This window comes from Pinus tabuliformis, chromosome 7 (assembly GCF_031772625.1).
Source record: "Pinus tabuliformis cultivar Carrire ecotype Pingquan chromosome 7, CPIR1, whole genome shotgun sequence".
Lineage (NCBI taxonomy): Eukaryota > Viridiplantae > Streptophyta > Pinopsida > Pinales > Pinaceae > Pinus > Pinus tabuliformis.
The window spans coordinates 1,265,323,190-1,265,899,905 of NC_142293.1; the positions used below are offsets into that span (position 1 = coordinate 1,265,323,190).

At 40.1% G+C, this 576,716-nt stretch overlaps 1 protein-coding gene across 1 annotated transcript; it reads left to right on the forward strand.

Annotated features, from left to right (window-relative positions):
* The first annotated feature begins 10,234 nt into the window (after nucleotides 1–10,234).
* On the forward strand, nucleotides 10,235–435,634 carry LOC149252027 (tRNA/rRNA methyltransferase (SpoU) family protein). The gene is given in 38 exon segments (XM_089459645.1): nucleotides 10,235–10,642; nucleotides 39,144–39,243; nucleotides 43,331–43,425; nucleotides 43,522–44,054; nucleotides 44,257–44,473; nucleotides 44,596–44,943; nucleotides 73,554–73,707; nucleotides 73,882–74,019; nucleotides 101,006–101,087; nucleotides 134,690–134,982; nucleotides 135,165–135,278; nucleotides 170,176–170,435; nucleotides 175,942–176,193; nucleotides 176,299–176,454; nucleotides 177,876–178,013; nucleotides 178,300–178,536; nucleotides 219,788–219,918; nucleotides 222,372–222,495; nucleotides 223,381–223,545; nucleotides 275,229–275,376; nucleotides 275,625–275,725; nucleotides 278,017–278,187; nucleotides 312,933–312,980; nucleotides 313,132–313,239; nucleotides 318,672–318,746; nucleotides 364,343–364,393; nucleotides 364,526–364,672; nucleotides 364,787–364,926; nucleotides 416,943–417,048; nucleotides 417,166–417,225; nucleotides 417,334–417,625; nucleotides 432,487–432,638; nucleotides 432,763–432,833; nucleotides 432,968–433,124; nucleotides 433,520–433,793; nucleotides 433,940–434,080; nucleotides 434,198–434,448; nucleotides 435,039–435,634. Coding segments are annotated over 35 exon segments (5,685 nt in total). The 5' UTR covers nucleotides 10,235–10,486; the 3' UTR covers nucleotides 433,685–433,793; nucleotides 433,940–434,080; nucleotides 434,198–434,448; nucleotides 435,039–435,634.
* Nucleotides 435,635–576,716: the final 141,082 nt, after the last annotated feature.

Genomic DNA, 576,716 nt, shown 5'->3' on the forward strand with positions numbered 1-576,716 from the left:
AATAGTGAGGACAGCTTGCCATAATTTCATCACATTAGGATAAGTTTTGTGCCATTGTTTTGTGTTACGAAAGACTTTCCATTCTTCTTTCATAGAAAACCCCTCACAAGCCAAATTTAATGAATCAACAAAAGGGTGCAACTCTCTTTTACAAGCTTTAACATCAAATAAAGCTACAAATCCAACCTCACTTGATATGGTATGTTGCAAATGTTGAAAAAGCTTTAAAAACCAACGCTTTGAATTTTTCTCACGACTACAATGCTCTTCTGAATAATAACAAGGGCTGAACAATTTCGCTGCATTAAAAAGATGAAGGTTTGGAAATATTTCATTCAAAGAGTCTATGAGAGTCTCTATATAACCTTCAATGAGTTGCTAACAACTCTCTTGTGTACCTTCAATACAAGGTTTCATAAATTGTTTCCTTGCTTCATTGGATTCAATATCCATGGCTGAGATAGAGATGTATCGTAACTCATGTCTATCTACAACTTTCCCTTCATCTTTAATATCAATGTATCCATTTTGAGAATCATTTAAAAACTTTGAAACATAAGTTGTACCTTCTGCAAATGTCTCTTTTCTAAAAAACCATCTAGATAATGTGCTTATAGTTACTTCAAGAGCCAACCCAATAGTTGTAATTTCTACATTTTCTTTTTGAAAAGTCACATTCAACTTGTTCAATTCCCCTAGCACATCAGCAAGCATATGTAAACAAAATTGGATAGAATATATTCTCGTCTTATCATACCAAGATAACGTTTTTTTTTCATTTTTCCACAAAGTTAAAATTGCTGGCATAAGCTTCACAAGCCTTATAATAACTTCCCCACTGGATAACCATCTCACTGAATGTATTTGTAGAACATCAAGTACATCAATTTGCATGACTCTAAGCAAATCATTAAGTTCGTTATTTCTCTTTGGAGAGTTTTGAACCCATGAATACACTTTGTTTGCAATTTTTTCAACAAATAATAACTCAGGTAATTTCTTAGAAGCATCTGCTGCTACTAAAGACTCACGATGAGCCACACAATGAACTGTAATAAGGTTTGGATTGTTCTTTTTCAAAAATGAAACAAAGCCATTTTCATGTCCAATCATTGCTGAAGCTCCATATGTAGAAACAACTATCAAATCTTTATATTGAAGGCCTCTAACATCTATTAATTGATTGACACTATCGTATATTGTTTTTCCTTTTCCATCTACTACATCTTTGATCTTCATGAACTGCGAGATAGGTGGCCCAAGACCCTTTGAGTCTAAATATGTTGCATAAATAACAAGGTGTTGCTCTAAGGTTCGATCAGTGCTTTCATCAACCATCAATGAGAAGAAAGGACTTTCCAACATATTTTTTATCTGAATCTGTTCAAGATGTTTTGATATGCAATATATAAAATCATTTGCAGACTTATGATTTGTGTATGAAGAGTACTCTTGAGACTTTCACATATTTGGAGTTTTTGCATCCATTAGAAATTTGCAAAGCTTCTCATACTTTGATAGAGATAAATCTTCTTGACAAATGAAATATGATATTTTCATTGTAGAAATCACTCTTTCCTTATTGGCATCTCTCACCTGTCTAATATGATCTGGAATTGGTTTCATCTTTCCCTCTAATACATTAATCCATCTTTCCTTGGCATCTTTATGCACCCGTGATTTTTCATGAGTAACAAGAGCATCATGTTGTAATGTGGTGCAACCATTCCCTAAACCCCATGGTCCATTCATCCCATACTTCTCACAATAGTTACACTTCATAGTTATTTTATCATCAAACCTCACATAATTCAACCAAACAAACTTATCTAACCATTCCATGCGAAATTGTCTTTTTGTTTGCACTTTCATTTCTGAATTATCGCCAACCTCTTCTTCAACTTCATTTGTTTCTTCATCTACATCATGTTCATAAGAACTTCCAAAAATTTCCTGTAATTGTTGTTCCACATGAGGATTATGGGTTTCTTCAAGTGTTTCTGAATTCTGTTGAGTCTTAGAAGTTTTCCCTTTTGTCCATCCATACATTTCCCCAATTGTAACTTGTATCTTTCTCTTTTGAGACATTTGTAGGTTTGTGACCACCTGTATAAAATATATATATGAAAACTAAAATTCATTAAATCAAAAGTGAATATAACAGTTGACAACATTGTAGAATAAATAAGCAGAACGTAAATATACCTGAAAATGAACTTCAGCCTGCTAAAATTTGCATCCCAAATATGCAACACACCAAACAGAGACTCCAGCACTAAATATAAACAAAAGCAATAACTAAACTGAAGCTAGTAAGAACTTTCAGGACCTTATCTGACTGAGAATGGTCGTTGGAACTTGGGGTCAACCCTATAGGACTAGCTTTCCCATTTTGTTTGAAACAGGTATATTGCTTATTTATATTTATGTATATTGGATCATGGATGTCAATCATCAAACTGCATTTCTCACATCACAAAGCTAATCAAGTATGTCATCCTGGTACGTATTTTGGTACTGATTCGCAATTCTGGATGGTTTTGTCTGCACAAATTTCCACAATAGTGACTCCTAGAGGGTCGGGATTACCATGCTTTAAATATACCCGGGATTACCATGCTTTAAATAACAAGGGTGGAGATAAAAATCAGTAAATTTGATATTAATATTGACATTAAATACAACAAATATTAATTTCCATAACAATGACTCCTAGAGGGCCGGGATTACCATGCTTTAAATAGCAAGAGTGGAGATAAAAATCAGTAAATTGGATATTAATATTGACATTAAATACAACAAATATTATACACTATACAGTAAGTTAATTTGGCTCATTACTTTTTTAACAAATAAAGAGCAAGAACAAATATTAAATACTACCCAATAAATCAATCTGAATCATTGCCTTTCCATTTTATCTTATAAATAAAATAATATTCAATAAACAAAATAAAATAATAATAAAATAATTATTAATTTAAAATTTACCCATCAAACACAACCATACATTAAGCACCAAGAGTGGAATAAAAACCCTTATCCTTAGATGCCAAGCATGGCCATACAATATGATACACCATTACCCTCGTACAAAATTAATAACATAATTTTTTCTCTAGTATATATCAAAACAAAATGAATGTTAAAGGGCCAGTTAGGCTTCACCTGACCTTCATATCGGCCTGGGTTTCAAGGTCATAATACGCGGGTACCCATAACATTTATCTATAGTTGTGGGCGTTGGAAGCCAACTCCATGTCTCCTCGCTTAGACTGTAAACGGCTATATCCATACATCAGCCAGATGTGAAGCACATGCAATCCCCCACACCTACGCACTCAAATGAATCAAAATATGAATTCCTCTGAAAAACTTAGCACAACGATGAAGGCATCCTTGCAAATTGAAACCCTTTTCTTTGAAAAATTTCTATTTTGCACTTGTTTTCATGGCATTATTGCTTTCTTGTGTGCAAACTCTAATTTCTAGTGGCTTTCATTATTAAAATAATAAAGAGCAACACGCTTGAAGCGTGCAACTTTCAGTGAAGCCTCTTTACTATTTAGCACTGTCGTTGAACGCTGTCATTTTTTAAGCGTTTTGATCTGTTCTTTTTTTTTTTACATTATATGATAGTTTTGTGTGCTTGAGATTTCCAGAGATAAACCCTCAACATGGTTTAGTCTTGCTGTAGTTGGTAATCTTTCCCTGGTCTTGTAACTTCGAAACCAGAGGAAGTAACACTAACAGTACCGTTTTTCTTACGCATGTCGGAGGAAGATTCAGAGGAATTTTTTTAGGGTTTTCCTAAAATTCTAGTGTATTTTTTAGGGTTTTTTTGGTATTTTCTTTTCAAATTTCCTAAAAGTTCGATTTGTGAAGTTTACATAATTTAGTTTGTTTTCTAAAGTATTGAAATGATCGGTTCAATTCCTGATATATCAGGACTAGGGTGATACAATGGATATTGGGGGTGATATGGGTGATACAGTGGATATGTTGAACATGTAGTTTCGTCAATTTAAAAAAAATAAAATGTTTTGCTAAATTCTGATAAAAAAATTTAAAATGTAAAATGATTAAACAAGAAATGAAAATTTGAATTATACTTTCAGTGTCTTTTATATTAGTAAATATATTCTAATATTTATATTTGTAACCCTTAATTTATTTGTTATAAAGTTTGGAAGTTTTCCCTGCTTATTTTCCAATCTAATTTGCTCATAATAAAATACAAATTTTAAAGATTTTCTCCCTTTATTTTCCAATCTAATTTGATCATAATAAAATAAGAATTCGTTTATAACTTATAAACTCTCCACATTCTAATCCTCAAAAAGTTTTTCAAGATAATATAACTTAAAAAAAATTACCAGATTTCTACCAAAAACTTCGAAACAGTTAGTTAGTACCTATCTCTAATGGTTGCCTTTTATCCAAAAGTCTTTTACCGGTAATATGTCGCTGACAGATGCCGACTCTGATTCATTCAGATCTATGAAGTGTTTATTTCGTTTGTAAATGCGTCGGGAACAGAGTTTGAAGAATTATAGAATGATTAGAAAAGGTTTAATGAAAAATTGAATCTTATTTTCAGTGTCTTTTACATTAGCAAATATGTTACAATATTTATATTGGTAAGCCTTAGCTTATCTGTTACCTATTTTGGAAGGTTTTATTTTTTATTTTCTTATTTAATTTTACATCAGCAAATATGTTACAATATATTGGTAAGCCTTAGCTTATCTATTACCTATTTTGGAAGGTTTTCCTTTTTATTTTCTTATCTAATTTACCCATACTCGGATAAGAATTTGTCAGTGAATCATAAGGCTCTGATAGGAATTTGTTAGTGAATTCTAAACTCTCCCCATTTTAATATTTAAGGAGTTTTTCAAGGTAATATGACAAAAAAAATCACCATATTTGGTAGTCAACGCCTATCTGTAATGGTTTGGTGCTTTATCCAAAAAGGTTTTTACCGTTAAAATGTCGCTGACACATGATTGCTCTGATTCATTCAGATCCGGCGAGCAAAGTTTGAGGAATTTTAGTCAGTTAAACGTGAAATGGCAGCCTACTTGGAGATTGGAAATGGTTGGCAGAGCCCACGCATGTCATTTACTCTCGACCTCTCGCAGACCGACACTACAATTGACGATAGACAGAGCCCTAGAATTTCATTCTCCCTCAATCTCTCACAGATGGACGGGATTTCACCGGAGAAACGGAAAAGAGAAGACGTTGTAGATGTTAGTTATGAGCCACGATGCCTTGGTGAGTTAAAACCCAGATTTCAGGTAGAAGATGTCAAAGAAGAAATGAAGGTTAAACGAACAACTGACGAAGGCAAACTGGGCAGTCTTGGAATTCCAGCATAGAGAATGAGAGGGAGTAAGAGCAGTCAACGAACTACTGGAAGAGTTGGTGGGAACGGGAGATTCATGGTTCGAAACTTGTAGAGGTGCAGTAGTAATGCCGCAAACGCTGCCAGCTTGGGCTCCCCACTAAGCAAGCGGATGGCCAAGGGATCATTGCTTGCCAAGGCTAACAACTCCATGGGAGTTGAAGGAATGAAGGTGAGTCCGATGGTGAATGTGTCTGTGTGCATTGGCTATGGAGGAGGCGGGTGGATTGGCGGTGGTGGCTTCTTTGGCTTCTTCTCCAAATGAGAAAAGAAACAACAATCAACATATCATCTTCATCACTCTCATGCCACTGTTGCCAACAGGAAGAAAGGCACTTGAATCCCATTGCTTATTATTATTCTTTATGAATCAGTTGATTTGTTTTGTTGGATATACCAGACTTAAGAGAATGATTTATGTATTTGTGAATTTGTAGCTGAAACATATCATGCCCACCATAAATATTTCTAAAACAGTGTTCAACCTAACCCTATTTAATTGTCATGCTTCTGCTATGCATTACACTTAACCTCAAACACTAGATGGGAATCGAAAGTACCAAATTATTTTATAGGAGAAAAGTCTTGGAATACTTGTGAAACTTGAAGTGGAGAGTTGAGTTGTTGAGCATCCAAGTTTGCTCACAGATTCCACTCAGACACAGTCAATCCGCAAGAGAGGAGCACGTTGCACCACTGCACTAGAGCCGATTCCCGAATGCGCAGAAGTCGCCTAATGTGCAGAACTCGAAGACACCTTTTCTGTGACGCTGCAAGTTGCAACAATTCTCCAAATTAGCCAACTGCCCGGGTGAATAGGTAAACCGTAAGCCTTAGAAGTTAGGGTGAACACTGAATAGGTAAATCGTGATTCGTAAGCACTAGCAGACTGCAGTAGATTGCAATTTGCAAATTGCAAGTCTCGTCAGATTAAATTTGAGCGGCTATGAGCGGCGGATTGTAGCTGGATAATTAATGGTAAGTACTAGGTAGTATGCAGTGGGACGATGACGCATTTAAATTCTTTTAGTTTAAACTGCGTTGTGTACCAGTACTACTGCTGGTCTGGTGGTCCCAGCCTCTAGACTCCAAAGAAATAAGGTATCCTAAATTTTTACGTTTCAACAAGTGAAACATATGTTGTTTTGACAGTTTGCAGCAGTGACACGTCGGATTTGACGTGGAAATTTTTTCTGCTCCTGTCAAATGCGTTCTTCAACCAAAAATACGTCCCATGGGACGTCAAATTCCAGGCCTGAGTCCACTTTTTATTTTGTAATGATTTAAGGTAAGTACTCCATTGTACCTTCAAATCAAATCAACTCTTGCCTAATATTACATGTGTACAGTCCAATCTTTATAAAATATTTGGTTGTTTTCGAATAAGACTTCGGTTGGGAGAATTTATAAAACTTTTTAAAAGCACCGATGGCATCCTTGTGAGCACAATCTAATCCAAACTAGTTGGCCCACTGTACTTCTGAGAATTACATGACATGACATGACATGTGATGAAATGAAATAAATTGCTTGGTACCTTTCTCTTTTTTTAATACATCGCAAGTGGCCACTTTCTAATAATGCATATGTCTATGCGTATCAATTCATTGCCACACAACTGTAGAGATATAAGATCTCCTTTTAATTTTGGCCTCACTCGACAAACGACATGTTGATTGTGTGTGGTGGAGAGTTCTATCAAGATGGAAGATTGTGTGTCAGCTTTAATAACATTCCTTTATATACATACATTATTAAACCTTAGCGTTTGAAGGGCCCAAGCTTGTTGTGGGTTAACATGACCAAAATTTTTATAAGTAAACATAAACATTTCAAGTAAACATTATACATCCAATAAAAAAATTATAAAAATATATCTAATCTATCACCATTTAAATTTAAATATATGATTTACAAAATAAATAACATTTTTAATTATTAAACTCACTCAATCATTAAATCTATTTATACCACATATAAATAAATTAAAAATTATATATATTTAAAATTATTTTTAAAAAATTACATTATCTAATCATTTGTACATATACCCAAGTTAGATCTAAGTTTTCAAATTTTAATCTATTTATTCTTTTACCATTTACATTAGAATATACCCAAAAATACGCCCCTTTGAAAAAAAAGAATTACTTACCGTGAAATGTCAAAGTCCAATGTGGCTCGTCATCGGGAGGTGATGTCCTTGTGTTATATTTAATAAATTGCTTGACCACGAGCAAATATCGTGAAAACTTGGAATTTCTTTATTCGAAAGGCATTGTGTTAAATTTAATAAATTGCTTGACCACAAGCAAATATCGTGAAAACTTCAAAATTCTTTATTCGAAAGGCCAGAAGGCTTACAAACAACCTTAAAATTATACATAATTAATTAATTAATTTACTTAAAAAATGGGAAAACCACTACCATTAGTGGTAATCTTTCGTTGTATACCAAGGCATGGTTTAGTGTAGTGGTTTTAGAAATTGAGAATATGATAATTTAATTTGAATAATTTAAATGCTTTTTAAATATAAAAATAATAAAATATTACAATTACATTAAAATTATATTCTTTTATTTAGTTAATATGTAAAGTGAAAATAAGAGCATGGGATTATTACAAATTAAAAAAAAAATGGTTTTCAAGAAAATTAAGATCCATAATAAGGATGATATTTTTATATGTGGGCATAATTATAAATGCAATTTCAATTTCAAAAAAGCTTACAATATTTTTGCAGGAGAACGAGGAAAATAAATGGAAATCACAACTCTGGTCTAAAATGACAATTTTTATCTAGCTTCTCTTGCAAAACAAAACCCTAACATGTAACAAACTTGTAAAAAAGAGGTTTCCAAGGCCCAACAAATTGCTATCTATATTTCTCAAGTATAGAAACCATGGGTCTCAGAACTATTGGACAAATTAACCATAATCTTCAAGTAAAATAACAAGACTAGGACTAGCATACACTCCATGCTTGAAGAATGGAGAACAACACCTTTAAAAAGTAGCATCATCAACAACTCTTCCTAACATTCATTGTCTCTGAGATATGGAAAGAGCACAACAAAAGAATATTCGAGGACAAATATGAAGAACTAAACATCATATGGAATTCAATAAAAAAAAAGGTTAAAGAAACTATTCTAATCTCCCCTAGACTACTTACGGCTGGGAAAGTGAATCAAGAGAATTAATTATATTCAGGCTTCTTGGATTGCACTAATCAATGACATTCAATCGACTACATGCTCCCCCTTGCATACAAATAAGCTCCAACAAATGACAATCCTTGCTAAATGGATTTATCAAACTAATCTTTGATGGAGTTTCAAGGGCACTCTAAGGCCAACTAGTTATGAAAGAGCATTTCCAAATAAATAGGCCCAAATTCTTCATATATATATGCTAGAGCCCTAACTAATGATACCAACAATCTAGACCCTCAAATTCACATGCTCATGGAGTACCCTGACTCACAGAGCATAGCTCGCGATATCCATGGGGGTTAGCAAAAATTGTAGACAATAAAGCCAAACCCATTCTCTTCATAATAATGCTCATGGATTGCAGTTGGCCAGACATGTTCTTTATCTATACGATATCGTCGATATTTACTTTGTGGAAATTATTTTTTCCTGGAGTAGAAGCACAATGTTTTGTATATGATATACAATTTTTCTACTTCATTGTTAAGCCGTTTAGGAATTGAAAAGATGTATATATAATTTTTTGAGTTTTTTTTTTTTTTTTTCTTTTTTTTAAAATTCTTATTTTTGACAAAATCCGATTTTTCATATCACAATGGCAACAACATTATACGCAATTAGGGTTTGTCTATTTAAGGCTTATTGATTAATTTTCCTCAACACATTGTTCGGTAACTTTTAAGAAATTGGTGAAAGTAAATAGACATACAAATTTTAAATTTAGATTTCTGCGCCACTAATTACGTCTGACGAAAACAATTCAACTGAATATTTTTTAATGGGCAATTTCTAGTTAATTTGTATTCTTAGATTCATGACAAGGAGATATGTTTGATTTTTTTAGATGTCTAAATATCCAACTTTGTTCTCCGCTTTTCATCATTAGTATTTTAACTAATTTTTTTAGATGTCTAAATATCCAACATTGTTCTTCACTTTTCATCATTAGTATTTTAACTGAATATTCTTTAATGTGCAATTTCTAGTTAAGTTGTATTCTTAGATTCAGGAGACATGTTTGATTTTTTTAGATGTCTAAATATCTAACCTTGTTCTTCACTTTTCATCATTAGTGTTTTTTTAAATAGCATTTTGTTTTAAAAGCAACATTGATTCCAAAAATAATGTAATTATAGGTGAAATGAACACTTTGTATCAATGTGACTTGCCACTACTTTCCCAATGCCACCGATGAAAAGCACTAAAGTTCTTGAGCCAATTGGTTTTGTAGATGACACATTAATTGGTTTTGTAGATGACACATTAAAAGAAAAAGAGAAATTGTTATATAACATCTTCGAAAAAAAATATGACAACAACATTACTTTTAACCAATTTTTGGACTAATTATATTTAATCAAAACTATACGAAATAAATTAATAGCTAAATTAAACTAAACGCCAGAGAATGCTACCTATTTGATATCCGTTTACATTTACATTTACTCACATTAATAAATCTAAAATTAAATAAACACATTAATGTACTCATACCGTATACAATATAAATTTCATAAAACCGAGTCTTACCATCGAAAAAAATCACAAAGTGTTCACATATGAAACTTAAACATAAACTTGGATCACAAGGACCGTAATAATATTTAGCATACATCATTCGCCCAAACCTTTTGGACAAGCTCGAGCACGCGTAAATTCTGTATATGAGGGGTTTAGGGAGGTTTAAACTCTGGAATAACAGTTAGCGAGCATCTTACCCAGTATCATTGACTGCAGGCGACCAAACCTTTCGGACGAGCTTGAGCACGCGTAAATTTTACATTGAAAGGGTTTAGGGAGGTTTAAGCTCTGGAATAACAGTTAGCGAGCACCTTATCCAGTATCATTGACTGCAGGCCATGTCCATGGCTACGGCAGATGCACTATTACAGGCGTTGGACAGTATTCCACTGGGGGCAGTTCCAGGGCTTGTTGATGCTCTTCTCCTCTCAGCTGGATTGCACTCTTCAGTTCTTCTCAATCATCTCATCAACACTTTTCCATCACTTCTTAAGGTGCGTTTCAGCGTTAAAAGCAAATATATTCAGTTTTCCGTTAATCGCCTGGCCATTGGCAAAACTCGTAATTGTGAAATGATCAGTTGCCATCTTTAGGATTGAGGTTCGTAAAGCATATTCTCGTCTAGTTTAAGAATTTCAATTAAACGTATTTTGTCAAAATAAAATTTACTTTAATTCATCTGCAACAAAAGTTTGTAAGTTGCCCCTAGTCTTTAACAGTCATTTCTCTCCTGTTGATTGTAAAATACGATTCCATTTTATGGACAAACTACCATTAGTTACAATAGCGGGAATGGCGAGGATCGACCACGGGAGACATATGGTAGCTTATACTATTACTTATAAGGAAACAATAGGCCAGACTTTCTCAAAATTGACAACTATGAGCATCAACATGCAGAACGTACTACAGATGGGAACGGAACCCGGGTTTATAGCCTTATTAAGTTAAAAGGGGGTTAATTTGTTATATCACATTAGAGGAGTCGGTCCAGCCTTATGGTGTTTTAAGTCTCCTTTAACCAATGTTACCAGACTCGGAATCGGCAATAAATCGGCGAGGCAAAAGAGCGAAGAGTTTTAATCGGATCGGGAAAAAATCGGCAAATTCATTAAATAAAAATATACACATATATTGAATTAAAAAAACCATTTTTCATTAATATTGGGTAAAGGTATGTCCAAACAATGCATAATATCAATAGATGTCCAAAATATCATGAATAAATAAGTATCTCATATATGTTATGAGTCCACACATGATCCAAAGCACCGAGTCTTGAGTCCTTAGAAGCATATGCTTCTAAAAGTTTACAAAAAAGTTAAAAACTGCATACTAATCAGAAAAAAATCAGCAACTAAGAGTCTAAGACTCTTAAGAGTGAGAACTAGAAGCGATTCCTCCCACTCCTTCGCTTGCTTGACTCTCAAAGTTCTCCAAGTCATGAAGGCTGAAAAGAGGAGGCTCATCTAATTGAACCCATTCTGCCGCATTTGTAGCTTGCAAATCTAACTCTTCAAGGTCGATTGGTGAATGATCAATACCTGTCATTATCATGAGACATTGAAATGTGAATTAAAATTTCACTTTGAAGTTTGAACTTTAAACTTTTAAAGTACGAACTAGATTATGAAACCTTCAAATTCAAGCTCTCGAATCTCACCTTGTATTTGTTTGTTGCGAAGTCGTAGATTGTAATGGACAAATACAAGGTCATTCAAGCGCTTTTGTGTCAATTGGTTGCGCTTCTTAGAATGTATTTTCTCAAACATGCTCCAGTTGCGTTCACAACTTGAAGCACTGCATGCTTGGTTTAAGATTCGAATGGCAAATCTCTTCAAATCTGGCGTATCACTACCAAAGTTTTGCCACCAAAGACCTAGCAAGTGGTAAGGGTTTGTGAGTAGAAGACTAGAAGTACCAAATTAGTAAATAGTAAAAACTTAAAAAGAAAAGAAAATTTAATAAAACATTTAACATACAAAATAAAGTTTAAACAAATTTAATGAATTGATGAAGCCTTCAAGCTGGGTACCTGGCAACATCTTTGACCTTTGTCTTATAGCACTGGTATAGGCAAACAATTTAGATGGTGCCCTATAATCTTGTAGTTGGGAAAAGACACGACTTTGTTGTTCTGGATCAGGGAAGCACCTTTCCAAGCATGTCATAAGTCCTCTGCCAACCTCCCCATCCTCATTAAATTTTCTCTTATCATAAAAATATTGTGGGTTTAAGAAGTACCTAGCAGCATGTAAGGGGGAATGCAATTGCCTATCCCAACGTGCATCTATAATGTCCCAAAGAGGCATATACTTTGTCTCATCATCCCCATATCTTCTTTTGATGGCCTCCTTTGCGAGATCCATTGCCTCATAAATGTAACCCATAGCGGGTTTGTCACCATCAACCATCCTGAAAGTTCAAGCATTCAAATTTAAAGAAATATGAAACATTGTAAATAAAAAGAAGCTTGAAATGAAATTTAAAAAATGAAAAAGTTAAAAGACTAAAAGTACCTGAGAACTCTAACAAGGGACTCCGTCACAGCAATAATCTCTTCAGCATCTTTCCAGAAGCCATCATTAAACACAAGTGCAGCAATTTCGATGCCTTCAGGGGTCTTGGAATGTTTAGATCCCATCCACTCAGGTCCCAAGAACATCCTCTTCAGATTTATCTTTTGCTCAACCACAGATTGCAAAGATATGAAATTTGTTGCAAATCTAGTCACTGCAGGTCGAACAATTTCTTTACCTTCAGTGTATATTCTCATAGTGTTTAGGACAATAGTGTGGTTGTATAGGTATTTGGTTATGGATTTTGCCTTCTCCACAACCTCATGTATCCAATGAAGCTTACCAATGTCCTCAAGCATTAAATCTATGCAATGGGCAGCACAAGAGGTCCAAAAAATAGTGGGGTGCCTCATCTCAAAAAGTCTACCAGCAGCCATATAATTCGCTGCATTATCGGTGACAATTTGTACAACATGTTCTTCTCCCACTTCTTGAATGACTTCCTCCATCATTTCACAGATAAGTTGGGCAGTCTTAACCTTATCTGAAGCATCCACTGACTTGAGAAACATTGTGCCTGCGGGACAAGATACAAGGAAATTTATTAAAGTTCTATTCCTCTGATCTGTCCATCCATCACTCATGATGGTGCACCCTGTTTCTACCCATGATGAACGAAACTCAGCTAGCACAAGCATGACATCTTCAACACTCTCTAACAACATATCTGTCCTAAGGCTCTCTGATGTAGGGGCTTTGAACCCTGGACCTGCAGCAGCAATTGCATCAACCATAGCTTGCCAATAAGGACTTCTGGCACAGTGGAAAGGTATGTCAGAATAGTACCAAAAGTTAGCAATGGCCTTCCTTGCCTGACTATGGATATTTTTTTTCCAACCAGTGCCATCCAAGGTAGGTTGGGAACCGGGTTTTGTGCGGGGAGCAAAAAAGGTGTTTATGTTTCCACCTCCAGTGTTGAAGGAAGGAGTTGAAGGACTCGCATGGCTTTGAGTTTGACTTGGCCTTGGAGGGATGTGTGGAAAACTTGGGAATGGCATTGAGGATTCAATAGATTGAGGTGACATGGGGCTAGTGGCAGAAAAAGTATCAAGTTCAACTCCAACAGTTCCTATTTCAGCATTTTGCTTTGCTTTCTTGGCATTATGCTGCTCTAACATCTCAAGGGCCAAGGCTGCTTGGTGTTTGACATTGTCGTCAACCTTGCCGCAAATACCTATATCATGGCCAGGTATTTGTGCAAGGTGGAACTTGAATCTATAAATGCCTCCACTACATTTTGTTTTGCAAAATTTACAAAGGAGCCTGGGGTCTCCGGGAATCCTGTCACAATAAGCCCAAGCAAAGTCCTTCTCTCTCGGCATTGTTGTTGCTTTGAACTTGTGTTTAATTTGTGGCTTCTGTTAAGATTTGGAGTCTGGCTTCTATTTTATTTGTGGCTCCTGTGAAAGACAACAAAAAATCAAATTTAAAAATTATCCAAAAATTTACAATATGCTAGAAATTTAAAAAATTAAATGAAAACAAAACCCCTCTTTTTCCTTTCTGCTGGACCAATGCCATCAATTTGGTCTGCCCCCAAAAGAAAACACAGGGATTTATGCTGCCAGTTCCTGCCATCAGGTAACGTCCAAAGAAAGTCATGAAAGAAGCCTTGTAGGCTTGTACAGTATTCAGGGTTTGCTGGTAGAAATATGGTCTCTGTTGAATCAGCAGTGTATGGATCTGGTGTTAGGGAGGCCCATTAACATGTTGTCTTGCAGGAACTAGGGAGACCATTGAAACAAGCAGCGAAAAGTTGCTTAAGCCTTATACACAGGGCACATTCATGAAGAGGATATGAACTGTTTTGATTAGCTAAAGAAGGCACACTAATCACTGCAACATAGCAGCACACTTTCCTCTTTTACAGCAGTTTGAAGGTGCATGCATCAAGAGAGGGTAACTTTTATATCTTGAGACTGCATGAGGATGCATTCTAGGACAGCACATAGTAGGTGCATGCCATCATAAGACTTCGATATATATCATGCAAGAATGGGGACACACTTAGCTGGAGGTGAGTCCTGACTCCTAATGCATGTGTAGAGGTAAGTTCTAAAAGGTTGATTACTTGTTTTGAGTCTTGACATCTAACGCACACTTCAACCCATAGCCAAACTCATGCACACACCTTAGCAACAGTTACTTGTCTGTTTGGTAAGTCAAAAGGATGCAGGGTAATGAAGGTTGCAGCCTGCAGGTGGGTTGGCATGAAGATGGTGAGACTCAGAAAGAATCACCGTTGCTTCCTGCACCAATGCTGTCAAGACATCAACAGCAACAAAGTCTGTCAAGATTGTGGAAATAAGCAAATCTATAAGAAGCACTTTGAGTGCTGTTACAAATAAACAGATATATCTGCAAATTTATATATAAAATGAGTGAACAACAAGAGATGATCTACAATCCTCTGTGATGGTATATTTATATACATTGGCTAGTCACGAGTTTGAAGGGGTAAGACCCTTGGTCTTTAATTATAAATTATTATTATTAAACATATTTATGTATGTCAGATTGCCTCTGCCTTTAAACTTGACACAACTGTGGCTAGCCGCTACAGAGATTTCCTATCTTTAGGAACAAATGAGAACACAATCAGTGTGAAAGGAATCCGAATACATGTACTCGAGCTTGCACAGCACATGTTGGCGAACTTGACAGTGTTAAGGTAGAATTTTAATGGATTGAACAGCAATATGATGGTGACTCAAATGCCGAAAACACATTAATCTTTGTAATTTACGTCGAATATGATTTGAGAAAACTCGAGCTACCTCTTTGTTACGTCAAGGCTGGCCGCTGAAGGCTCACGCGTGACGCAGGCTCTGCGGCTTCGAAGTTCGAATGCTGCTCTGTGGTGCTGCGGTGTCGAGTCTGTCGACTGAACAGTGAAGACTGCGGACTCGGGACTGTGCTCACTGCTATCAGTATCACTCTGCGGCTCTGCCTCTGCGCTATCAACCAATGAAACACGCACCAGTATCACCGTTACACTCTGCCTCTGCGCTATCAACCAATGTATCACCGTTAAACAATACGACGCATGTTATAAACGCAAACCGGAACCGAAAACCCTATTTGAAATTGGCGGGACTCGCTAAAAAATCGCAGAGTCGCGTAAATCGGAGGAATCGCGAGTCAAACTCGCGTTGACCACGAGTTAAACTCGGTCAACGCGAGTTGACACGCCGAGTTTCAAATCGGGACTTTCTGCCGCCGAGCCGATTCATAGTCGCGATTAATCGCCGGAATCGGCGATTCCTATTTCATTGCCTTTAACGTTCACCTTAATCTTATCTTCTATAGGTACCATGAAATTTGACAACACTGCATAAATGCCAAGTTTATCTGATACATAAACCATTTCATTATTCTGTTCCTTCGGGTTTTCAACATGATATCTCCTTTCAAGCTCCCGATGGAACCTGACAAAGGTGTTATCAAAGGTTGGGATGGTAGCATATGATAAATCCATTTGGATGTTACCACCCAAGTCTGTAGCCCATTTCCTAGATAGAAGCATGCCCCATGCATCAGATACATCTATGACCACATTGTCCATAGTAATTGAAATGTCTGGTTATGCTGCAAGATGTACTTGGAAATCTGTTATTAAACCATACACCTCAATCTTCTTCTAATCCATAGCACAAATATTGTGGTAAGGTCTTGATATCCTCAAGTTCAACTGCTCCATGACCTTTTTAGTCATCATATTTGAGTAGGCTCCTGAATCTAGCATGCAATCATGTAGAAGATAACTATTTACCAATAAAGTGATGAAGAAAGGTTTATGTTTCTCATTTCACATACCCCTATCCATACTCTGTAGTAATATCGGGAGCATCTTTAGGTGCTTCTTTTGCTATCTTTTCACTATCTTTTCCAGTGTTCCACGGGGACGTGTCCCCCAGGGTCGGGTGCGTGCACCCCTCGCACCCCACGCACTCGGGATGGGGGTACATCTGGGGAAAGGTTTCCCCACGTCCCCCTTTTGGGGAGACGTGGGGCGACGCAAGGGGGGATGTTTCCCCAATGTGGGGGACGCGACTCCCCAAAAGGCGTCTCCCTCAAAATGGGCTATGCCCCCCCCCTTAAATTGGCTTGTAAACAATGATTAATGACAGGGGAAACCTAGTATTTGATCATATTGCCTACTAATGCCATGCAATTCATGGTAATGTTAAATTCTTAAAGTAAAAGTGACATTCTCCTTTATCTTTCATTTTCATCCTTTTACTTAAATTTTGAACATTACCATGAAATGACTCACGATGTTTGAGAGTGGTTCTGAACTCATTGGATTTCATATGGAGAAAGTAGAATTTTAGATCTCACTCAAAATCCAGCAGACTTAACAATTTTTCAGGAATTCAGGTTTCGATGGATTGCAATGTTTCCATTGCATTTTATCATGTACAAGGGTATGGAATTAGTGTTTAATCAAGAGCACCAAGCCCTCTATGTACTTTAGAGTGACTTTTAGACTCATCACTCCACTGTTTTTGAGTTTAGTTATATCAATTTACTATTCCAGTCTTTAAATTTCAGTATCTATTATAGTCTATTTTGCTTAGTACTAATTAGATTCTAGAATGATGAATGATCAATTTTAATTTGAAATCAATTTAGAATCTAAAGTGATGAATGATGAATTTAACTTTTAAATCAATGTAGATTCTAGAATGGTGAATAATGAATGATGAATATGTATCACAGTATTTCATTATTGAATCTCATGGTCTATGGATGAATCATGTATGTATTAGTAATGATGATGAGTATGGATCAATGTATTTCATTACTTAATTCAATTGTGTATGTATCATTGTATTTATGCTTTCATTATTGAATATGAATTTGAAATATATATATATATATATATATATATATATTAAAAAAAATTATATACCTCAACGTCCCCCCGTCCCCCTTAAATTTCCCTAAAATTTGAGGGTACTCCCACACGTCCCCCTTGTGCGTCTCCCCGCACCCGCGTCTCCCTGTCCCAGAGTCTTGGTGGAACATTGATCTTTTCTATTAGGGACCTTTATAGCCTTCAATAACTTCGACTTTTGGGATGGTATTTTACGCAGTTCCACTACTTGAACCAAAACCTTAGCATTGCTGATCCAACCACCCAAATCAATATTCAAATTTGAGGTTTGCAGGAGTGAAAACTTTAGGTATATTTTGCTATGTTTTACTTTGATCTTTATTACCCTTTCTTTGATAAGTCAACCCCTTATGCCTAGCCATTTTAAGGACTTGTTAAGGCATAGGCTTTTCACCATAAATTCTAAAACATTATCATAAGTGTCAACAGACACATTATTTACACTTTGACTTCTTTCAACAGTTTCTATCCAATTTTCCATGGAAAGGGTATGCCTTTTGCTCACCATGTTTATTTGTTCACTTGCACTTGCCATATCTCCTTCAACAATCTGAAAGAAAATGGGACAAGTAGATTCTTCATGAAAATCATTGCATTGTTTGCAATAAGGAGGGGCTTGACGATTAACTGCTTTTGTAGATTCTGATGGATTTGGTGGTCTATGATCTTGAGGAGTCCCCTTCTTCTGCCACCTATTAGTAGGCCTAGGATGGAATCTATTTGTCTGTGACCTCTCCATGGCAATCAACCTATTTTGTATGGCATTCATCTAATTTGCATGGTTGACTTCCATGGTTTTCATTAATTGAGTCAATTCTTTGATAGGGTCACTAGATGCTTCCTTAACTTTAGCTTTGCTTTTATGCTCTTGGGATTTTGATGAAGTTCGTCCCTCTTGTGAAACTGAGAATATTCGATTTCCTTGAAGCTTGCATATTCTTATCAATCTTTTTGTAGAAAATCCTTGAAATTCCGCTATTGCTATAATGAACAATTTGAACCAATGTTGCATGATGCGGGGATTTTTTTGGAAGCGGGAATTCGGAAGCGTCATTTCCCAAAAATTTAGGAGGCGAAGCATATCAGAAGCGTCTACTATATATATATATTATATTTTTTTGCATTTATATTAAAAAAAATCCCAAATACCAAATTAGTTGTAGAAGACATGAAAACATGCATATTTTTACATAGATATGGCATCCATGATTCCATTGTACATCAATGATTAATTATTCGAGCATCAACCATCTAGATTCTAGCAATTACAAACATACACCAAATTTTTAAGCATATCATAAAACATAAAACATTTAGAAGATAAAATCATCAAACATTCAAGTAACTTATCTAGCAAGTGAGCAACTGTTAACATGAGTCATGTCCAAAATTCAAATAATAATGTTTACAAAATAAGTCACTTGGACACCACGTAGACTCAAGTACACACTGAACTAGGAAGAGTAAGACAAAAAAGTTCAAATTCACGACAAGCCTACAAGTCTAATTATTAATCTATGACAAAAGTAGTAAATTGTGAATATATCTACTAATCTCCCTCTTTCCACTACGAACAGGATGTGGCAATGGGCCTCCACGTGGTGGCAATGAAGAAGATGGGGCCTATGGAAGTTGTGGCACTGAAACTGATGAAGATGAAGCCCCTGTTGTTGGTGTTGAAGCATGGAACTTGGGAACCAAGTTACTAGATGGGGGTGGCATCTCAACTCGATCATCATCATCCTGGATAAGGGCATCCTCTAATTGCTCTAATCGCAACACTCCATCCTACAAATTGGGCTCCTCTGGATTTCTGTCCCAAACCTTAAGGTCTTTAGTAGTCTTTGCATCATCACAGTAATGGGACAACAATAGCAAGTTGTAGTGAACATAAACCAAGCTTTCTGCTCGGTCTAAACTCAACCTGTTTCTTTTAACAATGTGGATGAAAGAATAAGAGATCCAACACCTCTTTGCTGAAGAAGTGTTTACCACCTGTGATAGCACCCATAATGCCAAAGTTTGTAGAAGTGGAGTAGCACCTCCATGCATGTTCCACCACTCAAGAGAAGAAAAATTCTCTCGTTTTCTAATTAGATGCATGCTCCCAAATGGACCAATGCTATGCGTATAGTTGCTCAACTGTTTCCGTACCATGGCAAACTCCTCCTCATCAAGGACTAATTTATCAATGCTCTCATATAAGCCTCTAGAACCTCTGGATCTAGGTGTGGTTTTCTCTTGCTCCCCCCCAGGTGCTGGTGTTGAAAGCCATGATGGATGATAGTATTTAGGTGTCGGAACATATCCTAAGGCATGTAATGGAATGTTTAGCATATACCATCGATTTTCCACCTTTGTACAAATATAATTGTACAAGGTGTGATATCTCTAGGCTCAACAATGTCTTTAATTTGCCCCAACATGCTATCCATTTGCTCATACACCTCCCCAATTAATGGCTGATCTAAATCTGCAAACTTGATCATGTAATAAATTGGTTTGGTGAATTGCAAAACATATTTAATCTGTGACCAAAAAAACATGTCAAGAATAGTGTCCTTGGCTACATTAGCCCCATCTCTATCATTGTTAATTTCCTCCCATGATTCAGAGGTCACCATATTAGTTAAAGCTTGTCTCACCTTCACTAGCCGCCTAAAGGTGAGGTAATAACTTGCAAATCTTGTTTTTGCAAGTTTAAGCAACTGCAACTTGGAGTAAGTGCCATAAAGCTAGTTTACCCTTGTATGCCCTGTGATAAATTTAATGAGTTGCTTCCCTCTCTTGTAAATCTCATTAATCCATCCACATTCTTTATGCTTCACAATATCATGCATCAAAAGGTTCAATGTGTGCACCAAGCACCCAAACCAAAAGATGTGTGGATGAGTATGCTCAATAACTTTTCCTACTGCCTTACAATTTGCTGCATTATCAATGATCACTTCAACTACATTATTAGGATCAACATCTCTGATTGATTGCAATAGGTGTTAATTTTAGGTATGTTCTATGCTAGAGCAATTTATTTCAATTTTCCAATATCTTTTCCAGATTAGCAATCACATCGCATTAAAGTAAACTGCAGATAGAACATAAATATAAATTGCAGAAGACAAGCCAAGACAAGAGGACACAAGATGTGGCGCTAGCCAAGGACAAACCCCAATGTGGGGAAACCCTTGATCAATTGTTCTTTTATGTTCTTCAAAGTTCAGCAGAGAAAGAGAGAGAGATAGTACATTTACAATAGAAGTCAACATTTTGACTTTTGATATCTGCATGAAGACATATTGCTTCAACTGATTCTCCAAGGTGATTGCTTCACCTATCGTAGTGTTGCATTTTGTGCATTTGCTGCACCTTACCGTGTAGCACCATGCTGTACCATCACAGTGCTGGACCTAGATGACTGAGTTGCTCCCATCACCATGCTGCACCATACATCATCATGCAGTCTCATTCATCATCATGCTGCCTCATACATCATCATGCAGTCTCATTACTGATCATGCTGCCCTTTACATCATCATGTAGTCTTACTGATCATGCTGCCCTTTACATCATCATGTAGTCTTACTGATCATGCTGCCCTTTACTAACATCATGTAGTCTTACTGATCATGCTGCCCTTTACTAACATACCCATCATCTCAGTGTTGTACCAAAATGTCACTGAGCTGTTCTCATTGATCCAAGAGACGTTCAAGCACTGTTAGTGTAACCCTCTTGCTCCTTGAACAACTTATCCTTGAGGCTGCACCACTTGTCAACTCCATGCTGTCTAAGGTTCCTCTATGACAACACCTAGTCATCATGAATCTATACTCAAGTCAGTAATATGTAACAACGCTTATCCCCACGCTGTCACCTACAACAAAACAGGTCTCCTTGCTGCTCTTAGATGTCTTCATTGACTGCGTATTAGGTGTCTCTATTGACTGCGTTTAGGGCTTCTTGGATAGCGTATAAGTGCCTCCATTAATGATTGCTTTAGGGCTGTTTGGACAGCGTATAAGTGCCTCCCTTTACTGTGTTTAAGGCTGCTCCATTGACTGCATATTAGGGCTTCTTGGACAGCGTATAAGTGCCTCCCTTGACTGTGTTTAGGGCTGCTCTATTAATTGCGTATTAGGGCTTCTTGGACAGTGTATAAGTGCCTCCCTTGACAGTGTTTAGGGCTGCTCTATTAACTGCGTATTAGGGCTTCTTGGACAGCATATAAGTGCCTCCCTTAACTGTGTTTAGCGCTGCTCCATTACTGTGGCCAGATCTCCTTCAACTGCGGCTACATGTCTTGACTGCGGTTCCTTTTCATGACTGCAGATAATTGCATCTAGGGCATCATTGCGGCTAGGGCATTTGCTACTGCGGTTAGGGCATCATATACTTAACCCAGCGTATTCTTTTTGTGTCTCTCCTTCACCAAAAACCCAAGACGTGGAGAGGAGGAGATCACATGAAGAATGTATGTCAAAATGACTTCAAGTCCTCTTCTATTTATACTAAAACGTAGATGATGAATAGACATGTCTATTGGGCTTCTGAGCCTACTCAAGTTGTTGGCCAACTTGACAATTTGTTTTATAACATAAATAAATTCATAACTTCATAAATACTTATCGGAATCGGATGATCTTTAGATCAGTCCTACACCTCTCGATGAGAGGGATCCAATAAAAATATCAGCTGCCATAAATAAGATGATCCACATGGAGTTTGGCCCTAGTTGCCAATTTCAACACTCCCTCTCAACTAGGGAGAACTCCATCCTCTGATCCATATGTCCGACTGTACTCTCTCTGCCATCAGTGCCCTGCACTGCTCTATTCAGCTTTGCTCAGCTCTACTCTGCTCAGCTCAACTCAGCTCAGTTCAACTCTGCTCAGCTCTGCTTTGCTCAGCTCAGCTCTGCCGAATCATGAAGAAGAAGAATTGATCGAGAATGTCTCATACCATTCTCCACTGACCCGAAATTAGTCTCAGAGTGTGTACCACTGGTCCTAGACCAGTCCTCTACTTACCCGAAGTCAATTTCAGAGTGTGTACCACTCTCACTGGTCCCAAACCAATATCATTGATCCCAGATCAATGAAGGTCATCCTAGCATAGGGAGTACGGTAGATAAAACGATGCATCCATCGATACTACTATGGTCCCTATCCTCATTTCCCTGCTCATTGATCAGATGAGAGGTACTTCCCATGAGTCCCGGATTGCATGGGTAGGATGCCTCGACAGGAGAACTAATCATCCTGTCCACAGGAGAGCGAATCATCCTGTCCCACATGAGAGCGAATCATCTTGTCCACAGGAGAGCGAATCATCCTGTCCACAAGAGAGCGAATCATTTTGTCCGACAGGAGAGCGAATCATCTTGTCCACAGGAGAGCGAATCATCCTGTCCACAGGAGAGCGAATCATCTTGTCCCACAAGAGAGCGAATCATCTTGTCCACAAGAGAGCGAATCATCCTGTCCCACAAGAGAGCGAATTATCTTGTCCATAGGAGAGCAAATCATCCTGTCCGCAATCGCCATGGAGAACAAATCATCCAGGCCCACAGGAGAACTAATCATCCTGTTCAGCGCGCACCACCAGGGGAGGGTGAGTCACCCTGTGGTCGTATGTTGCTCTAGTAAGAACCCCAAGCCCCTAGAGCTCCCAGAGCTCAATGTATGCAACATGCAGGACCCTTTTACAAGGGTCTCTTGACGACTCCAAGTCGTTCAGGAAAATCACAGATTTGATCTTTCCCCCAGGGCTTAGACAAAGTGTAGCGACCTGTACATCATCTGGAGCTTCCTCACTCATTGACTTACCATATCCCAGATAAGGTAGTATCTGATGTCTATCTGCTGGAGCAATCATCGAATATGGGATTCCTCAATAATCGAATCCCACCTCTGGTTGTCACAGAGAATCACAATGGTATTCATCATGTGTACAAACAGCTCACTGAAGAGCTACCTCAACCAGGTAGCTTCATACGAGATCATACACGTAGATATGTATCTGGTCTCGGCGGTGCTTAACCGACTTCTGCTTCCTGCTCATCCATGATATCGAAGCAGAATCCAAAGAGAAATAGCAGTAAGAAGTGATCTAGTGATCCTCCACACTGCTTGCCCAGTCAGCGTTCGAATAATCATGCAGTTTCATATTTCTGACAGTGTATCTCAATCCATGAGAGATTGTGCCCCGAAGACATCTCAGAAGATTCTTGGCACCAATCCAGTGAGGCTCAACCAAATATGAGCTCACCATGCTAACTGTGAAACATATGTCCGGACGGAAGTTCACCAAGAACATCAATGCGAATGAGTTTATGAAACTCAGAGGCATTTCCCAAATCTGGTCCGACATCATTACCATATAACTTCTTGAAAGTTAATATCCTCGAGGTAGTCACAGGCTTGTAGTTTATCATTCCATATTCGGAATCCAACTCCCTCTTACTTCTGCAAATGAGAGGGTCTGCACTTGTCAGAAATATGTTGTCCTCATAAGGTGCCGATATGAGAGGTCTATCATCCACAACCTTCGGGTAATGGCTTGGATCGGTTTCACTCCTAGTGAATCTCAGCTCCATCTGACAGCTATCAATCCTCTCATACTATGCCGGAGGTGTTTTGCTTCAAGCCATAGAGGGCTTTCTTCCACTTGTATACATGAGATTCCTGATCATGAATCTCAAACTCCTCGGGGTGTTCCAAACCTCTGGACCTGCTGCATGAGGGGAATGGTCCTCTTATAAGATTTTCCTTTGGTACATCTCAAACATGTACCTTCATGCTCTTTTTGAATTTAGGCATCCCTGTCACCATCTGAATCACAGACCTCCGGTGCTGTGTCAATGGACATGGTCCTTAGTGGACTTCCTGCAACTTGATACAACCCTGAACTCAAAAACATCTTTGAAAAATCTATTTTTAAACACGTACCTTTCCATCGATGAGTGCCACCCTGTAACCTTTGACTTTCATTGCTGAAATGGACACCATGTTCTTCTTGCGATCAGGTACATAAAAGAGATTCTGTAAATGAATCGAGTTACCCTCATTCAATTGAGGGGTAACATTCCCTACACCCTTTCCGGGATAGGTGGCATCAGCTCCAAGTATAATCCCATGATTGTTTTCATCTCTACCAAATTAGAGAGTGCACCCTTCTATCCATGAAGTGCCTTGAAGCACTACAATCAATAAGCCAGATTCCCAAAGAATCTGAAGGAGAGGGCCAATACAAGATAATGCTTCTTTATCTTATCAGAAACAACATTTGATTCTTCATACCTGGGGTTCCTTGCTTTCTTTGAAGAGTCGACCATTTCCTTGATGACCTGCATTACCAGTCATTCCTTTGATCATTGAAGATGTCCCGGGAATGATTGTTATCTTCATCAAGAGATGTGTCTCTGCCATTCGGACACTCCTTCGCATAATGGCCGAACTTATTGCAACCAAGGCATCTGCCTTTCCTTCCACCCTTAGATCCGAACTTCCCAATGAAGTGATCTTTAAGTAGGCCATCAGAAACTTCCGCTGTGCCATTCTGATAATATTCTCTGCGTCCACTTCACCCTCGATGAATTTGGAGAGGGATGAGGAACCCATTGATCCTTTTGTCCTTTCCCAACTGTCTTCTATGATTGCTCTTTCACTCTTGCTTGGGCATTGTCTTCACCTCTGCTCTGATACCATGTTAATTTTAGGTATGTTCTATGCTAGAGCAATTTATTTCAATTTTCCAATATCTTTTCCAGATTAGCAATCACATCAGCATTAAAGTAAACTGCAGATAGAACATAAATATAAATCGCAGAAGACAAGCCAAGACAAGAGGACACAAGATGTGGCGCTAGCTAGGGACAAACCCCAATGTGGGGAAACCCTTGATCAATTGTTCTTTTATGTTTTTCAAAGTTCAACAGAGAAAGAGAGAGAGATAGTACATTTACAATAGAAGTCAACATTTTGACTTTTGATATCTGCATGAGATCAGTTGAAGACATATTGCTTCAACTGATTCTCCAAGGTGACTGCTTCACCTATCGTAGTGTTGCATTTCGTCCATTTGCTGCAACTTACCGTGTAACACCATGCTGTACCATCACAATACTGGACCTAGATGACGGAGCTGCTCCCATCACTATGCTGCTCCTTACTAACATGCCCATCATGCTGCACCATACATCATCATGCAGTCTCATTCATCATCATGCTGCCTCATACATCATCATGCAGTCTCATTACTGATCATGCTGCCCTTTACATCATCATGTAGTCTTACTGATCATGCTGCCCTTTACTAACATGCCCGTCATCTCAGTGCTGTACCAAAATGTCACTGAGCTGTTCTCATTGATCCAAGAGAGGTTCCAGCACTGTTAGTGTAACCCTCTTGCTCCTTGAACAGCTTATCCTTGAAGCTGCACCACTTGTCAACTCCATGCTGTCTAAGGTTCTTCTATGACAGCACTTAGTCACCATGAATCTATACTCAAGTCAGTAATATGTAACAACGTTTATACTCACGCTGTCACCTACAACAAAACAGGTCTCCTTGCTGCTCTTAGATGTCTTCATTGACTGCGTATTAGGTGTCTCTATTGACTGCATTTAGGGCTGCTTGGACAGCGTATAAGTGCCTCCCTTAACTGTGTTCAGGGCTGTTTGGACAGCGTATAAGTGCCTCCCTTAACTGCGTTTAAGGCTGCTCCATTGACTGCGTATTAGGGCTTCTTGGACAGCGTGTAAGTGCCTCCCTTGACTGTGTTTAGGGCTGCTCTATTAACTGCGTATTAGGGCTTCTTGGACAGTGTATAAGTGCCTCCCTTGACTGTGTTTGGGGCTGCTCTATTAACTGCATATTAGGGCTTCTTGGACAGTGTATAAGTGCCTCCCTTAACTGTGTTTAGGGCTTCTCCATTACTGCGGCCAGATCTCCTTCAACTGCGGCTACATGTCTTGACTGCGGTTCCTTTTCATGACTGCGGATAACTGCATCTAGGGCATCACTGCGGCTAGGGCATTTGCTACTGCGGTTAGGGCATCATATACTTAGCCCAACGTATTCTTTTTGTGTCTCTCCTTCACCAAAAACCCAAGACGTGGAGAGGAGGAGATCACATGAAGAATGTGTGTCAAAATTGACTTCAAGTCCTCTTCTATTTATACTAAAACGTAGATGATGAATAGACATGTTTATTGGGCTTCTGAGCCTACTCAAGTTGTTGGCCGACTTGACAATTTGTTTTATAACATAAATAAATTCATAACTTCATAAATACTTATCGGAATCGGATGATCTTTAGATCAATCCTACACCTCTCGATGAGAGGGATCCAATAAAAATATCAGCTGCCATAAATAAGATGACCCACATGGAGTTTGGCTCTTGTTGCCAATTTTAACAATAGGAGATCTGCGCAATGTTTTGGGAAGTTGCATTGATGAAGGAGGAGTCATGACATGTAAGAAATACTGCACCACGAGAAGAAACACCAAGAACATTTATCAAATGTTGGTTTCTAGTATTTGTCCACCTATCTGATACAATGGATACCCCACAATCCCCCCACTCATTTGTAAAATGTGTCAAAGCTCTTTGAACCTTTGCTTTTTCTCTTTCTAATGACACTGTTCTAGCTATCTCATAGTTGGGGCTTTTGCATCCTTTTGGGGCTTCATTGATGGCCTTAACCATATCATGCCAATAGGGAGAGCAAAGCACATTGAACGGTACACTGCAAGCACAAAGAAATCAGACTATCTTTCCATCCATATCATCCCTCCCAACAACATTAAGGAAATCCCCTATTGTTCTACCTCCAGAGCTTGCAGAAGTACCACGAGGAGATGAGCTACCAAATCTAGAGGTTGCACTTAATTCAGACTGAGTTTTTTGTTTCTTGCTTTTTTGTATTGCAACCTCCTCTATTTGGATGTATTTTCTTCTTTGTTCATTTGAAATGTTTGGGCAAATTTGTATCCCCACAACACCCTTTTTCTTATCACTGTCCATCACCCCACAAAGATGCCTCCTCACATGGGTATATGAACCTCTAAATGGCTTTTCATCCATGACAACCATGAGGGCAGAAAAATTTGTAGCTTCCACCACCTTTTCCCCCTTCAAGTTTGATCACATAGTTCCACAAGGGTGTCAATGCAACTTTCCCCTCTAGTGTTTCAGTGTTCCCTTCAGGTTCATCCCTTTCCTCTTGAAACCCTTCCTCCTCATCATACATTGGGTCACTCATATGGGGACCACTATCCTCTTGTTCTTCTTTCCTTCTATTCCTACTCCCCCTTGCCATCATGAAAACCAAAAGTGTAATGATACATAGAAGCCAAAAGAAAACAATCTTGGAATATGAATATAGGTGGTGGACAACCTGCAATTAAATGAGCAAGAAGAAAGAATGGGAAAGAGTAGGAGAGGGAGGAGAAAAATACAAAAAACAATGACAAAAAAATGAGGGAGTTTGGGGTTTGCACTTACCTCTTTAGCTCTTGTAGATGGAAGCCCTTCTTTACTCCAAGCTCCTCCTCCTTCTTCAGTCCTCCAAGTTCTCCTCAAGTCTCTCCCCTCTTTCTCCTCTCTTCTCCAAGCTCTCCAAAAATACAAGTGAGCAAATGAGAGGTGAAAGAGCCTTTTAATCCCTTCATTTCCTTCCCTAACCCAACTTAGACCCACCCCCAACCACTAGTTAAAAAAAAATCGCATTAGTGGGGCTGCACGGTGGAATCGGCCGGCTGCCCACTGAGTCAGTCGCGATTTGTACGGAAGCGGCGCCGATCCACGACGTTTCGGCTGGGTGATCTGTCCCCCGAAATGCGTCCTGACAAATCGGAAACGCGGATTGGGTCGGACGATTCCCACAGGCCAGAAAGCATCTTTTTCGGCCCGATCCGTGTTTCAGAATTTTCGAGACGCGTTTCGGGGGGTGGATCACCCACGGATCCGTACGGTGTTGCGTTTCGGGGGGTGGATCACCCACAGATCTGTACGGGATCGCGTATCGGGGTTTTGATCCAGGGGGGCGTTACGTGCAACATTGATCTGAACACTAGTTTCTTTTCATTAAGACACAAAATTTCTCTACCATAGATAAGCAACGAAAATAAAAGAATATGCAAAGATAAAGAAACCATCACACAAGAACACAATACATTTTTCCTGGGAACCCAACTGGGAAAACCCACTTCTTTTCTTGAGAATTTTATTGAAGGAGTTTGAGCAATAGATCTCTTACAAAAAAATCTTGTTTCAATAGACAACACACTTGTTATCCCTGCTTTACATAAGCTTGAAACACCCTGCTTGTAGCCTTGATTTGCTCTTTGAATCCTTGCCTGGCTTGAGCCCTATTTCCTAGTGCATGAATTCCTATTTCCTAGCGCAATAGAGGCTCCTATCTTATAGGGAATTCTCCCTATTTCCTAGCACAAATCTGGCAAGAATTCCTCCCTTCAATCCTGCGCATGGGCTTCTCCTCATACACTCTCCTTGCTAGAAGTCTCTGTTGACACAACCTTGTGCAAAACAATAATAACCCTTCTTGTATAAGATCTCATTATCATACCTAAGTATTTTAATGACCCACTTGTGTTGTGTTAGGAACGGTAATTGTTGTTTCGGCTATATCTCATATTCCTTGTAGTGTACCCTACATTTTTTTCGCCAAATGTGACCATCTTGATGAGCCAAATGTGTGATGATGATGTATCTCTGTATTGTACGATCTTTTACAAAGTGATATTCATTTCATTGGGTCAAATATCAAATTTTTGATTCGATCCACGGGGAATATAGCAGCTATATACAGACCAATTTTCATTATCAATAATGCTATTGGAGTTGAACTAATGACTCCAGCTGTATGAAAGCGATACACTAACCACTGAGTTAAGTGGGTCATTATTCTCATAGGTAGAGTTGGATTTATAAACGATTCTAAATCAAATTAAATGTATTGACAATGTTCGGTACTAGAAGGACGGACATTGGTCTTGGAAAATCTCTTCTCTATACGGTCAAAATATTCTGTGGAAGGGATGAATGAATGGAAGAGAATATCCTGATCATCTAGTATATTAGGTTGTATTGGTGGTCCGAGAATATGGCCATGATGGGATAATTGATGTAAAAGTGTTTGTCTAGTTGGTAGTCTAGACCCCTTTAATAGTTGGTTATGACTGGTCCTCTTTGTCCCCATTTCAAGGTGCTTGGTTTTATACCAACTATCCCTTGATGGTGGTAACTCCCATCAACTCAAGCATTTATGTCCTAGGTAGGTATTCGAGCATCTTGGAGTGGACATATTAGGATGCATGATTTATGAGAATCTCTAGTCACTTATATGCTAAGGTGATTGTGCTTTTTAAGGGTTGTCATACACATGTTTAGCACACCTATTTTATACACCACATTAACCTCTTCTCTTATGTATGCACCACACTTTGGCTAGGAGATGATGCTGCTTTTATTCATGCATTTACAAATTTCTTGAGGTAGTCTCACGCTTATTTAGGCATTTGTCACATTCCCACACAAATATGTTATTTACATTCTCATGGACATCCCTTACAAATGCCACGTGGAAGACCCTTGAACGTTCTTTTCATTTATCACTTTTTGAGCTAATTTTCATCTTCTAGGAGGGCCTACCCACACATGTGACACCTTTATGACAACCATGGGGTTATTTTGAGCATCTGAGGGCTTGGAGGAGTCGCTTAAGTGACTTTATATCTTAAAGTAATGACATAGCGCTCACTTAAAACAAGTTCGATGATGTGGAGGTGACTTGAGAGCATTGTTTGAGGACTTATGAGTTCATTTGGAGGAGCCGTTCAATTATGGAGGCCTTATTTTGACTTTTGGAGAGGTATTTCCTCCTCCTAAGGCTAGACATTGGAGGGAAAGTGGACAAAGAAGCTTGCTTACCATCTTTTGAGTCTTCTCCAAGAGAAATTTAAGGGAACTTTGCATCTCTAAGTCCTAAGTTAAGTCAAAGCACTAAGTCTAACTCCTAATAACCAACCAAAAACCATAAAACCATAAATTATTTATTTTTTGCCTTATAAAAGATAATAAATACAAAAAATTCATAAAAGATAAAGTCAAATAAAAATATTTGTACATTATCTAGAGGAATTTGACAGTTATTGCATTTTCTAGACATATTTGTCCTAAGTTTGTGCTTATGTTAAATTCTAACCGTAAGGAGGCAAAATTACCCCACTTGTGCTAAAATGTTTTATCTAACTTTTTGTGGGTTGATTTAAGCAGTGTTCCACGAGAATGCATCTCCTAGGGTGGGGTGCATGGTCCCCACATTTCCCATGCACTCGGGATTGGGGAATGCCTAGAGAAACATTTCCCTATGTCCCCCTTTTAGGGAAACTTGGAGAGACACAGAGGGAAACATTTCTTGAATGTGGGGTACATGTTTCCTCGAAAAGGGGTTCTTGTGGGTGTCCCCCCTCAAAAAGGGTTGGGCGTCCCCTTTGAATTAAGCTTGAAAACAATAATTTATAATTGGGGAAGCCTAACATTCAACCATAGGGCCCCACTAATGCCATGTAATTAATGGTAATGTTAAAATTCTTAAAGTAAAAGTTACATTCTCGTTTATCTTTCATTTTCATTCTTTTACTTGAATTTTTAACATTACCATTAATTGACTCATGATTGTTGAGAGTGGTTCTAACCTCATTGGATTTCATATGGAGAAAGTAGAATTTTAGATCCTACTAAAAATCCAACATACTCAATAGTTTTTCAGGATTCCAAGATTTGGGTGATTGCAATGGTTCCATTGGCTTATATTATGTATGAGGGTATGGAACTAGGATTTAATCAAGAGCACCAAACCTTCTATGTACCTCGATGTTGGTGGCATTGATTATTGAATTCCTCTGTCATGGCCCTAGTTAAATTGTCCCTATCACTTATACAAAATCTCGACTTGACATGTTAAGCTTTTTCTATCTTATATTAATGCTTAGAGGGTGATATTGATGATGCGAATCCCAATATATGTAATGATTTTGATGATATGTAGGTATTTGTTGTAGCATGATTTTTTTTTTTGGACTGTGGAGGCCATTTAGAGCCTCTTTGTTGATGCTGTTAGGGTTCAAATATGGATTGCACTCAATTCTATTTTGGTTATATGCACCCTTACTAATAACTATATATATGAGAAACTTTGCATATTTGTGTATAATGGTTTGGATTCATATGGACGCAAATGAATATTTATGTATTTTTTTCAAAATTTGAATATTTATGTTTTTTTTGGTTGATTGACTTTTTGGTCCCTTGTTTTCTAGTGTCCAATTTTGGGGTGGACTGGTTCAATCACTGGTCTGATTTTAATAATATTAGTTCATTATCCATTGTTCATTTTTAGTTTTAACTTTTGAGTATTGACTCTAGATACTAATGACCTTAGACCAAGTCTTTGACTCGTCACATTTTACCATTTTTGAGTTCGAGTAATTTCAATTTCCTATACCACTCTCCAGACTATAATGTCTATTATTTTGCTTAGTACTAATAAAATTATAGAATAATGGATGTTGAATTTAAATCAATGCATACAATATTTTAGTATTTCTATTTCATTGAATCGTTTATGATGTATGAATCAATGTATTTCATTATTGACTTTGAATTCGAATCACGTTTATGATATACATACGCGCGCACACACCCCCCCCCCTCCCCCGAATTTCTCTAAAATTTGTGGGTGTTCCACACGTCACCCCTATGCATCTCCCCGTTCCCACATCCCCTCGTCTCAAAAACTTGGTCGAACATTAGATTTAAGGTGTTTACCAATTATGGAAATTAAATTACAACATTAAAATCAGACTTGGTGAAAACCTAAAAGCTAGGGTTTAACCCCAAATGGTGCTTTCTAACCCTACTCTAGCATATATGTCATCCCTAGATTGTTTATAAAGTTTATCTAACACAACCTCTTGTTCATCGTGCTCACCACGAGGAGGGTAAGTGATGGGGTGTTTCAAATACTTGCTGATGCTTTCTTAGAATCAATTATAAATTAGGGTGAATTTCCCGCGGGGGGTTTTCCAACAAAACTTGAATGGAAGTGAATTTGGAAATAATGTTGAAGTGCCCTCTCTAATAGCTTTTCCATATGGTGAGAGCTAATAATTCCTAAGGACCTGGATTTGAGCCCCTTTAGAGTATGGTGATGGCCCTCCTAAGTGAAGCTCATGTACAAGTTGTAATATATGGTAATCTAACCCAATGTTCATAGTCTTTCTGCTATGAGCACTACATAACAGTTGCCCATTTCAATAGTGAACATGTGGGATATGAACTGATATTCCCCATTTGAAGTTTCACATTCTCACATTTTCCAACACATTTCACCACATTACCATTGGTTATCAGGATTTGAAAATTGTGCATTGCACAAACATAAGAATGAGTTTCTTTTACCATTTGCTGATGAATACAATTGTAGGAGTTGTTATGATCAATTAAAATAATTACCTTTTGGTTCTTGACGTAGCCAATCACCTTCAAGGTCCATGGTCTTGAAATTCTTGATAAAGCATAGAGGGAAATTTGGGGTTCCTCCTAAGGAGGCTCTAAGGTGGGTTCTTCCCAATTAGGAGTGGCATCCTAGGAAATTTGCTTAGGGTGGTAAGATTGGGACACATCAATATGAAATAATTTTGTTATTTATGCCCTTTGAAATACCTCTCATCACAATCACAGAAAAGTTTGAGGTGTTGGCATTTCACTGCTTTTCCTTAGGTCAACTTGTGGACCCACTAGAGTTGAGAGGGGAAGGGGGCGGTGGTAGATGCCAAAGGGAAGCATGGGTGAGGAATAAAAAGGGATCTTTTCCTCTGTGAATTGGCCACTATTAGCACTTCTCTAGAGGACATTGAGTATTTGAATGGATATAGGTTGGCTCTTCTATTTGCCATGTGTGTTTCTTTCCTAGTTATCCCTTGCTATTGCATGTACATTCACATGGCATATTGCTATTGCCACAACTAATGTTGCCTCCTTTGTGATTTGAAAGATCTGCAAAAAGGATTAAAACTATGTGAGAAAGATGTTGCTGAAATTAATGATAATTTGACATACACAGTTTCACAATGGACTAGATGAAAAGAGGGCTTTTAGTAGCAACCAAAGGAGCACACTCCAATTCAAGATTATTGTGCAATAAACACTATTGAATATATTCTCACTCTTCTTAAAAGGGAGGAGGGGACTCAGGCTCTTTTGACAATGTTATGAACGAAAGACGACAAGATGGCTTCTACCATTGCAACTATCTAGTCTCAAGTGGAGCTCATAATTATACGCTTGAATCTTTCCCTTGCATCCATGGCTTCTTCTTGTTCGAGGTGAATGGATATTTTGGCTTCACATCCATTGGCCTATATAGAGCTTTCGTTGAATGTGACGCTACTCACTTGGCCTAAGTTATTCAAAACGCCCCTACCCATTTAGTTGCTTTTGTTATTTCTACTATGGATCCCAAAGATCCAATTGCACATGTAGACTTAGAGGTGGCTTCCCTTTCTAGGATTAGTTAAAAATTTATATGCTTGCATCTCTTAAATGCTTTGTTATTTTGTGTTTGTATTAGGCCATTTCATATGTCAATATACTTGTGTTTCCACACCTAAACGTTTTTGGACAAATTTTCTAATTATAATTTGTATGGAATTTTGGAATTGGAAGATCTAAGGTTATGACCTTGAGGCATGCCTTCCTTTTGTAAATTTCCAACTGTAGGGCTTGGTTGCAACCTTCTATAATATAAAAGCCTAACCGTTATTGTGAACAAAAAAACATGTTTCTGTTTCTCTTGTCTCTCATTTCTAAGACTTGTAACATTTTGAAAACCCATTCTTGTTTTCTCATTCCAGGGATATCTACGCCATGATATTAGTTTTTGAGATAAGATTAGATAATTTTATTAATGTCCACAAATGATAAAGAAATAGGCCAATGGGATTAGAAATTACAATGAATGGGTATTAAATAATGGGAGTGTCTAGAACACTCCCAAACCTAAATTGTTATCAAAATACAAGAGATATGAATGGCAATAAAAGGAAGAGGAGAACAAGAACTAGGCAAGCCTTACAAGTTGGGGAGGCCCTAGCTCTGCATCAACGTCATAAGTGGAAGTAAAAGTAGAGGAAGAGGAGGGAGAAAAGGTTGTTGAAAAATGTAACTAATGTTGGTCTTCATAATTGTATTTAAGTCATGATGTAATATATTTGTCAAAAGAAAGAAAAATAAATTTTATTATAAAATAAATTGACTTATTAAAGCATGGGTTTCATGCTTGGGTCAATAGTTTATAGGTCAAAGCCTCCATTGTAGGCTTCTAGGGTTTATGTTAAGTGTCCTTGTTCATGTCATAACGTAAAAGACCCTTCTTGGGCTTCATTTGTCATGAAAGGAATTTATTTTAATGTAAAATAGGTCAATTAGGCCTCCTCCACCAAGTCGGTCTAATTGAGGGGCAAAATCTCCTATATAAAGGCAACAACTCGACCTCATTTGAAACACTTACTCAACAAGTTCATTCTGCAACTTCTGGGACAAGAGAGTGCGAAATTCGAGGGACAAGGAGGAAAAAGCTAGCGAAGGAGAAGAAGGTCTTCATTAAGCACAAAAGGTCGAGATTCTCTCTCTTTCTCTCACATGTGTGAAGCTGCTGAGTTGTTGGAAGGGCCGAAATTGCAGTACTAAAGCTGGGCTGAAATTCTGTAGCTGGGGGCTGAAAATATATTGCGGGGGGCCGAAATTCTGGATTGAAGTTGTAACTGTGAAGCTGGTACTTGGGTACTTTGGCAAGGATCATCTATAGGAAGGAAGGGCTAACTTTGTGGAGGAGGAAGGTCTTTTGGTCTAGGGTCTTGGTCTATCTCAACTTGAATATGCTAGTGGAAGAGTTTGCCTGGGTTTTCCCCTATAGAGGAGTTTTAGCCCTGGCTGAGTGCCTACATCTGGTGTCTTTGATCTTCGTGTTTTGCTTTTGATAATTGCTTGATGAAACAAAGATAAAAGAAGAACATAAGAAAGTTCATAAGAACACAAAGATATCACAAGTAATTATCAACAAAAGAAAATCTTTTTGCCTTTCTGATTTTCTAACAAAGGTCTCCCTATCCTCATCAATAAATGTGAAGTGGTCAATGCAAAGCTTGATAATAATGTTTGAAGAGTGCTTGGGGTTGAGGGGTCCTTTTTGTACAATGCTAGGATTTGTAGGGAGAGGAGGAGAGAGGAGTGTTAAAAGACTTGTCTCTCCTAACATTTGAGACCAAGGGGAAGAAACTCGTGATGGAAGTTTGACTATTTGAGCTGACCTATGAGGCCATATGCTATAGTGAGTTGGTATGGCTCCTAGGTCTTTGTAGAGGTGATGTGTTTACCAACCATATGAGGGTACATCTATTGACATAGAGAAATACTACCATCCATTTCACAAGTGGGGGGAGTGGTTAGCATAGCACTTAGCACCGCCACTAACAAAGATAGGTTCAAATAAAGAGGTAATGTTCGTAATGGCACTGGCATTAGATAAACCTTGCAAAGTCTCCCCTATGGATCATTTCATTGCCTCTCAGACATAGAAGGTTAGGAGTCTATAATTACAGCAATGAAAGAAGGTTACAAAGGAACCATTAGAGTCCCAAAACAAACAACTAAACCTCATCCATTTCTCATAGCAAATGGGAGGTTTGAAGACAAAGTATTCCTCAAGCTCAATCTCTTGGAGATGGCACATTTGGCATATCCTATTAGACCTTGTGATGTTGTTGTCGCTCTTGAACCATAGGGTATGTAAGCAAACTTGCAGCTCATTGAGTAGGATCTTGAGGCCATGGATGAAATGATGTTGAATGTAGTTGGGATGGACAATGAGACCGTCCTCCATTTGCATGAAGTGCTTATGATACATGTCAATAAATTCCATACTTTATTACATTCATTTATGACATCTTTGTGAACTTGAGGAATTATTGTGCCATAGTAATGACATCCGTTAGCCTCACTCACTCACATACCCTTTATAATTGCAGACTTCATATCTCCATCTCTGGTATACATGGATTCAAACATAAAATTAGTGACCATTTTGGAGACGAGAACTAATGTCATATGCATTGAAGCATGTGTGTATAGCCAATGATAGTTCAACAAGTTGTCCATTTGCATGCACATCTATTTCTCATAAAATAACCTACTTCCATAACTATTAGTGCTCCCATACGTATCCTAAAGGCATATCTCATATTTCCTAAGGGTAAGAAAAAGAAGGCAGTTGAAAATTCACATGAAAACAATTTGATTCTCATTATACAGTGGCATTTAAGAGGAAAACACACTTTAGAATCTTTTTAGATTCCACACACATTTCATAATTAACATGAAAATGAATCTTGGGTAAAGACTAAAGTGTCTTATAGCCAGAATTAGAAATTCATTTTATAAACTAAACTCAGCAAAATAAAACCATGATTCAATAGAACAAATTTAACCATAATCACAGGGTAAAAACCTTAGCAAAATATCATGCATGGAGTGCACATTATTCACACATTAAATACCTTGAGAAATAATTATAAACAGTGACATGGTCATAGGTCAATATGATAAAAAATTTACATGTTCAGATTGCACTATATTCGGACATCCTCCCCTAGCTTGTAGTTATATTTCGAGTTGGAAATAACCTTAAATAATGATAGGGTATGAGGTTAGAAGACATTGTAGAAGTTTCCTATCAAGTTAGAAATGTCTTCTTCAAGATGATGGCAATCTCTTGAAACAATCTTCCAAGCATATTAGATGTCCCTTGCAAACTTAAAGAAAAAAGGACAAGTGAAAAGTCTTCCATGAACAACATAATGAATATATGTCAGTGGTGATGGCTAAAGTGGAATTATTAACTCATGGCTTCTATATAATTTTAGCCAAGGTCCATATGGTCTCGCAGGATTTGTTCTCTTTGGAAAACTAATGAAGTGTTCTACAACCATAGGGTGTTAAAATTGTACAGATAAAAGTGCACAACAGTTGGCCAAACTCCAAATGCACCTAGCTTCTTTGCTGATGTCTCCATGTGATTCACCACTGCTTGGTTTTAAGGGAACAATAAGCTTGATATGATGGACTACATGAAGTAGGTAAAATCTTTAGTGAATTCCCACTCAGGTCGGTCACTCATATTAAAAATGGTCGAAATATTTAACTCAAGCCCTAGTTGAGGGCTATCCAACACTTATTCCATTAGGCAACCTACCAGCCCTAGGTTGGATTCTCACTTTGAAGTTTGGATGACTATTATTCTAGTTTCATGGATTTTATGAAGGACACGTTTCAATCTTGCAAAGAGGCACTTACATACTTTAGTAGTACTTTTTAGCATTTACTTTTGCGTTAGTCAAATGATAAGAGCATGTGGGTGCTAATGTGAGAAGACATGCATGATATTAGTAGATTGAACATTCTTGAAAGGAATAAAGGTGCAGTTACAAGAATTAAGGTAATGGGGAGAGTAATTTCATGAAAAGACTAAGGTCTTGCCCTTCTTTAGAAGGTAGGGAAGGGTTTCAAGTTTAGGTAAGGTTTTGACTGAAAGATCAACATAGTGAGGCTCCTTGGTCAACCTGGTAAGGATTTGATCATCCTTCTAATGAATGGTTTTATCTCGAAAGGTTAAAACTACTTAGATAATGTCTTGTGCCAACTTTATTTGGTCCTTCTTGCACTTTATACCATCCGGTGTGATTATATCCTAATAGATGTAGGTAGATGGGGGCCAACATATTACCTATGGGTCACTTTGTAAAGACTGGGTAAAATGTTGCTCTTGCTATGTAATATTTCTGAAATGTGAAGGATTTACCTTGGAATGATGGTATCTATTTGCTTCAAGCCTCACTATTTTAGTTATAAAAAGGTTCAGTGTTGTTAGCAGTGCCTTACAGAGGATCTTATGAGACATTTTTGATCGACTCAAGCTTTCGGTCCACAGGAGCCATCAAAAATCACTCTATTTTAGATTTAACAGTGGGACAGAAACGTCTTGCCACACACTATGGAAGACTTATTCAACTAAGAAGCCATTTGTGAGTATTTATTCCACTGCAGTTGCCCAGGGCTCACACTTGGCCCCACCTGTTTTCACAAATGTCAGCATACACAAGCCCGAGCACAAGCACAGGCATGTCATTGCATAGAATTGAACCTGGGTGGGGGTGATAAAAGCACCATGCTTTCACCAACCTGAGAAGCCACTATTGACAATTATGTGGATTTATATTCTTTGAATAATTTGTTACCTAGAATGCATTTCAAAATCAATGGAATGTCCTCTATCAATTTTAATATTTTAGTGTTCTTAATTATTTCTTTTGTTATTCACTTTTGGTATTACCTGAAGTTACTTTTAAAATTGTTTGACTTGTTATTGCATAGGATCATCTCAGGGGGGATCAACAATTTACTTTGGATGCAAAAGAACAGAAATTTCTTCTAGCTTTTGTTTCAACAGTTACACATCTATTCAAGAAACCAGGTACTTTAATCAGCCCGGTAAATATTATATTGGTTGTTTTAGTGATTTTTAGAAGTTTTTTGGCAATTATGTTATTCTAGGGCATGAATGCATTAATATGGTTCAGTTGAATTAATCCTTATTGTTAAGTCAACAAAAATAGTCTAGGAATAAAAGGCTTACATTCTTTTGTTCTTTTGAAAAATAATTGTGTCATAAGTGATAGCATAGGCATGCTCGTGTCTCATACGAATATGACCATTATTTACATGCAATAGAATTGAGTATGATTACAAACATGTTGGATTATTTAGTTGGTTGGTCACTTAGTAATTTTTCCTATAGTATCCTTAGTGTTCTATAGGTTGGATTCTGCGTGCTTCCCATGCTCTTTGAAATTGAGAACATTATTGGGAATGTCCATTGCTGTCTCATATGTGCCCCCAATACTTGGGGACTTCACTAGAGATGCTCCTTGCAAAAATGGGATGCTCCCGATACTTGGGGGTATTGTGGGACGCCGCCTCCTCATAAAAACACACAAAATAAAAACAACAATTTCTGTTTTTCTTTAAAGCAAGGTGAGTGTGGTGGACCCTCACCTTGCCTTATAATCTCTATAGAACCCTTCCAGACCCTAATTTTTGTTGCTTCTCACCTACAACACACTAGTTTGATTACGTTATGAAGGGTGAATTTGGATGTTTGGGAACAAAAAGCTTCAGAAACAGAAAGTGGGAACAAAAGGGATTTTCTGTTATATTCCAAGTGCATTTCAGGGCTAACAAGCATTGTATTAGTAAAACCTTGGAGAAACATCAACTTTTTTGTATTTTGTTATTAAAATTAATCTTTGGCTGGAAAAGTTTGAAGAATGATTAAATTTGAACTAGGGGTTGGTTGTCTTCAGGTTCACATTCCCATAGATGATGTTGATTGTTACCTGCAATACATAGATGCAGAGGATTGAGTAGAGGCTGATTGAGTGTGACTGGTGACTTGAGCATTGCTCTTTTTCTCAATTTTTTATTTTTTTGTTATGATTGTCTCAACTCTATACCAATGTTGCAAATATCGTGTTGATGTATATATGTCTGGGAGTCCAGGAAGGAATTTATTCGAAATGTTGACAAACATAAAAGACACAAAAGTATTCATTTAAAAAAAATCTGAAAAAACGACACCAAATAATCACATTGCTACATAAATATGAAAAAGTTGACATTACGATGTATAAGATGTCAAGTGATACATCAGACATCAATGCTGAATCACAGAGAACTACATCAAAAATGTCATAAATGTATCTCATCATCATGATTCATACAATGATTAATATAAATTTGATTCCCTCCATCTTTTTTACAGGAAGAGATAATTGCTCTTCCTATGAAAGAAGAAGGTATGGGAGTTGGAGTGGAAGTGGAACATCTTCTACTAGCTACCTTTCTATGTGGCTCACTCTCTCCTCCTCCTCCAAAGTTTTGCTGGAACATCCTCCTCTACGATCCAGTTCTTTCCCACCTCCTTCTGCTAATTTTCTAACCACTTAATTGCCTCCTTCCATGATAGGCCTTTTAGTCTCCACCCTCTACTTAGTGGTGGTGTCAATCTCATCCAGCAAAATGGCATTCATGTTGCTTTGCCCATGGCTAGATTATGTAGTTGACATAGATTGTCATTAAGGCTCTGAGATTGTAACTTGTATGAGGGTCATAATAGATTTAATGAGCCTTGAGGTATAAGGAAATTACAAACATTAGAGGGTGATAGGTCAAATTAGAGTAATTTTAAATTTGTTTGAAGATTTCTTACTTTTTTGTTTTTTGTTTTTCTATGCTGTACATGGACCCTGGAGATTGTTGACCACTATGTCCACAGATATTTGTACCAGGCAGATCCACGTGAAGGGATCACTTCTTTCTGGCTCAACAACGAAGCCTGATCCCGAGAGTGTCGAGAGAATTGAACCTGTGACCTTTCAATAGCAAAGGTGCTTTAACGACAGGGACTCGACCAATTGAGCTAATCCTCGGGGCTGAAAATTTCTTACTTCTTGTGCTTCTTGGCATGTATTTTTTCAAACACACTCCAATTGCACTTGCAATGTGAAGAGCTAAAAATTGTTTAAGCAATTGAATGGCAAGTCTTTGTAAATTTGGTACTCATTTGCATAGGTTGTCCACCAACCTCTAAAATAAAAAAGAGAAAAAAGAGTTAAATTATATTCCATATAGTAGCAAATAGGATGTAAAAGAAAGACATTGAAATTTGAAACAAAATGAAACTTAGCTAGTATTTTAGTCTTCCTGTCTTGAACCATCACTTTTGCTTTGGTTGACAAGTACACTACCATTAGAACTATTATTTCCATGGGTTGGAATTTACATCAGATGGATGTAAAGACTGCTTTCCTCAATGGTGTGATCGAGGAAGAAGTGTACATAGATAGAGCCAAGCCAGAACAAGGACAAAGCCGAGCTAGAACAAGGCAAAATTTTTAATCCTCAAAACCAAATCAGAACTGTTTCTGACCTGTGACAAATCAAGGGAAAAGGGTGACTATTTAGGATGGGATCACCTCCACCGAAACTAGTCAAGGAAGAGAAAGGGGTCTTAAAATCCTCAGAGCCCCAGGCTCAAAAAAACCAGAGACAAATAATCCAATCCAATGATGCTCGTATGATTCTAACCCTATTGTATTTATATATTTTTCTTGAATGGATTTTTCTCCTTAATAATTAAGAGGGATTCATGGAAACCCCCAAGTTTGGGCTTTTTGCCCCAGCTGCCCCAAAACTTGCCCCCTGTTGCCCAAACATTGGAAATTTTGGGGTTTTCCCCTTTATCAAAAACTATAGCCTATAGGAATTGATAGCTTATTTCGTCCTTCCGTAGGCAATTAATTCAGAGGGAACATTACAAAAAACATATGGCACGCATATTACAAATGTTTTCATTCCAGATTTTCATCATTAGTTATTGTTAGAATATTGGAAGAATTGATTGAGGGTAATTTTTGCCTCATTTGGTAAGAGTTGTGTTGAGGCCATAGTTTTTCTTACCATTTATATCTGCAAGTAAAAATTGTTTATCAAATAATCTTATAATGCGATGTTTGCTGCAGGCAAACCAAATTACATAACTATTCTGCTACATTGAGACTTGGGTGTTTATGTGTATAGTAAAGTTGAATGATGCAGGAGAGGAGTGCAATGAAGGCATCCTCATTAGAGAATCTCTTCTAACGTATATCCACATAAACATGGGATCAATATAACATCCACTATGCAAACCTCTATTGATTTTTATGCACATAAATCAGGAATAAATGCAAGTGACAAGCTGCAACCATATAGATCCTCGGTTGTACTTGATTGCAGATGAGACTTGCCACACCCCTTGAACCTTGAAAGCCATCATATTTCTTTGTCTCCTTATCAAAATGTCGAGATACAAGTGTAACTGGTGATAGGAGGCAAAGGATGCTCTGGTCTCTAGTGAGTCTTGAAAAGAAGAAGCCTAAATATTGTTTTTGATCATGCATGTAGGGCAACACAACATAATGAGATCCCCTTATAATGTTTGTATTCAGTTTCAGCCTCATTTGCTGTGCCAATTTCCAAGGATGGGTCCATCCCACTTTATTGCAATCCCGAATCAATGCTCTACCAATACAGACATGTCGTATTTATTGTTCCTCAACCTAGATCCACCTTTTATGTCTGTTACCCTGGGTTATAACTTATATGTTTTTATTTTTTTAGTGGTTGTAGAATGCTCTGCTTTGATAACATCTTACCACATTTTAAGTACGGACAGTGAATTAAATACAATGCATGCCAAAAATGTGGAAACACCATATTTTATCACTTTTGAAAATCTTGTCTTTATTATCAAAATTATATTCACTAAGGTGCAAATTTGTTGGAAATAAATGTTGAGGATGAAATAATGTGTTTTCTCTGTCCAAATTGACATGGAACTGTAATTGATGATCGAAAATATGACTTGTATCTGAAAATGAGTATGAAGAAATCAAAATATTATTATTAACTGAGGTTGTTTGTGAATATCAGACAGACTTATGCTTTTTCTTTGGTTGTAGAAAGTGATATGCGTGCACTGAAAGCACTTATTTGGATAGTGTATATCCCAATATTGAAAAGGACCTCCATTGAAAATTTTGTCTTGCATAATCAGGTAAGTTGCAAAGATAATCCTATCTTTCATACATCATAAATGTTTCATGATATAGCCTTTCTACATATTTTGAAATTTATGAAGCAATTTTATTAGGTTGCAGAGGCATTGGCTGCAATTGCCATTGAAAGAGATTCCTGGGGTGACTTGGAAGTGACCCTGGTACCTTACTGTTTGACATCAGTTGTATCTTCTGTTGCTTCTGAGCCGCAAGTCCGTTCATCCCCTGATTTGCAAGATGATGCCCACCCCTCAATTTTGGGAATCATAACCTCTTTGAGATCTTTAGATCTGAAGGAGGAACATCTAGAACTTGAAAATGGGTTTTTGCCTGTGGCATGCCAGCTACTGGCAACATTATTGCAGGCAGCTTTGAAGGTGTTGAGTTCTGACGAGGTTGGAATGCCACTAAAGGATATGTATGAGAGGGTTAACTCATCTGCAGGAAAATTTGCTAGGCAGATGGTTTCAGGTCTCTTGGACCCAACATTAGATATGCTTTCACAATGTTCAGATTACAAAGTGCGACAGTGTGCAATGACAGTGCTTTTACCACCTATTTTGAGGACAGTAGATACATTTGCATCATTTGAAATGTGTTTGCCTGGGGGACTATCTGTCAATTCCAGGTAATCTGATTGTATCTGATTGCTGTGTTGTTGGATTATTATTCTAAGAAAATGAACAAATGTTTAGTGAACAAAATTCTCTAGCAAAATGTAAATCACCCCTGCTTAAAATTTTGGACTTTATTATTCTCTCTTTAGTTTTCTGTGTAGGCTTTAGAAAAACCCTTGCCAATTAGAAAGGGATCTGAAAAATTGTCTGCAGGGTACTTGTCATGCAGAAGGTTTGGAGCTGCTGCAAGTGTTTGTTTTCTCAAGGATCACTTCAGCACCGAGATGCATACACAGCTTTGTCTGCATTTGTGGAATTCATGTTGTCATCTTTTCATGATAAGCTTGAATTTTCTGGAGACAAAATCGGTTCTAATGGGTTTGATGTACGGTCAGAAAAGGAATTCTGGGAAGAACTTAGAGCAGGTTTGGTAAGTCTTGTTAGAATGGAACATGCAGATATATTTAAGTTAGAAAGCAACAATCTATAATGTAAAGGGGATTTATAACAATTTACCTTATGGTGTTTTTGTCTTTACAAATTTCTTACCAGGTTGATGAAGAAAATCTGACACGGAAAAAGGCATTACATGTTCTGAAGGTCGCTTTAGGAAAGATGCCACTATTGGCAAGCAATGCTGATTGTCATAGTAGGGATGATGGGTTGAAGAAAAAGAATATGCAAACAAATGGTAACAAGGAGAATGAAAAGAAAGTGGTTGATCATCATAAAACAAAGAGGGATAGATGGGCTAACATGTAGGCAAGGTCCTTAGGTGTAGGGGTGGTTAATAAAGGACAAGTCACTGACTGTAGGCAACGCTGGGAGGCTTTCATTCTTTTGTATGAAATGCTTGAAGAGTATGGTACCCACTTGGTTGAGGCAGCTTGGACGCATCAGGTAAGTTTTGTAAACCCTTCTCATGCAATCAGTGTCCAACAGTCACAAGGTTTTCTGAAAGGCTGCATGGATTTCTTAGTGTGATGATAGGCTTCATGTTAGTTTGACAAGGTTCTTGATCTTTTAGCTCTATGTAAGTCAACTGAGCTTAATGTTTTCTTTTTTATTCTTTTCTTTCCAAGCACATGGAACATAAAACTAGATTTATTTTCAATTGACAAAACTATTTACTTGTTAGGATATCAGCTCAAGCCAGCAAGATTACTGGGGTCCTGTTATGGTAGAACCAATGTTTTAAAAACCAGTTGAACCGAAACTGGAACAGTCTGTTTGGCTGCTTTGACCCTAAAATCCTTTGAACTGGTTAGACCAGTTGGTTCAACTTGTTCTGTACCAAACCAGTCTGATCTGATAGCGAGTATAGACGTGTACAAGGACAAGTATAATCCAGTAGGTCAGTCAGATCATGAATTCGAAAGGGAATCCCGTTGGCCCAGTTGACCCTATCCCCTAAGCAAAAATCTAGATCATAAAACAATAGAAAATAATACTGCTCCCCAAAATCCTAGATTATTGTTATGCAGTAGCTTGTAGCATGGTGTTTTTTGGACTCTAGGGGCCATTTAGGGTCTCACTGTACATATATTTTGTTTCAAATATTCATTGCATTTGGTGCCATTTTGCTATATGCACTCTTACATGGTATATACATGAGAAAAAGGTGCATATTTGGTCTTGCATGGTTTAGATTTACGTTGAATGATTGTTGTACATGAATATGTTAAGTTTTAACTTTCGGGCTTACTCCCAAGTGTTTTCACCTTGCTAGGTGAGTGTTAGGTCTCTTAGCTTTTAGTCCCTTGGTGATGCTTCATAGACATATAGATGGCTCACTTTGGGTGGATGTGTTATGAATGTATAAAATAATAATAATAATAACTGATAATTATGAAGGGACATGATTGTTCATGAACGGGCATCTTGCCTAGGTATATATACTGGGCGCTCATTTGTATCATCATACCACTTTTACTAATACAATTTTATATATTATTATTTATCCTATAATGGATACTTTTATATTCCAAGTATTTTGGACATTTTAACCTGTGAGCCAGGCTTGGTTATCACATTTGGTAGTAGAGCTTCGTTTTCTAATCTATGTCCTTGACCACAAAATTTTATCAGACCTTGTTTGATCCAGCCTTTGGCCACACTCTTATTCGAGTTTTTTAATTTGGCCTTTGGTGAAACCTTGTTTTTTCAGAGTTCTTTGGTTTGTTGGAAATACTGAGTGGGGGGGGGGGTGTGTTGGAAATATGATAGCCATGGTCGGTATTTTCATCATGTGAAGAAATTGAAAAATTGAATTTAAATTTATGCCTCCAAAAATATTCAAGTCGGCCCCATTCTTGTTCAGGTCGTTTGGGCTCCTAAGAGGGGCACCCATTCGACCCCCTTCAAAGTCTATATAAAGGAGAGCCTTCCTCCATCATTTGGAACATAGATTTTATCTTGTCTATCTTTGATCTAGCAAATTTTAGAAGGAGAAAAGGAGGACCAAAAATCTGAAGGAGGGCTTGGCACATTGGCTTGGTACTTGATTTTGTTCTTGATTATTGGTTTGGGTATTGGTTTGATATTTCTAGATGTATTGATGAATCGAACTCTCTTTCGTATAAGGAAAGTCTTTTCTGGGTTTTCCCCTTGTGGGTTTTGCCCTAGCCTCAGGCCTAATTTCTGTGTCTCTTGTCTCATGGTTTCATGGTTATTTTTCTACTGCTCTTTCATGTTTTATGGTTGAATTTTATTCTGTATAACTGTTTAATGATATTGGATGAATGATATGTGTAAAATGCTAACAGAATCATTGAAAGTAGTTTTCTGTGGATGTCAATCACTTAAGAGTGATTTCTGTTCTGTTTGCCATTGGAAATTTATTGTAACAGGGGATGATCAAGATTCTGCCCGGTGAATATTCAGCTTTTTTCAGATCAATTCAGTGATCAACTGAGAAAGATTGAACAATGGCAGGGATTTTGTAACTGCGACTTTGATGGATGAATTTTCAGCTTTTACAACTCAATTCAATGATTGATTGAGAAAAATCAAACAATTTCTCAGAGAATTTGGGAATTAGATTTCTCAGAGAATTCAGGAATGATTAGGATCTTTAAAGTGAGACGGCAGAGAATTTGATGACAACGAATTTCGTGATGACAGTCTGTATTCCTTGGGCAACGAAGAAATTTTTGAATTCCAAAATTGTGTGATGGCAGAGAATTTCGTTACAACAAGTTGAGGAAAGAACTTTCGAAATCTTCTGAACTTTTTTCTCTCACAGTATGAAATCTTCCGAACTTTTGATAGTATTTGGAATACGGGTCTTTGCCATTGGAAATATAATGTAGCGTGATTAGGATTCTGCACCGATGAATATTCAACTTTTTTAGCTCAATTCAACGATCGTTTGAGAAAGATCGAACAGTGGTGGGGGTTTTGTATCTGCGATTGTGACCAGTGAATTTTCAGTTTTTTCAACTCAATTCAACGATCCACCAAGAAAGATCAAACAATGGTGGGGGTTTTTTAATTCTTCCTCTGTGGCAGGCTCTCATACACCCATGCCAAAACTGCAATAGTCTTTCTTTGCCGTTAGTTCTGCTAGTGTATATTTGGCGACTGAGGGAGATATTTCGCATTCCCTTTTACAAGGGTTTTTCAAGGCGAAGCGTTATACACAGTGAATATATGTTAGGAGACAATCGAGATTTGGCACTAGTGAATATTCAACTTTTATCAGCTCGATTCAATGATCGAATGAGAAAGATCGAACAATGGTGGGGGTTTTGTAACTGTCGCTCAAAGTTTTCGTCTGACCTTTAATAAATGAGATGACATAATTTCTTAGAGAATTTGGGAATTATCTAAATCTTTAAAGTGAGACGACAAAGAATTTGACGACAAAGAATTTCGTGATGACAATCTGCATAATTACGTTTCCCTGCTAGATTTCATGCGAACACTCTGCAAGCAACATCGTCGGGGGAAATTAAAGTATCTGCCTCTAAATTCACAGATCCGGGAGAGATTTCAAGCGCAAGAATTGGGCCGTAGGGAACCCAGGGAATTGACGGGATTGCAGGGGATCGCCATAGGAATTGCAAATAAATAAATTTTCTTTTTTGTCACAGTACAATGGGGGCTGAAAAAGATTACAGACCGAATCACATGGGTGAACCTTTAACCCCTCCGGGGGAGCTTTCAGAGGAAGGAATCACCTCCTGTAGTGGGGTGCGGCTATACAACCTTGCAAATATGGTAGTGGAGTGGGATTTCTCATCTGGGCTTCCCAAGTAGAGAACCTGCTTCAAAGGGTGGATCTCCTAGAAGATCAGAATAAATAACTCCGCTAAGAGGTGATTGAGTTAAAACAATTGGTACTAGAACTAAAGGAACAGGAAAACTTACACTTGCAAAAATCAATTGTAGAAGCCCCCTCATTCCAATCTGAACTCTTGAACCTCAAAGAAGAGATGAGGTCGTAGAGTGCACTCTTTAAACAAGATGTTGAAACGCAACAACAAATGCTCAACTCGTGACTGGAGGTTGTCAGGAAGAATGAGCATCCCAAGCTCCCCGCCCACCCCACTCACGATGGTCGAGGGGGTGGTGCAAGCCAAGTTACATGAGGAGCATCTCCGTTGGTTTTTGGAGCTAAACCTTAGAGTACGTGGGCTCCCAGTTCCTATGGCCACAGTAGACCCCCTACAAGCCGACACCTGCTTCCTCCATGACAAATTGGGCCTATAGGATATCTCTCTAGAACATGTGTGGATGGGTACCAATGCCACTCTCTTCCTTTGCTTTCAGACACTTGAGGACCGAGTCAAAGCGCTCATAGCCTAGAAAAAACTGGCCACTCTTCCACCAAATCAAAGGATATTCCTCAATGTCGACCTTACCAAAGCACAACAGGGGGAACTCAAGCATGCCAAGGTCACGTAGCAGTGGAACGAAAGGCATGAAAATGTGCATTTGTTCGAGATCTTAAAGCTATCATCTCCTATTCGGCCCCCTGGGTTATTCCTGGCCTTGGGCCAAATGACGTCACGTTCCGGAGAGGGGGGGGCAGAGCAAGGGGGGTTGGCCCACTATCCCCATTGGTTGCTGGAATTATAATGGTGTCTTTTGGTCCTCGTCGGGCACATTATGTGATGCTATTGGTTGTCGCAATCTCCTTTTTCTCAGAGAGACACATGCGAGCCCCATGTAGACCCCACCTCCAATCTCGGGTTACCATTAGATTTGGGCATGCAGATAGGGAACACGTTCTGACAGTGTGAGAGGATCTGGGGGAGTTACTTGCCTCGTAGTCGAGTTTCCATGGTGTCTTCAGATGAGCACGCTAGAGTTTTATGGGTTCAACTACATCAGGATTGCCATCGACTTCGCAACAGTTACTTTGTAGTCTGTTACTTCCTCCGACCTCATCACACTTTGTGACTCATAGGGAGTCCTAGGGGGACCCATTTCTCGATCTCTACGAGGACATATCTCATTACTCTTCTTAGGGGGATGTGATTCTTTTGGGCGATTTCAATGCCCAAACCAGAAGTGCACAAGTTCCCCTTCACGACAGAGTTGAGGACGCTCTTTGCCTCTAGGAGATAGAACTAGAGTCGACTGGTCTTTACAGGTGTTCATAGGATGAGTTGGGGCCCCTCATAGGTTATGGGAGACATCTCTTACAATTGGGTGAATCTCATGGGTTATTGATCTTGAACGGGCTCCCTTGCTTCCTTGGCTCAGGAGATTTCACCTATTTTCCCCACAGTGGGGGTCGAATGTAGTGGATTATGTCTTGACCACCCATGATCTTCTCCCACATATCCAACATCTCTTCATTTCCGAACTCCCTTTGGCAGATCATGCCCTCCTCACTTTCCTCCTCTCTACTCCCCCTCTTCCTGCTACCTCTACCACCTCCCAAAACACCTCACTACCCCCTCGCACCACCTTCCTTCTCGATAGAGATTGTGCCCCTTTCTACGATCCCTGTCTCGAGGAATTGCTCCCTCCCATCTCCCACTTTAGAGCCTTGGATACTTAAACAAATATCAGTTACTCTCCAAAGCCATCGTGGAGGCCGCCTTAAACTCCTGTCTCCACTCAATCCACAAAAACACTTGAAAACCCACTCCTGGCTCTTGTCCCATGAACCAGTGGTATGATGAGGATTGCAAAGCTCTCCACAAGCAACTTCACTTTCCTCTCACTCATGATCCCTCTGCCTCTCCAGCTCTCCAAATAACTTACCGTAAACTCCTTTGCCATAAAAAGCGTATATTTCTCTCCCAAAGGAGATGAGAGCTTCATGCAACCCTTTACTTCTCCCCCAAGGCCTTTTGGTGTACCCTTTTCCCCAGGGATTGAACCATTCCACCTGAATTGGATTTCATAACCTTATTTTCTCATACCACCTATCTTTATGACATTCCCAGACAACCCCCAATTCACGCCTCCTCTCCCCCCACTCATTCCACCTCTTTTCAAAAGTGGACATCCAAAGGGTAGCTAGAGCTCTGAACTCTATTAGAGTTGCTGACGAAGAAGGTCTTCAGGCGAAATTCCTAAAGCATGGTAGTAAGCCCCTCAAGCCCTATCTTGCTGATCTCTTTAACCATGTGGTCTGCTCTGGCTTCCCCACCTCCTGGAACAGACACATCATCCATCCTATCCACAAGTCCGTGAGCATTTTTGATCTAAACAACTACCGAACTATTATGGTGGGTGATACATTCCCTAAGCTTTACACCACTATTCTACACCAGTGGCTTTCTAGAAAACTAAAGCAGCGAAATCTCAGAGCCAGGGGACAAGTTGGTTTCCGTCCAAACTACTAGACGATCGACCACATATTACACTTCAAGCCATAATTGAGTAGGCCCGTCATTGTTCCTCAAGAGTCTACAACTGCTTTGTCGACTTCTAAAAAGCTTTCGACACAATGCTGGGAACCACTTTTTCAGCGGCTTTGCAACATTGGGATTTCCGAGACTCTCTTGATAGCCATCATGAGATTGTATGAGTTTATTGTTGGACGCCTAAAGTTGGCTCATGGCCTCTCAGTTTTCATTCAGAGTACCATTGGTGTTAAGCAGGGTTGCACTCTCTCACCTACCCTTTTCGGGATTTATTTGATGAGTTGGAGTCTCTCCTCCAGGAGCACATTTAGGAGGGGGATGGTTGCCTTCTCCACAAAGTTTTGATCTCTCTACTCCTTTTTGCGGTTGATTTGGTTTTACTGGCCTCTACCCCTCAGGGCTTGCAAAGACAACCGGATGCCTTAGCCGATTTCTATCACCTTCGACAGCTGAAGGTCAACCTAAGTAAAACCAAGGTTATTACCTTCAACACATCGAAGGGATCTCTTATAGACTTACACTTCTATTTTTCGGGAGAAGAAATTGAGATCACCACATCTTACATTTGCCAGAGAGTGCAGTTCACAAGGCTTTGTTTTGGCATGAGACAGGCCCTCCATCCTCGAATCAATAAAGGGTATGGCTCTCTTACCCTCATCGAGAGATAGTGCTTCCAAAGTTAATTTCAGGATTTCTTGTCCAAACTCCACCTCATGGACGTGATTATGCGACCTACAGTGCTCTATGGCTTTGAGGTCTGGGGGCCAAACTTGTTATACATAGATTGGGCTTAGCTAGAGAGAGTCCACACCTTGCTTCTTAGACGTATCGTAAGATGCAAATGTACAGTTCCACAACCTATTATCCAGGCAGAGTTCAGTGCCCACCCATTCTGCCTCGAGTTCATCTTCCACCTAGTCTCTTTCCTCCATAGAGTTAGATCACTTCGGGACTTGGCAGCATGGAGAGAGCGTTACTCCTACCTAGCACTTTGTTCCTCGGAAGTCCTCGCTTCAGATTGGCCTATAGGTTGTGCTCGTGGGTGGTTCTTAGAGGCATCTCGACTCCTCCAGTTTGTGGCCATTTCCCCAGAGTGCCTCCCCCCATTCAGATTCTCTCTTGATTCGTTGAGTCGTCTTCTGCTGACCAAACAAGTGTTGAACCAGTCCATCAAAGAGGATATCTATCGGCTGTACACTCAGATCACATGGACTTCGCCTCATACGGGCCTTGGTCTGAAGATGTCTTCCTATTTGGAGCATTTCTTAGAGCTGCAGGATGGCCTCATAATCCAAACCCCCTACTTGCGCCGACATTGGACGCACTCTCTCAGGATACCCCTAGGGCAACTTTGTGTTGGCTCACATTGTCTTAGAGTCGAGATTGACCATCATATTCCTTGGTCGAATAGAATTCGCCAGGTGTGCTACCTTCGGGCGTTGGAGACTGAGTGGCACCTTATATTTGGATGCCTAGTTTACTATGAGATCAAAGGACGTTTCCACTGTTTCTATAGGGATTCCAGGGGCTACCTCTCTACTTTTTTCCAGTACCAGGACCAACGATGCTTAGCCCTTTTTATCAGGGAGATCTTTATGTATAGATCTCAACTCTTGCACACTTCGACTCACCATGGGGTTCCTAGATCTATCCATGTTGTTTCGTCTAGTCGAAACAACAAGTGGTAGGCAGTCTCACTTTGCAACAGATGGAGAAATGTGAGACCCCAGGGTTTTCTGCAACCCCCCTCGGGTCCATGATAATGAGTGCATTCGAGATCGACCCGCAGATGCAGTGCCATGCTTCGATCGACGTACCCTCAGAGAGCCAGAGGGAATGTCTTGACACAGAGACATCACAGGGTGCCTCCTGCTTGCCAGACCTCCTCCCAAACATGACACAATAGACAAAGTATGATCAACAACTTTTTCCTTTCGACCTTGGATGCTAGGAGCACTCACTCATCTACTCCCCCTAGGATCATGCCGTTTGATTTCTTGGCGGTTCGAGAGGACCTAGACAGGGAGAGTTTGCCTTGCTCGCCTCCCTCACCATCGACCATCATATTTGGGAGATGCTGACACTAGTTGTTAAAATTTGGCAGCCTCAAGACGAATTTCCCTGAGGAAAACCCTAAGTCCCCAAGAACAAACCCTTGTGACCCTTGCCAAAAGAAACAACTCATTTGAGCTAAAGAAATATTAATCAAAGGAAGAATTATAAAATGAAAATATTTGGGCTAGTAATTATAATTGGAAATATATATTTAAATATTAATTTGGGGCAAATATTCATAGGAGGGTTTAGAGATGCTAAAGAAATATTAATCAAAGGAAGAATTATAAAATGGAAATATTTGGGCAAGTAATTATAATTGGAAATATATATTTAAATATTAATTTGGGGCAAATATTTATAGGAGGGTTTAGAGATATAAAATCAAATAACTTGGGAAAAATTCGAATTTGACCTTTCCCTCCAAAATTAAAGGTCAGCTTCTCAAAAGGAAACCACATTGAATTATATATATGGGACCCCTCCCTTGTCTCATGAGAACATAGATCAAAGACTTTATTCTGAGGCATGTTTATTCTATGGACCGCATATCTCTATCAGGTACGTGGATTTCAAGTATCACTCTTTGTGGAAACCCGAACTCCACTCGCTTGCACTGTGGCCCACAACTAAGACCTCGCACCTCACAACATCTCACTCAGTGACAACGATACATGTCGTGGCTTCATATCAGTTAAACCATGGTTTGATTACTCTAACACATACATATATACAATACTGCTCACAATACATCTGTTGTTTATGTTTCATGACTCGATATTACATTTGAGGTTTTGCACCTTTTTTTTACGTGTTGATTTGGGATTCAGATGGCTTGGATATATACTCTCACAGTTGCTCAGATCTAATTTCAGTGGTCTGTATATGGCACACTTTTCTTATTTAATTGTGCAAGGCAACACTTATAAGCATTGGCATCAGTTATATACAGTGCGAGTGTACAGTGCGTTGACATCAATTATACAATGCATGTGCTATTGGCATTCTGCAGTACGTTGATGTCAATTATACAGTGCGTGTGATGTTGGCATTCTGCAGTTCATTGGCATCATATACAGTATGTATGTCTCAACGATGGAGGTTTATATATATACAGTCCTGACATTGATTATATATGCAGATTGTAAGGCTTGGAGATAAAGCGATTGTTGGTATATCTACAATGTTTTGGTATACAAGGTATCTGTTTCCCTCATCTTCTATGTCAAGCATTACAATGTGAGTGAGACGTGGGTCAAAGGCCTTGAAAGACAATTCCGCCATGACAACAGCATGACAGGAGTATGTCAGTGATCTCTCTTATGATCCAGAGAGGACAATGATTGACAGTGATGCATATGACGGGAATCTGTATTGCGTTAAATTTTGCTTATGTTGACAACCCACTTAGATGTGTCTTGTATTGTTCACAAACGTAGTTGTGAACCCCTTTGGATTGACTCAAGGAGGTCTGATATGTATATGATAATGTACTTTGTATCGCAGTTGAACTATTGATGAAATCTAATAGAAGAAGAAGAAGAATTCTGGGTTTTCCCCTTGTGGGGTTTTGGCCTGGTCTTTGACCAATCCTGGTGTCTCTTTATGTGCATGCTTTTCTTCTGATGTTCCTTTTTTACTGTTCTGCTGCATTTTTGATGATGTTGTTCTTTTTATATAATTGCATATATTGTAATAATGTCATAATGTTGTGGGGGTGAATTTAATGTGTAAATGATGCAATGCAATTTTCAAAGCAAGGAACAATGTATCCCTAAAGAAATTTAACACCAACGACTTCATCTTTAGCTCCCCCCTCGCTTTTCTGGAGTTGCACAGTCCAAAAATAGACATACTTCACATTTCTCATTTTTGTTTTTCTCGTATGACTTTTTACATTCTCGATGTGTATTTTTGTTTCATGTCAATCCTATTTTAGTGATATCTTAGTCTTATTAGATTTGGAGTTACAATGGAGTTTCATTTGCACTCCCACATGTCTTGTACTTACATTGGATGTATCCTTTAGCCCCATTGACCTACCTTGTGGTCACCCAAGGACATTAATAAAATTATCTTATCTTATCTTATCTATGGAAGAAAAATTGTTTGTAGTTTGTGCCCTAGAAAAATCAACATGGTATCAAAGCCAAAGAACGAAGAGCAGTTGGATGAGGAGCATCATGATCAATCCTATGCACTCCTATACGAAGTTTTTTTTTTTTTTTTCAAGGCCATGCAAAGATCCAACTGTACGAATTTTGGGCTTTGTGATACTCTTTGTTACAACTCAGCAAATTTCAGAGAGACCCTAGTTGATGTGATAGGCCGAGGTCTTCTTCAAAGGCAACGAAGGATCTCAAAAGTTATTTGTTAAATTCAAAGGTCTTGTCATCCATCTTTGTGTTGATGCTACTTGGTTTGAGCCATCTATGGCATCTCTTGCAAGTTCTGTGGCACAATTTATCTTAGCACATTGTTTGAGCAAAGAAGGACAAATCTTCTACCTTATGCAAGTAATCTGAGCCCTGTGGTTCATTGATTGAGGCCCAAATTCTATCTCTGCAAAAGGGGTCCGAAATCTTGAGCTTGATGAATACGACTACTCAAGATGACAACAATTACAAAGATATGCATCCGAGCTTCTCTGTGGCATGGTATGCAAATTTCCTGAGGCTTCTTATATCTCAAAGGAATAGAGTTTTGAGGTAAGATATGTGAGTTATGTGCCTCGTTCTGTGGCACCTTATGCGAGCCTTATGACTCCTTTATGCAAGCTACTTCAGTGATTTCCGATCCCTCCGAGGCATCCTAAAAATTTCGATCTATGGCATCCAAATTATATCTCTGTAACATTGCAGACCTAAGGCGAGTCTGAGGCATTGTATGTGTTGATTTCTAGTAGCATCGAATGTGCTCTAAGCCTCAAAATTTGCAAGGAGGCTAGGACACATGTATTCTAGAATATCCATAAATCGTTTTGGGAAATTCCACCTGGAGACAATTTTATTAAAATAATTAATTATTTTTAATGGATGCCTAGGTCTAAACTTAGGAAATTAAAATAATTAAAGGGTATTAATTAAACTGTAGGTGAAACTTCTAGAAGAAGACGAGGATCAAGCCAAAACGATATGAGCCATTGATTAGAATCTAATCTGGACTACTGATTGATCAACGAGAGGATTATAAGAAGAGGCTTGATGGGCATTTGGAAAAGACATTGGGTGAGATATCAGAGATCGATTTTCTCAAGAGAGCAGTGCAACAGTTGCCGGAGAAAGTCATCGAGGAGATTTCTTGCAGTGAGGGGCAGGGATAGTTTTCCGGTTGGAGAGTTTCCTAATCCGGGGATACATTATAGAGGAGACAGAGAGAGATCCAGAAGAGGTAGCATAGAGCCACGCTGAGGCAGTGCAGAGCCTGCGAGGAGATTCGCAGTTTTGCTGAGGAGTAGATCAGATCCAATGTCAGGATGCGGGGTGTGAGATTGGAGGGCCAGAGGATTGAGCATCTAGCCAGCAAATCGATCAGCCAGAAGGAGTGATGCAGTCACCATCAACTGTGACACAGAGCAACACAATGATTGCGGGAAGTTGCGCAGAGGCAGCATGGGGCTAGCCTTTAGTGGCTGGATCAGTGTCGAATTTCCTGTGATAGTATGAGGTATTTCTCACTAATTGTCTGCCAGTCAGATTCTCTGTATTGGATAGCCAGTAAGGCATCCAAAGATTGTATTCAGAAACCACTGAATAATAATACAAACCCTCAGCTGCTGCACCGGTTTTTTTCCCACATTGGGTTTTTCCGGGGACATTTGTCCAAAAAAAGAGGTGTCACTTGTGTGTGATATTTCTTTTTTGCTCAGTTCTTGTTTCCGCATATTATTTAAGTTGTGAAGGCGCTGCAATTGTATTTATTTTGATGTTTATCGTATAATACTGTACATAACTTGATTTAGTAGGAGAAATATAATAAGTTGCTGTAGTAGTGATTCGGGGTTTCCAAATTTTCACATGGTATCAAAGCACAGGTGAAGCAAGAGAGAAAACGGGAAGAGCCGAGTGTTGAAGAGGAGGAGGGAAATCAAAATGCTGCGTAGGCCAGGGGGGCAAGATTCTCAAGGAAGATCTCTCTCTGAGTGAGTTGATAGAGAGGTAAGGTTATCAGATTGAGATTTGTCATCGACAAAGGGAGCAATGCAATAGAAGCTTCAACGCAAAGCAGTGTTTAGGTGAGACGCAATTTTCTGCAGCAGTTGCTGGGGCAGAAAAACGTCAGAAGAAGGCAGGAGACACTTTTTGAGGGAGTTTCTTCCTCAGAGAATTCCTAGCCAGGGAATGCGATTTCTCAATTGCTGAGCAACAGTAGAGAGGAGCAGATCTACTAACTCTAGCATGGAGTGCGTAGGCCAACCTAACAATAGCACAGAGGAGAGGAGGCAGTCGATGTTTTGTTGGCAGAGATGGCAGCTAATGGGCTGAGAGATCAAGATCGGTTGGACGGAGCATCCAATTGTGTGGTCTGGAAGGCTAGGATCTCCTGCCTTTTGGATGAGCATAATCTCAAAGCCTACGTTAATAGTGTGGTAGTTGAACCTGCAGATGCAGATCCACTCAAGAAGTACCGGGCTGAAATGGCGAAGGCCAAGCGGTTGATCCTTGATGGAGTGAGGGATCATGTTGTATGTCACATTGCTAGCAAAGGGACTGCCAAGGAGACGTGGGATGCTTTGGCTACGTTGTATTATGGATCTTCCGAGCAACGAAAGATGTACTTGAAGGAGAAAATGAGATCCATGAGGATGTAGAAGGGGGAACACATTCATCCGTTCTTATCAAAGCTTCAGGAGGTTTGAGACTTGTTGGCAACTGTAGGATCAACGCCTCAGCCCACCCAGATGGTGAGGTTGGCCTTGAATTCAGTCTCAGAAGAATGGCAAGTGTTTGTCCAGAGTATCCTGGGCAGAGAGAGATTGCCGAATTGGGAAGGGACGTGGGCCGCTCTTCAGCAGGAATAGATGAGGTGAGACTTAGTCAAGTGCAAACTTTATAGCAACAACAACACTAGGACGAAGCCCAAGGAGGAGGAAACGAATGCAACCCTTGTATCAAAGGGGCAACAGGAGCAGTGAAGGTGGAAGGACGTCTCAAAGATCAAACGTTTCTAGTGTGGTGAATTGGGTCACTACACTTCACAGTGTCCTCTCAAGAAGAAGGACAAGGACGAGAAACATGATCTGCAGGCTGCAACCACAAAGATCGAGGAGGAGTTTTCCATGATTGCCCAGATACCTCCATGGGAGAGGTGGGGTGATCTAGTACTTTAGTTCGAAAATAACTGCAGATGGGCAGGGTTCATTGAGGAGTCCACCTCATGGATCAATACCTTGCTACGAGAGCCCATATCAGAAGTAGTAGGATGGACCAGTGTCAGTTGGTGCAGAGCAGTGCCAGAGTGACAGTTGCAGTGGCTAGGAGCGCCAGAAACTGAGCAGCGCAGAGCAGAGTTGGTAGCAGTGTAGAGTCAACAACAACGCAAAGGCTTCAGAGGGTCAGCGCAAAGACTAGTACCAGTCATAACTCCAACAACATATGCATCATGCTAAACACCTGTTCAGTATTTTGGATGTTTTTCCGTTGTAGTGCAGATGCAATTGGCAGAAACATGCAGAGTTAGTAGCGACACAGATGTAGTTGGCAGAAACATGCAGAGTTAGCAGCAACACAGATGCAACATTTGTGCAGTAGTTGGTGGGCAGTGATGTCAGACATCAATAACGCAAAGTGAGATGTTACAGAGTCAGGTTGATGCTTCAGTAGGTTGCATTACCAAAGCACATTCCTCGCTAAGAGGGAGTGTTGATTTCTGGTAGCATCATATGTGCTTTAAGTGTCAAAATTTGTAGGGAGGCTAGGACACTTGTATTCCAGAATACCCAGAAATCGTTTTGGGAAATTCCACCTGGAGACAGTTTTATTAAAATAATTAATTATTTTTAATGGATGCCTAAGTCTAAACTTAGGAAATTAAAATAATTAAAGGGTATTAATTAAACTGGGGGTGAAACTTCTAGAAGAAGACGAGGATCAAGCCAAAATGATCTGAGCCATTGATTAGAATCTAATCTGGGCCATTGATTGATCAATGAGAGGATTATAAGAAGATGCTTGATGGGCATTTGGAAAAAACATCGGGTGAGAGATCAGAGATCGATTTTCTCAATAGAGTAGCACAACAATTGTCGGAGAAAGTCGTCGAGGAGATTTCTTGCAGTGAGGGGTAGGGATAATTTTCCGGTCGGAGAGTTTCCTGATCTGGGGATACATTGCAGAGGAGGCAGAGAGAGATCCAGAAGAGGCAGCATAGAGCCATGCTGGGCAACATATAGCCACGCTGAGGCAGCGTAGAGCTTGAGAGGAGATTCGCAGTTTTGCTGAAGAGTAGATCCGATCCAGTATCAGGATCCGGGGTGTGAGACCGGAGGGCCAGATGATTGAGCATCCAACCAACAAATTGTTCAGATAGGCATGACGAAGTCACCATCAGTTGTGACGCAGAGCAACGCAGTGATTGTGTAGAAGCTGCGTAGAGGCAGCTTAGGGCTAACAATTCAGTGGTTGGATCAGTGTCAGATTTCCTATGATAGTGTGAGGTATTTCTCACTAATTCTCTGCCAGTGAGATTCTCTGTATTAGATAGCCAGTAAGCCATTCAAAGATTGTATTCAGAAACTACTGAATAATAATACAAACTCTCAGCTGCTACACTGGTTTTCCCACATTGGGTTTTTCCGGGGACGTTTGTCCAAAAAAAACCGTGTCACTTGTGTGTGGTATTTCTTTCTTGCTCAGTGCTTGTTTCTACATATTATTTAAGTTGTGAAGGTTGCAGTTATATTTATTTCGATGTTTACCATATAACACTGTAAATAACTTGATTCAGTAGGAGAAATATAATCAGTTGCTGTAGTAGTGATTTTGGGTTTCCGAATTTCCACAGTATGTGTGCAAAGGTGTGGAAATTTGAGGCTACTTATATCACAAAGTTATGAAGTCTGTGTCATATCACAAAATCTGAATCTATTCAAATTCCCTCTGAGGTAAGGCATGCGAATTCTGTCCTAGTTCTCTCTATGGATCCGAGCTCTGTGATCCAACTTATTGCAATAAGAATTATGATCTGATTATGGGAGCTTCTTTATGGCATGGTATACATGCTCCTCTGTATGGTATGAAGTCAGATCCTGAACACAATGCATACTACACTCAGATATGACCAAAGTCTAAAGTCCAAGCTCCTTCCAAAAGAACGATCAACTCGAAGTGTCAAATCCCTACGAATCCTGAGGTTGGATATCTCTGTGATGAATCCATGTTCCTATGATAGACCAAAAGTCTATATCTGTCATTCAAGGTCACTGTTCTGTAATATGATTGTATTTATATTGACTCGTTCAAGCTACTGTATCTTTGAAGTATGATAACATACAAGTCTAAGGTCATCTCTGTAGAAGCCTAATTCTTCAACTGATGTTAAGGGTCTATTCATAAAAGAAGATTGAAACCTTCATTGCAAATAAGACCGACCTGATTGATCTAAAGGCAAAGGAGTCGACTCTCCCATAATTCAAGACTGTGTCACTTGGTTTAGAAGGAAAATTGAAGATCACAGTAGTTCGAAGATCTATAAGAAAAAATTGTGACTTTGAGGCCTTTGATAAAGGGTCTCCTATTATGTCTCTTGACCAAGACCAAAATATTTAAAGAAGGCCGAAAATCGTAGGCATAAGGAATCATCAAGTCGAAGTCTTTAAGAAGCAAAGCAAAGCAGTAAAGAGAACAAGTTCTTGTGACATATGGTATATCTCTAAGAAATAAAAGCTTGATCCAAGTCTATGGTAAAGCTAATGCAGGACCAACACTTTGTTTGGTATAAGTTCAGGCCTCCTTTGGTGTGACTGTAATGTATCAGTAATAATGCAGTGACATGTTATTATCCAAACGAACTTCTTGAAATATAATTGAAATTGCCTTTGTCTTAATATCTGGTCATCGCAAGTCAAACACCTTTGGATTATGGATGACGGCTAGGGTGAAGAATGATTATCAAGATTAAATATTTTAAGCACATAATTGAGTCTTTGTATTGGATCAATTACCTCATCAAATGGATAACCAAATCTTTGGTCAGCCTGCAAATTGTTTTGAGCAAGTCATGATGACGAGTCTTGTATGGACCTATGGAAAAGATGTTGTAATCCTTTCTAAGCCAAAAGAAAATGTTTGTTTGACATAAGATATCTTTGCAACTATTACTAAGGAGGCTGAGCTCTTCCTTGAGTTTGAAATTGTCATTTGCAGAACAAGGTTTCTTCAAGATATTCAAGAACGAAAGATGATGACATCTATACCTTTTGGAAAGAGAGATGCACTGTATAAGAATACTGGTCTAGTATGATATGAACTATGTCTCATTATTTTGTTATGAGAAAGAATCTCAGAGCTCCAACCATATGAAGATGGCAGATTGAGCTGATATGACCTCCAGACCTAAAGTCTATTATTGATTCTATGTCTTGGCTTTGTAAACCTTAGCAAGAGTTTGAACCCAAATGGCCTATGAATTGTGGATAAAACCCTAGGCCTAATAGTGAATAACAATGAAGCTGAAAACGAATGCAAGGATGAATGTTACTCATCTGGGGTTTGTACAATGTAAACCCTAGATTGATCTTGAAGAATTATTAGGGTTTGAAGTCAAAACCCTAGCTATACAAATTGCAAACCCTAGCCAATCAATTGTTAACCCTATCTAGACAAAAAGGGTTGAGAAAGCCTAGGGCTTATGAATTGATTGCTTTCACTTAAATATATAAACCCTAGTTACCAGAAGATTTGAAATCTTGATGGTCATTGATGAGGTTGATTTGTAGGTTGTGTTACTGCTCAATTTAGTAGGGGTCCTAGGAGGGATTCCTATGGGACGACTACTAGATCAAGTGGCAACAATGAGACAAGGACCCATTGTCATGTTAGTCGATGTCCCCTGCTCTTTACAGACTTTCATAGATGGGAGGAGTCCCGGTATGAGGGAAATCACTATGAATGATAAGTCAATGATTGGATAACAGTGATTTCTAGAGCCCATTCATAGGAGAGACTCAAATGATAAGGTTTGCTTGCTTTAGAAGCAAGGTGTGGGGCTCTCCAAGAAAGGCTCAAAGGAGGCCTAGACCTAGGGATTAGATATATTTTTCTCGATAAGGAATGCCTTAGACCTAAGATTCCTAAGAGAAGAAGGCTTTTTAAGTGGCCTTGAAAAATAATGAATGATGAGGGTATGGGACCACAAAGAAGCCCAAGAGGACTTGTTACCGCTCAAACTAGCAGGGGACCTAAAGGGGAAATGCTAGACCAAGGGAAACAAATGGAGACTTAGCCCACTGCCACTTCAGCTAAGGCTCCCTACTCTTTACAGACTTTCACCGATGGGAGGACACCTGGCATATTATGGAGTCACCAATGAAGGGTAAATCAATAAGTGGATAAGGAGTGACCCAAATACTCCCTTTCCATAAGAGGTTGAAGAATAGAGCTTGCTTGCTTTCTAAGCAAGTTACAATGTCTTCTAGGAGAAGGATGGGAGGGTTTGAGGGTTTGGTTTGGGGAATATGACTTGTGAAAGAGTTTCCCAATCCCTAAAATCCTTGTTGAAATTGGTACCCCAGATGGTTCTTGAAGAATTATCTTTCAAAGGAATGGGACCACACGGGACCAAGTGGACCCAACCTAGGTTAGGGGGAAAAGAGTTTAGCAACCAATGATGTTCTTAACCCAAACAAGGAGGAGGAAAGAATCAAAGAAGGAATTTTCACTTGAAGGTGTTGAATTGATCCTACGAGGCACTAGCCTTGGGGATACTAGGGCAAAAATTTGATCTCGAAGCTAGGGCTTGGCTTTTCTCACAACTCCACCGTCGGAATGGCTTCAAAATTGGAGGAGGCCTTGAGGAGACACTAGTGTAGGATAGGCTAGGAGATCGAACTTTTTGGAGGGCTACTTTGTCGGGAAAATGATGCCGTAGGTGACTCAACTTGGCTAGACCTAGGAAAAGGTGAAAAAGAGTTGATTTTAGGTGACCACCTCTTGGTAGATCAATGCCTTAGTCTTGGGAGAATGGAGTCTATGATAAATATGAATGAGGACCTTTGGTTCTTAGTCAAGGAGGCCTCAAGACTACTTTGCTAGCCTTCTAGGTCAAAGAGAAGCAATCTTGCAGCTTTTATACTTCGATGTGCAAAAGGTGATGGCTTATCAAGATGAATTCGTTGATAGAATTATCCCTAGGAGATTTCATTCAAATTACATGGCCCATACATTGAGAGATGTTATATAGAGACAAAATTCCACAATTTAAGCAGTAAATGCATGCAACAATTAGCCCTAAAAATAGCGAAAATCCCAATCCAATGTATATGACAAAGTAAAACAAGAATAACATTAAAAGCATGTACTTACATGTAATAGAACATATCCAACCATCCACAATTTGACAATAGAGAAGCTCCAAGATAAGATAAACCAAATCCACACATCAAAATTCATCCATAAAGCTCCAATTCATCCTCCAAGAAAAATGAAGTAGAAAAATAGACGTAAACTGTACGCTGAGACTGGTATTCACAAGAATTGGAATATTTTTATTTATTAAAACAATGATTGATGATTTACATGGCCATGGCGGTTTTCCATATATAGGAGTTGACTGGCCATGCCAATTAAGAGACATGTCTTTTAGTCTCATGTCCTTTCACTAACTTAATTAACTAGCTTAATGTTAAGTTATTTATAAATTATTGATGTTTTAATATTTTTTTATTATTTAAACCTATGTATATCTTATTTATGAATATTTAATTCATAACACTGCCTTCCCCTTAAAAATGCTTTGTCCTCAAAGCATGGGTAACGCCAGATGTTGCTGAAGAAAACCTTCTGATTCCCAGGATGAATCTTCCTTTGGGGTATAGCGAGTATACCTTCTGAAGTAGAGAGATAGAAGTAAACTGTATGCTGAGACTAGTATTCACAATTGAATTGGAATATTTTTCTTTATTAAAATAATGATTGATGATTTACATGGCCATGGCGGTTCTCCATATATAGGAGTTGACTAGCCATGCCAATTAAGAGACATGTCTTTTAGACTCATGTCCTTTCACTAACTTAATTAACTAGCTTAATGTTAAGTTATTTATAAATTATTAATATTTGAATATTTTTTATTAAAACCTATGTATATCTTATTTATGAATATTTAATTCATAACAAAAAAGTGCGAAATTCTCAAGAGAGAGAAGAGATCCAATCCAAAGTGATGATGAGAAAATGAACTCATCTCACTTGTATTTATACACTAACGAGGAGTTCGAATTAGTTTCCTTGGCCTACATAAGCCCCAAAAATAAAATAATGTGCTAATAATCTAACTTTTGGTGACAAGCCCACCAAACTAGCTCACAAATGAAAGAATATGCCTCTTAAGAGGTCAAATGATGAATAATACATGTTGTAGGGCCCTCCAAGAGGCCTGATGAGGTCCATGGGTGCCATAATGAAGAGTAGGACCCTTAAAAGTGATGGACAAGGGGTTGGCACCTTGTTTTCCAAACAATAAACCTGTGGTGCTTCCAATGGGTGTGGGGGGCACAACAATAACCTCATGGGTCTCCAAATGAGTTGAAGATGCCTGTAGATCGTTTGCAAGGGCTCTGATGATGGTGTAGGGGATGCCACATCATCCTACAAGTCCTGGGTCAGCTGCCAAGTGCATGGTACATTTGTGTGGCTGACTGGGCAAAGTTGAACTAGGTGCATCTTCCTTGTCCATTGGAGTATCTGGAGCATCTCTGACCATCCTCGAGGATCCATGGAGTGTTGTCTACCGTTGTGGAGGTCCATGGCTCTCAACGCACACCCTACATGTGCCAATGTAGCTCTCTAGAGGATTAGGACCCCATATAGGGATACCAAACCCAAGATGGAGACCATCTGCAATCCTGCATAAGATCCAATGTGTCCCCTAGCCTTCCAGTACAAGAAGTCATTAGAGAAATTGAGTAAATGAGCTTACCAACCATGGACCACAGGTGGGGACTTCATAATGGTCTGCCCTTCCATAATGGTCTTCAGGATGTGCCAATGTCTCCTAACTCCAAATGGGTTTAACCAAGTATCATATTAGGTGGTTTCTACTTCTAAAGGGGATATAATGTTCAAGGTACATCCTTCAAAAGGTGGTGGCATGTGACAGATAAGTGAATGAAGTAGGGGATGAGAAGGGGCAACCCTAGGCCACATGCTAGGGTACAAGGGTAGCTAATAAAAGGGAAGCCCACACTTGGGTTTATAATGTATAGGAGGGAGCAATGGTGGTACATGAGGTCTCCTGATCTTGATTTTTCCACCTTTCTTTATATGCCTTTTGCCTTTTCATGATTTTCTTTGATTAACTGCTCGGGGCTCAAGGGGTAAGAGCATGATGCATAAGATATAGCAATGAATACCCCCTTTTAAGGTAGGGCGGTTCATTGCCCACCAGGGGTTGGGACAATCATGGGTTCCTATATGATGAAGGAGGCTCATATCCTGTAGGAACTAGGGTGATGGCCATGATGATAGGGTAGAGCTCATGTATTGGCTTTTGCCCACGTGCTAAATGTGTTTGTGCTGACCATCTTTTGCATTTTGTGGTGCATTTTCCTGTTGAATGTGTCCAAATATGCTTTTGTCTTTCTTTTTAGCTGCATCAACCTCCGAGCATCATTCCGGGCTTGATCCAAGGTGTGGGCAGGGGGAAGGGGCAAGCTAACCCTATGTGGACCCAGTGGAGGAATGTGGACACAGGTGGGAGAAATGATGAATTGGGTAATAATGAGTGGAAAGGGGGTAATATAAGCATATAAGGGAGCGGGACCTGTTATCACCCCAAGAAACTAACCTAGGTTGCATATCGGTGATGCTCGGGAACATTACAAATTCAACAAAATAGTTGGATAAATGGTGGATGAATGAAACAAATGCTGCATATTCAAGCCAGATAACCACTTCTACTATGATTGACCCCAGACATGGGTGAACACCCCCAGACTACAAGGCTTTTAACCACCAATTACTCACAGTTTGAGGATAAGGTGATAATGGAGAAGAATGACCACACCAGCAGATGCACAGGACCCTGTGATGGCCGGCTGCAACCAGTTAAAAGGTCTGTAAATCTAGTTTCTAATACACAGACAAGATGACAGCTCTCTATGCATTAAACAACAGAAACCTGCATACACGTTCAATGATACATGCTAAATCCTAACACAGAGGTGGGATGACAGCCCCTCTAATGCTAAACATTAACAGAACATGAATCAATGCAAACAGGCACAGCCTGGAACAAGAAAGAGAAGTGGAAAGTGAGCAATTAACAGCAAAAGAAGCTTGTATTAGCTGGAAATGAAGACCAGACGTTGCAGGTTACAAAGTAGTTACAGTCTCCAGAAGTTGAACCTTACAACAGAGTCACCTTCATCTAACACTCATCCTCGATTACATCTCTGTTCCGGGTATATATGGTGTTACATTACAAAATATCTCTGCTAAACATATGCGTGGAGGGATCATAATGGATCACCAACCGTTCTAACTGCTTGGTATGGGTCTCTGCTATAGCGTGACTGTGTCAGTAAACAAAATTGATCTTCTCTGATATTCTGTTGTCCTTCTCTGGCAGCTGGAACATTAACTGAAAGACGCCCCATAACTGATAAATGTATTTAACTGCTCGAGGCTGTCCTATTTCCTTCTCGGCCAAGCTGTTAGTTGCATGCGGTTACCTGCTGCGCTGTACTGCTCCATGTCCGCTTTAACCAGTTCCGTGCCACCGAGAAATCCTGCCCGCTTTGCCACTTTTAAATATCAAAGGTCCATTTATGCAATATTTCCTCTATCGGGTCCGCCTTTTGGGTCGTAGTGCATATCACAGCCAGCCAATCCTCTGTTTCTCCTTATACTTGAAAATATATAAAAAACACTGTAAAACACAAAAATTTCCCTTTGGCGGACTTGAAAATTTATGAAATAGAGTGTTGTATAACCGTCGGGTCCGACCCATCGCATCGCAACATAACTTATTTAAAAGCCCCGCCCCTTTGAAAACGCCGATAGCGATATTGCCGTGGACCCGAACATCTATCAAAAAGAATTAATAACGCCGTCGGGTCCGGCCCATCGGGTCGCATGCATATCATATGTAAAAGCCCTGGCCCTTTGACTATCCCGATAGCGATATTGCGATGCGATCTCGGCCGTTGATCCGGATGCGCGATCGACGGTCCTGATCGAATCGCTATATCGCATCGCTATGCTACCGCCGATACCTCCGATGCTCCGATGCTCCAACCCGCCGATACGCCGATGCACCCATCGGCGATCGCTGATCGGCAATGTCCCACATCGCTGCCGCTGCCTGCCTCCTCCGATTGCGATATGCCGACGCGATCTGGACCGTTGATCGGCCACAATGTTGCACGAAGCGGAAGCGTTTTTTGGAAGCGGGGACGCCGAAGCATCATTTTCCAAAAATCTAGGAAGCGAAGCGTCCGGGAAGCGTCTGCTATATATATATATTTATATTTTTTGCATTTATACTCAAAACAAACATCCCAAAGACCAAATTAATTGTAGAAGACATGAAAACATGCATATTTTTGCATAAATCAAGATAGATATAACATCCATTGTACATTAATGATCTAGAATCTAGATTCTTCTCCTCTTGTCTAGCCTTTGCCTCTACCTCGATTGTCTAGGGATATTAGTCAACATTGCCCAATTTTGATCAAACTATCTAATTCAAGACTTAAAATATGGTAGAAAAAGCTTAACATGTTTGATCGATGATTTTGACTTGATTGAAAGGTAATTTTTTGCTAAGGGCGTGCCGCGTGACAAAGGAGTTCAACAATTAACACCACCAACACTAGGGTACATATAGGGCTTGGTGCTCTTGATTAAATGCTAATCGCATACCTTCATACTTGATATAATCTAATGAAATGCCACAATCCCATTGATTCTGAATTCCTGAAAACTGTTAAGTCTGCTGAATTTTGAATAGGATATGAAATTTTGTTTTCTCCATATGAAGTCCAATGAGGTTGGAATCACTCTCAAACATCCTGAGTCATTTCATGGTAATGTTAAAAATTTAAGTAAAAGGATGAAAATGAAAAATAAAGGAGAATGTCACTTTTACTTTAAGAATTTAACATTACCATGAGGGAGCATCTGCTATATTTATATTTTTTTTTGCCTCCATTCGTCACCCTAACCTAAGGAGGACCCACCCCCAACAAGCAAACTCATCTAAAATTATTTTTTTTTGAAAAAAACGATTTTCTAAATGCTTTTTTGGAAGCTTTTCTGGAAGCGTACGAAAGCGTACGGGAAGTGTACGCTTCCTCCTCCGAAGCGCCACGCTTCCGACGCCCGAAGCGCCGTACGAAGCGCGCTTCGGAAGCGGCGCTTCTGTACAACGCTTCCAAATTTCCAGGAAGCGACTAAAAAAGCCGAAGTGGCGCTTTCGAATTCGGAAGCGCTGCTTCCGGCCAAGTTTCCTAGGCGCTTCCGTACGGGATGCGCTTCGGGGCTTGGAACCGTGGGGGGGGGGCACTTCGTGCAACACTGATCGGCCAGATCCAACCGCTGATATGAATTCGGACCTTTAAGCCTGCGATTTTGATTTTTGCATGGTTTTGGAGTGTTTTTACCTCCGGATAATGTATTTCCGCCCTCCCAAGGGCTTTTCCTTTGCAACCATTTCGATCGGTGGAGGCCTTAAGAGGATTTTGAAGGCTTTTGGGGCACTTTGTATCCGTTTTTGGGCATCCTTCTGTGCGTAAACAACCCAATTAGGACTACATTTGATCCTCAAATGTTGGATTATGTAGCAGAGCTAACAGGACTACAAAACCAAAATCGGGGTTTCCCGTGAAATACTATCCCTAAAGCCAAATGGTCAGTAAAAGAGATCCCACGGAACTAGAATCCAAGGTTAATGTCCAAAAGGGGTCTAGGGGACAAGAGCACAAACCTAACCCATTCTTTTTGCTGAATCCCCCCATTAATCCATGCCCAAAAGTGTCCATGATAAGCAAACTACAATACTCAATTACCAAATGACAAGGCATACCTTTAGGTTTGAGAGGCCCACCTTCAAACATACGATCATGGCAGATGGGCGAGGGACCACATGGCTGGCTCAGTGGCAGAGAAATGGCACAATGAGCTAGCTAGTGGCTACAAGGGGTTGTTGGTTGCTCGCTGAGGACCATCTTGGAGAAAAAATTTCTCCTGGGGATATCACCCAAAAAATGGGGGGTAACAGGACCCAAGCAAAGTCTAGGGTTTTGGGTGAAACTTCAAACAAAAGATCTAGACCAAGCAAGGGAGAAGAAGAGGATCAATGAAACGTGGATTTCGCTTGAATTGTAATGCAATGACCCTTGAGGAAGCCACTAACCAAGGAAACCTAGGAACAAGAACGATTTTGGAGCAAGGGCTTGGGATATCTCCAAATCTAGCCATGGAAAGTGCTTCAAAATTTTTGAGGACCAAGAGAAAACCCCAGCGTATGTGTAGTCCAACTTGCTCTCAAAATGGATGGCTCAAATGAATTCGCTTGATGCCCTAGGAGACCTCTAGGGTTAGGGCTTAGAGAGTTTCAAAAAGGGGAAATAACATTTCTTTGAGATGATCACCAAGACAAGGATCAATGCCTAGCCTATTGGGAGAATGGAGACAAGCATGATATTTGATTTTAGACCTTTTGCTTCATCAAGGAGTCCAAACTCCAATATGCAACTGGGAGGTGTTAGTTAGGTTACACAAGGAATTTACACTTCGTTTGCAAAGCTAGATGGAGTTTCAAGGTTGAATATTTCAAAGATAACCCTTGGGAACATTCACTCTTGTTGCCCAATGAATAACGCATGCAATAGATCAAGACTACCAAGTGATTCAAGATTTTCGCATAAATTTAGATGCAGTATTCCATACATTAGACATATAATGAAAATTTCGCATAAAAGAGAAACTTACATGTCCAAAAGAGTATATCCATTCATCATATTTGCAAGATAGAAGCTCCAAGATAGAATAACAACATTCCAAACATCAAAATGCATTAAAGATTCTCCAATTCATCCATCAATAGGTAGTGTGAAATTCTCAACAAGAGAAAGACACAAATCCAAGTGATGATGGGGAATGAAATGAACCTCCCATCAATATATATGATCCTCTAAGGGATTCGATTTGCCTAATTAGGCCTAATGATGCCCCTAATAATAAAATAATGTACAAATAACAACCTTTTGGTGACAAGCCCGCCAAATAGCTCCATAAGATGAAAAATAAGCCTCTCAAGAGGGCTGAAATGCTAGACAAGTAGCTAGGAGGGTTGTTGGAAGACCAAATGAATTCCAAAATGTGCCAAAATGAATGGAAGGGCTCCAAAAATAATGATGAAGGGGGTGGCCCCTTGATCTCCAAGCAAATGACATGTGGTGCCCCAAAGTGGTTGTGGGGGCACAAAATCATCCTCATGGGTCTCCAACTGAATCGAACAAGCATGTATCCCATCTGCAAGGGCTAGAACAATGATGCAAGCCCTCCCTTTGTCTCCCATGGCGAGACACAACCTCATCTGGGCCCTTGGATTAACTGCCAAGTGTGTGGTGCATGTAGCCGGCTAGGCAAGGTGGTCCAGGTGCATCATCATCATCAAACAAATGGAATACGAGCAAGCAATGAGTGGTGTTGAAGGATCCTATGACATGGCTATCTACTCTCTGCTATAGTGGAGGCCCTGGCTCTTAACACACACCCTACAAATGCCAATATGACCTTCTAGAGGGCTTGGAACCCGTATAGGGAGACCAAACCCCAAGGCGAAGACCCACCTGCAATCCTGTATAAGATCCAACACGTCTCCTTGCTTTCTAGTGCAACGATTCATTAGTGCATTTGAGCAAAAGAGCTTACAAATCATGGAACCAAGTGGGCACTTCATAGTGGCATGCCCTTCCATAATGGGCTTTGGAGTGTACAAGTGTCTCCAAGTTCAAGTAGGGGGTTAATCAAGGGCCCTATTAAGTGGTTTCAACCTTCAAGGGAGTCACAAATCCATGATACATTCGTCATATGGCTGGTGTCATGTGATATAATGATGGAACAGAGTGGGGAATCAGGGAAAGGCTCCAAGCCACATGCCATGGTACAAGGGTCACAATGATGAGGGAGGTCCACACTTGGGTGTATAGATGTAGGAGGGAGCAATCGTGGTACAAGAGTTGCATCGACAAGGGGAGGGGGAGGCTTACTTCTTGTGAACCCAATGGACAAATGTGGACTCGGATGGGAAATTTTGTGTGTTTTTGGTCAACCAGTTTTTTTACTTGTTCTGGTCCAATTCTTGGTTCATAGGGTTTTCTGGTTCGATCATTGGTTTGATTATGATAACATTGCTTGTAATGATCCAAGTCAACAAGGTTGTCATGGATAGCAAGACTCACATAACTAGTTCTTTACAATAACTCAAGCATTCTTGTAAGCGACTAAGAATGAAACAAGTCTAATTCTCTTCCATTTTGAGGACAGATATTCGATAATAAGCAAATAATATATATTAATTGAGATAAGCAATGAAAGTTTTAAACCTAAAAGTATAGACTTCTTTGTGTCCTAATGCCTTGATGAAGTCCTTGCTTCTGGTTCAAACCAGTCTTTTTCCAAGGCTAAAGTAGGCAACTTGTTGGGGAAATATGCACTCCTTCGGGGCTTTTCCTCGTAATAAATGTACAACCATAGACCCTGTTAGTACCCTGTTTGTAGAGACCGCATGCTCAATAACTAAGATGTGTTCTCTCAACACATCAAAAACAAACCCAAAATCAATGTGCGATAAGACCTCTCATAGTAACTCAATCGAAAAGTTTAAGCTTGAAACAACACTTGCACAAAACTGTAGCCTTTTCTTTGGCGGATAGGCCCCTAGCAAACATCAACACCTTTGGCCCACAGGCTATGGTGTGAATCTACACTTCCTACCTTCAGTCTATGACTCTACGGTGTGGATTGGGACTACATTTCAATACCTCTGGTCCACAGGCTATTGTGTAGATTCACTGCTGCAGTGTACTGCACCATTGACAACCTTTCTTCCATGTACAACCTTCTATGTACAACTGGAAATAGGGAAAATACCTCCAGCCCGGAGGCTATGGCATTTTAATCTACTCACCAAAATACCACAACTGGTCAGGACACCACTGCATTGTTCTGAAATAACAGCTCTTAACAACCCTTTCCTTCCCAAAGTTCTCACACAAGGGCTGTCTCACAAGGCTTAAGGTCTCAAATCCCTAAACAAAGGGACACAACAACAATTCCCAAAGCTGATGCAAAATCTCCTAAATTCCAACACAAAAATTCCAGTTCAACACAGGTTTAAGTCCCTATAATATGGTCCCCCAAATAGAAGCTATTTCCCTCCATAAATAGGTTATAGGTAGTTTGGTTTAGGTTACATAAGGATAGTTCTCATGATAGGCAGTCCCCAAGGTCACATTACTAGCCCTTGGGGCCAGAATCCCTAAAAGCACTTTACACCAAAATATTTACGCACTAATAATAAAAATTGTCATTTATTCCCCCACATGGGTAACCTATAGTCATCTCAAGTGCAACAACAAAGTTTGACCAAGGGGTCCCTCTTCTAAAAGTGCATAAATCTCAGCAGCCAAGAATATTCATTGAGGTTGCTCCCAACATCTAACAAGTGTCAGTGCGGGTCTCGAGAATACATTGTGCAATTCTCAATGGTAACCATAATACCAGAAGTGCTAAGGACAATATTCAGGCTGCTCCTAACATCTGAAACTGTGCGGGTACTAAAGCTAGTTCATGAATACATCTCTCGTTATCTTTTAAAAATAACCATGTGTATCATACATGCAATATCAACTTATCAAATAATTTTAATCATGTGCAATGAAAAACACCATCATGCATCATAAGTCTAAGCATCATGTAATCATCAGAGTCTAATCATAAGCTAAGTGTCAAAGTCCCAACTGCTGTGCCCAGGAGGGGTGTTACATTTAGTGTAGAAAGTCCCATGTCCCTGAAGCAAGTTCAAGTGGACTGTGTTATGATGCAACAGTGAACAGCTATACAACTTGTTGATTTCAGATCAAATGACAATCACTGTAGCAGTTAGAATTAAAAAACAATATAAATTTTAATCTAAGTTACTTGATGAATGAAAACATATTCAGTGAATCAGCACCCTATTTTTTCAGAATATGTAGGCACTTGGTAAATGATAGATATGATGGACATGCACAGTAGTGGTTAGACAGTAGACTACAATGTAAATTATTTATTTGGGTTACTTTATAAAGGAAAATGTACGCAGCACCCTATCGTTTTAAGTTGAAAAAATGGATACCTGTCAACCATAGCTTGTCACATGCCTATATATGTATGAGAAGAAATCTTGAATATATTGCAGATATCTTTATTATTGCCCAGTATGGAAGGTTGGAACTCTGGAATCCAGCATGCTGTGGTATGGGATCATCAAAGTGAGATTGAACATGTGGATGTAACATTTTTATGGATGACTGTGCTATGGCAGCGTGGATTTGACCATGGAAATCCACAAGGTAAATGCTTAGTCTGAGATTTACCAATATTATTTGTATATTATTTCCTTTATTAAAAGAGATAGAAAAAATGCTGTTTTGATTTGGATGAGCTTTTTTAGTAGATGTGTTTCTCTTTCTTGATGCATTTTATGGTAAAAGGGATCTTCACTATTACTAACATGTATGTTTCAGTTCGTCGATTGATTATGCAGTCGTTTTTGGAGCTTGATTGGACAAAACTTGGAAGCATTGGAGTACTTGTTCCACAGTGGTTTGTTCTGGGCCCATTTATACAAGCATTGAATGATCCAATACACCATAAAGATTTTGGTAAAGATCTCTTGAAACTCTTATGCTTTTGACTCACTTATTCACAGCCATAGATTTAGTCAAATCAAGATAAAGGACTTGTTATGAATGTCTGATGTGCTACTGTCTAATCTTTGTACCTGTTTATTACGTAGTGAAAGTGATATGGATTAAATTAGTTCTTGTCAGGCACATAGACTCTAGGTTCACCTCTGAGGCTGGCAAACTTCAACATCATGTTACAATAAATACCTTTGAAGCTGAAGTTATGGATGTACATTTCATAAATATTAAGCAGAAACCTCTTAGAATGGATTAAGGCTGAAATTAAACTCCAGACAATATTTCAAAATTCACATTAAGATGGTTTAGTTTTGTGTTCACTTATTTCTGTGAGAGTAATGCTATGACACAATGTTAATGTGGTATGGATCACTAGGTGACCTAACTTGGTGTTAGTACACTAATTTAGTAGGGAATAAATTTATTACGACCTAACTTTATAACTAGGGTTATGTTAGTAATAAAGTTTGTTAATTTAGAAAATTTCTGGACAACAGCAGTTCATACAAAACAGAAATTTCCACCTCTTTCCTAAAAGCTTCCCGGACCTTACCCCTGTGAATTTTCGGCTTTAGGGCTGTTATGATATCTAAATATAACACCAGCAAAAGCAACAGACAATATTTCAACTCTTAACAACCCCAATCCACTAGACAATTCAACATATAAGATGTCAATGTGAGTCCGATAAGCTTCATTCCTCTAGGGCAGCTATGACAGCTGTAAACACAGTAGCAAATCTGTCCACACTTCTTTAATTATGATGTCAAGTCACTTAACACATTCATCCCTAACTTATGTCAAATCAGCAAGTCATATGATGAGAGCTGTAAATTACCAAAACATGACGAAGTAGATTGCTGTAAATCAAATCTGCAATGTACACAAGTATTGGACTGCAGGAAAATTCATTAATATGCTTAAAGATTGAGTTCATGTACATACCATAGCCTTAATGTAAGGCCGGTGCAATCCTCTAGCTCTCCAAAATCCTAGGTAGGGAAAACAATGAAAACCCTATCTCAGCCAAGGAGATCCAACAAGCATGTCATCCAAGGCAAGATGTCTTCTCTTCTTCACTTCAACAAGTACAACCTAGGGTTTCTTCTCAAAACACTAATCTTCAAGTTTCCAAGGGATGAACTCTAACTGTAATCTACAAGATGATCCAAGAAGCTTAACAAACCCCAAAGACTTCAAGAGAGAGATCAAAGTACAATATAAGATCCGATGAAGAGAGTGGAGTAGTGTGTCCTCATGATAACATCTTTACACAAGAATGAACAAGAAGGAGAAGTGAGTAAAGGACTTTCTCCTTCCTCTTTATATATGAGAGGTAAGGTGGTCCAACAATATATGTTTCAGCCTATGCCCTTACAAGTAACGCTTGGACTCGACAATGACTCGGTTGGCCTAGGACTTGGCAAGAGTTAGTGATTCATAAAAGACACGACAAATTATGGTAAATTTTGTGCACAAAAAATTGTGAGTTTGATGGCAAGTTCGAGGCAAGTATAATGAGTTTGTGGCGAGTCTTGGCTAGTTTGTGGTGAGTTTACCACGACTTTGGTGAGTGGTGAGTTTTAAAGGTGAGTTTAGATGAGTACTTGCCCCAACCAAGAGTTGGCAAGACTCACAAGTCTTAGTTGAGCCGAACTACACTACAAGCAACCTACAATAACACATATAGGCTCACACATCTAGAGTGCTAGGCTTCAAGGGTATACGATGAAGCTCCAAGGTGATGTCCACAAGAAAGGCTCCAAATGCAAGGGAACTTTACGAGGTTTGTTCAACACTCCTCCCACAAGCCTTTAATGACTCCAATAAACCTCCTAGACCATGTACTGCACTGAGTCTAGTCCCCTTGCAAGAACATTGTCGCAACTCAGGTGCCCCCAAGTGAATTCCAAGACAACATGCAAGCATTTGAGCCACCCTGTGCTACTTAGAGCTCAATGCCCTCTTCCATGATGCAAAACACTCCTCCTCAACAGGGTGTTCTCGAAGCAAGTAACCATCTCCATGTGGCCATCATGTTGTGTAATATCCCCATGGTATAAATTGGCTCAAGGGACGAAGTAGCATATCGATCCCTGTAGGCTATAGTCCTTGATAAAGGGGAAAACCCCTAAATACCCAATGTTTTTGGTGCCGCTGGGGCAAAAAATCCGAAGTTGGGGTTTGATGTGAATTTCTCTCAATTAATTGAGAGAATCCCCTCAAGGAAATCTATAAATACAAGGGGGTTGGATTCATTTGAGGCATCATTGCATTGGATCATTTTGTCTCCGTTCTTCTTTGAGCCTGAGGCTCTAAGGGTTTAAGACTCCTTTTTGGACTAGTTTCGGTGGAGGTTATCCCACACTACCTAGTCTCCTCTCTTCTACTAATTTCGGTGGTGAAAGATCACACCCTAGTTAGTCCTATTTTTCCTTTTGGTTACTTTGTTTTGGCACAAGAATTCTTTACCAGGAGTAGCAAGGAAGATTCGTGGAAGAGTTTAGGATAAGGGTGATCAAAACTCAAGTAATGTTGGACGGATTCTCTCTGAGCTAATTCTGGACGGTGCGAAGATCTCATGACTGAATGGATTCTGCCTAAGGTTGAATAACTGGTTCAGATTGAGTTTCCAGTGACCAAACCACTTGCGCAATAGAGATAAATTCATTTGAAGGTCAAAACATTTCTGAAGATAAACATCAGTTTCTTAACACCCTTCTAAGGCCAAACTGTGGACAAAAAGGCTCTCTGTGGTTGCCGATCCCACTTGAGCATGAACAGAGGATTGAGCTTTCTTTTGAGGCAGATTCATAATTCTGTAGCAACCGAGTTCTTCTAAACGTAGATCACAGTCTAAACATCACCTGAGGTAGGCAACCAAGCTCTGAAGCAAACGCACGAGTTTTGAGACAATCAGAGAATGCTGTGACCAATTAGGAATTGAAATTCAAGTTCCTTAAGGGTAAGCGAGATCAATTTCATGGCTTCTTGTAGCAGACTGAGCATAAAGGTTTTTCATTTGCTATCTTTGTGGCACACGAAGGGTTTCAGAAGAAAAATACTACTGATCCGAGGTCTTTGTTACCCACCACTTGTGGGTGACACCCATAGGAGAAAATTTTCTCTTAGATTGTCTTTAGCCAAGCTAGTAGCCCCTTGCAACCCCCAGATAGCTTGATGTGACACCATCTCCGCCACCTGAGGCAACCATTATGAACCCTCTCCAATCTGTCATGATCGTATGTTTGAAGGTGGGCCTTCCAACCCTAGGTATTTTTGCTTACTTATGATGGACACTTCTGGGCATGGATTAGTGGGGGCTTTCGGCGAAAATAATGGGCTTGGTCTGTACTCTTGTTCCCTTGTACAACTTGGTGATTAACCTTGTATCCTAGTCCCATGGGATCTCTTCTATTGGCTACTAGCTTTAGGAGTGGCACTACATGGGAAACCTCGATTTTGGTTGCATGGTCCCGCTTCTCGACATCACATACATCACTCCCCTCCGCTCATTATAACCCCTTTTCACATATTTCCCATCCAAGTCCACATTTGTCCATTGGGTCCACAAGGAGTTAGCCTCCCCCTCCCCTTGTCCACACTTTGGGTCAGGCCTGGAATGATGCCCCGGAGGTTGATGCAGCTAAAAAGAAAGTAAAAAGCATAATTTGGCCACTCTCAACAGGAAATGTACCATAAAATGCAAAAGATGGCCGAGACATACAAATTTAGCACATGGGCAAAAGCCAACATGAGCTCTACCCCTATCATTATGGCCATCACCCTGGTTCCTAGGGCCCCTCATATTGCCCCCCTACATCATTAAGGAACCCATGATTGTCCCAACCCCTGGTGGGCGATGAACTGCCCTACCTTAAGGGGGTATTCACTGCTATATCATTCGCATCATGCTCTCATCCCTTGGAGCCCCGAGCAGTTATAAAAGAAAAATCAATAAAAAGGCAAAAGGCATATGAAGAAGGGTGGAAAAACAAAGGCCGAGGTAACTCATGTACCATGATTGCTCCCTCCTACATCTATACACCCAAGTGTGGGCTTCCCTCATCATAGCTACCCTTGTACCATGACATGTGGTTTGGAGCCTTCTCCGATGCCCCACTCCATTCCATCATTATATCACATGACCTGCCATATGACAGATGTACCATGGACCTGTCACTCCCTTAGAGGTTGAAACCACTTAATAGGGTCCTTGATTAACCTCCTTCTTGAACTTGGAGACACCTGTACACTCTAAAGCCCATTATGGAAGGGCATGCCACTATGAAGTGCCCACTTGGTTCCATGACTTGTAAGCTTATTTGCTCAATTACACTAATGATTTGTTGTACTGGAAGGTGAGGAGACACATTGGATCTTATGCAGGATTGCAGGTGGGTCTTCATCTTGGGGTTTGGTCTCCCTATACAGGGTCCAAGCCCTTCAGAGGGTCATATTGGCATTTATAGGGTGTGCGTTGAGAGCCATGGGCCTCCACTATAGCAGAGAGCAAATAGCCATGCCATGGGATCGTTCAACACCATTCATTGCTTGATGATGCACTTGGACCGCCTTGCCTAGCCGACTACACTCTTGCACCACACACTTGGCAGTTGATCCAGGGCCTAGATGGGGTTGTGTCTCACCATGGGAGACAAAGGGAGGGCTTGCATCATTGTTCCAACCCTTGTAGATGGGATACATACTTGTTCGATTCAGTTGGAGACCCATGAGGATGCTTTTGTGCCCCCACAGGTCATTTGTTTGGAGGTCAAGGGGCCATCCCCTTCATCGCTATATTTGGAGCCCTTCTATTCATTTTGGCACATGTTGGACTTCATTTGGCCTTCCAATGGCCCTCTTAGCTACTTATCTATCATTTTGGCCCTCTTGAGAGGCTAATTATTCTTATTGTGGAGCTATTTGGTGGGCTTGTCACCAAAAGGATGTTATTTTGCACATTATTTTTATTGTAGGGGCATTATTAGGCATAATTAGGCCATTCGAATCCCTTGGTGGATGATATAAATATAAGAGAGGTTCATTTGATCTCTCATCTGTGAGAATTTCTGAATCTACACATCAAAAATCCTACTGCAATCATTGGTTTATCATCTCCTACTTGTTCTTTACATTCAACAAGTTATTTATTATTTATTGCATACTACACATACATACAGATCATGAACTGAAAATATAACGAGACAAATACAAAAGGGACACCGTTATTTTTGGACAAACGTCCCCGGAAAAACCCAATGCTGGAAAATTGATACAGTGGCTCTGAGGGTTTTATTACTAAGCAGTGGTTCTGAATACACTCTGGATGCCCTCTCGGCTATCCAGTTACAGAGATAAAAATATATTGGCAGAAACCTAAGTGAGATTACCTCACTTCACCCGGCAAAAATCTCTCCGTTCCGGCAACTGGACTGATTGTCCTTGGCTACAACTGCGCTGCCCCTACGCAGTAGCTACGTGGGCCTGCGTGGAGCACACTGGGACACTGTGTCAGCACTGCGTTGCCTCCTCTGCCTCCTGAAGCTCTGATGTCAGCCTTTCTGGCTGATTCTGCTGCTCCCCAGGCTGAATTCGGATTTCTGCTGGAGGGTGGCTCTTCCCTTTCGCTGGAAATGCGTGGGCCCTTCCTGGCCCAACGTCAGCCTCATAGGGTCTGCGCTGCCTCCTCTGGCGTCTCTCTACCTCTCTCTGCTGTGTATTCGAGGTCCCGGAGAAGATCCTCTGACCCCGACTATCCCTGCCCCTCTGCTGCAATAGAGCACTTGTTCGATTTTCTCAGCAAAGAGACTGTGTCACTTCTTTGCTGGATCGATTTTCTCTCAGGAGCTTCGACTTCAGCCCTCCCGGCTCAGAACATCGAACTCCCAGCAAAATCTCGAATTTCGACGATTATCTTGCATTGCCATGGCAAGAACCCTCTTGGCCTGCGTCAGATCTGCGTGAGCCACTTCCTGGGTTGTGTAGGCCTTTGCGCTGCCTCTCTGATGCTACTGTTGCCTCTTTGGCTCAGAACTCCTTTCTGATCCAACTCTTTGCTACTACCCCTCTCACTGCAACTCAGATCACCTATTCGATTTTCTCAGCAAACCATGCCCTAGAAAAATCGAATTGATTGATCTCATGGTGTATCTCCAACTGACCCTCAAGCCTCCTCTTATACTTTTTTTGTTGATGAATCAATGATCGAGATTAAGTCCCTAATCAACAGCTCAAATTAAAATAGACTTGATCCTCGTATTCTTATTAATACCCATTAATATTTTTATTTTCCCAAGTTTTGAATTAGGAACCCATTAAAAATATTAATTATTTTAATAACTTCTCATTCGGGTGGAATTTATCCAAACGATTTCTGGGTTTTGGAGATCTCATGTGTTCTAGCCCCTCCACAAAATTTCGGAGCTAGAGCACATTCGATGCTACCCAAAATCAACATCATCATCAGTTGGATTTATATCTCTTTGGAGAAAAGTACTCGAACTTGCTATTATTGGATGAATTGGAGATTATTTGATGCATTTTGATGTTTGGATAATTGCTATCTTGTCTTGGAGCTTCATTTTTGCAAGTCTAATTGACGGATATACTTCTTTTGTCATGTAATTGCTATTTCATGCGAATTTTTTGATGCTTAATGTCTAATGTATGAAACACTCTGTCTTGATTTTACTTATGTCCTAATATTGATGCAAATTCATGAATCACATGTGATCTTGGCTCGTTTCATATGTTACTCATCTTGGCAATAAGAAGTGAATATTCCTAAGGGTGGGTTATGAAACTTTGACCTTGAAACTCCATTAACTTGCAAGTCGAAGCACGAATCCTTGTTGTGACCTTGTAGCTGCTTCTCTAGGGGGTGTGTTGAGAGCCATGGGCCTCCACTATAGCAAAGAGCAAATAGCCACGCCATGGGATCATTCAACACCATTCATTGCTCGTTTGTGACCCACTTATTTGTTGATGATGATGCACTTGGACCACCTTGCCCAACTGACTGCACTCTTGCACTACACACTTGGCAGTTGATTTAGGCCCAGATGGGGTTGTGTCTCACCATGGGAGACAAAGGGAGGGCTTGCATCATTGTTCCAGCCCTTGCAGATGGGATACATACTTGTTTGATTCAGTTGAAGGCCCACTGATTTTGTGCCCCCACAACCACTTAGGAGCGCCACAAGTCATTTGTTTGGAGATCACGGGGCCATCCCCTTCGTCACTATTTTTGGAGCCATTCTATTCATTTTGGCACATGTTGGACTTCATTTGGCCTTCTAATGGCTCTCTTAGCTACTTATCTATCATTTCCACCCTCTTGAGAGGCTACTTATTCTTATTGTGGAGTTATTTGGTGGGCTTGTCACCAAAAGGATGTTATTTTGCACATTATTTTTATTTTAGGGGCATTATTAGGCCATTTGAATCCCTTGGTGGATCATATAAATATAAGAGGTTCATTTTATCTCTCTCATCACTTGGATTTGTATCTCTTTGGAGAAAAGTATGCGGGCCTACTATTATTGGACGAATTGGAGATTATTGGATGCATTTTGATGTTTGGATAATTGCTATCTTGTCTTGGAGCTTCATTTTTTCAAGTCTAATGGATGGATATACTTCTTTTGTCATGTAAGTGCTATTTCATGCAAATTTTTTGATGCTTAATGTTTAATGTATGAAACACTATGTCTTGATTTTACTTGTGCCCTAATATTGATGCAAATTCATGAATCACATGTGATCTTGGCTCGTTGCATATGTTACTCATCTTGGCAATAAGAAGTGAATGTTCCTAGGGGTGGGTTATGAAACTTTGACCTTGAAACTCCATTAACTTGCAAGTCGAAGTATAAATCCTTGTTGTGACCTTGTAGCTACTTCTAAATGAAAATCACTTTGACTCCATTCTCCACAATTGGCTAGGCACTGGTCTCAAGTCCTTGGTGGTCACCCTAATTTTTCTTTCTTTCCACAATTTTTTTTGCCCTAACCCTAGGCGGCCAAGCTAGGGCATCTAATGAATTCCATTAGAGCCATCATCTTTGTAAGCGAGTTGGCTAGGAACTGTGCTGGGGTTTCATCCACATGCCTTCCAAATTTAACGTCAATCATACGGTTAGTTTGTTAGGTACACCAAGCCCTAGCTCCAAAACCGTTTGGTTCTTGGTCCTTCTAGGTTAGTGGCCTTCAAGGGGATCTATTTTGCTAGAAAACTCAAAGGAAGTTTACTTATTATTGATCCCGTTTTCTCCCTTGCTTGGCCTAGACCTTTTGTTTGAAGATTCATCCAAAACCCTAGCTAGCTTTGGCTTGGGTCCTCTTTAGCTTCTTTGTGGTCTAGTATCTCCATCATTCCTTATCTCACAAGGTCACTTAGAAACCTTGCTTCTAAAGGAATCTTAGGTCTAGGGCATCCCTCATTAAGGAATACCTCTAACCCCTAGGTCTAAGCCTCCCTTGAGCCTTTCTTAGAGAGCCTTTTACTTTGCTTCTAATGTAAGCAAACCCTATTATCTGAGTCTCTCTTGTGAATGGGCCCTAGAAATCACTACCTATCCTATCATTGATTCATCATTCCTAGTGATTTCCTTATATCGGGACTCCTCCCATTAGTGAAAGTTCGTGAAGAGCAGGGGACATCGACTGAGGTGATAGTGGGTCTTTGTCTTGTTGTTGCCACTTGATCTAGTAGTAGTCCCTTTGGAACCCCTTCTAGGACCCTTGCTAATTTGAGCGGTAGCAGTCTTGAAGCAGAGTGCGGATCTATAGCAGTTTGATGGAACTACATAAATTATAATTGCAACAAATATGAGATTATTGAGGTAGTTAAAGGCAAACGACAAGTGCGGACCTGAGGCAACTAGGGTATTTAGAACTCCTATAGTGTTTTATTGGAAGTGCATATAAATTTGGATCTATGTTTTAATGTTGAATTTGCTAGGGTCTGTTTGGGACTAAAGCTATTGCACTGGCTGGTGGAATCGCTGGTTGATATCGCTGGGTTATTATTATATTGAAGTCAAATATGTTTATTGAAAGTTATACTATTTGCGTTGAATTAAATTGTTTGTACAAAAAGAGAATTTTTATTTGAAACTCTAGTTGTTTCAGAAAATCTAGGGCAAAATTACCCTTGAAGATTACATGTTGAATGTCACCAAAGTTGGTTGAAGATTTCCAATTCCATAGGGAATAATATTATGCAAGCACCGAACTAAGGTCAAACAACCACTTGGTAAGCCATCTCTCATGTGCAAAACCATCATGGACTATCAAGGGATGAACATACACCATGTACCCCAAATTTCATGAAGCATCCCCAAACTTGCTGTAAACACATTAAGAGTAACCTCGAAAGCTGACACTCCCTCTTTATGAGCAAAGTGTTTTCACTAATTCTCGTCGATTGCTTGTGCAACTCCACCAAACCTATGACTTGCAAATCCGTACCTACTACATTCCTAACCATTGTGTCATTTAAAGAACTTTTCATCCATGCTACCATAACATCTTGATTTGTCAAAGAATAGTGATCACCTGTGAATCTCAAGGAACATAACCTTGGTTCATAAGCTGCCTACCTAACTCCATCATCCTTCAATTCAACATACATGACCAGGATAAGTGGATCACGTGTATAAAAACCAAAAAGATAGAATCCGCATAGGTCAACTCATTGAACCTGAAATGCCAAGCTCATGGTATAGGTAACAACTCGTGTAGGGTTATCAACAATCTGTGTAATTGAGAATCCCTTTCATGCAACTCAAATACTCCATTAATTGAACCAACTTGAATTAGGTCAAATTCCTCATCATGAGACCTAAAGCTTGAAGCAAGAGTAACATCATGGTCAACTCCCTTTGTCTGAGAGAATTAACAAACCTATCTTGTGGTGGATTTGGTGCTATGATGGTTGCTAGTGTGGGGTGAGATGTTCTAGTGTGTTATTGGTGGTTTGGGTGATGAGTTGGCATCTAAGTTGCAGGAAACGTTGGAGAAGGGTTCGTTTTCGGTCGGAAATGAGGAAACTCGTACCGTACGGCTTGGAAACTCGTTTTCGGCTGCACTAGCTCGTTTCTCGAGGAGGAAACGTGGCCAGTACGGTCGGAAACGAGTTTCCAGGTTGTACAGTGGAGTTTCCTCTTCTAACTTGACCTTTTTTTTGTATTTTGTATTTTTGTATTTTTATTTTTTCACTTTTAAATTTTTATTGGGCGACTAAATATCTTCTGGATGCTTCTAGATGCCTCTCAAGTTATAAAAAAGAGGATTTTTTGAGTGGGGCAGCCTAATGTTCAAGCCTATGGCCCTAGTGTTGATATGCAGTTCATGGTAATGCTAGATTCTTAAAGTAAAAGGATGAAAATGAAAAATAAAGGAGAATGTATGAAAAATAAAAGAGAATGTCTCTTTTATTTTTCATACATTCTCCTTTATTTTTCATTTTCATCCTTTTACTTGAATTTTTAACATTACCATGAAATGACTCAGGATGTTTGAGAGTGGTTTCACCCTCATTGGATTTCATATGGAGAAAGTAGAATTTTGGATTTCACTCACAATCCAGCAGACTTATTTGTTTTTCAGGATTTCAGGATTGGGGGGATTGCAATGTTTCCATTGGATTTTGTCACGTACTAGGGTATGGAACTTGTATTTAATCAAGAGAACCACGCCCTCTATGCAGGGGAGACTCCCAATAATCAAGAGCACATAGGGTACTAGGGTATGGAACTTGTATTTAATCAAGAGCACTAAGGTCGTTCGACTATGTAGGAGGAGACTCCCAATCAAGCACGAGACAAGAAATTAGAAATTTCTCGTGGCTGATTTTGGATTTTGCTATTTTCATTATGTGATCATTCATGAGTAAATGTGATGTAAATTTAGAGACTTATAGTTTATGCATTGACAATTGACAATTTAATCATAATGTAATAAATTAGAATGTATCATATATGCTTTATGATTGCACATATTTCTTAAATGTCCTATATATATATATATATATATATTGTGTTTCCCTGTTTCCAAAATTTGGGGGGATCACGTTTCGTACCTGTGTCCGTTTCAGAAACTCGTACCCGTTTCCCTGTTTCATGCAACTTAGGTTGGCATGTGCGTAATGGTTGAAATTCCGGATGATGTGTTGCACACCCATTCTTTGGTAGTTGTGGCATATTTGGGTTATTTTAGCTTAGCAATTATTTAACACAGTGCATTTTATGGAGTGGGAACCCATCGACTTAGGATCTCCCTAAGTTTCAAGTGTTGATAATTTGCTCTCACTTCTGTGTTAATTTCCAAATTCCAGATCTAATTTTAATTCCTAGTTGTTTATAACCTAGAAAATATTTCTGCAATCACTGAATATAAAATACACTGGAATTTTTGACTCAGAAAATTTAGATAGTAGAAGCAAAATATAAGAAATCAATCACACAGAAAATTTTCCTCCAACTGGTCCACTTTTAATTAGTTGAATAGTGAGGCTCCCTTACTGGGAAATTGGCCCACTGAAAATTACAAAAACATTACAGCAAATAAACTGGGTACATCTGCCCTTGAGAAACCTGATCTGCACCATAGAAGTGCTGTACAGCTCAATTGAAGCCTTTCCTTCACACATGCGGCTTGCTAAAGCAACCCTCACACGGCACAACTTCTCTACCCACGTAGCACATGTGAGCTGCATCCCTCTCTTTGTGGCCCCTGTGACTTGTGTTTAGAAATTGGTATTGCCTTCTTGCTAAAAAAACCTTCACTCAATCTCCTTGGAAATTTTCCTCTCACTGCTGCATATTTGTTTTTCTCTTTAGCCCTTGAGAAAATAACTCTTAAATCTCTGTCAATTTTTTATGTCTTTCTTCTCTTCTTATGCTTGTTTTTATAATTTCTCGTTGAGCTAAATCCCTAATCTTAATCTCCAAAGTGATGGATGGTTAGGATTAAATCTGAACCTACTTGAGATAAATGTTTGAGACTAAAACAAAATCACTGATGTAATTAAAATGACATTTTCTTCGTTTTCCAATGTCAATAGCTAACATTTATTAATTACCTTAATTAATGTACTTTTCCTAAGCTAGACTTCCTCTAAATCATAAAAAAAACTTACTCAATAAATTGAGAAGTTTCTTAAGGAGGCTTTGGATGATTTTTGCATGCTTGGCACTTAGCCAATGTAGAAATACTTGTCCACAAATGTACTTTTCCTAAGCTAGACTTCCTCTAAATCATAAAAAAAACTTACTCAATAAATTGAGAAGTTTCTTAAGGAGGCTTTGGATGATTTTTGCATGCTTGGCACTTAGCCAATGTAGAAATACTTGTCCACAGCAACAAACGACAACATTTTGGAGATCATTCTTATTGAACATGCCTAGCATACTTGCCTTATTTGTATTATCTACTTATTTCAATCGATATTTCTTGATTGGATGAGTTTGAAGCTTGTTAGTTAGAATGCCCTAGGAGATATGAGGGAGTTGCACACATGAACCGCTTTGTTATGATGTGTCTAACACCTTTTGATGGAGTGCTAGCCTTATTGCACACAATTTTATGGTGATTTGACCACTTGAAGGCTTGTTGAGGTAGTGCCCTAGCTCTCTTTCATGGCTTCACACTTGGACAGGGGTTATTTTGACATATACTATGGTTTTTTTTTGAGTGCTCTTTGTATTGGCACGTGTCGAGGCAAGCATGCATTATAATAATATTTTATGGCTCAAAAAGGATCACACACCTTCCTAGGGCACATTTCGTTGTATTCTCATGGTTTTGGGGAAAACAACACATGTTTTTGCAAATCAATACATAGTTTTGGCTCTTTCTTTGAGGATATTGATGATCGATCTAACCATCTTGGCACTCTTCGGGCACACTCTTCTTGGAGATTATTATATTATTTGTTGAAGAAAGATCTAACTACCTTGCACACTTCTTAAGGATTCATTTGTTGAAATTCGATTGAAAGATTGAATTTCTAGTCATAATAATTTCTTGTGAAGATGTTTATTGTTCTTCTTAGTTTTTCTTTATTATTCATCAAGCAATTATCATTCAAATACAAGAAAATAGAGATCATAGTGCACAAGACACAAGAGACACCAGAGAGTAGGCCAGAGGCTAGGGCAAAACCCACTAGGGGAAAACTCGTCAAATCTTTCCTTATAGATTTTTTGTCAACAAGACAAATCCAAGTCAAACTAACCAATGATCTAAGTGCCAAGTCAACCCTCCAAACTCTGCCATGTCTTTTCCACAAGATGATCAACCAATCTGCTTATACATACCTGTCACATCACAGTTAGATGCATTCAGGCATCTGCTTGTGGAAATGTTGGTGGCACTGATTCATCCTTTCCCCACATGTAGGATGCTTATTCCTTATGATCTGTGGTTGACATGTCGGTGGGATGTGGTTCATCCTTTCTCGACGTGTAGGATCCTTCCTACTATTGATGGTTGGTATGCGTGTAGGACGTGGTTCATCCTTTCCCTACTCTCGATGATTTGCATGCGTGTAGGACTTGGTTCATCTTTTCCCTACCTTAGTGTTTTACATGTGTGTAGAATGTGGTTCATTCTTTCCCTACGTTGGTTGTGATGTGTGACTGTAGGATGTGGTTTATCCTTCCCTACGTGTATGGTTGTGAGCAAGATGTGATATATTCTTTCCCTACTATTGATTCAGTATCATCCTACCCGTGTAGTCTAGGACACATGGGAAGTACCTCTCGTCTGGCCAATGGGCTGGGAAAAGTTGATAGGGACCATAGCACTACCGATGGATGCATCGGGTACTGTCGTACTCCCTATGTCTAGGATGCTTGGTGTTCATCTACTTGATCACTTGGGATCAAGTCTATTTTTATGGACTGACTTTAGTCAGTAGAGAGTGGCAAGGCCTTGTGACTCACTCTCGATCAATTCTTCTTCATTATCTATATCAATGTTCAACATAGTTGAGACAAGATGCAGAGGTGGATCATGATGTTAGGATGGCATGTTAATAAATGAATTGCCAGGTGGAATTCTCTCTAGTTGAGAGGGAGTGTTAAAATTGGCAACTAGGGCCAAATTCCACTCTAGACAACTCTTTTGAAGAAGATAATTATGGCATTGAATTTCTCTCTTCCAGAGGACCAAAATCGACCTAAAGATCATCAAATTTGGATAAGGAGAAGTGGGTTTTTGAATTTATGTTTTCTCATTAGCATATTATCAAGGTCGACCTCTGCGTTATGTCGGCTCATCAAGACCAATGGTCATGTCCCTTGACCTCCATCAAATTTTATATATAGGTGCCTTCTCCCTCATTTTGAACACATCAAAAGGCTTGGATCCATGTCTGAGGCAATCGAGGTCTTAAAGGAGGTCGAAGGATGGTCAGTTTCTGGGTTATCTTCTGCACTAGGGCCGGGACTCTCTCAAATGGACAACCGTAGGTCTGGACAATTTTGTATGGGAAATCCTTGTGGAAATTTCTAAATAGAAATCCAACTACAGTGATAAATATTATTTCTTCTACTTATTAACTCAGAAATAAGTTATTCACAATGTTTCTACAGCAAATATCGAAATAAATTCTACTGCAACCCTCACAATTAAAATACTGCGGAAAGTGAATGGAAAGAAAAATATTAGCACAAGTATAACCACGATGACACAGTTGTTTTTGGACAATTGTCCCCAAAAAAAACCAATGTGGGAAAACCGGTGCAGCAGACGAGGGTGCAGCGAAAATCTGTTAAAATTGGCAACCAGGGAAAAACTTCATGTGGGTCATCTTATTCATGGCTAATAATATTTTTATTAGATTCCTCTCGTCGAGAGGTGTAGGATTGATATAAATATCATCCAATTCCGATAAGTATTCATGGAGATATGAATTTATTTTGATTATGGAATTATTATCAAGCCGACCTACAACTCATGTAGGCTCAGAAGCCCAACAGTCGCATCTATTCACCCACCAACGTTGTGTATAAATATAAGAGGACTTTTCCTCATTTGGACTCACTCATCTCTCATCACATCTCTCTCTCTCTACTGCGTAGATATGAGTCTCTTCTCTACTGCGCTGAAATGGGTCTCTCTCTCTCACACATGTGAAGCCAGAAACTGCTGAAACTGAAGCTGCAACTGCAGAAGTAAAGATTGACTTGCGTGGCCTAGAAGATCTCCTCTTTGGAACTGCGCTGTAGGTTTATCTGAACCTCCTTTGAAAGCCACAACTTTTGGTGGTGGAATGAAGTCAATCCGACAAACGGTTTGCAAGATATCGACTGCCCTAGTTTGAAGCCGGAAACTGCTGAAACTGAAGCTGCAACAGCAGAAGTAAAGATTGACTTGCGTGGCCTAGAAGATCTCCTCATCTGAACTGTGCTGTAGGTTCATCTTAACCTCCTCTGGAAGCCGAAACTTTTGGTGGTGGAATGAAGTCAATCCGACTGTCGGTTTGTGAGATATGGTCTGCCCTAGTTTGATAATGAAGCCGCTAATGCTGATGCTATTGATCTAGGGTTTGCTACTGCTGATATGAATCAGATTTATTGTACTATTTCTCTCTGCTGAATTATTGAAGATAAAAGAAGATTTGATCAAAGGGTTTCCCCACACATTGTGGGGTTTGTCCCTGGCTAGCCGCCACATCTTGTGTCTCTTGTCTTGGCTTGTTTTCTGTCGATCGTTTAATGTTTTATCTGCACTTTACTTTATGTACATGTGATTGCTAATCGGTGGAATATAATAAGAAAAAGAAGTAAACTGTTATAAGCATAGAACATACCATAACTTAACATGGTATCAGAGCCGAGGTGAAGACAAAGCCCGAGCAAGAGCAAGAGCAATCATTGAAGAGAAGATTGGCAAGGCTATCCTAAAAGAACTATGGGGTCCTCAACACTCTTTCCTGCTGAAGACAAGCTCCGTGAGAAAGCTGACTATCACGGATGGAAGATGTCTATCGATCTAACCCTTGAAGATCAAGGAATGCTGGACCATGTAAGAGGCAATATTGTTGAGCCTTCATCAAATGCATCTGCTGCTGCCTGGAACAAATGGAAAAATGGAGAAGTCAAAACAAAGAAGATCATCCGGGACTCTATGGACAAGCGCTTGGTGGCCTACATCTCTGATCTAGACACCTCCAAGGAAATCTACGACAGATTGGTGAGTTTATTTAAAGTTAATGATGCAAATCAAGTTTTGTTTCTTAGAAATAAGTTGAGGGAAATCAAGAAGGGTAAAGATGAAAGTATGCAAGCATACTTCTTAAGAATCACCGAGATCAAGAACGATCTCCTGGGGAAACCATTACTGACAGAGAAATGGCACTCACAACTCTCGAAGGATTACCATCTGAATGGTATGTGTTCAGGACTACTCTTCTGAACAATAATGTAATTCCTAGTTTCGAGGAATTAATGGCTAGATGCATTCAAGAACAAACAAGGGTAGAAGAGCAGGAAATGCCCTTGCCTAAAGGTCCTCTTGCTTTTTTTTCTTCTCATGCAAAGAAAAGAAATAATTTCGGGACTAAATCAAAAGGAAAGGCTGGACCTAAGGCTAGAAGAAAATGACGATGTTACATTTGCGATAAAGCAAGTCACTATGTATGAGGTCATGAGCATCATGGTAAATGAGATCATGGACATATAGGATAGCATGATGATGATGCACACTAGTTTGAGCAGCATTATGATGGATAAAATCATGGACATGGACAGCATGATGATAATCAGGATTAGAGAAGCATGGTACAATATGCAATGGTGCAACTCGAAATCCCTCTGATGGCAATCAAAGGAATGAAAAATTCAACAACAAAGGTAAGAGGAGAGTTGGGAATCAAGGAAGAGGACAAGCATTCAAGAAGGCTAGAAATTCCAGGATGTATGAAATGCACCTAACCTCAAAAAGAACCTAGTGTCCATCTTGGCAACGGAAGACGAAGGCTACAAGGTAACCTTCAGCGATGGCAAGGTACGTATATGGAAAAATAATGTTAAATATGCCTTTACACTTGGGTTTAGTTTTGATTCATTATATCAGGTCGATGGAAGTCTACTAGGTGTCATGTCTTATGACACATCTCTTAAGTCCGAACTTTGGCATCGGAGGTTTACCCACCTTCATTACAAAGCTCTACCCGATGTAAGACAGATGGTAACAGGGATGTCTGAATTCCAAGTAGAGAAAGAAGGTGTATGTCCGGGATGTGCCAAAGGAAAGCTCAAAAGGGGACCATTCCCCTCAAGCCAAAGTAAGACCTCCGATATATTACAATTGGTTTACTCAGGCATACCTGAGGTTGGCATTAAGAGGGAGACTTCTACACCACATACTCCTGAGCAGAATGGTGTGGTGGGAAGGAAGAACCACACGATGATGGAAGCTGTCCGGGCCATGCTACATGATCAAAGACTTCCAAAGTTTCTATGGGCTGAAACTACAATCACCGCCGTATATGTACAAAATCGATGCCCTCATCAAGCATTGGGTTCCTAAACTCCTGAAGAAATGTTCACCATCGGTCAAAGGGAAGTCGTGATTAGTCATGATGTCACCTTTGACAAAGATATGGCTCTCAGCAAGGTGGACAATTTGCTGACTTTGAGTAGCTCTCAAGAAGCCGACACCAGGGAACCGAAAGAAAAGGATGATGAATCAATGCTTGATGTAGAAGAACCCATGGATTCGATTGATCCTCATACACATGGGCCTTCCTCTTCTAGGAAGAGGCCTTCATGGCTTAGGGGGATACTTGATGATGCTGAAGGACATGCTGCACCCTGAGGAACCTTCCATCAAAGTAAGAAACTTAACAGGTATCAGGGATACCTGACCATCATGAGCACGATCATACAAAATGAACCTTCATTATTCTCAGATGTCATCAAGCATTAACTATGGAAGGATGCTATGACCATAGAATATGAGTCTATTATGGAGAATGATGTCTGGGAAGTAGTTCCCAGACCCTAGAGGTTTGATGGTCAGTTGGAGAGGGTTTCCTGGGACAGGTTTTCTAAATAACTGTTTTCAAATAGAGAGGTATTGCTGCCAGTTATTTTTCTCTGTTAGGTGAACCAGTTTGGCACCCAGTTGTACTCAAGGAAATACTGCATAATAATAAACCCTCAGAATAGCTGCACCACCCTGTCCCACGAAACCCTCTCCAACTGACCCTCAAACCTCTTCTTATACTTTTCTCGTTGGTCCTTCAACGACCGAGATTACATCTCTAATCAATGACTAAGATTAGATTTGGCTTGATCCATGACTTTTGGAACCTTCTAACCCAGTTTTATATTAATACCCATTAATATTTTATTTTTCCTAAGTTTAGACTTAGGAACTCCATTAAAAATATTAATTATTTTAATATCTCCCAAACCAGTTAGAATCTGCCCAAACCATTTCTGGGTCTTGGAGATCTCATGTGCTTTAGCCTCTCCACCAATTTTCATGGCTAGAGCACATTCGATGCTATCCCAAATCAACACTCCTTCTTAGTGAGGATTGTGCTCTAGTAATACTCCACACTCGGCATCACTCTGATTATCCAACACCAGTACCTGTGCTGATGCTAGGCCTCCCCGCCCAACATCCTTTGCACTGTTGCATCCTGTACTGCTGCCCATGGCCCTGCCACTGCCACTGCCACTACTGCATCCGTACGACAGCTCCCTTTGCATCCATGCTGCAGCGTGCTGCTAGTCCATACTCCCAACACTGCATCTGCATTGCAACCCCCTCTCATCATGCTGCATCGTGCTACTGCATACTGCTACTGCACTGCAACTCAGTTACTGAGAAGTAACTGATCCACCCAACATCTGACATCCTTGTCAAGCTAGAAACACTCTCAATGCTGAAGCTCTCTTTATCGCTAACAAGTGCTCCCTCTACTGACCTCTGCATTGCTGCAACAACTCCTTGCATCTCGCACTGTTGCAACCCTCTCTGTGCCATCTTGCACTGTTGCAACACTCTCTGTGCCTCTCGCACTGTTGCAACCTATTAGCCTCCCGCTGCCCGGGGACTCTTGCACTGTAGCCCTCTCCATTGCTTCATCTGCATCCATCTTTATCGACAATCGCCAATCCTGCTACTCTCTCTTCAGGGCTCCCGTAGCAAGGTATAATCCAAGAGGTTGGGTACCTCAAGGATCCTGCCCCTCATCGCCTGTAGTCTTCCTAACTACAACTCGATGTCTCCCCACCTCTTCTTTAGAGGTACGTGAGCACTCATGGCACAATCGTCATCCTCCTCGACTTGCTTCTCCGCGTTCTCTGGCACTGCCTTAGATTCAGACGCCTCTCCCTTGTTCTTCTTCGTTGGACACTGGTTCGCATAATGACCCAGTTCCTCTGGAAGTTCTCCTTTCGACTTCTGCTGAGTCTCTCTACTTCCTGCTTGGAAGTTCTCTGCTACACTCGCTTTGAGTCTTGATTTCCCTTCTGGAAATCCTTCTGCCAATTGTCAAGTTGCACCTCTTCGATCTTTTGTGCACCTGTAACACTGATTTGGATTCCTTGGCTAGAAATCCGCCTTGGTAGCAACTCCCTCTACCTTGGTTTTGCCCTATTAGGTACTGTTCTGACCATAGTACCCCACTAGCGTTGCTCCCGCAAACTGCCCACAGCTTCCTATGCCCCAACAACTAAAGGACTGAGCCTCTAGGCTCTATGCAATCCCGACACTAGCAAAACAACTCCCTCAGCCAACTCCGTCAACCCTCCTGGCCTCTGCGTGGCTCTGCGTGAGCCTCTTTTTGCCCTCCTCAGCCTCTGCGTTGGCCTCTCTCTGGCCTGGATTGATGACGCAGTCCCTCTGCGTCAACCCTTCTTTTGTCGCTTTTGCAAGGATCAACTTCTGTCACTCAGGATCAATGTTGTGAAAATCGTGATCGGGAATAAATCGACACGGGGAACAAATCGGGAAAAATCGGAATTATCGGGAAAAAATCGGGAAAAAATCGTTTGGTACAAAGATATTAATTTTTTTAATGTCTAAACATTCTACAACATAAAAGAAATACATTGACACATAAATATGATAAAAAAACTAATATATAAGATGTTTAATATCATTTCAAGCGCTAAAATCACACATAACATTGAATCATGTCCTGAATAGTAAGTCCTGACTACTGGGTCCCAACTCAGCCTCAAAATATCAACAAAAAATATGATAATGTATCTCATCATGTCATAATGTCATATACAATAAAATGAAAGTCTAATCCTATTGATTTCCTCTGCCCCTCTTGCGAGAAAATGCCACAACTTTCCCTTTCCCTCTAGATGTAGATGCCGGTGCCTGTGCTGGTGGAGATGGCAGTGGAGTCTGATGTGCTCTAGAAGCTGAAGAACTAGAAGTAGGAGCTATAGGAGGTAGACCACGTCCTTTACTGGTGGCAGGGGTAGCCCGGGCAGGTGGTGTCACCTGGAAACATTACAATCTCCCAATCCTGAAATCCTGAAAAACTGATAAGTCTGCTGGATTTTAAATGAAATCTAAAATTCTACTTTCTCCATATGAAATCCAATGAGGCTGGAACCACTCTCAAACATCCTGAGTCATTTCATGGTAATGTTAAAAATTTAAGTAAAATGATGAAAATGAAGATTAAGCAGAATGTCACTTTTACTTTAAGAATTTAACATTACCATGAATAGCATATCCATACTAGGGCCCAGACTTGATCATTAAGCTGCCCCACTCAAAAATTATTTGTTTCTTTAAAACAAAATTGCATGAAAAACCCAAAAAAACCCAAAAAAACGTTATAAAACTATGTTGTCGTGACCCCCGGCGATTTTTAAAGTTTTTATCGCGATTTTTTCATAAAATCACGTTTTTCCAGTAAAAATCGGCAAAAAAAATACTAGCGATTTTTTCGTATAAAAATCACGATTTGATCGGCAGAGCGAAAAAATCGCGATTTTTTCAATAAATCGTGATTTAATCGCGATTTTCACAACACTGCTCGGGATAGTTGATTCTGCTGCAAATGCTCTTCTTTGCTGATGCCTTCAACTCTCCTGTGATCTGCAACCACGCTCTGATACCATGTTGAAATTTCTAAGTATTACCCGTTAGAAACTTTATCTGTATTCTGCTGGTTTATTTCTCCTACTTGTTAATTCTGAACAAGTTATTTAAAACATTTAAATAATGAAATAAATAAAATACAGTCTCAACATCTACAGACCAACAGCTGAAAGAAAACAAACACACAAGTGACACGGTGACACCGTTATTTTTGGACAAATCTCCTCGGCAAAACCCAATGCGGGAAACTGGTGCAACTATTCTGAGGGTTTATTATTATACAATATTTCCTTGAGTACAATTAGGTGCCAAACTGGCGCACCCAATAGAAAAAAATAACTCGCAGTAATACCTCTCTATTCGGAAGCAGGTGTTCAGAAAACCTGTCCCACGAAACCCTCTCCAGCGATTCTGAAGCTCTGTGCTAGCCCTTCTGGCCTTTGCGTCAGCCTTTTGAGGCACTACGCAGCCTCTGGGACCCTCTGCGTCTCTCCAGTTGCTCTCTGCGTGGATAACGCAGTCCCTCTAGGCTCTGCGCTGTCTCTGCTAGGCTCTGCGTGGCTTGCTCTGGCTGCTGCTTCTCTGTCTCTGCCTCTGCGCTGGTCTCTCGGCACTGTCTCTCCCTCTCTGTCCAGTACTCACTGCGCCTCGCTGCTGATCAGTGATTCAACTTTGCTTAGCAACCCCGCTCTAGCAAATCAAATGACTAATCACTCTGGTGTATCTTCCAACTGACCCTCAAGCCTCTTCTTATGCTTTTCTCGTTGGTCCTTCAACAATTGAGATTACATCTCTAATCAACGACTAAGATTAGATTTGGTTTGATCCATGACTTTTGGAACCTTCTAACCCAGTTTTATATTAATATCCGTTAATATTTTATTTTTCCCAAGTTTAGACTTAGGAACTCCATTAAAAATATCAATTATTTTAATATCTCCCAAATCAGTTAGAATTTGCCCAAACCTTTTCTAGGTCTTGGAGATCGCATGTGCTCTAGCCTCTCCACCAATTTTCATGGCTAGAGCACATCCGATTCTACCCCAAATCAACACTTTGCGTCCCTCAGCGCTTGCCGTACTTCCCTGCTGGTTCTACCACTGGTGGTGGGAGGCTCAATCAACTCCTCCTCCTAGTCTTGTCGTTCCATCTGTTGAGAACTATATGGATTTCCTTCCTTTGAGGAAATGATGGTACTGGTCACTGTACTCGATCCAGGTGTCTGTCCTCCTACCTGTCCTCCTTGATGCCCCTGTTGCTGCGAACTAATGGAACATCTACTGATTGACCTTCTGCTGGCATCTCTCGAGATTTCTTGAAAGCTCTATCCTCCATGAACTTCGCATCCTGTCTCACTACAATCTTCCTACTGCTAGGAATGTAGATTTTGTATGCCTTTGAGGTCTCGCTATATCTTGCGAGGTACCCCTTTTTTGTAGACTGATCCAGTTTACTGTGCTTTTCATCTGGAATGTGACAATATGCCACACTTCCAAATATCCTGAGATGACTTACTTCCGACTTCTTCCCTGTGAAGACACCTTCGGGTGTTCTCTTCCCCAACGCTCTGTGAGAGGTTTTGTTTTGGATTTATACCATTGTGTTGCAAGCCTTTGCTCATAAGAATCTAGGCAAGTCCTGATCATACAACATAGCTTTTGCTAACCCAACAATAGTTCTATTTTTCCGCTTTGCTACTCCATTTTGCTCCGGATTATATGGAGTTGTCCATTCTCTTTTGATGCCTTCCTTTGCGCAGAAATCTATGAAGTCTTTGTCCGTATATTTTCCACCATTATCTGAACGCAATACCTTTATCTTTTTCCCTGTCATGTTTTCAATGAGAGCCTTAAACTCTCTGAATCGATCAAAGACCTCATCCTTGGTCATAAGAAATAGATCTAGGTTTTTCTAGAGTGATCATGAATAAAGGTGACAAAGTATTTGCCACCACTAAGATTTCTTGTGGACATTGGACCACAGATATCAGAGTGTATCAATCCCAATACACATTCTGCTCTATTGTTGCTTTTGGAAAAAGCTACTTTAGCGTACTTCCTTAGTACGCATCCTCTGCATAAATCATCATGCTCAGTACTAAGGACTGGAACTCCTGTAATAGTCTCTCTGAAGACTGCTTTGCACTGCTACCTTTATGATTGGCAAACTTCAAATTTTGAAATTCCTCTCTGTCGACTCTCCCAAAGAGAGATTTTCTCATGAAAATTTTTCCCTCCTAGGTTGGACTGCACAATTCTTCCGGGATTCGATTTTCTGCTCATGCAGTAGTTTCGAATTCCCTCCTTCTCTTTAATGATGGCTCTTTCGGTTTGCACTCTTGCTTAACCTTGCTCTTATACCATGTGGAAATTTCTAAAGAGAAATCCAACTGCAGTGATTAATATTATTTCTACTACTTATTAACTCAGAAATAAGTTATTCACAGTGTTTCTACAACAAATATCGAAATGAATTCTATTGCAGCCTTCACAATCAAAATACTACGGAAAGTGAATGCAAAGAAAAATACTAACACAAGTATAACCACGATAACACAATTATTTTTGGACAATTGTCCCCTGAAAAACCCAATGTGGGAAAACTAGTGCAGCAGATGAGGGTTTCTTTATTATTCTTTAGCAAAAATCTCATGTACAAGATACAACCAACAAAATATAAGAGGATTCTTTGTGAGAAATTTTATAAACACTTCTTGATGAATTTTTGATCCAGGAGAGGACATGTTTCCCCCTCTGCGTCTCACTGCGTCAGCCCCTGCGTGAGAACTGTGGTGTCCCAGTGTCACACTGCCTCTGTGCTGTTCTCCCTCTGCGTCACAGCCTTTGCGTTGTCCTCCCTCTGCTCTGCGTCTTCTGGTCCTCACCTCTAGACTGATGCTGATACCCTCTCTCTCCTTCTCACATGCAACTCTCCCTCTGATTCGATTTTCTCTTGCCGAACTTCGAGCAGTGAGAAAATCGATGTTACTCGGGTAACTGAGTATTTGCCTTGATGTCCTTATAATCTTCCAGTTGAGAACCAACGACCCATATTAGATTCTAATCAATGGCTCAGATGATTTGGACTCGATTTCCATCTTCTTCTAGAAGTTACACCCACAGTTTAGATTAATACCCATTAATTATTTTAATTTACTTAGTTTAGACTTAGGGTCCCATTAAAAATAATTAATTATTTTAATAAAACTGTCTACTGGTGGAATTTCCTAGAACGATTTTTGGGTATTGTGGAGTACATATGTCTAAGCCTCCCTGCAAAATTTGAGACTTGGAGCACATCTGATGCTACTAAAAATCAACAATCCTAATCTTGCAGGTCCATGTTCAGGAGCAGAATGGCAGGCCGAGTTAGTAGAATTGTTTCTGGGCTTGTCTATGGTTAAGATAAAGGAGAAACCCTCTCCTTATGAGGTCACATCACTGACCTATTATCTCAGGAAGGGCCGCAGTCTATATAGCCTAAATAAAGGAGGCCGAGATGCCTTATATGAGCAGAGACCAGCCCTAAGGGAAGCTCCTTGCATATCAAGCTCAGCCGCAGTTATGAGGAGGTGTTTTGGTGCAATCAGAATGGATAACAGTGATCCGTAAGCAGCCCTAACCAGACTTACCCTCTTCAGCTGTTTGTCTCCAGTTCATGCCAAGATTACAGTTTTGAGTGGATCATTTATTTGTTTAAGGACTGTGATGATCAGATCTTCAGATTGGCAAGTCAGTATTGACTTTGAATCATTGTACTTTACCCCTCTCTTTCTTCTGAACATTTGATGATTAATAATAAGAAGAATTGATCAAGGGTTTTCCCCATCTTGGGGTTTTTCCCTGGCTTGAGCCATATTCTTGTGTTTTTCTGTCTTGGCTTGTCTTCAGTATCTATCATTTATGTTCTTTCGTTAGTTACTGTCATATAATGTTTAATGTGATTGCTAATGGATTAATGGGCAAATGGTGGAATGGAGTAATTAACCTAAGCACAGAACGTGTTAACACAAATTAACAGCTGAGAGCCTATATCTGTGTCTTCTTTTGTTGTTGCAGTTTCTTGATGTGGTTTGATGAACAAATCTAACTAAAGAACATAAAGAAGATAACTACGATTCACAAGCAAGTATCAAGGTTAAGAAAATAAGATATAATAAGCTGCAACTTTACATTTTCTAACAAGAATTTGATGGAATGTGAAGATAACAACAAGAAGTTAAAGATTGAGTCTCATTTTTACTGGAAAAAAGAGAGTAAACTTTTAAAGTTTCTAAAGCATGAAACTCTAGAGAAATTTAATCTATGGCACGAGCTGACAGCAAGAAAAAGCCCAATGAAGACATGAAACATACTGAAAAAATACTGAAGACATAACATGCGGCCATCTTGCCTACCTAGAGAACCAATGAGTATCGCAATAAGTCACCTAGATGCCTTATTGGATGGAGGAGGACCCATATGTGGCCTATGGATCATCATAGTAATTTTGTCAAATTTTGTAAATGCTGTTTAAATTCCTTTGTAAATTGTTTTGATCATTTGTAATAAGGGGGGGCAAAATCTGATTTTCATGTTAAGGGACCGGGGTGGGAGAATACTATAACATGAAATGATGTTAATGTGAAAAGGTCCACTAAGTGACCCAACTTAAAGAGTCTGTATATTAAGTTAGGACACAAAATTTTCTGGTGACCTAACATCATAATTAGGTTTGTGTTAGTAGTTATAAAGATTGGTAGATCAGTTCCCTGCACTGTTTTCTTTGAGGTGGCATATCCAAGCCTCAAGGGAAAACCGCTGGGCATTTCCCTTCATTCTGAGGATGTTACCTCGGGTAAATGCTAGATTGTTTAGGGCACAAGGTCAGGTCAACAACAGGACTCAAAACCATTACGACAATACACTCATTATGAACTCCACATGTCACTTATGGGGATAGAACCTGGGTGGCGAGGATAACACTCCATTTGATGACCACTCTGGCTAAACCCAATTGACAGATCAGCTCCCTGCACTTGTGAATATAAGATTGACTATTGTCATGCATGAAAGGAAAACAATTTTTAGTAAAGCTAGTTTAAAAAATTTCCTGTGCATATCTTACAAGCTTTTCCAATGCCTTCTAGCAGAAAATGCTTGCTATATAGGGATTCATTGCTAAATTATTCGAGATCTTCCATTTCTCTTTTAATTATTATCCCTTGCATTAATATGACAAAAAAGCTATGAAGCACAGATCTAGACAACAAGCTCTTCCATGTTCATGATATGGTAACAGAGCTATCATACTTTATCTGCTTTTAAAACTGTAATACCAGTATCCAGACATCGGACCCACTCTTTGTTAAAGGGTCGAGGATAACAAAATGGGGTTATTAATACCTGAAGTATGGGTTATGGTCATATAAGATATCTCCATATGTAATCTGTATCTGTATGGAAGTTGATATGATCTAATTAGGTAAGATGCGATCTTATTTGGTTCATTACTACAAATCTTGATGAAGAGAATCTGCTACGTTCAATGGAGTGCCAACTAGATGAATTATTTCAAATGGTGCCGAATAAGCTCTTTGTTTTGAAATATAAGCAAGACATTAGAATAAAGGGAATTTAAGGTCATTGCACCTCATGGAAGCACATCTTACCTTGTTAGGTTAAAAGGTGATATTGAACTTTGGAAATGTATAATTTTTCTTTTCCTAGACCAGTTCTAGTATCTGTTTACAATACAAAATGAATTCGATGCAATCACATATGATGTGGTGTACCTAGTGCTCTTAGGAACACTAAATAATTTACTTTCAGAGTTCTAATTGCATTCTAAATACTTGTGCTTTAAATAGGTATTAGAGGCATCTATTCTTCAGAGACAAGCAAAGCTGCAGCCAAGTTCATTCGTCAATATTCTGCTTCACTTTCTAGAAGGTATTTTTTATATTATCTACGTGGCTTAATTAATTGTTTCATGTCCCAAGAATGTGTCTATATTAGGGGCTAGCTTCTATCAAAAATAGGATACAGAAAATCACATTCATGTGTGCAGATTGCTTTGAGTGGTGAACATGATCTCTAGTATCTAGATTATGAGCAATTATTGGTTTTTGGGAAGATTGAAAAAGGAGAAATTCAGGTACTCTATAGAAATATCAATGAAATGTGTTTCCCATATTCTGATTTATTATTTTCTATATCACATATGAAATACAATAGCTTTTTCAGTAATTGAAGTGATCTATATGTTGAAGAAAGTGTAACTAGGTTAGGTCTTTGTAAATGTACTTTTGATATTTGTATTTATTCAAGAAAAGAAATATTATTTTTGTTATATTTATCAATGAGTTTCTTGCTCATTGAAGTAGGTCAACCACATATTTAAGTGCTTCTAGGAAGTCAAAGAGTCAATGTATTTATTGAAGTCGCTTAAGGGCATGTTACACTATGTATAAACTTTTATAAGAGTCAAAGGAAATATCTCCAAGCAAAGTCAAGTCCTCTCCATGCAATGACATCCTCCTAGCAGCAAAAATGATGAAGAAACACCAAGTTGGCCTACATTCAACAAGTCAGCCTAAAGGAGGGACAATCCTCTATATTGTTGAAATTTCTAAGTCTAAACGTTAGAAATTTTATTTGTATTCTTCTAGTTTATTTCTCCTACTTGTTAATTACGAACAAGTTATTTAAACATCTAAATATCGAGATAAACACAATATAGTCTCAACTATCTACAGATCAACAACTGAAAGAAATAACAAACACACAAGTGACACAATTATTTTTGGACAACTCGTCCCTGGAAAAACCCAATGCAGGAAAACTGGTGCAGCAATTCTGAGGGTTATATTATTATGCAGCCTTTCCTTGAGTACAACTGGGTGCCAAACCGGCTCACCGATAGAGAAAATAATCCGACAATAATACCTCTCTATTCGGAAGCAGATATTCAGAAAATCTGCGCCACGAAACCCTCTCTGATTCCTTTCCAAGGTTTCCCCCTTAGAGAATTTAATCATGAACCAACCCCTAGCTAGGGTTGATACCTCAAAGAATTTCTCTGGTGCCTCCTGCCAACTTTTAGCAGTCCATTCCTTTATGTAATTAGCTGAATATTTTCCCCCCTTGGCCTCCGGACCAAGGTTACTTCTACTGCCTCCATAACTTCGTTGATCTGAAGATCAACTCCTAGGACTAGATTTGGGGTAATCTCTTTTTTCTTTATTAGCTTATTTTTCTTTTACTTCTCCCCTGTCTTCCTATGCCTCCCCCCTTCCCCAAACCTTGGTAAGTTCTTCTCCGCATTGATATCTGCTGCCTGGAGCGGCTCTGACTGCCCCTCCACCCAAATGTTTCTGTGGCTATTAAAAACTCCTTTCCCTGTCTGTCCTTCCTTTCCCACCAGTTGTGGTATCTCCCCTACTTCTGAAAAGCGCCCTGCCCGAATAAATCCTTCCTATTCTGCCGAAAAAGGAGTGAAAAACCCTCCCCGCTGTTCATAGTCCCCCCCAGCCTTTGAGATCTTCCGGAAACTACTCAAGACCTCCTCCCGTCCATTTCCCCCTAGAAGCTCAGAGAATGGGCTTCCTTCTTGGCAGAAAAACTCCTTGCCTCGCAATTGCAGAGGGCTTCTGCATGAAGTAGTGTTGTCTAGCCGTTTCCCCCTTATAGCGTCTGACGGTCCCAAATGTTCCACAAGGAAGGATTTCAACCCCTCATGTCCCTTAATCCCACAGCTAATGACTATGTCTTCTATCCCACCCGAGAAAAAAAATTGTTCTTTGAGGGGACTAGAGCACAAATTACTTGGATCCTACCTGCTTCTCCCGCTGTGCATCCTGTCAACGAAACTAAATCTTCTTGCCTCCCTGACTGTTCCCCAACTCTCTAGTTTAGACATGCATAGGCTTTCCTCCAGAAGCCCTAAAGCTCTTCCTTGTCTCCATCCCGCCCCCGAGCCTCGCTTCTTCCCGCTTGGTAGTCTAGCTGGACGGATATATTTCTTTATATTCTGGTCCATGACTTCCAATCCCCACATTGACAGAATGTCTCCAGGTTTGGGATCCAGATCAACAGAGTCCCGTTGGTTGACCATGGTTTCTCCCCCTGTTAGCAGTTTGAAATCTCCCCAGAAACCGGTAAGTGTTTTCTCCTTTTGCGGGCGCGTGTAGTCGCTTACTGTCGGCAACACAACGAAAAAAAAACAGTAAATTAAACCTTGCCTCCATCCTCCCTGCTCCCTATACCCCCATTTGCCTTCATCACCATTTCCAACGCGTCTTGGCTTCATGACAACTACCCACCAACTGCCCTCCGTGCCCTGACAGCTACCTCCATGCGTCACCATCTGCGGTGTGTACGGTCTCTCCTCTACTGTCGCTCTCCTGCAACCAAACTAGCCCTCGCGCCATTGTTAGGGTTTTAGCTACTAGTAGTTTAGCTTCCCTATTTCTCATGAAATCCATGTAGCAAGCTGCAAGGCATACAAAAATAATTTTATTTCTTTTATTTCATCATTTACAAAGATCATGTCATTATGAAGATCGAACCTAGTTACACTTTCTTCAACAATGTATATGTTGTCGGGAAGCGGTACCACACAACCAAAATTGGGGTTTCCCATGTAGTGCCACCCCTAAAGCTAGTTGCCAATAAAGCAGATCCCATGGGATTAGGTACAAGGCTAACCATAAAATTGGACAGAGGAGACAAAAGTACAAACCATGCCCACTCTTTTCATCAAATCCCCCCACTAACCCATTCCCAAGATTGTGCATGATAAGTAAACAAAAATACCCAACTACACAATGAAAATCCATACCTTCAGGGTTGGAGCATATGGCTAGCTCAGGTGGTGGAGATAGTGGCACATCGAGCTATCTGGTGGCTGCAAGGGGCTGTCGGCTGAGGACAATACAGGAGAAAAGTTTTCTTCTTATGGATACTACCCACGGGTAGTAGGTAACAAGTCCCACGCCTCATACTCGTCAACCCTATCTACGAAGAACCTCATCAAATCTGCAAAGGTGTTTGACTTCCTCTCCTTCTCTGGTTCATCTAGAAAATGTGGCATGGTAGGTCGGTTAGGCTAGCCATGGGTGTTATTCTACTGGACTATGCGTGCATGTACGTGGCTTCTCTACAGGTTATGTTTCAACATTCCCATCATTTGTTGCATCCTCTCTAGGATCTATTGGTTTTGCCTCACCAACTGCTGGTTTTGCCTCATCAACTCCTCCTTGATCCCCTGTGTGCTCTTCCCTTTTTGCGACATTGGAGTGTCCATAAATTCACCAATCATTGTGCATGTATGTCTAAAACCTCCATGATCTTGCTAACTTCCCCCACAACTGGCCAAGATCATGCTCTGATACCACTGTAATATTCCAAATTGAAATTTATAGCAAATAATAGACACATGAATTAGGGTATAGCAAATAAATTTGGCTACACATGCAGCAACCAATAAAACACAAGAAATAGGGCAAATAACTGAGCCATTTTATTAATGTGGAGAACTGAGTACATTAGATGATAAGAAAGATAGAACTTGGGCTTGCTACTGCAAGCTATGCAAAACCCAGGTGAGAGTACAATACTCAAGTGCTAGAGAGGTTCTCCACCAAAAACTGCGCCCTACCCAGAAAATGTTGTTGTTGGCTACTGAATGGAACTGGAATATCTGCCCTGAAGAGTGCTCAGAATGAGCTGAAACTCTATGGGTGGCCTCCTCACTAGATGCCCAACAAAACCCAGAAATATCTCACGGACCTAAGTGTTAGAATAGCTCACCCCTGATAATTGTGTTGTGCTCTAGAAATAATATTGCTGTTGCTGGAATGTAGTTGAGGTTTTGACCCTCAAATCTGATTAGAAAATTATATAAAATTAGCTGGGACTCCTCTCAATAAACCCACAAAAACCTAGTAAGGGTTTGGGATGAATCCGTCGATCCCCAGTGACCCCCAATAAGTGCAAATTGCCCAATTTGGCCAGAAAATGCCCCACAGTTCTAATACTGCTGAATTAGGCCCAAATCCACCACTGGAAATTTCCTCACGCTCTCCTACAAATTTAACTTTGGAAACCCAACCCTTTTCCAACCCCTTGCTCCATGAATCAACTCTCTCTCAATGCCTGCATAGGCTATGTCCAAGAAACTCTGTGCACTGCCAGAATTAACAAATTCGGCCCACAAAATAATGTTGATCTCAACTCTGCAAATCCACTACAAAATCACTGACATCAATAGAGAAAACCACCTGCAAAATTGCTGGAACTCCAACCAACTATCGCCGATCCTCCAATGAGCAACTTGAACTGCCTCTGTGCCGAAGGAGTGTGCAAAACTAAGTGAACATCTACAATAAAGCTCTATGGAAATGCTGAATTGGACTCCCCAAATTGCTTCAGTAGGGAGATACTCGAAGTTCTCTGAAATGAGGGTGGAATTCTCGCTCGAAAATTCCTTGTGCTGAACAACACGGGTTGTCTTGGCTAAGCAACTCAAGAGAACTAATTGTTGAATTATCAAATGACCAAAAGATACCAAATGGAGGCCTCCAAGCTCTATTTATAATTGTTGGCCCTCTCTCCCTTGGTGGTCCCCACCTTCCACTAATTCACACCCCTTCCTCTCTCTCTCTTTTCTCACTAGTGCGAATTGCCTCTTGGGTCAGATTTTTTGTCCTTGTGGTCCCCACTCTCCACTAAGGCTGTAATTTTCCTTTTTCCTCCTAAGTCCCTGTTGTTGTCGCCTTGCACACACGCTTAAGTTAGTGGGAAAAAGCCCTTAACCCCACAAGGTCTGGCTTGGTGGAAAAACTAAGAGATGGGGCTGTCACCTATTCCCAACTCTCTTCGTTAAAGCTCTCTTTTAGGTAAGTTAAGGGGGGGGGGGGGTACCTAATGAAAAGTTAGTTGAAAATGATATGAGTTTCTAGGGGATCCTAAAGTCAATTGGACTACTTCAAGATTATGAGCAAGTTTAGTGAGCAATACAAGATATTGATTCAATAAAAGATGTTCTCAATGATCATCAACATATTCAAAAGATAAGCATGTAAAACTAGTGCCTTAATAATTGTTTCAAAATAATAAACGTTCAAATGAAATAAAGCAAGTAATCCTGCAAAACAAATTAATGTTAGATAAAAATGATATCAATTTACATGATATATAATTGCTACTTAAAGAAACGCTTTAAGCAAAGATATTATCATTCATGATTCAAAAGCATGTGAAAATAACAATTTAAATGACTTGCAAAATGAAATGAAATAAAATAAGCCAAAGCTTTTCTTGCAAAAAGAAAGATATTGTACTTGCTCAAAGAAAATACTTCAACAATGAAAATGATAACTTCAATAGATGTTCACCATAACAAGTACATGAGATAAACTTGCAAGTAACAAAGCATTAGAAATAAAATGAGTTAGGATGAGATGCACTTAACTAAAGTGAAATGCAGTTATCTTGGTAAGTTTTAAACTAAATGCTTATTCTAAGTGAGAGATTCTCTTTTCAACCTCTTACCAAAGAGTAAAGATTGGGGTGACTGCAAGGAAGAGGGGTTGAGGACGCACTTGTCGTCGTTAACGATACCCTTCCCCTAATCTTTACAAGCCATGTGTGCCTTTGTTCCTACAAGGGGACAATGCCGCCTTCATAACTACAGGGTCACACACTTTACCTTACTCCGTACCAGTTGGAAGAACTTTCCAAAAAAAATTGGTCCTAAGGTTTCTATTCAACCAAACTTATACTTGGAGGTGAATTTTTAGAAATGCAAGTTATGCTAATATGGCTAAATGAGAATCATGGTTTCTATTCAACCAAACTTATACTTGGAGGTGAATTCTAAGAAATGCAAGTTATGCTAATATGGTTAAATGAGAATCATGTAAGTTTTCCCCAAAAGAAATATTGATTGTAATGCTTCAAAATATGGACAATGAGATAGTGCTCAACATAAATTGCAAAAATGAATTCAATTGGAAAACTAAAATGGAAATTAGTTCACAATTGTTGCATGCACTTCATCAATTGATTGGAAGTGAACAAGCTAAATGAAATGAGACAACTAATTTGCTTAAAATAAAATTGCTTCAAGTGAAATATAATGCTTCCAAAAATACCAAAAAACATGTAAGCATAAGTTGACACAATAATGAAGCATATATCCAAATAGTTGTGAAACAATTTAACAAGTTGATTGCAAATTGGATAATTCAAAGCTTGTCAACAAAATAAAGTGTTTGCAAATAAATGAAATTTCTCAAAAATAAGTTGTCAATGTTGAAATGTTAGACATGCAAGAACTTGGATAGCAAAATTAGCAAATGAAATGTTAAGTGAGGTTGTATTAATTTCCAATTAAGCATGCAAATGGAATGAACAGGAAAACTAGGAAAATTGTTAAATTTGGCAACTAGGGCCAAACTCCACCTTGGACAACTCATATGATGAAGCTGATATTTTTATTGGATTCCTGTTTCTGAGAGGTGTAGGATTGATCTAAAGATCATCTCATTCTGACATGTACAAATGGAATTATGAATTTATTTCATTTATGGACAAATTGTCAAGGTCGACCAACAAACTAATGTAGGCTCAGAAACCCAAAAGAGATGTCTTTTCATTCTCAACGTTGCATATAAATAGAAGGAGCATTTGCCTCATTTGTACATCAATCATTCACACACCTCTCTCTCATTTGATTGGTTCGTACACTTTTCTGGGCAGATTCTCTCTCCACACATGCGAAGAAGAAGACAAGGCTTTTTTGTTTTAGCGTTGATCGAATTTCAGGGAGGTTTGACCAACATTGACTAGGCAACTATTGACTTGATTTGACTACATTTTTCTTGGAGAATCTCTGTTTGGGCACGCCACATTTATGGGCACAGAAATAGAGGCAATTCAAGCTATTTGACCATCGTTCACTGCATGAAGGGTTGACCACAGGTTTGACTCTGCGTTGACCAAGTTTGATTGAGTTTTTTGGGATTGCTTTGGGCTGATTCAGATGACTGTTGGAGGCCGAGTTGACTGGGTTTGACCGAGCTGTTTTGGAGGATAAATTCTGCCCTGTTGACCAGCGTTGACTTTCTCGTTAGGGCTTCCTATGGCTGTTGTTTGACTGGACAAGTTTCATTTTGATTGGGCAAGTGAATATTGCATATTGTACTCTACCTCTCTCTCTGCTGAACTTTTGAAGAATAATAAGAAGAATTGATCAAAGGGTTTCCCCACATTGGGGTTTGTCCCTGGCTAGCGACACATCTTGCATCCTATTGTCTTGGCTTGTCTTCTACTATTTTTATTTATGTTCTATTTGCATTTACTGTCATGTTAATGTGATTGCTAATTGAAAATTGATATTGGGCTAATAAGAAAATTGAAGTAAATTGCTCTTAAGCATAGAACATACCATTGTTATTTAAAATTAACAAAAGTGAAATGCAAAGTTAATCCACCCACAAAGTCCTCCCTTTAAATGAAGAGGAGGGATGCTATGGGTAAAATCCCAAGCTCCTACAAGCAAATTAGATCTTTTATTAATGGTTACGATAAGTAGAAAGCCTTTTAGAAGGCTGCCTAAGAGATGAAGGAGAACTTTACAAAATAGGAGCTAGAGAAGCTAGAGTCTCCTTCCAAAATTGGCAACCATATGGCCAATGGAATCCTCTCAAAATCTGAAAATTATGACTCCAAAAAGGCCCATGACCTAGCTAACTTGCAGCTGTCCTCTAATGCTCACGACCTCCTTGAAATTGATGCTCAAGTGCTTGAGAGGTCTTACAAAAAAAATAGAGTTTTCCAAGATTTTTCTTCAAGACTTTTGTTGCCAAAAGCTCCAACTATGGGCTGCAAAACAAAAAAGAGTATTAGTGTAGAAAGAGAACAAAGTAAACAAAATATAACACAAATTAATATACAAGACACTAAATCAAGTAATGGGAGTGAACCCACATACTTGTTTAGCTTAGGAAATTGCTCTTAAATAACTTATGTAACTTTGAAAGCTCTAAAATCAAAGAAGTATGTAATTTAAATGAGTAAATGATTCAAGTAGATAGTGAGTGAGAAAAACTCCCATTTTGCTTCTCTTTAGATGAAAGATTTGGAGTGAAAAATGATGAGTCTTGAATCACTTTGAATCCAGGAGTGAGTTGATCTATGTGAGACTTCTCCCATGCCCAAATGGATTTCTACACAATTTGCAATAGAATTATCCTTGCACACTTGAAACAAAAATTAGTTTGCAAAGGCTTAGAGCAACACAATGGATGAGATAAAACAAATATTACTCTAAAAATAAATTGGCAAGTTCACTCCTAGAATGCTACTCAAAATCAAAGATATGTGCAAGATAGCTTGCATATATCAATCCAAGATATATGACAAATATAAGCTAACAACATTCAAATATGCAAGAGAATGAAAACATAATGACAAAATTATGAAAGGATATCACCTCAAAATGCCAAGAGAAGACCATCAAAATTGCCCCAAAGTCTTTGATTATATTAGCAAATTGCAAGTACAAAATGGAAGAGTTTCCTCAAGCCCAATAACTCATAACATGAATACATAGTGAGAATCCATTGCTGACTTAAATAGAAGCTTGGGAGCCAATCCCAAGGAAAATGGTGAGAATCCCAAAGCAAATGGGTGACAATCCCAATGCTCCTCTATGCAACTTCAAATATGCCAAGTGGCAAAATCGATTTCTTCCTTAGAGGCCCACGCAATCCTTAATGAGGGAGACTTGATTGAGATAAGGGGACATGTGGGAGAGTGAAGTGGAGTGGTAGGAGACCACTCTCCACCTCACTCAAGTGAACTCCAACCAAACTCAATACTTGAGCTTGAAACTCAAGCTAGCTTCGACAAATCGTGGGATATGTCCTCGAGAACTTCTTATCTTCTCCCAAGAAATTTGATTTGCCTTTTTTGTCACATGCTTCTCCTTGATTCTTGGTCCATGGTGGAATCCATATTACTCTTTAACTCTTTGATGATTTTCCATCTCATTTCCACATCATTTAGCATGTGTGGATATTTATTTTCTCCAATTTACTTAATTGTTGGGCTAATTTATTGCCACATTTTCCACAAGATTTAAGAAAAGTGGGCTTTGAAGGTTTAAAATTTTTTTTTTACCCCTAAAAGTGTGTTATCAGTAGAAAGTTGAGAGTGAGAGGTGTAATTTTGAGCACACATACCCCATACAACTTCTCTAGGCATTACTTGTTACATTTTACATTAAAAAATTATTCAAATATCCACCCTGTGGGAAATTAAAAAAATTGACCCCTAGACCTATTCAAATTCCACGAAATTTTATGAGTGATCTAGTATGGTAAGATACAATGGCTCTAGACGCTAGGACTCACCCAAACCCTCGCCATCAAGCCACACTTCGGATTTGAGGATATGTGTAGAGAAAAAAGCTCAATTAATTATTATGTCCTCGAAAGCACTTACTAATTAACCAAGTAAAAAAAACCTCCCAGAGTAAACTCACTTGATGACAATGCCCCAAGTTACCTAGGTTTGTTACATGGCTCAACTCATCATACTAGTATTACTTTACATTATCCCCATAGGGCTTGTGGAATTTGAGTATAACATGAGAAGAAGATAAGAAGAAGAAATAGAGTTCAAAAAACTCTGATGACATAGTGAACTCTGATGGTACATGAAGCCTCTGACATATCCTCGGGCATGGAGTCATTAAATCTTCAAGTACATTACAGTGGTCAACGATCCCAATACTAGAAATGTCTCCCTTTTCCCAAAATTGTATGTAATGCAGAAAATAAAAATTGGGGATATTACAAGATTCCACTTACAAGATAACATGCAATATATCCTTCCATTAGACTATGAAATAGCTCCAAAGAATGTTAAAATCAACTTCCATATATCAAAATGCATCCAAGTATCTCCAAAATCACCCACAAGAAGCTAGTGTGAATGCTCTAAGAGGTTCCAAATTCACAAGATTGATGATGAGAGAAATCAAGTTAGGTCTCTCTAATTTATATGTCTAATACGAGCTAATTTTAGCCTACTAGCCCCTTAAACAATAAAATAATGGGAAAAAACTAGGTAATGTCACAAGCTAACCTTATAACCAATATAAAATCATAATAGATCACCCACAAGAGGGTCGAAATGTTGACATCATGCATGCGTAGGCCTCTTTAGGGCATGCGTTTGTAGTATGCTATGGCAATTTGGCACTAGGGTTTTAGATAACTAGGGTTTCTAAATAATTTTCTTTTTGGTCATCCAACAGTGAAATAAATAACTCACTCAACAATATAGTATAGCATGATCCATATCAATATAAAATCATAATAGATCACCCACAAGAGGGTCGAAATGTTGACGTCATGCATGCGTAGGCCTCTTGAGGGCATGAGTTTGTAGTATGCTATGGAAATTTGGCACTAGGGTCTTAGATAACTAGGGTTTCTAAATAATTTTCTTTTTGGTCATCCAATAATGAAATAAATAACTCACTCAACAATACAGTATAGCATGATCCATATCAATATTACTGTTCTTTCGCATTAACAATACCATTGTTTCTTTTATCATGATTCATAAGTCCTGATGATGGATCCCAGTTGGGATTTGAAACGTTGGCATAAAAATGTTCATACTGTGGATCTCCGGTAACTGATTCAAAAAAAAAAAATATCACTATTCACTGGATATGACTAGTGCAATAATTTCACAATATGATAAATTTATCCAACCAATATAGTTCCAAGAAAATGTAATTAATGAGTAGATGAATCCTGTCTATAAATACCCTAACTGCCTGTGCAAATCTGTAGGTTAACAATGGTATACAACTTGTTCTCGAATTTGCTACAAGAGGTTAAAATGCTAACGATTCCATCTAGAATCTATATGGAGGGATCGACTTTGCTAAAACTACCCTTGGATCTACTCAGAAAGTTCCTCAAACCCTTCCCCACTTAGCTTTAGGAGGTGTTGTTGCTTAAAATCATAGTTTTAAAATCCGGAACCGGTGACTGGACTGATCCACCTAATAAACCGGGTTTCAAACTGGAACCAGTTAAACTGGGGTTGGTCAGATCTCCATGAATCGATTTAAAAAAAATACATTAGATAATTATTTTTTAATGAAAAAACTATTTTTAAGATTTAAAACCATGATTCCAAGCCAATAGAGACAAAATATGCAAAGTTTTCTCATCTATATACCATGTAAAGGTGAATATATCAAAATGGCATCGAGTGCAATACATATCATCGAAAAAATACATAAGGAATGAGGCTTTAAATGGCCTATAAAGTCCAAAAAGAATGCTACAAGCTATGAGACCATTGGCCTACTACAAGACTACAAGTCTACACATGATCAATCATCAAATTCATCACCACTACTAGACATAGGATCATCAACAGGAGCTACATAGACATCATTTGGTTCAGAGTCTGAGGATGCCTCAGCCTCATTTGCAACCTCAGTAGTAACACTGCCACCAATAACAATAGAAGTGGACCTAATGGAAGCATGAGTTGGTCGAGTTGCACAACTAGTGCCTTCCATTGGTTGTTTTCCTTTGCTTGATGTGGCTACTAATCCTGGTTCTGATGGTGCTACCAAATCTGCTTCATCCCCCCCTAATGCCATGTCAATATCAAAATCAACATCAAACATAGGATCTTTAGTCTCCTCCACCCATTTTGATGTTGGATCAATATCATCCAACACAATGGGATCTAGATCAGGTGTTTTGTTCATCATTTGGTTGCACCTTAGTCGAAGGTTGTATTGCATGAAGACAATATCATTTAACCATTTTTGTTCCAAATAGTTTCTCTTCTTCATGTGTATGCACTAAAAAACAGACCAATTGCGCTCACAACCTAAAGCACTGCAAGTTTGGCTGAGGACTCTAATTGCAAACTTTTGTAATTGAGGACATTGGCCGCCAAATGAATCCCACTAATGTGTTGCAAATAAAAAGACATTAATTAGTAACTTAGTTCATTTCATTACTTATTTACAAATTACAAGTATTTATAGATAATTTGAATTGTAAATTTGTAAACAACTTAACCTAAAAAGAAAAACAAATTGGAATTGCTTACTTGGTTGACCCACATCTCTTGCCATCTTTGCCAAGTTTTTGCTAAAGGTACCAATTGCCATGCTGAAAAGAGTAAGTTGTTTATGCATTTCCAACTGGTCTGCATGGATAAGGACCATGCGCTCCAAGCAATCAATCAATCCATCTCTGACCTCCCCAACCTGCAGATCTCCTAGCGATCTTTATGATACTTTGGGTTCAAAAAATACCCAGTTGCATGTATAGGATGATGGAGTTGATTGTTCCATCTGTTATCAATGATCTCCCATATACGGCCATATTTAGCTAAACTATCCTTGTACGCTGCTCGTATCTGCTCCTTTGCTTGATCCATAGCTTCATAAATGTATCCCATGGCCAATTTTTCCCCATCTACCATCCTTAGCACCTTAACAAGGGGCTCTGTAGTTTTCACAAGCTCTGCAGGCCTTTTCCAAAAATAATTGTCAAAAACTTTTTTTTGGTGTCTTTGCCATCTTGTCTACGAGCCCATCGAGAATCAGTCCAATCATCAAAAAGAAACATTTTCTGCAGGTTTTTTTGTTGAGAATTGAGACATTGCAACGCGAGGAAGTGAGTTACAAATCTCGTAATTGCAGGCCTAACAAGCTCTTTCTCCAAGTGTTTTTTCTTCATTAGGCTCAATACCCATGAGTGGTTGTAGATGTATTTTGTAATGCACTTGGCATGCTCTACAATGTTTTTTACCCACTCCACTTTGCCTATGTCCTCAAGCATGAGGTCTATGCAATGTACAACACATGGAGTCCAAAATATAGTCTTATATTTGGACTCAAGCATTTTCCAGCAAGAACATAGTTTGAGGCATTATTTGTGATGACTTGCACAACTTTCTGCTCCGCCACTTCCTGAATAATTTCATCCAAAAGCTCAAATAGAAGGGTTGCATCCTTCGCCCTATCAGATGCATCAACTAATCTCATAAACATGGTTCCTTGAGGGCAATAAACAAGGAAATTAATTTTAGTGTAGCTCTTTTCATCGGTCCATCCATTTGGCATGATAGAACAACCTGTTTTGAGCCATGGCTTTCTATACTTAGCCAAATACTCATCAATGGAAGAAATATCTTTTTGCAAAAGAGCTCCCTTCAAGTCATGCATAGTAGGGCCTTTGAAGCCCTTTCTTGTAGCTATAACAGAGTCCCACATAGCTTGGTAATAGGGTGAGTGAGCAACATTAAATGGGATATCTGCATCATACCACTATCTAGCAGTGTATTGATAAGAAGTTTCTTTGCATTGTTTTTCCAATGTTCATCCAAAGTGGGTTGACGACTTGGATGGGAGGAAGTGGGATTAGCAGAGGCAGAGGATGAGAAATAACTCTGGATGTTTGTTCTCTTTGTTCCTTTAGATTGTTGGCCAAGAGCAGGAGGAACATAGTGAAAGGGGTCATTGGTGGAAGGGATAGATGAGGAGTTTTGAATCTCATAATCATTATACCCACTCTCTTTCATGGCTTGTAATAATTCCATCTTCCTTGAAATTTCTTTTTAGATGGCCTTCTCCGTAGCCTTTCTCCTCAAACTTTTCAAACTTGGCAAGGCATTCTACCTTAATAGGACCTAACACTTCCTTTGGTGCTTCACATGACTTTACTTGGCCTCTTATCCCAGCCAAGTGTTGTTTCAATCTGAGAATACCCCCACCTCCAATAGATTTATTGCAAAATTTGCATATCATTTTTCCATCAATCACATCACAATGAGCCCATGCAGTGTCCTTGTCTTTTGGAGCCATGTTGGCTTGAAATAATTAAAGTTTGCAAAGAAGTCTGCCATTTAAAAAAAAATTACAACTAAGAAAAATGGCAAACCTAACATAAATTTAGGAAAAAAAATGCTTATGTAGCCTACAAAATTTGATAGCATAGAACACATAAAAACTTTTAATACATGGACAACAGTGAAATGAGGATTTTTTCAAGTGAAAATCCTTACCTAGAAATGCAAACTAGCTTCCTTAACCTCCTCTTGAAGATGCCAACTCTACTAACAACTCCAAACTATCTCCAAAATAGCTCCAACTCCAACTCCAACTCCAAGCCTCCAAGATGACTACTCCAACAAAAACTCAACACTCTCCAAGCTCCTAATCAAACTCACAAAAACTCCAAATGAGATGTGTGAGGCAAACTATGTTGCTGGATCCGGCAGAGGCAAGAGGAGTATTGCTGGATCCACGGATCTGAACCAGATCCGGATCTGGATCCTGCTGGTGGCTGCCGGAAACGTCGAAATGGTTGACGAAAAAGTCAGAAAAAGTAGATTTTTTTTTAGGTTTCAATTTTAGCGTTAGGTTTCAATTTTAGTTTGCATATATATTATAATGTGGTCCCTGCTCCCCATTATCGGCGCTCAGCAATTAACATTGGACTTGCTCCCCTTTGTCGGCACTCAACAATTAACACCGGGCCCCCGCTTCCTTTGTCTGCATTCACCCGGGCTCACCGCCGACCCCCCTGCACACAACCATTTGTTTTGGGCTCACCGCCGGCCCCCTGCACACAACACATAGTCGCTCTCTCCATTCACGCTGCCGGCCCCCTGCATGCATCACACATTCACTCTCTCTGTTCACGCCGGCGCAATGACTCTCACAGTCCCGCAAGTTGCAACACAGTCACTCTCATTGTTCACGCTGGCACATAGTCACTCTTACAGTCAGGCAACACACAACAACACATGGAACAAGGAAACTTAAAAAGCAACGCGTAGTTGTCTGCCGCCTCGAAGACTTCAACCACTAGAGGAATCGAGCTTCAACAAGGTAATTAATAATCACTTATTCTTATGTAGTGTAGTGTTATAAGGAAGTTATAATATTAATTCTATGCATCGGTTCTATAATGAATATTCTATACAAATACAAATTTAATTCATTATAATATTTACAATATTTAGTAATTTACTGTAGTGTTACTGTTTAGCTAATAATATCACTGTATTGTAACTTGTTTAAATTTTTAATATTTTTTACTGTAGTGTTTAATATTAATAATATATGATTATTTTTCACTGTATTATTGTATTGTAACTTGTCTAAATTTTTAATATTTTTTTACTGTAGTGCTTAATATTAATAATATATGATATTAGTGTTTAATATTAATAATATATGTAGTGTTTAATAATAATAATATATATATTTTTCACTGTATTTAGTATTTACTAGTGGCAATAGACTATAGTAATTTTTAAATACTAATTATTTTTTTTTCAATTTTTTAGTGGTAATTGTAAATTACTAATTTAACCCTAGGGAGTGGAATGGTGTTAATACTTGGGCTTTTGTGGACAATGCTTGAGCTCTATTTAAATTTTAATGTATTCTTTTTGTTGTTATGTATTTACTATTTAATTTTTTTTTTAAATTTTTAATTGTTTATAGATAATATATTATAATTTGAATTTTATATGCAGTTGCTAGTAACCTGTAGTTGAATATAGTCTATACCATTATCATTATGGAACTGTCACAACATGAGCATGGTGAAGGGGAAATCATCAAAACAGACCCAAAATCTCCTTTGTGGCAGTATGTGGAGATTATTGGAAAAAATCTCGGAGGTCGTTCATTTAAATAGAAGTGCAATGAATGCCAAGATATAAAAATGGCTTATATACTAGAGTGAAGGCCCATCTCACTGGTCAAACTAACATAGGGGTGCAAGTATGCACCGGGCCAAAAGATGCAAATGGCAAACTTGGCCAAGGTTTGAGCCTTGGAAAAATGAAATTCTATGCATCTTTGCAAAAAGCTGTTGATAGGAAGCTTGCTAAGGGAAAACACCCTGTCCAAAGCTCTACAACTAGGCCTCCATTGCCATCTAGGCCTGTTGCCACATCTAATAAAAGACCCACTCTAGGTCCTTTTGAAGCGTGTTTCAATAATCAAGGTAGAGATATAGCTGATAACATGTAGCTCGTTGCATCTATGCAAATGGGCAACAAATGATTAAGGCAATTAATGAAGCACTAAAAGGGTACAAAAGCCCTGGATATGAAAAGGTCTGCACTACTTTGTTGGCATCAGAGAGACAATCCGTGGATAGACAGCTACAGGCAATCCAGGATACATGGGCAGAAACAGGGGTGTCCATCATTTCTGATGGATGGAGAGACCAAAGAAATCACCCATTAATTAATGTTGTTGCAGTATGCCCCCAAGGGGCAATGTTTTTGAAGGCAGTGGAATAGAGAAAGATGCATTTTTCATATCCACAATTCTTATTGATGCAATAGAAAGTGTGGGGCCACATAATGTTGTCCAAGTCGTTACGGACAACGCACAAGTTTGTAAAGATGCAGGTTTGATTTTGGAGGGTCGATATGATCACATCTTTTGGATTCCATGTGTAGTACATTCAATGAACCTTATACTTGCCAAGATTGGTGAGATTGAATGGATTAATGAAATATATGTAGCATCAAAAGAAGTCCAAATGTTCATAACAAATCATTCAATGTCCCAAGCCATTTATCGGGGTTTTGTAAAGTTGGAGCTACTGAAGGTACTTTTTTTTTAATCAATACTATTTGTATTGGAAATTCTTATTTTTAATTACAAATTTATATATGGTTTCTCATTTGAGATTTGACTTTTTGAAACTCGTAGGTTGCTGAAACCTGTTTTGCCTCCCACACTCTTGTCATAAAGAGACTTGTGGAGGTGACACAAGCACTACAAGCAATGGTCATTGACCCTCTTTGGGAATCATGGAGGACTTCCACTTCTGATAGAGGGCAAAAAATCAAGTCCATCATTCTTGATGATGCATGGTGGGACAAGGTCCAATATCTTCTACGGTTCACTGAACCAATATTGACCTTGATCAAGGCATTTGATACAGATACACCTTGTTTGGGGGAAGTTTATGAAAACATTGATAGTATGTTGGAGAGGATAAGGGAAATTATCAGGGCAAGTGAAAATGACCCTTATGAAACATTCTATTATTTAGTGAAGGACATAGTTACAGAAAGGTGGAACAAAATGACCACACCATTACACCTTTTGGCATATGCATTGCACCCTAAATACTATCATTCTAAAATTTTGTCTTTACCTGGTAGAACAACACCAAACAAAGATTCTGAAGTGGTACAAGGATACAAGACAACTTTGAGGAAAATTTATAGAGATATGGGAGTTGCAATGGAAATCCGCCAAGAATTTGGAGGGTTTGTACAGTCTACTGGTAGCTTTTCAGATCCAGTAGCTATGGATGATTGAGGGCATCTTGATCCTATTACTTGGTGGAGCTTCCATGGTGGGGATAACATTCATCTCTCTACTCTAGCCACCAGGTTGTTATCACTGGTTGCTAGTTCCTTATCAGCTGAGAGGAATTGGAGCACATATGGATTCATCCATTCAGTGAAGCGAAACAGGCTGGGAGCGGCAAAGGCTAAGGACCTTGTTTATGTTCATTCCAACCTTAGTCTTCTATCACATGTTGAACCAGAGTATAAAAAAGGTTCGAGTAGGATGTGGGATGTGGAGCCTGAGATCTTTGACTTGAACCTGACACTGAATGCCATGACTCACCTTAACCTACTTGAGGATATTGTTCCACCACCAGTCCAGTCTACTGACGCAACTTCCTACATTCCAGGACCCCCATCACCTATTCATGATGTAGAGTTGGAATATGCAGAAGATATAGATCCATTTGAAGATATGTAAATATATTGCTATTATCATTTATGATATTATGAATCATGATCCTTTTTGTCACTTTGTATGAGGGATGATGCATCATTTCAGTGTTTCAATCTTCATATTTATCATTCAATGTTCTAAAAGTGTTTGATGGTTTCATGGAGTATTTGATTTTTTAGCTCTAAAGTGTTTTTTAAAATTTAAAATTATTATTATTATATATATATTTTGTACGTGACGTATCCTTGCCGTATCCAGATCTTGGATTTTCAAAATCCTAGTGGATCTGTATCTGTATCCTGGTAATATATGAGGCAAATGAGGGGGGTGAGCTCCTTTTAAAGGCTTGGAGAGGGTATTTTTGGAGGGCAACAACCCTTACTTTCCCCTCCAAAACATCCAAGAAGCTTCTTAAAAGACACTGTGTGGGTTCGTCACGGCCTTGGCAATGAACTGATTGGTTTAGGACGAAATCGACAGGTTTGGCCATAAACCGACCGGTCTGGTTTGATTTTTGTGGTTTTTAGGAGAAATAGGCCCTTGAACCCAATTTTTTCTCTGGTTTGACCTGGTCGCCCAATGAACCGGCTGGTTTGACCAGTTTTCGGTTCAAGTCGATCGGTTTTTAAAACTATGCTTAAAATATACACCTCAATGTGGGAAAAATCCCAATCCCACCAGGGTTAATTTTAGAGGCGCAACCCCCAGAGTAGGGGCTGTCACCTATTCCCTACTCACTCCATTTGAGCTCTCTCCTAGACAAGCTGATGGGGTGTGGTCCCTAAAGATGGTTAGAAAAGGGGAAAACTTGTTGGAACAACAAGTCCTAGGAGACTAAAGGCAAGGCAACTACGTCTTTATGCAACTTGAATTAGAATTAATTAACAAGTGTGATTATTAATGAACAAGATAGATTTCCAATTATATCAATATGGCAAGATTAGCAAATATGGACCAGTGCCTTAAGACAATGTTCAATAAAGATTAAACCACTTGCAAAATGGAAATACTTCAAGTTACAAGATAAGCAGTGTTGCAAGGAAAACGTTAGTACAAGGAAATGGCACAATATTTAAGTATGAGCAGATACATATAACTTGCAAGAAAAATAACTTGTACTTCAAAAGAAATGCTAAATTAAAATATGACAATATGAAGGAACAATGAGCAAGTAAATTAAAGACAAGTATACGAATGACAATATGATAATGCAAGGAAAATATAATGATCAAAATTAACAGTATGCCACAAGAGAGAAAGCTAGATGGATGAAATGCAAATTAAGCTACGTGAGATGCAAGGTCTTGGTTAATTTTAGTTAAATGCCTAATCTAGATGAAATCCTTCTCCTCCATTGTTTTGAAGCAGGTCTTAAACAAGGTTGTAGAAAGAAGGTCCAAGGAAGAAAGCCAGAGCTTTATTAATGATACCTCTTTTTGCTTCTAACAACCCACGTGCCTCCGTTCCTACAAGGGATTGCCCACAAGAGAACTGCAAGGTCACTTGTTTTAACTATTGAGTAAGGGTCAAGCTTCTCCAATTGAATAGTGGAGAAGGTGATCCTAACTTTCTATACAACCAAGCTTATGCTTGGAGTTAAGTTTTAAAAAATGCAAATCTAAGGCTAAGATGCAAATAATGTTAAATTGCAATGCTTCAATGAGATACAAGAACAACACAATGCTTCAAGGAAGAAATACTAATCCACAATATGATGATAAGCACTTTAGAGCACAAAATTAGATTACATTAACGACCAATGAAGCATAGTAATGATAACTCAATGAAACAAGATCAAAGATGATTAGATTATAACAAAATCCCACAATGCATTTTAATAACATTGTCTTGAGATTATTCTTCACTTATTTAGACAGTTGGAATAAGTAAAGATTATATAGTGAAATTACAAGTATTAGATGGCAGATGAGATTGCTAACAAGAAATGAAAGAAATCACTATTTAGATCATAAATAGCAAATGAATTATGAAACCAAACAATAAATATTTCAAATGCACTTAAGCCAAGTACTAGATAAGATATGCAGGCTATTAGATGTGGTTAAGATGCAATGCAAGGGTTAGCAGCTAAGAAGATTAGTGAGTTAGTAGTTTCTCCCTTTTAAATCAGGAGAAAGGATGCCTTGGAAAGAGATTCCAAGCTCCCTCAAAAGAAATACTGTTTTTATTAATGAAATTTACAAAAGAAGAGGGTCTCTAGGCAAGGAGAAAGGCTCTTCTTCAAGGAAATTCTCAATTGATAGCTTGGCAAAATGCAAGACCTCCTAAAGATACAATTGGATTCACTTCAAGCTAACTCAAAATTTCTCCACAAATATGATCTCAACTGATTTCTTTTCTTCCAAAAAAGTGATGACAATGATGAGGTTCTATAGTGAACATGAGACACAAGCAGTGGCTTTTAAATGTGATGTATCTCTGCTATGAAGAAACTTGACACTTTAATGGTGATAAAAACCCCTGCCCAACAAATATATATCAGACCTTGAAAGCACCAGTGACACTAATGATTGAAACCTGCTTACAACCAGAGGATCAAATCAAAGACCCTCACAGCCAGTTCCAAAAGTTGATTAGATGTGAGTTAAATTTTAGTTAAATGTTAAAGGAACTTTGTTTAAGTTCCAAATGGCTGGAGCTTTATCAAATTATGTAAATGATCGGATTCTTCAGGCCCTCTATAAGCCTTTTGCACCAGGTGAGAAAGATGGGCTTAATGCTCACGTCAAAAGGAAATTAGGCCTCCCAACAAAACCCTTTCGGCCCTGTCAAGAAAACAAGTGTGAGAGGAAATAAATATATGTCAAATTGAAAGGAAAAACCCTCCTCTATTCGATGAGGAACCTCTACAAGACAGTGAATGATCAGATGACAATAGGTGCAACAAATTTCTAAAAATCCAAGTCTGCGACCTAAACAAGAATGGGTCTAAAAGCCCTAATAGTTAATCCCAATAAAAAAAGATGCAAGTGAAGTCAGGGCTCTATAATAAAGATTATCTCTACAAATTGATAACAAAATCACCTCTGAATAATTCGTTTGGACTGCAAGAAGGCAGGGGGGAAGAGCCGGCTTATTGTCCTCGATCAGCCCAAACCCTTACTCTGGAAGGTCACATCCATCAATCCATGCTGCTCTCTGTAGATCAAAAACATATCAATGTGCTCATATCTACCAGCTTAACCAACTCACTAAAGAATTCAATCACACTGCCTCATACATTACCAAGAGCAGTAGTCCTTTGATTTCCTGTTCATGCAAGACATTACATCAAATATTATGTTAGAATAAATACATGTCACAAAAGGATACCTTATTCATCCTCCCTCTCACAAAGGCAGCAACCACAAGCCTAAGCTTGTTTCATACAACAACACTGTCTCAACACAAGGAGATATCTTTGACCAAGCAATATACAGGATTTTCTGCCAATCAAATCACCTTTTATTGTCACAATATATCATTGTCATAACCAAAACCTGCTCAAACAACTCTCCAAAGAGCTTCCTCAACCAAACTGCCCCACAACTAGTCATGCTAGTAACCATGTACTCAACCTTGGTCGTGCTTAAAGCTACGAACTTCTATTTCCTGCTCATCAAAATGTCATGGCAAATCCCAAGCTAAAGCAACACCCAGATGTGCTCTTTCTGTCAATAATGCTTTCCAACCCAGTCAACATTAGTGTATCCATGCAGATTCATATCTCTGGGAGTATATCTCACAATATTTCATCTCGAACTCAGAGGCCAACTCCCTCTTACGCTCAATCATCAGAGGCTCACTACCTGTCAAGAATAGATCGTCAACATATAAAATCAAAATCAAAGGCATACCTTGGACCAACTTAGAGGTTTAGATCGGAACTGCTTCCAGGCTTCACCAGGTAACTTGTCAATGCGGACATGCTAGGCTCGGGGAGCTTGCTTCAAACCATACAATGCTTTTTGCTCATAGAACTCTCCATCATCTGCTCCATATTTGTAGGTCTATCATACTCCTGGTGCATTCTTGGTCTCGGGCATAAGATTTTAGTTTTTGTATCCTACAGGGTCAACCACACCCATAGGTGTTGTTCCATGCGGTTGGGAAGCTTATAACCACACCCTTAAGCCTTTCTCCCAACTGTTTGGGCTTGGAATAGGAGAAACCTTCTCTGCACAAATAAGAGCTTGCGACCAAAACTTCTTCAACAACATCATATAGTTATTCATGTCCAGAATCCTTCCTTCAACAGTCGAGAATTTTCTTTTCAAATTATACTAGGTGTTAAAAGCTCATGAATAATTTCGAGAAGCCTCTTCAATCATCATCATTCACGACATCAACCTGTCTATCATAATATTAAGTATTGGGGGTTTCCGCAGTGCAATATATTAGATATCATTTTTTGGGATTCAACTGCGTTAAGTAAGTCATTCATTTATGACCATTTCCATGAGAGGTAGTCGTAACTGACTAATTTCTCATGATTTTTGAATAGTCCACTTAGCACTCATTGCATTAGGTGATGCTCACAGGGGTGAAGAAGTGGGATTGAAACTAGTGAAATAAATCACATAGTGTCAATCATCACTTTCGGGACTTGCACCCGGTAACCAGGACTTCCCAGGAGGTCACCCATCCCAGATCACCTCTGGCTCAAGCACGCTTAACTGTGGAGTTTTCCCCACAATCAACCCTGCTTAGCTTGCTACCCCATTTGCAAAACCTTAGCAAGTATTGTGCCTCATGAACCATTCAAGTAGAGTTCCCTTCACTCTTTTGAATTAAGTTTTGGGGGTTTCCGCAGTGTAATATATTAGATATCATTTTTTGGGATTCCTCTGCGTTAAGTAAGTCATTCATCTATGGCCATTTCCATGAGAGGTAGTCGTAATTGACTAATTTCTCATGATTTTTGAATAGTCCACTTAGCACTCATTGCATCGGGTGATGCTCACAGGGGTGAAGAATGGGATTGAAACTAGTGAAATAAATCACATGGTGTCAATCATCACTTTCGAGACTTGCACTCGGTAACCAGGACTTCCCGGGAGGTCACCCATCCCAGATTGCCTCTGGCTCAAGCGCGCTTAACTGTGGAGTTTTCCCCACAATCAAGCACGCTTAGCTTGCTACCCCATTTGCAAAACCTTAGCAAGTATTGTGCCTCATGAACCATTCAAGTAGAGTTCCCTTCACTCTTTTGAATTAAGTTTTGGGGGTTTCTGCAGTGCAATATATTAGATATCATTTTTTGGGATTCCTCTGCGTTAAGTAAGTCATTCATTTATGACCATTTCCATGAGAGGTAGTCGTAACTGACTAATTTCTCATGATTTTTGAATAGTCTACTTAGCACTCATTGCATCGGGTGATGCTCACAGGGGTGAAGAAGTGGGATTGAAACTAGTGAAATAAATCACATGGTGTCAATCATCACTTTCGGGACTTGCACTAAGTAACCAGGACTTCCCGAGAGATCACCCATCCCAGATTGCCTCTCGCTCAAGCGCGCTTAACTGTGGAGTTTTCCCCACAATCAAGCCCGCTTAGCTTGCTACCCCATTTGCAAAACCTTAGCAAGTATTGTGCCTCATGAACCATTCAAGTAGAGTTCCCTTCACTCTTTTAAATTAAGTATTGTCATGCTACGACAAAACTGTTAGATCACAAATTATATCAGGTTGCCAGTCATGTATCATAACAACTCTTCATCAGTTGCTTCATCACCACATATGAACATGTCATCAAGGTTTAGTGTCATATAAGTGTATCTTCATACTTCAAGGATCATAATCACAACATCAAGTTAGGGAATCCAATTTTACCACTTGTCAGATTTACCAAGATTAACAAAGCCTTACCAATATCAATAAGAGTATCAATCTTATTGTTACACTTTCATCATGCTTATCACAAGCATTAACATCGTATCCAACTACCATATATCAAAATCAATGTATCTAGCCTTCTTTATGAGATCAAGAAATCCACCATGTCTAAAATGCAAAATGCTCACCAAATATCAAGAGCACCAATATATCACATGTACCAGAAATCAAACTTACTTTCATATGCATGCATGAGGGTGATATTCTTGTCATACCTCAGGGCTTACCTTTCCATCCAACATTGCAGCTATAATACTGAAACAATGTACTATACATACCTTGTAGTATTCATGTACCTTTGCAACTTGTAAAACTTATTTGTCATTGGCAGCTATAGCAGTTTGTCAACTTTCCACTAGCTCTTCTCTACCTGCACTAGCTTTCTTTTCTCGCACGTTTGATGATCCTTAAGAAGGATCTGCTTATCACATCTCATCTAGAAGTATTCACATACTCAAATATGCAGGAAGCAATAAGCAATAATGAAAACCAATATATTGAAACAAGAATCATATCACAAAGAATTAACATAAATCTAAAAGGATTCTTATCTTTAATGAGAGGTGATCAACTCCTTCTTGAACCAACCTTCAAGAGTCATTACTGACCATTATCCATAATGTTGCCTTCAATATATCCAATTGTCTTCATCAACAACTAGTCCTAATTGAGGAACTCTATTAGATTCAAGTATTTGATAGCTGCTCCCATGGCCGCCGCAACAACCTTTCTCCTCGCTCAGCAATCAGGGAAAGACTTAACAGGTAGGGCGGAATCGAAGATTGGAGCTAGGGTTTATGCCTGGAACCCATATGCGTCCTCGCCGGCGGTATATTTCGGCCACAGCGGAAGCGGGGTTCTGAAGCAGAGAACAAACAAAGAAATTACAGTGCTCACGCCCACCGTAACACGGATCTGGTCGAGTCATCTCCAGAAAGACGCAGGAAAGCCGAATACTCAGAATAAAGACACGGGAGGAGAAAGGAAAGGGATCCTGGGCGCTGTGGGGATCGGATCTGCAGCATTTCCCATAGGAATCAATGCTGAAATCAACGGAGGAGGGCTGCATGAAGCGGATCTACTTCTCTCCACTGTAAATAGATTCAAAAATCCCAGATCTGGCCTGGATCTACCCGATCCGGGAAACAATCGAAGGAAACAACAAAATCCAAGAGATCTGGAACCTCTCTCGAATACGGAGCCAGATGAGTCAGATCTGGCTAGAATCGAGCCATCCCAGACTGCCAGGTCAGGGTTCCAAATTTTTGTAAAAACGCCAAAAGGAACCACAAGCGTGATCTGGACATATGACAGCGACAGGGTTTCAGATCTGAAGAACAAGATCGCCGATCAGACTGGCTACCCGGGTGAGGAACAACACCTGTTAAATGAGGGCAGATCGCTGCAGGAATGCAGAACCATGCAAGAATACAACATCAAGCCAGGCTCCACAATCATTCTCAATATGAGACTAAGAGGCGGAGCTGAAAACGCTGGAACTAGCTCGCAAAACAAAGGGTCTTTTAAGGAAGCAGTGAAGGGCAAAGGAAAAAATCCCACAGCTGTCACTGAACCTCCGGGGCAGTACATTGTAGATCAACTACCGGAGAGCCCATCTATCTCCATCGAAATACCAGAGGTAAAAGAAATACATTCATATTTACAGAAAAAAGCAGTTATTTGTAGATTTAATGGTTTTTGGCCTAGAACTGATGCATTGTATCAATGGATCTATTCGGTTTGGACAAAAAATTGCCAAATCTACCTATACCCAAAAGGGTTCTTTATAGTATGCTTTGAGACAGAAGAAGAAAAGGAAACGGTTCTCAACCAAGGGCCATGGTTCTGGGGCAGTGCTGGACTTTTTATTGTCCCTTGGTTTCCTGATTTTGATGCCAACACCATGGTGGTATCAAGGATTCCAGTATGGGTTAGGCTGCATAATCTCCCTTTACATTTTTGGCATTCAAAGGTTAAATAGCAATTGGAAATACCTTGGGGAGAATGTTAAAGATAGACGGAGACCGATACATAAAAGGAATATTTACTTTTGCCAGAATATGCGTTGAGGTAGATCTCAGCCGAGGACTACCTGAGAGCATCATTCTGAATTTCAATAATACACAGTGGAAACAACCCCTGGACTATGAGAATACTGCCTTCAGATGCCGGGGATGCCAACAAACAGGTCATCTGTACAATGCATGTCCAAACCACAATAAGAACAAGCAACAGCAAAGGAAGCCGAAAGGATGGCAGAACATAGATGCAGTATATAAGAAGGCAACTACAGCAAAGAAAGAAGAACAAAATACAGCAAAGGATAAAAATCAGGACAATAAGGATAAGGAGATAAATGAGGAAAAGGAACAAGAGACCCAGATGGAAACAGGTGGTAATAAATGAAGTCACAGCCCTGAAGGATCGGATTCAGATAAGGAGCAACCAATGTGTACGATAGAAAACCAGCTAGCCGTTCTTGACCCCCCTCCCAACATGGATGGTTGGCGAAAAGTGGAGAAGAAGAAGGGCAGGAAGACTTAGGTCAGCAGGGCTTTCTTTTTGGGCTGCAATCCGAAAAATTGGAGCAGCTCTCTTTTCTTGCCTCTAGGCAGTGTTGTATATTGCAGGCTGTGTGATCTTCCCCCACACAGCTAAACTGAATGCTTTTTGCATATGCTTGTAACTTTTTATTTTAATAAAAAGTTCGCTTTTTTCTTTGGAAAAGAAAAACTAGTCCTAATTGAGACTAGCCCAACTAGGGGTTCAACACTGCACAACTCAAACCTTTATCATACTTCAAGGTTTCTTCCAAACCCTAACCTCATGATATCCATCAAACCTTAATAACCAGATTTCCTAGGGTTTCCTTCAAACCTTAACATTCTTTTAGGTCTCCTCCATCTTCTCTTGCTTCCATCAAAGGTGTCTTCTTAGGGGTGATCTCAATGACTTTTCTTCAGCCCAGCTCTGATACCATGTTAATTTTTCTTAGGGCTATATTGTTCTTTGCTTTAGATAATTGCATTTCATTATTTACACATTGAATTCACCCCACATCATCATAACATTATTCAACAACATATGCAATTATATAGAACAATATCATCATCAATGCAACGAAACATAAAGGAACAATATAAGAAAAACATTCACACATAGAGACACTGTTAGAAAATCGGAAAGGCAGAAAGATTTCCGTATGTTAATAATTACTTGTGTTATACTTGTATTCTTATTATCTTCTTTTATCTTATTTTCATCAAGCAATCATCAAATCAAAACATGAAGATCAATGACACTAGATGTAGACACTCAACCAGGGCTAAAACCCCTTCTAGGGGAAAACCCAGTCAAGCTCTTCCACTAATCAAATTGAGATAGACCAAGACCTTAGAACTGACCAAAATACCTTCATCCTCCGCTAAGTTAGCCTTCCAATATGATTCAATAAACTTGACTAGTCTTTTCTTGTCCAACAACTACAACCCAACAACAACCCAAAATTTCGACCCCCAACAATTCCAGAATTTTAGTCTAGCTATGGTACTGCAACTTTAACCCTTTCAACAACCCAACAACTTCGCATGTGTGAGATAAAGAGAGAGAAATTCAAATTGTTATGCTTGATAAAGACCTTTTTCGCTAAGGTTTCTTTCCTATTCCTTGAATTTCACACCTTTTTTTATCCCCAACAACTGCAGATTGAACTTGTTGATGATATCCTTCAAATGATGTCGAGTTGCTACCTTTATATAATAGATTCTGCCCCTCAATTAGGCCGATTTGTCTAGGTTGAGGCTGACTTGGTGGAGGAGACCTAAATGACCTATTTTACATTTTAAATAATTTCTTTCTTGATAAATGAAGCCCAAGAATGGCCTTTTACATTATGACATGGACAAGGACATTTGACATAAACCCTTGAAGCCTGCAATGGAGGATTTGACCTAAGAACCATTATCCCAAGCATGAAACCCTTACTTTAATAAGTCAATTTCTTTTATAATAAAATTCATTTTTCTTTCTTTTGATAAATACATTACATCATGACTCAAATACAATTATGAAGACCGACAATAGTAACATTTTTTCAACACTCCCTCTTAACTAGGGAGGTATTCATAATTACATATATACGGAGGTACATGGAAGATCTCAAAGTGATATACTCTATGAAGAGTTCATAGCACATAGTGCTATAGATTAGATACCTGACCAGGGTAGTCTTATCAGGTTGGACTAAGGTGTGTTCCAAACTTCATCCTCCATAGGTATCATCAAGCTTCCACTCTAACACCAAGCTAGGGATCTAGGTGCGTATCCAAGGTTAGAGCTCTATGACCAATGCCATCTACCTACTTCGGGATCTAGACATCAAGACATAGGCCGACTAGATTTCCTCCCAAGCATCTTGTTGCCACAAGATGCGTCATCTCTCCTTATCAACTAAATTAGATATATATCCACCACTCCAACCATGCTTCAAACATTCAATTTTTTTTATGGAGAGATCCTGCACAATCACAACCCCAATCAGTGATAAGCCTTCAAGTATATATACTGTTGATTTGGGGTAGCATCAGATGTGCTCTAGCCACGAAAATTGGTGGAAAGGCTAAAGCACATGAGATCTCCAATACCTAGAAATGGTTTGGGTAGATTCTAAACAGATTGGGAGATATTAAAATAATTAATATTTTTAATGGAGTCCATAAGTCTAAACTTAGGGAAAATAAAATATTAATGTGAATTAATATAAAACTGTGTCAGAATGGTCCAAAAGTCATGGATCAAGCCAGATCTAATCTTAGCCGTTGATTAGGGACTTAATCTCGGACGTTGATGTGTCAACGAGAAAAGTATAAGAGGAGGCTTGAGGGTCACTTGGAGAACACACTGAGGGAAACCAGTCGGTTCAATTTCTGGAGCGGGGTTAGCTGAGAAATTGAGCTAGTGGTCTGGTGAGCAGTCAGGAGGCAGCAAGTACAGAGTAGAGAGGCGGGATCAGTCATTGAAGATCAGCGCTGAGGCAGGAGAGGTAGACGTAGGGATTTTTCAGGCAAACGCAGAGGTAGCAGAAGACTGCGTAGTCACTAGCTGGGCCTGCGTGGGTGATGCAGAGAGGCCCAGGGCTGACACAGTCAAGCAGGGGCTGATGCAGAGCGTTGGAGAGCCACGCAGAGGTCAGCTGGGCTAACGCTGGGATTGGCAGAAGTGTTGGAGAATTATTTCTCTCTACGGGTAAGCCAGTTTGGCACCCTGTTGTGCTGAAGAATTGTCGAATAATAAAAACCTCCCTTGTTGCACCAGTGTTCCCACATTGGGTTTTTCCAGGGACTGTTGTCCAAAATAACTGTGTCAATGTGTTGATTCTTGTGCATATGTTTGTTTCTGTATTACGGTGTGATATCTTTAGCTGTATTTATTTTAATGCTTATTGAAGTAATTTCATGAATAACTTATTGTGGAATAAGTAGGAAAAGTAAATCAGTTGCTGCAGTGATATAATTTTCACATATACAAGTAAACACAAACCTATGGGGTCCTCAATCATTCTAATGTCTTTATATCATCAAATACAACTTGTTGGAAGCATTTTTCTTTCATTTCTTTAGTAACACCAAATATAGCCTTAGTACTTCTCAAGTCTTTTTCAACTTCATGAGTTCGTTAACATCTATCTGTAGTACTTTCATTCTTTCTTCAAGGTATTCATTATGACTGTCATAATATGCCCTCCCTATTAACTAGGGAGATATACCCTTTCTTCTAACCATGCTCCCTTTCAACCTTAAGGAGATGAACAACTTCCATCTTTTATAATATTGGAGAAATTTCATCCTTTCAAGGCTTCATTTCTTTCTCATGGCATCAAGGTCATTTTGATCATCATCATCATGCTCATCAATATTATCATCTTCAATTATGAACATCCTCAACATCTTGAAGGTCACGTACCTGCAAAACTTTAATAGCAAGTACAACCAAATACAAATATATAGAAGAATGAAGTTAGTTTACTCCACTTTTAATTTTTTATGACAACATCTTTCGGTAAAAATCACATAGGAGACAATCTCGTTGACGTGTTTCGAACCAACCAGTGTGGTTCATCTTCAAGACAAGATGAGGAACCAGATCTAGGCAATGAAATAAATAGATGAAGAGAGAAGCTAAGTAGCAGTTAGAATATAACAACTAGTTTGACTTAATACCCGTTATTAATAATTTTTAATATTATGATTTGACCAAGGAAGGGAAAGGGAACCAAACTAAATTCTATTATAGGTACAATTATTATTAAAATTGAATTCTAATATTATAAATAATATTATTAAAATAAAATATAATACTTAATATTATTAATCAAATAAATTTTGTTAATAAAATTATGAAACCACAAAAGAAACTAATAAAGGTAATATTATTACTAAAAATAGTATTATGATAAATATTGATATCAGTGTTGCGGGGGAGCGACCCCCCCCGATCCCGCTCCCGCTCTCAATCTGGGCTCCGGGCGGGAGCGACTCGGGAGTGGGTCGGGAGCACGCTCCCTAAATTTTTTTTCGCTCCCTGCCTTTTTGGGAGCATTTTGCCTTTTTTGGAATTTTTTTTTGTAGTAATGTTCAAAATGCAATTGTTTTTGAAAGAAACAAATAATATTTTAATGGGGCAGCGTAATGATCAAGTCTATGTCCCTAGTATTGATATATTATTTATGGTAATGTTAAATTCTTAAAGTAAAAGTGACATTCTCCTTAATCTTCATTTTCAGCCTTTTACTTAAATTTTGAACATTACAATGTAATGACTCAAGATGTTTGAGAGTGGTTCCGGCCTCATTGGATTTCATGTGGAGAAAGTAGAATTCTAGATTTCATTCAAAATCCAGCAGACTTATCAGTTTTTTAGGATTTCAGGATTGGGGGATTGCAATGTTTCCATTGAATTTTGTCATGTATTAGGGTATGGAACTCGTATTTAATCAAGAGCACCAATTCCTCTATGTACCTTGATGTTAGTGACATTGGTTGTCGAACTCCCCTATCATGACCCTCCTAAAAATGTACGCATCACTCAAACAAAATATTGACTTGACATGCTATGCTTTTTCTATCTTATGTTAATGCTTAGAGGGTGATATTAATGACAAAAATCCCTATACGGATACAGAGGTAATGACAAAGATACCTCTGGATATTAATGCTTAGAGGGTGATATTAATGACAAAGATCCTGATTTTCCAATAAGACTAAAAAATTAGACATTTCTCGTGGTGGCAAGAGGCCCAAGCATAAGAAATAGATAATAGATTTACTTCTCTTTTCTAGTTTCTAGTAGTTTTTATAACTATTGACTCTTTCATATTTATTATGATATTTTTTTAAACAATATATGACAATTTAAGTTTGAAGTTGGCAATTATAACTCATTAGTAATGAATTATGAATATGATGCTTCATGAAAGTTGAAAGTTGTTTCGTTTCATTCCATTTCATTTTATAACATTTCATTTCATGTTAGATATTATTTGTTGTAATGGTTACACTTAGCTTACAAGTACAACTTTGGTGATCAATGATGATAAATGCTATATATTGAATTTTGAAAGTTTGAAACTTTAAGATTGATGAATCATGAGACTCAATATGTTGTATGTTACTATGTTACTAACTTGTGGACGTGGTTGACGAAGATTATAACTTCTAGATGATTGTTGTTATATGGTTCAATCTATGTTTTTTATGTTTTTTATATCTAATTCATTATTCTACATGTTCTTGTTGACATATATGTATCAAAATATAAAAAATATATATATTATATAAAAAACGCTCCGGGATTCGCTCCCAAACTGGGAGCTTTTGAAAATGTCGCTCCCGCTCTCGTTTTCGCTCCCGCTCCCAAGTAACATTGATTGATATTATAGATAATATTGTTAAAATATTATAATAAATTCTTAATCTTACCACTAGTATCATTAACCACATAGATTTTTCTAAAAATATAAATATAAATACAAATAATTCTATAAAATCTTAAAAAAAAATTAATAAATAAAATTAAATACATAAAAACTTAGGAATATGAAATTATGAAACCAAAAAAAGAAATTATCAAAGGTAATATTATTACTCAAATTTTGTATTATGATTAATATTATAGATAATATTGTTAAAATATTATTATAATAAAATTTTAATCTTACCACTATTATCATTAATCACATAGTCTAAAATCTGAAAAAAAAACCCTAGCAATGACTCTCGCCTCTTCTGTGCAGATGTGATGATTGGTCTTTTCTACATGTTCTCCCAAAGCGGAGGAGCAAGATCTCCCATGCTTGATGTCCACAACATGCTCATGAATCCTTTGATTTATTGATTGACCAGTCTCACCAATATAAGGGGTCCCACAGGAACAAGGAATGATGTAAACACCCTTCCCATCTTTGGGGTTTACCAGGTCCTTAACTGATCGAAGAGAACTCCGAATAGTGCTAAGGGGCCTAAATGTTGAAGGAATCTTATGCTTTTTCAGGATCCTTGCAATTTTATCCGTGGTCCCTTGAATAAAAGGAAGATGAACTCCGGAAAACCGATCCTTGGGATCATTCTTAATTTTGGGACCTTTTTCAGCCTTAAGGAAAGCTCTAAGACCCTGGGATCTGCTATAACCATTCCTATTAAAAACTTTAAGGAGGTGGGTTTTTTCATCTTCGAGGTGATTTTCATCGGAAACTCGCAACGCCCGAGTGGCTAAGGTGTTGAGTACACCTAGTTTTTGAGCAGGGAAATGGTGGGAACTAGCATATTGCTCTGTGTGAGTTTTCTTCCGAAAAACCTGATGAGAGAAAGAACCGTCATCCTTTCTTGAAATGAGAATGTCAAGAAAAGGTAGGCTGCCATCAACTTCAAATTCCATAGTGAACTTTATGGAACTTGATTGACTGTTAAGATGATGGTAAAACAGCTCCAACTTTTCTTTGCCAAGAGACTAGACGACGCAAGTGTCATCCACAAACCTTTTCCAAAGTTTGGGTTGGAATAAAGCAGATGACAAGGCCTTGGATTCAAATGCTCTTTTAATTCTTAAATTTTAGATAAGTTTAAGCTAATATCTTATGTCAAAATTTTATTATGTAATGCATGGATGTATATATCCTTTATGTCTAGTATTTTCGATACCTCTTATTGGCACACCTATTTTTTTGGGACATTCGAGTACTCCATACCTGTACCTGACATAGCTCCATACCCAAGTAACATTGCTCTATTCTTGTTGATTATCTCACTTTACATCATTTTTACACCACTTTTGATGCTTACATTGCCACTTGTCAATCAAGTTATGTAAGTTTGTCAATTGTATTCCATAAGGATTACCATGAAATTAGTTGAATGAATATTTAATGACCAGAGAGGTGGAATCAAATAGTAGAGTGTATCCTTTGTATTTTGTGCATTGGAAGTCTTATCTCTGCATTTGGAGTGGCTGTTCTATCATTCTATGTTCTATTCCTTTTTTGTATTCTCGCCCCTGTAGAATGATTGTTTGCCCCTTTTATAGACTATAGAGATTTAGATTCCAAAATTTTATAGAGTTAGATTAGCATGCCAGAATTATTGTAAAACCTCATGGTTATTATATATATATATATATATAATTAGTCAGCTGCAACGGTAAGATCCTTTTACTTTATGCTAGTATTGACTTTAAAAATTTTCTGGTTTATGAATACCAGTTTGATATATGTGAAATTGAAATAAAGAGTAATTTGGTTGCTATGATATGTGCAGTGCTCGTGACAAGTTTGTTCTGCATTTGGCGTCTTGCGTGAAATGTGAATCTCTTGGGCGAGCTGGACTAATGACTCTAGCTCTGTGCATTAAAGAAGCTGCCTGTGGAGATGATTGGATTGAAGATGAAGGAACTTTAAAGGAATCTACTCTGTTATCTAAAACAGTCGACTGCAATGACATAGCTAGCAGGCATACTGTACAAAAAGATATATATGCAGACTTAGTTGAGGTTCTTCGAATTGTTGTTGAGAACAGTAAACAACATTTCAACCCAAAGTATAGATCTCAAGGTTTGTGCGCAACCAGCAAAATATCAGATCTTTTGGTCCTTTTTCCTATGTACCTTTTATGGTGTCAGGATTAAAGACTTTGCTACAATGAATTCAACAATGGTGCTCCATTAATATGTTTTGGGTTTTTATGAATTCTAGAGCCATCTATAATGTCCCTGACCATTTGATTGTGGATGCAGTGTGTGAGTATATCATAGTAGCTGCTTCGACTCTAGTGGTGATTTATGAAGTGCCTTTCAGCAAGTTTTTACACTTTTTGTCATCATTTCCTAGGGAATTTATTGTCAGTGGTGGTGAGTATAACAATTTTATATGGTGACTTTTTTACCTTAAGCATAAAACTGGACTATAATATGTTGACTGTTTTTTCTGTACTTCTGTCTCTCCATTTACTGTTTACGTTGCTGTGGGAATTGATTGTTTGATTGCTTTTGGATGGAAATGAGAAGGCCATATGTTTTGAATAGAAAAATTCTACTAGAGCTGAAGAAATAATTCACACCCTCCTTAGAATGATCATCACTTCCTTTTTTTGCCTCTTTTGGCGTCCTCAATGACATCCACTGTAATGCAAATGGCATCTCCTTCAAAATGATGCCCATCTTAAGTTGGACAGCTGCACATTCAGTGGCATCATCTGATTCCTTTGCTGAGGCACTGATCTTTCCGAGGGATAATTGAACTTTTTATTAAGGAAATAAAAAGTCACATAGCATATGCATTTAAGCATTCAAAAAATAGTGAAATCACCCAGGGGGGTAAAAGTCCAAAGCGCAACCTGTGCAAAAGTATGCCACAGTCCTAGTCACAAAGAACTAGAAGTATGTTTGTCCAGTAAAAAAGCCTCCCCAGTTTGGAGAAAACGACCCATAATAAGACCACAGTTACAGAAACTGTCTCAAAATAACTTATACAAAAGATACAAAATATACCAAAGTCACCGAGAACCAGATAATGGTGAGGAGGGAAAAACAAAAATCTGTCAGATCAAATTATATATTGTATGGCCGGTGGTCCAACACACGGACTGTACCATCGACTGTCTCAGTTATGCACTATATATCCAGATCCTGCTGAAGGCCCTCCTTAGATAGGAGGTCCACTGCTGTATTCCGTTCCCTGTCGGAGGTTAATGAAAAAGACAGAGATCTGTGTGATGAGTTCTCGACGTTCTGCTCATCCTTTGGGTTCCCTTTTGCCTTCCTTTTTGATGAAGAGCATTCTCACCAGAATCTCCTCGGTGGAAATTCTTGTTTCTTCCAGCAAATTGTATGCCATCTTCACCATTTCGATGACCCAATACAGATTGAGACCCACAAACCTTATACTTCAAATGATAGTAATAAAGACGCTCTACCAGGCATCACATTTGGTGGACGGAACTATCGCTGTGGCACTGATATTGTTGTGAATGATGACTATTCTTAACAGACTTCCATGCCCAATCATATCCTCAGCATTGATGTGTCACGTGACATCTTTACAGTGATATGGGTGCAGCCTGATCTCGGGCAACAGCAGCAGATGTGCTCAAATGACTTGGACAATGTGAATTGTGAATTTGCTTGCTTAAGAAAATCCTGTTTGGTTTGGGCAAACTTTAATTGAATCATAGCAGCCTCAATTCTAAAAGGATGTAGGATGAAAAATGAGAATTTGGTTTGAAGCTGATAAGGGTGAGGATGGCATGCTGGCGTACAACAATCGAGATGGTACATTGAGATTTTTCTTGATGTTTAACAATGAAGATGACATCCAGGCAAATAATTAGAAAATTTTATAGACTATAAGGTTATGGATAATTCACGGTTCAGGTCAGATGATACATTTAGCTTTTGTGTGGACAACGAAGTCTTAGTCTTCAAGGATGACAACTTTTGATTGTCTGTGAGCACTTAGGTGACTCGTAGTTCAGGTTAGATGATGCATTTAACTTTTCAGTGGACAACAAAGCCTTGATCTTTCAGAATGTCAGCCTGAGATTGTATGTAAGCACTTGAAGTCCTGCAGATGATCTTTTTGTGTTGGGTTGCTTGACCTTGGACTTTGTGCTAGATGCGGCACACTTTTTGATGAGGTGGTTATCATGTGACATTGATATCTTCTACATGGCAAGCATGTTGAGGAGGATGGTTTCTTGCATGGGTGTTGGATCTCACCTTGGAGGAGGTCCGTTGGGCACTAAGAGGGAAGGTGCTTAGCCCTGCCTTAGGAGGATTAGTGTACTTGATTTGAGGACACTTGGGTTGAGGGCACATTGCTTGGGGTCGTAACTTATATGTGGACCTTGGATACATATGTTGAGGAGGAGCATTGGATGCTTGTCTTGGGGGCAAGGAATCTTATGATGAGGAGTGCTTGACACTTGGAGCACATGCTTCGAGAGTGCACCATCTGAGGAACCTGGTGTTGGCATGTGTACACCTTGAAGAGAGAGCATTTCACTTGGAGACCTTATCTTGAGGACTAGATTAGGTTGCTTGTACCTATTCCACTTTTTTACTATTGTTGGCCTCCCTCACCTATTCTAAGTTAAGTGTCAAGAGAGTCTTTATTCTATATCATCTTTTCTTAGAGTAAGAGAGAGTTCATTATATCGCTGTATCTTGAAGATGAACTTGTCTTGAATGTACTCGTCTTTACCCAAGGGAGGAAGGCACTAGGACTTGTGAGAGGAAAAACCTATAGGAAACTTTGCTTGGCTTGGAGAGCTTGCGAGGCAAGTTTGGTGAAAGGTCGAGGATGGACTTGTTGGTGTTGACGCTTGCTTGCTGTGGAGCCTTTGGTGTGGCTAGATAGCTGGGTGGGAGGCCTTGCTAGACTTTTGTATTGTTTGTTAGGGTTTTCTATTGATTGTGGATGCCTTATCTGGGTTTTGGAGGTAAATTCCTAACTTGTGACAAGCTTGAAGGATTATCTTGTACCAGCCTGTGATAAGCTGTGGGTATGTACTTGTAACTTCATTCTTATGTCTATATGGAGTGTAATTTTCTGTTCAAACTTTGTGTACTTGCAGATATGCTTTTCAACTAATATTCTCATGGTGAGTGAGTAGTTTCTAGTGCTATTTGGTATGCTGATGTAATATGAACAATATGCAGATTTTGTTGAGTAATTTGACAAGTAAATAGAAAGTAAGAGGGTATATTTGTGGCTGTAACAAATCTTGTGGTTAATTTTCAAATCTATTATATGTTGGGAATTGTGCCTGAAGGGATGGAAACATAGTTTCCTTGAATTACAATTGTTTGGTTTTTATTTTTTTGGGCTGCCTGTGTATTGGGTTGGACATAAATGAAATATATACTGTTGCAATTTATGGTTCAGATTTATCCCTAAGGCTGAATGTTCACAGAAAACAGATCCAGGGAAACTCTAGGTTGAGGTGAAATTTCTGAATTTACATTAAGCAATGTTTTCTTGGTATTTCCACATTGGATGCAAGCCCTCTAATAAGAGGTTTCCAACACTCTTCTAACCCTGCTGCCAAATATTAGTACCAGTCAGATTTGCAGGATCATCTAGTATGTGCATGCTTTGTTCATTCAATTTATTTAACAATTTTTGATGGAGTTGATGATTCCTAGCACATCCCATGCAAGGAACAATCCCCAATTAAGGCTTCTTCCCATCCTCTACTCTCCAACCAATACAATTCCCAATATTAGGGAAAGATAAAACTAGACCTTTCCAGAGTATTGAAGCATCTGTGTTTGATTTTATAGGTAACCTGATCCGTTCTTCATAGGTCATTGTTCCCAGTTTGCTTTCATTGACTCACTTCACAGGTCATAGGCAAAGATAGTGATAACCCCCTTGGTGTTGGCACAAACCATCTCAAAGTGAGAGACATGAATGCCCAAGGTGACAATGGGCGTATCATTTAGAGTTGCACCAAGTATCCATTGATTACTGCAGTGTAGGTTAGGCGTTAAAGGGTGTATTCGTTGTGTTAGAGTATGGGTTCTGACTTATGATGATTGGGTGGGGCCATGGGCCAGTTTTGGGACAAATTTGGTTGAGTAGAGAAGCCCTAAAGCATACTTTTTAAAGTGAGACTGACAACCAAATTTTTGTCTTGTTCTCAAGATGATCACATCCTCATTTTTTCATCCAAGATTTATGCTGCTAATTTGTTTCGTTGGGAGTTCAGTATTGGTAACTACCTTTGGATGGGGATCTTGATCTGGGTTTGCCCTTTTATTGTCGACAACGAGTCTCGTGATGATATACTTATATGCATTCGTTGGTCACACAGTGAATGGGTATGTGTGCTTTGACAATTATTGTTGTGATTAATATTATTATGATGTTTGGATTTTAAACATCTGTGGCCTATATCTTTTGAGTTAGTTACCGGATAACCCACAGTAATAACCATATTCCGTCAACGTTTCAAATCCCAACAGGGATCCATCATTAGGACTATTTCTGAATGTTGATAGTAGAAGAGCTAAATGAGAGGTTTAAATAGTTATGAGGTGAGTTGTTTTGATTTAAGGATGAGATGAAGGTCAGTTGTTTAATAGCTATTATTATCCATATTTTAAAGTTTTTAATTTTTTAAAGTTTTTTATTGTAAATTTTAATAATTTTTTTAATTTTTGAAGAGTTAATAATTTAGAAGTTAATTAATTAATTGGAAAATATTAAAATAATAATTATTAAAAACTATTTATTATTAAATCTAATTCTTAAGAGAATTAATTAGTTGATTCATATAACTTATTCTTAATCTTAATCTAAATATAAATAATTCTTAATATAAATTAATAATAATATTAATAATTAATAGTAATAATTAATAATTAGTAATACTTATTATAAATATTCACTACTAGTTCTTACTAATAGTTTAATTGATTAATAGACATTATAATTTTTAATTACTAGTTATTTATAAATAATAAATGTTATAATAATTATTATAATCAATATAATTATTAATTATTAATTTTAATGAATATCAAAGAGTACTACTATTGTTAGACTAATAATTTAGAAGTTAATTAATTAATTGGAAAATATTAAAATAATAATTAGTAGAAACTATTTATTATTAAATCTAATTCTTAAGAGAATTAATTAGTTGATTAATAGAACTTATTCTTAATCTTAAGCTAAATATAATTAATTCTTAATATAAATTAATAATAATACTAATAATTAATAATTAATAGTAATAATTAATAATTAGTAATAATTATTATAAATATTCACTACTAATATTTTAATTGATTAATAGACATTATAATTTTTAATTACTAGTTATTTATAAATAATAAATGTTATAATAATAGTTATTATAATCAATATGATTATTAATTATTAATAATAATGAATATCAAAGAGTACTACTATTGTTTAGACTAATAATGTTTCATAATATTAGAATTTTTTTTTGTTCTTATTAAAAAGGTTAATTAACAAAATAATCAAAGTTTTCTCATTCTATTTTTTTTTTTAAACTTTTTATTGTTTTTAAAATTTTATTGATATTAGTTCATAGCTATTTTAAATGATTTATTAATCTGTCTTAAATTTTAATTCTACTAATAAATACTAATAATTACTAATAACAATTCATAATAATAATTAATACTTATTGTTATAATTATTATTATAAATGTTATAATTAAATATTAATTATTATTATCCATACTTAATAATATTGAAAATGATTATTTTTTTAAACTAAAACGGTTAATATATTTATAGATCAATGGTTGGGCCGTAGCCTAATCAACCGACATTACATGGAGGCTTGAGTTCACAAATCCTTACTACGCCTAACAGTGTTTCCTTCTTAGTTTTGAGACTGTCCATCGATCCAAAATATTGAGTTAACTGTTAAGTCATGTGAAGTCAGAGTGTAGCAATCAACACAAAGAGTGTGCAGGATCCGTTGGATTCATAGACCAATGGACAGGATCGAACCTTGAAGGAATTTCACATCCGCGAATGTAGTTTACAAAATGACGGCCTTAAGACTTAAAAGGGTACGATTTGCGATTCTCGAATAATCCAATGTTCCACCAAGGTTCCGGGACGAGGGGGCGCGGGAGCGGCCTATGCAAAAGCTCCCTACCATTTTTTAGGAAACGTGGGGGAGCGTCAGGGTCTTAAAAATTTATAAATATAAAATATAATTTATTAATTGAGTCCACTATGACAATTTGGTTTGAATTGAAAAGCTGCAAAGCATGATCATTGATATGAATATCATTTGACATTATCCAAATTTATAATATCATGTAAAATAATAAATTTAAAATTCTAATTCAGCTTGGTCAAATTCTAATTTAGATTTTGGTCAGACAGAGGGAGAGCTTCAGCTTGATAAGGTAGCCACTGAATTCTGTGAAAAGGTAAATGAACAGATCAGGAACACTGCATTGGCAGTAGAAGGGGCAACTACAATGGGTTGTCCAGTTGTATTGGATCCAACAGCTAGAAAGTTTGTTATATTATATATAATATAGACAATACACCATATGTTGAAAGAAGAGTTTTAGTTCCAGGAGAGATGAGAAGATCACATGAAAGAGTTTCTGACAGTTTACTATCAAATGACATTGACTGCAGGATGACCAACTGCGAACCAACTTGGGTGACCAACGATGGCATGGATAATTTGTCTACCTTATTAGAGCAATGCCATGCAGTTCAAACTTCAAACTAGCAGTGTATTTCAGGGGTGAAAATAATTTTTATACCTGAGAATTCAAGTTGAGCCACTATGCTCTGTGTAAATTTTGTAACTGTATAAATTCATATATAACGACAGTTCCTGAGATTTCTTACTGCACATAGTATTTTGTCATGCTTGCAGTAAACGCATGTTAGTCTATATTCCACCCAATTATTTCCCACATGACATAGGTGCTGCTTCCATAGTTTGTATGTCAAATGTCATGCAAATTAAAAACACAAGAATGTCTCATATTCTTTGCCTGTCACTTCAGTTATCTCCCCACTGTAATCCAGCCATCACTTGAGAAAAAAAGGAGAAGTTTTAAAAGGGAAAATTCATGTACATGCTATATGGTCCAGCAAATTTCCATGATACTGACCCTCTAAAATAATGCTTGTTGAAACCAAAAGACAGCACAAGACGTTATCCCCATACAGAACATGAGTAGCTTTGTACCACTTTAGGTCTATTAAATCATAAACTATAAGCAAGGCCATTTTTTTGGGAGCATGGGGAAACGTCCCCTCAGGGAAGGGAAACGTTTCCCTGGCACGTCCCACTGAGTTTCCTCCATTTTGGGAGCGTGGGGAAACGTCCCCTACTCGTCCCCAAGTCCCCGGAGCGCGGGGGAGCGAGGAAACTAGACCCCTAGCGGGGGGGGGGGGGCGAGTCCCCGTGGAACACTGGAATAATCGCATCGGAGAAGAGCTGTTGGCGATGTCGGATCATAGACCGTTCCTTTTAGCAATGCGATCGACCTCCAATGGTTAAGGCCCCTATTAATCAACATAGGCTAACTCCTAGCCATATATACTTATCGGGACTTTTAAAACCCTCTCATTAATCTTCATTACCCCTTAACCACGTATATATAACCTTTTCCTTTCTTAACATTGGTTATATATAATTAACATGTAAAAACCTTCCATCGGCGCTATTTCCTTATAAACCATTACAAAGGAAATATCCACAAAACAAACCTTTCCGCCTTAGTACGGTCTTGACACGCTTTCCGAGGTTCCACCTTTATCGCAATCGGGTATCGGCTCCTCCGTGGCTCACATTAATACACACCTCCTCCGCATCCGATATGTGATTGAACTGTCGGACTTCAAACTTTATAAACTCGCGCTCATAACTTCATCGGGTCCGCACCCATCGGCCCTTCGCATTATCGCGTGTCGCTTCCATACCCCGATCCCCGATCGACCAACTTGCATATTAAACCTCCGCCGTTGATCTACTCTTAGTAGATCCGATGGTTCACATTTGCTTTGGGTTGACAACACACACGGGGGTTAACCGCCCGATAAAGCGGTTTCCCCTCACTCCTCCGCTGCTACGTGTCCTCCGATTAGTGGAATCGGAGCCAAGCCCTCGATACCACTTACCACTACTTTGCCACCCGAAATACCACTCGAGGTTATAAATCCGCCTTTTCACTGCGTTAACTCCTGTGCTCTTTCACATGCAATGACCCTTAATCTACTCCATCGGTCAGTTCTGATAGTTCCTTTAGGTTCCTTTGTTGTTTAATCTAGATCGTTGATCACTGAGATCCAACGGTTACTTGGGGCAAATTTTGATCGGCGCAGCGCTGTTGAGCTATGGTATGGCAATCCACATGGGCTCTTCTGAGTTTTTTTTGAAAAACCCTTGAGTTAGACAACATCCCTCATTGGCTTTGATATCTGCCTCCTTGTTTGAGCTGCGGAGGATGTGAAAAAAGGAGGAGGTAAAAAAAACCAGCAGGCCCGACAGCCTCTGGAGAGTATTATTGAGAGCCGGATTGCTAAAGTGCTCCTCTGAGTTTAATGTCTTTATCAAGAGCTTTGAGTCCCTGAAGACCTGAAGAGCTTTGTGTCCATGCTCCTGTGCGATCTGGCAACCTTTAAGAAGCCCGAGAATTTTGGCCTGATTGTTTGTGCTCTGTCCTAGTCCCCAGCTGTAGCTATCTATTCGGGAGCCGTCCTGAGAGTAGACCACTCCACCTGCACCAGAGATCCCTGGATTGCCTTTAGAGGCGCCATCGAAGAAAACGGTTACCTTTCCCTGCTTCCTCCACCAGGTTTGGAACTCTGCATCCAATGTTCTAATGCGCCAAGCAGGATTGAATGTGGGGCGAGCAGGTACTTTCTTGCTGTCCCGAACGAGAAGGGTTCCCAGCCAGCTTCATTCTTCAGTTGTGAGGGTATCGTCTAACTTGCTGGAGTAGTTTCCTAGAGCTTCCATCAAGGACGCCTTAGCTCTGGCAACCATTGACAAGGGAGAGGACGTTACATTGTTGAATATCCAGTTATTTTGGGCGAGCCAGAGCTTCCAGCAAATGAACTTGGGAATGGAGTGCTAGATCCGATTCCACAGTGATTGTGCGTTGAGAGTCCTAGGGTACCTTGCAGTCCAGGTGGAGAAGAGTTCCATGACTGTACACTAGAGAGGGGCGGGTGCGTTGAGACCGTGGAGGACGAGAGCCCATACTGATTGGGCAAAGACGCAACTTACAAAGAGGTGGTCCACGTTTTCAGATGCCGATCTACACAAAATGCACCAATGTGGCCCTATAATGCCTCTGTGGGCAAGATTTTCACCTATCAACACTTTCCTGTGAATAAGTAGCCAAGTGAAAAAATTCACCTTGGGGATTTCGTATGCATCCCATGTGCGCTGCTAGATGGAAGGGTTGAGAACTTGATTTTGCGTGGATTGCAAGGCTGTAAAGCCAAGCACAGGGGTGTAGACTCCTGTCTTCCCCCATCTCCAGAGATCCGATGCATGTAAGTTAACAGGTGCCAAGCCCTTCAGCTTATCCAAGAGAAGGTGATTTTGGTGAAGTAAATGTGTTGGCAGGTTGGGGAAGACCCAATCCTCCCAATTCCCCTGAGTGTCCCAAGCAGAAATGTCAGCAAGACTGTGCAAGCCATGCTGGGAGAGCCAGTCACGGAGATCAGCTAACTCCACTGTATGTTCAAGGGGGGAATTGCCCATGATTTTATCTTGCCATATCGTAATATTTGCTCCATTTCCAGGCACCTTGTAAAGCTGGTTTTGGAAGGTGGCAAGCCCTTTTCTACATAGGTTCCAAAGCGGCGTGCCTTTGGGAACACTGTTCGCTTGGAGGTTTCTCAATGAGGCTCCTTTGAAGTATTTATTCTGCAGTAATTGGCTGACTGGATGGTGCTTATTGGAGTAGAGCTGGCAAAGGATTTTGCTACCTAAGGCAATGTTAGCTAGGCCAGGGTCTCTAATTTAGAGACCTCCTTGAACTAACTAAGTGAAATTTCCTATCGTTTCCTTTGCCTCCTTGCCATAGGAAGTCTCTGAGTAGCTGTGAAATCTGATCCATGATTGTCTTTGGAGCCAGGAGGAAGGAGGCCTGATAGATAGGGAGAGAGGAGAGGACAAACTTTATGAGGATTAGCTTGCCAGCATAGTTGAGCCACTGCCCACCCTAAGCAGCTATCTTGGTTTTGATCTTGCTGATGGCTTCAGTCCAGAGTGAGGTTTGGTTAGCCCCCAAGGTTAAAGGAAGTCCCAAGTATTGTATTTTGTCCCAAGAGGCATAGCCCAGAAAGTCCAGGATTCTAGCAATTCAAAGTATGGTTTGCTCCTCTGTATTCCAACTGTACACTGCACTTTTTCTTTTATTGTTGAGCCACTGCCCACCCTAAGCAGCTATCTTGGTTTTGATCTTGCTGATGGCTTCAGTCCAGAGTGAGGCTCGGTTAGCCCCCAGGGTTAAAGGCAGTCCCAGGTATTGTATTTTGTCCCAGGAGGCATAGCCCGGAAAGTCCAGGATTCTAGCAATTCGAAGTATGGTTTGCTCCTCTGTATTCCAACTGTACACTGCACTTTTTCTTTTATTAATAAGCGCTCCTGAAATGATACAGAAGCTTTGCAGGGTCCCATTGAATTCCTTTGCTATTCGTGTGGAAGCTCCTCCCAACAGTAGAGAATCATCTGCGAACAAGGCATGGTTGATTGGTTCTAATCCAGTCATTGGTCGGATGCCCGGGAGAGTACCTTTGTTTCTTTCCGCTATCAGTTTCCTGCTCAAGGTGTCTGCCATTATTATGTACAGAAAGGGAGATAGCGGGCATCCTTGCCTTATCCCCCTTGAAGCTTGGAAATAAGAGGCAGGTCGGCCATTTACCAGCGGGGCGATCCAAGGTTTGTCAGTGCAGGCCTTGATCAGGTTCACAAAAGCTGGGCTGAATCCAAAGGAGAGAAGAACTTTGTAAAGAAATGATAGTTTTACCCAATCAAAGGCGTTGGTCATATCCAACTTGATCAACATCCCTTGCTCCTTCCTCTGGTGACTGGAATGCATGGATTCCTGAACAAGTATCACATTATCCAAAATATGTCTTCCTACTACGAACCCTCCTTGACTGGGAGAAATAAGCTTACTTAGCAGGGGTTTAATTCTGTTTGCGAGCAATTTAGCAAGAATTTTGTAAGAGACATTACATAACGAAATGGGTCTAAATCTGTCAAAGGTAGCCGGATTCACTTCTTTGGGTATTAAGGCAAGAAAGGTGGATTTGGTGTTGCCTCCCACTTTTGCCTTTTTCTGAAAAGCCTTTGCCATTCTTAGAAGGTCAGATTTGATGATTGTCCAACAAGCTCTGTAGAAGTGTGCTGAGAAACCATCTGGGCCTGGGGCTTTGTCAGGCTCCATGTCCCATATTACATTACTGATTTCTTCCTCAGTGAAGGGCTTCATAAGATTTGAGTTATTCTCCTCATTAACCAAGGAAGGGATCTGGGAGAGGAAGTCATTGGAGATCGCCTCGTCTCCTGTTCCATCCTCTGTATATAACTGCTAAAAGTGAGTTTCAGCAGCTTCTTTAACTTGGGCAAAACCTTTAGCAACTGTCCCATTTGCTAAGGTGATTTCTGAGATGTGATTTCAGAAAGGTGGGCTCTGAACTGCCTGTGGAAGAAGGCTATGTTTCGGTCACCTGCTTTCAACCATAGGCTTCGGGACTTAAGCCGCCAAAATTCTTCTTCTTTTCTGAAGGAGCTGAAAGAAGCAAGTTGGGCAACTTGTTCTTTCTCCAATTCTTGCGTGGTTATGTCTTTGCCCTCCATCTCCAACTGTAATTCTGCTAACTGTTGGACAATTTCTTTTCTATATGTGGTGAAGGTGTTGGGAGGTGTTTTGACCCACTCTTTCAGAGCTGCTTTGGTTGCTTTCAATTTTTGCTCCCATACATAACTGGGTGACCTGGTGACCGTGATAGACCAAGCCTTGGCAACAACTTCCATAAACCCTTCCTGCTCTATCCACAAAGGGTTGAAGTGGAACGGTATAGGCCCTAGGTTTTCTTCCTCATCTAGTTGTAAGAGGATGGGTTTATGGTCTGAGGTGAGCTTTGGTAGGATTCTCGATGATACTATTCTCTTATCCATCAAAAGAGTGCTCTGCACTAGGAATCTGTCGAGCCGGGTTGAGATGTGTGCTGCCCCTGTTCTGTTGTTGGTCCAAGTGTATCTCCCCTTCTTGGGTTTAAGATCAAGAAGATCCCATTGCTGAATTATGTCCTCCACAAGGGGTAGCAATGGATCTCTGCTATTGTTACCCCCTCTTTTTTCTTTTGGGTTGAGAACGATGTTTAGATCTCCTGCGATTACAATGTGCATGGGAGAATAGCTATCTACAAAATCGAGAAGTGTTTGCCAACACTCTTTTTTCTTAAGGTAAAGAATAGGAACATAAAGATTAAATAGGGCGAAAGTGAGCTTACTTGCTTTATGTCGAAGCTCAGTGTAAATCCAATGTTGAGTCTTGAAGGAGTTCTCCAGCTGGAACAATTCCTCCATCCAGACCGTGGCCAGTCCTCCTGAGGTTCCCCTTGCACTTACGACCATCCCAGCTTTGGTCTTCCAGCTTGTTCTGCTTAAATCTAGAAGGGCTTCCTCTTCAATTTTTGTCTCTTGGAGCATGAGGATCTCTGGGGTTTCTATTTTCATGAGATCTTTAACAGCTGCAGCCTTCATGGGGTTCCCCAAGCCTCTACAGTTCCAAGAGACTATACGCATTATTTATTTGGGGTAGTGGAGGAGAGGCCTCCCTTTGGTGGCCGTGCTCTGGTATTTCGACTTATGGTCATTTTTAGAGTGGACTGACTTCCTTGAATTTTTTGCCTCTTTGCTTCTTCCTCTCTTGCTTTCTTGAGGGATTTCCTCCCTGCCCGCTTTGAGGGCCTTTCAAATGTCTCCTCTTCCGATGAGCCTATCAATTCCGAGGGCTTCTTTCTTATCATGTCTGCATAAGAGGATGGCGAAGAGCCTCTTTCTGGGGAGTCGGTTTGGGCAGGGGAAACCCCTGCGTTTCCTTCCTCGTTTAATGGGGGATTGGCCTGCTGTTCTGTGTCACTTGCTATAACAGGGGATTCTTCTTGTGTGCTGAGAGCTACAAAGGAATTTGAGGGAGGATTTGTTCTAGGGGGTACTGCCCCTTCTGGTTGTAGCTCTGTGGATGGCACAATGGGTCCCGCTTGAGCCCCTTTCCCTCTCGGTTTGCTGGGCTGCTTTGATGAGGCCGTCTTCTGCACCGTTGTCCATTGATCTCCTTTCATTTTCTCTGCTTCTTCCTCAATTTTCTTTTTACAGTTTCTTGCAAAGTGCCCGTATCCATGGCAATGCCTGCACTTGAAAGGCAGTTGCTCATAATCCAGTTCTTGCACGTGAGACCATTCTGCCACTGTTAGTTTTATGGCTTCTGGAAGCCCAACTTCCAGATCAACCTCGACACAAATTCTGGCACAGGAGTATTGTCCCTTCCTGTTTGCTTTGTCAATGTATTTTCCAACGGTGTTTTCGATGGCTTCTAAAGTCTTTGGACTTTAGCTGGAAGAGCGACGATCGGGATTGCTTCCATCTTCTTGACGAATTTTCGCTGGGAGGCTGAAATTGGACGCTTGCTGTAGTCGCCCACCAGCTGCTTGAAGGCCAGGAGCTCAGGAGGGAGGGAGGAAGGAGGCTTAGAGCCTCCCTCTGAAGCCATGGCTGTGAGGAGGGGTCGCAGAGGTAGCAGTGGCGCACGAGAAAAAAACTAATTCTTTGAAAATGATTATTAAGAGTAACAATAATAGGAATAAAACGAATTTTTATGCTAATTTTTAACCTAAGATGGATAGGAGAGGAAGATAGCTACCTACTAAGTGTTATACCTGGGATGTATTGGTGGTCTTAATTTCTCTGATTAAGGGAAACCAGCTATCGCTGATCTCGATACCATTGTCCCTGTTGAGATTATGTGGATGTTTCATAATCTCAAGAGCCTCTCTAATCTTTTGCCTATGATGATGTTCTTCCCTTGCGACAATTGAGGCGTTTTCCAAACAGACATGGTGCTTAGTTTTTGAGGAATGCTTTGCCAGGGTCAAAGTACAAGACCTTCCATTCCTAATATCAGCTCCATGTTCCTTCAGTTTTGTCTGCAAGGAGCGACCTGTTTCACCAATGCAACTTTTTCCACATGAACAATTTATTTTATAAACTCCCTTAAGTTGATGTCTATCAATATTATCTTTGACAGACCTCATACCTTGTTTAATTGTTCGAGGTGCTGAGAACTGTGTGATTATGTCTTTCTTTCTCAGGATTTTAGCAATCTTATCTGTCACCCCCTGAATATAAGGTAGAAATACCCTACCACACTGAGGTTGGTCTTGAGCCTTAGGCTCCTGAGATAGCACCCTTATGTTTGTTGCAAATATAAAAGTGAATTGTTAAATTATCCTGTAATCAACTATCTAAGCAAATAGATCAGATCTCGGCTTTTGCTGGAATTATTAACTCTTATATGCAGCTTAAAACTAGAAAAGCAATCTCACACACAATGCACAATTATTTCTTCTCTTCTAGATCATTTCATCATCCAAAATATCTTCAGAACTTACAACAGCTCTCTTACAGTGAAAATGGCTCTAAGAAATTAACATACGAACCACAAACCTAGAAAATTCTAGTTTGCACCATAGTTTTAAAAACCGTTCCGGTCCAACCAGTTACCGGCCTAACCGGCCGGTTGGGAGGCTCACCGGTCAGAACCGGTGAAAAAACCCGGTTAGAAGCCCCATGTGCCCAGAAAATTGACCTAACCGGTAAAAACCGGCCGATTTAGGTCAAAACCGGCCGGTTTATTGCTAACCGGCCGGTTTTGTCCTAAACCGGCCGGTTTATGGACAGCCCACTGAAACATGACAAAAAACGCAGTTGTTTAGTGGTTTAGTGGTTTAGGGGTTATGATTTTCATGACTTTATCAATAGGAATGATACATGTTCTAGATACTTCATCTCTCAAACCTTACTACAATTTTCTAAGTTCTTAAAATATCACTGCAATTCGGGAAAATTGAAATACCATTGTAATTCAGACCTTTGTAATCCACTGAAATCTTCAGACCTTCTTTAGTATCATTATAGTTTCGGACCTCTATTAACCAAGGAAGATTTTGTACCTCTGCAATGTTATTAGGCCTACAATCTTCGGACTTCTATACGAAGTTACTGTGATTCTTGGGTTTCTGTAATACTCCGGACTTTGGATCTTTGTGATTCTTGGGTCTCTGAAATACACCAGACTTTGAACCTCTATGATTCTCGTGTCTCTGAAACACCTCAGACTTTGGACCTCTATGCAGACCTATTTTAATTTAGGGGCAGACTTTTTGTCTGTCATTTGGTTCTCTTCTTTTGTATAAGCTTCTTGCTAGTCTTGTTATACTTGATCTCCAAATGATCAAGCTACAGATGAAATAGTGATATTTCCAGCTACCAAGGATACAAACCATAGCTTTGATACCATGTTGGAAAATGGTTAGGGCAACATATTAAACCTAACATTTTCCTTAGATGAAATTTACTTGTGATATTAATATCTTCTTAGTGGTTTAGAGCCTCATTGCTTATGTATTTTGTCGATGATATGTATTGCACTCGGTGCCATTTTGATATATTCACCTTTACATGGTATATAAATGAGCAATCTTTGCATATTTTGTCTCTATTGGCTTGGAATCATGCTTTTAAATCTTAAAAATAGTTTTTTTCATTAAAAAATAATTATTTAATGTATTTTTCTAAAACCGGTTCGTTTAGACCAAACCAGTCCCGGTTAGACCGGTTCCGGTCGGTAAACCGGTTCATTAGGTGGACCGGTCCGATCACCGGTTCCGGTTTTAAAAACACTGGTTTGCACAGAAGTCGATGCAGATCTGCACCACACGTGCAACCTTCTCTACAATCCATACAATTATATGAAATCCATATGACTTGTTGTTTGGTCTTCTCTACTGGGCTATACAATTGCTCTTCCTCGATGCTGGCTGGTTGCCTTCTCCTTGCTGAACTACTGCTGGAACTCCTCACCAATGGCTAAAAATCAGATATCTAATTTTCTCCTTCACTCACGTGACTTGTGAATGAATTCTCTCTGTGTGTCTTCGTCCTTTGCCTTCTTAGTCTTTTATTACTTTGACATAAGTCAAAAACTTGATTTTCAACGATTAATATCTAACCATGAGATCATTGGCTCTCTTTTATTTAAATCATTAAGTGACCCACTTTAGTCACTTTATCAATTAAAAGTCACTTTAATAAAAATACGTTCACTTTATTAATTAATTAATAAGGTGAAGTTTTGGAAAATGCATAGGATACATTTAATGCCGATTTCCATAAGTAGACACCCTCATGGGAATACCTTCCTGAGCTCCAAACACTAACACTCCCTCTTAGTGAGGAGGTATTCTCCACCACTCCAAACTTGTCTCGAAACTAGACGAACTTGCCCTTCACTTAGGGCTTGGTGAAAATGTTTGCCAGTTGCTACTTTGTAGGAATATATTGGAGCTTGACTGCTCCCTTCAATACTCAGTAATTGATGAAATAGTATTTGATCTCAATGTGCTCTAACTTGTCGTAAAAAACTAGATTTTTTTAGAGTTTGATACAACTTTGTTTATTGCAGTGGATCACTGTCGGCTCAAGCTTCTAACCAAACAATCTTGTGAGTAGCTTGTGAATCCAAATGGCTTCACAACTAGCTAGACTAGCTACCATGTACTTTGCATCGGTTGAACTTAGTGCCATTGAGGTCTACTTCTTGCTGAGCTAGCAAATGACTACTGACCCCAAATTGAAGTTGGAACTAGAGGTGCTCTTCCGATCTGTATCGTTGCCTGCCTAGTCTGAATCTGAGTACCCCTGCAACCTCACACCATCTCCACTAACATACCACAATCCGTATCCTAATCTGCCTTGCAAATCTCTCAGTATGTGCTTTGTTGCAACCCAGTGAACTTCCTTTGGTTTTGTTGAAGATGTAACTATGATTGGTCTTCATAATTGCTATTGTACTTTGTCATTTTGTATTTATTGTAAAATTGAAAAAGAAAGAGAAAATTATTTTGAAGCATGGGTTTCATGCTCATATTATTTATTTATTAGGTCAAAGCCTCCATTTTAGGCTTCTAGGGTTTTTCTTGAGTCTTAGGAGTCTTTATCACATTTATTAGACCCTTCTTGGGCTTTTGTATCATGTAAAGAAAACTATTTTTGAGTCAAAACAGTTATTTGTCACCTCCTCACCAAGTCGGCCCTACCTTAATGAAACCTACCCAGATTGGGGCTATTCGACCCTGTGGAAGCAGTGTAAATAGAAGAAGAGCTCGACCTATTTGGCATCCATCCACCAACAAGTTCGATCTATAGTGGAAGAAGAAGAAAAAGAGTGCGAGGTCAAGGAGAAAGAAGGACAAATCAAAGGAAGATCAAAATCAAAGTTTTTGGGCATCTCTCTCACATGTGCAAGTTTTTCTAGGGTTTCTGGGCAAGTTGCAGGGGCTGAAATTTCTGCAGTGACTACAGGTCCAAAATTTTGAGATGCAAGGGGCTGAAGTTCCAAATTGAAGCAGTTTTGAAGGAAGTTACTCTTGTTGACATTGACAGTGTTTATCTACTTGGAAGGAGGACTAACTTGGCGATTAGAGGAGGTATTTGTCTAGGTCAAAAGGTCTTGGATTATCTCACTTTGACTTGGTTTGATTATAGAAGAAGAGTTTGATTGGGTTTTCCCCTAGAGAGGGGTTTTGCCCTAGCTGAGTGCCTACATCTTGTGTCTCTTTTTCTTGTGATCTTCATGCATTTTTGATTTGGTAATTGCTTGATGAAAGATAACATAATAAAGAAGTAAAGAAGCAAACACAAATCACAAGTAATTATCAAGAAAAGAGGAATCAAAACCCTAATAACTACATGCATTGATTTCTCAACATGATATCAGAGCTAAGGTGAAGGAAGGACTATTTAAAGATCACTTTGTTGGCTATCATTTGAAGGAAGGAAAGCACTCTTAGAAAGAAGATCTCTCTCATCAATGGCAAGCTATTTAAAGATGGGACTCAAGACCCTTAAAGATCTCTTAAAAATTGCAAGAAGCTTTGGTGTCAAGATCATCTACAATCTATCTAGGAGAATCAAAAGTGGAGGATTCATTGCAACATTTACAGGTACATTTGATGATGACAATGCATGGATCATTGATAGTGGAGCCTCAAGACATAAGACAAGAGAAAGTGGACATCTACAAACTTGATCAAAAGGATCATCATCTCATTCAATGGAGCTTGGAGATAACAATAGCGATGCAGTTAAAGGTCTTGGATCTACCTTGATGAAACTAGAAGATGGTGGAAAGCTTCATCTCAACATCCTCTATGTTCTAGGTTTGAAAAAGAATTTACTTTCTATTTATTGTCTAGAATATAATGGAGATAGGATTGCCTTTGTAGATGGAAAAGTTCTTGCTTGGTGAAGAAACTCAAGTATTGAGAAAGGAAGGGTTATTGGGATTCGTGAAGGAAGGTTGTATAGAATTTTAACACATTCTCCTCAAGCTCTTGTTCACATGGATATTAGTCCCTTTGAGCTTTGGCATAGAAGATATGGGCACCTTCATTATAAAATATTGCCCTCTCCAAGTAAAATGGTAAAAGGCATCCCTAACTTAAAGGAGGATCATGAAGGAGTATGTAAGGGATGTGCTTCGTGGAAGAATACAAGGAAACCATGTTCAAGTAGTGACTAATTCCGATGTGTGTGGACCAATGGCAGATAAATCTCTTGGAGGCCATTTGTATTATGTGACCTTCACTGATGATCATTCTAGGAAGATTTGGATTTATCTTCTCAAAACTAAGGATGAAGTCTTTGAAAAATCCAAGGATTTCAAAATCAGAAGTAGAGAACTTGACAAAAAGAAAGATAAAGGCTTAGATCTAACAATGGTGGTGAATATACATCTAAGGAACTCATAGCCTTTTACAAGGAAGCAGGTACTAAGAGGGAGCTCATAGTTCCCTATAATCATGAAGAAAATGGAGTAGCCAAAAGGAAGAATAGGACCATTGAAGAATGCATTAGAACCATGATATTTGATCAAGACCTTCCAAAATTCTTATGGGGAGAATCAACAATGACAATAGTATACATACAAAATAGAAGTCCTCATAGAATTCTTGAGAATATGACACCAAAAGAAGCATTCTCAGGAAAGAAGCCATGTGTAGATCATCTTCGTATTTTTGGATGCCCTGCCTACATTCACATTCCTAAAGATAAAAGAAAGAAGTTGGACTCTACTAGTTTAAAGGGTATCTTTGTTGGATATAGCCTTTCATCAAAGGCTTATAGAATCTACATAAAAGAAGGTCGTAGAATTGAAGTTAGCAGAGATGTAATATTTGATGAAAACTTTGCATACAAGAAGTCTAAAGATATTTTCGTTGAATCTGATGAAGCAGAGACCCTACTCTTTGAAGAAGAAGAGCAACATCACAGAACACCTACAAATCAAGAAGAAGAAGGACCAAGTGAACCCATTCAACCTACAATTATTCCTGAAGTAAAGAAGAGGCCAAATTGGTTAAAAGCTACACTTGAAGATGTCGAAGGACATGGAGCAGCAAAAGATACTTTTAGACAAAGCAAGAAACCAAAGAGGTATTCCGGATATGCAGCTTATATGTCGAAACTAATTGAAGTAGAACCCACCGCATTCAAACAAGATGCTCATCATGATGAATGGAAGAAAGCCATGCAGGAAGAATAATAATCAATCTTGAAGAATGAGGTTTGGGAAATTGTTCGTAAACCTAGTGACAAGTCTGTTGTCACCTCTAAATGGATCTACAGAATCAAACATGTAGTTGATGGGAGCATAGATAAATACAAAGCAAGATTTGTAGTAAGCGGTTTCTCTCAAAATGAAGGTGTGGACTACAAAGAAACATTTGCTCCCACGACTAGGTACACTACTATTAGATCCTTGATTTCTTTAGCAGCTACTATGGGATGGAACATCCACTAGATAGATGGATTTCAAAACAACTTTCTTGAATGGAACCATAGATGAAGAAGTGTACATTGAGCAACCAGAAGATTTTGAGATACATAGAAGGGAATCTCACGATTGCAAGTTGAAGAAAGCTCTATATGGCTTGAAACAAGCACTTAGAGCTTGGTATGCTAGAATGGATGCCTAACTTTTAAGAATTGGATTAGTGAAAAGCTCTGCAAACCCAATTCTCTACATCAAAGTAGTAATGAATGAACCAATCATTATTGTATTATAAGTGGATGATTTACTCATTATAGGTGTGGAGCATAGAATTCAAGAATGCAAAAAGATGTTGGCAACAAAATTTGAAATGAAAGATATAGGACCTATGCATTACTATTTGGGCTTGGAAGTTTGGTAGAAACCCAGAGAAATCTATCTTGGTCAAGGAAAGCATATCATCAAGATTCTACAAAAGTTTGGTATGATGGATTCCAAGCCTATGGCAACTCCAATGATCACCAATTTAAAGAAATTGAGAAGTTCAGGTTCTAGCCTCATTGATCCTACATGTTATTGTCAGCTAGTTGGCTCATTGATGTATTTGGTGAAATACTAGACCCAATATATGTTATGTAGTGAATGTTCTAAGTTAATTTCAGCTGGAGCCACGTCATGATCATTGGATAGCTACCAAGCATATTTTGAGGTATTTGTGTGGGACTATTCATCACTGTCTAAAGTATGATGGAAAGGAGATCAAATTAACAGGTTTCACAGATTTAGATTGGGGTGGCAGTGAGAAGGATGGAAGAAGTACTACTGGTGGTTATTTTAATCTGGGATCCACTATGATTTCTTGGATGAGTCGTAAGCAAGATTCAATTGCTTTGAGTAGTGCTGAGGCTGAATACGTTGCTTCTTGTGAAGTTGGAAAAGAAGCAGTTTGGTTAAGGAAACTTCAATCAGATTTGTTTGGAGGGCCCTTGGATCCCACAATTATAAATTGTGATAACCCAAGCAACATCAAAATGTCTGAAGACTCTAGGAGGGCCCTTGGATCCATGCCATAACTAAGCATATTAATAATAAGTGTAGGAATTTACAGGGTAAGTTCCTCAGAAAGAACACCAAAAGGACACCGCTCACAACCAGATCACAGATCAATACACCAGTATTTTTGACGTGGTTAAAACCCTCAAAGAGGGAAACAGTCCATGGCCTGAGCCAACGCGGCCACTTCAGGCAATTTATTAATCAAAGAATGAAAATTTACATAAGCTTCTCTCATGCACGGATTACCCTACAAATGGCCCTCCATGCGCTTTAAATAGAATTCATGGACCAATCGGGTGTCAAGCCACGGATCAAGTGTCGGTAATACTGAGGAGAGAATGAACCGTCGGATCACTACATATCGTGACCGTCGGATTGTAAGTTACAAAATGTACAACGGTAAAGAAACACACTTTACCTAACTCTATTCCTAACTCTATACTAGACCAAGTTGAACTTAACTATATCCTATGTGTCGGAATATCCTAACACCCCCCCTTAAGAACAACTTGGGATAGGATTGAAGGATTTACAAATATGACACAATAGGAGAAGGAAGGAGGCACTAGAGCCTATCCCCCCTTAGTGACAACTTCCTGAACTCCAACCATAAATCGAAGTTTAGTGAACTTCGCCTCTGTGAGAGCCTTTGTGAAGATGTCTGCAACTTGATCATCTGTTGAACAATATTGGACTTCAAGAACATGGTCGTGAATGAGCTTTCTGATGAAGTGCATGTGCAGTTCAATGTGTTTGCTGCGCTGATGTTGAACTGGATCTTTGCATAGCTGAATGGCACTTTGATTATCACACCAAAGTGTAGTCGAATGCTGCTGCTGAAAGCCAAATTCTGACAGGATCTGACGAAGCCACAAGGCTTCCTTACTAGCTTCTACAGCACCACGATACTCTGCTTCTGCTGATGAAAGAGAAATGGCACCCTGTTTCTTACAAGCCCATGTAATAGGTCCTGAACCAAGAGTGAACACATAACCGGCAGTAGACTTCCGATCATCAGGGTCACCAGCCCAATCGGAATCAGTGAAACCAACCAAGAGAGGAGATGCTTTGGCACTGTAATGAATCCCAAACTGAACTGTACCTCGAACATAACGAAGTATTCTTTTAGCTGCTTTCCAATGACTTTCACGGGGGTTTTGCATGAACCGAGCAACAAGGCCAACAGCAAAGGAAAGGTCAGGACGAGTATGGGTTAGATACAAAAGTTTTCCTACAAGTTGACAGTATAAGGTAGCATCAACTTCAGGAGAAGTACAAGTGACTGAGAGTTTGACTCCAGACTGAAAGGGAGAAGGGGCTGGCTTACAGTCTTCCATGTGAAAATGACGTAGAATATCACAAGCATACTTGGACTGGGAAAGGGAAATACCCTCCTTGGATTGCAAGACTTGAAGACCGAGAAAATAGTGTAAGTGTCCTAAGTCTGTCATTTCAAATTTCCTTTTGAGGCTAGACTTCACATGGTTTATAAGGTTGGGATCACTACCAGTAAGGATAAGATCATCAACATAAAGAACAAGGATGATAAGAGAGTTGCCCACTTTCTTGGTGTAGACAGTATTGTCAGAATGACACCTAGAAAAGCCAGATTCTAAAAGAAAGCTATCCATTTTGGCATACCAAGCCCGAGGAGCTTGCTTGAGACCATAAAGGGATTTCTTAAGTCGACAAACAAGGCTGGAGTCTGTTTGTATGAAGCCAATGGGTTGTTCCATATAGATTTCTTCATGCAAGTCCCCATGCAAGAAGGCAGATTTAACATCCATCTGATGGACTTCCCATTTGAAAGAGGCAGCAAGGGAAAGAACAAGGCGGATAGAGTTCATTTTGGCAACAGGGGAGAAGGTTTCAGTGTAGTCAATGCCTTCAACCTGTGAAAAGCCCTTAGCAACAAGACGAGCTTTATGTTTATCAACTTTCCCATCTGGTCCATACTTGGTTCTGTAAACCCATTTGCATCTAACAAGTTTTCGTCCCTTTGGTAAAGGAACAAGATCCCATGTATCATTTGCCAATAATGAATGATATTCTTCATTCATAGCTGCTTCCCAATCTGGATGGCCTGAAGCTTCTGCAAAGGTGTCAGGATCATAATTTACTGGAGCTTGAGCCAGTAAAGAAGAGGCTCTCTCGAACTGAGAACGTGTGCGTCGCTGATCTGTAGGATCACCGGCAAGATCACCTGCTGCATCTCGAGTAGCACGAACCCATTTTGGAAGCTCAGGAGCTGAAGGAGGATCCTGAGATGGTGGGGGAGGATTGTCATCCTCACTTTCATCATCTGAAGAAGAAATGTTTTCAAAGGTAGAAGAGATAGGGAGAGGTGGCACATCCGCCGGACTAGGCTTGCAGGCCGATATATTTTCATCAAATTTTACATCTCTTCTAATGATAACATTTTTGGAATTAAATGGAATAAGTCTATAGCCTTTGACATCTTCAGAATATCCAACAAAAGTACATTTTTCACTCTTAGGTTCTAAAGCTTTATGCTTTTCATCTGGAATATGGGCCCACGCTTCACTTCCAAAAACACGAAAGTGACTTACATCTGGTTTGATTGAGCTCCATGCTTCTTCTGGAGTGATATTCTTTAAAGCCTTAGTAGGAGTGCGATTTATTATGTAATTTGCACAGTTAATTGCTTCTGCCCAAAAACTAAGACCAAGTCCTTTAGATTGTAGCATACAATTAGCCATTTCCTTTAAGGTGCGATTCTTCCTTTCAGCTACACCATTTTGTTGTGGAGTATATGGAACAGTATGTTGCATTTGAATTCCATTCTCAGTGCAATAGTTGATGAATGTGTTTTTAACATATTCTCCGCCATTATCAGATCTTAACTTAAGAATTTGATGTCCAGATTGTTTTTCAACAAAGGCCTTGAAGGCCAAAAAAGTGTTAAATACTTCACTCTTGAGTTTTAAGAAGTATACCCAAGTGCGTCTGGAGAAATCATCAATGAAAGTTAAGAAATACTTGCAACCAGAGAATGACACAACTGGAAGTGGACCACATAAATCACTATGCACAAGCTGTAAAGGGGCTGAGGCGTGCCAAGAGGCACGTTTTTCAAAACTGTCCCGATGATGTTTTTCGAGTACACATCCGGAACAAACACCATCTCTGCAAGATACCATAGGAAGACCTGTCACCATATTTTCTTTACATAGATGCTGAAGGGAGCGATAGTTTAAGTGACCAAACTGCTCATGCCAAAGTTTGCTCACTTCATCGTTATGAGCAACAAATACTGAGGGAAGATTTGATGACCCAAAGTTGTGAAACTTATACAACCTTATAGAATCATCAGCAATGCCAGTAGCCAAAATCTGTTTAGGATCTTTTAAGTCCTTGATTACAACATCATGAGGTGAAAATTCAACGATTTTACCTTCACCTGAATGAGTTATCTGATATACAGATAGAAGGTTGCAGGATAAGGTTGGAACACATAATACATCATTAAACTGACCATTGTCTAGATGAACAGTTCCAGTCCCTACAACATTAAGAGATCTGTCATCACCAACATATATATTTTTGGTGTTACAATCATTTAAAGAAGAAAACGTGGCTTTGTTTTTGGCCATGTGATAAGAAGCTCCAGAATCAATGAGCCACTCATGAGAATGAGAAGAAGAAGATACATTTAATGCATAGCCAGACCGAGATGCTTGACAACCACATGCAGAAAGTGCCATTCCTGAAGATGAAGTTGAAGTTGAAGATTGCCCCAAATGGATGTTATGCTTCTTCATTGCTGCTTCCAAGGCTTCCATCTTTTTAAAGCATTTTGATTCTAAGTGGCCATCTCGATTACAAAAATTGCAATGTCTATCAGTCTTCTTCCCTTTGTTTTTATTTGTCTTATCATTTTGTTGAAATGATTTTTCATTTTGGGGCTGAAATTGCTTAGGACCCTTGTTTGGTTTAGGACCATACTTTTTAGGATATGACTTTTTAGGATTCTTTGAATTTGGTTGCTGCTGGGCGGCTAACGCTTTCTTGGAAGAGTTTCCAAGATTAAGAAGACCAAGGTGTAAGAGTTTTTCTTGTTCTCTTATTAAAGAATTACAAAAAGAGTCAAAGGAAGGGGGCTTGTAGTCTTTTCCTTGAGAAATGAAGGCTTCTCTTGTAGAATGAAAGGTGGAAACAAATACAGAGTAGGATGGTCCCAACTTAGTAAGGATGGAATAAATAAGGTTACTATCTTCTTTCTTAACCTTAACACCTTCCAAAAGATATCTAAGGGTCTTGAACTTAGACAAGAAATCTTCAATGCAAGAAAAATTATTAGGGTCTAATGTAAGCAACTCATTTTCAAGTTGATGGGCTCTAATTTCATTTTTAATCCCAAAAACTTTATTGATTTGTTCCATTGCTTCATGAGGAGTTTCAAGTTCTGCAATATGGAATCTAAGATCTGGAGAAATAGACATCCCTATCAAACCACGTGCTTGATCTTGTCTATTTTCCCATTTAGCAGCCTTGTCTTCATCTTTCGGTTTCTTTTCTTGGCCTGTGGCTATTCGGTAGAGACCTTTACTTCTAAGTAAATCCTCCATGTAGGACAACCATTGGAAGTAGTTGGTGCTGTCAAGGGTAACTTGGTATTGACTTTCCATTTCAACAGAAACTGAAGCTGAAGATGCTGAAAGTAAGTGTTCCAATGGATAGATCCCGAAAAATTAGTCTGGTTTAAAAAAAAACGGCTCTGAAAAAGGCTTCCGGATGAAGAAGTTATGGCTTTTTGAAAAAAAGTTGTTGAAGTTGCCGACGAAGTGCGGGAATGTGCGGAAATGAAAAAGTCTGCCCCCACAAAATGTAGACTTGAACCCAAGACCTCTACTCTCTTAAAATAGCTTTGAACCAATTGATCTATACAAAAAATTTGAGAGAGAGAGAGAGAGAGAGAGAGAGGGGGGGGGGGGCTTTGGGTTGCGTGCTTGCTTTGAGAAAGCTCTTTTTCCCTACAAAACAAAAAACACAAAACCCAACACGGACATGCAAAGAAAACGAACCTTATGGCTCGAAGTTAGCATTAGCCGAAAAACTAAATATTTTCAAAAATGAACCTTGCGGCTCAAAGTTAGCTTTAGCCGAAAAACTAAATATTTTTCTCAATGTTTCTGATTTTCCGAGATCACACTAAGGTGCAGGGAAAAGAGCATACGCATGAGAAAAATCCTTCCTTTCTGTTTCTGATTTGCCCAGATCGCACAAAGTCGCAGGGCAAAGAGCATACGCAGAAATGAAAGGTATAGATCCGGTTTAAAAAAAGCTAAATAAACCGAAACCGAAATAAGCAGAGAGAAAATAACAGTAAACTGCAAATAAACACTGTATACCTCCAGATCTTAAAAATGACGTAGCTAGGGCTACCGGAAACCTTTTCGCGTGAAACGAAAGGGGTTCCTCACTGGAACAGATGCTCCGAACACAACAGAGCAGTCCTCTCGGCCCGAAAGCAGTCAGAAACAACAGATCTAGGAAACGACAGTTAGATGCAGTTCTACCGGCTTCAGATTTGGATCACCAACGGACGCGGCCCTCAAATAGCTCCGATACCATGTAGGAATTTACAGGGTAAGTTCCTCAGAAAGAACACCAAAAGGACACCGCTCACAACCAGATCACAGATCAATACACCAGTATTTTTGACGTGGTTAAAACCCTCAAAGAGGGAAACAGTCCACGGCCTGAGCCAACGCAGCCACTTCAGTTAATTTATTAATCAAAGAATGAAAATTTACATAAGCTTCTCTCATGCACGGATTACCCTACAAATGGCCCTCCATGCGCTTTAAATAGAATTCATGGACCAATCGGGTGTCAAGCCACGGATCAAGTGTCGGTAATACCGAGGAGAGAATGAACCGTCGGATCACTACATATTGTGACCGTCGGATTGTAAGTTACAAAATGTACAACGGTAAAGAAACACACTTTACCTAACTCTATACCTAACTCTATACTAGACCAAGTTGAACTTAACTATATCCTATGTGTCGGAATATCCTAACAATAAGTACCACTACATTAGGAGTTTAGTACAAGATGGGGTCATAAAGCTACAATATGTTCTGACAGATGATCGAGTAGCTGATGTGTTGACGAAATATCTTCCCAACAAGAATTTAATCTATTTTAGAAGCATGCTTGGATTGGTGGATGTCTCTAATTTGGTTGAGAGGGAGAGATAAGTACCATAAAATTGCCCGGATGATGGTACTTGGGAGGACAACTTGGACTAGTTAGTATTGAGATCTCATGTTGTGATGTCTGGATCCCAGTATGGGGGGGTATCTTGGTCTTGTGGAGCTCCGATTTAGTGTTGATACCTAGATCCCTGTGAGGTTTGGTGTAAGGGCATGGAGGCCTAGATGGTATCTATATGATACTAGAGTTGTAGCTTGATGGTACATATATAGGAAGTTGCCTTGATGACACCTCAGTCCCTGTTGGGAGGATACCTTGGCAGTTAGGGTATCCCTTGCATTGCATATTCTAAAACTTTTCTGTGAACATGTCAATTTGAGTTCATCCTTGTGCCTATTTGTACAATTATGAATACCTCCCTAGTTAAAAGGGAGTGTTGAAAATGTAACTATGGTCGGTCTTCATAATTGATATTGTACTTTGTCATTATGTATATATTGTAAAATTGAAAAAGAAGTAAGAGAAAATTATTTGGAAGCATGGGTTTCATGCTCATATTATTTATTTATTAGGTCAAAGCCTCCATTGTAGGCTTTTTCTTGAGTCTTAGGAGTCTTTGTAACATTTATTAGACCCTTCTTGGGCTTTTGTATCATGTAAAGAAAATTATTTTTGAGTGAAAACATTTATTTGTCACGTCCTCACCAAGTCGACCTAGATTGGGTCTATTTGACCCTATGGAAGCAGTATAAATAGAAGAAGAGCTCGACCTATCTGGCATCCATCCATCAACAAGTTCGATCTGTAGTGGAAGAAGAAGTAAAAGAGTGTGAGGTCAAGGAGAGAGAAGGACAAATCAAAGGAAGATAAAAATTGAAGTTTTTGGACATCTCTCTCTCACACGTGTGAGTTTTTCTAGGGTTTTTGGGCAAGTTGCAGGGGCTGAAATTTCTGCAGTGACTGCAAGTCTGTAATTTTCTGTTGCAGGGGGCTGAAATGCCAGATTGAAGCAGTTTTGAAGGAAGTTACTGTCGTTGACTTTAACAATGTTTATCTACTTGGAAAGATGGTTGACTTGGTGATTGGAGGTCTTTGTCTAGGTCAAAAGGTCTTGGATTGTCTCACTTTGACTTGGTTCGATTATATAAGAAGATTTTGACTGGGTTTTCCCCTAGAGAAGGATTTTGCCTGGGTGAGTGCCTACATCTGGTGTCTCTTGTTCTTGCGATCTTCATGCATTTTTGATTTGGTAATTGCTTGATGAAAGATAACATAATAAAGAAGTAAAGAAGCCAACACAAATCACAAGTAACTATCAAAAAGAGGAATCAAAACCCTAATAAATCAATGCATTGCTTTCTCAACAAGTTCCACCATGAATGGCTCAGGGTTCTAACAACAAAGCTGATGTCTAGTCGAGTGTTGATCAAATATATCAATCAACCAATGAATTTCTTGTACTGTTTGGAGTCTGCCAACTTTGAAACTAAAGAATCAATCTTCTTAAGGTTAGTCACCATCAGAGTGGCCATTAGTCTGTTGTCCTCCATCCAGAATCTCTTCAGGATCTCTAGAGTGTACTTCTCCTGTTTGAAGAATATCTCTCTCAGTTGTTGCCAAACCTCAAGTACTAGAAAGTAATGCATCGACCCAATATCCTTCATCTCAAATTCTGATGCTAGATCTGAATTGCAACCTGCAATCAGTGTCTTTGCACCTGTCAAAATGAGATCGTCCACATATAACTCCAAAAAGAGGGGCTAAGATCCAACCAACAAGAAGTATAGGTTAGGATCTGCCTTACTCTTGGTGAAGTGTATGCCCTACAGATAGTTATCAATCCTGGCATACAGAGCCTTGGATGCCTATTTGATTCCATATAGGGCTTTCTTAAGTGTGCATACATGTGTCTCTCTGTCATGGACCTCAAACCCCTGTGGCTGTTCGATGTAGACTTCTTCCTCAATGATGCTACGGGAACAAAAGTCTCCTTGTAGTCTACTACCTCTTTCAAAGAGAACCCATTAGCCACAAATCTGGCCTTAATTTCTCCACATTGTCATTTGCTACATGCTTTACCTTGTAAATCCACTTAGAAGTGACAATTGACTTCCCCTTTGGTCTCGGCACAATCTCCTAGACATCATTCTTCATGATGGAGTTGTGTTCCTCTACCATGGTATCTCTCCACATCTGCTAGCTGGTTGCTTCCTCAATGCTGGAAGGCTCCGAGTCTATGATGCTAGTCATCAAAGCCATGTACGTTGGTAACTTCTCTAGTGGTTTGCTCTCCCTGAAAGTGGTCCTGGGAGGCTCAACATGCTCCCCAACATCTCGTAAGGTTTGCTTCGCCCTCTCGGGTCCCCTGATTGATGTCAAAGGGGTTGACTGCTCCTCCTACACTGAAGGCTAGCTATCTCTACTATTGGAATTCTATGCTTTCGGCTATATGCACTAGAAATTTTGGGGGGATGCTAGATATAGGCACTAGAAATTTTGGGAGGATGTTAGGCATCCCCCTTGTGTCCCTCTTGCGTCCCCCCATCCCTCCCACAAGAGAGATGCATTTCGTCACCAAAAAAATGTCCCCCCGGAGTTTCCCCGAGTTTCCTCAAAAACAGGGACGTGGGGAAACGTTTCCCCAGGAGTTTCCCCGTCTCGGGAGCGTGGGGGAGGGAAGAAGTGCATCCCCTAGCCTGGGGGACGTGTCCCCGTGGAACATTGCTAATATTGTTATTGATCTATTACCTTAGTAGATCTTCTTGTCACATTGCTTTTTCAGGGTTTTGCAAATCTTCTTCTGATTGTTTTATTGAGGTAGTCCATTCATAGATGCTCGTTATTGGTTGGTTGATCACTGAAATTTGATATGGTGAAGTTGATAGAGCTGCAAGTCAATGAACCCAGCTCCCAACAAGGTGATGTACATGAATGCCAAATGGCATTGGTCATGTGAGTTTTGGCTGCTTGAAAGGTTGGTCAATAGGTATACTAGATTGCCTCACTTGAGGGGTCTAGAAGGATGGTTGATCCCCACTATTCCATAGCAATGAGGTAGGTGCATTACATTCTAGCTCTTTCACAATCTTGTTTTATAATTGTGTTTTAGGGACAGGGAAAGCAATCCATCATAGAAGAACCTCCTCACTTGCATTTAATCGATTCTTATATTACTGTACATCAAAATGGTCTAGGGTGTAATTGCATCTAAAAAGACAAGCGTATAAACATTGTGTAGGATATATAAAGTTTTATTACAGCCATAACAAGAATCAACATTAATAGTACATGATGTATTTCTCAACATAAAACTCCTAGGTATTACCTAGAAAGAAGAAATCCTAGTCCAAGCATTCTCAAACAGACTTAACAAAGAGAATTCAGTTTTGAAATATGGCAAAAAAATATTCTAAAGAATGTTACCTATAATTATCATCCACAGTTATTTTTAGAGATTTCTTTACAAGTTCTTATTTTAAGAAATTGATCTCCTTTCTGGTCACTTCTGTTAAAAGCCTGAACTAGAGCTGCAGCCAATTTGGCATGCTATAACCTAAATATATACATAACATTGCCCTGAAAAGTCCTGGTCAGATCATAGAATCCCTAGTGATTCACTGTTGACAGCTCTGCTGGCCATCGGATTCTCAAAAATGCCAAAGGATATAAAACGATCCCAAACAAGTTTCTCACATTCAGTGGCAGCAAATGAATGATGAATGTGCCCTAATGTAAATAAAAAAGAGAACTGGAGAGAGGAAAAATGAAATACTGCCTTACTGGTTGACATTAATGGCATGAATATAACGTAAAGAGCCCATACACATCAGTGTTTTTAAAACCGGAACCGGTGACCGAACCGGTCCACCTAGCTAACCGGTTTACCGACCGGAACCGGTCTAACCGGGACTGGTTTGGTCTAAACGAACCAGTTTTTAAAAAATACATTAAATAATTAATTTTTAATGAAACAAAACTATTTTTAAGATGTAAAACCATGATTCCAAGCCAATAGAGACAAAATATGCAAAGTTTGCTCATTTATATACCATGCAAAGGTGAATATATCAAAATGGCACCGAGTGCAATACATATCATCGACAAAATAGCAAAATACATAAGAAATGAGGCTCTAAATGGCCTATAAAGTCCAAAAACAATGCTGCAAGCTATGAGGCCATTGGCCTACTACAAGTCTACAGTGTACACATGATCAATCATCAAGTCCATCACCACTACTAGACAGTAGACACAGGATCATCATCAGGAGCTACATAGACATCATCTGGTTCAGAGTCTGAGGATGCCTCAGCACAAGTCAGAGTAAGGTCTGAGTTACCTATGTGTTTGAGACTGAGTCGTGAAAGAAGTTCAAAGCCAGATCTCTGTAATATTGTTGTGTAATCTGAACTCTCCTAAAAGGGCCTAATCTAGGCCTTGTTGCAGATATTTTCTAGCAGAACTTGATCAAGATATTTAAAACATATTGATGACACCTTGTTGATGGACTGACGCCAGCAACCTGTGGAATAAAAGGTTCAATCACAAAGCGAAGATGCATGACAAGAATTTATTATACAGGAAAGAAGTAATGAATTAGTCATGAGAATGCAGACCTACAAAAAGATCATTGAAACAAAGCCAGAAATCAAAGTCCAAAACATATTAAAGAAGGCCCGTCGTGAAGTTTACAAACAGATTTTGAATTGCACTGTCAAGTACCTCATTTCTCTTTGAGATTTATTTTGTGCTTTTTTGAAATACAAATCATTTCATAGTTTGAAGGACTCTAAGATCTCCATGCAAAAGACATTACAATGATGGGTAGCTCAGCATCTCATAACTCACAGCCATAAATGAGTCTAACAAAATTATAAGTCTGCAAATGAAAGGTATGCATCATGGCTTGATTTACCCACAGTGACCTTAATCAATATTAAAGATTTTGCTTTGGCATCATTCTTAAAAAATTTCAAGGCTTGGAATAAAAGACATGTATCAAGAGGTTGATTTCACAAGAATATGATCAGTCAGATCATAGAACTGTCAATCTTGTTGAAGATTGGCAGCTTCGGTCAGAATTTCGTTAGCAAATTAATGGAGAAACTTAATATTTATGACTTTGGCCAAGTCAGCCTCGTAGAAGACAAGTTGGCCCCACATTTCTGACCAGCATTGACTATCTTCCTTGGATCTGTTTTGACTTGTCCATAAACCGGCCGGTTTAGGACAGAACCGGCCGGTTAGCAATAAACCGGCCGGTTCTGCCCTAAACCGGCCGGTTTTTACCGGTTAGGGCAATTTTCCGGGCAAAGGGTGCTGTAAACCGGGTTTTTTCACCGGTTCTGACCGGTGAGCCTCCCAACCGGCCGGTTAGGCCGGTAACCGGTTGGACCGGAACGGTTTTTAAAACTATGATACACATATCGACTGCATGCACCCTTCTCCTGGTGATTTGCATCCACAGGGCACACACACATATATCATATATGTATATATTGGGCATCTACTTGACATTGGTCCTCCCATTATTATACCTGCCGACAGGCAGGTTCATATTGCAATAGTTTTTTGGTCAAAGCTTTTTGACTTTTTTGCTTTTTAATTTTTTTTATAAAGTTTTATAAAGTTGATCATAAATTATTGTATTGAAATGAATTTTCTAAAATTTAAAAATATTTTTAAAATTTTTGAAATTCAAAAATCCTATTTTTTGATTGGTTAAAATTAATGATTTGACTATTTTTATGGGGTTTATTTCTGAATTGTCAGAAATAAAAAATAGATATAAAATATAAATTTGAAAAAAATACATAAAATTGACATTTGTACTATAATCATTACAATCTGCACCGACTCTTTTATTACAATTTGTACCGACTCTTGATTTGACTATTTTTTATGGGGTTTGTTTTTGAATTGTCAGAAATAAAAAATAGATATAAATATAAATTTGAAAAAAATACATAAAATTGACATTTGGACTATAATCATTACAATCTGTACCAACTCTTTTATTACAATTTTTACCAACTCTTTTAGTAAGAAATATTTCAATATTTTAAATTATAAAACTACTACATTTTTTTTTTGTAAAACACAAATGCAGTCCATCCCACTCAGTAAAGAATAGTATTAATGAATGAAAATGAATTGTGAGCCTTGTGGCTAGTGCCAGATTGAAAAACACGATAATCAATGCATGCCTTACAGAAATTTATTTGTTTTTTAATATGCACATACACTTCGACTTGTATTTAAACTTCCATTATTTTTGAGAAGCTAAGATAACTTAATATGAGAAATATTTAAAATTCTAACTCGGAGTCTCCTTATGAAAAATATTTAAAAGACTAACTCCTAGTCTCCTTTCTCTGTTTTCGCACTAGTATTTGGAAATTATTTTGATTAATATTAGATTTTGTTGTGATATAATTAATTAACTATTTATTTATTAACATTGGTATAGATATAATTTTACTCTTAATTTATTAAATGTTGATAGAGATCCAATCTTTTGAGATGCAAACTTTTGTAAAGTGCAAAATTTAAAAATATGTTTGAACTTGACAAATTTGATCCCTTTTGATTCTTCACAGATTTGGGGTTAAAATGGATACACACACACCACATGTCAACACCATGTTAAGTATAAAAAGAAATTACACATCTCCTTCATGTTGAGCAACAAATCAAATCTAATATATATATATAACCCATTCATCATTTATATTCTCTTCATCTATTTTTATTTTTTATTATTGAATGGACTTGGCTCAATCATTTTCCTCAATAAACTTTACCTATATTATTTTCACAATTCAATTTTAAATCATGATGCAATATAAAAAATAAAAATTAAGTCAACACTAAAATAAATAAGATTCTCTTTTGTCTTCACAATTTTAATCATAAGTTAAAAAAATATATATATTTTTAGGAACTTTTGCACTCACACTTGAGCCTTAGTGTAACTAATTTTTTACTATACTAGACATTGTAATTTTTTATATTAAAGATTTTATTACATATGAATTCTTTGCCATGCGATTAAGATGACACATGATACTTCATATCAATTTGATTTTTTTGACATAGAAATTCTACCATAGATTATTTATTTGCCGTTGAATTAGGATAAGTATAAATTTAAAGTTAAATAAATAGTTTGTTACAATAATTAGCTTTTAAATTTTTATTTTATTTTATTTATATCATATATACACATTATTTAATATAAAGATACTAGACATTGTAATTTCTCCTTCTTATTTGGTCCCATAAGCTAAATATGGCATAAAATGTGCACACGCACATTTCAATAAACTCTTAACTTTTGTAACAAACGATGTTCTTGGGGCTAATGTTTCATCCGAAGTTATCATGCACTTATATCTATTTTGCTCCAAGGTTATCTAGCTCATTAATTATTTTCCTTACTTCCCTTCATCGTATTCAAATGTGTTTCATTATTAAATTTATGAATTTGTTCAAGCATTCAATAATTGCCATTGATTACTTTTTTCATAAGAGGTAGGTACTAAGCAACAACGCTGCATATTACACGTGTTGGTTATGTAAACATATTCTGCTTTGAGCTAGGAGATGTTGGATCAATCATCAAATGTACTCCTTCCAGCTATCCTTTCTTACTTATTATTGTGCATGAAGAACTAATGATGGATTAAGTACTCAAAGTCTTGTTTAATCTTGCATTTGAAATATTTCCTAGAGGATACTTCTAATCCCTGATTGCATAAAAGGAGCAGTTTCATTTACTGGTTAAAGGGTGTATTCTTTGTAATCCTTTTTTCTTCTGTGTTTATTCTTGCACTGTACTAGTTGGTGTTTTATGATGAAACTGTTATTTTGTTACCTGCTAATGTTGATTCAATATATTCATTTGCAGGAGTCTTGCATTCCAAAATTATGCGCTGGTTTAGTTTGCAGGGCACCATGTATTCAAATAAACCTCTTTCCACTAATGAAGACTGGATTGCAAGGAACTTGTGCAACTTTGCTGAGAGCTTTCTAAAACCTCAGAAATTTAATTCCATTGTTTCTTATGATGATGAAGAATTGGATGCATGGCGTGTTGAAGCGGAGAGGTGGGCAAGAATATTTTGCTTTGGGATATTAGAAGAGAATCAAATCTCACAAATACTCATTGTAAGATTCCTCTTTGTATCTCTATTACATTGAAAATTGAGACATGTATGATTTGTAATTATGACACATGGCTAGCTTTTAGCATACTTCTTATGAGGTCTTGACCAATGTTATCAAAACCTAACCGATGACCGAACTTGAAAGCCCTTTGAACCAAAAACTAGTCGGAACTGGACTGGAACCAGTGAAAAAGCCAGACCAAAAACCCGGTCGACCGAAAACACAAAAGATTCAAATTTTAAAGAAAAACATGTATAATCAGATGTATCCATATGAATCCAAATCATTTATGCACAAATAAGCAAAAGTTCTCATTTATATAGTATGTAAGGGTGCACATGGCCAAAATAGCATTGAGTGCAATCCGTCTCTAAACCAAAAATACATCAACAAACAGGCTCTAAATAGCCTCTAGCATCCCAAAAAAATCATGCAACAACAAATGACTACCTATCGTCAAAATCATTGCCTATATTGGGATTTTCGTCATTAATATCACCCTCTAAGCATTAAATAAGATACAAAAAACTTAGCATGTCGAGTCAAGATTTTGTTTGAGTGATAGGTGTTGAGAATCAGGGCATGTAGATATTAGGGTTTGATTCCTTTTTTCTTGATAATTACTTATGATGTGTGTTGGCTTCCTTTTCTTCTTTATTTTGTTAACTTTCATCAAGCAATTACCAAATCAAAAGTGCGTGAAGATCATAGGAACAAGGAACACAAGATATAGGCACTCAGCCAAGGCAAAACCCCTATCAAGGGGAAAACCCAGTCAAACTCTTCCACTAGTAGATTCAAATGAGACAATCCAAGACCCTTTTGACCTAGACACAAACCTCCTCCAATCACCAACTCAACCCTTTCTTCAAGTAGATGAACTCTGACAAAGTCTCCAAGTGTCAGCTTCTCAAATGTAGCTTCAATCCAGAATTTCGCCCCCCACAGCTACAAAATTTCAGGCTTGCAACTGCTTCAGAGATTTTGGCCCCTGCAACTTGCAATTCGCTCTTTTGTTTCATCCTCTTTCTTTTGTAGATCGAATTTGTTGAGTGTGTTTCAAATGAGTCGAATTCGTCTTATATTTATACTGCTTTTGCTGGGTCGAATAGCCCTAATTTGGGTCGAATTCATCAAGGTAGGGATGACTTGGTGAGGAGGTGACAAATGACACTTTTGACTCAAAAATAATTTTCTGTACATGATACAAATGCCTAAAAAAGGTCTAATAAATGTGGATATGACTCATAACTCAAGACAAAACCTAGAAGCCTTTAATGGAGGCTATGACCTAGAAAATAAATGAAAGAGCATGATACCAATGCTTCAAAATAATTTTTCTTTTACAATAAAATTTCTTTTTACATCATGACTCAAATACAACTATGAAGACCGACACTAGTACATTCTTCAACTGTGTTCAATATGATGCATTTGCCTCCTGTGTCCTGACTGCTACTATGTTAATTTTAGGTAACAATTGTATGTTCTATGATTAAGAGAAATTTTACTTCAATTTCTTTATTAGCCCAATATCAATATCCAGTTTAACAATCACATCAACATGAAAGTAAAATGCAGATAGAACATAAACATAAACAATAGATGATAAGCCAAGACAAGAGGACATAAGATGTGGCACCAACCAGGGACAAACCCCAATGTGGGGAATCCCTTGATCAATTCTTCTTATATTCTTCAATAGTTCAGCAAAGAGAGAGAGATAATACAATTTACAAATCTGATAATTTATGATAGCAACAAAAAGCCCTAACCAGAAAAGTCAACACTGGTCAAACAGGGCAGAATTCTTCCTCTAAACAGCTCGGTCAAACCCAGTCAACTTCGGCCTCCAACAACAAGTCTAATAAGCCCAAAACAGTCCGAAAAAGTCCAGACAAGACTGGTCAACGAAATTCAAACTGCGGCCAGCCCTAGGGCAGTCAACGCTGGTCAATGAAGAGGTCAGATTGCCTCGATTTTAGTGCCCACATCTGTGGCCTGCTAGGACAGAGATACCTTAGCCAAACCACAGTCAAAATAGGTCAACGCTTGAGGTCAACACAGTCAAACAATAATCCTGCAGCTCGGTCAACGCATTGAAACAGAAATTCATACTTCTTCCTTCCCACGTGTGAGAGACAACTGCCCAGATATGTGTACCCAATCATAAGAGGAGAGAGAGAGATCTGAGATGAGATGATGATCAAAATGACTTCAGGTCTCCTTTTATATGCAACGTTGAGGATGAGTTGGGGGTTTGAATGCCTGTTTTGCTTGCTGGCTGACCTTGACAATTTATCCATAATATAAATAAATTCATATCTTTATTTGTACATGTCAGAATCTCCTTTGCCGTTTCCTTCTCGGCAATGTGTGGGACTACATGATCCTTGACCTCATCAAGGATGATACACTTTGCCTTAGCCATTGCCTCCTCGTACCTTTCAATAGCTACAGGGTCAACTGGGATAGCCATCACTCTCAAGGCGAAGCCCTTGATACAATGTTTGTCTAGAATGGACAAGATCCTAGCCTTCTAGACCACAAAGTTGGACGCTCTGTCTAGATCTCTCATCCCATTCATGGCCATCTCATTGCTCTTCTGTCGACTCCTCCGATTCTCTCTACTTCCTACCTGGAAGTTCTCGGTTCGACTCCTACTGAGTCTCTCTACTTTCCGCTTGGAAGTTCTTGGTTTGACACCTACTGAGTCTCTCTACTTCCGGCCTGGAAGTTCTCTTCTGGACTCCCTCTGAGTCCCGATTTCCCTCCTGGAAATCCTTCTGCCACTCGTCAAGTTGCCCCTCTCCAATCGTCTGTGCAACTGCAACACTGATCTGGATTCCTTGGCTAGAAATCCGCCTTGACAACAACTTCCTCTACCTTGGTCTTCCCCTGTTGGTACTGTTCTAACCACAGTACCAGCTTCGCTCCCGCAAACTGCCCACTTCTTTCGCCCCAGCAACTGAAGGATTGAGCCTCTAGGCTCTGTGCAATCCTGGCACCGACAAAACAATTCCCTCAGCCAACTGCGTAAGCCCTCCTGGCCTTTGCATGAGCCTCTCTCTACCCTCCTTAGCCTCTGCATGAGCCTCTCTCTGCCCTCCTCAGCCTCTGCGTTGGCCTCTCCCTGGCCGAGACTGATGACGCAATCCCTCTGCGTCAACCCTTCCTTTGTCGCTTCTGCAAGGATCAACTATTGTCACTCGGGACAGCTGATTCTGCTGCAAATGCTCTACTCAGCTGATGCCTTCAACTCTCCTGTGATCTGCAACCATGCTCTGATACCATGTTGAATTTTCTAAGTCTATCAGTGAGAAAATTAATCTGTATTCTACTGGTTTATTTCTTCTACTTGTAAATTCTAAACAAGTTATTTAAAACATTTAAATACCGAAATAAACACAATACAGTCACAACATCTACAGATCATCAATTGAAAGAAAACAAGCACACAAGTGACACCGTTATTTTTGGACAAATGTCCCCGGAAAAACCCAATGCGGGAAAATCGGTGCAGCTATTCTGAGGGTTTATTATTATGCAATATTTCCTTGAGTACAACTGGGTGCCTAACCGGCTCACCCGACAGAGAAAAATACACGACAACAATACCTCTATATTTGGAAACAGGTATTCAGAAAACCTGTCCCACGAAACCCTCTCCGGCACAACTGAAGCTCAGCGCTGGCCCTTCTGGCCTCTGCGTCAGCCCCAGGACCCTTTGCATCAGCCCTCTGAGGCACTGCGCAGCCTTTGGGACCCTCTGCGTCACTCTAGTAGCCTTTGCGTGGATGACGCAGTCCCTCTGGCCTCTGCGTTGTCTCTGTTGGGCTCTGCGTGGCCTGAACTAGTTGCTGCTTTTGCTCTCCTTGCTTATGCGCTGGTCTCTCAGTACTGTCTCTGCCTCTTTGCCCAGTACTCATTGCCCCTTGATGTTGATCACTGATTCAACTTTGGTTAGCAACCCCGCTCTAGCAAAATGAATCACTGATCACTTTGGTGTATTCTCCAATTGACCCTCAAGCCTCTTCTTATACTTTTCTCGTTGGTCCTTCAACGACTGAGATAAATCTCTAATCAATGGTTAAGATTGGATTTGGCTTAATCCATGACTTTTGGAACCTTCTAACCCAGTTTTATATTAATATCCATTAATATTTTATTTTTCCTAAGTTTAGACTGAGGAACTCCATTAAAAATATTAATTATTTTAATATCTCCTAAACCGGGTACAATCTGTCCAAACTATTTCTGGGTCTTGGATATTTCATGTGCTTTAGCCTCTCCACCAATTTTCATGGCTAGAGCACATCCGATGCTACCCCAAATCAACAGTACCCATCCCCGAACCCATGTTTCCTAGCAACATAGATATATACATACACTTGGTATGATAATGAATGAACGTATTAATAAATTATAAGAACCGGAGCCCATATATATATATATATATATATATAATGAATGAATGAATGAAAGTATTAATAAATCATAAGAACCGGACCAAACTAAATAAATATAAATATAAATATATATTTATGTATTAACAAATAAATTTATGTATGAATGTATCAATAAATATATAATCTTATGTTCTATTGTTGATTAATTGTCTGAACTTTATTGCATGATCATTGTTTTTGCTTTTACGAGGTATTTTTTAGCAGCATTCATTGAAATTTATTTTTGTAATTTTCTATTTTTCTATTTTGATTTTCTCCACAGTTGTGGAATTTTTTTCTTCTGACATGAACGAATAGCCATACAGAAGAAAAACTTGAACTCTCAGTGCCCTAACTTTTAGAGAACCTGAAAGAGCCGATTTTAGAACATTCTTCCTTGAAATATTGAGTTGATGTTTTTTTGACATTCACAATGGTTGAAATTTGAAACACAGTTAGAATTTCTGTAATTTCTTGGCTACCCAGTTAAAGCTATTCTCGTTGCAGATTCCAAAATGGTGTGCATGATTTTATGTAAGGTTTCTTCTTGGTGCCGGTTGGTATAATAATGTCAATCATTCATCAAGTCTGTTAGTTGGCTTGGCACCCAGTAAATCGTGTCCTAGTGTTGATATTTAGGAATAATATAAATCTTGTCAAGTCAGTTCCCTGTCAGTGTAAAAATTAATTCTTACTGGCCTCTGAAGACTGATGCACTTTCAGGATCATTTAAAGAAAAACTGCTTTTCCAACTGAATGGTAGGCAGTTTTTTTTAGTTTTTGTTTGGCTTTTTTTTAAATTGATTGATTTTTCATCTTTATGCAGTTACAATTGCGTGTTGCTTCCATATCTACATCTTAACTATATTCCAACTGTTCTCACCTCATTCCTGTAAATATTCTGCATCATCATAGAAATGCAAAATATGTAATTGGTTTTCTGAAACACGTCTTTGAAATATAATGAATTCTATGCTTAGTACCATAAAATAATGTGCATATTTTTGCTATTGGATCTTATAAATAAACATTGGTTTTCCTTATTTTAATTTTGGCAGGTGATTCAGAATCATGTATCTGAAATTTCTCAATGTGCGTATAACTCAAACTGCATGCCTGAGAAGTTGTTACTTCTCATTTTAAGCGTACTGAAAGAATGCCAACCTCAAAAGCAATTTCCCAACAATATGAAAGGTAACAGAATGAAACATGGGAAAAAACAAGCATTAGTTGAGTTTGTTGGAGGAGAGGATTTGCCAGGATACTTACCACTTGTTACAAATGTTTCTGATGTTATCCTTTCAATAATGGTAAGCATTTGCATTTTGGAAGGTGTGTGTTCCTCATTTTGTCTTTGCAGCTATATACCTAGGCTTAGTTATCTGAATCTTATGCTTAAAATGACTATTTTACAGGGGGAACTTATTTCATATGCAAGGTCATCATTTACAATATTTTGGTCTGCTGACTTCTCATGGGACGGGCCATTACCTGGTTCAGTAACTGGAAAACTTGGTGGCCCAAGCCAACGGAGACTTCCATCTTCTGCAACTTCATCAGTCCTGCGAGCAGTACTTTCTCCCTTCCATGATTTGTCTGAATTCTAGAATGTTTATATTTAGCTATTATCTGGGGGCGGATTGGCATTTGTTAAGTGGTCACACTTCGCTGTTTATTATGGGAGAAGTTATTGCATAAAAGTTTGTCTCAATGACCCAAAGTCCAAAAGGCCTCATTTTTTATTGTAAAGTTTTATTCAATATTGTTAGAAGAGCATCCATAAATTAAGGTCAGAATAACGAATTAGGCAAGCCACAGTGACAGCTTTGTAAAGTTCAGGATAAGGAAAATATGGAATGCCAGCTTTTTTCCAAAATTATCTAAACATATGATGGGTGAAAATTCGTGAAACTAGTTATATAAGGATGTATATCATGGGTGGCTAAGTAATAATAAGTACCATACATCAAATTAAAATTCGATGGTTGACACCAAGTTTCCCTTAATAGTTTTCCTTTATTTTACGCTTATTGATATTGTACATCTGCCAGTCATTTTGTTTCAGTAATGACTAGCATATTATAGAAGACAATAGAGTGAAATGAAATTATTTGATGATAAGAAGTAGAGGTAACTACTCCTCAATGTGCTACTTTCAGTACCTAAAAATAAAGTACACAACAGACAACTTTGTATAGATCCACAAGTCTGTATCATATGTCTGTGTCAATGCTCGAAGTACAGGCAGTGGGGCTGACCTCATCATCATCCATCCCTCTGGAGTCTGAATGTACCAGTACATGATCAACTTGGTAGCCCTAGGGTTGGCCCGGGGGTCAATGTCTGAGAAACTGAATGATTGCAAATTTACTTGTGTTTATACTCACAATTATTCTAATGATCATACAGAGCATTGAAACTTGGATTTACTCTAATATCTAAATGGATGATATATCGTAGTGATACGTTGAGGAGAAATGGTAATGTGTTTGTTAGGAATAAAAAATAAGGTAACTCTCCGATAATACCATATAAGAATAACATTATCTGGTGTGGTACTATAGATTAATAATTACAATATCAAGTAGGAGGCTAATTTGTGGGAACAATATTCTTAAAAGGTCGAAAATAGAACGGGGGAATGACTTATAGATAAGGAAAGTCTAATGTTGGCACCATAACCTTTCCTTCTTTATATTAATGATTTCGATTTGTAAACATTTATGTTAACCTATGCTGGCTTGTTATGGACATTGGCTTCAGAATCATTTTATAGCCTCACATTGTCCACCATTCAAGGAAGTCTATTTTTCTTGGTTTTACCTTCAATTTTCACACTATGTTTGGTTCGGTTTCAGGTCTATGTTCCTTTTTATTGTTCTAGATGTGGTCTGTGCTACGTGGTGGTTATTTTAAGTTTACAAGGGACCGAGTCATCTTCATTTTCTTCAGAAATGCTGATGATCTGTATCTTTTTTTGAGCTGTGAACAGATTTTGGCCCTGAAAACTGTTGCTGAGTGCACAATATGGTGTGCATGTTTGAGGGATACTCTAGTTCCTGGTTCTGTGGTCATCTTTTTATGGGAATTTGCTTGGAATGTTGTTAATGCATCGATACCTCAGGAAGAGGTATGCTGATGTTTTGAAATTACTATGAGCTGTGTATAAAATATATTTTTGCTCTGTTGGAACTTCACTGGAAAATAATAATTTATTTTTTTAACAAGGGTTTTAGAAGCGGCTTAACTAATTTCATACTGGCTATTTACTTGTTTAATCTCACTGGAAACTAATTTTCTCAACAGAAGTTTATACATGAATATTTGCCATGCTGATAAAAACACCTGTTTCATCAGGCTTATCTTATAACTATGCTAACTTTTAATATCTATGTGCCATTTTGTTTTTTGAACAGATGGGAGCTGAAATCCGAGTTGGTGCATATGAAGCTTTGGTCTCGGTTTGTAAAGCATTGGCTGTCACAACTTGTCCCTCGGTGCTTACTTCGATGAAGGTTGCATTAAGTTTTGAGGACACACCACAAGAAAGACTGATAGACGAATTGGTTTGGCGGTTTCTCCATAGTATCAATCTTCTTCTTCAAATGGGGTCATTGGCAAGAAGTCGTCGAGCAGTTTTGCTACACTATAAGGTAATTTTTTGTTCCTTTTTGTTGCTAATAACAAGTTGGTTGAACCTTTCCAAGGAAAGAAATGTATATTTATTAATTCGGTCAGAAATATGAAGTATATAAAGATGTATGCCTGTAGGCACTCAAAATTGCTCTTTGAAGACATCTTGCAGCAAAAAGCAGTTGTTGCTGCACAATTTCCTTCAAACAGTCTTGTTTATACATTCTTCTGCCAAAAAATACCCACAAAGACTTTACATAGACCTAAAAAAAAACTGTTCATCAGCATCTTTCCTTGCACCATAGCCATTTCTGGTTGTATTCTCCTTCAATGGAGAATATCTAATCATATATGTATCTCTAAATGGCTGTAGGTTGAGTACCTTGCTTGTTTTCATCTGCGCTGAAAGTATTTGGATGAAGACCAAGGATTTCTTTAGAAAGTTCATCAGCTTTAGAGTGCAGTTCACTAGATATGTTGAAACTAAACTTTTTCAAAATTTCCTTTTGGTTTTTTTATTCTTTCTGTTATAGTGAGAAGAGACATGTTTTGTGTTGATTTGGGGTGGCATCGGATGTGCTCTAGCCACGAAAATTGGTGGAGAGGCTAAAGCACATGAGATCTCCAAGACCCAGAAATGGTTTGGGCAGAATCTAACCAGTTTGGGAGATATTAAAATAATTAATATTTTTAATGGAGTCTTTAAGTCTAAACTTAGGGAAAATAAAATGTTAATGTGAATTAATATAAAACTGAGTTAGAATGGTCCAAAAGATCTAATCTTCGCCGTTGATTAGGGACTTAATCTTGGCCATTGAATTGTCAACGAGAAAAATATAAGAGGAGGCTTGAGGGTCACTTGGAGAATACACCAAGTTGATCAAGAATTCGTGGGGCAGGGCTTGTTGAGGAAATTGAAGGAGTGATCAGGGTTGCCGCTAAGGGGCAGTGAATACAGAAGCAGAGAGGGTACCGGGAGCATTAGCACAGAAGCCGGGAGAGAGGGACGCAGAGCTAGCCAGAGGCAACGCAAAGGCACCTAGAGGCCACGCAGAGGCAGCGAGGAGCTACGCAGTGCCTGAGGAGAGCCAGTGTGGGTGACGAAGAGGCTCTAGAGGCTGACGCAGGGCTAGTTGGACTGACGCTGGGCCAGAGAGGCTGACGCAGACCCTAGAGGCTGACGCTGGGAGATTTCGTGGGCAGATTGGGGCTGATATCTATCTCTGACTGAGAGGTACTACTGCTGAGGGCATTCTCTGTTGGGTGAGCCATTTCTGGCACCCAGATTGTATTCTGAAACTACTTAATAATAAACCCTCAGACAGCTGCACCGGTTTTCTCGCATTGGGTTTTTCTGGGGACATTAGTCCAAAAATAACGGTGTCACTTGTGTGCTTGTTTTTCTTTTAGTTGATGATCTGTATGTCTTGAGAGTGTACTTGTATTTATTTTCAGTATTTACATGGTAAATAACTTGTTAATTAACATAATAAGTAGGAAGAAATAAATAAGAAAGTACATGAAGGATTTCTGGCGGATAGACTTAGAAATTCTAACATGGTATCAGAGCGTGGTTGCAAATCACAGGATAACTGATAGCATCAGCCAAGCAGAGCAGCAACAACAGAAACAACTGTCCCGAGTGACAGAAGCTGTTCCTAGCAGAAAAGCAGCAAGGAAGGGGTGATGCAGTGCTTGCATCATCAGTTCGAGCCGGGAAGAGGATCAGCGTAGTGGTAGAGAGGAGCAAACCTGACCTATGCAGTGCCCGGTCATCTTCCTCAATCAGGAAGGATTGACGCCTGTGGTCAGGGGGTGCGGATTTTGCTGGTGTCGGAATTGCGCAGAGCCTAGAGGCTCTAACCTTCAGTTTGCTGGGGCGTAGGATGTTGTGGGTAAGTTGCAAAGTGAAGCTGGTGGGGTACTGTGGTCAGAACAGTACCTAACAGGGAAAGACCAAGGATTTCTAGCAACTGCACTAACGATCAGAGTGGGGGCATCTCGACATTGGCAGAGGGGTTTCCAAGAGGGAAATCGAGGCTCAGAGGGAGTCACACCGAGAACTTCCAGGAGGGAAGAAGAGAGACTCAGAAGAGTCAAAAGAGGAGCAGTGAAATGGTAGTGAATGGGGTAAGGGATCAGGACAGACTGGACGAAACCTCAAACTTCGTAGTCTGGAAGGCCAGGATCTTGTCCGTTCTAGACAGGAATCGTCTCAAGAACTTCGCCTTGAAAACAATAGCGATCCCAGTTGACCCAGCTGAGAACGAAAAGTACGAAGAGGCAATGGCAAGGGCCAAGAGTATCATCCTTGACGGGGTCAAGGACCATGTAGTACCACATATTGCCGAAAAGGACACAACAAATGCGATGTGGGAGGCCCAGACGAAATTGTATCATCATTCTTCCGTGCAGAGGAAGATGCTACTAGAAAATCAGCTGTGGTCATACCAGATGCAGAAGGGAGAACAGATAGACACCTTGCTTGGTCGATTGAAGGAGATCCGGGATTAACTAACTTCCATAGGGCCCATGCTGGATGATGAGATGTTGGTGAGGACCGCATTGAACGTAGTCTCAGAGGATTGGGAGGTATTTGTCCAGAGCATACTGGGCAAGTCGACCCTTCCAGATTGGGAGGAATTGTGGGCGGCTCTTCGTCAAGAAGAGATCAGAAGGCTAACCAAGGCGGGAAGCAGCGGCAAGGGGGTCAGAATCAAGGAGGAAGAGGAGGATGCTGCCCTAGCATCTGAGGGAAAGCAGGAGAAATGGAAGAAGAAGGACCTCTCCAAGGTCAAATGCTTCCACTGTGGGGAACTGGGTCACTATGCGAGCCAGTGTCCGAGGAAGAAGAGCAAGGGAGAGGCTTCTGAGACCAAGGCTGCACCAGCAAGGGCGGAGAAAGAAGTGGAGACAGATGATGACTGTGCCATGAGTGCTCATGTGCCACTTGAGAGGAAGTGGGGAGACATCGAGCTGTAGTCAAACGGACTACAGGCGATGAGGGGCAGGATCCTCGAGGTACCCAACCTCTTGGATTATACCTTGCTACGGGAGCCCCGAAGAGGAGTAGCAGGACTGGCGGATGTCGGTAGAGATGGATGCGGATGGAGCGACAGAGGGAGCTATAGTGCAGGAGTCCCAGGACAACGTGAGCAATGTTTTAAAAACCGGAACTGGTGACCAGACCGATCCACCTAATGAACCGGGTTACCGACCGGAATCGGTCAAATCGGGACTGGTTAGGTCTAAACGAACCGGTTTTAGAAAAATACATTAAATAATTAATTTTTAATGAAGCAAAACTATTTTTAAGATTTAAACCTTGATTCCAAGCCAATAGAGACAAAATATGCAAATTTTGCTCATTTATATACGATGTAAAGGTGAATATATCAAAATGGCACCGAGTGCAATACATATCATCAATAAAATAGTAAAATACATAAGCAATGAGGCTCTAAATGGCCTATAAAGTCCAAAAACAATGTTGCAAGCTATGATACCATTGGCCTACTACAAGTCTACAGTGCTGAGTGTACACATGATCAATCATCAAGTTCATCACCACTACTAGACAAAGGATCATCATCAGGAGCTACATAGACATCATCTGGTTTAGTCTGAGGATGCCTTAGCCTGATCTGCAACCTCAGTAGCAATGCCACCAATAACAATAGAAGTGGACCTAATGGACCGTTGAACTGATATATGTTGGTTTAAGTTCAAAGAAGTTGCCAAATAGATTTTAGGTTTTGTACTGAAAATCAGAAACTAGTCCTAGAACAAAGAGCAATGTAAACCAAAGAAAAAGAAATGGCAAGTCATGTTGAAACTTCACACAAATAAATCCAAGTATTGCAAGTAAAATATATTTTTCATATCCATAACTAAGCAAGCCACAAAAGTTGAGTATTTTATCCACGCCGTTATATTCAATCATAACAGTATTGCATATCAGGTAGTAGTACAAAGTTTTGATGACCATTATGCAAGTACACATTGCATGTTACTATTATGTACATTTTGAGATTTGCTCCTGCTATTCTGTAATATTGAATACAAAAGCTCTTAACGCTTCTAGAATTTTTAAATCACCGGGCTTCTCCTAAAAGCACTTCATTATTCATAGATTAAGCTTATCAAACAAATGACTTTGCAGTTCATATGTTTATATATTTTAACTGTATAAACTATTGACAAGCATACATCTATCACAAATTGGGCCATAGCTGATATATACCTATCAAACGGATTTTGGCAAGATGACCATAACTTTTTCCACAATTGTTGTTATTGTGGTAGAAAATAAATTCAGATTTTTGGTCAATTATAGAGAAAGTTATTTGATAGGGATTCTTAGTTATTTTATTTGCATACACGAGTGGCTCCATCCCTTGCAGATTCTAGTTTTTCAGAAGGGACAGAGACCATCCCGAGAGTTTGTCTTCCCTTTGTATATTTGCATATTTGAAATTTTGATGAGCATAAAGGATTTAAGAAGTCATATGTCACAAGACCTCCATATTGAAGTATTTAAACCTTGCAAATGTTTCCAAAATGAGCATCTCATACTAAAGGTATGCATAGATTTTGTGCAAGGAATAGATTCTTGCATAAATCCAAATTCCACAGTTACATTCTCACAGATACACCCACCTTGTCAATCAAACGGTTTTAAGGCCAATAATGCTGTAAATTGATCTGCCAAATATTCAGATATCATATCAGTCTGCAGTAAGATTTAATTAAAAAAAGGCCTTCACAACACAGTTAAGTTAAAATTATTCAGCACATAGTAACTGTCCTAGTCTAATTTCTAATCTACCTACTCAGAAAAATAGAGAACTGAAATAAAAACAAAGAACTGAAATCTTCTATCAAAACTGCAATATGAACCCTACTAGATAATATATACCAAAAGACATTCTACTGATGAAAGTGGCATCAAGTACACAGACCCTAAAGTCGCTGCGTGGGTCCTCTGCGGTCGTGGCAGTTAATCGACCGGTTTAGGATGAAACCGGCCGGTTTGACCACAAACTGGTGGGTTCCGTCCTAAATCGGCCTGTTAGGGCTCAAAACAAGCGAAATGACCTTGCTGACTGGGTTTTTCAGTCGGTTCTGACCGGTGGCCTTGCTGACCGGCCGGTTTGACCGGTTATCAGTTAGGACGGCCAGTTTTAAAAACACTGAGCGTGAGGCAGTAGTGCGAGATGCACAAAGTTGTTGCAGCAGCGCAGAGGTCAGAGAGGGAGCACTTGTCAGTGATAGAGGGAGCTTCAACATCGGGAGTGTTTCTAGCCTGACGAAGATGTTAGAGTTGGAAGATCAGTTACTTACTTCTCAGTAACTGAGTTGCAGTGCAGCAGTTAGCAGTGGCATTATTATGGGCAGTGCGATGCAACATGATGAGAGAGGTTGCAGTGCAGATGCAGCAGTGGCAGTGGCAGGGCCATGGGCAGCAACACGAATGCAGAGGGAGTTGCCGTACAGATGCAACAACGGTAGTGGCAGGGCCATGGGTAGCAGTACATGATGTAGCAGCAGGCCTAGCATCAGCATAGGGACTGATGCCGGAGGATCAAGGTGATGCTTAGTGAGAAGTATTATTAGAGCATAGTCCTCGCTAAGAGGGAGTGTTGATTTGGGGTAGCTTTGGATGTGCTTTAGCCATGAAAATTGGTGGAGAGGCTAAAGCGCATGAGATCTCCAAGACCCAGAAATGATTTGGGCAGAATCTAACCGGTTTGGGAGATATTAAAATAATTAATATTTTTAATGGAGTCCCTAAGTCTAAACATAGGGAAAGTAAAATATTAATGTGAATTAATATAAAATTGAGTTATAATGGTCCAAAAGTCATGGATCAAGCCAGATCTAATCTTAGCCGTTGATTAGGGACTTAATCTCGGCTGTTGAATTGTCAACGAGAAAAATATAAGAGGAGGCTTGAGGGTCACTTGGAGAATACACCAAGTTGATGAAGAATTCGATTTTCTAGGGCAGGGCTTGCTGAGGAAATTAAAGGAGTGATCAGAGTTGCAGCTAAGGGGCATTGAATACAGAAGAAGAGAAGCAGATAGGGTACCGGGAGCATCAGTGTAGAAGCCGGGAGAGAGGGACGCAGAGCCAGCTAGAGGCTGAGCAGAGGCATCCAGAAGCCACGTAGAGGCAACCAGGAGCTGCGCAGTGCCTAAGGAGAGCCAGCATGGATGATGCAGAGGCTAACGCTGGGCCAGAGAGGCTGACATAGACCCTAGAGGCTGACACTAGGAGATTTCGTGGGGCAGATTGGGGCTGATATCTGTCTCCGACTGAGAGGTACTACTGCCGAGGGCATTTTCTATTGGGTGAGCCATTTCTGGCACCCAGATTGTATTCTGAAACTGCTTAATAATAAAACCCTCAGATAGCTGCATCGGTTTTCCTGCATTGGGTTTTTCCGGGGATATTAGTCCAAAAATAATGGTGTCACTTGTGTGTTTGTTTTTCCTTTAGTTGATGATCTGTATGTGTTGAGACTGTACTTGTATTTATTTTCAGTATTTACATGGTAAATAACTTGTTAATTAACAGAACAAGTAGGAAGAAATAAATTAGAAAGTACAAGAAGGATTTCTGACGGATAGACTTAGAAATTCCAACATTTTGCATATTATTTATACCATTTATTCAACCTATTACCAGCGTGGAATCCTCCAGAATTTGAATTTGAGCCACTCCTTTTGCCAGTGCTAACCTCGTTGGCATCCAAAGATCATTCTGTTCTGCCGAATTATTTTTTCATCTCCTAAAGCTGCTGTAAAGGTTATTTTATGCTCTTCTTCTAGGAACAGTACACCTGCAGCCACACACCCCAGAATGTTCCAGACTTTGCCTCATCAACATATCCCAAGAAATTTGGTTTATCAATATTTGAACTAGTAATCACTTTTGGAGGCTTTTTGTTACCTGGCTTCCACTCTCCTTCATAAGCATTTAATTCAGTAAAAACCTTGAATGGGCAACATTTCTTCAGTTTGAAAGATCATATCATTCCTAGCTAGGCAAAGGTCCCATAAAACTGTACAAGAAAGATATTTATTTTCCTTTTAAAATCTTTATTCAGACATTCCACTACAATATCTCCTTGCCATTTACCATTTGCATCTGCTATTCTAAGAGCTTCCTCTCATACCGCTCTTGTAAAAGGGCAGGTTATCATCAGGTGGGGTAAAGCCTCATCATTACTTTTGCAGAAGATGCATCTTCCTGGCCCCTGATATGATTTTTTTGACAAGTATTCCGAGTCAAATTTGGTTTGCAATAACTAACCACAGGAAAACTTTTGTTTTCAGTGGGGTTTCTATTTTCCATATTTATCTCCACTACCATTTCTGATCATTTTCCTTTCCTACTTCAAGCATTGCTTTAGATCCTAACCCTGCTATGGATCTTCCTGGTGAACTATTTTTAGAATCAACAATTTCATTTTCTTCCTCCCTTAATCTAAGCCCAACATATTTTTTCCTCCCCTTGCAGACTTATCATATTTGCTTTCTTCCAACCTTGATTCCAAATAGAAGTATTGTCAGGGTTTGTTATCTCTGCCAAATATCTTATGCCTTTCAGAGTTAATGAATTCATTGATGGTTCTGGGAATCTGAAGATTCCAGTACAGCGCACCCAACGATCCCTTCCTATCCTCACTTTAGACCCGCTGCCCACCTTCCAAGCGAGCCCTTTGCCTACAATTGGAAAGGCCTTTACTAATGCCTTCCAACATATTGATGCCCCTGCTATGATTTTGCTGGTAGTCTAATCCAATCCTCAATAGACAGAGGATGTATGCATTTCTCCTTCATAGCAAGATGCAACCAGAGTGATATGTATTGACATGCATGACTAATGTTTCTAGTTATTTTGTGAGAACAATAGTGATTGGACAAAATAGTAATGGATTGATTGATATCTCAAGTAGCAGTGGTCACATTCACTGCCTACAAGTACAAACTAAAGTTTATGTTTCAGTAAGAAAGTAGACGAGAATGTAAAAGGCAATAGAAACCATCTTTAGTGAAATTCTATGTGTAAATGATGTAATAATGTTGTGGGATGAATTCTATGTGTAAATGATGTAATAACAATTATCAAATCAAAGAACAATATAGCCCTAAGAGAAAATTAACATTCTTTAAGAGCATTTTGCTTCTTTGAAGCTTTGTAGCTTGTATTGTGCCTCTATCTTGAATGAGCCCTAGTGTGATCATCTCATACCTTATCCTTAGAATATCTTTCAAAGGTGATCCCATCCTACCCGAACTCCTCCCATCAGTGAAAATCCATAAAGAGCAGGGGGTTTTGACCGTGGCGACATTGGGCCTCTACCCCATTATTAGCACTTAGTCTAGCTTCTTTCTTGTAGGGTTCCCCTCTCCAAGAACTGTTGGATTTTGTCGTAACATTTTGGCGCCGTTGTTGGCAAAGAAGCATGTCTACCTTTATGAAATATTTACCTTCTTCCATAAGGATAACTATGAGGTCAAACTGACCAACAAGCTATGATCAAACCTTGTCAAGCAGTCCTCTAGTCAAGTTAAGTCAAGTCAAACTTCTTCCCTTCAACTTCAACCCTCTTTGATCTTCCTAGGCTGAATTTTGGCCTCCCAAAATATGCCCAAAAATTTGGCCCTGCTGCCCAGAACAATCTGCCTAGAATTTCAGCCTGCCTAAAATATGCTCATAAATTCACACATGCGAAGTCAAGAGAGAGAGAGATAGATGCTAGAAATTAATTCATCCTTCTTGCCCTTCTTCGTCCTCCTTTGCTTGGATGGCTAGAATATTACTTGTCTTTTGAGAAGCTGAATGGTGGCTTGTGGCTTGTGGATGGCTAGAATAATACTTGTTTTCCTGTCTGAATGGGTGAGTCTCTTCACTAGGGCCGACTTGACTTCAGGGAGCGCTGACTTGACTAGTTTGGAGCCAAATATTCAAAATTAAAATTTCAAAATTTTCTCTTTTAAATTTGAGATGAACATGTCTTATAATAATTCTTTCAAGCGTTGATCAATGAAAATGACATGAAGAACATGTCTTACAATTACATTATACATTTCAAGGGCTAAAATATAAATTATGAAGACTGACCATAACTACAAAATTCAACACATCATTTTGTTGTTTTCTTTCAAATTGTATCCTCTCGAAATCGTTACTAGATCTAATGCATACCTTCTCCTATACTTTTGTCCCAACCTTTGACTTCATGTTCAATGGGACATTTTGTCACAAAATCTAGCAGGCCTTGGAGAGGTGTACCCTACAAGGCTAAAACTAGACCAAGTGACAACAATGTGGTGATAGTCCACTGTTGCCACAACCAAAATCCCTTGTTCTTTATGGATTTTCACCGATGGGAGGAGTCCTAGTAGGTGCGAAGGTCACCTACAATAGGTATTCAAAGGTTAGGGTACAAGGTGACTGAAATATGCACTCTACAAGAGAGACACAACAATGGCACACGGCTCCAATTGGAGGCAATTCACTTTCTATGTAGAGGCCTAGGGAAGGCAATCTATGACTTAGGGTTTGATTAATTGGTTTAGTGTTGGAGAGGACTAGGGTGAAGATGCGAGGAAAGGGTTTCCAATATTGATTTTTAATGAAACAAGGTGTACGAAATCCTCAAGCAAACCTCTAAGATGAAGCAACAAAAACTACGACAAAGAAGTTTATGGATAAGATTGAAGTGGATACCCACCAAAAGGAATAGATTTTGTGGCAAATACCCTCCCCTTGATGTTTAGTCTCTCCAATCCCTAAAACACCCCTTGCCTAGGGATTTGCACTAAGCTCTAGATTAAGAGCTTATCCTTGAAGAAGCCGAAATTAAGAGGAGAATTTATGGATGAGAAAAGCGATTGATCACCAACAAAGTAGGCTGATGTCTTATTCCTTGGGATTATGGAGTCTATGATGCATTATATCAGCCAAAGGTTTTCTAAGGAGGCTGAAATGTTGGTGCCCTAGCATCAAGACTTAAAACAATTATCTATGCAATGGAAAAATGGGATTTTCATGGGAGAGATAATCAAAGTTCACCATTATAATTTAGGACATTCAATTCACATGTTATGTATGAGTAATGCATGCAATAGATCATCTAGATTGCATTCAATATATCTTCAACAAATTGGGGCACAATTAGCATAACCTAGAATCAACATTATTCCATACATTAGACATGTAGAAAAATAAAATATTGAACAAGTGCACTGACAAGATAACATGAAAAAGATTCCATCCATTGATCCAAAAAATAGCTCCAAAGACATGTTTTAGCTACAAATGTCAAAATGCATCAATAGATCTAAATTCTCCAAAGAAAAGAGGGTTGAATTACTCAAGTAGGCTGAAATTCTCATGTGTGTGATGATGATAAGTTCAAATGACTCCTCTATATATATGAGGAGGACGAGTTCCTATTTTAGCCTATTAGCCCCTAAAACAATAAAATAACGTTCAAGAAACAAGCTAGGTCACAAGTTGACCTAGTAGCCAATGCATAAAACTCAAATTAGTCCACATGTGGGAGCCATAGGAGAGATAAAATTGATGTCATCCATGCGTAGGCTTGCTTAGGGCAAGCGTTGAGGGCTCAGGGTGCCATTAGGTCTCTGTCAATCTCCCTCTGTGGGCCCCATTTTTATTTTGGGGCACAAAAGTGGTCTCACGGGTCTCCAAGTGGCCAAAATGCCTGTCTTTGCTCCAATGCTGGGGGCTCTCAAGGTGGTGCTAGCCCTCCCTAACTTAGGGTGTGAGACCATCCTTCTCTGGTCTCTGGATTAACTTCCAATCCCTTATGAAGTGCTAAGCTGACTGGGGTCATGCTTGGTCTAGGTGCATCATCTCATAAAAGTCATCAATGTAGGGAAAAGTTTTGGAACACTGTGCTTGCTGGAGGTGTTCGTGGCTATGTATGATGCTCTGCTATAGCTCAGAGACCCATGGCTCTCAATGCCTCACCTATGGATGTCAATATGCTCCTCTGTAGCACTTGAGCCTCGGCTAAGTTGCCCAAGCCATGGCTGTGGAACCACATGACAATATTACACAATATCTAGTGCTAGCATCTATATCATTAGGTACATTTAATCATTTTTGCATCTAAGTGAACCAAGTTTGCAAGTAATGGGCAATTTGACATTTCAAACAAGGCTTCCCATTCAAAATCAAGGCTTTGAACTCGAAATATTGTTACCTCCCTAGGTGGGGTTGGCTAATAGACCCTCGTATTAGGTGTTTCTAGTCCCTAAGGGGAAATGACATGTCCTTGGTCCACCCTTCAATTGATAAGTGTCATGTGAATAATGATGGAATGGAGGGGAGAAGCCTTCATGGCCAAGTGCCATGTTCAAAGGGACCAAATATGATTGGGCTCCTCATCCCGAGTGTATAAATGTGGGGAGGGAGCAATCGTGGATGCATGAGTTATCAACTCAGCTTTTGTTTTTCCACCCCTCTTGTGTGCCTTTTTCTTTTTCTTGATTTTTTCTTTGTATTACTGCTCATAGCTCAAAGGGTTAAAGCTTGCATTGTATGATGTGTAGTAGTGATTACCCCCGTAAGGGTGAGGTAGCTCATTGCCCACCAGGGGTTAGGACATGCAAGGGTTCTTTTTTATAATATGAAGAGCACATCTGCTCAGGAACTGGGTGATTGCCATAATGAATGAGGTAGAGCTCATGCTAGGCTTTTGTCCACGTGCTAATGTGTATGTGTCGACCATATTTTGCGTTTTGATCTTCTTTTGTTTTTACTTGTGGCCATCATATGCTTTTTCTTTTCTTTAGTTGCATTAACCTCCTGGGGCCATGTTCTGGGCCCTACCCAAGTATGAGGATGTATGGTTCCAATCCGAGAGAACCAATGGTTAGTTGAACCCGAAGATGGGAGGTGGAATATGGGGTTCATAATGTAAGATGGAAAGTGGTAAGTGTGGAATAGGGAGAGCTGGGACTACACTATCTTAATTGGGGTTTCACAAATAGTGCCCTTCCTATACCCACTGGTCCATTAGGGGAGGTCCCACTGGACTAAGATGAAAGGTTAACCCCCCATTTAAGGTGAGGGAACAAGATGATGGTCAAAACCCTTCTTCCTTCTAGGTTATTCCATAATCCATGTAAAATGCCCAAAATACAAACAAGCACAAGCACCCGATTGCAAAATGAATAAAGTACCTTTTGATCGGCAACCTACCTTTCAATGTGTGATCTTGCCAAATGGGTGAGGAAACATATGACCGATGCAGGTGGCAGAGATATGAATGGCACATCATTATCGACTACGAGTGGCTGTAAGGGGCTGCTTTCTATCAGCTGGAAGAGATGATGGGAGAGAAATTTCTCTTATGGGGTGACCCACTGTTGGTTGTGTTGCACTTATTTTATCACAAGTCCAAGGTAGCAGTTGTGCTTTTTTTTCAAAATTCAGAATCATCAGCTAGCTACTTGTCATGTCATTATAAACCCAATTTCTATAAGTTGTAATGTAAATGATGCTAGTACCACTGTTTTATTATGTAACAACCTGTTATGAAACCAGCTCCCAAAAAGATAGAAAAGATAGATCAATGCCTTAGAATTCAGCCTCTTCAGGGGGGCAACCTCCTTTACATTACATAAATGAACAATTCTTGGATGATTCAAATGACAAAACCTCCTTTCTATATATAGGAGTCTAAGGGGTCACAATATAACCAAGACGACCTAACAATAATAATATAAGAGCACAAAAATAACAATAGAGGGATTCTATGGGGCATAGTAATAACAAAATGGAGATAATAGGGGCACAACAATATTAATAAGGGATACAACTACAATATTAATGGGGGCATCATTAATATTATAGAGACCTAACATGCCTCTCTCCTTCAAAAAAAGTGTTGTCCTCAACACTTAAGTAGTTCTAGATGCTTTTGTATAAAATTCTCATCCTCTCATGTGGAATCTTTAGCAGATAAGTTCTTCCACTTGATGAGATACTCTGAAATGGATCGATTTCGTAGTTGTCGAGTTCCTGTTTCTATGACTGCTTCTGGTTCCAATATAATTTTTCCTTCCTCGTCAAGTTTTGGCAATATTGTTTGAACTGGGAGCTTGTTGCCTATAACCTTCTTTAAACATGAAACATGGAAAATTGGGTTCACTCAAGAAGCTGCAGGAAGCTCCAATTTGTATGCCATAGTACCAATCTTTTGCAACACCTTGTACGGACCATAATACTTTGGTGAAAATTTGTTATCCTTCTTAGCTTGCTTGAGGGACATTTGTTTATATGGTTGTAGCCGTAGAAATACCCAATCACCTACATCAAAACTTCTTTCACTGCGATGTTGATCTGCATGTTGTTTCATTTTATTCTGCGCCAACACAAGGTTATCCTTTAAGAGTTGGAGAACTTGTTGTTGATGCTCGATGTGATGTTCCACTGCTTGAACCTTAGAATTTTCTCTTAAATATGATGTGATGGATGGTGGCTGATATCCATAAAGTGCCATAAATGGGGTCATTTTGGTTGCAGTATGGAAGGAAGTGTTATACCACCATTCAGCGAGAGGCAACCATTTGACCCATTGTGTCTGTTTATCAGATACAAAGCAACGAAGATATCCTTCCAAACATTTGTTTACTATCTCCGTTTGCCCATCAGATTGAGGATGATAAGATGAGCTATGAGCTAACTGAATACCAACACAAGAAAATAATTCTGTCCAAAAGTTTCCTGTAGAAATGGGATCTCTGTCACTTACAATAATTTTTGGGTTTCCATGTAGCTTTTGAATTGTTTCCATAAATGCCGTAGAAACTGTAATGGCTTTAAATGGATTTGATAACGCACAAAAGTGTGCATACTTGGTAAGTCTGTGACCTACCACCATGATGACACTCTTTCTCTCAGACTTGGGTAAACTTGTGATAAAATCCATTGAAACCTCCTTCCAACGTTGGCTTGGAATGGATAAAGGTTGTAATAGACCTGCTGTCTTAATTTTTTCAGCTTTATTTTGTTGGCATACCAAACATTCCGCCACAAACTTTTGAATATCTGATTTAAGGCCATCCCAAAAAAATTCCTTCTTAACCCTGTGGTAAGTTTTTAAAAATCTTGAGTGCCCTCCTAAGGGAGAAGTGTGCAATTCCAGAAGAATCTTTTGTTTGAGTTGGGAATTCTTATAGAGGTATAAGCGATCTTTGTACCATAACGAATCATTTTCTAGCTAAATGTATCAGATGTACTGGGATCTTGTTGTAACTTTCGAATAAGTTCCCACACTTCTTCATCATTCTTCCATTCCTCCGTTGCTTCGTTTATCCAATCTGGTTGGATAATAGAAATGGCGCACAACAATGCTTCCACATCCTCATCCTTTCTTGAAAGTGCATCTGCCACAACATTTTGCTTTCCTTTTTTGTATATGATTTCAAAGTCATAACCCAACATCTTTGTGACCCATTTTTATTGTTCTTCAGAGGATAATCTTTGTTCTAAAAAGTATTTAAGGTTATCATGATCCATTTTTACCTTGAAGTGTCTTCCCATTAGGTAGGGTTGCCATTTCTTAAGTGCATGTAGTATTTCCAACATTTCCTTCTCATAAATAGCTTTGTGTAAATAATTTCCCTTGATTGGACGACTTTCAAAAGCAATGGGTCTTTCATCTTGCATTAAAACAACACCAATTCGATTTCCAGAAGCATCACATTCCATAATAAAGGTTTTTGTGAAGTCTGGTGTAGCTAAGACTGGTGCTTGGCACATTGCCTCTTTAAGATCTTCGAAGGCCTTTGTTGCTTCTGGAGTCCATGAAAATGCATCTTTCTTCAACAATGTTGTTAGAGGTGTTGCTATTTTCCCATAATTCTTAACAAATTTGCGATAATACCCTGTCAACTTGAGAAATCCTTGCAAATGCTTTATGGATGTGGGGATTTCCCATTTCTTAATGGCTTTAATTTTGCTAGGGTCTACCTTAACTCCTTCATGAGATACAATATGACCCAGATATTCCACCTCTTGTACTCCAAAAAAACATTTGGATCTTTTTGCATATAATTGTTTCTTCTCCAATAGTTGTAGCACCCTGTCAACATGTTCAACATGATCCTTCCAAGACTTGCTGTAGATTAGTATATCATCAAAAAATATTAACACAAATTTTCTAAGGAAGGGTTTGAAAATGGAATTCATCAAACCTTGAAATGTAGAAGGTGCATTGGTAAGGCCAAAAGGCATGACCAAAAACTCATAGTGACCCTCATGAGTTCTAAATGCTGTTTTCGGAATGTCTTGAGTCTTCATTCTGATTTGATGATATCCTGAACGAAGATCTAACTTGGTGAAGTAAATTGATCCATGCAATTCATCCAATAATTCATCAATGACAGGAATGAGAAACTTATCTTTAATAGTGAGCTTGTTGAGCTCCCTATAATCCGGACACATGTGCCATGATCCATCCTTCTTGTGCACCAATACTACTGGAGCAGAGAAAGAACTTTGGCTAGGTTGAATTATACCAACCTCAATCATTTCTGCAACCATACGTTCAATTTCACTCTTTTGGGCATAGGGATATTTGTACGGCCTGATGTTTGGAGGAACACTTCCTGGAATCTAATGAATAGCATGATCATGATCATGAATAGGTGGGAGACCTTTGGGAGTCTCAAATACCTTGGAATGATTGTCCAAGACTTTTTGGAGATTTGGAGCAATAGATGAATTCAATGTGGAAACATCTAGTGAACATAATTGTGCAATTAAACTTCGTTGTTCCTTTTTTAGAAGCTTTATCATACCGTTGGAGCTTATTATCTTTCCCGATTTCCCTGCAATACCCCTTAATTCAATTTCCTTTCCTTCCACATTAAATTTCATGAAAAGTTCTTGAAAGTTAAAAGCTATTGTACCCAAGGATTGTAGCCATTAGACTCCTAATACAACATCAACGCCTCCCATTGGAATGGAAAGCATTGGGCTTTTCAATACATATTCTCCCATGGATAGCTTGATATTATGGCACTTTCTAGAGCAATTTATCGTTTCTCCATTTGCCACCATCACTTGACACTCTGGTGTTGGATATAGGAAGCAATTCAATTCTTTTGCTATCTTACAATGAATAAAATTGTGGGTACTTCCTGAATCAATCAACACTATTACCTTTTTCTTCTTGATTTGTTCTTCTATCTTGATGGTTTGAGGAGTGGAAATTCCAGCCAATGCATTACAAGATATGATCGGATTCATTTCTTCTTTATCTAGGCTTTGTTCCCGGAGTATATCCTCTTCTTTTGACCTTTCTTGCTTCTTTTCTTCTTCCTCTTCACAATCTATGTAGAATAATTTCTTCTCAGCACACTTATGACCTTTAGTGTATTTGCTATCACAACTGTAACAAAACCCTTTTGCTATTTTTTCTTCCAATTGTTGTGGTGTCAACCTTATAGGTTGTGGAAGACTAGGGGCAACAACACTTCCATCTTTATAGTTGTGAGTGGTATGCTTCCTGGTTGCCATAATTTGCTTTCCATTTTCCTTGCTAACCTGAATGCCTTCTCTAATGAATCAGGTTTCCAAAGACGAACATCATGTTGGATATTATCCTTTAAAGTCTCTATGAACATATCAATCTTATGCTCCTCTGGAATATTTTTTACCCTTATGTTCAATTTTTGGAACTCCTCAATGTGCTCCATTATTGAACCTTTTTGTTTGAGATTTATCAATTGGCTAAAAAAGGTGTTGCTTTTTGTATCCTCATAATGTGTTGTCAATTTTTCCGTAAAAATTTCTCAAGTGATAATTTGTTTACGAGAGCAAAGCCATTGATACCATACAAATTGATTTGGTTCCAAATATAAAGTTGCAATACGTACTTTTTGTGTGTTTTGCACATTATTGAGATCGAAAAATTGCTTCATCTGTAATATCCATGTTGCGGGATCCTTGCCATTAAACTTCCTCATATCGATTTTTGGAATATGGTGGGTCTTCGATCCAACATTAGAGTCTATGGAATCATGATTAACATTTCTTTTGTTTTCATCATGAGTTTCTTTTACTAACCTTTCACCATTAGTAACCATTTCTTGTAGCAACTTATTCATATTTATTTTCAATTCTTCCATCTTATCATCCATGCCATCTATTTTAGCATCCATGCCATTCATCTTAGCTTCCATGCCATCCATCTTAGCTTCTACGCCTTTCTGTAAACAATCCATCTTAGCTTCTACGCCTTTCTTTAAACAATCCATCTTAGCTTCTACACCTTTCTTTAAACCATCCATCTTAGCTTCTACATCTTTCTTGAAACCATCCATCTTAGATTTTGTTACTTTTTGTGCAAGTGACATTTGTTGAATTTGGTCTTGTAATTTTGATATATCATGCTGCATTTTTTTCTCTTCTTCATGAGTCATGCTAGAGCTTTCAGGTTGCTTACCAGGTGTTTGCATTTTCTTTCCTCGGTGCATCAATTATCGATAATAATGTTTTATTATGCCCTTTGAATTCCTTCAAACTAATTTTTCAAACCAAGCTTATGCAAAAATTAAAAAAAAAACTACACACCTTTTTTTCACTTTGTAGGAGCTTGATATTGAATCTGATGTATCTCTGTAATTTCGAATCATCCAGTTCTAAAATTGCGACCTGTAGCAGCCTTCTGCGTCTTCTTTCCAATGCCACCAGTCTGATCCAAATTGGATTCTCCAAAGAAGAGTTATGCACAATCTCCCAAGATGACCTGATTATAGACCTTTCCAGAAGAGTGAACTTGTATGAAGTGCCACGTGTCACTGTTTCGACCTTTGGTTCTGAAAAATATATACAAGAAACTACAGTTCGTTCTCTTTCTGTACCTCCTTACAAAATTTCAATCCGATGCTCAGAGAGAAAATTATGACGATTTTCCCCAGGTCACCTGTTTGGAATGTAATTCAGGAGTCTGCAGAAAGACCAACTTCCTCAGATCATATTTCTGCAAATATAGCATGAAAAGCTCTGAAATTTGGACCCGAGGTTCAATGCGATTTCATCTCAAATGGGTTTTTTTTCGCTTTTGAAACGTTGCAGAAAAAAGTTATAGCGAAAATGCCACGATGACCTTTTTGGAATAGCGAAACCCTAGAATCCAAAGCTCTGATACCAAATGTTATGAAACCAGCTGACAAAAAGATAGAAAAGATAGATCAACGCCTTAGAATTAAGCCTCTTCGAGGGGGCAACCTCCTTTACATTACATAAATGAACAATTCTTAGATGATTCAAATGACAAAACCTCCTTTCTATATATAGGAGTCTAAGGGGTCACAATATAACCAAGCCGACCTAACAATAATAATATAAGGGCACAAAAGTAACAATAGAGGGATTCTATGGGGCACAGTAATAACAATATGGGGACAATAGGGGCACAACAATATTAATAAGGGATACAACTACAATATTAATGGGGGCATCACTAGTATTATAGGGACCTAACACAACCTAGGTAAGTCTCTCGTTTTGGCGACGAATTTCATCTTAGGAGGTTTTTCGTCTTACCGCATTATGTGTGTTTCTAAACACAGATAATCGACAAAGTTTTTCCCTCCAAGTTAAACCCCAAAGCTAGGGTGGATTTTATTGACAAAGTCTTTGTAAAAGTGGTTTGGGAATAATTTAAGTTATTTGGCTAAATTATTTTATTACAAATCACTTGGGCTATTAGATCATATTGTGTCGCAAAATTGGGTAATTATTTTGAGGGTCTGTAATGAATGGGTATCCCCCTTTGAGGGTTGAATTTGTAATTATATGATGTAAAAAATATTTTAAAGCATGGTCCCTCATACTTAGACACCATGGTTAAAATATTTGAGGGTGGAAAAATAATTAATCCCCTTAAGTTCAATTAATTAATTTTTCTGGCAAAATAAAATTAAATCCTATGCCATAAAATTAATTAATTTAGAGTCAAAAAATTAATTCTATAGAAATTAATTTCTCCAAGTGGAAAATGTCCAAAAAATTTGTGGTTCAAAAGGACGTTATTTTTGGAGGTCCCCCACCAAGGAAAAAATAGGAAGTTATTTTTGGAGGTCCCACCAAGGCAAAAATGGATTTTTTAAGAAAAATTAAGCCCTTGGACTTTTGTGGTTAAGTCAATGTCAAATCTATTTTTGGATTAATAAAAATTGGTTTTTAAGAGAAATTCGAAAATTTCTCAAAAATAAATATTTTTGACGGCATAGATTAAAAGATGATCAAATATTTATTAATGGTTGAGATTATTTTGACGGGGATCAAACCAACTAGCTGCTATTTTCCACTTGGAGAAATTATCTATAAATTAAAAGCTCTGTTACATGGGAACACTCCCTAGAGGTGGGAAACCTGTTCCAATGGTTCCCGCGCTCCCAGAAGCTTTGGAATTGTATGGGAACGTTCCTTTTTGGTGGGAGCTGCAATGGGAGCTTGGGAAAGTTCCAGGAGCTTTGAATATTGTTTTTTTGGAGTTCCAGCGTTCCCTGGGGTTGGGGAATACAAAGCCTGTAGACAAATATGTTGAATTGCTCACAAAATATGAGCCTTTGTTGAAACCTTCGCAGGAAGAAAGGCCAAAGACATCCTTAAAACCAATATCCTTAATTGAGAAACTGGAGCAATCTCTTGATGGGTTAAGGAAGCGTGTGGCACCTCAATGTAAGGGTGATATCTGAGATGTCATGCTGATGAGTATTTATGTATATATATCGCAAAAGATTGTGTGCATATTGTATGTGGCAGTCAATGCTTAACCATTAGAGTTGCTTTACTTTTTCTCTTAAGAATAACTAGAGAAACATAGGTAAAACTGTTCCTTTGTATTTTTAAGGCAGATTGTTTCAAAGACTGGTCATGTGTTAGAGAACAAAGAACTGATAATGAACTTGACATTTTAATATTTTATATATATAAGGGAGACTCAGGGAAAGAGACACCCAAAGAATATATTTATATATAAAGGAGATTATATATTTAAAGTGATTTTAATATTTTGATTTAATATTAATTTTGATTATTATATAAATTATATAATTTAAAATATAATTTTAATTTTTATATTTTAATTTTTTTATTATATAATATTACCGCTCCCGATTAGCCGTTTCCTATAAATTTTTGGGAAACCTCTAGCCATTCCCGACACTTGTACCCAAGTGCCCAATGTTCCCATGTTCCAGAAACTCATGCAACATAGATTAAAAGCCATTTTGCTTCTCAAGTAACAAGGACAATGACTTTGGTTCTAGACTGATGTAATTTTGTAATGCTGGTGTTAAGCCATTGATCTGTTGGCAACGTTTAAATATCATAATAAAAAACTTTGGGGTTCAGTTCATGGTGTCTTTGTCTCATTGATTTGTGGTACGTGGTTATTATGTGTGCTTTCCTATATTATGCTAAATTTTTATGTAAGCTTGTTATTTCACTTGTCAGCGATAAGAGCATTCTATTGGTAGATTTTGGGTCTATCTTAGGTGATCTAATTCACCATATGTCTAACAAGTTTGCTTGAAGAAACATATAGACATTTACAGTTACATCAACCCTTGGGCTCCAAGTTCATAGAATGTGGGCACGGGTTGACCTTGTTTGGGTTCCTGGAAAGTTATGTGATTTTCTTACTTTGCTAAGGCTGTTGTTAATACTCTATCTTTCGAAATACATTGATCCATTGTCATTATTAAAAAGAAAAAAAAAACTATTTCTCAATTTTTATTTATTTTACAAGCATTGTATAATTTGTATATTTGTACATAAGTTCGTAAAATATTCTTCTAACCCTTGTTTTGCAGCAATTGGGGTTTGGGGTTTTAATTTTGAATTTTGTATAGATTGGGGTTTTGGGAAATTTTATTTTCATTTGTGTAGATGAAGCTCAATCTATTCAAGAAGATTTTACTGGGGTTTTGAGCTAGATATAGACCTTTGAGGGTAAGATCTAGTCTCCATTGAATTTGCAGGGCCAACATTCAACAAATTTCCAGTGATTTGGGCGATTCTTGGAGATCTGAAGTACAATTCGATTTTTACAGGGTTTTGTTGAAATTTTAGGGCCTTCTAGGCCTAGCGTTTTCCTCCTAGCCCTAGCTGCTGCCCTTGTTTCCTCTTCCTTGGCTGGCCATAGGCCTTGTTACCCACCATTTTGTGGGTGATATCCCTAGGAGAAATTAATTCTCCATGATGGTCCTCAACCAGAAGCCAACTGCCCTTTGCAGCCCCCAACTAGCTCATTGTTCTATTTCTCTGCCACCTGAGCCAGCCATGTGGTACCTCACCCATTTGTCATGATCGTATGTTTGAAGGTGGCCCTCCCAAACCTAAAGGTATGCCTTATCTTTTGGTGATTGATTATTTTAGTTTACTTATCATTGAAACTCTTTGGCATGAATTGGTGGGGGGATTTGCTGGAAAGAGTGGGTTAGGTTTGTATTCTTGTCTTCATTGCCCGATTTCGTGGTTACCCTTGTATCATAGTCCCGTGGGATCTCCTTTATTGGCCATTAACTTTAGAGTTGACACTACATGGGAAATCTTGATTTTGGTTGTGTGGTCCTGCTTCCCAACACCACCGACATCGCTCCCTTTCCACTCATCCTAACCTCATTCATCTCTTTTCCCATCCGGGTCCACATGTGTCCACTGGGTCCACATAGGGTTAGTCTCCCCCTCCCCTTGTACACACCTTAGGACAGGCCTGGAATGATGCCCTGGAGGTTGATGCAGCTAAAAAGAAAGTAAAAAGCGTAATTTGGCCACTCTCAACAAGAAATGTACCACAAAATGCAAATGATGGCTGGGATATACAAATTTAGCACGCGGGCAAAAGCCGAACATGAGCTCTACCCCTTATTCATGGCCATCACCCTGGTTCCTATTGGCCCTAGATGAGCCCCCCTCCATCATTAAGGAACTCATGATTGTCCCAACCCTTGGTGGGCGATGAACTGCCCCACCTCAAAGGGGGTATTCACTGCTACATATTACACATCATGCTCTCCATTCCTTGGATCCTTGAGCAGTTATGAAGAAAAACCAATCAAAGGCAAAAGACATATGAAGAAGGGTGGAAAAACAAAGGTCGGGGTAACTCATGTACCACGATTTGCTCCCTTCTACACTCATATACCCAGGTGTTGGTGTCCCCTGTTATAGCTACCCAATGTACCTTGACATGTGGTCTAGATGATTCCCCTGGTCCCCACTCCATTCCATCATTATATCATTTTCCACCTACCTCTTAAAGTATGTACTATGGACATGCCACCCCCTTTGGAAGCAGATACAACCTAATAGGGTGCTTGGTTAGCCTCCCTTTGAGCTTGGAGACATTTGCACATGCCAAAGCCCATTATGGAAGGACATGCCATTATGAAGTGCCCACCTATTTTCCATGGTTTGTAAACTCTTTCACTTGATTTATTTAATGACTTGGTGTACTAGAGGGAAAGGGGACACATTGGATCTTATGCAGGATTACAGATGTCTCCATTTTGGGGTTTGGTTGCCCTATACGGGGTCCTAACCCTCTAGAGGGCTACATTGGCACATGTAGAGTGTGTGTAGAGAGCCATGGGCCTCCATAGCAATAGATAGCATTCCATGGATCCCTAGAGTCATTCAGAGATTGTTCATGGTTCACCTATTGGACAAGGAGGATACACCTAGTTCACCATGCCCAACCGGCTCCACAGTTGCACCCCACACTAGGTAGATGGTCCATGATCTATATGATGATGTGGTATCACTTATATCATCATCCTAGCCCTTGCAGATGGCCTATAAGCATCTTCGATCTGTTTGGAGACCCATGAGGACATTTGTGTGCCCCCACATCCATTTGGGAGTACCACAAGTTTATTATTTGGAGAACAAGGGGCCAACCCTTTGTCCAATATTTTTGGAGTCTTATTTCACATTATGGCACCTATGGATTTCATTAGGCCTCCTCTAAGTCCCAATGACACATGTTATTGATCATTTGACCCTCTTAAGAGGCTTACTCCTTTATTATTGAGCTATTTGGTGGGCTTGTCACTAAAAGTATTTGTTATTTTGCACATTATTTTATTCTAGGGGTTAAATTAGGCCAAAATAAGCTAAATAGAATTCATTAGACATTGTATAAATAGATGATGAGTTAATTCATTCTCTCATCATCACATGGATTGATCATATTCTCTCGTGAGATTTTCGCTATTCTCTTTGGAGGACGAAATTGGATGGATAGATGAATTTTGATGTTTGGATATCTTCATTTTTGTCTTGGAGCTTCTATATTGGCATATGATGATGATTGAATATACTTGTTCTCACATGTAAGTGCTCTTTTAATGCTATTTTGTCATTCTTTTCTATGTCACATAAATGATGCTGGCATTTTCGCTATACTAGGTCGAAATTTTGCCGTTTTCTTGGGTGAAAGGGTATATATTTGTCTTGTATTAGCGTTGCATCATGTTATGGGCCATGTTTGAATAAGTGAATGTTCTTAGAGATATTTTATTGAAGTTTTGTTAGGAAACCAACTCACAAAAAGATAGAAAAGATAGATCAACGCCTTAGAATTCAGCCTCTTCGAGGGGGGCAACCTCCTTTACATTACACAAATGAACAATTCTTGGATGATACAAATGACTAAACCTCCCTTCTATATATAGGAGTCTAAGGGGTCATAATATAATCAAGCCGACATAACAGTGATAACATAAGGGCACAATAATAACAATAGTGGGTTTCTATGGGGCACACTAATAATAATATGGGGACAATAGGGGCACAATAATAACAATAAGGGATACAATGACAATAGTAATGGGGGAATCACTAGTATTATAGGGACCTAACATGCCCCTCTCATTCCGAAAAGCGTTGTCCTCAACGCTTGAGTAGTTCTAGATGCTTCTGTATAAAGTTCTATTCCTTCCATGTGGAATCTTCAGCGGATAAGTTCTTCCACTTGATGAGATACTCCGAAATTGATCGATTTCGTAGCTGTCGAGTTTTTGTTTCTATCACTGTTTCCGGTTCCAATATGATTTTTCCTTCCTCGTCAAGTTCTGGCAATATAGTTTGAGTTGGGAGCTTGTCACCTATAACCTTCTTTAAACATGAAACGTGGAAAACTGGGTGCACTCGGGAAGCTGCAGGAAGCTCCAATTTGTATGCCATAGTACCAATCTTTTGCAACACCTTGTACGGACCAAATACTTTGGCGATAATTTATTATCCTTCTTAGCTTGCTTGAGGGACATTTGTTTATATGGTTGTAGCCATAGGAATACCCAGTCACCTACATCAAAACTTCTTTCGTTGCGATGTTGATCTACTTGTTGTTTCATTCTATTCTGCGCCAACGTGAGGTTATCCTTTAAGAGTTGGAGAACTTCTTGTTGATGCTTGATGTGATGTTCCATTGCTTGAATCTTAGAATTTTCTCTTAAATATGATGTGATGGATGGCGGATGATATCCATAAAGTGCCATAAATGGGGTCATTTTTGTTGCAGTATGGAAGGAAGTGTTATACCACCATTCAGCCAGAGGCAACCATTTGACCCATTGTGTCTGTTTATCAGATACAAAGCAACGAAGATATCTTTCCAAACATTTGTTTACTATCTCAGTTTGCCCATCAGATTGAGGATGATAAGATGAGCTATGAACTAACTGAGTACCGAGACAAGAAAATAATTCTGTCCAAAAATTTCTAGTAAAAATGAGATCTCGGTCGCCTACAATAATCTTTGGGTTTCCATGTAGCTTTTGAATTGTTTCCATAAATGCAGTAGAAACTGTACTGGCTTTAAATGGATGCGATAATGCACAAAAGTGTGCATACTTGGTAAGTCTGTCAACTACCACCATGATGACACTTTTTCCTTCGGACTTGGGTAAACTTGTGATAAAATCCATTGAAACCTCCTCCCAATGTTGGCTTGGAATGGATAAAGGTTGTAATAGACCAGGGTCTTAATTGTTTCAACTTTATTTTGTTGGCAAACCAAACATTCCGCCGAAAACTTTTGAATATCCGATTTAAGGCCATCCCAAAAAAATTCCTTCTTAACCTTGTGGTAAGTTTTTAAAAATCCTGAGTGCCCTCCTAAGGGAGAAGTGTGCAATTCCATAAGAATCTTTTGTTTGAGTTGGGAATTCTTACATAGGTATAAGTGATCGTTGTACCATAACGAATAATTTTTCCAGCTAAGTGTATCAGATGTACTGGATCTTGTTGTAACTTTTGAATGAGTGCCCACACTTCTTTGTCATTCTTCCATTCATCCCTTGCTTCGTTTATCCAATCTGGTTGTATAATAGAAATGGCGCACAACAATGCTTCCACATCCCCATCATTTCTTGAGAGTGCATCTGCCACAACATTTTGCTTCCTTTTTTTGTATGTCATTTCAAAGTCATAACCCAACATCTTTGTGACCCATTTTTGTTGCTCTTCAGAGGATAATCTTTGTTCTAAAAAGTATTTAAGACTACCATGATCCATTTTTACCTTGAAGTGTCTTCCCATTAGGTAGGGTCGCTATTTCTTAAGTGCATGTAGTATTGCCAACATTTCTCTCATAAATAGCTTTGTGTAAATACTTTTCTTTGATTGGATGACTTTCGAAAGCAATGAGTCTTTCATCTTGCATTAAAACAACACCAATTCCATTTCCTTAAGCATCACATTCCACAATAAAGGTTTTTGTGAAGTCCGACGTAGCTATGATCGGTGCTTGGCACATTGCCTCTTTAAGATGTTCGAAGGCCTTTGTTGCTTTTGGAGTCCATGAAAATGCATCTTTTTTCAATAATATCGTTAGAGGTGCTGCTATTCTCCCATAATTCTTAACAAATTTGCGATAATACCTTGTCAACCCGAGAAATTCTCGCAGATGCTTTATGGATGTGGGGATTTTCCATTCCTTAATGGCTTTAATTTTGCTGGGGTCTACCTTAACACCTTCATGAGATACAATATGACCCAGATATTCCACCTCTTGTACTCCAAAGAAACATTTGGAGCTTTTTGCATAGAATTGTTTCTCCTCCAATAGTTTGAGCACGCTGTCAACATGTCCAACATGATCCTTCCAAGACTTGCTGTAGATTAGTACATCATCAAAAAATACTAACACAAATTTTCTAAGGAAGGGTTTGAAAATGGAATTCATCAAACCTTGAAATGTAGAAGGTGCATTGGTAAGGCCAAAAGGGATGACCAAAAATTCATAATGACCCTCATGAGTTCTAAATGTTGTTTTAGGAATATCTTCAGTCTTCATTATGATTTGATGATATTCTGAACGAAGATCGAACTTGGTGAAGTAAATTGATCCATGCAATTCATCAATGACAGAAATGGGAAATTTATCTTTGACTAGGTTGAATTATACCGAACACATGCGCCATGATCCATGCTTCTTGTGCACCAATACCACTGGAGCAGAGAAAGAACTTTGACTAGGTTGAATTATACCAGCCTCTAGCATTTCTGCAACTATACGTTCAATTTCACTCTTTTGGGCATAAGGATATCTGTACGGCCTGATGTTTGGAGGAACACTTCCTGGACTCAAATGAATAGCATGATCATGATCACGAATAGGTGGGGGGTCTTTGGAGTCTCAAATACCTTGGAATGATTGTCCAAGACTTTTTGGAGATCTGGAGAAATAGATGATTTCGATGTGGGAACCTCTAGCGAACATAATTGTGCAATTATGCCTCGTTGTTCTTTCTTTAGAAGCTTTGCCATACCGTTAGAGCTGATTATCTTTTCCGGTTTCCCTGCAATACCCCTTAATTCAACTTCCTTTCCTTCCGCACAAAATTTCATGAAAAGTTCTTGAAAATTGAAAGCTATTGTACCCAAGGATTGTAGCCATTGGACTCCTAGTACAACATCAACACCACCCATTGGAATGGAAAGCGTTGGGCTATTCAATACATATTCTCCCATGGATAGCTTGATATTATGGCACTTTCTAGAGAAATTTATGGTTCCTCCACTTGCAACCATCACTTGACACTCTGGTGCTGGATATATGAAGCAATTCAATTCCTTGGCTATTTTACAATGAATAAAATTATGGGTACTTCCGGAATCAATCAGCACTATTACCTTTTTCTTCTTGATATGTCCGTCTATTTTGATAGTTTGAGGAGTGGTAATTCCAGCCAATGTATTACAAGATATGGTCGGATTCATTTCTTCTTTATCTAGGGTTTGTTCCTGGAGTATATCCTCTTCTTTTGACATTTCTTGTTCCTTTTCTTCCTCCTCTTCACAATCTATGTAGAATAATTTCTTCTCAGCACACTTATGACCTTTAGTGTATTTGTTATCACAACTGTAACAAAACCCTTTTGCTCTTTTTTCTTCCAATTTTTGTGGTGTCAACCTTGTAGGTTGTGGAAGGCTAGGGGCAACAACACTTCCATCTTTATAGTTGTGAGTGGTAGGCTTCCTGGTTGCCATAATTTTGCTTTCCAGTTTTCTTGCTAACCTGAATGCCTTCTCCAATGAATCAGTTTCCCAAAGGGGAACGTCATGTTGGATATTATCCTTTAAAGACCCTATGAACACATCAATCCTATGCTCCTCTAGAATATCTTTTACCCTTATGTTCAATTTTTGGAAGTCCTCAATGTGCTCCATCATTGAACCTTTTTGTTTGAGATTTATCAATTGGCTAAAAAAGGCGTTGCTTTTTGTATTCTCATAATGTGCTATCATTTCTTCTGTAAAATTTGTCCAAGTGACAATTTGCTTACGAGAGCAAAGCCATCGATACCATACAAACTAATTTGGTTCCAAATACAAAGTTGCAATACGTACCTCTTGTGTGTTTTGCACATTATGGAGATCGAAAAATTGCTTCATCTGTTGTATCCATGTTCTGGGATCCTTGCCATCAAACTTCCTCATATCGATGTTTGGAACATGGTGGGTCTTCAATCCAACATTAAAGTCTATGAAATCATGATTAACATTTCTTTTGTTCTCATCATGAGTTTCCTTTACTACCCTTTCACCATTAGTAACCATTTCTTGTAGCAACTTATTCAAATTTATCTTCAATTCTTCCATCTTAGCGTCCATGCCATTCATCTTAGCTTCCATGCCATCCATCTTAGCTTCAGTTACCTTTTGTGAGAATGAAATTTGTTGTACTTGGTCTTGTAATTTTGATATATCATGTTGCATTTCTTCCTCTTCTTCACGAGTCATGTTAGAGCTTTCAGGTTTCTTACTAAATGTTTCCATTTTTTTTTTCGGGGCATGAATTAATGCTAATAATTTTTCACTATTGCCTTTGAATTCCTTCAAACTAATTTTTCAAACCAATCTTATGCAAAATTTAAAAAAAACTACACAGCTTTTTTTTTTCACTTTGTAAGAGGTCAATATTGAATCTGTTGTATCTCTGTAACTACGGATCTCGAATATCTGAAATCGTGTTCTGCAGTAGCCCTTTGAGTTATCTTTCTAACCCCGTAAGTCTGATCAAGATTGGATTCTCCAAGGAAGAGTTATGCCAAATCTCCCACGCTGACCTGATTATAGCTTAGTTTAGTAGACCGAACTTGTGCGAAGTGCCATGTGTCACTGTTTCGACCTTAGTACCTAAAATTGATATATAGAAAACTATAGGCCGTCCTCTCTCTGAAACTTCTTACGAAAGTTCAATCTGATGCTCAAAACAAAAGTTATGACGATTTGCCCCAGGTCACCTGTTTGGAATGTAATTCGGGAGTCTGCAAAAACTCTAACTTCCTCAGATCATATCTCTGAAAATATAGTGCGATAAGCTTTGAAATTCGGACCTGATGTTCAGAACGCTTTCGGCTCAAATGGGTTTTTTTTTAGCTTCTGAAATGTCACAGAAAAAAAATTATAGCGAAAATGCCACAATAACCTGTTTGGAGCAGCGAAACCCTAGAATCCAAAGGTTTGATACAAAATGTTAGGAAATCAGCTCACAAAAAGATAGAAAGATAGATCAACACCTTAGAATTTAGCCTCTTCGAGAAGGCAACCTCCTTTACATTACACAAGTGAAGAATTCTCGGATGATACAAATGACTAAACCTCCCTTCTATATATAGGAGTCTAAGGGGTCATAATATAATCAAGCCGACATAATAGTAATAACATAAGGGCACAATAATAACAATAGTGGGTTTTTATGGGGCACACTAATAACAATATGGGGACAATAGGGGCACTATAATAACAATAAGGGATACAATGACAATAGTAATGGGGGAATCACTAGTATTATAAGGACCTAACAAATTTATCTTGAGAAGTCATCACATATTACACATTGAAGTATAAAGACCTTGAAGCCATTTTTCTCATGCCCTAATTGCCATGCGAAATTGTTCTAGAGGCCTCCTTGACTGAATGAAACCATCCTAATCATTGGAATCTTCTTGACTCCATTTCTCCCAAAGGAATAGGCATTTTTATTCCATTGGTGATCACCATAAAACAGTCTTTATCACCTCTCCCTATTTTTCTAGGCCTAGCCTACATAGGTCACCTAGGGAATCAATTATCTCACAATCTAGCCATCCAAACACTTCGAGTTTTTGTCCACAACTGCACTGGAGTTTGCTCTAGAGGCCCTCCAAATTTGAAGCAAATCCGACTGTGGAAACTCAAGATATTGCAATCCCTAGTTCTAGGACCATTTCTTTCCCTAGGTTTCCCTTGGTTAGTGACCTAATTTGGATCATTGCATTCCATTCCGGGAAGATTTGTCCATTGATCCTCTTCTCTCTTAGAATTAGGTCAAGCCCCTGCTTGAGTGACCAATTCCTCTTATTTGACCTAATTTGGGTCCACTTAGTCTCGTGTGGTCCCACAACTTTTTGAAGATAATTTCACAAAGACCATTTTGGAACCAAGTTTTCGCGAAGGTTTCGAGGGCTAGGTCCCTCCTTTATAAGTCTTATTTGCAAGCCCTAGCCCTTAAAATCCTCTTCGCCCTTCTTAGAGAGCTTTTCATCTTGCCTCTTTGGCGAGCAAGTCATATATTGAGCCTCTCTTGTGAATAGGCTTCTTCTGGAACCACTCTTTTCCTTTTATTGACCCATTAATCTAGGTGATTCCCTTCATACCAGGTTTCTTTCCATCGGTGAAAGTCCGTAAAGAGTAGGGAGCTTTAGCTGAGGTGATAGTGGGTTATTGCTCCATTGTTTCCCTTGACCTAGCAGTTGTCCCTCTAGGACCTCCTTCTAGGTCCCTTGCTAGTTTGAGCGGTAACATCCCTGAATAGGTCTCTAAGGCCTTGCTGTTATCCTTCTAGGGCTGCTGCCCTTGGCCGCAGGCCTCTAAAGGCCTCGGCCTGCCTCTTTCACCCCTGCCGTGGCTTGGGAGCCCTCCTAACCCCCTTGGCCTCCCTCCTTTCCTCCTCTGCTGCCTTCTTTCCCCTTTCCCTTCACTGGCCCTTCTCCTCTCCTTGGCCTCCTCTTTCTCTAAGCCGCAGCCCTTTAGGGCTTGTGGCAGGCCTTTAAGGCCTCCCTATCCTTGGAGGCAGGCCTCATTAGGCCTCTGCTGTAGGCGCAGGCCTAATAGGCCTTGCCGCCTTCTTTCCAGCCCTCTCCTTGTCCTATCCTAGCCCCCATTTTTCTCTTTCAATCACTCTGTGGGTTATCTCTGATTTTTGGAGCTAATACTTGGTGTTTTGCAGAGAGATTGGGCAAAATTTTGTGTTTGCAGGTAGCCATTCCACTGGAAAATTTTTGGGTAAGAAGGGCAGTCATCTTCTAGGCCAAAAGGCCTATAGGTTTGGTCTTTCTAACCCTCATTCTCCTCACTGTTTTATCACAGCTATCTAATCAATTGCATAACAGTGGTAATATATTCATGCAAGTGGCCTAAAACCACCTGTCTACTCATCTAAGCAATTTAACAAATCTTTGCATCAATAAGGCACTCACTGCTATGAAAATTTAATGACTGTCATACTGTTTCTGAAGGCATGTTGAGGTCTGATCTTACTTAACAGTGGCATCATAAAAGGCATTTTGTCTCTTGCTTTCTCTTGCGTATGATTCACATTTTGTTGGCAAAGGGATTGGTTTTGGGCTGCCTTGTAGTTTCTTATTTGCTGCGTCATTCATTTCATTTGCACTCTTACTCTTAGGCATTTCATCTATTATATTCCATAGTGCTCAAAACAAGTGAATTACGAGTAATTTGACAATTTGATTTACTGCTGATATAAACATTGGGCATACGTTAATTAAGGCATTCTGAATATTGTTTAATGCTCTAATGATAAGCCTAGTATATTGTGAAAAGAATTGATAAAAAGGATTGGTAGAGAAATTGGAAATTGGTCATGTTGCTTTGTTGTTTCATAAGACACTTGTTATCTTGTGAGTTTCATAATCCTAAAATTACAATTTTACACTTAATAAACTCACTCTCTAGAGCACTTAAACTTAAGATCTGATATCTTGTTGATTGGTTAATATTGCTCAAATTGATTGGATATTGGCATCTCTTGTTGGCATTGAGGATCTAATTACAATTTTGGCATTATCTAAAGCCCCTAATTGTCTAAAGAACATTAATCCTCTTGAGCAATTGTCATTGATATTTTTCATACAAGTATTGATGGTTCTAAGTAACATTTTTTGGATAAGTGCTCTAGTTCTCTTTTACTTGTCATCATTGTCATTATTGTTTCATGGATAATATCTTTTGTGGATGATAACTTTTATCTTGGGCATATTGGTGATCTATTCTTAAGATGATCTATCTTCTTGTTTAATACTTGAGCAGTTATATCTTGTGAGCACTATTGTAATTGAGCACTTATCTTGCGTTTAAGATTGTCACTTATTCATTGTTAAGTACTCTAGTCATAATATAATCATAAGTAGTACTTAAAGTTGTAAACAATCTTAACTCAAGATCACTCAAGCATCTTGCATTGCATTCTAGGCCTAGATTTGCATTAATCAACTTACCTCCAAGCCTACGCTTGGTTGATAGAAAGATAGGGTCACTCTTCGTCTTGTAGCTTGAGGAGGATAGATCCTCTCTAGTGGTTAAAACAGTGACCTTGCAGTCGTCAAAGCCATAGTCTCTACAGCGTTGGAGGCATCGGGTACATTAGATTTCAAGGAGAGGTGTCATTAACCAAACCTTTGCTTGCTTCACCTTGACTTCTCTCTACCACCTGCTTTTGAGACTAGCCTCAAAACAACTAGGGGTTAAGGGATTTACTTAGCTAGGCATTTAATTAAAATTAACCAAGATCTTGCATGTCACCTAGATTTTAGATCTTTCATTTCATATAGGATAGTTAAGCAGCAAAGCAACAATTGTTTATCCGGTCACCTGGTATCTAATTGATCTAAAGCAAGTAGTTAAATCCATAAGGCACTGGTATAATTCAACCTAATTTTGTAACTTGCTAAGATCAGCCAAGTGGCTAGGCCATTCAATCGTGTCTCCCGGACTTGTTGGTTACCAATATGTAACAACCCATCTATAAATAATTAACTAATATAAAGTTCTAAACTTTATATTAAAACGGATATGATAAACTTCATATTAAATTAAATATAAATTAAACTTTATAATAAATATAAATTAAACTTTATAATAAAAATAGAATTAAACTTTATAATAAAAAAATAAAAGTAAGACCTTATATAAAAGGGGACGCATAAACCAAACCTGGCTATATAACAAAATACATGTATAAACAAAAAGGATCAGATTGATAATATCTGCGGGTCTGAAATGCATGCGAAGGCGTGGTGTGAGGAGGAAGAGTGGTGGTTGCAGGGGGAGGGCGGCCACCGCCAAGCCGCAATTATAAAACCGCAGATCTGAGCCGGGCACAGGGGGAAGAACGGGGGAAAAAGGAGGAGGAGAAAATCAGGAGAGAACCAGGAGTGCAAACCAGAGGAAGCAAATTGACCATTGGAAGAGCTTTAGGCATTCTGAGGTTCTGGGCACGGGGGACAGTGAGTTCCTGTGAGAAGCTTACTGGATTGAGCAGTCAGGCTCCGCTCAGTCTGGCTGGGTGGAATTGGTCTCTCGATAATTGGAACAGAGCAGTGGCAGCATCATCAACTACACCAGATCAGATAGCAGTCGAGGTAGGTACCTGCTTTTAATTCAATAGTGAGATCCAACTCTCTTACCGGGGGTAATCCAAGTAGTTCTTTTGGAAATACATCCGGGAATTCGGCTAACACCGGATATTGTCCTAAGGATGGTCCTTTTCCTTCGCTTACTTCTTGAACTACGTAAGCCTGACAACCTTTTTTTAAACAACGCTTCATTTTCATTGCTGATATGTAGCGTAAAGATACCTTCCTCTTAATTCCTTGAATTTGGATTACTTCTCCTTCATCATTTATGCCTAGAATTCTTTTCCCATAACAGTCCACCCAAGCTTGGTGAGGTTCTAGCTAATCCATACCTATGATAAGATCATACGTTCCTAAGGCTGTGACATAAACTTTCAGTTTAGTCGAACAGACCCCTAGGTCAATTTTGCATTGATCCACACTCAAGCCCACGGTTTGGAGTTCTTCTGAGGCCATTTCCACTTGATGGAAATCATTTTGTCTACGCGCTGCCAACCCACATTTGTTTAATGCATATGACGAAATGAAACTATCTGTGGCACCAGTATCAAATAAGATTTTGAGTTTTATACCATTGATAATACCTGAAGATTCCACTACAGTGGATTGATGTGCTGCTTGGTCGTTGCTGACTACTGCATGAATTCTATGATTACCTCGATTGTTTGATATCGGTTCTTTTCCAGTCCTATGCAATATATTCGACGAAGCTTCTGGGCAGTCACGTTGAAAATGCGGTCTCCCACATCCCCAACAATTAAGCTGCGTTGATCCTCTTGAATCGGGACGTGAATTTCTAGAGAACGAGCTTCGTCCTCTCATGTTGATTTCTCTTGAATTTCTTCCTCTACTGGCAGTCCCTCGAGATATCCATGGACTGGTGTTTGATGATTCCGTGGCTATAGTGTTTACTGCCATGGGAGCTCTTGTCCCTACATTTCTTGGGGTAAACCTGTTACCGTAAGGTGGCCTCGCGCTACCTCCTCTGAAGAAGTTTCGGGGAGTCTTTCCTGGAAATCCTGATTGGAAAGGCCCTGCTGGCCCCATATCTTTTTTGATTCCAAGGTGCTCTTCTGCATAACGACCACATTCGACTGCCTCGGCTACTGATGATGGTTTCCACATGCTTACTAAGGCTCTGATGCGAGGATTTAACCCAAATATGAAGCATTCAGCTTGACGTTCATCGGAATCTAAGTAGTGAATGTATTTTACAAGCTCCATAAACCTTATCTCATACTCTTCCATCGTTTTATTTCCCTGAATTAATGTATGAAAGGCTCTGGCTTGCTGTTGTTGAAAGTATGGAGGTAAATACTTTGCGTGGAACCTTTCCCCAAATAGTTCCCAAGGGACATTATCCGATATAAGGTGCAACTGCTTCTCCAGATTTCCCCACCAAATCAAGGCACTTTCCTTTAATTGAAACACGATAATTTTTGTTTTTGCCGAGGAAGAATATTCTCTTAACCTAAAGCATCTGTTCATTCCTTCTAACCATGCTTCAGCGCGTTCACCTGCTCGACCTCCTGAGAATTCTGGGAGTCTAATTTTCTGAAGCTCCCTAGAAATGTCTTCTTTCGATCCTCTGGGCTCAAGATTATTTGGTTCCATTGAACTGGTGGCTACATGTTGAAATTCCTCTTTGGTTTTAGCCTTAGTTGATTCTTTCAATGTCTCCAATAAGGCTTCCAAAGAGTTCATTATCATAGTCAACTCTGGCGCTGGGGCGATTGATGGGGATGATGATGGCGACGGTGGCGGCATTAATGGTGGTGATGCTGCCCGATCACGTCGTCGTCGCTCATACGTCTTTAGCATTGTAATGGTTCCTGGACTGCTATTTGATCTGGTGTAGTTGATTACGTTGCCACTGCTCTGTTCCAATTATCGAGAGACCAATTCCACCCAGCCAGACTGAGCAGAGCCTGGCTGCTCAATCCAGTAAGCTTCTCACAGGAGCTCACTATCCCCCGTGCCCAGAGCCTCGGAATGCGTAAAGCTCTTCTAATGGTCAATTTGCTTCCTCTGGTTTGCCCTCCTGGTTCTCTCCTGATTTTCTCCTCCTCCTTTTTCCTCCGTTCTTCCCCCTGTGCCCGACTCAGATCTGCGGTTTTATAATTGTGGCTTGGCGGTGGCCGCCCTCCCCTGCAGCCATCGCTCTTCCTCCTCACGCCACGCCTTCACATGCATTTCAGACCCGCAGATATTATCAATCTGATCCTTTTTGTTTATACATGTATTTTGTTATATAGCCAGGTTTGGTTTATGCGTCCCCTTTTATATAAGGTCTTACTTTTATTTTTTTATTATAAAGTTTAATTCTATTTTTATTATAAAGTTTAATTTATATTTATTATGAAGTTTAATTCTATTTTTATTATAAAGTTTAATTTATATTTATTATAAAGTTTAATTATATTTAATTTAATATGAAGTTTATCATATCCGTTTTAATATAAAGTTTAGAACTTTATATTAGTTAATTATTTATAGATGGGCTGTTACATATTGGTAACCAACAAGTCCGGGAGACACGATTGAATGGCTTAGCCACTTGGTTGATCTTAGCAAGTTACGAGATTAGGTTGAATTATTTATGATACCGGTGACTTATGGAGTTAACTACTTGCTTTAGATCAATTAGATACCAGGTGACTGGATAAACAATTGCTTCTTTGATGCTTAACTATCCTATATGAAATGCAAGATCTAAAATCTAGGTGAAATGCAAGATCTTGGTTTATTTTAATTAAATGCCTAGCTAAGTAAATCCCTTAATCCCTAGTTGTTTTGAGGCTAGTCTCAAAAGTAGGTGGTAGAGAGAAGTCAAGGTGAAGCAAGCAAAGGCTTGGTTAATGATACCTCTCCTTGAAATCTAATGTACCCGATGCCTCCAGCGCTGCAGAGATTGTGGCTTTGACGACTGCAAGGTCACTGTTTTAACCACTAGAGAGGGTCTATCCTCCTCAAGCTACAAGACGAAGAGTGGCCCTATCTTTCTATCAACCAAGCTTAGGCTTGGTTGGCATCCTTCATTTATCATCTTACTTAAATAGATCAAAAGCATGATCCACCCTGTCTGATTTGACGTTGCCATCCATCAATGATGTGTATGTTATTTGGTTAGGTTGTAAACCTTTCTCCTTCATTTCACCAATGAACATTTCAGCCTCTTCCAGTCTGCCTTCCCTACAAAGTCCATAGATTAGTGCATTGTAAGGGTAGACATTGGACCTCACACACTCTACAAGACTATGACTCGCACTATAAGTATCTACAGTAGGCTGTCAATGCTTCTCCATCATTTGATCAAGAAGCTTAATTGTGCGATCATTGCTTATTTCAAGTGGCATTCCATCCAGGTCATGAATTCCATCTAAGTTATCTGGATCTGAACTACCTACTGCGTCCTCATCAGTAATCAAGTGTGCCTTCTGTATCTGGTTTTCTTGAACTATACCATTCATAAGCACTGCTTACCATCCTGAGATTGATGGGCAAACTGAAGGAGTAAATCAAGTACTTGAAGACATGTTGCGAATGTATGTGATGGATCAACAATCACACTGGGAAAAGTATTTACCCTTAGTCGAATTCGTATACAACAACAGTTACCACAGTTCGATTGGAATGCCTCCATTTGAAGCTTTATATGGCAGACCTTGCAGAACATCGTTAAGTTGGGACAAGTTAGAAGATCGAGTAATAATAGGACCAGAATTAATCCATGAAATGGAAGCACAGGTAAGACAAATTAGACAACGATTAAAGAAAGCACATGATAGGCAAAAGAATTATGCTGATGCTCACATAACTGATAGGAGGTATGAAGTAGGGGATCAGGTTTTCATCCGCATCAAACCGAATAAAAGTACTATTCGATTTGGAAAAGGGACAAAGTTGTCACCCCGATTTATTGGCCCGTTTAAAGTCGTGGAAAGAGTTGGACCTATTGCCTATTGTCTTGCCCTGCCACCTCACCTGCATAGAATTCATAATGTTTTTCATGTTTCTTTATTAAGGCATTATATAGCTGATCTATCTCATAACCTTCAATGAAAGGAATTGCAGGTATCAGACGAGGGAGTCATAACGGTCGAACCGTTATGTATACTGGAACGTAGGGTTCGACAGCTGAGGAACCGCCTGGTGGACCAAGTTAAGGTCCAATGGGACAAGTATAGTCCTGGATCAACAACTTGGGAAAATACAGAGGACATATGTCAAAGATACCCTAATCTATGTCAATTTTGAAGAACTTTAAACTATGTTTAGTATATATTTACTTCACTGCAATCAGAGACTCAGAAACATTTTGAATGATTATAGATAAACGTGAAATTTTGTGACATAATATATGTTTAACTTCTGCTGGTACGTGGATACCAAAACGATATATGTGGTTCATTTTACTAAATTATAGTTGTCAAAGTAAAGTTAAGACAGTTGAATGATTTTACTTCTGATAGAAATTAAGATATTGTAAATCTGATTTATTTATACATGTCAATATGATCAATGGGATAGAAATCAGGAAGTGAATACATTCTAGATAAAAGTCAAAAGACATGCATGGAATATCGCAAAATATGTTGTACTATAGTCTCCTAGGTGAATAATACATGAGTTATTTTGAATATGCTGATGCACATTTTACGAATGCATGGATAAGTGTATGATTGCAGGTAATAAATAGTTATCGGGATGACCACGTGATGACAGAACCTCAGAACAATTAAAGCTCAAGGTGATCCTATGATAGGGTATTAGACCTAATTCTACTGGGAGGGGTGGAGGTGTTACCCACCGTTTATTCTCCGAACCCTTGAGTCATGGGAGGATTGCGTGAATCACGCTCCCCTAGATGTGTGATGATGATTGCCGGATGCTTACTGGGAATCAGGTCGGTATAACCGACGCTGTCACCTTAGAGTTTATGGATGGTTAGGTCAGTAAAACTGACGTCATGGCGTACTCTAGTAGAGGACAGATAGGATGGGAGCGGAAGAGATTAAGAAGGATAGGATGATTTTAGAATAGCTTGGGAACCTGGGTAGGGTAAGACTTATCCATTAAAATCATAAACCTAAAACTCTAAATTGTATAGTCTCTTGATATTAAAATAAAAATTTTAAAATCTAAGAAGGGGGTACTAATTACTATCATAAGCAATCAGATAAGATAAAAACTCTAACTTCGCGACGAAGTTTTCTGAAGGGGGAATGTATGTAACAACCCATCTATAAATAATTAACTAATATAAAGTTCTAAACTTTATATTAAAACGGATATGATAAACTTCATATTAAATTAAATATAAATTAAACTTTATAATAAAAATAGAATTAAACTTTATAATAAAAAAATAAAAGTAAAACCTTATATAAAAGGGGACGCATAAACCAAACCTGGCTATATAACAAAATACATGTATAAACAAAAAGGATCAGATTGATAATATCTGCGGGTCTGAAATGCATGCGAAGGCGTGGCGGGAGGAGGAAGAGCGGTGGCTGCAGGGGGAGGGCGGCCACCGCCAAGCCGCAATTATAAAACCGCAGATCTGAGCCGGGCACAGGGGGAAGAACGGAGGAAAAAGGAGGAGGAGAAAATCAGGAGAGAACCAGGAGGGCAAACCAGAGGAAGCAAATTGACCCTTGGAAGAGCTTTAGGCATTCTGAGGTTCTAGGCACGGGGGACAGTGAGCTCCTGTGAGAAGCTTACTGGATTGAGCAGCCAGGCTCTGCTCAGTCTGGCTGGGTGGAATTGGTCTCCCGATAATTGTAACAGAGCAGTGGCAGCATCATCAACTACACCAGATCAGATAGCAGTCCAGGTAGGTACCTGCTTTTAATTTTTACTGTTTCCGCATTTCAGTTTTATTATGGTTATTACACAATAAGTCTTGCATTTCCATCTTCCATAGGGACTACCCCCCATAGCCTGCTCTTGGGAGACAACTAGAACAAAGAGGTCGGGGATCAGAGTGACAACCCCTGACTTGAGTCATTGTTGCACCGTGCCTGTACAATTTGAGAGACAACATGTGGGTAATCGGACAGACTCCCTATACTCCTTTTCCACTAAGGACTTCGTACTAATAGTTTGAGCAACTTATGAAGGTTTTGCATGGACCACTTCCTGTTGAGCCAACCTTGAATCTGAACCCCTAGCCTCTTGCCAATAAGCTAGTAGCTCATCCATTTACCCGAAGCCAGACTTCATAAATCCTTCCCTTTCATTGAGTAATCAACTAGATCTTCTTCCTCTATCGTTCCATTCTTCCTATCCAATAGGCTATTGCTAAAATTGGCAACTAGGGGCCAAATTCCACTTTGGACAACTCATTTGATGGAGATGATTATTGCAATGAATTCTTCTTTTCGAGAGGACCAAAATCAACCTAAAGATCACTAAAATTGGATAAGGGAAAATATATTTTTGAATACAAGCCCACTCATGTGTAACTCATCAAGGTCGGCTTGGGGTTAATTAACCAAGTTAAACCCCTCTCCATCTCCTATAAAAGGACGTGACCTCTATCCTCATTATACACATCCATATCTCATTCTTCTCCTCTCTGAAATAGCCGCAGAAGAAGAAGATCTCCAATGAAGGTGATGAAAGTAAGGTTGGCATCATTTTAGTCTCCTTCATGGGCCAAGTTCCACAGGCAGGAGGCTGAGATTGGTTTGGAGAAAGTCTGGGCTTATTTATGAATTGTTTTGGGCTCATTTATCTTCAATTACAGGTCCGAGTTTGAGCAGAGAGGAAGCAGCATTTGTTAAGGGCTATTTGATGGTGTTTTGGGCATACTTCTGTGTGGCTATTTGATGGTGTTTTGGGCATACTTCTGTGTGGCTCTTCTCTTCAACTGTAAGCCGCATTCCTGACAGATTGGTAGAGGTAGGCCTCAGTGCTAATACTCCTTGAAATACAAGGAGGAGAGACTGGTTGGTATCTCAGCTTGGCCGCAGGCCTAGTCTCCATGAATCAGGTGGACCGAAAGGCTTATTTAGGGTTGGCATCAGCTCAGAACAGCTAATAAATGTGGACAGAACCTATTGAAGAGAGGCCGCTGCCTTGAAAGGAAATCTGGAGGTGTGTAGAAGAGTTGTAGCAGTGTGGGATAAAACCTAACCAGGATTCAGACTTGATTGGACTGTTTCTTTGGCATTTGAACAGTGGCACTGATCTTCATATTGGCAAGTCAATTTTGACTTTAATTGTATTCTCTCTCTCTCTCTCTCTGCTGAACATTTGATAATAATAATAAGAAGAATTGATCAAGGGTTTTCTCCATCTTGGGGTTTTTCCTTGGCTTGAGCCAATCCTGTGTTCTCTTGTCTTGGCTTGTCTTCTGCATTTATTGTCTATGTTCCTTCTTCAGTTACTGACTTACTATCGATGTGATAATGGATTTTGTGATTGCTGATGGAAATAAATTGGAATTGTAAATGGGCTAAAATGAAACATTGAAGTAATTGTCCTAAGAAAAGAACAAGTTAACAAAATTTACAGCTATCTTACAGGTGGATAATTTCAAGTTCGTTGAAGCAGCCACTGAAAAAGAAGATGCCATTCTGTCTTTTTGCCTTTTAATGATTGTAAATTCTCAACACACACAAATTGGTGCCACCCAGTATATGATAGAAAGAAAAAAGGAGTTTTGGTAGATAGTGTTATTCTTTTGTTAGACATCATGCCATATGGGTACCATCCCTTGGACAGGCAAAGTTGTGAAACTAATTTATGTTATTATGTTATTTTATTTATTTGTTTTCCATTTTATCTGTTCTGCATTCCAACATATTTTGTGGGGAGAAAATTTATGGCATGTTGCAAAATGTATATCATATAAATAAAGCTATTTCTTTGTGAAATACCAACGGAAAGAGGGTTCTATTGTTTTAAACTGGAGTAGCTTGGAAGTTAACATGTAGAAAACCTCGTAAATGATAACTTGTAATTGATACCACTATGGTTCACTATTTGAGGAGTTACATTAGTTATTTTCATCATGAGATCTTACATTATATTTATTGTCTTTGTTCAGTGGTGTTGCTTGGATTCTTTCTTGTCAATTTCTCGGCGATCTGTAAATCCATGTTCAGGAATGCCGGACCATGATGACAGTGCAGTTTCCGATGCAATTTTGGAGAATGTTATTTTTGATGCAACTGACAGGTATGCAGTGAGGGTACAGTAGCAGGACTTGATTAATGCAACAATGAAACTGTGTGCATTCTTAGGATTTCTTACAAGAGAAAAGACAAGTCCCACCCCAATGGTTGGTTAACTTGGTTTTGCTTACAAAATTCTATAGATTGAGTTTTCAGTTTCACCTGGAAAATTATTAGAATATTATAATTTCAATTACCCCAAGTAAACCATATGCCAGAGACTCAGTTTCCATTCACCTCAAATGCAGATTAGAATAGAACACATAGGGATAGTTCGCAATGCCTACTTACTCAATTAACTATTGGAGGGTCATCATCAAGGCAATGCATTGTCTGTGCGGTGGACAATTGCACATTATTACAGAAAGTTAAATGTTTAACTTCCAAAACTCCTAATACAGACCCTACTCCAAAAGTTAGTACTATGTTTCCTTCACTACCCAACTAAACAACTAAGACTCTTGACTTTAGTCCACTCCTTGTCATGAATCTATGGGCATAGAATGACCAACATCAGTTACTCAGATCTCCCTTCAACCTAGCTGGAATTTCACATTAACCTTTCAGGTGATGCACTGAGCATGATGTCAACCATAGGCACACCAAGAATAGATTCATATTATTTTAATGGTAACACATGCACATAAATATGTTTATACCTCTTTTAATTAACTAGTTGGTTCATCTGACTAGCATCAACCCCATTGTAATCATCCATGTCCATAATGCATTCCAAAGTTTATAAATCAGCCTAGGGCATTTTAATTATGGGTTAACAAATTCACCTTTGTCAGATCCAAGATCTGTGTTCCACAGATCTGGATCTAGATTTGCTTGAGATAGATTTCTGGTTTGGAAGTGCTGGAGGATCTGCTCAGGATCTATTTGCTACTTCCTGGAAATGTCAGGTGGATCCTCCCAGAAAATCAATGTTTCAAAATGGCATATTAAATAACATAACATTAAAGACAGACAAAGTGTGGGACCTTAAAAATATTAACTTTTACTCTAATACACAAATCTGAGTATTCAATAGCAGTCTGCTTTTCTGACTTCGTGAGACTACTCTGGATTGAAATATATTTACTATTTAGAGATCTGAATCTTCTGTGTTTGTTCACTGTTTTTTTGATGAATATAAATATATATCTTTATTCTATTTTATATGTCATTTCCCCATATCTGGATCCTGACCTTTGAACCAATCTGGCAGATCCTGATCTTTCAAACAATCTGTATCTGTATTTCATGAGTTCACTTCTGTGATCTTCAAGCTATCTGAAGGCCTTCCGCATCAATAAACATGGAGAAATCTTCTCCATAGCATTTTTTAATGAGCTGACTTTATTTTTTTGTTATTTTTTAATGTAACTGTATTTAAAATAACACTAGCATGACAACATCTCCCTAATACTGGGATATAGAGCACCTCTCGGCGCAATAACTTAAGTCATGATTATATCATTTTTTTTGTGACTAGAGGAATTGGTTGTTGGGCCGGTTTCATACTCGCGCGACATGGTGTCGATTCTGACCGCTACCACTATAACCTCTAGGTGCCTATATATGCCTTTTCCATAGACATGGTTTAATGGGGGCGGGGGGGGGGGGTTGAACCTTGGATCTCATTTTATACATAACCCTTCATAAAACAGCCTTGCAAATTTAGCTGCCCCCTGTGGGCTTTATGCCATTTTATTTAGCAAAAAACTCTGCCTAAGTCATTTATCCTGACTTTATGACAAAAGTATATACTATATATCATGTACACTGTTCATGTATGCACTTGTAATAATGCGCATTCTGTTCTGAGTTATATTGAATACAAGATCTGTATTACATAATACTTACCAATAATAGGGATTTGTGATTGATAATCAGATACTAAGGTATTTTCTCATAAGATTCTTTCCAAGATCTTATAAAAGGATTTTTTCTTTTTATGGTATGAAGACCCCTTTGCAAAACATCCTTTCCAGGATTTCAAGCCCATAGGCTTAATATTTTCACCATCAGATTTAACAAGCTTAGCTCTTGTACCAGACCCACATCACATCGATTATTTTATCATTTGAGGTCGTTAGATAAACTGTCTCTGTAGCTGACACGTTAATGATAGGTATACCCTATTACTTTTTCTTTGAATCTGTTGTTTCTTATTTCCGGCATATCTGTGATTACATTCTTCGCTTTCCATTTCTTGTGGACATTATTTTCTGTCATATTTTCTTTCTTTCTAGTACTTTGAATTAGAAGGTTGTAACTTTGTTTATGCCATTTCACAGCCTTAAGGTTTTGAATCAACAACATGATTGTATCTTTTATTGCAAATGTGTATTTTTATCAGTTCTACATATATGAACATTTTTGATAGTTTCTTATAGAAAAATTGAGATAGGAGCTTACTGTTGGCTTTGGCTATTAAATCTACTTTTATCTTTGGGTTCTTTGATGCAGCTTGGAAAGTGCTGATGAGGATTCCATTCTTCCCATTTTGAGAACTGTAAGATGGGTGATGAATTGGGGTTTGTTAAAGCGAGTGCCTTCAAATAATAGTCTTCACAACCAAAAGAAAGCTGAGGTTTGGATTGGTTGATATTTCTCTTTTATTGAGGCAGTAGACAGTGCAACTAGTATATTCCAATATATAATTTTTTTCCTATTCTTGCTGATAGAGATCTGCTAAGTTTTATCGAAGTCGTAATTTTACAGTGTACTATATGGTGCAATGTTTTCTCTGTAGAAAGGACTTTTGAAGGTTTAGGTCAGTGATAAATGTCTTTTTGGCTCTAGAGGTCTCAATCCTTATTCTGTATCTTGTAATCATGCGCAATACAGTTGCTAAATCCTTGAATTCTTTTGGTATTTCATGTTTTTTTTATCCATATGAAATTGCAACACTTTCAAATCTCATATGTTTCAAATGGTAGAGGCACTGAAAATAGTGAAATTCCACTATTGTTTAAAACCATTCCATGGTTCCTAATGAGTAATTTAAAATTCAAGGATCTCAGAACTTCTATTAAAGGATCCTTCTTGTAGTATCTGTTGCCAGTTTCAGAACCTGAGTGAGATATTCAGTTTGAATTTACTTACATAGATAATGACCTATTTAGTCATGTTTGTTTGAAAGAATGGGCCTTTTGCCTACTGGACCTTCAATCCAAATTTGTTATTGTTTTCCTGGGATTACCAAATGGTATCAGTGCTTGCAGTTTATCATGTCTAATTTCACTCTGTTCTGTAAAACTTGTTTTCAAGGTTCTGTAAAATTTAAATTTTTTGTTGCTGGCATAATTTAACCAACAACAGCATGTGTTGTTTTCACTTTCAAGGAAGGGAATCCTGTGTTTCTATGTACCTGTTTTATTAGTTTGGATCTGTTTTTGATGTTGGCTGTGATATGATATGTTCTTTAGACTGGATGGATTTTTGTCAATTCATGGCACTGCATTGCACTCTGCAGATTATGTGGTCATTGGTGCAGTCTACTTGGACAGCCTGCTCTGATTGCAATAAGCGAAGGGTTGCACCTATAGCTGCACTTCTGTCGGCTATCTTTCATCCATCTATTTTTGGTGATATATATATGCATGATGTTGGAAATAATACACAAGGACCTCTGAAGTGGGTGAGTTATTGAAGATCTCTGCTTTTTTGATTTTATGGCACAACTTTCTCTTTTACATTATAAAAATCATTATTTTCCCTGTCTGTGAGCTCTTAAGTTGGAATCATTTCAAATTGTATTGCAAAATAAGTAGATGTTAATCTTCAATTGTTCTTCGTCGCCCAATAGGCTGGCCTATATACAAGATTCAACAATCCTTATTTCTATTGTACTGCTACTTATCTTTTGTCCATTACACTTGTATTTTCTAATATACTGCTATGTTTCTCTTGCCCATCACACCTACTAGAGCATTAGTGTCCATGTTTTAGGGGCTTGGGTTTAGATTTAATCTGGAATATCTGACATGGGTTGACATCTATTGTAGGCTTTGGGAACTCCATTGAGTAATAAACGTGGCTGGTACTGGGAATGCTTGAAAACCAATGGGAACTTGTAGCTAAACCAAACTGGATTACTCCCAATGCTGCCATTCCAAGTGTTGAGAATGTTGAAGGAAGTGTAACTAGGTTTGGTCTTCATAAATGTACTTTTGATATTTGTACTTATTCAAGAAAAGGAATATTATTTTTATAATATATGTCAATGAGTTTCTTGCTCATTGAAGTATGTTTAGCACATGCCTAGAGTGCTATAGGTGAGTCAAATAGTCAAGAGAAAATATTGAAGGCCTTAAGGGCAGGTTACGCCATGTATAAATATATATTAAAGTCAAAGGGAAAACCTCCAATAATTGTCAAGTCTACTCCTATGCAATGGCACCTTCAAGAAGCTCCTTCAAGCATGCTACACCACCATGGAATCTATCCACAGTCTGCTCTCAGCCTCCAATCTGCGCTCCAAGTCGGCCTAAATGGAGGGACAGTCCTCTATTTATAGAGGCTATCCACTCCAAATACAACGCACTACTCAAGCTCTGAAATCCGCAAAGGAAAGAAGACAAGAAGGAACGAAGGAAACTGAGGTAAAGGGTCTACAGGGTGCAGCGAAGAAACAAGAAGGGACAGCGAAGGTAAAGGACTGTTTCTAGGGCTAGAAACAGTCACACGTGCGAGGAAGAGGAGGAGAAATCTAGGGGTATGACAGCAGGGACAAACAGTCCATAGTTCTGTGTTGTTTGGGTTTGACACTAGACTCACAAGGTCTCTCAAGACAAGCAAAGGAGCCCCTCTCTCTAGCGAAGGAAGAAATTAGGGCAGCAGAATAGCAGAACAGTCATACACTCAAGAAGGATCTTGGCTGGTCAAAGATATACTTGAGCAAGGGATAGAAGAGTAACACTTCATCTAGAAGACTCATTCAAGGAAGGTCTAACTCTAGACAAGAATCATAGCAAGAAGAAGTGCTAGAATTAGGAGGACGAAGTGCCAAAGAACAAAGTTCCAAAAGAAGTGCCAGAAGCAGTACCAGGGAATAAGGTGCAGGAAGAAGGAAGGACTTGACTTGTGCTTGGAGGATACCTTTGTCAGGGGTTTGGCATTGATCAATAGAAGCTTCAATAAGAGAAATTCACTAAAGGGTTTTCCTCTCAAGAGAAGAGAGGTTTTGGCCCTGGTAGAGAGCCAACATCTTGTGTTCTTGTTCTTATGTTTTGGTAGCAGTTTGATGAAGTAGACACACATGCATTAATAATAATAATAAGAAGATTAAGCTAACTAGAAAAAGTAAAAAGACTCCACAAATTGTTATCAAGTAATGAAGAACCACACTACACTACTTTGCCCTAGATTCTTCAACAGAGAAATCTAGGGCAAAGATATTAGATGATTTCTCTTATAATGATAACTGCTTGTGAGGACTTTTTACTTTTCTTAATTAGGTTCTTCTTGTACTTGATTATTATTATGTGTTCTTTCTTCATCAAACAACTACCAAACCATAAAGAACAATGAGACAAAGGACACAAGATGTAGGCGATCAGCCAGGGCCAAAACCTCTCCAAGCTTGAGAGGAAAACCCAACGAATTCTTCTTCTTATAGAATCTTCAATTGACAAATTCCAAGACCTAGACCCTTGACCAAGAACCCTTCCAAGACCAAGTCAATGCTTCTTCTTTGAGTAACTCCTCTTTCCAGCAACTTTGACCTATCCTGTAACTGCACCTTCAACATACCTAGAAAGTACAACTTCGACTTGCCCAGAAACTGCAACTTTGACTTGCCCAGAAACTCCAAATTCGACTTGCCCAGAAACTCCAAATTCGACTTGCCCAGAAGTTCAACTTCGACTTTCCCAAAAACTGCAACTTTTACTGCAGCTTCGACTGAAACTTTGCTTCTCTGCTTAGGTAGATTCTCTCTTAGAGAACTCGGCTATCAGAACAACTCCTTTTGGTGACCTAACTTTGCTTTTGCAAGTCGTCTTTACAACAACTATATGTGCCTTAATGTCTTCGCATGTGTGGAGAGAAGTAGCCCAAATCAAAACCCAAAGCTTCAACTTCTTCTTCTTCCTTCGACCTCCTCTTCTTCGCACTTCTTTTCTTCTTTATGATCGAACTTGTGTGAGTGTGAGTGTGTTCTACAAATGAGGCTGAGTGCCCTAGATATAGGCTTCCTTGAGCCTTCTATTAGGACGACTTGACATGTCCTTAGGCCGTCTTGATGCTTGCATGATTGACTTGGTCTTGGAGGGTCTTTGGCTGTAATTTGACTCAAATAATTTTCTTTACAATATGTAACATGCCCGAAAGGGTCATTCATGCATGGCAATGTCTCAATGACTTTATAACAAACCTAGGAGCACTCATTGGGTGCTTTTACCTATAAAAATAAATTCTCTTGAGCATGAAATCCATGCCTCAAGACTCCCAATAATAAATTGATTTTTCTCTTTTGATTAAATACATAAAATCATGATTACATTTGTCATTATGAAGCCTGAACCTAGTTACATATTTCAACACTCCCTCTTAACTAGGGAGGTATTCATAATCCATATAAGGTACTTGGACATTTTCAGTCTGAAGAATTCTCATAAGAAGAGTCAGATTGGTAACCCATCTGTATAACATCATATCCTCCAACATTGTCACATAGCAAAGCCTTGACTAACAACTCTATCTCTCCACAAGCTCAGAGCACAATGCTGGCGAGACTAATGATTTATAGACACCCTCATCATTGTCTCTCTTGGAACATACCCTAACTGGGTTCTCTCAGAGTATGTTCCACCAGGACTATTCTTATATTGGATTCCCAGTCCTCAAAGAATATCGGTCCTCTACGACTACTCTTATCTTTGATGCCCTACCACATCCTCAAAGAGTATCGGATGCTAGATGCCTATTCAATCCTCCATTCTATCTTCCCAAGTGAAGACAAGAAGGATGTGTCTATCTCTCCTCATGGTCTTCACTAAGACTTACGAATATTAGTCCTGGTCTAGTGCATGACACATGAAGTAGAGAACCATATCTGCCACTCCCTCTTAACCAGGGATGACCAACCCATTCCATAAAAGGAATGTACCCAAGCTCCCTCTTGACCAGGGACTTGCTTCCAACAACTCTTTAGGTGGAGATCATGGGACAACCAGCTGCTTGTAGAACTCCTTCCTTTGATGTCATGAATTTCTTCTTTGTCATAGAGTCTACATCTTTCGGGACTTCTTCGTAGGGCATAGACCATCCATCACTTTCATCCATGAGTTAATCATGTCATTATTCCTTTCATTGGAAAGTGATCCATTAGTCCATATCTAGTCTTCCTTTATGCCACGCTGCCTTCTTCATGCCATGTTTCCTTAAGGATCTTTCATCCTGCTACATGGGCATTAGTTGTGGAAGACATCCACAACTCTTCCCTTGGCAACCCTGCATAAACCCATCCAGATATTATTCAAAAATAAGAAATGAACATTAAATCAAAATTACCTTTGTGATGGTCTTTCATCATGACATCTTCTTGTGAGCATCAACATCTTGCATACATATTGACACATCTCCAAAAGATATATACTATCAAGGGTCTCTTTCTTTTTCAAACTTCATCAAGGTCTTCGTATCTTTCATGGAGATATCATAGTCAAATATTTTAGTCCTTGGATGTTGATTGCTTTCTCCATAGTTGCATATTTCATGATCTCTTTCTTTCTTCACACATTTCCTTTCTAGGAAATTTCAATTAGAGTTCCTACAAATATTGTCAACCACCTCATATTTCATATGAGGACATATTATGTTGATTTCATCTAGGAAATGTGTGACCCATGCATCCTTTCAAAGGAAGATATCCTTCCTTTTGATCATGCTCTCGAGATAGAGCATTTATCCATGTTACCTACAACTATATGACATGACTATTGTATCAAATACAAGCATACATACCTCATTATCCTTTTAGGTCATCTAGACTTCCTTCAACAACTTCCTTGATTGAAAGAACTTCAATTCCTTGATCTGCTTCACTTCTTTCGACATCATACCATCATTCCATGAATCCCATACAGGTTGGAATTCCTAGAGAGACACTTGCTTCTTCCAATAGGTGAACCTCCCATGAAGATTCCAACTAAGTTTCTTGATCATCTTCATCCTGCAAATGCTCCTTTTGAATGATGTATGATGAGCTTTATGCTAGATGAATTTATTTTTCCCATAAGTACTACTTATGCTTCTAATGAGGTTACCAAGAGCTACATCTTTCTATAGATGACAACCATAGACTTCTATTTCAGCTATCTTTCATGCTTCTTTATGATGATGTCACGAGCTCTTGCTTTCAATCATATGCTTCTATGATGCCATATCCTAACATGATGCATCCTATCATGCTTCTAATGATTCCTAATATGATAGTTATACTTTATAACAAAAAACAAAAACTTGAGAAGAACTAGGTGAGGAAAACTTATCTCAATAATAGTAGAGATCTTTTACTTCCTCCTTCTTGAATTTCTTCTTTTCAGCTTCTTCCACTTCTTCAGTGATATGGGCTTCTTCCCTTCTTTGTTTGTTGCTGTCCTTCTTGAGCTTAGGATAGTCTCTCTTGTAGTGCCCATATCCTTGACATCCATAGCATTGGATTTGTGACATATTGATCTTCTTCTTTTTCTGAGGACCAAACTTGCCAATTATCCGTTTGCTTCTTGACATGACAACAATTTTTTGACCCTGCTCATTTGATCCTGTATCACCATTTGCCTTCAACTTGTTTTCTTCGATGTTGCATAGTGACCACAAATTATTGAATGGGATAGCTTTCTCCTCTTCATAGGCCTTTGATACAAGGTTTCCTTGGTCATCAGATAGAGCATTTAGAACAATGGTATTCATTTCTTTATCGGATATCATCTCTCCTAGATCTTCATAAGCCTACCCAAAAGCCAAATGGTCAGTAAAGGATATCCCACGGGACTAGGATACAAGGGTAACCACGAAAACAGGCAGTGGAGACAAGAATACAAGCCTAACCCACTCTTTCGACCGAATCCCCCCACCAATTCATGCACAAAAGTGCCTATGACAAGTAAGGAAAATTACTCAACTATACCAATGAAAAGTCATACCTTTGGGGTCGGGAGACCCACCTTCAAACATACACTCTTAATAGATGGGCAAGGGACCACATGGTTAGATCAAGTGGTGGAGAATATGGCACATCGAGCTATCAGGGGGCTGTTGGCCGAGGACCATCCACAGGTGGTGGGTAATAGGTCCCTCGCAATCAGAAACCATGGCTGAAATATTTGATGGTGGAAAGATAAATAAATCCCCTTTAGTGCCAATTAATTAAGTGTTATGGCAAAATTAAATAAAATTCCTAAGCCAGAAAATTAATTAATTTTGAGTTAAAAAATAATTATAGAGAAATTAATTTCTCTCCAAGTGGAGAATAATAAAAAATTGGTGGGTCAAAAAGAAGAAAAATTTTAGAGGTCCTCCATCAAGGGAAAAATGGATATTTTAAGAAAATTTGAGCCCTTGGACCTTGGTGGTTAAGTCAAAGTCAAAATTTTGAGGAAATTAATCCAAAATATTATTTTTTGGATTAATAAAAAATGGTTTTGAAGAGAAATTCGAATTTTTCTTCAAAAATAAAAATTCAATGGTGGAGATTAAAAGATGATCAAGTTATTTTCGACGATCAAAATTATTTTGACAAGGAAGCCATTTTAACTTCTTTCTCCCATCTTTGGACAAGGCAATTTTGTAACACATGTAATGAGCTTCTGCTTCGCTGGAAACATTTTTCTCATAATAGAAAGACTTTGGGGTTTCAGTTCATGGTGTTCTTCTATCTGCTGATTTGTGGTATGTGCTAGTTATGTGTTTGTCTATATTGTGCTGCAAATTTAACTGTTATTTCATTTGTCGGTGATAAGAACATTCTATTGGTACGAGTTATCTTAGGTGATTTGATTCACTATATGATCTAACAGTTTATTTTAAGATTTAATAGAGATTTACATGTACGCTAACCCTTGGGCTCCAAGTTCATAGACTGTTGGGAAGTGTCGACCTTGTTTGGGCTGTAAGCTTTCATTGTGATGAATTATTTTGCAGGAGGGTTTTCGCTGGTCTATATTTCGAAATCATTTATCCATAAAATTTATTTAAATTTTTATTTCAAAATTTTTATTTGATCCTGGGCTACAAAGATTTAATTTGCTAATGAGAGCTAATATTTTTATTTTGTAAATATTGTAAATATTTCTGACCTTTGTTTTATTTTGTAGCACTTGTGGTTTTTGGGGTTTTGAATTTTTTTGTATATATTTGGGTTTTGGGAATTCTTTCATTCATTTTGCAGGTCAATCCTCAATCCCTCAAGGAAAATCGATGGGGTTTTGAGGTAGATTTAGGCCTAGGCAGACAAGATCTACCCTCTAGACCTTTTCCAAGCTCAACGTCCAGCCAAAAAAGGAAGACGCTGGCCCTATCAAGGTGATTCTTGGCATTTTCGTGGTCAAATCTTGGTGTTTTACTAACTTGCTTGTGTTTTGCAGGGGTTCGAGTTGATTTCAAGCCTATTAGGCCTAGCCGTTGCCTCTCCTCCCTCCACGACAACCTTTCTTTCTTGTTTGGGTGACTCGTAGGCCATTTTTGGCCTTTTTCCCCAAGGCTGCAGGCCTAGGTGCCTTCCTTCCCTCAGCGTGCCCCTTTTCGTCCATTGTTGTGGCCTCCTACCTTTGTTGTCGGCCCTCCTAGGGCCTTGTCCCTCTGCCACAACCCCTTTTGGGGCCTCCTATGCCCCTGTTGTGGCCTTTTTAGGCCCTTTTCCTAAGCTGCAGGCCTTTGAGGCCTTGCTGTGTGCCTTAGAGGGCTCTTCCCTTGATCCGTTGCCCTTATTGGGCTTTTTCTGCCCTATCCACAGACTTTTAGGCCTTGTTTCTCTCATTCTTGGCCTCCTCTAGCCCTTCTTGGCCTATCGTTTCCCTTCCTTGGCCTTTCTTGCCTCATTGTTGGCCTTGGTTGCCCTCCTTCTAGCTCTCATCCAAGCCATTCTTCAGTCATTGATTGAGTTTGTATTGGTTTGTGGTCTCGAATGTCTTGTTTTGCAGTGATTTTGGAGCTAACATTGTGGTTGCAGGTGGACAAGTTCAATGGACGCCAAGCTAGTCAACGACAAGGCCATTAGGCCTAGTGGTTTGCACTCTAACCCTCTTTGCATCATCACTGTTTTATTTGAGTTTTGAAGCATATTAATAACAGTGTGTATTCAGGGCATAAACACATCTAAAATAGTTCTAATCTCATTAATTAATCAGTTAAGGCAACAAACTTTGGTCTTGTGCTTCATTGGTTGCATGTAAGTGAGGATTGAAGGTTTGTTTGGTAAATTTCAAGGTCCGATATGTTTGCTACAGCCCTGTAAAGTTACCTACAACAGTGATAAAATCACATTGCAGTTGCATAATAAGTAGCCTGCATTCATAGTTTCTCATTGGCATATCGTTTGCACTCTTTGGGCATGCACTTCTTGGCATCCTTTCGGCAGTTTTTGAGGACTACCATACAAATTTGGAGGACTGTCATATGCATCATAAGGTCTGATATAAACATAACAGGGGTGTGAAAAGTAGTGGAAAGTCATCTAATTTCATTGGACATTTGTTTCTAGCATATTTGGCATCTTGAGTGTCTTCTTTTGTCATTGTGTGTCTTTCTTACTGCTGCAATCATTGGTCTCTTGGCTGCCCCATCTTGCATTTCTTTGCATTTTTGCATCCCTTGCATACATAAGCATACCATTGTTTGCATTTACATTGGACATAAGTGCTTTAAAAGGCTAACTGAATTGGTGATTGCTGGATAAGATTGGCTTATTGCTCTAGAGAAATAATATTGTCGATGAATGTTCTCTTTCTCCCATTGATAACTAGCATTATTGTGAAATTGAAATATCTCTACTTGTCATTGCTAAAGAAGTGGACAATTGGATAATTGGTTCCATTGTTTCTTGTGGATTTACTAACTTGTTGCTAGTGAGTTTCACATCTAAAGTTTATAATCTTGCAAATCAAGTCACTCTTAAAAGCATTTAATTGTTATTATTAATTGCAATAAGAGTAATCTTGAGATTGTCTAAGGAATCGCTAATTGTGTTCATAAGGAATTCAAGTTTTTCTCTTTTATATCTAATTGGCACATTGGCATTCTATGCTAGTTTTTGTAGCATTGAATGCATTCTAGCCTTGAAATTTTGTGGAGAGGCTAGAATCAGTGTTGTGAAAATCACGATAATATCGCGATAAAATGAAATAATCACGATTTTTTCGCTGTCCCGATAAAATCACGATAACTATACGAAATTATCGCCGGAATTTTTTTTGCCGATTTTTATTGAAATTATCGCGATAAAAACGGAAAAAATCGCGGGGCTTCGCGGCAGCGAGGTTTTATAACGTTTTTTTGGTTTTTTGTTATGAATTCATTTGGACAGTCGCGCGCGGAGGGCAGAGAAGAGCTGGAGACCAAGCTGGAGAGGGTTTTTAGCTGAATCTAAGTGCTTAGAGGAGAAAATCAAGAGGAGACCACCGATATCTCCATAAAAACGGTATGTGGATTAATTTTTTTGTTTGTTTTCATTGTTTAAAAACATTGTTTTTGTATGTTTTTCATTGTTTTTGGTTGGGTAACTTGGTATGGGCACCATTTTTCTTTTGTTTTCATTGTTTTTAAAGATTTTTGTGTATTTCTTCATTGTTTTTGGTTGGGTAACTTGGTATGACTATGGGAACCAATTTTCTTTTTGTTTTCATTGTTTTTAAATATTGTTTATGTATTTTCATTGTTTTTGCCATTTGGTTGGGTAACTTGGGTTTGGAATGGTTGGGTAACTTGTGTTCGAAACTTTGAACTTTGGAATGGTTGTTTTAGGTTGGGTAACTTGGATTTTCAATGTACAATGTTAAAAATTTAAAATTAAAATACTAAATTGTAAATTTGTAACTTGTAATGTTGTAAATGCTAAATTGTAATCCTTATTTTCCCATAGGTTCACAACTGCACCAAAACACCATTCAAGAGTCAAGACTTCAAGTTTGCAACTTCAAAGTTCAAAAACAAACATGCCAAGGAAATTGGATCCTTTCTGGGAATATGGTGCACCTGATTCTCCGAATGATAGATTAAACTTGAGTTGCAAGTTGTGTGGCGACCCTATGTCCGGGGGGTGTACAGGTTGAAGTTTCACCTTGCAAAAATCCCTAGAAAAGATGTGGGGCCTTGTACAAATACAAATCCTGAACTTATCCAAAGAGCCATGAGAGCATTGGAAGAATTAGAGCAGACTAGAGAGGCCAAAGAAGAACTCAAAAGGCAACTAAAAAGGTCAGCTGAAGGAAGTGGGCCAAGTGGCACTGGTTCTACTGCAACATCAACCAATCCAGTAGCTGCCACATCATTTTTTGTTCCTCGAACCACACCTGGTTCACAACCATCTATCGGTTCAATGCTAAAAAGAACTGAGAAAGAACAAGATGACAAGTTGCTGGCAAAATTTCTTCTCTCGAGTGATATTCCTTTCAGCATTGTAAGGAATAATCCATTTTTCCAACCTACTGTTGATGCTATTGCCAGTGTTGGCCCAGGGTACAAAATCCCTTCTTATCATGATTTCAGAGGCCGAATTCTTCAAAATGAAAAGCGTGACTGCACCCAAAGATTGGAGGAATTTAGGGCATCATGGGCACAAACAGGATGCACTGTTATGTCAGATGGTTGGACTGACCAAAAGGGGAGAACCCTTATAAACTTCTTGGTTAGTTGTCCCAAGGGGACTATGTTTATCAAATCTGTTGATGTATCTGCACAAATCAAAGATGCAAGAACTTTATGTGATTTGCTGGATGTGTTTATTTTGGAGGTGGGTGAACATGTTGTCCAAGTCATAACGGACAATGCTGCAAATTATGTTGCTGCTGGCAGGATGCTTATGGACAGGCATCCTACTTTATTTTGGACACCTTGTGCTGCCCATTGTATTGATTTGATGTTAGAGGGCATAGGGAAAATTCCCTTTGTCAAAAATATTGTTGATTCATCCAAAAGCATTACAAAATTTATATATAACCATACATCTGTGCGTAGCTTGATGAGGAGATTCACCAACAACAAAGAGTTGGTGCGCCTCGCCATTACACGGTTTTCCACCAGTTTCATATCTCTTCAATCCCTCTTGAAGTCTATGTGGGATGTGAAGAGAATGTTTCTTTTAGAGGAGTGGCGTGCTTTGCCAATGAGCCGCAAACCAGAAGGAGAGGCCGTATGTAGACTAGTTTCATACCAGGAAGACTTCTGGGCGGGAGTGCAGGAGGTGTGCGCCGTTATTGAACCTTTGGTAAAGGTTCTTCGGTTGGTTGATGGTGAGAAGCTTGCAATGGGCTATTTGTATGAGGCCATGGACAGGGCCAAAGAAGCCATTCGGGCCTACTATGATGGTAAGGGAGATGATGGGTTTCAGAGACAACTCCTCCTATGGGGAGTGATTGATGAGCAATGGAACAACACACTCCATCGTCCCATTCATGCTGCTGGGCTTTTCTTGAACCTTGCATTTTCTTATGCATGTGGGTTTGATTTTGATGCCGAGATTATGGATGGATTCTTATCCTGTGTCGAGAAGATGGTGCGATCTCCAGAACAACGTATAGAGATCTCTAAACAAATTGAGACATATAGGATGGCAGGTGGCACATTTGGCTTTGAGATGGCTGTCACTGATAGGACGATTAAAATGCCAGGTATTTTTTAGTTTGTAACTTTGTTTCAAATTTCATTGTCTCTTCAAATTCCATTTTTTTCTTATGTTTATTTAAAATTTTATTTGTAATTTTGTTGTAGATGCATGGTGGAAAATGTATGGTGGCAGGGTACCCCTTCTGCAAAAGCTTGCCATTCGCATCCTCAGCCAAACATGTAGCTCCTCAGGATGTGAGCGCAACTGGAGTGTATTTGAAAAAATACACAACAAGAAGCGCAATAGGTTAACACTTAAACATTTAAAATATTGCAAATTTCCAAATAACTTTTTGAATTCATTAAACAATTTTTTTTTATAATTATTAATTATTATTTCATGATCTTTGTACAGGTTGGAGTCCCAACGACTTAATGACATGGTCTACGTCTACTACAATCTTCGATTGTGGGTGAGGCAACTTGAGAGGACACCTGATGTGGATGCCATCTCATTGAATGGGATTGACACCACTGCTGCATGGAGGGTTGAGGCCGAGAGGCCTCTCATGCAGTCTGCTGATGATTGGTTAGTGCAGGATGTAGTGGAGGAGCAGGAGGAGGAGGAGGAGGAGCAGGAGTTGGAGGAGGAAGAGGAACGGGAGGAGGAGGTGACACCACCTGGCTGAGCTACCACTGCCACCAGTAGAGGACGTGGTCTACCTCCTATAGCTCCTACTTCTACTTCTTCAGCTTCTAGAGCACATCAGACTCCACTGCCATCTCCACTAGCACGGGCACTAGCAACTACATCTAAAGGGAAAGGGAAAGCTGTGGCATTTCCCTGCCAGAGGGGCAGAGGAAATCAATATGATTAGACTTTAGTTATTTCTTCATTTTATTGTATATGACAATATGACATGATGAGATACATTATCATATTTTTTGTTGATATTTTGAGGCTGAGTTGGGACTCAGGAGTTAGGACTTACTATTCAGGACATGTTTCAATGTTATGCGTGATTTTAGCACTAGAAATGATATTAAACATCTTATATATTAGTTCTCCTATCATATTTATGTGTCAATGTATTTATTTTATGTTGTAGATGGTTTAGATATTAAAAAATTTGAAAAAAATGAAAAAAAAAAAATTTTTTTTTTCATTTTTTTTCAAATTTTTTAATATCTAAACCATCTACAACATAAAATAAATACATTGACACATAAATATGATAGGAGAACTAATATATAAGATGTTTAATAAGATTTTTTTTGTACCAAACGATTATTTCCCGATAATTTTCGATAATTCCGATTTTTTCCTTGCGCCGATATTATCCCGATAATGACTAATGCAACATTGGCTAGAATACATGAGATCTCAAAAACCCAGAAATCGTTTATGGAAATTCCACCTAGAGATGACTTAATTAAATTATTAGTCGTTTTTAAAATATTTCCTAAGTCTAAACTTAGGGAATATAACTAATTAATCAGAATTAATTAAGTCATGGTGAGAATGTTCTAGAAAAGTACATGGATCGACTTCTAGTTAATCCTAGCCATAGATTAAGATCTAATCTTGGCCGTTGAAGTCTCTACAAAGGGATATAAGAAGAAAGTCGATGGGGCTTGGAGAACACACTTGCAAAGTTTGATTTTGATGAGAAATCGATTTCCAAAGTAGCAGCGGTGTTGCCAGAAGTGATTCAGTGAGGTCGAAGCAATGAGATAGGGGCAATGATAGTGACGCAGGAGGAAGTTTTCTAGTTTCGGAGAGTATATTGCAGAGAGGCAATGCTTGCCACAGAGAGGCAGCGCAAAGCCCTTTTGGGGAAATTTCTGTTTTGCTAGGGAGAAGTCAAGATTCCGAGCTAGAAGCTGGGAAAAGGTTCTGGGGGCAAAGAGTATCAATTTCCTTGACAACAACTAGTGAGATAGTGAGAGGAGACACAGTTCGGAGCTTGTGGGATGCAGTAACTACGTAGGCTGATGCAATGATTGCGCAGAGGGAGCAAGGAACAAATCAATTCGAGCTGAGGTCAATGTGGGATTGCCTGTGGAGTGAAAATTTTTTCTCACTAGTTATTATTGCTAGTTATTTCTCTTTTTGGATTGCTAGTTTAAGCATCCATAGTTTGTACTCATATATTCACTACTGCATAATATTAAAACCTCAATTGCTGCACTGGTTTTCCCAAGTTGGGTTTTTCTGGGGACTTAGTCCAAAAATACCGGTGTCATATTGTGTGTGTACATCTATTTCTTCCAGCGTTTTTATTTCTTCCGCAATATTTGTTTTGTGAAGGTTGCAATGTATTTCTTTCGATATTTGTTGTAGCACACATCAAATAATTTGTTCAATTAAATTAACAAATAGAAGAAATAACATTAGTTGTTGCAATAGGATTCGGGGTTAGTCAAATTTTCACATGGTATTAGAGCTCAGATTATAAGTCGGAGAGCTCAGTTGCAAAAGGGAAGAGGAATTTCGTAGCTCTGCGTAAGCAACGGTTCAAAACCCTCTGAGGCAGTGCAATTTCTTGGCCAAGACGGTCAATTTCTTGAGGAAAAATCGATTTCTCCGAGAGAGCGACAAAGAAATCAGATTTCTCCAGTTCGAGGATTACTAGAGGCAGAGGGAGCAGCCAATATTTTCTTGTAGAAAAGATCTCTAGCTGGATGCAGTATTTTGCAGTAGTTGCTAGTGCAAAATAACGTTAGGAGGAAGAAAGAGCGCACACTGAGGGAAATTTTCCTCAGGGGACTTCTAGCTTTAGAACTACGATTTTCTCTTGCAGATCAACAGTCATTGTGAGCAAATTTACTCATTCTAGGAGGGAGTGCATAGAGCCTATCAGCAACTGAGCAGAAGAGAAGAGGAGGATTTCGACTTATTTTGCTGAGATGGCCATTGTCGGACTACGAGATCAGGACAGGTTGGACAGTGCTTCCAACTATGTCATTTGGAAGGCAAGGATGTCCTTCCTTCTGGATGAATATGGCCTGAAGCCATTCATAGATGCAGTGGTAGCTATCCCCACGGATGCAGATCAGCTGAAGGAATACCGAAAGGAGATGGCGAGGGCAAAGAGGTTGATTCTTGATGGTGTTCAAGATCACATTGTATCACACATAGCGACCTAGGGAATGACCAAGGAGATGTGGGATACACTTTCCACGCTATACCAGTGTTGTGAAAATCGCGATAAAAACTTAAAAAATCGCCGGGGGTCACGACAACATAGTTTTATAACGTTTTTTTGGGTTTTTTCATGCAATTTTTTTTGAAAGAAACAAATAATTTTTGAGTGGGACAGCTTAATGATCAAGTCTAGGCCCTAGTATGGATATGCTATTCATGGTAATGTTAAATTCTTAAAGTAAAAGTGACATTCTCCTTAATCTTCATTTTCATCCTTTTACTTAAATTTTTAACATTACCATGAAATGACTCAGGATGTTTGAGAGTGGTTCCAGCCTCATTGGATTTCATATGGAGAAAGTAGAATTTTAGATTTCATTTAAAATCCAGCAGACTTATCAGTTTTTCAGGATTTCAGGATTGGGAGATTGTAATGTTTCCAGGTGACACCACCTGCCCGGGCTACCCCTGCCACCAGTAGAGGACGTGGTCTACCTCCTATAGCTCCTACTTCTAGTTCTTCAGCTTCTAGAGCACATCAGACTCCACTGCCATCTCCACCAGCACAGGCACCAACATCTACATCTAGAGGGAAAGGGAAAGCTGTGGCATTTTCTCGCAAGAGGGGCAGAGGAAATCAATAGGATTAGACTTTCATTTTATTGTATGTGACATTATGACATGATGAGATACATTATCATATTTTTTGTTGATATTTTGAGGCTGAGTTGGGACTCAAGAGTGAGGACTTACTATTCAAGACATGATTCAATGTTATGTGTGATTTTAGCGCTAGAAATGATATTAAACATCTTATATATTAGTTTTTTTAATCATATTTATGTGTCAATGTATTTATTTTATGTTGTAGATGGTTTAGATATTAAAAAAATTGAAAAAAAATGAAAAAAAATGAATATTTTTGTACCAAACGATTTTTTCCCGATAATTCCGATTTTTTCCGATTTGTTCCCCGCGCGGATTTAATCCTGATCACGATTTTCACAACATTGATACCAGGGCGCTTCCGAGCAGCGGAAGATGTATTTGGAGGAGAAGCTGAGATGCACCAGGATTTAAGAGATCCGGATTCAGCTGTTAGCTGTTGAAGCAACACCTCAGTGTGAAAGTTCTGAAATCCAAAATCCTACCGCAATAACTAATTAAGTTTCTTCTATTTGTTAAATAAACTGAACAAATTATTTACAGTGTTCTACGGTAAATATCGAAACTTATACACTACAACCTTCACAAATAAAATACTTCGAAAGAAAAATAACACTGGAAGAATAGATTCACACACACAAATACACAGTTATTTTTGGACCAATGTACCTAGAAAAATCCAGCTTGGGAAAACCAGTGCAGCAACTGAGAGTTTTATTATTATGCAGGAGTAAATCTGAGTACAAATCTATGGATCTTCAAACCTAGAAATCCATACAGAGAAATGTCTAACAGAAAATCTAGTGAGAAAAATCTCACTCTCACTGGTGATCAGACACTAACCTTGGCTCAAGATGAGCTGCTCTCTGCTGCCTCTGTGTTGTCCCCATGTTAGCCTACGTAGTGCTGCGTCCCACAACTAGGACCTGCGTCTCTCTCTCTATAACTGATCAGCTGCTGTCTGGAAGATCGATTCTCCTGGCCTCTGGGCTCCCACTTCAGCTTCTGGCACTGAATCACTGCTTCTCCCTAGCAAAATACAGTTTCCCCTCTGAAGCATAGCGCTGCCTCTCTGTGGCACTCACTGCCTCCCTGCTATGCACTCACCGGACTGGAAAACTTCCCTCCGGCCTTACTATCCTTGCCCCTTTCTCATTGCTTTGTTCTTACTGAATCACTTCCGACAACACACAACTGCTACTTTGGAGATCGATTTCCTAGTAAAATTGAACTCTCTAAGTGTCTTAAGTGTGTTCGCCAACCCCCATTGAATTTCTTCTTATACTCTCTCGTTGAGACATCAACGACAAAGATTAAAACATAATCGATGACTAAGATTAACTAGAACTCGATCCATGTCTTTTTCTAGAAGATTCTCACCATGACTTAATTAATACCTTTTAGTTGATTAGTTTTCCTAAGTTTAGACTTGTGCACCATTAAAAAAAGATTAATTATTTTAATTAAGTCGTCTCTAGGTGGAATTTCTAGAAAGGATTTGTGGGATTTGGAGAATACATGTATTCCTAGCCTCTCCACCAAATTTCGTGGCTAGAACACAACCGATGCTACAAAATACTAACACTCCCTCTTAGCGAGGAATGTGTTCCAGCGTTGCGACCCACTGAAGCAACACCCTGTCTCTCTACCGCCTTTGGTCGCGCTGCTGATGTCTGGCTACTACTGCCCACCAACTATTGTGCAACTCTGATAGACGTTGCATTTGTGTTGTTGCTAGCCATGCTGAACTGCTGCCAACACTGCATCTGCACTGCAACTCCCTCTCCATCTGCTGTTGCTGCAAATGCAACAACTACAATTGAAAAGAATCTAAAACACTGAACCAACTCTAGTCAGTATGATGCATCTGTCACCTGAGTCTTCACTGCTGCTAGCTACTGCTTTATCTACTTAAGACTTTGCGCCGCCACTGACTCTGCATTGTGCCAACTGCATTGCTGCCAACTCTACACTGCGCTGCCCAGTATCTGACTTGCTACTAGCTACTGCATTTGTCACTCTGGCACCTGATTGCACCAACTGCCACTGTTCCATCCTACTACTGCATGTTTTGGGCTCCCGTAGCAAGGTATTGATTCTTGAGGTGGACCTCCTCAAGAATCCTGCCCATCTTGTAACTCTCTGAGGCTACAAGACCAAATCACCCCACCTTACTCTTGGAGGTATCTTGGTGACCATGGCAAACTCTTCCTCTAATCTGGAGGACAACCTGTCGATCTCTGCGGATGCTGCCTGCTGATTCTATTTCTCCTCTTTCTTCTTCCTTTTGAGAGGACATTGAGTGCTGTAGTGGCCAAGTTCACCACATCTGAAGCATTTCACCTTAGAAGTGTCCTTCTTCCCACTGCGTTGCTCATGGTGCCCCTTTGATTCGAAGGCCACATTCTCCTCTTCCTTTACTTTCTTCATCCAACTGTTGCTACTGCTGCCAATGATGGTGGTCTTCACCAAATCTCGCCTCATCTTCTGTCGCTGTAGATCAGCCCGCATTTGATCCCAATCTGGCAACTTTTCTCTGCCCATAATACTCTAGACGAAGACCTGCCATTCTTTGGAAATGCTGTTTAGAGCAAACTGCACCAATTTTGTAGGTTGAGGCGCTGACCCTACTGTAGACTGTTGGTCTCGAATATCTTGAAGCCTAGTGAGGAAGGGGTATATACACTCCCCTTTCGACATCCTTGTGCATTTCAGCTTCTCCTCAAGATACATCTTCCACTGCTCGGAAGATCCCTCGTATAGCGTAGGAAGTGCCTCCCACATTTGTCGGACAGTATCTTTGCCAGCTATGTGAGACACCACATGATCTCGAACCCCATTGAGAATCAATCTCTTTGATTTCACCACCTCCTTCTTGTAGACCTTTAGCGGATCTGCATCTGCGGGTGGAGCTACCACACTATTAATGTAAGTTTTGAGATTGTATTAATCTTGGCCGTTGAAGTCTCAACAGATGGTTATAAGAAGAAAGTCGATGGGGCTTGGAGAACACACTTGCAGAGTTCGATTTCGTTGAGAAATCAATTTCTAGAGTAGCAGTTGTGTTGTCGTAAGTGATTCAGTGAGGTCGAAGCAGTGAGAGAGGGGTAGTGATAGTGAGGTTGGAGGAAGTTTTTCCAGTTTCGGCGAGTATATTTCCGAGAGGCAGTGATTGCCACAGAGGCAACACATAGCCCTCTTGGGGAAATTTCCATTTTGCTGGGGAGAAGTGGAGATTCTGAGCCAAAAGTTGGGCGAAGGGTCTGGAGGAAAAGAGTATCAGTTTCCCAGATAACAGCTGGCAAGATAGTTAGACGAGACGCAGTTCCGAGCTTGTGGGACACAATAACTGTGTAGGTTGACGCAGTGACTGCGCAGAGGGAGCAAGGAACAACTCAATTCAAGTTGAGGTCAATGTGGGATCGCCTGTGGAGTGAAATTTTTTTCTGACTAGTTATTATTGCTAGTTATTTCTCTTTTTGGATTGCTATTTTAAGCATCCATAGTTTGTACTCATATTTTCACTACTGCATAATATTAAAACCCTCAGCTGCTGCACTGGTTTTCCCCTATTGGGTTTTTCTGGGGACTTGAAACACTTGTATTCCCAATTTGTGTAAGATAGGTGCTCGATTCAACAATATGGGATGTCCAGTCCAAAAATAATGATGTCATATCAAAGCACATATTATAAGCCAGAGAGCTCAGTAGCTGAAGGGAAGAGAAATTTCGTAGGTCTGCGTAAGCAGGGGTTAGAAACCCTCAGAGAGGCAGTTTCTTGGTCAATACGGTCAATTTCTTCAGGAAAATTCGATTTCTCTGAGAGAGCGATAGAGAAATCAGATTTCCCCAGTTTGAGGATTACCAGAGGTAGAGGGAGCAACCAATATTTTCTTGCAGCGCAGATCCCTAGCTGGACACAGTATTTTGTAGCAATTGCTAGTGCAAAATAGCATCGGGAGGAAGAAAGAGCACACACTGAGGGAAGTTTTCCTCTAGGTACTTCTAGCTTCAGAAGTTCGATTTTCTCTTAAAGATCAGCAGTGGTTGTGAGAAAATTTACTCACTCCAGCATGGAGTGTGTAGAGCCTAGCAACAACTGAGTAGAAGAGAAGAGGAGGATTTCAACTTATTTTGCTGAGATGGCCACTGTCGGACTACGAGATCAGGACAGGTTGGCCAGTGCTTCCAACTATGTCATCTGGAAAGCAAGGATGTCCTTCCTTCTAGATGAATATGGCCTGAAGCCATTCATAGATGCAATGGTAACTATCCCAATGAATGCAAATGAGCTAAAGCAATACCGAAAGGAGATGGCGAAGGCAAAGAGGTTGATTCTTGACAGTGTTCAGGATCACATTGTATCACATAAAGCGAGCTAGGGAACGACCAAGTGTCTCAAGTGTGTTCTCCAACCCCCATCGAATTTCTTCTTATAATATGTTATTGAGACATCAACGACGAAGATTAAAACATAATCAATGACTAAGATTAACTAGAACTCGATCCATGTCTTCTTCTAAAAGATTTTCACCATGAATTAATTAATTAGTTTTCCTAAATTTAGACTTAGGCACCATTAAAAAAAGATTAATTATTTTGATTAAGTCATCTCTAGGTGGAATTTCCAGAAATGATTTCTGGGTTTTGGAAAATACATGTATTCTAGCCTCTCCATCAAATTTCGTAGCTAGTGTGAAAATTTCTAACACGAAATTCTATTGCAGTAACTGATTTATTTCACCTACTTATTTCTCACAATAAGTTATTTACGAAATCCCTTCAGCAAACATTAAAATAAATTCTACTGCAGTTATCACATAATTACATAGAGAAAATAACAAGCACAAGAACCAATCACATCAACGCAGTTGTTTTTGGACAATTGTCCCTGGAAAATCCTAATGTGGGAAAACCAGTGCAAGAGATGTGGGTTTTATTAATCTTTAGCAACAATCGATTTACAAGGAATGATTTTACAGAGAAACTGAGACACTACTGAGAGAAAACACCTGAGACAAGGTTCATCCCTTTCCTGGAAACTTTCTGACACCCTGGAGACCCTTCTCCCACCTTCGCGTCACTTCTACGTGGTTTTGCATCCCTTTGCGTCGGCCTGCGTGAGGACTGCGTCTTCCCTCTGCGCTGTCCCTCAATACCCCTGTGTCACCTCCTCCTCAGTCACTAACTGCTGTTGATGCCCTCCTCTTCCTCCACCCTGCAACTCTACCTCTGAAATCGATCTCCTTCTCTTTGAGAATCGATTTTCCTTGGGATAATGAGTATCCGTTGGTGTATTTCCAAATGATCCTCAAGTCTTCTTTTATACTTTTCCTAGGAATGAATCAATGACCGAGATTAAGTCTCTAATAAACGCCTAAGATTAAAACAGACTTGATCCTCGTCTCTTAGAAGCTTCTCATCCTTATCTTTATTAATACCCATTAATATTTTTATTTTCCTAAGTTTAGACTTAGGAACCCATTAAAATATTAATTATTTTAATAACTCCTCATCCGAGTGGAATTTCTTCAAACGATTTCTGGGTCTTGGAGATCTAATGTATTTTAGCCCCTCCACAAAATTTTGGAGCTAGAGCACATCCGATGCTACCCAAAATCAACAATTTGTCTTAGCGAGGAATGAGCTCTAACAGTGTTTCCCAATAGAAGCACCACACTGATCCATGGCATCAGTCCTTTGCCCTGCTGCAACTTCTTGTTGATTTTGGGTAGCATCCGATGTGCTCTAGCCACGAAACTTGGTGGAGAGGCTAAGGCACATGCGATCTCCAATACCTAGAAAGGGTTTGGCAGATTCTAAACAATTTGGGAGATATTAAAATAATTAATATTTTTAATGTAATCCCTAAGTCTAAACTTAGGAAAAATAAAATATTAATGTGAATTAATATGAAACTGTGTTAGAATGGTCCAAAAGTCATGGATCAAGCCAGGTCTAATCTTAGCCGTTGATTAGGGACTTAATCTCGGCAGTTGATTTGTCAACAAGAAAAGTATAAGAGGAGGCTTGAGGGTCACTTGGAGAACACACTGAGGGAGACCAATCAGTTCAATTTCTAGAGCAGGGTTAGCTGAGAAATTGAACTAGTGGTCTGGTGAGCAGTGAGGAGGCAACAAGTACGGAACAGAGAGACGGGAGATTAGTGCAGAGGCAAAAAAGGCAGGCGTAGGGCCAGAGGGAGCCACACAGAGGCAACAGAGACTGTGTAGAGCCAGCAGGGCCTGCGTCATCGACGCAGAGGCTGCAGGAGTGACGTAGAAGGCCAGAGAGGCTGCGTAGAGTCTCAACAGGCTGACACAGAGGGTTTCATGCCACGCAAAGATCAGCAGGGCTGACGTTGGGTTCAGAAGAAGCGCTGGAGAATTTGTCTATCTGTGGTAAGCCAGTTTGACACCTTGTTGTACTAGAAAATTGCTGAATAATAAAATCCTCCCTCGCTGCACCGGTTTTCCCACATTGGGTTTTTCCAGGGACATTAGTCCAAAATATTTGTGTTAATGTGTTGATTCTTGTGCATATGTTTGTTTTTTTATTACGGGGTGATATCTACAACAGTGTTTATTTTAATGTTTATTGAAGTGATTTCATGAATAACTTATGGTGGAATAAGTAGGAAAAGTAAATCAATTATTGTAGTGATAGAATTTTCACATGGTATTAGAGCAAGTAATCAGAGACAGAAAAGGAAAATCAGTTATGGGTCGAGACCACGATGCAGAGGCATCCACCTCAGGGGACTCACGCAGATTTTCAAAAGATTGCACAAGAGAAAGAGATTTCGATTTCCCTAGGTTGGCTTCCAGGCTGGAAGAAGTGGCATGCATGACTCGTGCTGCATCATCAGAAGTATGGTATAAAGACAGTGGAGCCTCGTGGCATATGGCGGGAATCAGGTAGTGTTTCTCAGAATATCGAGAGGAGAAGATGAACTTTCAGATCACCATGGGAAGCAAGGCAAAGTGTACTCCAGTAGGGAAGGATACCATTGTTTTTCAGACTGAATTGGGAGAGCGGTTCCATGCCACAAATGTGCTGCATGTGCTAGGATTGGGGATGAACTTACTTTCCGTGTCACAACTACAAGGCAAGGGCTATGACGTCTACTTCATCAAGGAAAAGGTATACGTCAAACACCCGAGTTGGAAAAAGAAAGTGCAAATCGGGATCAAAAGTAATTGGTTGTATAGATTACAAATAGAATCACCAATGGCACTAATAGGCAGCCATGGGGACAAGGACTTGAATGAACTATAGCACAGAAGGAAGGGTCACTTGCACCATGGAGCTCTGAGAATTCTCAGGAGCACTGTAACAGGAGTTCCGAATCTGGGTATGGAACGCGATGATGTATGCAGTGGATGCACTCTAGGAAAGTATGCCTAGGCGACATTTCCTAGGAGCAAACACAGGGCCAAGAGTGTACTAGGATTGATACACTCAGATATCTGCGGACTGTCTGTCAAAGCTCTCAGTGGTGCTGAGTATTTCCTTACCTTCATTGATGACCACTCGAGGAAAAATCGGATTTATTTTCTGAAAACCAAGGTTGAGGTTTTCTGTCGATTCAAGGAGTTCAAGGCTTTGGTGGAGAATCTGACTGGGAAGAAAATAAAAGTTTTGTGGTCAGATAATGGTGGAGAGTATGTTGATAGGGACTTCACTGATTATTGTGCTAAGGAGGGCATCAGAAGAGAGTGGACAACTCCCTACAATTCGAAGTAGAATGGGGTAACAGAAAGAAAGAACAGGACTATTATAGAAGCAACTAGGGCCATGCTGTATGATCAGGATATGCCAAAATTCCTGAGGGCGAAAGCATGCAACACAACTGTCTATGTTCAGAACAGGACTCCTCATCGGGCATTGGGCAAGATTACTCCAGAGAAAGTCTTCACTGGGAAGACGCCTGAAGTTAGTCATTTCAGGATATTTGGGATTTTAACATATTGCCACATACCCAAAGAAAAGAGGAAGAAGCTGGATCAGACTGCAGAAGGGATATCTGGTGGGATATAGGGATAATGCTAAGGCATACATAATCTATCTTCCAGGGAGCAGGAAGGTAGTAGTACGACGAGATGTAAATTTCATGGAGGACAGAGCTTTCAGAAGATCTCGCGAAGTGCCTTCCGAGGAGCAGTTGAGAGAGGATCCGTTGGTCATGCCTCTTAAACCAACAGAAGTGAAGAATTCTTCCTCAGGTCAGGAAGATTCTTAGGATGAGGAGGAGGAGCGAACAAAAGCACCTGCTGGAAGAGGAAGAACTAGCAGGGAACTTCGTCAGATTCTGCGTGATTCAGAGAACTTCATCGGTGAGCCAAGGAACAGTAAGAGGGAGCGAAAATAGCCAGACAGATATCAGGTGTTAGTAGCTCCGGATGGAGAGCCTGCCAGGTTCAAGGAGGTAGCTCAGCATCACGTCTGGCTAGATGGGATGGTAGAGGAGTATAACTCCATAATGGTGAACGATGTCTGGGAGGTGGTATCAAGACCTCAAGACAGACTTGTGGTAGGTTCGAGATGGATCTATAAGATCAAATATGTTGTCGACGATAGTGTTGAGAAATACAAGGCCAGGTTTATGGCTAAGGGGTATGCTCAAAAGGAAGGGATTGACTATGAGGAAACCTTCGCCCCGGTAGCCAGGTATACATCTATTAGGATCGTGATATCTCTTGCAGCCTAGATGGGATGGGAGATCCATCAGATGGATGTCAAGACGACATTTCTGAATGGGGTAATAGAAGAAGAGGTATACATTGAACAACCAGAGGGCTTTGAAACTCATGAGAAGAAGTCTCATGTATGCAGATTGAAGAAAGCCTTGTATGGGCTGAAGCAGGCACTGAGAGCATGGTATGGTCGAATAGATGGCTACTTGCAGAAGATGGGGTTTGTCAAGAGTGACGCGGATCCGAATCTCTACTATTTGGTCGTAGAGAACGAGCCGCTTATCTTAGTATTATATGCGAATGATCTCTTTTTGATAGGATCATCCAGACTCATTGAGGACTGCAAGAAGAATCTAGCCACAGAGTTCAATATGAGGGATCTGGGACGAATGCACTACTTCCTAGGGTTGGAAGTTTGGCAACGGAAAGGAGAAATCTTCCTTGGGCAAGGGAGGTATGCTACAGAAATCCTAAAAAGATTCGGGATGGGAGACTGTAGACCTATGGCTACGCCAATGATCACCAGCTGGAAGAAGATTGATGCATCAGAAGACAAGGATGTCGATCCTACTCTAAACCGGCAACTCATAGGGTCCCTGATGTATCTGGTCAATACCAGGCCAGATATTTGCTACGCTGTCAACACCCTCAGTCAGTGTATGGTGGAACCAAAGAGGGCACACTGGGCAGTAGCCAAACACGTTCTCAGGTATTTATAGGGAACAATTGATTATGGGCTCTTATACACCAAGGGGAAGGATATCAGGTTGAGTGGATTTACTGATGCAGATTGGGCAAGAAGTTCAGTGGATCAGAAAAGTACCTCTGGGTACTATTTCAACATTGGATTAGGAATGACCTCCTGGTGCAGTAGGAAACGGAAGTCCATGGCTCTGAGCTCATCTGAGGCAAAATATATGGCAGCAAGCACAACTTCGTGTGAGGCCATATGGCTTAGAACACTGTTGGTGAACCTATTCAGAAGAAATATGAAGGCGACCAGGATCATGTGCAATAATCAGAGTTGCATCAAACTCTCTGAGAATCCAGTGTTTCATGATAGGTTGAAGCATATTGATGTCCGGTGTCACTTTGTCAGAGAATGTGTCCAACGAGGAGCTGTACAGTTGAGCTACACTCCTACGTGGGAATAGGTGGCAGATATCCTCATCAAGGCCCTTGGAAAATCAAAATTTGACTACTTCAAGGAAAAGATGGGGATGGTAAAGAACCCCTTTTAGAAGTAGAAATGAGTGTGTTAGCAACATGAATGAAGAGGGAGTTGCAGTGTTGGGAGAAAGGACCAGCAACAACACAGATGCAGAGGAAGTTGTCGTACAGATGCAGTAGTGGCAGGGCCATGGGCAGCAATACAGGATACAACAGTGCAGAAGGTGTTGGGTAGGAAGGCTTAACATCAACACAGGAACCGATGCCAGATGATCAGGGTGATGCTCAATGAGGAGTATTGACAAAGCACAATCCTCGCTAAGAGGGAGTGTTGATTTGGGGTAGCATCGGATGTGCTCTAGCCGCGAAACTTGGTGGAGAGGCTAAGGCAAATGAGATCTCCAATACCTAAAAAGGGTTTGGGTAGATTCTAAACAATTTGGGAGATATTAAAATAATTAATATTTTTAATGTAATCCCTAAGTCTAAACTCAGGGAAAATAAAATATTAATGTGAATTAATATGAAACTGTGTTAGAATGGTCCAAAAGTCATGGATCAAGCCAAATCTAATCTTAGCCGTTGATTAGGGACTTAATCTCGGCTGTTGATTTGTCAACAAGAAAAGTATAAGAGGAAGCTTGAGGTTCACTTGGAGAACACACTGACGGAGACTAGTCAGTTCAATTTCTAGAGCGGGGTTAGCTGAGAAATTGAACTAGTGGTCTGGTGAGCAGTCAGGAGGCAGCAAGTACGGAACAGAGAGACGGGAGATCAGTGCAGAGGCAGAAAAGGCAGACGCAGGGCCAGAGGGAGCCACGCAGAGGCAGCAAAGACTGCGTAGAGCTAGTAGGGCCTGTGTCATCCACGTAGAGGCTGCACGAGTGACACAGAAGGCCAGAGAGGCTGCGCAGAGTCTCAATAGGCTGGGTTAAGACGAAGTGCTGGAGAATTTGTCTATTTGTGGGTAAGCCAGTTTGGCACCCTATTGTACTAGAAAATTGCCGAATAATAAAATCCTCCCTTGCTGCATCAGTTTTCCCACATTGGGTTTTTCTGGGGACATTAGTCCAAAATATCTATGTTAATGTGTTGATTCTTGTGCATATGTTTGTTTCTTTATTACGGTGTGATATTTGCAGCAGTATTTATTTTAATGTTTATTGAAGTGATTTCATGAATAACTTATAGTGGAATAAGTAGGAAAAGTAAATCAACTACTGCAGTGATAGAATTTTCACACCTGTACTGCTGCCCATGATGGTGCACTTGTTACTGCTACCTTTATACTGCAGCTCCCTTTGAATATGCTGCATCATGCTGCCCATAGCACTGCTACTACTAACTGCTGCACTGAAACTTCTGATACTTATCCTTTTCTACTACTGACATGGATTCTTCACCATCCCCATCTTCTCCCTGAAATAAACAAACTTTGTTCTTCCTAGAGCCTTGGTGAGGATGTCTGTCACCTGTTCTCCTGTAGGAGTGTACCTCAACTGTACTGCCCCTCTTTGGACACAGTCTCTGACAAAGCGACACTTGATATCAATGTGTTTTGACCAATCATGAAATGCTAGATTCTCAGAGAGCTTGATGCAACTCTGATTATCACACAAAATCCTAGTGGCTTCCATCCTTCTCCTGAATAGATGCACAAATAATTTCCTAAGCCATATGGCTTCGCATGAAACTGTGCTAGCTGCCATATATTCTGCTTTAGCTGAACTAAGAGCCACGAATTTCTGTTTTCTACTACACCAGGTGGTCATTCCTGATCCAATGTTGAATCTGCGTTAGTGAACTCACTCAGCCTGATGTCATTGCCTTCGGTGTACAATAGTCCATTCTCGACTGTTCCTTGTATATACCTGAGAACATGTTTGGCTTCTGCCCAGTGCGCCCTCTTGGGTTCCACCATGAACTAACTGAGGGTGTTGACAGCGTAACAAATGTCTGGCCTTGTATTGACCAGATACATCAGGGACCCTATAAGCTTCTTGTACAAGGTGGGATCAACGTCTTTATCTTTTGATGCATCAATCTTCTTCTATTTGGTGATCATTGGAGTAGCCATAGGTCTATAGTCCTGCATCTTGAATCTCTTCAAGGTCTCGGTAGCATATCTCCCTTGTGCAAGGAAGATCTCACCCTTTTGCTGCCAAACTTCCAACCCCAGGCAATAATGCATCTGCCCCACATCCTTCATGTCGAATTCTGTGGCTAGGTTCTTCTTGCAGTCTTTAATGAGCTTGGATGATCTTGTCAGGAAAAGATCATCCACATATAACACCAAGATTAGAGGCTCATTCTCTACAACAAGATAGTAGAGATTAGGATTTGCGTCACTCTTGACGAACCCATCAATTTGACTGTACGATGCTCTAGGTGCCTCTTTAAGCCCATACAAGGCTTTCTTTAATCTGCATACACGAGATTTCTTCTCATGTGTCTCAAAACCCTTTGGTTGTTCAATGTATACTTCTTCTTCTATCACCCCGTACAAGAATGTCGTCTTGACATCCATCTGGTGAATCTCCCACCCCATCTGTGCTGCAAGGGATATCATGGTTCTAATAGAAATATACCTGGTTACTAGAGCGAAGGTTTCTTCGTAGTCTATCCCTTCCTTCTGAGCATACCCCTTATTCACAAACCTGGCTTTGTATTTCTCCACATTGCTGTCTGCAACATATTTGACTTTGTAGATCCATCTTGAACCTACCACTGACCTGTCCAGAGGCCTAGGTACCACTAATGAGACATCATTGACCATTATAGAACTATATTCCTCCACCATAGAATCTACCCATACTTTATGCTGAACGACCTCTTGAAAACTAGAGGGTTCAACAACATGAGCTACTAAGGCCTGGTATCTGTCTGGCTGTCTTCGCTCCCTTTTATCATTCCTATGGGCACCAATGAAGTCCTTTGCATCTCGTAGAATCTTCCATTAGTAGTGGGTACATCTATCAACTCTTCCTCTTCCGGAGATTCCTCCCTTTTTGAAGCTTTTCCTTTAGGAGAATCTCTGGTACTAGTTTTTGCTGGTCGAAGTGGTTGGACCAACAGATCGTCTTTTGAGTTCTCCTCGAGATTTCTCGGGATATCCTGAAAGCTCTGTCCTCCATGAACTTTATATTCGTCTGAACTACTACCTTCCTACTCCCTGGAAGATAGATTCTATATGCCTTAGCATTCTCGCTATATCCCACAAGATATCCTTTTTCAGCAGTTTGATCTAATTTTTTTCTCTTTTCTTTGGGTATATGGCAATACGCAAAACTCCCAAATATCCTAAAATGACTGAGTTGACAGGTGTCTTCCTGGTGAAGATACTTTCCAGAGTGATCTTGCCCAATGCCATGTGTGGAGCCCTGTTCCAGACATAAACTTCAGTCTTGCATGCTTCTGCCCACAGGAATTTGGGCATATCCTGATCATACAGCATCGCCCTAGCTGCTTCCACAATAGTCCTGATTTCGTTTCTGCTACTCCATTCTGCTCCAGATTGTAGGGAGCTGTCCACTCTCTTCTGATGCCTTTCCTAGCGCAAATATCGGTGAAGTCCTTGTCAACGTACTCTCCACCATTGTCTGAGCGCAACACTTTTATCTTCTTTCCTGTCATATTCTCTACTAAAGCCTTGAACTCTTTGAATCGACCAAAAACCTCATCCTTGGTTTTCAGAAAGTAGATCCAAGTCTTCCTAGAATGGTCATCGATGAAGGTGACGAAGTATTCGACACCACTAAGAGCTTTTGTGGACATAGGTCGCAAATGTCTGAGTGTATCAATCCTAGAACACTCTGAGCCCTATTATTACTTATGGAAAACACTGCTTTGGCATACTTGCCTAGAGCGCACCTTCTGCATACATCATCTTGTTTGGTACTTAATTCTGGAACTCCTGATACTGTTTTCCCGAGAATTCTTAGAGCTCCATTGTGTAAGTGTCCCATCCTCTTGTGCCATAGTTCATTCAAATCTTTATCTCCATTGCTGCTTATCAATGCCATTGGAGATTCTAGCTGTAATGTATACAACCTATTACTTCTGATTCCAATTTGGGCCTTCTTTTCCCAACTCAGGTGTTTGACATATACTTTCTCCTTAATGAAGAAAACATCATAGCACTTGTTTTGAAGTCGAGATACAGAGAGTAAGTTCATACCCAATCCTGGCACATGCAACACATTAGTTGCTCGAAGCTGCTCCCCTGCTTTGGTTTAAAAGAGTACAGTACCTCTTCCTACAGGGGTACACTTTGCCTTATTTCCCATGGTGATCTAAAAATTCATCATTTCTTCCAAATAATTTGAAAAACATTCTCGAATTCCTGTCATGTGCCAGGAAGCTCTACTATCTATATACCAAACCTCACAGGAGGCGGAACTTGCTAGGCAAGCAATTTCTTCTTCCAGTCTAGAAGCTAACATGGAATAATCGCGATCCATGTTCCTCGTGCTTTCTTCCTTTTTCTGGAAATCTGCGTGAGTCCCTCTGAGTCGATGCCTCTCCTGTTGCTGGATCTCTGCTCTGATACCATGTGAAAATTTCTAACCCGAACTTCTACTACAGTAACAGATTTATTTCACCTACTTCTTTCTCACAATAAGTTATTTATGAAATCCCTTTAGCAAACATTAAAATAAATTCTACTGCAGTTATCACATAATTACATAGAGAAAATAGCAAGCACATGAACCAATCACATCGGCATAGTTGTTTTTGGACAATTGTCCCCGGAAAAACCCAGTGTGGGAAAACTGGTGCAGCAGATGAGGGTTTTATTAATCTTTAGCAACAATCGCTTTACAAGGAATGCTTTTACAGAGAAACTAAGACACTACTAAGAGAAAACACGTGAGACAAGGGAAACATTCTGACACCTTGGAGACCCTTCTCCCACCTTTGCGTCACTTCTGCATCAACCTGCATGGTTCTGCATCCCTCTGTGTCAGCTTGCTTGAGGACTGTGTCTTCCCTCCACGCTGTCTCTCAATACCCCTGTGTCACCTCCTCCTCAGTGAATGACTGCTGCTGATGCCCTCCTCTTCCTCCACCCTACAACTCTCCCTCTGAAATCGATCTCCCTCTCTTGGAGAATCGATTTTCCTTGGGATACTGAGTATCCGCTGGTGTATCTCCAAATGATCCTCAAGTCTTCTCTTATACTTTTCCTAAGAATGAATCAATGGTCGAGATTAAGTCTCTAATCAATGACTAAGATTAAAACAGACTTGATCCTCGTCTCTTAGAAGCTTCTCACCCTTATCTTTATTCATACCCATTAATATTTTTATTTTCCTAAGTTTAGACTTAGGAACCCATTAAAAATATTAATTATTTTAATAATTCCTCATCCGTGTGGAATTTCTCCAAACGATTTCTGGGTCTTGGAGATCTCATGTATTGTAGCCCCTTCACAAAATTTTGGAGCTAGAGTTCATTCGATGCTACCCAAAATCAACACTCCCTCTTAGCGAGGAATGTGCTCTAACAGTGTTTCCCAATAGAAGCACCACACTGATCCATGGCATCGGTCCTCTGCCCCTCATCTATTGCGTTGCTGTAACCTGTACTGTTGTCCATGACACTGCACTTGTCACTGCTACATCTGTACTGCAGCTCCTTCTGAATATGTTGCATCATGCTGCCCATAGCACTGCTACTGCTCACTGCTGCACTGCAACTCCTGATACTTATCCATTTCTGCTACTGACATGGATTCTTCACCATCCCCATCTTCTCCCTGAAATAAACAAACTTTGTTCTTTCTAGAGCCTTGGTGATGATGTTTGCCACCTGTTCTCCTGTAGGAGTGTACCTCAATTGTACTGCCCCTCGTTGGACATGTCTCTGACAGAGTGACACCTGATATCAATGTGTTTCGACCGATCATGAAATACGGGATTCTCAGAGGGCTTGATGCAACTTTGATTATCACACAAAATCTTGGTGGCTTCCATCCTTCTCCTGAATAGATTCACAAATAATTTCCTAAGCCATATGGCTTTGCACGGAGTTGTGCTAACTGCCATATATTCTGCTTCATCTGAACTCAGAGCCACGAATTTCTGTTTTCTACTACATCAGGAGGTCATTCCTGATCCAATGTTGAAACAGTACCCAGTTGTACTTTTCCGATCTACTGAACTTCCAGCCCAATCTGCGTCAGTGAACCCACTCAGCCTGATGTCATTGCCTTGGGTTTGCAATAGTCCATGCTCTATTGTTCCTTGTATATACCTGAGAACATGTTTGGCTGCTGCCCAGTGCGACCTCTTGGGTTCCACCATGAACTGACTAAGGGTGTTGACAGCTTAACAAATGTCTGGCCTGATATTGACCAAATAGATTAGGGACCCTATAAGCTGTCTGTACAAGGTGGGATCAACATCTTTGTCTTCTGATGCATCAATCTTCTATCAATTGGTGATCATTGGAGTAGCCATAGGTCTATAGTCCTGCATCTTGAATCTCTTCAAGATCTTTGTAGCGTATCTCCCTTGTCCAAGGAAGATCTTGCCCTTCTGCTACCGGACGTCCAACCCTAGGAAATAATGCACCTGTCCCAAATCCTTCATGTGAATTTTGTGGCTAGGTTCTTCTTGCAGTCTTTGATGAGCTTGGATGATCCCGTCAGGAAAAGATCATCCACATATAACTCCAAAATTAGAGGCTCATTCTCTACGACAAGATAGTAGAGATTAAGATCTGCGTCACTCTTGACGTACCCCATCTTCTGCAAGTAGCTATCAATTCGACCGTACCATGCTCTAGGTGCCTGTTTAAGCCCATACAAGGATTTCTTTAGTATGCATACATGAGATTTCTTCTCATGTGTCTCAAAACCCTCTGGCTGTTCAATGTATACTTCTTCTTCTATCACCCTGTTCAAGAATGCTGTCTTGACATCCATTTGGTGAATCTCCCACCCTATCTATGCTGCAAGGGATATCACAGTTTTAATAGAAGTATACCTGGCTACTGGGGCGAAGGTTTCTTCATAGTCTATCCCTTCCTTCTGAGCATACCCCTTAGCCACAAACCTGGTTTTGTATTTCTCCACACTGCTGTTTGGAACATATTTTACTTTGTAGATCCATCTCGAACCTACCATTGACTTGTCCTGAGGCCTAGGTACCACTTCCCATACATCATTGACCATTATAGAACTGTATTCCTCCACCATAGCATCTACCCATACTTGATGCTGAACGACCTCTTGAAAACTAGAGGGTTCCCCAACCTGAGCTACTAAGGCCTGGTATCTGTCTGACTGTCTTCGCTCCCTTTTATCATCCTATGTGCACCAATGAAGTCCTCTACTTCCTGTAGAATATGTCGGAGTTCCCGGCTTGTTCTTCCACTGGTAGTGGGTACATCTATCAACTCTTCCTCTTCCTGAGATTCCTCCCTTTCTGAAGCTTTGCCTTTAGGAGAATTGTTGGTACTAGTTTTTGCTGGTCGAGTGGTTGGACCAACGGATCGTCTTTTGACTGCTCCTCAAGATTTCTCGGGATATCCTGAAAGCTCTGTCCTCCATGAACTTTATATCTGGATCCTCGAGATTTCTCGGGATATCCTGAAAGCTCTGTCCTCCATGAACTTTATATCTGGCCGAACTACTACCTTCCTACTCCCTGGAAGATAGAATCTATATGCCTTAGCATTCTCACTATATCCCACAAGATATCCTTTCTCAGCAGTTTGATCTAATTTCTTTCTCTTTTCTTTGGGTATACGACAATATGCCAAACTCCCAAATATCCTAAAATGACTGAGTTCAGGTGTCTTCCTAGTGAAGACACTTTTCGGAGTGATCTTGCCCAATGCCTTGTGTGGAGTCCTATTCTGGACATAAACTTCCATCCTGCATGCTTTTGCCCACAGGAATTTGGGCATATCCTGATCATACAGCATCGCCCTAGCTGCTTCCACAATAGTCCTGTTTTTCATTTCTGCTACTCCATTTTGCTCTGGATTGTAGGGAGCTGTCCACTCTCTTTTGATGCCTTTCCTAGCGCAAAAATCGGTGAAGTCCTTGTCAATGTACTCTCCACCATTGTCTGAGCGCAACAATTTATCTTCTTTCCTGTCAGATTCTCTACTAGAGCATTGAACTCTTTGAATCGACCAAAAACCTCATCCTTGGTTTTCAGAAAGAAGATCCACGTCTTCCTGGAATGGTCATCAATGAAGGTGACGAAGTATTCGGCACCACTAAGAGCTTTTGTGGACATAGGTTCGCAGATGTCTGAGTGTATCAATCTTAGAACACTCTAAGCCCTATTGTCACTTCTAGAAAACGCTGCTTTGGCATACTTGCCTAGAGCGCACCTTTTGCATACATCATCTTGTTCGGTACTTAATTCTGGAACTCCTGATACTGTTTTCCCGAGAATTCTTAGAGCCCCATTGTGTAAGTGTCCCATCCTCCTGTGCCATAGTTCATTCAAATCTTTATCTCCATTGCTGCTTATTAGTGCCATTGGAGTTTCTAGTTGTAATCTATACAACCTATTACTTCTGATTCCAATCTGGGCCTTCCTTTTCCAACTCAGGTGTTTGACATATACTTTCTCCTTAATGAAGAAAATGTCATAACCCTTGTTTTGAAGTCGAGATACAGAGAGTAAGTTCATACCCAATCCTGGCACATGCAACACAATAGTTGCTCGAAGCCACTCTCTTGCTTTGGTTTGAAAGAGTACAATACCTCTTCCTACAGGGGTACACTTTGCCTTATTTCCCAAGGTGATCTGAAAATTCATCCTTTCTTCCTGATAATTTGAAAAAGATTCTCAAATTCCTGTCATATGCCAGGAAGCTCCACTATCTATATACCAAACCTCAGAGGAGGCAGAACTTGCTAGGCAAGCGACTTCTTCTTCATGTCTGGAAGCTAACATAGAATAATCGTGATCCATGTTCCTCGTGCCTTCTTCCTTTTTCTAGAAATCTGGGTGAGTCCCTCTGAGTTGATGCCTCTGTATCGTGCTTCTGACCCATAGCTGATTGTTCTCTCCTGTTGCCGGATCTCTGTTCTGATGCCATGTGAAAATTTCTAACCCGAAATTCTACTGCAGTAACTGATTTATTTCACCTACTTATTTCTCACAATAAGTTATTTACGAAATCCCTTTAGCAAATATTAAAATAAATTCTACTACAGTTATCACGTAATTTCATAGAGAAAATTAACAAGCACAAGAACCAATCACATCAACATAGTTTTTTTTGGACAATTGTCCCCGGAAAAACCCAATGTGGGAAAAGCGATGCAGCAGATGAGGGTTTTATTAATCTTCAGCAACAATCGCTTTACAAGGAATGATTTTACAGAGAAATTGAGACACTACTGAGAGAAAACACGCGAGGCAAGGTTCATTTCTTTCCTGGAAACTTTCTGACACCCTGGAGACCCTTCTCCCACCTTTGCATCACTTCTGCGTCACCCTGCGTGGTTCTGCGTCCCTCTGCATGGGGACTGCGTCTGCCCTCTACGCTGTCTCTCAATACCCCCGTGTCACCTCCTCCTCAGTCACTGACTGCTGTTGATGCCCTCCTCTTCCTCCACCCTATAACTCTCCCTTTGAAATCGATCTCCTTCTCTTTGAGAATCGGTTTTCCTTGGGATACTGAGTATCCGTTGGTGTATCTCCAAATGATCCTCAAGTCTTCTCTTATACTTTTCCTGAGAATGAATCAATGGCTGAGATTAAGCCTCTAATCAACAACTAAGATTAAAACAGACTTGATCCTCATCTCTTAGAAGCTTCTCACCCTTATCTTTATTCATACCAATGTTACCAGACTCGGAATCGACAATAAATCGGCGAGGCAAAAGATAGAAGAGTTTTAATTGGATCGGGAAAAAATCAGCAAAAAATCGCTGAATTCATTAAATAAAAATATACACATATATTGAATTAAAAAAAAAAATTTTCATTAATATTTGGTAAAGGCATGTCCAAACAATGCATAATATCAATAGATGTCCAAAATATCATGAATGAATAAGTATCTCATATATGTTATGAGTCCAAACATGATCCAAAGCACTGAGTCTTGACTCCTGAGTCCTAAGTTCTAACCAGTGACTACATAGTACATAGAACCAGAACTTAGAAGCATATGCTTCTAAAAGTTTACAAAAAACTGCATACTAATCAGAAAAAAATCAGCAACTAAGAGTCTAAGACTCTTAAGAGTGAGAACTAGAAGCGATTCCTTCCACTCCTTCGCTTGCTTGACTCTCAAAGTTCTCCAAGTCATGAAGGCTTAAAAGAGGAGCCCCCTCTAATTGGACCCAGTCTGCCGCATTTGTGGTTTGTAAATATATCTCTTCAAGGTCAATTGGTGAATGATCCAAACCTGTCATTATCATGAGACATTGAGATGTGAATTAAAGTTTCACTTTGAAGTTTGAAGTTTGAAGTTTGAACTTTAAAGTACAAACTAGATTATGAAACCTTCAAATTCAAGCTCTCGAGTCTCACCTAGTATTTGTTTGTTGCGAAGTTGTAGATTGTAATGGACAAATACAAGGTCATTCAAGCATTTTTGTGTCAATCGGTTGCGCTTCTTAGAATGTATTTTATCAAACATGCTCCAGTTGTGTTCACAACCTAAAGCACTACATGCTTGGTTTAAGATTCGAATGGCAAATCTCTTCCAATCTGGCGTATCACTACCAAAGTTTTGCCACCAAAGACCTAGCAAGTGGTAAGGGTTTGTGAGTATAAGTACTAAATAGTAAAAACTTAAAAAGACAAGAAAATTTAATAAAACATTTAACATACAAAATAAAGTTTAAACAAATTTAATGAATTGATGAAGCCTTCAAGCTTGGTACCTGGCAACATCTTAGACCTTGTCTTATAGCACTGGTATAGGCAAACAATTTAGATGGCACCCTATAATCTTGTAGTTGGGAAAAGACACGACTTTGATGTTCTGGATTAGGGAAGCACCTTTCCCACGCATGTCATAAGTCCTCTGCCAACCTTCCCATCCTCATTAAATTTGCTCTTATCATAAAAATATTGTGGGTTTAAGAAGTACCCAACAGCGTGTAAGGGGGAATGCAATTGCCTATCCCAACGTGCATCTATAATGTCCCAAAGAGGTATATACTTTGTCTCATCATCCCCATATCTTCTTTTGATGGCCTCCTTTGCGAGATCCGTCGCCTCATAAATGTAACCCATAGTGGGTTTGTCACCATCAGCATTCAAATTTAAAGAAATATGAAACATTGTAAATAAAAAGAAGCTTGAAATGAAATTTAAAAAATGAAAAGGTTAAAAGACTTGAAGTACCTGAGAACTCTAACAAGGGACTTCGTCACAACAATAATCTCTTCGGCATCTTTCCAGAAACCATCATTAAACACAAGTGCAACAATTTCGATGCCTTCAAGGGTCTTGGAATGTTTAGATGCCATCCACTCAGGTCCCAAGAACATCCTCTTCAGATTTATCTTTTGCTCAACCACAGATTGCAAAGATATGAAATTTGTTGCAAATCTAGTCACTGCAGGTCGAACAATTTCTTTACCTTCAGTGTATTTTCTCATCGTGTTTAGGACAATAGTGTGGTTGTATAGGTATTTGGTTATGGATTTTGCCTTCTCCACAACCTCATGTATCCAATGAAGCTTACCAATGTCCTCAAGCATTAAATCTATGCAATGGGCAGCACAAGAGGTCCAAAAAATAGTGGGGTGCCTAATCTCAAAAAGTCTACCAGCAGCCATATAATTAGCTGCATTATCAGTGACAATTTGTACAACATGTTCTTCTCCCACTTCTTGAACAACTTCCTCCATCATTTCATAGATAAGTTGGGTAGTCTTAACCTTGTCTGAAGCATCCACTGATTTGAGAAACATTGTGCCTGCGGGAAAAGATACAAGGAAATTTATTAAAGTTCTATTCCTTTGATATGTCCATCCATCACTCATGATGGTGCACCCTGTTTCTACCCCATGATGAACGAAACTCAGCTAGCACAAGCATGACATCTTCAACACTCTCTAACAACAAATCTCTCCTAAGGCTCTCTGATGTAGGGGCTTTGAAGCCTGGACTTGCAATAGTAACTGCATCAATCATAGCTTGCCAATAAGGACTTCTGGCACAGTGGAAAGGTATGTCAGAATGGTACCAAAAGTTAGCAATGGCCTTCGTTGCCTGACTATGGATATTTTTTTTCCAACTAATGGCATCCAAGGTAGGTTGGGAATCGAGTTTTGTGCGGGGAGGAAAAATGGTGTTTATGTTTCCACCTCCAGTGTTGAAGGAAGGACTCGTTTGGCCTTGAGTTTGACTTGGACTTGGAGGCATGTGTGGGAAACTTGGGAACAACATTGAGGATTCAACAGAGCGAGGTGACAAGGGGGTAGTGGTAGAAAAACCATCAACTCCAAGAGTTCCTATTTCACTATTTTGCTTTGCTTTCTTGGCATTATGCTGACTCAACATATCAATGGCCAAGGTTGCTTGGTGTTTGACATTATCGTCAACCTTGTTGCAAAGACCTATATCATGGCCAGGTATTTGTGCAAGGTGGAACTTGAATCTATAAATGCCTCCACTACATTTCGCTTTGCAAAATTTACAAAGGAGCCTGGGGTCTCCGGGAATCTTGTCACAATAAGCCCAAGCAAAGTCCTTCTCCCTCGACATTGTTGTTGTTTTGGACTTGTGTTTAATTTGTGGCTTCTGTTAAGATTTGGAGTCGTGGCTTCTATTTAATTTGTGGCTCCTATGAAAGACAATAAAAAATTAAATTTAAAAATGATCCAAAAATTTAAAATATGCTAGAAATCTAAAAAATTAAATGAAGACAGATGTCAGTAAACATATATATTATAGAGACTATACAAAAGGCGAGTGAGGATCACTGTTATGGAGCAGTGTTCTAATATTGAGCAGCACTTGCTACAATCTGGTTGATATAGAAGGTGCAGAGTTCTCATTCCGGTTCCTGAGCTTGCCCAAGTGTGTTTGTAACTTTGTGGCATCATCTTGAATTGCTTTGCATAAACTCTTTGAATCTGTCTGTTATTATAAAATCCTTTTGTACCATGTTTGTTACATTCATAATTATTTTTGTTTCAATTCTTTGGGTAAAGTCTCTGTAGTTTATAATCTTGAACATTGTTTTTCCAACAGCTTTATGAACAGATCATCTACCAGAGTCAGGCAAGTTGGTTGAGGTTGCTTGAAGCTTCTGCTGCTAAATCACCATATTTGTTACATTCACAGTTATTATGGCTTCAAGTCCTAGGGTGATGTCTCTGTAGTTTACAATTTTGAATGCTGTTTTTCAAACAAATTCTTGGACTGAACATCTACTACAGTGAGCTAAATTGGATAAGATTGTTCCTGCTACTAACTTGTCGGATTGCTTTTGAAAGTCCTTTCTGATTTGTGCTAGGGTATTTGAATTTCCTTGCCCATCGGACATAAAGTTAGGAAAATTTGATTTCATCATGAGTTAGGACTTAGGAGTCTCCCATTGTTATAAAAATTCAAATAAAGTTAATAAACCTTAGCCTTGTTTGGATTTTGGAACACTATTTTGCATCTTTGCAAAATATATGTAGAGGCATTTATCGGATTTGGGCTAATGAATGCTGCCTTATAATAATTAGTAAATACTGCATTGCTTTTGAATACCACACACAGATTACCTCACTTAGGTGTATGTCAAGTTGTCAACAATTCGGCTCTGCGGCGTCGAATGTAGCTCTGCGGTGTATGTCAACAATCCGGAATGCCTCTGCGGCTCTGCGGTGTATGTCAACAATCCAGAATGCCTCTAGGGCTCTGCGGTGTATGCATTGTCAATAATCTGGTGTATGGAATGGCTCTGCGGTGTCGGCTCTGCGGCGTCGACTCTGCGGTGTATGGAATCCAAGAATAGCTCTTTGGCGTTGACGGTGGACCGATAAACCCAAGCGAAAACCCTAAACCCAAAACTGGTGGGACTCGGCAAAATCGGAAAAATCAGTAGACTCGCGAGTCAAACTCGCGTTGACCACGAGTCAAACTTGGTCCACCCGATTTGACTCGCAGAGTTTCGACTCGGATCGTTTCACGGGCGATCAGATTTGGAATCGCAAGTACTCACCGATTCCTGTTACATTGATTAATACACATTAATATCTTTATTTTCCTAAGTTTAGACGGAACCCATTAAAAATATTAATTATTTTAATAACTCCTCGTCCAGGTGGAATTTCTCCAAACGATTTCTGGGTCTTGGAGATCTCATGTATTCTAGCCCCTCCATAAAATTTTGGAGCTAGAGCACATCCGATGCTACCCAAAATCAACAGCTGGAACACAACCGATGCTATAAATAACTAACACTCCCTCTTACGAGGAATGTGTTCTAGCGTTGCAACTCACTAAAGCAACACCTCGTCTTTGTACCTCCTCCTGTCACGTTGCTGATGTTTGGCTACTATTGCCCACCAACTACTGTGCAACTTTGATAAACGTTGCATCTGTGTTGCTACTGGTCGTGTTGAATTGCGGGCAACAGTGCATCTGCACCGCAACTCCCGTTCCATTTGTTGCCATTGCAACTTCAACAACTGCAATTGAAAAGCATCCAAAATACTGAACCAACTCCAACTCCGGTCAGTATGATGCATCTGTCACTTGAGTCCTGACTGCTACTAGCTACTGCTCTGTCTACTGAAGACTCTGCACTGTGCCAACTGCATTGCTGTCAAATCTATTCTGCATTGCCCAGTATCTAACTTGCTACTAGCTACTGCATCTGTCACTTTGGCACCTGACTGCACCAATTGCCATTGATCCATCTTGCTACTGCATGTTTTGGGCTCCCGTAGCAAGGTATTGATTCTTGAGGGGAACCTCCTTAAGAATCCTACCCATCTTGTAACTCTCCGGTGCTATAAGACCAAATCACCCCACCTCACTCTTGGAGGTATCTCAGTGACCATGGCAAACTCTTCCTCCAATCTGGAGAACAACCTGTCGATCTCTGCGGATGCAGCCTGCTAATCCTGCTTCCCTCTTTGTCCTCCTTTCTGAGAGGACATTGAGTGATGTAGTGGCCAAGCTCACCACATCTGAAGCATTTCGCCTTGGAAATGTCCTTCTTCCTCTTGCACTACTCCTGCTGCCCCTTTGATGCGAGGGCCACGTTCTCCTCTTCCTTTACTTGCTTCTTCACCAAATCTCACCTCATCTCCTACTGCTGCAGATGAACTGCATTTGATCCCAATTTGGTAACTTTTCTCTGCCCATAATACTCTAGACGAAGACCTGCCATTGTTCGGAAACACTGTTTAGAGCAAACTGCACCAATTCTCTAGGTTGAGGCGCTAACCTTACTGTAGACTGCGGGTCTTAGATATCTTGAAGCTCAATGAGAAAGGGGTCTATGCACTCCCCTTTCTACATCCTTGTGCATCTCAGCTTCTCCTCAAGATACATCTTCCACCACTGGGAAGATCCCTCGTATAGCGTAGCAAGTGCCTCCCACATTTGCCGGGAAATATCTTTGCCAGCTATGTGAGACACCACATGATCTCAAACCCCATTGAGAATCAACGTCTTTGCTTTCGCCGTCTCCTTCTTGTAGGACTTTAGCGGATTTGCATCTACGGGTAGAGCTACCACACTATCGATGTAAGTTTTGAGATCGTATTCATCTAGAAGATAGGAAATTCTTGCCTTCTAGATCACATAGTTGGAGACTCCCTCCAACTGATCTTGATCTCTCAACCCTACTGATGCCATTTCTGAAGAAAGTCAAATTCTTCCTCTTCTCTTCTATGTAACTGCTGACTGGCTCTACGCACTCCCTATTGTAGTGGGCAAATTTGCGCATAACTACTGCTGCTTTGCTAGGAAAAAATGAACTTCTGGGCTAGAAGTCCCCTGAGAAAAGAATTCTCTACGTGTGTGCTCTTCCCTCCTCCTGACGCTATTTTGCACTAGCAAACTACTGCAAAGTAACTGCATCTGAGTTGAAGATTTGCTCTGCAAGGAAAAATATTGTGTCTCCCTTTACCTCTGTTAATCTTTGATCTGGAAAATTTTATTCTTTGTCGACTCTCTCAGAGAAACAAATTTTCCTCAAAAACTAACCCTCCTGGCCAAGGACTGTGCTGCCTCTGAGGGTTTCAAACTGTTGTCTACGTAGAGCTTCGAAATTCCTCTTTCTTAAGCTATTGAGCTCTTCGGCTTACGATCTGTGCTTTGATACCATGTGAAAATTTCGAAATCCGGAATCCTACTGCAGCAATTGATTAAGTTTCTTCTATTTGTTAAATAAACTGAACAAATTTTTTTGTGTTCTACGGTAAATATCGAAACTAATACACTGCAACCTTCACAAATAAAATACTGTGGAAGAATAATAACATTGGAAGAATAGACGCATACACACACAAATACACAACTATTTTTGGACCAATGTCCCCGGAAAAACCCAACACGGGAAAACCGGTGCAGCAGTTGAGGGTTTTATTATTATGCAGTAGTAAATCTGAGTACAAATCTATAGATGCTCAAATTTAGCAATCCATACAGAGAAAGGACTGAGAGAAAATCTAGTGAGAAAAATCTCACTCCACTGGCGATCTAACACTGACCTTGGCTCAAAATGAGTTGCTCTCTGCTGCCTCTATGCAATCAATGCGTCAGCCTATGCAGTGCTGTATCCCACAACTCGGACCAACGTCTCTCTCGTTAACTGAACAATTGTTGTCTGGAAGATCGATTCTATTCGCTTCCGGGCTCCCATTCCGATTTCTGGCACTGAATCACTACTTCTCCCCAGCGAAATACAGATTCCCCTCTGAAGCACTACGTTGCCTCTCTGCTCTGCACTGCCTCTCTGTGGCACTCAATGACTCTCTGCTATGCACTCACCAGATTGTAAAATCTCCCTTCGGCCTTACTATTCCTGCCCCTCTCACTGCTTTGATCTTACTGAATCACTTCCAGCGACACACAGCTATTACTCTGGAAATCGATTTCGCAGCAAAATCGAACTCTCCTAGTGTCTCAAGTATGTTCTCCAACCGCCATTGAATTTCTTCTTATAATCTCTTGTTGAGACATCAACGACCAAGATTAGAACATAATCGATGGCTAAGATTAACTAGAACTCGATCCATGTCTTCTTCTAGAATATTCTCACCATGACTTAATTAATACCCTTTAATTAATCAATTTTCCTAAGTTTAGACCTGGGCAGCGTTAAAAAAAGATTAATTATTTTAATTAAGTTGTCTCTAGGTGGAATTTCCATAAATGATTTGTGGGAATACGTGTATTCTAGCCTCTCCACCAAATTTCGTGGCTAGAACACAACCGATGCTACAAAAAACTAATGCTCAAACCATAGAGCTAGTGTGATTAGCACTCAACAGTGTCTCCGAGGAGTGGCAGGTATTCATCCAAAGCATTTTGGGTAGAGAAACCTTGTGAAGGTGGGACAAGATGTGGGCCGATTTGTAGCAAGAGGAGTTGAGGCGAGACTTAGTGAAGAGCTCCATCAGTGGCAACAACAATGGGTTGAAGTAGGTGAAGGAGGAGGAGAATGTGGCCCTCGCATTGAAGGGTCCAAGTTAGGGACAAGGGGAGCAGAGAAGAAAGAAGAAGGACCTGTTGAAGGTCAAGTGCTTCAGATGTAGTGAGCTTGGCCACGACAACACCTAGTGTCCTCTCAAGAAGAAGGACAAGGAGGAGAAGCAGGACAAGCAAGCAGCGTAAACAAAGATCGATAGGCTTTCCTCTTCACTGGAGGAAAACTTCGCCATGTATGCTGACATATCCCCAGGAGTCAAACGAGGTGATTTGGTTTTTTAGCCCCAGAGTGCTACAGATGGGTAGGATTCTTGAGGAGGTCCACCTCTTGAATCAGAACCTTGCTACGGGAGCCCACAATATTTAGTAGCAGGATGGATTAGTGGCAGTAGATGCAGTCAGATGACAGTGACAAATGCATAGTCTAGTTGCATGTCAGATGTAGGGGAGCGCAGTGTAGAGTTGGCATGAGTGCAGTTGGCATAGTGCAGAGTCAGTAGCAGCGCAGATGCCTCAGTGACAACGTAGATACTAGCAACAGTCAAAGACTGGGGTGACATATCTATCATATTGATCACAATTGATTCAATATTTTGGATGCTTTTTAGTTGCAGATGTTGTAGTTGCAGCAGCAGCAGATCGAGAGGGAGTTGCAGTGCAGATGCAGTGTTGGCAGCAGTTTAGTCAGCAACAACAAAAATGAATCACATGTCAGAGTTGCGCAGTAGTTGGTGGGTAGCAACAACCAAACATCAACAATGTGACAAGAGTGTTGATTTGGGGTAGCATCGGATGTGCTCTAGCCATGAAAATTGGTGGAGAGGCTAAAGCACATGAGATCTCCAAGACCCAGAAATGGTTTGGGGAAATTCTGCCCGGTGAAGGAGATATTAAAATAATTAATATTTTTAATGGGTTCCTAAGTCTAAACTTAGGAAAATAAAAATATTAATGGGTATTAATATAAAACTGGGTTAGAAGGTTCTAAATGACATGGATCAAGCCAAATCTAATCTTAGTCGTTGATTAGAGATGTAATCTTGGCCATTGAAGACTCAACAGAAAAAGTATAAGAGGAGGCTTGAGGGTTAGTTGGAGATACACCAGATTGATCAGTCAATTTGATTTTCTAGAGCGGAGTTTGCTAAGAGAAATCGAACCAGTGATCAGAGTTGCAGCGAGGGGCAGTGAGTGCAAGGCAGAGAGGTAGAGATAGTGCCTGGAGACCAGCACAGACGCAGAGAGGCAGACATAGAGCTAGAGGGAGCCACGCAGAGGCCAGTAGTGACTGCGCAGAGGCCCAAAGGGCCTGCATGATTGACGCAGAGGTTGCAGAAGTGACGCAAAGGGCCAGAGATGTTGCACAGAGCCTCAGAGGGCTGACGCTGAGGGTTTCAGGTTGACGCAGAGGCCAGGAGGGCTGAGGCAGTGCCTCAGAGAAGTGCTGGAGAGGGTTTCGTGGAGCAGACTTTTAGAATATTTGCATCTGAAGACAGGTATTATTGCCAGATTATTTTCTCTGTCGGATGAGATAGTTTGGCACCCAGTGTACTCAAGAAAAACTGCATAATAATAAAACCTTCACAACTGCTGCACCGATTTTCCCAAGTTGGGTTTTTCCGAGGACGATTGTCCAAAAATAACAGTGCCCCTTGTGTGTTTGTCTATTTCTTTCAGCGGTTGATTTATAAATGGTTGAGACTGCATTGTGTTTATTTCAGTATTTATATGGTTAAATAACTTGTTAATAATTAAACAAGTAGATGAAATAAACTAGATAGTGCAGGAAAATTTCTCTCGGGTAATACTTAGAAATTTCAACATGGTATCAGAGCGTTGCAAATCATAGGAGAGCTGAAGGCACTAGCTGAATAAGAGAATTTGTAGCAGAAATAGCTGTCCCGAGAGACAGAAGCTGTTCCTAAGCAGAAAGCAGCGGAGAAGGGTTGACGCAGAGACCCTGTGTCATCAATTTGAGCCAAAGAAGGGGCGAACACAGAAGTAGAGAGAGGCAGAAGAGGCTCACGAAGAGCCACATCATCCTGCTAAGCCAAGTAGGAGTGATGCAGTTGGCTAGTGGAACGATTTAGTCACTGCCAGGATTACGTAGAGCCTAGAGGCTCAGTTCGTCAGTTGCTGGGCATAGGAAGCTGTGGGTAGATTGTGGAGTGTGAGGCTGGTGGGGTGCTGTTTCTGTTGAGGCAGAACAGTGCCTAACGGGACAGAACCAAGGTAGAAGGGAGTCACTACCTAGGCGGATTTCTAGCCAAGAAATCCAAATCAGTGTTGCAGGAGCATAAGAGATCAGAGAGGTGCGATTCAACTGTTGGCAAAAGGATTTCCAGGAGGGAAATCGAGACTCAAAGGGATTCTAGGAGGGAAGTAGAGACTCAAAGGGATTCTAACATAGAACTTCCAGGAGGGAAATAGAGACTCAGAGGAGTTGAAAAGAAGAGTAGAGATGGCCATGAACGGATTGAGGGATCAGGATACGCTGGACGGGGCGTCCAACATTGTCATCTGGAAGGCTAGGATCCTGTCTGTTCTAGATAGACATCGCATCAAGGCCTTCGCCTTGAGAACCGTGGCTATCCCAATCTACCAAAATGATAATGGAAAGTATGAGGATGCGATAGCCAAGGCAAAATGCATAATCCTTGATGGAGTTAAGGATCATGTAGTCCAACATATTGCCGAGAAGGATACGACAAAGGAAATGTGGGACACCTTGACAAAACTGTATCAAGGCACTTCCGTGTAGAGGAAGATGTTATTGGAGAATCAGCTGTGGTCATACCAGATGCAGAAGGGGGAGTAAATAGATCACTTATGCAGCAGGTTGTAGGAGATCTGGGATCAACTGACTTCCATAGGGGCCACGTCGGATCAGGAATTAATGGTGAGGACCGCCTTAAACGTAGTCTCCAAGGAGTGGGAGACGTTCGTCCAAAGTATTTTGGGCAAAGCAATTCTTCTAGGATGGGAAGAACTGTGGGCAGCTCTTAACCAAGAAGAGATCAGACGACTGACCAAGGCGGGAAGCAGGGGGAAGGACCCTGGGTCAAGAAAAAGGAGGAAGAGGATGCAACTTTGGCATCTGCGGGGCAGCAGGGGAAGAGGAAGAAAAAGGACCTCTCCAAGATTAAGTGCTTCAACTGTTGGGCGCTGGGCCATTATACAACCCAGTGCCCTAAGAAGAAGAATAAGGGAGAGGCGTCTGACTCCAAGGCAACGACAATGAAGGCGGAGAAGGAGGTAGAGGATGATGACGATTGTGCCATGAGTGCTCATGTGCCTCTAGAGAAGAGGTGGGGAGACATCGAGCTGTAGTCAGGAGGACTACAATCAATGAGGGGCAAGATCCTTGAGGTACCCAAACTCTTGGATCATATCTAGCTATGGGAGCCCAAAGAGATAGTAGCAGGATGGCGGATGTCAGTAGAAGCAGATGTGGATGAAGCGACAAAGAGTGCTAGAGTGCAGGGATTTGTAGTAGCGCAGTGGGGATTGCAGCGGTGCGAGAGGCACAGATGACGTTGCAGCAGTGCAGGAAGGCACAGAGGGGTTTGCAACAGTGCGAGAGGCACAGAGGGGTTTGCAACAGTGCGAGAGGTACAAAGATGTTGCAGATGCGCAGAGATAACATAGGGAGCACAGGATAGCGGTATAGGGAGCTTCAACATCAGGAGGGTTTCTAGCCTGACAGGCATGTCAATAGTTGGGTAAATCAGTTACCATCGTCTCAGTAATTGAGTTGCAATGTAGTAGTAGCAGTGGTAGTGCTATGGGCAGCATGATGCAACATGATGAGAGAAGGCTGCAGTGTTGGGAGGAAGGACCAACAGCAGCACAAATGCCGAGGAGCTGTCGTACAGATGTAGCAGTGGCAGTGTAGAGCCATGGGCAGTAGTACAAGATACAACAATGCAGAGGATGTTGGGCAGGAAGGCCAAACATCAGCACAGGTACTAGTGCCGGATGATCAGGGTGATGCTCAGTAGTGGAGTATTACTAGAGCACATTCCTCGCTAAGAGGGAGTGTTGATTTTGGGTAGCATTAGATGTGCTCTAGCCATGAAAATTGGTGGAGAGGCTAAAGCACATGAGATCTCCAAGGCCCATAAATGGTTTGGGGAAATTCTACTCGGTGAAGGAGATATTAAAATAATTAATATTTTTAATAGGCTCCTAAGTCTAAACTTAGGAAAATAAAAATATTAATGGGTATTAATATAAAACTGGGTTAGAAGGTTCTAAATGACTTGGATCAAGCTAAATCTAATCTTAGCCATTGATTAGAGATGTAATCTCGGCCGTTGAAGACTCAACAAAAAAAGTATGAGAGGAGGCTTAAGGGTCAGTTGGAGATACACCAGATTGATCAGTCAGTTCGATTTTCTAAAGTGGGGTTTGCTAAGAGAAATCGAACCAGTGATCACAGTTGCAGCGAGGGGTAGTAAGTGCAAGGTAGAGAGGCAGAGATAGTGCCTGAAGACCAAAGCAGAGTCAAACGCAGAGCTAGAGGGAGCCATAAAAAGGCCAACAGTGACTGCGTAGAGGCCCAGAGGGCCTGCATGATTGATGCAGAGGGCCAGAGAGGCTGCACAGAGCCTCATAGGGCTAACCCAGAGGGTTTCAGGCTGATGTAGAGGCCAGGAGGGCTGACACAGTGCCTCAGAGAGGTGCTGGAGAGGGTTTCGTGGAACATACTTTTAGAATATCTGGTTCCGAAGAGAGATGTTATTGCCAGATTATTTTCTCTGTCAGGTTAGCCAGTTTGGCACCCAGTGTACTCAAGAAAAGATGCTTAATAATAAAACCCTTAGAACTGCTCCACCAGTTTTCCCGAGTTGGGTTTTTCCGGGGACGATTGTCCAAAAATAATGGTGCCCCTTGTGTGTTTGTCTATTTCTTTCAGTTGTTGATCTGTAGATGGTTGAGACTACATTGTGTTTATTTCTAAGTCACAGGACATGTCCTCCAAGGTCCCGTGTCCTGTATTTTACGTGTCGGACACGAAAACGGCCCTAAAACGTGTCGAAAACGTTTTTCATCGTGTCCTGTAAAATGTAAAACGTATTCGCCGGTTTTCGTCGTGTCCTACATCTGGAAAATGCGTATTCCGTTGATAGAAAATGTTGCCTGCATAAGTTGCAATTTTTTTTGAAAGAAACAAATAATTTTTGAGTGGGGCAGTTTAATGATCAAGTCTAGGCCCTAGTATTGATATGCTATTCATGGTAATGTTAAATTCTTAAAGTAAAAGTGACATTCTCCTTAATCTTCATTTTCATCCTTCTACTTAAGTTTTTAACATTACCATGAAATGACTCAGGATGTTTGAGAGTGGTTCCGGCCTCATTGCATTTCATATGGAGAAAGTAGAATTTTATATTTCATTCAAAATGCAGCAGACTTATCAGTTTTTCAGGATTGGGAGATTGTAATATTTCCAGGTGATACCACCTGCCCGGGCTACCCCTGCCACCAGTAGAGGACGTGGTCTACCTCCTATAGCTCCTACTTCTAGTTCTTCAGCTTCTAGAGCATAGCAAACTCCACTGCCAACTCCACCAGCACCAACATCTACATCTAGAGGGAAAGGGAAAGGGAAAGCTGTGGCATTTTCTCGCAAGAGGGGCAGAGGAAATCAATAGGATTAGACTTAGTTATTTTCTTATGTGCTTGTAAGTTGTACATGAACAATGAACGTTGAATATTCAAGAATCAAGACCAAGCATATCACATTCTAATTTCTAAATAGTAAATTTTGATTCTATTTATTTTTTTAAAGTGAACTATGAACTTTGAGAAGTAATTATATTTTAATTTGATTAGATAAGCTACAATCTGCAATTTAATATGGATAAAAAACTATATTTCGGTATATATATATATATATATATATATATATAACGTGTCCCCCGTGTCCTGTTTCCAGGTCGCTGCGTTTCGTATTGAATACTCGTATTTACGTGTCCTCTGTGTCTCGTGTCCTCGCGTCATGTGACTTAGGTTTATTTCAGTATTTATATGGTTAAATAACTTGTTAATAATTAAACAAGTAGGCGGAATAAACCAGATAGTGTAGGGTAATTTCTAATGGGTAATACTTAGAAATTTCAACAAGGAGATGATGCAGAGACAGGTTTTTGCTACAGTGGGCAGCAACACTAGAACACATTCCTTGCTAAGAGGGAGTGTTAGTTTTTATAGCATTGGATGTGTTCTAGCCTTGAAATTTTGTGGAGATGCTAGAATACATGAAATCTCCAAAACCCAAAAACCGTTTCTGGAAATTCCATCTAGAGACGACTTAATTAGATTATTAGTCGTTTTTAAAATATTTCCTACGTCTAAACTTAGGGAATATGACTAATTAATTAATATTAATTAAGTCATTGTGAGAATGTTCTAGAAAAGTACATGGATCGACTTCTAGTTAATCCTAGCCATAGATTAAGATCTAATCTTGGCTGTTGAAGTCTTAACATAGGGTTATAAGAAGAAAGTCAATGGGTCTTGGAGAAAACATTTGCAGAGTTTGATTTTGCTGAGAATCGATTTCTAGAGTAGCAGGTGTGTGTTGCCGGAAGTGATTCAACGAGGTCGAAGTAGTGAGAGGGGCAGAGATAGTGAGGCTAGAGGAAGTTTTTCTAGTTCCGGCGAGTAAATTGCCGAGAGGCAGTGATTGCCACAAAGAGGCAACACAGAGGCAAGACAGAGCCCTCTTGGGGAGATTTCCGTTTTGCTGGGGAGAAGTTGAGATTTTGAGCCAAAAGATGGGAAGAGGGTTCAGAGGCAAAGAGTACCAGTTTCCCAGACAACAGATGACGAGACAGTGAGAGGAGACACAGTTCCGAGCTTGTGGGATGCATTAACTGCATAGGCTGATGCAGTCACTACGTAGAGGGAGCAAGGAGCAACTCAATTCGAGCCGAGGTCAGTGTGGGATCACCTGTAGAGTGAGAAATTTTTCTCACTAGTTATTATTGCCAGTTGTTTCTCTGTTTGGAGTGCTAGTTTAAGCATCGATAGTTTGTCCTCAGATTTTCACTACTGAATAATATTAAAACCCTTAGCTGCTACACTGGTTTTCCCAAGTTGGGTTTTTCCGGGGACTTAGTCCAAAAATAACAGTGTCATATTGTGTGTGTGCATCTATTTCTTCCAGTGTTTTTATTTCTTCTGCAGTATTTGTTTTGTGAAGGTTGCAGTGTATTTGTTTTTATATTTTCGGTAGCACACAACAAATAATTTGTTTAATTAAATTAACAAAGAGAAGAATTAACATCAGTTGCTGCAATAGGATTCAGGGTTAGCCGAAATTTCACATTCTATTGTTATAATCTAGTAATCTTGAGAAGTTGCTAATTTAGTTTAAAGATCATCATTACCTTATATGTAGTTGAAAGAGGCATTGGATTTTGTATATGGTCATTTCATGAGCAATTGTCTATTGTGATCTTGATAACATTTTCTAGCACCATCTATTTGGTTTATTTAGAACTTTCTTTTGGTGAAGATTGTCATTTTACATTGTTAAGTACTTCATTGTTCTAAAATTAATATCATTGTAATTTGCCTCTAAGTACTTAAGACTCTTAACAATCTCACCTAAAAATAATCACTCATCTTGTACTTGCATTTTAGGACTAGTCTTGCACTAATTAACCTACCTCCAAGCATAAGCTTTGTCGATAGAAAGATAGGATCAACTCTCACACCCAGCTTGCAAAGCCTAGACCCTCTTTAGTGGTTAACACGGTGACCTTGCAGTCGTTAGAGACATAGTCTCTGTAGCGCTGGAGGCATCAGGTGGTTAGAATTGTAGGGGGGCTGTCGTTAATATAGCTTTTTCTATCTTCCCCTAGGTTTTTGTCTCACAACCTACACTAGAGACTAGCTTCAAAATAGTTGAGAGGAAGGATTCATTTAGATAGGCATCTAATTTAAAATAAACCAAGATTTTGCACTTCACATAGATTTAGGTATCACATTTCATATAAGATAGTGGGCATCCTAAAGCAGCAACTCCTCATCTGGTGGCTTGGTAGATAATTCACGTTAAGACACTGGTCTCTCAAGTATTTTAATCTAATCGTGCTAATAATTGAACTTGCTAATCATAATTAAGCAAGTTGCTAGGCCATTCAATTGTGTCTCCCGAACTTGTCGGTTGCTGATAGGTCTTTCACCCTCACATCTCATAGGGACTACCTGCCATAGCCTGCTGTTGGGAGACAGCTATTACGAAGAGGACAGGGATCAGAGTGATAGCGCCCGCCTCGAGTTTTTGTCCATCTGTACAATTTGAGCTACAACACCCCCTTACAAGGCCTGCTAGATTTTGAGGCAACACATCCCTAAGAAGGTTTATTATGCCATCGAAACATAATTCTTATTTTTAATCCTTGTGTATTTTCATTTTTCATTTTTGGCTGGAAATGTTCCTTTAAAAATGGTAGTTTCCTTTCCTAAAGATCCTTTGAAGCAAATAAACGACCCCTGTAGCTAATGTTGAGAAAAGAAAAGAGAAATCCCCAAAAATCATAAAATGAAGTGTTCTACATTGTCACACTGGGTTCATTACCCTTTTTCTTTAACAAAAGTCTTAAGACATGACATTAGTCTTTAACTAAGCCCTCGCATGGTTTGCAAGGAATCATTCTTTGATGAATTAATTGGATGTTCTGCAATAGAATGGCATTAAATATGTATAACCAAAACTGCACAACCGGCAATAGGCCAGTTGTAGATATTCCTACAGGTTCAGAAATGAGTTACAATGTTCTTAGAAGGACATGGTCCATTCCATTTTATGGCCTAAGAGTCTAAACCTTCACTTCATTCCTTTTTTTGGTTGATCTAATAAAATCTCTCTAGGAAGTCTAACTGTAACTTTGGTTGAGCTGCAACTACCCTTATTCCATTGGTCAAGTAACTAGCCTTACATTTTACTGTAAAATTTTTCTTTCCAGATTTTAGAAATATGAAATGTCTTTTTATCAATCTCAGTACTGGCTATTATTGTGAATTAAGTGGTTCCAGTGAACTTGGTTTTGAGTAAACTAGCATTCACAAATCAATTAAATTTATGAAAACATGTGGCTTTTTGTCAAAAATTAGGGTATATACTATAAGTATACCATAATTTTGTACGTACATATATTGTAAAGAGATAAGTTTTGAAGGAATTCTTTCAACGTTTTTACTAGTTTGTAAGTGTGAATTATAACAATATGTATGCTCCACTTGATTTTTTAACTAAGCTAAGCTTTTGCAGCTCCTTGAAAAGCTTCTTGAGCAGGGTGTTCGAAGTCCTCGAACTATGCGTCTCACCGCTTTGCACTTAACTGGAATGTGGCTTATATATCCTGCGACAATCACATTTTATTTAAAGCAACTGAAGCTTCTTACTCTTCATGGAAGTGGTACTTCAAATGACGTTATCTATTTCTATACTCATTTATTTCAAAGAACAATTATTTACAGAAAACACACCATCTCAATGGCTTTTATTTTTTATTTTTAGGGGAATCCTGTTGACATGTTTTCATGTTATAGTTTCTCAATTTATCCTTGACATGCTGTTTTGAGTTATGTTTCTACCAACTGCATTTTGGAGGTAGCTTTTTAAATGGCACTCTTATGTTTGTGCCATGTGGTAATGCAACTTCAGTGGCTATTGATGAGGATCTGGATGGGGAATTGCTAGACAACTATGTAGCAGCAAGAGAATACATGACATTAGTTCAAAGCACTGATCCTGAACTAACTGAGGTAAAGAGATGTACAGAGATTCAATCTGTTGAATGGCTTGTGTTGATGGCGAATTTGAATTATTTCCAGGAAAAGTTATAGGTATATATTTGCGTGTTTGGAATGAAAAGAAATGTTTCATGGTATCAAGTATCTGGAAACTGTATCTCTTTTGTCAACCATTATCTACATTTTTATTTCTGTTGAAGTTCTCCTGAGGATGCTTTGTCACCACCAGTGCTCACTTATCTTTGTATTTTTTTAATCAGTGTTGTAGAGTGTGGTTTGTTAATGAATCAATAATTATTGACTTGGAAAAAACTAGGCAAACAATAAAAATTGCTGAACAGTGAGGATCTAGAGCACGATGAGGGAAGAGGATGAGAGCACGGGTGAGTGAGATTGCATAGGTGGGGGAGAATGCACAGGTGTAGGAGACTGTATGACCAATGTACAATAGTAAGAGAGTATGGATGGGGGCCATGATGGTTTCTAGTTCACAAGGCTGCAGTTTAGTTACTGATAGGCCTTCCAACCTCAACTTGATAAGCAATATGGCACTCTTGCCCTTCTTGAATGAAAACGCTTTCAGAATCACTTCCATCTCATCAAGATGCATCTTATGGAGATGATCATCAGAGCCACGGCTGTTTATGGTTTAGGGGTCTAAGGACTGATTTTGTTGGAGACCAATTGGGCTAGGACTAAGAGTGTTCAACCCCTCAAATGCATCATTTGATGGGAATGCATTGTCCTCCAACCTATTGTTTATGCTTAGTTTGGAGCCCCATCTTCCATTGGGTATCATTCTCGCATAGAATATAGATCTTTGGGGACTCTGCCTCTAGGAGGGATTGATATCCCTTCCAACACCTTGTTCGACCTAGGCCATCACCTCAGTTGACTGTCATGATTGGGTCTGATTTTGGTTCTTTGGGGCTTCTCAACTATTTTAGTCCATTTGCATCTTCCTAGAATGCCCCCCTTTCTTAATGTACTTCCTTGACGTGCTAGCTCACCACCTATTGTCTAAGCAAGCCCTGAACTGGATAATCAATGAAGACATATGAAGATGGTATATTTAGGTTACCTGGATCTTAGCATTTAAAGGCCTTAGCATGAAGTTAGCCTTCTACATTAATCATTTCCTACTGATGAGATATGACTCGATCATTCAAACTTAGTATACACATGACACTAGATGCATACCCTCTCAGTCCCCCCTTAGGTTGTTCTAGGTGGGCTCTCATAATGTGTGAATCGAGATTGACCACCATATCTGATGGTTGGATAAGATTTGGCGGCCGTGTCACTTACAGGAGATGGAGAGTGAAAATTATCTCATTTTGTGATACCTCATCTACTATAGATCCATGCGAGGTTTTATCTTCAAGGATTTTGGTGGCTCCCTTTCTACTTTCTTCCACTACCTAGACTAGGGTTGCCTTGCTGGCTAGATGAGAGGAGTTTTTGGGGCATAGATCTTAGCCTCTTCATACCCCGCCTTTATCAAATAACTTCAAGCAAATCATTTCTTATTTCCAAGTTGTTCTGTTGGATTGGGAAACAAGTGATAGGCAGAGACCCAGAGACATTTAGATGCTCCTAAGGATTCTAGATTGATGAGGCCTTGGATCTTTGGTTGACCACACCGTTTGACCAATCTCCACAGGACTGTTCTGGAGGTGCTGTTCCAAGGTAGATGTTACACATTGTTAGGCTAGGAGACATTCCTGTGGACATCCTAGTTCCAAATGCCCCCAAGGTAGGGTGCCCCTTGTTTATTGCAGCCACGCTTCCATCTAGACTTTCCTTTACACACCTTTGGATGGTAGGAGACTTGCAAGACAAACAAACACATACACACATCCATTTACCTGCGGCGTGCACATATATATTATGGATACAGTGTATACACACCCACAGACACTAGTAAACTGTATATCTCAGCAAATAGCTGCCAGCTTTTTATTTGCTAACTTGATCACAATATTTATAGTGGAAATCGTTATATATAGAGGTTGCATGCAAGCAAGAAAATATACATGCAAGAAAGAAGGGTATAGGGATCTGTGGAAACCGATATCTTCATATAATATAGTTTCGAGAATGAAAGTTTGTGTGTATATATGTTTGTGTTTTCATATATTTACATACATGTTTGTACATATACAATGGCAACTGCTATCAAAGCATCTTGTCTGGATTTCTACTTTTCGAAATGCTTTATTACTGCTTTCTCTGAAAGGCATTTTCAACACGTGTGCTACAGTGGCTGATTTGAACATTGACTAATTATTTGTCTTTGGCAGGCATTCGTAAACTCAGAACTTTATGCTCGTGTTACAGTAGCTGTTCTTTTTCACAAGCTTGCTGATCAGGTTGAAAGTGTCCAGCTATTAGCAGACGAAAACATAGACAAGGATGTCCTTCCTGCATTTAGTTCTGGGAAAATGTTCCTTTTGGAGCTTGTAGATTCTGTGGTAAATACACTCATTTGCATTTTTTATTTTCTTCTAAGCTTAACATTGAGAAATTCTATGCTGTAAGAGATAAATTTCTATTTTCTTTGAGCCCTCCGAACTTCAATAAACCCTAATCTATAGCTACAAGCAGTGTTGTGAACATCTCGATAGCATCCCAATTTTTATTGTTAAATCACAAGTTTTTGGCCCAGCTGATGTTTAATATCCCTTCTTAAAAATATGTTATACCAATAATTTCCTGAGTTTGTCTGATTTAGTCTTTGGGAGATTTTGTCAAATAGTTAGAATGTATATGGCTGTAGGTATTTTTCTCTGATATTTCATTGCAAATAGCAAATACAGTGCCAGAAGAACTATGGATATACTTCAAATCAGCAAAAATAATTTTACATTGCACTCAGGAATCACACAGGCCTTCAATGAGTAGTAGTTGTAACTTGTAACAGCCATATAACAACCTTTCCCATTATGAGAATACTCAGAATCATTGCAATGGTGAAAGAAACTTCAAATAGCTGAGCAATTTATTTAAAACTCAGAATTATACTCCTCACTGCTGACACAATTTTTAATGATAATTTCCCTGAGCAAGAACAGCCATATAGTTATATAAACATGTTGGAATTTCTAAGTCTAACTGTTAGAAATCCTTCATGTACTCTCTGATTTATTTCTGCCTACTTGTTCTGTTTGATTAACAAGTTATTTACCATGTAAATACTGAAAATGAATACAAGTACATGCTCAACACATTATAGATCATCAACTGAAGGAAAAAACAAGCACACAAATGGCACCGTTGTTTTTGGACCAATGTCCCCAAAAAAACCCAATGCGGGAAAACCGTGCAACTATATGAGGGTTTTATTATTAAGCAGTTTCAGAATACAATCTGGGTGCCAAACTAGCTCACCCAACAGAGAATGATCTCGGCAGTAGTACCTCTTAGCCGGAGACAAATATTCTAGCTAAAACCCCGAATGAACAATCCCACAACTTTTAGCTCCACTCTGCCCCACGAAATCTCCAGCGTCTGCCACTCTAGCCCAACGTAACCCCAACTCGCCCTGCGTCAGCTTCTGGAGCCTTTGCGTCACCCATGCTGGCTCTCTCTGGCACTGTGCAGATCCTGGCTGCCTCTGCGTGGGCCTTGACTGGCTCTGTGTGGTATCTAGCTGGTTCTGCATCCCTCTCTTCCGTCTTATGCGCTGATGCTCTTGGTACCCTCTCTGCCTCTCTGCTTCTGTATTCACTGCCCCTTAGCTGCAACTCTGATCTCTCCTTCGATTTCCTCAGCAAGCCTTGCCCCAGAAAATCTAATTTTTGATCAACTCGGTGTGTTCTCCAAGTGACCCTCAAGCTTCCTCTTATACTTTTCTCGTTGACAATTCAACGATCAAGATTAATCCCTAATCAACGGCTAAAATTAACTCTGGCTTGATCCATGACTTTTGGACCCTTCTAAAACAGTGTTATATTATGATCCGGACTTAAACAGGAACGCAACAAATTACAGAGATAACCATAAATACAGATATGCAGCGGAAATAATACTTCATTTCATTAATGTAAAATACTGAAATATGCTTACAAACAGTCATGGAAATAAACCAGCTAGAGCGATGGTAGCTTATCTCTGAGAAGAGATGTGGTGGCTACATGCCTCTGAATTGCGTTACAATGAGGCTCGAAGGCCTATTTATTATTGAGAAACAATGGAAAACCCTTAACATTCCAAAACCTAACCCGAGAAGATGAAACGCCAGACTGTGGGCCCTGTTTGGGTAAATTGGTACATCAACTTCCCGGGGTCGTAACTTTGGCATACGATCTCCGTTTGACGCGTACAATAGCTTGTTAGAAAGATCTATCCGAGCACTACCACTTTGGGAAGGGCAACATCAGTCCATGGACCCATGTTGCCCTCAGATTTCCCAAAAAACGTCGTTTAGGGCCTCAAAACGGCTCTGGAAGTTCAGGACCCGAAAAACTACTAAAAATAGTAAGTTGTGCTACAATTAAGGAAACTGAAAATGCTGAGAGAAACAATGGTGGGGGTCCAGGTGGACTTGGGAGGTGGCCACCAATATCCACTTGGATCATTCCTCCCCCCTTAGGAAACAATGGTCGCCATTGCGTTGAGTTCCTCCATGAGATGAGGAAACTTTTGTTGAACTTGGTCCCTGGTGAGCTACTTACCCTGGTGAAGGAGTTGGCCTGCTTTGACAACTCGATACAGTTGGATATTCTGTTGGCGAGTGTTCTTGATCTGTGTGTCCTTGAACCAATCAGTTGCATCTTGTTCCATGCAATCTAGATTTAATTCTATGGGCGTGAGCTGTTCTGCAATGTCGGATGTGTCTAGCAATGGTAGAAAGTATGGCCGAAGGCGGTCTCCATTGAACACTGGGTGCAGGCCAAGGAATGGGGGAATGCTGAGCTCAAATGCATTGTCTTCCACAGCCTTAGTAATGGTGTAAGGACCATATCGAAGTGGTCTCAGTTTCCGATAGGCTCCAGTAAGGCGTTCCTTTTGCAAATGCAACCAGACTTTGTCGCCCACTTGAAACTTGTGTGGCACCCGATGTTGATCATGTCACTGCTTGTACTTGGCATTTGATTTCTCCAAAATGTCATGGACCTGCTGGCGAATATGTTGGATGTGCTCAATGAAGCTGGTTGCCTTATCTGTTTCGGATTGGACATGAGCCGAATCTATGTGAGTAGCTGCAAGTGGCATGGCCACGTCAATGGGGCATAGTGGCTGGAATCCCAAGCCCACCTGAAAAGGGCTGTGGCCAGTCAAGCTGTGAAGAGCTCGGTTGTAGTTGTGCTGAACATAGGGGAGGCTCTCGTCCCATGTGCGTGGATGCTTTGAGTTGTACATGCGCAAAATGTGCACAATCATCCAATTGACAACCTCTGTCTAGCCATCAGTTTGAGGATGGAAGGCTATGGACTTAGTGAGTTTGGTGTCCAGCATTGACCAAAGATTGGACTAAAATGTACTGAGGAACCGACTGTCTCGATCTGAGATGATAGACTGTGGGATCCCAAAGTGCACCCACACTCGTCCAGAAAAGAGTTTAGCAGTGGCTTCTGCTGTGATATTCTTCTTGCAGGCCGCCATAATAGCCATCTTCGAGAACCTGTCAACGACCACAAAAACACAGTCATTTCCATGCTTAGTGGAAGGAAGGCCTGACATGTAATCCATGGAGATGGATTCCCAAGGTCGAGTAGGGGTAGGCAGTGGGGCATAGAGGCCTTGCTTCTTGATGGTCGGTTTGGCAATGGCACAGGCAGTACATGATCTGATGTACTTCCCAACATCTTGTCGAAGATTCGGCCAATAGAAATACTTTTGGAGTACTGCCACCATTTTCTCGAAGCCGAAATGCCTAGCAGCCCGACTGTAGTGTGCTTCCCAAATCATCTTGGCACGCTCGCTTGAAGGAACACAAAGGTGACCCAGGTGGCATAACAGGGCATCCTGGAGGTGAAAATTTGGAACATGCCGACCCTCCAAGAGTGTCTGGTATGTGTCGCCGAATTCTGGGTCGCTTTTGTGGAGAAGTGGCCAATCAGAAGTCTCGTGCCCGCAAGAGTTGAGCATGGTGGTTAACGCCATGATCGGTGGTCGACTGAGACAGTGTACAACATTATTGGTACTGCCCTTCTTATACTTGATATTCAAATGGAATTGTTGTAGGTATGTAGACCACTTCTGATGGCGATCATTCTGCAATTTCCCTTGGGTCTGTATGAACTGCTTGAGTAAGGACTGCCCCAATAGTATAGTCAGAGGCATTTGTCTCGACCTCAAATGATTGTTGTAAATTTGGTAACGCGAGCACTGGTGCCGTGCAGAGGCGATCTTTCAACTCTATGAGTGCCTTCTACTGAGATTCAGACCAAAAGAATTTTGCTTTCGCTCCTCTCTTGGTGACTTGACTCAAGGGCCAAGTGATATGAGAAAACCCCAACACGAACTTGCGGTAGAAGTTGGCAAGACCTAGAAAGCTGCGGAGCTCTGTAAGAGTGGTTGGAGATGGCCAATCTCGAATGACTTGGATCTTGGCTGTATCCACATGTCATCAATAATGTATCCCAGATACTGAACCTGGGTCATGCCAAAAGTGCATTTCTCCAAATTGGCACATAGCTTGTGTTGCTGCAGTATTTGGAGAACCTGTCGGATATGGTGGAGGTGCTCTTCCCAACTCTGACTGAAGATCAGAATGCCATCCAAGTATACCACTACAAATGAGTTGGTGAATGGCCGCAAGATGTCATCCATTAGCCTCATGAAGGTTGCAGGAGCATTCGTCAATCCGAAAGGCATAACCAACCATTCGAAAAGGCCCTCCTTGGCTTTGAAGGCAGTGTTCCACACGTCAGAGGGTTTGATTGGTACCTGGTGATATCCTGACTTCAGATCGATCTTGTTGAAATATTTTGCCCCCTTTAGTTGGTCCAGGAGGTCATCAATCCGCGGGATCGGGTACCTATTATGGACAGTGATCTTGTTCAACGCCCAATAGTCAATACAGAGTCTCCAAGTCCCATCCTTCTTTTGTACCAACACAATCGGGCTCCCATAAGGCGATGAACTCGGACGGATGTGACCTTTCTGTAGGAGCTCTTGAATCTGCCTCTTGATTTCATCGTTCTCCAGAACGGAGCGCTGATAAATTGGTCCATTGAGTAGTGGCGCACTTGGGGTTAGATCGATGGAGTGCTTGACCTGACAGTGCAGAGGAACCCCTGCGGGGGAGGTGAAGATGTGCTCATACTCCTCCACGACCTTGTCCATCTGTAGTTGTCGTGCAGAGGGGCCCTGTCTGGAGGCCGCGGCCACCGTCTTCTTCTTTCCTTGAGGGCGTATCATCAGGAAAACAAATTTCCCGGTTTTGGAAATGAGCTTACTGCATTGTTTTGCAGTAATCAAAGAGATAGCGGTAGGCGGTGCTACCTCTGGTATCCTGTACAACTTATTTCCCAATGTAATAATGACAACACGGGGCCTTGATTCATACACAACGTGTTGCTTCCACAAGTATGTTGGTCCTAATAATACATCACAAACTTCAAGGGGAGCAATGTCATCCGTGAAGGACTTGATGTTGTATGGAAGGCGACACTGCTGGCTCACGCGAAGATCCCATCCTTGGTGAAGCCACCTGATGGTGTACGGTTGTGGATGTGCTATGGTCGATAAGCCCAACCGCTTCACGACCTCTGCCGAAATGAGGTTCTTCTGGCTCCCGCTATCGACAATGAACTGTAGCGGGGAGCCCTTTACCCACATCTGGGAGTGGAAGAGACGCTCCTCCTCCTCTGGATCTTCGGGTGCATTTTTCTGGATCTTGGCGGTAGCAACAGTGGCGTTGGGATCCGTATCAATGATCTGCTTCCCTTTGTCATTCCCCTTGTCGGGTTCTGACTCAGAGTCGGAACATGCATCTGATTCTGAAACCTTTAGCTCAGCCACCAGTGACTGCTTGGCCCGACACTCACTTGTGTTGTGAGTGGAGCTCTTATGGAACTCACACCATTTTCTCGTGTCCTTTTTCGGCTTCGTGGCGCTATTCTTTGCTTGTAGCTTTGGTGGGTTGTCTTGGACTGCCCCGCCTTGGCTTTGTCCTTTGTTCTGTGGTTTAGAGGCACTTTTCCCTTGCTTTGGATTCGCAGATCCAAAGTCTCGCTTCTTTTGTTTAAACTTCTGCTCGACCTTGACGGCATATCGGTATGCTGTGCCGAGCGAGGAGATGTTCAGGAATTGTATTTCTTCCTGGATGTACTTGTGCAGGCAACCACGGTATTTGAGTATCAAATGCTGCTCTGAATCCTTGATACCCAACTTTGTGTGAAGGGTATGGAAAAGATTATTGAACTCCGGCACGTCTTGGTCCCTTCCCTGCTGCAGTGTGGTCCACTTTATGTATTCACCCTCATAGCTTCCGACATGGTAGTACTGCTCCTTGATGGCATCCCGGAATGAATTCCAAGGGGGTGCGGCTGAAAATAGTGAGCCGGTACTTTCATCCTTCTGCTCGTAGTAGGTTTCCCACCAGTCCTTGATGTGGGGTGCTGCTTTGAGAAGAGCAAAAACAATCTTTTCCCGACTCGAAAATTCATAAACAGAAAAATAACCCTTTAGCAGATTTAACCATTTATCTACGACATCTGTGTCTATCTGATCCTCGAATATGGGGATTTCAAAATTAAATTGTACCTTAAAGGGCGTGGCATTTCCAGAGTAGCTGCTGGAAGCCGATGCGTCGCTTCTGGGTAGCCGCTGAAGGATCTGGGCAAAGCTGTCCATCATCGCGTTCCGTTGTCGCTCGAGGGCTTCTTCGAGCAAGATTTTGATAGGATCTCCTGCCCCCTCGTCTTTGTTCTCATTCGCCATGGGAGGCCATCGGGATTTGCGAGTCTGGTCTTGCAAAGGTTCGACCAGTTCAAGCCCTAACTCCTTATATCCCGACCTCGTTGGGGACATGCAAACAAAAACAGAGAAAAAGCAGACCGCTCTGATAACACTGATCCAGACTTAAAACGGAACACAACAAATTGCAGAGATAACCATAAACACAGACATGCAGCGGAAATAATACTTCATTTCATTAATGTAAAATACTGAAATATGCTTGCAAATAGTAATGGAAATAAACCAGCTAGGGCGATGGTAGCTTATCTCTGAGAAGAGATGTGGTGGCTACATGCTTCTGAACTGTGTTACAATGAGGCTCAAAAGCCTATTTATTGTTGAGAAACAATGGAAAACTCTTAAAATTCCAAAATCTAACCCTAGAAGATGAAACGCCAAACTGTGGGCCTCGTTTGGGTAAATTGGTACATCAACTTCCCGGGCTTGTAACTTTGGCATACGATCTCCATTTGATGCGTACAATAGCTCGTTAGAAAGATCTATTCGAGCGCTACAACTTTGGGAAGGGCCACAACATCGGTCCATGGAGCCATGTTGCCCCCAGATTTCCCAAAAAACGTCGTTTAGGGCCTCAAAACGGCTCCGGAAGTTCAGGACCCGAAAAACTGCTAAAAGTAGTAAGTTGTGCTACAATTAAGGAAACTGAAAATGCTGAGAAAAACAATGGTGGGTGTCCTGGTGGACTTGGCAGGTGGCCACCAATATCCACCTGGATCATATTAATTCACATTAATATTTTATTTTCCCTAAGTTTAGACTTAGGGACTCCATTAAAAATATTAATTATTTTAATATCTCGCAAACTGTTTAGAATTTGCCCAAACCATTTCTGGGTATTGGAGATCTCATGTGCTTTAGCCTCTCCACCAATTTTCGTGGCTAGAGCACATCCGATGCTACCCCAAAACAACACTCCCTCTTAGCAAGGACTGTGCTCTAGTAATACTCCTCACTGAGCATCACCCTGATCATCTGGGATCGGTCCTGGTGCTGATGCTAGGCCTGCTGCCCAACATCATTGCTGCATCATGTATTGCTACCCATGGCCCTGTCATTGCCACTGCTGCATCCGTACGACAACCCCTCTTTTCATGTTGCATCGTGCTGCCCATAGCACTGCCATTGCTAACTGCTGCACTGCAACTAAGTGACAGAGAAGTAAGTAACTGATCTCCCAACTCTGACATCTCTGTCAGGCTAGATACACACTCGAAGCTGAAACTCCCTCTGTCGCTGACAAGTGCCCCTTCTCTAACCTTTGTGCTGCTGCAACAACTCCATGCATCTCGCACTGTTGCCTCACGCTGTCTTGGGAATCCTGCACTGTAGCTCCCTTTGTCACTCCATCCGCATCCGTCTCTACTGACATCCACCAGTACTGTTACTCCTCTTCGGGGCTCCTGTAGCAAGGTATAATCCAAGAGGCTGGGTACCTCGAGGATCCTGCCCCTCATCGCTTGTAGTCCATTTGACTACAGCTTGATGTCTCCCCACTTCCTCTTAAGTGGCGTGTGTGCATTCATGGCACAGTCATCATCTGTCTCCACTTCCTTCTCCGCCCTTGCTGGCACAACCTTGGTCTCGGAAGCTTCTCCCTTGCTCTTCTTCCTCGGACACTGGCTCGCATAGTGACCCAGTTCCCCACAGTGGAAGCATTTGACTTTGGAGAGGTCCTTCTTCCGTTTCTCTTGCTTTCCCTCAGATGCTAGGGCCACATCCTCCTCTTCCTCCTTCTTGATTCTAACCCCCTTGTCGCTGCTTCCCGCCTTGGTCAGCCTTCTGATCTCTTCTTGGCGAAGAGTCGCCCACAGTTCCTCCCAATCTGGAAGGGTCGACCTGCCCAGTATGCTTTGGACAAACACCTCCTAGTCTTTTGAGACTGCATTCAGGGTTGTCCTCACCATCAATTCTTGATCCGGCATGGCCCCTATGGAAGTCAGCTGATCTCGGATCTCTTTCAATCGACTGAGGAAGGTGTTGATCTATTCTCCCTTCTGCATTTGGTATGACTGCAATTGATGTTCTAGTAGCATCTTCCTCAGCACGAAAGTATGCTGATACAATTTCGTTAGGGCCTCCCACATCGCATTTGCCATTTCCTTTTCGGAAATATGTGGTACTACATGGTTCTTGACCCCGTCAAGGATGATGCTCTTGGCCCTTGCCATTTCCTCCTTGTACCTGACGTTCTCAACTGGGTCAATTGGGATCGCTATCGTCTTCAAGGCGAAGTGCTTGAGACGATTCCGGTCTAGAACGGACAAGATTCTGGCCTTCCAGACTATGAAATTTGAGGCTTCGTCCAGTCTGTCTTGGTCTCTTACCCCGTTCATTGCCATTTCATGTTGGAATTTCTAAGTCTGACAATTAGAAACCCATCATGTACTTTACTGATTTATTCCTACCTACTTGTTCTATTAATTAACAAGTTATTTACCATGTAAATACTAGAAATAAATACAAGTACATGCTCAACACATTACAGATCATCAACTGAAGGAAACAGAAACAAGCACACAAGTGACACCGTTGTTTTTGGACTAATATCCCCGGAAAACCCTAATGTGGGAAAACTGGTGCAGCTATCTGAGGGTTTGATTTATTAAGCAGTTTCAAAATACAATCTGGGTGCCAAATTTGGCTCACCCAACAGAGAAAAATATTGGTAGTAGTACCTCTCTACCTGCAAGCAGATATTCCAGCTGAAACCCCAGCTAAACACTCCAGTAGCTCCATAGCTCCAATCTGCCCCATGAAACCCCAACGTTAGCCTCTAAGGACTACATTAGCTCTCTCTAGCCCATCGTTAGCCTAGTGTCACTCTGGCTTGGCCTACATCAGCCTTTGGAGGCGCTGCGTAAGTCCTTTGGCCCTTTGCGTCCCTCACGCTGGCCCTCTAAGGCACTGCGCAGCTCCTGGCTGGCTTTGCGTGAGCCTTGGCTGGCTCTACATGAACCCTTGGCTGGTTCCGCGACCCTCTCTCTGGTTACTGCGTTTATCCTCCTGGTGCTATCTCTGCCTCTCTGCTTCTGTATTTACTGCCCCTCAGCTGCAACTCTGATCACTCTTTCAACTTTCTCAGCAAACCCAGCCCCAGAAAGTCGAAATCTTGATCTCTTGGTGTGTTCTCCAAGTGACCCTCAAGCCTCTTCTTATAGTTTTCTCGTTGACAAATCAACAGCCGAGATTAAGTCCCTAATCAACGACTAAGATTAGATCTGGCTTGATCCATGACTTTTGGACCATCCTAATACAATTTTATATTAATTCACATTAATATTTTATTTTCCCTAAGTTTAGACTTAGTGACTCCATTAAAAATATTAATTATTTTAATATTTCCCAAACTGTTTAGAATCTGCCCAAACCCTTTCTGGGCATTGGAGATCTGATGTGCCTTAACGTCTCCAGCAATTTTTGAGGCTAGAGCACATCCGATGCTACCCCAAATCAACACTCCCGCTTAGCGAGGACTATGCTCTAGTAATACCCCTCACTGAGCATCACTCTGATCATTTGACATCGGTCCCTGTGCTGATGCTAGGCCGGCTGCCAATCACTTGCACTGCTGCATCCTGTACTGCTACCCATGGCCCTGCCACTGTCACTGTTGCATTCGTACGACAGCTCCATCTCATCCTATTGCATCGTGCTGCCCATAACACTGCCACTGCTAACTGCTGCATTGAAACTCAGTTACTGAGAAGTAAGTAACTGATCTCCCAACTCTGACATCTCTGTCAGACAAGAGACACCCACGATGCTGAAAATCCCTCTGCCGCTGACAAGTGCTCCCTCTCTGACCTCTGCGCCACTGCAACTACTCCATGCATCTCATACCATTGCACACCTCTATGTGCCATCCTGCACTGGTGCAACACTCCTGTGCTTCTCGTACTGCTGCCTCACTTTGTCCTGGGAATCTTGCACTGTAGCTCCCTCTCTTGCTTCATCTGCATCCGTCTCTACTGACATCTGCCAGTATTGCTACTCCTCTTCGGGGTCTCCGTAGTAAGGTCTAATCCAAGAGGCTAGGTACCTCGAGGATCCTGCCCCTCATCGCCTGTAGCCTGTCTGACTACAACTCGATGTCTCCCCGCTTCTGCTTAGGTGGTGTGTGTGCACTCATGGCACAGTCATCATCTGTCTCCACTCTACCCTTCTTGGCGCAGCCTTGGTCTGGTATGCCTCTCCCTTGCTCTTCTTCCTTGGACACTAGGTCGCATAATGACCTAGCTCCCCACAGTGGAAGCATTTGACCTTGGAGTGGTCCTTCTTCTTTTGTTTCTCCTGCTTTCCCTCAGATGCTAGGGCAGTATCCACCTCCTACTACTTGATTCTGATCCTGTTGCCACTGCTTCCCACCTTGCTTAGCCTTCTGATCTCTTCTTGGCAAAGAGCAGTCCACATTTCCTCCCGATCTGGAAGGGTCGCCCTGCCCAGTATGCTTTGGACAAACACCTCCCAGTCTTCTAAGACTACGTTCAGGGTTGTTCTCACCATCAATTCTTGATCCAGCGTTGCCCCCTATGGAAGTCAGCTGATCTCGGATCTCCTTTAATCGACCGAGGAAGGGGTTGATCTATTCTCCCTTTTGCTTTTGCATCTGATATGATCGCAACTGATTTTCTAGTAACATCCTTCTTTGCACAGAAGTATGCTGGTACAATTTCTTTAGGCCTCCCATATCTCATATGTCGTGTCCTTTTCGGCAATATGTGGTACTACGTGGTCCTTGATCCTGTCAAGAATGATGCTCTTGGCCCTCGCCATTGCCTCCTTGTACTTGTCATTATCAGCTGGGTCAACTGGGATAGCTATCGTCTTGAAGGCGAAGTGCTTGACACGATTCCTGTCTAGAACAAATAAGATTCTAGCTTTCTAGACTATGAAGTTTGAGGCTCCGTCCAATCTGTCCTGATCTCTTACCCCGTTCAGTGCCATCTCGCTGCTCCTCTACTTCCCTCCTGGAATTTCTCGGTGTGACTCCCTCTGAGCCTCGATTACTCTCCTGGAAACCCTTCTGCCAATGTCGAGATGCCCCTACTTCGATCGCTAGTGCAGCTACACCATTGATCTGGATTTCTCGGCTAGAAATCCTCGGTAGCACCTCCCTCCTCCTTGGCCTTGCCCTGTTAGGTACTGTTTTGACTACAGTAGCCCACTAGCTCTACTCTGCAACTTACCCACAACCTCCTAAACCCTAGGAAACTGAAGGTTAGAGCTCCTAGGCTCTGTGCAATTCCGGCACCGCAAATCAACTTCCTTAGCCAACTGCGTAAGCCCTCCTGACCTCTGTGTGAGCTTGTCTTTGCCTGCCTTAGCCTCTGTGCCGCCTCTTCCTGGCTCAATCTTGATGACGTAGGCACTACGTCACCCCTTCCTTGCTGCTACTCTGCTAGGAACAACTTCTGTCACTCAGGACAACTGTTTTCTGCTGCTGCTGCTCTGCTCGACTGATGTCCTCAGTTCCTTGTGATCTGCAATCACCCTCTGATACCATGTTGGAATTTCTAAGTCCGACAGATAGAAACCCTTCATGTACTTTACTGATTTATTCCTACCTACTTGTTCTGTTAATTAACAAGTTAGTTACCATGTAAACACTGGAAATAAATACAAGTACATGCTCAACACATTACAGATCATCAACTGAAGGAAACAGAAACAAGCACACAAGTGACACCGTTGTTTTTGGACTAATGTTCCCGGAAAAACCCAATGCGGGAAAACCGGTGCATCTATCTGAGGGTTTGATTTATTAAGCAGTTTCATAATACAATTTGGGTGCCAAATCTGGCTCACCCAACAGAGAAAAATCTTGGCAGTGGTACCTCTCTATTTGGAAGCAGATATTCCGGCTGAAACCCCAGATAAACACTCGGATAGCTCCACAGCTCCAATCTGCCCACGAAACCCCAGCGTTAGCCTCTAGGGACTGCGTCAACTCTCTCTGGCCCAACGTTAGCCCAACGTCACTTTGGCTTGGCATACGTCATTCTGCGTCACACACGATGGCCCTCTGAGGCACTGCGTCAGTCCTCTGGCCTTCTGCGTCACACACGATGGCCCTCTGAGGCACTGTGCAGCTCCTGGTTGGCTTTGCGTGAACCCTTGGCTGGTTCTGCGTCCCTCTCTCCGGCTACTGCGCTGATCCTCCCTGTGCTATCTTTGCCTCTCTGCTTTTGTATTCACTGCCCCTCAGTTGCAACTCTGATCACTCTCTCAACTTCCTCAGCAAACCCAACCCGAGAGAGTCGAAATCTTGATCTCTTGGTGAGTTCTCCAATGACCCTCAAGCCTCCTCTTATACTTTTCTCGTTGACAAATCAACGGTCGAGATTAAGTCCCTAATCAATGGCTAAGATTAGATCTAGTTGGATCCATGACTTTTGGACCATCCTAACACAGTGTTACATTAATTCACATTAATATTTTATTTTCCTTAAGTTTAAACTTAGGAACTCTATTAAAAATATTAATTATTTTAATATTTCCCAAACTATTTAGAATATGCCCAAACCCTTTCTGGGTATTGGAGGTCTCATGTGCCTTAGCCTCTCCACCAATTTTCAAGGCTAGAGCACATCCGATGCTTCTGGGTATTGGAGGTCTCATGTGCCTTATCCTCTCCATCAATTTTTGAGGCTAGAGCACATCCGATGCTACCCCAAATCAACATTTCGCTGCTTCTCTACTTCCCTTCTGGAAGTTCTTGATGTGACTCCCTCCGAGCCTCGATTTCCCTCCTGGAAGCCCCTTTGCCAATGTCGAGATGCCTCCACTCCGATCATTAGTGCAGCTGCACCATTGATCCGGATTTCTTGGCTAGAAATCCTCGGCAACAACTCCTTCCTCTTTCGTCTTGCCCTTTTAGGTACTGTTCTGACCACAGTGCCCCACTAGCTTCACTCCACAACTTACCCACAACCTCCTATGCCTCAACAAACTGAAGGTTAGAGCTTCTAGGCTCTGCGCAATCTCGACACCAGCAAAATTCGCACCCTCTGGCTACGGGCGTCAATCCTTCTTGACTGAGAAAGATGACCGGGCATTGCGTAGGTCAGGTTTGCTCCCTTCTGCCACTGCGCTGCTCCTCTCGGCTCAAATTTGATGACACAGGCACTGCGTCACCCCTTCCTTGCTGCTTCTCCGCTAGGAATAACTTGTCACTCGGGACATCTGTTTCTGCTGTTGCTTCTCTGCTCGAATGATGCCCTCAGTTCTCCTGTGATCTGCAACCATGCTCTGATACCATGTTGGCATTTTTAAGTCTCTAACTATTAGAAATCCTTCATGTACTTTCTGATTTACTTCTGCCTACTTGTTCTGTTTGATTAACAAGTTATTTACCATGTAAATATTGAAAATAAATACAAGTACATGCTCAACACATTACAAATCATCAATTGAAGGAAAAAACAAGCACACAAGTGACACTGTTGTTTTTGGACCAATGTCCTCTGAGAAACCCAATGCGGGAAAATCGGTGCAACTATCTAAGGGTTTTATTATTAAGTAGTTTCAGAATACAATTTGGGTGCCAGAAATGGCTCACCCAACAGAGAATGATCTCGGCAGTAGTACCTCTGAGTCGGAGACAGATATTCCAGCTAAAACCCCAGATGAACAATCCCATAGCTCTCAGCTCCAATCTGCCCCATGAAATGTCCAACGTCTGCCTCTAGGGACTGCGTCAGCCTCTCTGGCCCAACGTTACCCCAACTTCCCTTGCGTCATCCTCTAGAGCCTCTACTTCACCCACGCTAGCTCTCTCCGGCACTACGCAGCTCGTGGCTGCTCTTGCGTGGGCCCTGACTGGCTCTGTGTGGCCTCTAGCTGGCTCTGCGTCTCTCTCTCCCGGCTTCGCGCTGATGCTCCCGGTACCCTCTCTGCCTCTCTGCTTCTGTATTCACTGCCCGTCAGCTGCAACTCTGATCACTCCTTCGATTTCTTCAGCAAGCCTTGCCCCAGAAAATCAAATTCTTGATCAATTCGGTGTGTTCTCCAAGTGACCCTCAAGCCCCCTCTTATGCTTTTCTCGTTGACAATTCAACGGCCGAGATTATGTCCCTAATCAACATCTAAGATTAACCCTTGCTTAATCCATGACTTTTGATATTAATTCACATTAATATTTTATTTTCCCTAAGTTTAGACTTAGGGACTCCATTAAAAATATTAATTATTTTAATATCTCCCAAACTATTTAGAATCTGCCCAAACCATTTCTGGGTATTGGAGATCTCATGTGTTTTAGCCTCTCCACCAATTTTCGTGGCTAGAGCACATCCAATGCTACCCCAAATCAACAAAATAGAGGTTAATACAGTGAGTTACAGAGATATTGCAACCTAGTTATATGTATAGTAGTGAGGCTTCAACTCAAGACTTGGCCTTGGAATACATATCAGCAGAGAAGAAAGACTTGGACCCTTTTTGTTGCTCTTGATTTAACACTCCAGCCTGCAAAGGAAGTTTTCGCAAAATGATCACAATTTTCTGGAATGGATGAAAAGGCAAGACAGTTCGTTGAAGGAAACATTTACTCAATGTTGCCGATTTTACCGATATTTTGATGGTATCTTAATTTTGTTGATGTTTGCCGATTTTTACGATTTTTTGGTTTTTTGAACCCTTGCCGAGTTTTTCCTGATGTTTGCAGCATTAGCCTACAAGAGATACAGTGATATGGGGTTTAACGGTAAGTTTCGCTGGGTGAAACCCACGAGATGAGGGTTCAAATCTCATTGAGTATATATATGACCTGTTGTGTCTTGGCTAGAAGAGTAGGCGACCCCATAGTGGACGTCTCGGCTCTTGTTGAGGCATAAGTTTCCTGCTATTGTGTGGCTTGCAGGCGGTTGCACGTAGCCTAGGTTTATAGTGGCAGCCAGTTAGATTTGATCCTGGGTCTGTTCAGGATAACTCTCACCAGTTACCGATTGTCCTAGATTAAAAAAAAAAAACCAAAAAAAACAAAAAAAACATTAGCCTACAAGAGATTATTCTACCAAAGGAATGCTCAAATTAGAAATGAAGCAAACCCACTAAAAGACTAAAATTGCTATGAAATGCTTTATAACTGATGCATGCTGAGTAATTACAGATCAATACATTTCACCAATACACATTCTTTATTCTATGAGACTGAAGGTTTTCATTTTTAAACAGTGGATACTAGGACTTTATTTATTTATTTTTCCTTTAATTTTTCTTTGTTTTAGTGGATGGATTCAACCAATTTAGATTTCTTATCAGCACTAGTTTGATATTAAATGGGACACAACAGCTACACCATGGCCAGAATTCAACTGTTAGACTTAACATTTGGAATATGTGAGCAGACTTTGCATGTCTGTGGTAAGGAGGAAATTTTCTCATATTTTCAAGAGAAAAATCTAATAAATTTCTTTTCATATCACTATGCTTTATTGTGAGCTAAATGTGCTGAAAATATTTTGATAATTTTTTCCTCGTGTTTATAGGCATACTCCAAATGATTCCTCTCAGATATTCTTATGCCATCCAAATTCTGCCTTTATCGAATCATAAACATGGTACATACTACATAGTACATAGACCAGATTACATGGACATTCTGTAAATCTATCTCTTGTTCTTGAATTGAGTGGTACTAATGAGTAGCACTGAATGACAGTTACGTCTGTTTTATGTTTCTTCATATTTTCAACCATTACGTCAGAGAGATGCACATGGCTGCTACATGGTACTTGTCTATTTTTTTTTAAAATTATGTTAGATTGAGGTTAGGGATAGCTTGTGCCCTCCATCCTCTTTATCTTATTCATTATTAACAGTCCCAGTGACTGGTTTTGGTAGGTTCTGGATGTTGCTATAATTTCTTTCTTCTTCTTTTTTGTGTGTTTGAACGTCCTAGAAGATACCATTTCGTAATTCAAGTCTTACACTTGATTGCAGTTACCTTCATTGTTGCACAAAGTCACCATCATGATGTGTAAGGGTTGAAATTCTAGATGTTATAACTGTTGTGTATGTTGGGTGCATGCAGTTCTCAATTATCAATGCAGTTTTATGTTATGGTTCTTGTGTGTATGTTATAACTCGCCAATCCGAAATAAAGATTTTAATTTAATAATGTTTTACTCTGAATCTTTTAAAGGTGTCCATAGAAGGGTGTTTTTTTAAACTGCTGTTAAGGATTAATATATACAGTGCTTTTGTGTTAAGAAAAGATAAGATAAGATGAGATATGGTAAGACAATTTTATTAATGGCTACTAATGCCCAAGGAATAGGTCAATGGGACTGGAAACTACAATCAATCGCCACTAAACTGTGTGAGTGTCCAGAACACTCAATTAAAAAATGTTAAGGATTTTCAATCTGTTAGGAGGATTGGTATTTATTGGATTTGATCCTCCATAAAGCTAAGTTGCATTGAAATGGATACGGATATGGGGTTTGAAATGAATAAGGAAAAATTTAAAAAAATCCGGATAAAATACGACAAAACGATATATATATATATATATATATATATATATATTACCATTCATCTTTTAGAATCTAGATTCTATATCTAAAAATACATAATCATCATCATGAATTCAACATAAACAAATCATCATCATCAATTCAGCATAAACATTGTCATCATCATTAGTGATTATTATAACATTCAACATATTATCATCATCATTAGTAATGTAATCATAAATACTACTGCTTTTGTGCTTTCGGGTCCAACTCCTTCAAAGAATGTATCATGCATGGCAGATGGTACCTATCTTTCTTGCATGGCAATTAAAAGGCCTATGGGATCATTGGGATATTCCGTCAAGACCTATTTGAACATTTCAATCTTCTCAATCTCAGCTTGGTCTCTTGACTATATGTAGGGGAAAGGTTGGTTAGAGAAGATTTGTTATATTGGTGGGATCTATGAAATCAAGAGCAAAATCAATGACAATTAACAACACCTTAACCAAACTGAAAATTAATCGCTCAAATAAATCTCTTTACGAAGACATTCATCAAACCCTTTTGTTTGCATTTTTGAACATCTATCTTTTTCTGAGTAGTAAGAATCCTTGATAAATATATGGAGTGTTGTTGTTTCTAAAGATTTAGAAGAGACGTTATGAGACTGTGTTTATAGTGAGTTTATTTGCAAATTTGATTTCTTCATTTTTATTATTTATTTATGGCTATACAAATTTTCACGCTTTTTAACATTTTAAGGGTGGATTTCGATCACGATTTTCATGGATCTGTTTCTGGATTTCTGGAAACAAATCCAAACAAATTTAAAACCCTTGGAAACCTATCCAATTCCAAATCTGAAGTTTTCAATTTTTTGAAACGGCACAAAAACATTTGTACAACGTTTCAGACAAGTATCATATCCATTTCTGTTTCGAAAACAGGGATCCACGTTTCGGGCGAATTCTTCGAGCGTTTCCAGTAACTTATCCATAAAGGCAGTGTCAAATCCCTTAGCTATCTAAAGCTGAACTCCAGCTTTATAACATCTGTCTGTTTAGGTGAGTGATAGATTTGCACCATTTAAGATTTACATATCAAGACAATTCATCGGCCTTGTATCCTGCAATAAATAAAGAGGATGGAAGAAAGTCCTTGAATTAAGAATTACACACTTCCTTTCAAATTTACATCTAAAACCCAGTTGGGCTTTTGCTTCTTCCCCTTCAAATTGGAAGTGCTTTGTTGATTTAGGGGGAGCATATGTGATGTTCCCAATTTTCTGCATGCAAAAATCACTAAGGAGTTTTGCTAACTTTTGATAGTATTAAAAAAGGGGAAAATATTATTTTGTGAGAAAAGGCGGACATTATTATTTTAATGGAATGATGACAAAATAATATTTTATTGAAGGGAGGCAAAATATCATTTTAATGGAGAATGGCGGCAAAATAATATTTTATTGGAGAACGAAAGAAAATTATTATTTTACTAGAGAATGACGACAAAATAATATTTTATTGAGATAGGAGGTAAATCATTATTTTATTTAAAATGGCGGCAAAAAGTCTCCTAGTGGAAAATGGGCTCCACTAATAAAATAATAGGGAAAAGGGAGAATCTAGAAGTTAGGAGGAGGCTCAATGGAGAATTATAAATAGAGGATTTGACTCAATTGGAAATCATTGTATTCCTATTTATCTTTTGACATAGGAAAGAAGCTCAAGCGAGTTTCAAGCAAAACTCAAAGCTATCTTTGGTGGACTTTGAGTGCCACTCTAGTTAGCTCTTAGGGAAGATTATTACAGATCTTCCATTGTGCTTATTGCCGAGAATTTCCAGCATTGAATGAATTATTGTAGGGGCTTCAACGTTGTGTTGTTTGTAGGGTATCTCCAAGAAGGCCGAGTTACTGCGCCTTTCACATCAGATCTAAGGAAGAGATCTTGCATTTCCATTTCTAGATCTAAATGTGCCCTGAGATCATTAAGTGCCAAAGACCAATCCACATTTCTCTCGTGACAGTGCCAAGGGAAGAGTTCAACTAGTTTATAGAAGGGCCGAGTTAACTTGCATCAGGTTGTGGAGACAAAATATGTTGATCCAAAGGATCCGAGTTATTTTCTCCTAGGAACGATTTGCCTAAGACACCTTCAGATTTTTAGTGCCCAATAATGAGGCTGAATTCTGCCATTGAACTGGACCAATTCATTACAAAGGAGGCCAAATTTCATATAGTTTCAGTACCCAAATTATCCAAGGAGCTGAGTGGATTATTTGCTCGTAATTTGTTCTGTGATTTTCAGAGGGTGCTCCTCCATTTCAGAATTTAATTTCCTGTGTTTAGATCTGAATTTATCATCCCTTAAGGAGGCCGTTTTACACCAAAAGGAGAGCCAATTGGCATATGTTTATAATCAACTTCAAATTTGGGTTTGTCATGTAGCAGCTTGTGAAAGGTGGCAGAACGTAATGTTCCAAACTAGGAAAAATAGTGCTACGCAAAGAAAACAATAAAAACAACACCATAAAATTGAAACATTTAGTGCACACCCATAAAAAGTCCAGGAATAACCAACAACTGAGCCATTTTATTATAATCTGGGAGAAATGTACAATAATGTGGCAGTGGTGCACCTAGGCTTGCCTTAATGGCAAGCGTGATCAAGCCCAGATGGTAATATGTCAAGCCCAAATGGCACAAATAACTGCTGCAATGATGCCCTGCGCTGCCCTTGTGAAACTGTGCTATCTGCTGCAAAGATGCTGCTGGAAACCCCACCTCCGGTGCTCAGAAAATTACGGGAAATTAACCCCGGCCTCTCCACCAAATACCTAGAATAACCCACGAAGGAATTGGCCAAATGTTGACCTCGGAATTTTGGCCCAAATTCCCCTTAGCTCCTTTAGCTGCTAGTTGAGTTGGGACCTCTGTTTGACCCCTTAGATCTGCACAAAAAATTCTATAAAATTAGGCGTGTGATCCTTGCCCGAAACCCAAAAAAACCTAGAAAGGGTTTCCTTTGGTTACAACCTTCAAAAATTGACCCTTCACAGGTTCGCCCTCCAATTTCGAATTCTATTGCTGTGACTGATCCTGTCAATCTCTGCTCTCCCAACTCTAGCAATGCTCCTCAAATGGCCCTCCATATGATCTCCTAGCCTCCTAGTGCCAAACTCCCTCGGATGTTACTACCCCAAAGAGTCTCACTCCAATGACTGTGTAGTCATGGATGAGATGACGCAGTCTTGCGTGTGATGAAATTAGAGCTTCGTGTAGGATGGCCCTCTTGTCTGTAGCTGCCCTCTATACTCCTGAAAATGATAAGGATGCTCCTGTCTCCCCACCTTCCCGGCGTGCCTCACGCTGTGACTACATAATCCCTGCACTGTTGTTACTCCCCATGTTGCTGGTACTCGACTTAAACCTGCCGTAACTCATCTCCCTGTTGCTGCTACGAATTGAGATGAAGAAGAGCTCCCTTCTAGGGCTGGCACTCGAAGCCCACCAAAGCAAGGGTTGAGATCTCCGCTCGGAGACACTCGTGTGCTGAACAATTCAATAACCCGACTAAGTAGCTCGAGCAACTAAGATTGAGTTCAATATGTCAAAAGGTAAGATATGAAAATGAGAAGAGCTGCCTTCCTTGTATAGATTTCGTGGAGCACTTTTCTCTCCATCGTGGGTCCCTCACCTAACCTTTGATTTCCCCTCCATGCAAATCGAACTAGGGAATGTGTATTCCCCTAGTATGGGTGGCCCCGACATATACTTAACCGCATCGAAATAACTTCTACTAAGTCTAGCCTCCCAATAAAATCGAATGGGTCCCCACACCTCCAAAATTGGCCCCAAAATGTAGAAATTAATACTGCTCCAAAATAATTTAGGAAGGGACATGACAGTCCTCCCCTCCCAAATGTTGCTTGTCCCCAAGCAACTTCAGTGTTGGATGCTCAAGTATGTGCTCGCCCTCCCAAGTGGCATGCTCAACCGACAAGTTCCTCCATTGCACCAAAAATCGCTTGTTCTCAAGCAATGCCTGAACGAGCATCCTCTATAACTGTTGCTCCCCACTGTCACTGCAACATGTGCTAGGGTCCCAGAGGTGCCACTAAATCATCCCTGACCTTAGCACTTTCCTGATATGAAAGAATCCTTTAATACCAATATCCCAGGCCATCCTATCCAACATGAAGCTCGCCTCACTTCACTTACTATCCTGCTCGGTGTAAGTACCAGAAGTCCCCTGCTCCATCAGTGACTTGCTAAAGCCCCATGGAAGATCTGTATGATCTTCCCCTGTAGTAGCTGGCGCATCCCTAAAGGTTATTGAGTTGTGAAGCGCTGTGATGCCCCCGTTCCCTGTTAGTCCCAGAGTGTTGACACCATGCTGATGTTGCGCTACTCTAACTATGTCATACTCCCCATCGTGCGTAGATAGTATCCTCCTTTCCTGGAACTCAATGGTGGAATACTGAAAGAGGCGAGACATCCTGCCTGGGCATCTCCATGGTGCCAAGGCCTACCCATCCAAATCTAACTCTGAACCTGTGCAACAATAGAGAATGTCTCCCTCCCATATGATGAAACCATCTGTGAACCCCCATGTGTCATCCCAAGAGTGAACTATATCACTCTGCCATGACTCCGCTCATCACGAGTGATCTATCGATTAACTGAATCCTTGCATCCCATAGCTAGACTTGCTGCGGCATAGCTCCGATAATCAATGTAATCCCTCTGGTCCTCATCTCTAGTCCCTGCATGCCACCCATATATAGGCTCCATACATCATGAACTAATCTGAGGCATGCTAAAATATCCTGTGCCTGCCACTGTGTAGTACTGATGACCACTGGAAACCACATGTGCCAAATAGCTACCCCCTGAATGCAACCAATAGATGGGTATCTGATACACGCAATCGACTCAGTGTGCCAACCATCACCATTGGTTTGGCTACCCGCCCTCTGGAGAATGTGTCGAGATAATGTCGGGAATCCAAATACACGCTGGACAGTTGTCTCAGCCGTACACGATATCCTCTGCTCCTGCATGGTCCAGGGTTGCCCTGTGGAAAGAGTGACACATGTCCCCACTGTGACCAGCTCCCCAGGCATAGGATCAGTGATGAGCAATATGCCATCCTTGTCAGTGATCACCTCATCCCTCGACCTGTGGCTGTCAACTTGCGCATCGACCTGATGCCCCTGCTGAGAAGCCTATCCTCTTTCACACCAAGTGTCATCCAAATATCTTGGGTGAGCTCCCTGTGCCATGCTGCTCATGCCTAGAGTGTCAAAGGAAAACAACCAGATTGCCCATTCTTGTAAGTGATGTAGAAGAGGGTCAGGTGTGTGAGTCCCTGCGGATACCATCAAGTATCGCTCATCTATGTCCCCATTGATCCTGGGTGAACTACACCCAGAGGTATGCCTGATGTCTCCATCCATGGGTGTCCTTGGAGGCAACACTCCAAGACCTCGCTGTGCAACACCATACGACCCTGTGTACCACCGATCATCCCAGTACTCCTGGACATGCCATTGTACACCGTGACCTACCCCTATACACTGTTGGATACCCTCGACTACAACTATGCCATTTTGTACTATCTTGCTCCCCACCTATGTCACTACACCTGACACTCCCCACATGTACTCAATGCGATGTGAGGCACTCCCACTCCACAACGCAGTCCAATACACTACAACACACCACCATGCATCTCCATGCCCACTTGTAGACCACTGCTCAACGCTAGATGCTCCCACACATCCCTGGATGTGATGGCCTAGAGTTATGTCTCTACATGTCAGGCCACACTTGATCAATATCATCACCTCCACCATCGCATCACTATCCCCGCCGATGAATGGATCTTCTCTCCAAATCCCCCCTGAGGGATCCAAGAAGTGACTCTCCCTATGTGTTAGCAGTGATGCTACTGCTGCTCCGCTCCTCTACATCATTTGTGACCCATACAAAAGTGAAGAGTCCCCAGCTCTGTACAAGGCATCGTTTGGTGGCCTGTCAATGCCACCTCCTCCGACAAACTCCTGTCAGAGTATGCTGATCACCCAGTGATCCTGTGTACAATTGCCATACCAAGAAAACTAAAAGAGTTTGTCCATAAACTGGTCAACCACTGGTGCTGATCAAGATTCCCCTATCGAATGCGCACGTTCAACTGGTAGGTCAACCGCACCATCCCGATTGTAGTCAATTGACATATCTCGGAAATGATTGGTAGTCCCACCTGGAACCCAATGCCAGTCTGCACTGCCAATATCACCAGTGCCCGGAAGCTTCTGCTGAGCTCCACCTAGGTCCACTGCCATCTCCATAGCCCACTCCACTGCCTACCAACTCAGAATCTCTCACCATCCAATCCCAAGATAGGGACTGAATGCATGAACTCTAACACATAGAACAACCCTAGCATGCAGATGCTGCACCCTATGTGACTCAAGCTGTGCCATCTCGCTATCCTGGTCAACACATGAAATCGAACTAGGTATCTCTCTCCCTCTCTGTCCAATGGGCAAAGGTAACCTAACAGTGCTGCCAACCCTGTCTATGTATGCCCGAAGAGAGCTGCTCTCACGCTCCAACATGCACTCTAGCTGCACCAGTAGGGAATCCAACTACTCCCCAACATGAGTCAATTTTGCCGTGGATGCGACACAAACTGCTCTCATGCCCTCCAAATCCTCGTTCTGCTGCAGAATGGCCTTTCGTACTGTTGTGGCCTTCTTTCTCAATGCTAGAAGGCTAGCTCAGTACTGATGAAATTGTGGAGGGCGGCTATCCCTTGTAAACTTGGTCACCGCTCTGGACCCCTCCATCTCTTCTGGTACCTCCTCAATGATAAGTATGCCTCCAGGCACCTCATCAACCTGTTGTGGGCAGCCATCTTCTAGAAACTAGGTCATAGCATCGGGTACCTCATCAATTGTTGGCATCTCGTTCATAGGTGGCACCCCCTCAGCAGATGGCTCTATGTGTGTAGGCTCTATCCTCCCCACCAAGGTGTCAGCTGGGGTTATCAAAGAGGTCTCTAATAAAGGTGACTCCTAGGCCACACCAGGTATATTGATGTGCTCCTCACCATCCTGTGGGCTCTTAACACCCTGCTCAACCTTCTCCTTAGGCTCTTGATATCTAAAGCCAGGTCTCCACCAGCAAAAGTGCCCCCTGGTCTCACCCTCTAACTGTCTCTGTCCTACCTGCTTCTTTTCAGGGGATCTGGTGCCCTGATCTGGTTGACTTCCCCCACATGATGTAGATGGTTGCACCCCCACGTCCAACTCACCTCTAACGCCTCTGTTGTAAGAGTGAGGATGGGTTTGGTTTGTCACCCTCCTCAACTGAGCCAACTTCTCATCGTCCCAATGAACTCTACCCCAGAATTTCTTTACACTGGATTTCCTTTGAGCCATAGGTTTGTCTCCGGTTTCACCCATCACTGTGCACTCATACCCAAAGCTTCCATGATTTTCTGGCTAGTTTCCCACAACTGGACTAGGATCATGCTATGATACCATTGTAATGTTCCAAACTAGGAAAAATAGTGCTATGCAAAGCAAACAATAAAAAAACACCATAAAATTGAAACATTCAGTGCACACCCATAAAAAGTCTAGGAATAACCAACAACTAAGCCATTTTATTATAATATGGGAGAAAAGTAGAATAATGTGGAGGTGGTGCACCTGGGGTTGCGTCAATGGCAAACTTGATCAAGCCCAGGTGGTAATATGTCAAGCCCAGATGGCATAGATAACTGCTGCAATGATGCCCTGCGCTGCCCTCGTGAAACTGTGCTATTTGCTGCAAAGATACTGCTGGAAACCCCACCTCCAGTGCTCAAAAAATTACGGGAAATTAACCTCGATCTCTCCACCAAATACCCAGAATAACCCATGAAGGAATTGGCTAAATGTTGACCTCGAAATTTTAGCCCAAATTCTCGGTTTAGCTCCTCTAGCTGTTGGTTGACTTGGGACCCCTGCTTGATCCCTTAGATCTGCCCAGAAATTTCTATAAAATTAGGAGTTTGATCCTTGCCCAAAATGCAGAAATTTCCAGAAAGGGTTTCCCTTGGTTCCAACCTTCAAAAATTGACCCTTCACAGCTTGGCCCTCCTCCAATTTCGAATTCTGTTGCTATGACTGATCCTGTCAATCTTTGCTCTCCCAACTCCAACAATCATCTTCAAATGGCCATCCAAATGATCTCCCAGCCTCCCAGCTCCAAACTCCCCCGGATGGTGTTGCCCGAAAGAGTCTCACTCCAATGACTGTGCAGTCATGGAGTAGATGATGCAGTCTTGCGTGTGATGAAATGAAAGTTGCGTGTAGGATGACCATCGTCTATAGTTGCCCTTTATACTCCTGAAAATGATGAAGGATGCTCCTGTCTCCCCAACTTCCTGGCGTGCCTCACACTGTGACTGCGCAATCCCTGCACTGTAGTTGCTCCCCCTGCTGCTGGTACTCGACTTACAACTGCTGTAACTCGTCTCCCTGCTGCTGCTACGAACTAAGATGAAGAAGAACTCCCTTCTAGGGATGACACTCGAAGTCAATCGAAGCAAGGGTTGAAATCTCCGCTCGGAGACACTTGTGTGCTAAACAACACAGTAACCCGCCTAAGCAGCTCGAGCAACTAAGATTGAGATCAATATGTCAAAAGCTAAGATACGCAAATGAGGAGACCTACCTTCCTTATATGGATTTCGTGAGCACTTTTCCCTCCATTTTCCCTCCATCGTGGGTCCGTCACCTAACCATCGATTTCCCCTCCACGCAAATCGAACTAGGGAATGCGTATTCCCCTAGTATGGCTGGCCCCCACGTATACTTAACCACATCGAAATAACTTCTACTAAGTTTAGCCTCTTAATAAAATCGAATGGGTCCCCATCACCTCGAAAATTGGCCCCAAAATGTAGAAATTAATACTGCTCCAAAATAATTTTGGAAGGGACATGACACAGAATTGTTCCCTGTATGTACTAGGTGTTGAACTCCATGCCATTGTAATTCTGAATTTTGCTTATAAACAAAGATCAGATTTTGCTTCAGAAATGTCTCTCAAAATATTGTGAAATCCGTTATTTTTCTAGATGCGCATTCTACCATGTTCCTCCGCTCTCATTACTCACTGTATGTTTATGTACTAAGCTAATGAATGGTTGTCCTTATTTAAATTGGTTGATATACTGCTTTAAATCAGCCATATGTATATTTTTGGGTACCATATAAATCAGCCAATGTATTTTGAAGCTTCCATTGGATATATGTTGTTCACTATACATGTTAATTTGGACATAAACTTCAGAAAATTACCTATAGCACTTTGCAACCAAAATCTTTATTAAAATACCAAAACAAACCCACATAAATAAACAGAGAAAATTTGAGGGTTTCCTCAAATATTCTGATAAGGGACATTGCAGTGGTATCAGATCATGATCTTGGTCAACTGTGGGGGAGCTAGCAAGATCATGGTAGTGTAGGCATGCATGCATGAGATTTGACTTTTTGAAACTTGTAGGTTGCTGAAACTCGTTTTGCCTCCCAGAGTCTTGTCATAAAGACGCTTGTGGATGTGAGACAAGCATTACAAGAAATGGCTATTGACCCTCTTTGGGAATCATGGAGGACTTCCACTTCTGATAGAGGGCAAAAAATTAAGTCCATCATTCTTGATGATGCATGGTGGGACAAGGTCCAATACCTCCTGTAGTTTACTGAATCAATCTTGACCTTAATTAGGACATTTGACACAGATACGCCTTGCTTGGGGGAAGTTTATGAAAACATTGATAGTATGCTGGAGCGCATAAGGGAAATTATCAAGGCTAGTGAAAATGACCCTTTTAAAACATTTTATTATGAAGTGAAGGACATAGTTACAGAAAGGTAGAACAAAATGACCATACCATTACACCTTTTGGCCTATTCATTGCACCCCAAATATTATCATTTTGAAATTTTGTCTTTACCTGGTAGAACATCGCCAAACAATGATTTGAAGTGGTACAAGGATACAAGACACCTTTGAGCAAAATTTATAGAGATGTGGGAGTTGCAATGGAAGTACATCAAGAAATTGGTGGATTTGTACAATCTACTAATACCTTTTTAGATCTAGTAGCTATGGATGATTGAGGGCATCTTGATCTTATTACTTGGTCGGGCTTCCATGGTGGGGATAACATTCATCTATCGACTCTAGCCACCAGATTGTTATCACAGGTTGCTAGTTCCTCATCAACTGAGAGGAATTGGAGTATATATGGCTTCATCCATTTAGCGAAGTGAAACAGGCTGGGAGCGACAAAGGCTGAGGATCTTGTGTATGTTCATTCCAACCTCCGTCTTCTATCACATGTTGAACTAGGGTATAAAAATGGTTCGAGCAAGATGTGAGATGTGGAGCTTGAGATCCTTGACTTGAATCTGACACTGAATGCCATGACTCACCTCAACCTACTTGAGGATATTGTTCTACCACTAGTCCAACCTACTAATGCCACTTCCTACATTCCAGGACCCCCATCATCTATTCATGATGTAGAGTTTCAATATGCAAAAGAGAATGTAGATCCATTTGAGGATATGTAGTTAAACCTACTACACATTATGATATTAGTAGAGTAATCATGGATGAGATGGTAATTTTTGTACTTAATATTATCATTTATGATATTATCCTTTTTGTATGAGGGAGGATGCATCATTTTAGTGTTTCAGTGTTCATATTTATAATATATCTAATGGTTTTAGTTCTAAATGTTGTGATTTATAAATGGATTTGATTTTTGAACTCTAAAAGTGTTTTTTAAATTTTAAAAAATATTATTATATTTTTTGTACTTGACATATCCTTGCCATATCTGGATCTTGGATCTTCAGAAAACTAGCGAATCTGGATCTGGATCCGTATTCGAAGCTTGGTAACTTAGGAAAAATAACCCTCACTCACTTTGATGGTTCAGCTAAGAGTTCTGTTAGAAGATGGGTGCAAGAACTGGACACATACATCCAGCTAAACCGATGAGAGAGGTGGATGCCATTAGGTATGCCACGTTGCATTTGGATGGAGATGCCATTGAGTGGTGGTACTGTGGATTGATCCCCTTGGGTCATGCAAGCACGTCCTATAGGGAGTTCACACGGAGGCTCATAGATAGATTTGACCAGGAGGACACTAGACCCCCTCAAAGGGAGTGGAAATGACAACTTGACAACAAGAAGAGGAGGAGACTTTGCTTCTAACTGTGGGGCCTATGGTGCAAGTACACTGACATCAAGCCTGGGGAGGTCAAGCAGGAGGCAGATGACACGGGTGGTTGTGAGGTGGACATTGATCAGCCTAGTGCGACTCCAAAGTCACCATTGTTAGAGAGCACATTGATGGCACAGGCTGAGACATTGGCAAAGAGAGTGGAGCGCACACCCATATGACCATCCATTGACGAGATGCTAGTTGGCACTGAGGCATCTAGGTCCATGACTGAGTTTCAAGACGATAACCACCTACATCTGACTGACGAGGATGTTTTGCATGATGGGTTGTCTATGGAGGAGCAATTGGAGGCTCTAGTTGAGCCCAAGATGGAGGAGGATGAGCAACCATCTTTGGGGCTAACCATTGATCAGGGACAGAGCAGAGAGCACATGATGGGACTTCAACACAATTCACTTCAAAGGCATGCTGACAGGGCTTTTAACATTTTTAGTTCACCCCTATGCATTAGATTGATAGAGGCAAAGTTGTCTAGATAGATCATAGGGGATGACTGGGTCAGCAGGGGAAGCGACTTGAGCTGAGTATGGCACAACGTCAACATGGAGGGCTTGTTCCATACATGGGAGATTGTACATTCAATACCTCCTTTGGGATTGGATGGCAGGAGGTATTGAGCTGGTACCTCATGGAGCAGACTAGGTGATAAGATACATCCATGGCCACAGTTCAACAGAGGCCATGGATTACTAGAGGGTTTCGAGGGCCATACTGTTGTTTGGATCTAGGTGAGATTCCCATCACATTAAAGAGCATGTCGATGATGGTATTAGCTGCGTGATGGATCCAGTGGTTGGGCACACATGCACTTTCAGAATCCCGTCAAGGCCTTAGACAACACTAGTGACAAGATGGTTTGACAAAGGAGCAGGCATATTTCATGAGTTGTCTTGGCATATTGACTATGCGTGGGGTCATAGGGGGATTAGCCTATTTGAGTAGGAGCTGGTAGGAGGACGTGGCATCGGCAGGCCACCAGACATGGAATTGCATGGAAACGGTGCTCTCTCATTGGTATTGGTCACAAACGCTATTGAGGATAGGGACAATAGTGTCATTCCCATTAGAATGTGAAGAGTTAGGCCACTCAAGTCTGTCAGGGTAGATGAGGCGATGTATCTCACATCATGGAGGGTTTACTAGAAGAGTGGTGGATGCATTGGCACATGTGGGATGCCAGATGGTATAGGGTGGTACAACAATGAGTGTTAGTATCCAGTGGTGCACAAAGTTGTGCCACAAAGTTCAGTGTTATGCAAAGGAGTGTAGAGTATGTGTTTTTGTACAACAAAGCATTATGATGCACAACAAATTGTTGGAGCATTGCCTCTGGAGAGATTTCCCGAGGGGGGAAACCGACATACCATTGGGTTTGGTACTCCCAGGTTTGGAGAGTGGGTTGGTCACAGGGTTGACCGTGAGCTTCCATACGAGTTCTTGGATATACCCATTGGAGCCCACACATTTATCACTCTCTAGCATTGCACACTGATATAGGGGACTTGGGTATTGTCACTTGATGCTCTCATCACGAGCAATAGGACCTAAGAGGTTCATCTGAGACAATTGGACGAGACACAGTGCATCAAGAGAGAGGCTTTCCAGCTGTGGCATATGGTCAAGGTGCGAGTTGGCAGGTGCAGGCTTGGGGATGGTCCGATCTTCTGCAGAGGTAGCACGTGCTCCACCCTTGAGCCCACACTTAGGGAGATGCATGACACCTTTTGGGTGAGACATTCCGAGATGTCTTAGGAGCATATACAACGGTTGGTGGACCCTTCTTGCAGGTGGATGTTTAGACTCCGGGTAATATTGGGCAATGCCTATGGGAGGCAGGATCGTAGATCTCACAATGTGGTATGGCAAGCATAGGGCAGTCTTGCACACACCAAATTGATTCGTGATTGCGTCCAGTGACTGAGACATGGTATGGGTTAGTGCCAACAATTGTCAGGACTATGCCGCAGCCGATATGGCTATGGGATCTAGGGATTCGGTTGGTTGATTGGTCACTCTATTTCGCGATGAGTGGGATCAGGACAGAGAGTGACCCGACTCACTCTTTGTTTCACATATGGGGAACACTAAGGCCTTCATTGCATGACAATGTCAGTTTTCCTTCTTACTGCTCTAGATCAGGGTTAGTGTTGGAAGGGTAGGCCTTTACATCATGGATATGATTTGGCCAAATGTCTTAGGACTCCATAAATATTTTTCCATCAGGTTTCGGGAGAGGAGGATACAATTTGCGCATGATGGGTAGACAATCATGGTCAAAGTGATGCAGCGACAACATGGTGGCACCTTTTTGAGACTAGCATGGGATCTGGGCATCATAGGATTTGGCAGTTTAGCTACCCTTAGGGATGAGCTGGTTTCTATAGGGGAAGATCATTCAGATCTTCCATTGGGCTTTAGTGATACGTTGATGACATAGGGAACTTCACCAGTATGGCAGGATGTTGAGTAGGAAGAGATCAGGGGGAGCACATGAGGACGAGGGTTCATCCTCATCAAGATTGAACTGCATCTTCAAGCGTCTACTCTTGAAGTGCATGAGATCATTTACTTAAGAGGGAAGCTTCTCCAAGGTCTGCTTAGGATTTCACATTATCAGGGTGCTCTACTTACTGTCGATATGCAAAGGGCTTTTGGCGACTTCATCTTATGGGACAATGAGTGGAGCGCAGGAGGCTTCACATGTGTCAGGATGGTTCGGGAACCTATTGTCATGGGATTTATTCATGTGGTGATGGTGCTGCAACAAGGACTGGTTCAGTGGCTCATTTGGGACCCTGTTATTAGCTAGGCTAGCATGTGGAGTGGCAACATATGGTGATATTGCTTGAGGACAAACAATTTTTGGCGGGGAGGACTGTGATGTTCCCAATTTTGTGCATGCAAAAATCACTAAGGAGTTTTGCTAACTTTTGATAATTTAAAAAAAGGGGAAATATAATTTTGTGAGAAAAGGCATAAATTATTATTTTACGGGAGTGGGTACAAAATAATATATAAGGGAGGCAAAATATTATTTTAATGGAAAATGGCGGAAAATAATATTTTATTGGAGAATGAAGGAAAATTATTATTTTATTGGAGAATGGTGGCAAAATAATATTTTATTGAGAAAGGAGGAAAATTATTATTTTATTTAAAATGGCGGCAAAAAGTCTCCTAGTGGAAAATGGGCCCCACCAATAAAATAATAGGGAAAAAGGAGAATCTAGAAGCTAGAAGGAGGCTCAATGGAGAATTATAAATAGAGAATTGGACTCAATTGGAAATCATTCTATTCCTATTTATCTCTTGACATAGAAAAGGAAGCTCAAGTGAGTTTCAAGAGTTTAAAGCGAAACTCAAAGCTATCTTCTGTGGATTTCAAGTGCCACCCTAGTTAGCTCTTAGGGAACATTATTATAGACCTTCCATTGTGCTTATTGCAGAGAATTTCTAGCATATGAAATAATTGTTGCAAGGGCTTCAACATTGTGTTGTTTGTAGGGTATCTCCAAGAAGGCCGAGTTATTGCTCCTTTCACATCAGATCTAAGGAAGAGTTCTTGCATTGCCATTTCCAGATCTGAGTGTGCCCTGAGATAATTAAATGCCAAAGACCAATCCACATTTCTCTTGTGACAATGATGTAGGAGCATCCGGACTTAGCCAGCAATATGATTGTATGTTCACGTGTTGTGGCTAACAAGAGATGAATTTCATTGACCTGAGTGGTGAAAATCAGTTTTAGTAGAGAGGGTTGGATCTTTCGAATTAATCTTTATCTCAATTATTGTAATAATTAGAATATTCTATTATTTTTGGACTAAGAGATAAGTTGTTAGTATAGGTGTGTCTCAGAGCTTGGAAATAGGGATTTAATTGTTAGATTGATTAAAATAGGGATCGAGTTGTTAATGCAGTTAGGATAGGATTCGATTCATAAAAGAGAAAAAGAATGTAATGATAGAGATTAGATGATTGAGAATAGAGTGTGTAAGCGAGAGTTTGAGTGACAGAGATAGGGTTTGAGATTGAACAGAGGTTAGACAAACTGTTGTAATCGAGCCGAGAGGGCCAAGACTCTGTAATTTACATTTTGTTGAATAAATGATCAAGTGTGGTGTTGCGTGTTAATCCTGGTGCAGAAGTTCATTCGTATCTATGTATCGGCGTTCTGGACTTAATCAGGTATTTTCCTTTGTTTAAACACTTTATTTGTAAATCACTGTCAATCAGTATTATGTGTAATATTGAGCTTAAAGCGCTAAACCTTTCCTTAAGCACTTTTCCTTAAAGTATGAATTAAAGCACGTGGGTTGTATTTGATAAGCGGGAAGCGGTATCTCGCGCGCCCAAAAGGAGGTAAATGGTATTGTTCCAAGTCCGCACGATTAACCTTAGCGGCCGACACATAGCCGAGGAAAACCACTTTTCTCGCACGCTCTCGATTTGATATTGACCGTGCAAGAATCCGCGCGAGATTGCGTGACCGCCGTTCGATTGGACGAGTCACTTTGATGGTGGAGATCGTCTGGCTAGTTTACGAGCGGACGACGTGATATCCGTTGGATCTAGGGAAGTGAGATCAACGGTGCAGATTGAAGCACTCGATCTGTGGAAAAGTCAAGGTGGGACCAGCAGTGATTGGTCAGGATAAGCGGGACCCTTAGAAGGGAAACACACGTATAGAATCTGTTTGTGCACAACTGATTGGTTATAAAGTTAACCATTAGTCTAATTAAAGACTACCACCTCATTTTTGTCAACCTCATGCGTCAGACAGTGCCAAGGGAAGAGTTCAGCTAGTTTATAACTTTATAGAAGGGCTGAGTTACCTTGCATCAGTTTGTGGAGACCGAATCAATTGATCCATAGGAGGCGAGTTATTTTCTCCTAGGAATGAGTTGCCTAAGGAAGACACCTTTGGATTTTCAGTGCCAAACAGTGAGGCCAAATTCTGCCATTGAAGTGGACCAATTCATTTCAAGGGATGACAAATTTCATATAGTTTCAGTACCCAAATTATCCAAGGAGCCGATTGGGTTATTTGCTCGTAATTTGTTGTGCAATTTTCAAAGGGTGCTCTCCTCCATTTCAGAATTTAATTTCCAGTTTTCAGATCTGAATTTATCATCCCTCATGGAGGTCGCTTTACACCAAAAGGAGAGCCAGTTGACATGTGTTTATAATCAGCTTCAGATTTGTGTTTGTCATGGGGTGAATTCATAGCCCAGTGCTGTAGCAGCTTGTCAAAGGTGGCTGAATTGTTCCCTGTATATTCCAGCGAATTATTAAAAACATCAAGTCTGGTTTCCGCATCAATTTGGAGCTTGTACCAGGTGTTGAACTCCATGCCATTGTAATTATAAATTTTTCTCATAAACAAAGATCAGATTTTGCACCAGAAATGTCTCTCAAAGTATTGTGAAATCTGTTCCTTTTTCAGATTCTCATTCCACCACGTTCCTCCACTCTCATTACTTACTGTATGTTTATGTACTAAGTTAATGAATGGTTGTCATTGCTTAAATTGGTTGCTATACTGGTTTAAATCAGCCTTACATATATTTCTGGGTACCATATAAATCAGCTAGTGTATTTTGAAGCTTCCATTGCATATATGTTGTTCACTATACATGTTTATTTGGATATAAACTTCAGAAAATTACGTACAGCACTTTGCACCCAAAATGTTTGTTAAAATACCATAGCGAACTGACCTTAATAAACAGAGAAAATTTGTGGGTTTCCTAAGATATTCTGATAAGGGACATTACATAATGCAGCACAGTATGAAATAGCTGCTTCTTCTTCCTTGTGCAGATTAATTTTTATAACCTAGAGACCATGACTTACTGAAAACCATTCCTGCTGTGCCTATCCATCAAATTTTTTTAGCGAAGGTTGTTGTCTTTGTGCAAAACTGTGTGCCTGATGCTTACCTTTGATAAGATAATATATCTTTACTAATGCCCATGAATGACCAAAAGTAGGTAAATGGGATAGTACAAAAAATGGTACAATCCAGTAGTGATGTTCAGAAGTGTCAAAGCATCCCGTATAATCTAAAAGGCAAAGCATAATTATCCCAAAGCATCCCCTACAATCTAATAGGTAAAGCATAATTATCTACGTGAGTGTCGTAATTGCATGTATTGGATACAACCCTGAAAATAATTATTCAACAATAGAACCGTCTGCCTTCCTTTTGGTCTATGTGCAGAGATTGCATTTCTTTGAAGATACACTTGCCATATCTCTATTAAAAACTAGAAAACAATGCTGTTGGGCCAAGTATCTATTTGTTGAGAATTACAAGAAGTTTTAATAGTTAAAACTTCAAGCCTGTACTCTTTACTTATCTGCTGTTTTAGAGAAAGTTCTGCCTGCAAATTAAACTCTCTTTATTTTGAAACGTTAAAGGACTGGGTAGTTTTGTTTTAGCACAATGCAGTACTAACCATTAGCATTGTTTTTTAATTTCTTTCTTTCCAATGCAGGTCAATGATGTGGACCTTGCCAGGGAACTGTACAAAAAGTCAAGCTCTGTAAGCATAGAATCCCTGATATAGTTTGTCTTTCTAAAAACAAGGCAATTTGTATATATATTTGTTTTATAGTTAGAAACATTTATGTACCTGGGCCAGCCGTGGAAAACTTTTTTTCAGATACACATTACCCTCTCAATACTTCTTTCAGATTCACAGGCGAAAGACTCGTGTTTGGCAAATGATCTGCATTTTATCACGGTTTGTGGATGAAGGTTCACTTCAGCAAGTTACGTCTGCCATGCATAAATGCCTTTATGTAAGAGACTGGCAGCTTATCATCCTGATTTCTTCTTTAGGGTCTATGCTTAATAAGAGGGACAGTACAGTGTTCTATTCTATACTCATGTTCATGCTTATATTGTTGATTCTTGAATAAATTATATATCTGATTATTGTCTGTGTATTATCTTAAATAGAACATGCATTGAGGAAGCTAAAGAGAGTATATAGATAAGATGTATAAGATATGATAATCAGATTCACCTGATTCATGTTTGTGGTTGGTATCAGCAAAAGATTCCAGTGCATGTGCAGCACACATACTGAAATGGGAATCTGAACTCTTAACATTATATATATATATATATATATATATATATATATATATCTAAAGAGAATGAAGTTTTGGAAAAAAGTAGGTACACTATACATCAGTATTCATATAGAAATGGTTTCAGCTTTGTCTTCACTGTTCAGATACCATATTCTATTTGGGATTGAGATTCATCAACAGTGAATTATGAACATCATAAATGTAACTCTCTGATAATAAATCAAATTTCAGATTTTCATTTCAGAGAATTCATAATTTATACTTCTGCTAAATTGAAAAATCGTATATTAATGTCTCATATGTCACTCAAAAATCAGAAATTACAAACAGGTTCTTCAGTTGGGGTCCATATATCAATGTCAGAGTATCATATGTCAAAATATGAATGATAAAGCTCAAAAACCTCAAAATAACAAAAACAGATCTTATCTGGCAAGCTCCACAAGTCTGAAATGAAAAAATGTGAAACATGAAAACCTAGAAAGTGAGAGGCCAATCCCATTGATAGTCATTGTCCTCCACATCCTCCCATGGAACAACACCTAATTCCCTACATTAATGATATGAGGCAACATGGGTTGAAGAAGATGCCATATGAATACCATTCTGCCCACCAATAAAAGATGCAAAAGAACTTGCCACAACCAACCAAGGCCTAGGCATGGAAGCATTATCGAAAATCCCAACACATAAAGGATTAGTAGAAGAACTAGCCAAAGAGATTATAGCCATCGGGAAATCAGCAGTATCCAAGTTTACATCTTCGGTATTCACATCCAAATGTCCCATAGCTTCAATTAACTCTCACAGTACTCTGTTTATGATCAATAGATAGGCGGAGATTTAGTGGAAGTACACAAAATCTTTTTCCTTTGATGATGGGAGTTTGTTTGTCTTGACTGAATGGTTGAATTCATAAGTTGTCCAGTTTCTCTGAGATTGGAGAGCTGAAAACTTTGTGTAATAGATCTAGATGCAAGGGCTTATAACTCTTGATTTTGGGAACCTGATATGACCACCATGCAAAAGACTTCATAATCCCCTATCAGTGAGTGCATTTACATTTCCAAATGCACCATTTTTGTGATGAATGGAGTAAATTGGATCTTTTCCTCAGAGTTCCATTATATTAGAACAAATGTTTGAAAGTGCTGTTCTATAACCATTGGCCACCTCACTATATTTTATTTGGGCCCTCAGCTTACCCCCAAATTGAGCCAAGCATATGCCTCATCATACTACTTCGGGTTTAAGGCATAGGCTAAGGCATGCAAATGGGTATATTATTTGTTCCATCTATTAATGATTATGTCCTCTATGCAATGTTCTCAAAACCAAACTGGTGATCAAACTGGAAAACCCTTTGAACCGAGAATTAGTCGGAACCTGACTGGAACCGGTAAAAAAATCTGGACCAAAAAAACGGTTGCCAGTGACCTGAATTTTTACTCTTTGGTAAGAGCTTAAGAGGAGGACTTCTCACCTAGATTAGGCATTTTAGATTAAAAATTAACCAAGATAATTGCATTCAAATCTAGTATAGGTGCATTTCATTCTAATACATCTCATGGTTTTACTTGCAATTGGTCATTTTACTTGTCATTGTTGAATTGAATACTTTGTTTTGGCAAGCATTATTTCATCTATATTTTGCAAGTAGAATACTAATTGTTTTCCTTTTGCAAGATATCCTTGTATGCTTTGATTTAGCAATTGATCATATATATTTGAAAGCATCCTTATATCTTGTATCATTGTGCTAATATTTTCTTGTTTCACTTTCAGGGTTACTTGTGTTTTTATTTCAAAGCATTTCATTTATATTAAGCAAACATCTTTCATTTTTTGAGCAATACTTTAAAAGGCACTGGTCCTTCATATGGTTATGCTTATCTCATGTGTTGATGGTTATTTCATTTCATATTGCTCACATCATATTTGCTTATAATCTTAAGAAAGTAATCCACCTCACTTTAACATTCTCCTAGAACCTCAGATCTCTAACTTAGTTTTCATTTAGGGACCACCCCGCATAGCTAGCCTAGGAGATAGCTTAAATGGAGAGAGTTGGGAATAGGTGACAACTTCTAATGTTAGTTCCTTACCACCAACCACACCTTGTGAGGTTGAAGTATTTCTTAGTAACTGTAGGTAGGTGTAGGTGGCAGGGTCAACAAGGCTAAGTCACCTGACACAGGGATACGAGACATGCGGGACACGAAAATTCGAGTGTCGGACACGGGCATGTAGACTCCCTGGAACAAGACACATAGGATGCATGCTATATATATATATTAAAAATTAATACTAAATAGATATTTCTTACACAAATTCTCATTCATGATACAAATTCAGACATAGATCTAGATTCTACATTGTAAATTTAAAATTTGTAAGTTATACAGTGTAACATTATCAATACAAATACAATTGTGACAGATTCATCAATAATCTAATAGAAGAAAGACAAGAAACTACAATTTTCTCATTAAATGTGTTACATAGGTATACCGTAGTAGCAATGGCAATGGAAAATAGAAATAGAAATACAAAAAAAGTACAAGGTCGTAGATAGTTCGTGAGTCATCAATCATCATTATCATAAAAATCAACATCACTGTCATGGTCACCACTGCTCTCCTATGCTACATCCTTCTCTGTATCCAATGTAATCTCTGCATTTGTTGGTGTGGAGTATGACCCCTCAAGAGTATCACCATCATCAAAAGTGACAGGCTCTAGCACTGGGCCATTAAGATCCAAGTTGGCCAATGCCAACTCAACACTGTTGTCCAAACCCATATCATCAGGGAAGACATTCCACATATTTCTCTTTCCCTTCAACCACTCATCCATCTGCTTGTAAATAAGACGAAGGTTGGTGTGCACATATACCATTGTCTCTGCCTAGGACTGCTCAAGCCTGCTCTTCTTGACACTATACAAATTCCCATATGTGCTCCAATTCCTCTCGCAACAAGAGGATGAAGTCACCTGAGATAGGAGCCATGAGGCTAACTACTATAGAGGAGGGCTTGTTGCCCTGTGAGTTTCCCACCAAGAATAGGGCTTCTTAGCCTCCCTGTCTCTAATCACATCATAGCTTGCAAATCGCCTGGTGCCAGTGGAAAACTCTGCAAAGGCATCCTCCACCTCATCAAGGGATGCTCTATCCTGAAATATCCGCCTCAATGCATCCTTCCTTTGCTGTGAAATTTCACCATCCATGTGAGGAGGGAATCTGCGGGAAGGTCCACCATTCAACCACTCATGGCTATAGTATTTTGGGTTCAATGAGTGAGCCAAACAATGCAAAGGTGTGCAATTCTTGTCCCATATGCTGACAAGAATATCCTGTATGCTGGTGAGGAAGGCCTTTGATGATGTCTCATACTCAGGGCCCTCACTCTATAAAATAATGGTCCTCGCAGACTCAGTCATGGAATCCCATCCCTTATAAGCCTCTCCCAGGATGGGTTGGTTTGTATCTGCAAATCGTAGCAAAGTAATGATTGGGTCCATGATCTTAATAGTGAGATCTACCCTCTCCCACCAAGCATCATCTAACACTGTGTCCTTGACTCTTTTTGAGGTTGCTTGATTTGTCTTTCTCCAAAAAGACAAAAACCTCGAAATAACCATGGCCCCAAGACCGGTCTTGACCTCCTTCAGCCTCTTCAACATGATGAATGAAGAGGCAAGCCATGTATCTGCAATCTTGAACAATGATAGATGGTTTTACTCTAGGACACACTGGACACACTCCAGGACATGTTGGACATGAGAATCCCATGTTGCAGGTCACGCTGGACACGAGAATCAGACATGTGTCCTAGAGAATTGTGTCTGATTTGTGAGATTCGGGACACAAGGGTTGGGGGAGGGGGACGAATCCAGTTCTTAGCATCGAGGGTTATATTATTCTTGCTTTGCATAGGTAGGAGATATAGATAGAGGATCACTTTGTATTTGTATGCCCCTTGTATTAAGTGATATGCAGTTGTTTCCATTGCTTGTTCAAAGAGTCTTATAATGCACTTTCCACTTTTTGTTGGTATTCAACCCAATGATGCTTGGAGGCATATGGCAGGTGCCCTCAAGCTTAGATCTTACATCCTTTGGCCACCCACCTGGCTTGACACTACTCTAAGGATCACATCTTTCTTCCCTGGTGCTCCTACTGGGCTAGGCAACAATTGGTAGTAGAGTGTAGCACCATCTCAACACCCAGATTTGTTAGACACTAGGATGTAGTCTAGTGGTGCCCCCCGTAATGAGACTCTTGTGGAGTTCCCAACTTGGATCATGTGACAATTTATGGTTGGCCAACAAATAACTTTCTTCCAATTCCCATTAGTGGGCCACCTTTTCTAGATAGAGAGACCTCTCTTGGGACAGATCCAACTCTTCCAACTAATGCTTTAGCTGAGGATTCTTTCCTTTGGACTTGGAAAGAATTTTAAATTTTCACATGAGAAACTTTTAGTATGATCACATCTTTTAAAATTCTAAAATGTGAAAATAACATTCATCTAATTATCAATATCTACTTGTCAAAGGAATTGAACACTGCTATCAATGGATGTTAACGTCAAAACTGCACACTGTTGCCCCGAAGTATTAAAGTGTAGCTGAGACATTACATTGGCAAATCAGAACTAGAGGAATGTCTGTGGTCTGTCACTTTCAAAAGATGTTTGAAAGTCCAACAGCGATTAGGTTTATAGAATCTGCACATGTATCTGGTATGTGTCTTTGATGTGAATGTTTTTCTTTGATCTCCAGGGAAGAAATAAAAGAAGCAAAAATGTTCAATTTGTTAGTAATAGACTATAGTTAGTACTTAGTAGTTACTACCCTCTAGTTTCTCCTGAAGCGTGTGTAGTAGAATTAAGTATGACCACTGAGATCTAGTCATCAGGCATTCAAAAGATTAAGAGAGTTATATTTGCAATGCTCATTGGGAGATCAAACAAAACTCTTTAAAATCTCAATAAAATTCCTATTGTCTGTTTGCTAGTTAATTTTAACTGGAACTCTTTCATTCAATTTGATGAATAATTGCTGTTTCCTGTTTCTTAGAGATCTATCTAATAATATGCAATGTGCATTGATTGCGTTCTCTTTTCTTACAGATGAACAACCTGCCTGCAGTTCGCCAGTATATTGAAATTTTTGCAATGCATTTATACTTAAAGTTTCCATCCATGGTATGTCATCTTTTCTTTACTTTGCTAACATATAAGGCCTTGGCTTTGGCTTATAGATCTCCTTGGAGTACTTTTTAAATTGGATACTATTTGGTATTAGCTTTTTATAATAAGTGCCTAACCTTTGATTTCTGCAAATGACTTATTTAGAAAACTGCAGTTTATGGTTCTAACTTTTAAGTTCAAAACTTCTATTTTATGACATGTATGAATATTCTAATTTCTTATGTGTTTGATCATCATTGATGTAGTCTTAGTAACTAGTTTCAATATTTTGAAAATGTTCTAGTAGCTAAAAGATTTGGATATTTATGCTTATATTTTATTTTTGTATGTGTAATCTGTGATCTGTGCAATATGCTTATATATATCTGTGGTAACTAGTTGTTTCAATATTTTATAAATGTTTAAGTAGCTATATTTTAAAATGTTGCTTCTATATATATATATACACACACACACGAATATCTGACACAGGACAGTTTGACCTATCTATATATATATATATAATGTCTCCCTCATGTCTTGTTACTGGGGTCAACCTGTCCTGTGTCAGATATTCGTATCCAGGTGTCCTCCATGTCCTGTGTCGAATGCTTGTATCTATTTGTCCTCTGTGCCCCATATCCTCATGTCATGTGATTTAGGTGGCAAAGATAACAGTCCTGTCATGCAAATATGTAATGGAACTCATGCTGCTAAAGTTGGGAAGGAAAAGCCTCATAAAAGCACCAAGGTGAACAACCTCCTTTCATCTGCATGCTGATCTAAATCCACAAAAAGACTGCCTACACCTGATAAAAGCAGCAGGTAAAATATTGTCCATCCTTCATGCAAGAACAGTGTTTATTCAGTGCCCACAACAGTCGCTAATGCATGCATAGATTAGCACTTCCATTAGCACCAATGTTCCACCAAGTTTCCGGGATGGGGTTTTGCATGAATGGGGAGACACACAGGGGGGATGTGTGGGAGTACCACCAAATTTTAGGGAAATTCAGGGGGACAGGGGGTTGTCAGGGTGCATATCTATCTATCTATATATATATAAACGTGATTTAAATTCAATTCAATGAAGAAATACATTGATTCATACATCATAACTGATTCAATGAAATAGAAATAGTAATTTATTGCATACATTGATTTAAATTCTTCATTCATCTTTCTAGAGTCTACAATAATTTAAATTCATCATTCCTTATTCTTGAATACGATTGGTACTTAGCAAAATAGTAGATACTAAAGTTTGAAGACTGGAATACTAACTTGAAATTACCAAGCTCAAAAGTAGTTAAATGTGACAAGTCAAAGACTCGGTCTAAGGTCATTGGTATGTAGGTTCAAGACTCAAAAGTTAAAACTAAAAATGAACAATGGACAATGAACCAATGTGATTAGTACTGGACAGGTCATCGAAATGGTCGACCCCAAAACCACCGGACCAAAAAACATACCTAAAAATTCAAAATTTGAAAAAAAAAACGTAAATATTCATGTGCATCCATATGAATTCAAACCATTATACACAAATATGCAAAGTTTTCTCATATATATGGCAAGGGTGCATATAACAAAAATAGCACCAAGTGCCATCCATGTTTGATCCAAAAATACATCAACAAAGAGGCTCTAGATGTCCTCTATAGTCGAAAGAAGTCATGCTACAACAAATATGTACATATCATTAAAATCATTGGCTATATTGTGATTGTTATCATCAATTTCACCCTCTAAGCATTAAAATAAGATAAAAAAATCTTAACATGTCAAATCGAGATTTTGTTGGAGTGATGGCTACAATTTTACTATGGTCATGACTCATGACAGCGGAGTTCAACAATCAAGGCCACGAACATCGAGGTACATAGAGGGCTTGATGCTCTTGATTAAATGCTAGTTCCATACCCTCACACGTGTAGAATTTAATAGAAATGTTGCAATGGCAAATACATTGAAGACTGCAAATGCAGCCCACAGAACATTTACTTTTTATCATGTGGAAATGCGAAAATAGGGATCTCTAGATGTGGAAATTGTGTTAGTCCTATTATTGTCTTTTCTGTTTTTATTATTTAATTCATGGCACATGACTGAACAAGGGTTTATTTTGAATACTATACAGTGCAGATGACTGGTTCTGTTAAGATTTGATATCCCAACATTTGAATTTTTGTGAAATGATTTCGTTGCAATGATGTTATATAATATTTTTTTTAAAAATCAGCTGACTTGTACTTGGACTTGGCTGAGTTGATTGAGTTGACCAATGAGGGCATTGACTTGGCCCTCAAACTAGCTAGGGGGACTGGTTTGGTAAGAAACTGGTACGTCTCAGTCCAGTTCATAACTACTCGGCTGAGTTCATAGCAGGTCAGTTCCCTACAGGTTGTGGCTCTAGTGATCATTGGTAGAGGAGGGTTAGTGTGATTTTGTTTGGGCATTGATAATCATCTTGGCTTCTTCAGCTCGCTCATAGGCTTCCAATAAAGTAGCTGGGCATTGCATCATGAAATGTGCTTGAATTTCCTTATGGACATAACTGATGAAATATTCTCTGAAATGGGTCTCAAATAGGCCCTCTTTATGAATTTCCAACTGCTCAAAATTTTGCTAAAAGCATATAACTGGACCTGTTTGGCATAATTTTGTCAGTCACCCCAAATAATGAGTGTCTCATTTAAAGTGAGTATAGATGGCTTTCTCAAAATGACTCCAGCAAATGTAGGTTGTGGAGGTCAACTCCATTCTGAGTAATCTAGGAAGTTCTAATACCTGTCTGCAACCTTTGCCATGAGATGGGAAATTGGGTCATCAATATTGTGGCACTTGGTTTTTAGATCTTCAATTTCTTCTCATTTATCTTTTAATCCATGGCTTGTGTGTTGCAAGCATGGGCCATGGGATTGCTTAAGATTCCGTCAAGGTGTTTTCGTAGACTTATAACAATATGACTAATGGGTTGAGAGGAGCTTTTGAGATACATCACAAACATTACAATTCCAAATGACTGACATTATGTAAGGAATTATGTTGAAAAAATTCCCAAATTCGTTGTATATTCAAAGACATAGGAATTTATCCTTAGACTCCTAAGGACAAAGGAGTGTCAAGTGCTATACCTCTTTGATTTACCGAAGTGTAACAACCATTTTTATACTCCTCATGTAAATATTATTATGTGCACTGTTCTTGTAAATTGATGTAAATTGATAAATGATGACTGGACTGATGTCAAACTAATATCTTTCCTCTTGATATGAGCCTTGTTTCTTCTTGAGTGCAATTGACCCATAGTTCATCAAATTTTGGAGCATCTTTTCTAGGGAAAGTTCCAGCTGCAAAAGCATCCCATGATTCAGGTAAACCATTGAGTGTTGTAACTACTAATTCTTGATCAGAAATGACTTCATCAATTGCTTGTAGCTGATCTCTTAGTTGAGATATCCTCATGAAGTATGAGGCTATAGTATCATTCCTTGTCATTCTAACTTTACGAAGTTCGTTCTTCAAACACATGGCTTGACCAATATTGTTGATAGTGAACAAATTGATTAAGGCATCATACATCTGCTTTGAAGATTGAAGAACTGAAGCATCAGGAATTGAGTGAACCTTGATAGAGTCCAGACTCCACAATGATGCTAATGGCTATGATATCATTCTTTTCAAACTTTTCTTTCTCTTCACCTTGCTTTGGTTCGACAACCTTGCCTTTAACAATACCTACAAGACTTTCTTTTGCAAGGAGAAGATCAATCCTTGTCTTCCAAGCCCTAAAGTTTGTAGGCTTGTAGCTCCTTCTAATTTGTTCTCTGCCTTCATGTGGGAATCCATAGTCTTTGACAAGCAAATAGATTGTAGATCTAGGGTTTCAAGAGTGATCTCTTACCAAAGCTTCTTCATGAGTGATCTTGGTGTCATTTTTGTCACCAAAACTCTGATACCATGTTAATTTTTTGAGTGCAAAATATATATAAGCACAAATTTGTGAAAATTATGATAATTACTTCTAATGATATGGTTCTTTTAATAATTCCAATTAATCATTAAGAAATTACACTTCAAAGATTCAACCATACACCATAAGGATAGTAGAGATCACAATGCACAAAAGAGAACACAAGATTTACCTTGGGAAAACTCACTTACTGGAAAACCCAACAACCTTTTTCTTAGAGAAATTCTTCAGTTCAACAAGAGATACATCTAACGCTACTTGTCAAACATGTGAACAAGCTAATGGTCAAACCTAGTCTACAACCCTCAAGTCAAGCCAAGCTTCTGCTTCACAAAGTTTCCGCCTTCCAGACCTGCCTAGAATTTCGGCCTGCCCAGAAAATGCTACCTGGAGATTGCCTAGAATTTCAGACTGTCTAGAAAACTGCCTAGAAAAAGTCACACGTGCAAAAATTGAGAGAGAGAGATGCGAGCGAGAGAGAGACCTTCGTCCTTCTTTTTCCTCTTGACCTTCACTTGGATGCCCAGAAACTGCCTTCTTGTGATGAGGTCGAATGGTGCTCTTGTGGAGGAGGTTGAATGACTTTATATAGATGTTCTACCTTCACGAGTGGGTGTGTCTCTTCACTAGGGCTGACTTGACTTGAGGGAGGGCTAACTTGACTATCTTAGAGCCAAAGTTCAAATTTCAAATTTCAAAATTTTCTTTTTCAAATCTGACTTGAAAAGCACGGCTTATAGTAATTCTTTCAAGGGATAAATAATCAAAATAACATGAAGAATATGTCTTACAAATTCTTTATATATTACAAGGCCCACAAATTTAAATTATGAAGACTGACATAAATGTTGAAAGTAAAGTAGCTAAAAATAAATATTATTGTACTAGGCTATAAGTTTAATCTATAATTAGTGCAATGCGGTATATGTATTATGATTTTTATTTTTATTTTTATTAATAAAGAAAAAATTATAATATAAGAAATTGAATTGAATTAATTTATTATTTTGATTACTTTTTAATATTTTTAATTTATTCAACATTATATTTTAAACTTAATTAATAAAATCTCACTTTCTTATATAAAATAAATCACAATAAATTTGTTTCATTAAACGTATAATCATTTTAAACAAAACATAAATATATTTAAATGCATCGCTTGCTAAAATTTTCTCCTTTAAATCATTTATTTTATTAAAGAGAAAAAAAACTACTCCTTTTTGCACTAATAAAAGGAGAATGATGAGTAAATAATTTATTTATTTTTAATAAATAAAAGAGGATAATGGATAAATTAAATACCAAAATTTCAATGGAATAAGATCACCACAATTAGAGTTCATATGGAGAATTTAAATCTTCCTTAAGTTGACTTATCTTGTTAACCACCATGGTATCTAGTGGATTTCACAATAGCTTCTATTATTGACAATGTGGAGCTATTTATGTGTGGACTTTCAAAAGGATTTTGGAGGATCCAAATCCTTAACATTGTCTAGAATCACATTGCAAAAACCATACCCTTAACCCTAGATGTCTATTAGGCTATGTTAAACACTAGGTTGTTAATAAAGGAAAGTGTTCCATTCTTGTTCTATTACGTATTTGCCACATAGGGGAGAAAATAAATGAGTTGGATATTGAAGGAAAATAAAATATAATATCTCATATTGGCCATGATGTTCATGGCATCTCCATGGTGAGTAACCATTTCTTTGTATTTGATTTTGGGATAGAGAAGAAGAGAGAAAATAATAGGCCTTGGGTTTTTCTTATATTGGGATTTCCTAGTATACATCTTGTTTTTTTTTTGGATAATTTGTTTTGCTTGTTACTTTCATCTCAATTCCAACTTATATCAGTCAATTCTTTATTAAACTAGTAATATTAAAGGTCTGCAATCTGATATAAAATAATACATAGTAAATGGTTGTACAACATTATAATATTTGTTGTGATGAATTGTTCTAGTGGAATGCCAAGAGTAGTTACAAATCATATTAGTATCAAAACAAATTTCTTTGAGGTTTTGGGGGAAGTTGCAAGATCTAGGAATTGGTATAAATCTTGGAAAAGCTAGTCATAGTGAATGAATATAGTAACAACCCCAATGATCAGTACAAAGAAGGATTTTCAAAAATGAAACAACAAATTTATAAATGTCTCAAAACATCAAAATTCTCATGGTGGCTCTAGAGAACAAGTGTGGATTTTTCAAGGCGTTTGGTGGTTCTAACTTAAGAAATTGATTAAATGAGAAATATGTAATAAGAGCCCCAAAAAAAGGAGTTGGAAAAGGGTTAGATGGAAAGAGAGAAATTTGGAGTTTCATCACTTCTTCTCAATATTTATTTAAAGTGGAACAAAAATGGACATGAAACATTGCCAAGGTGAGATTGATGTTGTTAACTTAATTCAATGGTTGCAATAATTAGAGGTTTACTTCAATGTAAATTACATCCCAAAAGATATATATTTCATTTTCCCAATTAAAGTTAGAAGGCCATGATAAACTTGGTTAGAAAGTCACACGTATATTTTTATGCTAGAGGATGATCCCCCAACAACTAAGTGGGTGGTATTTAAAATGATCATCACACCCCAATTGTAGCCTATTAAGTATGAAGAGGGCTAATGGGTCCACTAGCATTATTTTTTGTAGGAAAAATGATGGAGTGTGTAAGAGTACACCACCAAGTTAAGAAGAATGAAAGCATTATAATTATCTGTTTTAAATAATTACAATAAATAAATATGATAATATGTATTTATATTTTACTAAAAATATTACAAATTTAACAATTTTTATTAATTAGATTAAAACACCACCATCGTTTGCCCCTAAATAAAAATGAAATAGTCCCTTTCACCACCAAGAATGATACAAATTTATGCAGGGAACAAAATGAAAATACATATTTAAATCCAAAACATAGAGACACAGTGAAATTCAACTTCAATTAATAAATGGAAAATGTTGAAACTATATGCACGCAGAATGAAATAAGCTAGCTGAAATGGTGGTAGCTTATCTTTGAGAAGAGATGTGCCAACTATGCGCTTTCCTAAATTGTGTTATAATGAGGCTCAAAGGCATTTTGACCATGAAGAAACAATGAGAAATCATAAACATAAAAAACCCTAACCGTGGTAAGTTCAGATAGGCCTCTCTTACCATATGTTCTTAGTAATGCCCCGAGCACTGAAAGTGACTTAATGCTCAAAGTAGCACTGGAAGTGAGTTATTGCTCAAAAAGTACAGAAGGATATGTGATTCAACTAGTTTCATACATGATGTTCAAGTAATGTTTCTGTAGATACACAACATTCGTATATGTGCATATACAAAAGATATGTGCATATCTTTTGTATATGCGCAATTTCCGTATATGAAAGTTGCACATATATGGTAGATGCACATATATAAAAGATGTGCATATACGAAAGATATACACATATAAGAAAGTTACGCATATAGGAAGATATGCGCATATATAAAAGTTGCACATATATGGTTGATGCACATATACTAAAGTTGCACATACATAGAGGTTATGCATATATATGAAAGTTGCACATATTCTTGGAAGATATGTGCATATAGAAAAGTTTCGCATTTATGGAAGATATGCGCATATCTTCCGTATATGTACAATTTCCGTATATGCACAATTTCCATATATGGAAGTTGCGCATATACAGTAGATGCACATATATAAAAGACGTGCATATATAGAAGATATGCAGATATAAGAAAGTTACACATATATGGAAGATATGCGCATATACGGAAGTTGCGCATATACGGTAGATGTACATATATGGAAGTTACATATATTAAAGTTGTACATACATGGAGGTTATGCGTATATACAGAAGTTGCACATATACCTGGAAGATATGTGCATATAGAGAAGTTTCGCATATACGGAAGATATGCGCATATCTTCCGTATATGTACAATTTCCGTATATGCGCAATTTCCATATATCGAAGTTGCACATATACGGTAGATGCACATATATAAAAGACGTGTACATACGGAAGATATCCACATATATGGAAGTTGCACATATACGGTAGATGCACATATACAAAAGATGCACATATACAAAGGATGCGCATATATGAAAGTTACATATACTAAAGTTGCACATGCATGGAGGTTATGGGTATATATAGAAGCTGCACATATACGTGGAAGATATGTGCATTTGGAGAAGTTTCACATATAAGGAAGATATGCGCATATCTTCTGTATATGCACAATTTCCGTATATGTGAAATTTCCATATATGAAAGTTGCGCATATGCGGTAGATACACATACATAAAAGACGTGCAAATACAAAAGATATGCACATATAAGAAAGTTACACATATACGGAAGATATGCGCATATACGGAAGGTGCACATATACGGTAGATGTACATATTAAGAATCATCATTGATATGTTGTCTTTGTTTCTTGGTCTCACCTAATTAGTGAAGACAAAAACACAATTCTTGTTAGTAAGAGTGGGGTTAATCACCTCCATATAATAACTTAGCTTCATTTTTTCTTGTAACACCTTATCATCCCACAACTTATCCTTAAATTTGGAAGTAATAGTGTTTTTAATATTATTCTTACCATATGTCCAGATAATGCCCTTTTAATATTATCCTTACCATATGTTCGGATAATGCCCTTTTAATATTATCCTTACGTGGTGAGTTCAGATAGGCCTCTCTTACCATATGTTCTTAGTAATTCCCCTAGCACTGAAAGCGACTTAATGCTCAAAGTAGCATTGAAAGCGAGTTATTGCTCAAAGAGTACAGAAGGATATGTGATTCAACTAATTTCATACACGATGTTCAAGTAATTTTTCTGTATATACACAACATTCGTATATGTGCATATACAGAAGATATGTGCATATCTTCTGTATATGCACAATTTCCGTATATGGAAGTTGCACATATACGGTAGATGCACATATATAAAGACGTGCATATACGAAAGATATACACATATAAGAAAGTTACACATATACGGAAGATATGCGCATATATGGAAGTTGCGCATATACTGTTGATGCACATATACAAAAAATGCACTTATACGGAAGTTACATATACTAAAGTTGCACATACATAGAGGTTATGCATATATACGGAAGTTGCACATATACCTGGAAGATATGTGCATATAAAAAAGTTTCGCATATATGGAAGATATGAGCATATCTTCCGTATATGTACAATTTCCATATATGCGCAATTTCCATATATGGAAGTTGCGCATATACAATAGATGCACATATATAAAAGACATGCATATACAAAAGATATGCAAATATAAGAAAGTTACACATATACAAAAGATATGCACATATATGGAAGTTGCGCATATACGGTAGATGCACATATATGGAAGTTATATATGCTAAAGTTGCACGTACATGGAGGTTATGCGTATATACAGAAGTTGCACATATACCTTTTGGACTTGAAAAGGGTGTAAAATGAGTATTATAAAAATAGGATTTGTAAATTCTAGAATACTTGAAGTCTTGGATGTGAAAACCTAGGGGGTCTTGGATGTGAAAACCTAGGGCTTGTAGATAAAACCTTAGATCTGATGTTTCTATTGAAAGAAGAAACCCTAGTTCATGCAAGGAAGGAATGGAATCATGTCGATGATGAGGATGAGGTGGAGACCCAAAACCCTAACTTCTCGTGGTCCCTTGTATAATGCGAGTTAACCACTTTATTTATTAACTATGGCTCATTTTTCTAATTCACTTCTCTGCTTTTTTCTCCAATCCAAAGAACTATTCAATTCTCATTTATGTCAATATTTTTGCAATGGTTAAAGTATCTTCACATTCAGTGGAATCATCCTTAATTTCACTTGAGGGATACTTGCATGTTTTTCCAAATCATTCTAATATGTAACCTTCCATTATAATTTGACATCATCTTCGCCTATTATATTGTCACTTATCTTGGTGTATTCTTCTAGTGTCTCTCTTCTATTGACACAAACTTATGTTGCCTCTCTTTCCTTCATGTGCTCCTTGGGTGTATCTTATGTCTCTCTCTATCCTACTCTACTTTTACTACCCAGTTTGTATTCTCATCAAACTATCCATTTGTACCTTCCAAATTGCTTCGAGTGATGCATTCTTGCATTAGGGAAAGTTTTAGGGGTCAAATTCCGCAAATGGGTTATTTTTCCATGCCTTTGTCCAAACAAAGACTCATCAATTTCCATTTTTTTTCTAAAAATGATGCCCATATTTTATAGGATAAAATTATTTTACCTAAAAATTGCCAAATATTTATAGAGTCTATATAGAATCATAAGAAATATGAAACTTTTCACAAAAATATTGCTAAACACTTTGCAATTTGCATATTAGGGACAAGTTAGATTCACTAAGGTTTCTACGCTTTGTTATAAATTCTCATCCTTAAAACTTTCCATGTCTTGATTTATATCTCTCCTCTAATAGCCCTTCTTTTGCTCCTTTGTAGATAATATAGGGTGATGTAAAAATAACTCCCTTTTTTCTAATTTTGTTGTGTTTTCTTGTGGATATATTTTATGCCTAATTTATGAGCTCTTAACCTATATATGTTGCCTCACTATTTCTTGCTTTGTGCACTTCCACAGCTTAAATAATTTCTCTGAGGCATATTTTTCTCTTTAACAATTAATCTAGTTGTTATTGTTATAAATATTCAGTATCTTAGTTTACATAATTGACTTCTATGCACGGGTCCAATGAGAATGACTGTAATATTTCAAGTGGGATGAGGGTACTTGTCACTACATTTTTATGGATTTGATCTATGCATCAATAGGTTGCTAGTCTAGTTGCATTCAAGATGATGATGCACATGTTAACAGACGGGTTGAACAAAGGAGCCATATCAGTGTACCTTGATGCAATGGAGGCAAGAGTTCTCTTTCAGCAGGATGTCACCATTGAGTGCATGGACACCATCACGGATAACCAAGCTTGGCATCAGTTCTCCATTGTCGATCATCGTGAGGATGTCGAAGAGTTGGTCTTCCCACAACTCTTAGAGTCTTAGTGATGTCTTGCATGGCTTCCTCAAGCCTATTTTTGTCTCACGTGGGTACATGTGCAGATTATATGTAACATCTTGTCAAGTGGGAGTTCAAGTGTCAATAGTTGAATTTAATAGTCATAGAGTAGTTGAAGAGTCGTGAGGGTAGGTGAACAATCACAAAGGGGAATGTCAAGGGTCACCCCACCCTTTGCTATTTATAGTACCTCATAACTCATTGTAAAGGCTTTTGGTCAGCCAAGCTTCCGATAGGAGTATCTTAGAGAAATCTTGGAGAGTATTGTAACGAGCCTTGGCTTCTCCACAGTGCAGAGCTAGTACATCTCTTTGGAGGAGCATACGACCGTGAATGTAAAGTTCCGCTATCGGGACTAGTGGTTGGTCATGGTTGTACTGTATGATTGGAATTTTCACTTCTTATTATAACAGAGCCAACACGTTTCATGCATATGTTGTTATTGTATCTCAGCTAACTTGTTTACTCTAATGATATATGTATTTATTTTCTTATGCATGCATGTATGGAATTTTTCTGTATAAGTATGTATGAACCTTATTGAAATGTGCTGTTGGTTTAACCATCACTTTGGATTGTTAGCTAAATTTCTTTCCAGTTTGTGATGCATCTTTTCTCGTGTGTTCCCTTCCAAGCCACATGCTTTCACAGGTTTCCAAGGGGTGCACCCACCCACACCACTCTCTGTGTGTCAGAATTGTTCATGCACCTTCCTTGGCTTGCTGCAAATGTCACACCCTTGCTACCAACAGGGACATCTTACTTGCCTCTGCGCGCAACTGTGGTCAAGGCACCGTAGGACCCACTGCCGTGACTCCTACACCAAATTGTCTGAGGTCTAGTTGGGACTTCTTACCAGGGAGATCCCCTGACATGTTGGCGGGTGCAGCAATGTCAACAAGGCCATATAATTATTTCTTCAATCTGCAAACATATACCTTCCTATATTTAACTTCAAATCCCAAGGGTTGCTCTATCTAGACTTCTTCATCTATTGTTCCATTAAAAAACGCAATCTTGACATCCATTTGGTGGACGTTCCAACACATTGATGCTGCAAGAGATACCAATGAACAAATCATTATATATCTTTTTGTTTGAGCAGATGTCTCTTCGTAGTCGATGCCTTCATATTGAGAGAAGCCCCTCGCCACCAATCTTGCCTTATACTTATCTATACTTCCAATTGTCGCATGTTTGAACTTATAGATCCACTTGGAAGTTACCACAGATTTGTCTTTGGGCCTAGGTATGATTTCCCAAACTCCATTCTTCATTATAGATTGATACTCTTCATTCATGAAATGCTTCCATTCTTGATGATTGACAACCTCTTCAAAAGTGGATGGTTCTTCTTCTGTTAGTTTTGTCATGTATGCAACATACCCAGGATATCTCTTTGGTTTCTTGCTTTATCCAAATGAGCCTTTTGCTGCCCCATGACCTTTTTCATCAAGTAGTGTAGATTTCAACCAATTTGGTCTCTTTCTTTATTCGGGGAGGACCACATGTTTAATGGGTTCATTGGGACCCTCATTTTCTTTGTAAGATTCTTATTCTTCCCTATTAACGTCTTCTTCAAACACTGAAAGTTCTTCATCATCAGAGTCCATGGGAAGTTCCTTAGATTTCTTGAATGTGATACTCTCATCAAATATGACACCTTGACTTACCTCTATATGGTTTCATTCCTTTATGTAAATTCTATAAGCCTTAGAGGATTTGTTGTAGCCAACAAATGTTCCTCTCATGCCTGATGGATCCAACTTCTTTATTTTGTCCTTTGGTATATGAATATATACAGGACACCTAGAGATTCAAAGATATTATACAGTAGGTTTCTTCCCATTGTATACTTCTTTGGGTGTCTTGTTGTCTAGCAACTTGTGGGGACTTCGATTTTGAATATATATTTTTTTCTCTGTGGTTTCCCCCCACATAAATTTTGGTAGATCTTGACCATGTAACATTGCCTTTACACTTTCTTCAATGGATCAGTTCTTTCGTTTTGCAACTCCATTTTGTTCAGGATTATATGGGACTATAAACTCCCTCTTAATTCTAGACTCCTTACAAAATTCTATAATCTCCTTGGATGTATACTCTCCTCCATTATTAGATCTTAGTATCTTAATTTTTCTTTCTGTAAGGTTCTCCACTTCAGCTTTGAATTCTTGAAATTTTGTAAATACTTCATCCTTGGTTTTCATTAAGTAAACTTAGGTCTTTCTTGAATAATCATCTATAAATGTGACATAATATAGATGATCTCCAAGTGATTTAGGAGCTATAGGGCCACATACATCGGAGTGAATGAGATTGAAGATTTCTTTTGACCGTGAAGCACTGCTTCCAAATGGTCTCTTGGTATTCTTACCCAATCCACATCCCTTACATACTCCTTCATGACTTTCTTTCATTTCAGGTATTCCATCTACTATGGAACTTAGAGTTGGAAGGACTTTGAAATGTAGATGACCAAATATTCTATGCTAGAGTTCACATGGGCTAATTTCAACGTGAACCAAATCTTGTGCTAGAGGAGATATCAACCTGTAAATTCTTCCTTCTCGGATGCCAATTACATTATAATTCTCTATGCTTGAGTATTTACTCCATACTACAACTTTTCCATCAATGAAAGCTATTCTATCACCCTTATCATCGAGACTTGAAATGGAAAGTAAGTTCTTATGCACACTTGGAACAAATAGGATGTTGTTGAGGTGAATATTGCTTCCATTCTTGAGCTCTATAGAGGTTGATCCAATACCTCTCAAGGGATAGCTTTTTTTATCTCCAAGTTCCACTGAGTAAGAATATTTTCCCTTTGATAAATTCTTAAATTGTTTGTGATGACATGCCATGTGCCTAGATGCACCACTATCAATTACCCAAATTCTCTCATCTTGGAATGTGTTTGTGAGTGCCGCGAACATACCTTCATCCTTTTCCTTAATTGCTTCCTTCTTTGTAGAGAACAAGAGGCTTCATGCTTCCTTGATGCCTTTCTTGAGATAGCTTGCTACCTTTGAAAACTTCTTGATGAACTTTTTCAATGTAGTGGAGATCTTCCTGATGCCCTTAGCCATACTTAGCTCTGAAAAGATGTTGAAAATTATATAGGGCAATGATCTTGATTAATTCTCTTTACTTGATAGCTGCTTGTGATGTTCTGTTACTTATTAGCTTTGTTACTTATTATTATATTTGTGAATAATCAAACAACTACTAAAACAAGAAGAACAAGAACACATAATATAGGCTGCAACTCAGGGCCAAAACCCCTCCACTTGAGAGGAAAACCTGTAAATCTCTTCTCTTCCTTATAGATTCTTCAATTGACGAATTCCAAGACCTTAAGATTGACTTCAAAACCCTCCAAGACTAAGACCAATCTCTTTGGATGATTTGCTAACCCTAATCCTGCCAAACCCAGTCAAATCTCTTCCAGTAGCACTTCTTTGACCTCCAACTACAGAATTTTCAGCCTCCACTGCAAATATGAAAGTTTGGCCCTCTCAGTAGTTGTTGCTACCACATGTGTGATATTCAATATGTATTTTGAGCCCTCCTTTGACCTTCTCTTGACTTTCCTTGACTTCAGGAAGATGAGGATTGCCCTTGGTGACCTTTTCTTAACCTACTTGTCTCCTTTTCTCCAAGATCGAACTTGAAGATAGAAACCCTAGGTCTTGTTGTAGAAACCCTAGTTCTCCTTAGCACGTGTGAGAGAAAATAGCCCAAACAAAAGATCCTCTTCGCCCTCTTCTTCCTTCGCTGCCTTCTCCTTCTCCTTCCTTCGCTAGAATGAGTGGTGAGTGAGTGTTCTTTAAGTAGAACGAGTCCTCTTTTATTACAGGATTATTCAAGGGTGGACGTGGCTCTTCCTTTAGGCCGTCTTGCTAGCTACCAAACTGACTTGGTCTTGGAGGGCATCTGGACACTTTTTAATATAAACATAATTTTCTTTACAAGTTACAATATGCCCGATGGGATCTTCAACTTATGACAATGACTCTTTTGACTTCATGACCTAGGATAAACCATAGAAGCACTCAATAGGTGCTTGACCTATAAAATAAAATACCTTGAGCATGAAACCCATGCTCCAAAATAATAATAATATTTTTTCTTTCATTTTATATTTTACAAGAATAAAAAATACATTTCATACGTATGAAGACCAAACCTAGTTACTCATTTTTCAATAGATGGTTTGCTTGCATATGTTGCAGCAGTGATAGTGACCTACAAATGCATACATATTCCTTTGATTTTGTATTATGGGTGTTCAGTTTGTTCGTTTAAGGGTGTTGGTGGTGTCTCGGTACTAGGTCCTAATATTACAACTCTAAAATCTTGGATTTTGGGATACTATGGAATGTTCTAGTGGAGCCTACAAGCGCCTTCACTCAGATGCCACAGTTAAGGACTCTGTCGGCCCCAACAATATTGGGTAGTGTTTTCTGGGTACTGGTTTCTCTTCTTCTCGATGAATTTCATTTTCCTTGTTATGTTTGTGGGTTACTCGTTTCTGATTGGTCTCCTATTTACTCTTGAATTCTCCCCGTCTTTTGGGTTTTAAGCTCTTTGGGTATTTGGTGGTTTGTGTGGCATATTTAATTTTTGTTACTTTCCATATCATTTCCAGGGTTTTAGGGCTTAGTGTCAGTGTCCTATTCTTTGACTTGGCCTTGTCCAGTGCGTTGCACCCTGTGGTTGCCTGGTTATTTGGTGTTCATGCAGGGAGGTGTTTTTGCAAGTCAGTTGATCATTGGTTTGTTGTTTCCATGAGGTGGCTTTGGGGACTTTGTTGTCATTATTGTCACTGGTTCATAGTTAGGAGGGACCTTGGTTGGATTTTTCTCTCTTTGGGGGGGTCATTTTAGGCTCTTGTCTTGTGTCTGGTATCGTTTCTATTTGTCCATAAGGCTTTGTCACATGATGCATAACCGTAGAGGGGCCACTGGGCATGGATAGTAAGGGTGATTGTGTTCTTAGACCTCAAACCAGGAAGCGACTGTCGTTTATCAATCTTTGACTTCTCCACGCATTTGATAATAGATTCATCAACTAGAGATCTATGTCATTAATGATCGTCAAGCCTATTCAGATCAAAAATTATGAAGGAGGTTTCCAATGGGCTCCCTGACCCTAGACATGCTAGGGTAAGAAGGAAACAATACATGTATTCCATCACCCTCCACTAGCAAATGAAGACTCTATTAAACCGCATTCTAAAGGAGAAACATGAATATAGGAATGATATCATTTTCGTCAATGTCATTTGGAGATATTAAATGCTTGCTTGGTTCATTTGGAGAGTCACCTCAAATGTGAGCTCAAGCCCTTTGGGCCAACTAGTACAAGTGAAAGGGACCCTCCTCTTTTGACATATTCATATTCTTGATTATGTTGTTTGGTAGTTATTTTGGTTTATCTTATAGTCCTATTTTGATATGGCATTATGTTGGTCGGTTGCAGTCTCTTTATGTTGATACTTTGTCTCTCTTAATACCGTCCAACAAATTTGGTTTCCTTTGTAGTAGATTGAGGTCAGTTTGCTTTTGAACAATGGTCTATCAGTGATATATTTTGAATTTCAAAGATAATAGAAAAATTGACACACAAAAAAATGATATCTCGATAATATTATTATTCGAAGAAAAGGATTCTTTGAGAACTAACAAGATACAATAAACAATGAGCAATTTCAATGAAAATATTCATAGAATCATTCACTCTCTTTGGTATTACCATTTTTGTTTTACTATAATAATTAGAAAAACAACTAAAATGATAAAAATATTAGAATTTTTGTAGAAATTTAGTGTCCCTTTTTGTACTTTCATTATTAATTTGGAAAATATAATTTTCTCATCTTAATTTGGCCTTCTAAAACTCAATGTATGGCCAATAGATAATAGTGCTCTAGAGTCAATGATTTAGTTCATAGGTTAATTATGACCATTGATCTACAAGTTTAATTCACTGTCCCACATGGATTGTGGAATTATGCCATGAGGCTTTTATATTGTTTTTCCTAGTCTAGTTAATTTGTGTGTGAAACGCACAAATGAGTGAATTATTGGTCATATATATAATACTTGAAATATTACCAGATTGTAATATCAACCAACATAGATCTATGTAACTCTACATCTACCAAGTGTAATATTTCAAGTGTTTATAACTTTATATATTCTTTGAATATTTTTGTTATTAATACTTTTTCCTTTAAAATGTTGCATATAAAATCCAAATTAAATGCTGAAAAACCAGCATAGATCCATGTAACTCTACATCTACCAAGTGTAATATTTCAAGTGTGTGTGTGTGTATATATATATTCAAAGTTATTAATACTTTTTCCTTTAAAATGTTGCATATGAAATCCAAATTAAATGCTGAAAGAATTACAAATCTCCCTCATACTTTGAATTAGAAGCAGAAAACACCTATTAATGAAATAATAATTCTCTCTCTTTCACTCTGTTAACATATTTTATTCAACATACATATTGAAATATTTGATTTATAACTCACATTAAACTTGTCTTTATTATCAATTTTTTAAAATCTTAAATATCAACTCCATTTTAATAACGAAATAAATTATACATAGAATTTTTACTTTATTTTTTTTAATATAGACATTAAAATATTTTACTTTTACCATAACCAAAATATTTGTTGTTATTAATATATTTGTTGTTTCAAATATTACATCTAAATTGAATATAAAATGAATTCTATCTCCCTCATGCAAAAAAGTTTTTTATTTTTATTTTTTAACTTTTAATTACTTTATTTCTCTCTGTAAAGTTTATTTAAATTTTTTTGGTGAAAACTTATCAATATAAATATTATTTTATTATTTTTAAATATAGCATTAAGTGACATTATCTTCAAGAACTAGGGTTGTAGAACACCTTTCAGCTCAACAATAAGTCTAAATAAATATGAAAATTTTCCTAATTAAATTAACCAAACAATATATTCATTTATGTTTTAACTATAAATCACATTATTTATTTATAAAAAATATTTTATTTTTATTTAAAAAACCATAAATTTAAAATTGAACCCAGAAATAGTTACAATCACCTCATGTAAAATGCATTCTCACTGATTAATATTGCACAGCTGGAAGGAGTAACCTCATGTAAAATGCATTCTCACTGATCAATTTAACACAGTTGGAAGGGGTAACTGCTTGAATTGGTAAATTCTTCAACGTCACATCATGAAGGCTTCAATCATGTATGAAAGTCTCCAAGAATGTTCAATAAGCTGCTCCAAAAGATTTCAATCAATATTCTTCAAAGTCTGCACCAAACAATTCTTCAAGTGCCTTACAATTTCCTGCTCAAAGCCTGCTCCGGATTCTTTTTTAATAGATCTTCAACAATGCATAATAATGTTTTCAAGAATGTCTCTAGGTTGTTTTTCCCAGATCAAGTCTTCAACATCTCTTCAAGGGTTCAAGGGCAGCTTTACAATGATCCTTTTCAAACAAAAGACTGTCAAGGTTCCTTCAAACGATGCTCAATGAACTGCTTCTCAATAACTACCATAATAGTCAATCCTCTGAAAGTTCTTTGCCTTTGATAGGGCACTCTGTAATCACTATAGTTCTGCAAGAATAAACAATATAAAATCCCTGAACTAATGACCATGTTTTCCCAACACTTCTTCAACAATAGGTCTGTTCCTTGAATAATATTCTGAGCACAATTTGTAGGGTTGAATATTATTAACAATTAAAAATAAACCCTATTCAATGCTGCAAGATAATTCAGCCTTCAATTAGAAGCTTCAAGAGATATTTCACAAGTCTGTAATAGAACCATCAACTAAAACAAATATTGCCCAGACTTCAAATGACTCAAAGAACCATTGCAAATTCTATTCACAGTTCAAAGGGTTTTTGCTGGCTTGGTCCACACGTCTTACAAGTCTGTCAGAAGTCCGCACTTGTATTTCTGCTCTACGTTCTTTTTCTTGACTTCAGCTCTATACGCTCTGCTCTCTATGAAGCGCTCTGTGTATATGCCCCCTTTTTTATTTCTCGTCTTTTCTCTGTGATCTTCTATCTTTTCTCTCCAATTTATCTTTTTCTCTGTGGTTGTTCTTCTATCTTTTCTCAGTGATTTCTCCTATTATTCTCTGCGATTTTCCTCTATTGTGTTCATTTCAGTGAATCGATTTCCATGCATGTATATATACCATTTTCTCAAGTTGAGAAGAAGTGACTATTGGCCTACAAAGGAGCTGAGATGGAGAAGCCGACTAGGACTATGTTAAGGTTTTATTTAGAGGCAGCCAACTAGGAGAGGTTTATGTCATTCCCTTTTTTTATTTTAACTTTAGTTGAGTCGACTATGTGGAGTTTTTTTGCATAGGGTATTATTGTCTCCCGGATTGTACAGGCACTGTGACAACGCTCAAGATGGGTGTTGTGACTTTGATACCCGCCCACTCCCTTCTAGCTGTCTCCATAGAGGGTAGTCCCTATGGAATGAAGTAAAGGAAAACAAGTTGAGAATCAACTTACTTGGGAGACATGGATGAGTGGCCTAGGCCACTTGGTTGAAATTAAACAAGATTATTGATTAAATTAGATTTTCAATTATGATCCCAGTGCCTTAATGGAGTTACAAATTCTTGCTTCTTATGAATTGGAACCAAATGACCGGATGGACACTCGCTGCTTGAATGATTGAATTACCTATACGATGTGCAAATCCTAGGACCTATGTGAGATGTAGCAGTCTTGGTAAATTTTAGTTAAATGCCTAGTCTAAGTGTAACCTTCCTTTGACTATTTTGAAGCTGGGCTCCAGGGTAGGTTGTGGGAAGGAGGCTAACAGGAAGCATGCTAGGGCCTGACTAACGATATCTTCCGTTAGGCTTCTATCACCTGATGCCTTCGGCGTTGCAGAGACTAAGACTCTGATGATTGCAAGGTCACTGTGTTAACCACCGAAGAGTTGCCAAGGCCCCTCAAGTTAGATAAGAAGGTTTGACCTATATCTCTATCAACCTAGCTTATGCTAGGAGGTAAATTATGAATGCAAATCTAAATCTAGAATGCTTATGCAAGAGATTGAGTGAAATTTATCTTGAGTTAAGATTTTCTTAAGTTGTTTAAGTACTTTGATTAGAAACCTTTTAAGAGTACTTATCAATTGTGAATTGCAATCTTAAACAAGATAAATTGCTTACAAATACAAGTGCAAATTTCAACAATATTTCACAAGATACCAAGTAACCCAAGATGCCAAATGCTAACAATAGTCAATCAAGATGTTGATCACAAATTTATGATAGGTTATATCAACAATACTGCTTCAAAAAATTCAGATTTATCAATGTTGTGCCAACAGTGCATAAACTACTTCAAATGACAAAACTTGCCCAACACATTGAATCATAAAATTTCCAATTTGACCAACAATGTAACTTAGCTTCTTTAACACACTTTACAATGTTCTATTCAACAATATTTCGCATTTGATTTTGAAATTATAGTAGTAAGTAAAGACAAATCAGCAAGATAAAACTGCCCAAAATAGATCGCCAATATGCCCAAAAATAGCACAATGCACCAAAACTTGGAAATTTCAATTTTAGGAGTTTTGGCGAGCTTGACTTAGCAATTTTCAGATCTGATATGTTTGTTATAGTAGTGAGTTAACCACAGTTAAGAAATTTAATCAAGCCAAAAATAGATGCCCAATATTTGTAACAATGGAAAATTATTTTTTCAAGTTTTTTAGAGAGTGTGATTTAGAAATTTCAGAACTGATAAACTAATTACAACAGTAAGTTAGTTACAGATCAACAAGCTAAAAATACTGAATATGCTGCCCCAAATGTCTATAAATAATAAGTTTTTGCTGGGAATTGAAAATTGAAAATTTTAAGTCGTTATCAAGTATATGCTTAAGAATTATTTCAAACTTGAATTTCATAGTTATGTAGTAAATTCTGGTAAGCTAAAATGTTAGATTTAGGTCAAATTAGAGATGCCCGAGTGGCCAAAACTTCTGGAAACTTAGATTTTGCAATTCTACTCAATTTTGACCAATTAAAGTGTGATTTTAGGGCTTAGAAATTAATGATTTAACTTTTGTGATAAAACTGAAGCAAAATAAGGGTTTGAAGGTCAAACCCTAGGCCCAAGGCCTTGAAGATCTTATTGTTGAAAATCTTTGAAACTTTGGGATTACGTTGCCGCTTGTGAGATATGAATTTTGAGACCTTAATCCTACAAAACCACCAAGTATTTAGCCTTAAATATTTAGATTAGGGTTTCAGGTCAATTTTTGGGGCAAAAAGAGGCCAAGAATTGCAGAACAAGGTGAAGGGAGGCGAATTTGTGGGGATAAATGGGCTATGATGATAGATCGGGGCACGAGGATGAAGAAAATGGCCAAGAAGGGCTAACGCTTTGCTCAGTGAGGCTAGCGTTTGGGAAATAAGGGTTTAGGGGCTAAGGCCAAGGCCTAGGGCCTAGGGACTAAAGGCTCCACAAGGGCGCCGCAAGCCCTTAGAGGGCTACAGCTAGAGGAAGGAGGATGGGAGGTTGAGTGGAGGGAAGGCCTGCGATAAGCATAGGAAGGTCAAAGAGGAAGCTGCAAGGCCTTTTAGACATGCGGCTAATGCAAGAAGGGAAGTCGTAGCCCTAAGGGATCATGACTAGCCCTAGGAAGGCTTAAAACCAAGACGTAGAGGGCGGAAAGGATGACGTTGAGGCCTAAGAAGGAAAAATCAGGGCTGGAAGCCCTAAAAAGCTTGAAACCCTCACTCAAATTTTTTTTATGCTTCAACTCTTTGATTTTCTGAAAATTCTTCCATGGAAGCCTTTAAATCTTTTTCAAGAGACTAGATCTTACCCTCAAGGGCCTAGATCTAGCTCTTTTTCCACTCAACTCCTTGATCTATCCTGCAAAAATAAAAAATAGAGACAACCAAACCCCAAATATATACAAAATGAATCTAAAACCCCAACCCAAGTTAGAAAATAAATTTACAATTAAAATTTACAAATTTATTTACAAAATATACATGGGTTGTCAAATCGATTTTGAGAAAATAATTTTTATAGTATTTTTTACTTGAAAGAATGGCTAACACGCTTCAGAAAAATTCATGATCACTATAGCCCAAGCGAAGATTAAATCCACCATATAAAAACTAGAGATCCAAGCAAAGTAACCCTTGCCCACAGTCTGTGAACTTGGAGACCAAGGATCGAGTACCTGCAAACACTATGTATTATCTCAAAATAATAATCATAAAACACCACATAGGAAGCCTGTAGTCAATACATACCACAGATCAACGAAACAAGAACACCTCGAGTTGCACCCCAAAGTCTTTTATTATGGTAGAAAAAATAGTTCCCAGTGGGACAATAGTTTACACAATGCTTCAACAGCAATTCTAGCTAGAGATCAAGATGACTAGAGACTCAAATGACTCTAATCTATAGATAAATCTTCCAAATGGAAAAATAACGGCTAGTTTCTTTGGTCCTTGTCAAAATAACCCTTTCTGTTGATAAATAATTAAAGATCTTTTAATCTTGACCCTTGATAAATAATTCCATTTTAATTAGCTCAAAATTAATTATTTAGAGCTAATTTTCTCACAAATTTGATTTTGACTTAATCTCCAAGGTCCGAGGGTACAAATTTTCCTTGAAAAAGCCAATATTCCCTTGGTGGAAGACCTTTAAAAATTGATTCTTTCAAGACTGACGAATTTTCCATTTGGAGAAGTTATTTTCCTAGACATTTTAATTTTGACTCAAATTAATTAATTTTCTGGCTTAGTATTTAATTTTATTTTGTGAGAAAAATTAATTAATTTACACGAGTGGATTAATTTCCAATCCTCTAATACATATGATTTTTCATTTAAAGTCTCAAAGGGGGAATACACATTCATCTTAGACCCTCAAGACATATAACATCTACTACTCAGTATGATCTAGTAAACCAAGTGATTTGTAATAAAATAATTAAGCCAATTAGCTTAAATAATTCTCAAACCACTTTTATGTCAGACTCGACTAAAAAAACTAGGACTCACCTAATAATCCGATAATAAATTTCACCCTAGTTTTGCGGGTTTAAGCTGGAGGGAAAAATCTCTTCTGATTAGCCGTGTGGAAAAACACAGGTAATGAGTGAGGTTAAAAAACCTTCTAGGATGGAATTCGTCATCAAATTATAGGCTTACCTAGGTTGTTACATAGAATCAAGGTTTTGCTAAGATTGTTTACAATATATAACTTGTAGAATGGGATGACCATGACACATGGATTTTTGGTATGTGATCTGATCCTTGTTGAAAAGGTTGGTACTTTCGCTTCCCTAGAACTTTGAAAATTTGAGTGCAACATCTAGCTCCATATGGGGACACGTTGCTTCCAAGAAGTAACGTGAGAATCCCATAATTTTGCATCCAAGGAAACAAAAGCCCATCGAATAGATATCCATTCAACTTCGAAATCACCATGCATATATAGAAAATACCGTTGGAACTTGGAATAGAAAATCTCCTCTAACAAAATGAAACAGAAAACATAATATAAATGCGTGAAATAAACTATCTAATGACATGAAGTAAAAGGGAGTAGGGTTAGAGGTACTATACAAAACGATGCCCATGGCATCAGGTGTCATCGACATGGTGCATACTGAGCATCTGCCAACTCTACAAGTCTGTGGATTGCTTCTCGAATGTGCCATGTTGAATTTTGGAAATGCTAGGACTGTGACTTGCCCGAATATCGAGTTGCTCTCGGGCATCATATGCATCAAACTTCTTCCTTTTTCTTTTCTTCTGTCTTTTACTTTTCTTCCTGGTGGGATATGATGTCAATAATGAGACCACTGTAGATTCCTGATTCTGAGAATGCTTGGATGAAGGATCTGAAAACTCTGAAATATGCCCCATCTTATTCTGCATATACTCTGTCAAAGGTGACACATAAGATTGACCATTCTTAGCTTCTTTTTCGATTTTGGTACTTCCATCTGACCTGTATTTAATGGGACAAGTGACTTCCTCTCAAAGAGATGAGAATCACTTTAGCAGATTGTGAGGTTTATGATTTTTCAAAAGTCCTTTATTCCTTTCATTACCTGATCTATGTTGAACTTCCTATACATGTATCTTTTCCACTACCTGCAGCTTATTCTGAAGAGTGATCTTTTCAATTCTCACGACATCCATCCACTTAGAATGTTCATCCTTCATAGCGCTAATCTCTTTGGCATGGTTTTCTTCCATGGCTAACAACTTATTCTGGAGACATATCTGACCAACTTCCATATCTTTTATTATTTTATCATTATCTGCTTTAATGGCAATCAAATGGTTATGTATATTGGACATCATAGCTTCACTCTCTTGAGCGCATTTTTCCTCGATGGTGGCTATATGATTGGAGTGATTAATTTTCATGACCTTTAGCTCCTCATCATAATTTACTTGAGTAGAATTCATTTCTTCCTTATGATTTGATTCCATGGCAATTAGATAACTTTGCATGGAGGCCATCTGATTAGAATGATTAATTTCCATGGTTTTTAGCACCTTAGCATGTTGCTCTTCTACAATTAATAATCTGTTCAGAACACTGATCTCCTTGTCATGAATAGAGCTGATTTCTTTCTTATGACTTTATTTTATGGAGCTCAGTTCTTCAACATGCCTTTTCTCAATAGCCATCCACCTAATGTGTAAGGATTTCATTTCCTTGGAGTGATCTGCCACTAATTTATCTTGATTAAGTTCCATAGTTTTCATCAATTGAGCTTGATTGAATTGCATGTCTCTAAGCCTTTGAGTTAATTCCCTGATAAGATCCCCTTGATCACTTGTTCTTGCGTTTCCACTATCTTGGATTCTGATCGCAAAGGCACATGTGGATTCATCATGAAAGTGGTCACAAGGTCTACAATATGGGACTTCTTGATCATTATTATGCTGCAACTCATTCTCTTGATACCTTTCTACGATATTTGGATCCTTCACATGACCACTTTCATCCTTTTGCTCAGCACTAGAGGCACAAGGTGAGCCCCTTTGACTTTCATATTTATCTTTAAAAGCATTGATGATGTCTTGTAAAGAATCAAAGGAGTCATCAGGAAACTTGCAAAACCAATCTCTAGCATCATCTTCCAAAGATAGGACAAAAAGTCGCATCTTGATGTCTTCATGATCATAACATGAAGATCTACAACACATTATCATACAACGAGTAAACCTTAAGATATGTTTTGCAACAGTGATTTCATCATTACCTGTGAACAAAGGCAATTTATTAATGGCATTTTCTGGAATATCATGAAGAATGTTAGTAAAATGACACAGGGCAAACAAGTCATCCATGATGATCTGCTTTAGGGGAAAGGGGGCTAATGGATGTCAGAGAGAAATCCTTGTTCAAGAAAAACAAGAGATCCACAAGAAGCGAGCTTCTAGCAGAAATTATTGTAAGAAATGAAAGAAATGGAGTCGCCACTTGAACATGAATCTAGCTCCAAGATCCAAAAGGCAAAAAAAACCGAAAAATTAGTCAAGGATCAAGCAGATGGATATCAAGGAGAGCTTCCTGCTTGAGAAAAATGGATGAATAAGTGGATTCGCCACCCAAATAGGAAACCAACCTAAATGTCCAGGTGCTAAATGTGAGAATGAACAAGATGAGAGGATTAGTGAGAGGAAAAAAATGATAAGGTGATGAGAAGATGAAAAATGATGAGAGATAGGTGCCAACAAATGTTGTGGCGTTAACAAGACAATGAATGAAGAATGAGAAATTACAAGATGATATGATGAAAGAAGATGTCGTTGAAGCGTCAAGAACAAGTTAAACTTATCCCCGACAATGACGGAGAAAAATATCGTCACCCGAATTGTATAGGCACCACGCCAATGCTCAGGACAGGGGTTGTCACTTTGATCCCTGCCCACTCCATTCTAGTTGTCTCCCAACAATAGGCTATGGGGGATAGTCCCTATGGAATGAAGTAAAGGAAAGCGAGTTGAGAATCAACTCACTCGGGAGACACGGATGAGTGGCCTAGCCACTTGGTTGAAATTAAGCAAGATTATTGATTAAATTAGATTTTCGATTATTGAGACCAATGCCTTAATGGAGTCACAAATTCTTGCTTCTTATGAATTGTAACCAAATGACTAGATGGACACTTGTTGCTTGAATGATTGACTTACCTATATGATGTGCAAATCCTAGGACCTACGTGAGATGCAGTGATATTGGGAAATTCTAGTTAAAAGCCTAGTCTAAGTGTAACATTCTTTTAACTATTTTGAAGCTGAGCTCCAAGGTAGGTTGTGGGAAGGAGGCTAACAGGAAGCAGGCTAGGGCCTAATTAATGATACCTTCTGTTAGGCTTCTATCACCCGATGCCTTCGGTGCTGTAGAGACTGTGGCTCTGATAATTGCAAGGTCACCGTGTTAACCACTAAAGAGTTGCCGAGGCCCCTCAAACTAGATAAGAAGGGTTGACCTATATCTTTATCAACTTAGCTTATGCTAGGAGTTAATTATGAATGCAAATCTAGATCTAGAATGCTTATGCAAGAGATTATGAGTGAGATCTATCTTCAGTTAAGATTTTCTTAAGTTGTTTAAGTACTTTGATTATAAACCTTTTATGACTACTTATCAATAGTGAATTGTAATCTTAAACAAGATAAATTGCTTACAAATACAAGTACAAATTTCAACAATATTTCACAAGATACCAAGTAACCCAAGATGTCAAATGTTGAAATTTCTAAGTCTAACCCATTAGAAATTTTCCTGCACTATCTGGTTTATTTCCCCTACTTGTTTAATTACTGAACAAGTTATTTAACCATATAAATACTCAAATAAACACAATGCAGTTTCAACCATCTAAAGATCATCAATTGAAAGAAATAGACAAACACACAAAGGACACTGTTATTTTTGGACGATCGTCCTCGAAAAAACCCAATTTGGGAAAACCAGTGCAGTAGTTCTGAGGGTTTTATTATTAAGTAAATTCTCTTGAGTACAACTGGGTGCCAAACTGGCTCACCCGACAGAGAAATCTATCTGCAGTAATACCTTTCTTCGGAAGCAGATATTTTGAAAGTCTGCTCCACGAAACTCTCTCCAATGCCTCTTTGAGGCTCTGCGTCAGCCCTCCTGGCCTCTACGTCGGCTTGAAACCCTCTACGTCTACCTCTCTGCCTCAGCGCTAGTCTTCCAACACTATCTCTGCCTCTCTACTATGCACTCACTGCGCCTCACTGCAACTTTGATCACTGGTTCGATTTCTCTTAGCAAACCCCACTCTAGAAAATTGAACTCACTGACCAATTTGGTGTATCTCCAACTGACCCTCAAGCCTCCTCTTATACTTTTTCTGTTGAGTCTTCAACAGCCGAGATTACATCTCTAATCAACAAATAAGATTAGATTTGGCTTGATCCATGTCATTTAGAACCTTCTAACCCAGTTTTATATTAATACCCATTAATATTTTTATTTTCCTAAGTTTAGACTTAGGAACCCATTAAAAATATTAATTATTTTAATATCTCCTTCACCGCGTGGAATTTCCCCAAATCATTTCTGGGTCTTGGAGATCTCATGTGCTTTAGCCTCTCCCCCAATTTTCATGGCTAGAACACATCCGATGCTACCCCAAATCAACACTCCCTTTTAGCGAAGAATGTGCTCTAGTAATGCTCGACCACTGAGCATTACCCTGATCATCCGGGACTGGTACCTGTGCTAATGCTTGGCCTTCCTGCCCAATATCCTATGCACTCTGCATCCTGTACTGCTGCCCATGGCTCTACCACCGCCACTGCTACATCTGTACAGTAGCTCCTCTGCATCTGTGCTGCTGCTGGTCCTTCCTCCCAACACTGCATCTGCATTGCAACCCTCTCTCATCATGCTGCCCATAGCACTACCACTGCGACTGCTGCACTACAACTCAGTTACTGAGACGATGGTAACTCACCTACCCAACTATTGACATCCTTGTCAAGCTAGAAACCCTCCTGATGCTGAAGCTCTCTGCTGCTATCCTGTGCTCCCTCTACTGCCTCTGTGCTGCTACAACAACTCTTTGCCTCTCTCACTGCTGCAAACACCTCTGTGCCTTCCTGCACTGCTGCAACCTCCTCTTTGCCTCTTGCACTGCTGTAACCTCCACTGCACTGCTACAGATCCCTGCACTATAGCACTCTCTGCCGCTCCATCCACATTTGCTTCTACTGACATACGTCATCTTGCTACTGTCACTTCAGGGCTCCCATAGCCAGATATGATCCAAGATTTTGGGTACCTCAAGGATCCTGCCCCACATCTTCTATAGTCCTCCTAACTACAGCTCGATGTCTCCCCACCTCTTTTATCGAGGTACATGAGCACTCATGGCATAGTCGTCATCATCCTCTACCTCCTTCTCCACCTTAGTTGGTGCTGCCTTGGAGTTAGACGCCTCTCCCATATTCTTCGTCCTAGGACACTCGGTTGCATAATGGCCCAACTCCCCACAGTTGAAGCACTTAATCTGGAAGATTTGCTCTGCCCAAAATGCTTTGGACGAATGTCTACCAGTCCTCAGAGACTGCGTTCAAGGTGGTCCTCACCATCAACTCGTGATCCGGTATGGCCCCTATGGAAGTCAGTTGGTCCCGAATCTCCTGCAACCTGTTGAGGAAGTGATCTATCTGCTCCCCCTTCTGCATCTGATACGACTGCAACTGATTCTCCAATAGCATCTTCCTCTGCATAGAAGTGCCCTGATACAATGTTGTCAAGGTGTCCCACATCTCCTTTGTCGTATTCTTCTCGACAATATGTTGAACTACATGATCCTTGACCCCATCAAGGATTATGCACTTTGCCTTGGCCATCGCATCCTCATACTTTTCGTTATCAACTGGGTCGACTGGGATAGCCACGGTTCTCAAGGCGAAGGCCTTGATGCGATGTCTATCTAGAACAGACAAGATCCTAGCCTTCCAGATGACAAAGTTGGACGCCCTGTCCAGCCTGTCTTGATCCCTCAGTCCGTTCATGGCCATCTCTGCTCTTCTTTTTGACTCCTCTGAGTCTCTACTTCCCTCCTGGAAGTTCTCTTCTAGACTCCCTCTGAGTCTCGATTTCCCTCCTAGAAATCCTTCTGCTGACAGTCGAATCGTACCTCTTTGATCAACTTTGCTCTCGCAACACTGATCTGGATTTCTTGGCTAGAAATCTGCCTACGTAGCTATTCCCTCTACCTTGGTATTATCCCATTAGGTACTGTTCTGCCTCGACAACAACAACACCCCACCAGCTTCACACTGCACAGTCTACCAACAACTTCCTATGCCCTAGCAACTGAAGAAACTGAGCCTCTTGGCTTTGTGCAATCTCGGCAAGACTGAATCGCTCTTCAGACCAACTTCATCACTTCTACCTGGTTGAGTAGGATGACGTGGCTCCTTGTGAGCCTCTTCTGGTTCCTCTGCCTCTGTGTTGGCCTCTCTCTGGCTTGAAATGATGACGCAGGCCCTTCTGCATCGCTCCTTCTATGCTGATTTCTGCTTAGGAACAACTTCTGTCTCTCGAGACAGCTGTTTTTGTTGCAAATTCTCCGATTTAGCTGGTGCCTTCAGTTCTTCTGTGATCTGCAATGCTTTGATACCATGTTGAAATTTCTAAGTCTAACCCATTAGAAATTTTCCTACACTATCTGGTTTATTTCTCCTACTTGTTTAATTACTGAACAAGTTATTTAACCATATAAATACTGAAATAAACACAATGTAGTCTCAACCATCTACAGATCATCAACTGAAAGAAATAGACAAACACACAAGGGACACCATTATTTTTGGACAATCGTCCCCGGAAAAACCCAACTTGGGAAAACCGGTGCAGCAGTTCTGAGGGTTTTATTATTAAGCAGATTTTCTTGAGTACAACTAGGTGCCAAACTGGCTCACCCGACAGAGAAATCTATCTGGCAGTAATACCTCTCTTCGGAAGCAGATATTTTGAAAGTCTGCTCCACGAAACTCTCTCCAACGCCTCTCTGAGGCTCTGCGTTAGCCCTCCTGGCCTCTGCGTCAACTTGAAACCCTCTACGTCAGCCCTTTGATGCTCTGCATAGCCTTTCTGGCCCTCTGCGTCACCTCTGCAGCCTTTGCATCATTCACAGAGGCCCTCTGGCCCTCTGCGCAAGCACTGCTGGCCTTTGCGTGGCTCCTACTAGCTCTGTGTCTGCTTATTTGCCTCTGCGATTATCTTCCGACACTATCTCCGCCTCTTTGCTATGCACTCATTGCTCCTCACTGCAACTCTGATCACTGGTTTGATTTCTCTTAGCAAACCTCACTCTAGAAAATCAAACTGACTGATCAATCTGGTGTATCTCCAACTAACCCTCAAGCCTGCTCTTATACTTTTTCCGTTGAGTCTTCAATGGCCGAGATTACATCTCTAGTCAACGGCTAAGATTAGATTTGGCTTGATCCATGTCATCTAGAACCTTATAACCCAGTTTTATATTAAACCCATTAATATTTTTATTTTCCTAAGTTTAGACTTAGAAACCCATTAAAATAATTAATTATCTGAATATCTCCTTCACCGGGTAGAATTTCCCCAAACCATTTCTGAGGCTTGTTGATCTCATGTGCTTTAGCCTCTCCACCAATTTTCATGGCTAGAGCACATCCGATGCTACCCCAAATCAACACCAAATGCTAACAATAGTCAATCAAGATGTTCATCATAGATTTCTGACAGTTTATATCATCAATAGTACTTAAGAAAATTCAGATTTATTAATGTTGTAGCAACAATGCATAAACTACTTCAAACGACGAAACTTTGCCAACACATTGAAACATAAAATTTCCAATTTGACCAACAATGTAAATTAGCTTCTTTAACACACTTTATGATTGTGTATTCAACACTATTTCATATTTGATTTTGAAATTACAGTAGTAAGAAAAAACAGATCAACAAGATAAAACTACCCAAAATAGATGGCCAATATGTTCAAAAATAGCAAACTGCACCAGAACCTGGAAATTTCAATTTTAGGGCTTTTGGTGAGTTTGACTTTCCGTGGAAGCCCTAAAAAAGATTCCAAGAGACTAGATCTTAACCTCAAGGGCCTAGATCTAGCTCTTCTTCCACTCAACTCCTTGATTTATCCTAAAAAAATAAAAATAAAGACACTCACACCCCAAATATATACAAAACGAATCTAATACCCCAACCCAAGATAGAAAAATAATTTATAAATTATTTTTCCAAATTTATTTACAAAATATACATGGGTTTTCAAATGGATTTTGAGAAAATAATTTTTATCATATTTTTTACTTGAAAGAACGGCTAAAACGCTTCAGAAAAATTGATGACCACTATAGCCCAAATGAAGATTAAATCCACCATATAAAAACTAGAGTTCCAAGCAAAGTAACCCTTGCTCATAGTCTGTGAACTTGGAGACCAAGGATTGAGTACCTGCAAATGCTATGATTTATTCCAAAATAATAATCATAAAACACCAAATAGGAAGCCTGTAGTCAATACATATCACAGATCAACGAAACAAGAATACCTCGAGTTGCACCCCAAAGTCTTTTATTATGGTAGAAAAAATAGTTCCCAATGGGACAATAGTTTACACAATGCTTCAACATCAATTCTAGCCAGAGATCGAGATGACTAGAGACTCAAATGACTCTAATTTATAGATAAATCCTCGAAATGGAAAAATAACAGCTAGTATCTTTGATCCTTGTCAAAATAACCCTTGCTATTTATAAATAATTAAAGATCTTTTAATCTTGGCCCTTGATTTCTTATTTTTGAGGAATTTTCGAATTTATCATTTAATTCCATTTATATTAGCTCAAAATTAATTATTTAGAGCCAATTTCCTAAAAAAATTGACTTTGACTTAACCACCAAGGTGCAAGGGTCCAAATTTCCTTGAAAAAGACAATATTCCCTTGGTGGAGGACCTTTAAAAATTGATTCTTTCAAGAGCCACGAATTTTTCCATTTGGATAATATATTTTCGTAGACAATTTAATTTTGACTCAAATTAATTATTTTTTGGCTTAGGACTTAATTTTATCTTGCCAAAAAAATTAACTAATTTACACATGAGGGGATTAATTATTTTTCTAACCCTCTAATACATATGATTTTTTATTTAAAGACTCAAAGATGGAATACACATTTGTCTTAGACCCTCAAGACATATAATTCATTTGCGACTCAATATGATCTAGTAAACCAAGTGACTTGTAATAAAATGATTAAGACAATTAGCTTAAATTATTTCCAAACCACTTTTACATCAGACTCAACTAAAAACACTAGAACTCACCTAATAATCCGATAATAAATTTCACCCTAGCTTTGGGGGTTAAAGCTGGAGGGAAAAAACTCTTCTGATTAGCCGTGTCGGAAACCACAGGTAATCAGTGAGGTTAAAAACCTCTTAGGTTGGAATTCGTCATCAAATTATAGGCTTACCTAGTTTGTTACATAGACTTAATGTTTTACTAAGGTCATTTACAATATATAACTTGCGGAATGGGATGACCATGACCCATGGATTGCTGATATGTGTTCTGATCCTTGTTGAAAACAATTGAGATGAATTCAACCCACTGAAGATAATAACAAGAGATAAACTCATCTTTTGAATCTCCCAATAGAAGCAACTCGATCTCCGATAAATATGTATAAATTTGACTCCTCGATAGATCGCTGCAAATTTCCCTGCAATTTAAGCACAAATGGAAATATGAATAATTTCCTCGCAATGCCAACTAGGCTGGAAATGATGGCTATTGAAATTTGATGATTGCCAGCTAGGGTGGCAATGGATTGTTGAAGTTTCTAAGTTTACTTAATTTAGAAACCCTTCATGCACTTTTCCTGATTTATTCCTACCTACTTGTTAATTTTTGTTTAACAAGTTATTTACAAAGTAAATATTGAAAATAAACACAAATGCATGCTCAACATATTACAGATCAACAACTAAAAGAAACAAGAACAAACACACCACGTGACACCATTATTTTTTGACCAATGTCCCTGGAAAAACCCAATGCGGGAAAAATGGTACAGTGATCTGAGGGTTTTCTTATTAAGCAATATCATAGTACAATCTGGGTCCCGTAACTAGCCCACCCAACAGAGAATTTCCTTAGCAGCTAAACCTCACAGTTTGAGAGAAATCTCCTGGTTGAAACCCTGGAAAACCCTTCCGATAGCGCCTCAGCACAAAACTGCTCCTACAACCCCAGTGTTTGCCCAATCTAGACTGCATCAACCCCTTTGTCTCACGCTAGCCCTACGTCAACCTTTCTTGGCCTGTGTCAGCCCCAGAAGACCCTGCGTCAGCTCTAGGAGCCTCTACGTCAGCTATGCTGGCCCCCCTGGTGCTTTGCGTAGCACTTGGCTGCCTCTGCGTGGGTCTGCGTGAGCCCCTGCTAGCTCTGCGTCACCCTCCTTGGCTGCTACGCTGCTTTCCCGGCACAATCTCTACCTTCTCTGTTCCTCTGTACTCAGTGCCCCTCAACTGCTCTCCCGATTACTGATTCTCTCTCTTAGCAAACCACACTCTAGAGAATAGAATGACTGATCATCTGGTGTGCTCTCCAAGTGACCCTCAAGCCTCCTCTTATAATTTTCCTGTTGACGATTCAATGGCCGAGATTAAGTCCCCAATCAATGACTAAGATTAGATCTGGCTTGATCCATGTCTTTTGGACCACTCTAACACAGATTCATATTAATGCACATTAATATTTTATTTTTCCTAAGTTTAGACTTAGAGACTCCATTAAAAATATTAATTATTTTAATATCTCCTGATCTGTTTAGAATTTGCCCAAACCCTTTCTAGGTATTGGAGATCTCATGTGCCCCAACCTCTCCAGCAAATTTCGTGGCTAGAACACATCCGATGCTACCCCAAATCAACACTCCCTCTTAGCGAGCACTATGCTCTATAAATACTCCTCACTGAGAATTACTTTGATCATTCGGCATTGGTACTTGTGTTGATGTTAGGCCTTCCTGCCCAACATCCTCTGCATTGCTGCATCCTGTACTGCTGCCCATGGTTCTGCCACTGCCACTGCTACATCTATACGACAGCTCCCTCTGCATCCATGCTGATGTTGGTCCTTTCTCCCAGCACTGCATCTGCACTGCACCTTCCTCTGCATCTGTGCTGCTGTTGGTCCTTTCTCCCAACACTACAACTGCCTCTGCATCTGTGTTGATGCTGGTCCTTCCTCCCAGCACTGCATCTGCACTGCACCTCCTCTCATTATGTTGCATCATGCTGCCCATTGTTGCACTGCAACTCAGTTACTGAGAAGTAAGTAACTGATCTCCCTGTGCGGCTAGAAACACCTACTGATGCTGAAGCTCCCTCTGCCGCTGACAAGTGCTCCCTCTCTGACCTCTGCACTACTGCAACAACTCTCCTGCATCTCGCACCATTGCACACCTCTTTGTGCTGTCCTGCACTGGTGCAACACTCCTGTGCCTCTCGCACTATTGTAGCCTGCTAGCTCTGCGTTGTCTTTGGACCCCTGCTCTCTCTGTCGCTCCATCTGCATCCATCTCTACCCACTCAGCTAGTCCTGCTACACCTAGTCGGGGCTCCCGTAGCAAGGTCTAATCCAAGAGGCTAGGTACCTCAAGTATCATGCCCCTCATTGCCTGTAGCCCGCCTGACTACAGCTCGATGTCTACCCACTTCCGCTCAAGTGGTGCGTGTGCACTCATGGCACAATAATCGACTGTCAAAACTTCCTTCTCTGCCCGTGCTGGCACTGTCTTAGTCTCGGAAGACTCTCCATTACTCTTCTTCCTTGGGCACTGGGTCACATATTGACCCATCTCTCCACAGTGGAAGCACTTGATCTTGGAGAGATCTTTATTCTTCCGCTTCTCCTGATTTCCCTCAGATGCTAGGGCCACATCCTCCTCCTCCTGCTTGACCTTGATCCCTTTGTTGCTGCTACCTGTCTTTGATTGCCGTCTGATCTCTTCCTAACAAAGAGCTGCCCACATCTCGTCCCAAGGTAGGAGAGTCCCTTTGCCCAGGATGCTCTGGACAAACACTTCCCACTCTTTTGAGACAGTATTCAGCACTGTCCTCACCATAAGATCCTGATTAGGTGTCGCTCCTATAGCAGTCAATTGATCTCGGATCTCATTCAGTCCTTCGAGGAAGGAGTCAATCATTTGACCCTTCTTCATCTGATATGACCTCATCTAGTTCTCGAGTAGCATTCTTCTTTGCACAGAAGTATGCTGGTATAGATTGTTGAGAGCCTCCCACATCTCGTTTCCTTCTCGGCTATATGTGGTACCACATGATCCTTGACCTCGTCAAGGATAATGCTCTTGGCCCTCACCATCGCCTCCTCGTACTTGTCATTATCATTGGGGTCGACTGGAATAGCTATAACCTTCAAGGCGAAGTTCTTGACACGATTCTTGTCAAGCACTGATAAGATTATGGCCTTCCAAACTGCGAAGTTCGATGCTTCGTCCAGTCTATCCTGGTCTCTTACCAGTGTAGTGCCATGACGCTCCTCTACTTCCCTCCTGGAAGTTTTCTGTTTGACTCCTTTGAGTCTTTACTTCCCATTTGGAAGTTCTCTTTTGGACTCCCTCTGTGTCTTGATTTCCCTCCTAGAAATCTTTTTGCTGCTTGTCGAGATGCCCCCTACTTTGATCGTCTTGTGCAATTGCACTGCTAATCCAGATTCCTCGGATAGAAACCCTTAGTAAAAACTCCTCTATCCCTGCTCTGTCAGGTACTGTTCTGACTACAGTACCTCACCAGCTCCACTCTGCAATATTCCTACAGCCTTCTAGTCCCTAGTGACTTCCTCTTTGTGAACTGCGTCAGCCCTTCTCTGGCTCACGTTGGGTCTGCGTCACCCTCGATGGGTCTGCGTCAGCCCTAGGATGCCCTGCGTTAGCCCTCTGGCCCTCTGCGTCAGCAATGCTGGCTTATCTGAGGCTCTGCGCAGCGCCCAGCGTCCTCTACGTGGCTTCTTCCGCAACGCTAGTCTCTCAGTATTGTGTCTGCCTCTCTGTTCAGTACTCACTGCCCCTCGCTGCTGATCACTTATTCAACTTTGATTAGCAACCCCGCTCTAGCAAAATGAATGAATGATCACTCTGGTGTATCCTCCAACTGACCCTCAATCATCCTCTTATACTTTTCTCATTGGTCCTTCAACGACCGAGATTACATCTCTAATCAACGGCTAAGATTAGATTTGGCTTGATCCATGACTTTTGGAACCTTCTAACCCAATTGTACATTAATACCCATTAATATTTTTTTTCCCAAGTTTAGACTTAGGAGCTCCATTAAAAATATTAATTATCTCCCAAACCAGGTAGAATTTGTCCAAATCATTTCTGGGTCTTGGATACCTTAAGTGCTTTAACCTCTCCACCAATTTTCATGGTTAGAACACATCTGATGCTACTCCAAATCAACACTCCCTCTTAGCGAGGACTGTGCTCTAGTAATACTCCTCACTGAGCATTACTCTGTTTATCCGGCATCGGTACCTGTGCTGATGCTAGGCCTCCCCGCCCAACATCCTCTGCACTGCTGCATCCTGTATTGCTACCCATGGCCCTGCCACTTCCACTGCTGCATATTTATGGCAACTCTGCATCTGTGCTGTTGCTGGTCCATCCTCCTAATACTGCATTTGCATTGCATCCCCTCTCATCATGCTGCATCGTGCTAATGCATACTGCTACTGCACTGCAACTCGGTTACTGAGAAGTAAGTAACTGATCCACCCAACTTCTGACATCCCTGGTTGGCTAGAAACACTCCCGATGTTGAATCTCCCTCTGCCGCTAACAAGTGCTCCCTCTATTGACCTCTGCGCTGCTGCAACAACTCCCTGCATCTTGCACCATTGCACATCTCTCTGTGCCATCCTGCACTGGTGTAACACTCTCCATGCTTGTTGCACTGCTGCAGCCTGCTAGCTCTGTGCTGCATGAGACTTCTGCACTGTAGCGCTCACCGTCACTTCATTCACATTTGTTTCTACCGACATCCGCCAGTTCTGCTACTCTCTTCGAGGCTCTCGTAGCATGGTATAATCCAAGAGTTTGGGTACCTCAAGGATCCTGCCCCTCATCGCCTGTAGTCTTCCTGATGACAACTTGATGTATCCCCACTTCTTCTCAAGTGGCACATGAGCACTCATGGCACAATTGTCATCCTCCTCGACTTCTTTCTCCACCTTCGTTGGTGCTGCCTTCGAGTTAGAAGCCTCTCCTTTACTCTTCTTCCTCGGACACTGGGTTCGCATAGTGACCTAGTTCCCCACAATGGAAGCACTTGACCTTGGAGAGGTCCTTCTTCTTCTTTCTCTACTTTCCCACAGATGCTAGAGCCGCATCCTCTTCCTCCTCCTTCTTGGTCCTGAGCTCTTTACTGCTACTCCCTGTCTTGGTCAGCCGGCTAATCTCTTCTTGACGAAGATTCGCCCAGAGTTCTTCCCAATCTGGAAGACTCGCCCTGCCTAGTATTCTCTGGACAAATCTCTCCCTATCCTTGGAGACTGCATTAAGTGCGGTCCTTACCATCAAATCCTGATCGGCGTGGCCCCTATGGAAGTTAGTTGGTCACAAATCTCCTTTAACCGGCCAAGGAAGACATCTATCTGCTCTCCCTTCTGCATATGGTATGACCTTAGTTGATTCTCCGGGAGCATTTTCCTTAGCACGGAAGTATGCTGGTACAATGTCTTCAAAGTGTCCTGTTAGCGCTTGAAATTTCACCTCAGGCTGAGAAAGGTAAACTTCAAGGCAACATCAAACCACTTAGCCTCGTAGCTAGCCCTACGGGGCAGGAGAGGGCTCTCTCCGGTCTATCTCAATAAAGATCTTCAATGGGCGAGATAACCAATAGGGTAACACTGATTTTAGGCTAGTAAACTGATCAAAAAGGTTGATTTGGGATTTTTAGGGTTTTTGGTGGAAAATTGGGGAAATGGCAATTTTAGGTGCGGGGATTGGACACAGTTTTCGCAGGGAGTTCTTTGGGGCGAGGTAGGAAACAGTATTGATGCCTTTAATAGAGATGGATGGATGAGAATGACCGGTGAGGAGTTAAAGAGAGCAAGCAATAACCTTGAATTCCCTTTAAACAGTCGAAAACATTGATATTAAGCAAACTTAAAAGCAGAGCATGACAGTCATGAGTTCTACTTTAACACTTCATTTGCCTAATGTGCAGAAGGAAAAGTAAGGAAATGATTCACATAACACACTTACAAGTACAAAGAGAAACACACCATCAATACATGTGTCCACAAGAATCCCAAAAAAGACTGCAAAACCTTGGTCTTCCTTTGCCAAAAATTGCAGAGATACAGTGAATAATACAATAAGAGCTTCTCCCTCAAGAGTCCAACCATGAAAATGAGCAAGAAAGTACATCATATAGATCATCTAACATATTTCCCTGCCTCTAGGGGTCGAGCTCACTATCCTAGGAGCTGTTTCAACCACTTCTAAACTAAGCACTAAAAACTAGGCAGTCAAAACAACTTGCCTCTATAAGCTAGGAAACCAATTCATTCATTTAATTTTCACCTATTTCATGAATGAATCTTCTAGAAGAGATACATAAGTGTAAAAGTGTCATAAAATTACATTATTTACATCAAGGAGGATGACAATCCATTCCAAAAAATCAAACACAGTGAAAACTGCGTTTTGCTGAGCTGTACACTGAAATTTTGAGAAATTTCCCTGATGGGTCGCGCGCCATTTCTTGACGGGTCGCGCGCCTTTGAGGGCACTTTTGGGGCACTTCCAAATGTGTCCAAATGAGCAAGGCTTGTTGTAGGCTTGTTGGAAAGTCTCTTTCGAGTCTAGAATACTTTCCAACCCAACTAGAATGCCCCTCTGAATTTGGTTGTCATTTGCCCCTCCAAAATTGCAAATCCGCCAGAAACTGCTTTCTGTGTGTCAAAAATGTGGCAGAAAGTCATTTTTTGCTTGTTTTTTGACTTTCTGGAGGCCCAAAACTTCATAAAATCTCTTGGCAATGGGTGAGCATGTGTAACTTTTCATGACAAATCCAGAAATGCTGAGTTTTCCTGGAACAGAGTAGCCAAATGAAAGGGTCGCGCGGGGGGTGAAACCCGTTGAGGGGACAAAACCTGTTTTTGGCACAAAAAATTCACAATTGACAAAATTTTCTCCAAATTTCTTGAAATTTGGGCTGGGAGTCCCCAATCAAGTACCATGCTCAGTCAAAGAGGCTTTGGCCAAAATTTGGAGTGGATCGAGCCTTTTCCGTCGTTTTAGTGCCTTGGCCAACCTCCTTGGATCTAGCGACTGTAATTTTGACATTTCTCTAAAACCATGACACCTGTGCAAAAAGTGAAGGAGGTTTTTCTTCTTTGGCGTGTTGTGGACAAAAACCTCTCTCAGTTTTCCAAAATTCATCTTTTATTGCTCTGGAACATCATTTGAGTGCGACTTGTCCCGATGTGTGAAACAAGGAATTTTGTCGAAATGGAGCGAAATGAAGGGGATAGGGGGCTTCTAAATTCTTGGGGAAATTTTTGGGAGTGGGGCGGGATGTTAGGAAGCAGGGGAAAGTGGAATCTCAGAGATTGAGTGAGGGGAAGGGGTCCAAAAGGGCAAAACACAGGCCAAACCTAGAAAATTGCCAGGTTGTAGCTAGAAACTAGGGTTTGTGCAAAAATGAGGAATTTGACGGATCTAAGGGATGGGAAGCATTTGATAAGGTATTTTAAGGATAGGGGAAGGTGTATGAACATCAGGAAACAAGTTTTGCCGATGATTTGACCGTCCAAGAGAAATTGCCTTCAAAACCCTAGGAGAGGGAAATGAACTTGCCTAGGCGCAACTGAAGCATGAACAAGATGTAAAATGACTCATTAGACATTGACATGATAGTGACAACCCTATGAATGATGATAGACTCAGCTGAATGGTGACATGGACCGACATTTGGACAACTTTAGAAGGAGTTAAAGCAAACCCTAGACCTAATGCCTAGTGACCAAATTTTGCTTGAAAACTCTTTGAAATGACAAAATTTGACCTTGACACTCTGAGATCACTTTGTAAGAGCATATTTGATCACTGGAGGAAGGCTGGAAAGACTGACACTAACATGTCCCACATCTCCTTTGTCGTCTCCTTCTCGGCAATGTGTCAGACCACATGATCCTTGACCCCATCAAGGATGATACACTTTGCCTTAGCCATTGCCTCCTCATACCTTTCATTTGCTATAGGGTCAACTGAGATAGCCATCACTCTCAAGGCGAAGCCCTTAATACGATGTATGTCTAGAATGGACAAGGTCCCGACCTTCCAAACCACAAAGTTAGATGCTCCATCCAACTTGTCCTGATCTCTCAGCCCATTCACGACCATCTCGCTACTCTTCTGTCGACTCCTTCGAGTCTCTCTACTTCCCGCCTAGAAGTTCTCGGTTTGACTCCTGCTGAGTCTCTCTACTTCCCACTTGGAAGTTCTCGGTTTTACTCCTGCTGAGTCTCTCTACTTCCCCCCTAGAAGTTCTCTTCTGGACTCCCTCTGAGTCTCGATTTCCCTCTTGGAAATCTTTCTGCCAACCGTCAAGTTGCCAATCGTCTGTGCAATTGCAACACTGATCCGGATTCCTGGGCTAGAAATCCGCCTCGGCAGCAACTTCCTCTACCTTGGTCTTGCCCTGTTAGGTACTGTTCTAACCACAGTACCCCACCAGCTTCGCTCCCGCAAACTGCTCATAGCTTCCTTTGCTCCAGTAACTGAAGGATTAAGCCTCTAGGCTCTGCGTAATCCCGACACCGGCAAAACAACTCCCTCAGCCAACTGCTTGAGCCCTCCTGGCCTCTGCATGTGCCTCTCTCTGCCCTCCTCATCCTCTGCGCTGGCCTCTCCCTGGCCCAGACTGATGACACAATCCATTTGCGTCAACCCTTCCTCTGTCGCTTCTTCAAGGATCAGCTATTGTCACTCGGGACAGCTGATTCTACTGCAAATGCTCTGCTCAGCTGATGCCTTCAGCTCTCTTGTGATCTGCAACCATGCTCTGATACTATGTTGAATTTTCTAAGTCTATTCGTTAGAAAATTAATCTGTATTTTGCTGGTTTATTTCTTCTACTTGTAAATTCTGAAAAAGTTTATTTAAAACATTTAGATACCAAAATAAACATAATACAGTCACAACATCTACAGATCATCAATTGAAAGAAAACAAGCACACAAGTGACACCGTTATTTTTGGACAAATGTCCCCAGAAAAACCCAATGCGGCAAAACCAGTACAACTTCTGAGGGTTTATTATTATGCAATATTTCCTTGAGTACAACCGGGTGCCTAACAGGCTCACCTGATAGAGAAAAATACACGACAATAATACCTCTATATTCAGAAACAAGTATTCAAAAAACCTGTCTCACAAAACCCTCTCCGGCACGATTGAAGCTTAGCACTAGCCCTTCTGGCCTCTGTGTTAGCCTCCTGATGACCTGCATCAGCCCCAGGACCCTCTGCGTCAACCCTCTGAGGCACTGTGCAGCCTCTGGGACTCTATGCGTCACTCCAGCAGCCTCTGCGTGGATGACGCAGTCCCTCTGGCCTCTGCGTTGTCTCTACTGGGCTCTGCATGGTTTGAACTTGCTGCTGCTCTCGCTCACCCTAATTCTGAGCTGGTCTCTCAGTACTATCTCTACCTCTCTGCCCCGTTCTCACTGACCTTCACTGTTGATCACTGATTCAACTTTGCTTAGCAACCCCGCTCTAGCAAAATGAATGACTGATCACTCTGGTGTACCCTCCAACTGACCCTCAAGATTCCTCTTATACTTTTCTCTTTGGTCCTTGAACGACCGCGATTACATCTCTAATCAATGGCTAAGATTAGATTTGGCTTGATCCATGACTTTTGGAACCTTCTAACCCAGTTTTATATTAACACCCATTAATATTTTATTTTTCCTAAGTTGAGACATAGGAACTCCATTAAAAATATTAATTATTTTAATATCTCCCAAACCGGGTACAATTTGTCCAAACCATTTCTGGGTCTTGGAGATCTCATGTGCTTTAGCCTCTCCACCAATTTTCATGGATAGAACACATCTGATGCTACCCCAAATCAATAGGAAGATCTTCGTCCAAGGCATCTTGGGTCGAGATACTCTACCTAAGTGGGATAGGATGTAAGAACTGAAAACAGATGTAAATACCATAAAGCGGTTTTTATCATGAACCTACAATTAGTTTCCTGAAATCTTACAAAATTAACTGACAGTACTGCTGAGGGTACTTACCTGTGCCCTTGCAGTTGATGATGCCTCCAGCTCCTTGCTTCGGTTACCAAAAGACCGAATCCACCCATCCAAACTGAGCAGAACCTAGCTACTCAATCCAGTGAGCTTCTTAGTTGAAGCAGACTGTTGCCCCGTGCCCAGAAACCTCATAACAATCCACGCTCTTCCTATGGATAATTTTAGTTTATCATGTTCTTCCTCCTTCAGTTTTCCTTCCCTCTGTTCTACTCCTTCTTTCCCCCCAGCTCCTTTCTTAAAATTCTGCTCCGTGGTTTTATCTGGTTTCTTGGCGGTGGCCGCTCTTCCACCAGCAGCCCTCCGCTTAACCTTCTGGTGACACCTTCCATGTTACGTATCCTCTATAACTCTGTTATGGTCACATATATAACTCATTTCATTTATAATTTAATTAATTATATTCCTTTATGATTTAATAAAGTACTTTTTAATGTTAAGATTATAACATTAATAGATAGGTCGTTACACAGGATGTGGTCAAACCTACAGTAGGAGGAGATGAGGCGAGCTCTAGTGAAGACCTCCATCAATGGAAGCAACAATAAGGGATCGAAAAGTGAGGAGAAAGATAATGTGGCCTTTGCATCAAAGGTTCCTAGTTAGGGATAGGGTTCACAGGGGGAGAAGAAAATGGACTTATCTAAGGTCAAGTGCTTCAGTCTGGCGATTTTGGCCATTATAGTACTCAGTGCCTTTAAAGGAAGAAGGACATGCAGGAGAAGCAGGACCAGGCAACAACATCCACAAAGATAGAAAAATTGTCCTCCAAGTTGGAGCACAACTTCACCATGTTTTTAGTTACACCTCCAAAGTGAAGTGGGGCAATATGGAGTTATGGTCCCATAGTTGTGCAAAGATTTGGGTAGGTCCATTGAGGTGAGCATCGGTTGGTGTTTCCTCATGGATAATTACCTTGCTACATAGGCCCACAGTATTCAGTAGCAGGAGGATTAGTGTCATTTGATGTAGTAAGATTCCAGAGTGATATTTGCAGACTAGTTGCAGTTAGTTGTCGAGGAGCGCACAACAGTGTTGACAACAGAACAACAGGTTCAGTGTAGAGTCAAAAACAACACAGATTTCTCAATGGATAGTGCAATGGCTAGTAGCAATTAGATGCTCAGGAGACAGTTGTAGCACAAAGACAATTTATTCAATATTTTGGATGCTTCTCCATTGCAGTGATAGCAACAACAGTTGAGAAGGAGTTGCAGTGAAAATGCAGAGTTGGCAGCGGTATAGCACTGTCAACAGCAACACAAGTACAATGTCGGAGTTGCGTCGTGGTTGGTGGGCAGTGGAAAGCAATCACAGTATAGGCAGACATCAACAGGGTGTATGGAGGATGATGCAAAGATAGGGTGTTGTAGCAGTACAACACTAGAACACCTTCCTCGCTAAGAAGGAGTGTTAGTTTAAGTAGCATTATATGGTGTTCTAGTCTCGATAGTTGTTAGAGAGGCTAAGAAACACTAGTCTCTAGAACCCAAAAAATGTTTCGGAAAAATCCTCCTAGAAATGCCTTAATTAAGTTAATTAATAAGTAATTAAATTTTTCTTAGGTCTAACTTAGGGAAAATGATTAATTAACGACATTTAATTGTGGAAGGTGAGATTTTTCTAGAAACTCACACAGATTGACTAGGAAATAATCTCAGCCATTGATTAAGTTCTAATTTTGGCCGTTGGAGTCCCAATCGGAGATTATAAGAAGAGGTTGATAGATATATGGAGGAACACACTTGAGATCGATTTCCTTGGGTAGTTTGACTTTCCAAAGAGCAACAACATTCTGTCGAAAGAGTTTGAGACAGAGAGGGGATGCAGAGACAAAGAGGGGTAGAGATAGTAAGTCAGGAGGAAGTCTTCCAGTTCCAGAGAGTAGCTCGCAGAGAATCAGAGATAGCCATAGAGACGCTGACACAGGGGTTGCGCAGAAGCCTCTAGAGGGCAATTCGATCTTGCTGGAGAGAAGCTCGTTTTCAGTTCCAGAGACTGGAAAGTTTTTCCAGAGTGCTAGAGAGAGTTTCTCAGTTAGCAGCAGATAGGACAACTTGAGTAGCCACTATTCCAGGTAGTGCACTTTGGCAGGCTACGCAAAGGTGACACAGAGTTTGCGCATGCTAGTTTGGACGGCTCACTTGGAGCTGGTAGTAAGAGCTTGGATTGCTTGTGGGGTGAGGAAAATTCCTCATAATTTTTTTGCCAATATTTTTCTCTGTAGGATTGCCAGATTTCGACGTCTAGTTGTACTTAGAATTTCTCAGTACTACTTAATTATAAAAACCCTCGGTTGGTGCAACCAGTTTTCCCACATTAGGCTTTTCCAGGGACGTTTGTCCAAAAATAATAGTGTTATGTTTTTGTGTGTGTGCCAATATTTTTTCAGTTTCCAGTTTATTTTCTGCGGTATTTATTTTGGTGAAAATCGCAGTTGTGAATTATTCGTTGTTTGCCATGGCAAATAAACTGTTAATTAATTTACAGTTAGAAGAATAATTTCCAGTTGCTGCAGTAGTTAAAAATTTCACAAAATGTACACAATTGTATAATTTATATAATTATATTGTAGTATGTGCTTGTGGAAGTACAATATTGGCGGAGACAAATTCCTTTTTGACCATGTTTCCTAGGGTTACAATTATAAAATACATATCTATGTGAATGATCATCTTTGACCAGATCACCAATGATACATTTAAAGTAAGATGGGTCAACTACAAACCCAAAAGTAGAAAAGGAATACAAATGAAAATATAGTATACATTTTGGCTATGTCCAGTACAAACTAGAGACTAAGTTTCATGAATTGTACTTTATGTTCCCCCAACTGTAGAAACTGACATGTATCTGCAGAACTTGTCGCCCCTGAGCCCTTTCTCCCCATCTAATGTCAATTCTTGAATTTTGATGTAAACTTTCAAGTAATTGTGAAGCAGTATTACTCTGTACCTACTAATTTGTAAGTAGATAGGATGTCAGATTGAATTAAATGTTGTATTTCGTTGAGTATACTTTTCATTGTGTACATGGTGCCTCTGACAGGTAGTGAAGCAAATGGCTCCAATATTGTATGATTATGGTATGAAGCCACAGGTAAAAACTTATACCTTGGTTCATACATAGTTCTGGAACTAACATTCATATACTCCTGAATCATACATATCTTTGCTCCTATATTTTTAAATTCTTCTCAATTTGGAATCTGGATGTCCCATGATCTTGCAGGCACTTTCTTCCTATGTCTTCATTGCAGTCCATGTATTGATGAATATTGCCCCAGTTTCTCTCCAGTTTCAGCTTCTGGAGGAATTGCTTCCTGCATTACTTCCATTTTTGACTTCACATCACCATAGTTTGCGTGGCTTCTCTCAGGTAGTATTTTGGCAGTGTCCATGTTGAGATTTGTATTGCATTAGAGAAGGTAGGATTTTGGTGCTTTGGGAACAAGTTTGAGGTTCTCATATATATTGTCTTTAAATGATGCAGATTTTAGTCTATCGAGTACTCCGTAAATTCTTGAATATCACACAATCTCCTATGCAAATGGAACATCAAAATATTACTTTGGAGAAGAAGTGCTTACAATCTCTTATTGCGTATTTGGAGGGAAATGCTGATTGTGCAAGGTTTCTTCAATATTGTTTCTGTAGTGTTGATTAGATTTGACCATACTATTTGCATTCTTTATGATTCAATTGTGCTAAGTTAATAATGTTATCTTTTCTTGATTTTTTAAGAATATTCTTACAAAGTAGTGTATTTCCAGGATATAATATAGGGTTATTCTTGATACAAGAATACCAAGTAATTGAAAGTAAAAGTCTCTTGTTTGATTGTTTGAGGATGGTTTAGTTTGGTATTTTCCTAGTCCATGGCTATTATTGAAAGGAAATGGAAACGTTTATGTTTAGGAAATTATGTCCAACTTCCTTACATGGGAAATATATAGGTGGTTATTAAAGTATTTTTCTGGAGAAATGATGAGGTTTCAAAAAGTTTTGAATCTCCATATCTCATTGTACACCTTTTGATTTTGATTTTATTTTTCCTGCAATAGTGTCATAGTTTATCATTAAGCCATATAGTGGAGTAATGATGACGTTTCAAAAGGTTTTGAATCTCCATATCTTATTGTACACGTTTTGATTTAATTCTCCCTGTAGTAGATTCATAGCTTATCATTAAGCCATGTAGTGGTATGGTGTAGGGACTCAATCTAGTCATTAGGGAATATGAACATATGTCAGTTCTCTTAAGCCAATTAGTGAATCAACTAGGTGTTATTATCCTTCTAGGGACCACCATAGCAGAATCCTTTGCTACACATTATGGTGAGGACATTGACCAAAATACAATCCTCCACTGCAGGAATAGTGGTCGCATTCATAGTTTGTTCAGTCAACGATGCATGGGAATGCTCCTGCTTAAGAAGGAAATTGGGATGCTGTCTTCTTCCACAGAAAACAAGAGACCCTTTGGAAAACTTCATTCTTACTAGTTAAATTTTATATTAGAAACTTCATATCATCTGTATTGTATCATCTAAAAGTTTTTGGATGTCAGTATATGTTCTATAACGTTGTCTCTATTATGGTGAATAATGGTGGGAAGAATTTAGTTCAGGCAATTGATTTGGATAGATCACATTACCTGTGATTCTCGTTTGTTCAATTTGCCAGAAGATTTCTTTCTTGCAGCTAATTAGTAATTGCAAATCAATATTTAGTGTTACAGAATCAGCCTCGTGTCATGATGGTTTTCCCACCGAAAATTGTGCCTTCCATAGCTCTAAGGGCATGGATATACTCCAATATTTTATACTTTCAATCCGTCATCGAATTCCTGCAAATTTCTTTTCTGATTTTTTATTACTTGTATTAGTTTTGCATGCTAGCTGGATTGGGGTGGAAACATTTAAGATCTTCATTTAAGCACTGTAGGCTGGTATGGGAGATATTTAGTTCAGAATAACCTAAGCCTTAAGTTGTTTCACTTGACCCCTGATCAGACCATTAGGTTTTGGTCATGCCTTACACCCAATGTTATCAGAACCAAATTGTTGACTGAACTGGTAGACCCCCCAAACCGGGAACCAGTCAGAACTGGACCTGTTACTGACCAAAATGGGTAACACTATAGGAGAAAACATTTCTCCTATCTGTGACAGCCAGCCAACCAGCCATGCAGCCACCACTAGCTGATGACATGCCATTATATCTTCGCCACTTGCATCAACAACATGCTTCTCACCCATCTGGCATGAACACATGGACGAAGGTGGGCTTCAAATCAAAAGGTATTTTAATAATTTTGCAATCAGGGGCTTATGCTTGTTTATATTTGGGCATTTGATATGGATTATGGGGTGACTGGGAAGGAGAGGTTTTGACCGTGATCTTGTTCTTTCACCTTAGATGGGGGGTTAATCTTTGATCCTAGTCTAGTGGGACCTCCCCTAATGGCTGAATTGGTATAGGAGGAGCACTACATGGAAAGCCTTGATTGAGATAGCGCAGTTCCATCTATCACTATGTCTTACTTAACACTTTCCATCATACATTACAAGTGCTTATCTTGCATCCATTCTTCAGGTTCAACCGATGATTGGTTCTTTGGGATTTGGTACCCATGCATCCTCATACCTAGGTAGGGCCTAGAGCGCTAAGAGGTTGATGCAACTAAAGGAAGTAGAAAAATCATATCATGAAAAAACAAAATCAAAATAAAGAACTTCAAAATAAAAAAAAGGCTAGGACATACAAATTAGCATGTGGGAAAAAACCTAGCATGATCTCTACCTCACTCCTTATCCCCATCACTCAGTTCCTAAGCACATGTTGCTTCATTACATCATAAAAGGTGTTGAAGTTGTAACTAGGTTCGGTCTTCATAATTATCATTTTACTTGTGACAATATGTATTTTATGTAAAACACAAGAAGAATTTTTTTTTTACTTTCTAGCATGTTCTTCATGCTTTGTTTTGATTAAAAAAAATAATTTAAAAGGGCATGTTCTTCGTGACCCTTGTTAATTTTTCATAGAACTACATTGTTCTTTGCTTTGATAATTGTATTTCTTCATTAACACATTAAGTTCGCCCCATAGCATTATAACATTATTTAGATTTACACCATTATTCATGAGCATATGCAACTACGTAGAAAGAACAATATCATCATCATCATCGTCAATGCAACAGAACGTAAAGGAGCTATAGAATAAAAGCATGCACACATAGAGACACCAGGATTGGTCGGAGACCAGGGCAAAACCCACTACGGGGAAAACCCTTAGAAATTCTTCTTCTTCTTAGATTGTCATCAAATGATTCAACAAAAGAGAGTACAATGATTCATATCTTCATCTATGCAACAAAATAAATATAACATCCATGACATGACCCTGAACATGCTTATACTTGAAAACCATGATCCTGAGGACTGTAATGCCCTATCACTGACTATAGTCAACTGCTGAATGTTGTTGTCATTGAGCAGAAACTTCGAAGTACTGATAATTCATCTTTTGGTCCTAGACGCTCCCTGAGACACTCTATGTGAGTGTCTGGGACTGACCTGGACGCTCCCAGGTGAACTACATGCGAGCGTCTGGGGCCAAATTGGACTGCGGAAGCCTTAGCCTCTCGGTCGCTCCCTTAGACACTGTGTGCGAGCGTCCGTGTAATATTCCCAATTTTGATTTCCAACATTAGAGATGATTTTGGAGAGAGAATGCAATTCTAGCCCTGGGACTTAGGAGGAAAATAGAATATTGTAGCTCTAGTGGAAAGTGGGGACCACAAGAAAGAGAAATTCGACCAAAGGATGGAACTCGCACTCTGGAAAGAGAAGGGAGTGCGAATTAGGGGAGAGAGAGAGAGTGGGGACCACAAGGAGAGGAGCCATGAATTATAAATAGAGCAAGAGGCACTCATTTTGGTCATTCATTCTTCTATTCAGAAACTTGTCTTTGACATAACACACTTGAGCGAAAGCCAAGTCTGCAAGTGATGTTCAGCACACGAGTGTCTTCGAGCGGAGATCTCAACCCTTGCTTCGGTGTACTTCGAGTGCCAGCCCAAGGAGGGAGTTTCATCCTTTATTGATTATTCCAGCAGTGGAAGTGTGAGTTTGTGTGGAGGAGACACTAGCAGTAGTGCAGGGATTGCACAGTGCTTGGAGGAGACACACTTGGGAGTTGAGGAGTGAAGGGAGTTTGGGCCTAAAACATGAGGTGGAGTTCAGGGAAGTGTTGTGGGGACTTTTCCTGAATTTTGGCAGAGTAGCAAATACAACATCTACTACAAGCTATATCTTTTGCTTGTGGAGGAGGGCCAAGCATTTGGGGTCAATTTTGGAGCGTCAAAGCTAGGACAAACCCTTTCTGGGTTTTTGACAAGGACCACAAAAATAATTTGGCAGAATTTTCTGGGTAGATTTGAGGGGTCAAATAGGGGTTCCAATCCAGGCAGCAGCTAGAGGAGCTAAGGGAAATTTGGGCCTAAATTCCAAGGTCATCATTTGGCCAATTCCTTCGTGGGTTTTTGTTGGTTATTGGTAGAGAGGGTGGGGTTAATTTCTCGGAATTTTCTGAGCACCAAAGGAGGCCCTAGCAGCAGATCTTCACACCTAGCAGCGTATTTCTAGGCACTTCAGCACAGAGCGAGGAGATAGAGCAACAACATATTTGAGGGGGACTTCTTATTATTCATTTGGGATAGCTAGCTTGCCTTGAGCAAGCCCATATGCACTCTTTCCATCACCGCATTGTACCCTCTTCATATTATAATAAAATGGCCTAGCGACGCAGTTTTTTGTTTTAAAATGGTGTTTTGATGCTTGAGTATTTTTTGTGTGTTTTTGGTTATGTTTGTTTTGTCTATCATTGTATATTTCCATTAGGAGTATTACAATGGTATTAGAGCCATAATCTTGGCTCAGCCTATGGGAAGCCCTTCGTTCTATGACAAGACTAGAATTAAAAAAAAAAAAAAAAAAAAAAACAAACGAACAAAGAAATCATGGGATCCCAAGAAAGGTTAGAATCAAACAACATGGCGGTAACCTTGAACGAGTTGACTAGGATGCAACAATTGATGATTCATGTGGGGGAGAAGTTGATTCATTCCACAATTGGGAATCTAGACATGATTGTGGAGTTATTGGGAGCAAACTGGAGGGCATACCAATCATTGGATCATGGCATTTAGGCATCCCTCTCTTTTTCAGAGTCCTGTGAATTAAGAGGCATGCACAAACCAATGGAGATTAAGTGGAATTTTGTGGGGATGATGAGGAGGATTAAGGAAGAAAACGAGAGAGTAGTTCAAGGAGCCATGGTTGGCAAATAGACAGTTGAGCATACACCCATTGATGAGATGCCATTCATTGTTGAGGTATCCATTGATGAGGTATCCCGGGTTGTGACCAATTTCTTAGGTGATAGCTGCGCACCATAAGTTGATGAGGTGCCAGGAGACATCTCCATTGTTGATGAGGAGCCAATAGGTACAGGGGCATCCAGATCTATGACAAAGTTGCTGGACGGCAGTCACCTACAATTGACTGGTGAGCATGTCTTGCATGTTGGGTTGTCTATGGAGGAGCAGTTGGAGGCTCATGTTGATCCCATGATGGAGGAGGATGTGTAGCTGTCCTTTGGGCTAGGCATTGATGAGGGGCAACATAGAGACCACACGTTGGGATTTCAGCATAGTTCACTTCAGAGGCGCACTGACAGGATCTACAGCGTTATCAGCCCATCCCTACACGTTGGATTGAGAGAGGCGGAGTTGTCTAGGCATACCATAGGGGATGGCCAGATTAGTAGCACTGTTGGGTCACCTTTGCCCATTGGAGAGGGAGAGACAGAGCTAATTAGTCAAATCTCATGTGTTGTCCTGGGTAGGGGGATGAGGCAATCAGAGTTGCATAGGGTGCAACATCAGCATGTTGGGGTTGTTCTATGTGTAGGAGTTCGTGCATTTGATCCCTCTCTTTGGGTTGGATGGCGATAGATTCTGATTTGGTACCTTGTGGAGTGGGCTATGGAGATGGTGGTGGACCTGAGTGTAGCTCAGCAGGAGCTTCCAGGCACTGGGGATACCGACAGTGCAGACTGGCATTGGGTTCCGGGTGGGACTACCTATCATTTCCCAGGTATGTCGATTGGCTACAATCTAGATGGTATAGTTGACCTAGCAGGTGAGCGTGCACATTTGCTAGGGGAGTCTCGGTTAGCACCAATGGCCCACCAGTTTATGGACAGACTCCTTTGGTTGTCTTGGTATGACGTCTGTACACGGTATCATGGGGTGATCAACATACTCTGGCAGGAGTTTGTTAGCGAAGGTGGCATTGGCAGGCCATCAGACGGTCACTTGTATGGAGCTGGGGACTCTTTGTGTGGGGCATAAAGGATGTAGAAGAGCAACGTAGTGGTAGCATCACAACTGACACATAGAGACTCCTTTCTCGGATCCCTCAGGAGGGATTTGGAGTGAAGATCCATTTATCGATGGGTATAGTGATGCGATGTTGGAGGTGATGATACCGATCAGGTGTGGGCCGACACGTAGAGACACAGCTCTAGGCCATCACATCCAGGGATGCGTGGGAGCGTCTAATATTGAGCAGTGGACTACAGGTGGACATGGAGATGCTTGGTGGTGTACCGTTGTGTGTTGAATTGCATTGTGGAGTAGGAGTGCCTTACATCACATTGAGTACACGGGGGGAGTGACTGGTGCCTTGACGCAGACAAGACGTGGGGCAGTATAAGATGGTATAGCCTTAGCCAGGGGTATCCAGTTGTGTACAAGGACAGGTTGTGGCTTACAATGGCATGATGAAGAGTACAACGATACTTGGCGGTATGCGGTGACACATGATGCAGCGCAACGGACTCTTGGAGCGTTGCCCCCAAGGAGACTTGTGGACCTACTGCAATTACTGGCTTACAATCTCCTACTTGTTCTTTACATTAACAAGTTATTGAATTGCATAAACATCGAAGTAAACACTATTGCAACCTTCACAGATATACAAATCATGTACTGAAATAAATAAAGACAATAACATAAGGGACACTGTTATTTTTGGATAAACGTCCTCGGAAAAACCCAATTCGGGAAAACTGGTGCAACATATAGAGGGTTTGTATTATTAAGCAGATTCATGAATACAACTAGGGTGCCAGAAATGGCTCACCCAACAGAGAATATCCTTGGCAGTAGTACCTCTATCCAGAGACAGATATTCCGGCAAATCGGCAAACGGATGATCAAACCCCACAGTGACTCCAACAGTTCCTTTTGTTGGTCAACGATGGTTGCTCCAAGCATTGCGCTGGACCTACGTCACCCTCTCCTAGCTCAGAAATGCAGTTCTGTTGATCTGCTCCTAGTCTGCCCCACAAAATCTCCCCAATGCTACCTCTGAGGCCCAGCGTCAGCCTCTCCGGCTTTTGCGCTGCCTGCGTAAGCCTTCTGCGTCCTCTTTGTGTTAGCGTCTTTGGCCTCTGCGTCAGTCCTTCTAGGGTCTACGCTGTTTCTCCCGGCATTGCGTTGCCTCTCTGCTATGTATTCTTCAACCTCGTGCCGAACTGCCCCTCACTGCAACTGATCACTTGCTCCATTTCCTTAGCAAACCTCGCCCCAAAAAAATGAACTGCCTGATCTCTCTTGGTGTGTCTCCAACTGACCCTCAAGCCTCCTCTTTTACTTTTCATGTTGAATCTTCAACGGCCAAGATTAAGTCCCTAATCAACAGCTAAGATTAGAATTGGCTTGATCCTTGTCACTTAGAACTTTCTCACCCATATTTTATTAATACACATTAATATTTTTATTTTCCTAAGTTTAGACTTGGGGACCTATTAAAAATATTAATTATTTTAGTAACTCCTCATCCGGGTGGAATTTCTCCAAACGATTTTTAGGTCTTGGAGATCTCATGTGCCTTAGCCTCTCCACCAATTTTCAAGGCTAGAGCACATCTGATGCTAACCAAAATCAACACTCCGTCTTAGCGAGGAATGTGTTCTAACAATGCTTCACCATAGAAGCATCACACTGATCCTCCGCATCGGTCCTCTATGCTGATGCTTGGCCTGTTGCCCAAGCATCAGTGCAAACTGCTGCTGCCCCACATCTGCTACATTGCTGCCCATGACACTGCCACTACCACTGCTACATCTATATTGCAGCTCCCTCTCAACATGCTACATCATGCTGACCATAGCACTGCCACTGTTAACCGCTGCTCTGCAACTCAGTTACCGAGAAGTAAGTAACTAACTTCACCCAAACACTGACATCCTGGTTAGTCTGGAAGCCTCGTTGCTCCATCACACCTTGCCCCACCCGACACCTGTTATCATGCTACTGTCTTTAAGGGCTCCCGTAGCCGTATGTGATCCAAGAGTTTGGGCGCCTCAAGGATCCTGCCCCTTTCTGTAGTCCTCTTGACCTGGGGCAACCTGAGGCAACCTTTGAGTCGAAAGCTTCTCCCTTACCTTTCTTCCTGGGCACTGAGAGGCATAATGTCCCAGCTCCCCACAGTTGAAGCACTTGACCTTGGAGATGTATTTCTTCTTCCTCTTCTGTACTCCATGCTGTCTTGCTAATGCGAGAGTTGCATCCTCCTCCTCCTCCTTGATTCAAACTCTTTTACCGCTACTCCCCGCCTTGGTCAATCTCCTGAGCTCTTCCTGTCGAAGAGCTGCCCACATCTCCTCCCAAGTAGGGAGAGTCGCTCTGCCCAAAATGCTTTGGACAAATGTCTCCCACTCCTTGGAGACTGCATTCAGGGCAATTTTGACCATGAACTCTAGATCTAGTGTAGACCCCACGGAAGTAAGCTGGTTGCGAATTCCTTGCAAGCTGAGAAGGAAGGAATCTATCTCCTCCCCTTTCTGCATCTGGTATGACCTCAGCGGATTCTCCAATAACATCTTCTGTTGCACAGAAGAGCCCTGGTATAAGGTGGCCAAGGTGTCCCACATCTCCCTTGTTGTTGTCTTCTCAACAATATGTGGTATTACATGATCCTTGACTCTATCTAGGATCATGCATTTCGCCTTCGCCTGGGCCTCGTCATACTTCTTATTTGCATCAAGGTCAACTGGGACAACTACTTTTTTCAAGGCATAGTCCTTGATGCGATGTTTATCTAGGATTTCCAGGATCCTGGCCTTCCAGATGACAAAATTGGATGCTCCATCCAATTTGTCCTGATCCTTCAACCCATTCGTTGCCATCTCTGCTCCTTTTCTCTAGACTCCCTCTGAGTCCTAATTTCCTTCTCGGAAATCCTCCAGCCAACTGTTGAATCACTCCTCTCCAATCCTCCTTTGCCGCTGCAACCTGAATCTAGATTTCTTGGCTAGAAATCTGTTGAGGTAGTGCTTCCCTCTACCTTGGTTCAGTCTCCTTAGACACGGTTCTGTACTAACAGAAACAATGTCTCACCAGCTCCTCAAATAAAAAATTTGCACATCTCCCTTAGCCCTGGCAACTCGAAGAATCTGATCCCTCCAGGCTCCGCGCAATCTCTCTGTGGGATGAATCTGCTCCTCCCGGCCAACTGCGTCAATCCTTCTCAGCTCAGAAAGATGACGTGGCTCTGCGTGAGCCTGATCTACCCTCCTCTGCCTCTGTGCTGGCCCTTCTCCTAGCTCTGAATGCTGATGTAGGCATTGTGTGAGCCTCTGTGTCACACACTTTGTACTCGGTCACTCCTCCTCTTACCTCTTCAGCTCTGGAACAACACTGTCTCTCGGGACAATTGCTTCTCTGCTGCAAATTCTCAGATTTCTCGGTTGGTGTCTTCAATCATCTATGATTTTCAATCGCTTTGATACCATGTGAAAATTCTTGAATCTAACACATCAGACACCCCTACTGCAATTACTGGTTTACAATCTCCTACTTGTTCTTTACGTTAACAAATTATTTAATTGCATAAACATCGAAGTAAAAACTATTGCAGCCTTCACAGATATACAGATATGTACTGAAATAAACAGAGACAATAACACAAGGGACACCATTATTTTTGGACAAACGTCCCCGGAAAAACCCAATTCGGGAAAACTGATGCAACATATAGATGGTTTGTATTGTTAAGCAAATTCGTGAATACAACTAGGGTGCCAGAAATGGCTCACCCAACAGAGAATATCCTTGGCAGTAGTACCTCTATTCGGAGACATATATTCTAGAAAATCAGCAAACAGATGATCAAACCTCGTAGTGACTCTGACAGTTCCTTGTGTTGGTCAGGGATGGCTGCTCCAAGCACTATGTTGGACTTGCGTCACTCCTCTAGGAGCTATGTCACCCTCTACTAGCTCAGAAATGTGGTTCTTTTGGTCTGCTCCCAGTCTGCCCCATTGAATCTCCCCAATGTTGCCTCTGAGGCCCAGCGTTAACCTCTTCGGCTTCCGCACTGCCTGTGTCAGCCTTCTGTGTCCTCTGCGTCAGCATCTTTGGCCTCTGCATCAGCCCTTTTAGGGCCTGCATTATCTCTCCCAGCACTGTGCTGCCTCTCTACTATGTATTCTTCAGCCTCCTACCAAACTGCCCCTCACTGCAACTGATCACTTGCCCGATTTCCTCAGCAAACTTCGCCCCAGAAAATCGAACTAACTGATCTCTCTTGGTGTATCTCCAACTGACACTCAAGCCTTCTCTTATACCTTTCCTATTGAATCTTCAACAGTAGAGATTAAGTCCCTAATCAACGACTAAGATTATTACTGGCTTGATCCTCGTCACTTAGAACTTTTGCACCCATAGTTTATTAATACACATTAATATTTTTATTTTCCTAAATTTCGACTTAGGGACCCATTAAAAATATTAATTATTTTAATACTCCTCATCTAGGTGGAATTTCTCCAAACGATTTCTGGGTCTTGGAGATCTCATGTGCTTAGTCTCTCCACCAATTTTCAAGGCTAGAGCACATCCGATGCTACCCAAAATCAACAGGCATTGGGTGTACCATTGGATGCAACTCACCTAGGATCGATGAGGACATTGCTAAGCATTTGGGGACACCAGTTTAGTGGAGACAGGGCTTCGAGGGAGTTATCAGCAGATCCGAGGCGGAGAGTGTCATCCATAAGATCACTCTTGAGTATTCCAACAAATTTTTGATCATACCCTTTGGGACATACCCGCCCATCATCCTCGAGTGTTTCTTACAGACACAAAGCGTTTGGTTATTTCCCCTTGACACTCTCCATTCAGGCAACAGGACATGGGAGGCTCACCGTGGACAGTTGGATGAGACGTTGCGTGTCATGAGCCGGGAGGAGACTCTCCAGTTGAGACCCTTGGTAGGTGCACGAGTTGTCGGATACAGGGTTAGGGATGGCATGGTTGATAGCTGAGGTAGCATATGTTCCACCCCTGAGCTCATACTTGAGGGACGGTGGATGGTAGACTTCATCTTCAGGAGGGTACCCAAACTCCGAACAGTGTCCATGTGTATCGTCAGGAGTTGGGATAGCAGATTTCTCTGCGTGGTCTAGCAGGAGCAGGGCAGGTTCGCATGCGTGGGACATACTCTTGATACTTGGGGTCCACTTAAGGGATACATACAAGGGTCAAAGATGAGTGCCAGATGGGTTCTAGCAAATAACAACGCTACACAACAACATCCTGTGAGGAGAGGGAGTTATGAGCTCCTCGTATATTTGGGGGATCCAGGGACCCGGTTGGCAAGTGGATCACTTCCCTTTGTGATGAGCAGGGTCATGGCAGAGGGTGATCCAGTTCACTTTAGGTTTGACACATGGGGGATCACTGTGACCTCCAAGGCATGGTGAGACAGACTTATCTTGTTATGGCTCAGGGTTGAGATTGGCAGTGGAGGGGTAGATATTGCCATCATGGGGATGCCCGGGCAGGATGAGCTTGGATTTCACAGATCTTTTGCCACTAGGCCTCATGAGAGGAGGATATAGTCTGCACATGGTGGGGAGTATGTCATAATCAGAGTAGCGCAGCTTCAGCATGGTGGCACCACTCTGAGATTAGCAGAGGACCTGATCATCACCGCTCTTCACAACTCAATAACCTTTAGGGATGAGCTGGGTACTATAGGGGGAGATCATGCAAATCTTCCATTGAGCATTAGCAAGTCACTGATGGCATTGGGGACTTCGTTAGCATGGAAGGTGGGCCAATAGGATGATATTAGGAGAAGCTCATGTGAGCGAGACGCTATCTCTGCAGGGATTGGATGGTATCTTTGAGAGTATATTCTTGGAGTGCATGGAATGGCCTGTGTGGTATGACAGCTTCACGAGGAGTTGGGCATGGTGTTGCATTATCATGATTTCGTACTCATTGATGGTATACAGGGTACTTATACCGGGCAGGATAGTGAGTGGAGCAAGAGGAGCTTTAGGTGGGACAAGATGGATTGGGATCCTGGTATTGAGGGATTCTTTCATGTCACGACAGTGTAGAGACCTGGGACGACTTAGTGGCATGTTTTGGACCCTGTTATTACTGATGGTGATAGGGGTGATCAATAGACAGAGGAGGCGTTGGTTCAAGCATTGCTCGAGGACAAGCAATTTTTGGCGTGGAGGACTGTAATATCCCCAATTTTGATTTCCAGCATTAGAGATGAGTTTGGGGAGAGGACGTAATTCTAGCATCGGGACTTAGGAGGAAATAGAATATTACTGCTCTAGTGTAAAGTGGGGATCACAAGAAAGAGAAATTCGACCCAAGGAGGGAACTCACACTCTCAGAAGAGAGAGGAAACAGAAGGGAGTGCGAATTAGGAGAGAGAGAGTGGGGACCACAAGGAGAGAATGAGCCACAAATTATAAATAAAGCAAGAAGCACTCATTTTGGTCATTCATTCTTCTATTCAGAAACTTGTCTTTGACATAGCACGCTTGAGCGGAAGCCAAGTCAACAAGTGTTGTTTAGGACACGAGTGTCTCCGAGCTGAGATCTCACCCCTTGCTTTGATGGACTTCGAGTGTCAAACCAAGTTGGTAGTTTCATCCTTTGCCAATTGTTCCAGCAGTGGGAGTGTGAGTTTGTGTGGAGGAGACACTAGCAACAGTGCAGGGACTATACATTGCTTGGAGGAGACACACTTGGGAGTTGAGGAGTGAAGGGAGTTTGGGCCTAAAACTTGAGGTGGAGTCCAGGGAAGTGTTGTGGGGGCTTTTCCAGAATTTTTTTGGAGCAACAAACGCATCATCTGCTATAGGCTACATCTTTTGCTTGTGGAGGCGGGCCAAGCATTTGGGGTCAATTTTGGAGCATCAAAACTAGGAAAAACCTTTTCTAGGTTTTTGACAAGGACCACAAAAATAATTTGGCAGAATTTTCTAGGCAGATTTGAGGGGTCAAACAGGGATCCCAATCCAGGTAGCAACTAGAGGAGCTAGGGGAAATTTGGGCCAAAATTCCGAGGTCAACATTTGGCCAATTACTTGTGGGTTTTTGTGTGTTTTTGGTGTAGAGGTTGGGGTTTATTTCCTAGAATTTTCTGAGCACTGAAGGAGGCCTTAGCAGCAGATATTCACACCCAACAACGTATTTCTGGGCAGTTTAGCGCAGAGCCAAGAGATAGAGAAACAACATATTTGAGGGGGACTTCTTATTATTCATTTGGGCTTAGATAGCTTGCCTTGAGCAAGCCCAGGTGCACTCTTTCGAGCTCCTCATTATACCCTCGTCATGTTATAATAAAATGGCTCAGCGACACAATTTTTGGCTTTAAAATGGTGTTCTGATGCTTGAGTATTTTTCTGTGTGCTTTTGGTTTTGTTTGCTTTGTTTATCATTGTATATTTCCATTAGGAATATTACTAAGTTGCACGAAACGGGGAAACAGGTACGAGTTTCCGAAACGGGAAGCGAGCGACCTCCCCAAATTTTGGAAACGGGGAAACGTGATATATATATATATATATATATATATATATATATATATATATATATATATATATATATATATATATATATATATATATATATATTGAAAATATTTAAATATATATATATGTGCAATCATAAAGCATAAATGATACATTATAATTTATTACACTTAAACATTAAGATTTAATTTACATCACATTTACTCATGAATGATCACATAATGAAAATAAAAATATCGGAATATGCAAAAGCAACGTTTATTATATATCCAAATCTCAAAATCAGCCTTTATTTATATTAATATATGAGGCTGCAAGTACAATAAAGTCTATAAGGCTGCAAGAGAGAGATCCAAATCAGGATTTTCTGCATCCACATCCCATTCTTTAGAAGGACCACTGTTGTATTGGGAGTCTCCTCCTACATAGTCGAACGACCTTAGTGCTCTTGATTAAATACACGTTTCATACCCTAGTACCCTACATGATCTTGATTATTGGGAGTTTTGCCTGCATAGAGGGCTTGATTCTCTTGATTAAATACAAGTCCCATACCTTAGTACACGATAAAATCCAATGGAAACATTGCAATCCCCCAAATCTTGAAATCCTGAAAAACAAATAAGTCTGCTGGATTTTGAGTGAGATCTAAAATTCTACTTTCTCCATATGAAATCCAATGAGGGCGAAACCACTCTCAAACATCCTGAGAATATCACTTTTACTTTAAGAATTTAACATTACCATGAACTGCATATCAACACTAGGGCAAAAATTCACTTTTATAACTTTAGACACACATCTAGAAGTCACTAATATACCCTAAAAGTAAATTAAAAAACAAATTAAAAATAAAAAATAAAAAAACACAAGTTAATGACGAAATGTGGGTCGTACGGCCTTGAAACGCGTTTCCGGCCGTACTGGCCACGTTTCCGTTTCGAGAAACGTGGCAGTACGGCCGGAAACGCGTTTCACGGCCGTACCAAACGCGTTTCCGCGTTTCGTACCCGTTTCCGTACAGAAACGTACCTCTATGCCACGTTTCCTGCAACATAGGAATATTATAGTCCGAGAGTTTCTAGACGCTCCATCAGCCATACTGTGAGATCTTCTAGGGACGAAAATCCTTAGTTACGAGCATGCGTCTGAGACTCATAAACCCTAGACACATGCAAGCTTCTTCCCTGTAGTTTCGAACCCTTTGCACGAGCTTTCCTCCATTAGACCCATGCGAACCAAACAATAGAAGAGAGAAGAAAGTGCTTGATTATTGTGACCAAATGAGATTGAGGTCTCTTCTAATATAGGTGTCCATGAGGGTTCACTTGATGTTGAGGCCGACTTATCCAATTGTACATGTGCCTAGGGCCAACCTAATCCAATATACATGAGTGGATAAATAAATTCAAAAACCAACTTCTGCTTGTCCAAATAAGATGATCTTTAGGTTGATTTTGGTCCTCTCGAAACGAGGAATTTAATGCAATCATTATCTCCATCATGTGAGCTATCCAAAGGGGAATTTGATTGGAGTTGCATAATTTTAACACTCCCTCTCAACTAGGGAGAATTCCAGCTGCCAATATCTGTCCATCGAACAATATGCGATCCTGGTATCTTAAGTGTCATCACATATCGTCACAGACTATCTCTATCATGTAGTCGTCATGCCATGATCATCATAACAAATCATTAATGTACATGTCAATCCATCCCTTGCTTATCTCTTGATCGTCCTTGCTCATATGCTGAATATTCTCGAATCTAGAAGAAGAAGAATGGGAAGGGAACTTAAGCTACCACCCTCTATTCATCAGGCTATTACCTAGTATATCTGCCAGCGGGCTACTACCCAGAATATTTGACAGCGGGCTACTACCCAGAATATTCGTCAGCGGTCTACTACTCAGAATGTTTTTCGACGGGAAACTATCCGGAATATCAGTCAACGGGCTACAACTCGAAAATATGTCATCAGGCTACTACCTAGAAATATGTCAATGGGCTACTACTCGGAAATATGTCATCATGTATTATCATTGGAGAGCATATCATCAGGGAGCACATATCAACCTGGAACCATATCGGGGAGCTACTACTCAACCCGAAATCTCATGGGGGAGCTACAACTCAACCCATATCAAGCAATAGGTAATATAGGGGAGCTACTACTCAACCCATCCTATCACCTACTAATCTTCCTAGCAATGACCCTTAACAGTCATGTGGTAGAACACCTGCATCGTAATCCTAGCTTGAGCAAGATACCCGACTTACAAGAGGTAAGGATCTCACGCCCCCAAGCCTCCTCACCCGTTGGCCAGACGGAGAGGTTTAATCCCAACAAGCCCAACTTGTGGGTATGATGCCAACTGGGGTATACTCTGCAAAGGCCAAGATAGGGTGAGCTACTACTCCAACCCTATCGGTAACATATAGGGGTGATACCCTATTGTCTAGAGTTCCCTCAATGCCAGGAGCCCCCTATCTCAATTCCACACTCTAGGAGCTCAGACAAGGGAGGAAGATTATGGCTCAGTGTCCTCAATCAACGATGCTCTCTATAGCAACATATGTCTGGTATTCATCATGTCTCAATAACAATTGTTTCTTGTTCATACAGAACATCAAATCAAATATTATGTCAAAACATAAATAATCATATAAATCACAAAAGGATACCATAATCATCCTCCCTCTCAAGGAGGTGCCAATCACAAGCCTAAGCCTTTCTTGAATATCTGCACTGGTTCACTAAACGCATTTCAGCTATATGTATATGGGATTCTCTTCCAATAGGATCCCATTCTTTATCATTGCAATGTATCCAAAAAAAACTTTCTCAAACATCTCTTGAAATGCTTCTTCATTCTGCCTCATAGCTAGTCATGCTAGCAACATCGTTCTCAACCTTGGTCATGCTACGAACCTCTCATATCATGGCAGATCTCATACTAAGGCAACACTCATATGTGCTCATCTCATCAACACATCCATATAGTCATATATCATAGGAATAATATCTCAGAACAAAAATAGATCGTCCCAGGCAGGTATCTCGAAGGGTGATCGGCGACAACTCTATGGACTCAGGTTCTATGCACTTCATGTAAATGGACGGATGTTCAAAAACTAAACATCAATGCTTCAATCAACTGTCGGTTGCCAATTCAATCGGAGTGTCCAAGGATTTGCATTTCCTCTTTCCAATACTTCTTCAATAGTTTCGCAATATAGATTATCTTTTTCCAATTTCAGAAATTGATTCATTCATCATCTCAAGCTTCAGAAGCCATTTCCCTCTTAGATCATCGGAGAATCATTACCTGTCAAGAGGAGATCATCAGTGTATAAAACCAAAACCAAAATCAAAGCCATACCTTGGAACACATCATCCCGACTTCACCAGATAACAGTCAATGCAAACACATCTGGATCGAGAAGCTTGCTTCATGTAATGCTCTTTGCAAACATAATACTTTACCAAACCAACTTGCTCATATTTTCATAAATCAATATTGTACCATCAACTAAGTCAGCTCATCAAAGTCATCAATATCACAGTATCAATTCTTTAGTCTAGGTGACAGGTAGGGCTCATATCAAGTCTTGACCTCATTTATTATTATGCCAACAAGTTGTCATCTATCATGCAATATCAATCAAGTCATTCTCATAATCATAATACAAGTCATTCTGTCACAATATAAGTCATCGAAAGTGACTATGCTCATATATCATTCTCATCAAGGCAAATCATTAGTCGTCAAATCAAATCATTAGACATTAGGTCAAATCCATATTTGCTATCACAGAGAGATCTATAGTCCAAAAACATATCTCAATATCAAGTCAGAGTTCTAAATCATTGTCAAGTATCATGTCAGGCATCAAACATTGCTTATCTTTATCTATATCAGCCAGCCAAATCTCTTGTGTCACAAATTTCAATGGTTAAATCATAATCCCATATCTACATGCTTATCTCGATCACCTGCAAACACAAGTTCATATTATAGCAAATATCTACACTTTTCTTGCTCACATATCTTTCTGTCTTGATATCTGTAGGATTGACATGCTTCAGGTAGACATTTGATTTCATGCACAATACTTATTTTTCTATGATCAACAATTCAACCCAACAATTTTAGAAATCAGTTGAGACTTCAGACAGCTTCAAAAAACTTAAGATGATGTCAACTATAGTCATACCCTTGGATGCTTCCTTCAGGTTAGCATGGGATCGTCTTTAGCTTCTTGGACACTACCTTGGCCTTAGCATGCATGCGTCCAGGGATGAAATCTCCCAGTTTTGTCCTGCATCCAGAACAAAAACCGTAATTTTTGTATGAGCTTTAGATTTGAGACTTTGCAGAAGATCAATAATGTCAAATGCACATAAATCATACTTCAACAGTACATAATGCAAATAGTAATATGAGTAAGAATCTTGAGAAGAGATTCTCCCTCTGACTGGGAATCTACTTCATTCATCTTCATTCATGTCATCAACCTGTCTCTACTAGTGTCATGCAACAACATATCTATTAGATCATAAACATATATCTATCATGGTCATCAACATCATGTCATCAATCTTTTATCAAGGGTTAGACTTGAAAGATTAGGGAAGCAGACAAATGTGACATCATATCTCAAGGATCATGAACAATAACACTTTCTATCATCGCATTTTACCATATGCTATAGTTACTCATCACATCAAGACATGACCACGGTTACACTTTTATCACCATGCTTATCATTATCAACAAGATCAAGTTAGGTCATTCAATAAAACTTTATCAAAACAACAAGAGTGTCAACCCTTCCATGAGCATAATATATCATGTATAAGAATCAAGGAGCTAACCTTCTATGTGAAATCCATCATGTCTTATGCATGTCAAGTATCAAGAGTATCTAGAGTCAAGGTGCTAGCTTTCTTTATGGGATCAAAATATCCAACATCAAGTATATCAAAGATCAACATAGAATTCAAGAAGATCAAAAGTGTTCAATACCAGGTGCACCATTTCATCATAAATCAAATCACCTTCATATGTATGTATGGACCATTTGAGAAGGAGATATTCTCGATAGGGCTTAACAACTGAAACATAATAGTGAAACAATATATCATGCATACCTTGAAATATTCAAGTACCTGTGCACCTTCTCATTAGATATAGGCAACTTGTAGCACTTTGTCATCTTTTCATGTAGTGCCTCTTTACCCTTTTCCAGCTCTAGCCACCTTTCCTGCATTTCAAATGATCCTCAAGAAGGATCCACTTATCACAACTCATCAAGGAGGTTAGAAACATCCATATATTCAAATACACATGCAGGAAGTATAGACAATAATCATAATAATCATATCCACAAGTCTAAAAAAAAGTAAGGACATAAGAAAGCATCATAAGAAATACTTATCTTCAATGAGAGGTGATCCTCTTCTTCTTGAACCAATCTTCAAGAGCCATTAATGTTCATTGTCCACATAACAATGTTGCCTTCAATTATCCAACCAGGCCTACTAGGAATTATCCCATCTAAGGCATCATCAAATCTTTCACAAGTGCTTGAGCCTCTTCACATTGACTATACTATATCTCATGACTTTTCCATAAACCATGGTTTTGTTTCCAATCCTAATCAAACCCTAATAATCAAGTTGCCTAGGGTTTTCTTCAAACCCTAGAATTATTTTAGGTCTCCACCATCCTCTTCTTGCTTCCATCAAAGTTTTCATCATCGAGGTGATCTCAATGGCTTTTCTTCAGCTTAGCTCTGATACCATGTTAATTTTTCATAGAACTACATCGTTCTTTGCTTTGATAATTGCATTTCTTCATTAACACATTAAGTTCACCCCATAACATTATAACATTATTCAGATTTACATCATTATTCATCAGCGTATGCAACTATCTAGAAAGAACAATATCATCATCATCATCAATGCAACGGAGCATAAAGGAACTATAGAAGAAAATCATGCACACATAGAGATGCCAGGATTGGTCCGAGACCAAGGCAAAACCCACTATGGGGAAAACCCTTGCAAATTCTTCTTCTTAGATCGTCATCAAATGATTTAGCAAAAGAGAGTACAATGATTCATATCTTCATCTATGAAACAAAATAACTATAACATCCATGACATGACCCTGAACATGCTTATACTTAAAAACCATCATCCTAAGGAGTACAATGCCCTGTCACTGAATGTAATCAACTGCTGAATGTTGTTGTCACTGAGCGGAAACTTCGGAGTATTGATAATTCATCTTTTGGTCCCGGACGCTCCTTGAGACACTCTATGCAAGCATTTGAGACTGACTTGGACACTCCTAGGTGAACTATATGTGAGCGTTTGGGGCCAAACTGGACTACAGAAACCCTAGCCTCCCGGACGCTCCCTTAGACACTGTGCGAGCATCCGAGACTTCCCAGATGCTCCCTTGACCTTACTGTGCCAACATCTAGGGACAAAAATCCTTAGTTACAAGCATGCGTCCGAGACTCAGAAACCCTAGACACGTGTGAGCTTCATCCTTGTAGTTTCAGACCCTTTACGCGAGCTTTCCTCCATCGGACCTGTGCGAACCAAACAATAGAAGAGAGAAGAAAGTGCTTGATTATTGTGATCAAATGAGCTTGAGGTCTCTTCTATATATAGGCTTCCATGAGTGTCCACTTGATGTTGAGGCTGACTTGTCCAATTGTAAGTGTGCTTACGGCCGACCTAATCCAATATACATGAATGGATAAACAAATTTAAAAACCAACTTTTGCTTGTCCAAATAAGATGACCTTTAGGTCGATTTTGGTCCTCTCAAAAAGAGGAATTAATGCAATCATTATTTCCATCATGTGAGCTGTCCAAAGTGGAATTTCACTACAATTGCATAATTTTAACAACCCTTGTAAAAGAAGTAAATTTGAATTTTTGAAAGCGTCATTTGCCCCTCCAATGTGCCAAGTTGGCCCTCCAAGGATAAGTCGGCCTGCCCAAGAGACGTGCCTCTTCACATGAACGGATAACTATAAATAGAGCCACTTCATCTCCATCAAGGACAAATTTCTTAGCATCTTATCTGAGAGTCGAGACATGAAAGCGAGTTTTCTGAGGCACAAGAATGAGTTTCCGAAGGTAAACCTTTCTGTGGTCAAGCTAGTCTTTTGTGGCACCATATTGCAGTGGCATTCAAACCTTCTGTAGCACTATATTGCAGGGGCATTCGAAAATTCTGTGGCACTAGATTGCAATGACCTTCAAACCTTTTGTGGCACTATATTGTAGTGGCATCTGAACCTTCTGTGCCACTATATTGCAGTGGCATTCGAACCTTTTGTGGCACTATATTGCAGTGGCAGCCAAACCTTCTGTGGCATTGTGGTATGTGAAATTCTCTGTGGCACTGAGTCATCCCAGCAATTGGCACGGAGCAAACATGGTGAGCAGTGTTGTTGTTCGCATGCAAGAGATTCAGCAGCATGCATGTCATTGTGCGCACATGCAATCCAACCCATTCAGCACACTCACCAAGGCGAAGACAAGAAGCAAGTCCAACTAGAGCTGAACATGTACTTCGACAAGTTGATGTGCATTACCACCAACACACACTTGAAGATCAACACAGACAATATGCATCAGCGTGTGTTGGTTCAACCGCACCCAAGAAGACCATGCGCATGTTAGCAGACGAGTTGGATGAAGGAACCAAACCAATGCACTGGATACAATAGAGGCAAGAGTTCGCTTCAGCAAGATGTCACCATGGGGTGCATGCACACCATCACAGACGACCAAGCTTGGCATCAGCTTGCCACCTTCACCATCACAAGCATGTCAAAGAGTTGGTCTCATCACAACGGACCGAGTGTCAGTGATGTCTTGCATGGCTTGCTCAAGCCATTTTGTCTCACATGGGAACATGTGCATTGTAATGTTAAGTCATGTCAAGTGTAAGTCAAGTGTCAATAGTCGGATGTAATAGTCATAGAGTAGGTGAAGAGTCGTGAGGGTAGTTGAACGGTCACAAAGGGGAATGTCAAGGGTCACCTCACCCTTTGCTATAAATAGTCCTTCATAACTCATTGTAAGGGCTTTTGGTCAGCCAAGCTTCTAATAAGGCTATCTTGAAGAAAGCTTGGACAATATTGTAACGCGCCTTGGCTTCTCCACTGCACGGAGCTAGTACATCTCTTTGGAGGAGCTGGCGGATGTGGTTGTAATGCTTCATTGTTGGGGCTAGCAAGTTTACATGGATGTATTGTATGATTGGGACTTACACTTCTTTATATAATAAGAGCCAACACATTTTCATGCATATGTTGTTATTGTAGTTGGACTGCTCCGGTTTCTTAGCAATATATGTTGTTTAACTTATGTATTTGTGTATGAACTGCTTCATATGCAATTATATGAATCTTGTTGCAAATATGTTGTTGGTTTAACAATCACTTTGGATTGTCGACTAATCTGCTTTCTAGCTTGTGATGCATCTTCGTTCGTGTGTTCCCATCTTAGCTGAGTACTGCTATAGGTTGCTAAGGGGTGCACTCATCTCACCCCCCGTGTGTTAGAAACTCTCATTCATTTTCCTTGACTCACTGCAATGGTCACACCCTTGCTACTTATAGAGTTATCTTACTTGCCTTTGTGCGACATTGCGGTCAAGGCATTACCTTACGACCCACTGCTGGGACTCCTACACCAAATGGTCTAAGGTCTAATTGGGATTTCTTACCGGGGAGATCCCCTTGACATGTTGGCAGGTCCAACACTGTCAACATGTTCTTAGTGAACATGTTGATTTGGGGTAGCATCGGATGTGCTCTAGCCATGAAATTTGGTGGAGAGGTTGGGGCACATGAGATCTCCAATACCCAGAAAGGGTTTGGGCAGATTCTAAACAGATCAGGAGATATTAAAATAATTAATATTTTTAATGGAGTCCCTAAGTTTAAACTTAGGGAAAATAAAATATTAATGTGTATTAATATGAATTTGTGTTAGAGTGGTCCAAAAGACATAGATCAAGCCAGATCTAATCTTATCCGTTGATTAGGGACTTAATCTCGGCCGTTGAGATGTCAACAGGAAAAATATGAGAGGAGGCTTAAGGGTCACTTGGAGAACACACCAGAGTGATCAGTCATTCTATTCTCTAGAGCGGGATTTTCTAAGAGAGATAGAATCAGTGATCGGAGAGCAGCTGAGGGGCATTGAGTACAGAGAAATAGAGACGCAGAGATAGTGTCGGGAGAGCAGCAAAGCAGCCAGAGAGAGACGCAAGAGTAGCCAATGCTCACGCAAAGGCAGCTAAGTGTTGCATAGAGCACCAGAGAGGCCAGCGTCGCCGATGCAGAGGCTCAGAGAGTTGACACAGGGCCTCTTGGAGCTGACACAGGGCCAACGCTGGGCTAGGAAAGAGCTAACGCAGTGCAGATTAGGCAGACGTTGGGGTTTTTGGGGCATATTGGTGCATATTAGGCATAGGGGGCATCTCGACAAGCAGCATAAGGATTTCCAAGAGGGAAATCAGGACTCAGAGGGATTCTAGAAGAGAACTTCTAGATGGGAAGTAGAGACTTAGAGGAGTCGAACAGAAAACTTCCAGAAGGGAAGTAGAGGAGCATCATGGCACTACACGGAGTAAGAGACTAGGATAGACTGGACGAAGCATCGAACTTCACAGTTTGGAAGGCCAAAATCTTATCTGTACTTGACAGGAATCGTGTCAAGAACTTCGCCTTGAAGGTAATAGCTGTCCTAGTCGACCTCAGTGATAATGATAAGTACGAGGAGGCGATGGCAAGGGCCAAGAGCATTATCCTTGACAGGGTCAAGGATCATGTAGTACCACACATAGCTGAGGAGGAAACGGCATTTAAGATGTGGGAGGCTCTCAAGAAGCTGTACCATCATACTTTTGTGCAAAGAAGAATGCTGCTCGAGAATTAGATGAGGTCGTATCAGATGAAGAAGGGACAACCAATTGACACCTTCCTCGGAGGACTGAATGAGATCCGAGATCAGTTGACTACTATAGGGGCGACACCAAATCATGAGCTAATGGTGAGGACAGCCGTGAATGTTGTCTCAGAAGACTGGGAAGTGTTTGTCCAGAGTATATTGGGCAGAGGGACACTTCGACCTTGGGACGAGATGTGGGCAACTCTTTGCCAGGAAGAGATCAGACAGCAGTCGAAGACAGGTAGCAACAGCAAGGGGATCAAAGTCAAGCAAGAGGAGGAAGATGAGGGAAAGCAGGAAAAGTGGAAGAAAAAGGATCTCTCCAAGATCAAGTGCTTCCACTGTGGGTTGCTGGGTCATTATGCAACCCAGTGTCCAAGGAAGAAGAGTAAGGGAGAGTCTTCTGAGACTAAGGCAGCCCCAGCACGGGCAGAGAAGGAAGTTTTGACAGACGATGACTATGCCAGGAGTGCACACACACCACTTGAGCAATAGTGGGGAGACATCGAGCTGTATTCAAGAAGACTACGGGCGATGAGGGGCAAGATCCTCGAGGTACCCAACCTCTTGGATTAGACCTTGCTACAGGAGCCCCGTCGAGGAGTAGCAAGATTGCCTAAGTGGGTAGTGACGGATGCGGATGGAGCGGCATAGAGAGCTACAGTGCAAGAGTCCTGAGACAGCACGAGGCTAGCAGGCTGCAGCAATGCAAGAGGCACAAGAGTGTTGCACTAGTGCAGGGTGGCACAGAGAGGTGTGCAACGATGCGAGATGCAGGGAGTTGTTGCAACAGTGTAGAGGTTAGAGAGGGAGCACCTGTCAGTGGCAAAGGAGCTTCAACATCAATGGGTGTCTCTAGCCCAACAGGGAGGTCAGATTGGGAGATCAGTTACTTACTTCTTAGTGACTAAATTGCAGTGCAACAGTGGGCAACACGATGCAACATGATGACACGAGGTGCAGTGTGGATGCAGTGCTGGGAAAAAGGACTAGCATCAGCATAGATGCAGAGGGAGTTGTCGTACAGATGCAGCAGTGGCAGTGGCAAAGCCATGGGCAGCAGTACAGGATATAGCAGTGTAGAGGATGTTGTTCAGGAAGGCCTAGCATCAGCACAGGTACCGATGCCGGATGATCAGAGTAATACTCAGTGAGTATTGCTAAAGCACAATCCTCGCTAAGAGGGAGTGTTGATTTGGGGTAGCATCGGATGTGCTCTGGCCACGAAATTTGGTGGAGAGGTTGGGGCACATGAGATCCGAAATACCCAGAAAAGGTTTGGGCAAATTCTAAGCAGATCAGGAGATATTAAAATAATTAATATTTTTAATGGAGTCCCTAAGTCTAAACTTAAGGAAAATAAACTATTAATGTGTATTAATATGAATCTGTTTTAGAGTGGTCCAAAAGACATGGATCAAGCTAGATCTAATCTTAGCTGTTGAATAGGGACTTAATCTCGGCCGTTGAGATGTCAACAGGAAAAGTATAAGAGGAGGCTTGAGGGTCACTTGGAGAACACACCAGAGTGATCAATCATTCTATTCTCTAGAGCGGGCTTTGCTAAGAGAGATAGAATCAGTGATCAGAGAGCAGCTGAGGGGCATTGAGTACAAAGAAACAGAGAGGCAGAGATAGTGTTGGGAGAGCAGTAGAGTAGCCAGAGAGAGAGACGTAGGAGCAACCAGTGCTCACGCAGGGCCAAGCAAAGGCAGCGAAGTGCTGCGCAGAGCACCAGAGAGGCAAGCGTAGTTGATTCGAATTAGATCCATAAAGAACTGTCAAAGGAACCATGACTATATCAGGTAGGGACAAACTCAAAGAATTCCAAAACAACGATCAAAAACACCCTGGAACAGTGGCAATTGCATTTGCAGCTAGCATGGAATGACAAGGACCTCGGTCAAAGCGCGCTGACCGAGGCCCATGGAGACTGCGCGGGAGGCTGAATTAGCCCCTGGGAGCCCCAAATCGGGAAACAAAGGAGGTTTTTGATGCGCCTAGCGCTAATTGCGCATCGCTGGGCGAAAAGGGCCAAAATGGAGAAGCCTCGAGCACTTGGACACATGGGGAGTCGGAGAACCACTGGCGAAAAGGCAAAAAGCGCTAAAGGACAAGGTGGGACCCGCGCTCTGGAAACCGACAGTATTTATCGAGGCGCCCTTAAACGATAAGTGGTTTTGGACCAAAGCGGAGTGATTCCACTCAACGAGCGATGCGTGGCAAGCAGTGGAGAGAGAAAACGCATGTTGATCGCACACTAACGGTCGAGCAAGTCAACCGCACGAAAGTGCGTATGGCGTTGGATCTGGAGGCCCCAGATCTAACGATTGAGATCGCGCCTGATGGGGGAAACGGAATCGACGAGGAATTAAGCCGCAGTTGTGAAGGATTTGAGGTCCGTTTGACCGCCACGGTGGAGGAAGACTTCATCCACGATGTAACTGAAGAAATGAACCGACGAAGCGTGCTGGTGTGAGTTATAGGAGGACATGTGGCCACTCCTCGAGCGCTGATGTTGATGCCGAACAGGGAACTCCAAGCGCAGCTGCAGAAGGTGAATCGGCAGAGGCGGAAGAGGAATCGAACAATCTTGGAAGGAATGGCGTAAAAGCCATGAACAGAGACAGAAGACACAGAAGAGAGAATCCCGAGAGGACGACGAGAGACAGAGGAACCAGAATCCCGAGAGGAGGACGGAATACAGAGAACAGTGAAGCAAAAGCAGAAGACGGAAGACAGAGGGCCAAGCTGACCAAAGGCAGCATCGAGCACCAAAGAGCTTGAGAGATTCAAGCCATCCTAGAGAGGATCTGTTCGGACTGAGCACCACATTGGGCTCTCTCCACTGTAGACTAGAGGGTCACAGAGTTGGTAGGTAAAGAAGTCTGTGTACTCAAGTGGCTTGGGGCATCCAAGGACCACCCTGCCAAGTATATTTCCATTTCAGGAGACTTATATTTATTCCCTGCATTGTAATTCTCTGCTTAAGCCTTAAGACACAATAAAACAAGGCCACCACTTGAGAGCTAGACTGGAGATGTAGCCCTGGAGAATAGGGTGAACTCCTTATTAATTCCTTGTGTTTTTGTATTTGCTTACTGTATTTCTCTGTTGTCTTTTCATTTAAATGTCTGTGTATTGGCAATCGGATCGATCTATTGCTTCAATAACACAGAACACACACTAGCACGAGTCTGTAAGACCTTTATTCAATAAATCTTTAACTGAGGTCACTCATAGGGTGATTATCAGATCAAGTGGTATCAGAGCTCTAGGCTGTAAGGTTGGACAAGCTTGTGTTGGTTTAGCTGTGAATGCTCACTAGATCAAAGCTCAAATTAGGAGAATGAGTGTTGGTGGAAACTAATCCTGAAATTGGGAGAGTCTATCCTTGGAAGACAATGTCAAAGGAAGGTTCTGTGGGGCCAGACCCTCAATTCATAGAAAGTTTACTAACTATAAAGTCTATGGTAGAAGAAATGTACAAGGACTTTAGAAAGCATAAGGTTGAAGACTCCCTAGGTTCTAAACAAGATAAAGAAGAAGATGAGTCTCACTTCCATGACCACTCCAAAGGAAAAGGGAAAGAGGAAAGCTTTCTCACACCTCCTAATAGCCCTGTGCATAATAAGAAAGCATCTTTGAGCAAGTTAGATGTTAAATTTGATTTGCCTATATATGATGGAGAGCTAAATGATGAAAAGTTGGACAATTGGATAAGGCAAATTGATGTGTATTGCAGGGTACAGAACATAGACTCGGACAAAAGTAAGTTTCAGCTGGCAAGCCTACGCCTAGGAGGCACTGCCTTGGTTTGGTGGGAAGGCAGAACCCAAGCTGATATGAACAGACATGGTAAGACCATCTTTGTCTGGAGTGAGTTTGTCACTGCAATCAAGAAGCAATTCTATCCATTGGCCTACATGCAACAAGCCATGATGAGTTGGCAAACTCTTCGACAATTGAAGGGGCAAAGTGTGCAAAGGTACACTCAAGAATTTAGAAAGAGAGCATTGATGTTGGGTATCTCATTAGACTCACCAGAGACTCTTTTGAAGTATATTGGTGGTCTACACAGCTACATGAGGCATACCATCCTCATGTTTAATCCCACTAATATAGATGAGGTATCTATACAAGCTACTCATCTAGAAGCTAGAGGAAAGAATGGAAATCCAGAAGCTGGGGGACCATCCCAACCCATTGCAAGCAAGAGCAAGGAGAAAAGAAAGCTGAAGTGAAAAGCAAGGAAGGCTAACACTGTAAAGAAAAGCAAAGCGTCATGCACTCACTGTAAAAAGGATGGGCATGATGATGAGCATTGTTGGATTCTGCATCCAGAGCTGAGACCTAAGAAGTCCGAGGGCAAGAAGAAGAAGACTACTGCAGCTATTCAGAAAGATTTGGGGTCAGACTCAGGAGATGAAACAACTATAGCAGTCACAGGTATAAAAGGTAAGAATTCTGAAGCATCTACTAGTAATTCTGCTCAATCTGTTATTGATGAAGAAAATGAGAGAAAAAGACATGAGCTTTTCCATATTCAAGTTGTTTCCAAAAATCAAAAGATTGATACTTTGTTTGATAGTGGCTCACAAGTAAATTTGATTTCTGAAGCAATTGTAATGAAATTGGGATTAGCAACTACACCTCACAAGAAACCATACCCATTAGAGTGGTTGAATGATAAAGCACAACTACAAGTGACTAGACAGTGCAAACTCAAGTTTTCTTTTGGTTCAACATTTGTAGATGAGGTTAAGTTAAACATAATTCCTTTGGATATATGTGGAATTGTTTTAGGAAGTCCTTACTTGTATGATAGAAAAGCTATTCCCTATAGAGCTGAGAACAAGTATCTACTTGTTAAAGATGAAATCAAATACTTTGTAAGAGTTCATAAGCTCAAGAATAATTATACTCTCATAAACTCAGGGCAGATGAAAAAAATGATAAATTCATGCAAACAATTCTTACTGATGGTTGTAAAGGAAAAGAAACCTGATAAAACCAGTGTATTTGAGGGCTGTAATGCTGAACAACAAGTTGATATAGAAAAGGTTGTTTCAAAGTATGATGTCTTATTTCAAAAACCTAAAGGTCTGCCACCCAAAAAGAGAATAGTACATGATATTATTTTGCAGCAAGATGTTCCATTGCCTAACATTGGGATGTACAGGTTGTTTGCTTTAGAGAATGCTGAAATCAAGAAGCAGGTGCAGGAATTGCTCGAGAAAGGGTTCATCAGGCCTAGCACATCACCATGTGGGTCACCAATTGTTTTGGTGAGAAAGAAAGATGGCTCGTGGAGAATGTGCATTGATTATCGAGCACTGAATAAGATAACAATAAAAAATTGTTATCCTCTTCCTCGCATAGATGATCTTTTAGATCAATTAAAGGAAGCTGTTTATTTCACCAAGATGGATTTGCACAGTGGATACCATTAGGTCAAAGTTGCAGAGCAAGATGCATGGAAGACTGCTTTCAAATCAAAGCAGGGATTGTATGAATCGCTGGTTATGCCTTTTGGCTTGACCAATGCTCCTGCTACTTTCATGAGATTAATGAATGATGTACTCAGACCTTTTCTTGATGACTTTGTTATTGTGTACCTGGATGACATTCTGAGTTTTACTAAGACGTGGGAAGAACATTTAAAGCATGTTAAGTAGACATTAGATGTTTTGAAAAGAGAAAAACTTTATGTTAAACTCTCAAAATGTGAATTTGGCAAAACATCTCTAAACTACTTGGGTCATATAGTAAAGGGAGGTGAATTGAAAATAGATCCCAATAAAGTGGCAATCATTATGAACTGGCCTAAACCTATGTCTGCAACAGAAGTGAGAAGCTTCTTAGGAGCAGCACAATATTGGAGGAAGTTCATTTCTAACTTTTCCTCAATTGCAACTCCCTTACATGCTTTAACAGGATTGAATAAGGTGTTTCAGTGGGGAGGCAAACATTAGAAAGCCTTCGACACCTTGAAAGAAAAGATTAGTACATCCCCTATACTAGCACTGCCTGATCTACAAAGACCATTTGAGATCCAAACTGACGCAAGTGACTATGCCATGGGAGCAGTGTTGACACAGCACGACAATCCCATATGTTATCATTCAGAGACTTTTAATCCTGCAGTAGTTAACTATCCTAGATATGATAAAGAATTGTATGCACTAGTTCAGAGTGTGAAAAAGTCGAAACATTACTTAATGGGAAAAGAGACAGTAATACATACTGATCATCAACCACTTCAATAATTGCACTCCCAAACTAAGTTGCAGCAATCAAGACAAACATGCATATTTTTGCATAAATCAAGATAGATGTAACATCCATTGTACATTAATGATTAATTATTCGAGCATCAACCATTTAGATGCATCAACCATCTAGAATCTAGATTCTTCTCCTCTTGTCTAGCCTTTGCCTCTACCTCGATTGTCTAGGGATATTAGTCAACATTGCCCAATTTTGATCAAACTACCTAATTCAAGACTTAAAATATGGTAGAAAAAGCTTAACATGCTTGATCGATGATTTTGACTTGATTGAAAGGTAATTTTTTGCTAAGGGCATGCCGCGTGACAAAGGAGTTCAACAATTAACACCACCAACACTAGGGTACATATAGGGCTTGGTGCTCTTGATTAAATGCTAATCACATACCTTCATACTTGATATAATCTAATGAAATGCCACAATCCCATTGATTCTGAATTCCTGAAAACTGTTAAGTCTACTGAATTTTGAATAGGATATGAAATTCTATTTTCTCCATATGAAGTCCAATGAGGCTGGAACCACTCTCAAACATCCTGAGTCATTTCATGGTAATGTTAAAAATTTAAGTAAAAGGATGAAAATGAAAAATAAAGGAGAATGTCACTTTTACTTTAAGAATTTAACATTACCATGAGGGAGCATCTGCTATATTTATATTTTTTTTTGCCTTCATTCGTCACCCTAACCCAAGGTGGACCCACCCCCAACAAGCAAACTCACCTAAAATTAAAAAAAAAATGGAAAAAAACGATTTTCTAAACACTTTTCTGGAAGCGTACAGAAGCATACGGGAAGCGTACACTTCCTCCTCTGAAGCGCCACGCTTCCGACCCTCGAAGCACCGTACGAAGCGCGCTTTTGTACCACGCTTCCGAATTTCCAGGAAGCGGCAAAAAATTTGGAAGCGGCGCTTCCGGCCAAGCTTCCTAGGCGCTTCCGTACGGGATGCGCTTCGGTTCGTGCAACATTGCATCAGATATAAAAAGGGCATACATAACAAGGTTGCATACATGTTATCTAGACCTATTATAAATGCATCTACCATACTTAAGCATAATTCTGTGCTACATGAAAGCTACATTAAACAATATGCTCAGGATATGGACTTTAAAGATGTATATGCAACTTTGAGTCAAGGCAAAAGAGTAGAAAAATTGGACTATCACATGAAGGACCGACTCGTATATCATTGTGGGAAACTCTGCATTCCACAAACTGAGAGGATAAAGATAATTAGGGAAGCACACACTTTTCTGATATCAGGTCACTTTGGGGTAAGTAAAGCAGTGGCATAGCTGCAAAGATTTTGTTATTGGCTGAAAATGAATGAGACAGTTTCTAGATATGTAAGAGGGTGTGCTATGTGTGCTAAAAGCAAGCCCAGTAACAGAAAACTAGGCTTGTACACTCCATTGCCAGTTCCTTTTCACCCTTGGAAAGTGTTTCCATGGATTTTGTTGGAGGATTGCCTAAATCTAGGAAAGGTCATGATTATCTATATGTTGTTGTGGATAGGTTCAGCAAAATGTGTATTTTGATACCTTGTAATAAACAGATTATAGCTGAACAAGCTGCAAAATTGTTCTTTGAACATGTATGGGTTCATTTTGGATTACCCACTTCTATTGTATTTGATCGAGACACCCGATTTGTGGAGAAGTTTTGTCGCGTCTGTGGGAACTGATGGACACCAAATTGAAGAAAAGCACAACTTTTCATCCACAAACAGATGGTCAGACAGAAGTAGTTAACAGGACAGTGATCCAGTTATTGAGAGGATATTGCAGCAAACATCCTAAGCTTTGGGATGAACACTTTTGTTATGTGCAACATGCTTACGACAGAGAAAAACACTCTTCTACATAGAGATCTCCTTTTGAGACCTGCTTTGGTTTCACACCAAGGTCTCCTTTGGACTTTGTCTTTGGTAAAGATACCATGGTTGATGGACACAGTGATGTGGACAAGGCAACTAGGTTCATTGAACAGATCCACGAGATCCATCAAGCAGTACAGGAACAACTAGAAAAGAACCAAGCCAAATACAAGGCTAGGCATGACAAGCATCGGATGGAGCATAGTTTTCAAGTTGGTGACCAAGTCTGGCTGTATATTAGCAAGGACAGGATGCAAGGTGAAGGTAAAAAGCTAAAGCCTATCAGGTATGGACCCTTTAGGGTACTTGAGAAGATTGGTGAAAATGCTTTTAGCCTTGATTTACCAGCTTACATGCACATCTACTCATTCGTAAATGCAGATTGCTTGAGATTGTTTGAACCTTCAATGATTGAGGACCCTGAAGAGCAGAGTCAGTTGCCTTCTATTGATGACCTGCTACCTGAATACCTTAATGAATTGTAGGAAGACACAGTGTTGGACAGGAAGGTGAGAACGACGTGCAGGGGAGATGTGGAGTGCCTCAGGATTGGGCTCAAGGTTCAAAGCCAAGCAGTGCAAAGTTGATTGAGATTGGGCAAGTGAGAAAACAATACCCTCACTTAGTCGGTGCTTGAAAACCAACTTTTGGTGGTCCAAAAACTTTTTCAGTGGGAAGGCCGTGATCCGAATTGGATTCATAAAGAACTGTCAAGGGAACCATGACTGTATCAGGTCAGACAAACTCAAAGAATTCCAAAACAACGATCAAAAACACCCTGGACCAGTGGCAATGGCAGCTAGCGTGGAACAACGAGGACCTCGGTCAAAGCACGCTGACCGAGGCCCATTGAGACTGCGCAGGAGGCTGAATTAACCCTGGGATCCCCAAATGGGGAAATAGAGGAGGTTTTTGATGCCTAGCGCTAATCACGCATCGTTGGGCGAAAAGGACCGAAATGGAGAAGCCTTGAGCACTCGAACGCATGGGGAGCCGAAGAACCACGAGCGAAAAGGCAAAAAGCGCTAAAGGACAAGGCGGGACCTGCGCTTTGGAAACCGACGGTATTGATCGGGGCGCCCTCAAATGGTAAGTGGTTTTGGACCAAAGCAGAGCGATTCCACTCAACGAGCAACGCGTGGCAAGCGGAGGAGAGAGAAAATTGTCGTTGATTGCGCGGTAACGGTCGAGCAAGTCAACCATGCAAAATGTGCGTATGGCGTCGGATCTGGAGGCCCTAGATCTAACGGCTGAGATCGCGCCTGATGGGGGAAGCGGAATCGACGAGGGATTAAGCCACAGTTGTGAAGGATTTGAGGTCCGATAGACCGCCATAGTGGAGGAAGACTTCATCCATGATGTAACTGAAGAAATGAACCAACGAAGCAGGCTGGCGCGAGTTATAGGAGGACACATGTGGCCACTCCCTGAGCGCTGATGATGACGCCGAACAGAGAACTCCAAGCGCAGTTGCAGAAGGTGAATCGACGGAGGCGGAAGAGGAACCGAACAGTCTTGGAACGAATGGCCTAAAAGCCATGAACAGAGACAAAAGACACAGAAGAGAGAATCCTGAGAGGAGGACGAGAGACAGAGGAACCAGAATCGCGAGAGGAGGACGGAATACAGAGAACAGTGAAGCAAAAGCAGAAGACAAAAGACAGAGGGCCGAGCTGACCAAAGGCAGCATCAAGCACTAGAGAGCTTGAGAGATTCAAGCCATCCCAGAGAGGATCTGTCTGGACTGAGCACCACATTGGGCTCTCTCCACTGTAGACCAGAGGGTCACAGAGTTGGTAGGTAAAGAAGTGTGTACTCAAGTGGCTTGGGGCATCCAAGAACCACCCTGCCAAGTACATTTCCATTTCAGGAGACTTATATTTAGTCCCTGCATTGTAATTCTCTGCTTAAGACACAATAAAACAAGGCCACCACTGAGAGCTGGACCGGAGATGTAGCCCTGGAGAATAGGGTGAACTCCTTATTAATTCCTTGTGTTCTTGTATTTACTTACTGTATTTCTCTGCTATCTTTCCATTTAAATGTCTATGTACTAGCAATCTGATCGATCCGTTGCTTCAATAACACAGAACACACACTAACACATGAGTCTGTAAGACCTTTATTCAATAAATCTTTAACTAAGGTCACTCATAGGGTGATTATCAGATCAGTAGTTGATGCAGAGGCTCAGAGAGCTGACGCAGGCCCTCTCCTGGGGTTTACGCAGACCAAGATAGGCTGATGCAGGGCCCGCGCTGGGCTAGGGGAGAGCTGACGTAGTCCAGATTGGGTAGACGCTGGGGTTTCTAGGGCAGATTGGTGCTGAGTAGCTGCTGGAAGGATTATCCGGGGTTTTAGCCAGTAGATTTGTCAAAAACGGAGAGGTATTACTACTAAGGAAATTCTCTGTTGGGTAGGCTAGTTTCGACACCCAAATTGTACTATGATATTGATTAATAAGAAAACCCTCAGATAACTGCACCGGTTTTCCCACATTGGGTTTTTTCGGGGACATTAGTCCAAAAATAATGGTGTCATATGGTGTGTTTGTTTCTATTTCTTTTAGTTGCTGATCTGTAATATGTTGAGCATGCACTAGTGTTTATTTTCAGTGTTTACATTGTAAATAACTTGTTAAAGAAAATAACAAGTAGGTAGGAATAAATCAAATAAAGTGCATGGAGGGTTTCTAACTAAGTAAACTTAGAAACTTCAACATGGTATCAGAGCGTGATTGCAGATCACAGGAGGACTAAAAGACATCAGCCGAGCGGAGCAATAGCAGCAGAAAACAACTATCCCGAGGTGACATACACTGTTTCTCGCAGCGCAGAAGCCAAGGACTATGACGCAGAGCTAGCGAGGGCCACGCAAAGGCAGTCGGGAGCTGCACAGAGCCTTAGAGAGGCCAATGGTGCTGACGCAGAGGGCTAGAGGGTTGACACAAACCCATCCGGGGTGACGCAGGGCCACCGTGAGGCAGAGAGGGGCTGACGCAGTCCATAGATAGGCAGTTGTTGGGGTTTAGAAGGCTACAGAAATATTGCAGAGTGGAGCTGGTGAGGTACTGTAGTCAGAATAGTACCTAACAGAGCAAGGCCAGAGGAGTTGCTACCGAGGGTTTCTAGCCGAGGAACTTAGATCAATGGTACGGTTGCACAAGATGATCAGAGTAGGGGCATCTCGACAAGCGGAACAAGGATTTCCAGGAGGGAAATCAGGACTCAGAGGGAGTCCAAAAGAGAACTTCCAGAGGGGAAGTAGAGACTCAGTGGAGTTGAACAGAGAACTTCCAGGAGGGAAGTAGAGGAGCATCATGGCACTACACGGAGTAAGAGACCAGGATAGACTAGACGGAGCATCGAACTTCGCAATCTGGAAGGCCAGAATCTTATCCGTACTTGACAAGAATCGTGTCAAGAACTTCACCTTGAAGGTAATAGCTGTCCCAGTCGACCTCAGTGATAATGATATGTACGAGGAGGTGATGGCAAGGGCCAAGAGCATTATCCTTGACAGAATCAAGGATCATATAGTACCACACATAGCCGAGAAGGAAATGACATTTGAGATGTGGGAGGCTCTCAAGAAGCTATACCAGCTTACTTCTGTGTAGAGAAGAATGCTGCTCGAGAATCAAATGAGGTCGTATCAAATGAAGAAGGAACAATTGATTGACACCTTCCTCGGAGGACTGAATGAGATCCGAGATCAGTTGACTGCTATAGGGGCGGCACCAGATCAAGAGCTAATGGTGAGGACAACCCTGAATGTTGTCTCAGAAGACTGGGAAGTGTTTTTCCAGAGTATACTGGGCAGAGGCACACTTCCACCTTGAGACGAGATGTGGGCAGCTCTTCACTAGGAAGAGATCAGACAATAGTCGAAGACAGATAGCAGCAGCAAGGGGATCAAATTCAAGCAGGAGGAGGAAGATGTGGCCCTAGCATCTGAGGGAACGTAGGAGAAACAAAAGAAAAAGGATCTCTCCAAGATCAAGTGCTTCCACTGTGGGGAGTTGGGTCATTATGCAACCCAGTGTCCAAGGAAGAAGAGTAGGAGAGTGTTCCGAGACTAAGGCAGCGCCAGAACGGGCAGAGAAGGAAGTTTTGACAGACGAAGACTGTGCCATGAGTGCACACACACCACTTGAGCGGAAGTGGGGAGACATCGAGCTGTAGTCAAGAAGACTACAGGCAATGATGGGCAGGATCCTCGAGGTACCCAGCCTCTTGGATTAGACCTTGCTATGGGAGCCCCGTCGAGGAGTAGCAGGATTGGATGAGTTGGTAGAGACGGTTGCGGATGGAGCGGCAGAGAGAACTACAATGTAGGGGTCCCGAGACAGCGCAAGGATAACAGGCTGCAACAATGCGAGAGGCACAGGAGTGTTGCACTAGCGCAGGATGGCACAGAGAGGTGTGCAATGGTGCGAGATGCAAGGAGTTGTTGCAGCAGCGCAGAGGTCAAAGAGGGAGCACTTGTCAGTGGTAGAGGGAGCTTCAACATCAGTGGGTGTCTAGCCCAACAAGGAGGTGAGATTGGGAGATCAATTACTTACTTCTCAGTAACCGAGTTGCAGTGTAGCAGTGGGCAGCACGATGCAACATGATGAGAGGAGGTGCAGTGCTGGGAGAAAGGACCAACAACAGCACGGATGCAGAGAGAGCTGTTGTACAAATGCAGCAGTGGCAGTGGAAGAACCATGGGCAACAGTACAAGATACAGCAATGCAGAGGATGTTGGGCAGGAAGGCCTAGCATCAACACAAGTACCGATGTCAGATGATCAGAGTAATACTTAGTGAGGAGTATTGCTAAAGCACAATCCTTGCTAAGAGGGAGTGTTGATTTGGGGTAGCATCAGATGTGCTCTAGCCACGAAATTTGGTGGAGAGGTTGGGGCACATGAGATCTCCAATACCCAGAAAGGGTTTGGGCAGATTCTAAACAGATCAGGAGATATTAAAATAATTAATATTTTTAATGGAGTCCCTAAGTTTAAATTTAGGGAAAATAAAATATTAATGCGTATTAATATGAATTTGTATTAGAGTGGTCCAAAAGACATGGATCAAGCCAGATCTAATCTTAGTCATTGATTAGGGACTTAATCTCGGCTATTGAGATGTCAATAGAAAGAGTATAAGAGGAGGCTTGAGATTGCAGATTGCAGATATACTCACCAAGGCATTACCAAAAGGAAAGTTCTTGGTCTTCAAAGAGCAGCTTGGACTAATGGATGTGTCCCCACCTGATAAGGGGCATCACTGATCGAGAACACTTAGGCAACTCTTCCCCCTGTCTGAGCTCCTAGGGTGAGGAATTGAGATAGAGGGCTCCTGGGGTTGAGGGATCTCTGGACAACAAGGTCGTAGATGTTGCTTCCCTGTTTGTTACTCATTGGCTTGGAGATGTTGCTCCCATATTTTGGTCTTTGCAGAGTATACCCTAGTTGGCATCATACCCACAAGCTAGACTTGTTGAGATTACTGCTCCACGTTTGGCCAACAGGTTGAGAGTTTTCTTGGGTTGTACAACCCAAGCTGTGTTAGGATATTCCGACACATAGGAAATAGTTAAGTTCAACTTGGTCTAGTATAGAGTTAGGTAAAGTGTGTTTATTTACCGTTGTACATTTTGTAACTTACAATCCGACGGTCACGATATGTAGTGATCCGACGGTTCACTCTCTCCTCGGTATTACCGACACTTGATCCGTGGCTTGACACCCGATTGGTCCATGAGTTCTATTTAAAGCGCATGGAGGGTCATTGTTCGGGTAATCCGTGCATGAGAGAAAGCTTATGTAAATTTTCATTCTTTGATTAATAAATTGCCTGAAGTGGCCACGTTGGCTCAGGCCGTGGACTGTTTCCCTCTTTGAGGGTTTTAACCACGTCAAAAATACTAGTGTATTGATCTGAGATCTGGTTGTGAGCGGTGTCCTTTTGGTGTTCTTTCTGAGGAACTTACCCTGTAAATTCCTACATGGTATCAGAGCTATTTGAGGGCCGCGTCCGTTGGTGATCCAAATCTGAAGCCCGTAGAACTGCATGCGGCTGCCGTTTCCTAGATCTACTGTTTCTGACTGCTTTCGGGCCGAGAGGAATGCTCTGTTGTGTTCGGAGCATCTGTTCCAGTGAGGAACCCCTTTCGTTTCACGCGAAAAGGTTTCCGGTAGCCCTATATGCGTCATTTTTAAGATCTGGAGGTATACAATGTTTATCTGCAGTTTACTGTTATTTTCTCTCTGGTTATTTCGGTTTCTGTTTATTTAGCCTTTTTTATTACCGGATCTATACCTTTTATTTCTGCGTATGCTCTTTGCCCTGCGACTCTGTGCGATCTGGGCAAATCAGAAACAGAAAGGAAGTTTTTTTTCTCATGCGTATGCTCTTTTCCCTGCACCTTAGTGTGATCTTGGAAAATCAGAAACAATGAGAAAAATATTTAGTTTCCGGCTAAAGCTAACTTCGAGCCATAAGGTTCGTTTTTCTATGCATATTCGTGTTGGGTTTTGTGTTTTTGTTTTGTAGGAAAAAAGAGCTTTCTCAAGGCAAGCACGCAACCCAAGGCCCCCCCTCTCTCTTTCTCTCTCTCTCAAATTTTTTGTATAGCTCAATTGGTTCAAAGCTATTTTAAGAGAGTAGAGGTCTTGGGTTCAAATCTCCATTTTGTGGGGGCGTTTTTTTTCATTCCCGCATATTCGCGCACTTTGCCGGCAACTTCAACAATTTTTTTTTTTTTTTTTCAAAAAGCCATAACTTCTTCATCCGGAAACCTTTTTCAGAGCCGTTTTTTTTAAAACAGCCTAATTTTTCGAGATCTATCCATTGGAACACTTACTTTCAACATCTTCAGCTTCAGTTTTTTTAAAAAATGGAAAGTCCATGCCAATTCATTCTTGACAACACTAACTACTTCCAATGGATATCCTACATGGAAGATTTACTTAGAAATAAAGGTCTCTACAGAATAGCCACAGGCCAAGAGAAGAAACCAAAAGATGAAGACAAGGCTGCAAAATGGGAAAATAGACAAGATCAAGCACGTGGTTTGATAGGGATGTCTATTTCTCCTGATCTTAGATTCCATATTGCAGAACTTGATACTCCTCATGAAGCATTGGAACAAATCACTAAAGTTTTTGGGATTAAAAATGAAATTAGAGCTCATCAACTTGAAAATGAGTTGCTTACATTGGATCCTAATAATTTTTCTTGCATTGAAGATTTCTTGTCCAAATTCAAGACCCTTAGATATCTCTTGGAAGGTGTTAAGGTTAAGAAAGAAGATAGTAACCTTATTTATTCCATCTTTACTAAGTTGGGACCAGCCTACTCTGTATTTGTTTCCACCTTCCATTCTACAAGGGAAGCTTTCATTTGTCAAGGAAAAGACTACAAGGCCCCTTCCTTTGACTCTTTTTGTGATTCTTTAATAAGAGAACAAGAAAAACTCTTACACCTTGGTCTTCTTAATCTTGGAAACTCTTCCAAGAAAGCGTTAGCCGCCCAGCAGCAACCAAATTCAAAGAATCCTAAGAAGTCATATCCTAAAAAGAATGGTCCTAAACCAAACAAGGGTCCTAAGCAAACTCAGCCTCAAAATGAAAGATCATTTCAGCAAAATGATAAGACCAATAAAAACAAATGGAAGAAGACTGATAGACATTGTAACTTTTGTAATCGAGATGGCCACTTAGAATCTAAATGCTTTAAGAAGATGGAAGCCTTGGAAGCCGCAATGAAGAAACATAACATCCATGTGGAGCATTCTTCAACTTCAACTTCAACTTCATCTTCAGGAATGGCACTTTCTGCATGTCGTTGTCAATCATCTCAGTCTGGTTATGCATTAAATGTATCTTCTTCTTCTCATTCTCATGAGTGGCTCATTGATTCTGGAGCCTCTTATCACATGGCCAAAAACAAAGCCATGTTTTCTTCTTTAAATGATTGTAACACCAAAAATATATATGTTGGTGATGATAGATCTCTTAATGTTGTAGGGACTGGAACTGTTCATCTAGACAATGGTCAGTTTAATGATGTACTATGTGTTCCAACCTTATCCTGCAACCTTCTATCTGTATATCAGATAACTCATTCAGGTGAAGGTAAAATTGTTGAATTTTCACCTCATGATGTTGTAATCAAGGATCTAAGAGATCCTAAACAGATTCTAGCTACTGGTATTGCTGATGATTCCACAAGGTTGTATAAGTTTCACAACTTTGGGTCATCAAATCTTCCCTCAGTATTTGTTGCTCATAATGATGAAGTGAGCAAACTTTGGCATGAGCGATTTGGTCACTTAAACTATCGCTCCCTTCAGCATCTATGTAAAGAAAATATGGTGACAGGTCTTCCTATGGTATCTTGCAGAGATGGTGTTTGTTCCGGATGTGTACTCGGAAAACATCATCGGGACAGTTTTGAAAAACGTGCATCTTGGCATGCCTCAGCCCCTTTATAGCTTGTGCACAGTGATTTATGTGGCCCACTTCCTGTTGCTTCATTCTCTGGCTACAAGTATTTCTTAACTTTTATTGATGATTTCTCCAGACGCACTTGGGTATACTTCTTAAAACTCAAGAGCGAAGTATTTAACACATTTTTGGCCTTCAAAGCCTTTGTTGAAAAACAATCTGGACATCAAATTCTTAAGCTAAGAACTGATAATGGTGGAGAATATGTTAAAAACACATTCATCAACTTTTGCACCGAAAATGGAATTCAAATGCAACATACTGTTCCATACACTCCACAACAAAATGGTGTAGCTGAAAGGAAAAATCGCACCTTAAAGGAAATGGCTAATTGTATTCTGCAATCTAAAGGACTCAGTCTTAGTTTTTGGGCCGAAGCAATTAATTGTGCAAATTATATAATAAATCGCACTCCTACTAAGGTTCTAAAGAATATCACTCCAGAAGAAGCTTGGAGTTCCATTAAACCAGATGTAAGTCACTTTCGTGTTTTTGGAAGTGAAGCATGGGCCCATATTCCAGATGAAAAGCATAAAGCTTTAGAACCTAAGAGTGAGAAATGTACTTTTGTTGGATATTCTGAAGATGTAAAAGGTTATAGACTTATTCCATTTAAGTCCAAAAATGTTATCATTAGAAGAGATGTAAAATTTGATGAAAATAAATCGGCCTGCGAGCCTAGTCCGGCGGATGTGCCACCTCTTCCTATCTCTTCTACTTTTGAAAACATTTCTTCTTCAGATGATGAAAGTGAGGATGACAATCCTCCCCCACCTTCTCAGGATCCTCAACTTCCACGATGGGTCCGTGCTACTCGGGATGCAGCAGGTGATCTTGCCGGTGATCCTACAGATCAGCGACGTACACGTTCTCAGTTTGAAAGAGCCTCTTCTTTACTGGCTCAAGCTCCAGTAAATCATGATCCTGACACTTTTGCAGAAGCTTCAGGCCATCCACATTGGGAAGCAGCTATGAATGAAGAATATCATTCATTGTTGGCGAATGATACATGGGATCTTGTTCCTCTACCAAAGGGACGCAAACTTGTTAGATGTAAATGGGTTTACAGAACCAAGTATGGACCAGATGGGAAAGTTGATAAACATAAAGCTCGTCTTGTTGCTAAGGGCTTTTCACAGGTTGAAGGCATTGACTACACTGAAACCTTCTCCCCTGTTGCCAAAATGAACTCTATCCGCCTTGTTCTTTCCCTTGCTGCCTCTTTAAAATGGGAAGTCCATCAGATGGATGTTAAATCTGCCTTCTTGCATGGGGACTTGCATGAAGAAATCTATATGGAACAACCCATTGGCTTCATCCAAACAGACTCCAGCCTTGTATGTCGACTTAAGAAATCTCTTTATGGTCTCAAGCAAGCTCCTCGGGCTTGGTATGCCAAAATGGATAGCTTTCTTTTAGAATCTGGCTTTTCTAGGTGTTATTCTGACAATACTGTCTACACCAAGAAAGTGGGCAACTCTCTTATCATCCTTGTTCTTTATGTTGATGATCTTATTCTTACTGGTAGTGATCCCAACCTTATAAACCATGTGAAGTCCAGCCTTAAAAAGAAATTTGAAATGACAGACTTAGCACACTTACACTATTTTCTCGGTCTTCAAGTCTTGCAATCCAAGGAGGGTATTTCCCTTTCCCAGTCCAAGTATGCTTGTGATATTCTTCGTCATTTTCACATGGAAGACTGTAAGCCAGCCCCTTCTCCCTTTCAGTCTGGAGTCAAACTTTCAGTCTCTTGTACTTCTCCTGAAGTTGATGCTACCTTATACCGTCAACTTGTAGGAAAACTCTTGTATTTAACCCATACTCGTCCTGACCTTTCCTTTGCTGTTGGCCTTGTTGCTCGTTTTATGCAAAACCCCCGTGAAAGTCATTGGAAAGCAGCTAAAAGAATACTTCGTTATGTTCGAGGTACAGTACAGTTTGGGATTCATTACAGTGCCAAAGCAGCTCCTCTATTAGTCGGTTTCACTGATTCTGATTGGGCTGGTGACCCTGATGATCGGAAGTCTACTGCTGGTTATGTCTTCACTCTTGGTTCAGGACCTATTACATGGGCTTGTAAGAAACAGGCTGCCATTTCTCTTTCGTCAGCAGAAGCAGAGTATCGTGGTGCCGTGGAAGCTAGTAAGGAAGCCTTGTGGCTTTGTCAGATCCTATCAGAGTTTGGCTTTGAGCAGCAGCATCCAACCACACTTTGGTGTGATAATCAAAGTGCCATTCAGCTATGCAAAGATCCAGTCCAGCATCAGCGCAGCAAACACATTGAACTACACATGCACTTCATCAGAAAGCTCATTCATGACCATGTTCTTGAAGTGCAATATTGTTCAACAGATGATCAGGTTGTAGACATCTTCACAAAGGCTCTCACAGAGGCGAAGTTCACTAAACTTCGATATATGCTTGGAGTTCAGGAAGTTGTCACTAAGGGGGGATAGGCTCTAGTGCCTCCTTCCTTCTCCTATTGTGTCATATTTGTAAATCCTTCAATCCTATCCCAAGTTGTTCTTAAGGGGGGATGTTAGGATATTCCGACACATAGGAAATAGTTAAGTTCAACTTGGTCTAGTATAGAGCTAGGTATAGAGTTAGGTAAAGTGTGTTTCTTTACCGTTGTACATTTTGTAACTTACAATCCGACGGTCACGATATGTAGTGATCCGACGATTCACTCTCTCCTCGGTATTACCGACACTTGATCCGTGGCTTGACACCCGATTGGTCCATGAGTTCTATTTAAAGCGCATGGAGGGTCATTGTTCGGGTAATCCGTGCATGAGAGAAAGCTTATGTAAATTTTCATTCTTTGATTAATAAATTGCCTGAAGTGGCCACGTTGGCTCAGGCCGTGGACTGTTTCCCTCTTTGAGGGTTTTAACCACGTCAAAAATACTGGTGTATTGATTTGAGATCTGGTTGTGAGCGGTGTCCTTTTGGTGTTCTTTCTGAGGAACTTACCCTGTAAATTCCTACAAGCTGATTATGATGCAGGTGTTCTACCACATGACTCTTGAGGGACATTGTTGGGAGCATCAGTGGGAAATAGGTTGGGTTGAGATGTGCTCCCCTACATCACCTATTGCTCGATATGGGGTTGTAGATGTTTAGCTCCCCCATGAGATTTCAGGTTGATATGTGGTCCTCGATGTAGATTCAGGTTGAGATGTGCTTCTGATATTGTTTTCAGATTGTGATGTGCTCTCCGACGTTATAGAGGGTGGAAGCTAATGCTCCCTAATTCTTCTTCTTTATATTCGAGAATGTTTCAGCATATAGAGTTGAGCAGAGATGGGACATGATATGACAACAGGATATACATGACAAGATACAGTTCGAATTTCTCCCTAGCTGAGAGGGAGTGTTAATTTTGGCAGCACAACGACAAATTCCAACCATGGGACTAGATTCCCCTTTTAGAGAGGACCAATTTTGACTATTGAAGCACTCAAATTGGATAAGGGAAAGTGATCTTATTAAGAAAAGCCCACATATGCACATTTGGTCAAGTTGGCCCTATCAAGAAATTGGTCACCCTTGGAAGCCTATAAATACAAGTGAACTCAAGCTCATTTGGATATCACTTGGCATCTTCTTGTTCTTCTCTTCATTGATTAGTTTGCACAGGTCTGAGGCTGGGTTGACGAAAGAGGTTCGCACAAGTCTGAGATAACAGAGCCCAAAGCTCGCACGTGTTTTTAGGGTTTTGGGTTACAGTCATAGGCTTGTCAAAGGAGAATTTCAACAATAGTCGCAGGTGTACAGGCTCAAGGGAGCGACTAGAATCTTTCACTCGCATGCATGACACTTCCTCCATGTGATTGGAATATAGGGCAAAAATTTGATAGTTGATTGCAGTTGACCACAGACAGGAAAAGTTGCCTCTGATATATATTGATGCTGGAAACATATTTCTGAATGTTATTGGGTTAATTTTGATGGATGATTTTGTATTGGGCTCATTACATTCTCTGTTGAACTTTCTATGACAATCTAATAGAAGAAGAATTTTCAAAGGGTTTCCCCCTTGTGGCATTTTTCCTTGGTCTTTGACCAAACTTGGTGTCTCTTGTTGATGTGTGGATTGTCTCCTTTATCATTGCATTTGTTGTTCTATCTTCAATTACTGTTTATGAATGGAAAGATTAATTGCTATTGAAAAAATTGCTAATTGAAGTATTGAATTGGGCAAAAGTAATTGAATCAAGATAGAGTAGCGTGAAAATTAACAGAGATGCCACTTGGAGCCTATTTCATGCATGAAGTTAGCCCCAGAATGTTAACAGCTCACATGTGTGGGTTTATTTTGCACTTTTGATCAAAAGCTAGTGTGTTGGCTTGTAACCCAAGTGTTTCTTGTGATTTAGCTTATTAGTAGGGGATTTTAGGGTAATATTATGACTCATCATCCTCATATAAATAGATGAGAGGGATTTTCATTTCATTCATCATCACATGGACTATTTCAACCCGTCTTAGATAATTTCAGCCTCTTGTATCTTGGCAAGATGTGATCTATGGAGTACTTTGCATATTCGGACTATTTTCTTGTCTTTGGAGAGGTTATCTTGGATCAATGATGGATTACTCATGTATTTCATCTTGTAAGTGAGCTTTGTTGTTGAACAACTTTGTATTTAATGTCTAATGTGTGGAATGTAATGGTTATCTAGGATGTTTCTATTGCACCATTGATTATTAAAGATAAATTATATAGAATATAGATCAAGGCTACTTGGAAGCGGGAGCGGGAGTGGGGAGTGACAATTTTCAGATGCTTTCGGGTTGGGAGCGTTTTTATATAAGACATATTTTTATATATTTTGATGCATATATGTCGGCAAAAGCATGTATAATGATGAATTAGTTATACAAAAAATAAAAGCATGGATTAAACCATATCAAATCAATCATCTAGTAATTATAATGTTGATCAACCATAGGTCCACAAGTTACAACATCTCGGTTCTCATCATGTTGGTTGTGGAGCCTGATTCAAAGGTCTTGTTTCAGTCATGTTTGGATCCTGGTCCCTGAAGGGAGGGTGTGGGGGGGCTTGCCCCCCCACTAGTGTTGCAGGGAGGGCGACAACAACCTTTGAACCCCCCATGGTAGGGGTTCGTTGCCCCCGAAACAAAATTTTTGAGAAAATTGCCTTCTAAAATGTTATAATTTTGTAGTTAATCGGGACCGTTCATTAGGCGGAAGATCTGATGATAGATTTTACGTTGATTTAGGGATTTTTTCCCTAGAAGGCAACCCTTCATTTGTATGAGGGAATTGTATTGTGGATGGGTATTATTCTGTATGTACTCTTATCTTTTGCTAGCACTTGATCACAAATTTTCACTCATATTATCTTATTTTCATCACATGACATAATCTTGTGGAGATTTCTTACACAAGTATATGAACCAGTGTAGGTTGTTTTACTATAGGAGCATGTAAAATTTGTTGTTCCAACCCTTTTCCTTCTCACTAGCTTTGTCAGATATTTTTACAAGAGTTTTTTTTGTGAAGAAAAGCTAGTGAGCAATTTTTTTTTGCGGGAGCGCGATCCTGAAAATCGCTCCCAAATGACAGTGTTTTGGGAGCATGCTCCCGGGGTTACCCCCCGAGCGCTTCCATTCAAAACACGCTTTGGGAGCGGGATTGAGGGCGTGGGGAGCACTCCCCCGTAACACTGATCTAGATAGCCTCATTGTATGCATGACTCATATGTGGAACATGAATGATAATCCCCTTGGTGGACTCTTGTTTTAGCTCTACCAAGTGCCTTTGATCTCTCACAAAGAAAATAGTTGGGGTTTTTTTAGGGCATCAAAATATCATTCTTTGCAAGATCTAGTTAATCTTGAGCATCCATAGACTCCATCAACCCAAGGACTAGGCACTGGCCTTGTCTAGTTGGTGATCAAGTTAAATTTTATACATAAATTAAATTTCATCTTCTCTGTCTTCTTAAATTCGGCCCCCTTAAGGATAAGTGGCTCAATTAGGGCTTGGTGCAAAATTAATTGGCAGAGGAATTTGTTGGTGTGGAAGGATTTAACAACAAGGATTGATCAGGCTGCCTCAAAATCAACCTTGTTGGTGGCACATCACATTGGCTATGGGTAGCTCTTAGGGGCTGCTGGTTGTTGGCTAGAAGAAGATGCATAGGAGAAAAGCTCTCCTAGGGGTACCCACTTTTGGTGGGTAACATGACACATGGCATGTTGAGGTAAGGCTAAAGAGATTATATATATGCTATGCCTCTCACTCCTTATGTAATGTTTTTTATCTAATTAATAAAATCACATGTATGAGGACAATTTTCCTAAATTTATCAGTGGGTATGGTAGCATAAGATACATCCATCTCCAAATGCCCACCTATAGCAGCATACCGCTTTCTTGATAAGAGCATTCCCTAGGCATTAGGAAGATCAATGACAACTAGGAGAGAGTTCAGCTTGAGTTTCACTTCAGTTCATTTCAATCTATTTGAGTTTAGTTTAGTTCAAATTACTACTCTATTTGAAAAGCAATGTATATTTACATAAGTCAAACATCTAAAGACTAGCACATACACAGATCTGTTATATATAGAAAATAAATAATAAATAAATAGTGAAACTAACAACAACAACAATAATAATAATTAATTATAACGAATATTAATTAAAAGGTCATGACTATTTGTAAGGGTATCTTAGGCTATATTAAGTCAGGATTCATTCATTGTAACACCATTCTCATTGATTATTTGTTCACTCTTTTAGAAATCAATATATTCTTTCGAGCACCCAAAGTTTTCATGTATTAGGATCAAAGATTAATGCAAAAATTATTTACATGGTTAAAATAGTTAAAGGAGTCAATATGTAACCCTAGCCAACATGGCCACTTGAGACAATATTTAATGCCAAAAAAGAGTAGATTAAATGAGCATTCCTTGATAATGTTCATCAACAAATGACCCTCCATGCTCTTTAACTAGAGACCATGAATTGGTTTTGTGTTTTGCCATAGGTCAAGTGTCATTAAGATTGAGATGTTTAAATTGTCATATCAATCATATGTAGGACATGATTGTGACCAGTGTTGATAATATCGTATCGGGAAAATATCGACGAGGGTCCAGAAAATATCTTATCGGCAATATCGGCGAAAATATCGGCAAAATATCGGCAAATATCGGCAAGCATAAAAAATGCATAATATATTCATTTTTTTCAGATTTTTAAACATATAAAGCAATAACAACATGAAATAAACACATTGGCACATAAATATGAAGAAAACACTGATATATATGATGTCAAATAGAAATGATACATCAAAGGTGATACCAAATCCTGCTGATCCCTGGTAATTGTCCATTCAAGGACTCAAATGTGGAGAACCAATACAAAATAACATCACATATATAAAAGTATCTCATCATCATGAGTTATATGTAGCACAACAAATAAAACTAGCAGCTATCTATCTGAAATCACTGCCCTCTCCCCCTTTTACGGGAAAACATGATGCGCTGTTTGCCAGGCCTGCCCCTAGTAGTAGGAGGCCCTGACCCTGCCTCTGCACCTAATGTCAAATAATGAGTGCTAGGTATGGGGTTGTACTCTCCTATATCTATAGCAGATGGTGTTGATGCTGATGCTCCCGCAGTGTCCTCCTCCTCCTCCTCCTGCTCCTCTAAGTGCTGCTGCTCCTCTGACTCTGAGTCCTCCTCTTGTTGCCCCTGCTCTAATGGATCATCTGCCACTGGCTCTAACCATGAAGGTGACTCCTCCAAGAAGGGCTCCTCAGACTCCACCCTCCATGGAGACAATACATCAATATTGTCTAAACTAAGTCACATGACACGAGGACACGAGACATGGAGGACACGTAAATACATGGATAAAAAACTATATTTTGGTATATATATATATATATATATATATATACCAAAATATAGTTTTTTATCCATATTAAATTGCAGGTTGCAGCTTATCTAATCAAATTAAAATATAATTACTTCTCAAAGTTCATAGTTCACTTCAAAAAAATAAATAGAATCAAAATTTACTATTTAGAAATTAGAATGTGATATGCTTGGTCTTGATTCTTGAATATTCAATGTTCATTGTTCATGTACAACTTACAAGCACATAAGAAAATAACTAAAGTCTAATCCTATTGATTTCCTCTGCCCCTCTTGTGAGAAAATGCCACAGCTTTCCCTTTCCCTCTAGATGTAGATGCTAGTGCTGGTGGAGTTGGCAGTGGAGTTTGCTATGCTCTAGAAGTTGAAGAACTAGAAGTAGGAGCTATAGGAGGTAGACCATGTCCTCTACTAGTGGCAGGGGTAGCCCGGGCAGGTGGTATCACCTGGAAACATTACAATCTCCCAATCCTAAAATCCTAAAAAACTGATAAGTCTGCTGCATTTTGAATGAAATCTAAAATTCTACTTTCTCCATATGAAATCCAATGAGGCCGGAACCACTCTCAAACATCCTGAGTCATTTCATGGTAATGTTAAAAATTTAAGTAAAATGATGAAAATGAAGATTAAGGAGAATGGCACTTTTACTTTAAGAATTTAACATTACCATGAATAGCATATCAATACTAGGGCCTAGAACGTTCAAACCCTCCTTGGCAGCATCCACATAGCTCTCCCCTTCCTTCTCCAGCAATCAGAAATGAAAATGATATGAAAAAAAACCAAAATCGGATATTTATAGGCTGTGCAAAAAAATTTTACAGTCACCGGGCGATATTTTCGATTGTCGCGCGATATTTTCCGAAATATCGGCGATATTTCGGAAATCGCGCGATATTTTCCGAAAATATCGTGCGACATTTCGGAAATCGCGCGATATTTTCAAAAGCCGAAAATATCGCGATATTTTGTAGGCGATATATCGGCTCGCCGAAAATATCGCGATATTTCCGAATATCGCCGATATCTCGGCGATATTATCAACACTGATTGTGACTATTGGATTAATAAAGTACAAATGCACACAAAGGAAACACACTATAAGCACACTTTAACATAATATTACATTGGACCAAGTTCACCTTAACCAACTCCTAGTGTCTAAATGGGCTAAAATCTCCTCTCAAGAGCAACTTGGGATGGGATTGAAGGATTTACAGTGTCAAAAGGAGAGGGGAGGCATTAAAGCCTATCCTATAACCTTATTGATAATTATATGATCACCTAACATTGATTGAAATTTTACAAATTTCGCATCTGTGAAGGACTTTGTGAAAATGTCAACAACTTGGTTATTTTTTTGGCAATAGAGCTCTTAAAGGGTGCAGTTCTAAAGAAGCTTCTAAATGAGGTGCATGTGTAACTCAATATGTTTACTACGCTAATGTTGAATGAGCTCCTTCGTGAGCTGAATGCCACTTTCATTGTCATACCAGAGAGTGATTGGATGTTGTTGGTAGAATCCAAACATTGAAAGGATTTGTTCAAGCCAAAGAACTTCTTGATTTGCATGAATTATTGTTCGATACTCAACTTCTATAGAAGAAAGGGAAAGGGAATTTTGTTTCTTGCAAGCTTTAGAGACAAATCTAGAATGAAGGTTGAAGACATAACCTATAACAAACTTTTGATCATCAAGGTCACTAGACCAATTAGAATATGTAAAACCAACTAACTGAATAGTTCTCCTTGAACTATGTTGTATGTTAAATTGAATTGTACTATGGATATAGTGAAGCATTTACATGTTTCTTCCCCATGGATTTCATATGATTTTTGCATGTATCAGGCAAAAACACCACAAACAAAGGAGATGCTAGGTAAAGTATGAGTTAAGTACAAAACATTGCCAGCTAATTGATGGTAAAAGTTGGCATCCACTTTGGGTGAGGTGCAGGTAGTAGAAAGTTTAACTCTAGACTTGAGGGGCACAAATAGGAGGTTGTAATTGATGTTTTGTGTCCATGGTGATCCATACCTCAAACCTTCCATCTCCATGTATCCACATCCCATCTTTGGATTCATTTATATCTGTCACCAATATTTGTTCTATGTTTTCCTCATCGATGAGTAGGAGCCTAGAAACTTTGCCCTAAGAGGTCGATGCAACATAAATAAAGGAGAAATCATGAGCCATATGTTAAATTGTAGAAGATTGGAAGGGATAAATAAAAGTGCGTGGACAAAAGCCTAGCCTGAGCTCATCTTCGGATTCATTTATATCTGTCACCAATATTTGTTCCATGTTTTCCTCATCGATGAGAATGGGCCTAGAAACTTTGCCCTAAGAGGTCGATGCAACATAAAGAAAGGACAAATCATGAGCCATATGTTAAAATGTAGAAGATTGGAAGGGATAAATGAAAGCACGTGGACAAAAGCCTAGCTTGAGCTCTACCCCTATCATGAGCTCTCATGCAATTCCTGGCCAAAATATGATCTATCCAAATGGAAGGGATTTCGAATTTCCCAACCTCAATGAGCAAGGAAAGACTTATCTTTAAGGGCATCAATGATGAATCATTGAAAGCTTGTAACCCAAGCTATATGTGAAAAATAATGATGAAAAAGGCACACAAAATGGGTGGTAAAAATGGGTTGAGGAAAAGGGGTAACTCAAGCCCCATGATTTTTCCATCATCTCAATATAATGCTCAAGGATGTTGTGCATTTCATAGCACAAAGCAGTGGCATCCTCCATGAAGTAAACCCCATATAATGTCATTGATCTCTTATACCTACTGTTTGATGGGTTGGCCTAGGAACTATTCCCCCCCTTAGGGTTGGAAGCACATAATAGGGCCTTGTGATAATCCTCCCATAGCTATGCAAGGTAACTTGTTTACAAATCATAAGCTTGGAAAACATTTGTGATGATGCTTGTGAGAAGTACTTTGATGCCTTTAGCATGAATATGGCCCACTCTAATACACTTATGGCTTTGTGCAACTATGATGTTGATCTCAATTGTTTTTGTGAGTATGTTGCTAGATATTTGCTCCCAGCTACAATTGCCATCCCTCAAGGGATTTTATGATGCTTCTCTAGGTAGTCAGAGAGGACATATAGCTCCACTTGATGACTCCATTGGGCACTTCGACCTAGGACATTGATCACTTATTGAGGTGACCACAATGATTTGACATGGTGAGCTTGATTTTCTTCTTGTTGGTATCCATTTTTTCTCCATGGGCATTTTTTTGCAGGTTTATTCATCCATTTTCTGTTGTAGACAATGACATTATATAGTGAGCACCATTTTAGCATGCTACTTTTTATTTTCAAATTTTAATGGCTTGAAGGTACTCTCATAAATCCTGGCTTATAAATCAATGATGACCCAAAATTTCAAAATTTTTATTGTCGATGATTAAAACTTTGTAAATATTAGAACTTCAATGCCCAGTAATGATATTGTTGGTTTCTCTTGACCCTTAATCTAAGTTGAACGAAACATGGAAACATGTGGAAGTGCCAAAATGGGTACTGTTGGAAACGTGACAGCCCCAAAATGGATGGTCATATATATGTTCAAAATAAACTTCATAATTAAAATATGTCATTTGTAAAAATAAACTTAAAGATTAAAAGCGGGGTTCATATATTTTTATGTCATGCTGAATGGATTGCTCTTAATGTGGCTTGTTCTTTTGACTTTTTATATTTTAATTGTTCTTTTTCCTTTTCTTTTAGCTTGGAAACCATATTTTGTGTGTTTTGTGAAATTCCTTCTAATTTTGCTTGGAGATTTTTTTTTTAATGCTACAAGAAAACCATCCATCCAGAATTTCTCTCTACTCTGCCGGAATTTAATATCATTTTGAAAATTTGCGGCAATGATTCTGTCAGTATATGGAATATACTCTTTGCTTTAATGTTCACAATTTAATTTTAGGAAGTTTTATGTAATACGAGCAAACAAGAAAAACTATGGAAGGGACCTTTTTCATTACATTTCGGGTGACTAGGTTGTGCTGTGCTTTATGTTTCCTTCCTGAAGCTTGATTAATTCTCACAAAAAGTCTATGTAATCAAAGATTCATCTTATAGTTCATTATGTTTCTGTAGGTTGAGATCTTCAGTGGAGAAACACTTGGATCTATTTGATCCTGTTGCTTCAGCAACACCACGGGGAATATTCTGTTTCAAAAATGGCGATACTGACCCATCTATTGTATGTAGTTCATTGCAAAGTTTGGTTAACCATAGAGTATAATTTTTGTTTGGACACTCATTTATTACTGCAAGTATCATATAAATTCCAAAGGAACATTTTCTACTTGCTGTGCAGGAGCTCCCTTTTGAGTGTGTTCCAGTTTCTATTGTAGAGCATGTCATAGACTTTCTCAATGTACGTGTTTTCTTTTCTGTAATTTCATTAAGTGCATCCTACGCAGTGCAACCTTTTTTACATGGCATGTGGTTATATGGTAATGTGTATATATTATATTGTTCTCAGGAGGTCAGAGGGGAGCTGCGAGTTGCCATGGAAGAAGATGCGGTGAATCTTAAGAATGAAGAACTTAGAAGCACGACCAACCGTGACAATCCATATTCAGACATGCAGGAAGGAAATGCTAAGCTTAGTAAAATTACTGGTAGTGATTCATCTTGCATAATGGATGTGTTCTCTGGCTCCATTGACGATTCTCTGGATTTTCAGAAGAAAATCCTTTCTCATAGGTTTGATGAAAGCATCAATACCAAATTGTCAACGTCTGGAAAAAATGCGAATGGTTTTACACTAGCAGGTTTGCACAAATCTTTAGAATGTGAATGTAAAGATTCCATTATTCAGTTTCTTTGTTTTGCAAAATTTGTGAGATTCATGTATCATGCAAGTATTGTCATTTTTTAAATGATATTTATTCTCTCATTCATATTATGTAATAATCCAAACGAAATATTCTGCGGAAATCCAACAAAACCAAAATTACTTCATAAAAATTACCATTTATTTAACAGAACATTGCCATTTAAAAATATAACCAATAGAATACAGCAAATTAACAAAAAGATGAGCAGGAACAATCTCAAATTTTATTCTAATAGAAAACTGGGGTTTACACACTAATACAACAAAATCTCTGAGATGGAAAACTGACCTCAAGAATTTGCTCCAATGTTGTGCTGGCCCTCCAAAATGAACTGAAATACCACCGCTAAGTTCTCTTGTGAATTCTAGATGAATTCACCAAGGGGAGATGGGTACTCGCCCAATCCCACTGAATCACCCGAGGGTTTTCGTCCTAGGGCTACTGAAGTAGAGAATTGGGTTCTGACACCTTTCATACAAGAAGATTAAATCCCAGATGTCCTCCAATGGCCACCTCCTCCTCTTTTATAAATTTGATTGACCTTGCTAGAACCTCCTATTTTATTATTATTTTAATCATTGAGCACATTTCTCTCTTTAATTAAAATATTCTTTTAATGTGGGAAAATGGTAAATTGACCATGCCTCCTTAGGTAACTGAAAATCACTTCTAACCATCCCATCCTGTAGATCTTCTTGACCTGGTTCCAATGAGCTATTACACTAAGGTGTTCCATCAAGTATTCCTCTTGGAATGTCACCTTAAGTGTAATTAATTGTGTTAGGCCCATAAATAACCGTATATCTCGAAAGTTGTCAAAATGCAAGGGTACAAAAGGAAAGTTGTGCAGATGATGGAATATGCCAAGTGAATGCCATCAAATCCCATAGAAACTCCTCAAAACCCCATGAAACATCTCCAAAAGCCCTTGGGCCCACTAATGAAGTAAAGTTGCACCTGTGACCTGTCTGCCTCCAACCCTGAAAGTCCATCCATAAGGAACCCCAGAAAAATGAACAACACAAATCCTCTCGCCCCAAGATTGCTTGCCCTCAAGCAATCCAAACCTGTGGACAAGCCTGGTGGCCCAATGCAACTGAGACCCAATGCTCGGATCCCATACAAAGCACTGGGTGACTCTATGCTTTTGTGTCAACACACCATGAACGGGCCGCTCAATGCCCGGATCCCAGACCAATCTCTAACTGAAGCTGTCATCAACCAATCCTCCTGGATCCCAATGCTACGAAGGAAAAGCATGAACTGTCCATGGCAACTACTGTGCTATAGCTCCAACTATGAATGTTGCTCTATTAATCGCATACCAACTCATTACCTTTCTCCAGTCCAACCCTTCGCATAGGCCAAGGTCGGCCCCGCTATGTAGATGTAGGCTTGAAGTGTTGGAAAGATGTTGGCCCACCTCCCTCTGCCAGCTGGAGCACATAGTACTCATGTCTGAGGGTCCCTACTGCATTATGCCCCTAATTAAGAATATCATGCCACCAATAGGATACCAACTCATGATTTCTCACCAATCCATCTCGTGGGAAGGATCAGATGCATGTGTACCTGTATATGGCACGGGTCCACTGTGTTGTACCATGCTCAATTCCTGCAACTCTACCCAACCAATCAACTAGATATGTCTAGGAATCCTTGCGTCTCTCCCTATAAGTGGGCAACCCTTGCTGCTAGCCCTGTCTATGTACTCCTGGAGAGGGCTGCGACCAGGAAATACAAGGCAGAAATGGTGAAGGCAAACTGTATGATCCTCGACGGAGTGAAGGATCATGTAGTCTGTCATATCGCTTTCAAAGGGACTTCTAAGGAGATGTGGGATGTGTTGTCTACGCTGTATCAGGGATCTTTCGAGCAACAAAAGATGTACTTAGAACAGAAGTTGAGATCTGCTCAGATGCAGAAGTGGGAGCACGTAGATTCGTTCCTCACAAAGCTTCAGGAAACCCAAGATGAGTTATTAGCTGTGGGGTCCACACCTCAAGATTCCGAGTTGGTTAGACTGGCCCTCAATTCTATCTTAGATGAGTGACAAGTCTTTGTCCAGAGTATCCTGTGTAGGGCGACTTTGCTGAATTGGGATGAGATGTGGGCAGCTCTCAAGCAAGAGAAGTTGAGGAGAGACTTGGTCAAGTGTAAACTTGACGGAAGCAGCAACGGTGGGTTGAAGCCCAAAGAGGAGAATGAGAATGCAGCTCTTGCATCGAAGGGGCAGCGGAGACGTAAGAAGGATGTCTCAAAGATAAAGTGCTTAAGGTTTGGTGAAATGGGTCACTATGCAACACAGTGTCCTCTCAAGAAGAAGGACAAAGATGAGAAGTACGATCCGCAGGTTGCACTGGCGAAGATCAAGGAGTTTTCCATGACAGCTGAGATAATTCCAGGAGGGAGGTGGGTTGATTTGGAGTTGTAGTTCGAAAGACTACACATGGGCAGGATCCTTGAGGAGCCCACCTCTTGAATCAGAACCTTGCTACAGGAGCCTAGTTTTGTGGTAGTAGGATGGACTAACGTTGGATGGTGCCGAGGAGTGTCAGAGAGATAGTTGCAGTGGCTAGGAACGCCAGAGACTAAACAACGCAAAGAAGAGTTGGCAATAGTGGAGATGGCACAAAGCAGAGGTCAGCAACAATGCTGAAAGTTCAGGGGGTCAACGTAGAGACTAGTAGTAGTCAGGTTTTAGCATTCATATGGTATCATACTAAACATAGTTAGTTCAGTAATTTGGGATGTTTTTCCATTGTTGATGCAGTAGCAACAGCAGTTTGCAGTGCAAGAGCAATGGGCAGTGCCAGTGCCAGCAACAACACAGATGCAGAAATTCAGAGGGAGTTGCAGTACAAATGTAGGGTTGATAGTGGCAAGGTCAGCAACAATAGAGTTGTAGCATTTGTGCAGCAATTGATGGACAACATGCTAGACATCAACAACGCAGAAGGAGATGTTACAGAACAGAGTGATGCTTCAGTAGGTTGCATTGCTAGAGCGCATTCCTCACTAAGAGGGAGTGTTGATTTCTGGTAGCATCGAATGTGCTCTAAGTTTCAAATTTTGCAGGGAGGCTTAGGCACATGTATTCCAAAGAACCCAGAAAGCGTTTTGGGAATTCCACCCAAAAACAATTTTATTAAAATAATTAATTATTTTGAAAGGAACCCTAAGTCTAAACTTAGAAAAATAAAATAATTAATGGGTATTAATCTAACTGTGGGTGTAACTTCTAGAAGAAGATGAGGATCAAGCAGAAATGATCTTAGCCATTGATTAGCTTTTAATCTAGGCCGTTGAATGTCAACGAGGAGATTATTTAAGGAAGCTTGAGGGTCACTTGGAACACACACACACAGAGATCAAGAAGATCGAATTTCTCAGAGAGGGCAGCGCAACAATTGTTAGAGGAGTGATGGAAGAGATCTCTTGCAACGAGGGGCAGAGATAGTATCCGGAAGAAGGAAGTTTTCCTGGGCGAGAGAGTACAAAGCAGAGAGGGAAGAATTGCGTCCAGAGAGAGGCAGACGCTGGCCCACCCAGAGCTGATGCAGTGGCAGCATAGGCCTTAGAGGGAGATCAAATTCCTGCTGAGGAAATCGAGTTTCAGAAGCCGAGAGCCGAGTTGGGAGACTGGGAGGTAGAGATTCAGTTTTTCCAGCCAGTAGAGGGTTCAGAGAAGGAGCAATGTGCTACCCAGCAGGGGTGACGGAGGATATGAGGGTCATTATTTATATTAATGTCTTGAGTTGAGAGGGTCCTCAACAAGTGAACGTTGGAGGGATTTTAGGAGCAAAAAAAATTATTAATTATTGACTATTCAATGACCACAACCAATTATGAGTGCCATGCCACAACCCCATAGGGTTTTAGCCCACTAATTGGGGTTACTAGCTTCAAACACAGATAACTCTCAAACCGTGAAGAACTAGGAGTCATACCATATATCAACATAGATCCTTCCCTGATCTCAATTGGAGATCATTGACTCCAACTGGCATAGTCTAAAACCTGGATGAAGAAAGCGGGGTCATAGAATGTATCATTTGTACTGCTTTATTATTGGGGTTGGGTATAGGTTGAACAGGCAGCAGAGAAGGTCGAAACGGTGGAGGTAATGGTAATGGTGGCATAGGTTGACTCAACTGAGGTAATGATGGTTGAGGCATTGGGTAAGGTGCATATGTAGGAGGGTATGATTGCATAGGTGCATGATAGGAATTATGTGGATGATATGAATGGTTTGGCCCTCTCCATCCTTGTTGCCAAGATTGGGAGGGTTGTCCATATTGATATTGATTCCCCTACTGCCAATGTTGAGAGTGACCAGTGTTAGGATAGGAATATGAATGTGCATTATAACCAAAAAAATGTGGTGGAGATTCAGGAACCATACCTGCACTTACCTGAGGCCAATTCCTTCTTGCTCCCATAGCATGCAATGATTCGGCTTTAGGTTGTCCCCCCTCCAATACAGCTTTTAGCCCAGGTATAGAGGGACATTTATCCGTATGATGGTTATCTGCACAAATTGCACATTTATTAGTTTCTTTAATATCTGGAGGACATTCTCTTAAAGGATGCTTTCTTCTACATTTAGGACAGAAAATAGACAATATCTCTTGCTCTTCTACAAGTTTCTGTTGAAACTTCAAAGAATCTATTTGTTTACTAACAATATTCATTATTTCAATTTTCATATTGTCCATTTTGTTTTGTAATCCAATAATCATAGCATCAGTAGATTCGGTTTTTCTGTTTTTATTCCGAATTCCTTTACCGGAGCTATATTGATTGATCAATGACAACCTTGTCTTCTTAGAAGGTGTCACCACTGCTCTTCATATTACCCAAAACAAAGATCTCCAAAGGTCACCTCATGATGGCTTCAATGCATCATGATCTCCAAGGGTGTCTCCAAGACGTCAATTAATGCTTGGTGATACCTCAAGATGTCTTCAATCAGTTGTCCCAAGAAACGTCTTCAGTAGTCTACCCCAATATACTCTTCAAGAGTTCTCAATAAGCTGCTACAATAAACAATCTTCAAAGCTGCAAGCACAAACTCCAAATACTCCTTTGTTCAAGGTTCCAAACGCTCCCAAATATGTGACTGTCCAACTCTTTAAGTGTAATTTTTCAACTGACTGTAATGCTTCCAAATATGTGTAATTCTTCAAATATGTGACTGTTCAACTGTTTTAGTTAAGGCTTCAAGCCTTCACTGTTGTTGTTTTCACAGAAATGCAAGCTTTCACCGAGCCTTCATAGATTTGGTGTGTCAAACCACAAGACTGTCATATCTGAGCTCACTGTAGTTAAGGATCCAAAGTGTATTATTCACTTTTCAAATATTTCACTCCTCCAAATGAGCTTTTGTAGCTACAAGAACACAGTCCTTTACTGGTCAACAATTTGGTGACTATTCTCACTAATTTCTGAGTTGTGATGACAGTCCAAGCATGTCACAGAACCGAGCTACCAAGGGTATAACAACCCATAGGTCCGAGGCACTTGTAGGTCTGGTCTGAGCCTCCACAAATGATTCCACAGGTTGCTGTAGCTCTTACTGTTCTAACTAGTCTGAGGCTCTATGCAAATGATTGTTCATCAACCGAATTGTAATCTCTCCAAAGGCTAGATATTACACAGGTAGATTGTCCACTATTTCGAGGGTATGATCACAGAACCGAGCCCATCACTGATCTATAATCCGAGTTTTCCACTGAGATACTACACAAAGCTAGTCCAGTTCACCAAAACTGAGCTTCAAAAATGAGTAGGCCAGTCTGGAAGAATGCCCCCGCGGGTTTTAGACGTATCCCTCCACAGGTAGCTGTCTGAGCCCTTAAAACAGAACTATCAAGATGACTGGTTACAGTTCTGAGTCGTTATTCCTAGCCTCTTATCCACAGATTCGAGCCTGAGGTCTGTCCTCCACAAGTAGTTGTCCAAGCCTGAGGTCTGTCCTCCACAGGTAGCTGTCCAAGCCTGAGGTGAAACTGCCCACAGTTCGAACTTCTATTCACAACTCTTGTAAAAATCTCTGTTTTCCCACCCCGGTTTTCAGTTTCTCCTTATTTCTCCCATGTAGTTAAATGCCCATTTCCATAACCATACATTTAACAGACTAAAAAAAATAAATATTGCTGAAAACACAAATTCTGGAAATTTTTCAGAATGCTGGAAATTGCAGAATTAAAAATCAGCAATCAAAAACAGCCATTAAAACACATTAAAACACTGATATTTTTGGTCAACTTGACCCTGGAAAAACCCCCTACAACTCTTGGGGAAAACCAGTTTGAGAGCTCTTCTTTATTTCTGAAAATTGTCTTTTTACAGTGAGAATTATTCAGCAAAAAATCAGCAAGCAAATTTACAACTTATCTCATTTCCCGTGCCTCACAGCAATCTGGAAATTACAGCAAACAGGACAGCAATAAATGCTGTACGGCCTCCGTTTTGTGTGCAGAAAAATCAGCAAACTGCTCCTCGATTTTTGTGCAAAAATCTGCCTTTCACTATGTGCTGAATCAGCTGTACAAATCTGCTCAACTGCTGCCTTGGAATGTGTGCCAAGTTGCTGTCTCCTTCTCCTCCCTGCTCAGAAATCTCTCTTGCTCTCTTGCTCTCCTTCTCCCAATCTGCTCATGAAAGAATGAATGACCTTTTCCTCCTTTTCCTCCTTTAATATAACTCCAAGTGACTTTTGGGTGATCCAAGTGACTTTTGGGTGATCTCTAAATCCAATGGCTGAAATAGATTAAGATCAATGGCTGAGATTAAATGCTCATTTAAATCTCACTTTCTATTTTTTAATTCACCCCACTTTAATAAAGACCCACTTAGTCATTTATTTCCAAAGTCACTTTTTCTTTCTAATTTTTCATTTACTTTATAAAAGTTACTTTAAAATTAGACTTAGTAACTTTATCACTTAAAGTCACTTTTAAATTAGATTTAACTTTATAAAATTATAAAGTCACTTTAGGAGAAAAATTAAATTCTTTTGGACACTTTTCCCTAGGCCAAAGATCAAAGCCTAAGGGAACCACCTGTCCTCCGGTACCAAATTTCAACACTCCCTCTTACCGAGGAAGGTGTTCCTCACCACACCCATCTTGTCTCTGAAGTAGACATGCTTGCCCCGTGGTAAGGCTTTGGTAAGAATATCTGCAACCTGCTCATCAGTGGAAATATACTCAAGTTTCACAACTCCCTTCTGAACATAGTCTCTGATGAAATGATATCTGATCCCGATATGCTTTGACCTGTCATGAAATACTGGATTCTCCGTGAGTTTAATGCAACTCTGATTATCACAGTAAATCACTGAAGGTCTCAACGGCTGACCAAATAAGCCAAACAACACCTTGCGAAGCCAGATGGCCTCACAACTAGCTAGACTGGCTGCCATATACTCTGCTTCCGCTGAACTCAGTGCTACTGACTGCTGCTTCCGGCTGAACCATGACACTACTGCTAATCCCAACCCAAAACAACACCCTGAAGTGCTCTTCCTATCAGAAGCACAACCTGCCCAATCAGAATCAGTGTATCCTGCCAATCTCACTCCATCTCCCTGCCTGTAGTCCAGACCATAATCCACTGTCCCCTGCAAGTACCGCAAAATGTGTTTTGCAGCCACCCAGTGAACCTTCCTAGGCTCACACATAAACTGACTCATCGTGTTGACTGCAAAACAGATATCTGGTCTAGTGTTGACCAAATACATCAAGGAACCAATCAGCTGCCTGTACAATGTGGGATCCACCAACTCGCAATCCAAAGCATGAAGCTTCTTCCAGTTGGTGATCATCGGTGTCGACATGGGTCTACAATCCTCCATGTGGAATCTGCTAAGGATGTCCACAATATACTTCCCCTGCCCCAGGAAGAAATGCCCCTCCTCCTGCCACACCTCCAAACCCAAAAAGTAATGCATCAGGCCGATGTCCTTCATCTCAAACTCCGCCGCAAGATCTCTCTTGCAGTGCTCTATGAGTCTCTTTGCACCTATAATGATCAAGTCATCCACATACAGCACCAGAATGAGAGGCTCCTCACCAATCACAATAAAGTAAAGGTTTGGATCTGCCTCACTCTTTGTGAAACCCATCCCCTGCAAATATGTATCTATCCTGGAGTACCAAGCTCTGGGAGCTTGCTTCAGGCCATAAAGGGCCTTCTTCAATCTGCACACATGGGACTCCTTCCCATGCACCTCAAAGCCCTGTGGCTGCTCAATGTACACCTCCTCCTGTATGAAGCCATTGAGAAATGCGGTCTTCACATCCATCTGGTGGATCTTCCAACCCATCTCTGCTGCTATCGATATAATGGAGCGGATCGAAGTATATCGAGCCACAGGAGCGAAGGTCTCCTCATAATCAACTCCCTCTACCTGGGAGAACCCTCTAGCCACAAACCTCGCTTTGAATTTCTCAATGCTGCCATCTGCAGCATGCTTTACCTTGTAAAGCCATCTGGAAGTAACCACGGATTTGCCCTCAGGCCTCGGCACCACCTCCCAAACATCATTCTTCATGATAGAAGAATACTCCTCCTGCATGGCCTCTCTCCAGACCTGCTGGCTGGCTGCCTCCTCATAGCTAGAAGGCTCAGAGTCAAGGATGCTGGTAACCATCGCCATATAGCTACAAAACCTCTCAGGTGGTCTACTCTCTCTGACCGGCCTCTTCGGCTCAGCAACAGATGTGGCATCTCTCAAGGTGTCCTGAAGCCTCTTGGGCTTCCTCTTCCCTGAGCATGCTTCTCCCATAGGAGAATGAAACTCCTCCTCCTCATCACCATCAGTAGCCTGAACTCCTGACTGTCTGTCTGCTGTCCTCCTGCCTGCACCTGAACCTGTAGAAGCTGAGGTACCGTGTGAACTGTCCATCAGTGGACTCCCTAGTGAACTGCTCTGTGAACTGCTCTACATGCTGCCCGGAGCACCACCCCTCTGGCTCGATGAGCCACTGCTCACTGACAGACCTGACATCCTCATAGATGTACCTCCTGATCCTTTTGATCCCTGCCCACTGGATCCCTGCGACTGACTCAACTGCTGTTGAGGGTCTCGCTGATCCAGATACTCTAACTCCCGTGACCTCCTAAAGGCCCTGTCCTCCTCGAACTTCACATCCCGTCTGACAACAACTCTCCTCTGTGCAGGAATGTAAATCCGAAAGGCCTTTGAGGTCTCACTGTAGCCCACAAAGATACCCTTCTCTGCGGTGGGCTCTAGTTTGGTCCTCTTCTCCTTGGGTATATAGGAGTATGTTATGCATCCAAAGATATGAAGATGACCAATATCAGGCTTCTTCCCAGAGAAAGCCTCCTCCGGAGTCATGTGCCCCAAGGCACGATGCGGACTCCTGTTCTGCAAGTAAACAGCTGTGTTGCAGGCTTCTGCCCACAAGAACAATGGCAACCCCTGATCATGTAACATGGCTTTGGCAGCCCCTATGATGGATCTGTTCTTCCTCTCTGCAACTCCGTTCTGCTGGGGGTTGTAAGGAACAGTGAACTCCCTCCTAATGCCTGCCTCCGCACAATAGTCAACAAACTCTCCAAGGGTGTACTCTCCTCCATTGTCCGACCTCAAGGACTTGATCTTTCGACCTGTCTGAGTCTCCACAAGAGCTCTGAACTCCTGAAACCGCTTGAAGACCTCACTCTTGGTCTTCAAAAAATAAATCCAGGTCCTCCTGGAGTGATCATCAATGAATAAAACATAGTACTCATATCCACTCAAGGAAACATGAGACATCCGACCGCTCACATCGGAATGAATCAAATCAAGTATCCCCGTCGCTCTGCTGTCACTGCTGGGAAAAGGGGATTTGGCAAACTTGCCCATCGCACAACCTCTGCAAGTATCAAAGTGATCAGTACTGAAATCTGGCACACCTGTAGTGATCTCCCGCAATGTCCTCAAGGCTCCATGATACATATGTCCCATCCTGCGGTGCCAAATCTCACACAGCTCAGAACTGCTAGCTCTGCTGTCGGTACTACTGCTCAATGCCAAAAGGGGTTGGAATGCAAACTTGTACACCTTTGCATGGCGTACACCTATCACTCTAGCTGAATCAGCTGGAGTGCCCCTGGGATACATCAACACCTGTCCTCCCCTGAACAGTACCTCATATCCTTTGTCCTCCAAAGCTAAGACGGATATGAGGTTCTTCCTCATCCCTGGCACATAAAGAACCTCTGACACCTTCAAGGGAGGTTTGGACTCCCTCTGAAATGTCACTGTCCCCACCCCGACTGCTCTAACAACTCTGTCATCACCGAGTACTACCTCGATATCAGTGCCACTCTCTGAAAGCTCTGAGAAGTACTCACAGACTCCTGTCATGTGACGTGAAGCCCCACTGTCCACATACCAGATACCTGTAGATGCTCCGCTAATCGAGGGAAAAGCATGCTCCCTCTAAACCTGTGTGGCAGGTGATCCTGCACTAGAGGACTCACACGTAGTGAACGCAAACTCCCGGTCAAAACGACCTGCAAAGTCCTCAATCTCTGCTGAAGCTGCCACGTCCTGGTTCTTCCCCTTCTTCTTCTTCTTCTCTGGACACACAATTGCATAGTGTCCCATCTTTTGACAATTCCAACACTTCACCTTGGAATAGTCCTTCTGTGTGTTCCCCTGTTTACCTTTACCTTTGCCTTTGCCTCCACCACCGCTTGTGGAAGCCTGCTTCTTCCCTTTGCCTTTCTTGCCTCCTGCCACCAGTGCTACGTCCTCATCCTGCTCAACTGGCTTGGCTGCCCCAAGCTGTCCTTTCCTGATCTCTGTCTGAATACAATCATCCCAAAACCTCTCCCATGTGGGAAGGGTCTCACGTGCACAAACCCCATCAGCAAAGTTCAACCATGAACGGGGGAGGCCATTCACTGCAATACGCACCAACTCAGTGGATGGAATGGCCTCTCCAATCGCTGCCAACTCATCTCTCACATTGGTAATCTTTGTGAGATATCCAGCTGCACTATCATTCCCCATCTTAATGTTCTTCAGCTTCTCCTTTAGGACCATCTTCCGGTTCTCATTGGTACTCTGGTAGAGATTGGACAATGCTGTCCACATCTCATGGGCATTGCTCTTTCCTCTCACATGAGGAATGCAATGGTCTTTGATTCCGTCTAGAATCAGCCTCTTACCCTTATTGTTCTTCTTTTTATACTCAGCCAACTGAGTAACATCAGTGGGCACAACAACAGGGTTCTGTGCGGTATGCACCATGATATCCCAGACTTCTGCCTCCTCAAAGATACTCTGCATTCTCTCCTTCCAAACGCTGTAATTTATATGCCCATCCAGCCTATCCTCCACCCTCAATCCCAATGACATCCTGCTGTCCTAAAACTGAAAAATAGCACTGCTGTAGTAAAGATAAAATTGTTGTTTATGAAAAAATCAGCTTGCTGGAATTTTCTGAGTGAAAAATCAGCAACTGTAATTTTTCCTTTTGCTGTCCCAAACTGCCCTTCAACACTCGAGCTCTGATACCATGTAAAAATCTCTGTTTTCCCACCCCGGTTTTCAGTTTCTCCTTATTTCTCCCATGTAGTTAAATGCCCATTCCCATAACCATACATTTAACAGACTGAAAAAAATAAATATTGCTGAAAACACAAATTCTGGAAATTTTTCAGAATGCTGGAAATTGCAGAATTAAAAATCAGCAATCAAAAACAGCCATTAAAACACATTAAAACACTGATATTTTTGGTCAACTTGACCCTGGAAAAACCCCCTACAACTCTTGGGGAAAACCAGTTTGAGAGCTCTTCTTTATTTCTGAAAATTGCCTTTTTACAGTGAGAATTATTCAGCAAAAAATCAGCAAGCAAATTTACAACTTATCTCCTTTCCCGTGCCTCACAGCAATCTGGAAATTACAGCAAACAGGACAGCAATAAATGCTGTACGGCCTCTGTTTTGTGTGCAGAAAAATCAGCAAACTGCTCCTCGATTTTTGTGCAAAAATCTGCCTTTCACTATGTGCTGAATCAGCTGTACAAATCTGCTCAACTGCTGCCTTGGAATGTGTGCCAAGCTGCTGTCTCCTTCTCCTCCCTGCTCAGAAATCTCTCTTGCTCTCTTGCTCTCCTTCTCCCAATCTGCTCATGAAAGAATGAATGATCTTTTCCTCCTTTTCCTCCTTTAATATAACTCCAAGTGACTTTTGGGTGATCCAAGTGACTTTTGGGTGATCTCTAAATCCAATGGCTGAAATAGATTTAGATCAATGGCTGAGATTAAATGCTCATTTAAATCTCACTTTCTATTTTTTAATTCACCCCACTTTAATAAAGACCCACTTAGTCATTTATTTCCAAAGTCACTTTTCCTTTCTAATTTTTCATTTACTTTATAAAAGTTACTTTAAAATTAGACTTAGTAACTTTATTACTTAAAGTCACTTTTAAATTAGATTTAACTTTATAAAATTATAAAGTCACTTTAGGAGAAAAATTAAATTCTTTTGGACACTTTTCCCTAGGCCAAAGATCAAAGCCTAAGGGAACCACCTGTCCTCCGGTACCAAATTTCAACAACTCTGAGCTTACTTTAACAGAAAATTGCCTGAAACAGTGATGTCCTTATTCTTTTCGGCCTCTATTCTGCTTCTATGCCTCTTCTCTAAATTCTTCATCGAGTTGGATGCTAAGAAATGAAGTCTGAAACCTTATTTATATTGGTTTCGTCCTTTAAAGAGAGGACGTGACTGTTGGAGAATGAGAGCCGACATATGTATGTTAACTTAGGTCAGCTTACAATAAAGATATATATTTCTCAATCTTAAAAATTCATTTTCTCTTCAAATACTGGGAGTTTGAGGGCAAGTGAGGGCTCATTAGAAAGGGGAAAAAATCCTCTTCAAGATGGTGAAGGAGCCAATGTGAAAGGATGCCTCCAAGGTGTCAAAAAATATTTTTCTTTGTGACTGTTCTTGAATTTTTGTACAGACATTGGGAGTAATATTAATGGAGCTAGAATGAGGTTCATGTCATCATCAATTGCAGTATCCATAAAGGGTAAGGACATCATATTGTTAGGGCAAGGGCTTGTATATTTGGCAAGTAATTGGTACTTAAAGGCTACATCATTATGAGCATCAATCAAGGAGGGCTTGTCATCATAGGCACATGATTGGCACTTAGGATTTACATCAATCTATTATGTTTAGGGTATCATGGGCATCAGACCAGACTTCTTCATTAATGGTTTGACATCTTCATAATGTAAGGGAAACCTCTAAGATTTGCATGAGGTTCATTGACATCACAAGAATATTTGCCATCTCAAATAATGCCATATTGACATCAATGACAACCTTGACTAACACTTTTATTCTTTCTTGCAACATTTGCTCCCTTTTAGTATGAGCAATTCATTGCTGATAGGGGTTGCGATGTTTTTTTAAGCCCATTTTACTTTGATAGATCATGATATGCATGGAATTGGGGCGATGAGCACATGAGGTGGTGGAGCTCAAGCTAACATGCATTTTAACTAAAATTGGTCCTTTGCCAATATCTTGCATTTTAGCAGTTGGCACATGCTCATTTATTGTTTCTTGCAACTGCATCAATCTTTGTGCATTTCAAGACCCCTTATTCTCATTGGATGAGACAAGTAAAGAACCAATATGAGCAACTGATAACAACCAACTCAAAAGTAATGACAATAAAGAAGGAGTGAGTGAAAAGTGTTAAGTTTGGAAGAATATGAACACACTATCTCTATCAAGGTCTCCTATTTGTGCCTCTACTAGGTCATGAAAGAGGAGCCATGGGATGGCCATACTTGATTATAAGGAATTGATAACTACCAAGGTGAAATAAAGCAACAAGCATAACTTCCAAGAATCATGAGTCATTTTTTGACCTTAACTCGTGATCCTTACTCAAATGCCCAATACATCAATTGTAAACACTTTGTATGAAACAATGAATAAAGTGTGTCATGTGTGTTGAGCCACCATCGTCAGATGAGTATGTTGATTGGGTAAATGAGCATATGAGGAACAAGAAGGATCTAAGAGGCTGCTCAGTGTTGGCTAGAAATCTACATCATATGGATGGGTAACAAGCTACATATTGTGAATTTCCCCTCTACATTTTATAGAGGAAAGGAATATCCCATGATTAGGTCATCCTTCCAACCCTAATAGAGTTGCAAGTCTCAAGGAAAAAATGATGATTTCTACGCTGAGAACTAAGTCGCGTGAGCTTCATATAAATAATAGCAAACAGACTTGTCCAAAAAATCCTTTGGAAAAGAGAACCTATTATCTATGCAATTTAGAGGAGATCGAAGACAATGTTCCTTTTCTTTTAAAATGCCTTTTATACAACAACATTAAATGTGCTTATAGTGATATCTATAATCACAATTTCTTTCATGAAATCCTAAATCATGACAATCAAACTAAGTTGGGAGACTTTATTGTTAATCTAAAATCACATTGAAACAAATGTTTAAATAACTTCAGGATTTCAATTTCCTAGTGATCTTTGTTTGCTTTCTCTTTGTTAGGGTACTACAGGCCAAGCTGGTCTAAAGGATGTTAATCAAAATCATCTCTTTTTATCATTTTCACAAGATTGGCTTTATGAAAGGGAGCCTGATCCCAGTGGGCTATATATGATTACCTATGTTGTTTCCATAAATATCATTGACTAGTAGGTAAAAGTACCAGTACATTTTTCCTTTTGAACTCCGTAAGTGAGTAGTCAGTTGCTTTTGCCTCTTGCAGAAATTGAGATTGAAGATCAATTGCTGATGTCAGCAATAGAGTTACGAATAAAAGAAATGGACAAAATGACAGGGGGGCGGCAGGACTTGATTGTTGTTGCATCTTTGCTAGGACGCATTCCTAATCTTGCAGGATTGGCACGAACTTGTGAGGTGAAGTGTAAAAGACAGGAGTTTAGCTAGATATTTTTGAATATGCTTGTTGTTGTCATATTGCAAATGTGTGAGACATCTCTTCACCCACTTCTGTGTCAACTGGTTACCCTTTTTCTTACAGGTATTTAAAGTAGCAAGCTTAGTTATTGCTGATGCAAGTATAATAAAAGATAAACAATTCCAGTTAATCAGGTACAGAATTATCTTTTTCTATGTTAATGTGCAATACTGATTTCATTATTTGGTGAATGGCTTCTAAGCAAATAGTCAAGAAAGCAACAAGCACATTTTCAGATTGATGATATTAAATCTTGTCTCCTTTGCAGTGTCACGGCAGAGAAGTGGATTCCAATACAAGAAGTACCTGAATTGAACCTTAAAGAATACTTAAAGGTAAAGAAGAGGGAAGGGTACGTAGTTTTGGGATTGGAGCAGACGGCAAACAGTATACCACTTAATAAGTATCCATTTCCACTGAAAACAGTATGCTTTTTTTCCTTTCCCCGTTTCTTGTAACTTTTCATATATGCTAGATTCAGAAAATGGGAAGTTTAAAATAGACAAAGTCTTTCAGTAGAAATCACATGAGAGAATTTTTTGGCCGACGCGTTTCGAACCAACAAGTGTGGTTCATCTTTAGGACCTGATGATGAACCACACTTGTTGGTTCGAAATGTGTCAGACAAAAAATTCTCTCATGTGATTTCTACCGAAAGACTTTGTTTAATTCATTATGGATAACAGAAGCTTGAATACAGAAAAAGTTTAAAATAATTCAATTTTACCAAGGTTTTAGTTGCAAGAATTAGGTTTTATTGTATGCTTTCATCTGTACTACATTTGTGTGATGAGTTGATAAACATTTTCATCTGAACTAGGTCATCGTACTTGGAAGAGAGAAAGAGGGAATTCCTGTTGATATCATCCATGTGCTGGATGCATGTGTGGAAATTCCTCAGTATGGTGTTGTTAGATCTCTGAATGTTCATGTCAGTGGTGCTATTGCAATATGGGAGTATACTCGGCAGCATCATCAGGACTAGATATAGACTTTCCTCCAATGGCTTTTCCTGCGTGAATTACAAGGAAAGAAACAAGGCATGAAAAATGGATGTATGCTTGCGGAGGTTGATTATCACCCTTTATGGCAAGGTTACAGTTCACTTTTCCCTTCAACTATTTTTGATCAGGGAACATTACCTACTGGTTATTCACATTGATAGCAAGGGTATGTTAGTCTGTTATTTTCCTCTGCATCCTTTATTTAGTTTACTCTTACACATGCTTCTGTTCTTCAGGATATTAAGATGGTTGGAAGACTTGATTTTCACCAACCAATTGTGATGTCTTCTTTGCAAGCTCCCTGCTGAAGGACAAAGGCAATCATATATGTCTGTTCTAGTCTTACTATGTTTCTGCCAAACAATGCACTAGGGCAAGTAGGTGAATACAAATTGCAATGCAAGAATATATTTGTTTAGCAAGATAAGCCAGCCAACTTACTAGCAAAGTTGAAATGTTCAAGCTTGATATGGTTACTACTAAAATGTATGCAGAAAAGGAGCAGTACTGAAGCAATTGCTGGCAACAGACAGGAAATGGTCTCATAATTTAAATTTTAGTCAGTTTATCAACATAGTGTTATACCAGGTACTGGTTGAGAAAACCTGGTGTTGTGTGAAACTTGTCCCTGCAAATTTATGCCAAACATTAAAGAGTATACCAGAGCATTATTGATTAGAAAATTGGAAGAGATAGGGTGAACGGAAATATGTGTGGATACCCCGTTGGCATCTATTCCAGAAAGGTAGATTAAGAGGGTTCCTCCTTTGATTTGAATATTTTGTTTTAGCTTATTTATTCTCTGTTCAAAGGAGGTCATTATTCATAAGGAAGTACATTATGGTATGAAGAGTCATTTTACAAGATACAGTTCTCTGCCTGGACATTCCCGAGGAACATTCCTATGACTGATTTTGTAAGATATTCATAAGAAATTTTCAATCGTAAAAGGAAAAGATATGAAAACTGCCTTAGGAAGGCTATTCAGGGTCTAAGCAGTTGATATTAGCACTTTTATAAGCAGCAAATTCACAAATTTGTCTGTATAATCATGAGCTGCCATAATTTAACGAAATCATTCCTTTTTGTGTGCATTTTCATTGGCCCCATATTAACACATGTATTAGAGCTCCAAATCAAAGGGGTAACTACATGGATGCAAGTTCAAATTTTTAGTTTTGAAGATTTATTATCATGTTAACTCCCTATCCTCAAATTTTTCTTTCACTTCTGGACTGTTTTGTGGAAAAAACTACTTTTTCTTGTATGTATGTACCCATATTGAGCTGAGATGAGACCAAGATGGGATGTTTAACACTTGGTTCTGGAATGCAGGTCTTAGCAAGATGAGGAGAGAGATCTTCAGAATTTGACTAAAAAATGAGAAGTAGCAGAGAAGCAGAAGGCAACAATTACTGTGTAAGGTGCCGTTCAATAGCAGCCATCAATATTTGAACCAGGAAATGATTAATCACAGTTTTGGTTCAAATTGCAACAGTAACTTCAGTGAGACATTTTGGAGAGTCACCTTTAACAGCAATTTGTTAAGGTACTAATTCAGCTGGAGCAGAGGCAACATAGATTGTTGATATTGCCAAAATCTGTAGGTGGACCAACAAGGGATTTCAGGAAGAAAAGTGTCATCGTATGGTGCTTAGGATGCTGTTGACTCAGATGACTTGGATCTAATTTGTGCTAATCTTAATGGTGGATACAACTCAAAACCGCCAGAGAAAAGATCCTATATAATCTGTACAACACAAGGAATCTAAAAATAAAAACACCTATTCAACTGTTCATATTACAAAATGAGCTAGATCACTAAGAGGAAAGCCTAGATAGGGTTGAGTGATATAATTAAGCTCAAAGCAGGTTATTTACAATAACATAGTATGATATTTACAATGAATAACTGGTGCATTTGGAGTTTACCTTCTTATACATCACTGTTCAGTAAGAAAATCATTTCCACTTATGAATGTGGAATAGACCACTTTATACAAAAAGTAAACATTAAGATATTCTAAAATTATCAAGTGACTTTATTACATAGTAAGCCTCATATCCAGGCACCCCCACTTAAGACTTACAATATTCAAAGAAAACCATATTGACTAAGGGAAAACACATATGGACTGAACACAATTACAACATAAGTAATCAAAACCAAACATTCTTCATAAGCTCATTTTTTGGAAAACAATTCATGGACTAACTAGAGCTCCATCAAGCTGCCTCGTAACCTTTATAAATGTGTATCTCCCAAGTTGAATTCTTGAGATCTTGGATTCCAGCTATCCAAACTCTTGAATTATGAATCTCCTGAATTAACCTATTGCACTGCAATCCACATGCATGTCCCATAACCTCATTATTGGATAGCATTCCACATGCATGTTTGAAAACCCCAATGAATGTGACACAACCTCATTATTGGATAGCATTCCACATGCATGTTTGAAAACCCCAATGAGGGATAATCTCTAAGATCCAAACCTCTTGGACTATTTGCAATATGCTGAGTTATATCTACACTAGATCCATTACTTTATTCAGGCTTCTTAAATGCATAGAATTTCCTTTCTTTAGTAAATTCATCACAATTTTTAGTATTTAGTGAATCTTCAATAATGGTTGCATTAGCTATATGTGATTTTTCTTTTGGCTTTCCCTTTAGAACATCAATAGCCCAAAATCTGTAGTGCCAAGATATGTGACCCATTTTCTTACAATAATGACATTCCATCTCTCCTTTGTCTTTAGCCAATCTATTATGATTTTATCGTCGTTATAATTCAGTCTCAAGTTGAATATCACCTTCAATGACTCGTTTCTTTACATAAAAGAGATGAAATCATCTGTTCTAAATTTTGAGAAGGCATGCTGGTGATCCCTTGATTTTTCTTTGTTGGTAGTGGCCCCTATGTATTCATGCTCATATAAATTCCTCAACTCTCAAATTGTTGAAGGTGCGAGAGTGGAAACCTTGTTTTTCAATGCTCGTGCCTTTTGATATGGCTTTGGACTCCTAGATTGTTTCTTTCTCTAGTACCATATTACAAAATGAGCTAGATTCTTAATTGAGGAAATTCTATATAGTTTTGTCTCACATAACTAAGCTCAAAGGAAGATACTCATAATAAGACAATGTGATATTATCAATGGATAGTTGTTGCATTTATTACAAAGGAGTTTACTTCCTTATATATCATTGTTCACTAAGCAAATCAGTCCCACTCGTGAATGTAAGTTAGACTACTTTACACAAAAACTGAATATTCACATATTTTAAAGTTATAAAGTGGCTTTATTATATAGTAAGCCTTGTATCTTAATCCAAACTACAAATGCATTAGAATTAAATATCCCATTAACTATCCGTTATATTTTTTATCATATTATCTCCTTAACCTCTAATTTTTCTCACTTAGTTGTTTTAAGAAAAAGCTCATATTTTGTTGTATTTATGTTCTTGTATTGAGTTGATGTGAGAGTCAAGACCAAGAAGACGGGGTGTTCAACCCTTGAGTTTGGTAGGAAAGCCCTCGAAATATGAGAAACAATAGATCTTCAGTCTTTGACATTAAAAATGAGAAGTAGCTTAGAAAGAGAAGGCAACAATTACTATGTTAGGCGGCCTTCAATAACAACAATCAACTTTTGAACCAAGAAATGATCAATCAGTTTTGATTCAAATCACAATAACAAATTTAGTGAGAACTTTTGGATAGTTACCTTTCACAACAATTTGGTAAGGTACCAATTAAGCTAGAGAAAAGGAAACTTGGGTTTATTGTTTTTACCAAAAATTGCAAGGGCCAACTAGGGATTTTATATTGCCTAGGATGTGATTGATTTTGATTACTTCTTGGATCTGATTTGTGCTAATATAGATGGTGGATACAACCCAAAACCCCCATATAAGAAAGCTCATATATATCTATGTAACAAAAGTAAGAGAAGAATAAAAACATATATTCTATTGTCCAAACTACAAATCTATTAGAATAAAATATCCCATGCAAACAAAAGGGAGCTAGGAAATTTCATAATAGCTTTGTTCAACTATTGAAATGAGATCTTAAATACCCAACATGTTGTTGAGAAATCTAGGGCATTGATGATTAGGCGATTTCTCTTCTAGATAATTGCTTGTGATATGCTTTTACTTCTTGTATTATGATCTTCTCTTTGTTATATTATCAATGTGTTCTTTTCATCAAGAAAGTTACCAAATAAACAATAGAAGATAAGAGACACAATATGTAGGCTTGTCAGCGAAGGCCAAAACCTCACGCTTTGAGAGGAAAACCCAAACATAAATTCTTCTTATAGATCTTCAATTGACGAATATCAAGACCATGACAAAGACCCTTGACTTTAGTGTCCTCCTAAGACCCTTGTCACTAGCCTTGATGTTCTGCCTCTTCCCTTTCTCGACTTCTTCTCCTCTCCTTGGCTTCCTTCTAGAGAATCTCGGTCTCTACTCTCTCGGTTACCCTATAGAATCTTGGTCTTTACTCTTCCTCTCGGCTACATTAGAGAATCTTGGTCTCTACTCTTCTCGACTTCCTTTTGCGAGATCTTATACCCAAACAATGTTACCTCAATGCAACAATGATTTCAACCTTCTCTCTATGCTTTCGAACCTCCTTTCTTCACACGTCGGAGAGTATATATGCCCAAATCGAATCTTCTAGAAGTATCCCTTTCCTTCGCTATCTTTCTCTTGATCTTCTCTCTTTTATCTAGTTCCTCTTCACACTTTTGCTTATATTCTTCACTAAATTTCTTGTCTCTAAGTGAGGCCGAGTGTGGTTATATATACACGCTGCCTCATGTCTTTTAGGCCGACATGATCACAAGGAGGAGAGCTGACATCGCCTTCTAGGTTCTTCATTCGTTGTAGGCCAACATGGAGAGGGCTAGTGACAAGGTCTTGAAGGAATACTTTACATAGACAAGTGTGACTCTTTACAATGTGTAACATGACTTCATTATATGACAATGACTCTTTTATTCTTTTATGACTAGATGACAAAATTCCTAAAGGATCTCAATGGGAACTTTGACTGAAAAATAAAATCTCTTGCTCATGCAACTCATTATGCAAGCATTACAATATTTTATTTTTCTTCTTTACATCTCTTTACATAAAATCACAGTTACATGTCATTATGAAGACTGCACCTAGTTACACTTTTCAGCATGATTAAACTACATGATTAAATACTTATTAAATTATATTTTTTTTATTTTGCTTCATGGAGAAGATGCCTTGTCAACAAACAAAAATAGAAGCCTCAAAAGATGTTAGAAACAAACATAAAAATACATCTATGTGAAATTGCAAATGGTGCAATAAAATAGAGGCATATCCACTTTAGCACAACATATCAATTTATGTGACTCAATTTATGAAGGTTCAATAAAATTGAGTAGGATGTATATGATTTGAGTAAATTGCAAAAGGGGAAAATAACAATGACTTTTGTAGTGGGTAACCTTACCTCTTGGATTTACACAAAAGATAAGTCCAAATCATCCAAGTACAAACCCTATGGCAACTTAAAATCGTCACCCATTGTTACCTCAATGGTGACTTCTATCACTTTAGGTTCGCTCTTCTCCAACACAAGGGGGGGTTTCGCTAGGCTCAAATCACTAATATGTCTTATTAGGACATATTTGAAAATCATATTAGTGATTCATTTTTTTTTAAAATAAAATGGTAAGAAGACAAGGGAGATTGAGTGCCTTGTCCTTTAGGAAAATGTAGTTAAAGTGATACTTGATGAAAAATGCTTGATATGCAAAAGAGAAATCAAGTTTTGTTGTACATGAACGTCACTGATTAAATAGACCACAATAATGCAAGACATTGTATGACAAACTCATTAAGAAACCATGTCATTGCCAACTTCAACATCAAATAGTATATGATGCAATTGATAAAGTAAAGATATTAGTAATGGTCATCAAATGAAATTGAGCAACTTTATTCTTCACTGACATTCGTGATTACATTAAAGGACAAAAGGTGTGGTGATGCCTCTTGAAAGTCCTCTAACATCCAAATAGTCCACTAAAAATATGTACCAAATATGGAAATAGAGATTTGTCCAACAAAATGTGATATGGAAGCCTTAGCATCAATATGTTTTATTTCTAGCAAAGAAAGATTTGTCCAACAAAATGTGATATGGAAGCCTTAGCATCAATATGTTTTATTTCTAGCAAAGAAAGCGTAATTTACCAAAGTCTTTATACTCTTTCTAACCCATAAATTAGCAAAAGCCATTGGCCTTCTTAAGGGTGATGCTTCCCATTTGATTTGCAAAGTGAGAGGACTCTACCTTTTATAGAGTTTCATTTAAACTACTTTTACAATATAATATCATTGAGAAGACTAGAAAGTTTTAGGTCATTTTCTTTAAAAAATATCAATAAGATATTATGAGAAGGATTTAGAAACACCATTTTCTCTCTTTGGCATAAACGATCTTTTTGAAGATGCTCAATACTGATTTCATAAGTGTGCTTTGCTTACTAAGATTATTTTTATCCACCCTAGAAGCCTCCATTGGTGGAGTGCTCCTTGATATTTGGATTCATTCATTTTTTTGGATGAATTGAAAAAATCAAGGGTGTCCTTCAAAGGTAGGGAATTCAAAGAGGCACAGTGATACAAATATTTCACCTCAAAACAAGCCTTGGAGACCTCTCAAGGTGGGATGTGTTAGAAAATCAAGAAGGCTAAAAGATTTTCTTATACTTGATAATTACTTGTGATGTTCTTGATTTCTTATTAGGTTCCTTTATATATTCTTCCTTTTAGTTCATCAAGCAATTACCAAAGCAATAGCACATAAATGAATGGACACCAGATATAGGCACACAACCAGGGAAAAACCCTTCTCTAGGGAAAACCCAGTCAGTAATTCTTCCTTCAATAGTTTTCCTGAGATATTCCAAGACTCTAGACCTTGACACAAACTTTCCTCCACACCAAGTCAGCCTTCTTCTTCCTTTGCAGATGATCTTACTTGACCTGGCAACAACAACAACAGTAGCAACACTTTCTTGGACCCAACAACTTCAACTTTGCTTTGGAGACTTCAATCTTCACTTAGAAACTTCGATCTTGGCCCAATACAACTTCCTGAGGTAGCAACACCCAATAATAGCAACTTCGACTTATACTTGATCTAGCAGCAGCATCATGTAGTAACTGGCTATGTCATCAACAAGAGAACTTCGATCTTTGAATCTAGGGCACGAGAGAGAGAGATGCACCAAAACTTTGGTTTTCCTTCCTTCCTTCCTTCTCCTAGACCAAACCCACACTCCTTTTACTTTCTTCCTTCACTTCGCACTTTTTCCCAACTTCAAAGAGATATCAAACTTGCTTGGTTAGTATCCTCCAAATGGAATTCGAACTACTTCATTTATAGCCTTTAGGTGAGGTCGAATAGCCTTCTTTGAGGCTGACTAGATCATCTTAAGGCCGACTTGATGTGGAGGTAACATAATTCATATTTGACTCAATACTTAACCTTTTTACATGATTCAAAAGCCCAAGACGGGTCTCTTTAAAAGTACAATGACTCTACTAACTTAGAATAAAGCCTAGAAGTCCTCAATGGGGACTTTGACCTAAAACATGATGACCCAAGCATGAAACCCATGCTATAATAAGTCATAATAATAATAATAAATAATTCTTTTCTTTATTATTTTGACAAGTACATTACATGATGACTCAAATACATTTAATGAAGACCGAACCTAGTTACATTTTCCAACACTCCCTCTTAACTAGGGCGGTATTCATCATATACAAGTGCAAGGTAGATCTTAGCTATATGAACCATGAAGAATTTTAGTCACTGTAATGACATGGACTAGATTCCTAACTAGGGCAATCTATCCATTGGTATCTCAATAGTTTAGGCATCACAATGCCATGGACTAGATTCCTGACCAGGGCAACCTATCCAAGTGGTACTAAGATGGACTCAAGCTTTTAGCCTTTCTAGGTACCATTAGGCTTAATTGCTAACCATCAACCCAGGGATCTAGGTTTGTATTCGAGGTCAGAGCTCTTTTACCAACACCACCTTTTCAACTTCGAGACCTAGACATCAACACAAAGTATCGACCAGATGTCCTCCTAGGCAATGCTTCACAAAGCCTCAATACTCCTTTGATCCATCAGATCAAGAACAACGAATCTCTCCCAATCAAACTGATCTGTAACCATCATACTATCAAAACTTCAAGAGATTTCCCTGTACAAACACAACCCCAATCATTAATATACTTTCACATTTACATAATCAAATACAAACCTCTGGGGTCTTTTCAGATAACATATATTGTTTCTCAACACAATAGGATTATCAACCGAATCTTAAAAGATTCTTCAATCATTTACTTTCCTTTTCTACTTCCCATGCAACAACATATCCTTCAAAATTTATTCTCCAATCAAAACTATGCTCTCCCTCTCAACCAAGGAGATTTCCTCTATCCAGGCTCCCTCTTAACTCAAGGAGATCAACTTCTTCTTTTCATCATCGAAGAATCTTTCATGGCTTCCAACCATCTCATCAAAGTTATCATTACCATCACTATTCATGTCATGCTTATCACATCAACTTTATTTTATGAACATCTTCACCATCTTGAAGATTGTGTACCCGCATAATTTAGATAGCAAGTACAACCAAATCTATAGAAGCATGAAGTTAGCCATATCAAAATCATGGAAGCATTTCAACTTTATATTATCAGATAATCAAACAAGAGACACATACTCTTTAACATGTTGCTAGGGACTTTGTTACAAACCCTAGACTACTTCATCAAGGCTTATTTCATAACAACTTTCATTACATCTAGGGTTTTAATGTTTCTTTAAAAGGTACGACATACCCTATTAAAACATATAATAAACCATAGGAACAATTCAAACAAATATAGATTTACAAAGTATCTAACAACTTTCAAAATTCATATGCCAGACTTCCTACTAGGATTTAGTGCAAAACCCTAAATTCTACACATGAGATTCAAAAACCAATCACAACTCAATCAACAATATGATTAGCATCCGCTAGGGTTTGTTTTGAACCTTATATTTTTTCAATCAAACATCAATCACAACTAAAACTCGAAATTCGACAATCTTACACAAATATGAAATCATCACATTGTCATCATACATCAAAGAGTTTCACTTCTACTAAGGTTTAATTCCAAAACCCTAAAATTCACAAATAATATCATCCTAGAGAAACAAACTTCGACTAGGGCTTAGTTCCAAGCCCTAGGACTCATGACCATCAATAATTAGGTCAACTCATATATCTAGGATTCCATCATCATGCATAAGCATGTCACAACATGTGTTAGTCAAACCCAACTACACAAATATCAATAAGAGTTAGACAAACTTGATTAGACTAGGATTTGATTAGACAAACACACATATCCCAAGGAAATCATATCTAAGACATTATAAGGGTCTTGCTTACACATTCCACCAAACCCTAATGAGTTAGGGTTTCAATATAAGAAGATAACAAACCCTAAATTACCATGCTTCAAAGGTTTGGGATTTCAAACAACAGCGTTTTAACCCTAACAACTTAAGATTTTTATGATCATACTAAAACCCTAAACACAACATCATCAACAAAAAATTCAAATAGCATTTCCCAATAACCCTAAGCATTTATAGGGTTTCAAACGTTAACATTAGCATACCCTTAGGTTAGGGTTTTCCAGAGAACCTGTCTAGGGTTATATATGAAAAATCAAGGATGTAAGGAGGGTAGATTTATCAAGTGATGAATCACCCAAAACAAGAATCATTATAATTCAATATAGTTAGACATAACAATGTTAGTAATGGATTATCAAATGAATAAACATTTATTATAAAGAAATCAATGTTTTGTAGTTTAAGGCATACCTTTGTTCTTTGACAAACCTTGTCTTGGGAGGCCCTCTTCCATACTTCTTGAGGATATAGTAGATGTTTTCCTAATCAGGACAATAGATTGAGAATGGTAATTAATATTTAATATAATCAAAACTTAAATAAGTACATGAAACCATAAATTGAAAAGAAATGAGATACTTGTCTTTAGGAGATGTTGGGGACTCCCTCCAAAGCTTGAGGGATACCTATAAACTTTTAAAACAAAAGAAAAATGTCATTTTCAAAAACATGTTAAAACCTATCAATTCTAAACATCAGAATAGAATATCTAAGACTAGAAGCAAATGACTTAGTAGTGTAAGTCCCTTATATCACATTCTTTAGGTTTGGCTTTCTTTAGGTCTTCCTCTTCAACAACATTGGGTTGATCTCTTTCTTATTTCTTGGGTTGTCGGGACAATCACTCATGTAGTGACCCACCTTATAACATTGATAACATTCTACTTTGGACATGTCTACCTTCCTCTTCGGTCCTTTCGATTTCTTGAAGTTTCTTTTGTGATTAGCAGTGTAGACATTTGAAACTCCTTCAGGATTGACAACTAATGAGATCCTTAATTCTTCTTGACTGCAATCAGTCCATAGTTCTTCAAAAGTGGGAGCTTCCTTCCAACTGTTAAGTCTTGCAACAAATGCACCCTAAGTATGTGGCAATCCTAATAGGGCAGTGATCACAAGTTCTTTGTCTGGAACAATTTCATCAATGGCCAAAAGATAATCTCTGATTCTTGCTATCTTCGCAAAGAAAGAAACCATTGTGTCTTCTTTAGTCATCTTTGTGGTCCTTAGTTCATTATTCAAGATTGCTACTTGACCAATGCTCTTAATGGTGAATAACTTTGACAATGCCTCATACATTTCTTGAGCATGATTAATGTTGGCTATAAATGGGACAAGGTTGTCCTTTATTCCTTCTACCATTAAAGTCATGGCCACCAATTCTAATTCTCTGAACTTCACTTTATCCACATCACTGGAGTCTTCAATAGGCTTCTTTACTTTTCCTTTGACCAAGTCTAGTACCTTGTTCTTTTCAAGGATGAGGTAAATCCTCTTCTTCCAAGACTTGTAGTTTGAGGCTCCTTCAAGTTTGTTCTCTCCCTTGTTTGTGTTAGACATTCTCCTTGCAGATAATAGACTTCTTCCCTTGAATAATCCTTTCGAATGATTCCTTGATCAAGTGCTTGAGACTGCGTTTTGCTTCTTTCTTCACCAAAGCTCTGATGTAACCATGTTAGAAAATCGGAAAGCTAGAAAGATTTTCTTATACTTGATAATTACTTGTGATGTTCTTGATTTCTTATTAGGTTTATTTATATCTTCTTTATTTTAGTTCATAAAGAAATAGCACATAAATTAATTGACACCATATATAAGCACACAACCAGGAAAAAACCCTCTCTAGGGGAAAAGCTAGTTAGTAATTCTTGCTTCAATAGTTTTCCTAAGATATTCCAAGAATCTAGACCTTGACACAAACTTTCCTCCACACCAAGTTGGCCTTCTTCTTCCTTTGCAAATGATCCTACTTGACCTGGCAGCAGCAACAATAGTAGCAACACTTTCTTGGACCCAACAACTCCTACTTTGCTTTGGGGACTTTGATCTTTACTTAGAAACTTCGATCTTGGCCCAATGCAACTTCCTGACGAAACAACACCCAATAATAACAACTTTGACCTATACTTGATCTAGCAGCAACAACATGCAACGACTGGCTACGACATCAACAAGAGAACTTCGATCTTCCAATCTAGGGCATGATAGAGAGAGAGAGAGAGATGCACCAAAACTTCGATTTTCCTTCCTTCTCTTAGACCAAACTCGTACTCCCTTTTCTTTCTTTCTTCACTTTGCACTTTTTCCTAGCTTCAAAGAGATATCAAACTTGCTTGGTTGGTATCCTCCAAATGGAATTTGAACTGCTTCATTTATAGCCTTTAGGTGAGGTCGAAGAGCCTTCCTCGAAGTCAACTAGATCATCTTAAGGTCTACTTGATGTGGGTAACATAATTCATATTTGACTTAATACTTAACCTTTTTACATGATTCAAAATCCCAAGAAGGGTCTCTTTAAAAGTATAATGACTCTATTAACCTAGAGTAAATCCTAGAAGTCCTCAATGGAGACTTTGACCTAAAACATGATGACCCAAGCATGAAACTCATGCTTTAATAAGTCATAATAATAATAATAATAATAATTAATTTCTTTATTCTTTTGACACATACATTACATGACGACTTAAATCCATTTAATGAAGACCGAACCTAGTTACCCTTTCCAACAGGATGCTCCTCACTTTTGGTGTTTTTCCTTTGAACATGACATGATCACATTTAAACATTAATCAACATGATGGGCATTTATTTTAAGGCAAGCTTATGTTGTTGCACATATCTTTACAAGAAAACCCCTCTTGTGGGTAAGGGATGCTTTCTAATCAAGGACACCTCTAATGTCACTCTTAACAATGTTTCCAATGTAATAAGAACTATAACCTCAAAACGAGAACTATAACCCAAAACACCCTTAATTTTGGCCCAAAAAACATGGAAAAACACCCCAAAATCAAAAGTGGTGATGTTGTGTCACCTTTTTTTTAGGGTTAAAATTCCAACATTTTTTTAGTCATGGTATTAAAAACTAAAATAATGATCATGGAAAACCTTAAAATTCTAACAATTTTCAACCACAATGTTAAACTTCAAATAACATGACTTTTCAAAGCCTAAATTTTTTGACACTTTTCAACCATGGAATTAAAACCAAATATCACAAGTACTAAAAACCTTAAAATTTCAACATTGTTCAAACATGACATTATAATCCAAATATCATGACTAAAAAGAACTTTAAAATCAGTGACCTAAATCAAAGAGTTATTTTACTAAGCACATATTTTTTTTAGTGAAGGCTAAAGTATAGCTCTTTTGAGATCTTAGCCTAGGGCTTCTTTTTTGGAAGGCTAAAAGTATAGCTCTTTTGAGATATTAGCCTAGAATGACTCATTTTCAACAAGGTACTAAAATTACAATATTTTTTTAACAGTGACTTGTAAAATATCATTAGTATACACAAAATCATGAAAACACCTTTTAATAAAAAGGATGCAACACAAAATTTTTAAATATTTTAATTGAAAACATAAAATAATAATAATAATAACATTTTCAAACCAAAAAATTCTAAAAAAAAATCAATAAAAATGATTAAAAACAAAAAAATTAAAGAAAGGATTTCTTTTTCTAAATTGAATTATATATATATATATATAAAACAAAAAAAACAAACAAACAAACAAAAATTGAAAGTAAAAATAATCATAATAATAATAATTAAATCCTTAATGGGGACGTTGGGCCATGGAGCAAGTAGGTTTGCATGTTATTAATAGGGGGTGGCATGTGAATTGAATTACATTGTTTCATGAGGTGTGTGAATTAAATTACATTGTTTCATGGAGTGCCATGTTCTTGAGCTTCATTATATTTGGTTTGTGGCGAAGAGAGAGAGTATGTACCCTGCCTGTGTAATTTTATTGGTGTGGGTGGGATTATTCATTCCTCTTCGAAGCTAGGAGAGGGTTATCGTTGTATTTATCAGCCAAGGCGTCAAAGTTGGAGATGGGAAGATCTTATTTAGAATTGGCACGTTGATGATATTACGCCGATGGGGGCTTTTAATGATAGTTCTTGGTTTTCCTGCACTGGTTTGGGAGGTGTGTGTCAAGCTAGTGTTGGAAGTGTTGATACATCGAAAGGTTCAAGCTTCGTGATTGTTTGTGCTAGTGTTGTGGACGATTGGTGGTGTCGTTTTGGGTGTAAATTGGTTTTGACAGTGTTGAGCTTCTTTTTCTTGGCGCGCACTCATAGATTTCAGTGGGAAATTTTCCTTTTCCTACCCAGTATTGTTATTTTTTTTGCTTTTGTCTATCTTGGGTATGGAGTAGCGATCTCAAAAGCATCTACGTAGGGGTATGTTGTTGTTTTATTTTACCTGTTATGGGAGGTTCTTTTGCCTAGTGGGAGGGATTTTATCTTTGGTTCTTTTGTTCTTTCACTGAGGGGATTATGGAATTTTTAATGTGAAAGGTCTAGACGGTGGGGTTGGAATCAAGTTTTTAATTGTCGTTTGCTGCTTGGTTAGCCTAGGTGTACTTGTTGCAAGTCAGGTCGTTCTTGGTGTTGAGAAATATATACGATAATGATTAGAGTGATTTCTCTTTACTTGATAACTGCTTGTGATGTATTTTTACTTATTAGCTTTGTTACTTATTATTATGTTTGTATATCATTAAACAACTACCAAAACAAGAAGAATAAGAACACAGAATATAGGCCACAAACCAAGGCCAAAACCTCTCCACTTGAGAGGAAAACCCGCAAATCTCTTCTCTTCCTTATAGATTCTTCAATTAACGAATTCCAAGATGTTCAGACTGAGACCAATACCCTCCAAGACCAAGACCAAACTCTTCGGATGATGTGCTATCCTTGATCCAATCAAACCTACTCAAATTTCTTCCAATAGCAAAACTTCGACCTTCGACTGCAGAATTTCAGCCTCCACTACAGACCTGGAATTTTCGACCCTCCTATAGTTGTTCCTACCACACATGTGATCCTCGTTTAGCCTTCCAAGGCTTCCTTAGACCGTCGCTTGGGTTTCTCTGACTTTTGGAGCTTGAGGATGACCTTTGGTGACCTTCACTTTACCTTCTTGCCTTCTTTTCTACAAGATCAAACTTGTAAATGAAAGCCCTAGATCTATTGTAGAAACCCTAGTCATACTTCGCACGTGTGAGAGAGAAATAGACCAAACAAAAGTCGCCTTAGTCATCTTCCTTCTTTGTTGTCTTTTGCTTCCTCCTCCTCCGCTAGTGTCATGTCCATTCTCAAACCTCACGGGATGAAGCTACACATTGTTGGCACCATTTTTGGCTTAGGAGAAGGACCCCACACTTAAACTTAGGAACTATAGGGGAATTCCACTTTATTTTTGTAGCCAGTGGAATGTGGGGGCCACCCACATGAGTAATTTGAACTTGGCCATTTGATGTGCTTGGAGGGAATCGAATGGGTGGATGGAGGGGCTAAGGTGATAAAAGGAGGAGATCTCATTTTCGACCATCTTGAACATTTGCAAACAAACACACTTAGTATGCTTAGCTGCTTAGCGAGTCTACCCGTTGTATAGCCATGATCTCTCAAGCGGGAGATTCAACCTCTTCTTCGGGGAACCATCTGTGCTTGCCCTAGGGAGGTTGTTCCATAGGGATTTTAGAGAGTTCAACACAGTCACACACTTCAGCCAGCAATGTAGAGAAGGGGACAACGTATTTCCTAGGCAACCAGAAACACGCAGAACGAGATAGAGCCCGCAAGGAGGTCCATTGCTTGTTGGGAGTCTAGAGAGCTGAGGAGGTTGTTTGTTGAGGGCATTTTCACTAGGATTTGCAGTCAGCTAGATCGATGTATCAGCGGTACAAATTTTTGGGCAGAGGGATTGCGTAGAGGCCTCTAGCAGCAATTTCGTGGGGCTTGGAAGAGCAGTCATCTTGGCCAAGAGCCATCCTGGGAGCAAGGAGTTAGTTAGCATAGGTGAATCCATCATTCCAGTGGTGTTTTCAGAGGGATTTGCATGTTGTTTCCTGCAAGTCGAATTTGGCAGCAACAGCTGGGGAGAGGCTCCAAGGAGGCCGGAAATCCAAAATCAAAACCAGAGAAAGTCCCTTCCGGGTTTTTCTGGGCTTTGTCCAAGGAGTCTAGGGCTAAAAGGATATAATTTTTTGGACAGTTTTGAGCACATTACAATAGGTCGAATTTCAGCAGGGCAGTGGTTTACTAGGACGTAGTGCAAAGTGGTGCAGCAGCTGGGCAACCTTCAGCTCAGTTATCTCTCACCTAGGTTTTTCCAATCTTTTCCTTGAGACAAGCCCAGGTGCATATTCCATTTTATATTGTATCTAGCTCTCTGATTTTATAATATATGGCTCAACAGTTTAAGATTTATAGTGTTTTCATGGGTGTGTAATGTGTGTTTTTATTTTATATGCTACTGCACTATTTATTTGCTTAATATCACTCATATTCCTACTTAGGAACATTATAGTGGTATCAGAGCCTAGTTCTTGGCTTAGATGTGGGGTTTGTTTCCTATGAGAGAAGGGGACCAACAGGTGATCACCTACCATAGGCAGAGGTACAGGAGCATAGAAAGGGAGTTAGAAATTACGCCAAATATGGAGGAAAGAGGGAAAGCAGTGGCTGGAGAGGAGGAAATGATAGAGCCCAAGTGTAGGAAGGAGATGGCTTTTGATAGCCTCTTGAGGGCCTTAAGTGACTTGGCCAAGGGGAAGAAAGACATGCTCAAGGAGATCAAGTCACAGAACATGGACAAGGCCATGCCCAGAGGGTTTCTATGTGTAGAAACTTTCGGGGCCTCTCAGCCTTTCGATCACCCCTCACCAACAGCGCAACACCCTTCAGTTAGTGTGCCGACTTGGGCTACACTACCTTCTTTCGTGCCAGTGGAACAAATCGAGCCAGCAAGGGAGGAAGACACTCCTCAAATGGGGGATTACTTCAGAGAGTGGCAGGCTATGGATGAAGACTTCAAAGAATCCCTCTCCTTCAAAGACTACTGCAACCTCAACAGAGTGAGAGGAACAAGGGGTACGGAGGACAAGGGACCCAAAACTATGAGCTAAAGAGAACTATAGGGAGGATGTATTTCCCTACATTTGATGGCACTGCCAAGTGCATAGCTAGGGCTTGGGTTGAAAAGATGGACACATACTTTCAACTCAACCAGATGACGGAGTAGGAAGCCATTAAGATGGCAGCGCTGCACTTGGAGGGGGGAGCCCATGATTGGTCATTTCACAGTCTGATCACTTTGAGGCATGCCCAAATAGTTTCCTATAAGGACTTCACCCGGAGGCTGGTGGAGCGATTTAATCAGAGGGATTCGGATGCTTCTTTCAGGGAGCTGACACAACTGCGCCAAACAGGAAACCCAGAGCAGTACTTCTCATATTTTTTGCGTGTGTCAATGAGGGTCCCGGATCTATCCGAGGCAAGGAGGGTATACACCTTCATTGAGGGCTTGCTTGAGCCCCTGCATGGATTGGTGAAGTCACATAGACCCTCCACGTTGCAGGAAGCGGTTGTGTGTGCCAGAGATTTATAGGGGGCCATCCCCAAGACCAGAGCACCGTTTCCTGCAAAACCCCTTTCCCACAGAAGGGGCATGAGACTAGGCCTCCACCATCGAGGACCACACAGGTGAGGGGATAGTTAGATGAGGAGACACAGAAGGACCTTCGGAGGAGGAAGCTGTGCTTCACATGCAGAGAGCCCTAGGCAGCTGGCCATAGGTGCACTGCAGGTAGAGCACATTACATTGAGGTCTTTTTTGACAGTGACCAAGAGGATGAGGTGGAGCAGGGTTGTGGTGGGACAGATGGAGAGAGTCCGACAGATAGAGGGCCACCACCACCACCTCAACAGTGAGGGACATCTCTTGCCCCATCAGGAGGAGTCCTTGCTTATTTATGCAGGATTCCCAAGTTTTTGACACTCAGGATTAGAGGCATTGTACAAGGATAGAGGGTGTCAGTGCTGGTGGACAGTGGGGCTACCCACAATTTCATAGATGCACAGTTGGTCTAAAGGAGGCTCACCACATCAGAGTTTTAGGGGTTCCCAGTCCTAGTCCCAGGTGACCGTACTATCTAGTGTACCCGATACATGCCCTCCTTGATAGTAGTTATGGGGAACTACTCAGTGACAGACCACTTCTTTGTGGTCGATGTGCTAGACACCAACATGGTGATGGGTGTCCAATGGCTATATTCTCTTGGGCGAGTCACGATGGATTGGAGGAAACTTGAGATGGAGTTCATTGGGACAGATGGCAAATTGGTGGTCTTGAGAGGCATGCAATCTTATCCGCCTGAGACAGTTTCGGCCCACAGGATGGAGGAAGATCTCCGGCATGGGAACATTCCATGGGCAGTCGAGTTGAGGATCTCAGAGGTTGGGGGACAGGCGTAGCCACCATCAACTGACATACAGGCTTTACTGGACATGTATGTGGTAGTGTTCAGAGACATTCCACCAGGGAAGCCACCAGATAGAGGATTTGAGCACACCATTGAGCTGGAGCCGGGTATACAGGCAATTATGTCTACTCCTTATAGGGACTGATGAGCCCCAGAAATGATTAATTATATGGGCTCATTCAGCCTCCTAATTCGACTTAATCCACCATTCTCATTAGTTTATTTCATGTTTTTTATTATATTTATGCTAATAGAGTGAATTGGGTTAGTCATTATGCCAACAAGTCTAATGTGTGCTTTATGTAGTATTTTTGGTCAATTTTGAGACAAAATCAAAGGTTTAAATGAGCACTTGGCAGCCAAATTCGTGGAAGAACAAGGGGGAGGATTTGTAGGAAGGTGTCCCCTTCATTTATGAGCCCTTACCTTGAATTCTCCATCAAAAACTCGGAGCACAAGGGGCAGCCAAGCAAGTCAAGTAGGACTGCTGTTAACTGCAAGTTTTGGCAACCGAGTCCCTAAAGTTTAGGAGGACTGTTGGGGTCCTCAATTTGTATAAATAAGAAGGCTGAGGGCCTCATTTGGAGTTAGCCAGTTTGTAGTTCGATGTTAGTCATTTTTTAGTCGGTTTTTAGTCATTTGTTAGTTAGATTTTAGTCAGTAGGTTAGCTCTGCATTTCAACACATTTTCGAGCTTTTTCTTGTAGACAGTTTTTGGGATGTAACTATTCTTTTGATCAATAAAGATGAATCCAGCTTTGCACCAACTCTAATCTTCCTTAGGAGGCTTTAGCTCTTGGGGTTGGGCCCAACAAAAGTGCCCAGTACCTCCTTTGTGTACTTTGATGTGTCTTTGCTGCATTCTTAGAATAAAATCTGTTATTTAGGTTAAAATCTTGTTTTGTTATTTAGGTTGCTTTTGGTGATTGAAATAGCTTTTCATGTTCAGGTTGATTTGATAGGTTGGTAACAGAAAAGATCTTGAAAAAGGCCATCAAGTAACCCTTGATCTCACCTCTCCCTCCTCGGGACCATGAGCTGAGACCAAGGCGTCCTTGCTGCCACAAAAACGTTGTTTTTGCTTCTTCATGCAATTGCTAGTGTTAGATTCTCAGTTGTAAAAGTTGATACCAGTTGTCATTGCATGCTTAGAATCTATCCTTGCTTAGCTTTCATAGTTATATTACATGATTTGCTGCCAATAAACTTCTGTTCATCATGCTTATGGTTTCTAGGTCAAATTAGGTCAAAATAGCTAGATCTTTGGTTCTCTTAATCTTTGTTGATTAGTTTTGGAAAATAACGTGCAGAACACCTGTGTTATCTCCCTGTCTACCCTTACTCCATCAAAACAACCTGCTCCATCCCCTAACTCAGATTCTTGCCTTTCATGTGCCACATTTTCTCAATTTTCCCTAATCCCTACATTCTTGTGCATTGCTCCCTCCATCCTTGAACCAAATCCGATCGCCTTAACCACTCCTCATCCTCATTCACCAAGTCCTAGACCTCCTCACACCCTTATCTCACCTCCTTACCCACATCTTCACCTTTTGTTCCACCATCAGCCCTTCAAAATTCCCTTTTGGAACATCCTGTAGAAACGTCCTGTAAAAGCTACAATACATCCTGTAGAACGCCTGCAGACTTCCTGTAGAAGCTCACGAAAGCGGTTTCTTGAGATCCGATCACTGTGAAACTCTCTGGAAGGGTGCTAGGGACCCCTTAGGCCCTCTTCTCACCTTCCCAACCTCCTGCAAGCATTTCATTTCGCTAATCAACCTCTGCATAGAAAAAATAGTCAAAGCACATGCATAATAACTCTGCGAAATTACTCAAAAATGAAAAAAGATGTTTTCTTCATATTTCTCTTCAGAAGTAGCTTAGTCACATGCATTTTACCTTTATAGAAGTCAATGGCATCCATTTCTGTAGCTTTCATCATTTTTCCTTGCGCCGGTAGGGTTAGTCTGTAGAACTAGGGTTTGCTAGGGTCTGCATTCATTTTTCACTTTCAGCTTCTTTCTGCAAGTAGACTAGCTTCCTTTGAGTTAGCTTTCATCCATCACCATTAAAAGCTTCTTATGAGAGCTCATAGAAGTTGGCTTAAGCTCCTACTAGACTTGTGCCAGTTGATCCAATGACAGCTGTGGCAAGAGCTAGTACTTGTGCATATAGCATCGTCGCTTCCAAGTTTGTTACGAACTACTAGGTTGATAAAAGTAAAGAAGGGAGCCCTATGAGTTGTAGCATTATTGCTGCAATACTAGAGCCCACCAGGCACCCCAAAGCCTATAAGGACGAGATAGAGAAGGCCATCCAAGAGTTGCTTGCGTTGGGCCATATCAGGCCAAGTTCTAGTCCTTTCGCTTCTTCAGTAGTGCTGGTGAAGAAGAAGAATCGAACCCTCTATATGTGTATAGACTACCGATCCCTCAACTGGAAGACTCTTAAGAACCAACACCCTATTCCCTGCATTGATGAGCTGATGGATGAGCTTAGAGGAGCCAAGTACTTCTCTAAGATTGATCTGCATTCAAGGTACCACCAGATCAAAGTGCAGGAGCAGGACATCCTGAAGAGAGCTTTTCGGTGCCACTATGGGCACTTTGAGTTTTTGTTCATGGCATTTGGGCTGACCAATAGTACAACCACATTCCAGTATTGCATGAACCATATCTTTTGAGGACAGCTGAGGAGGTTCGTGCTAGTGTTCTTCGATGACATCCTGATCTATAGCCTAACGTGGGAGGAGCACCTCCAACACTTGGAGGAGGTATTGCGCATTCTGGAGGAGTAGCAGTTTTATGCCAAGCTCTCCAAGTGCGAGTTTGGATTGACATAGATACTTTAGATCGAGCATATCATTGGAGTAGATGGGGTGAAAGTTCACGAGGAGAAGATTCGGGCCATCCAGGATTGGCCAGTACCACGAGATGTGACTATGCTGAGAGGATTCTTGGGTATTACACTTATTACAAGAAGTTTGTCAAAGGGTTCTTGCAGCTAGGAGCACCTTTGAGCGACTTGACCAAGAAGGGGGCCTTCGCATGGACTGATGGAGCACAGGCTGCCTTTTATCGCCTCAAGGAAGTGATGAGCAGTTGCCCTGTTTTAGCACTCCCGGAAATTTCCAAGCCATTCACGGTGGAGTGTGATGCATCTGAGGTAGGAGTTGGAGTTGTATTGTCACATGAGGGGCATCCCATAGCTTTTGAGAGCCAGAAGCTCCTATTGCATGAGCTGTCATATTCCATATATGAAAAGGAGATGTTGGACATTATGCATGCATTGGCCAAGTTCCGCTAGTACTTGGTGGGCAACCGGTTCCGAGTGAACACTGATCACAACAGTGTTCGACATTTCATGGGGCAGCAGGGCCTCAACAACAGACAACAGAGATGGGTCAGCAAGGTGCAGGCCTATGATTTTGGCATTGAGTATGCGTGAGGGAAGCAAAATGTGGTGGTTGATGCTTTATCCAGGAGACCAGCTAGGTTATCTCTCATGAGCATCTGCCAAGATTGGAAGGTTCAGTTGTTGGTGGAGAACTCCAAGGACAAGAGGGTATGTGAGGTATTAGGGGGGACACATGCAGATGAGCGTTACCATGTGATGGATGAGGTCGTCTCTTACAAGGGGCACATTTACTTGGTGCCCAACTCATAATTGAGGGAGAGGATACTCCAGGAAGCTCACGATTCACCACTATCCGGACACCAGGGGGTTTGGAAGAATTACATGACTGTTTGGGAGAGGTTCACATGGAAGGGCCTCAAGGAGGAAGTGTTGCAGCACGTACAGGAGTGTGAGGCCTACCAGTGAAACAAGGGGGAGCTGACTCACCTTGTAGGGCTATTATAGCCATTTCCCATTCTGGAGGGGAAATGGGAAAGTATTTCGATGGATTTCATCACTCGACTCCCCATAGTACAGGGGAAGGATTGCATATACGTAGTGGTCGACATGTTGACCAAATTTTCCCACTTCTTTGCCATCTCCACTATGTACATAGCTGTACAGGTTGCCAAGTTGTTCTTCCAGGAGGTTTTTAGGCTACATGGGCCCCCCATGAAAATTGTGAGTGACAACAACAACAGATTCATGTGTGGATTTTGGGAGGAGCTCTTTAGATTGGTTGGGACAAATCTCACTCTTAGCACTAGTTATCACCCTCAAACGGACGACCAAACGGAGAGAGTCAACCAGTGGTTTGAGGGGTACCTGAGGAACTATGTGACAGGTCAGCAGAGGACATGGATTTGGTGGTTGCACCTAAGTGAGTACTACTACAACACCATGCACCACATGTCTATCGGTATGACTCCTTTCCATGCCCTCTATGGATATGATGCACTGAATTTTGCTGATATTTTTTTTGGAGACAATTGAGCCCCTAAGGCCAAAACTAGGTCCAAGAGAGCCAAGATATCCTCAAGGCTCTCAAAGATAATTTAGTGACAACCCAAAATCAACAAAAATTCTATGCAAACCGACACAGGACAAAGAGGCACTTTGAGGAGGGGGACTTAGTATACCTCTGATTGCAGCCTTACAGATAGTCTACACTGAAACAGAAGGGGGCCGAGAAGCTACAACCACGCTTCTATGGGCCCTACCAGGTGACTAGGCAAATTGGGGAGGTGGCTTATGAGCTGGAGCTGCCTCCGAGGAGTAGAATCCATAACGTGTTTCATGTCTCGTGCCTGAAGAAAGTGTTGGGACAATAGGTGACGACAACAACTAATTTACCCCCACTAGATGATGAGGGCCATTTGGTGTTGGAACTAGAGGCCATTTTGGAGAGCAGGAAGAGGAGACTAAGGAGCAGGACCATCAGGGACTTCTTGGTATGTTGGAAGAACTTGCTAGATGAGGATGCCACCTAGGAAGGTGAGCACATACTCAAGCACCCAACTTTGAGGTTTCTTGAGGGAAAGAAACATTTGGGAGGGGAGGACTGTCATGTCCCTTCTCAAACACATTAGTCACAGGGTGCAGCTACACATTTTTGGCACCATTTTTGGCTTACAAGGAGGACCCCACACTTAGACTTAGGAACTATAGTGGAATTCGACTTTATTTTTGCAGCCAGTGGAATGTGGGGGCCACCCACATGAGTAATTTGAACTTGGCCATTCGATGAGCTTGGATGGAATCGAATGGGTGGATGGAGGGGCCCACATGAGGCTAAGGGGGCCCAAGGTGATAAAAGGAGGAGGAGCTCTCATTTTCGACCATCTTGAACATTTGCAAACAAACACAGTTAGTACGCTCAACTCCTTAGCGAGTCTACCGTCTGTTTAGCCACAAATATCTCAAGTGGGAGATTCAACCTCTTCTTCAGGAGACCATACGTGCCTACCCTAGGGAGGTTGTTCCACATGGATTTCAGAGAGTTTAGCACAATCACACATTTTAACCAGCAATGTAGCGAAGGGGACTACGTATTTCCTCAGCAGCCAAAAACACGCAGAAGGAGTTAGAGCCAGCAGGGAGGTCCATTGATTGTTGGGAGTCCTGGGAGCTAAGGACGTTTTTTTTTGAGGGATACCGCTAGGATTTGTAGCCAGCTAGACCGGTGTATCAGTTGCATGAATTTCTAGGCAGAGGGATTGTGAAGAGGCCTCTGGAAGCAATATTGTGGGGCTTGGGAGAGCAGTCATCTTGGCCAAGAGCCACCCGGGGAGCAAGGAGTTAGTTAGCACAGGTGAATCCAACATTCCAACGGTGTTTTCAAATGGATTTTCAGGTTTTTTCCTGCAAGTCGAATTTGGCAGTAACAGCAGGGGAGAGGCTCTAAGGAGGTTGAAAATCCAAAGTCAAAACCAGAGAAATTCCCTTCTGGGTTTTTCTGGGTTTTGTCCAAGGAGTCTGGGGCTGAAAGGATATAACTTTTTGGGTAGTTTTTGGGCACATTCCAGCATGTCAAATTTTAGCAGGGCAGTAGTTTACTGGGACAACGCAGTGTAGAGTGGTGCAGCAGATGGGCAGCCTTCAGCTCAGCTATTTCTTACCTAGATTTTGTCAAGCTTGTCCTTAAGACAAGCTCAGGTGCACCATTCCATTTTATATTGTATCTAGCTCTCTGATTTTATAATATATGGCTCAATAGTTCTAGATTTGCAGTGTTTTCATGGGTGTCTAATGCATGTTTTTATTTTATATGTTGTTGCACTATTTATGTTCTTAATATCACTCATATTCCTACTTAGGAAAATTACAACTAGAATGAGAGATGGATGAATGTGTCTCAAGGAGGTCGAGTTTCCTCCTATATATAGGTTCTTCAAGGTTGGCGTGGCTCTTCCTTTTAGGCCGACATGGCCTTGGAGGGTATCTAGACACTTTTGAAGACAAAAATAATTTTCTTTGCACGTTACAATGTGCCTAATGGGGTCTTCAACTTATGACAATGACTCTTTTGACTTCTTGACCTAGGACAAACCCTAGAAGCACTTAATGGGTGCTTAAACCCTAGAAGCACTCAATGGGTGCTTGACTTATAAAATAAAAGACCTTGAGCATGAAACCCATGCTCCAAAAATAATAATAACAAATTTCTTTCATTTTACACACTACAAGAATCAAAAGTACATTTTATATTTATGAAGACCGAACCTAGTTACACATTTTTCAACACTCCCTCTTAACCAGGGAGGTATTCATAAATGGTACATGGACATTCTCCATCTGAAGAGGTCCCATAAGAAGAGTTGGATTGGTAACCCATTTGTTTAGCATCATACCGACCAACATTATCACATAGCAAGGCCTTGACTAAAAACTCTATCTCTCCACAAGATTAGAGCACAATGTTGGCGAGACCAATGATTTATAGACACCATCATCATTTTCTCTCAAGGTACATACTCCACCCAATTGTTCACAGAGTATGACCTTCTTTGGAATATTATTATCTTGGATAGCCAGTCCTCAAAGAATACCGATCCATGACTACTCTTATCTTGGATTCCCTACCTCATCCTCAAAGAGTATTGGATGTAAGATGCTTACCCAATCCTTCATTTTGTCTTCCTAGGTGAAGACAATATTGATGTGCTTACCTCTCCCTCTCAACTAGGGATGATATATCAACCAAGCCAAGCTTGTCTCTCAAATACACAAGCTTCTTATCAGTAAGATATTTTGTCAATATGTCAACTACCTTCTCATCAATGGAGATATATTGTTGCTACAACACACCATCTTGTACTAGCTTCCGAATGTAGTGACACTTGTTTTTGATATGCTTTGTCTTTCCATGAAACACTAGGTCTTCAGATAATCGTTTACAATTGGTGTTATCACAATGTATCACTGTAGGGTTCATTGGTTCTTCAAATAGGTCAAATAGTAGCTTCCTCAAACATAATGCTTCTCTGCTTACTTCACAGGCTGCAATGTATTTTGCCTCAGCACTACTCAAAGCAACCGTGTCTTGCTTTCTACTCATCCATGAGACCATGGAGGATCCTAAACTGAAACATCCTCCTGAAGTTCTCCTTCCATCTTTCTCACTGCCTCCCAAGTCGGAATTTGTATATCCAATCAAGTGGACATCATTCCTCCTATTGTACTTCAGGTAGTAGTGGATGGTTCCTCATAGATATATCAGAATATGTTTTCCTATTGTCCAATGATCACGCTTCAACTCCACTTGGAATTGACTGAGAACATTTACTGCAAAGCATATGTCTGGTCGAGTATTCACCAAGTACATCAGTGAGCCAATCAATTGTCTATACTTGGAAGGATCCACCAAGCTCAATTCAGAACTCAGTATTTTCAAGTTTGTGATCATCATAGTTGTCACTGGTTTGCAATCCATCATGTCAAACCTCTTCAACATCTTGATCACATACTTCCCTTGACCCAGATAAATCTCATCTGGTCCTTGCCAGACTTCTAGTCCCAAATAGTAATGCATCAGCCCTAGATCCTTCATGTCAAATTCTGTTGCTAGTTGCTTCTTACATTCTTCAATTCGACCTTCTGCACCTGTCAAGAGAAGATCATCTACATACATAGGAATGATTACTGGTTCACCCGTCACAACCTTAATATAAAGGTTCAGATCACAAAACTCTTTGTGAAGCCTAGTCTATGAAGGTATGTATCCATTCTAGTATACCATGCAACAATGTAAACTTTGAAACAGGAACTATAAACTCAAAACGGGAACTCTGGCCAAAAAACCCCAAAAAAACATCAAAAACAGTGCTAAAAACGAAAAGTGTGTATACTGGAACGATGTTTTTATTTTTTAGGCGTTAATTTTGAACATGTTTTAAAAATGGCAGTAACTACGAACTTTACTATGAAATTTTCGTGCAAAATATAGCTTCAAAATGAAAGTGATGATACTGGAATAATGATTTCTTTTTTTTAGGGTCAATTTTCAACATTTTTAAAAAATGCTAATAAAACCAAATTTTTATGTGTCAAACAAAGTTGTTTATGAGGAAAAAAAAACACATTAATGTTTTTGGTAGAATATCATTTTTCTTTCCTAAGTATAAATTTAACATGTTTTCAACCATAACATGCTAGGGTGGGCGCCACAGCCCGACTCGTCCCCTACCTCTAACCCCCCTCTCGACACCCTCACTACCTTCACCCACACCCCGCGCCCCTGCCCCCTTTAATCCCTACCAACCCAACCCAACGCCCGCCCGAGCGCCCTCACCCTTCCCCCTGCCCGGCTCGGGCGCCCTCTCAACCCCCGGCCCCCCCAACCCTCCCAACCCCCCCCCCCCCCCCCCCCCCGCCGGCCGGGGCGCCTTGCAACCCTCCCCGGCCCGGGCGCCCACACAACCCCCCGTGCCCAAACCCTCTCAACGCCTCCCTCCCCTGGCCTGGGAGCCCTCACCCGCCCCCAGAACCGACCCCCCACCCGGCCCTGGCGCCCTCACCCGCCCCCTGGCCTTGGTGCCCTCACCCACCCTCACTCGCCCACCCACCCGGCCCGGGCGCCCTGCTAACCCCCCCCCCCCGCCCGGGGCGCCCACACAACCCCCCGCGCCCCAACCCTCTCAACCCCCCCTCCCCCCAGCCCGGGCACCCACAACCACCCCCCCAACCGGCCCCGGTGCCCTCACCCACCTTCACCCGCCCGCCCGCCCGCCAGGTCCCGGCACCCTCACCCGCCCGCCCACCAGGTCCCGGCACCCTCACCCGCCCGCTAGGTCCCGGCACCCTCACCCGCCCGCCCACCAGGTCCCGGCACCCTCACCCGCCCGCCAGGTCCCGGCACCCTCACCCGCCCCCCCACCCGGGCACCCTCACCGACCCGCCCGCCGGCCCGACCCGGCGCCCTCACCCCCTCACCCTCACCCGCCCGCCCGCGTGCCCTCACCCACCCAACGCCCGCCTACTAGCCCGTTCGCCATGACCCACCCTGCCTCGGCCGCGCCCCAGCCTGGCAGGCGGCAAGGCGATTCCCGGAATCGCCCTGCCACCTGCCGGGCGGGGGCGCGAGCTGCCCGGGTGACGCCTGGCTCCGCCGCGCAGCGGCGCGACCCGGGCGGCCTACGCCCTCGCCAGGCAGGCCGCGCCACCCGGGCGGCCCGCGCCCGTGCCCGACAGGCGGCAGGGCGATTCCGGGAATCGCTCGGGCGAGCAGGTGAGGGCGCTTGGGCGGGCGGGCGAGGGCACCGGGCGGGTGGGCGGGCGAGGGCGCCAGGGCGGGTGAGGCGGGTGAGGGCGCCGGGCGGGCGAGCAGGAGAAGGCACCTGGGCGGGTGAGGGCGCTGAGCGGGCAAGGGCGCCCAGGCGGGTGAGGCGGGTGAGGGTGCGGGGCGGGCGGGCGAGGGCGTCGGGCGGGCGAGCCGGCGAGGGCGCCCGGGCGGGTGAGGCGGGTGAGGGCGCCGAGAGGGCGAGGGTGCCGGCCGGGTGGGCAGGTGAGGGCACCTGGGCGATTCTCGGAATTGCCCTCACCCGCCCGCCCGCTCGGGCGGGTGAGGGCGTCGGGCGGGCAAGGGCGCCCAGGCGGGTGAGCCGGGTGAGGGTGTCGGGCGAGGGCGGGCGGGTGAAGGCGCGGGTGAGGCGGGTGAGGGCGCCGGGCGGGTGAGGGCACCGGGCGGGCGGGGGGGTGAGGGCGCCTGGGCGGGTGAGGGCGATTCCGGGAATCGCTCGGGCGCCCTCACCCGCCCGCCCGCCCAGGGCCCTTTCCCGCCCGGCGCCCTCACCCGCCTCACCCGCCCGGGCGCCCTCGCCCGCCCACCCGACACCCTCACCCGCCTCACCCGCCCGCCCGCCCGGTACCCTCACCAGCCTAGCCCGCCCGGCCGCCGGACGCCCTCGCCCGCCCGCCCGGCGCCCTTACTCGCCACACCCCCCCGCCCGGCGCCGTCACCAACCTCACCCGCCCGCCCGAGCCCCCTCGCTCGCCCGCCCCAGCGCCCTCACCCGCCTGCCCGCCCGGTGCCCTGACCCGCCCGCCCCCCCGCACGGGCGCCCTGACCCGCCGGCCCCCCTGGGCACCCTCACCCACCCTACCTCGGCCGCGCCCCCACCCGGCAAGCGGCAGGGTGATTCCGAGAATCGCCCTGCCGCCTACCGGGCGGTAGCGCGGGCCGCCCGGGTGACGCCTGCCTCCGCCGCGCCACCCGGGCCGCTTGCGCCCCCGCCCGGCAGGCGGCAGGGCGATTCCCGGAATCGCCCTGCTGCCTGCCGGGCGGGGCCGCGGGCCACCCGGGTGGTGCGACCGAGGCAGGCGCCACCCACCCGGCAGGCGGCAAGGTGATTCCGGGAATCGCCCGGGCGGGTAGGTGAGGGCACCTGGGCGAGGGCAGGCGGGGTCAGTGGGTGAGGGCCCCGGGCGGGCGGGTGGGTGAGGGCGCCAGGGCGGGTGAGGCGGGTGAGGGCGCCGGGCGGGAGAGGGCGCCCGGGCGGGTGAGGGCGCCGGGCGGGCAAGGGCGCCAAGGCGGGTGAGGTGGTGAGGGTGCCGGGCGGGCGGGCGAGGGTGCCCGCGCGGGTGAGAAGGGTGAGGGCGCCGAGCGGGCGAGGGCGCCTGGCGGGCGGGCGGGTGAGGGCGCCCGGGCGATTCCCAGAATCGCCCTGCCACCCGGGCGATTCCCGGAATCGCCCTCACCCGCCCGGGCGCCCTCGCCCGCCCGCCCGCCCGGTGCCCTCACCCGCCTCACCCGCCCGGGCGCCCGCGCCCGCCCGCCCAGCACCCTCACCCGCCTCACCCGCCCGGGCGCTCTCGCCCGCCCGCCCGCCCGGCGCCCTCACCCGCCTCACCTGCCCTCACCCGCCCGGCCGCAGGACGCCCTCGCTCGCCCGCCGTCGCCCACCCGCCCGGCGCCCTTACCCGCCAAAACCGCCCCCCCGGCGCCCTCACCAGCCTCACCCGCCCGCCCGGGCGCCCTCGCCGGCCGGCCCGCCCAGTGCCCTGACCCGCCCGCCCCCCCGCACGGGCGCCCTAATCCGCCGGCCGCCCCGGGCACCCTCACCCACCCTGCCTCGGCCGCGCCCCCACCCGGCAAGCGGCAGGGCGATTCCGAGAATCGCCCTGCCGCCTACCGGGCGGTAGCACGGGCCGCCCGGGTGACGCCTGCCTCCGCCGCGCCACCCGGGCCGCCTGTGCCCCTGCCGCCTGCCGGGTGGGGGCGCGGGCCGCTCGAGTGGCGCGACCGAGGCAGGCGCCAACTGCCCGGTAGGCGGCAGGGCGATTCCGGGAATCGCCCGGGCGGGTGGGTGAGGGCACCCGGGCGGGGGCGGGCGAGATGGGTGGGTGAGGGCGCCGGGCGGGCGGGCGGGAGAGGGCGCCCGGGCGGGTGAGGGCGCAGGGCGGGCAAGGGCGCCCAGGCGGGTGAGGCGGTGAGGGTGCCGGGCGGGGGGGCGAGGGCGCCCGGGCGGGTGAGGCGGGTGAGGACGCCGGGGGGGCGAGGGCGCCGGGCGAGCGGGCGGGTGAGGGCGCCCGGGCGATTCCCGGAATCGTCCTCACCCGCCCGCCCGCCCGGGCGGGTGAGGGCGCCAGGTGGGAAAGGGCGCCCAGGCGGGTGAGGCGGGTGAGGGTGTCGGGCGGGTGGGCGAGGGCGCCTGGGCGGGTGAGGTGGGTGAGGGCGCCGGGCAGACCGGCGGGTGAGGGCGCCCGGGCAATTCCCGGAATCGTCCTGCCGCCCGGGCGATTCCCGGAATCGCCCTCACCCGCCCGGGCGCCCTCGCCCGCCCGCCCGGCACCCTCACCTGCCTCACCCGCCCGCCCGCCCTCGCCCGCCCGCCCGCCCGGCACCCTCACCCGCCTTACCCGCCCTCGCCCGCCCGCCCGCCCGACGCCCTCTGTAACGCCCTAGCGAGTCGGGCAAGGCGTGCACGACATTTCTGCACGAGGGCGACTTGACCCGCGGGCGAGCCGTGCACGGCGACCCGACGGGTGAGTGAACTGGATGGCGGTTGGGTGGAACGGCGAGTCGGGCGATGATCTGGGCGAAGGCGCGCCCACCCAATGGGCAGATAGACACGATGGTGTAGTGAACGGGCGGGTGATCCGGGCAAACGACGGGCGGGCGATTGCGCACGACGGGCGGACGCCCGGGCGCACGACCCGTGCACGACACAAAGGCAGGTCGGGCAGGCAGATAACAGGTGTGCAGAAGGACCGTGGGCGGATGAACCGCGGACGAAGCGCACGCGGGTAAGGCTACCCGGACCAGCCGAACAAGGATACGACGAAGGTTCGGTTGAACAACCGGCAGGTCGACCCGAGGGCGACCCGCACCAAACGGGCGGGCGACCCAAGGGCGAACCATACCCGGGCGTGGGCACGAGTTGAGACATGGGCACAGGCCAGGACGTGGGCGCGAGCCGGAACGTGGACGCGAGCCGAGAGAAGGGCACGAGATGAACACGGGCATGAGCTGAACGTAGGCACGAGCTAGAACATGGGCGGAAGTCGGAACATGGACGCAGGGTAATATTGGGCGTGCGGGCGAGGACAAACGGAGGGCGACCGGGCGGGCGCATCTCCGGGCAACGACGGCAAGGCACGACAGCATGGAGCAGTGAACGGGCGAGCGCAGTGGACAGTGCGACAGAGAGACGGGCACGACATATGCGCGAGCTCATAACAGAAAATATGCGAAGGGAAAAGACCGAAGTTTATAAGGGCGAGGTCGCCCTTGCCTTAAGGCAAGGGCCGACCTGCCCATAAAAATTAAATTCGGGGCTTTGGTTGCTTAATTGAGGGGTCGGCCTAATGTTAGAAGCCCCTCGAATGATGAGCTAGGCGACTATATAAGGATGGCGAGCTCATTCGATCAAGGCATCAAGCGAAGTCTTGGAGCGTTCTCTCTATATGCACAAGATAGAAGACTGAAATATGCGCACTCTCTTGTGTAACAAGAGGTAGTGCGAAGTCTATCAAGCTGCTGTGTGGACGAGGCGACGCCGATCTAGGCGCAGGCCGAGTTGATTCGGGTATCGCTACACGGTGACGCAGTACAAGAGTGCAGGCCGAGTTGGCTGCGAGGTCGAGTACTTGGCTGAACAGTTGGTGCGAGGTCCGACTGCTAAGGTCTGGTTTATGGTTGGCACGATAAGTGCGCAGGCCGAGTGGGGAGTCAAAGCTCGGGTGAGCTAACTCCGCCACGGCACCTGTGTATGATTGTAAGGGCGGTCGAGCCCGGTTGTGTATTCGGTATATGCGCACAGACCGGTTGGCGAGTTGAGGCTCGGGCGAGCCAACTCGGCCACGGCGTTTGGGCGCTGTTGTAAGGGCGGTTGCCCGATTGTAATACGGTTGAGTGTGGCCGCGGTTTAGCCCGACACACGGTTGTATATTGGTTGAGTGTGGCCGTGAGTTCTGTCCGGCACACGATTGTAATCTGTATTTTGGAAATTCAGTTCATAATAAAATTGGTTGGGCGAACTCGTTGGGAGTTGCCCCTCCCACATTATATCGGTGTGTTTATTATTGTTATTGCAGTTAACATAAGTTTACTACCGGTTATGAATGTTGATGAATGTTTATTATTATTGAAGAAAGATTAAGGCACTTGGTAAATTAAGTTAAAGTGTTTTATGGTTAAGGCGTAGTCCATAAACGTGCATTCGGTAAGAGTGGGCGTTCGGTGGTGCCGCGCTCCGCCCAATAAGAAAAAAAAAGATTGGGGGCGTGACAGGTGGTATCAGAGCTCGGTCAGCGAGCTGGTGTTGAAATATTTTGGACTTGGACAGGGTTGTCTTGGTTGAAAATTGAAGGTGAATCTGCTTATAGGTGACTTGGAGAAGCAGTGAATGGTCGGGACAAGATCGCAGAAGAAGATGGCCGCTGATTCTCAAGCTGGGTCCAGTCACACAATGAAGGAACCTGCGAAAGATCCTCATCATGAATTCATGGATAAGGTGATCGAAAGGATGGAAACCTTGGAGTCTACCTGGAGTCAAGATGTGAGCTCGCTTATTAAAGAGCGAGAAGCTATCCTGAAACTCAGGGAAGAATTGGTGGAACTTCGTACACAACATGAGGAACTCAAGAGGCAATATGAGTTCACGGAATTCATGTGTACCCAGTTGGAAGGAAGAGTCAAAGAAGTTGAAGAATCAAGAGACCAAGGTCTCGCAGAAATTACTAACTTGAAGGGGACTCTTGACAAGGTATGTAAGAGTCTTGAACAGGCTAATGATGAAATTGCAATATTGAAGAGAGCCATGAAGTACAACTCAGGTGGAGGAGTACCTCATGTAAAGGTCAAGGAGCCGGAATCCTATGACGGTACAAGGAGTGCAAAGACACTCGGCAACTTCTTATGGGACATGGAGCAGTACCTAGAACGGTTGAGTCTACCCGATGGTGAGACCCAAGTTAAGGTGGCCGCTCAGTTTTTGACAAACGATGCCAAGATGTGGTGGCGAAGAAGGGTAGATCAAATCATCAACGGTAATGCTGAAGAGATCACTTCATGGTGCGACATGAAGAAAGCCTTGCAGACCCACTTCAGTCCTCAAGATGAAACTTGGGAAGCAAGGACAAAAATCAAGTTTATCAAACAAACCGGAAGCTTGCAGGCATACCAGCGAGAGTTTTCAAGTGCAGCTCTAGAACTTCCCGATATGGCAGAGAAGGACAAGGTGTTTAACTTTATCATTGGGTTGAAACCTTGGGCCCGCAACGAGGTGAAGAGACAGAAGATTAGAACACTTGAAGAAGCCTTTGCTGCAGTTGACAAGCTGGTGGACCATTATGATGAGACTTCTAGTGAGAAAAAGAAGTTCGACAAACCGAAGGAAAAGAAGAAGGAGGAATCTCCGAAATCAGAGGATGGTGCAAAGTTCAAAAAGCCTTTGAAGTGTTGGCTATGTGAAGGGCCACACACGGTAAAGAATTGCCCATCTAAACTGAAGATAGCTGCTGTTGCACAACCTGTTGAGGAGGATGATCACGCTTCTGTAGGAATGATGCAGATACTTGGGGCAGCTGCTACTACAGAGGTGGCTTCTAGAAGAGATCCAGAAAGGAATAGGTTGGAATATGTCCAGATGAAGATAGGTGGAGCCGATGTTCTCACTATGGTTGATAGTGGGGCTTCACACAATTTCATGAGTGAAGACACAGCAAGGAGACTTGGGCTGAAGTTTGTACCTACAAAGGCACAAATGAAGACAGTGAACTCTCCCCCTATGGCGATCCTCGGTATGGTCGAAAAGGTAGACACCACACTTGGTGAATGGACCGGAAGGGTGGATTTCACCGTAGTACGAATTGACGATTATGAGGCAGTATTGGGCATGGAATTCATGAAGCAATATGAAGCCATGGTAGTGCCACATTTGAGGAAGCTTTTCATTTATGATGGAAGGGAAGATGTGCCCATTGGTGTTCCAACCATTGGGGTAACCAAACCTGATCGTAAGTTGGGAGGCATGCAAATGGAGGACCAGGTGAAGGTGGACAAGAGGTTGACCACGATGGAGGCAAAGATTGCAGAACAATCTGTAATCATCCGTACACTTTGAGATAGTATCTCGGACTTATCGAGAAGGCTAGAGTTAGTGGAAGAAGAAGACGATGATGAGGAGCTGTATGTGAGGCTGAGTAACCAGGGGGAAGATCGGGAGGTATACCTACAAAGGATGGAAGTTGAAGATCCTGACAGATGGATCGAATTGATTAGTAAAGGAGAGCCCTCAAGCTCTCCTCACACATCTTCTTAGAGGACAAAGAGGATGGGCTCATTGTTGGCTGTTCAAGGCAATGAGCCCTCACTTGGTGATTGAGCAGGTATGTGGACATGCAGCAGAAAATGGGGGTTCCCATAGATCTGGGCATGGGGCCGTGAGATGGTGACATGAGATGGACACTTGGTTATGTGCATGGGCACATGGAGCAGACTTGGTGGAGGCAGACCCTATACGAGTTGATGGTTACCTTGTATGAGGGAGCCTACATCATAGTAGATATCAGCCATGGCGGTGGTTGATGAGTTGTCGGGACGACAACGTCTTCGGGTGGAGGAGAGTGTAACGCCCTAGCGAGTCGGGCAGGGCGTGCACGACATTTCTGCACGAGGGCGACTTGACCCGCGGGCAAGCCGGGCGGGCGAGCCGTGCACGGCGACCCGGCGGGCGGGTGAACTGGATGGCGGTTGGGTGGAACGGCGAGTCGGGCGACGAGCTGGGCGAAGGCGCGCCCACCCAACGGGCAGACAGACACGACGGTGTAGTGAACGGGCGGGTGATCCGGGCAAACGACGGGCGGGCGACTGCGCACGACGGGCGGACGCCCGGGCGCACGACCCGTGCACGACACAAAGGCAGGTCGGGCAGGCAGATAACAGGTGTGCAGAAGGACCGTGGGCGGATGAACCGCGGATGAAGTGCACGCGGGTAAGGCTACCCGGACCAGCCGAACAAGGATACGACGAAGGTTCGGTTGAACAACCGGCAGGTCGACCCGAGGGCGACCCGCACCAAACGGGCGGGCGACCCAAGGGCGAACCATACCCGAGCATGGGCACGAGCTGAGACATGGGCACAGGCCAGGACGTGGGCGCGAGCCGGAACGTGGACGCGAGCTGAGAGAAGGGCGCGAGATGAACACGGGCACGAGCTGAACGTAGGCACGAGCTAGAACATGGGCGGAAGTCGGAACATGGACGCAGGGTAATATTGGGCGTGCGGGCGAGGACAAACGGAGGGCGACCGAGCGGGCGCATCTCCGGGCGACGACGGCAAGGCACGACAGCATGGAGCAGTGAACGGGCGAGCGCAGTGGACAGTGCGACAGAGAGACGGGCACGACATATGCGTGAGCTCATAACAGAAAATATGCGAAGGGAAAAGACCGAAGTTTATAAGGGCGAGGTCGCCCTTGCCTTAAGGCAAGGGCCGACCTGCCCATAAAAGTTAAATTCGGGGCTTTGGTTGCTTAATTGAGGGGTCGGCCTAATGTTAGAAGCCCCTCGAATGATGAGCTAGGCGACTATATAAGGATGGCGAGCTCATTTGATCAAGGCATCAAGCGAAGTCTTGGAGCGTTCTCTCTATACGCACAAGATAGAAGACTGAAATATGCGCACTCTCTTGTGTAACAAGAGGTAGTGCGAAGTCTATCAAGCTGCTGTGTGGACAAGGCGACGCCGATCTAGGCGCAGGCCGAGTTGATTCGGGTATCGCTACACGGTGACGCAGTACAAGAGCGCAGGCCGAGTTGGCTGCGAGGTCGAGTACTTGGCTGAACAGTTGGTGCGAGGTCCGGCTGCTGAGGTCTGGTTTATGGTTGGCACGATAAGTGTGCAGGCCGAGTGGGGAGTCAAAGCTCGGGTGAGCTACTCCGCCACGACACCTGTGTATGGTTGTAAGGGTAGTCAAACCCAGTTGTGTATTCGGTATATGCGCACCGACCGGTTGGCGAGTTGAGGCTCGGGCGAGCCAACTCGGCCACGGCGTTTGGGCGCTGTTGTAAGGGCAGTTGCCCGATTGTAATACGGTTGAGTGTGGCCGCGGTTTAGCCCGGCACACGGTTGTATATTGGTTGAGTGTGGCCGTGAGTTCTGTCCGGCACACGATTGTAATCTGTATTTTGGAAATTCAGTTCATAATAAAATTGGTTGGGCGAACTCGTTGGGAGTTGCCCCTCCCACATTATATCAGTGTGTTTATTATTGTTATTGCAGTTAACATAAGTTTACTACCGGTTATGAATGTTGATGAATGTTTATTATTATTGAAGAAGATTAAGGCACTTGGTAAATTAAGTTAAAGTGTTTTATGGTTAAGGCGTAGTCCATAAACGTGCATTCGGTAAGAGTGGGCATTCGGTGGTGCCACGCTCCGCCCAATAAGAAAAAAAAAGATTGGGGGCGTGACACCCTCGCCCGCCCGCCCTCACCCACCCGCCCGGCACCCTTACCCGCCACACCCGCCCGCCTGGTGCCCTCACCAGCCTCACCCGCCCAGGCGCACCCGCCCGCCCGCCCCGGCACCCTCACCCACCTCACCCGCCTGGCGCCCTCACCCGCCTGCCTGCCCGGTGCCCTGACCCGCCCGCCCCCCCGCACGGGCGCCCTGACCCGCCGGCCCCCCGGGCACCCTCACCCACCCTGCCTCGGCCGTGCCCCCACCCGGGCGGCCCGCGCCCCCCCCCGGCAGGCGGCAGGGCGATTCCGAGAATCGCCTGGGCGGCCCTCACCCGCCCGCCTGCTCGGTGCCCTCACCCGCCTTGCCCCCCCCGGGCGCCCTCGTCCGCCCGCCCGTCCGGCGCCCTCGCCCGCCCGACACCCTCACCCGCCTCACCCTCCCGGGCGCCCTCGCCCGTTCGCCCGCCCGGCACCCTCACCCGCCTCACCTGCCCACCAGCCCTCGCCCGCCCGCCCGCCCGCTCGGCGCCCTCGCCCCCCCACCCCGCGCCCTCACTCGCCTCACCCGCCCAAGCGCCCTCGCCCGCCCGCCCGACGCCCTCACCCGCCTTACCCGCCAGGGCACCCCCGCCCGACGCCCTCATCCGCCTTACCCGCCAGGGCGCCCCCGCCCGACGCCCTCACTGCCTTACCTGCCTGGGCGCCCCCGCCCGCCCGCCCCGGCGCCCTCACCCGGCTGCTCGCTCGCCCGGCGGCCTCACCCACCTCACCCGCTCGACGCCCTGACCCGCCCACCCCCCTGCCCGGGCACCCTGACCCCCCCTCCCCGGGGCGCCCTCACCCACCCTGCCTCGTCCGCGCCACTCGGGCGTTGCCCGCCCCGGCCCGGCAAGCGGCAGGGCGATTCCGGTAATTGCCCTGCCACCTACCGGGCGGGGGCGCGGGCCGCCCGGGTGGCGCCTGCCTCGGCCGCGCCACCCGGGTGGCCCGCGCCCCCGCCCGGCAGGCGGCAGGGCGATTCCTGGAATCACGGGTGAGGGCGCCGGGTGGGTGAGGGCGCCCGGGCCTGGCGGGCGGGTGAGAGCGTCGGGCGGGCGGGCGGATGAGGGCGCCAGGTGAGGGCGGGCGGGTGAGGGCGCCGGGCAGGGGGGCGGGTGAGGGCGCGCGGGTTGGGCGGGTGAGGGCGCCCGGGCCAGGTGGGGGAGGGGTGAGTGGGTGAGGGCGCCCGGGCCGGGGGGTAGGTGAGGGCGCCGGGGCCAGGTGGTGGGGCGGTTGGGGGGGTGTGTGAGGGTGCCCGAGCCGGGGGCGGTTGAGAGGGTTGGGGCGCGGGGGGTTGTGTGGGCTCCCGGGCGGGGGGGTTGGCAGGGTGCCCGGGCCGGGGTGGGGGGCGGGTGAGGGTGGGTGAGGGCGCCGGGGCAGGGTGGGGTGTCGGTTGGGGGGGCGGGTGAGGGCGCCCGGGTCGGTGGAGGGGGGGTTGAGAGGGTTGGGGCGCCGGGGGTTGTGTGCGAGATTCACAGACATCAAAGACCCATTAGAAGAGGAAAATGAGCAAAAGGAAACAAAAAATATTGTGGAAGAAGGAAATGATGAAACTCTAGAGGACGAAGAGTTTGGATTACGTGACATTGTTGATTAAATTTAAGTTATGCTTGTAAATCAAGCTTTGCAATGTTTTGACTTTGACATTTTATGAGAAGAATAAACACTTAATTAGGGTTGTTATACGTTCAATATCTGTAATATGTGATTTTCGCATTGATTTTTAAGTTAATCATTATTTTTTGAAAAAAAAAGTGATTATTATTATTTTTTTGACATGAAATTCATAAAAAAAGCTATTATTTAACCATTTTTAGTTAAAATTATCATATAAAAATTGCTATTTTGACATGTCAATTCTAGCAAAAAATTATCAAAACGTGTAGTTTTTTAGTTATATTTATGTTAAAAATGGTTATTTTTATGTCCATTGTTAAAAAATATTGTTTTTTAGAAACAATTATTTCATGTGGATTGAAAAATTAATTAAGGATGTATAAATATGTAGAATATCGAAAATTCTAAATATCGACCTCCTAATTTAAAAATGCAAAACAATAAAAACCTCACTAAAAAAAAAGTTAAAATTAAAATAAAAAACAAGAAAATGTGAAGAAAACGACCACTTCAACAATGATCAAATTTACAAAATAATTATTTACATTTTATACATTAGAAAATTTAAAGCCAAAAAACAGGTCTTTTAAAAAAAAGGGGTGATGCAGAATACTCACTTTTTAAAATCAGTATGAAAATCACTACGATTCTAAAACGTAATGTACATAAAAAAATTAAAGTGCCAAAAACTATGCTCTAAAAAAAACATGTTTGTTCTGCATCACCCCTTTTCAAAATCAGGTCACCTTTTTGCTATCTCTACGAAACGGGTAACAGTATCAGTTCCTGTTTCAAAGTTTACATTGTTATGCCCTGGTGCTTGTTTGAAGCCATATAATGCCTTCTTCAATATGCAAACATATGTCTTTCTATACTTAACTTCAAATCCCAAGGATTGTTCTATATAGCCTTCCTCATCAATTGTGCCATTCAGAAATGCAGTCTCGACATCCATTTGGTGGATGTTCCATCCCATCGATGTTGCCAAAGAGACCAACGAACGTATAGTTGTATACCTTGTTGTCAAAGAAAATGTCTCTTCATAGTCGATGCCTTAAAGTTGAAAGAAACCCATAGCCACAAATCTTACCTTATACTTGTCAATAGTTCCATTTGCTGCATGTTTGATCTTATAGATCCATTTGGAAGTTACCACAAATTTATCTTCAGGCCTAGGAATGATCTCTCAAACTCCATTCTTCATTATCGATTGATATTCTTCATTCATGGCATTCTTCCATTCTTGATGATTCACAACTTCTTCAAAAGTGGATGGCTCTGCTTCTATTAGTTTTGTCATGTAGGCTGCATACCAAAAATATCATTTGGGCTTCTTGCTTTCCCTGAATGTGCCCTGAGTTGCTCCATGACCTTTTTTATCAAGTAGTGTTGACTTCAACCAATTAGTTATCTTTCTTGATTCAGGGATGACCACAGGTTGAATAGGTTCATTGGGACCTTCATCTTCATGGTGAGATTCTTCTTCTTCCTTGTCAACTTCTTCTTCAAATACTGAAGTTCTTCATCATTAGAGTCCATGGGAAGTTCCTTTGATTTCTTGAATGCAATACTTTCATCAAATATGACATCTCGACTGAATTCTATATGGTGTCCTTATTTTATGTAGATTCTATAGGCCTTAGAGGAGTTGTTGTAGACAACAAATGTTCCTCTCATGCTTGATGATCCAACTTCTTTCTTTTGTCCTTCGGTATATGAATATATACAAGAAAACCAAATAATCATAGATGATCTACAGTTGGTTTCTTCCCAATGAATACTTCTTCTATGGTTTTGTTATCTAGTGACCTGTGGGGACTTCGATTTTGTAATATATACAATTATCTTAGTGGATTCTCCCCACATAAATTTTGGTAGATCTTGATCATGCAACATTTCTTTTAGACTTCCTTCAATGGACCGGTTCTTTCGTTCTAAAACTCCATTTTGTTCGGGATTGTATGGGACTATCAACTCCCTCTTAATCCCAAACTTCGTACAGAAAGCTATAATTTCCTTGGATGTATACTCTCCTCGATTATTAGACCTTAGTATCTTGATTTTTCTTTCTGTAAGGTTCTCAACTTCACCTCTAAATTCTTGAAATTTTGTAAATACTTCATCCTTGGATTTCATCAAGTAAACCCAAGTTTTCCTTGAATGATCATATATAAATGTGACATAATATATATGACCTCCAAGTGATTTAGGAGTCATAAGACCACAAACATAAGAATGAATAAGATCCAAGATTTATTTTGACCAGGAAGCACTGCTTCCAAATGGTCTCTTGGTATTCTTACCGAATGGACATCCTTTTCATACTCCTTCATGATATTCTTTCAATTCTGGGATTCCTTCTACTACCGAGGACTTATAGTTGGAAGGATTTTGAAATGAAGATTGACAAATCTTCTATGCTAGAGTTCACATGAGCTGATTTCAATGTGAACCAGAGCTTGTGCAAGAGGAGATAACAACCTATAAAGTCTTCCTTCATAAATACCAATTACTCTAGCATTCTCTATGCTTGAGTCCTTACTCCATACTACAACTCTTCGATCAATGAAAGATACTCTATCACCCTTATCTTCTAAACTTAAAATAGAAAGTAAGTTCTTATGCAAACCTGGAACAAATAGGATGTTGTTGAGATGACTGTTGCTTCCATTTTCTAGCTCTATAGAGGTTGATCCAATCATCTTATAAGATAGCACTTATTATCTCCAAGTTCCACTGAGTAAGAAGACTTTCCCTTTGATAATGTCTTTAGTTGTTTGTGATGACTAGTCATGTGTGTAGATTACCCAAATGTTCTCGTCTTGGAATGTGCCAATGAGTGCTGAGAAGAGTCCTCCATCCTTTATCTTGGTTACTTCCTTCCTTGCAGTGAATAAAAGATTCCTTTCTTCTTTGATGCCTTTCTTGAGATGACTTGCTACCTTTGAACACTTCTTGAAGAGCTTCCTCAATGTAGTAGATATTTTCATAATGCCCTTAGCCAAACTTGGCTCTGATACCATGTTGAGAAATCTATAGGGTAATGATTATAATGATTTATCTTTACTTGATAACTGATTGTGATGTATTTTTACTTATTAGTTTTGTTACTTATTATTATATTTGTATATCATCAAACAACTTAGTACCAAAACAAGAAGAAAAAGAACCCAAAATATAGGTTGCAAGCCAAGGCCAAAACCTCTCCACTTGAGAGGAAAAACCGCAAATCTCTTCTCTTCCTTATAGATTCTTCAATTATCGAATTCCAAGACCTTTAGATTGAGATTGATACCCTCCAAGACCAAGACCAGCCTCTCTGGATGATGTGCTATCCTTGATCCATTCAAACCCAGTGAAATCTCTTCTAGTAGCACAACTTTGACGTTCTGCTACGGAATTTCGACCCCCACAGTAGACCTGAAATTTTCAGCCCTCCTATAGTTGTTGTTGCCACATGTGTGATCCTCGTTTAGACTTCTAAGGCTTCCTTAGACCTTCGCTTGGCTTTCTCTGACTCATGGAGGTTGAGGATGACCTCTGGCGACCTTCGCTTAAAATTCTTGCCTTCTTTTCTCCAAGATTTAACTTGTAGATGAAAACCCTAGTCCTCCTTCACACGTGTGAGAGATAAATAGCCCAAACAAAAGTCTCATTCGTCATTTTCCTTCTTCATTGCCTTCTTCTTCCTCTGTCTTCGCTAGAATGAGAGATGGATGAATGTGTCTCAATGAGGTCGATTTTCCTCCTATATATAGGCTCTTCAAGGTGGATGTGGCTCTTCCTTTTAGACCAACTTGCCAACTACCAAACCAAATTGGTCTTGGAGGGTATTTGGACACTTTTAAAGACAAATAATTTTCTTTACAAGTTACAATGTACCCGATGGGGTCTTCAACTTATGACAATGACTCTTTTGACTTCTTGACTTAGGACAAACCCTAAAAGCACTCAATGGGTGCTTGATCTATAAAATAAAAGACCTTAAGCATTAAACCCATGCTCCAAAAATAATAACAATAATTTTCTTTCATTTTACACTTTACAAGAATCAAAAGTACATTTCATCTTTATGAAGCCCAAACCTAGTTACACATTTTTCAACACTTGGTTGGTTTTTGTAGTGAGGAAGGTAGGTTTTCCTAAGTGCATGATCTTTTCTTTTGGCCAAGAGGGGTGGTCAATAATGTGGGAATTTTGGGATTGTTCAGTATTGGTTCTTTTTCACAATGTTGGGCTTGTATCTATGGTGGTATTTATGCCTCGCTAGAATATGCGGGGTGTCGTGGTGATGGTGGATGTGGCTAGCCTCCATAGTCATGTGCCCAGTCTCAGACATAAGAGGCGGTTGTTGTTTACCGTCAACAACTTCTTATAGCACTAGGGTGAAGATTAAGAGACTTGAGACCCATGTTGCACAAGATTGGCAAGATCATTCTAATTCAAGACTCTTAGAGGAGGTGCCCCATTGGTTCCTTGACCTTTGTTATACTAGGGAAAGAAGGAGCCAATATATGCATTCAATTACTTTTGCATTAATAGTTAAAGATTGTATTGGATTAGGTCATGAAGGAAAAATGTGAAGATAAGAATGTCATTTTCTACTTTCTCAATGATATTCAACACAATCAATGGAAACAACATGATTGTTTGGACATATTAGAAGCATGTATAGCTCAGATTGAGAAGCATGTCCAATGTGAAATTCAACCTTTAATGCCACCCGGGTCAAGTGTGAAGAATCATGCTCCATTGTCATCATCAAACACTTGATTTGGCTGGTATGTTTCTGGTTATGTTCATATAGGCTTTGTTATGTCATCTAGTTTTTTCTATTATAGTTTCCCCTGGCTTGCTATGTAGGCATTTGGTGTTGCTAATATCGACCAACATCTTTGTTTTCTTGTGTAGTAGAGTTAGGTCGATAATTTTGAAAATTGGCTCAGTAATGATGTAAATTGATTTTTGAAGGTTATATATATATATATATATATATATATATATATATATATATATATATATAACATTTATTAAAAAAAATTGAAATAAAAACATTAAAAAATGACAAATATTATAATACAAATTAAAAAAAAATTAAAATTAAAAAAATATCAAAAGCATATATATATATATATATATATATAACATTTATTAAAAAAAATTGAAATAAAAACATTAAAAAATGACAAATATTATAATACAAATTAAAAAAAAATTAAAATTAAAAAAATATCAAAAGCATAATAGAAAAAAATGAACCTAACACAATTGTGGAACTTGTGTGTGGGGGATGGTGATGTTGGTCATCGTCGCTCCGCTCACTTGGTGAGCCTAATATTCATTGCACAATGGTTGAGTTGTACAATTGTTGTCAGGCCTATTGCATGGGTGGAGAGGCAATCTCTGGGAGAGTGGACTATGTGGTTGTTGTCCGCCTACCGCATGGGAAAAAGTGTGATTCTTGACATCACCCTCCATCACACACGGTGTGGTTACATTATGTTCATTTTTTGTTTTAATGTTTTTTTTAAAGTTTTAGAGTAAATTTTATTTTATTTATTTTATATGTCTGGGGGAGTGGACTATAGGGTCACTGGTTGTTGTCCGCCTACCACATGGGAAAAGGTGTGATGCTTGACATCACCCTCCATCACACATGGTGTGTTTACATTATATTCATTTTTTATTTTAATGTTTTTTTTCTAAGTTCTATAGTAAATTTTATTTTATTTATTTTAATTTATATTATAACTTTTTATATTTAAATTATAATTCGATATTTTAATTTTTTATTTCACATTTTTTTTTTTATAAAAAATTATAATTTTATTTTATAAAACTTTTAAATATATTAATACATATTTTTTAAATTATTTTATTTATTTATTTTTGTTTCTAAATATTTGATTTTTTTAAAATATTTGATTAATCTTTATTGTTTTATTTACTATTGATCTATTTTGTTATTATTTTTAATTTTAAAGGTTCTTTTTTTTTTTTTTGTTTTGTTTTTTTTTTTTTTTTTTTTTTTTTTTTTTTTTAACTTTAAAGATAATTTTCTATCTTTTAAATTGTTATTTTTTTAATTTCTAAAAAAATTTGTATTCTTTTAAAAAAAATGATTTTATTTTTCTTTAAATTGATTTTTTCCAATTTACAAAATTAGATATTCACATTTTTCTCAAATTTTATTTTGTAAATTATTTAAAAAAAAAATTTAATAATTGAATAAAAATTATGTGATGTCACTTTTATATTTGTGGTTGTTTTTATAATTTTATTTACGACAATACTAATAGTCAAGGACGTAATGTCAATTAGTTGGTAATTTTAACCCAAAAAACAAATAAAATAAAAAGATATATTTGAAAACCACTTAAAAACAAACATTTAAAAAAATTTAAAACAAAACAAAACAAAAACAAAAGGTAGACAGTTTTTAAGTGTTGATTTTAAGGAAATTTTGTAGTCATGATATTTGGTCTTTAATGCGATGGTTGAAAAATGTTTGAATTTTAACCCTACAAAAATGGGGTGATGTTGTATCACCGTGTTTGCATCTCAACATGTTTTTCATGTGTTTCGTAGTCATAGTATTTGGTGTTTAAAGTCGTAATTGGAAAATGTTTGAATTTTAACTCTGATAAAAGAAAAAGGGAAAAAAGGAGGTGATGATGCATCACCATTTTTGCATTTTAGCGTGGTTTTTCATGTCTATCATAATCATGATATTTGGTTTTCACTACCGTGGTTGAAAAAATGTTGGAATTTTAACCTGAAATGAAAAAAAATTGTTGTTGCATCACCACTTTTCAAAATTATTATGAAAATTATGATTTGATGCAACTTCCAAAAAACGAGAACTTGGTAAAGTTCTTGTTAAGTTGGTAACATTGTTTCTTGCAAAATGTTCATATTCAAATAATTCCTAATCATAAAAAAGATTTAGAAATGGCCACCAGTGATAGATGTAAAATTGATCCTCATATTGGGGTTGTTTCATTACCAAGTATATCCAATATACCATTAATTTTTGCTTGTGGATGGGTTTGTCAATGGTATTTTTAGAGTTCTTCCCTCTTTAGACATGTTATATACAACGACTAACCATTCATGTTGTACTTTGAATTACACTAGTATTACAAATAATAACCTTTCTATTGGATTTCATGCTAGATAGACACAAGGAATAGTATGCGATCTAACAAAGAAATTAGATTCATCATAATCACTTGTGAGCAACTTTCAAATGCTAAAATTTCCTTCAAAATCAACTTCACAATGTTGCCATGATGTGTGTCCTAGTTTTTCTATAAATGATGTCAATTATTTTGATAAATTCTTTTAGATTAATCACATCATGAGTTTTTGGTCGATGTTTCGAACCATCTAATGTGGTTCATCATCGGGACAAAGGTGTAACCCTTATCTTTTGCGGTGTTTTTTTCAACTTTTAAATTTTCAGAAAATAATTAGATTGGAGTTTGAATTCATCTATGCTTTAATGGGTTGAATCTAACCTTGGCTTAAGAGATGCCCACCAACATTAAGATTGTGGACCGACAAAGAGACAATTTTTCTAAAAATATGAGCCTTTATTGTTGTCATAATACAATCTACATAACTCTAGAAATGCACATTGTAATGTTATTTAATGATAAATCAAGTTGGAATAATGCTTATCTAGTTGCTCATGTTAACTTTGAACAATGATTCACTTGGAAATATTTGCCATATTATGACTGCATTTGCAAATTTTAACTAATGATTGTCATTGATATACACCTTAAAATTTCATTTTACATTGCCACATTTTCAAGAATTGCCATAATACCATGTTTTTAAGGTCTTAATGCTAATGTAAATTTGGCCTAAACCTAAACCCAACACCACACCATCTCTTGAATCCAATAGAGAAATGATGCATTTTGTTTGAGCAATATAAAATGTTATTATGTAGAGCCCTCTTGATGGGTAAGTCAGTGCTATAACACTATGCTAACTCTTAAGGAAATGTTCAAGGCATATGCAGGTCTAAACTTAAGTTTAAAAGAAAATATTTATCAAAGAAATGGTTGACCACTCAAATGGTATGTTTCTAGCTTGGTGGCTAAGCCAACTCTATCGCACCAGGCTATCCACTAAGCTAGCACCATGGAACAAGTTATGACGTTAATGTGAAAGGGACCACTCCTATATCATTTGTGAATTACTTGGAAACTAAGCTAGTGTTGTAGTGATTGGATAGCTACCAAACTAACAACCCAGACCGCAGAGGCTAAAACATAAAACAAAAATTGTAAGTTCTAAAACGTAATATGGCTCCACCCTTATCATACGTCACTAGCTTAGTAGCGAAACCAATGCTTGGCTAGCTGCCAAAATAGTGACCAATGTACCAATGAATGTAACTTGAGTTGCAACCTTCGTATCCAAAGGGGATTCATTACATGATATGAACTATGGTTAGGCTATTATCATAATGCTACAACACTTGGCTAATATCCAAGCTTGTGATACATCGTCCAATCATGGGTTATAAATTTGGTTTTAAAGCTTTAAAAACAAGAAACCTCGTCCATACTTGCTCCACTAGTGCTTTATCTAATGCACAAGCCATTGCTACAATGCTAGCCTAGGCACCAAATTAGCACGAAGATCCTTTTAGATTAAAGATCAAAATCATTTAAGTTCCAAAAATATGTAAGACTCTCATTTTCTCAGCAATTTAAAGAAAACTTAAAACTAGGGAAAAGGGTATCCATATGAAAAAATCAAAGATCCATGCCCTAGCTTCTTTTCAGTTTGAAGAACACAAGGAGTGCATTCTAAGCCACTCAATGCCACTCTACAAATAGTAAGATCAAACCACCTAGCCCCTCAATGAACCAAATCACTTGGGAAGAAGAAATCTTCCACCTTGGTTGTTGCTTATCTTGACAACTAATCCCTAAGGTATTTTTTACAATGTTGCATGTGGATTTAACTGATTCAATCTTCCTTTCATGGTTTCCTCATAGTGAGTATATTTTTACAAAAGGAACTTTGTCTTATAACTAGCTTCAATTCAGTAGGGATTACATGATTTTAATAGTCTATCATGAGTTTTGGTGAGCTGTTATGTGTCTTTGTCCTTCTAGTTGTGTAAGGTTGAATTCGAGTTAGCAATAAATCACCCTTTCTTGGTTAGAAGATTGGTGTGTATATGATTATTGGATCACTCCATATCTCAAGCTTATTATTCCTAAGGTTTATCTGCCTTTTTTAAATCCAGAATGATTTGAAGTTATTCCCTAGCTATCCTGTGTTGCATTCTGCCATGTCCCCATTTTTATTTTCCTTTATAGTACAGCAAGGGTGGATTTCTAGGGCACAAGATGGTTAGGTCATGGGAGTGGGTTTATGTCATCAGGGGTTTCGGGGGAGTTTTGAAGAGTTTTTATGGGATCTTATGGCATTCACTGGGCATATTCCATCATACGCACAATTTTCCTTTCGCTCTGTTTCATTTTGACAACTTTCATAAAACAAGGTTATTATTGGGCATAACTTAATTAATTTCACTCAAGGTAGCATTTTGAGAGGAATATTTGACGGAAACTCTTAGTGTAATAGCTCGTTGGAACCAGAACGAGAAGATATACATGATTAGATGCTAAGAAGGAATTTCCAATGGTCGGAAAGAGTACGGTGAGAAATTTACCATTTTCCCATCTTAAAAATGTATTTAATTAGTCATTTAATTAACAGTTGGGAAATAATTAATTGGAGGAAAAATGGCAAAAGTGAAATAAAGTAAAATCAAAAGGTCGCTTAAGACAAAGTCAAGAGAGGAGCTTCTAGAATAATAATATAATAATAAAATAATATGCTTCTAGAGGTTTGGAGATCTATCCATTAGATCTAAGAGGGGGAGGAGATCATTTGGAGACATCTTGGAGTTGAATATTTTTCTTATACAGAGGTTTGAGAACATGGTTCTCAACTTTCAGTAAGACCCACAATGAAAACCCTTAGGTTTCCATTTCTTGTGAGTTGGACAAAACCTCAACCCAACATTGAAGAAGTTTCACCCAAAAATCTCATGGAGTTGTAGTAGTGTTACTGGAGATCAAATCTATAGCAGATCTGATGATTGGAGCGAGAATCGTGCAGATTCTCAATTTGGACATAAGCGTAGTTCCAATTTGGGAGGCCAGTTCCAGTATGGTAGCAGATATATTTTGCGACCAGATCTAGTTTGCAGCAATTGAGGGTTTATCTCAGCTACTCTCTAGCCATTTGTATGGGAATGTAAAATCAATTTTTATATTAATATAATAAAGTTGAGATTTGCTACATTTGTCTCATATTGTAATTTTCGTAATTTATTTTTAATTTGTTAGAGTAGTAGCAAATATTAATTTTTAGGTTATATATATTATTTACTTCTCGCATAATTTGCCAGATTCTCATGGTATTTTTGGGAAAAATTGACAATGTAATATTTTCAAGAGATTTTCTGCAAAAACTGTATTTGGGACATTATAGTGGTACCAACGCTGGTTTTCCTGCCAGCCTGAGGGTTTTATTGCAAATCAATTCGTGGTTTATTTTTGAAAGACCAAGTTCAAGGGTTTTAATTGCAGATTTCTGGAGGGTTTAATTTGAAGGTGTCAAATTCTATTTGCGAGTCATTATTTTGTTGCAGAAAATATATTTTTGTTAGAGAAGCCAGAGCATGATTTTGGCCAGCTATGGTTAAAATCTAAGTTGCAGTATTTCCGTATTGTTCTTGAAGAATAAAAGAGCCAAGTTTGTGGATTAAAATTGTTAAACTATTTTCCAGAAGATAATTGTTATAGGTGTGTCAAAAAAAAATTGTTGGACCAGATTTATTGCAGAGCTGGAATTATTCTGCTAGGCCAAAATTATTTCACTGGGTCAAATTAATTTTGCTAGTCCAAAATTTTTTTGTTCGACCGAATATATTTTTTTAGACCGAGATTATTTTGTTGGGCCAAATTTATCTTGCGGGGCCAAAATTATTCTATTGTGCTGAATTTCTCTTGATGGGCTGAAATTATATGTTGGGTTGAGTTTGTTGGCTAGAGACAAATTTATATGTATGAGCCTAGTTTATTTTCCAGAGCCATATTTATCTGTTGGGGCTAAGTTATTTGTTAGGCCCAGTTTATCTATTGTAGTGCAGTTTATTTTTTGGAGGTTTTGTAGGATATTTTTCTCATTTGAGTCAGTGAATTTGTGGGACTAAAGTGTAGGAGAATTGTGGTACAAATTTATCTTATTTGGAGTAGTGTGCAGAGCTGGGAAAAGTAGAAAACTCACATTAAAATGGGGTCTTCCATATCTGTTGGAATCTACCCAAGATTTTTCTCAGTTTTTCTAGGTTTTGTGAGGAGTCTTTGGTTAAAATTTCTAAAATTTTAGGGCAATATTCGGGTTGTAAACTAGCATTCCTTCAGCAGTGCATTAATTGGTAATTGGATAATTCACACCACTTGGTGGGCTTAATCTTGGTTTGGATTTAAGTCAAACTAGTTCTGGGTTTTTATGGGTTTGGTGTGGGGAGCCTCTGATTAAATTCTCAAAATTTTTGGAGTAGTATTGAGGGTAGAAACACCAGTTCATCTTGAGCAACAACAACATAATTTATGGGCAATGTGAATTAATTATTTGGGCATTTTTTATTGGGCCAAAATTATTTTGTTTGACCAAATTTATCTTGGTGTCCCTAATTTCTCTTGTAAGGCTGAAATTATTTTACTGGATGAATTCATATTGTTGTGCTGAAATTATTTTGTTGGAGCCCAATTTATTTTTTGGAGCCTAATTTATTTACTAGGACCAAATTTATTTGTTAAAGCCTAATTTATTTGCCATAGTGAAATTTATCTATTGGGGGATAGTATTGTTATGAGTAGTGTGAGCTTGCATGTGTTGGATGAATGATTATATTGGTATGTTGTAGCAGCCTTGCACTACTATGTACATTGTATAGTCATAGTCTAGGTATGTTATTATTGATGCCATTTAAAGTTGAGAAAAGGTCGAGTCATATTATGTACAACATTTTCACCCATTCTGCAAAATGATGGGATTTGAGGAGACTTTTAAAATCTTAGAAAAACCTTTAATGACTTCGAAAGAAGTTGGTACCAACAACAATTCGAGAAATCACTTACAATTGATGTTTGGGGCTATAATGCTTCCTTGGATCAAAGAGAAAACAATATGCCCTTTTCAAAGGAGGTGCATCCTATCATACAACTAGAGAAAATAAGGGATTTGCAGAAGAAGCGAGAGGTAGGGAATTGTCTCTTTGCACCTGGATCTGATTTGAAGAACCCAAAGTTGACCGCAAAAAAATTCCTTAATTTGGAGAAGCTAGATTCAAAACTTTCTAAAGTAGTCCAATCAGATTTGATGGTCCTAACTTGGGCACTCAAACCAACAATGTTTACTTTGATTCAATCATGGAGCACCCTTGTGAAGGGGTCATACTTATAGTAGCCCCCTATCTCATTGACATTATTAGAATAACTTCACCTAAGCTTCCCTATAATGATGACATTATGAGAAAAATTTTCTAGCTAATAGAAGATAATCTTCATGATTTGTGTAACATCTTGGGTCTTTCCATTGAGAAGAGGCTCAAGATATTAGAAATCATGGTTGGAGTCATGGGTAATCATTGTGACTTTTTTAGGATGCTATAGTCTAGGTTTTTGGCCATTTGGAGAAAGGAACTGTCTGTCTCACTGGTTGCTTATGAACTAGTAGAAAGGTTGGTTAAGAAAAATTTTAAAATTTCCAATAGATGATTGACCTAAGAGGAGTTGTGGAGGATTGGTGGTGACCAACCGTACAACAAGAATGAGCTGAGGAAGGGTGTTTGCTTCATCTGTAAGGAACCTTGGGGACCTGACCACTCATGCATGGGTGACACTGAGGAGATGACAAGGGTAGATCAGAAGGAGGTTCATTCTGACTTTCAGGATGAGGATTCTTCTTTGGATGAGTCCATGGGTTCATACGAGGATGCCTCTGAGGAGCATGACCATTCATGTGGGGTTGTTGAGAACATGCCATATTTATATTCCAATGTGTATAGTGAGTAGTCAGTGGACCAAATAGGAGATTTTCAGGGTGATGAGTTACCAAGGATGATTCAACATGAGTTGCATATGGTGGAGCATGAGCCAGATGAGGAGGATGTTATACATAGTATGCATGATAAGCCTTTTGTGAAGATTCAATTGGAGGTTCGTGTTGAGCCCATGATAGAGGAGGATGAGCAACCATATTTTGGACTAGCCATTGATGAAGAGTAGACGGATGCACATACATACAACAGGGATGTAGTACTTGCAGAAACTTGTCGTCAGGGTGTGCTAGAGTCTGACAAGATAGTTTTGCAGGAGGTTGTTATACTGGAGGAGCATGGAGTTTCTCATAAAGTGAGGGAGATGGTGGTGCATCCATATTTGGGTCTACCCATTGATGAGGTGCAAATAGATGCAATAACAACCAACAAAGCTACAACATTTTTAGGTAGCAACCCTCTCTAGGAGTACATAGACAGGGGTTGTAACACAACTTGCCCACTTTTTCACATTATAGGGAGAAGGGGAGGATTTATTGGACATATCTTGTTGGTGTACCAGACCGGGCAACATGAGTTGAGCATGGAACAATGAAAACATATTATACTTGTTCCATATATAGGTGGCCATACATTCGATTCTTTCCACATGATAGATTGGCAAGAGGTCATGAGTTGGTATCCTATTGATGGGGTAACATTTTTATTTAGGGATATAATGAAGTGAGAGCCATTAGGTACGAGGGATACTGCATTTTTAGTTGGTAGTGGGGTGTTAGCCATCAACTCATTAGCATTCTAGAAAAACATCAACATAGTGGTATTGATCTTGGATTATGCCAGGAGTTGGACTCGAGAGAGGTGATGAGTTGGTATTCTACTTGTGGAGCATCATTTACGGTCAAAGACAGAGCACAAATTGAGCCATGGGGGGTGGACAAGGATAATTGGTTATTGTGATTTTGGGATCTAGGTGGATCTATAGATGGAAGATTGAGTCAACAGTTTGTTTTGGATCTGGGTATTGAGAGACCCATTCATGTTTGGTTACCTTGGAGGCATGGCATGGTACAATGGTTCATTTGAGATCCTGGTATCAGTTTACAGATGCTTCTATAGTGGAAAAATATAGATTTATTGAGGGAAAGAAATATTGGGGTGGGAGGATATGTCATGTCCCCACTTTTATTTTCCTCTATAATACAATCGATGTGGATTTCCAGGGCACCAGATGGTTAGGTCATGGGAGCAGGTTTATGTCATTAGGGGTTCTGGGAGAGTTTTGGAGGAGTTTTTATGGGATCTGATGGCATTCGATTGGCATATTACATCATCCACATAGTTTTCCTTTCGTTCTGTTTCATTCTTACAGCTTTCATAAAATAGGGCTATTATTGGACATAATTAATTTCACTCAACGTGGCATTCTGAGAGGAACATTTGACGGAACATCTTAGTGTAATAGCTCATTGGAATCGGAACAAGAATATATATAGGATGGGATTCTGAGAAGTGATTTCCAATGGTCAGAGAGAGTATGGTGGGAGATTTACTATTTTCCCATCTTAAAAATGACTTTAATTAGTCATTTAATTAAAAGGGGAAAAATAATTAATTGGAGGAAGAAAGCCAGAAGTGACTTAAGTGAAATAAAGTAAAATTAAAAGGTCACTTAAGATAAAGTTAAGAGATGAGCTTCTAGAATAATAATAAAATAAGATGTTTCTAGAGGTTTGGAAATATATCCATTAGATCTTATAAAAGAGGAGAAGGAGATCATTTGGATACATCTTGGAGTTGAGTATTTTTCTTATATAAAGGTTTGAGAACAAGGTTTTCGACTTTTAATAAGTCCTAGGATGAAATCCCTTGGGTTTCCATTTCTTGTGAGTTGGATGAAAACCCAACCCATCATTGAGGAGGATTCACCCAGAAAACTCACAAAGCTTTAGTAGTGTTACTTGAGATTAGATCTATAGCAGACTTGAAGATTAGGGTGAGGATCATGCAGATTCTCAATTTGGGCATCAATGTAGTTCTAATTTGGGAGGCCAATTCCAGTATGGTAGCAGATATATTTTGAGGCTGGATCCAGTTTGCAACAATTGAGGGTTTATATCAACTACTCTCTAACCATTTGTATGGGAATGTAAAATCAATTGTTATATTAATATAATAAAGCTGAGATTTGTTGCATTTGTCTCATATTGTAATTGTTGTATTTTATAAAGTTGCGATTTGATGCATTTGTCTCATATTGTAGTTGTCGTATTTTATTTTTAATTTTCTAGAGTAGCAGCAAATATTAATTTATGGGTTTTAGATATATTATTTACTGGTAATTTCTTTGGCATAATTTGGTGGATTCTCATGATATTTTTGGGAAAAATTAACGGCTTAATTTTTTGAAGAGATTTTCTGCAAAAAAATTATTTGGGATATTACACATTCCAGGTACATTTTCTAGGGGGAATCATTGAACCAAAATTGTAGGGATAGTGAGGATGATATCCCTTTCTTTGCCCGCTTCAATGTTGCTTCTCTCAAAATCCAATCAACCCCGAAACACCAAAATCCCTAGTCCTTTTGCATTTTGTATTTAAAGGTTAATTCTATATTGGATCTTTGTTTCTTATTAATGTTTTGTAGGGAATCCATGTCCACATCTAAGAGAAGGATTGGAAAGGAACCAATAATTGAAAACCCATATGAGGAAGAGCTAGAAAACCCTATTGGACTAGAATTTTGGGATACCCCATGTTTCATAGACAAAATTAATACCTACATCTTGCTATAAATATACCATAAGTCCCATAAGGATAACCTTTATCCCTAGTCCAAACATTGAATTTGATATGGAAGTAGACAAGTCTTGGTTACTAAAGGTAGCAGCTCACGTACTAGTCCTTATGTGTGTTGAGGCAATAGAATGGGTTGTGAAGCACTTAGGTGAAAAGGAGACCATGATTAGAGATAGCCATGTAAAACCATTGGCCTCATTTAGTGTCTCCATTGTATAACTATATTATAGAATATGAGAGAAGAGTTATCTTTGGATGAAGACTAGTTGACAAGTTTCAAGGTCTTGCCTAGGGAAATCCTAAAGAAATGGTGGGCCAGTAAAGGAGGCTACTAGAACAACTCACCAAATAGAACTTGAAGAACAAAAAAAGGAAGATATGAGGAAAGAAAGACAACGAAGAAAAAAAATTGAAGTTGGGAAAGAAGAAGAGTAGAGAGGGATACATGATGAAAATGAGGCTAGGATCTAGGAAGAAACCTTTCAAATTCAGCTAGCAAAAATAGAACCAGAGCCTTAGCCTGACATGGCTGACATGGAGATAGACCTAGTAATTTTAGTGCTAGCTAAAAGAAAGATGGTGGTAAATTTTAAAGAATTTTATATTTGATTATACTTAGAACAAAATTGTGGAGCACACAAAAAAATTGTATGTTAGGCCATAGTTACCACCAATACATATTATGACTAAGAGGGCTATTGTGCCAAATACCAAAGAAGACCCACTTGAAGTATCCTTTGTAGGCATTACATTTCCCTAATAAACTAAAAGAAACAATTAGGTTCTATTGAAGCTAATAACATGAGGTAAATGAGTGCCATGGTGGTCTATCATGTGGAAGTTCATGACCATTATAAAGAATTGGTCCAACAAGTATATTCACATCTACAAGTTATGAAACAATCCATGGTAGAATTGATTACACTATGGTAGAAGGTCAAATAAAGAGGTCCACAACTACGAGTACTAAATTCCATCCATCAATTAGAGGAATGGTTAAAATAGTATCCATAGGCCCCATCATACCTCCCAAGGATCAACACTAAGTATTTGACCTATGATTTTCTAGTTGTTAATTAAGCTATAAATATACAAGAAGAGTTGGAGAAATATATTTCCAGATAATTGGCCATGTATCGACAAAATTATTCTCTACCCGACATGACCATAAAATTCATAAAACCGCCTTCAATTGGAGCTCATTTAGAGACCAAAGATGTTGAATAGGTAACCAGTTGATCTAAAATGGAGTAGATTATTAATTTTGTGCTAATTCCCCATTCATAATAAAACCCAAGATGCTTATCATTTATTTATAAAGTGCTTAAGGATTCACCTTTTTTTCTTAATTAACTGATTCCCATGAGAGTTTCTTATGTAAATGTTATAAATAAATTAACATAAAACATATGTTGAACAACAACAAAATAACAACAAAGAACATCAAAATACAACACACAACACAAAGATTTGATGAGGAGTTCACCCCTCCTAGGCTACGTCTCCTTGGTCCAGCTTCCCATGCTTGGGCCTCTCTATTATGCTCAAAATTACAACAAAATCGTGTTTTCAATGCTCAAATTCCTCTAAAACCTGTCTCAATGAGTTCAAAATAGGCAAAAAAATGCTAGAATAGACTCTTTTTACACGTAATTTGAATAAGAACTAAAGAAGTTGTGACTTTGTTAGGTCCCTATAATACTAGTGATTACCCCATTACTATTGTATTTATATCCCTTATTAATATTGTTGTGCCCCTATTGTCCCCATATTGTTATTATTGTGCCCCATAGAATCCCTCTATTGTTAATTATTTTTCCTTTATATTATTATTGTTAGGTCGACTGGGTTATATTGTGACTCCTTAGACTCCTATATATAGAAAGGAGGTTTTGTCATTTGAATCATCCAAGAATTGTTCATTTGTGTAATGTAAAGGAGGTTTCCCCCTCAAAGAGGCTGAATTCTAAAGCGTTGATCTATCTTTTCTATCTTTTTGTGAGCTGGTTTCATAACATTTGGTATCAGAGCTTTGGATTATAGGGTTTCGCTACTCCAAATAGGTCATCGTGGAATTTTCGCTATAACTTTTTTTCTGTGACGTTTCAGAAGTGAAAAAAAAATCCATTTGAGAATAAATCGCATTGAACCTTGGGTCTGAATTTTAGAGCTTTTCACACTATATTTGCGGAGATATGATCTGAGAAAGTTGGCCTTTTTGTAGACTCCTGAATTAGATTCCAAACAGGTGACCTGGAGAAAATCATCATAACTTTCTCTCTGAGCATCTGATTGAAGTTTCGTAAGAAGCTACAGAAAGAGGACGGACTTTATTTTTTTGTATATATTTTTCAGAGCCAAAGGTTGAAACAGGGACACGTGGCATGTCGTACAAGTTTGCTCTACTGAACTAGTCTATAATCAGGTCACTGTGGGAGATTTGGCATAACTCTTCCTTGGAGAATCCAATTTGGATCAGACTAGTGGAATTGGAAAGAGGACATAGAGGGCTACTGCAGGTCACAATTTTAGAACTGGATGATTCGAAATTATAGAGATACATCAAAGGTAATATCGAGCTCCTACAAAGTGAAAAAAGGTGTGTAGATTTTTTAAAATTTTGCTTAGCCTTGGTTTGAAAAATTATTTTGAAGGAATTCAAAGGGCATAATAGAGCATTATTATCGGTAACTGATGCCCCAAGGAAATAAAATGCAAACACCTAGTAAGCAACCTGAAAGCTCTAGCATGACTCATGAAGAAGAGGAAGAAATGTTACGTGATATATCAAAATTACAAGACCAAGTGCAACAAATGTCACTCTCACAAAAGCTAAAAAAATCTAAGATAAATGGCATGGAATCTAAGATAAAGGGCGTGGAAGCTAAGATGGACGATTTGAAGATAGATTTGAAGATAAATTTGAAGAGATACATGGTAGATTTGAAGACAGACATGGCAGATTTGACAAATTTTCTACAAGAAATACTTACAAATGGTGAAAGAGTAGTAAAGGAAACTCATGATGTGAACAAAAGAAATGTTAATCATGATTTCATAGACTCTAATGTTGGATTAAAGAACCACCATATTCCAAAAATCGATATGAGGAAGTTTGATGGCAAGGATCCCGCAACATGGATATTATAGATGGAGCAATTTTTCGATCTTAATAATGTGCAAAACACACAAAAGGTACGTATTGCAACTTTATATTTGGAACCAAATCAGTTTGTATGGTATCAATGGCTTTTATCTCTTAAACAAATTATCACTTGGGCAATTTTTACGGAAGAATTGACAGCACATTATGAGGATACAAAAAGCAACATTTTTTTTTAGCCAATTGACAAGTCTCAAACAAAAGGGTTCAATAATGGAGCACATTGAAAAGTTCCAAAAATTGAACATAAGGGTAAAAAATATTCCAGAGGAGCATAGGATTGATGTGTTCATAGGGACTTTAAAGGATAATATCCAACATGATGTTCACCTTTGGGAACCTGATTCATTAGAGAAGGCATTCAGATTAGCAAGAAAAATGGAAAGCAAAATTATGGCAACCAGGAAGCATACCACTCACAACTATAAAGATGGAAGTGTTGTTGCCCCCAGTCTTCCACAACCTATAAGGTTGACACCACAACAATTGGAAGAAAAAAGAGCAAAAGGGCTTTGTTACAGTTGTGATAGCAAATACAATAAAGGTCATAAGTGTGCTGAGAAGAAATTATTCTACATAGATTGTGAAGAGGAAGAAGAAAAAGAACAGGAAAGGTCAAAAGAAGAGGATATACTCCAGGAACAAAGCCTATATAAAGAAGAAATGAATCTGACCATATCTTGTAATGCATTGGTGGGAATTACCACTCCTAAAACCATTAAGATAGAAGGACAAATCAAGAAGAAAAAGGTAATAGTGTTGATTGATTCAGGAAGTACCCATAATTTTATTCATTGTAAGGTAGAAAAAGAATTGAATTGCTTCCTATATCTAGCACCAGAGTGTCAAGTGATGGTTGTAAATGGAGGAACAATAAATTTCTCTGGAAAGTTCCATAATATCAAGCTATCCATGGGAGAATATGTATTGACTAGCCCAATGCTTTCCATTCCAATGGGAGGTGCTGATGTTGTACTAGGAGTCTAATGGTACAATCCTTGGGTACAATAGCTTTTAATTTTCATGAAATTTTCTATGGAAGGAAAGGAAGTTGAATTAGGGGGTATTGTAGGGAAACCAGGAAAGATAATTAGCTCTAACGGTATGACAAAGCTTCTAAAAAAGGAACAAAAAAGTGTAATTGCAAAATTATGTTTGCTAGATGTTTCCACATCGAAATCATCTCTTTCTCCAGATCTCCAAAAAGTCTTGGACAACCATTCCAAGGTATTTGAGACTCCCAAAGGTCTCCCACCTATTCGTGATCATGATCATGCTATTCATCTGATTCCAGGAAGTGTTCCTCCAAAAATCAGGCTGTACAGATATCCCTATGCCCAAAAGAGTGAGATTGAACGTATGGTTGCAGAAATGCTAGAGGCTGGTATAATTCAACCTAGTCAGAGTTCTTTCTCTACTTTAGTAGTATTGGTGTACAAGAAGGATGGATCATGGTGCATGTGTCAAGATTATAGAGAGCTCAACAAGCTCACTATTAAAGATAAGTTTCCCATTCCTGTCATTGATGAACTACTGGATGAATTGCATGGATCAATTTACTTCACCAAGTTGGATCTTCTTCAGGATATCATCAAATCAGAATGAAGACTGAAGACATTCCAAAAACAAAATTTAGAACTCATGAGGGTCATTATGAATTTTTGGTCATGCCTTTTGGCCTTACCAATGCACCTTCTACATTTCAAGTTTTGATGAATTCCATTTTCAAACCCTTCCTTAGAAAATTTGTGTTAGTATTTTCTGATGATATACTAATCTACAGCAAGTCTTGGAAGGATCATGTTGAACATGTTGACAGGGTGCTACAACTATTGGAGGAGAAACAATTATATGCAAACAGATCCAAATGCTTCTTTGGAGTACAAGAGGTGGAATATTTGGGTCATATTGTATCTCATGAAGGAGTTAAGGTAGACCCTAGCAAAATTAAAACCATTAAGGAATGGAAAATCCCCACATCCATAAAGCATATACAAGGATTTCTCGGGTTGATAGGGTATTATCGCAAGTTTGTTAAAAATTATGGGAGAATAGCAGCACCTCTAACAACATTATTGAAGAAAGATGCATTTTCATGGACTCCAGAAGCAACAAAATCCTTTAAACATCTTAAAGAAGAAATGTGCCAAGCACCAGTATTAGCTACACCGGACTTCACAAAAACCTTTATTGTGGAATGTGATGCTTCAGGAAATGGAATTGGTGCTATTTTAATGCAAGATGAAAGATCCATTGCTTTTGAAAGTCGTCCAATCAAGGGAAAGTTCTTACATAAAGACATTTATGAGAAGGAAATGTTGGCAATACTACATGCACTTAAGAAATGGCGATCCTACCTAATGGGAAGACACTTCAAGGTAAAAAAGGATCATGATAGCCTTAAATATTTTTTAGAACAAAGATTATCCTCTGAAGAGCAACAAAAGTGGGTCACAAAGATGTTGGGTTATGACTTTGAAATCATCTACAAAAAAGGGAAGCAAAATGTGGTGGCAGATGCACTCTCAAGAAAGGATGAGGATGTGGAAGAATTATTGTGCGCCATTTCTATTATCCAACCAGATTGGATAAACGAAGCAATGGAGGAATGGAAGAATGATGAAGAAGTTTGGGCACTTATTCGAAAGTTACAACAAGATTATAGTACATCTGATACATTTAGCTGGCAAAATGATTCATTATGGTACAAAGATCGCTTATACCTTTGTAAGAATTCCCAACTCAAACAAAAGATTCTTATGGAATTGCACACTTCTCCCTTAGGAGGGCACTTACGATTTTTAAAAACTTATCACAGGGTTAAGAAGGAATTTTTTTGGGATGGCCTTAAATCAGATATTCAAAAGTTTGTGGCAGAATGTTTGGTTTGCCAACAAAATAAAGTTGAAACAATTAAGACCCCAGGTCTATTACAACCTTTATCCATTCCAAGCTAACGTCGGAAGGAGGTTTCAATGGATTTTATCACAGGTTTACCCAAGTCTGAGGGAAAGAGTGTCATCATGGTGGTAGTTGAAAGACTTACCAAGTATGCACACTTTTGTGCATTATCACATCCATTTAAAGCTAGTACAATTTCTACTGCATTTATGGAAACAATTCAAAAGCTACATGGAAACCCAAATATTATTGTAAGTGACAGAGATCCCATTTTCACTGGAAATTTTTGGACAGATTTATTTTCTTGTCTCGGTACTCAGTTAGCTCATAGCTCATCTTATCATCCTCAATCTGATGGGAAAACTGAGATAGTAAACAAATGTTTGGAAGGGTATCTTCGTTGCTTTGTATTTGATAAATAGACCCAATGGGTCAAAATGGTTGCCTCTAGCTGAATGGTGGTATAACACTTCCTTCCATACAACAACAAAAATGACCCCATTTATGGCACTTTATGGATATCAGCCACCATCCGTCACATCATATTTAAGAGAAAATTCTAAGGTTCAAGTAGTGGAACATCACATTGAGCATCAACAACAAGTGCTCCAACTCTTAAAGGATAACCTTGTGTTGGTGCAGAATAGAATGAAACAATAGGTAGATCAACATCACAGTGAAAGAAGTTTTGATGTAGGTGATTGGGTATTCCTACGGCTACAACCATATAAACAAATGTCCCTCTAGCAAGCTAAGAAGGATAATAAATTATCACCAAAGTATTACGGTTCGTACAAGGTGTTGCAAAATATTGGTACTATGGCATACAAATTGGAGCTTCCTGCAGCTTCTAGGGTGCACCCAATTTTCCATGTTTCATGTTTAAAGAAGGTTATAGGCGACAAGCTCCCAGTTCAAACAATATTGCCAGAACTTGGCGAGGAAGGAAAAATTATATTGGAACCGGAAGCAGTCACAGAAACAAGAACTCGACAGCTACGAAATCGATCAATTTCAGAGTATCTCATCAAGTGGAAGAACTTATCTGCTGAAGATTATACATGGGAGGATGATAATTTTATACAGAAGCATCCAGAACTACTCAAGCGTTGAGGACAACACTTTTTTGAAGGAGAGGGGAATGTTAGGTCCCTATAATACTAGTGATTACCCCATTATTATTGTATTTATATCCCTTATTAATATTATTGTGCCCCTATTGTCCCCATATTGTTATTACTGTGCCCCATAGAATCCCTCTATTGTTATTTTTGTGCCTTTATATTATTATTGTTAGGTTGGCTGGGTTATATTGTGACTCCTTAGACTCCTATATATAGAAAGGAGGTTTTTTCATTTGAATCATCCAAGAATTGTTCATTTGTGTAATGTAAAGGAGGTTGCCCCCTCGAAGATGTTGAATTCTAAAGTGTTGATCTATCTTTTCTATCTTTTTGTGAGTTGGTTTAATAACAGACTTCTCCTAGTTCTCCCACTATTCATTCCCTAAATTGCTCCACATTTGGCATCATCCTACAAATTAGCCCCAAAAATGCACTAACCGGGCGAAAATTTCGCCACGCGGTGGGCCATAAGTTATAACCTGTCGGTCGTATCACAAATCACAATCGACATAAAAACCTAATGGATGGTCTTGTGAATAAAGCGAAAATTGTGCGATTGTGATATCAGCATACCCGAAGAGATTATTAACTGGAATGCATAAGTTATTGCATCTGGGATCCCATTGCTCATCTCATTCGGTAGACTCTTGTCGGTGGTTGTAAATATACGGGACTTGTGTGTGATTGCGGTCTGCAATATCGCATCGCAACTTGAACCTGTTGGGGAATGATTACTGAAATGCCTTCCCTTCGTCGATTGCGATTGCGATATGCGATTACCTTATCGTGTCGCAACCCTGGATGTTTTGGCACTGATTGTAAAGACCTTCCCACCTGTGAGTTTCAAGTTGTGATTTGCGGGGGCTAATGGTGGATTGCCACTTTGTGCCTCCTCATTTGCTAAAGGGATTTGCCATGTCATCCAATCTTGCCATGTAGACAAGTCAAACTTGAGATTTGACTTGCTATAACTTTTGCATACGAGCTTGGATTTGAGTTTCGTTTTCACCATTGGATTCAGAATCACGAGCTCTTTGATTTGAAGCTAATCTTAACAAAATTCTGACACTTGATTTTTAAGCATAAACTTGAGCACCTGATCACTCCTCCCCACTGGAAGCCTTTTGGACCCCAAAATATTACATTTAGTTATTGAACAAATGAGGGTATTGTTCCTTCACTTTCCCCTCTTCAATCCATTTGGCCTTTGATGGATTTGTACCTTTTAGACCCACTCGAAGATAATCAACATTCCCCCTCTTTGATGACCACATTCTTCTGTCAAGTATGGTGTCTTGCTGAAGCTCATTGAGGAATTTTGGAGAAAAATATTCAATTGATGGAATCTGTACACTTTCTCCTTGATCTTCAATCAAAGGAGGCTCATACAATCTCAAATTTTCAACATTAACAATGGAATAAATTTGCATATATGAAGGAAAATCAAGCTTGAAAGCATTATTACCAATCTTTTCTAGAATTTTAAATGGACCATAACGGATTGGTTTCAGCTTTTTACCTTCACCTTGAAGCCTTTCCTTGCTAATGTAAAGCCAAACTTCATCACCTACTTGAAACTGATGATCCACATGATGCTTATCATGCCTTGCCTTATACTTGCCTTGACTCTTTTCTAGTTGTTCTTGAATTGTTTGGTGAATCAACTGAATTTTTCTCAATGAGTTTCTTTGCTTTGTCTATGTTTCTATATCCATCTACAACTACATCTTTCTCAAAGATGAAATCCAAAGGCATTTTAGGCAAACAACCAAGACATGCCTCAAAAGGCGAAGTTAGAGTAGAAGAGTGTTTTGCTCAGTTGTAAGCATGCTGAATATAATGAAACTATTCCTCCCACAACTTAGGATGTTTGCTGCAATATCCTATTAGCAAATGAATAATTGTCCTATTAACCACTTTAGTTTGACCAACTGTTATGGATGGAAGGCTGTATTTTTCTTCAACTTGGTGTCCATCAAATTCCATATATTTGACCAAAAATTCCCAACAAATCAGGAATCACGATCACTTACAATACAAGTAGGTAATCCAAAATGAACACATACATTTTGAAAGAAAAGTTTATTTGTTTGTTCAATTGTAATTTGTTTTTTACAAGGCATTAATATGCACATCTTGTTGAACCTATCCAAAACTACGTACAAATAATCATGACCTTTTCTTCATAAAGGAAGACCTCCTGCAAAATCCATAGAAACACTCTCCCATGGACATGAAGGCACTGGAAGTGGTGTGTACAATCCTAGTTTCTTGTTACTAGGCTTACTGACTACACACAATGAACAACCTCTGATAAAACGTGACACACTTTCAGTAAAAATACCTCTGAAGATTTTCCACTATTTTACTTACACCGAAATGTCTGGCAATAAGAGAAGTGTGCACTTCCCTTGTGATATTTACTCTTTCTCCCTGTGGAACACAAAGTTTTCCCAAATGATACAACAAATTATCATGTACATGGTAGTATAATTCCTCAACTTGGTGGCCTTGAATCAAGTTTGAATATACCTCTTGAAAGTCAACATCATTTGTGTATTGTTCAACATAACTTTAAGGAAAAACAAAATGATTCTTGAGTAAAATGGCTACATTAACAACCGGTCTAGAAAGAATATCAACTCTATTATAAATATCTTTCTTGTACCTAATTACCAAGTGGAATTGCTATAATAATCCCATCCAACGAAAGTTCCTTGATTGTTGCAATTTTGTTTTAGATTACAGATATTGCAAAGGTTGATGATCGGTGTGAATAATGGTTTCTTTTCCCATTAAATAATGCTTCCATTTATTCACACTTTGCACCAATGCATAATTCTCTTTATCATATGTAGGATAGTTAATAAAAGCACCATTAAAAATCTCAGAATGAAATGAAATGGGCTTACCATGTTGTAAAAGAACTACACCCATGGCGTAGTCACTTGCATCTGTTTGTATTTAAAATCGTTGTTTCAAATCCAGCAATGCTAAAACTGGTGCTAAAATGATGTTTTGTTTTAAAGCATCAAATGCTTTTTGTTGTTTTCCTCCCCACTAGAAGACAACCTTCACACTGGTCAAAGCATGTAGTGGAGCTACTATGAAGAAGAAATTGGGAATGAACTTCCTCCAGTACTGCACTACTCCCAGAAAACTCCTTACTTTTATGACTGATTTGGCTATTGGCCAGTTCAAAATGACCGAAACTTTAGAGGGGTCAATCTTCAGCTCACCTCCTCCAACTATGTGGCCCAAATACACTAAGGAAGTTTTCCCAAATTCACATTTAGACATCTTTAGAAATAATTGTTCTTCTTTTTAAGAAATCCAACACTTTCCTCACATGCTTGACATGCTCTTCTCATGATTTGTTGAATATCAAAATATCATCTAAATAGAAAATTACAAACTCATCAAGAAAGGATCTTAAAAAATCATTCATAACTCTCATGAATGTAGCTGGAGTGTTGCAAAGATCGAAAGGCATAGCTAGCCACTCAAACAATCCCTATTTGGTTTTAAAAGCAGTCTTCCAAATATCCTCTTCAGCGATTCTAACTTGATGATATCCACTTCTCAGGTCTAATTTAGTGAAATATTTTGCATTCTTCAACTGATCTAGCAAATCATCTATTTTGGGTAGTGGGTATTGATCCTTTATGGTAATTTTATTCAAAGCTCGATAATCTACATAGATGCGCTAGGTTCCATCTTTCTTGGGTACCAAAACAATTGGTGAACCACATGGCAAAGTAGAGGGATGAATTACACCTTTATCTAACAATCCCTGGACTAGTTTCTTAATTTCTGAACTTTCCAGAATTGACATTCGATACATACCGATATTTGGGAGTGGACAGTCTTGTTGTAGCTAAATTTCATGTTGAATTCCCCTTTTTGGTGGCAATCCCTTTGGTTCTTGAAACACATCTCCATATTGATTGACCACATCAACAAATTCATCTTTCAGCTTCATGTCATGGCCTGCAAAGGATTCCCGCTCCATGTCATTCTTCTGATTGATCATAAGAAGCACGAGATTCTTGTTGGAATTGACCAGTCGCTTCATTTGCCCTACGCTTGCTAAAGACAGATTAAGATTTCTACAATGGGCTCTCATAATATACTCCACTCCATATGTGAACAAATGATATTTGTTCTCAAATCTATGGAAAATGGCTTTCCGGTCATACATATACGAGATTCCCAACACAATTCCAAAAATATCCAGCAACACTACATCTAATTCGACTTCATCAACGAAATTGGCAGTAATAGAAAACCTGAAAACACATTTCCTTGTGACCTGAAGATTTGCATCCTTGGTTATCCAACCCAACAGATACGGTTTATGATGAGGCACGGTTTCCAGATTCAACTTCTTGACCAAGTCTATAGAAAGTAAATTTCCTGGGATCCATTGTCAAACAGTGTATCAATCTTGGTGTGTTTTGAAATAACTATGATGTGGAACAACTCAATTTTTTTTCCTTCATTTGAAGCGTTGTTGGAGTTATTTGTTTTGCTGATGCTTGCCATGACTTTATTTCTTGTTTTTGCCACGGCTTTTCCTTTAGTGACTGTGGCTGCAATCTTTGTTTCATCACCTGAGTCGGAACCCAAGTCTTGTTGTACGACAATGTTTATCTTATGTTTCCCTTTATTGTTAAATTTCTTCGGTCTTAATTTAGGATGAAGCTTCCAGCAATGTGCTTCATTATGGCCCTCTTTGGAACAATTCTTGCACATGGCTTTCTCACCTTCTTTCTTAATAGAAGCATTTTTCTTATGCTTTCCTTTAAATTTCTTTCCTTTTTCGCCACTCTAGAATGGCTTCTTCTTACCTTCTTCTTGTACATTTTTCCCCCTTGCTTTGAGGTGTGTAGCTTGAACACAAACCTCCTCAAGATTTGTGGGATTAAACATAAGAATGGTGTGTCAAAGATAGCTATGAAAACCTCCTATATATTTCAACAAATTATCTTGTGACTACAAGTCTACTCCTAGCATAAAAGCTCTTCTCCTAAACTCCTTAGTATACTTTTGCACATTTTGACCTTTTAACTGTCCGAAATTTTTCCAATTCATGATGGCTTTTAGCATATGAGCTAAAGGGTAGAATTGTATTTTTATAGCAACAATGAAATCAAACCAAGTAATAGAGATCTTACCATGTTTTTTAATCTCCTCATGGGTCTTTGATTCCCACCATACAAGTGTTGCACCCTCCATTATCAAGGAAGCTAAATGAATCTTTATGTCATCCTCTTGAAGGTTTTGAATCCTGCAATAGACCTCCAACTGACGAATCCAATTATCAAGCTTCTTTGCATTCACTTCACCATTATACATGGGCAACTTGAATTTAAAATCAAGTTTTAGAAAAGGTGATTTACCAGTTCCTTTTGAATAATGATGATGAGTATTGTTGTAGAGGTAAATCCTCTCTGCAGACAGAGACGATCCCTACTAGCACAGACCGGGTCTAGCAACAATCACACAATGCTATCACGCAAGTTCCTAATTGCAAATATAAAGTAGATGATGAGAACCTACTTGGATTCCAATGCTAGTGTTCGTCGAAGAGATGTCGCCTTCGTTCCTTTGCCTCGGCCGGTCACGATCCCCACGATCTCCATGATTGGACACCTGCACATGCAAAGAACAACACGAAAACAAGCGTAAAATCTAGTAGATGCAATTATATATCAGTCAGAAAAGATATAACTCAACATCAAACATAAAAGAATGAGAGTGGAACCATAATGATAGTCATCTATTATTGATAAATAATAGAGAAGAGTACAACCAAAGTTCTGACGTCGAATCCTTCTCAAGAGGGTCCAGCCAGCAAGTCTCTTAAGCATTCACCCTTAGAGGTAGATCTCCCAAGACAAAAACTCTCTCTCACACAAGTTTACACAAGAAAGAAACACTTCACAACCTTCCTTAAGCTCCCTAGCAATCCCACACTTGTCACACCAACTACCTATCAAATTCACACACTAGCAGCAACACTCCAAGCACTATCAATTCCAAACTAGCTGCTCATGGCAATGGTAGAGGCTTAAATAGGAGAAGGAGTCTCCACAAATGGTGGGAGGATGAGATTATCTCCAAGGAAGGTGGCTCAAATGACGAAACAGACATGCCAGAGAAGGGAGGGCGACATTTACAAGGCCAACAACTAGGTCTGGAGTCATCTGGAAGGCCGGCTGTTAGAACAAACTCGCCCAAACTGGATCAGCGTGGGTCCATAATTGCACTGGAGCGCTGACATCGCAACTTAATAACAAAGAAGGTCATGTCAGCACGATCATATATGAATAACAGACGCGCTGGCTCATGAAATTCGACCAGCGTGGGAAACACGTGTGCTTCTGCGCTGGCAGTGCATTCCATCTGTTATGGAGCGCCTGTCAGCGCGTTTATCTTGACAATAGTCGTGCTGATAGCAAAAACTTTGGCAAAGCGGGTCATTTGGCAACATTAGAGATCATGAGCATGATTAATTTTAACTCATGACACAGTAGGAAGACTGACAGGAAGACAGTGACAAATTACTGTGTAACAGATGCCCCCTAAAGCATGAAGCCCGAGAGAGTGGGAGGGGTGAAATGCTTTATGAAATTGGCTGAACTGGAACACCACCAGGAAGAACCTACACGTATGTACAACTGATATCTCTGATAATCGATTACATGTAGTCCAGGCATGGGCGCAGCCATCCAAAAGACATACGAAGGAGGTCTGTGGTATGGACGCAGCCACCCAGCTAAAGAGACCATAATGATAATAAAGGTATGGTCGCAGCCATCCATGAAGACTCAGGTATGGGCGCAGCCATCCATCAATGAGTCATGTAATGATCATAATAATCAACAAAATCGCAACCTAGATTGCAATAGACAAAATCCAGGGTCTTGCGCTCCATCTCGACCCGAACAAAAGCACAAGTTCAAGCATGCGAATACATGAGCTGAAGTCGAACATGCAAGAAAATCGTCTGATTACCAGTCAATGATGAAAACTGTTAACAGACGCGAGAGGAACCACCAATAATGACAATGGTCCTCAAGGTACTATATGTACAATCTACGGTGTGCGAATCAATGAGCTGGCGTCGAACACCCGCAGAATCATTCGATCGGAGGCCAATAATGAAAACCTCGCGTCGAACACGAAGAACCTGCCATTGAGGCATGCAGGCTCTAAGGCACCTAAAGGGAGTCTCTAAGTCACCTTCCTGGATAATGAGCTGAAGTCGACAGGAAGTGACCTTGATCGAAGGTGGGCCATAATGTTTCCCACATCATCGACACGAGACAGAGAAGGATAAGATATTTTGTGTGAGGTATCAAAGGAGGGTTGAGTATTCTTGCAGAGGTCAACTTCTCGTGAACATATCGGCGGCACGACAGTGGACTTGGCAGTATTGATATTCAAATGATCAAGGGTCATGGTGACAAGTCAATGAGCAGATGAAAAGTCAAACAGGATAACCCAAACCCACGGAGGCCAGTGTAAAACAAGATGAGATGTCCCCACCCCGACACGAATGCAGACAAGTGCCATGTTCAAGAGCGACATACTGTCGACACGACAATAATTATGATTCCATTTTCCCCACCATTCCTGGCGAGTACCCCGATTATTTTTTGATGACAAGCTTGACGGGGATAGCATATGCTCGTGAGCGTCATTTAGACGAAGTCCGATGTCATTAAGTTTTAACGAGTCTGACAAAGGAAGAACTCGGCGTCTTTTCCTGTTTAGAGAGTCTGAAAAGACAACAGAAAAGTAAACTCCAGGGGGGTCCTCTTTCGTAAAGTTGTGTCTCTTGAGCCCGAAAAAGTATAAAACAATGCTCTAAAGAACCGCCCGACCAGTATGATTGAGGAGTACTTTTCGTAAGTAGTGACTTTGACCCGAAAAAGTAGAAAAGCGGTCAGAAGTACGTCGTTTTGGAGCCAATAACGAGTTCGAAACGACAAAAACCCGGCAATCTTTTTAGTTTAAACGGTCGAAAAAAGAGCTTTAACGTGACCGCCTCTCATTCATTTTAACGAGCCGAGAGGGGGACTCGTCTATCTTTTCTTATTTCACGTCAAAAAAGAGCCTAAAGACGACGTTCCGGGACCAAGTGTGTATTGAACCGTCGTAATTCCACCGGTATGAGAATCTGCACAAGAAACACCGCACACGTAAACCTGTTTGAGATAATATGGGCCACACGCATAAAAACATAACAGAACTATATTGGCACCAAGCACATGGTAAAAACATCACAAAAAGCCCACTTTTATGAAAAATAATACTTAATTATGAAATTTTACCATAAATAGGGGGGGTAAAAAAGTTTTTTACCATTGTTACCATTTGGAGCCTTGGAGGACGTTGTGGAGTTGTGAGGTTGACGAACCGAATTCCACTCCGTACGCACATCAACCATCCTGCAGTCTGTTCCAGGTAGGTTCACCCTCCTCTGCGCTCCATTTTGAAGTATTTTAGCTGCATTTTAACGGTGGGAAGTGCTGGTTTGGGCGAATTTTTTGAACCTCAATTCGCTCTCGGTCAGCGCGGATTTCCTTATCGGGTCCGCGCTGATCGAAAAATATTTACACAGACCACCCCCGGATCAGCGCGGAAGAGTGATGTACTTCCACGCTGACCCAGGAAAAATATCAAAGGGCGCCATTATCAGCGCGACTGTTTTAAAAACAGTCGCGCTGACGCCGCGCAACAAGTTTTTTAACAAATTGAACGTATGAAACTTTATGGACAGGGCCCTAATGAATTTTTGTGATCATGCAGGGTAAAATGGCATTCGTTTGGCAGGAGCGAGCTCATGATAATGAGGATATAGCGGCATTTGCTGATGCTGGGTGCTGTAATGCAATGCGGGCGTGCGGGTTGCTCAAATTCTTCCTAACTCCGCGCCTGCGAGCACAGCCTGACCTCCTTGAATTCCTGATCAGAGCTTGGAATCCCACTGATGGGAAATTTGTGATTTGAGGCCGAGATATTGAGTTCGACTATACAGATATCTATTTTTTGATCGGGTTATCACGTCGAGGTGAGATGCCCATTCTAGAGGGGCAGCGACCCGGCGGTGATACTTTGGATATGTTGATGGCCCGGGTGTACCCACAGGCACGCAAATCGCAGAGTGGGAAAGTAGCTATTCCTACGGTGGAGGACATCGTCCTTCGAACCATACTCTTCATGGTGACTCGGGCAGCGGGCTCCTTGGCCAATCACGAGGCCTCGAAGGCCCATCTTCGATTGGCTCTTGAGTGTTTAAATCCCACCATATTCAACTGGGTAGTAGCAGTAACAACCAGTATGAAGAGACAGTTGAGCAACTGCCGACGTGGTGAGTCGAAGCAGTTTGGCTATGGGTCAATTTTAGTCCCACTCATGCTGGAGCGGGTACTGGCATTACAGCTACAGGACATGGTCATGGATCCACCTAGAGGCCCCCGAGAGACGAGGGCCAGTCGATGGGGCCATGTCATGCCACGAGGAGATGGCAGTCGACCAGTGGCATGGGGAGTATACTTCCGAGAGTGGCTGGATCGGCAGACTATTTTTTTGGAGGACTGGCCATATGCTAGCATAGACTTCCCTGGAGACCCAGACATGCCGCTACCTGCTGGAGAGCATTGGGACGATGGTGGTAAGCCACTTGATCTCTTTTTGATTTTTTATTTTTGTTAATGTTTTTGATTTTTCATGTACATGTCTTAACGATGAATACTATGGTATGCAGATGTAGGACCAACGAGACCCCTTGGTTTGGCCCCAAAGGCACGGAGGGATGCACAGGGCATTGGAGCTCTGGCCCTGGCTCCTCCAGGAGTCGATACAATGGAGACCGTGATACAGAACCTCGAGGGCTTACTGTCAGGGATTCCAGATTACCAGGGGATAGAGGAGGTCCCCATAGCATCTCAGATCCATACAGTGGGGGTAGAACCTAGGATGCACCGCCTTTTGAGGCGGGTGGCACGAGCGGCTGCAGATTATAGAGAGCATAACCTACCCTAGTAGACATCTAGGTCTTTATTTCCTACTGATGGTTTTTTGAGAGACATGTGTCTCAGATGTATCGAGAACACAGGCCTTATCTAGACATATACACTTATTTTTTGAGCGCCTTGGTGCGCCATACGATATATATATATATACATATTCCTATGGTTTATTATTGTGCTTTTATGTGCTTGCTTGTATGATGTTTTGATTATAAATTACGCAAATGTCTATCTAATACATGATTAGCCAATGCATCAGATAATGTGTTTAATCGTCGTGGAATATGCTGATATGTGATAAAGTCAAAATTCCTTTCTAACAATTTAACACGTAAGTACAACCTTAAAATGTGGCGGTCTCTGACGGAATATCGCCCATTGAGCTGATGGACGACAAGTTGAGAGTCTAGGTTAACAACCAATGTACGAATATTGAGATTAATCGTCTCGGCTAATAATTCAATAACAACACTATATTCAGCGACATTGTTTGTAGTACAACCTAAACACACACCCTGAAGATCTATCAACTCACCGTGAGGATCGTAGATCACCCACGCCGCAGAGGACAAATTACGAGTGCTGCGGCAGGCACCATCAGCGAAACCAATATAAGGTGCACCTAACATCTGCACAAGAAGCAAAAACACAATAAGAAGCAATCACGCTTTTCACACCAAGCCAAAAAACATGAAAACATACACACACACACACTTGCTAAGACACACACATGTATGAATTGAAGCGCATGAATTAGGCATAGTACTTTTTCAAGTACAACCCATTGCGGGGTTTATCAAGAGGATTACCTTTGTAGTCAACTAGCTCGTATGCCCCTTTTTGCAACACTCTCTTTACAATGTAAGGGCCTAGCCACATGGGCTCGAGTTTTCCTGCCCCCAACTTGTCATTTGCTTGGTCATATAGTAGGACTAGATCTCCCTCAACAAAGGAACGAGGATGAATGGTATGGTCAAAATGAGTTTTGACTCTCTTCTTTTGAGCTTCGATGGATAGAGAGGCTAAGCGACGGGTCTCGTTTAACCGTTCTAGATAAAGAAGCTGTTCCGCTACCGGAGTAGTGTTGGGAAGCAACTCGACGGCTATTTTCAATGAAGGAATTTAACATTCTATGGGAAGGGTAGCCTCCAGTCCGTAAACTAGTTGAAATGGAGTGAAACCGGTGGCATCCTTCACAGAGGTTCGGTAGGCCCACAAGGCAGGAAACAACATCAGATGCCAATTAGACTTATGCATGTCAACAGTGCGTTGAAGCATCGTAACCAAAATCTTGTTAACGGCTTCAACCTGACCGTTAGACTGAGGATAGTATGGAGTTGAACTATCGTGTCGTAAGCATAATTGGGTTTTCAACTCGGTCATCATGTGATTATGGAAATATTTTCCGTGATCTGTGACGATGGACTGTGGAACTCCGAACCGAGTAATAACATGATTGAACAAAAATTGCGCTGCTGTGTGACCGTCTTCATTTAATGTGGGCATCACCTCAGCCCATTTTGTAAAGTAATCGACGACAACGATAATAAACCCATGCCCCCTGGCCGAGCGAGGCTTACAAGTTGTATAATCAATGCCCCATTTTGCAAAAGGGCCTACGGTCACTACAGGGTGCAGCGGGGCCGGTGGCGCACGCATCTTCCGTTGGTATATCTGGCATGCATGACATGAACGGACGACAAGAATGCAATCTTTAAAAATGGAGGGCCAGAAATAACCAGCGCGAAGGATTTTTTGAGCGGTGGCATATCCGGACATGTGACCACCACAGGCGCCAGAGTGGCAGTTGTTCAAGACTCTCTCAGCTTCCTCGAGGGTAAGACATCGGCGGAGAATGGAGTCCACGCCGAGACGGTACAGGGTGTCCCCTATGATACGATAGGGTTGAGACTGATGGCGGATCCGCCACCGAGCATCTTTGGATACAACGGGGCAGAAAGAGGACGTTTGTAAATAAACGATAATATCCCCATACCAGGGATCGAGGGTGAGATCAGAAATAGAGTGTCGTCCGGGAGATGATCCTTTGAAAAAGAGGGTGCAGAAGGAGATGGCAAAGAACAGAGTAATTCAACAAAGACCAGAGACTTCTTAGACTTGGCAGCAGTAAATTCCAAGTAAAACTCTTGGAGGATTACGATCCACTTTGAGTATTTTCCCCCCAGCAACTGACGTGACAATATGTACGTCATCGGGTTGCAGTCAGAAATCACGGTCGTGGTGCGCAACAGGATGTATGCCAGAAACGTTGGACGGCACAAACGGCGGCCAATGCCAACTTCTCGACGTAAGCGTAGCGAGTTTCCGTATCCAAGAGGTTGCGGCTGAGATAATATATGACATGTTCATTGCCATCATCATCATCTTGTATGAGAACCATGCCGATAGTAGTATCGGTGGCGGCTAGATACAGAGTATAATCACGGTGGTAGTTCGGAGGTCGCAATAATGGAGCAGAGACAAGGAGACCCTTGAGTTGCTCGAAGGACTCCTGAGCGATAGCATCCCAATGGAAGGGTGTGTCTCGCTTCAACAACCGTGTGAAACCCTTAGCCACCTCGGCATAGTTCAGAATGAAACGTATTAAGAAATTCACTTTACCTTGCAGGCTCTGCAACTGCTGCAAAGAAGCATGGGGAGGAAGGTTCAGAATAGCTTCGACTTTGAGGGGGTCCAGACGGATACCCTCTCGGGAGACGATAAACCCGAGCAGTCGGCCTGATTCCATGCAGAAGACACATTTATGAGGATTGAGCCTGATACGGTAGTGTCGACAACGGAGAAAAATTTTGCGAAGATGGGAGGGATGGTCTTGACACTTAGTTGAATGAGCTGGAAGGTCATCCAGATACGGCTGTACAATGTGACGAATGTCATGAAAGGCATAGGAAATTGCATGTTGGAAGGTAGCGCCGACATTATTTAAACCGAAAGGGAGCTTCTTATAGGCAAAAGTGCCCCAAGGACAGATAAAAGCGGTCTTATGTTGATCAGTGGGCGCGATATTGATCTGGTTATATCGAGAAAAACCATCCATAAACGAGTAGATTTCGCTTCCTGCACACTCATCAATAAGCTGATCAATGAAAGGTGTGGGGAAGTTATCCTTAGGACAGGCGCGGTTAATGTCACGATAATCAACACAGACTCGAATAGTACCTTGCTTTTTGTTCACAGGGACTATATTAGAAACCCAATCCGTGAGTGGAATGGGGTAAATGAAACCAGCCTTGAGAAGCTTTTCGACTTCTGCTTTAATGGCTGCAGCCTTTCGAGGGTGCACAGGGCGTAGGCGTTGACGAACAGGCTTAGCACCTGGATACGTAGGTATCTCGTGCACCACTATGTTAGGGTCGATGCCGGGCATCTCTTCATAGGACCAAGCGAAGACATCACGAAATTCGCGAAATAGATCGGTGTAAAGTTGAACTTCCTCTAGAGTGCAAGTGACTCCAATATGAATGTGCTCGACAATCCCTGGTTTCACAGAGATGTCGATGGGTTGGGTCTGCGTAATGTTTCCCATATTGCCCTCAGAAGACACTTGGTAAATTTGAATAGGTGTTTGAAGAGGCTGGAATGGGATACACGAAGCAAACCATTCGAGACATGCGATCATTTCCTGATGGGCAGGGAGAAACGAGGAACGGTGGTGATGATCGGACCAAGGGGGCTCCTCAAGAGACATGGTCTCTATGATGGCTTCATCGGAAGGAAATATTTCCTTTAATGGATCCGAAGTAGCATCATCTCCAAGCCAAGGGAAATGAACATATGAATCAGGAACACCGCTCGGAAGAGCAGGTTCGAGAGGGGGAGCCGAGGCAACGACGATTTCGACGTAGTTGAGCTCAACAGGACTCAACGGCATCATATCGCCCCAGGATTCTATCTGATTAGCGGGAGGAAGGACCCACGGATCAGAACACACGAAAATCATGTTAATAGGGGCGATATTCGGAGGCGGGACTGGAAAGACACCCATTAGGGCGGGATCCTTAAAGAGTCCAGCTCCCACACTCTCGAATGATTTGGAGGTATGCTCCACGAAAGGCACATTACCCTCATAAGAAGAGGTGAAGAAGGAGAGCTGGTCCACTGTGACAATCTTCCCCTGATGAGGGAAACGAATGACACGGAAAAGGGAGGAGGCCACGGCTTGCAGGCGTATGTCCAGCTACGTCCGAGGAGGAGGTTGTAGGTAAGACTAGAGTCAACGACTTCGACCTCTACTTCTACCGTCTTTCCTTCCAAGGAGATGGGCAAGCGTTGGAGGATACTGTAAGGACGGGACTCTCTTCCATCAAAGGCTTCTAACGTCATAGGAGACTGGCTCAATATAGGAGAACCAATAGCTTTCCAGCAAGCAACAGACATGATGCAAGTTGAGGCACCTTCATCAATGACTGTACGATGAATCGTTTTACCATTGATGATGACCTGTATAAGGAAAGCGATTTGGTGGGGCAGTCTCGGCGTATAGCCCTCAAGATCAAAAGAAATCAGATCCGAGTTAGTCGGGTCTATGCCACCGATGGCCGATAGCAAGGACTTCCTCTGGGAGGGGCAGCTCTGGAGGACTTCTAGAGCGGACATAGTAGACGGAGCCTGAGCTAAGTCCTCAACGATGCTATAGTGCTAGGCAACATGAGCATTAGGGTTATAAGAAGACTTCCGGAGTACACCTTTTGGAGGGGGTCGGATAGTCGTCTCAGTGCTAGGTCGTTCGATGTGGAGAGGACCAGAACTGGACGGAAGAGCACTGGAGGGGACCTCCGGCTCTTTCCCGGCGGGAGATGGATATTCTTTTGCTCGAGTAGTGACATGGATGGGAATTTTCCCAGCCATAGATACTTGAGAGCCAAACGAAGAAGAGGGTTGCGATGGATCTGCCACCATTTGAGTTTGTTGCGAAGGGAAAGGTTCTTTAAGCACAGTAGGAGTCCCAAGAGCACCTTTCAACAATCGACTAACTTCGGACCGCCTGGGGCAGTCTTTAGTGTAGTGATCCTCATCACAGTAAGACAAGGATACTTAGGTTTACGTTTGGCTCCTTCCTCGGGTGGAGGTTTAGGGGAGTCCTGTTTGGGTTGTTTGGATTTATTCTTGGCTTTCCCTTTCTTTTTCCCTTTCGAGGATTTATCCGCCATGGTGGAATGAACGGCGTTAACCTCGGAGGTACTTCTAGAATTAGATTGACCCTGAGAAGTGTTTCCATTAGAAGCATTCTGTTTTTTCTTCCCAGGGTTCGCGGATGACTTCTTTGAAGACGCGTTTACAGAGCCAATAACTCCGTCAACAGATGGTTTTGGCAGAGCTTTGGATGTTCCGGGTCTCGGGGCGTCTGGAAAATAATCATATAAAGTACCTGACTGAGAGTATACTAAGTCGAGGTACTGAGCATGCGCGATAGCTTGCTCTTCAGTTACACAAGCTCCCATGGCAATGTCTCATGCGATTGCAGGGACAAAGGAAGTTGTGAAGTGTTTCTTTCTTGTGTAAACTTGTGTGAGAGAGAGTTTTTGTCTTGGGAGATCTACCTCCAAGGGTGAATGCTTAAGAGACTTGCTATCTGGACCCTCTTGAGAAGGATTCGACGTCAGAACTTTGGTTGTACTCTTCTCTGTTATTTATCAATAATAGATGACTATCATTATGGCCCACCTTCGATCAAGGTCACTTCCTGTCGACTTCGGCTCATTATCCAGGAAGGTGACTTAGAGACTCCCTTCAGGTGCCTTAGAGCCTGCATGCCTCAATGGCAGGTTCTTTGTGTTCGACGTGAGGTTTTCATCATTGGCCTCCGATCGAATGATTCTGCGGGTGTTCGACGCCAGCTCATTGATTCACACGCCGTAGATTGTGCCCATAGTACCTTGAGGACCATTGTCATTATTGGTGGTACCTCTTGCGTCTGTTAACAGTTTTCATTATTGACTGGTAATCAGACGATGTTCTTGCATGTTAGACTTCAACTCCCATATTCACATGCTTGGACTTGTACTTTGTTCGGGTCGAGATGGAGCGCAAGACCCTGGATTTTGTCTATTGCAATCCAGGTTGCGATTTTGTGGATTATTATGATCATTACATGACTCATTGATGGATGGCTGTGCCCATACCTGATTCTTCATGGATGGCTGCGTCCATACCTTTGTTACCATCATGGTCTCTTTAGCTGGGTGGCTGCGTCCATACCACAGACCTCCTTCGTATGTCTTTTGGATGGCTGCGCCCATGCCTAGACTACATGTAATCGATTATTAGAGATATCAGTTGTACATACGTGCATGTTCTTCCTGGTGGTGTTCCAGTTCAGCCAGTTTCGTAAAGCATTTCACCCCTCCCACTCTCTTGGGCTAAATGCTTTAGGGGGCATCTGTTACACAATAATTTGTCACTGTCTTCCTGTCAGTCTTCCTACTGTGTCATGAGTTCAAATTAATCGTGCTCATGCTCTCTAATGTTGCCAAATGACCCAATTTGCCAAAGTTTTTGCTATCATCGCGACCGTTGTCAAGATAAACACGCTGACGGGCACTCCATAACAAACGGAATGCGTTGCCAGTGCGGAAGCACACGTGTTTCCCGCACTGGTCGAACTTCATGAGCCAGCACATCTGTTATTCATATCTGATCGCGCTGACACGACCTTCTTTGTTATTCAGCTGCGATGTCAGTGCTCCAGTGCGGTTATGGACCCGCGCTGATCCAGTTTGGGTGAGTTTGTTATAACAGCCGACCTTCCAGATGACTCCAGACCTAGTTGTTGGCCTTGTAAATGTCGCCCTCCCTTCTCTGGCATGTCTGTTTCGTCATTTGAGCCACCTTCCTTGGAGATAAGCTCATCGTCCCACCATTTGTGGAGACTCCTTCTCCTATTTAATCCTCTACCATTGCCATGAGAAGCTAGTTTGGATAGTTTTTGGAATTGATAGTCTTGGAGTGTTGCTGCTAGTATGTGAATTTGATAGGTAGTTTGTGTGACAAGTGTGGGATTGCTAGAGAGCTTAAGGAAGGTTGTGAAGTGTTTCTTTCTTGTGTAAACTTGTGTGAGAGAGAGTTTTTGTCTTGGGAGATCTACCTCCAAGGGTGAATGCTTAAGAGGCTTGCTAGCTGGACCCTCTTGAGAAGGATTCGACGTCAGAACTTTGGTTGTACTCTTCTCTGTTATTTATTAATAATAGATGCCTATCATTATGGTTCCACTCTCATTGTTTTATGTTTGATGTCGAGTTATATCTTTTCTGACTGATATATAATTGCATCTACTAGATTTTACGCTTGTTTTCGTGTTGTTCTTTGCATGTGAAGGTGTCCAATCATGGAATCCGTGGGGATCGTGACCGGCCAAAGCAAAGTAATGAAGGTGACATCTCTTCGACGAACACTAGCGTTGGAATCCAAGTAGGTTCTCACCATCTACTTTTTATTTGCAATTAGGAACTTGCGTGATAGCATTGTGTGATTGTTTCTAGACCCGGTCTGGGCTAGTAGGGATCGTCTCTGTCCGCAGAGAGGATTTACCTCCACAACAAGTATGAGTAAGGGTTGTATTAGTGGAAGAGTGTGAATATGATTTTGAATAAGAAGATGAAGGAGATGGTGGAGAGGGTGGAGGTTTGTCTCCATTCCCATTACCTCCTTTTCCATTACCTCATCTTGAAGAGCCTTCTCCTTTGGGAGGTTTGGAGCTTTCTTCTTGCAATGTGCTATTCCTCTCTTCATAGAGGACCTTCACCATCTTTGTCATATCAAAGAAAGCCTTTCTCAAGGTCTTCTTATCTTCTGTCATGTTTATAGGTTCTCTTTCATGAGACATGATCTTTGGAGTCTCAACTACAACTTGAGGCTGAATTGGTGTTGGAGATTTTGGCAACCTTGCTCTTCTTCCCCTTGACCCAACTTCAGGGCTTCCAACCAACTTTCCTTCACCTATTTTAAGTTTTAACCATAGCATGACACAAAACTAACAAACAATTGAATCCTTCTTTGCAGAAGCAAATCTAGTAAGCAAAAACCAGTGCTCTGATACCAACTTGATCTGAAATGGAGCAGATTAGTAATGATGTGATAATTCCCCATTTAGAATAACACCCAAGATGATTATCATTTGCTTATCAAGTGCTTAAGGATTCACCTTTTTTTCTTAATTAGTTTATTACCATGAGAGTTTTTCATGTAATGTTTTCTTGCATTGGGTTTTTTGGGGACATTTGTCCAAAAATATCTTTGTCATTTGTGTGTATCTTTCTCTATTGTTCAGTTTCTTGTTTTGAAATATTATTTAAATGGTGTAGTATGCAGTGTATGTATTTCGATGTTTGCCATAGGAAATTGCAAATAACTTGTTCATCTAACAAGTAAAATAAATATCATCAGTGTTGCAGTAGGAATTCTAGGGTTTAAGGAATTTTCACTTGGTATCAAAGAAAATGCAGGTGAAGCAAGAAGAATAGTGCCAAAGATCCCAGTGTTCAGCAGAAGAGGAGATTGAAATAGCTGCAAGAGGCAGCAGTTCGAATCCCCATAGGGGTTTGCGCAGTCCAAGCTAGCAGGGCTGAATTTTGAGACAGTCTCTCTCCGAATGAGTGGAAAGAGAGGAAGGGATTCCATATTGAAATCTTGTTGTGGCAGAGGGAGAAACACTAAGCCTTAGCGTGAGGAAGAGTTGGTGGGACACAGTTTTTCTGCAGGCTGTTTTTGCTAGGTAGAAATATGTTAGAAGGGAGAAGAGAAACACAGTGAGGGAATTTTTTCCTTAGTAGAGTTCCAGCCAAGATGTCCATATTCTTATTGGCTGAGCAGCAACAGTAAGAAGCAAAGAGGGGAAATTTGACATTTTCGTTGTAGAGATGGAAACTAGTGGGCTGAGAGATCAGGACAGGTGGTATGGGGAATCCAACTACGTCATCTAGAAGGAAAGAATGTGATTCCTTTTAGATGAGCATTCTCTCAAGACCTATGTCAACAGCGTGGTGGCTATGCCTGGAGATCAAGATCCGCTAAAGAAGTACCGAGCAGAGATGGCGAAGGCAAAGAGAAGGATCCTCGATAGAGTGAAGGATCATGTAGTTTGTCACATCACTATCAAAGGGAATGTTAAGGAGATGCAGGATGCGTTTTCTATGCTATATCAGGGATCTTCCAAGCAACGAAAGATGTAATTAGAGCATAAAATGAGATCTACACAGATGTAGAAGGGGAAGCTCATAGAACTGTTCCTCACGAAGCTTCAGGGGACCCGTGATGATTTAGCAGCTGTGGGGTCTATGCCTCAAGTATCCGAGTTGGTTAGACTGGCCCTCAATTCAGGCTCAAATGAGTGGCAAGTCTTTGTCTAGAGTATCCTGGGCAAGGTGACTTTGCCAAATTGGGATGAGATGTGGGGATATCTCAAGTAGGAAGCGATGAGGAGAGATCTAGTCAAGTTTAAGCTTGACAGAAGCAGCAGCAGTGGGTCGAAGTGCAAGGAGGAAGAACAGAATGCAACCCTTGCATCCAAGGGGTAGTAGGAGCAACGGAGGTGTAAGAAGGATGTCTCGAAGATCAAATCCTTTGGGTGTGGTGAAATGAGTCACTATACAAATCAAATTCCTCTTAGGAAGAAGGAAAAATATGAGAAGCAAGATCTGAAGTCTGCATCCATGAAGATCGAGGAGGAGGAGTTCGCCATGACAGCCGAGATACCTCCAAGAGGGAGGTGGGATGATTTAGAGTTGTAGTTCAAAAGAGCTACAAATGGGTAAGATCCTTGAGTAACCCACCTCTCGGATCAATTACTTGCTATGGGAGCCCAGATCAGAAGTAGCAGGATGGACTAAGTGACAGTTGGAGCAGAGGAGTGTTGAGCAACAAATGTAGTGGCTAGAAGAACAAGTCTTAGCAGTGTAGTGCAGAGTTGCAACAGTGTAGGGAGGCATAGTGCAGTAGTAGCAGCAGCGCATTAGCTTCAGAGGGATGGTGTGGGACTAACAATAGTCAGATCTTCAACATCGAGATACATCTATGCTAAACACTTGTTCAGTAATTTTGGATGTTTTTTCATTGTTGATGCAGTAGCAAAAACAGTTTGCAGTGCAAATGTAGTTGGCAGTGGTAGTGGCAGTAGCAACATGGATGCAAAAATTTAGAGAGAGTTGTAGTACAGATGCAGCGTTGGAAGTGGTAGTGTCAACAACAGTCAATGTGGAAAAAGTGGAAGTTGGGATTAAATCGGCAAGGGTCCATAAATTGAAAAATTCGTTAAAGTTGGGAGGTTTTTGAAAAAGTCGGCAAAATTAAAAAAAAAAATACAAAATATTCATTTTTTTTAAATCCTGATTTTAAAAAATAAATAAATAAATAAATCGTTAAAGAACCTACCTCATTCACGATCTTTTGGAAAAAGTCCTGATTTAATCTTGACTTTTTTTATTTAATCCCAGCTTTTGCAACTGGGAAAAAATCGCCGATTATATTGGCTAGTTCAAAAAATCGGACTTTGCCGATTTAATCGTGATTCTTTGGCGATTTTTTCCACATTGGTAGCAGTATAGTTGCAATAGTAGTGCAGTGGTTGGTGGACAACATGTCATACATCAACAATGCAGAGGGCGATGTTATGATGTTAGAGTGATGATTCAGTGGGAGGCATTACTAGAGCACATTCCTCGCTAAGAGGGAGTGTTGATTTTTGGTAGCATCGGATGTGCTCCAAGTCTCAAATTTTGCAGGGAGGCTTGGGCGCATGTATTTCAAAGAACCCAGAAAGCGTTTTGGGAAATTCCATCTGAAGGTAGTTTTATTAAAATAATTAACTATTTTTAATGGGACCCTAAGTCTAAACTTAGGAAACTAAAATAATTAATGGGTATTAATCTAAATGTGGGTGTAACTTCTAGAAGAAGACGATGATCAAGCAGAAATGATCTTATCTATTGATTAGATTCTAATTTGGGCCATTGAATGTCAATGAGGAGATTATTTAAGGAAGCTTGAGGGTCATTTGGAAGACACACAGAGAGTTTATCAGTCAGATCGAATTGCTGAAGCTAGAGGCTACGCAGTGATTTGGTAGTGATCACGCAGTGAGGGGCAGAGGGAGTTTTGGCCAGAGGATCTTCTCCAGATCCAAGAATACTCAGAAAAGGGGCAGAGAGACACATAGAGGAGGCAGCACAAAGGGCATAGAGGGTGATGCAGAGCCAGGAAGGGCTCCCATAGGCCCCAAGTAGAGTAGCGCAAAGGTCTCCAATGCAAAAGTTTGAGTTTGTTGAAGTGGTTGATGCTTTTGAGCCGGGAGGGCTGGAAAAAGCTTTTGAGGGAAAATTGATCCCAATTGAGCTGACGTAGGGGTAGCATAGAAGTAGCTAGGGAACTCTTTTTTTAGCTACTGGATCACCCGAGACTTGTAGTGTAGAGTGAGGTAATCTCACCAGTTTCTTCTGCTAAGTGATATTCTCTATAACTGGATTGTCAGGACGGCATCTAGTAGTTGTATTTAGAAATACTTTAGTTTAATAATAAAAACCCTCAGATTTGTTGCACCGATTTTTCTGCATTGGGTTTTTCCAGGGACGTTTGTCCAAAAATAACTGTGTCATTTGTGTGTATCTTTCAGCATTGTTAAGTTTCTTATTTCGACATATTATTTAAATGTTGTAGGTTGTAGTGTATGTATTTCGATGTTTTCCATAGGAAACTGCAAATAACTTGTTTATTTAACAAGTAGAAGAAATATCATCAATGTTGCAGTAAGTATTCCTAGGTAAAAGGAATTTTCACAGTGGCAGGTATTCATCCAAATTATTTTGGGTAGAGAAACCTTACCAAGGTGGGGCAATATGTGGGCCGATTTGCAGCAGGAGGAGTTGAGGTGAGACTTAGTGAAGAGCTCCATTAGTGGCAGCAGCAACGGGTTGAAGTGAGTGAAGGAGGAGGAGAATATGGCCCTCGCATTGAAGGGTCCTAGTCAGGGACAAGGGGAGCAGGGAAAGAAGAAGGACCTATCAAAGATTAAGTGCTTCAGATGTGGTGAGATTGGTTAGTACATCACCCAGTGTCCACTCAGGAAGAAGGACAAGGAGGAGAAGTAGGACCAACAGGCAGCATCCGCAGAAATTGATAGGTTGTCCTCCAAGCTGGAGGAAGACTTTGCCATCTTTGCTGACATACCCCCCAGAGTAAAGTGGGGTGGCTTGGTATTGTAGCCTCAAAGTACTATATATGGGCAAGATCATTGATGAGGCCCACCCCTTGAATCAAAACCTTGCTACAGGAGCCCACAATATTTCAGTAGCAGGATGGAACAGTGATAGTAGATGCAATCAAATGCTAGAGTGATAAATGCAGAGTCTAGTTGTAGTCAGATATTGGGTAGTGCAGTGCAGACTTGGTAGCAGTGTAGAGTCAGCAGCAATGTAGATACCTCAGTGACAGCGCAGATACTAATAGCATTCAGAGAGTCAGGTGATAGATGTATCATATTGATCATAGTTGATTCAGTATTTTGGATGCTTTTCAGTTGTACATGTCATAGTTTCAACAAAAGGAGATGGAGAGGGAGTTGCGGTGTAGATGCAGTGTTGGCAGTAGTTCAGTTAGCAGTAGCACAAATGTAGCACATATTAGAGTTGTGCAGTGGTTGGTGGGCATTAGCAACTAGACATCAGTAGCGTGACAACAAATGATGCAGAGACAAGGTGTTGTTTCTTGGATTGCAACACTAGAACACATTCCTCGCTAAGAGGGAGTGTTATTTTTTGTCGGATCGGATGTGTTATAGCCACGAGATTTGATGGAGAAGCTAGAATACATGTATTCTCTAATACCCAGAAATCATTTCTAGAAATTCCACCTATAGACGACTTAATTAGATTTATTTATCAGTTTTTAATATTTCCTAAGTCTAAACGTATGAAATATGGTTAATTAATAAGAATTAATTAAGTCATGGTGAGAATGTTATAGAAAAGCACATGGATTGGTTTCTAGTTAATCCTAGCCATCGCTTAAGATTTAATCATGGTCGTTGAAGTCTCAACGAAGGATTATAAGAAGAAGTCAATGGGGCTTGGAGAAGATACACAAAATCAGTCAAGCATTCGATTTTGCTGGGAAATCAATCTCCAGAGTAGCAACATTCAGTTGCGGGAGGTGATTTAGTGAGATTGAAGTAGTGAGAGACGGGTAGAGATAGTGAGGCCAGAGAAAGATTTTTTAGTTCCGACGAGTACATTGTAGAGAGGCAGTGATTTCCATAGAGAGGTAGCACAGAGCCCTCTAGAGGAGATTTCCGTTTTGATGGGGATAAGTCAAGATTCAGTGCTAGAAGCTAGATAGAGGTTCTAGAGGCCGGGATAATCAGTTTCCCACACATTAGCTGATGAGACAGTGAGAGGTGATGCAGTTCTAAGCTAGAGGAACCCAGTGACTGCGTAGGCTAACATAGAGGTAGCAAGGGATGGCTCAGTATCGAGTTGAGTTCAGTGTCGGATAGCCTGTGGAGTGAGGAATTTTCCTCACTAGTTATTTTTGCTAGTTTTCTTCTGTTTGGATTGCTAGTTTAAACATCCATAGATTTTACTTAGATTTTCATTACTACATAATATTAAAACCCTTAGCTGCTCCACCGGTTTTTCCGAGTTGGGTTTTTATGGGGACTTAGTCCAAAAATAACAGTTTATCTTATGTTTGTGCATCTATTTCTTCCGCAGAATTTATTTTGTGAAGGTTGCAGTTCATTTGTTTCGATATTTGTCGTGGAACACAACAAATAATTTGTTTAATTAAATTAAGAATAGAAGAAATAACATCATTTGTTGCAATAGGATTTGGGTTTAGCTGAATTTTCATACAAGTTACAACAAAATTTTGTACCTTAGTGCAAAGCCTTACTAGGTGACTATGATAATGTGTAACAATGGGAGTGTCAACATTGTCACCTTAGTAACTACTACCCCCATTTTAGTAAAGGATGGATATCCAACATAAGGGAGGCTTCCCTAGTAGATCTTAGGGATCAAATAGCCCAATTAAACTAAGTCAAAAGCCCCCTAAGGCTTCTGGTTTAATTACGATCAATCTAGAAGACCAAACAATTAGGGTTTATGGTGTATTTTGAAAGTAATTTCCAGAGTTGGGTTTGAAGGGTCTTATGGCTCCTCTAAAAGCTTAAGTCAACTAGTAAAGGCTCAAAACAGTTCCCCAACACACATAATCAGGAAAATTACACTTTACTGAAGTAAACTAGCATGTAAAATCAGACATTGCAGCAATAGATTAGTTTATGATAATAGTAAAACTAGCCCCGAAAACTATGATAACAAAATGTAAAATGAGGCCTAAACACAAGGGTAAACAAGAGAATTATTTAAAATGGATATGACATTGATTAACACCCTAGATATCAACTATAATTTATGGCTAGAAAATACACTTAAAATGACACTTTTTCTTTTCCAACATATTCCAAACATTTCCAACATATTCCAAACAATATATAACCCTAGGACAGTAGCATCTAAGTCAATAAATGATGAAAATATATGATTTTTCTGTAATTGAACCCTAATTCACCCTAAAACAACATAAAAAATGAATTTCAAAGATATAAATTATCAACACAAGATATACGACTAATTTCTTTCTTAATATAGGGTTAATGGAGTCAAGAATAACAATTTCAAAGAAAGGAGATGGATGTGGGTTCAAAGAACTAATGGAGACTAATTTGTGTATCCTAGACCTATAATCTTGGTGTCCTTATATATTAAAAAACAAATAATTGAGGGAGCTTAACTTAGGTCACCTCAAATAAATTGATGAAAAACCTTGTTTAAGGAGAATAAAGAGATAAAAATACTAACAAAACTATGGTGAATACTTAAAACCCTTATCCAATAGAAGTGATCTCTCTCCAATTCAATGATCCAAAACAAGGGAATCACTCCCCTATTTATACTAAGGAAACTTAAGTTCTTTCCCTTAATTAATTCTACAAGCCTCTAAAACATATAGTCTTTGATAGAACGCGGACAAGTCTGAAGTTGACCCCCAAATATGCCTCTAACATAAAGATATAATGTTGAAACATGAAAATATCCTCCAAAAATTCCATGCTTATGAGTGTATAATCCTCATGAAGGTGAAATCATCTCTAATAAGGGGTGGAAATGCTCCAAAGGTGATGTCTCCCTCATAAAAGGTGCCACATCTCTCCCCCCTTATCATCAAGTGGCCCATTGAGTGTGACATACGATCATGTATGCAACTTCCTCAACATCATCATGATGTCATCAAGCGAAAGTGGTTCATTACCTCTCTAATGATGATCGCTGAGTGCCATGTCATCGAACCAAGGTTCTGTCATCAAAGGGGTGCAATGTTGTTAAGGGGGCTCTATGTACTCTCCAACCAATACATCAAGCTCCTCCATGCAACACCCTAACTTCGAGGTTTAATTTCCATGGTTCAATGTGTGATGGAATGTATGTAGCATGGTGCAAGTCATGACATCATGAAATGCTCATGATCAAGGCTTCTGTGTCCATCAACAAGTCAAGGGGCATGTGAGATGATCAAACATGGCTCAAGGAATCAAGTGATATCAACCTATTGTCATTGCTACAACACCCTCCAAATTTTTTCCTATAATCAAACTTTTGAGCCTCCCTCTAATCTTGTGAACAATCATTTCTAGTGATTAAAGTCATTCCATACTTGTTCTCTAAGTTTCCAAATCCCTTTATGAATAAAATTCAAGTGTCTTCTTTTTCTAAGGGAAGCGTCGCTGTTTGTGAAAGGGAGTTATAACACATCTTTAAGAGGTAGCTTTGGTGTTTTCTCTTATACTAATGGGTTCTATCTGTCATAGAGATATGTGTTGATAAATCTAAGGGCTTGAGAAGTTAATGATTTCTCTATCTTGATAATTGATTGTGAGGTAGATTTGCCTTTATATTTATTCAAATAAGATCTTTTATATGTTAGTGATTATTAACTTCATCAACTAGCTATCATGCATGATAAATAAAAGAATAGTAACACAAGACATAGGCAGCAGCCACGGAAAAACCTCTCCAAATCTGAAAGGAAAAACCCATGGTAATTCTTCTTATGATATCTTGACTTGACAAAATTTCCAAGACCAATACAAGACCCTTCTTACCAATGTGACTCCAAGGTCAAGGCTAGATCACTCTGTTACTACAATTATTTGACCTATTGTCCCATGGATTAGATCTTCTCTCATGGATGGATGATCTGACTTTCTTCTTCCTTCCTCTTCTCCTTCGAAGCCTCCTTTGTTGAAAATAATCCACTAGCCTAGTAGATCTCTTCAACGCTTTCTTTCAACAAGATGATCTGCTCTCTTCAAGAAGACTATTTAGAAACCCTGGCAGTAAATCTGAAGATGACACTTTCCTTCGCACGTGTGGGTGATCCACTTGGTCTAGAAACCTTCTCCTTGCTTCGCTGGGCTAGTAGATATCTTCTAGGCATACAACTGAATCCTTTAGGCTTCAAATAAGCTTTAATCATGAAGATGACATGTGACTATAACAGAGCCCTAATGGTGACCAATACCTTGCACGTTTGGAGGATTTAGGGCTCTTCTAGTCCTCCTAAAGCCTTTCTTCCACAACCATTCTTCTTCCCATGAATCTGCCTTTAATATAGACCCAAGACTGAAATTTTTCCTTGATGATGAGGGTAGATTAAGTGATGCCCTACCCTCATACGCATGACGGACTTCTACAGCTATGGATAGGCTTCTCAACGGTTGTGGATAGACTTCTTCTGCGGCTCCCTTACTTCATACTCTTGGACAAACTTCTTTGCATGGAGTGAGACCCAATTGATCTTGTGATGATGTGTCCGAATGGATGAGGAGTGGCCTATATTTATAGCAGATGAGGGTTGTTCATTAGGCTTACATAACATGCCTCTAAGGCGACATGAATGTGATATATATCTGACATGAACACTCAAATATAAATATATATTTATGCCAAAAATACATTGCTTCTTCCATATTCGTTTGGAGGGGTTAATTGCTAGCCTTTTTATCTTGACTTGGAAGGAGTCTTGCACCATTATTCTAATCTTGATCTTGGAGTCATACATTGTACATATTTAAGTGTAAACATTTACATCAATGACACAAACCTATCACCTAGCCTAGAGCTCATAATGAGAGCTACTAAAACAAATACATTTTTTAGCATGAAACCCATGACTCAAATTCATAAAATATTTTTGTTAGATACAATTTACATCATTTACATTGGAATGTGTCATTATGAAGACTGAACCTAGTTACACTTTCTTCAAAAATATGGATTATACCTATTCTTAGAGTATTGTGCACTTTCTTATTGCAGTCGACACATGTGTCGCAAAGTGTGTCTTAAGTGTCACTCTTGAAGCTAAGTGTCATTTTGTTGTCATTTCAATGGATGCATGATGATTTTTGGTATTAAGTGTTTTATTGTCATGTCGTTGATCATTTGTAAGTGTGTGTGACAATGATCAAGCCTTGTTACATGTTTTGGTCCTTCACTAATCCCACACTTAGTCAATTTATGAAGTGTTCCTGTTCGCAACTTGCCCAACCAACCACCCATCATCTTCTCTGACTGAACTATGCACTGGGCAATATTAAGCCCTAGTCAGCCACCCTTTCCTCCTAGAATTGTGTAGTCACTTCCTCCAAGAACTGTGCATTGCACAATCCTGGTGCTCAATCCCTACCTCCTGCACTTGCAAACTATGAAATCACTGACCAGTGAAGCTTCCACTACATACTACGCAATATTAGTCACCAATTAGGCCCTGTCTCAGTCCTTGACTTGCGAAACTACACAATCCACTATCTTTGTCCTTCCAGAATTACGCACTTCGCAATCACAGTCGGCAAACCTACCTCACTACATCACTAACTCCCTCAACTATGCAATCTTACCTTCTTGATCCTCGTCTATTGCGCATAGCACAGTCCTAGTGACTAGACCCTCATCACTGCCTCCTGGAACTGCACATTGCACAATCCCTGAGCCTCCTCCTCAGTCATGCACTCTATCCCGGTTCAATCAGTGTGTTGCATGAAGAAAAAGATAGGCTAGGATATTTCCGAACTAATATCGTCTTGTCATGAGTGAATTCCATCTCCAAATGTTCTTATCTTGATATGACAGGATGAAGCTCAAGGAGGATGTCAAGGAGATAATGGGATAAGACACTTGTGAAGCTGAAGACATAAGGAGATCATCAAGTAAGAAGATAAATGGACATTCGATCATGACAGAAGATTGAAGATCAATATCACCAAGAAAACTCCATATCAGCTAGTCTCTTGGAGGATGAAGATGAAGTACTTGAAAAACCTATCATGAAGATACAAAGATGGCAGAAAGGAGGAAAGCTTGACATTGACATGTCACTATGAAGTTCCATGTCATCAGTGCCAAATCATGGCTTTTCTAAGTGTCACCTCAAAGATTCTCATGTGTCATTATATTTTTCCACATTGTTTGTGGATGTAATTATGCAATTTTCAAAATGAGAAAATATAAAATATGTGAAATCCCAAGGGTCACATATAGAATGTGAAGAGTCATATAGAAGCTCAAGGGTCTCATAGGAACTTGAAAAGTCACATAGGAGCTCAAGAGTCATGAGGGGAGCTCAAGAGTCACCAAGGAGATGGAGAGTCACCTCATTTTTTATATATACACCCTCATAACTCAAGCAAAGGACTTTTCACCTTGGCTTCTCAAGCTAGGCATAGGAGAGAAGATTAGGATTTTTAGAAGAAAGTAGTTGCTCAATGTTCCACTATTGGAACAAGTGTTGTATCATTGTAATGGTGTATCTTGGGACTTTTCACTTTATAATTCAAAGCTCTTGGAGTTGGCACACTTTTTAGGAATATGTCGTGGATGATTGTGAGACTATTATTTCACTCTTTGTGGTTTATGTTTGTGTTTCTACATACTAATGAAAATGAACTATTTCATTGGCTTTAATATACATCTTTGAATGGTGTGTCTCTTGCTTTCATGACTGTTGTTTCTTTGTGAAATATTTATCAAGATCACTAACGATTCTTTCAGATGTAGGATAGTATTATTACTCTTCTCTTAAAGAATCACTTTTATTTTCCTTCTGTGAAGAACCATTATACACTTTACGATCAAATCCATCACAAGGATAACTTACTTGTTTATCTTGAAAGTACATATGTTTCTTTTGTGTCATTTATTGTAGCCAAGGAAATTTTTTAAGACTATGGAAACTGACCTAATTTTCCAGTTGGTGCTCCTACTCCAAATGCTGTGAGGCCTAATTGGGACTTCAAATTGGGGAGACCCCCTTATTGTTGGCGGCATCTCGCATCGTCAACTGTTTTGGAGCTAGAAGGAGGGAAGCCTTTTTGTGGCTAAGAACTAACCACATTCACATAAAGAACCTTCTGTGCAAGGTAGCAATTGTCTAAGCCCAACTCCAACTCATATTTTTGAGAAAGGAGAATCATCTCATCAAGGTCCACAGCTTGCATACAAAGTCACTTACGATCAACTTTGGATGCTCCGACCTTTTACTCATCAATTTGTTAAAGTTATTGGATTGCTTCCTATCACATCCTTTCTTCCTCATAAGAAAATAAAGAAAGAGACAACCCATCGTGGTGTGTTGGTTTCTTCAGTGGAAGAATTGGTTTACACAACTCTTGAGATTTAGGTGATCCTTCAAAAGGAATGCGTCAACAAGGATATTTTCCATCAATAATTGAGGAAAATATGGATGGAGACAAGGAGGATTTTCAATTTTTTTTACAAAGAACAACCAAGGGAAGATGAACAACCTGATAATAATGAGAATTTGAATGGTGAAGGAGAAGAATCTTCAGAATCAGAGGGTGAGGAGTAGGAAAATGAAGATATGGCCGATGACCAATTGGATTGGATGGCCTAAGGGCCTCTTTCTCTTTCGGGCAATCTCCGTCGCTTACCAAAGCACCCAGAAAAGTTGCTCACAAAGTATGATCCTAATAAGAAAGCGAAGGCCGAAGATCATATTGATGACTTCTACTTGCATCTATAGATGTTAGAGGTACATTTTGATGATGTTTCTTGTAGATTATTTCCATACACTCTAGAAGGTAGAGCATCAATTTGGTACCATAGCCTTCCCCTGAATTCAATCCATAATTGGAGGGAGTTTAAATAGTTATTCTTAGAAAATTTTGTTGATGATAAAACTCCAACCATGTTACTTAAGGAACTCAGAAACATTAATATGGGGGATAAAGAAAAGGTTAAGGATTTCAATCAAAGATTTACATGTATTTTGAACAAATTCCCCACTGATGTGCAACCTCATGATTCAATTACTAAAGATTATTATACTATTGCCTTTCCTACTAACATTTTTGTCTTTGTGAAGCGCACTGCAAAAGATACTTTGGATCTTAAATTTGCAAAAGAAATTGCCATTGAAAAGGACTTAAGGTCTATTGGGGTCATTGTTGATTAGGAGGATTCAAAGGACTCCAAAGAAAATTCTAAAAAATCTGAAGCCTCTTCCACTAAAGCTAAAGAGAAAGATCCTTTTGACATGTATAGCTTGACTAAATCTTTGAAATTGCTAACCAACGAAGTATCAAAAATCAAGAGGAAGTCAAATTAGGATTCTACTAGTAACAAGTCTCTTAAGTCTTTCTTTAAGAAGAATTTCAACCATCCGACTATGCCTACACAAAGCCACAACATTATGTTCAATGTTGAGAACTTGGGAATAGATAACAACTATACCTTTCATCAAGAAGCACATTAAAAAAAACATGCCCTCAATGGAAACAAAACATGAATGTTGTGGTTGCAATGTTATAGAAAGTTTTTTAGCAAAAGAGCATTAAGAGCAGATTCGAGAGATTGATGAACCTGCCTTGATAGAGGAAAAATCAAATGTTGGTGATTTAATTTTCACATTTGATCTTATATTTAACAATGATCGACAAGGTTTTGGTGAGCCCAAAGTGGGTGATGTTCCTCCTCAACAACCTGCTACGAAATATAACTTGAAGAGCAAAGGACCGGTGCTTGACCAAGATGTGAGAAAGCAATTGTTAAGAAAGATCTTTCCTCCTGTTGGAAATAATACTGAGGGGGGGGGGGGTGAATTAGTATTATCAGTTCAATAATTTTTTATTTCCCAAAAAGATTTATATATGCTACTTCTGTGAAGTGAACAAGCGTGTACACACTACTGTTAGAGAAACCAATGTATACCCAGAGAACTTATGATTTAATCAGTTTATCATGTGCTAATATTTAATCAGTGCATCAGTTAACTTGTTAAACAATACAGTAAAACCATAATAAATAATCACACATAAGAAACACACCTGAACATGAAGATTTAAGGTGGAAACCCAATGCGGGAGAAAAACCACCTGTTGTTTTTGTCTCTGTCTTCTTTTAATAATAAGAAAAGTTGTTTACAATCTTGTACTGGTGTATACTCATACCAGTATGTAGGCACCCACTTGCAGAAGTCTACAACCTTCTCTCATTTTCCATCTTCTACTGGAAGGGAGTTTCAACCCCCTAGCTCTTGTACTAGCCAATGTGTTTACTAGTACGTAGGTGCCAGCCTACAGAAGGCTACGACCTTTTCTCTTCTTCAAGGGACCATGTTTCATAAAGTTTTAGACTCGATGCTCCTTGCACACAAAAATATACATGAAGGCCTCGTTTCATCAAATTTTCATACTGGACCCATCAGAACTTTCAAATTGCATCAACCAATAACAGTTAATCTGAACAGTCAAATCTCTGTCACCAAAACATTGTGTTGAACCTAGAAACCTGCATCATCATTCAAAACTAGCTGCAACCTCAAAAATCATGCATCAGAATGTATATGATACTTTACTGAACCCAACTTGCATGTATACGCTGCTTCCTTTAATCAAACCTGTGTATACCTTTAAAACTACTAGAACATAAAAATTTTGAATCAAGTATGTTCCAATCATTAATATATTGAACATCTATTATCAATTTACAGAGCTTTACACATGAAGTAGTAGAGATCACCCTTCTCACTTATACAATCAATCAATCAGATATCAAACTCCTTATGCATTCAGTTTTACATTAAGATCTAAGAAGACTTCATTGACAAACAACAGTAAAACAACATAACTGATAAGATAGATCAGTCAGATATGAAGAATAGGATTTTCTTTTGTATATGCTACTTGGAAGAGTAGAACCTGCATGTACATGTACTTTTACCGAGACGAACTAGCATATAGATCTGCATATATTAACTCACAATTTCGCTGCTATTACAGACTTCAGACAAACCTAGATCATGACATTTAAAGAATAAAACAGGTGTACATAATCAGATCTAGCCCAACCAATATCAGATCATTCAATGATAAGTCATTTCAGTTCTTTTTATCCTGATCCAACATTGAATTCAAGGTGCACAAAATATTTCAGATCAAATCACAAACATAACCCCTACAACATAAATATACTTCAGATAGAAGTATTCCTTAGAAACCCTTTCACTTGCACACACTGGCCTTATGATCTTCTCCTCCTAATATAGTTTTAGGCCTTTCTCAATACCTCAGACCAAAACCACTTAGGACCCGTGGTATTCTTGGAAAGGATCAAATAGTCATTACTCTGCTCAATGTTGTGGGCTAATACCATGGAATTGACCCCTGGTATTGTCTCCTCTTGGATTTCCTTGATTTTCTAATATATACACGCTTTTCTTCTTGTGAAATTGTGTGTATACGTATACAATCTTTTTGTTTTTTGAACCAGTGTGTATATGTTGTTTTGACTAAGTGGACCTACGTATACATCTTAAACTGCTTTTCACCATCTTTTACCTTCAACTTCTTCATTATGATTAGTAGACCTTAGTTCCATCTTCATGTTCTTCTGTACCAATTCCCTATTACATCTTAATGGACCTATTACACTGTGAATTTCCTTTCATCAAAACTGAACTAACTTGAGAGTGAGTTGCCATCAAGGACAATACTTGTATCATAATGCCAACAATATCCCCCTTTGGACTTGATGGAAACCATGATGGTGTTGATTACTGCAAGCTGTAGAAACTCTTAGAGATAACAAGCAACACCAAAATACTCTCCCCATTTGACTTCAAGGGCAAAGGGAAAACCAAACTATTCTCCCCATATGATATACATTATGTTGTCCATGTTCTTCCTGAGTACATGTCGAGTTTGCAGAGATATGTTTCAAAATAATAACATGACTCTATAACTCAACTAAGTGAGTATGACCTCCCTATGACCAATGCTTCATACCTACATCAATCACCCAACCAAGTGGGGATACACCATATTTGACTCATCCACCCAACCAAGTGGGGATATACCAATTGTTTATACATGACAGAAATACAACAATTATTACATCATCCATCCCATGCAAAGTGGGGATACAAATTACATCATATGTCCAATAGGACTCATTCAAATATAGACCATGACAGAAGAAGTCATATCACACCCTAGATCTTTACATGACTTATGCAACAAATGATATAAGTATTTGAAGCCATAGCTGAACTCAACAACCATGATGCCAAAAATGCAAAATGTGTGAAGGCTAATGCTCCCCCTGAACCTGTGCTACTTGTGCATTGTCAACAAGTCATTCATCAAGGCATCTTTGTTAGTCAGATAAAAATCAATGAACAAAGCATATTGTCAGACTATAATCATCAATATCAGACAGAGCACCCATATCAGAGTCTGACCCACTATTTTTCTGTCAGAAAAACATATACGCTCCTTCAGCCACAGAAACCCACGTGTATACACGACTATACTTCATGAAACCCACGTATAATAACCTTCCTTTGAAAACTGGATTTAACAGCAGGATGATGCAGCAAATACTCTCAGCTTTTGTTTGAGATATTCAAATGTTTCTTTGGGAAGCGATTTAATGAATATATCAGCAACCTGTTCTTTGGAGGGAACATACTCCAATTTAACCTTTTGTTCAAGCACTTGTTCTCGTAGAAAATGGTACTTAATGGGTATGTTCTTGGCCTTGGAGTGCATGACAATATTTTTCAAAATACTGATGGCACTTGTATTATCACATAGAATGGAGATGGGTGGGGCACATGTGATCTGAATGTCTTGGAATGTTTGCATCATCCAAAGTAGTTGTGTGCAAAAAGATGCATCAACCACATATTCTACTTCAGCTATAAATAAGGCAATCAAACTTTGTTTCTTGCTAAACCATGACACTAATTGAGAACCCATATAGAATGCACCTCCACTAGTGCTCTTTCAATCATCAACATTTCTTGCCCAATATGCATCTATATATGCATGAAGAGTAAGGTCTATATCTTTATGATTCCATCATCCAAAGTCCTGAGTTCCTTGAATATATTTGAAAATTATTTTGACTACCTGGAGATGTGATTCCTTTGGATTTGCTTGGAACCTTCCAACAATTCCTATTGCATGCATGATATTAGGTCTGGTACCTGTTAGATAAAGAATACTTCTAATATTAGATCTATAAGTTGGTTGGTTTATTGCTGGTGATTCATCGTTAGAACTGAGACTACATCCTGTTGCCCTTGGAGTACATACTAGTTTAGAATCTTCCATTTCATACTTCTCCAAGATCTACTTGAGATATTTGGTTTGTGTAAGAATGATACCATCTTTTGTTTGTTGTGCTTGTAGACCAAGAAAATAAGTAAGTTCACCAAGTAAGGACATTTCAAATTCTTGCTGCATTACTGAAGCAAAATTCTGACTCATGGATTCTTCATTGCTACCAAAAATGACATCATAAACATAAACACCAATACTTAGCAGTTTATCATTCTCAATATTTGTGTATAAATTGCTAACTGCAGAACCTTTTTGGAAACCTTGTTGTTGTAGATATCTGTCAAGGCAGTAATACCAAACCCTTGGAGCCTGTTTCAGACCATAGAGAGCCTTTTTGAGCTTTCATATGAGTTTTTCATCATTTCCAAGAATGAATCCTTCTGGCTGTTCAATATAAACTTCTTCTTCTAATCTCCATTAAGAAAGGTTGATTTTACATCCATTTGATAGAATTTGAATTTTCAAAAACTAGAAAGAGAAAGAAACATCCTTATGGATTCAAGTCTGGAAATAGGTGCAAAACTTTCTTCAAAATAAAATACCTTCTTATTGAGCATACCCTTTGCAAACAAGTCTTGCCTTGTTTCTAATAGCTCTCCAATTTCATTAAGCTTATTCTTGAATATCCATTTTGTTCCTATAAAATTTTTATCATGAGGTCTAGGAACTAACTCCCAAGTATCATTCTTTTCAATTTGGTCAAGTTCTTCATCCATGGCCTTGACCCAACATTCATCTTTGCAGGCTTCATTTACATTCGGAGGTTATGTGGAGGATAATAATGCTAGATAGCTTGAGGTCCCTGTAAGATTTCTTCTTGTTTATACTCCAGACCCTTTTTCTCCTAGAATTTGAGATTCTGGATGATTCTTCTAAACATACATGGATGGAGTATTTTCCTTGTCTGTTGTGTCTTTTTCTGGTGCTTCATTGGTTTCTTCTTCTATATCATTTTGATTTGATGCGGGAAAGCATTCCCCATCTTCCTCATTGTCATATTCCTCTGTTGATTTCATTTGTTCCGAATTTCAACATACTTCATCAATTACAACATCAATGCTTTCAAAAAATTTCTGAAGTCTTTTATTATAACATTTGTATCCTTTACTTATGGATGAATAACCAAGAAGAATTCCTTCGTCTACTTTGGGTTCAAACTTACCAAGTTTTTCATCAGTCCTTTTGATGAAACATTTGCTTCCAAAAACTCTAAAGCATTTTACAGTAGGAGGCTTACCATACCAAAGTTCATATGGAGTTTGATTGCTATTTACCTGAACATTCGCTTTGTTAAGAATAGTCATGGCAGCAAATGCAGCTTCACCCCAGAAGGTTGTAGGAGTTCCAGATTCATCAAACATAGCTTGAGCCATTTGTTGAATTGTTTTGTTCATTCTTTCCACCATGCCATTTTGTTGAGGAGTTATTGCGAAGGACAATTGCCTTTTTATTCCATGTTGTTCACAAAAGTCAAAGAATTCATCTGATATGAATTCACCCCATTGATCAGATCTGAGACATTTGATTTTTCTATCTGATTCATTTTCAACTAAAGATTTGAAGGCTTTAAAATTTTCAAATGCTTCATATTTATGCTTTAGTAGACCTATCCAACACGTCCTAGAAAAATCATCAATAAATAAAATAAAGTATTCTTCTCCACGAGGTGACTTTTTCCTTGTTGGACCACATAAATCAGTATGGATGAATTCAAGAGGCTTACTTGTTGATCCTTATTTTTCACTGAAGTGCTCTGGTTTTCTTACCGACTTGGCATGGTTTGCATATGGTGTTTTTTGGGATGTTGATATTTGGAATATCACGAATTGCCTTGAGCCTGCATGCTTTTCTTATCTAAGAAAAACTTAGATGTCCTAATCTTCTGTGCCAAAGCCAATTTTCATCTGTTTTTCTTATATAGCATTGTTGTTGTCCTCCTTTGAGTATGTATAAATTATTTTAAGTTCTTATACCTTTGATCACAGTCTTTCCTATATCAAGCTAATGAACCACACATATGTTTGATCGAAACACAACTTCATTTCCTTGATCACACATTTGACTGACACTCAATAGGTTATGCTTTAAACCATCTACATACATGACATTTCCATATTTAACCTTTTCTTTTAAGAAAACAGAACCTTTACATTTAATGACAGCTGGAGTGTCATTTCCAAATGAGACATTATTTTCCTTTTCTAAAGTATTATATGAATGAAGTTTCTCTTTATCACCGATGAGCCCTGAATTGGGTAACTTATTGGGCTCATTTTGCCTAATTGTCCTTGATCAATCCACCATTTTTCATAGATTATGCATGTTTTTTGAGTATGTTTATGTTATTTGAACGAATAAGGGTGGTCACTTTACCAAGGAGGCTAATAAGTGGTTATTTCAGGTTTTTTGGACAAATTTTGGAGCAAAGCCAAGCAATTATGAGCCAGGTGACAGCCAAGCTTGAGGAAGAAAGGGTGAGGATTCATAGGAAGGTTGTCTCTTGCATTAAATGGGCCTTCCTCGAAATCTCCACCCTCAACTCAAAGCTCAGCAGGCCACCAAAACGAATCCTAAAGGCAACCGAGCAGCTTTGGGAAGAGTGATTGTTGACTAGTAATTTGAACAGCCGAGTCCCTTGAGTTAAGGAGGGCTGCTAGGCCCCTCGTAGTGTATAAATAGGAAGGCCTCAGCTTTCGTAGTTTACTTTTGGACCTGTTGGGTTTTGCACTATAGTGCTCTCATTGTCTCAGCTCATTTTTGCAGCTACTGCTGTATAACTTTCTTATGACATGATTATTTTTGAGTAATGAAAAGCAGCTCTATTTGGCATCAGCTCTGATTTCTTTATAGGAGCTTGTAGCTCTTGGGGTTGGGCCCAACCCAAGTGCCAAGGCTTCCTTATGTATTGTTATTTTCTTTTTATGTCTTTGCAAAATAATTTCTGTTAAGTAGATTAAAATCTTGCTAATTATCTAGGTCATTGTTGATGATTAGAAATACTTTTGATGTTCAGATTGAGTTGATAGGTTATTAACAAGGACAAGCTTCAGAAAAAGGCCATCAAGCACCTCTGATTTCACCTCTCCCTCAATGGGATCAGGAGCTGGGATCAAGGTGACCTTGCTGCCAACAAAAACACTGTCTTTGCTTTTCCATGCAATCATTAGTGTTCGATTTTTTATTTTCATAAGTTGGTTACATGTTTAGATTCTTGATTGCTTCATTGCATAGTTAGTATACATGGTTTCATTGAAATTAAACTTATGTTCATTCTCTTTATTGTTAGCTAGATCAGATTAGGTTAACATAACTAGGTCTCTGATTTTCCAAGTCTTCGTTGGTTCAGTTTAAGAAACAACTTCCAGAGCAGCCGAACCACTTCTCTATCTACCCATACTCCATCAATCCCATCTGCTCCATCCCCTAATGCGGATTCTTGCCTCACGTTTTCCATTTTCTCACATAACCCTAATTTTTGTGCAACATTGCTTCACTCCTCCTTGAACAAATCCAGCCATCTTCATCCCTCCTCAGCTCCATCCACCAAGTCTTGGACCTCCTCACACCCTTGCCCTACCTCCATACTCACTCCTTCACCTTTCTCTCTCATCCATTCTCCAAAATCCCATTTATGAGCATCCTGTAGAAATTCCAGAACATCCTGTAGAACCCCTGCAGACTTCCTGTAGAAGCTCAGGAATGAGGATTCTTGACAGCCAAACTTTGTGAAACTCTCTGGAAGGGTTTTGGGGACTCCTTAGGCCCTCTCTGAACCTTCTCGACCTCCTCCAATCATTTCATCTCGCCAATCCACCTCTGCACAGTAAAAAACAGTTAAATCGCATGCATGATAATTCTGACAACTTATTCAAAAATACAAAAAGATGTTTTCTTTTCAGATGTTACTGTAGAAGCAGCTTAAACACATGCATTTTACCTTCCTAGAAGTCAATGGCATCTCTTTCAGTAGCTTGCATCCTCTTTCTTGCATCAGTAGGGCTAGTTGGTAAAATTAGGGTTTGCTAGGGTTTGCGTTTCCTTTCAGCTTTCCAGCTTCTTTCTGCAAGTAGATTAGCCTTCTTTGAGTTAGCTTTCGTCCATCAGTTAAAAGCTTCTTCTCAGAGCTCATAGAAGTTGGCATAAGCTCCTAGTGGACTTGTGCCAGCTGACCAAGTGACAACCGCGGCAAGAGCTAGTACTTGTGCATACATCAGCATCACTTCCAAGTTTGTTATGAACTACCGGGTTGATAAGAGTAAAGAAGGGAGTCCCAGGAGTTGCAGCATTATTGCTGCAATACTAGAGCCCACCAATCACGTGTCATATGTTTGGAGCATTCGTTGTCGATGGAACACTGATTTTCTTTTCCTTCTGCATATAGAGCTATGCCACATCTTTCTGATTGAGATTCCTTCTCTCTCCATATCTTGGGATTTAATGATGTTTTCTCCTTTTGAAGTGTTGATCGAAATTTGCTCATGCATTCAGATTCTTCATGACCAAAGTTGTTACAAATCGAACATTCTATTCCATTTTCAAGAGGAGAAAAGTTATTATAGGAACTTTTATTGATTCTTGTTGCAATCCTTTGATATCATGCTTCTCTAGCCATGATGGTTTTGTAAGCAACGCATTGAGCATCCTTATGCCCAAAGTTATGACGTAAAAAACATTGCCCATTGAAGAAATTTTTATGATCATAGAATCTTTTGGCATTGTTTACCTGTTGGCTGAAGCTTCTACTGATATTCATCCTTGGAGTAAATTGAGTATGATTTACCTGATGAGTAATTTTAGGCCTTTGCTGATGATTAACATATTGTTCACTAGTCTTTGCTCCATCAAGATAGCTTCTGGTGGAGGTTGACGGCTTTTGTGATTGAGATGATTCTTTAGTATATCCAAGACCTATCTTTATCAGAGGAGAACGCTGAGCTTTGATGAGTTTATTTAAATTTTCATATCCTTTAGCAAATCTGATATTAAGAGATTTTGGCTTCTCAAGTTCTTTTCTTGGACCCACGATTTCACATTCTAGATTTTCATTGTGTTTTCCTCTTTCAATGAGTTCGTGTGCCAATGTATCTATGATCATATTCTTTTCTTCTAAGTAGATTTTGAGTTTTGTGATTTCTTCAAGAAAGTCTTCCTCTTCTAAGGCATCCAAAAAATCATCATTTTCATAAGCCATGAATAGTCTATAATCTTGTTCAGTTTCATCTTCATCACTATTGGATAAACCATCACTATCTTCATGCATATAGTAACTCCTTTTATTGACAACCCGTTTTCTATTGCCTTTTGCATATTCCTTTACCTTTTCATATTTATCTTTATGAGGACATTTGGCAGCATAATGGCCAACTCTACCACAAGAAAAGCATTTGAATGGTAACTTACCTCTGAATATTCCGAAACCCCGTTGAAGCTTTTTGACAAAATTTACCTCATCTTCTTCTTCTAAAATGTATCCTGGTTCATTGTGCTCTTCCTTTTATTTTCCCTTTGCTAAAGCTTTAAAAACAGCTTCTCTCATATCTAATGGACCTCCTTTCCTCATTTCATAGGTAGTTACGATTCCATGGAGTTGAGTCACAGTAATAGTTTGAAGATCCTGTTTTTCTTCTATGCCAGACACTTTTGACTCAAATTTAGAAGACAATGATCTAAAATTTTTCTCAACTAAAGTAGCTTCCTTTATCTCTTCACCCAGATTCTTCATATAGTTAACAATCTCATCTATATGTAAAAAGTAACTAACAACACTCTCATCAATATGCATCCTACGAGTTTCATACTGAATTCTGAGAGTTTGAAGCTTAGCACATTTTACCTGAGAGTCTCCTTCATAGATTTGAATGATTTTGTCCCATATCTCTTTGGTTGTCTTGAAATGCATGACTTTGACAAATTCTAATTCTAATAGACTTCCCAATAATGTATTGATGGCTTTGGAATTAGTTGCGTATAACTTCTTACCTGCAAAGTCTGTAGGTATTTCTGCTGGAAATTGATATCCTCCTTCCATAATTTCCCAAACATCGGCTCCAAGCAATTGAAGACAGGCTCTAGTTCTTATTTTCCAATATACCAAGTTGCTCCAATTAAAGATTGGTGGTCTAATAGATCCCATGCCTTCGTGTTTATTCATCTTGAAAGATCTTCCTTCAAGCGATCAAGCTTCTTCTGAAGGACTTGCTCTGATACCAATTGTTGGAAATAATACTGAGATGGGGGATGAATTAGTATTATCAGTTCAATAATTTTTCATTTCCCAAATAGATTTATATATGCTACTTCTGTGAAGTGAAATAGCGTGTACACACTATTGTTATTAGAGAAACCAGCGTATACCCAGAGAATTTATGATTTAATCAATTTATCATGTGTTGATCTTTAATTAGTGCATCAGTTAACTTGTTAAATAATGCAGTAAAACCATAATAAACAATCACACATAAACAACACACATGAACACGAAGATTTAAGGTGGAAAACCAATGCGGGAGAAAAACCACCTGTCGTTGTTGTCTCTGTCTTCTTTTAATAATCAGAAAATATGTTTACAATCTTGTACTAGTGTAGACTCATACTAGTACATAGGTACCCACATACAAAAGGCTACAACCTTCTCTCATTTTCCAGCTTCTACTGGAAGGGAGCTGCAACCCCCTATCTCTTGTACTAGCCAATGTGTTTACTAGTACATAGGTGCCGGCCTACAAAAGGTTACGACCTTTTCTCTTCTTCCAGGGACCATGTTTCATAAATTTTCAGACTAGATGCTCCTAGCACACAACAATATACATGAAGGCCTCGTTTCATCAAATTTTCATACTGGACCCATCAGAACTTTCAAAACTATATCAACCAATAAACAATTAATCTGAATAGTCAGATCACTGTCACCAGAACACTGTGCTGAACCTAGAAACTTGCATCATCATTCAGAACCAGCTGTAACCTCAAAAATCATGCACCAGAATGTATAGCTACTTTACTGAACCCAACCTACATGTATACACTACTTCCTTTAATCAAACTTGCGTATGCCTTCAAAACTACTAAAACATAAAATTTCTGAATCAAGTCTATACCAACCATCAATATACTAAACATCTACTGTCAATTTACAGAGCTTTACACAGGCAATAGCAGAGATCACCCTTCTCACTTATACAATCAATCAATCAGATATCAAACTCCTTATGCATCCAGTTTTACATTCAAACTAAGAAGACTTCATTGACAGATAACAGTAAAACAACAAAACTGATTAGATAGATCAGTCAGATATGAAGAATAGGATTTTCTTTTGTATACACTACTTGGAAGAGCAGAACCTGCGTGTACATGCACTTTTACCAAGACGAACCAACATATAGATATGCAAATATTAAATCACAATTTTGTTGCTATTCCGGACTTCAGACAAACCCAAATCATGACATTTAAAGAATAAAACAGGTGTATAGAATCAGATCTAGCCCAACCAATATCAGATCATTAAATGATAAGTCATTTCAAGTCTCATGATCCTGATCCAACATTGAATTCAAGGTGCACAAAATATTTCAGATCAAATCACAAACACAGCCCCTGCAACATACAATATACTTCAGATAGAAGTATTTCTTAGAAACCCTTTCACTCTCACATGCTGGCCTTATGATCTTCTCCTCCTTATATAGTTTTAGGCCTTTCTCAATACCTCAGACCAAAACTACTTAGGACTCGTGGTATTCTTGGACAAGATCAAATAGTCGTCACTCTGCTCAATGTTGTGGGCTAATACCATGGTATTGACCCCTGGTATTGTCTCCTCTTGGATTTCCTTGATTTTCCAACATATATGTGACTTTCTTCTTGTGAAAGTGCATGTATACGTATATGCTCTTTTGTTTTGTGAACCAGTGTGTATATGTTGTTTTGACTAAGTTGATCTGCGTATACATCTTAAACTGCTCTTCACCATCCTTTACCTTCAACTTCTTCATTATGATTAGTAGACTTTATGTTAAATTCGCAACAAGGGCCAAACTCCATGTAGGTCAGCTTATTTATGGCCGCTGATATTTTTATTGGATCCCTCTCATCGAGAGGTGTAGGAATGATCTAAATATCGTTCGATTCTGATAAGTATTTATGGAGATATGAATTTATTTTGATTATGAAATTATTATCAAGCCAACCAGCAACTTATGTAGGCTCAAGAAGCTCAAACATTGTGTCTATTCATCATCTACATGTTAGCATAAATAGAAGAGGATTTGAAGTCATTTGGAACACTCTTCAAGTGATCTCCTCTCCATGTCTTGGGTTTTTGGAGAAGGAGATACACTATGGATTATGCTGGCCTAGTATAATGATGCCCTAATGGAGAACGCAGTCATAAATCCATAGGCAAGTATATGATGTCGTAGGGATAAGTAGCTGCAGTCAAAATATATGGAGACACAACAAATAAATATGTTCATGAAGAAATGTAATACGTTGTTCTTGGAAGACCTAGCCGTAGTCATAAAAGGGTATTAACTGCACCATGTTTAGGCGCAGTCATGTTGAGACACTTCCTGTAATGTTCTCAGCGTAGATCAGGCCCTAGTCTATAGTGGATCTGGCAGCGTGGTTACACACACCACTTATACGCAGTTCATGAAGCAATACGTGGAGACATCCACTTATACGCATTTCATGAAGAAAAACGTGGAGACAATGCAGTCATGATATACATTGTCCAGAAGACATATATACATAGTCACGCAATCCCTAATCTATAGTGGATCTGGCAGCATGGTTACACACACCACTTATACATAGTTCATGAAGAAATACGTGGAGATAATGAAATCATGATATACGTTGTCCATAAGACATATATACACAGTATCGCAGGCCCTAATCTATGCAGTTAATGAATACTCCTTCAATGCAGTCAATGGAGACATCTATCCACAACTAGGAGACATAGAACTTCGCATACGTGATCACATGTATACGCTATAAAGAGAGGAACAGAAATCGTGTTTCATCCTTGTAATTTCATGTGAATATGGGTGCAAATATCCGAAGCAAGAAGGGATAGAACTTGCAAATACCTCTGAGATATTCCCATGTTAGGGCAAGCCGCAATAAGGTCTGAATGCACCTGGTTTGGGTTTTAGATGGAGCAGAAAATGAAACCCTGTATGATGCAGTAAGTTAAAAGCCTCGTATCTAAGATCTGAAGATGGTATTCCTGTGGCAAAGAAGATCTATGAAACCCTACAGCAGTACTAACTTGGCATAGGAATATATTACAATGAGAAGACCGGATCTGTCATTCTCAGCATACTTGTTAATTTGAGGTAGCAATGTGATGCTGTATGATGACAACAACACAACAGTCATTGAGTATACATCAGATGGGTGCAGATCCATGATGTTGATAACAACTCAATGATATTTGGGTGCAGCATAGCATAATGATATGAGCATGGATTGCTTGATGATGAATAAGACCATGGAAGATGCAGCATGATGAGTAGCATGAAGATGATGAACGAGAGGCAACACTACGATAGGTGAAGCTGTCACCTTGGAGAATCAGTTGAAGCAGAATGTATTCAACTGATCTCATCATTATAGTAAATGATCTATGCTCAGATCTAGATAACTCAAAGTGTTGAATTTTATTGTAAATGTACTATCTCTCTCACTTTCTCTGTTGAAATTTGAAGAATATAAAAGAAGAATTGATCAAGGGTTTCCCCACATTGTGGGGTTTGTCCCTAGCTTGCGCCACATCTTGTGTCCTCTTGTCTTGGCTTGTCTTCTGCAATTAATTTATGTTCTATATTTAGTTTATCTTAATGCTGATGTGATTGCTAACTATGAAAATTTAAATAAATTTCTCTAGCATAGAACATACCTAAAGTTAACATGGTATTAGAGCTGAGGTGAATACAATGCCCAAGAAAGAATGAAAGAGCAATCACCGAAGATAGTTGGGACAGGACAAAAGGATCAATGGGTTCCACATCTCTCTTCTAAGTTCACAAAGGGTGAAGTCGAAGCAGAGCATATTATCAGAATGGCGTAGCGGAAGTTTCTGATGGCCCATCTAAAGATCACTTCATTGGGAATTTCAGATATAAGGATGGAAGGAAAGGCGGATGCCTTGTTTGCAATAAGTTCGGCCATTATGCGTAGGAGTGTCTGAATGGCAGAGATACTTCTCTTGATGAAGATAAACAAATCATGCCAGGGTCAAGGGAATGACAGGTAATACAGTTCATCAAGGAGAAATGGTCGACGCTTCAAAGAAAGCAGGGAACCCTAGGCACTTCATCGGATAAATAATCATGGGATTATACTTGGAGCCGATGCCACCTATCCCAGAAAGGATGTTGGGAATGTTATCCCTCAATTGAATGAGGGTAACTCGATTCATTTACATAAACACTTTTATGTACCTGATTGCAAGAAGAACCAGGTATCCATTTCAGCAATGGAAGTCAAAGGTTCATGGTGGCACTCATCGATGGAAGGTACGTGTTTGAAAATAGATTTTTCAAAGATGTTTTTGAGTTCAGGGTTGTATCAAGTTGCAGGAAGTCCACTGTGACCATGTCCATTGACACAACACCGGAGGTCTGTGAGTCAGGTGGTGACAGGGAAGCCTGATTTCAAAAAGAGTATGAAAGTACATGTCTGAAATGTACCGAAGGAAAATCTTACAAGGGGACCATGTAGCAGGTCCACGGGTTTGGAAAAACCCATGGAGTTTGAGATTTATGAACGAGAATCTCATGTATACAGGTGGAAGAAAGCCCTCTATGGCTTGAAGCAAAACACCTTGGGTGTAGTATGAGAGGATTGATAGCTATTTGATGAAGCTGAGATTCACTAGGAGTGAAACCGATCCAAACCATTACCCAAAGGTTATGGATGATAGACCTCTCATACTGGCACCTTATGCTGACAAACTATTTCTGACAGGTGAAGACCCCCTCATTTGCAGAAGTAAGAGAGAGTTGGATTCTCGACATATGTTTTGAAGTTAGCATGGTGAGCTCATATTTGGTTGAGCCTCACTGGATTGGTGCCAAGAATTTTCTCAGATATCTTCGGGGCACAATATCTCATGGATTAAGATAAACTGCGAGAAATATGAAAACTGCATGATTATTCATATGTTGACTGGGCAGGCAGTGTGGAGGATCACTAGAGCACTTCTCAGTGATGTTTCTCTTTGGATTCTTCTTTGTATCATGGATGAGCAGGAAGTGGAAATCGGTTTTTACAAGTACCACCGAGACCGGATACACAACTACGAGTATGACCTTGTATGAAGTTGCCTGGTTGTGGAAACTCTTCAGTGAGTAGACATGATGAATACCACTGTGATTCTCTGTGACAACCAGAGGTGGGATTCGATTATTGAGGAATCCCGTATTCAATGATTTCTCCAGTAGATAGACATCAGATATTGCCTTATCTGGGATATGGTAAGTCGATGAGCAAGGAAGCTCCATCGCACTGAGATGATGTACAGGTCGCTACACTTTGTCAGAGACCCGGGGAAAGATCAAATTTGTGATTTTCCCAAACGACTTGGAGTCGACAAGAGACCCTTGTACAAGGGTCCTGCATGTTGCATACATTGAGCTCTAGGATCTCTAGGGGCTTGTGGTTCTTACTGGAGCAACATACGACCACAGGGTGACTCACCCTCCCCTGGTGGTGTGCACTGGGATAAGATGATTTGCTCTCTTGTGGGACAAGATGATTCACTCTCCTGTGGACATGATGATTCACTCTCCTATGAAACAAGATGATTCACTCTCTTGTGGGACAAGATGATTCGCTCTCTTGTGGGACAGGATGATTCGCTCTCCTATGTAGCAGGATAATTAGTTCTCTTGTGAGGTCTGGATGATGTCTTCTCCATGATGATTATGTAGCAAGATGATTAGCTCTCCTGTGAGGCCTGGATGATGTGTTCTCCATGGTGATTGTGTAGCAGGATGATTAGTTTTGTTGTGAGGATAGGACTAATTATGTTCTCTTGTCGAAGCATCCTACCCATGCTGTCTGGGACTCATGGGAAGTACCTCTCATCTGATCAATGAGCAGGGAAATGAGGATAGGGACCATAGTAGTACCAATGGATGCATCGTTGTATCTACCATACTCTCTATGCTAGAATGACCTTCATTGATCAATGATACTGGTCTAAGACCAGTTGTAGAAGTTGTACCTACTATGACATTAGCTTTGGGTCGGTTGAGACTGGTCTGGGACCAATGGTACATACTCTGAGACTGACTTTGAGTCAATGGAGTACTGGTCTGGGACCAGTGGTAGGAGTTGCACCTACTATGACGCTGACTTTGGGTCAGTTGAGACTGGTTTGGGACCAATGATACATATTCTGAGACTGACTTCGGGTCAGTGAAGGACTGGTCTGGGACCAGTGGTAGGAGTGGTACCCACTATGATGCTGACTTTGGGTCAGTTGAGACTAGTCTGGGACCAGTGGTACGCACTCTGAGACTAACTTCAGGTCAGTGGAGAATGGTATGAGACATTCTCAATCAATTCTTCTTCTTCATAGTTCAGCAGAGCTAAGTTGAGTAGAGTAGAGCCAGTAGAGCAGAGTAGAGCCTACAGAGCTGAGCAGAGCAGAGCCAGCAGAGCTAAGGAGAGCTAAGAAAAGCTGAGCAGAGTTGGGTAGAGCAGTGCAGGGCACTGATGGTAGAGATACTATAGTCAGACATATGGGTCAGCGGATGGAGTTCTCCCTAGTTGAGAGGGAGTGTTAAATTGGAAATGAGGGACAAACTCCATGTGGGTCAACTTATTTATGGCAGCTGATATTTTTATTGGATCCCTCTCGTCGAGAGGTGTAGGATTGATCTAAAGATCACTCGATTCCGATAAGTATTTATGGAGATATGAATTTATTTTTATTATGGAATTATTATCAAGCCAACCAACAACTTATGTAGGCCCAAGAAGCTCAAATGTCGTGTCTATTCATCATCTACATGTTAGTATAAATAGAAGAGGATTTGAAGTCATTTGGAACAATCTTCAAGTGATCTCCTCTCCACGTCTTGGGTTTTTGGAGAAGGAGATACACTATGGATTACGCTAGCCTAGTATAATGATGCCCTAATGGAGAACACAGTCATAAATCCGCAGGAAAGTATATGAAGCTGCAGGGATAAGTAGCTGCAGTCAAAATATATGGAGACACAACAAATAAATACGTTCATGAAGAAATGTAATACGTTGTTTTTGGAAGACCTAATCATAGTCATAAAAGGGTATTGACTGCACCATGTTTAGGTGCGGTCATGTTGAAACACTTCTTGTAATGTTCTCAGCGTAGATCAGGCCCTAGTCTATAGTGGATCTGGCAGCATGGTTACACACACCACTTATACGCAGTTCATGAAGAGATATGTGGAGACATCCACTTATACGCAGTTCATGAAGAAATACGTGGAGACAACATAGTCATGATATACACTATCCAGAAGACATATATACACAGGCACGTAGGCCCTAATCTATAGTGGATATGGCAGCATGGTTACACACACCACTTATACACAGTTCATGAAGAAATATGTGGAGACAATGCAGTCATGATATACACTATCCAAAAGACATATATACAGGCATGCAGGCCCTAATCTATGCAGTTAATGAAGACTCCTTCAATGCAGTCAATGGAGACATCTATGCACAGCTAGGAGACCTGTTCTCGTTGTCAAAAGGAGACACAGAACTTCACATATATGAGCACATGTATACGCTAGAACTCGGGTTTCATCCTTGTAATTTCATGTGAATATGGGTGCAAAGATCCGCAAGCAAGAAGGGACAAAACTTGCAAATACCTCTGAGATCTTCCCATGTTAGGGCAAGCTGTCGTAAGGTCTGACTGCACCTGGTTTGGTTTTGAGATGGAGTAGTGAATGAAACCTTGTATGATGCAGTAAGTTAAAAGCCTCGTATCTAAGATCTGAAGGTGGTATTCCTGTGGCAAAGAAGATCTATGAAACCCTACAGTAGTACTAACTTGGCATAGGAGTATATTACAATGAGAAGATGAGATCTGTCATTCTCAACATACTTGTTGATTTCGGGTAGCAATGTGATGTTGTATGATGAGAGCAGCATAGCAGTCATTGAGTATACATCAGATAAATGCAGATCCATGATGTTGAGAACAACTCAGTGATATTTGGGTGCAGCACAACATAATGATATGAGGATGGACTGCTTGATGATGAATAAGACCATGGAAGATGCAACATGATGAGCATCATGAAGATGATGAATGAGAGGTAGCACTACGATAGGTGAAGCCATCACCTTGGAGAATCAATTGAATCAGAATGTCTTCAACTGATCTCATCGTTATAGGAAATTATCTATGCTCAGATCTAGATAAGTCAAAGTGTTGACTTCTGTTGTAAATGTACTATCTCTCTCACTGTCTCCATTGAACTTTGAAGAACATAAAAGAAGAATTGATCAAGGGTTTCCCCACATTGTGGAGTTCATCCCTAGCTTGCACCACATCTTGTGTCCTCTTGTCTTGGCTTGTCTTCTGTGATTTATATTTATGTTCTATCTGCAGTTTATTTTAATGCTGATGTGATTTCTAACTGTGAAAATTTAAATAAATTGCTCTAGCATAGAACATAGCTAAAATTAACACTTTATTTCCATATTCCTGTTCTTCTGTACCAATGCCTTGTTACATCTGAATGGACCTGTTACACTATGGGTTGCCTTTCATCAAAACTAAACTAGCCTGAGAGTGAGTTTCCATGAAGGACAACACTTGTATCATAATCCCAACACCTCATAGTAATCCTACTCAAGGAACTCAGAACAAATCCATAAGTACACAACCTCAGTAGAATGTTCTAGAAATAATAAGAACAAGCCAGTCACCCCTAAGGTATCAAACAAAGTCACACCACTTACCACTTTATCACACCCTACTCAAGATGAATATATTGACTACAATATTCTTAAGGATATGAAGAAAACTCGAGCGAATATTTCCATATATGAACTAGCTAAGTTGGCATGGAAAAGTGAGTTGATCACTCAAGCATTTGTGTCTCAGCCTCCATCAGGTAGAATGGTTTTTGCTTCCCAAGCATCATCCCGTAAATCTCCTACCATTCTCGAATCAATTTTTAATGCGGCTAACGTACATGCTAGATCTACTTGTCCTCCTTTTCTTTTAACTTTTGATATTTTTAATTATAATGTCCATAATTGCCTAGTTGATTTTGGTGCCTCTGTGAATCTCATTCCTCTAATTGTTGCAAAGAAAATCAATGCCAAATGGGAAAAGATTGATGTGGGGATCATTCAATTAGATCATCTTTAGTACAGGAAATTGGTGAACTTAATAATGTTATAATCCATTTATCATAAAACCATAGAGTTCACCAATTGCAGGAATTTCAGAAGCTTATGGCTTGCTTTTTGTCAGGCCAGGAGGTAACTACATGAATTGAATTGATTTTTTCATTAATATCGAACATGGATATATACATGGAGAGGGAGACTATTGGATTTCATCTCCCAAAGTCTCTTTGTCTTCCAATTTTCTATATTTTGTTGTTTACAATATTTACATGGTTTTACCTCATCCCAAAGATTAGGTATCAACATTCCCCCTTAATCTAAAGGGATGTTGGTGAGTCCAAGCATCATTCTGAATCTTTCAAACTTTTCGCTTCCAAGCACTTTAGTGAAGATGTCTACAATCTGCTCATTTGTGGAATCATGGGGTAGGTGGATTGTCTTGGCCTCAACATGATGTCGAATCAGAGGGTATTTTGAATTGATGTGTTTCATTCGATCATGGAACTTTGGGTTCTTGGACAACTTTATTGCAGAAATGTTATCAATCAAAAGAGTAGTTGAATGCACTTATTTCTCTTGCAAATCTTCCAGAATTTTCCTGAGCCACACAATTTCCTTTGTTGCTTCAACTGCTGTCACATATTCTGCCTCATTTGTGGAATTCGCTGGAATTGATTGTTTGTGTGGCCTCCAGGAGATAACTACTGATCTAAGACTCATAACATATCCTGAAGTATATACCCTAGTTTCTTTATCTCCACTGAAAACTGAATCAAAGTATCCAATGAAATTGAAGTCACCCACTTCCAAAGTCTTGAGTACCCTTCAAGTACTTTAGAACTCTTTTTGTAGTAGACCAAAGACCCTCACAAGGATTTTGCATAAACCTGGAGAGAATTCCAACAACAGATGAAATGTTTAGTCTAGTAGTAGTTAGGTAGTTGAGACTTCCTACGAGTTGTCTATACTTTGTTGCATCCTCAAATTCTTTTCCTTCAATGGATATGAGCTTTAAGTTCTATTCCATTGGAGTATTCAAAGGATGCCAAACTTGTTCAACATATCTCTAATGTACTTCTTATGAGAGAGGAATATAAACTTCGGATGTTGAGTTACTTTAATACCAAGATACTGGTGAACATAGCCCAAATCTATCATTCCAAAGACTTCCCTCAATTCCTTCTTTATGGATGCAATGTAGCTCTAATTGTTCCTTGTCATCAGAAGAGCATCTAGATACACCTCAAGATATACAACTGTTTTGCCATCTTTCTTGACAAACAAAGTTTCATCATCAAGATCATAATATTTGAAGTTCAGTTTCAGAAGATGCTCAGTTAACTTCTCGTACCAGGCTCGCGTTGCTTGCTTGAGGCCATACAAGGATTTTACAAGCTTGCATACTTTTTGTTACTGACCCTTCACAAAAAATCCTTCTGGTTGGGACATAAAATCATTCTCTTTCAGATCTCCATTCAAGAAAGTAGTTTTTACATCCATTTAATGGACTTTCCAACTGTTTTGAGCTACCAAGGCAAAGAGTGTCTGGATGGTAGCCCATTTTGTTGTGGGGGAAAGTCTCCTCATAGTCGACCCCAATGGAGGATCAACTAGCTTCCAAGTGTCATTCTTTATCAAAGCATCATATTCTTTTTGCATCACTTCTTTCCATTCATCATGAGAAGCAACTTGTTTAAAGGAAGTTGGTTCTAAATTTGTAGACAAGTTCAGTTCAAAATCATAAGAAACATCCTTATCAACAAGTGAATTAGAATCGTCAACATCACCTCCATTCTGTCTAGTTGAGCTTATTGTTTTTGTCTTTCCAACCTCATCAGGAAAAATACTTTCAAGTGTCTTTGTCAGTCATTTTTTAGGACCTTTCTGAGATGGCCCAGTCTACTCAGTTGACTGAGATGGGCCTTAATTAGGATTTAGTCTCCCAATTCTGCCAATCACATCACTCAAAGTGTCATTAGTGGTTGGAGCTTCATGTGGGGGAGAGAGTGCTTTAGAAGAAGATTCCACAGATTGATCCAGTATAGGAATCCCCCCTTCAAAATGTGGAATATCATTATCAAATTCTTGAAAAGACTTTGCATGTCCAAATCTATCCAAGCGATCAAGCTGCCACTTAACAACATTATCAGTCTTGGAAGATTCAAGAAAGATCACATCTCTAGATACTATAAACTTCTTGTTCACTTCATCATAGAGACAGTATGCTTTGAAGGTATTTGAGTACCCCAAGAAGATACATTTGTGACTCATTACCCTAAGTTTGTTTCTTTGTTCCTTAAATATCAATACATAGCAGGTGGAACCAAAAACCCTGAGATGTCTCACCAAAGGAATGTATCAATACCACATTTCATAAGGAGTCTTGTTTTTGATAACATTATATGGATACCTATTCTCTATATACACAGCACAAAGAACTACATCAACCCAAAACATCAAATTGACATTCTTGAAAAACATCATGGAATGTACCATATTTAAGATTGCCCTGTTCATTCTTTCAGCTACTCCGTTTTGTTGGGGATTATAGGGCATAGTTGTTTGATGTTTAATCCCATGCTGGCGAAGATAGTTTTTCAAATTCATTTGAAGTGTATTCTTTTCCATTATCAGTGCGAATAGATCCAATATGAGATTGTGTATCATTTTCAATCCATGCATGAAATTTCTTGGATGTTTCAAAAGCTTCGGATTTGTTCAATAAATAAGGCCAACACATTTTGGTTTAGTCATCAATAAATGTCACCGTATGTTTATTACCATTTGCAAAAGGAAAAAGCATCGGTCCACACAAATCAGAATGAATGAGTTCAAGTTTTCTATGTTCTCTGGAATCAGAATCATTAAAAGGTTGTTTGTTGTGCTTTCCTAGAATATAAGCATCACATTGCTTAAGTTTCCTAGGAATAGTAGGCAAACCAGTAATACCATTTTTCTTCAACAAATGAAGGTTGTCATAGTTCAAGTGTCCAAATCTAGCATGCCATAAAAGACTTGATGGAAATGTACCTTCATCATAGTGAGAACTCTATGAAACGTTTTGTGCACGAGCAGAGATTCCTTGCAGCTTCAAAAGTCTTTATTCTTCTATCCCGTCATGACACGTGAGTGATCTGATGCTTTTCTGACCTTGACCTTGCCATCAAATATATGAATGGAGTTTCCTTCCTGGCAAATGTGGACCAAATACAACAAGTTTCTCCTCAACTTTGGTAGATATAGAATATCATGTAGAAGAAATCTCTCCTAAAATTCATGTGGAAAGTTGCTTGTGAATCAAGAAACCAATCATATTTCCATGAAGCAAGTGAAGCATTGAATAAGTCTTCAGTTACTCCAATTTTGCAATTAGCCACAACATAATGAGTGGATTCAGGTGCTTTACATTTCCCCTTGTCAATTCTATCCCAAGGAAACTTACATGTAGAAGCATCATGTCCATCTCTATTGCATCATATGCAATGAAGATCAAACTTTTCTCCTTGGAACTGCCTACCCCCCCACCTCTAAAATTCCACCTTCCTCTTCCTCTTCCTCTTCTACCACCTCTTCCTGTTATAAAACCAGCTCACAAAAAGATAGAAAAGATTGATCAACGCCTTATAATTCAACCTCTTCAAGGGGGCAACCTCCTTTACATTACACAAATGAACAATTCTTGGATGATTCAAATGAAAAAACCTCCTTTCTATATATAGGAGTCTAAGGGGTCACAATATAACCAAGCTGACCTAAAAATAATAATATAAAGGCACAAAAATAACAATAGAGGGATTCTATGGGGCACAATAATAACAATATGGGGACAATAGGGGCACAACAATATTAATAAGGGATACAATGGCAATAGTAATGGGGGAATCACTATTATTATAGGGACCTAACATGCCCCTCTTCTTCAAAAAGTGTTGTTCTCAACGCTTGAGTAGTTTTGGATGCTTCTATATAAAATTTGCATCCTCCCATGTGGAATCTTCAGGAGATAAGTTCTTCCACTTGATGAGATACTCTGAAATTGATCGATTTCGTAGCTGTCGAGTTCTTATTTCTATGACTGGTTCCGGTTCCATTATAATTTTTCCTTCCTCGTCAAGTTGTGGCAATATTGTTTGAAATGGGAGCTTTTTTCCTATAACCTTCTTTAAACATGAAACATGGAAAACTGGGTGCACTTGAGAAGCTGCAGGAAGCTCCAATTTGTATGCCATAGTACCAATATTTTGCAACACCTTGTATGGACCATAATAATTTGGTGATAATTTATTATTCTTCTTAGCTTGCTTGAGGGACATTTATTTATATGGTTGTAACCGTAGGAATATCCAGTCACCTACATCAAAATTTCTTTCGTAGCGATTTTGATCTGCCTGTTGTTTCATTCTATTTTGCGCCAACGTGAGGTTATCCTTTAAGAGTTGGAGAACTTGTTGTTGATGCTCGATGTGATGTTCCACTGCTTGAACCTTAGAATTTTCTCTTAAATATGATGTGATGGATGGTGGCTGATATCCATAAAGTGCCATAAATGGGGTCATTTTTGCTGCAGTATGGAAGGAAGTGTTATACCACCATTCAATAGAGGCAACCATTTGACCCATTGTGTCTGTTTATCAGATACAAAGCAACGAAGATATCCTTCCAAACATTTGTTTACTATCTAAGTTTGCCCATCAGATTGAGGATGATAAGATGAGCTATGAGCTAACTGAGTACCAAGACAAGAAAATAATTTTGTCCAAAAACTTCCATTGAAAATTGGATCTCTGACACTTACAATAATCTTTGGGTTTCCATGTAGCTTTTGAATTGTTTCCATAAATGCAGTAGAAACTGTACTGGCTTTAAATGGATGTGATAATGCACAAAAGTGTGCATACTTGTTAAGTCTGTCGATTACTACCATGATGACACGCTTTCCCTTTGACTTGGGTAAACCTGTGATAAAATCCATTGAAACCTCCTCCCAACGTTGGCTTGGAATGTATAAAGGTTGTAATAGCCCTAGGGTCTTAATTGTTTCAACTTTATTTTGTTGGCAAACCAAACATTCTGCCACAAACCTTTGAATATCCGATTTAAGGCCATCCTAAAAAAATTCCATCTTAACCCTGTGGTAAGTTTTTAAAAATCCTCAGTTCCCTCCTAAGGGAGAAGTGGGCAATTCCATAAGAATATTTTGTTTGAGTTGGGAATTCTTACAGAGGTATAAGCGATCCTTGTACCATAACAAATTATTTTTCTAGCTAAATGTATTAGATGTACTGGAATCTTGTTGTAACTTTTGAATAAGTGCCCACACTTCTTCGTCATTCTTCCATTCCTCCCTTGCTTCGTTTATCCAATCTGGTTGGATAATCGAAATGGCGCACAATAATGCTTCCACATCCTCATCCTTTTTTGAGAGTGCATCTACCACAACATTTTGCTTCCTTTTTTGTAGATGATTTCAAAGTCATAACCCAACATCTTTGTGACCCATTTTTGTTGCTCTTTAGAGGATAATCTTTGTTCTAAAAAGTGTTTAAGACTATCATGATCCATTTTTACCTTGAAGTGTATTCCCATAAGATAGGGTTGCCATTTCTTAAGTGCATGTAGTATTGCCAACATTTCCTTCTCATAAATAGCTTTATGTAAATACTTTCCCTTAATTGGATGACTTTCGAAAGCAATGGGTCTTTCATCTTGCATTAAAACAGCACCAATTCCATTTCCTGAAGCATCACATTCCACAATAAAGGTTTTTGTGAAGTTTGGTGTAGCTAAGACCGGTGCTTGGCACATTGCCTCTTTAAGATGTTTGAAGGCCTTTGTTGCTTCTGGAGTCCATGAAAATGTATCTTTCTTCAATAATGTTGTTAGAGGTGCTGCTATTCTCCCATAATTCTTAACAAACTTGCAATAATACCATGTCAACCTAAGAAATCCTCGCAGATGCTTTATGGATGTGGGTATTTTCCATTCCTTAATGGCTTTAATTTTGCTAGGGTCTACCTTTACACCTTCATGAGATACAATATGACCCAGATATTCCACCTCTTGTACTCCAAAGAAACATTTGGAGCTTTTTGCATATACTTGTTTCTCCTTTAATAGTTTGAGCACCCTGTCAACATGTTCAACATAATCCTTCCAAGACTTGTTGTAGATTAGTATATCATCAAAAAATACTAACACAAATTTTCTAAGTAAGGGTTTGAAAATGGAATTCATCAAACCTTGAAATGTAGAAGGTGCATTGGTAAGGCCAAAAGGCATGACCAAAAATTCATAATGACCCTCATGAGTTCTAAATGTTGTTTTCGGAATGTCTTCAATCTTCAGTCTAATTTGATGATATCCTGAATGAAGATCCAACTTGGTGAAGTAAATTTATCCATGCAATTCATCCAATAATTCATCAATGATAGGAATGGGAAATTTATCTTTAATAGTGAGCTTGTTGAGCTCCCTATAATCTGGACACATGCACCAAGATCCATCCTTCTTGTGCACCAATACTACTAGAGCATAGAAAGAACTTTGACTAGGTTGAATTATACCAACCTCTAGCATTTCTGCAACCATATGTTCAATTTCACTGTTTTGGGCATAGGGATATCTGTACGGACTGATGTTTGGAGGAACACTTCCTGGAATCAAATGAATAGCATGATCATGATCATGAATAGGTGGGAGACCTTTGGGAGTTTCAAATACCTTGAAATGATTGTCCAAATTTTTTTGGAGATCTAGAGAAATAGATGATTTCGCTGTGGAAACATCTAGTGAACATAATTGTGTAATTACACCTCGTTGTTCCTTATTTAGAAGCTTTTTCATACCGTTAGAGCTGATTATCTTTCCCGGTTTCCCTGAAATACCCCTTAATTCAACTTCCTTTCCTTCCGTAGAAAATTTCATGAAAAGTTCTTGAAAATTAAAAGCTATTGTACCTGAGGATTGTAGCCATTGGACTCCTAGTACAACATCAGCACCACCCATTGGAATGGAAAGCATTGGGCTATTCAATACATATTCTCCCATGGATAGCTTGATATTATGGCACTTTCCAGAGCAATTTATGGTTCCTCCACTTGCAACCATCACTTTACACTCTGGTGCTGGATATAAGAATCAATTCAATTCTTTGGCTATCTTACAATGAATAAAATTGTGGGTACTTCCTGAATCAATCAACACTATTACCTTTTTATTCTTGATATGTCCTTCTATCTTGATAGTTTGAGGAGTTGTAATTCCAGCCAATGCATTACAAGATATGGTCAGATTCATTTCTTCTTTATCTAGGGTTTTTTCCTGGAGTATATCCTCTTCTTTTGAAATTTCTTGTTCCTTTTCTTCCTCCTCTTCACAATCTATGTAGAATATTTTCTTCTTAGCACACTTATGAACTTTAGTGTATTTGCTATCACAATTGTAACAAAGCCCTTTTGGTCTTTTTTATTCCAATTGTTGTGGTGTCAACCTTGTAGGTTGTGGAAGGATAGGGGCAACAACACTTCCATCTTTATAGCTGTGAGTGGTAGGCTTCCTGGTTGCCATAATTTTGCTTTCCATTTTTCTTGCTAACTTGAATGCCTTCTCCAATGAATCAGGTTCCCAAAGGCAAAGCTCATGTTGGATATTACCCTTTAAAGTCCCTATGAACACATCAATCCTATTCTCCTTTGGAATATCTTTTACCCTTATGTTCAATTTTTGGAAGTCCTCAATGTGCTCCATCATTGGACCCTTTTTTTTGAGATTTATCAATTGGCTAAAAAAAGTGTTTCTTTTTATATCCTCATAATGTGTTGTCATTTCTTCCGTAAAAATTGCCCAAGTGATAATTTGTTTACGAGAGCAAAGTCAACGATACCATATAAACTGATTTGGTTCCAAATATAGAGTTGCAATACGTACCTTTTGTGTGTTTTGCACATTATAGAGATCAAAAAATTGCTCCATCTATAGTATCCATGTTCTGGGATCCTTGCCATCAAACTTCCTCATATCGATTTCTGGAACATGGTGGGTCTTCAATCCAAAATTAGAGTCTATGAAATCATGATTAACATTTCTTTTGTTCTCATCATGAGTTTCCTTTACTACCCTTTCACCATTAGTGACCATTTCTTGTAGCAAATTATTCAAATTTATCTTCAATTCTTCCATCTTATCGTCCATGCCATTCATCTTAGCTTCCATGCCATCCATCTTAGCTTCCATATTAACTTGAATTCCATTCATATTAGCTTCCACTCCGTTCATATTGGCTTCATTTACCTTTAGTGAGAATGAAATTTGTTGTACTTGGTCTTGTAATTTTGATATAACATGTTGCATTTCTTCCTCTTATTCACGAGTCGTGCTAGAGCTCTCAAGTTGCTTACTAGGTGTTTCCATTTTCTTTCTTCGGGGCATCAATTACTAATAATAATGCTTCACTATGCCCTTCAAATTCCTTCAAACTAATTTTTCAAACCAAGCTTATGCAAAAATTTTAAAAAATCTACACACCTTTTTTCACTTTGTATGAGCTCGATATTGCATCTGATGTATCTCTGTAATTTCATATCTTCCAGTTCTTAAATTGCGACCTACAGTAGCCCTCTGTGTCCTTTTTCCAATGCCACCAATTGGATTGAATTTATATTCTCCAAGAAAGAGTTATGCACAATCTCCCAAGATGACCTGATTATATACCTTTTCAGAAGAGCGAACTTGTATGAAGTGCCACGTGTCACTATTTTGACCTTAGGATCTAAAAAATATATACAGGAAACTATGGTCCATCCTCTTTCGGTAACTTCTTACGAAATTTCAATTTGATTCTCAAAACAAAAGTTATGACTATTTTCCCCAGGTCACCTGTTTGTAATGTAATTCGAGAGTCTGCAAAAAGGCCAACTTCCTCAGATCATATCTCCGCAAATATAGTGCAAAAAGCTCTGAAATTTGGACCCAAGGTTCAGAACGATTTCAACCCAAATGGGTGTTTTTTTTAGAATCTGAAACGTCGCAGAAAAAAAAGTTATAGCGAAAATTCCACAATGGCCTATTTGGAGCAGCGAAACCCTAGAATCCAAAGCTATGATACCAAATGTTATGAAACCAGCTCACAAAAAGATAGAAAAGATAGATCAAAACCTTATAATTTAGCCTCTTCGAGGGGGAAACCTCCTTTACATTACACAAATGAACAATTCTTGGATGATTCAAATGAAAAAACCTCCTTTCTATATATAGGAGTCTAAGGGGTCACAATATAACCAAGCCGACCTAACAATAATAACATAAAGGCACAAAAATAACGATAGAGGGATTTTATGGGGCACAATAATAACAATATGGGGACAATAGGGGCACAAAAATATTAATAAGGGATACAACTAAAATAGTAATGGGGGAATCACTAGTATTTTAGGGACCTAACACTTCCTCTAAAAGAATATTGTGCATGATTCTTCTCTTTTTATGCAAGGCACACAACTTCTTCAATAGACTGAGGAGTTGTCTTCTTCGCAAAATCCTCCTCTCTCTCAGCAAGCTTCTTCTCAAGGGAGTCAAAGGTAATCTACTTAAGGTTTCCACTTGCTTGCAATGATTCAAGATAATGTGAATAGGTGGGATATAGTGCCTTGACATAAACTATGAGATGAATATCTATTTCAACACCAGTGGCTTTTATGTCATGCATAATGGATCTTACTTGTGACACTAAGGCAATAGGGTTGTCATTTTTCAACTTAAGACTGAACAACTTAATCATCAATTGAACAACTTCAAGTTCAGAGTGTGAGTAGATACAATTCCTTCAACTTCTTTAAAGCTTCAAATGCATTTGAAAATTGAGAAATATGGTGACTCACCTCTTCATTTATTGGCACTGCAATCGAGGCAGAGTCCTTGTCATTCTTGTTTTCCCAAATGGCAAGCTCCTTATCTAAAGTGGGCTTTTCAGGTGCATTGTCTCCTTCTCCTTCACAAACCCCTTTCCACAAGTCATTGAAAATAAGGGTGTGTTATATCTTCCATGAACACTCAGGATAGTTCTCTTTGTCGAAGAGAACCACTCCAACTATAGAGATAAGTGAATGCATTCTGAAAAAAACTTTACTCTTCACTGTGCATATGAAGGTTCTCCACCATATACTATTACTAGCCACATAATATACCACCATATAATATCACTACTCAAACTATATATTAATCATCATTGTATATTAAGCCATGTTATTCAAACCACAGTTCACTTCATAATATACTTCATGATATAAACATGACCATAAATTAAGCAATGTTACGCCGTGTCATTCGAACCATAATGCACTTCACAAAAAACAATTCCCATTATAATGCATAAATCATGGCTTCAACGTATGATGCTCCTTTTAATAAGTAAATGTATGGTGCTCCTTTTAATAAATATGGATTCAACATATGGTAAATATGTATGGTGAAAAGGAATTCAATGCTAAGACTTATATGGCACTCGCCCCAATGCACACAACCATCGAAAAAATAACTTGCATCATACCAAGTTAATTCTTTACTAAATCAGCTTGAACAATGTTCACTTCAACGCACTGTCATTAAAAAGAACAACTCACAATATAATGGAACAATGCTAACACACTATTCAACGACTTCCAAAATTGATGCAGGTTTCTATGACTTCAACGACTTCAAGCTTTAAATAGCTACCCTTAGTGCATATTAGGACTGCCTCAATCTCCGCTTCACAAGGTAGCACCATTAATGCATATTCTGGAATTAACGCATAGATAGATGGATCGCAAAGCAGTAGTCCAACGTTCCATTTAACGCGGGGAATAAGACAACATACCATTTACACACAAACCTATGATCACACAAGATATGGTCCCGCAGTCATTACAATGCAACCAACATTCCAAATTCTGGTAGAGGGGCAGAGAATAATGGCAGGAAAAAAATGAGTACAATGGTAGAAAACTGGCAGGAGTTACAACACAAAAAATTAATATGGGAGTTGGCTCTAATATCATGTCAAGGCAGGAGGTAACTCCACGAATTGAATTGTGTTTTGCATTAACATGGAACATGGATATATATATGGAGAGGGAGACTATTGGGTTTCATCTCCCAATGTCTCTTCATCTTCCAATTCTCTTTATTTTGCTATTTAAAATATTTACATGGTTTTACCTAATCCCAAATATTAGGTGCTAACATTTTTGAGTAAAGATTGATCTAGTAAGTTGCAAGGATACTTTGCTATAGATTGATCGCATTTGTGGCTTTCGTATAAGGGCAAGAATAATCAGATCCGAGTCGAGACTGAGCCTTTATGAAACATACCATCACAATGCTTGAGGCTCCTAATGAACCTATCAGTTATGTGCAAATGTTTTTTTGAAATTGTTTTCTAGAAGTGGATCATAGATGTTACCTTGTGTAGTTGTCCCCTATACCACTAGACACAGTTGGAACTCCTTCCTTGCAATCCAACTAGTGCTTATGATTTTTGTAACATAGATGTAAATAGTACTAGTGTAGGAACTAAACCTGATGCTACTAACATTTGGACTTTGTATTTTGATTGTTTGAAAACATAGGAGGGTTTTGGAGTTGGTTGTATTTTGATAGGCCTACAAAAGAACAAATATTTGATCTCATACCGATTGGAATTTGAGCGCACAAACGACATTGTCGTATATGAAGCACTCATTTTTGGTTTAAAGAAAGCCATATACCTCAAGGTGGAGACTCTTAAGGTAATTTGTGACTTAGAAATTGTTACATGGCATGTATGAAATAATACTATTTGTTTGTCACCTAATCTTAGAAACTACCAACAAGAGGTATGGTGTCTTATTTCATATTTCCAAGATTTTAATATTAATTCTCTTCCTAGAATACATAATGCATTCGCAGACACATTGGTTAGCACCGCTGCTAGGTTATTGCCATTGTGAGATGGATTTTCAGTTGAGATTATTTATAAACCATCCATGCTTGATAATGTTACTAATTTTTGTGTTTTCAATGATGACCAACAGATACTGGATTTCATGGAAAATGCTGACGTGTTTAAGGATGCGACAATCGATGAAAACGAGCATGAGAAGGCTTTGTAGGAATCAACTCAGGGAAGTAAAGGGAACCCCATGCCCAAGGGTGTGATATCTTTGGAAAAGCTTTATGATCTACAAAACCATTTTAAGGGGCCAACCAATGCTAAGACCCACAATTCTACATTGTTGCACGTGTTAGCGCTCGAATCTGCCTCAGGCCGAGGAAGGCAAAACTCAAGGCAACATCAAACCACTTAGCCTCATAGCTAGCCCTACGAGGATAGGAGAGGGCTCTCTCCGGGTCTATCTCGGCAAAAGGTCTTCAAAGGGCTGAGATGACCAATAAAGAACACTGATTTTAGGCTAGTAAATTGATAAAAAAAGGGGTTTTAATAAAATGATGGGGTTTTTCTGGGCTGCATGGGGCAAAGAAACAGCTTGAACAGAGAAATGTAATCAAAAACACAGATTGTCTCCTGAGGCAAGGTAGGCAAGAAAGTTTAACATCAAATTGAGATTAAATGGAATGGCAAGACTGCTGAGGAGTTGACAAGGGCATAGAGGATGAATCCTTGTCAAACAGAAGAAAACATTAAATATGAACAAACTTAAAGGCAGAGCATACAAAATATGAATTCTACCTTAACACTTTATTTGTTCAATTGGAAACGATCATGAAATGAAATGAACACATAACAGGCTATACATGAAACAAAGGAGGACACAAATGTTAAATCTCATACCACAGGAATCTCAGAAGCCAGAGCTGTGTATTTTCATTAAAATCTCTGTCAAAGACTGTACAATGGAAGCTCTGATTTCTCTTACACGCACACCTCTCAGAATTCTCTCCCCTCCTCCTCCTTACAAATGATTTTTTAATACATTAAATAAACTATTCTAGGAGAAAACAGATCGACCCAAAAACAGGGGTGTTGTTTCAACTAAAGCCATGAAGATAGAAAAGAATCCTCCATCTGCTCTTAAAGATAGAAAAGCCTTCCATTATTCCATCGTGAAGACAAAAATAGGCAATCGAACCTTTGAATGCCACTTTGCAACTGCTCTCAAATTTCTGGAGATACGCTTTGCCACTTTACAGAAATTGCTAAAATGTGGGTCAAACTGCCACATATGCTCTTTTAGATGAATCAAATGCTCACATATTGCAACGATTGCCACGTTACATTTTCCATGTGCTTAATTCATCTGATACCTTTACGATTGCCACGTTACTGATATATTTAATTCATCTGCAGAAGGTTCTATCATAAAACAACGACTTATACATAAACAACTCAATGCGGTTTAAAATCCTCTGATGGCCAATTAAGAGATAAATGCTGGAGCGCAGATTCCTTTGAATCATTAACTGAAGTCTTGAAATAGGAATCGAATCCTATGTTTTCGGCTGTGATGTATATCTTCGTTCCAATTTAAAGTATTTTGGCTCCGTTTGAATAGCGCTCTTGGGCCATATTCATGAGTCAGCTGTTGCTACCCAAATCATCTTTTTTGCGAGCATACTTTGCATAGTCATTTCTCAGATTCTGCATCAGGATCATTGAGACTAAACCGTGAGTAAAATAACCATCATCAATGCACATTATGAGTGTTCTGCTTGCAAGGCAAGTAAAGCATAAGGTCGCCAAATTGTAGCAGCAGATGTGTCGATCTTTAACATAAAACAAAGACCTCGAAGAATAAATATAGCACGCACCACCAGCCATAATGACTGATTAAATGATTTCAAAGGAATTCTTCGCAAGATCGAATTCTGCGCGGTTGGAGATATAGTGGCCTCTTCAACATAGCTTACATCAAATAAAATTCGGGCCACTGTGGACAGATCAGATACACATATGTTGTCCCCAGTGATATTTTCAAAGACCATCTCAGCATCAAGCAAGGTGTGGGAAATATCATCGTCATCGTTATCACTTAAAGCAAGCACTATTTTTGTTAGCTTGAGACGAGTTTCCATATCAAGTACTTTGCACTGTCCATAATCAAGCAATCCAAGCCTACCATCAAGAAGCACTAATAGGTTTCCTGCATGTGGATCGGCATGGAAAATCCCATCTACAAACAGCATCTGTCCATAGGCTTGCAACAAACTGTGGATACTCCTCACCATCTTGGGTATCCTGGCAAGAAGATCTTCACTTGCATTGGGACAAAGCACCTGAGTGAAGCGAATTCCATCCAATCTCTGCATGACAATAAGGCGCTTTGTGCAGAGGTTTAAATACGGTGTTGGGCATACAATATGTCTGAAATTATTCTTTTCAAGGTTCCTCTTTATTGTCTCCATAAACCAAGTTTCTCGTTCAAAGTCAAACTCCAAGGGAATGGTTGATTGTATTTCTTTTACTATCCAAGCAAGATTACGAAGATCATAACGCATCATTGTCTCTATTCGCAAGTGTTTCACCTTTATAACAATCCGTGTGCCATCTTTCAAAAAACCACCATGAACTTGTGCAATTGATGCTGCTGCAATTGGTATTTTCTCCACATGAGAAAATACTACACCCAAAGGGACAAGACCATTCTTATCCTTGAAAAATGAAAGCCCCTGCAGAGATCTCAATAATTGTTGTCTAATACTGTACTCAACCTTAGAGAAAGGTCATGGAGGTGTGTTATCCAAGTGACGGGAAAGATGCTTTGTCCAAGCTTCTGATACAAAATCCTCTGAATACAATTACTGGAAAAATGTTCCTAGCTTTCACAGCACCCAATAGTGAGGTCGAACTTTCAACAACTATCACTTCTGCTTGTGCTTTTGCAGGGACATGAGCTTTTAAAGCTGTTTGGTAAATTTGGCTGCAGCGGACTGACAAGACGGAGTCTAACAGCATGAATAAGTAAATTTGGGTACGAAAGAAGATCTGAAATATGTGAATCTCAGTATGTGTTATACACCTCAACAGCGACAAGCTTTTATTCGTCTTTTTAAGCAGTGTCGAGATGTGTTTGCATGGATGTATGATGATGTTATGAATATAATTTATATAAAATAAAATAAATAAATAAATAATAGTAATAATAATAATTATTATTATTATTTTAAATAGACATTAGTTCAAGAAAAGGCATGTCTAAAAAACATGCTCAGTCATAAAGAGACACCTGCCTAGGTATATAAGTAGGGAAAGAGCTAACCAGCCATATATTGGGTATTTAATGCCGAAATATATGCACGCAAGTTAACGCGATAACATGGGAGCGGGAAATTTCGGCATTAAATAATATTTGCCCGCTCCCGTGTTATCGGGCTAACTTGCGCGCAATATTTCGGCATTAAATACCCAATATATGGCTGGTTAGCTCTTTCCATATAAGTAGACCCTCATTGTAACATTCATCATCCTTGTTCATTCATATTATTAATAAAAATATTACTTACAAATACCTTTGTGTATTTTACATTTAAAGCACAAACACTCTTACTTTTTGTCGCTTCAGTGATATCAGAGCCATGTGAGCCTTTGGACATTATCCACCACACAATCTACCATTAAGTTTAGGTCCTAAAATCATGGAATTAAGTGAATATCATAAACCTCCAATTGAGTTGTTAATTGAAATTCGAGAATCGTTGCAGCAAATAAAATGATCATTTGCAGAATCAACAAAACATCTTGAAGCATATGTAGCATGTCTAACACAAGTAAAATTGACATGAAAAAGATCGATAAAGAATGCTCTAACCAAGAAAAAGATGTTGAACATGTTGAACTAGAATCTCCTTAGGGTCACATGAATAAGACTGATAATCAAAGTGGGTATATGACAAATGAGGATGTAAATGTAGTTGTAGTTGATGAAGATGTCAAAATCACTGATTTTGATGATGAACAAAAATGGAAAATAGTTGATGATGACAATGGAGATGTGGATGCAAAGAGTTCCAATGGAAGGAATGAATCCACAAATAATAAAGAAGGGGATAAAATCAAAATTGATGAGGAATATTTGAATTCACATGGTAAAAGTGGAAGAAACAAATCTGTTGATGATGCATGGGAGGAAATCAAAAAAATTATTTTGAGGAAGACAAAGAATCTATGAATATAGATGATATGGACATTAATACTGAGTGTAAGGGAGTTGGAGATGATGTGTAAATGAAACTTAAAGAAGTTCCTTTGGAGTTGTATTATGATGAAAGTAACAAAGGGGTACAATTTGAATCCTTTAACAAGTGTACTCTTTGGCACCGATTTGAATTCATGGGTAATTGCAAGGTGACCATCAATACTCTCGACTGTCATAGTTTTAGTTGACAGAAAGTTATGAAAATATTATTTCATAGTAGGAGAGTGGCGCATTTAGAAGACTTCGAGTCACATAGAACTTATCCTACTATCAAATTTCTGAGCATATAGGTAAGGGTGGGACTAGGACGTTATATAAAGCTATTTTCTTGAAATTCAATGAAGTGGTGGCGATTAAGAGAATCGATCTCAAAACAATGAAACTAAATATTGATAAACTCAAGGAGGAATGTCTACCATTGATGCTCCTTAGACATCTCAACATGTTAGGAACTCATTGTGCTTTCATCGCAGAACGCTTCTTATGGGAAGTGATGCCCTACGTGGTAGAAGGCTCCCTTTTAACCATTCTCAAGAGCTTGGCAAGTGATGGATTATAGGAGTTAGTTGTGGCAACAATTCTGAAAGAGACTATACAAGCATTGGATTATTTTCACAAGACATGTCATATTCACCGTGACGTTAAGTCGGGGAATATCTTGATTGATAGCAATGGGTTGACCAAGTTGGCCGACTACTGCGTTTCTGCATGTATATACGATTTCATGATAGGCACCAGATGATGTGATACACACTAACATGAACTGTCTTCAAGATGGTGTCGAAGGTCATATTGTGTGGAAAGATGGGATCGGGAGGATATGAATGTAACGCTGACATTTGGTCATTGAGCATTGCCATCGTTGAGCTTGGTCAGGGTCGACCTCCTTACTCTGGGGATCAACCCATGCTAGTCCATTACAAACCTAGCGAAGGGGATCATTTCAAAGCATACTGGTGCGAAATTATCCAAGTCTCTTCGTAAGGTGGTTGCGTCATGCTTGCAATATGATCCAGTGAAGAGGCTGTCTGTTGAGAAATTGCTGAAACATCCCTTCATCAAGAACAATGCATGGTCTCCTTGGTTTCTTGTTAAGAATTTATTGAAAGGATTTATGGGATCGATCCAGCCAAAGGAACAAGATTGGATGGATGAATTTTTAGAAGGAAGATCATGTCCTTCTTACACTTTGTTCGCTATTACCAAGAAGGAACTCGTGTGTCGAGCCAGATTCTGGTTATGATATGCACGATTACAGTCACGACTACAAGCTCATGCCTCCACTACCATTTTGCATACCCAAAAGATACACTTAAAAATGGCCCCTAAAATCAATTGACATGACCGTACGAATGTAGGTAATAGTTGGGGATCGACTAGTCATATTATTAAATAAAATAAATATCGTTTATGTCCCACTGTATTATGAAATGGAACACAAAAACATATTGATTTATTAAGAGTCGTAATGAAGAACAAGAGGCATTATCGAAATTATGAAGCCTATGACAAAGGGATGTGATGGTGCTCACATTCCTCAAGAGAACTCACTCAATTAAGTGAAATTAAAAAAATATATAATATAATATATAAAATTAAATAAAGCAAACTTTAACATTATTGAAGTTACTTAATAAATTGATTATAAATCTATTTTATTATGAAGTTGCTTTATAAATTTTTATAAAGTTACTTTGCTTATATAAATATAAATTTAAAAATTATGAAGGAAAAAAACACTAAGAAAAAATGGATAAATCACGATTACAAGTAATATTACTGATGACTTACACATTCCTAAATGATGTGGGCAACTGAAAAAATGTTCAGTGATTAAGATTTGAGGATAAAGCTCTTTGAAGAGAAGGGAAATGTCATGAATATAGTTTATATAAAATAAATAAATAAATAAATAAATAAATAATAATAATAATAATAATAAATAATAATAATAATAATTTTAAATAGTCATTAGTTAAATGAAAAGGCATGCCTAAATGACATGCTCAGCCATGAAGAGACACCTACCTAGGTATATAAGCAAACCCTCATTGTAACAGTCATCATCCTTGTTCATTCATATTATTAATAAAAATATTATTCACAAATACCTTTGTGTATTTTACATTTAAAGCACAAAAACTCTTAAGTTTTGTCGCTTCAGAGGACTTGAAAACTTATGATATGCGAATTATCCAACATGTGATACCCATCAAGGAAGGGGTGAAGTAATTTTAACCAAAGTTAATAAAATTTTCTCCTATGCTTGAATCCCTTATTTAGAAAGAAATAAGAAAATTGTTGGATGCTTGGATCATATTCAAAGTTTGTCATTCTACCCAGGTCTCCAATTTGGTTCCCATAAGAAAGAAGTGCAAAGAGATACACTTATGTGTTGATTTCTGTAACTTGAACCAGGCTTCAGGTAAGTACAACTATCCCGTTCCATCTATGGAGAAGATCTTGCAAATGATATTTGGGTCAGAAATGTTCTCGCTATTAGATGGATTTTCTGGATACAACCAATTCTAGTGGCACAACCCGACAGATATAAAACCACGTTCGGGACTAAGTGGGGTACATTCACATTTAAGCAGATGCCTTTTGGACTCTTCAATGTGGGGGCTACCTTTCAACGGGCTATGGACGTCACATTTTGTGGTTTGATTGGACAAAGTTTAGTGGTGTACTTGGATAATGTTACAATATTTTCAAAGAAAAGATTTGATCACTTTCATCATCTTAGGCAAATTTTTGAGTGATGTCGAAGATATGGCATGTCTTTAAATCCAAAGAAGAGCATCTTTGGAGTATCTGAGGGTAACCTCTTGAGCCACATTATAGCTAAGAGTTGAATTAAAGTGGACTTGGAACAGGTCAAGACGATTGCTCAAATTATCTTTCTCGTGAATAAGAAAGACATGCAATATTTCTTGGGGAAAATCATCTTTCTCGGAAAGTTCAGCTCAAGCTATGCACAGATTTTCAAGCCATTACAAGAGATGGTCAAGAAGGATGCAATTTATAAGTGGGATCAAAGGGAGAAAGGTGCCTTCGCCTGAATTAAGTAAGAAATTGGCGATGCCCTAGCATTGTATAGTCCATATTTTGGCAAAGATTTCTTGTTATATGTTTGCTTCTGACACATATCTTGTAGTCGTTCTTACTCAGAAGGATGATTAAGGAAACAAGCAACCAATATCATTCATGAGTGTTGGCTTATAGGGATCTGAAATGAATTATCCTGCCATTGATAAGAAAGCTTATGTAGTATATAAAGTGTTGAAGCACTTTAGGCCTTACCTCCTGAAAAATCATGTTATCATCTTTGTGCCTCACCCAATAGTTAGATCACTTTTTGTGCAACAAGAGTTGGGTGAGAGGAGGGCGAACTGGATGACATGTCTGCAAGAATACGATCTAGAATTTAAACTAGTTCATACAATAAAAGGCCATGGTTTCTGTCGGCTTGCAGTAGAAGCAATTAATCCACTAGAAGAGGAATCTTCTAGATGGGAACAAGAGATGGAAATGTACAATATTGAACAAGCTATCCCTACAAACACATTCATGTCTTGGTACACGAATTTGCGACAGTATCTAGGGCATGGTACCTTGTCGTTGCATTTATCAGCCAAATAGAAAAGGATATTCAACTCAAAGCTTTATCATATCAGCTTGTAAATGGTGTGAATTTCTAGAAGAACCAAAATGGTGTCCTGCTAAGATGCATGGAAGCACAAGATTCAGAAAGGGTATTAAAAGACCTTCATGATGGGCTAGACGGTGGGCACTACGCGGGCGATACTACTGGCCATAAAGTCATGCAGGCTAGATATTATTGGCCCACAATATTTAAATATGCACATGCCTACACTCGTAAGTGTCTCGTTTGTCAAAGATGTGTTGGTCGTGATAGGAAGTCAGTCGCCCCATTGTATCCCATTATCATTGAAGAACCTTTTTAGAAATGGGGATTAGATGTTATTGGTGAAATTTTTCCTCATTCATCAAAGAAACATCGATATATTTTAATCAGTATAGACTGTTTTACTCGGCGAACAAAAGAAGTTCCATTGAAACAAGTGAATGAGCAAGAAGTCATCAACTTCCTTAAGAATAATATGATCACTAGGTTTGATATTCTTATGTCACTTGTTTTCAATAATGCAACTTACTTCTCATTGTTAAAACCTTATGATTTTTCATTAGAGAATGGTATTATTTTAAAGCACTCATCTAACTATTACCCTCATGGAAATAGTTTAGCCGAGTCTACTAACAAGAATTTAATTTGCATCATCAAGAAAATCCTTTACTTTGAGCAAAGGAACTAGCATAATGCATTGGTGAATGCTATGTGGGTTGACCATCTCACACTGAAACCCTCTTTGATGAATTCCCCTTACTTCCTCGTGTATGGAAAAAAAGTTATCCTTCCTCCAAACATATACCTCTTGACCCTTTAACTTTCTCAAGAATCTTGAGGTAAACAATGTCTTCTTATTCAAAGCAGGATAAACACCCTTTTGAAGCTATAGGAAGAAGGATGGAAAACCAAAGAAAAGTTTGTTATCAATCAGAGTCATATCAAGTGTTGGTTCGACAAGAAATACGTGGGAAACAAGGAGTTTAGTGTAGGAGACCTAGTACTGAAGTGGGACAAAGCTCATGAAGAGAAAGGTAAACACACTAAATTCCAATCCCTATGGATCAGACCCTTTGTCATGCATGATAAGCTTTTCCACCATACCTATCGTCGCCAATCGTTAAACGGAAAGATGGACTCTCTTCCTTTCAATGGCCAAGATCTTATTTCCAATAGCAGCCTAGGATTGTGTCCCTACCTATGTACATATTTCGTTCCTTATCCTTTTGTTTTTTTTGTTTCATTCATGCCATGTTGTGTCCTTTCCATCATCATTGTTTTGTTTTGTTCAGTTTTAACGAATGTGGCAAAAGCTTTAAAAAGGCTATGTGACATACTACAACACTTGGTTAACTTTTGGTCCCTCTTCTTTGTCTTGGTCTAATATCTTTAAGGTCAACGATGTCTTAATGGAAAATACGATACATTCAAACGAAAATCTTTGAGTAGAACCATGACATTGTTGTGGCCACAACCACCACCCTATTAAAACATGCTCTGGTAGAAAATTTGAATGGGTCCCCTATGAGTTTGATCTTTCACTTCTCCAAATAATCTATTTTTATCTCAAGGGTTTTAACTCTGTGCTAAGTCAAATCCTCAATTCTTAATGGTCAAGACCCCCCTTAATAAATCTCTGCTGCATGATTCATCCACAACCTAGTCTAGCCCTTCATTCATATCTTTCATCGGGACTCTTTCAAATCCTCATAAACATTCATGATGCCCTATGCCCACACATATAATCGCCCCACTCTTTACCCCTCAAAACCTTCCATCGCATCTTTATTCCCATCATAACTCTTTTCACTTTGCAAAGCATGCATAACTTTCCCTTTCCGCTTATCGCAATAAACACTGATATGCAACCCGCCCCATGCTACACCAGACCCGACGACATTATTAAACGTAATACATATCTATTTCGGGTTTAGAGCCCATCGCATATCGCAATTGATGGAGTTTGAGGCTTGTATATGAGGCACACTGCAATCTGCCAGACCCACCGGGATCATTAACCATAATATACATATTTTCGGGTCTACTTCCCCCAATCACAAGTCGCAATCGGCGGAGCTCGGGGCTTATACACAATACGCACCACGATACATCGGACCCACTGGCCTTATTAAATCGTAACACATATCTATTTCATGTCTGGAGCCCAATCGCACATCACAATCGGCAGTCGGAAACAGTAAAGCGATATGTGATATGCAAAGCCGCGATGGGTGGACTCGACGATAATTATAGTCCCGGGTGCATAATGTTTGAAGTTTGTCCTTATGGCCAGTCGTGGGTTTATCCCGTGTTTTCCTGTGTATTGCGATAAATGGTTGTGGTCCGAGTTTTCAAAGGAAAATTTCATATGGCAGACCCGCCAGAACTATTAACCTCAACACATATATATTTCAGGTTCGCACCCCCCAAATCGCTTATAGCAATTGGCAGAGTTCAGTATTTAAACAGAAGGCTCTATGTGATTAAGCGAACATGATGATAATTATACGCTTAGATATATATTATTTGAAGTCTGGCCTTATGGGTTGGCCATGGGTTTTCCCGTGAATCCTGTGTATTTCGATAAAATGTTGTGTTCAGGGTTTTCAAAGGAAAATCCCATAAAGTGAATGGTCTGCTTGTGAAGCATGGTTAAAACAATCCTTGAGTAAAAATGAATATTATGGGCAACATAAATACGTGTCACAGCAGGTTCGGTGGTTTGATAATCATAGTTGCTCTTCGTTGCAAGATTCAATAGAAATTATGGCTGAATGCAAGGTTTGTTTGTGAGCATTTTTATCAGATTTCTCATAATCATAGTTAATATTAATTATTTTTGCAGGCGATTTCAAGTGGACCGAGTAGCAGATAAAGGCAATTTATATCAAGATGACACCTCTGCACCAATGTTGTCGATATTACAAAGGAATATTCTACAGAAAGGGAGATGAACTACCATAGTGCATCATGAAGGCATGCTCCATGTCAAGAGGAAGCACAACGCTGATACATCAAGATGTTATTACCTCCAAACACACTTTCAATCATGCCAGATGTGGGATGATAAGCGCAGTGTCTTCAGTTTCCTTCAGGAAATGATAGGGAGTAACGTCTTCTCAATACAGGTGTGAAGGGATGACACACAGTCATCCTCTTTTAATCAACATCTATTCACTTCCACAGGAAATGAAGCACAGCAGCAGATATGCCCTCTATGTGCCGGCCGTCTACATCTGCATATTCTAATGTGTATGGAAAAGAGCGGGAGGAGGAAAAGTTGGGGAAGGGAGGACCAAGGGTCATTTTCCTTCAGCGTAAGTATTACCTCTAGAGATGAGATGAGGATTTTTGTTTGGGTAGAACAACTTTCGATTTATTGTGAATAAAGGACACTTTTTGGTCGAGAAAGAACCTTTTTTAGATCCATTTTCCTTTCTTTCATGTGTTTAGAATCAGACTGTTGTCACTGGCATAAATATAAATGTGATTTGTTTTGTGCATATTGATAACGGACAACTCGTGACTAGTCTTGGATATTCAAATATGATTTTCTACCATGGTTAATTCATGAGCGATCGCTGATTCGAGACGTTGTTAAACATCAGTTGCAAGTTTTATTTGTATGGAAAGGAATGTGTATTCTTGTATAAGTAATTAGATTGAAATCAAGATTTAATACAGCCTTGTTCATCTGTGAACCAGTAATTGATTCATTAGAACTTGGAATTTATATATGATGTTTAACTTCCTTTTGTTATGCTCCTGCAGAATAGGTTAGAATAGTTAGGACTAGCATAAGTAGTTAAAATTAGTGTAGATAGGATTTGATACTTATAGGTTAGTTGTTTCTCTTTGTTGATTTAATTGAAGTCTTCCTCCAAGAAGCAATCTTTCAACACATATAACAGTTTATGGGATCCTTTAAAACCTATTAGAACTAGCCATTCCAAATGAAAGCAGATCTAATTGGGGTCTGCAATCGGGTTAGTTCCCCTTGTTTGCATAGCGAACATTCACCGCGTCAACAAATTGGCACTAGAAGGAGGGCCTGAACAGCCATCCACAACTTTTTATGATTTCATCTATAAATATCGCCCATGGAAACGAAAAGAATAATGCATCGATTGTAAAGGTTGAAAAGATCCTTCCTCCCATTTGGAAAAGTCTCATTTTGAAGAAACAAAGATCCCTCTAAGTCCCGTGCTTGGGTCACCCGAAGAAGAGACATTGTGGGAGTATCCTGTCACTCAGGAACAACTAGTTAGAATACTTACTCGGGCTTATGCGCATTCCCTCTCTCAGCTCCCCATCTTTCACTCTTTACCTTCGACAACTAAAAGAAAGCCAAGGATCTGTTCCATAAATGAAGAGACATCTGTAGCTACATCTCTTGAAGATATTGTGTTAGAGTCCTTGCAAAGTATCGACACTCCTTGGGAAGAAATTCCTGAGGATCCACTCTCTAAAGGTAATTCCTAGCCCGATTGGGGAAATCCTAATAAAGAGCGCCTTGAAGAAACCTTCAACCCGAACCTCGCTATCCATAATATGGCTAATGTCCCTCTTCCAGGTGGGAATCAGCTTCAACCGAGTGGGAACCAACTCCCACCTCCTCCGAGAGCACTCCCTCCCTGGCTTTCTTAGGATGTCATATCGGTACCTGGGCAGTAGCATCCCTTACCCAATAATGCAGAAAGAGTACTGCCTAAATTCGACCCTGAGTGGGGAGACACTATTGATAACCATATTCACTCTTTCTTCCTAGCCGTGCACATGTTGGGGGTAACCGATGAAGATATAGTATGTCGCTTATTCCCTTTTACTTTGATTGGTGCGGCCTCCACATGGTACTTTAGCATGAGAATATGATTGATTACCTCATGGGTCTCCTTTCAAGAGGCATTTTTAGAAAAGTTTGGTGATGATAAAACACCTGCAACCTTAGTTTTAGAACTATCCCATTTGAAGATGGAAACCAAAAAAAAGGTCAAGGATTTTAACATCCGGTTCAACACTTTGTTTAACAGAATCCTGGCTAACGCTAGACCTACTGAGGAGGTTCTCATGGAATTCTACATCACTACTCTCCCTGTCCCTATTGTGATGTGGGTCAAAAGGAGCAACGCATAAACCTTACAAGGTACTATCGATGAAGCAGTAAGAGTCGAGATTGAAATGATCAGTCTCACAGCATGTCATCATACAACCGAAGGAAAGAAAGCCTCTCAATCATCCAAGAAGAATAATGGGAGTGATAACAAAGGGGCTAAAATCAAAGAAAAGGATACCACAGATGTGGAAGGTTTGCATCGGATCATTAAGAAACTGAAAAACACAGTCATTGATATGAAAAGGAATTTTGGAGAGAGTACAAGTGGGGATGGAGGATATTATAACAACAGAAAATATTTCAAACCTTTCTATCATAAGAAGGCAGAAGGTGGTCATGGTCAACTTGCACTGCCTGCTCCACCCAATGAAGGGAATTTAAATATGGAAGAGCTATCTCTTATCAGATCGCTCCTTAACAATGAAGAACCTATAGTGGAGCTAGATCCAGAAAAAGAAAATGAGGAAGACTACCAAGTAGAAGAGCCCGTGGATGAAGAATCTCAAATCAATGTACTGTGGGATTTCCATACAAATGAGAACGATGACAATGAAGGAGATAGTATGGCAGAAATCCACACTAATGAAATCCACACACGAAGTAAGGGGCCACTTGCGGACGTGATGAAGCCTGTAGACCAGACAAAGAAATATGTTTTCCCTTTGAAGGCATCCGCTCCTAAAGTCCCTGTAGAGAAGGGTAGACCTAGTGGTGAGTCCAAGAATACTCCGGTTGTGAATTATCCATAGGAAGATAATACATCTCCAACTGCAACGAAGGTGACTCAAAATGGTAAACTCCCACCTAAGAATGGAAATACCGATACGTTTACTGTGCCCTACCCTATTTATAACATTGATTACAACATTGTGGATGATCTTAAGAAATCTGAAGCTAATATCACATACTTCGATTTGATAAAATTAACGTAGCAAAGAGATCAGCTCTTGAAATCTATGAATGAATGGAATTGCAAATCTCCCACCATTCCGAGAAGCCAAACCAAGAAGTCAGCATCCAGACCTATTAGTACCCCCAATATAGCCCAAACACCATCAGCTATGGAAGCCACTCTATCCAAAATGAATTGAACCCCCCAAGATGTCAATGCGGCCATGATAGGAAGGAAATCAAAATCCATGACTCCCCCTTTCCTTATCACATTTGAAATCTTCAACATGAACATACAAAATTGCTTGGTAGACTCAGGTGCCTCGTCCACTGTGATGCCTTATGCTGTTGCTAAAAGACTTCATGCGATACCCGAGAAAACTAGAACTCGAATCATGCAATTGGATAGGACAAATGTGAAAGTAATTTGGGAATTGAAAGATGTGTTGATTTGGATGGCTACTAAACCAAAATACACACAAATCATTGATATAGTTGTAGTCAACATACCTGTGGCTTATGGAATGCTGCTTAGTAGGGACTGGTCAGCAAAACTGAATGGATATTTCTCAACTGATTGGTCCCATCTCTTGCTGCCTCAGAAGGGAAAAGGTGATATGCTGAGGGTTGACCGAGAAAGATACATGAAGTATGTGGTGACAGAACTAAATGGCCCCAATGGGCTTGTAATGTTTATTAACTCTGTCATTGGGAATTATAGTTTCGATATTTGTGCCACGAAAACTTGTTTTGGGTAATTCCATGTAGAGATAATTGAAGAAACTGCAATAAACACATGGTTGGAAGCTCTTCCCCGTAGTCCAACTAATGAACCATCCTGTAATATAATAGATGATAGAACTAATTGAATAGGAAGTAGGTCATTTAATGTAACATTAGCCTCTATATTTTGGACACTCTACTTTGATGGCTCTAATTGCCTTGAAGGCGCAGGTGCGGGAGAATTCTCATCGACTCGCAAGGGAACCAACATCTGATGGCCAGCCGGTTGGATTTCACGTGCACCAACAACATGGTAGAATACAAAGGCTTGCTGCAGGGCATGAAAAAATCCATTGATATGGAGGTGAAAAGTCATAAATTTATTGGTGACGCACAGATAATTGTGGATAGGGTAAGGAAAAGGATACATTTCAATTCTCTACACCTTGTAAGGTACCAACATGAGGTATGGAGCTTAATTGATAGTTTTGATTCTTTCAATATCACATACATACCTCAAGGGCAAAACCAAGATGTCGATCTGATGGTCGGTATGGCAGCAAAAATTTTGCCTGATCTTAGATTAAACAAGAATAAATATTATGTTGAATTGATTTTCAGACCATCTGTGCTTGATAACATCTCAAATTGGCAGGTTTTCGAAGGTGATGAACAAATCCTAGAGTTCTTGCATTGCGAAAAGACATTCAAAAATGCACTCATTGATGAAAAGGAGCATGACAAGCGTATGAACAGGAGTGAAGATGAGGAAAATGACCAGCCCAATATAATCCCTAGGTCAGTTGTCAATATGGAACACTTTTATGACCTGCATGATAAATTTAGGAAGCCAAAAGGTAAGCACACAAAATGCCAACACTTATGGTTGGGCCCATTCCAAGTTGAGGAACAAATTGGTCAAGGAACCTACAGATTGGAAACTTTACAGGGAAAAACTGAAAAACTCCCTGTTAATGGCCAACATCTTTAAAGGTACTTCCAGTAACCACCACATGGTGGTTACCTCCTGAGTAGGTTAGGATTAATTTTATTTTGTTGTTACCTTAGTTACATTTTCGTCCTGTGCTTTCCTGTTTTACGCAAAGTTTATTTTCCTTCTGAATTTCAGTCATTTTTAGCCAATTGATTTTGGTCCTTCAGTCTTGTTTTCACCTTTATAACTCTCTTCAGATTTCCCTCATTCTCCACCTTCAGCTTTTTGCCTCCCTCATTAACCTACTGATGAGTCTACCAATCCTAAATTCATCGTTACCTTGCAAATCAAGCAAACTTTCAATGAGCCTATGAGAACTGGAAAATCAGATGTGGAATTCAAATCGAAGCCACTCATTAGAATATGATGGGAACTAGGTAAGATCTATTGATAACCTGGATACCTGGAGCATGTAGGGGCATCTTTATAAAACGAAAAATGTGTAACCACATATGGAATGGCATGGCGGAATGCTGCATTTTTAAAATACCATTTAGACCTAGCCTATACTTGTCTATAAGGTTTACGGTCATTCTCCATTGGTTCCGTCCACCACACTAAGTTTTCCAACACCTGTCATCTACGAGTAAACCTCCTTTCATGGGCTAAGCTCACTGTCATATATCCTGTGGAAAATCCAATTGTGCTCTAGTCCTTGTGCCTGAAACTAGAAGGACTTATGTAAAAGAAAATGAAATGTTGAGTCCTTGTACCAATCTGGAAGGACAGGTTGTTTGGGAAGCTAGTTAGAGTAGGGACTGTTGTTGGGCTCAGAGTACCGGTTGACACAGCAAGCCCAACCTTGCTTAAGTGGTTTAAAAATATGGCATGTTCCATGACTGCGCCCCATTCAATCATACGGAAATATAGCACTGAAACTCTTACATAAAGTGCAGATAAACATATCTACATCAAGTTTGATGAGCGATAAAGAGATGAGGTACACACCTTAACAGGTATTGACAGACTAGTGATGGCCTTGAAAAGATTTTTGAAAGTAGAAAATAGGTAAAGGAGGATTAATAAATCCCATAATACTACCATTGGAGAATGCCTATCAAAACCCTATCAGTTAGTTGAAGCTATTTGTCTTTATCCCACCTGAAGAATTTAATGTTGAAGTGGAACCCATGCCTGTCCATCTATACAGTTTGCATTTCAATTTTATCTTAACATCCTGATGTTCTATTGATCCAAGGTTTATTTGGAAACAGAGATAACTGGTTCACCCAGTGGTTCGCCATTTGTTGTGGCCACAACCACCACCCTATTAAAAAATGATATGGTAGCAAATTTGAATGGGTCCCCTATGAGTTTGATCTTTCACTTCTCTGAATGATCTATTTTTATCTCAAGGGTTTTAACTCTGTGCTGAGTCAAATCCTCAATTGTTAATGGTCAAGACCCCCCTTTAATAAATCTTTGCTGCATGACTCATCCACAACCTAGTTTAGCCCTTCATTCATATCTTTCGTCGGGACTCTTTCAAATCCTCATAAATTTTCATGATTCCCTATGCCCACACATATAATCGCCCCACTCTTTACCCCTCAAAACCTTCCATCACATATTTATTCCCATTATAACTCTTTTCACTTTGCAAAGCATGCATAACTTTCCCTTTCCACTTATCGCAATCAACACTGATATGCAACCCACCCCACAATACACCGAACCCGACGACATTATTAAATGTAATACATATCTATTTCGGGTCCAGAGCCCATCGCATATCGCAATCGGCGGAGTCCAAGGCTTGTATATGTGGCACACTGTGATTTGCCAAACCCACTAGGATCATTAACCATAATATACATATTTTCGGGTCTGCTTCCCCCAATTGAAAGTCGCAATCGGCGGAGCCTAGGGCTTATACACAATGCACACCACAATACACCGAACCCATCGGCCTTATTAAATTGTAACACATATCTATTTCAGGTCTGGAGCCCAATCGCAAATCGCAATCAGCAGTCGAAAACAGTAAAGCGATATGCGATATGCGAAAGGGTGATGGGCAGACCCGACGATAACTATAGTCCCAGATGCATAATGTTTGAAGTCCGGCCTTATGGTCGGCCGTGGGTTTATCCCATGTTTTCCTGTGTATTGCGATAAAGAGTTGTGGTCCGGGTTTTCAAAGGAAAATCCCATATGGTGGACCCGCCGGAACTATTAACCTTAGCACATATATATTTCGGGTCCCCCCCCCAATCACTTATCGCAATTAGTAGAGTTTAGCATTTAAACAAAAGGCACGATGTGATTAAGTGAACTCGACAATAATTATATGCCCGGATATATATCTGGTTTTCCTGTGTATTCCTGTGTATTTCGATAAAATGTTGTGGTTGGGGTTTTCAAAGGAAAATCCCGTAAAGTGAATGGTCTGCTTGTGAAGCATGGTTAAAACAATCCTTGAGTAAAAATGAATATTATGGGCAATGCAAATACATGTCACAGCAGGTTCGATGGTTTGATAATCATAGTTGCTCTGCATTGCAAGATGGAATAGAAATTATGGTTGAATGCAAGGTTTGTTTGTGAGCATGTTTGTCAAGTTTCCCATAATCATAGCTAATATTAATTATTTCTGTAGGCGAGTTCAAGTGGACCCGGTAGCAGATAAAGGCAATTTATATCAAGATGACACCTCTGCACCACTAGTGTCGATATTGCAAACACATATTCTGCAGAAAGGGAGATGAACTGCCATAGTGCATCATGAAGGCACGCTCCATGTCAAGAGGAAGCACAACGCTGATACATGAAGATGTTATTACCTCCAAACATACTTTCAATCATGCCAGATGTGGGATGATAAGTGCAGTGTCTTCAGTTTCCTTCAGGAAATGATAGGGAGTAACGTCTTCTTAATACAGGTGTGAAGGGATGACACACAGTCATCCTCTTTTAATCAACATTTATTCACTTCCCCAGAAAATGAATCACAGCAGCAGATATGCCCTTTACGTGTCGGCCATCTACATCTGCATATTCTAATGTGTATGGAAAAGAGCGGGAGGAGGAAAAGTCGGGGAAGGGAAGACCAAGGGTCATTTTCCTTCGGCATAAGTATTACCTCCAGAGATGCGATGAGGGATTTTTGTTTGGGCAGAACAGCTTTTGATTTATTGTGAATAAAGAACACTGTTTGGTTGAGAAAGAGCCTTTTTCAGATCTATTTTCCTTTCTTTCATGTGTTTAGAATCATACTGTTGTCACTGGCATAAATATAAATGTGATTTGTTTTGTGCATATTGATAACAAAAAACTCGGGACTAGTCTTGGATATTCAAATATGATTTGTTACCATGTTTAATTCATGAGCGATTGCTGATTCGAGACCTTGTTAAACATCAGTTGCAAGTTTTATTTGTATGGAAAGGAATGTGTATTCCTATATAAGTAATTAGATTGCAATCAAGATTTAATACAAACTTGTTCATCTGTGAACCCGTAATTGATTCATTAGAACTTGGAATTTATATATGATGTTTAACTTCCTTTTTTTATGCTCCTGCAGGATAGATTAGAACAGTTAGGACTAGCATAAGTAGTTAAAATTAGTGTAGATAGGATTTGATACTTATAGGTTAGTTGTTTCTCTTTGTTGATTTAATTGAAGTCTTCCTCCAAGAAGAAATCTTTCAATACATATAACAGTTTACGGGATCCTTTAAAACCCGTCAAAACTAGCCATTCCAAATGAAAGTAGATCTAATTGGGGTCTGCAATCGGGTTAGTTTCCCTTGTTGGCATAGCAAACATTCACCACATCAACAAATTGGTGCTAGAAGGAGGGCCTAAACCATCGTCCACAGCTTTTTGTGATTTCATCTATAAATGTCGCGCATGGACTCGAAAAGATTAATGCATGGATCGTAAAGGTCGAAAAGATCCTTCCTCCCATTTGGAAAAGTTTCATTTCGAAGAAACAGAGATCCCTCTAAGTCTCGTTCTTGGGTCACTTGAAGAAGAGACACTGTGGGAGTATCTTGTCACTAAGGAACAACCAGTCAGTTTACTTTCTCGGGCTTATGCTCGTTCCATCTCTCAGCTCCCCATCTTTCACTCTTTACCTCGGACAACTAAAAGAAAGCCAAGGATCTGTTCCATAAATGAAGAGACATTTGCAGCCCCATCTCTTGAATATATTGTGTTAGAGTCCTTGCAAATTATCGACACTCCTTGGGAAGAAAT